General features: G+C 40.7%; 3 protein-coding genes and 311 non-coding genes across 315 annotated transcripts; 2 read left to right on the top strand and 312 right to left on the bottom strand.

Moving 5' to 3' along the window:
- Positions 1–1678: 1678 nt before the first annotated feature.
- LOC137274769 (histidine N-acetyltransferase-like) lies at positions 1679–12541 on the top strand. Its single transcript, XM_067808104.1, has 3 exons — positions 1679–1840; positions 3681–3914; positions 12011–12541. Exons 1-3 carry the CDS (start codon positions 1679–1681, stop codon positions 12539–12541), a joined length of 927 nt encoding a protein of 308 aa, XP_067664205.1.
- An 18894-nt stretch (positions 12542–31435) lies between these two features.
- On the bottom strand, positions 31436–45016 carry LOC137274768 (histidine N-acetyltransferase-like). The gene is made up of 3 exons (XM_067808103.1): positions 44855–45016; positions 43283–43513; positions 31436–31960 (listed from the first exon to the last, which is right to left on the bottom strand). The coding sequence occupies exons 1-3, from the start codon at positions 45014–45016 to the stop codon at positions 31436–31438; spliced, it is 918 nt and encodes a 305-aa protein (XP_067664204.1).
- Positions 45017–92436: 47420 nt separating this feature from the next.
- On the top strand, positions 92437–105274 carry LOC137272221 (histidine N-acetyltransferase-like). 2 transcript variants are annotated; one of them, XM_067804582.1, is made up of 4 exons: positions 92437–92549; positions 102352–102525; positions 102953–103186; positions 104288–105274. In XM_067804582.1, exons 2-4 carry the CDS (start codon positions 102364–102366, stop codon positions 104819–104821), a joined length of 930 nt encoding a protein of 309 aa, XP_067660683.1. In that variant the 5' UTR covers positions 92437–92549; positions 102352–102363; the 3' UTR covers positions 104822–105274. The 2 variants fall into 2 exon arrangements, with proteins under 2 accessions (XP_067660683.1, XP_067660682.1); XM_067804581.1 differs by lacking the exon at positions 92437–92549 and adding an exon at positions 97130–97308.
- A 5158-nt stretch (positions 105275–110432) lies between these two features.
- Trnam-cau (transfer RNA methionine (anticodon CAU)) lies at positions 110433–110532 on the bottom strand. The gene is made up of 2 exons: positions 110496–110532; positions 110433–110468 (listed from the first exon to the last, which is right to left on the bottom strand). It is a non-coding gene; the product is annotated as a tRNA-Met (tRNA).
- A 15192-nt stretch (positions 110533–125724) lies between these two features.
- On the bottom strand, positions 125725–125824 carry Trnam-cau (transfer RNA methionine (anticodon CAU)). Its single transcript has 2 exons — positions 125788–125824; positions 125725–125760 (listed from the first exon to the last, which is right to left on the bottom strand). It is a non-coding gene; the product is annotated as a tRNA-Met (tRNA).
- Positions 125825–128287: 2463 nt separating this feature from the next.
- Trnam-cau (transfer RNA methionine (anticodon CAU)) lies at positions 128288–128387 on the bottom strand. Its single transcript has 2 exons — positions 128351–128387; positions 128288–128323 (listed from the first exon to the last, which is right to left on the bottom strand). It is a non-coding gene; the product is annotated as a tRNA-Met (tRNA).
- A 592-nt stretch (positions 128388–128979) lies between these two features.
- Positions 128980–129079, bottom strand: Trnam-cau (transfer RNA methionine (anticodon CAU)). The gene is made up of 2 exons: positions 129043–129079; positions 128980–129015 (listed from the first exon to the last, which is right to left on the bottom strand). It is a non-coding gene; the product is annotated as a tRNA-Met (tRNA).
- Positions 129080–130161: 1082 nt separating this feature from the next.
- On the bottom strand, positions 130162–130261 carry Trnam-cau (transfer RNA methionine (anticodon CAU)). The gene is made up of 2 exons: positions 130225–130261; positions 130162–130197 (listed from the first exon to the last, which is right to left on the bottom strand). It is a non-coding gene; the product is annotated as a tRNA-Met (tRNA).
- Positions 130262–132814: 2553 nt separating this feature from the next.
- Positions 132815–132914, bottom strand: Trnam-cau (transfer RNA methionine (anticodon CAU)). The gene is made up of 2 exons: positions 132878–132914; positions 132815–132850 (listed from the first exon to the last, which is right to left on the bottom strand). It is a non-coding gene; the product is annotated as a tRNA-Met (tRNA).
- Positions 132915–133994: 1080 nt separating this feature from the next.
- Positions 133995–134094, bottom strand: Trnam-cau (transfer RNA methionine (anticodon CAU)). Its single transcript has 2 exons — positions 134058–134094; positions 133995–134030 (listed from the first exon to the last, which is right to left on the bottom strand). It is a non-coding gene; the product is annotated as a tRNA-Met (tRNA).
- Positions 134095–135464: 1370 nt separating this feature from the next.
- Trnam-cau (transfer RNA methionine (anticodon CAU)) lies at positions 135465–135564 on the bottom strand. The gene is made up of 2 exons: positions 135528–135564; positions 135465–135500 (listed from the first exon to the last, which is right to left on the bottom strand). It is a non-coding gene; the product is annotated as a tRNA-Met (tRNA).
- A 1080-nt stretch (positions 135565–136644) lies between these two features.
- On the bottom strand, positions 136645–136744 carry Trnam-cau (transfer RNA methionine (anticodon CAU)). The gene is made up of 2 exons: positions 136708–136744; positions 136645–136680 (listed from the first exon to the last, which is right to left on the bottom strand). It is a non-coding gene; the product is annotated as a tRNA-Met (tRNA).
- An 880-nt stretch (positions 136745–137624) lies between these two features.
- Trnam-cau (transfer RNA methionine (anticodon CAU)) lies at positions 137625–137724 on the bottom strand. The gene is made up of 2 exons: positions 137688–137724; positions 137625–137660 (listed from the first exon to the last, which is right to left on the bottom strand). It is a non-coding gene; the product is annotated as a tRNA-Met (tRNA).
- A 590-nt stretch (positions 137725–138314) lies between these two features.
- Trnam-cau (transfer RNA methionine (anticodon CAU)) lies at positions 138315–138414 on the bottom strand. Its single transcript has 2 exons — positions 138378–138414; positions 138315–138350 (listed from the first exon to the last, which is right to left on the bottom strand). It is a non-coding gene; the product is annotated as a tRNA-Met (tRNA).
- A 1370-nt stretch (positions 138415–139784) lies between these two features.
- Trnam-cau (transfer RNA methionine (anticodon CAU)) lies at positions 139785–139884 on the bottom strand. The gene is made up of 2 exons: positions 139848–139884; positions 139785–139820 (listed from the first exon to the last, which is right to left on the bottom strand). It is a non-coding gene; the product is annotated as a tRNA-Met (tRNA).
- Positions 139885–140964: 1080 nt separating this feature from the next.
- Trnam-cau (transfer RNA methionine (anticodon CAU)) lies at positions 140965–141064 on the bottom strand. Its single transcript has 2 exons — positions 141028–141064; positions 140965–141000 (listed from the first exon to the last, which is right to left on the bottom strand). It is a non-coding gene; the product is annotated as a tRNA-Met (tRNA).
- Positions 141065–141454: 390 nt separating this feature from the next.
- On the bottom strand, positions 141455–141554 carry Trnam-cau (transfer RNA methionine (anticodon CAU)). Its single transcript has 2 exons — positions 141518–141554; positions 141455–141490 (listed from the first exon to the last, which is right to left on the bottom strand). It is a non-coding gene; the product is annotated as a tRNA-Met (tRNA).
- A 590-nt stretch (positions 141555–142144) lies between these two features.
- Positions 142145–142244, bottom strand: Trnam-cau (transfer RNA methionine (anticodon CAU)). Its single transcript has 2 exons — positions 142208–142244; positions 142145–142180 (listed from the first exon to the last, which is right to left on the bottom strand). It is a non-coding gene; the product is annotated as a tRNA-Met (tRNA).
- A 1370-nt stretch (positions 142245–143614) lies between these two features.
- Positions 143615–143714, bottom strand: Trnam-cau (transfer RNA methionine (anticodon CAU)). The gene is made up of 2 exons: positions 143678–143714; positions 143615–143650 (listed from the first exon to the last, which is right to left on the bottom strand). It is a non-coding gene; the product is annotated as a tRNA-Met (tRNA).
- Positions 143715–144104: 390 nt separating this feature from the next.
- Trnam-cau (transfer RNA methionine (anticodon CAU)) lies at positions 144105–144204 on the bottom strand. Its single transcript has 2 exons — positions 144168–144204; positions 144105–144140 (listed from the first exon to the last, which is right to left on the bottom strand). It is a non-coding gene; the product is annotated as a tRNA-Met (tRNA).
- A 590-nt stretch (positions 144205–144794) lies between these two features.
- Trnam-cau (transfer RNA methionine (anticodon CAU)) lies at positions 144795–144894 on the bottom strand. The gene is made up of 2 exons: positions 144858–144894; positions 144795–144830 (listed from the first exon to the last, which is right to left on the bottom strand). It is a non-coding gene; the product is annotated as a tRNA-Met (tRNA).
- A 391-nt stretch (positions 144895–145285) lies between these two features.
- On the bottom strand, positions 145286–145385 carry Trnam-cau (transfer RNA methionine (anticodon CAU)). The gene is made up of 2 exons: positions 145349–145385; positions 145286–145321 (listed from the first exon to the last, which is right to left on the bottom strand). It is a non-coding gene; the product is annotated as a tRNA-Met (tRNA).
- A 790-nt stretch (positions 145386–146175) lies between these two features.
- Positions 146176–146275, bottom strand: Trnam-cau (transfer RNA methionine (anticodon CAU)). Its single transcript has 2 exons — positions 146239–146275; positions 146176–146211 (listed from the first exon to the last, which is right to left on the bottom strand). It is a non-coding gene; the product is annotated as a tRNA-Met (tRNA).
- A 1370-nt stretch (positions 146276–147645) lies between these two features.
- Trnam-cau (transfer RNA methionine (anticodon CAU)) lies at positions 147646–147745 on the bottom strand. The gene is made up of 2 exons: positions 147709–147745; positions 147646–147681 (listed from the first exon to the last, which is right to left on the bottom strand). It is a non-coding gene; the product is annotated as a tRNA-Met (tRNA).
- Positions 147746–148135: 390 nt separating this feature from the next.
- Positions 148136–148235, bottom strand: Trnam-cau (transfer RNA methionine (anticodon CAU)). The gene is made up of 2 exons: positions 148199–148235; positions 148136–148171 (listed from the first exon to the last, which is right to left on the bottom strand). It is a non-coding gene; the product is annotated as a tRNA-Met (tRNA).
- Positions 148236–148627: 392 nt separating this feature from the next.
- Positions 148628–148727, bottom strand: Trnam-cau (transfer RNA methionine (anticodon CAU)). The gene is made up of 2 exons: positions 148691–148727; positions 148628–148663 (listed from the first exon to the last, which is right to left on the bottom strand). It is a non-coding gene; the product is annotated as a tRNA-Met (tRNA).
- A 590-nt stretch (positions 148728–149317) lies between these two features.
- On the bottom strand, positions 149318–149417 carry Trnam-cau (transfer RNA methionine (anticodon CAU)). Its single transcript has 2 exons — positions 149381–149417; positions 149318–149353 (listed from the first exon to the last, which is right to left on the bottom strand). It is a non-coding gene; the product is annotated as a tRNA-Met (tRNA).
- Positions 149418–150498: 1081 nt separating this feature from the next.
- Positions 150499–150598, bottom strand: Trnam-cau (transfer RNA methionine (anticodon CAU)). Its single transcript has 2 exons — positions 150562–150598; positions 150499–150534 (listed from the first exon to the last, which is right to left on the bottom strand). It is a non-coding gene; the product is annotated as a tRNA-Met (tRNA).
- A 392-nt stretch (positions 150599–150990) lies between these two features.
- On the bottom strand, positions 150991–151090 carry Trnam-cau (transfer RNA methionine (anticodon CAU)). The gene is made up of 2 exons: positions 151054–151090; positions 150991–151026 (listed from the first exon to the last, which is right to left on the bottom strand). It is a non-coding gene; the product is annotated as a tRNA-Met (tRNA).
- Positions 151091–151680: 590 nt separating this feature from the next.
- On the bottom strand, positions 151681–151780 carry Trnam-cau (transfer RNA methionine (anticodon CAU)). The gene is made up of 2 exons: positions 151744–151780; positions 151681–151716 (listed from the first exon to the last, which is right to left on the bottom strand). It is a non-coding gene; the product is annotated as a tRNA-Met (tRNA).
- Positions 151781–153150: 1370 nt separating this feature from the next.
- Positions 153151–153250, bottom strand: Trnam-cau (transfer RNA methionine (anticodon CAU)). The gene is made up of 2 exons: positions 153214–153250; positions 153151–153186 (listed from the first exon to the last, which is right to left on the bottom strand). It is a non-coding gene; the product is annotated as a tRNA-Met (tRNA).
- Positions 153251–153640: 390 nt separating this feature from the next.
- On the bottom strand, positions 153641–153740 carry Trnam-cau (transfer RNA methionine (anticodon CAU)). Its single transcript has 2 exons — positions 153704–153740; positions 153641–153676 (listed from the first exon to the last, which is right to left on the bottom strand). It is a non-coding gene; the product is annotated as a tRNA-Met (tRNA).
- A 390-nt stretch (positions 153741–154130) lies between these two features.
- On the bottom strand, positions 154131–154230 carry Trnam-cau (transfer RNA methionine (anticodon CAU)). Its single transcript has 2 exons — positions 154194–154230; positions 154131–154166 (listed from the first exon to the last, which is right to left on the bottom strand). It is a non-coding gene; the product is annotated as a tRNA-Met (tRNA).
- An 880-nt stretch (positions 154231–155110) lies between these two features.
- Positions 155111–155210, bottom strand: Trnam-cau (transfer RNA methionine (anticodon CAU)). Its single transcript has 2 exons — positions 155174–155210; positions 155111–155146 (listed from the first exon to the last, which is right to left on the bottom strand). It is a non-coding gene; the product is annotated as a tRNA-Met (tRNA).
- Positions 155211–156090: 880 nt separating this feature from the next.
- Positions 156091–156190, bottom strand: Trnam-cau (transfer RNA methionine (anticodon CAU)). The gene is made up of 2 exons: positions 156154–156190; positions 156091–156126 (listed from the first exon to the last, which is right to left on the bottom strand). It is a non-coding gene; the product is annotated as a tRNA-Met (tRNA).
- Positions 156191–156580: 390 nt separating this feature from the next.
- Trnam-cau (transfer RNA methionine (anticodon CAU)) lies at positions 156581–156680 on the bottom strand. The gene is made up of 2 exons: positions 156644–156680; positions 156581–156616 (listed from the first exon to the last, which is right to left on the bottom strand). It is a non-coding gene; the product is annotated as a tRNA-Met (tRNA).
- A 390-nt stretch (positions 156681–157070) lies between these two features.
- On the bottom strand, positions 157071–157170 carry Trnam-cau (transfer RNA methionine (anticodon CAU)). The gene is made up of 2 exons: positions 157134–157170; positions 157071–157106 (listed from the first exon to the last, which is right to left on the bottom strand). It is a non-coding gene; the product is annotated as a tRNA-Met (tRNA).
- A 590-nt stretch (positions 157171–157760) lies between these two features.
- Positions 157761–157860, bottom strand: Trnam-cau (transfer RNA methionine (anticodon CAU)). Its single transcript has 2 exons — positions 157824–157860; positions 157761–157796 (listed from the first exon to the last, which is right to left on the bottom strand). It is a non-coding gene; the product is annotated as a tRNA-Met (tRNA).
- An 880-nt stretch (positions 157861–158740) lies between these two features.
- On the bottom strand, positions 158741–158840 carry Trnam-cau (transfer RNA methionine (anticodon CAU)). The gene is made up of 2 exons: positions 158804–158840; positions 158741–158776 (listed from the first exon to the last, which is right to left on the bottom strand). It is a non-coding gene; the product is annotated as a tRNA-Met (tRNA).
- A 390-nt stretch (positions 158841–159230) lies between these two features.
- Trnam-cau (transfer RNA methionine (anticodon CAU)) lies at positions 159231–159330 on the bottom strand. Its single transcript has 2 exons — positions 159294–159330; positions 159231–159266 (listed from the first exon to the last, which is right to left on the bottom strand). It is a non-coding gene; the product is annotated as a tRNA-Met (tRNA).
- Positions 159331–159920: 590 nt separating this feature from the next.
- On the bottom strand, positions 159921–160020 carry Trnam-cau (transfer RNA methionine (anticodon CAU)). Its single transcript has 2 exons — positions 159984–160020; positions 159921–159956 (listed from the first exon to the last, which is right to left on the bottom strand). It is a non-coding gene; the product is annotated as a tRNA-Met (tRNA).
- A 390-nt stretch (positions 160021–160410) lies between these two features.
- Trnam-cau (transfer RNA methionine (anticodon CAU)) lies at positions 160411–160510 on the bottom strand. Its single transcript has 2 exons — positions 160474–160510; positions 160411–160446 (listed from the first exon to the last, which is right to left on the bottom strand). It is a non-coding gene; the product is annotated as a tRNA-Met (tRNA).
- Positions 160511–160900: 390 nt separating this feature from the next.
- Positions 160901–161000, bottom strand: Trnam-cau (transfer RNA methionine (anticodon CAU)). Its single transcript has 2 exons — positions 160964–161000; positions 160901–160936 (listed from the first exon to the last, which is right to left on the bottom strand). It is a non-coding gene; the product is annotated as a tRNA-Met (tRNA).
- A 390-nt stretch (positions 161001–161390) lies between these two features.
- Trnam-cau (transfer RNA methionine (anticodon CAU)) lies at positions 161391–161490 on the bottom strand. Its single transcript has 2 exons — positions 161454–161490; positions 161391–161426 (listed from the first exon to the last, which is right to left on the bottom strand). It is a non-coding gene; the product is annotated as a tRNA-Met (tRNA).
- Positions 161491–162080: 590 nt separating this feature from the next.
- Positions 162081–162180, bottom strand: Trnam-cau (transfer RNA methionine (anticodon CAU)). Its single transcript has 2 exons — positions 162144–162180; positions 162081–162116 (listed from the first exon to the last, which is right to left on the bottom strand). It is a non-coding gene; the product is annotated as a tRNA-Met (tRNA).
- A 390-nt stretch (positions 162181–162570) lies between these two features.
- On the bottom strand, positions 162571–162670 carry Trnam-cau (transfer RNA methionine (anticodon CAU)). Its single transcript has 2 exons — positions 162634–162670; positions 162571–162606 (listed from the first exon to the last, which is right to left on the bottom strand). It is a non-coding gene; the product is annotated as a tRNA-Met (tRNA).
- A 392-nt stretch (positions 162671–163062) lies between these two features.
- Positions 163063–163162, bottom strand: Trnam-cau (transfer RNA methionine (anticodon CAU)). Its single transcript has 2 exons — positions 163126–163162; positions 163063–163098 (listed from the first exon to the last, which is right to left on the bottom strand). It is a non-coding gene; the product is annotated as a tRNA-Met (tRNA).
- Positions 163163–164042: 880 nt separating this feature from the next.
- On the bottom strand, positions 164043–164142 carry Trnam-cau (transfer RNA methionine (anticodon CAU)). Its single transcript has 2 exons — positions 164106–164142; positions 164043–164078 (listed from the first exon to the last, which is right to left on the bottom strand). It is a non-coding gene; the product is annotated as a tRNA-Met (tRNA).
- A 590-nt stretch (positions 164143–164732) lies between these two features.
- On the bottom strand, positions 164733–164832 carry Trnam-cau (transfer RNA methionine (anticodon CAU)). Its single transcript has 2 exons — positions 164796–164832; positions 164733–164768 (listed from the first exon to the last, which is right to left on the bottom strand). It is a non-coding gene; the product is annotated as a tRNA-Met (tRNA).
- A 390-nt stretch (positions 164833–165222) lies between these two features.
- Trnam-cau (transfer RNA methionine (anticodon CAU)) lies at positions 165223–165322 on the bottom strand. Its single transcript has 2 exons — positions 165286–165322; positions 165223–165258 (listed from the first exon to the last, which is right to left on the bottom strand). It is a non-coding gene; the product is annotated as a tRNA-Met (tRNA).
- Positions 165323–165714: 392 nt separating this feature from the next.
- On the bottom strand, positions 165715–165814 carry Trnam-cau (transfer RNA methionine (anticodon CAU)). The gene is made up of 2 exons: positions 165778–165814; positions 165715–165750 (listed from the first exon to the last, which is right to left on the bottom strand). It is a non-coding gene; the product is annotated as a tRNA-Met (tRNA).
- A 390-nt stretch (positions 165815–166204) lies between these two features.
- On the bottom strand, positions 166205–166304 carry Trnam-cau (transfer RNA methionine (anticodon CAU)). The gene is made up of 2 exons: positions 166268–166304; positions 166205–166240 (listed from the first exon to the last, which is right to left on the bottom strand). It is a non-coding gene; the product is annotated as a tRNA-Met (tRNA).
- A 390-nt stretch (positions 166305–166694) lies between these two features.
- On the bottom strand, positions 166695–166794 carry Trnam-cau (transfer RNA methionine (anticodon CAU)). The gene is made up of 2 exons: positions 166758–166794; positions 166695–166730 (listed from the first exon to the last, which is right to left on the bottom strand). It is a non-coding gene; the product is annotated as a tRNA-Met (tRNA).
- A 590-nt stretch (positions 166795–167384) lies between these two features.
- On the bottom strand, positions 167385–167484 carry Trnam-cau (transfer RNA methionine (anticodon CAU)). Its single transcript has 2 exons — positions 167448–167484; positions 167385–167420 (listed from the first exon to the last, which is right to left on the bottom strand). It is a non-coding gene; the product is annotated as a tRNA-Met (tRNA).
- Positions 167485–167874: 390 nt separating this feature from the next.
- Trnam-cau (transfer RNA methionine (anticodon CAU)) lies at positions 167875–167974 on the bottom strand. Its single transcript has 2 exons — positions 167938–167974; positions 167875–167910 (listed from the first exon to the last, which is right to left on the bottom strand). It is a non-coding gene; the product is annotated as a tRNA-Met (tRNA).
- A 392-nt stretch (positions 167975–168366) lies between these two features.
- On the bottom strand, positions 168367–168466 carry Trnam-cau (transfer RNA methionine (anticodon CAU)). The gene is made up of 2 exons: positions 168430–168466; positions 168367–168402 (listed from the first exon to the last, which is right to left on the bottom strand). It is a non-coding gene; the product is annotated as a tRNA-Met (tRNA).
- A 390-nt stretch (positions 168467–168856) lies between these two features.
- On the bottom strand, positions 168857–168956 carry Trnam-cau (transfer RNA methionine (anticodon CAU)). The gene is made up of 2 exons: positions 168920–168956; positions 168857–168892 (listed from the first exon to the last, which is right to left on the bottom strand). It is a non-coding gene; the product is annotated as a tRNA-Met (tRNA).
- A 390-nt stretch (positions 168957–169346) lies between these two features.
- Trnam-cau (transfer RNA methionine (anticodon CAU)) lies at positions 169347–169446 on the bottom strand. The gene is made up of 2 exons: positions 169410–169446; positions 169347–169382 (listed from the first exon to the last, which is right to left on the bottom strand). It is a non-coding gene; the product is annotated as a tRNA-Met (tRNA).
- Positions 169447–170036: 590 nt separating this feature from the next.
- Positions 170037–170136, bottom strand: Trnam-cau (transfer RNA methionine (anticodon CAU)). The gene is made up of 2 exons: positions 170100–170136; positions 170037–170072 (listed from the first exon to the last, which is right to left on the bottom strand). It is a non-coding gene; the product is annotated as a tRNA-Met (tRNA).
- Positions 170137–170526: 390 nt separating this feature from the next.
- Positions 170527–170626, bottom strand: Trnam-cau (transfer RNA methionine (anticodon CAU)). Its single transcript has 2 exons — positions 170590–170626; positions 170527–170562 (listed from the first exon to the last, which is right to left on the bottom strand). It is a non-coding gene; the product is annotated as a tRNA-Met (tRNA).
- A 390-nt stretch (positions 170627–171016) lies between these two features.
- Positions 171017–171116, bottom strand: Trnam-cau (transfer RNA methionine (anticodon CAU)). Its single transcript has 2 exons — positions 171080–171116; positions 171017–171052 (listed from the first exon to the last, which is right to left on the bottom strand). It is a non-coding gene; the product is annotated as a tRNA-Met (tRNA).
- A 390-nt stretch (positions 171117–171506) lies between these two features.
- Trnam-cau (transfer RNA methionine (anticodon CAU)) lies at positions 171507–171606 on the bottom strand. Its single transcript has 2 exons — positions 171570–171606; positions 171507–171542 (listed from the first exon to the last, which is right to left on the bottom strand). It is a non-coding gene; the product is annotated as a tRNA-Met (tRNA).
- A 590-nt stretch (positions 171607–172196) lies between these two features.
- On the bottom strand, positions 172197–172296 carry Trnam-cau (transfer RNA methionine (anticodon CAU)). The gene is made up of 2 exons: positions 172260–172296; positions 172197–172232 (listed from the first exon to the last, which is right to left on the bottom strand). It is a non-coding gene; the product is annotated as a tRNA-Met (tRNA).
- Positions 172297–172686: 390 nt separating this feature from the next.
- On the bottom strand, positions 172687–172786 carry Trnam-cau (transfer RNA methionine (anticodon CAU)). Its single transcript has 2 exons — positions 172750–172786; positions 172687–172722 (listed from the first exon to the last, which is right to left on the bottom strand). It is a non-coding gene; the product is annotated as a tRNA-Met (tRNA).
- A 392-nt stretch (positions 172787–173178) lies between these two features.
- Trnam-cau (transfer RNA methionine (anticodon CAU)) lies at positions 173179–173278 on the bottom strand. Its single transcript has 2 exons — positions 173242–173278; positions 173179–173214 (listed from the first exon to the last, which is right to left on the bottom strand). It is a non-coding gene; the product is annotated as a tRNA-Met (tRNA).
- A 590-nt stretch (positions 173279–173868) lies between these two features.
- Positions 173869–173968, bottom strand: Trnam-cau (transfer RNA methionine (anticodon CAU)). Its single transcript has 2 exons — positions 173932–173968; positions 173869–173904 (listed from the first exon to the last, which is right to left on the bottom strand). It is a non-coding gene; the product is annotated as a tRNA-Met (tRNA).
- A 390-nt stretch (positions 173969–174358) lies between these two features.
- On the bottom strand, positions 174359–174458 carry Trnam-cau (transfer RNA methionine (anticodon CAU)). Its single transcript has 2 exons — positions 174422–174458; positions 174359–174394 (listed from the first exon to the last, which is right to left on the bottom strand). It is a non-coding gene; the product is annotated as a tRNA-Met (tRNA).
- Positions 174459–174848: 390 nt separating this feature from the next.
- Trnam-cau (transfer RNA methionine (anticodon CAU)) lies at positions 174849–174948 on the bottom strand. Its single transcript has 2 exons — positions 174912–174948; positions 174849–174884 (listed from the first exon to the last, which is right to left on the bottom strand). It is a non-coding gene; the product is annotated as a tRNA-Met (tRNA).
- Positions 174949–175338: 390 nt separating this feature from the next.
- Positions 175339–175438, bottom strand: Trnam-cau (transfer RNA methionine (anticodon CAU)). The gene is made up of 2 exons: positions 175402–175438; positions 175339–175374 (listed from the first exon to the last, which is right to left on the bottom strand). It is a non-coding gene; the product is annotated as a tRNA-Met (tRNA).
- A 590-nt stretch (positions 175439–176028) lies between these two features.
- On the bottom strand, positions 176029–176128 carry Trnam-cau (transfer RNA methionine (anticodon CAU)). Its single transcript has 2 exons — positions 176092–176128; positions 176029–176064 (listed from the first exon to the last, which is right to left on the bottom strand). It is a non-coding gene; the product is annotated as a tRNA-Met (tRNA).
- Positions 176129–176518: 390 nt separating this feature from the next.
- On the bottom strand, positions 176519–176618 carry Trnam-cau (transfer RNA methionine (anticodon CAU)). Its single transcript has 2 exons — positions 176582–176618; positions 176519–176554 (listed from the first exon to the last, which is right to left on the bottom strand). It is a non-coding gene; the product is annotated as a tRNA-Met (tRNA).
- Positions 176619–177010: 392 nt separating this feature from the next.
- Positions 177011–177110, bottom strand: Trnam-cau (transfer RNA methionine (anticodon CAU)). Its single transcript has 2 exons — positions 177074–177110; positions 177011–177046 (listed from the first exon to the last, which is right to left on the bottom strand). It is a non-coding gene; the product is annotated as a tRNA-Met (tRNA).
- Positions 177111–177700: 590 nt separating this feature from the next.
- On the bottom strand, positions 177701–177800 carry Trnam-cau (transfer RNA methionine (anticodon CAU)). The gene is made up of 2 exons: positions 177764–177800; positions 177701–177736 (listed from the first exon to the last, which is right to left on the bottom strand). It is a non-coding gene; the product is annotated as a tRNA-Met (tRNA).
- A 390-nt stretch (positions 177801–178190) lies between these two features.
- Positions 178191–178290, bottom strand: Trnam-cau (transfer RNA methionine (anticodon CAU)). The gene is made up of 2 exons: positions 178254–178290; positions 178191–178226 (listed from the first exon to the last, which is right to left on the bottom strand). It is a non-coding gene; the product is annotated as a tRNA-Met (tRNA).
- Positions 178291–179170: 880 nt separating this feature from the next.
- Positions 179171–179270, bottom strand: Trnam-cau (transfer RNA methionine (anticodon CAU)). Its single transcript has 2 exons — positions 179234–179270; positions 179171–179206 (listed from the first exon to the last, which is right to left on the bottom strand). It is a non-coding gene; the product is annotated as a tRNA-Met (tRNA).
- Positions 179271–179660: 390 nt separating this feature from the next.
- On the bottom strand, positions 179661–179760 carry Trnam-cau (transfer RNA methionine (anticodon CAU)). Its single transcript has 2 exons — positions 179724–179760; positions 179661–179696 (listed from the first exon to the last, which is right to left on the bottom strand). It is a non-coding gene; the product is annotated as a tRNA-Met (tRNA).
- A 1570-nt stretch (positions 179761–181330) lies between these two features.
- Trnam-cau (transfer RNA methionine (anticodon CAU)) lies at positions 181331–181430 on the bottom strand. Its single transcript has 2 exons — positions 181394–181430; positions 181331–181366 (listed from the first exon to the last, which is right to left on the bottom strand). It is a non-coding gene; the product is annotated as a tRNA-Met (tRNA).
- Positions 181431–182020: 590 nt separating this feature from the next.
- On the bottom strand, positions 182021–182120 carry Trnam-cau (transfer RNA methionine (anticodon CAU)). The gene is made up of 2 exons: positions 182084–182120; positions 182021–182056 (listed from the first exon to the last, which is right to left on the bottom strand). It is a non-coding gene; the product is annotated as a tRNA-Met (tRNA).
- A 1370-nt stretch (positions 182121–183490) lies between these two features.
- Trnam-cau (transfer RNA methionine (anticodon CAU)) lies at positions 183491–183590 on the bottom strand. The gene is made up of 2 exons: positions 183554–183590; positions 183491–183526 (listed from the first exon to the last, which is right to left on the bottom strand). It is a non-coding gene; the product is annotated as a tRNA-Met (tRNA).
- Positions 183591–183980: 390 nt separating this feature from the next.
- Positions 183981–184080, bottom strand: Trnam-cau (transfer RNA methionine (anticodon CAU)). Its single transcript has 2 exons — positions 184044–184080; positions 183981–184016 (listed from the first exon to the last, which is right to left on the bottom strand). It is a non-coding gene; the product is annotated as a tRNA-Met (tRNA).
- Positions 184081–184670: 590 nt separating this feature from the next.
- On the bottom strand, positions 184671–184770 carry Trnam-cau (transfer RNA methionine (anticodon CAU)). Its single transcript has 2 exons — positions 184734–184770; positions 184671–184706 (listed from the first exon to the last, which is right to left on the bottom strand). It is a non-coding gene; the product is annotated as a tRNA-Met (tRNA).
- Positions 184771–185650: 880 nt separating this feature from the next.
- Positions 185651–185750, bottom strand: Trnam-cau (transfer RNA methionine (anticodon CAU)). The gene is made up of 2 exons: positions 185714–185750; positions 185651–185686 (listed from the first exon to the last, which is right to left on the bottom strand). It is a non-coding gene; the product is annotated as a tRNA-Met (tRNA).
- Positions 185751–186140: 390 nt separating this feature from the next.
- On the bottom strand, positions 186141–186240 carry Trnam-cau (transfer RNA methionine (anticodon CAU)). The gene is made up of 2 exons: positions 186204–186240; positions 186141–186176 (listed from the first exon to the last, which is right to left on the bottom strand). It is a non-coding gene; the product is annotated as a tRNA-Met (tRNA).
- A 390-nt stretch (positions 186241–186630) lies between these two features.
- On the bottom strand, positions 186631–186730 carry Trnam-cau (transfer RNA methionine (anticodon CAU)). The gene is made up of 2 exons: positions 186694–186730; positions 186631–186666 (listed from the first exon to the last, which is right to left on the bottom strand). It is a non-coding gene; the product is annotated as a tRNA-Met (tRNA).
- Positions 186731–187120: 390 nt separating this feature from the next.
- On the bottom strand, positions 187121–187220 carry Trnam-cau (transfer RNA methionine (anticodon CAU)). Its single transcript has 2 exons — positions 187184–187220; positions 187121–187156 (listed from the first exon to the last, which is right to left on the bottom strand). It is a non-coding gene; the product is annotated as a tRNA-Met (tRNA).
- Positions 187221–188100: 880 nt separating this feature from the next.
- On the bottom strand, positions 188101–188200 carry Trnam-cau (transfer RNA methionine (anticodon CAU)). The gene is made up of 2 exons: positions 188164–188200; positions 188101–188136 (listed from the first exon to the last, which is right to left on the bottom strand). It is a non-coding gene; the product is annotated as a tRNA-Met (tRNA).
- A 390-nt stretch (positions 188201–188590) lies between these two features.
- Trnam-cau (transfer RNA methionine (anticodon CAU)) lies at positions 188591–188690 on the bottom strand. Its single transcript has 2 exons — positions 188654–188690; positions 188591–188626 (listed from the first exon to the last, which is right to left on the bottom strand). It is a non-coding gene; the product is annotated as a tRNA-Met (tRNA).
- A 390-nt stretch (positions 188691–189080) lies between these two features.
- Positions 189081–189180, bottom strand: Trnam-cau (transfer RNA methionine (anticodon CAU)). The gene is made up of 2 exons: positions 189144–189180; positions 189081–189116 (listed from the first exon to the last, which is right to left on the bottom strand). It is a non-coding gene; the product is annotated as a tRNA-Met (tRNA).
- An 880-nt stretch (positions 189181–190060) lies between these two features.
- Positions 190061–190160, bottom strand: Trnam-cau (transfer RNA methionine (anticodon CAU)). Its single transcript has 2 exons — positions 190124–190160; positions 190061–190096 (listed from the first exon to the last, which is right to left on the bottom strand). It is a non-coding gene; the product is annotated as a tRNA-Met (tRNA).
- A 390-nt stretch (positions 190161–190550) lies between these two features.
- Trnam-cau (transfer RNA methionine (anticodon CAU)) lies at positions 190551–190650 on the bottom strand. Its single transcript has 2 exons — positions 190614–190650; positions 190551–190586 (listed from the first exon to the last, which is right to left on the bottom strand). It is a non-coding gene; the product is annotated as a tRNA-Met (tRNA).
- Positions 190651–191040: 390 nt separating this feature from the next.
- Positions 191041–191140, bottom strand: Trnam-cau (transfer RNA methionine (anticodon CAU)). Its single transcript has 2 exons — positions 191104–191140; positions 191041–191076 (listed from the first exon to the last, which is right to left on the bottom strand). It is a non-coding gene; the product is annotated as a tRNA-Met (tRNA).
- Positions 191141–198012: 6872 nt separating this feature from the next.
- On the bottom strand, positions 198013–198112 carry Trnam-cau (transfer RNA methionine (anticodon CAU)). Its single transcript has 2 exons — positions 198076–198112; positions 198013–198048 (listed from the first exon to the last, which is right to left on the bottom strand). It is a non-coding gene; the product is annotated as a tRNA-Met (tRNA).
- A 392-nt stretch (positions 198113–198504) lies between these two features.
- Trnam-cau (transfer RNA methionine (anticodon CAU)) lies at positions 198505–198604 on the bottom strand. Its single transcript has 2 exons — positions 198568–198604; positions 198505–198540 (listed from the first exon to the last, which is right to left on the bottom strand). It is a non-coding gene; the product is annotated as a tRNA-Met (tRNA).
- Positions 198605–200662: 2058 nt separating this feature from the next.
- Positions 200663–200762, bottom strand: Trnam-cau (transfer RNA methionine (anticodon CAU)). Its single transcript has 2 exons — positions 200726–200762; positions 200663–200698 (listed from the first exon to the last, which is right to left on the bottom strand). It is a non-coding gene; the product is annotated as a tRNA-Met (tRNA).
- A 392-nt stretch (positions 200763–201154) lies between these two features.
- On the bottom strand, positions 201155–201254 carry Trnam-cau (transfer RNA methionine (anticodon CAU)). Its single transcript has 2 exons — positions 201218–201254; positions 201155–201190 (listed from the first exon to the last, which is right to left on the bottom strand). It is a non-coding gene; the product is annotated as a tRNA-Met (tRNA).
- A 2748-nt stretch (positions 201255–204002) lies between these two features.
- On the bottom strand, positions 204003–204102 carry Trnam-cau (transfer RNA methionine (anticodon CAU)). The gene is made up of 2 exons: positions 204066–204102; positions 204003–204038 (listed from the first exon to the last, which is right to left on the bottom strand). It is a non-coding gene; the product is annotated as a tRNA-Met (tRNA).
- Positions 204103–204494: 392 nt separating this feature from the next.
- Trnam-cau (transfer RNA methionine (anticodon CAU)) lies at positions 204495–204594 on the bottom strand. The gene is made up of 2 exons: positions 204558–204594; positions 204495–204530 (listed from the first exon to the last, which is right to left on the bottom strand). It is a non-coding gene; the product is annotated as a tRNA-Met (tRNA).
- A 2262-nt stretch (positions 204595–206856) lies between these two features.
- On the bottom strand, positions 206857–206956 carry Trnam-cau (transfer RNA methionine (anticodon CAU)). The gene is made up of 2 exons: positions 206920–206956; positions 206857–206892 (listed from the first exon to the last, which is right to left on the bottom strand). It is a non-coding gene; the product is annotated as a tRNA-Met (tRNA).
- Positions 206957–209018: 2062 nt separating this feature from the next.
- Trnam-cau (transfer RNA methionine (anticodon CAU)) lies at positions 209019–209118 on the bottom strand. The gene is made up of 2 exons: positions 209082–209118; positions 209019–209054 (listed from the first exon to the last, which is right to left on the bottom strand). It is a non-coding gene; the product is annotated as a tRNA-Met (tRNA).
- Positions 209119–211180: 2062 nt separating this feature from the next.
- Positions 211181–211280, bottom strand: Trnam-cau (transfer RNA methionine (anticodon CAU)). Its single transcript has 2 exons — positions 211244–211280; positions 211181–211216 (listed from the first exon to the last, which is right to left on the bottom strand). It is a non-coding gene; the product is annotated as a tRNA-Met (tRNA).
- A 2062-nt stretch (positions 211281–213342) lies between these two features.
- Positions 213343–213442, bottom strand: Trnam-cau (transfer RNA methionine (anticodon CAU)). The gene is made up of 2 exons: positions 213406–213442; positions 213343–213378 (listed from the first exon to the last, which is right to left on the bottom strand). It is a non-coding gene; the product is annotated as a tRNA-Met (tRNA).
- Positions 213443–213832: 390 nt separating this feature from the next.
- Positions 213833–213932, bottom strand: Trnam-cau (transfer RNA methionine (anticodon CAU)). Its single transcript has 2 exons — positions 213896–213932; positions 213833–213868 (listed from the first exon to the last, which is right to left on the bottom strand). It is a non-coding gene; the product is annotated as a tRNA-Met (tRNA).
- A 1080-nt stretch (positions 213933–215012) lies between these two features.
- On the bottom strand, positions 215013–215112 carry Trnam-cau (transfer RNA methionine (anticodon CAU)). Its single transcript has 2 exons — positions 215076–215112; positions 215013–215048 (listed from the first exon to the last, which is right to left on the bottom strand). It is a non-coding gene; the product is annotated as a tRNA-Met (tRNA).
- Positions 215113–218354: 3242 nt separating this feature from the next.
- Trnam-cau (transfer RNA methionine (anticodon CAU)) lies at positions 218355–218454 on the bottom strand. Its single transcript has 2 exons — positions 218418–218454; positions 218355–218390 (listed from the first exon to the last, which is right to left on the bottom strand). It is a non-coding gene; the product is annotated as a tRNA-Met (tRNA).
- Positions 218455–218844: 390 nt separating this feature from the next.
- On the bottom strand, positions 218845–218944 carry Trnam-cau (transfer RNA methionine (anticodon CAU)). Its single transcript has 2 exons — positions 218908–218944; positions 218845–218880 (listed from the first exon to the last, which is right to left on the bottom strand). It is a non-coding gene; the product is annotated as a tRNA-Met (tRNA).
- A 1080-nt stretch (positions 218945–220024) lies between these two features.
- Trnam-cau (transfer RNA methionine (anticodon CAU)) lies at positions 220025–220124 on the bottom strand. Its single transcript has 2 exons — positions 220088–220124; positions 220025–220060 (listed from the first exon to the last, which is right to left on the bottom strand). It is a non-coding gene; the product is annotated as a tRNA-Met (tRNA).
- A 1572-nt stretch (positions 220125–221696) lies between these two features.
- Positions 221697–221796, bottom strand: Trnam-cau (transfer RNA methionine (anticodon CAU)). The gene is made up of 2 exons: positions 221760–221796; positions 221697–221732 (listed from the first exon to the last, which is right to left on the bottom strand). It is a non-coding gene; the product is annotated as a tRNA-Met (tRNA).
- Positions 221797–222676: 880 nt separating this feature from the next.
- On the bottom strand, positions 222677–222776 carry Trnam-cau (transfer RNA methionine (anticodon CAU)). Its single transcript has 2 exons — positions 222740–222776; positions 222677–222712 (listed from the first exon to the last, which is right to left on the bottom strand). It is a non-coding gene; the product is annotated as a tRNA-Met (tRNA).
- Positions 222777–224056: 1280 nt separating this feature from the next.
- Positions 224057–224156, bottom strand: Trnam-cau (transfer RNA methionine (anticodon CAU)). Its single transcript has 2 exons — positions 224120–224156; positions 224057–224092 (listed from the first exon to the last, which is right to left on the bottom strand). It is a non-coding gene; the product is annotated as a tRNA-Met (tRNA).
- A 1080-nt stretch (positions 224157–225236) lies between these two features.
- On the bottom strand, positions 225237–225336 carry Trnam-cau (transfer RNA methionine (anticodon CAU)). Its single transcript has 2 exons — positions 225300–225336; positions 225237–225272 (listed from the first exon to the last, which is right to left on the bottom strand). It is a non-coding gene; the product is annotated as a tRNA-Met (tRNA).
- Positions 225337–225926: 590 nt separating this feature from the next.
- Trnam-cau (transfer RNA methionine (anticodon CAU)) lies at positions 225927–226026 on the bottom strand. The gene is made up of 2 exons: positions 225990–226026; positions 225927–225962 (listed from the first exon to the last, which is right to left on the bottom strand). It is a non-coding gene; the product is annotated as a tRNA-Met (tRNA).
- A 590-nt stretch (positions 226027–226616) lies between these two features.
- Trnam-cau (transfer RNA methionine (anticodon CAU)) lies at positions 226617–226716 on the bottom strand. Its single transcript has 2 exons — positions 226680–226716; positions 226617–226652 (listed from the first exon to the last, which is right to left on the bottom strand). It is a non-coding gene; the product is annotated as a tRNA-Met (tRNA).
- Positions 226717–227106: 390 nt separating this feature from the next.
- Trnam-cau (transfer RNA methionine (anticodon CAU)) lies at positions 227107–227206 on the bottom strand. Its single transcript has 2 exons — positions 227170–227206; positions 227107–227142 (listed from the first exon to the last, which is right to left on the bottom strand). It is a non-coding gene; the product is annotated as a tRNA-Met (tRNA).
- Positions 227207–227796: 590 nt separating this feature from the next.
- Trnam-cau (transfer RNA methionine (anticodon CAU)) lies at positions 227797–227896 on the bottom strand. The gene is made up of 2 exons: positions 227860–227896; positions 227797–227832 (listed from the first exon to the last, which is right to left on the bottom strand). It is a non-coding gene; the product is annotated as a tRNA-Met (tRNA).
- Positions 227897–229466: 1570 nt separating this feature from the next.
- Positions 229467–229566, bottom strand: Trnam-cau (transfer RNA methionine (anticodon CAU)). The gene is made up of 2 exons: positions 229530–229566; positions 229467–229502 (listed from the first exon to the last, which is right to left on the bottom strand). It is a non-coding gene; the product is annotated as a tRNA-Met (tRNA).
- A 1280-nt stretch (positions 229567–230846) lies between these two features.
- On the bottom strand, positions 230847–230946 carry Trnam-cau (transfer RNA methionine (anticodon CAU)). Its single transcript has 2 exons — positions 230910–230946; positions 230847–230882 (listed from the first exon to the last, which is right to left on the bottom strand). It is a non-coding gene; the product is annotated as a tRNA-Met (tRNA).
- A 1082-nt stretch (positions 230947–232028) lies between these two features.
- On the bottom strand, positions 232029–232128 carry Trnam-cau (transfer RNA methionine (anticodon CAU)). Its single transcript has 2 exons — positions 232092–232128; positions 232029–232064 (listed from the first exon to the last, which is right to left on the bottom strand). It is a non-coding gene; the product is annotated as a tRNA-Met (tRNA).
- A 390-nt stretch (positions 232129–232518) lies between these two features.
- Trnam-cau (transfer RNA methionine (anticodon CAU)) lies at positions 232519–232618 on the bottom strand. Its single transcript has 2 exons — positions 232582–232618; positions 232519–232554 (listed from the first exon to the last, which is right to left on the bottom strand). It is a non-coding gene; the product is annotated as a tRNA-Met (tRNA).
- A 1770-nt stretch (positions 232619–234388) lies between these two features.
- Positions 234389–234488, bottom strand: Trnam-cau (transfer RNA methionine (anticodon CAU)). Its single transcript has 2 exons — positions 234452–234488; positions 234389–234424 (listed from the first exon to the last, which is right to left on the bottom strand). It is a non-coding gene; the product is annotated as a tRNA-Met (tRNA).
- A 1080-nt stretch (positions 234489–235568) lies between these two features.
- Positions 235569–235668, bottom strand: Trnam-cau (transfer RNA methionine (anticodon CAU)). The gene is made up of 2 exons: positions 235632–235668; positions 235569–235604 (listed from the first exon to the last, which is right to left on the bottom strand). It is a non-coding gene; the product is annotated as a tRNA-Met (tRNA).
- An 882-nt stretch (positions 235669–236550) lies between these two features.
- Positions 236551–236650, bottom strand: Trnam-cau (transfer RNA methionine (anticodon CAU)). Its single transcript has 2 exons — positions 236614–236650; positions 236551–236586 (listed from the first exon to the last, which is right to left on the bottom strand). It is a non-coding gene; the product is annotated as a tRNA-Met (tRNA).
- Positions 236651–237040: 390 nt separating this feature from the next.
- Trnam-cau (transfer RNA methionine (anticodon CAU)) lies at positions 237041–237140 on the bottom strand. The gene is made up of 2 exons: positions 237104–237140; positions 237041–237076 (listed from the first exon to the last, which is right to left on the bottom strand). It is a non-coding gene; the product is annotated as a tRNA-Met (tRNA).
- Positions 237141–237730: 590 nt separating this feature from the next.
- Trnam-cau (transfer RNA methionine (anticodon CAU)) lies at positions 237731–237830 on the bottom strand. The gene is made up of 2 exons: positions 237794–237830; positions 237731–237766 (listed from the first exon to the last, which is right to left on the bottom strand). It is a non-coding gene; the product is annotated as a tRNA-Met (tRNA).
- Positions 237831–238220: 390 nt separating this feature from the next.
- Positions 238221–238320, bottom strand: Trnam-cau (transfer RNA methionine (anticodon CAU)). The gene is made up of 2 exons: positions 238284–238320; positions 238221–238256 (listed from the first exon to the last, which is right to left on the bottom strand). It is a non-coding gene; the product is annotated as a tRNA-Met (tRNA).
- Positions 238321–239890: 1570 nt separating this feature from the next.
- On the bottom strand, positions 239891–239990 carry Trnam-cau (transfer RNA methionine (anticodon CAU)). The gene is made up of 2 exons: positions 239954–239990; positions 239891–239926 (listed from the first exon to the last, which is right to left on the bottom strand). It is a non-coding gene; the product is annotated as a tRNA-Met (tRNA).
- Positions 239991–241072: 1082 nt separating this feature from the next.
- Positions 241073–241172, bottom strand: Trnam-cau (transfer RNA methionine (anticodon CAU)). The gene is made up of 2 exons: positions 241136–241172; positions 241073–241108 (listed from the first exon to the last, which is right to left on the bottom strand). It is a non-coding gene; the product is annotated as a tRNA-Met (tRNA).
- Positions 241173–243722: 2550 nt separating this feature from the next.
- Positions 243723–243822, bottom strand: Trnam-cau (transfer RNA methionine (anticodon CAU)). Its single transcript has 2 exons — positions 243786–243822; positions 243723–243758 (listed from the first exon to the last, which is right to left on the bottom strand). It is a non-coding gene; the product is annotated as a tRNA-Met (tRNA).
- Positions 243823–244902: 1080 nt separating this feature from the next.
- Trnam-cau (transfer RNA methionine (anticodon CAU)) lies at positions 244903–245002 on the bottom strand. Its single transcript has 2 exons — positions 244966–245002; positions 244903–244938 (listed from the first exon to the last, which is right to left on the bottom strand). It is a non-coding gene; the product is annotated as a tRNA-Met (tRNA).
- Positions 245003–246772: 1770 nt separating this feature from the next.
- Trnam-cau (transfer RNA methionine (anticodon CAU)) lies at positions 246773–246872 on the bottom strand. Its single transcript has 2 exons — positions 246836–246872; positions 246773–246808 (listed from the first exon to the last, which is right to left on the bottom strand). It is a non-coding gene; the product is annotated as a tRNA-Met (tRNA).
- Positions 246873–249134: 2262 nt separating this feature from the next.
- Trnam-cau (transfer RNA methionine (anticodon CAU)) lies at positions 249135–249234 on the bottom strand. The gene is made up of 2 exons: positions 249198–249234; positions 249135–249170 (listed from the first exon to the last, which is right to left on the bottom strand). It is a non-coding gene; the product is annotated as a tRNA-Met (tRNA).
- Positions 249235–249624: 390 nt separating this feature from the next.
- Positions 249625–249724, bottom strand: Trnam-cau (transfer RNA methionine (anticodon CAU)). Its single transcript has 2 exons — positions 249688–249724; positions 249625–249660 (listed from the first exon to the last, which is right to left on the bottom strand). It is a non-coding gene; the product is annotated as a tRNA-Met (tRNA).
- Positions 249725–250314: 590 nt separating this feature from the next.
- On the bottom strand, positions 250315–250414 carry Trnam-cau (transfer RNA methionine (anticodon CAU)). Its single transcript has 2 exons — positions 250378–250414; positions 250315–250350 (listed from the first exon to the last, which is right to left on the bottom strand). It is a non-coding gene; the product is annotated as a tRNA-Met (tRNA).
- A 2262-nt stretch (positions 250415–252676) lies between these two features.
- On the bottom strand, positions 252677–252776 carry Trnam-cau (transfer RNA methionine (anticodon CAU)). The gene is made up of 2 exons: positions 252740–252776; positions 252677–252712 (listed from the first exon to the last, which is right to left on the bottom strand). It is a non-coding gene; the product is annotated as a tRNA-Met (tRNA).
- A 390-nt stretch (positions 252777–253166) lies between these two features.
- On the bottom strand, positions 253167–253266 carry Trnam-cau (transfer RNA methionine (anticodon CAU)). Its single transcript has 2 exons — positions 253230–253266; positions 253167–253202 (listed from the first exon to the last, which is right to left on the bottom strand). It is a non-coding gene; the product is annotated as a tRNA-Met (tRNA).
- Positions 253267–253856: 590 nt separating this feature from the next.
- On the bottom strand, positions 253857–253956 carry Trnam-cau (transfer RNA methionine (anticodon CAU)). The gene is made up of 2 exons: positions 253920–253956; positions 253857–253892 (listed from the first exon to the last, which is right to left on the bottom strand). It is a non-coding gene; the product is annotated as a tRNA-Met (tRNA).
- A 1080-nt stretch (positions 253957–255036) lies between these two features.
- Positions 255037–255136, bottom strand: Trnam-cau (transfer RNA methionine (anticodon CAU)). The gene is made up of 2 exons: positions 255100–255136; positions 255037–255072 (listed from the first exon to the last, which is right to left on the bottom strand). It is a non-coding gene; the product is annotated as a tRNA-Met (tRNA).
- Positions 255137–255526: 390 nt separating this feature from the next.
- On the bottom strand, positions 255527–255626 carry Trnam-cau (transfer RNA methionine (anticodon CAU)). Its single transcript has 2 exons — positions 255590–255626; positions 255527–255562 (listed from the first exon to the last, which is right to left on the bottom strand). It is a non-coding gene; the product is annotated as a tRNA-Met (tRNA).
- A 390-nt stretch (positions 255627–256016) lies between these two features.
- Positions 256017–256116, bottom strand: Trnam-cau (transfer RNA methionine (anticodon CAU)). The gene is made up of 2 exons: positions 256080–256116; positions 256017–256052 (listed from the first exon to the last, which is right to left on the bottom strand). It is a non-coding gene; the product is annotated as a tRNA-Met (tRNA).
- A 587-nt stretch (positions 256117–256703) lies between these two features.
- Trnam-cau (transfer RNA methionine (anticodon CAU)) lies at positions 256704–256803 on the bottom strand. Its single transcript has 2 exons — positions 256767–256803; positions 256704–256739 (listed from the first exon to the last, which is right to left on the bottom strand). It is a non-coding gene; the product is annotated as a tRNA-Met (tRNA).
- A 390-nt stretch (positions 256804–257193) lies between these two features.
- On the bottom strand, positions 257194–257293 carry Trnam-cau (transfer RNA methionine (anticodon CAU)). Its single transcript has 2 exons — positions 257257–257293; positions 257194–257229 (listed from the first exon to the last, which is right to left on the bottom strand). It is a non-coding gene; the product is annotated as a tRNA-Met (tRNA).
- A 590-nt stretch (positions 257294–257883) lies between these two features.
- Trnam-cau (transfer RNA methionine (anticodon CAU)) lies at positions 257884–257983 on the bottom strand. Its single transcript has 2 exons — positions 257947–257983; positions 257884–257919 (listed from the first exon to the last, which is right to left on the bottom strand). It is a non-coding gene; the product is annotated as a tRNA-Met (tRNA).
- A 1080-nt stretch (positions 257984–259063) lies between these two features.
- Trnam-cau (transfer RNA methionine (anticodon CAU)) lies at positions 259064–259163 on the bottom strand. Its single transcript has 2 exons — positions 259127–259163; positions 259064–259099 (listed from the first exon to the last, which is right to left on the bottom strand). It is a non-coding gene; the product is annotated as a tRNA-Met (tRNA).
- Positions 259164–259553: 390 nt separating this feature from the next.
- On the bottom strand, positions 259554–259653 carry Trnam-cau (transfer RNA methionine (anticodon CAU)). Its single transcript has 2 exons — positions 259617–259653; positions 259554–259589 (listed from the first exon to the last, which is right to left on the bottom strand). It is a non-coding gene; the product is annotated as a tRNA-Met (tRNA).
- Positions 259654–260043: 390 nt separating this feature from the next.
- Positions 260044–260143, bottom strand: Trnam-cau (transfer RNA methionine (anticodon CAU)). The gene is made up of 2 exons: positions 260107–260143; positions 260044–260079 (listed from the first exon to the last, which is right to left on the bottom strand). It is a non-coding gene; the product is annotated as a tRNA-Met (tRNA).
- Positions 260144–260730: 587 nt separating this feature from the next.
- Trnam-cau (transfer RNA methionine (anticodon CAU)) lies at positions 260731–260830 on the bottom strand. The gene is made up of 2 exons: positions 260794–260830; positions 260731–260766 (listed from the first exon to the last, which is right to left on the bottom strand). It is a non-coding gene; the product is annotated as a tRNA-Met (tRNA).
- Positions 260831–261222: 392 nt separating this feature from the next.
- Positions 261223–261322, bottom strand: Trnam-cau (transfer RNA methionine (anticodon CAU)). Its single transcript has 2 exons — positions 261286–261322; positions 261223–261258 (listed from the first exon to the last, which is right to left on the bottom strand). It is a non-coding gene; the product is annotated as a tRNA-Met (tRNA).
- Positions 261323–263383: 2061 nt separating this feature from the next.
- Trnam-cau (transfer RNA methionine (anticodon CAU)) lies at positions 263384–263483 on the bottom strand. The gene is made up of 2 exons: positions 263447–263483; positions 263384–263419 (listed from the first exon to the last, which is right to left on the bottom strand). It is a non-coding gene; the product is annotated as a tRNA-Met (tRNA).
- Positions 263484–265747: 2264 nt separating this feature from the next.
- Trnam-cau (transfer RNA methionine (anticodon CAU)) lies at positions 265748–265847 on the bottom strand. Its single transcript has 2 exons — positions 265811–265847; positions 265748–265783 (listed from the first exon to the last, which is right to left on the bottom strand). It is a non-coding gene; the product is annotated as a tRNA-Met (tRNA).
- A 2953-nt stretch (positions 265848–268800) lies between these two features.
- Positions 268801–268900, bottom strand: Trnam-cau (transfer RNA methionine (anticodon CAU)). Its single transcript has 2 exons — positions 268864–268900; positions 268801–268836 (listed from the first exon to the last, which is right to left on the bottom strand). It is a non-coding gene; the product is annotated as a tRNA-Met (tRNA).
- A 390-nt stretch (positions 268901–269290) lies between these two features.
- On the bottom strand, positions 269291–269390 carry Trnam-cau (transfer RNA methionine (anticodon CAU)). The gene is made up of 2 exons: positions 269354–269390; positions 269291–269326 (listed from the first exon to the last, which is right to left on the bottom strand). It is a non-coding gene; the product is annotated as a tRNA-Met (tRNA).
- A 2262-nt stretch (positions 269391–271652) lies between these two features.
- Trnam-cau (transfer RNA methionine (anticodon CAU)) lies at positions 271653–271752 on the bottom strand. The gene is made up of 2 exons: positions 271716–271752; positions 271653–271688 (listed from the first exon to the last, which is right to left on the bottom strand). It is a non-coding gene; the product is annotated as a tRNA-Met (tRNA).
- Positions 271753–274506: 2754 nt separating this feature from the next.
- Trnam-cau (transfer RNA methionine (anticodon CAU)) lies at positions 274507–274606 on the bottom strand. The gene is made up of 2 exons: positions 274570–274606; positions 274507–274542 (listed from the first exon to the last, which is right to left on the bottom strand). It is a non-coding gene; the product is annotated as a tRNA-Met (tRNA).
- A 2264-nt stretch (positions 274607–276870) lies between these two features.
- Trnam-cau (transfer RNA methionine (anticodon CAU)) lies at positions 276871–276970 on the bottom strand. The gene is made up of 2 exons: positions 276934–276970; positions 276871–276906 (listed from the first exon to the last, which is right to left on the bottom strand). It is a non-coding gene; the product is annotated as a tRNA-Met (tRNA).
- A 3935-nt stretch (positions 276971–280905) lies between these two features.
- On the bottom strand, positions 280906–281005 carry Trnam-cau (transfer RNA methionine (anticodon CAU)). Its single transcript has 2 exons — positions 280969–281005; positions 280906–280941 (listed from the first exon to the last, which is right to left on the bottom strand). It is a non-coding gene; the product is annotated as a tRNA-Met (tRNA).
- A 392-nt stretch (positions 281006–281397) lies between these two features.
- Trnam-cau (transfer RNA methionine (anticodon CAU)) lies at positions 281398–281497 on the bottom strand. Its single transcript has 2 exons — positions 281461–281497; positions 281398–281433 (listed from the first exon to the last, which is right to left on the bottom strand). It is a non-coding gene; the product is annotated as a tRNA-Met (tRNA).
- Positions 281498–282576: 1079 nt separating this feature from the next.
- Positions 282577–282676, bottom strand: Trnam-cau (transfer RNA methionine (anticodon CAU)). Its single transcript has 2 exons — positions 282640–282676; positions 282577–282612 (listed from the first exon to the last, which is right to left on the bottom strand). It is a non-coding gene; the product is annotated as a tRNA-Met (tRNA).
- Positions 282677–284248: 1572 nt separating this feature from the next.
- Trnam-cau (transfer RNA methionine (anticodon CAU)) lies at positions 284249–284348 on the bottom strand. The gene is made up of 2 exons: positions 284312–284348; positions 284249–284284 (listed from the first exon to the last, which is right to left on the bottom strand). It is a non-coding gene; the product is annotated as a tRNA-Met (tRNA).
- Positions 284349–284740: 392 nt separating this feature from the next.
- On the bottom strand, positions 284741–284840 carry Trnam-cau (transfer RNA methionine (anticodon CAU)). Its single transcript has 2 exons — positions 284804–284840; positions 284741–284776 (listed from the first exon to the last, which is right to left on the bottom strand). It is a non-coding gene; the product is annotated as a tRNA-Met (tRNA).
- Positions 284841–287591: 2751 nt separating this feature from the next.
- On the bottom strand, positions 287592–287691 carry Trnam-cau (transfer RNA methionine (anticodon CAU)). The gene is made up of 2 exons: positions 287655–287691; positions 287592–287627 (listed from the first exon to the last, which is right to left on the bottom strand). It is a non-coding gene; the product is annotated as a tRNA-Met (tRNA).
- Positions 287692–288083: 392 nt separating this feature from the next.
- On the bottom strand, positions 288084–288183 carry Trnam-cau (transfer RNA methionine (anticodon CAU)). The gene is made up of 2 exons: positions 288147–288183; positions 288084–288119 (listed from the first exon to the last, which is right to left on the bottom strand). It is a non-coding gene; the product is annotated as a tRNA-Met (tRNA).
- A 1768-nt stretch (positions 288184–289951) lies between these two features.
- On the bottom strand, positions 289952–290051 carry Trnam-cau (transfer RNA methionine (anticodon CAU)). The gene is made up of 2 exons: positions 290015–290051; positions 289952–289987 (listed from the first exon to the last, which is right to left on the bottom strand). It is a non-coding gene; the product is annotated as a tRNA-Met (tRNA).
- A 1771-nt stretch (positions 290052–291822) lies between these two features.
- Positions 291823–291922, bottom strand: Trnai-aau (transfer RNA isoleucine (anticodon AAU)). The gene is made up of 2 exons: positions 291886–291922; positions 291823–291858 (listed from the first exon to the last, which is right to left on the bottom strand). It is a non-coding gene; the product is annotated as a tRNA-Ile (tRNA).
- Positions 291923–292512: 590 nt separating this feature from the next.
- Positions 292513–292612, bottom strand: Trnam-cau (transfer RNA methionine (anticodon CAU)). Its single transcript has 2 exons — positions 292576–292612; positions 292513–292548 (listed from the first exon to the last, which is right to left on the bottom strand). It is a non-coding gene; the product is annotated as a tRNA-Met (tRNA).
- A 391-nt stretch (positions 292613–293003) lies between these two features.
- Trnam-cau (transfer RNA methionine (anticodon CAU)) lies at positions 293004–293103 on the bottom strand. Its single transcript has 2 exons — positions 293067–293103; positions 293004–293039 (listed from the first exon to the last, which is right to left on the bottom strand). It is a non-coding gene; the product is annotated as a tRNA-Met (tRNA).
- Positions 293104–293695: 592 nt separating this feature from the next.
- Positions 293696–293795, bottom strand: Trnam-cau (transfer RNA methionine (anticodon CAU)). Its single transcript has 2 exons — positions 293759–293795; positions 293696–293731 (listed from the first exon to the last, which is right to left on the bottom strand). It is a non-coding gene; the product is annotated as a tRNA-Met (tRNA).
- Positions 293796–294877: 1082 nt separating this feature from the next.
- On the bottom strand, positions 294878–294977 carry Trnam-cau (transfer RNA methionine (anticodon CAU)). Its single transcript has 2 exons — positions 294941–294977; positions 294878–294913 (listed from the first exon to the last, which is right to left on the bottom strand). It is a non-coding gene; the product is annotated as a tRNA-Met (tRNA).
- Positions 294978–295567: 590 nt separating this feature from the next.
- Trnam-cau (transfer RNA methionine (anticodon CAU)) lies at positions 295568–295667 on the bottom strand. Its single transcript has 2 exons — positions 295631–295667; positions 295568–295603 (listed from the first exon to the last, which is right to left on the bottom strand). It is a non-coding gene; the product is annotated as a tRNA-Met (tRNA).
- Positions 295668–296058: 391 nt separating this feature from the next.
- Positions 296059–296158, bottom strand: Trnam-cau (transfer RNA methionine (anticodon CAU)). Its single transcript has 2 exons — positions 296122–296158; positions 296059–296094 (listed from the first exon to the last, which is right to left on the bottom strand). It is a non-coding gene; the product is annotated as a tRNA-Met (tRNA).
- Positions 296159–296750: 592 nt separating this feature from the next.
- Trnam-cau (transfer RNA methionine (anticodon CAU)) lies at positions 296751–296850 on the bottom strand. Its single transcript has 2 exons — positions 296814–296850; positions 296751–296786 (listed from the first exon to the last, which is right to left on the bottom strand). It is a non-coding gene; the product is annotated as a tRNA-Met (tRNA).
- Positions 296851–297932: 1082 nt separating this feature from the next.
- On the bottom strand, positions 297933–298032 carry Trnam-cau (transfer RNA methionine (anticodon CAU)). The gene is made up of 2 exons: positions 297996–298032; positions 297933–297968 (listed from the first exon to the last, which is right to left on the bottom strand). It is a non-coding gene; the product is annotated as a tRNA-Met (tRNA).
- A 2749-nt stretch (positions 298033–300781) lies between these two features.
- On the bottom strand, positions 300782–300881 carry Trnam-cau (transfer RNA methionine (anticodon CAU)). The gene is made up of 2 exons: positions 300845–300881; positions 300782–300817 (listed from the first exon to the last, which is right to left on the bottom strand). It is a non-coding gene; the product is annotated as a tRNA-Met (tRNA).
- A 1858-nt stretch (positions 300882–302739) lies between these two features.
- Trnam-cau (transfer RNA methionine (anticodon CAU)) lies at positions 302740–302839 on the bottom strand. Its single transcript has 2 exons — positions 302803–302839; positions 302740–302775 (listed from the first exon to the last, which is right to left on the bottom strand). It is a non-coding gene; the product is annotated as a tRNA-Met (tRNA).
- A 2063-nt stretch (positions 302840–304902) lies between these two features.
- Positions 304903–305002, bottom strand: Trnam-cau (transfer RNA methionine (anticodon CAU)). The gene is made up of 2 exons: positions 304966–305002; positions 304903–304938 (listed from the first exon to the last, which is right to left on the bottom strand). It is a non-coding gene; the product is annotated as a tRNA-Met (tRNA).
- Positions 305003–307261: 2259 nt separating this feature from the next.
- On the bottom strand, positions 307262–307361 carry Trnam-cau (transfer RNA methionine (anticodon CAU)). The gene is made up of 2 exons: positions 307325–307361; positions 307262–307297 (listed from the first exon to the last, which is right to left on the bottom strand). It is a non-coding gene; the product is annotated as a tRNA-Met (tRNA).
- Positions 307362–307751: 390 nt separating this feature from the next.
- Trnam-cau (transfer RNA methionine (anticodon CAU)) lies at positions 307752–307851 on the bottom strand. The gene is made up of 2 exons: positions 307815–307851; positions 307752–307787 (listed from the first exon to the last, which is right to left on the bottom strand). It is a non-coding gene; the product is annotated as a tRNA-Met (tRNA).
- Positions 307852–309133: 1282 nt separating this feature from the next.
- Trnam-cau (transfer RNA methionine (anticodon CAU)) lies at positions 309134–309233 on the bottom strand. Its single transcript has 2 exons — positions 309197–309233; positions 309134–309169 (listed from the first exon to the last, which is right to left on the bottom strand). It is a non-coding gene; the product is annotated as a tRNA-Met (tRNA).
- A 1084-nt stretch (positions 309234–310317) lies between these two features.
- Trnam-cau (transfer RNA methionine (anticodon CAU)) lies at positions 310318–310417 on the bottom strand. Its single transcript has 2 exons — positions 310381–310417; positions 310318–310353 (listed from the first exon to the last, which is right to left on the bottom strand). It is a non-coding gene; the product is annotated as a tRNA-Met (tRNA).
- Positions 310418–311499: 1082 nt separating this feature from the next.
- Trnam-cau (transfer RNA methionine (anticodon CAU)) lies at positions 311500–311599 on the bottom strand. Its single transcript has 2 exons — positions 311563–311599; positions 311500–311535 (listed from the first exon to the last, which is right to left on the bottom strand). It is a non-coding gene; the product is annotated as a tRNA-Met (tRNA).
- Positions 311600–312681: 1082 nt separating this feature from the next.
- Trnam-cau (transfer RNA methionine (anticodon CAU)) lies at positions 312682–312781 on the bottom strand. The gene is made up of 2 exons: positions 312745–312781; positions 312682–312717 (listed from the first exon to the last, which is right to left on the bottom strand). It is a non-coding gene; the product is annotated as a tRNA-Met (tRNA).
- Positions 312782–313863: 1082 nt separating this feature from the next.
- Positions 313864–313963, bottom strand: Trnam-cau (transfer RNA methionine (anticodon CAU)). Its single transcript has 2 exons — positions 313927–313963; positions 313864–313899 (listed from the first exon to the last, which is right to left on the bottom strand). It is a non-coding gene; the product is annotated as a tRNA-Met (tRNA).
- A 3272-nt stretch (positions 313964–317235) lies between these two features.
- On the bottom strand, positions 317236–317335 carry Trnam-cau (transfer RNA methionine (anticodon CAU)). The gene is made up of 2 exons: positions 317299–317335; positions 317236–317271 (listed from the first exon to the last, which is right to left on the bottom strand). It is a non-coding gene; the product is annotated as a tRNA-Met (tRNA).
- A 2580-nt stretch (positions 317336–319915) lies between these two features.
- Positions 319916–320015, bottom strand: Trnam-cau (transfer RNA methionine (anticodon CAU)). The gene is made up of 2 exons: positions 319979–320015; positions 319916–319951 (listed from the first exon to the last, which is right to left on the bottom strand). It is a non-coding gene; the product is annotated as a tRNA-Met (tRNA).
- A 2022-nt stretch (positions 320016–322037) lies between these two features.
- Trnam-cau (transfer RNA methionine (anticodon CAU)) lies at positions 322038–322137 on the bottom strand. Its single transcript has 2 exons — positions 322101–322137; positions 322038–322073 (listed from the first exon to the last, which is right to left on the bottom strand). It is a non-coding gene; the product is annotated as a tRNA-Met (tRNA).
- A 3203-nt stretch (positions 322138–325340) lies between these two features.
- Positions 325341–325440, bottom strand: Trnam-cau (transfer RNA methionine (anticodon CAU)). The gene is made up of 2 exons: positions 325404–325440; positions 325341–325376 (listed from the first exon to the last, which is right to left on the bottom strand). It is a non-coding gene; the product is annotated as a tRNA-Met (tRNA).
- A 2223-nt stretch (positions 325441–327663) lies between these two features.
- Positions 327664–327763, bottom strand: Trnam-cau (transfer RNA methionine (anticodon CAU)). The gene is made up of 2 exons: positions 327727–327763; positions 327664–327699 (listed from the first exon to the last, which is right to left on the bottom strand). It is a non-coding gene; the product is annotated as a tRNA-Met (tRNA).
- Positions 327764–329694: 1931 nt separating this feature from the next.
- Trnam-cau (transfer RNA methionine (anticodon CAU)) lies at positions 329695–329794 on the bottom strand. The gene is made up of 2 exons: positions 329758–329794; positions 329695–329730 (listed from the first exon to the last, which is right to left on the bottom strand). It is a non-coding gene; the product is annotated as a tRNA-Met (tRNA).
- Positions 329795–330186: 392 nt separating this feature from the next.
- Trnam-cau (transfer RNA methionine (anticodon CAU)) lies at positions 330187–330286 on the bottom strand. Its single transcript has 2 exons — positions 330250–330286; positions 330187–330222 (listed from the first exon to the last, which is right to left on the bottom strand). It is a non-coding gene; the product is annotated as a tRNA-Met (tRNA).
- Positions 330287–331527: 1241 nt separating this feature from the next.
- On the bottom strand, positions 331528–331627 carry Trnam-cau (transfer RNA methionine (anticodon CAU)). Its single transcript has 2 exons — positions 331591–331627; positions 331528–331563 (listed from the first exon to the last, which is right to left on the bottom strand). It is a non-coding gene; the product is annotated as a tRNA-Met (tRNA).
- Positions 331628–334832: 3205 nt separating this feature from the next.
- On the bottom strand, positions 334833–334932 carry Trnam-cau (transfer RNA methionine (anticodon CAU)). The gene is made up of 2 exons: positions 334896–334932; positions 334833–334868 (listed from the first exon to the last, which is right to left on the bottom strand). It is a non-coding gene; the product is annotated as a tRNA-Met (tRNA).
- A 1732-nt stretch (positions 334933–336664) lies between these two features.
- On the bottom strand, positions 336665–336764 carry Trnam-cau (transfer RNA methionine (anticodon CAU)). Its single transcript has 2 exons — positions 336728–336764; positions 336665–336700 (listed from the first exon to the last, which is right to left on the bottom strand). It is a non-coding gene; the product is annotated as a tRNA-Met (tRNA).
- Positions 336765–338987: 2223 nt separating this feature from the next.
- Positions 338988–339087, bottom strand: Trnam-cau (transfer RNA methionine (anticodon CAU)). Its single transcript has 2 exons — positions 339051–339087; positions 338988–339023 (listed from the first exon to the last, which is right to left on the bottom strand). It is a non-coding gene; the product is annotated as a tRNA-Met (tRNA).
- Positions 339088–339679: 592 nt separating this feature from the next.
- Positions 339680–339779, bottom strand: Trnam-cau (transfer RNA methionine (anticodon CAU)). The gene is made up of 2 exons: positions 339743–339779; positions 339680–339715 (listed from the first exon to the last, which is right to left on the bottom strand). It is a non-coding gene; the product is annotated as a tRNA-Met (tRNA).
- A 550-nt stretch (positions 339780–340329) lies between these two features.
- Positions 340330–340429, bottom strand: Trnam-cau (transfer RNA methionine (anticodon CAU)). The gene is made up of 2 exons: positions 340393–340429; positions 340330–340365 (listed from the first exon to the last, which is right to left on the bottom strand). It is a non-coding gene; the product is annotated as a tRNA-Met (tRNA).
- A 2224-nt stretch (positions 340430–342653) lies between these two features.
- Trnam-cau (transfer RNA methionine (anticodon CAU)) lies at positions 342654–342753 on the bottom strand. The gene is made up of 2 exons: positions 342717–342753; positions 342654–342689 (listed from the first exon to the last, which is right to left on the bottom strand). It is a non-coding gene; the product is annotated as a tRNA-Met (tRNA).
- Positions 342754–343631: 878 nt separating this feature from the next.
- Trnam-cau (transfer RNA methionine (anticodon CAU)) lies at positions 343632–343731 on the bottom strand. Its single transcript has 2 exons — positions 343695–343731; positions 343632–343667 (listed from the first exon to the last, which is right to left on the bottom strand). It is a non-coding gene; the product is annotated as a tRNA-Met (tRNA).
- An 882-nt stretch (positions 343732–344613) lies between these two features.
- Trnam-cau (transfer RNA methionine (anticodon CAU)) lies at positions 344614–344713 on the bottom strand. The gene is made up of 2 exons: positions 344677–344713; positions 344614–344649 (listed from the first exon to the last, which is right to left on the bottom strand). It is a non-coding gene; the product is annotated as a tRNA-Met (tRNA).
- A 1036-nt stretch (positions 344714–345749) lies between these two features.
- Positions 345750–345849, bottom strand: Trnam-cau (transfer RNA methionine (anticodon CAU)). Its single transcript has 2 exons — positions 345813–345849; positions 345750–345785 (listed from the first exon to the last, which is right to left on the bottom strand). It is a non-coding gene; the product is annotated as a tRNA-Met (tRNA).
- A 592-nt stretch (positions 345850–346441) lies between these two features.
- Trnam-cau (transfer RNA methionine (anticodon CAU)) lies at positions 346442–346541 on the bottom strand. Its single transcript has 2 exons — positions 346505–346541; positions 346442–346477 (listed from the first exon to the last, which is right to left on the bottom strand). It is a non-coding gene; the product is annotated as a tRNA-Met (tRNA).
- Positions 346542–347423: 882 nt separating this feature from the next.
- On the bottom strand, positions 347424–347523 carry Trnam-cau (transfer RNA methionine (anticodon CAU)). The gene is made up of 2 exons: positions 347487–347523; positions 347424–347459 (listed from the first exon to the last, which is right to left on the bottom strand). It is a non-coding gene; the product is annotated as a tRNA-Met (tRNA).
- Positions 347524–348401: 878 nt separating this feature from the next.
- Trnam-cau (transfer RNA methionine (anticodon CAU)) lies at positions 348402–348501 on the bottom strand. The gene is made up of 2 exons: positions 348465–348501; positions 348402–348437 (listed from the first exon to the last, which is right to left on the bottom strand). It is a non-coding gene; the product is annotated as a tRNA-Met (tRNA).
- An 882-nt stretch (positions 348502–349383) lies between these two features.
- Positions 349384–349483, bottom strand: Trnam-cau (transfer RNA methionine (anticodon CAU)). The gene is made up of 2 exons: positions 349447–349483; positions 349384–349419 (listed from the first exon to the last, which is right to left on the bottom strand). It is a non-coding gene; the product is annotated as a tRNA-Met (tRNA).
- A 1366-nt stretch (positions 349484–350849) lies between these two features.
- On the bottom strand, positions 350850–350949 carry Trnam-cau (transfer RNA methionine (anticodon CAU)). The gene is made up of 2 exons: positions 350913–350949; positions 350850–350885 (listed from the first exon to the last, which is right to left on the bottom strand). It is a non-coding gene; the product is annotated as a tRNA-Met (tRNA).
- A 392-nt stretch (positions 350950–351341) lies between these two features.
- On the bottom strand, positions 351342–351441 carry Trnam-cau (transfer RNA methionine (anticodon CAU)). Its single transcript has 2 exons — positions 351405–351441; positions 351342–351377 (listed from the first exon to the last, which is right to left on the bottom strand). It is a non-coding gene; the product is annotated as a tRNA-Met (tRNA).
- Positions 351442–352321: 880 nt separating this feature from the next.
- Trnam-cau (transfer RNA methionine (anticodon CAU)) lies at positions 352322–352421 on the bottom strand. Its single transcript has 2 exons — positions 352385–352421; positions 352322–352357 (listed from the first exon to the last, which is right to left on the bottom strand). It is a non-coding gene; the product is annotated as a tRNA-Met (tRNA).
- A 392-nt stretch (positions 352422–352813) lies between these two features.
- Positions 352814–352913, bottom strand: Trnam-cau (transfer RNA methionine (anticodon CAU)). Its single transcript has 2 exons — positions 352877–352913; positions 352814–352849 (listed from the first exon to the last, which is right to left on the bottom strand). It is a non-coding gene; the product is annotated as a tRNA-Met (tRNA).
- An 882-nt stretch (positions 352914–353795) lies between these two features.
- Positions 353796–353895, bottom strand: Trnam-cau (transfer RNA methionine (anticodon CAU)). Its single transcript has 2 exons — positions 353859–353895; positions 353796–353831 (listed from the first exon to the last, which is right to left on the bottom strand). It is a non-coding gene; the product is annotated as a tRNA-Met (tRNA).
- A 1861-nt stretch (positions 353896–355756) lies between these two features.
- On the bottom strand, positions 355757–355856 carry Trnam-cau (transfer RNA methionine (anticodon CAU)). Its single transcript has 2 exons — positions 355820–355856; positions 355757–355792 (listed from the first exon to the last, which is right to left on the bottom strand). It is a non-coding gene; the product is annotated as a tRNA-Met (tRNA).
- A 17997-nt stretch (positions 355857–373853) lies between these two features.
- Positions 373854–373953, bottom strand: Trnam-cau (transfer RNA methionine (anticodon CAU)). The gene is made up of 2 exons: positions 373917–373953; positions 373854–373889 (listed from the first exon to the last, which is right to left on the bottom strand). It is a non-coding gene; the product is annotated as a tRNA-Met (tRNA).
- An 883-nt stretch (positions 373954–374836) lies between these two features.
- On the bottom strand, positions 374837–374936 carry Trnam-cau (transfer RNA methionine (anticodon CAU)). The gene is made up of 2 exons: positions 374900–374936; positions 374837–374872 (listed from the first exon to the last, which is right to left on the bottom strand). It is a non-coding gene; the product is annotated as a tRNA-Met (tRNA).
- A 2062-nt stretch (positions 374937–376998) lies between these two features.
- On the bottom strand, positions 376999–377098 carry Trnam-cau (transfer RNA methionine (anticodon CAU)). The gene is made up of 2 exons: positions 377062–377098; positions 376999–377034 (listed from the first exon to the last, which is right to left on the bottom strand). It is a non-coding gene; the product is annotated as a tRNA-Met (tRNA).
- A 392-nt stretch (positions 377099–377490) lies between these two features.
- Positions 377491–377590, bottom strand: Trnam-cau (transfer RNA methionine (anticodon CAU)). The gene is made up of 2 exons: positions 377554–377590; positions 377491–377526 (listed from the first exon to the last, which is right to left on the bottom strand). It is a non-coding gene; the product is annotated as a tRNA-Met (tRNA).
- Positions 377591–377982: 392 nt separating this feature from the next.
- Positions 377983–378082, bottom strand: Trnam-cau (transfer RNA methionine (anticodon CAU)). Its single transcript has 2 exons — positions 378046–378082; positions 377983–378018 (listed from the first exon to the last, which is right to left on the bottom strand). It is a non-coding gene; the product is annotated as a tRNA-Met (tRNA).
- A 1571-nt stretch (positions 378083–379653) lies between these two features.
- Positions 379654–379753, bottom strand: Trnam-cau (transfer RNA methionine (anticodon CAU)). Its single transcript has 2 exons — positions 379717–379753; positions 379654–379689 (listed from the first exon to the last, which is right to left on the bottom strand). It is a non-coding gene; the product is annotated as a tRNA-Met (tRNA).
- A 392-nt stretch (positions 379754–380145) lies between these two features.
- Trnam-cau (transfer RNA methionine (anticodon CAU)) lies at positions 380146–380245 on the bottom strand. Its single transcript has 2 exons — positions 380209–380245; positions 380146–380181 (listed from the first exon to the last, which is right to left on the bottom strand). It is a non-coding gene; the product is annotated as a tRNA-Met (tRNA).
- A 390-nt stretch (positions 380246–380635) lies between these two features.
- Trnam-cau (transfer RNA methionine (anticodon CAU)) lies at positions 380636–380735 on the bottom strand. The gene is made up of 2 exons: positions 380699–380735; positions 380636–380671 (listed from the first exon to the last, which is right to left on the bottom strand). It is a non-coding gene; the product is annotated as a tRNA-Met (tRNA).
- Positions 380736–381127: 392 nt separating this feature from the next.
- Positions 381128–381227, bottom strand: Trnam-cau (transfer RNA methionine (anticodon CAU)). Its single transcript has 2 exons — positions 381191–381227; positions 381128–381163 (listed from the first exon to the last, which is right to left on the bottom strand). It is a non-coding gene; the product is annotated as a tRNA-Met (tRNA).
- A 392-nt stretch (positions 381228–381619) lies between these two features.
- Trnam-cau (transfer RNA methionine (anticodon CAU)) lies at positions 381620–381719 on the bottom strand. Its single transcript has 2 exons — positions 381683–381719; positions 381620–381655 (listed from the first exon to the last, which is right to left on the bottom strand). It is a non-coding gene; the product is annotated as a tRNA-Met (tRNA).
- Positions 381720–383090: 1371 nt separating this feature from the next.
- Positions 383091–383190, bottom strand: Trnam-cau (transfer RNA methionine (anticodon CAU)). The gene is made up of 2 exons: positions 383154–383190; positions 383091–383126 (listed from the first exon to the last, which is right to left on the bottom strand). It is a non-coding gene; the product is annotated as a tRNA-Met (tRNA).
- Positions 383191–383782: 592 nt separating this feature from the next.
- Positions 383783–383882, bottom strand: Trnam-cau (transfer RNA methionine (anticodon CAU)). The gene is made up of 2 exons: positions 383846–383882; positions 383783–383818 (listed from the first exon to the last, which is right to left on the bottom strand). It is a non-coding gene; the product is annotated as a tRNA-Met (tRNA).
- A 392-nt stretch (positions 383883–384274) lies between these two features.
- On the bottom strand, positions 384275–384374 carry Trnam-cau (transfer RNA methionine (anticodon CAU)). The gene is made up of 2 exons: positions 384338–384374; positions 384275–384310 (listed from the first exon to the last, which is right to left on the bottom strand). It is a non-coding gene; the product is annotated as a tRNA-Met (tRNA).
- Positions 384375–384764: 390 nt separating this feature from the next.
- Positions 384765–384864, bottom strand: Trnam-cau (transfer RNA methionine (anticodon CAU)). The gene is made up of 2 exons: positions 384828–384864; positions 384765–384800 (listed from the first exon to the last, which is right to left on the bottom strand). It is a non-coding gene; the product is annotated as a tRNA-Met (tRNA).
- An 881-nt stretch (positions 384865–385745) lies between these two features.
- Positions 385746–385845, bottom strand: Trnam-cau (transfer RNA methionine (anticodon CAU)). The gene is made up of 2 exons: positions 385809–385845; positions 385746–385781 (listed from the first exon to the last, which is right to left on the bottom strand). It is a non-coding gene; the product is annotated as a tRNA-Met (tRNA).
- Positions 385846–386726: 881 nt separating this feature from the next.
- Trnam-cau (transfer RNA methionine (anticodon CAU)) lies at positions 386727–386826 on the bottom strand. The gene is made up of 2 exons: positions 386790–386826; positions 386727–386762 (listed from the first exon to the last, which is right to left on the bottom strand). It is a non-coding gene; the product is annotated as a tRNA-Met (tRNA).
- A 390-nt stretch (positions 386827–387216) lies between these two features.
- On the bottom strand, positions 387217–387316 carry Trnam-cau (transfer RNA methionine (anticodon CAU)). The gene is made up of 2 exons: positions 387280–387316; positions 387217–387252 (listed from the first exon to the last, which is right to left on the bottom strand). It is a non-coding gene; the product is annotated as a tRNA-Met (tRNA).
- A 392-nt stretch (positions 387317–387708) lies between these two features.
- Positions 387709–387808, bottom strand: Trnam-cau (transfer RNA methionine (anticodon CAU)). Its single transcript has 2 exons — positions 387772–387808; positions 387709–387744 (listed from the first exon to the last, which is right to left on the bottom strand). It is a non-coding gene; the product is annotated as a tRNA-Met (tRNA).
- A 1083-nt stretch (positions 387809–388891) lies between these two features.
- Positions 388892–388991, bottom strand: Trnam-cau (transfer RNA methionine (anticodon CAU)). The gene is made up of 2 exons: positions 388955–388991; positions 388892–388927 (listed from the first exon to the last, which is right to left on the bottom strand). It is a non-coding gene; the product is annotated as a tRNA-Met (tRNA).
- A 2553-nt stretch (positions 388992–391544) lies between these two features.
- Positions 391545–391644, bottom strand: Trnam-cau (transfer RNA methionine (anticodon CAU)). The gene is made up of 2 exons: positions 391608–391644; positions 391545–391580 (listed from the first exon to the last, which is right to left on the bottom strand). It is a non-coding gene; the product is annotated as a tRNA-Met (tRNA).
- Positions 391645–392728: 1084 nt separating this feature from the next.
- Trnam-cau (transfer RNA methionine (anticodon CAU)) lies at positions 392729–392828 on the bottom strand. The gene is made up of 2 exons: positions 392792–392828; positions 392729–392764 (listed from the first exon to the last, which is right to left on the bottom strand). It is a non-coding gene; the product is annotated as a tRNA-Met (tRNA).
- Positions 392829–393218: 390 nt separating this feature from the next.
- Trnam-cau (transfer RNA methionine (anticodon CAU)) lies at positions 393219–393318 on the bottom strand. Its single transcript has 2 exons — positions 393282–393318; positions 393219–393254 (listed from the first exon to the last, which is right to left on the bottom strand). It is a non-coding gene; the product is annotated as a tRNA-Met (tRNA).
- An 881-nt stretch (positions 393319–394199) lies between these two features.
- Positions 394200–394299, bottom strand: Trnam-cau (transfer RNA methionine (anticodon CAU)). The gene is made up of 2 exons: positions 394263–394299; positions 394200–394235 (listed from the first exon to the last, which is right to left on the bottom strand). It is a non-coding gene; the product is annotated as a tRNA-Met (tRNA).
- Positions 394300–395181: 882 nt separating this feature from the next.
- On the bottom strand, positions 395182–395281 carry Trnam-cau (transfer RNA methionine (anticodon CAU)). The gene is made up of 2 exons: positions 395245–395281; positions 395182–395217 (listed from the first exon to the last, which is right to left on the bottom strand). It is a non-coding gene; the product is annotated as a tRNA-Met (tRNA).
- Positions 395282–396163: 882 nt separating this feature from the next.
- On the bottom strand, positions 396164–396263 carry Trnam-cau (transfer RNA methionine (anticodon CAU)). Its single transcript has 2 exons — positions 396227–396263; positions 396164–396199 (listed from the first exon to the last, which is right to left on the bottom strand). It is a non-coding gene; the product is annotated as a tRNA-Met (tRNA).
- Positions 396264–396855: 592 nt separating this feature from the next.
- On the bottom strand, positions 396856–396955 carry Trnam-cau (transfer RNA methionine (anticodon CAU)). The gene is made up of 2 exons: positions 396919–396955; positions 396856–396891 (listed from the first exon to the last, which is right to left on the bottom strand). It is a non-coding gene; the product is annotated as a tRNA-Met (tRNA).
- An 882-nt stretch (positions 396956–397837) lies between these two features.
- Trnam-cau (transfer RNA methionine (anticodon CAU)) lies at positions 397838–397937 on the bottom strand. The gene is made up of 2 exons: positions 397901–397937; positions 397838–397873 (listed from the first exon to the last, which is right to left on the bottom strand). It is a non-coding gene; the product is annotated as a tRNA-Met (tRNA).
- Positions 397938–401093: 3156 nt separating this feature from the next.
- Trnam-cau (transfer RNA methionine (anticodon CAU)) lies at positions 401094–401193 on the bottom strand. The gene is made up of 2 exons: positions 401157–401193; positions 401094–401129 (listed from the first exon to the last, which is right to left on the bottom strand). It is a non-coding gene; the product is annotated as a tRNA-Met (tRNA).
- Positions 401194–402273: 1080 nt separating this feature from the next.
- On the bottom strand, positions 402274–402373 carry Trnam-cau (transfer RNA methionine (anticodon CAU)). Its single transcript has 2 exons — positions 402337–402373; positions 402274–402309 (listed from the first exon to the last, which is right to left on the bottom strand). It is a non-coding gene; the product is annotated as a tRNA-Met (tRNA).
- Positions 402374–402963: 590 nt separating this feature from the next.
- Trnam-cau (transfer RNA methionine (anticodon CAU)) lies at positions 402964–403063 on the bottom strand. Its single transcript has 2 exons — positions 403027–403063; positions 402964–402999 (listed from the first exon to the last, which is right to left on the bottom strand). It is a non-coding gene; the product is annotated as a tRNA-Met (tRNA).
- Positions 403064–403945: 882 nt separating this feature from the next.
- On the bottom strand, positions 403946–404045 carry Trnam-cau (transfer RNA methionine (anticodon CAU)). The gene is made up of 2 exons: positions 404009–404045; positions 403946–403981 (listed from the first exon to the last, which is right to left on the bottom strand). It is a non-coding gene; the product is annotated as a tRNA-Met (tRNA).
- A 1774-nt stretch (positions 404046–405819) lies between these two features.
- On the bottom strand, positions 405820–405919 carry Trnam-cau (transfer RNA methionine (anticodon CAU)). The gene is made up of 2 exons: positions 405883–405919; positions 405820–405855 (listed from the first exon to the last, which is right to left on the bottom strand). It is a non-coding gene; the product is annotated as a tRNA-Met (tRNA).
- A 2462-nt stretch (positions 405920–408381) lies between these two features.
- Positions 408382–408481, bottom strand: Trnam-cau (transfer RNA methionine (anticodon CAU)). The gene is made up of 2 exons: positions 408445–408481; positions 408382–408417 (listed from the first exon to the last, which is right to left on the bottom strand). It is a non-coding gene; the product is annotated as a tRNA-Met (tRNA).
- Positions 408482–409071: 590 nt separating this feature from the next.
- Positions 409072–409171, bottom strand: Trnam-cau (transfer RNA methionine (anticodon CAU)). The gene is made up of 2 exons: positions 409135–409171; positions 409072–409107 (listed from the first exon to the last, which is right to left on the bottom strand). It is a non-coding gene; the product is annotated as a tRNA-Met (tRNA).
- A 1571-nt stretch (positions 409172–410742) lies between these two features.
- Positions 410743–410842, bottom strand: Trnam-cau (transfer RNA methionine (anticodon CAU)). Its single transcript has 2 exons — positions 410806–410842; positions 410743–410778 (listed from the first exon to the last, which is right to left on the bottom strand). It is a non-coding gene; the product is annotated as a tRNA-Met (tRNA).
- Positions 410843–411432: 590 nt separating this feature from the next.
- On the bottom strand, positions 411433–411532 carry Trnam-cau (transfer RNA methionine (anticodon CAU)). The gene is made up of 2 exons: positions 411496–411532; positions 411433–411468 (listed from the first exon to the last, which is right to left on the bottom strand). It is a non-coding gene; the product is annotated as a tRNA-Met (tRNA).
- A 1280-nt stretch (positions 411533–412812) lies between these two features.
- Positions 412813–412912, bottom strand: Trnam-cau (transfer RNA methionine (anticodon CAU)). Its single transcript has 2 exons — positions 412876–412912; positions 412813–412848 (listed from the first exon to the last, which is right to left on the bottom strand). It is a non-coding gene; the product is annotated as a tRNA-Met (tRNA).
- A 590-nt stretch (positions 412913–413502) lies between these two features.
- Positions 413503–413602, bottom strand: Trnam-cau (transfer RNA methionine (anticodon CAU)). Its single transcript has 2 exons — positions 413566–413602; positions 413503–413538 (listed from the first exon to the last, which is right to left on the bottom strand). It is a non-coding gene; the product is annotated as a tRNA-Met (tRNA).
- Positions 413603–414882: 1280 nt separating this feature from the next.
- Positions 414883–414982, bottom strand: Trnam-cau (transfer RNA methionine (anticodon CAU)). Its single transcript has 2 exons — positions 414946–414982; positions 414883–414918 (listed from the first exon to the last, which is right to left on the bottom strand). It is a non-coding gene; the product is annotated as a tRNA-Met (tRNA).
- Positions 414983–415572: 590 nt separating this feature from the next.
- Positions 415573–415672, bottom strand: Trnam-cau (transfer RNA methionine (anticodon CAU)). Its single transcript has 2 exons — positions 415636–415672; positions 415573–415608 (listed from the first exon to the last, which is right to left on the bottom strand). It is a non-coding gene; the product is annotated as a tRNA-Met (tRNA).
- Positions 415673–416062: 390 nt separating this feature from the next.
- On the bottom strand, positions 416063–416162 carry Trnam-cau (transfer RNA methionine (anticodon CAU)). Its single transcript has 2 exons — positions 416126–416162; positions 416063–416098 (listed from the first exon to the last, which is right to left on the bottom strand). It is a non-coding gene; the product is annotated as a tRNA-Met (tRNA).
- A 1370-nt stretch (positions 416163–417532) lies between these two features.
- Trnam-cau (transfer RNA methionine (anticodon CAU)) lies at positions 417533–417632 on the bottom strand. The gene is made up of 2 exons: positions 417596–417632; positions 417533–417568 (listed from the first exon to the last, which is right to left on the bottom strand). It is a non-coding gene; the product is annotated as a tRNA-Met (tRNA).
- Positions 417633–419002: 1370 nt separating this feature from the next.
- Positions 419003–419102, bottom strand: Trnam-cau (transfer RNA methionine (anticodon CAU)). The gene is made up of 2 exons: positions 419066–419102; positions 419003–419038 (listed from the first exon to the last, which is right to left on the bottom strand). It is a non-coding gene; the product is annotated as a tRNA-Met (tRNA).
- A 590-nt stretch (positions 419103–419692) lies between these two features.
- On the bottom strand, positions 419693–419792 carry Trnam-cau (transfer RNA methionine (anticodon CAU)). The gene is made up of 2 exons: positions 419756–419792; positions 419693–419728 (listed from the first exon to the last, which is right to left on the bottom strand). It is a non-coding gene; the product is annotated as a tRNA-Met (tRNA).
- A 390-nt stretch (positions 419793–420182) lies between these two features.
- On the bottom strand, positions 420183–420282 carry Trnam-cau (transfer RNA methionine (anticodon CAU)). Its single transcript has 2 exons — positions 420246–420282; positions 420183–420218 (listed from the first exon to the last, which is right to left on the bottom strand). It is a non-coding gene; the product is annotated as a tRNA-Met (tRNA).
- A 3533-nt stretch (positions 420283–423815) lies between these two features.
- Trnam-cau (transfer RNA methionine (anticodon CAU)) lies at positions 423816–423915 on the bottom strand. Its single transcript has 2 exons — positions 423879–423915; positions 423816–423851 (listed from the first exon to the last, which is right to left on the bottom strand). It is a non-coding gene; the product is annotated as a tRNA-Met (tRNA).
- Positions 423916–424505: 590 nt separating this feature from the next.
- Positions 424506–424605, bottom strand: Trnam-cau (transfer RNA methionine (anticodon CAU)). Its single transcript has 2 exons — positions 424569–424605; positions 424506–424541 (listed from the first exon to the last, which is right to left on the bottom strand). It is a non-coding gene; the product is annotated as a tRNA-Met (tRNA).
- Positions 424606–425196: 591 nt separating this feature from the next.
- Trnam-cau (transfer RNA methionine (anticodon CAU)) lies at positions 425197–425296 on the bottom strand. The gene is made up of 2 exons: positions 425260–425296; positions 425197–425232 (listed from the first exon to the last, which is right to left on the bottom strand). It is a non-coding gene; the product is annotated as a tRNA-Met (tRNA).
- Positions 425297–426177: 881 nt separating this feature from the next.
- Positions 426178–426277, bottom strand: Trnam-cau (transfer RNA methionine (anticodon CAU)). Its single transcript has 2 exons — positions 426241–426277; positions 426178–426213 (listed from the first exon to the last, which is right to left on the bottom strand). It is a non-coding gene; the product is annotated as a tRNA-Met (tRNA).
- A 590-nt stretch (positions 426278–426867) lies between these two features.
- On the bottom strand, positions 426868–426967 carry Trnam-cau (transfer RNA methionine (anticodon CAU)). The gene is made up of 2 exons: positions 426931–426967; positions 426868–426903 (listed from the first exon to the last, which is right to left on the bottom strand). It is a non-coding gene; the product is annotated as a tRNA-Met (tRNA).
- A 390-nt stretch (positions 426968–427357) lies between these two features.
- On the bottom strand, positions 427358–427457 carry Trnam-cau (transfer RNA methionine (anticodon CAU)). The gene is made up of 2 exons: positions 427421–427457; positions 427358–427393 (listed from the first exon to the last, which is right to left on the bottom strand). It is a non-coding gene; the product is annotated as a tRNA-Met (tRNA).
- Positions 427458–428537: 1080 nt separating this feature from the next.
- On the bottom strand, positions 428538–428637 carry Trnam-cau (transfer RNA methionine (anticodon CAU)). Its single transcript has 2 exons — positions 428601–428637; positions 428538–428573 (listed from the first exon to the last, which is right to left on the bottom strand). It is a non-coding gene; the product is annotated as a tRNA-Met (tRNA).
- Positions 428638–429427: 790 nt separating this feature from the next.
- Trnam-cau (transfer RNA methionine (anticodon CAU)) lies at positions 429428–429527 on the bottom strand. Its single transcript has 2 exons — positions 429491–429527; positions 429428–429463 (listed from the first exon to the last, which is right to left on the bottom strand). It is a non-coding gene; the product is annotated as a tRNA-Met (tRNA).
- Positions 429528–430407: 880 nt separating this feature from the next.
- On the bottom strand, positions 430408–430507 carry Trnam-cau (transfer RNA methionine (anticodon CAU)). Its single transcript has 2 exons — positions 430471–430507; positions 430408–430443 (listed from the first exon to the last, which is right to left on the bottom strand). It is a non-coding gene; the product is annotated as a tRNA-Met (tRNA).
- Positions 430508–431587: 1080 nt separating this feature from the next.
- Positions 431588–431687, bottom strand: Trnam-cau (transfer RNA methionine (anticodon CAU)). The gene is made up of 2 exons: positions 431651–431687; positions 431588–431623 (listed from the first exon to the last, which is right to left on the bottom strand). It is a non-coding gene; the product is annotated as a tRNA-Met (tRNA).
- A 390-nt stretch (positions 431688–432077) lies between these two features.
- Positions 432078–432177, bottom strand: Trnam-cau (transfer RNA methionine (anticodon CAU)). The gene is made up of 2 exons: positions 432141–432177; positions 432078–432113 (listed from the first exon to the last, which is right to left on the bottom strand). It is a non-coding gene; the product is annotated as a tRNA-Met (tRNA).
- Positions 432178–433259: 1082 nt separating this feature from the next.
- On the bottom strand, positions 433260–433359 carry Trnam-cau (transfer RNA methionine (anticodon CAU)). Its single transcript has 2 exons — positions 433323–433359; positions 433260–433295 (listed from the first exon to the last, which is right to left on the bottom strand). It is a non-coding gene; the product is annotated as a tRNA-Met (tRNA).
- Positions 433360–435912: 2553 nt separating this feature from the next.
- Trnam-cau (transfer RNA methionine (anticodon CAU)) lies at positions 435913–436012 on the bottom strand. The gene is made up of 2 exons: positions 435976–436012; positions 435913–435948 (listed from the first exon to the last, which is right to left on the bottom strand). It is a non-coding gene; the product is annotated as a tRNA-Met (tRNA).
- Positions 436013–437093: 1081 nt separating this feature from the next.
- Trnam-cau (transfer RNA methionine (anticodon CAU)) lies at positions 437094–437193 on the bottom strand. The gene is made up of 2 exons: positions 437157–437193; positions 437094–437129 (listed from the first exon to the last, which is right to left on the bottom strand). It is a non-coding gene; the product is annotated as a tRNA-Met (tRNA).
- A 1571-nt stretch (positions 437194–438764) lies between these two features.
- Positions 438765–438864, bottom strand: Trnam-cau (transfer RNA methionine (anticodon CAU)). The gene is made up of 2 exons: positions 438828–438864; positions 438765–438800 (listed from the first exon to the last, which is right to left on the bottom strand). It is a non-coding gene; the product is annotated as a tRNA-Met (tRNA).
- A 390-nt stretch (positions 438865–439254) lies between these two features.
- Positions 439255–439354, bottom strand: Trnam-cau (transfer RNA methionine (anticodon CAU)). The gene is made up of 2 exons: positions 439318–439354; positions 439255–439290 (listed from the first exon to the last, which is right to left on the bottom strand). It is a non-coding gene; the product is annotated as a tRNA-Met (tRNA).
- Positions 439355–439944: 590 nt separating this feature from the next.
- Positions 439945–440044, bottom strand: Trnam-cau (transfer RNA methionine (anticodon CAU)). The gene is made up of 2 exons: positions 440008–440044; positions 439945–439980 (listed from the first exon to the last, which is right to left on the bottom strand). It is a non-coding gene; the product is annotated as a tRNA-Met (tRNA).
- A 1375-nt stretch (positions 440045–441419) lies between these two features.
- On the bottom strand, positions 441420–441519 carry Trnam-cau (transfer RNA methionine (anticodon CAU)). The gene is made up of 2 exons: positions 441483–441519; positions 441420–441455 (listed from the first exon to the last, which is right to left on the bottom strand). It is a non-coding gene; the product is annotated as a tRNA-Met (tRNA).
- Positions 441520–441909: 390 nt separating this feature from the next.
- Trnam-cau (transfer RNA methionine (anticodon CAU)) lies at positions 441910–442009 on the bottom strand. The gene is made up of 2 exons: positions 441973–442009; positions 441910–441945 (listed from the first exon to the last, which is right to left on the bottom strand). It is a non-coding gene; the product is annotated as a tRNA-Met (tRNA).
- Positions 442010–442400: 391 nt separating this feature from the next.
- On the bottom strand, positions 442401–442500 carry Trnam-cau (transfer RNA methionine (anticodon CAU)). The gene is made up of 2 exons: positions 442464–442500; positions 442401–442436 (listed from the first exon to the last, which is right to left on the bottom strand). It is a non-coding gene; the product is annotated as a tRNA-Met (tRNA).
- A 1082-nt stretch (positions 442501–443582) lies between these two features.
- Trnam-cau (transfer RNA methionine (anticodon CAU)) lies at positions 443583–443682 on the bottom strand. The gene is made up of 2 exons: positions 443646–443682; positions 443583–443618 (listed from the first exon to the last, which is right to left on the bottom strand). It is a non-coding gene; the product is annotated as a tRNA-Met (tRNA).
- Positions 443683–444072: 390 nt separating this feature from the next.
- Trnam-cau (transfer RNA methionine (anticodon CAU)) lies at positions 444073–444172 on the bottom strand. The gene is made up of 2 exons: positions 444136–444172; positions 444073–444108 (listed from the first exon to the last, which is right to left on the bottom strand). It is a non-coding gene; the product is annotated as a tRNA-Met (tRNA).
- A 1084-nt stretch (positions 444173–445256) lies between these two features.
- On the bottom strand, positions 445257–445356 carry Trnam-cau (transfer RNA methionine (anticodon CAU)). Its single transcript has 2 exons — positions 445320–445356; positions 445257–445292 (listed from the first exon to the last, which is right to left on the bottom strand). It is a non-coding gene; the product is annotated as a tRNA-Met (tRNA).
- Positions 445357–460320: 14964 nt separating this feature from the next.
- Trnam-cau (transfer RNA methionine (anticodon CAU)) lies at positions 460321–460420 on the bottom strand. The gene is made up of 2 exons: positions 460384–460420; positions 460321–460356 (listed from the first exon to the last, which is right to left on the bottom strand). It is a non-coding gene; the product is annotated as a tRNA-Met (tRNA).
- Positions 460421–461504: 1084 nt separating this feature from the next.
- On the bottom strand, positions 461505–461604 carry Trnam-cau (transfer RNA methionine (anticodon CAU)). Its single transcript has 2 exons — positions 461568–461604; positions 461505–461540 (listed from the first exon to the last, which is right to left on the bottom strand). It is a non-coding gene; the product is annotated as a tRNA-Met (tRNA).
- Positions 461605–463672: 2068 nt separating this feature from the next.
- Trnam-cau (transfer RNA methionine (anticodon CAU)) lies at positions 463673–463772 on the bottom strand. The gene is made up of 2 exons: positions 463736–463772; positions 463673–463708 (listed from the first exon to the last, which is right to left on the bottom strand). It is a non-coding gene; the product is annotated as a tRNA-Met (tRNA).
- A 1082-nt stretch (positions 463773–464854) lies between these two features.
- On the bottom strand, positions 464855–464954 carry Trnam-cau (transfer RNA methionine (anticodon CAU)). Its single transcript has 2 exons — positions 464918–464954; positions 464855–464890 (listed from the first exon to the last, which is right to left on the bottom strand). It is a non-coding gene; the product is annotated as a tRNA-Met (tRNA).
- Positions 464955–465544: 590 nt separating this feature from the next.
- Positions 465545–465644, bottom strand: Trnam-cau (transfer RNA methionine (anticodon CAU)). Its single transcript has 2 exons — positions 465608–465644; positions 465545–465580 (listed from the first exon to the last, which is right to left on the bottom strand). It is a non-coding gene; the product is annotated as a tRNA-Met (tRNA).
- Positions 465645–466034: 390 nt separating this feature from the next.
- Trnam-cau (transfer RNA methionine (anticodon CAU)) lies at positions 466035–466134 on the bottom strand. Its single transcript has 2 exons — positions 466098–466134; positions 466035–466070 (listed from the first exon to the last, which is right to left on the bottom strand). It is a non-coding gene; the product is annotated as a tRNA-Met (tRNA).
- A 390-nt stretch (positions 466135–466524) lies between these two features.
- Positions 466525–466624, bottom strand: Trnam-cau (transfer RNA methionine (anticodon CAU)). The gene is made up of 2 exons: positions 466588–466624; positions 466525–466560 (listed from the first exon to the last, which is right to left on the bottom strand). It is a non-coding gene; the product is annotated as a tRNA-Met (tRNA).
- A 614-nt stretch (positions 466625–467238) lies between these two features.
- On the bottom strand, positions 467239–467338 carry Trnam-cau (transfer RNA methionine (anticodon CAU)). Its single transcript has 2 exons — positions 467302–467338; positions 467239–467274 (listed from the first exon to the last, which is right to left on the bottom strand). It is a non-coding gene; the product is annotated as a tRNA-Met (tRNA).
- A 393-nt stretch (positions 467339–467731) lies between these two features.
- Positions 467732–467831, bottom strand: Trnam-cau (transfer RNA methionine (anticodon CAU)). Its single transcript has 2 exons — positions 467795–467831; positions 467732–467767 (listed from the first exon to the last, which is right to left on the bottom strand). It is a non-coding gene; the product is annotated as a tRNA-Met (tRNA).
- Positions 467832–468445: 614 nt separating this feature from the next.
- Trnam-cau (transfer RNA methionine (anticodon CAU)) lies at positions 468446–468545 on the bottom strand. Its single transcript has 2 exons — positions 468509–468545; positions 468446–468481 (listed from the first exon to the last, which is right to left on the bottom strand). It is a non-coding gene; the product is annotated as a tRNA-Met (tRNA).
- Positions 468546–469630: 1085 nt separating this feature from the next.
- Trnav-cac (transfer RNA valine (anticodon CAC)) lies at positions 469631–469730 on the bottom strand. Its single transcript has 2 exons — positions 469694–469730; positions 469631–469666 (listed from the first exon to the last, which is right to left on the bottom strand). It is a non-coding gene; the product is annotated as a tRNA-Val (tRNA).
- An 882-nt stretch (positions 469731–470612) lies between these two features.
- On the bottom strand, positions 470613–470712 carry Trnav-cac (transfer RNA valine (anticodon CAC)). The gene is made up of 2 exons: positions 470676–470712; positions 470613–470648 (listed from the first exon to the last, which is right to left on the bottom strand). It is a non-coding gene; the product is annotated as a tRNA-Val (tRNA).
- An 882-nt stretch (positions 470713–471594) lies between these two features.
- Trnav-cac (transfer RNA valine (anticodon CAC)) lies at positions 471595–471695 on the bottom strand. The gene is made up of 2 exons: positions 471659–471695; positions 471595–471631 (listed from the first exon to the last, which is right to left on the bottom strand). It is a non-coding gene; the product is annotated as a tRNA-Val (tRNA).
- A 5494-nt stretch (positions 471696–477189) lies between these two features.
- On the bottom strand, positions 477190–477289 carry Trnam-cau (transfer RNA methionine (anticodon CAU)). Its single transcript has 2 exons — positions 477253–477289; positions 477190–477225 (listed from the first exon to the last, which is right to left on the bottom strand). It is a non-coding gene; the product is annotated as a tRNA-Met (tRNA).
- Positions 477290–477681: 392 nt separating this feature from the next.
- On the bottom strand, positions 477682–477781 carry Trnam-cau (transfer RNA methionine (anticodon CAU)). The gene is made up of 2 exons: positions 477745–477781; positions 477682–477717 (listed from the first exon to the last, which is right to left on the bottom strand). It is a non-coding gene; the product is annotated as a tRNA-Met (tRNA).
- Positions 477782–478661: 880 nt separating this feature from the next.
- On the bottom strand, positions 478662–478761 carry Trnam-cau (transfer RNA methionine (anticodon CAU)). The gene is made up of 2 exons: positions 478725–478761; positions 478662–478697 (listed from the first exon to the last, which is right to left on the bottom strand). It is a non-coding gene; the product is annotated as a tRNA-Met (tRNA).
- A 392-nt stretch (positions 478762–479153) lies between these two features.
- Trnam-cau (transfer RNA methionine (anticodon CAU)) lies at positions 479154–479253 on the bottom strand. The gene is made up of 2 exons: positions 479217–479253; positions 479154–479189 (listed from the first exon to the last, which is right to left on the bottom strand). It is a non-coding gene; the product is annotated as a tRNA-Met (tRNA).
- A 392-nt stretch (positions 479254–479645) lies between these two features.
- Trnam-cau (transfer RNA methionine (anticodon CAU)) lies at positions 479646–479745 on the bottom strand. Its single transcript has 2 exons — positions 479709–479745; positions 479646–479681 (listed from the first exon to the last, which is right to left on the bottom strand). It is a non-coding gene; the product is annotated as a tRNA-Met (tRNA).
- Positions 479746–480135: 390 nt separating this feature from the next.
- Positions 480136–480235, bottom strand: Trnam-cau (transfer RNA methionine (anticodon CAU)). The gene is made up of 2 exons: positions 480199–480235; positions 480136–480171 (listed from the first exon to the last, which is right to left on the bottom strand). It is a non-coding gene; the product is annotated as a tRNA-Met (tRNA).
- An 880-nt stretch (positions 480236–481115) lies between these two features.
- On the bottom strand, positions 481116–481215 carry Trnam-cau (transfer RNA methionine (anticodon CAU)). Its single transcript has 2 exons — positions 481179–481215; positions 481116–481151 (listed from the first exon to the last, which is right to left on the bottom strand). It is a non-coding gene; the product is annotated as a tRNA-Met (tRNA).
- Positions 481216–481607: 392 nt separating this feature from the next.
- On the bottom strand, positions 481608–481707 carry Trnam-cau (transfer RNA methionine (anticodon CAU)). The gene is made up of 2 exons: positions 481671–481707; positions 481608–481643 (listed from the first exon to the last, which is right to left on the bottom strand). It is a non-coding gene; the product is annotated as a tRNA-Met (tRNA).
- A 393-nt stretch (positions 481708–482100) lies between these two features.
- On the bottom strand, positions 482101–482200 carry Trnam-cau (transfer RNA methionine (anticodon CAU)). The gene is made up of 2 exons: positions 482164–482200; positions 482101–482136 (listed from the first exon to the last, which is right to left on the bottom strand). It is a non-coding gene; the product is annotated as a tRNA-Met (tRNA).
- A 390-nt stretch (positions 482201–482590) lies between these two features.
- On the bottom strand, positions 482591–482690 carry Trnam-cau (transfer RNA methionine (anticodon CAU)). Its single transcript has 2 exons — positions 482654–482690; positions 482591–482626 (listed from the first exon to the last, which is right to left on the bottom strand). It is a non-coding gene; the product is annotated as a tRNA-Met (tRNA).
- Positions 482691–483082: 392 nt separating this feature from the next.
- On the bottom strand, positions 483083–483182 carry Trnam-cau (transfer RNA methionine (anticodon CAU)). Its single transcript has 2 exons — positions 483146–483182; positions 483083–483118 (listed from the first exon to the last, which is right to left on the bottom strand). It is a non-coding gene; the product is annotated as a tRNA-Met (tRNA).
- Positions 483183–483772: 590 nt separating this feature from the next.
- Positions 483773–483872, bottom strand: Trnam-cau (transfer RNA methionine (anticodon CAU)). Its single transcript has 2 exons — positions 483836–483872; positions 483773–483808 (listed from the first exon to the last, which is right to left on the bottom strand). It is a non-coding gene; the product is annotated as a tRNA-Met (tRNA).
- Positions 483873–484754: 882 nt separating this feature from the next.
- On the bottom strand, positions 484755–484854 carry Trnam-cau (transfer RNA methionine (anticodon CAU)). The gene is made up of 2 exons: positions 484818–484854; positions 484755–484790 (listed from the first exon to the last, which is right to left on the bottom strand). It is a non-coding gene; the product is annotated as a tRNA-Met (tRNA).
- A 392-nt stretch (positions 484855–485246) lies between these two features.
- On the bottom strand, positions 485247–485346 carry Trnam-cau (transfer RNA methionine (anticodon CAU)). The gene is made up of 2 exons: positions 485310–485346; positions 485247–485282 (listed from the first exon to the last, which is right to left on the bottom strand). It is a non-coding gene; the product is annotated as a tRNA-Met (tRNA).
- Positions 485347–485735: 389 nt separating this feature from the next.
- Positions 485736–485835, bottom strand: Trnam-cau (transfer RNA methionine (anticodon CAU)). The gene is made up of 2 exons: positions 485799–485835; positions 485736–485771 (listed from the first exon to the last, which is right to left on the bottom strand). It is a non-coding gene; the product is annotated as a tRNA-Met (tRNA).
- Positions 485836–486716: 881 nt separating this feature from the next.
- On the bottom strand, positions 486717–486816 carry Trnam-cau (transfer RNA methionine (anticodon CAU)). The gene is made up of 2 exons: positions 486780–486816; positions 486717–486752 (listed from the first exon to the last, which is right to left on the bottom strand). It is a non-coding gene; the product is annotated as a tRNA-Met (tRNA).
- A 390-nt stretch (positions 486817–487206) lies between these two features.
- Trnam-cau (transfer RNA methionine (anticodon CAU)) lies at positions 487207–487306 on the bottom strand. Its single transcript has 2 exons — positions 487270–487306; positions 487207–487242 (listed from the first exon to the last, which is right to left on the bottom strand). It is a non-coding gene; the product is annotated as a tRNA-Met (tRNA).
- Positions 487307–487695: 389 nt separating this feature from the next.
- Positions 487696–487795, bottom strand: Trnam-cau (transfer RNA methionine (anticodon CAU)). Its single transcript has 2 exons — positions 487759–487795; positions 487696–487731 (listed from the first exon to the last, which is right to left on the bottom strand). It is a non-coding gene; the product is annotated as a tRNA-Met (tRNA).
- A 391-nt stretch (positions 487796–488186) lies between these two features.
- On the bottom strand, positions 488187–488286 carry Trnam-cau (transfer RNA methionine (anticodon CAU)). The gene is made up of 2 exons: positions 488250–488286; positions 488187–488222 (listed from the first exon to the last, which is right to left on the bottom strand). It is a non-coding gene; the product is annotated as a tRNA-Met (tRNA).
- Positions 488287–488676: 390 nt separating this feature from the next.
- Positions 488677–488776, bottom strand: Trnam-cau (transfer RNA methionine (anticodon CAU)). The gene is made up of 2 exons: positions 488740–488776; positions 488677–488712 (listed from the first exon to the last, which is right to left on the bottom strand). It is a non-coding gene; the product is annotated as a tRNA-Met (tRNA).
- Positions 488777–489165: 389 nt separating this feature from the next.
- Positions 489166–489265, bottom strand: Trnam-cau (transfer RNA methionine (anticodon CAU)). The gene is made up of 2 exons: positions 489229–489265; positions 489166–489201 (listed from the first exon to the last, which is right to left on the bottom strand). It is a non-coding gene; the product is annotated as a tRNA-Met (tRNA).
- Positions 489266–489656: 391 nt separating this feature from the next.
- Trnam-cau (transfer RNA methionine (anticodon CAU)) lies at positions 489657–489756 on the bottom strand. The gene is made up of 2 exons: positions 489720–489756; positions 489657–489692 (listed from the first exon to the last, which is right to left on the bottom strand). It is a non-coding gene; the product is annotated as a tRNA-Met (tRNA).
- A 592-nt stretch (positions 489757–490348) lies between these two features.
- On the bottom strand, positions 490349–490448 carry Trnam-cau (transfer RNA methionine (anticodon CAU)). The gene is made up of 2 exons: positions 490412–490448; positions 490349–490384 (listed from the first exon to the last, which is right to left on the bottom strand). It is a non-coding gene; the product is annotated as a tRNA-Met (tRNA).
- A 390-nt stretch (positions 490449–490838) lies between these two features.
- On the bottom strand, positions 490839–490938 carry Trnam-cau (transfer RNA methionine (anticodon CAU)). The gene is made up of 2 exons: positions 490902–490938; positions 490839–490874 (listed from the first exon to the last, which is right to left on the bottom strand). It is a non-coding gene; the product is annotated as a tRNA-Met (tRNA).
- Positions 490939–491331: 393 nt separating this feature from the next.
- Trnam-cau (transfer RNA methionine (anticodon CAU)) lies at positions 491332–491431 on the bottom strand. The gene is made up of 2 exons: positions 491395–491431; positions 491332–491367 (listed from the first exon to the last, which is right to left on the bottom strand). It is a non-coding gene; the product is annotated as a tRNA-Met (tRNA).
- A 32260-nt stretch (positions 491432–523691) lies between these two features.
- Positions 523692–523791, bottom strand: Trnav-cac (transfer RNA valine (anticodon CAC)). The gene is made up of 2 exons: positions 523755–523791; positions 523692–523727 (listed from the first exon to the last, which is right to left on the bottom strand). It is a non-coding gene; the product is annotated as a tRNA-Val (tRNA).
- Between the last annotated feature and the right edge of the window lie 20370 nt (positions 523792–544161).

Below are 544161 nucleotides of genomic sequence, written 5' to 3'. Positions count from 1 at the left end.
TACAATGTCCTCTATATACCGCACCGCTCTCCCTGACAGGTATAATAGCGGTACACCTCGACAACAGTCATTCTTGTCACTTTGCGCGTTGAGTCCCAGGTTGAAAGTACTATTCATATATGTAGACGCATAGCTTCTATTATCGAGTTTCTACTCTCCAATTAAAAGTGCTGGTCTGCCTGTAACGTGAGACACAATGGGTGCTGACTAAGTCTAAAGGGTGCCCTTTATTTACTATAGAAGTACATGTTTTTTCCATACCGATATGGGTAAACTATGCTGAAAACCATTCGGTTGTAGAATGTTGCGGAATCTTCCAAACAACATTCCGTCTAAAGTGACAAATTTAAACCCTAGATTTAACAACACTGGTCGTACTGAACGTTCACGAAAACAATATTGTACACGCAGTAACACGTCTATAGACATGTATGATAGATCCAATGCACGTCTGTCGAAATGGTTTTGTCAGCAGTGTTTTTAGTTGTGCAGATATGTAATGAATGCCATGTGTGTTTTTTTTTGCTAAAGGAGAAAACATAGTCGTTAAAACCTACTGGCATCTGGTTAAAGCGTTCACAAGTCACGCCGAAGACCGGAGTTCGATTCCCACAGGAGCTCAATGTGTGAAGCAGATTTCTGGTGTCCCCGGGTTCGAAATTCCTGTAGTTTTGGCAAAAGCAGCGTAAACTAACACACTCTCTTGTGCAAAGGCCACATGTAGATACGTTTTACTTCAAGCTCAACAATATTCCATATTCATTGAGTACTGGTGATGCGATGATCTCAAGCCTATCTTAGTAGTCGTGACAGACGTTAAAAACATGCTTTTACGCCATGGACACTACCGCCATATGAAGGACATCAAAGTAGACCAGGTAGTCGGTCTTTATGACATTGTTAATGTAAGACACTCTGTACCCGTTGGCGTGGGACTCGCATTCACAATTACGGGGTTGTTTGGTAATCGAAATAAAAGTCCCCTTTGTGGAGTAACTGGACAAGGCACGTTCTCGTAATTAAATAACCGTGTACATGTGTTAACTAAGGTTGTTATCTCCATTGGCTACATTTTGGGGAGTGTTAAAACGCACAAAACACAGGATACGTGTAGGATTTACAGGCTGAATAATCCACCTATCTATTCCTTAGTTCGGTATGTACATCAACTGATAGTGTGCAGTGTCATGTAGTATGAAGTGGCTGACAACTTGAATAATAGTCACGTGGGAATATAGAAAAATAAACATATAAATAGCAGGTAAACAATTACATCCCAGCTGTCACCCTGTCTGGATCGTCATTACCACTGGACTTCAAAGTGAATTGACGTAGCCTATATTCCTGATAAACACCGTATCGGACTATCTGCTATTGATGAACATGAGCTGTAACATGAGCGAGCGCTGGAGTGAGCCCCGCAGCTAGGGACAGTCAGCCGTCTATCCGTCTCCAACTTTCTGAATACTATGTGTACATTGTGCTGATGAAAGCGCCGTTGCTGTAATTAGACCGCAACATTATAATCATCTGAACAGGTGCGTGTGTTGTGTACCAAAGTCATTCACTGGACTTTTCTGTATTATCTTCCCGAGAAGTTATAATTTCACATCAGCAACATATGCCCAGCGTAAGAGGCTTCAGCACTTCCTAGTCCATGTTTCTTTGTAGTGAAACCATGGCCGACTATCACATTAGGCGTGCCACGGTTGATGACTTTGACGACGTAATGGCTATTGGGGACGTGATCAGGGGAATTGACTACCTTCGCCATTGCTACCACACCTTCATGGACGACTGTAACGTCAGGTCATATGTCTACATCATCGGAAAGGAGATAGTGAGTAGCTTCACAACACAGGTTTGTCACCAGTTCTGGCTATTCGCGGACAATCATGGGAATTATGAAGCCATTACAATAGGGTCAATAGAATTAATGTTGGTCTGAAGAGTCATGTCACTTATTCAACTTCTAAAAGCCTTTTTAAAAGACGGGAATTTCTCTTATGTTTTCTAGACACGTGTCCGTAACATGAAACAATGTAAAGTTCAGTAATACAGACTTCAAAAATGGAAATAACAATGGGAAAATGAGAATGTTGATGTCAGTATTTTATGAAAATCCAACCCTTATTCCCGCTCGTCTCGCTGAAGACCTGTGTTCCGATTCCCCAAACGGGTACATTGTGTGAAACCCGCATCAGATGTCTTTGCTGGCTTTTGCTAAAAATGCCCAAAACTAAACTAACTCACTCGCAGACATGTGTCTTGTGACCTTTCGGTGAGTACTGCCATTATGTCTACAGAACAGATTATCGTCAGTGCCATGTCCACCCTTGTGGCAAATGTTCCCAGTTACCATAATTATGATATTCATGTTTGAAGCGCTTGCATGAAAGATTGCACACAGAGAGGAAATGATATTATAGTGCGGTCGGAAATAGAAACGAAATACGTACATATTTTGGCATTTATATCTACAATTTATGTACTTTTTGTGAAAGTGTGAAATATCTGTTAAGCTAAGTTTGGCCTAACCACTTTCTCAGTAGTAGGGAGATAGGAAACGCAGACAAAGACTTTACTCAATGCGCTTTTCCCTGTCCAAACTGATTTATTCAGAAGATGGCTTTCTGTACATTAGTGTGCAGGATATCGTATTATCATAGGACACGTTTTTCAATGTCCATTTTGAAAATTAACTTAGCTTCATTATTAACGATACCTGACGTAAAAATATAATAACTTAAATACTGAAACAATTAAGGATGTTGCTACAAGTCTCACAATCACTATGAAAAGAAACAAGTAGAAGGGTTCTTCTCAAAACCAGGACGGGTGTCGCAAACAGTGTTTCGGGTCGGACTGGGGGATAGAGATATCAGCTGAGATAAAATAATCCTTGAGATGAATTAAACTGTGTAAGCAAACGGTATGTCATAACAATTTACAAATAATATCCAGTCCTGTCGGTCTTGGGGTGGTCATGTCACCTGTATAATTTGAGATATTTAATATGATTTAAGCATATCTCTGGGTATCACACTCTTTTACACATATCAACATAAACGTTATTGAAGAGAAATACGTAAGATATTAATGAATAGATAAAACATATACAACACACATAAGAAGGCATGACATATCGAAACGTCCCCCTGCGCCTGTTGACAGCCTATGCATTCATCTCACGTGAGTCAACGGTTCGTCGTCATACCTGGCTGAGCGACCTAATCGCCATCTATAGTCTGATCTATTGTTCTCAGCAACTATTAAACTTTTGCACGATTTTACGAGTAAGGATGCTTTTCTGAATATCCTATTACGCACGCCACTTAACGCCCGGTTATGCCGATGTGGGCTATTTCGATATATGCTATTGGCACGTCTTGGCGGATACAAAGTAGCAGCCTAAAACAGGTTTTGATAACACAATGTGGGAGTCGCGGTGGCTGAGCGGGGTTAGGCAGCTGACTTTGTCTATTGGCGATTAGGTGCCTGACTCTTAGTGTGTGGGTACCAAGACAGTATAATCCCATTTATAACATATGTTACACAAAACAGTTTTTTTGTCTGTTCCAGACAGTACAGTACAGTAGCATTAAAGGAAATGATACCGACAGATTTAATAATTTTTTTTTTTTTTTATACATTGTTCTAAGTGGCTTCTGTACCAATAGGTTGGCTTCTGCTGTGTTCATCTTATCGACGATGGTATGACCTTTCATCTACGAGGTGGTAGGGTGAAGGAAGGCTTCCGGGGACAGGGTATTTACAGTCGCCTACTCAAACACGTTTACGCTGACTACAAAGACGTAGACAGCATTAAGTACGACGCAGTGACCATCAGCAGTCGCAACTTTGAAGCAATGAAGAAAACCCTTGAGGAGACCTATAATGTATCGTGCAGAAAGGTTTGTACCTAAGTCACTCATGGCAATGAATGCAACACATTTCACATATACAAGTCTTACCCGTAACGATTTGAATCAAACGGGTATGAAGACAGGAAGAGGCATCGGCCACATGTGGGAACCCAAAGGCGCGTCCAGAGGGCGTGCGCTGGGGTGAGCACCTGGCGAGACAATAGAATATACATCCATACTTCTTAAGAATGCCCTCGGGTCATGTTTTACCCTATACGTAAAACACCTGTACACTGTTTACAATTGTTTATTTAACTGGAATTACTGGGACTGGAGTTCAATAGATAAACAATCATTATGAAAGTTAGTAATACACCTCAGTACATATTCCCGACGTGAGGGTCGTGATTTACATTCTCTTTGTGTGTGTGAGATGATGAGCACAATGTGCATGCCTTCGTCTCTCATTGTAGGTCTTCATACACAAGCGTTTTTCCTCTCAGGGACTCGGCAAAACTCGCAGGTTCTAGTAACGCTCACACAATGCCATGGCGTGGTTCAGATTAAGATGGATTTTCAGTTATACGCTAGTAGGAAATATGACACCCATGACATGCAACGGGTCGGCCGTCCACATATTACATCATGCAGCGGTTGGTTCATCTACAAAATTCATAAAAACTGCTACATGAACATAGAGGAAACCAATAAATGGAATCATTACCATCATTAGTAGATGAGAGGCACCCGTGGCGAGCCACCTCCTCGTGGTGGGTGCTGGGTAACGCCAAGAGCTCGCCGACACCCCCCCCCCCCCCCCCCCACGTAGTGGACCCGGGGGGATATTTGGTCCACCAACCCGTTTGCCGTGGGTTGCGGCCCTGTGTCGGTGGAGGAGGGGATCCTGGTGGTTGAGGGCAATGGGAGCAGGATCAGTGTTCCTATTGCTCAACACACCACTTTGGCCCTTACTTCACCTAGACGGGTGGTAGAACTGGCCCAGTTCTATCAATCGGCTGGTCACGCCAAGCCCTGAGCTACAACTATTTCATGCTCAAAATTTATGAAACTGGTAATTTGATTTTTCATGCTTGGCTCCTTGGAGATTGTAATTTGCAATTCATCAGTTTATATATGTTTTTGCCTAGAGTCGTATGCCCAGAAGGCGGTGGCTCATGGGCCAATCTGGTGGAAATATTAATCCTTTGATTTTTCTACTGGAGTATATCATCCGGGTATCCTTGGTGCTGCAAGCTGGAGGCCCGCTTGTTTTTAGCATTGTCCTTGTGATACTCCGTGGTGGGTGGGGAGCTCGGATGATGAAACCTAAATAACTCACCATGGCTTACGAAACCCCCACTAAAAAGAGTAAACGTCCTCTTGAAAATGACCCTGTTGATGTCCTCAGAACGTCTAAACACATTGACTACTGGCCACGTTTTATTGTCATTGAGACCAAAGATAATGCACCTTTAAAGTTAAACCCTTTTGCGGTGTCTAAAGGTATTCAAGGCATTGCCGGTGATGTAAAGAACATTAGAAAATTACGTTCTGGTGCACTGTTGATCGAGTGCGCCAAAAGGCAACAGTCAACGAACCTTTTGAACACTGACACTTTCGTTGGCACTCCGGTTACTGTCACGGCCCACAAAACACTGAACACGAGCAAGGGGATCGTACGTGATCGAGATCGCTCAGTGGCAGACATGTCTGAACTTGATATCGCTTACGAAATGAAAGATCAGGGTGTATTATATGTCAAACGTTTCACAGCCCGTAAAAACAACACAACTATTCAAACTAATACCTATCTGTTTTCTTTCTCATCACCTAGTGCTCCAACATCACTTAAAGCTGGATACTGTAATATCAGTGTGGAAAAGTACATTCCGAATCCCCTTCGGTGTTTCAAATGCCAAAAGTTCGGCCACGGTGTCAATACTTGCACATTGTCTGTTGTGTGTGCTCACTGCAGTGAAAAGACACACACAACAGAAGATTGTGACAGTAACGTCAAAAAATGCACCAACTGCTCAGGCGACCATTCCTCATTTTCAAAACAGTGTCCTATTTGGAAAGAGCAAATGGAGATAAACAGAATAAAGTTTACTCAAAATATCTCCTTTTCTGAGGCAAAAAAACTGGTAAAGAGGTCTGATCTTCCAGAAAGTTATGCTACAGTAGCAAAAACTTCATTGGAGTCTACCCCTAAAATAACAAAATCATCCACAGGCTGCCAAACTACCTTGACTTGGGTAAATTGTGATTCTCCACAGCATTTGTACCCTGCCATATCATCTCAGACTGAGGAATCACTTCCTAGTACCTCAAAGTCTTCTTCTGATCACAAATCATCATCTCAGTCACACTCAAAGTCTCAATCCACAGCTGATAGTCAACAAACTGTGAAAAATAAATCGAAGCCAAAGCCTGATGCTTCAAAACAACAAAGTGGCAGAGCTCCTAAAGGGTCACAGAACAAAATTCAATTGTTCAATAAATACGGGTCTCTTGAAGACATGGACATTTCTGAAAACGTCCATTCTAGGGCACATAGCTTGTTGCCCTCCAAAAGAGTGCGGGGTAGATCCCCAATAAATCCCCCCAAAAGATAGTTTATTCTAATAATATTATACAGTGGAACTGCAGAGGATTGAGGACTAATTTACATGAACTACAGCTATTAGTCCAAGATTTTACACCTTCAGCGATATGTCTCCAAGAGACATATTTAAAAACAAACAGATACATTTGACCTTCGTCAATTTAATGCATATCATTGTTTTTCACCACCGGGTGATAGGGCCACTGGCGGATCATCCGTTCTAGTCAGACAAAACGTTATTCAAAGCCATCTTTCACTTAATACTAATATGTAGGCTGTTGCATTGAGAGTTACTTTACATGTAGCGTTTACGCTATGCTCCCTTTAAATTTCGCCGTCTTCGACGTTTGCCAAAACTGATTTTCAAGCTCTATATGACCAGCTCCCGAAGCCCTGTATTATAATGGGAGATTCAAATGGACACAACCCACTCTGGGGTAGTGTAGCTACAAACACTAAAGGTAAGTTATTGGAGGATTTTTGTTCTGACAATGATTTATGTATTTATAATGATGGTTCCAATACATATTTACACCCTGGTACGGGGACCTATTCTGCTCTTGACTTGTCACTCACAAATTCAGAACTACTAAATGAATTCGAATGGTCAGTCCACGATGACCTCTGTGGAAGTGACCATTTTCCTACTGTATTAAAAGCTGTAACTCCATCTGATGTTCCTCCATCATCAAGGCGAAATTTTAAAAAGGCTAGCTGGGCTTTATATGAAACACTGTGTGCTGAAAAACTTAAACCTGGGCTATTTATGGACGTTCCCGATGCTATTAAATGCTTCTCTGATGAACTGAATTCCATAGCTGATGAGTGTATACCAATGTCCTCTGTAGTTCCACACATAAGAAAACAATGGTTAGACGATGAGTGCAAACAAGTTAGGAAGGCAAGGAGAAAAGCAGAACATTATTTCCGTCGCCATCCTATGGTCCATAATTTAAATAAATTTAAAATTTTAAATGCTAAAGCACGGCGTACTTATAAACAGAACAAACGCCAATCTTGGCAAAATTATGTATCCAAAATAAATTCTCGGACACCCATGTCCAAGGTATGGAACATGGTGCAGAAAATTAAAGGTAAAGGTACTAAATCTACTGTCCATCATCTTAAACATGGAGATCAGTTACTTACGGATAAATCTGATATTGCAAATAAACTGGGTGAAACCCTTGCTAAACACTCTTCCTCTTCTAACTATTTACCTAAATTCCAGCAGTATCAAAAACAACAAGAAAAGAAAAGTATTAATTTCAATTCTGATAATGGGGAAGATTATAATGAAACATTTTCTATTCATGAACTCCATACTGCTCTTGATCAAGCTCACAACACTGCTACAGGAGCTGATAACATACATTATCAACTTCTGAAGCACTTACCAGAATCCTGTTTAGAGACGCTCTTGTATATATTTGATGATATTTGGACTTCCGGGAAATTTCCTTCTTCATGGCGTGATGCAATAGTGGTACCCATACCTAAACCTGGATGTGATCATACGGATCCGTCCAATTATCGTCCGATTTCATTGACAAGCTGTGTTTGCAAGACCATGGAACGCATGATAAATAATCGACTTGTTTGGTACTTGGAAACTAATAACCTTATCACAGATATACAATGTGGTTTCCGGAAAAAACAGAAGTACAGTCGATCACTTAGTTCGTTTGGAATCATTTGTAAAAAACGCATTAATTAACAAACAGCACGCTGTGTCTATCTTTTTTGATCTTGAAAAAGCATATGACACAACTTGGAAATATGGCATTTTACGAGATTTACATGGCTTCGGTTTGCGAGGTCGTTTGCCTGAATTTATAGCCAAGTTTTTAAATAACAGACAATTCCAGGTCCGTGTGGGTTCTACCCTGTCTGATCATTACAATCAGGATCAGGGTGTTCCACAAGGCAGTATTTTGTCAGTCACACTTTTTAGTATAAAGATAAATAGTTTATCAAAAGTTTTAAACGATTCAATTGATGGATCGTTATTTGTGGATGATTTTAATATTTCTTGTCGTGGTAAAAACATGCATACTATTGAACGGCAACTGCAGTTGTGTTTAAACAAAATAAATAAATGGTGTCTTGAAAACGGCCTTAAATTTTCTAAATCCAAAACTAATTGTATACATTTTTGTAGAAAATATAAGCCACATAAGGACCCTGAACTCTCTCTAGATGGCACTCCCATCAAACTTGTGAAGGAAGCTAAGTTCTTGGGTCTCATTTTTGACTCACACTTAACGTTTCTACCACATATTAAATCACTTAAAACTAAATGCCTGAAAGCACTTGACTTATTGAAAGTAATTTCAAATTCAAAATGGGGAGGGGATCAAGCTTCCCTTCTCCATCTATATCGATCTCTCGTGCGTTCGAAACACGATTATGGCTCCATTGTCTATGGTGGAGCCTGCAAAGGCAACTTAAAACTATTAGATTCAGTCCATCATCAAGGTCTAAGACTTTGTCTTGGCTCCTTCAGAACTTCACCTGTTGACAGCCTGTATGTCGAGGCCGACGAACCATCTCTTGAGCAGCGACGTATAAAATTAGCTTTACAGTATGTAACAAAACTATATTCAAATGAGTCCAACCCTGCATATAACTGTGTTTTCAATCCCCTGTATGAGGATTTATACAAAAAGAAATCTTCTCTTGTTCCGCCTCGTGGTTTAAGAATAAAACCACTTATTTCTGCTGCCAGCATTGAGCTGGAAAACATAGCTCCTTCCCGTCTTCTTTCTTCTCCTCCTTGGCAGTTGGTTAGGCCACAAGATGACCTAACATTAACGACTTTTAAAAAATCAGAAACGAATGAATTACAGTATAAACAAGAATATAATCAACTGCAACATAAATATAGCAATTATAAATCCTTATTTACAGATGGGTCCAAGGACGGTGGCGCAGTTGCTTGTGCCACTGTCATTGGATCCAGAACAATATCTTCTCGATTACCAGATAATAGTTCTATTTTTACAGCAGAAGCTAACGCCATATTAACAGCTCTCAAATATATTCAAAGACACCCTAAACGTAAACAATATATAATCTATTCAGACTCTCTTTCTTGCCTCCAGGCTATTAAAAATATCTCTTGTAAACATCCACTTTTAATAGAAATTATTGAATTGTATAATAATCTTGCCACTGGCCAATACGACATCGTCTTTTGTTGGTTACCCAGCCACGTAGGTATTTCCGGTAACGCAATGGCCGATCTTGCTGCCAAGGCAGCACTCAAAAAATCTGTGACACCACTTCTTATTCCATACTCTGATTATAAAGCCAGCATTAGAACTTACATCCGTGATCTGATGCAGAAGATGTGGGACACCCAAGTGGGCATAAATAAATTACAAGCAATAAAACCCTATATTGGTTACACCTACTTGGGTTGTCAGTCCAGATTTGAAGAGGTCATCATGCGGCGATGTCGTATTGGCCACACCAGATATACACATGAATACCTTTTGAAAGGTGAGGATCCTCCGTTCTGCATCCCTTGTGATGAAAGAATCACAGTCAAGCATATCTTGCTTGACTGTGTTGAGTATTCCATCACAAGGGATCAGTATTTTAATTCAGATACTAAGAAGGATCTTTTCGACAGTGTTAGTCCTCATTTAATTATTGCATTTTTAAAGGAATTAAATTTGTTAACCGAACTGTAAATAGATAAATATTTTAAAATTGGAAGATTAAATTAGTAACTCAAATCGTTAGTGGCTGTACCCTCAAAGGGGGTTGAAGTACCGTAAAATAATTGTCCTCCTGAGAGCGTACGTAAGTCCAAAAACATTTGACGTACATTTCAGTTTTCCAGCTTTTTAATCGTAGAATAAGTGTGTTTTTACTTTATGGCTAGATTTGTCTAAATTGCTAACAGCTGAAGGGATGATGTAAATCCAACTAGGGTCCATGCAGGAAGCAAATGTACTGTAAGTCCCCATGGTCCTTAGTATGGTGATCTACCTTCAGTTGTTGGCAACCTATAGCTCATTTTTATATTGTACTGTCCTCTATAGATACATTGTTTTAGGTCTATTCAGTTTTATATTCTTTTCTGTGATATTCTAGTCAGTTTTACTGTCCTTCGTTGACAGGGTTTTACAATGTCCGTGCTAGTAATTCATTTGTATTTTTATAATTAATCGTTCTCGTCACGATATGGCTGCAATACTGCCGATGTGACGTTAAATACTAACTCACTCACTCACTCATTAGTAGCTGAGCCTTTTCCTTTTCTTAAAAGATCCTTGGCAGTATCTTAAGTGTGTATTTGTGAATCAGTATCAAATTCTGTTGGTATGAGGCATTTGCTGAGAAATCGAAGCTACGGTAGCACGCGTCATGAAGTCACTGAAAAGTAAATGGCCAAAGCATGAAAGTAGGGACTAGCAAAAGCACACAGCCTTATCTTGTCACAGGTACGCACGTCAAACGTGTAACTGTTCTCCACGTCTACTCTCAAGCATTTTGAATTGTTTTGCAGAGGCTATGAATACTGTATCTTTGAGAGGGCTTCAGAGCAAGAATTGTAGGATGCTCTTTGACATTTGGGGCAGTGGGCAGCCCAGTGGTCAAAGCGTTCGCTAGTCAAACCGAAGGCACAGGTTCGATTCCCCACATGGGTACAATTTGAAGCCCATTTCCGGTGTCACCCGTGGTGGTGCTACTGAAATATAGCTAAAAATGGCGTAAAGTCCAGCTCATATTCACCCACTGTTTTACATCTTCACAAACTGGGTCTACTCTAATGTTTTTCGAATGATGTGTACTCTAAACACCAAAGGGTCACGTTGCAATGATGTTGTTTGACATTAGTTTATGGGTGTGATATGATGGACAAACCAAAGGTTTGAAATGGTCAAGGTCACTGGTATTTGTCTGTCCCGTCTTAATGTTGTGATACGTGGACGTGAGCAATGAGTACTGCAGTATTTTTCAGAAAACGTCTCAACCCTTGGCTGGCTCTCGATCCCTGGCCAAGTAGTATCCGTGAAAGGTTATGAAAACAATTCAACGTTTCAACAGACCGAATAACTTACGTTTTATAAGATTCGATGTGATATTCTGTGTAGTTAGACCTATTTGTGAAGATCCCGGAGCAGAATTGGTATTCAGCAACCCATGTTTGTCGCAAGAGTGGACTAACGGGATCGGGTGGACTTGACAAATGCCATCGTATGGGAGAGTGGGTGAGTCAGTTTAGTTTTACGCCGATTTTAGCAATATCACGGCGGGGGACACCAGAAAATGGGCTTCACACCTTGTACCCATGTGGGGAATCGAACCCGGGTCTTCGGCGTGACGAGCGAATGCTTTACCCACTAGACTACCCACACACCCCCCCACCCCCCACCAATGTATTGGCGTTCTGTAGATCGCTCATTTGACGCCAACTCGATTATTTACCCTACGATCACATGCTCTTCACAAAAAACGTAATTCTACAGCTGTTTGTCTGTTGTGATTTCATACAACTATCATCTCATGTACTTCTGTATTGCAGTCCATCTTAAGTTACCGATTTACGAGTGTGGAGACGGATTTTCCATCACACAGGACGGCATTTCTGGAGGAGGTAAACTCATCGGCTATGACGGCATTGTTAGAAGACGCCAAATCCCGAGACACACTGTTCCCTGAAGTCAAAATAATAATAGATCGGGTTGCTCTTCGTCCTCTGCCGTCAAATGTGAAATACATACTGGCAGTGGACACATTTGCTCTCAAGTCGACATGCGATCACTGTAAAGTGTCACTTCTTACAGTTGGAACTCCAATGGAATGTCAACGTGGACTCCGGTATCTCATAGACGTTTTCGGAAGTGACGTCAGAGTCCTACATCATCACATTATACGTCATCTGGAACATCTGAAGGCGTCGACACAAAAAGAAGTTGTATTTCAGGTATGCACTTCTTCAGATGTAGCAAAAGGCGTGGATGACATTATGAAAGATCTTCAAATATCACCCATCCATGAATTGTGGACTGGAATTGTCTGTCTAGAAAAAGTTTTCCCAATGAAGATTCGGTAATATTCTTCAAATCACGTATGTATCCGTTACACACAAGGCGTGCCCTCGGCTATCTAGAGTTGTGTCGGCTTTTAAGTTCAACTAAGGTATGGATTTAAAACTACTCTTGCATACTATAACACCAGAAATTGTTTGTTATAATTAATAATGAATATATGTTCTGGTTTTCACAAACATCTTAATCATGTTCTTAGCGCATCATATCTTTTCTCAAATACATATATGTTACACATTTATAACCCAAATGGTATTTTACTTATGATATCATCCTTCTACAGCCTCTGCATTCCACCCAGACACAACACATCGTATCAGCTGGTTGTGTACAACACTGCCCATCACCATCGTGGTTTACTCGTAAGAGACGTATTTACACAATGTACAATATATGCAGCAAATCCTAACGCAGCCAGTTACGCAATGCCGAAGCCTGATACGTAACACCAGAGATAAACATTTAAAGAGTGGAATCGTTCCCTCGACGACGTAGTAGCATATTACTTGAGGGTTTAGAGTAATCGCGTAAGTCACACATATATATACACATTTCACAAATACAAAATAAAAATCAGTATTGGAAGAATATAATTTGCTAACTCTCATTAAGCTCAATCCATTTAATCTCAACCATTTCATTCTCATGGTTCTTCAGCCAACAGGAAACATATCTCTGAAAAACGGAAAATAGCTCTTCGTAGTGACATGAAGGAGCAAAGGTTACACTTATGTAAGTAGTAATATCCATATACAAAAAAACCTGACCGAGAATGACGTACACAGGTCACACCACCTTTATGTGCGCCACCAATCAACTAACCTGGAGTTACATCCCCTTGAGAAAAAAAATCCCTTCTCATTCATCATTCCACCATACAACACAACACATTGTATCAACGCAGGGATCGTGGTGCCCTACACGGCCGAGAAAAGAAAAAAATGAACCCAAGAGGGAGAGAGGGATACTTTTAGCCTGTTTTCTAAACTATCCTTGATACATCCATCTGCAGCTTTCTCTAGCACCCGCGTCTCTTGAACATTCGATCTGGGCGGTAGCTCCACCACACCAGGCAGTGCGGTCCATATTTTTTTATGTTTCCAACAAAGCCCGACAGCTTCCAAAACTAATCCCGACAAGCTACCATAGGACGCTGGCGTATTAGTCTCTGTGTGTGTGTGTGTAGCCATTGACACAGTCAGACACATTTCTTAAGACAAAGCAGTCAGAAATTGGATCAATATTGGCTTGAGCGAAATACCTTTCTAGACAGCTTGCAGAATACAACATTGTATTTGTCCGACCAGCCAGGCACCATCCCTGTAGATATCTGTTTTTGGTGGATGAGTGATTGAGTAAAAGCGCTGTCGGAAATAGGAAACCAGCTGTCTATTCACATTTATGTATGGAGTTGATATCTGAAAGTGTGTTGTATCTGTTAAGCTAAGCTCGGGAAAAACTACAAACTATATGTCAGTTCCAGTGGTAGGGCGATAGGAGACGTGATAGACGGTCTTTATTCAGGAGAAATTAGTGCAGAAATGAGCAATGCTGACTTTTTCCAGATCAACTGTCTGGAACAGACCATGACTTTATGCAAATTAGTGATGACATTGTATTACAAAGGACACTTTTTCATTGCCCATTTTTTAAATTAGACTTAGCTTTATTATAAACGATAGCATATTCAAAATAGCTGAAGCCAATGAGTCTCACCATCACTATAAAAGAAACCTCTAGGAGGGTTCGTCTCAAAAGCAAAACCAGAACGGATGTAGTAGACGATAGTTGGGGTTCGGCATAGAGATATTAGCTAACATATAACAACTCCCTCAGGGGAATTATTTAATTCAACTGTGGCAGTACACGGCATGTGTTAAAAATTTTCAAATAATATCCATTCATGTCGATCTTCGGGTTGTCACGCTACCATTTTATTGTGAGACATTTAATGGTTTTCTTCTTTTCTTTACCGGAATAAAAAACAAACTTCATGAAAGGTAGACACGTACGAGTCATCGTAAGATGTTCGTCAACAGAGGAGACATATTGAACACACATGCAAAAGTAAAAAAATATCTTTGAGATGGCCCCTTGTGCCAGTAGGCAGCGCATGCATGTCATGCCAGGTGATTCAAAGGTCCGTCGTCATATATGGCTGAGCGACCAAATTGCCATCTGTATACTGATGCACTGTTTACAGCAGCTGGTCGTATATTTATGAAGTTTTGCCCGATTTTATGAGTGAACATGCTTTTGTAGATAACCTTTTAAGCATTCCACTGAATTCCTAGTTAGGCCAAGGTCAGTTATTTCGATACAGAGTAACGGCCTAAACTTTGGTTGTTTTTTTTCAATTTCCGACAGTTTTTTAGTTAATAGTTTACGTCACATCGATATTTATACGTGAGGTAAGGTAATAAACAATGTATATATGTTATAACACATGTCGTCATAAGGCAGGAAAACAACTAGGCGATTACAGTTAAAATAAAAACCAAGCATGTACAGTTAAAATTAATAACATTATCTGGACAATACATAACACTGTATGTGAATGATTCACGATTTAAAGTCACGTCGGCAATATTTCTGCCATATGTTGAGTAACAATAGTTCACAATTCATAATACATGCATATGATATATAAATCCCTGTCGACGAATAACAATGAAATTGGTATATTATTATCACAAATTGAGTTGAAACTAGCTAGCAAATATCGTTAAAACTATTTTTTGACAATTCAACATTAATTTTGCATTTGGTCGCTAACAACTGAATGTGGATCACCCTAATAGGGACCATGGGGACTTACAGTTCTTTTGCTACCTGCAGGAGCCTAGCCGAATGTACACAAACATTTCAGCAGCTGTTGATTGCACTTGGTTGTAGCCATTATATACAACTATTAAAGGTTTCATTCTTTAAAGGCACTTAGAGGGTGGCGTAGTAATACAGGACAAATTTTTGTGGATAGCAGCTTCTGGAGTTTATTTTCACGACGTTTCGGGGCTTAACCTAGCCCCCTCATAAGGTTGAGGTGACCTGAACAGTAAGGCTGAACTGTTGTATGGTGATTGTAAAGTTGATTGTAGGGGCCTAAGATTTATTGTAACTAAGATTGTTCTGTGCAAGGGGACCCTGAACAGTAACGTTTAACTGTTAACTCTGCTCATGAAAATGCTATGAAAACATGATACCAGTAGCTAACAGGAATTCTATGACAACATAATAGAAGTAGTAGTGAATCGTTACAACTAACATGACTCACAGCATGAATACATCTCATTTGGATATATAGTAGCGTTGTTGGATTAAATTAGAAATGACAAATCCTTATTATACCAAATTGTTAGTTTAGACATGTACAGAAATGTTTGATAATTTACTGTATTGCATGTATAGCATGTAAAGTAATTATTGTTCATCCATGAGTGCCCTTGTCAGTCTTTTTACTATGATTTTCTGGTGATGCACCAGGCACTAGGGAGGTAAACCCCTAGATCTCCGGTACTAATCTTCTAATGAAGACTGACTCAAGAAGTTTTCTTTACCGCCAATTATTGACGTTGGACGCCAAGTCTTGAGAGTGTTGCCATTTGAATTAGTGATTTTTATTTTTATTAATGTGTTCTGATATTGCAGATTTAAGGTCAGATTTTTCAACTGAAGTTTCGTGTTCTTTTAGTCTAATGTTGAAAGGAAAGCAAGTTTCTCCAATGTAGTTGCTACCACAATCACAAGAAATTTGGAATATACCTCCTCTGGAATTGGACTCATTCTGGTTGCTGCCACCTCTCCCATTTGCTCTCAGGATGTTTTTTTAAAGTTTTCTCATAATAAAATGTCACATCCAAAGTTGTTATTCTTATAATGAGTCAGCTGATGTGATGGCTAATCTGGCATTGGTATGGAATGTTAATCCTGGTGGGAGCTGGTTCAGTTTTCCTTGAACGATTATTTCGTTGATGGTGGTGGCAATTGTCTGCTCTATTAGTTTTTTAGGATATACATTGAGGGTGATGAAAGTTTTTTGAGGTGGTCGATTTCATCTTGGAAGTGTGCTGGGTCGCAGATAGCCTTGGCGCATCTGGTTAGGGTTGATACAATGGCTCGTTTAATTTGTGGATGGTGGTTGGATAAATAATGAATATACTGGTCAGTGTGTGTTGGTTTTCCATAGACAGAAGAAGTGATCTTGTTGGGTGAATTATCGAGGGACACATGAAGAAAGGGGAGATTGTGTTGATCTTCAGTTTCCATGGTAAACTGGACGGAAGTGCTGTTTTTAGGTGATCTAGGAGAACAGCAGGGTCATGGTCAGGATCAAGGATGGTGAAAATATCATCAACCTTTCCATACCAGCATAGTGGTTGGAATGACGATGTTTGTAGGGCTGACTCTTCAAAACTTGTCATGAAGATTTCAGTAATCAGAGGGGATAGTGGTGAACCCATGGGGAGCCAATGAATATGTTGATAGATGTTGTTTTGCCATGTGAAATATGAAGTCTGGAAACAGCTGGATACTATTTGAATTATGCTGTCTATGCTGAGTGTTGAGCCAAGAGTATCAATACAACCGTTTAACTTTCCACGGAGGATATCATGAGCTTCATGAACTGGAATGTTTGTAAATAAGTCCACAACATCATAACTTTCCATTCTGCCTGATTCTCCAGGGTCCGACAGCCTGTTTACAAATGGTGCCGAGTCGCTGATGAATGATTTACCTTCTTTCCCCAAAGGGGCAAGCAGTCTAGAAAGGCATTGAGCTGTATTGTAGTAAACTGACCCTCTGTAGCACACTAGTATTCTAGTTTTTACAGGATTGTTTTGTGAATTTTCATAGTGGCACGGGCATAAGGAGATTTGCAATTAATAGGATCTAACTTATTGTACATAGTATCATTGATTTGCTTGCTGTCTTGGAGAGTCTTTAGATTTTTTTCTGCTGGCGTTCAAACTTTGCTGTAGGGTCCTTGAGTAGAGTCTTGTAGGTTGTGGTGTCACTGAGGCTTTTGTTCACAGGATCATGAAATTCAGAGTGTCCATGATGACTGCTGCCTTACCTATGTCCACTTCTGTGATGGTGATGGATTTGTCTTTGCGGAGTTCCTGGGTGGCCTGCTTTTCTTGTGAGGAAAGATTACTGCCTTGGTTAGAAGAACGTTTGATGAGGTCAGCTATTTGGTGCCGGAGGTATTCCACATTACCATTAGGGGGGAAGTTGTTGGAGGCCGCTTTCGATACTGATGATGAATTCATCCGATATGACGGAGTTGCAAGTGGGGATGAAATTCACTGGTAGTAGTAACGCTGCAATGGGACAAGTGAGCTGTTGCATTAGGTTACTTAATTTCTTAGTATGACATTCTTTCTTATTGTTGAGGAATGTATTGCTGACAGTTGTCAGTGACTGGGCTTTGTTCTGAAGTTCAGGACTGAGTGTGGTTTCTATGTAAGCTGAATATTTGCGAAGGTTATTCACCAGGGAGGCTTTCTTCCGTCTCAGTTGCTGGACTTGAACTTTGAGGATTCTGCCGCTGGCTTGATGCAGAAATTTCGTAATGGATGGGGTGTAGGTCAAGACAAGAGACCGTAGTCTGAGTCCCTTAGGTCTGTCTCTGCATCGGAGTAAGAATGTGTGGTGGTTTCTCGTTTTGATGATCTTCAAATGGATGGCTGAGTTGGTATCAAGAGGTGTGACTGCTTCATCTCCATGAAGGTATCTGATGTGATTCTTCAAAGGCATTTAGAAGTTGGCGTAGTATTACAGGACAATTTTTTATGGATAGCAACTTCTTGAGTTTATTTTCACGACGTTTCGGGGCTCATCCTAGCCCCCTCATCTGGTTGACCTGAACTGGGCCCGCTTGCACAGAGCAATCTTAGAGCCACAATTATTGTAAATCCTTAAGCTTCGGCTGCAATCGCCATCTTGCACAAAGCGATTGTAGGCTAAGATCATTTGAGTTACAATCAAAACTTACAATTGACTGGAAGCAAAATGGCGTTCAAGTTGGTGTCAGTGTCACGCAAATATTTAGCTTCACGTTTGAAGATTGCTTTTATATTGCATAAAACTGTATGATTCGCCTGGACACTTCAACAACTCGGAGAATGCAACGTCAAATTAACGTCAGAAATATCGTTATTTGCGGTAGTGAACAAAACCATTATCGAGTCGACATCATAAAGTACAATTCTTACCCGATTCAGTGTTGGAAAAAGTATTACACCATACCTTTGTGATACTCCAGAAAAGAATAGTAACGAAAGGTGTCTGCATGCGATTAGCAGTGGCCTTGAACTTTTCAAAAACTCAAGGGAAGATAATCTTTGTTTGTACGCAAGATGGGAGTGGTTTCCCTTTGCATAATATGCCGTTGCCGTGAAATCTGCCATGCCCAAATACAATGTATCTTCTGTTTTGACAGCGTAGATCTCAACATATTTTTTTTGGGTCAATAATTTCGTCTTAGTTTATCATTGAAATAATCTACAGTTGAATAACGTACAAAATTATGTCTTTTTCTACTGGTAAAACATGATTCTGACAAGAGTTTAATCTATGCATTTTAAATATAATACAAGTGTTCTTCCAACGGGAAAAATACACTTATTGAGATTTGTGAAAAAGGTTTGTAACAAATCGAAAAAATAATTACAAATAAATAGCAAGAAGTAATTAACATACTGTGGATGAAACATACAACACACACGAAAAAATAACGTTTTCATATTTCCCAATCATGCATTTTCCACAACACTCCAACAGTCATGTCACACTTTCATATCTTTACACATCTAATGCTTGTGGGATATATTTAGGATTTTACTCCAAATAACACCGCCCAGATGCCAAACTATGTTCAATTGACGTCCATTGACAAATCATGGTACATTTAGGTGTTATATCATAAGGAAATTTTAATAATGTGTTATATTTTAGCCCCGTGAAGGTCCCGGGGTAGAATTGGCCTTCAGCAACCCATGCGTGCCATAAAAGGCGACTATGCTTGTAAGAAGCGACTAACGGGATCGGGTGGTCAGGCTCGCTGACTTGGTTAACACATATCATCGGTTCCCAATTGCGCAGGTCGATGCTCATGTTGTTGAGCATTGAATTGTCTGGTCCAGACTCGATTATTTACAAACCGCCGCCATATAGCTGGAATATTGCTGAGTGTGGCCTAAAACTAAACTCACTCACTGTTATCTTTTAATTTCATAATTATTAGGTCAGCAAGTCAAGACCCATTTTTTTGCAAATTAACGAATAATTAACCATAAAACCGTGTTTTTCTGAGATGACACTCTACTCTGCTACCGTGTATCAATAGGTCACGTGATTTGTGGCACGTGGAAACGTGGTTTTAGCATGCAGTGCCCTCCATCATGCTACGTAGGTAAGACCAGTAGAATGAATGTGTGACGTAATGCCCGTGGCAATGTATTTAACCATAATCACAACAAGAACTCTTTCAAGAAAGGTTTCAAAACACTATTTGAAAAATAATGAGTGTCACGTTTTTATTTTTGCTTTGTTTCATCCTTGTCTTCTATATTTCTCAAACAAACGCATAATGTGAGACTGACAAAATGCAATATCAGCTCGGTGGTATTCAGTAATTCAGCAGATCTTAGAAATTCTGCATAGCCATGCAAACATATTGCTAATATTCCTAAATCAGTTAGAGAATCACAATGACATTTTGCATCAGACACAGTCCTCTAAAGCAGACGCCGTAACTAGTTCTCTTTATCCACTTTTCCAGACAGCCAGAACATGCATTTGTAGCATCAACGTATACATCGCCTTTAACTAAGCAAGCCAACGCTGCCATGAGCATTCGAAACAGGTGACATTTTTCACTGTCTTGGAAAATAGCTGTCTAGGTATTGGGGGTGAAAAAGCTGCCGCTTAACCTGTTTAGAACCTGTTTAAAACAAAGCTGTAGGTCCGAGTAGTTTTCAGTCGACTTCCGGAATAAAGACCGACGTTTATTTCGAGCGCTTCCGCAAAGTACAAATTCTACTACAGATCATGTAACACAACCTTATGTTCATCACTTATCTATCGGAGTCTGTATTCAAATGGATTGAAAAGTTGCCACAGCCTGTGCTTTCTAACAAATAAATCATGTTCAGTTTTAAAGTATATTAGTCCCAGGTTTCGAGTGCACTTCCACTGTGTGTCTGACTATCCATTTCTATCCATTTTCTATTCCATTTCTATTTCTAACCCTGCATGATGTTCCTTGATGTCTGCGGCCTCCTGACAGGCACTATTTCAGCATGAGGCATACGAAACTTTAGAAAATCGCTCCAGATAATTACTTACGGCAATATATATTCTTTTTTTCTGCTTTACATTGAAATAGTTCCTACGCTGTAAGAATCTGTTTGACATGAGATGAGTTGCGCGTGTGCCGGGACGCACGTGTAGATCGTGTGCCTTCTACCCGTGTTTCCTCTGCCACACTTTTAAGATGTCAAGCCCTTACCATCCGGTTTGGAATAGATCTTCAGCAAACCGTGCTTGTACGAGACGACTAACGAGACCGGATGGTCATACTCGCTGACTTGGTGAACACATGTCGTCTTATCCCAGTTGCGTAGAACTTTGCTTGTGCTGCTGATGACTGTATTGTGCAGAGGCTGCTGATGACTGTATTGTGCAGAGGCTGCTGATGACTGTATTGTCCATTCATGTCGATGTTCGGGTTGTCACGCTACCATTTTATTGTGAGACATTTAATACGATGGTTTTCTTCTTTTCTTTACCGGAATAAAAAAACAAACTTCATGAAAGGTAGACACGTACGAGTCATCGTAAGATGTTCGTCAACAGAGGAGACATATTGAACACACATGCAAAAGTAAAAAAATATCTTTGAGATGGCCCCTTGTGCCAGTAGGCAGCGCATGCATGTCATGCCAGGTGATTCAAAGGTCCGTCGTCATATATGGCTGAGCGACCAAATTGCCATCTGTATACTGATGCACTGTTTACAGCAGCTGGTCGTATATTTATGAAGTTTTGCCCGATTTTATGAGTGACCATGCTTTTGTAGATAACCTTTTAAGCATTCCACTGAATTCCTAGTTAGGTCAAGGTCAGTTATTTCGTTGTTGTTTTTCAATTTCCGACAGTTTTTTAGTTAATAGTTTACGTCACATCGATATTTATACGTGAGGTAAGGTAATAAACAATGTATATATGTTATAACACATGTCGTCATAAGGCAGGAAAACAACTAGGCGATTACAGTTAAAATAAAAACCAAGCATGTACAGTTAAAATTAATAACATTATCTGGACAATACATAACACTGTGTGTGAATGATTCACGATTTAAAGTCACGTCGGCAATATTTCTGCCATATGTTGAGTAACAATAGTTCACAATTCATAATACATGCATATGATATATAAATCCCTGTCAACGAATAACAATGAAATTGGTATATTATTATCACAAATTGAGTTGAAACTAGCTAGCAAATATCGTTAAAACTATTTTTTGACAATTCAACATTAATTTTGCAATAGGTCGCTAACAACTGAATGTGGATCACCCTAATAGGGACCATGGGGACTTACAGTTCTTTTGCTACCTGCAGGAGCCTAGCCGAATGTACACAAACATTTCAGCAGCTGTTGATTGCACTGGGTTGTAGCCATTATATACAACTATTAAAGGTTTCATTCTTTAAAGGCACTTAGAAGGTGGCGTAGTAATACAGGACAAATCTTTGTGCATAGCAGCTTCTGGAGTTTATTTTCACGACGTTTCGGGGCTTATCCTAGCCCCCTCATAAGGTTGAGGTGACCTGAACAGTAAGGCTGAACTGTTGTATGGTGATTGTAAAGTTGATTGTAGGGGCCTAAGATTTATTGTAACTAAGATTGTTCTGTGCAAGGGGACCCTGAACAGTAACGTTTAACTGTTAACTCTGCTCATGAAAATGCTATGAAAACATGATACCAGTAGCTAACAGGAATTCTATGACAACATAATAGAAGTAGTAGTGAATCGTTACAACTAACATGACTCACAGCATGAATACATCTCATTTGGATATATAGTAGCGTTGTTGGATTAAATTAGAAATGACAAATCCTTATTATACCAAATTGTTAGTTTAGACATGTACAGAAATGTTTGATAATTTACTGTATTGCATGTATAGCATGTAAAGTAATTATTGTTCATCCATGAGTGCCCTTGTCAGTCTTTTTACTATGATTTTCTGGTGATGCACCAGGCACTAGGGAGGTAAACCCCTAGATCTCCGGTACTAATCTTCTAATGAAGACTGACTCAAGAAGTTTTCTTTACCGCCAATTATTGACGTTGGACGCCAAGTCTTGAGAGTGTTGCCATTTGAATTAGTGATTTTTATTTTTATTAATGTGTTCTGATATTGCAGATTTAAGGTCAGATTTTTCAACTGAAGTTTCGTGTTCTTTTAGTCTAATGTTGAAAGGAAAGCAAGTTTCTCCAATGTAGTTGCTACCACAATCACAAGAAATTTGGAATATACCTCCTCTGGAATTGGACTCATTCTGGTTGCTGCCACCTCTCCCATTTGCTCTCAGGATGTTTTTTTAAAGTTTTCTCATAATAAAATGTCACATCCAAAGTTGTTATTCTTATAATGAGTCAGCTGATGTGATGGCTAATCTGGCATTGGTATGGAATGTTAATCCTGGTGGGAGCTGGTTCAGTTTTCCTTGAACGATTATTTCGTTGATGGTGGTGGCAATTGTCTGCTCTATTAGTTTTTTAGGATATACATTGAGGGTGATGAAAGTTTTTTGAGGTGGTCGATTTCATCTTGGAAGTGTGCTGGGTCGCAGATAGCCTTGGCGCATCTGGTTAGGGTTGATACAATGGCTCGTTTAATTTGTGGATGGTGGTTGGATAAATAATGAATATACTGGTCAGTGTGTGTTGGTTTTCCATAGACAGAAGAAGTGATCTTGTTGGGTGAATTATCGAGGGACACATGAAGAAAGGGGAGATTGTGTTGATCTTCAGTTTCCATGGTAAACTGGACGGAAGTGCTGTTTTTAGGTGATCTAGGAGAACAGCAGGGTCATGGTCAGGATCAAGGATGGTGAAAATATCATCAACCTTTCCATACCAGCATAGTGGTTGGAATGACGATGTTTGTAGGGCTGACTCTTCAAAACTTGTCATGAAGATTTCAGTAATCAGAGGGGATAGTGGTGAACCCATGGGGAGCCAATGAATATGTTGATAGATGTTGTTTTGCCATGTGAAATATGAAGTCTGGAAACAGCTGGATACTATTTGAATTATGCTGTCTATGCTGAGTGTTGAGCCAAGAGTATCAATACAACCGTTTAACTTTCCACGGAGGATATCATGAGCTTCATGAACTGGAATGTTTGTAAATAAGTCCACAACATCATAACTTTCCATTCTGCCTGATTCTCCAGGGTCCGACAGCCTGTTTACAAATGGTGCCGAGTCGCTGATGAATGATTTACCTTCTTTCCCCAAAGGGGCAAGCAGTCTAGAAAGGCATTGAGCTGTATTGTAGTAAACTGACCCTCTGTAGCACACTAGTATTCTAGTTTTTACAGGATTGTTTTGTGAATTTTCATAGTGGCACGGGCATAAGGAGATTTGCAATTAATAGGATCTAACTTATTGTACATAGTATCATTGATTTGCTTGCTGTCTTGGAGAGTCTTTAGATTTTTTTCTGCTGGCGTTCAAACTTTGCTGTAGGGTCCTTGAGTAGAGTCTTGTAGGTTGTGGTGTCACTGAGGCTTTTGTTCACAGGATCATGAAATTCAGAGTGTCCATGATGACTGCTGCCTTACCTATGTCCACTTCTGTGATGGTGATGGATTTGTCTTTGCGGAGTTCCTGGGTGGCCTGCTTTTCTTGTGAGGAAAGATTACTGCCTTGGTTAGAAGAACGTTTGATGAGGTCAGCTATTTGGTGCCGGAGGTATTCCACATTACCATTAGGGGGGAAGTTGTTGGAGGCCGCTTTCGATACTGATGATGAATTCATCCGATATGACGGAGTTGCAAGTGGGGATGAAATTCACTGGTAGTAGTAACGCTGCAATGGGACAAGTGAGCTGTTGCATTAGGTTACTTAATTTCTTAGTATGACATTCTTTCTTATTGTTGAGGAATGTATTGCTGACAGTTGTCAGTGACTGGGCTTTGTTCTGAAGTTCAGGACTGAGTGTGGTTTCTATGTAAGCTGAATATTTGCGAAGGTTATTCACCAGGGAGGCTTTCTTCCGTCTCAGTTGCTGGACTTGAACTTTGAGGATTCTGCCGCTGGCTTGATGCAGAAATTTCGTAATGGATGGGGTGTAGGTCAAGACAAGAGACCGTAGTCTGAGTCCCTTAGGTCTGTCTCTGCATCGGAGTAAGAATGTGTGGTGGTTTCTCGTTTTGATGATCTTCAAATGGATGGCTGAGTTGGTATCAAGAGGTGTGACTGCTTCATCTCCATGAAGGTATCTGATGGGATTCTTCAAAGGCATTTAGAAGTTGGCGTAGTATTACAGGACAATTTTTTATGGATAGCAACTTCTTGAGTTTATTTTCACGACGTTTCGGGGCTCATCCTAGCCCCCTCATTTGGTTGACCTGAACTGGGCCCGCTTGCACAGAGCAATCTTAGAGCCACAATTATTGTAAATCCTTAAGCTTCGGCTGCAATCGCCATCTTGCACAAAGCGATTGTAGGCTAAGATCATTTGAGTTACAATCAAAACTTACAATTGACTGGAAGCAAAATGGCGTTCAAGTTGGTGTCAGTGTCACGCAAATATTTAGCTTCACGTTTGAAGATTGCTTTTATATTGCATAAAACTGTATGATTCGCCTGGACACTTCAACAACTCGGAGAATGCAACGTCAAATTAACGTCAGAAATATCGTTATTTGCGGTAGTGAACAAAACCATTATCGAGTCGACATCATAAAGTACAATTCTTACCCGATTCAGTGTTGGAAAAAGTATTACACCATACCTTTGTGATACTCCAGAAAAGAATAGTAACGAAAGGTGTCTGCATGCGATTAGCAGTGGCCTTGAACTTTTCAAAAACTCAAGGGAAGATAATCTTTGTTTATACGCAAGATGGGAGTGGTTTCCCTTTGCATAATATGCCGTTGCCGTGAAATCTGCCATGCCCAAATACAATGTATCTTCTGTTTTGACAGCGTAGATCTCCACATATTTTTTTTGGGTCAATAATTTCGTCTTAGTTTATCATTGAAATAATCTACAGTTGAATAACGTACAAAATTATGTCTTTTTCTACTGGTAAAACATGAATCTGACAAGAGTTTAATCTATGCATTTTAAATATAATACAAGTGTTCTTCCAACGGGAAAAATACACTTATTGAGATTTGTGAAAAAGGTTTGTAACAAAACGAAAAAATAATTACAAATAAATAGCAAGAAGTAATTAACATACTGTGGATGAAACATACAACACACACGAAAAAATAACGTTTTCATATTTCCCAATCATGCATTTTCCACAACACTCCTACAGTCATGTCACACTTTCATATCTTTACACATCTAATGCTTGTGGGATATATTTGGGATTTTACTCCAAATAACACCGCCCAGATGCCAAACTATGTTCAATTGACGTCCATTGACAAATCATGGTACATTTAGGTGTTATATCATAAGGAAATTTTAATAATGTGTTATATTTTAGCCCCGTGAAGGTCCCGGGGTAGAATTGGCCTTCAGCAACCCATGCGTGCCATAAAAGGCGACTATGCTTGTAAGAAGCGACTAACGGGATCGGGTGGTCAGGCTCGCTGACTTGGTTAACACATATCATCGGTTCCCAATTGCGCAGGTCGATGCTCATGTTGTTGAGCATTGAATTGTCTGGTCCAGACTCGATTATTTACAAACCGCCGCCATATAGCTGGAATATTGCTGAGTGTGGCCTAAAACTAAACTCACTCACTGTTATCTTTTAATTTCATAATTATTAGGTCAGCAAGTCAAGACCCAGTTTGTTGCAAATTAACGAATAATTAACCATAAAACCGTGTTTTTCTGAGATGACGCTCTACTCTGCTACCGTGTATCAATAGGTCACGTGATTTGTGGCACGTGGAAACGTGGTTTTAGCATGCAGTGCCCTCCATCATGCTACGTAGGTAAGACCAGTAGAATGAATGTGTGACGTAATGCCCGTGGCAATGTATTTAACCATAATCACAACAAGAACTCTTTCAAGAAAGGTTTCAAAACACTATTTGAAAAATAATGAGTGTCACGTTTTTATTTTTGCTTTGTTTCATCCTTGTCTTCTATATTTCTCAAACAAACGCATAATGTGAGACTGACAAAATGCAATATCAGCTCGGTGGTATTCAGTAATTCAGCAGATCTTAGAAATTCTGCATAGCCATGCAAACATATTGCTAATATTCCTAAATCAGTTAGAGAATCACAATGACATTTTGCATCAGACACAGTCCTCTAAAGCAGACGCCGTAACTAGTTCTCTTTATCCACTTTTCCAGACAGCCAGAACATGCATTTGTAGCATCAACGTATACATCGCCTTTAACTAAGCAAGCCAACGCCGCCATGAGCATTCGAAACAGGTGACATTTTTCACTGTCTTGGAAAATAGCTGTCTAGGTATTGGGGGTGAAAAAGCTGCCGCTTAACCTGTTTAGAACCTGTTTAAAACAAAGCTGTAGGTCCGAGTAGTTTTCAGTCGACTTCCGGAATAAAGACCGACGTTTATTTCGAGCGCTTCCGCAAAGTACAAATTCTACTACAGATCATGTAACACAACCTTATGTTCATCACTTATCTATCGGAGTCTGTATTCAAATGGATTGAAAAGTTGCCACAGCCTGTGCTTTCTAACAAATAAATCATGTTCAGTTTTAAAGTATATTAGTCCCAGGTTTCGAGTGCACTTCCACTGTGTGTCTGACTATCCATTTCTATCCATTTTCTATTCCATTTCTATTTCTAACCCTGCATGATGTTCCTTGATGTCTGCGGCCTCCTGACAGGCACTATTTCAGCATGATCAGAGGCATACGAAACTTTAGAAAATCGCTCCAGATAATTACTTACGGCAATATATATTCTTTTTTTCTGCTTTACATTGAAATAGTTCCTACGCTGTAAGAATCTGTTTGACATGAGATGAGTTGCGCGTGTGCCGGGACGCACGTGTAGATCGTGTGCCTTCTACCCGTGTTTCCTCTGCCACACTTTTAAGATGTCAAGCCCTTACCATCCGGTTTGGAATAGATCTTCAGCAAACCGTGCTTGTACGAGACGACTAACGAGACCGGATGGTCATACTCGCTGACTTGGTGAACACATGTCGTCTTATCCCAGTTGCGTAGAACTTTGCTTGTGCTGCTGATGACTGTATTGTGCAGAGGCTGCTGATGACTGTTTTGTGCAGAGGCTGCTAATGACTGTATTGTGCAGAGGCTGCTGATCACTGTATTGTGCAGAGTAAGCCTACTCACTCACTTCAGATGTCAACTTGTATTCATAACAACTTCAATGAATGGTCTAATCTCATGAAGATCACAATAGTGACATGGGGAACAAATGTACGGGTTTGCCTTATGGGTGCGTACGTTGGCCGTTTTTCATACCGTTCCTTATTATTACATAAGTGCTTTGTGCGTGTAAGGCACGAGGGATAGAAATATATCTAGTGATGTTTACTTACAATAATACTTCCGTAGCAGTGAATTTCTTACATTACTATAATGTGGACAACATAACACGAAGTGAAGTACTTACACAATGTACACAATCTTGATAATATTACTCCATCTACATGTTTCTACTGGGAGTTTATGTGTACAAGGTTTAATATTGGTAAGCCATGTGCGTACATTTAATGGAATGTGTAACACATAACTTTCAAGGTAAGGCGATAACTTAAACACACTGTAATAGTGGCCTTTAGTAGATTGCATGAAAATCACCTGTAACGCATAGATATTGTGAGTAGTTCGAGTAGTTGATAATATTTTCCTTGAGCTGACTGAAGCGTTCTACCGACGTGTAGCTACTGTTCTCAGGCGGTAAATACACACAGCCCAGATAGAGGTCATTTCTGAGTTTAAACAGGTCATGTGACAGTTTCCGCCACAATGCGATGTCCTGGGTATCATTAATAACATTTGTAAATGGACAAAGTGACACTTCTTTCGGGAACTGGTGCCTTTTGCCATTTACAAAGTGCCATTTATTTTTCCCGGATTCCATGGAAATAACTCGGACTTTAATGTAGGGATAGACTCGAAAACCATTTCATATCTTTCAAAAGAACTTGGCAGATATATGAGACAGATCTTGAAGTGGTGCCTTTTGCTGTTTACAGTAATATGGCATCCCTATTTTTCATGATTTCCATGGAAACGATTTAAACTTAGTCTAAAAACACATCATGTAACTGTCAGATGATTTGTCCTTTTAAATATGTGGGGTTCGGGGTATACGTCATCTCCTGATGACTATTGTTATCAGGTTGGTGAACACTGCTTTTCTGATGGTCACTCTGTCTTTGTACTTAGAGAATTTTGCCACGATTTGTCTCCTGGAACATCGTACCTATTCGATGCACTCTTATCTGCTACGGTATTTTAAGGTGGGAGTTTACGAACTTTTATACTGCCCTTGGTATCTCCTCCGCCCTCTTCTTCCAACTCCGTGAAGACGAGATCTCCCCCCCCCCCCCCTCCCCCCAATCTCCATACATCGAGATTGGACGTCCGATAACTTTTTTTTCAGGTCTCTCACCTCCTCTACCTGCACTTCAGTACCCGCACTTGCCCTTGAGGATGAGAGCTGCTGTTTTTGCCCTGTAACATCTTTTTGTTAGCGGCTTCACGCTACCGTTGAACAACACTTTCCAGTGATAGGGGAAAATAACGAACAGTAGAAAATGTTGGGCATAGGGCATTCATTGCCAAATACAATGCTGACATTTCCCGATTATTCCAGATTTTCAGTTATTTTGGAACTTATTCATCAGTCCTACTTTGGAGACAAACATACCGTAAGTGATAACCAATTACCAGAATGGAAGTTTTGAATGGTTTGCCATCTGTATCAGAGTGGCAGATGTGATTAACACCTAAATTGTGAATGCATTATGGATCTTCCATGTGTTTTTCAGTAATTACAAATGTTCATGCTAGCATTACAATGAAATTTGCTCTATTTGCAAGCTTTATAGCCGCTGACTAGTTACGGTTATATCCCGCTTCGCCAAACCGACATATCACCACATTCATCCCATCCAGGGCGCTTCACCAGATCCACATAGTCACCACATTCATCCCATCCAGGGCGCTTCACCAGATCCTCACAGTCACCAGATCCACACAGTCACCACATTCATCCCATCCAGGGCGCTTCACCAGATCCACATAGTCACCACATTCATCCCATCCAGGGCGCTTCACCAGATCCTCACAGTCACCACATTCATCCCATCCAGGGCGCTTCACCGGATCCACATAGTCACCACATTCATCCCATCCAGGGCGCTTCACCAGATCCTCACAGTCACCAGATCCACACAGTCACCACATTCATCCCATCCAGGGCGCTTCAGCGGATCCACATAGTCACCACATTCATCCCATCCAGGGCGCTTCACCAGATCCTCACAGTCACCAGATCCACACAGTCACCACATTCATCCCATCCAGGGCGCTTCACCGGATCCACATAGTCACCACATTCATCCCATCCAGGGCGCTTCACCAGATCCTCACAGTCACCAGATCCACACAGTCACCACATTCATCCCATCCAGGGCGCTTCACCGGATCCACATAGTCACCACATTCATCCCATCCAGGGCGCTTCACCAGATCCTCACAGTCACCAGATCCACACAGTCACCACATTCATCCCATCCAGGGCGCTTCACCGGATCCCGGATCCACATAGTCACCACATTCATCCCATCCAGGGCGCTTCACCAGATCCACATAGTCACCACATTCATCCCATCCAGGGCGCTTCACCGGATCCACACAATCACCACATTCATCCCATCCAGGGCGCTTCACCAGATCCACATAGTCACCACATTCATCCCATCCAGGGCGCTTCACCAGATCCACACAGTCACCACATTCATCCCATCCAGGGCGCTTCACCAGATCCACATAGTCACCACATTCATCCCACCCAGGGACCATATAGTGCTTGTTCATATGTGTTTGTTTTGAATGCCCCAGACAGCGGTTAAACTAACCGTGTAATACCTGGAATATTGCTGACACCTGCGTAAAACAAGAAACCTACAAAATCAAGTGCTGCTTTTATCAGTGATGTGGAGAATCGAATCCGGGTCTTCAGCTTTAACCACTAAGCTAAGACGGGTATAGCTCCATAAACAGACACATGCGGTTTAAAACAAAACCAGAATGTAGATCTCAGTGTTGTATCTACTGAACAAATCTATTCTGCTTAAGAGGATCCGTGGATACTGTGTCCATGATAATTATTGCCGTCTTTACGGAGGAAAGAACATGCCAGAGTAAAATCAGGACCCAGGTTATATATTACTTAATTTATTATTAATATATATTTCGAAACGTAGAGTATATAGTACTGGCAACCGTAAGACATATTTGAATTCATCACCACAGCATGTAAACATATTCATTGGCATGTCTTTGTCTATTTCCGTTCTGACAAATCAGCGACTGCTATGAACATCGACATCGTTGTAAGTAAAACAGTGGGAAAGCACCTATGACACCGAGTTGAGTTATCTAAAGTACAAGTCTTGTCATAATAAAATCTCTTCGAAATGATGAAATCCGTTTTAAGCACGTTACCCAAAGGACTTTTCAAGAAGAACCATGGCTTTCCTGGGAACATCTAGAGATGGAATACCCGCATCCTTCATGATATGGTCAGCAATATCGCGGAGGCTGCTTTCAAGGATGATCTCAAATACCACAAAACCTTCAGTTAAACTGCTCGCGTTCTGCAAGTGGCTGATTATATGGTGCCGTAGTGGTGTCGCATCCCTTCCAAAAACGTCGCACATGTATCTCAGGCCCTTTTGGCATTTTAAAGCTGAGCCAACTGTGAGAAGAGAGACGTGTGTGTCATCTGTCGCCCGTGTCTGAAGCGCAAGCGAGTTTGATGGAACCATGTACTTCAAATTGGCAGGCAGCAGTCCCAGAGGCAGCCACGCCACTGTCATTTTGCCATCCGGAAACAGTCTCTCACAGGATTCACTACAATCTAAAAGTGACCTCATATCAGCAGCCGCGAAGGTTTGGGGACGATCGTCAGGAGATATCATGGGTAGATCCGCGTCTGTTAGTTTGGTTCCATAGACGAGGATTTCCTGGAGAGGAAAATAGAAATTAAAACGCAACACCATATTTGTTTGCTATTACCCTCAGCAATACTTGAGATGTGTGGCGGCAGTCTGGGAAGATAGGGCAGTGACAAACGCTGTTTCCCCATGTCAACCAGCGAGAGAGAGAGAGAGAGAGAGAGAGAGAGAGAGAGAGAGAGAGAGAGAGAGAGAGAGAGAGAGAGAGAGAGAGAGAGAGAGAGAGAGAGAGAGAGAGAGAGAGAGAGAGAGAGAGAGAGAGAGAGAGAGAGAGAGAGAGAGAGAGTCGAAATAAGTTGGGAATATTGGTATTTTTTGTGGATGATATTTAATCAGTGTGTTAAGGAGTATATCATTATTCATTATTTTAAAATTTACATATACCCCTAACTTATTTTTTCCTGTCATTGTCATTTTGAATGTGGTCAAATGTAGCATATGTCATATTTGGGATTACAAAATAACCCGCTCCGCGACCGCCCCACTTCTCCATCAGATCACGGATGTAAGTTCTAATGCCAGCTTTGTAATCAGAGTTTGGAATTAGAGGTGATATCACATATTTCTTGCGAAAATATCGAATTGGTCAGCAGCGAAATCATTATAGTAATAAAAAAGTTTGTGTTTGCAAGATAAGATTTTAATCGCCTGGAGGCAATGGGAAGAGTTAGAAAGATCATGTATTCTTTATCTTTGGGATGTTTTCTTAAAAATATATACTCTTAAAAAAGTAGGGGATCTTCATTTTTTCTGTTTACAATTAAAATATTGAGGAGATTTCTAGGAGTCAATAAATGTTGATACGATATTATTGAACGTTTTGAGTGTGCATCGCCACTTGGACTTCCTTACAACCATAGTTGGTATGTAGTCGCTTTTGAAATATGATTGGTGTATGGCATGTAATTTGCATGTATACGATTTTCATGTTAAACACAGACAAATGTGTACTGCCAAATGAGTGTCAGAGTTACTATTCTAAGTGATTTCTTGACCTCCTTGAAAAATCAAGAATTGTGACCCCATGCACGTGTATGGGGCTTCTGCATTGTGCACGTTCATATCATCCGTTGTGTTTAGGGATGGTAATATAGGGAAATGGTGGTGCGTTCATAAGATGTCTGGCATTGAAACGTTTAACGTTTGCACTTCCTGTTCAAATTGAAAGTCCCTTATCCCCTACTTTTTTAAAGAGTATATTTAAGAGCCGTTATTATGGCGTTTGCTTCGGCTGTGAAAATACAGCTGCTATCCGGTGATCTAGAAAATATTGTTCTGGATCCAATGACAATGGCACAAGCCAACACGCCACCATCCACGGACCCATCTGTAAATATGGATTTGTATGTACCAGATTTACTCTTAAGCGGTTATATTCTTGGTAAATTGTAAATCATTAGTTTCTGATTTTTTAAATGTAGTTAACGTTAGATCGACCTGTGGCCTAACCGCTTGCCAAGGAAGAGAAGGAGGAAGTCGGGAAGCAGCTACATTTCCCGGCTCAATGCCGCCTGCAGCAATAAATGGCTTGGTTTTGAGCCCAAGTGGGGGACCAAAAGAAGACTTCGTGTTGTTAAAAACGCATTTAAATGCAGGATTAGACTCGTTAGAGTATATATTAGTAAATACCAACGTGGCTGGCTAACCAACGAAAGGCGGTATCGTATTGGCCAGTGGCAAGATTATTATATAAATTAAAACTTTCTAATAAAAGTGGATGCTAATGAGAGAGATTTTAATATTAAGGTCTGAAGGCATGAAAGGGAATCGAATAAAATTATGTATTGTTTATATTTATGGTATTTACTAACGTATTGAACAGCTGTTAATATGGCTTTAGCTTCTGCTGTGAAAATAGAGCTGTTATTGGGCAATCGAGAAGATATTGCTTTCGATCCAATGAGAGTGGCATAGCTTGATCCCCTCCCCATTTAGAATATGAAACCACTTTCAATGCCTCCAGGCATTTAGTTTTAAGGGATTTATTATGTGGCAGAACCCCATTAAGTGAGAGTCACGAATCAGACCTAAGAACACGGGCATGCCATCAAGAGATAGTATCTTTATGTGGTTTGTACTTATTGGCAGAAATGTGAACCAAAAAAAAATAAGTTTAGCACCCTGGTGTAAATGAGTCTTTAAAATGATAATCCTTTAAATCAGCGTCACGAAGCCATTGGGAGACTACAAGCTGGTCAAACCTTTTAGGGAGTAGGGTGTCATTTCACTGTGCACAGGACCACTATTTCACGTCTCTGGGCACGTGTGCAAGAAACTGACCAAGTCAGAGATCGTCCACGATCAAGTAGACCCCGTAAAACAACGCCCAGGGAAGATCGGTATTTAGTGACGTCATGTCGACGTCACAGGTTTACCAGTGCGCCACAGTTGGCCCGCGACTTGCAACATGCTACAGGCACATGCTCAAACTGTCATGAATCGCCTACACGCCGACAAACAGCATGCCCGACGCCCAGTTGTTGGGTTACCCTTGACTCAACGTCACAGGCAGGCACGTTTACAATGGGCACGCATTCATCAACGATGGCGTCGTGCACACTGGAACAGGGCATTATTCACGGACGAATCACGGTACTGCGTCGATTTTGCTGACGGGAGACGTCTGGTATGGCGTCGAGCAGGTGAACGTTATGATATAAATAACGTCATTGAACATGACCGATATGGCAGAGGGAGCACTATGCTTTGAGCTGGGATCCATGCGGGGGGTAAAACGGACTTGATTGTCGTCCGGGGAAACCTCAGTGCACAACGATATTGTGATGAAATCACCATCCCAGCTGATAATCATAGCTTTACGTTTCAGCAGGATAACGCTAGGCCACACACTGCCATGCTCACCACGAACCTTCTTCAATAATATTCATCCTCTGCAGTGGCCATCAAGATCCCCAGACCTCTCTGTCTGAGAGATATTCTTGGCAGGAGGGTCCGAGAATTTCACCCCCATATTGATAACCTCCCTGACCGCGAACTTGCACTCGTACGGGAATGGGGTAACATTAACGTTGGTGAGCTCAGAGCAGTTGTTGACAGCTTGAGACGTCGATGCACATCTGTGATTTAGGCCAATGGTGGTCACACAGACCCCACTTCTTGAATTTGTGAGTGTGGAGACCTTGTTGGGGACGGCTTTTGCTGATTTTCTAGTCGATAAATGAAATGCGACAATAGTATGATTTGCAAATACAAATTAGTTTTGGTATAGTATGATTTATGTCATTTTGTATACGAGCGTGCTATACGTTTTTGGTTGAGTATATTAGTTTACGATTTAGAATTTTTAAAGCCATTTTCAAGATACCATTTTATTCATCTTGCTTAAGCACAACTACAGTTGTCGTTCAGTAGTATGCATATTTCACAACGACAGGAAATTATTAAAAACAGCCACAAACAACGATCCATCTAATGAATCGTTTGAAACATTTGATAAAGTATACATCTTTATAGTAAACACTGTGACATACACAATATTGCCTTGTGGAACATCCTGATACGCATTTCCACGTAGTACCATATGTCTTTTCAAGCTGCCTTCCCACCTTATTTTCATTCATCACTGAACCAAGGTTTTGGAATGCATGGAATTTGCTGAAAATTCACTCATTAGGAATGTGAGTAAGTTCATCAGAGAAATCCTTTATAGGATCAGGATCTTCTATAAAACGTTCAGGTGCTACTACACGGAGCTCGTCTTTTGCTGCACATTTTTCTTATAACTCTGATCTCTGGACAGGCTCTTTGGCTTCAAAATAATCAATATTTATATCCGTCTGTAACTTCCAAACTGGACATTCTTTAAAGAAAGGTGAACGGTCTCCCGAGCATTTGGTGCGTTTCTGATAAGTACTTTAACAATCTTCGATTTGTCATGTGAGCTCACACAACAGACGATTTGAAAGTATTTACACCACGGCCATACTCTTGGCACTTTATTGATTAAGAAGCATTTGGAGTGGAGAAAGAAAGCAAGTAGGTGTTCATGTGTTGGATCTCACTGTTTTTTCGAGCAGTGAAACCTTTAACGTAAAGCACACCTTGTTCATTAGTCTTTGAGGCAGAATCAATTTCAGTTATCAATTATCAGCACATAGTCGGTCTCTTACTATGTATTTTACTGATGTTAAGCAGTCGGTGGGCAAAGACTGATACGGGAATGCCGCCAAAAGATTTACTTGACAGGAGGTTGGTTGCCTGTTGTCTCTTGGTGCATTCAATAAGTAGTGACCCTGTCCGCAAACGTTTAACATTTTTACAATCTCCTGCTATGCATTGTATGCCTTTTGAAACGGCAAAAGGTTCAGCTTTAGAGGAGTCTTATCAACGGTCTCAAGAACTGTAAAACGTGGCCAGTAGTCAACAGATCGGACGGTCTATTGTCATTAACCTCAGGATCTGTGTCAAGAGGACGTTTTAGCTTGGTATTAGTAGTTTTGTAAGCCATGGTTAGTGTTTAAAGGTTCATCATCCAAGCCCCACACCCACCATAGAATATCACAGGGACAATGCTAAACACAAGTGGGTCTACAACTTGCAGCAACATGGATACTCGGATGATATACTCCAGCCGAAGAATGATAAATATTTACTCAACAGATTACACCATGAAACACCCCCTTCTGGGCATAAAACTCTGGGCAAAGTTCATAATATCATATTTCAAAATCAGAACGTTCTAGATGAACAGTTAGGCTAAGACCAACATATGAAAGGATACTAATTCACATGGGTGCAATGCCATGTATATAATCCATTCACAGGTTCTGGCATGACCAGTCGATTGATTTAACCGGGGCTATTCAACTACCCTTCTAGGTGAGGTAAGGGGCGAAGTGGTGTGTTAGGAAAAATACCAGTGTTCCTGGAAAAAGTGCCCTCAACCGCCATTCTCCCGTCCTTTATCGACGCAGGTCGCAACCAACGGCAACCAGGATGGTGCACCAGTACACCCCCGGATTTACAACGGGGGTTTGAAGAGCCCTTAGTGTTACCCAGCACCGACCAAGATGAGGTGGCTCTTCACGGGTGACACAAACGTAACTGTTGAAGTACACTGAGATTACGTAAACGTTATCTTAACAATCCGATTATTGAAAAGAGATTGAAAATATTTCTGTCAGTTTGAGTGAGTGAGTTAAAATTTAACGTCACATCGGCAATATTTCAGCCATATCGTGACGGGAAAGTAACATTAAAATGGAATATATGAGTATTATAAAAATCTGTCGACAAAGGACAGTACAACAACTAGAGCATCACAGAAAAGAATGTAAAACTAGTAGCTATGCCTAAAACAATTTATCTATAGACGACAATACAATGTAAAAATGGGCTATAGATTGCCAACAACTGAAGGTAGATCACCATACTAGGGACCATGGGGACTTACAGTACCTTTGCTACCTGCATGGACCCCCAGCTGGACCTACACTATCCCCTCAACTCTCAGCAATTTCGGAAGTCTGGCCATACAATAAAAAAAACCCACTTATACTACGATTAAAAAGATGGAAATTTAGAATTTACTTTGAATGTTTGTGGACTTACGTACCCTCTCAGGAGGACAACAATTTTACAATGCTTCAACCCCCTCCGAGGGCACAGCCACCAACAATTCAAGTTACTAATTCAAACTACCAGTCATTAAAATACATCTATTTACAGGAACATATTATTCAAAATTCAACCAAAAAATCAATTTCTTTTCAAAAACCTATAATTAAATGAAAAATAACGCTGGTAAAAAGATCCTTAATCGTTTTAACTGTAAAATACTTATCCCTTGTGATGGAGAATTCAAAACAGTCAAGCAGAATATGCTTGACCGTGACTCTCTCATCACAAGGGATACAAAACGGAGGATCCTCACCTTTTAACAGGTACGCATGAGTATATCTAGTGTGGCCAATACGACATCGTCTTAAAATAACCTCTTCAAATCTGGACTGACAACCCAAGTGGGTATAACCAATGTAAGGTTTTATCTCATGTAATTTATTGATACCCACTTGGGTGTCCCACTTCTTTTGCATCAGATCACGGATATAAGATCTAATGGTGGCTTTGTAATCACTATAAGGAATAAGAAGTGGTGTCACAGATTTGTTGAGTGCTGCTTTAGCAGCAAGATCAGCCAATGTGTTACCAGAAATGCCTACATGGCTGGGTAACCAACAAAAGACGATGTCGTATTGGCCAGTAGCAAGATCATTATACAATTCATTAATTTAAAAGTGGATGTTTGCAAGAAATATTTTTAATAGCCTGAAGGCAAGAAAGAGAATCGGAATAGATTATATATTGTTTACGTTTAGGGTATCTTTGAATATATTTGAGAGCTGTTAATATGGCGTTAGCTTCTGCTGTAAAAATAGAACTATTATCTGGTAATCTAGATGATATTGTTCAGTGGCACAAGCCACTGCGCCACCGTCCTTGGACCCATCTGTAAATAAGGGTTTGTAATTGTTATATTTATGTTTTAATTGATGATATTCTTGTTTATATTGTAAGTCATTTGTTTCTGATTTTTTAAATGATGTTAATGTTAGGTCAACTTGTGGCCTAACCAATTGTCAAGGAGGAGAAGAAAGAAGACGGGAAGGCGATATACTTTCCAGCTCAATACCGGCAGAAGAAATAAATGGTTTAATTCTGTGCCCAAGAGGTGGAACAAGAGAAGACTTTTTGTTATACAAATCCTCATAAAGGGGATTGAACACACAGTTATAGGCAGGGTTAGATTCATTAAAATATAGTTTAGTAATGTATTGTAAAGACAATTTTATACGACGTTGAGTAAGAGATGGTTCATCGGCCTCAACGTAGAGACTATCAATAGGTGAAGTTCTGAAAGACCCAAGACAAAGTCGTAAGCCCTGATGGTGGACAGAATCAAGAAGTGTAAGGTTGCTTTTGCAGGCTCCACCATATACGATGGAGCCATAATCGAGTTTCGAACGTACGAGTGATCGATATAGGTGTAAGAGGGTTGCTTGATCCCCTCCCCACTTGGAGTTGGAAACAACTTTCAACAAGTCAAGAGCCTTCAGGCATTTAGTTTTAAGGGACTTAATATGAGGCAGAAATGTTAAATGGGAGTCAAAGATTAGGCCCAAGAACTTGGCCTCCTTTACAACTTTGATGGGAGTGCTATCTAGATATAGTTCAGGGTCCTTATGTGGTTTATATTTTCTGCAGAAATGTATACAATTAGTTTTGGATTTAGAAAATTTAAAGCCGTTTTCAAGACAACGTACCATTTATTTATTTTGTTTAAACAAAGCTGCAGTTGCCGTTCAATAGTGTGCATATTTTTCCCACGACAAGAAATATTAAAATCACCCACAAATAACGATCCATCAATTGAATCGTTTAAAACTTTTGATAAACTATTTATCTTTATGCTAAAAAGTGTGACAGACAAAATACTGCCTTGTGGAACACACTGATCCTGATTGTAATGATCAGACAGGGTAGAACCCACTCGAACTTGAAACTGTCTGTTATTTAAAAAGTTGGCAATAAATTGAGGTAAACGACCTCGCAAGCCGAAGTCATTTAAGTCTTTTAAAATACCATATTTCCAGGTTGTGTCATATGCTTTTTCGAGATCAAAAAAGATAGACACAGCATGTTGTTTATTAATTAGTGCATTTTTAACAAATGATTCTAAACGCACTAAGTGATCGACAGTACTTCTGTTTTACGGAAACCACACTGTATATCAGTTATAAGGTTATTAGTTTCAAAGTACCAAACAAGTCGATTATTTATCATGCGTTCCATGGTCTTGCAAACACAGCTAGTTAACGAAATCGGCCGATAATTGGATGGATCGGTATGATCACGTCCAGGTTTAGGTATGGGTACTACTATGGCGTCACGCCATGATGAAGGAAAGTTACCCGATGTCCAAATATCATCAAAAATATTTAGGAGAGTTTCTAGGCAGGATTCTGGTAAGTGCTTCAGGAGTTGATAACGTATGTTATCAGCTCCTGTAGCAGTATCATGAGCTTGATCAAGAGCAGTATGGAACTCATGAATAGAAAATGTTTCATTATAATCTTTGCCCTTTATCGGAGTTGAAATTAATAGTTTTCTTTTCTTGTTGTTTTTGATACTGCTGGAATTTAGGTAAATAATTAGAAGTGGAAGAGTGTTTAGCAAGGATTTCACCCAGTTTATTTGCGATATCTGATTTATCGGTAAGTACTTGATCTCCATGTTTAAGATGATCGACACTAGATTTAGTACCCTTACCTTTAATTTTCTGGACCATAGTCCATACCTTGGACATAGGTATCCGAGAATTTATTTTAGATACATAATTTTGCCACGATTGGCTTTTGTTCTGTTTAAAAGTACGCCGTGCTTTAGCATTTAAAATTTTAAATGTATTTAAATTATGCACATTGGGATGGCGACGGAAATAATGTTCTGCTTTTTCCCTTGCCTTCCTAGCTTGTTTGCAGTCATCGTTGAACCATGGTTTTCTAATGTGTGGAACTACAGAGGAATTTGGTATACACTCATCAGCTATGCAGATCAGTTGATCAGAAAAGCATTTAATAGCATCTGGAACGTCAATAAAACGTTCAGGTTGAAGTTTTGCAGCACACAGTGTTGCATATAAAGCCCAGTTAGCCTTTTTAAAATTTCGTTTTGAAGATGGAGGAACATCGGATGGAGTTACAGCTTTTAATACAGTAGGAAAATGGTCACTTCCACAGAGGTCATCGTGGACTGACCATTCAAATTCATTTAGTAGTTCTGAATTTGTCAATGACAAGTCAAGAGCAGAATAGGTCCCTGTACCAGGGTGTAAATACGTGTTGGAACCATCATTATAAATACATAAATCATTATCAGAACAAAAGCCCTCCAACAATTTACCTTTAGTGTTTGAAGTTACACTACCCCAGGGTGGGTTGTGGCGATTTAAATCTCCCATTATAATACAGGGCTTCGGGAGCTGATGATATAGAGCTTGAAGATCGGTTTTGGCAAACGCCGAAGACTGTGAAATATAAAGAGAACACAATGTAAACGCGACATGTAAAGTAATTCTGACTGCAACAGCTTGCAAATTAGTAATAAGTGAAACAGGGCTTTGAATAACGTTTTGTCTGACTAGAATGGATGATCTGCCAGTGGCCCTATCACCCGGAGGTGAAAAACAATGATATGCAGTAAATTGACGAAGGTCAAATGTATCTGTTTGTTTTAAATATGTCTCTTGGAGACATATCGCTGAAGGTGTAAAATCTTGGAGTAATAGCTTTAATTCATGTAAATTAGTCCTCAGTCCTCTGCAGTTCCACTGTAGAATATTATTGGAATAAACTATCTTCTGGGGGGATTTATTGGGGATCTACCCCGCACTCTTTTGGAGGGCGACAAGCTATGTGCCCTAGAATGGACGTTTTCAGAAACGTCCATATCTTCAAGAGACCAATATTTATTGAACAATTGAATTTTGTTCTGTGGCCCTTTAGGAGCTCTGCCACTTTGTTGTTTCGAAGCATCAGGCTTAGGCTTCGGTTTACTTTTAACAGGTGGCTGACTATCAGCTGTCGATTGAGACCTTGAGTGTGACTGAGATGGTGATGATGATGATTTGTGAACGGAAGAAGACTTTGATGAAGGAGATACGGTCTTTTGTGTATTCTGAGCTGTGTCTGTCTGAGTAGACTGTTCTGAGATAGACTGTGGAAGATCAGGAGAGATAGACTGAGGAATATCTGAATTTACCCACGTGAGGTCAGTCTGACATGAGCTTGACGAAGTTAGTACTGGCGTAATTCTTCCTTTTGACAAGGTTTCAGATGTTTTTGTGACAGAGGCGTACGTTTCAGTGAGCTCAGTAGATTGAACAATCTTTCTTGCTTCAGCAAAAGTGACGTTCCTGGAAAATGTGACTTTGTTAATTTCCATTTGCCTTTTCCAAATGGGACATTCTTTCGAAAAGGATGAATGGTTTCCTGAACAGTTTGCACATTTTTTGTGAATACTGTCACAATCTTCGGTTACATGTGTATTCTCAGCACAGTGAGCACATGTAACAGACAATGTGCAAGTATTAACACCATGTCCGTACTTTTGACACTTAAAGCAGCGCAGAGGATTTGGAATATATAAGTCAACACTGAGATTGCAGTAACCTGCTGTGATTGACTTTGGAGGTGTTGGAGCTGAAAATGAAAACAGATATGTGTTGGTTTGGACAGTCACGTTATTTTTCCGTGTTGTGAAACGTTTGACGAAAGATACTCCTTGATCTTTCATCTCGGACATTATATCGAACTCAGTCATGTCTGCTAGAAGACGCTCACGGTCTCGAACTATGCCTTTGCTTGTATTCAGTGTTCTGTGGGCAGAAACTAATACCGGGACTCCGACAAACATATCAGTTGATAATAGGTTGGTAGCTAGTTGTTTTCTGCTACATTCAATCAGCAGTGAACCTGATCGCAAGCTTTTGATATCTTTTACCTCACCTGCAATGCCAGAGATACCTTTTGAAATTGCAAAGGGATTTAATTTTAAAGGAGTCTTGTCAAGGGTCTCAATAATCAAAAACCGTGGCCAGTGATCAATTTGTATAGAGGGTCGATGTTGATCATCATTTTCCAGTTGACGTTTTGTTTTTTTGTTAGGGGTTTGGTAATCCATGATTATTGGTATATTGGTTCGTCATCCGAGCTCCCCACCCACCACGGAGTTTCACAAGGACAATGCTAAAGCAAGCGGGCCTCCAGCTTACAGCACCAAGGATACTCGGATGATATACTCCAGCAGAAACATTAAAAATATTAACAGTTCCACCAGATTGGCCCATGAGCCACCGCCTTCTGGGCATAAGACTCTAGGCAAAGTTCATGTAATCAAAAATCAAGTCAAATAATATTCTATGAACAAAGGGAGCCAAGACTAAAATGTAAACAATTCCAAATCAAATTCTGTGCAATGACATAAAATCCATGTACAGGGCTTGGCATGACCAGCCGATTGGTTGAACCGGGCCCATTCAACCACCCGTCTAGGTGAAGTCAGGGCCGAAGTGGTGTGTTGAGCAATAGGAACACTGGTCCTGCTCCCATTGCCCTCAACCACCAGGATCCCCTCCTCCACCGACACAGGGCCGCAACCCACGGCAAACGGGTTGGTGGACCAAATATCCCCCGGGTCCACTACGGAGTCGGCGAGCTCTTAGCATTACCCAGCACCCACCACGAGGTGGCTCGCCACGGGTGCCTGTCAGTTTGAAGCACCACCATAAACAAGGAAATGTCATACACATACCTTCTTTGAGATAAACGTGTGCGTATTCTTTAAGCCTCCCTTCTGCTCATAGTTGACATTGTTAGTCGTCATGACATCACGTTTTATGGTATCTGTGTCTTTGAAATCTTCATACACATGCTTCAGAAGACGGCCATAAATACCTTGGCCTCTGAACTCGTCCTTGACCCTGCTTCCTCGCATAAGGAACGTCGTCCCGTCATCGATGATGTGTGGACTGCAGAAACCAACCTGAAGCCGTAAGTGTTTAGTTGTTTCATTGCATGTCACAGCATGTCAGATACTATGGTAGCAAAGTCTTAAGTGACGTAGGCTTAAGCATAGAGGGATATTTCACGTGTCAAACGAAATATGACTACATTATCTGCGTAATATTTTCTCGAGTGTCTTGTTATATGATAGAACTGATGTAGTTGGCCACAGAAGTATAATATTGTGGATGGGATACTGCATTCTTCGGGTGGTTCATACATAGATCGCAATACGATAAAGGGCATTATGGCGGTCAGCAGTATATAGCCAATGAACTCTTGATATAATGGGACGATCGCCACTGTGAGGCTGCCTGGCCTTTGCTGCACAATCGTGTAATCGCGTGTTTAGACCACGAATAAAGAACTGATGGACATCAGTGAGTGAGTGAGTCTAGTTGTACGGTGCACTCAGCAATATTACAGCTATATGGCGGCGGTCTGTAAATAATCGAGTCTGGACCAGACAATCCAGTGATCAACAACATGGGCATCGATCTACGGAATTGGGAACCGATGACATATGTCAGCAAGTCTGACCACCCGATCCCGTTAGTCGCCTTTTATGGCAAGCATGGGTTGCTGAAGGCCTATTCTACAACGGGGGACCTTCACGGGTACTGATGGACATCAGTACAAACTTTAACAACTCAGGATACTAATATCAGCAATGCAATCAGCCAAAGCATCCTCATGGTCTTTGTGTAAACGATATAACTCAAACTTCTGGATGAATACCTATGAACCACACAGACAAATAAACTTGCGCAACTGGGAAATAAACATCAGTATAGGCAATAACGTTTTCATTCAAGTAAAACAAAGTCACTTGTATCTTAAATTTCAGTTTTAAACGTTGCAAATTCAAATGTTCTTAATAGAGGTAGGCAGGATTCAACACAATCTGTCGATGTACAATCACTCGCGTGGTCTGTACGAGTGGTCTGAAGGAACCGGCGATCCAGCTAGAGGTTTGTCATCCGGTGCCGATGTCTGCTGACCAGATGCATTTGATGAAATGCATGTGTCTACATTGAATTTTTATACTGTGTGAAACTAAAACTAGACCGCGATATTAACATATGCTGAAAACGTTATGTTTTCTCTTGTGACCAAGCTACAGCTGCGACGGTTTGCTAGTTACCCCATACGAGTCTACTTTTCTTGCACCATCATAATATTTTATGTGCAGCAGACTGTGCCACCTCGTTAGTCCGGCTTACTATGCTCGAATCTTGTAATAGCAGAAAATACTAGCAGCAGGCCGCCTTATATCAAACGGAAGTAGAATGCTGTTAGATGGAGGTATGATCATACTAACGATTTCCTCACCGACTAGGTATACGTATGATCGGGCATACGGGTCCTCAATGAAGGTGTGGTAATATTGTTGAAGATAGTCAAGTCCGAAAAGGACATCCCCAATATCCATGACGGCTTGATAGTCATCTGCTGTAGCCCGGCGTATGTGGTGGTTAGACATCTTCGGCTCAAATGTGGTTCTTAACACCTGGTGAATTATAGTCCCCGTTAGTCGCCTCTGACGAAAAGCATGGGTTAATGAAGGCCAATACTCTCTCTCAGACCATCACTGGTTGAAACTGTTTAACTATAGATGACAATACACAGGTAAAACAAGGGCTATAAATTGCCAACAGAAGAGGGTAGATCACCATAGTAGTGACCTCTGCAGTACCTTTCCTTCCTGCACTGATTATGTAATCGCGTATTTAGACCACGAAATCCAAGCTGGATTTACATCATCCCTTCCGTTGTTAGCTATTTAGGAATTAGGCATACGTTAAAAGGAAACGTATTCTACGATTAAAACGAGGGAAGTTAATAATTTACTTGAAATGTTAGCGGTCTCACGTACCCTTTCAGGACAATAATTTTACAGTACTTTAACCCCCACCCACAACTTCCATCTAAAACTATTTATCTGTATACAAATCAGTTAACTAATTCTTTCAATTCTTTCAACACAGTATGGTGATGCAATCAGTCTAGGAAAACTCATCCTCAGTACATTTCGTTACACTCCAATTAAATTCAATTCAATTTATTACTCAACACCACCAACGATGGTACATGAGAATACAAGTTCACATAGATATATATATCTATATAAATATATATGACAAGATGGCAGAGAAAGAGCAAAAAAGAAAGAGCAAAAAGTTAAGGTATCTTTGGAGACATAAATATTACATTAATATACAGAGCAAAATTTTTAACTTTGACAACTTTCCACAGGGATACAGAATTCATGTACGAAGGTAAATATTCTTGTCTAGACTGTGATAAAGCATCGCACTTGAACAGATAATGAAATTCCTCTCCCACTGCATGAGAATTGCATAAAGAGCACAGACGATATTCTCTAGGAACATTTACCCAACGACCAATTTCTATAGGGAAGTGATGATTACTCGTTCTGAATCTTAAAACCGGGAAATAGATATGTCTTGGCAGAAAGAGATATCTCTCAAATTCTATATTATTTTTTAGAATACGATAGAAAGACGATTTTGAACTCTTTATCATGGAGGTATGCCATTTCTGTAAAAATCGGTCTTTGAGGATCTGTTCAGTCTTAAAGGAGAGAGACGTAGTTGTACAGAGAAATGGATTATCAAATATTTCGGATAAACCACAGTCATTAGGTGTCTTTATTACAAACTCAATCCAGGGATATAAACTGATTTCACAGCAGGCTTGTAGCATAATAGAATATATGTTGTATGATAGTTTAACCTGGCGGGTGATTGTCACCATTTTGTGCCAAAAACTTACAAGTCTTTAGTTTAGCTTAATATACAACGGGTATCGACCAAATTCTGCGTACACCATATAATCTGGGGTTGAATTTCGAAGACCTGCAGCAAGCTTCACAAATTGTATATGTATTCTTTCAATTTAGATGCTTGCCATAAAAGGCGACTCAGCTTGTCGTAAGAGGCGACTAACGGGATCGGGTGGTCAGGCTCGCTGACTTGGTTGACACATGTCATCGGTTCCCAATTGCGCAGATCGATGCTCATGTTGTTGATCACTGGATAGTCTGGTCCAGACTCGATTATTTACAGACCGCCGCCATATAGCTGTAATATTGCTGAGTGCGGCGTAAAACTAAACTCACTCACTCACTTTCAATTTAGTCGATGTTTTCGAACCCCCAAACTTCACATCCATACAACAAAATCGGTTCAATCATTACATCGAAAGATGAAAGGGGGCAGTCAAGTGGTAAGTTTATATTGCGTGATTCTTTCAAAAGAAAAAACATAGCCTTCGTACCCGCAGATGCAAGTGCCTTAATTGCCTGAATAAATCTTCTGTTACGATGAAGGGAAATACCAAGGTAACAATAGGAGTCTAACAAAACCTTATGGGAGGTCGCGTCAGGTAACCTTTGAGATTGACCAATCAGAATACAGTCTACCAAATCGCGAAAGTGGACATTCGCACATACCTTTTGAACTTTTTATCTCGAAAAGGTTCGTACCAGAACGATTCCGAATGTTATTTAGCTTACGCTAGCTTCCGGGTGATGTACCACCATGACAACGGCGAGTAAACAGTCGCTGAAAGTAGTGACTTTTCAATATTCAAGGATGTTATCTTGAGAAATATTACCTAATGGTAACCATGTCACACAGACAACCCCAAAGCGTACTGCAGGTCATATAACTGACAGTGTGTTATATGCGGATTTTTGCTTGTGGAGCGATCTGTGTCAGTGACCTGAATATTTTGAAAGTCCCTCCGATCACTAAATAGTAGCCGTTGTCAGACTGGCTAAATCTATTTAACCGTCTCGTGTTTCATTGGACGGTGATCGGTCGCTCAAAGGTTACCAAATTGACGAGACCTTCTAGCAGGTTTGGTTAGACTCAGCGGTGGAGTGTAACGAAATACACTGAGACTAAGTTTACTTAGACTGGTGATGCAATGATTGTATTTATTAAGGATGTTGGTTTGGATGCGGTTGGATGTACGGTATTAGGTTGTCTTCGTGCTGGCCACTTATGATGGAAATCGCCAAGAATAATACTCATCACAATGCTGTATTTATCACGCCCTTCCCTTTCATCTGGTATTTGCGACACATTTGTCACACAATATCATGATTTCATTGGTTGGTGTCATTAAGCTGGTTTAGACAATTCAGGTCCAGTCATAGCATAAGTATATGCCAATGGAATTTTCCACCTTTATAAGATATTTTGTAACCTTCAAGTCATACAATGCCATTCATGGACAAGAACATTACTGAAAACCACTTGATACTACTGTGAAACTACGGATACGATTGAGGTCCCGGTTGTAGTCGATCATGCCCTTACAGGACTGAATTGTGGATAATATCCCTTTCTTGCTCTATCGTTTTCTCGCTTTATTGCTTTCGCGTGCGTGCAATATCGCTTTATCGTCTCGTGCTATCGCTTTATCATCTCATGTTATCGCTTTCTTGTCTCGCGTTTTTGCTTTCTGGTCTTGCGCTATCGCTGACTCGTCTCGCAATCTCGCTTTCTTGTCAGGTGATATCTTTTTCTCGCCTCCGAATTTTAAGGCAAGAAAGCGATGGCCCTAATCAGCCTCCATAATAAATGAAAGGTACACACTATACGTTCTCATCTTGATAAGTTGACTTGAGCAATACAGTTTTGATATTTTCTTCTGAAATACCTTGCTGAGTGAGAGAGGTACTATTTATATAGTCACATCGACAATATTTCAGCCATATTGCGATTTCACAAACATGTTTTAAAGTATTAGGTAAGCTTAATTTACATTGAATGTTTTGGGACTTAAAGTACTCCCACAGGACAATAATTGTACAATAGTTCAACCCCATGAGGGTACAGCCACTCACAATCTCAGATGGTCAATTAAACCACCAAGAAAAATATAGTATTTATTTGTTTACAAGCCATTTGTATATATAAAAATACCCGGTAATTCTATTTTTTTAAAACATTCAATAGGTAAATGATGATTAACATTGAAAATATACCACCACTGTTTTGACATTGAAATATTTATCCACTGTGATGGAAAAATCAATACAGTCAAAGAAGATGATTGACCGTGATTCTTTCACCCTAGCGAATGCAGAACGGATGATCCTCACCCTTTAACTAGTATTAATGAGTATATCCAGTATAGCCAATACAATATACCCTGCTGCACCCTCCATTGTTATCTTCTACAATCCGGCAGCCACCTCACTGCACAATAGTTGATGGCCCAAGCTGACAGTGAGATATAATCGGAATAAAGCGTTATCCGAGTCACAAACAAAACTCCCCTGAAGTACTAAAGATTTCGTTTCCAGTTCACGAAGCATAACACAGAAACATATACATATACATAGCATAAAGCAAATCTTATCGTTCGGGAAAGACGAGTTCTTGTTACATCACTCACCTGTTGTTACTTGCCGTTTAGACTGGTCATACACACTCAGAGCGCTGACCTAAATACGTACCCTGTAAGAGCCTACCGGCCTTGGCGGTGATCTTATGTCCGACAGAGATTTATAAGTAGGCTAAACAAATACTTCTCATGTTTGAAGGGGTCTAAAATGTACACATCTCTGTGCGTGTTTGTTGTTATTTATCTTTGATACTATTGCGAAAGTAACATGTTTACACACAGCGTGTTCAGAATGGACTAAAACCAGGATACATATTCATGTGAGATTATGTTCAAAATATACAACGTTATCTTGATACAGAACGGTTCTTTATCTATTAACAACGAACTTCGTTAAGCAACCCCTTATATCTGGTGCATGACTGGGACGTGACTGCTCGTGTGCGGCAACGGAAATCTCCTGTACCGATCCTGGCCCAATTGGAAGCTGTTTTAAACGAGGAATTATGTAGACTGCCCCTGTCATACAATGCAGGTTGGCATACAACCGCGTGGAGGTTGCACTCAGTACTGAATCAGTATAGACCTTGAATCGAGTAAGCAATGAAAAATGACATCAATAAATTCAACAATAAACTATCCTGGGCCATACTTGTACTTGTTTTTTATTATTTATTTCTTTGAGCAATCATGTTTAAATCACCATGGATTCAAATATTGTCGTTTTCCAGGATTCAATGGATTATGCCTTTCAGAAGTTTTATGTACTTGTTGAACACCTGTCATTGCAAAAGACTCTCAGTGCTTAGTGCGTACTGTTTTAATCTTGCTCCCAAATCACCATTCACGTTCTACACGTGCTGTCAACGTGGATGGAATTAATATACGAATTTAAATGGAGAGCAGAGGATGTCATTATCACAGAGTTCGTGCAAAACATGCAAACATCGGAAACATTAAACCATCTGTAGTGTTTTAGAGAAAGTTCGGACATTGCCGACACTGAGATGTTAAATGGCACCGTTGTCTCGGCAGTTCAGGCATGTTGACAGTCAACTGTCAAATGTTCACCCCTTCACACTAACAGACCCAACTAGTCTGAGACGGTTACGCAATGCATTAGTATTCACTGGATCAGGTCATGGTGAAGAAGCTGTACGTGTCAACTTTAATATGCCGGTGTCCCTAAGGTAAGTATAAGGTTACAGAGCAGGTCATGGGTGTCCTGAGACAATAGACTTTGAATATATAGATGTTCAGGTTCGTCCACCGTACATTTCGTCCAAAGACCATTCGTCCACCAAGCAATCGTTCATAGGAGAGAATCGTGTATTTCACCCACTGCCAAAAGTGACGAGCATACTGTTCGTCAACAATCTGAAGTTAATTCTGTAATGTAATTACGTTCCTTTGGATCCAGGCCGTCTTCAGGAGCAAACACGACGTGGGGCTGGATCCAGCCAACCGAGAGAAGGTGACTTACAGGTTCCACAGACACTTGCTTTGCCTCCCGCCGAGGACAAAACGAGGTTGCCCAACATTCCAGACAGTATTGGACATCATCGAGACCACCTAGTCGAAAGGTTCCGCCTGGAAGGTTCGGAATGCATGTACGTTTATACCTTTTTTTGACTGATTTCCGAGGTGAGGACCAACAACAGCGCAGAAGGATAGCATAGTCGTATCAACAGGAGGGCCGGCATACATGTTTATCTACTGGTGCCGCTATTGCTGTTAGAAGTTTTTCTTAGCATTTTCATCGATACTATGGTAAAGTGTACGTCACCAGAACAACGGCCATCGTTACATTCAGTGTTGGAAAACGTTATTTAAGCAGTTTCGAGAAACGAAAATCGTCGTTACATAGGCGATATGTAAACAATGACACACCTCCTACTTTCATCACCGACATGTGCTTTGATGTTTCGTGTCAGCTCGCTATTACCACGAGATGGTACACATAAAACATACATCTGAACGACCACACTGATTGGAAATAGTATCTTCATTTTGGGGGAATTTGATGTCGTGTAATGCCTTGATTTGGCACTATTTTCTCCTGTTATCTGTGTTGGAAACAAACTGAATGCCCAGTCATTGTAAGTAGAAAATGTTTTTTTACGTTACATTATTATAAGTAATAATAATTCGATCAAACACTTTTGAAAGACATAAATGATTCACTCAACAATGTTTTTGCATTTATTATTTGTATTCATTTGGTATATTATTGGTATTCATTTGGTATATACCATTTCAATATAACACTGGGCCACATCATAGTGGCATTTATCTTCAAAAGTTTAACAGTACTCATGGTATGGCAATATCTGGGTGATGCTACTGGGAGGTTGATTACATATTGGAGTATTATATATAACATTGAATATACCCAACCCATACATAGCTACAGTTTTGTATACAATAGGAAAACAGATACATCATGACATATTCATAAGTGTGTGTGTATTAGCTTGCACTGATACACAACACTCCAAAATGGGGCTCATGTTTGTTGAAGAGATGTTAAGTAAAAAAACAGCCATTGATATTTCATAATGTGTCCATTTCCTATTACACAAAAACACTGTAGCTATATCTGGGGTTGGAGAGGGGTGGGGGAGAGGGATACATTCAATTTTGATACCTCTTGTTATTAAAATCACAATAAACAGTTTAATACAGACAATGCTGGATTGCATGACACAAGCATGTCAGTGAAGCAATCTATTACAATTCCCTTGGCATTTTAACATAAATATAGACATGAGTTTTATAGGGCATCAGAGGTCTGTCTGTCAAAAATTTCAGATAAAAGATGTTGGTTGGTTTGTTGTTTAAGGCTGCACTCGGCTCTAATAATTGTTTAAGATGCATATAAAACTCTTATGGTTGAGTAGTGGTCACGTACAAGCGTAGTATACGCAATTTACAGTCATTCAGTGTTTGGGACATTTGTGTATATTCCAAAATCGACTGGAAGTTTAAACCTACTACTCCTGAATAGAACTGTACATGTGGGTGGTCTAAAGTGTATAGGGATAGGGAATGTAAGATTCTTTTCCACATTTAACAGTGGTTTAAAATGCTGTCAATAGACGGAATCAGACAAACCATTGATAGAACTACATCATTGTTGTTGTAGGTGTTAAAATAATCTTTGTTTCGAAAAGTGAATAATTATCTTCACACCTTGTGCTAATCACATAGGTTCAAATTCAAATCTAAACAGAATATTTTAATGAGCAGCCCATCCTGGCGAGACAGTGTGCGTTCATCCAGTTACAGTAGTCTGCACCCATAGCTTATAGCCCTTGTACAATGCCATCACATCCTTTTTACTGTGTGCTCCAAGAGTAGTTAGTGCTTTAGTACAAATAAGTTTAGGTGTTGACATACTACCCAGTATCTATATCAAGATATAATTTCTAGATACACACCATAAAATTAAGATGTAAAAAAAATAAAATCACAATAATGAACTGGTCAACAAGTACTAAGCAAAATACTCAAGATTCAAAAGCAAAATCACTGATGGTGAGTTAATTTATGCATGCATGCACTGATGTAAAGTATAATACAGTAAAGCAAAAAGTCCAGAGCAGCCTTTAACTTTATTATTTTATTTATTAACTGATATCTGTCTGAATAATTGCTGATATCAGATGATTTGTATCAGATACACACTAGGGTTATAATGCTCAAAATAATCAAAGTACAGTACACTGATACTAGCTTCAAGCCACAAAAAAATACAGTTCTCATGACAGGTTGCATAGGAAAAAATCACCCATAATTCAGCAGTTCAGAAACATTGGAATGTTTATCTATCTTATAAGTTCTTCCCTTATATGTAAGCCAATGTATTAACATACTAATCATACCATTATTTTAGTGTATTAAGTTTAGGAATATGCAGTACCAAATTCATTTTTTGATCTGTAGATGTGTGTGTATTTTTGTAGGTGGATAATTTGATTCACTATGTTTATTATAATAATAAACATTTCTGAATGATACTGGCATATACGTTAACTGTTTCATTTTCTTTTGTAGAGGCTAAATATCAGAATGCTAAACCCTAGGTGCCATTAACTTCATTCATATCAATCTAAGCGCTTTACCTTGTAATTTCACAAGGCCGTCGAAAAATATATCCGCTAAACCTATCCTGACGCGATGGATGACACGGGACGTAATGGACGATATTTTTTGTCATCAAATGTGCTATAATGAAGATGCTAACTATTTCCAATCAGTGTGGGCGTTCAGATGTATGTTTTATGTGTACCATCTCGTGGTAATAGCGAGCTGACACGAAACATCAAAGCACATGTCGGTGATGAAAGTAGGAGGTGTCATTGTTTACATATCGCCTATGTAACGACGATTTTCGTTTCTCGAAACTGCTTAAATAACGTTTTCCAACACTGAAAGTAACGATGGCCGTTGTTCTGGTGACGTACACTTTACCATAGTATCGATGAAAATGCTATGAAAAACTTCTAACCCCCCCCCCCCGTCCTCGGATTTTTCTATAGTAAATGTATGGCGCGTCTCCCTGCAGTGGACGCCGCCATGCGTCAGTGGTTGCCTGGGTCAGTGTCGGAGCGTTAGCGCAGGCGCACCAGGCTCAGGGAACCAGGCTGCTATTGCTGAAGCTCAACCCCCGAAGCGACCACGGACAGGGTCAAGGATGGCTTCCTAGGGAAGCACCACACAAGCAAAATGCGACCAAAACATGCCGAGGTGTTCAAAATATGGTAAGACATTTTTGTTATGGTAAACCTAGCGCCCGTAAAATGCCTTCCTGCATAGGGAGAACAAGTTCAGTCTAACCATGCGCCCCCATGTTCGATTGGTGTCTGCACAAGACGTCGACCTTTCGGTAAAATGTCACGGTTCAGGTAAGGAAAAAGGTCGATGTCCTGTCCATTTGACACTACACCAGTTAACTGGGAATTTAAAAAGAAATAATCCAGTGTTTTCACAAGGTGATAGTCCGGATTATGCGGTTGAAAGCACAGACAACGGGGAAAAATACTAAATGTCGTCCAATATATTCACTGATAGAAATCATCCCACATGCAGCAGGTGAGATGCATCATCTGCAAAATCTCTTGTGCCCATGAGTCCATTCCTGAGGTTATGTCTGAGGACGTCCCGGCGACGCTCCAAAACCCAGTACTTTTTCTTCAAGGGACGTTTTTGGCCACCGCCGAAGTGTATCAGACGGACTTCTGTGTGGGTCTGCCACTTAGCAAGAAACTTGATCATTTCAAAGATACTGGGATGCGCCTTTCCCACCAATCGAGAATGCCACCCTACAAGGTGATTGTGCGGGGCCGTCGAAATCGTGGTGGTTCCACTGTGGTCTATGGAGGTCACCCTCGATCCAGCAACTCACTTATGTCTCGACATCGTGAGTCGTCGGGCATAGTCGCTAATGTATACAGCCACAGCTCCTCAAACTCCTCACAGAAAACATTGATTAATATCATGCTTTATGTATCTACTTATTGTGCTTATTAATTGTAATTCTTGCAATATTTGTTTGCAATATTTTATTAAACTTATCATAATACATACCTTGTGGACTGGTAGTAATGCAGCACAGCACATTTCCTGATGAATTTTCTGATTTCGTCATTTTCACTGTAGGCTTTCTGTAGTTGCTGTTGTTGGGTTTTCCTCCACGTACAGTGGGTGTAATGGAAAAAAGCACCCTTTTGATTCTGCTTGGGGGAAGATAACTGCAGAGGCATTCCGCGCAGCCATCTCATATTCCATCTGAAGGATAATCAAAGTTGATTTTAATTCATTTTATATACCTAAGCACTTGACACCTTTCTAGTGCAATGGAGAAATCTTTGGAATTGTTCACAGAATCCATTATATGGCTACATTACCTGAATCTTTTGAGACTGCATCAAATAGCCTCTAGTCACGCAGGCATCGCACAAATGTCTGACCATTCTTGTTTCCTCTTTCTTGTCAGATAAAAAGGGAAGAGGGTGGATGCTGCGTTTACTTTCAGTTTGTCAAGTGTTTCCTTCACCTGTGAACAGATATCAAATGTTACATATGCAAAACATGACTGGAGTCGGATATATTTATAACATATTCATACTTTTCTTTAAAATATTATATATAGATCAAGAAACGATACTGAAACTAGTCGATTTACTTGCGGATTCATGAACTGTGTTCATTCTTAACTTTCGTTTTCGTTGTTACTATGTTGTGAATGAGAATTTTGCACAACGAAGACACAATACCAGTTAAATGTATCCTCGAATTCCATTCAATGCAGTGTAGGAAAGGACGGATAAACGAGGGTCTGTTTATAATAGATTTTTTGTGATGAAACGTTGCTTCCGCGTAGTTTAGCGCAAGAGACAATGAATGTTATCACCGGGTGATGACAACAGATGACAGATCAACATCGTCTGCTTGCACCTACTTCAGCAGTAACCAAAAGCTACGAGTCTCTCATTTGTGCTATGAGAACGGTATATTGGCTGAGTGATTGAGCGAGTTAATATTTAACGTCACATCGGCAATGTCTCAGCCATATCGTGACGAGAGGAATTAATACTGAGTGTAATGAAATAAATGTATAGTATAAACACCTGTCAACGAAGGACAGTAAACCAACTCGAATATCACAAATGGGATTACAACTAGTGTGGAAATTTAAAACTAATATCACTAATCGGACAAAACAATATAAAATCAGGCAACAGCTTGCCAACAACTGAAGGTAGATCACCATACTAGGGACTTACAGTGCTTTTCCTACCTGCATGGACCCTAGTTGGATTTACATCATCCCCTCAGGTGTGAGCAATTTAGACACATCTAGCCAAAATTTAAACATCCACTTATACTACGACCAAGAACAGTGGAAAGTTTAAATTGACTGTGAATGTTTTTGGACTTACGTACTCTCTCAGGGGTACAATAATTTTACAATACTTTAACCCCCTTTGAGGGTACAGCCACCAACAATTCAAGTTACTAATCCAAACTTCCAACAATTAAAATACATCTATTTACACAACAAATTTTCAAAATTCAACCGAAAAATCAATTTCTTTAGAAAAACCAATAATTAAATGAGACCTAACGCTGGTAAAAAGATCCTAATACAGTTTTATCTGTAAAATATATACTTATCCCTTGTGATGGAGAATTCAACACAGTCAAGCAGGATGTGCTTGACCGTGATTCTTTCATCACAAGGGATACAAAATGGAGGAACCTCACCTTTTAAAAGGTATGAATGAGTATATCTAGTATGGCCAATACGACATCTTCTTAAAATAACCTCTTCAAAAATTGGCACAAGTGAATGGTTCTCAGTGCACATGGATTAAAGCACTGATATTTCTGTGTCCAAAACGATGGTTGTGTATGTCAGAGTTATGACAGATGAATTTACACCTACAGCATTTTTTCTCTTTTGTTTTTACTATTGGTGAAACTAAGTGCACTGCTGAAGTTTTGTTCAATCATCTTCAGAAATACTTTACAGAGAAATGTATTGATCTTAGAAAGTTGTTGGATTTGGGTCAGATGGGGTACTGTATTAGCATATACTGTGTTGCACATAGACTCAATCTCAGTACTTCACAGGCAGCCCATCAAGTCAGCTATATATTTTGAAAGACACATTTGAAAAGTGTTTGACTGATTGGTTTTATTACTTCAGGAAATCAGGAAATCGCACTGCAGAACTGAAACAGATGCAGAATATTCTTGACTGTGACTGCCTGAAAGTTGAAGAAGTGCATCTCCACTCTTCTCTTGTTCTAGTCCTACATTCAACAACGTAATATTTCAACATTTTTACGAATTCATACCACTCACCTAAGATTCGATCCGCTATCCTGTATGTCATTTTCCGGTTCCCATTCTCTTCCGGTCGAGTGATCACGGCTATGGAGAAGTTGTTGACAGTTGGTGTTTTCCGATCATCTTATGTTTAGCTACACGTAGAGTGTGACGTCACATACTACTATCATTCAAACTAATTCTGTTTATAAATCTTTTTGTGAAGTTGTCTTTTAATTAGTGGAATTTTGTCGGTGACGTGACCCACATTATATCACGGTAACTTCGTGCTCATCATGTTCTCTTCGTGTTTTTCAAATCATATGTTTGGGTGCATTACTTGTCGTGGCAGATGTTTCACGTGCCTTGAGGTTATATATTGAGCAGTAAGGGTAATTTAGGCTATTCCTTTCACTTGCTTTCCTGTCTCCTCAAACCATGTCTTCCGATGATCGATTCCCACAAAATCTGCCTACCGACCAATCTTGTACCGACCAATCTTAACCTCCTCTCTTCTGGTGACATCACCCCAGGTCAGCGTAGACTGAGAGACGATTCAGACGATTCAGACACTCCCGGCACCACCTCCCCTCACCCACTGCAGATGCGCCTCACAAGCACTCAGTTTCTGATGCTACGGTCAGAGCTACCGTCCCCATTAATTTGTTTACGATGTCGGCTAACTTGCGCACTCCTGAGAGCACTGTTGAATTTGGTAAACGCTACGGTGTTTTACCAGCACAAGCTCACTACCCTAACTGTCACCAAATACTTACATACGGTATTAACAGGAAAGGTAAAAACGTTGTTTTAAGGTTTCAATGTAACAAAAAGTTATGCAAAAAATCTAATAATATCAAGTTCCTGCACGGAGGGGTACGTGGTTTTCTGGGTCCAGTTTGTCGTTGGCTAAAACTATTCTCCTCACTTACTGTTTCGTTCATAAGATGAGCTACACAGACACAATCAGAGAGACAAGTATTGATTGTGATAAGGATGGGAGAGTCCTGGAAACATCTAGAGAAACTGTATCGGTCTATTTCATATACTGTAGAGAGGTTTATTCTTCAGTCGTGGAAAGGGAAAGTTCGAACATGATAAGGGCTCCTGGCATGACAGTAGAAATTGAGGAAAGTAAGTTTGGTAAACGTAAGTATCATCGGGGTAGAGTAGTGGAGGGTCAGTGGGTTTGGGGGGAATTTGTAGAGAAAGGATGAAGTTGTTTTTGGTGCCATTGGACAGACGTGACCGACAGACGTTGGAGAGGATTATAACGGACAATGTGGTTGGGGGTAGTCATATCATTACGGACTGCTGGAAGGGTTACGACGGACCGATTGGCCTTGGGTATATCCACACCAATGTCAACCATACTGAAAATTTCAAAGGTACTTTCTCTAACTTTTTCCATGAGTAATGTTGTGACTGAATTATTGTATTTGTCACTGTAATATTTGCACTGATTCCATTTCTTGTGTGTACAGATCCCGTGACTGGTGCCTGCACGAACCTTATCGAGAACAGGATGGTGGTGCATAAAAACACAATTGCCGAGTATACATACTCGGCGGGGGGGATTTTAGTCAACACCTAGCTGAATACATATGTACCACACCATGAACAGTGAGGATATTTTCCCCAAGCTGCTGAGAGACATCGGCTCCATGTATCCCGGCGATCAGTAAAGGTAAGTATATACTTATTGCTTTAACAACAACTGATGCTCGCCCACGTATATGAATTAGTTGTATGGAAAATGTCATATATCCGCTTCCTTCTCAGCCGGTGTCATGGCGTCTTCCGTTCGTAAAGTCCAGTGTTCTAAGTGAGTGTTTTGCATGTGTTAATCAAATGAGTTAATTCCTTATTTTTCCTACATCATAGTTAACATTGTTTGCATTTTTGACACTTCGACTGTCACCGTCTTATTTTGACATTTGAAAAGGGGGGGGGGGGGGGGGGGGTGGCGGTACTGGCGGAACCAATCTTTTGAAGTGTTGGGGCTAAGAACCCTATCTTTCCTGTCAGCAGATGAAAGAGATGGCTTGGCGGCAAGGATGAAATCCAGAGGCTTGAGTGAGTGAAAGACTGAGTGAGTGAGGCCACGTTTGATTGTGATGCCTGTAGGAAATGGGGCTTAGAAAAGATACACAAGAGACAAGTTGGCTATACTCTGGCAGCTGGTATACACACATCATAGAGACACTTCCCCAAATCTTTTGAAGCTGTGCAAGATTGGACTCTTACTCCCTATGCAGACTGCTGACTGTGAAAGAGGTTTCTCTGCTCCAACCCGTATCAAATCTTTATCAAGAAACCGTCTGGAAGCAAAGATACTGCAGCAGCTCATAGTCGTTACCACTGAAGGACCTCCAATTGAACAGTGTGCCTTTCAGACACAGTGAAAACTAAAAGGAATCTCATATGATTGAGGAACTTTCTATTTGTGTGAGAACCTGTATTTTTTTTAATTACATTATTGATAAATCCTGCAATCCTGTAAAAATATATTGTCTCCTTTTGTTAAGTTAAAGGAGCAAATTGGCTCTTTTCGATGCAACCCCGTAAAAGCATGAAACCATTAATTTGTAACTGATTTCAGGGAACACACTGACCACAAACACGAATACATGCATCATCATGTCATGTACTGCAATATGTCGTTGTCATGACTAAGATATTTTCATTAGTGATTTGATTTAAGGTTAAACTTGATCATTAACAGTCTATAATTCTGTAATATTCAAAAGGTCAAATTAAAAGTTATTTTGAAATATACGGTGTAATATGTTTTCAACTTCAATATATTTCCATACCTGAACTCAAATAACAATAACAATAATCCATGTATCACACTATGAAGTCAACAAGGTTTATTACGATTAAAAAATTCTCAGCAATGCCTTCAAGATCCTAGCCAAAGGTTGAACTTCCTCATAACGAACTATTTTAAAGACGTCCTCCTGGAATATTTTATTGTTCACATTAAGACATTTGTATTTATTCAGTCATTTCCCGAAAGTTGGAGCACATACGACAGTCGCCAATAACGTGGTGAACTCTAGAATAGTCCCGGAAGGCAGCAAATAGAAAGCCAAGAGCAGATAATTTCAGGAAAGCCTGCTGCCAGAATCCTACGAAATGTGGCCCATAATTAGCATTCAAAAGTCTAAACGTTGTGACCCAATAATAATTATTACTTAATTACTAACAAGCACCCACGAAGAGCCACCTCCTCGTGGTGGGTGCTGGGTAACGCTAAGTGCTCTTCTCCCGTGTGGACCCGTAACAGAATGTCCACAGGACCCCATTGCTTGTCGTAAGAGGCGACTAAATTGGGCAACCTGTTGGTCGTGGGTTGCGTCCCATGTCGGTGGAGGACGGGATCCTGGTGGTTGAGGGCAGTTGGGCTTTTAACTGCGTTCCATTTGCCCAACACACTACTTCGGCCCTTTCTTCACCTAGACGGGTGATTGAATTGGCCCGATTCAACCAATCGACTGGTCGTGCCAAGCCCTGTGCATGGACTATGTATGTGTCATTGCACAAATTTGATTTGGAATTGTTGTGAATTTTGGCCTTGCACTACTGTTGATGTGTAACTTTTTCGATTGTGAATTATCCAAATTATGATCATATGAACTTTGCCTAGAGTCTTGTGCCAGAAGGCGATGGCTCATGGGCCAATCTGGTGGACTAATTATTTATAATTCTTCTACTGGAGTATATCATCCGGGTATCCTTGGTACTGTAAGCTGGAGACCCGCTTGCTTTAGCACTGTCCTTGTGATTCTCCGTGGTGGGTGGACAGCTCGGATGATGAACCAAATTAAACTAACCATGACATACCCCCCAAAAACAAAACGTCCACTTGAAATTGATCCTGTTGATACTGACCACAGACCGTCTCTATCGACTGAGTATTGGCAGGGTTTCCTTGTTATTGAGACTCCAGACACCATTACAGCTGAACCCTTTCCCAGTATCTAAGGGTATTCAAGGTATTGCTGGGGACGTTAAGAACATTAGACGCTTACGTTCGGATGCGCTGTTAATTGAATGCGGAAAAAGGCAACAATCAACCAATCTGATGAACATTAAATCTTTCGTGGGCATTCCGGTCACGGTCTCTCAGCATAAAACCTTGAACACAAGCAAAGGTATCGTGAGATATCGGGATCGCTTGTTTAATGATATGTCGGACCTTGATATAGGATCTGAAATGAAACTCGCAGAAACAACGACACCATGAAAACAAATACATATCTGTTTACTTTCTCATGCCCAAATGATCCAGTGAAGGCAAGCTGTTGTAACATTCCAGTTGATACCTTCATCCCCAATCCGCTCAGGTGTTTTAAATGCCAGAAATATGGACACGGTGTAAATACCTGCACATTGTCTGTTGTGTGTGCTCACTGTGATTATATGTGATTATAAAAAAATGCACCAATTGCTCAGGCGACCATTCTTCATTTTCTAAAGAGGTGTCCAATTTGGAAAGAGCAAATGGAGATCAACAAAATAATATTCACTCAAAATATCTCTTTTTCTGAGGCCAAAAAACTGGTAAAGAGATCTGATCTTCCAGAAAGTTATGCTACAGTAGCAAAAACATCATCGGGGTCTAGTTCTAAAACAACATCAACCACAAGCTGTCAAACTAGCTTGACGTGGGTAAATTGCGATTCTCCACAGCTTTTGTACCCTGCCATATCATCACAGACTGAGGAATCACTTCCTTGTACCTCAAAGTCTCCTTCTGATCACAAATCATCATCTCAGTCACACTCAAAGTCTCAAGTGACAGCTGATAGTCAACAAACTGTGAAAAGTAAACCGAAGCCACAGCCTGATGCTCCTAAAGGGTCACAGAACAAAATTCCATTGTTCAATAAATAGGGGTCTCTTGAAGACATGGACGTTTCTGAAAACGTCCATTCTAGGGCACATAGCTTGTCGCCCTCCAAAAGAGTGCGGGGTAGATCCCCAATAAATCCCCCCAAAGGATCATCCATTCTAGTCAGACAAAACGTTGTTCAAAGCCCCGTTTCGCTTAATACTAATATACAGGCTGTTGCAGTGAGGATTTCTTTACATGTAGCGTTTACGCTATGCTCTCTCTATATTTCGCCGTCTTCGACGTTTGCGAAAACTGATCTTCAAGCTCCATATGACCAACTCCCGAAGCCCTGTATTATAATGGGAATTTAAATGGGCACAACCCACTCTGGGGTAGTGTTACTACAAACACTAAAGGTAGATTGTTGGAGGACTTTTCTTCTGACAAAGATTTCCAGCACATATTTACACCCGGGTACAGGGACTTATTCTGCTCTCGACTTGTCACTCACAAATTCAGAACTACTTAATGAATTCGAATGGTCAGTCCACGATGACCTCTGTGGAAGTGACCATTTTCCTACTATATTAAAAGCTGTAACTGCATCTGATGTTCCTCCATCATCAAGGCGAAATTTTAAAAAGGGTAACTGGGCTTTATATGAAACAATGTGTGCTTAAAAACGTAATCCTGAACGTTTTATTGACGTTAATGATGCTATTAAATGTTCTTCTGATGAACTAAATTCCATAGTTGATAAGTGTATTCCAAAATCCTCTGCACTTTCACATATTCGAAAACCATGGTTCAACGATGAATGCAAACATGCTAGGAAGGCAAGGAAAAAAGCAGAAGATTATTTCTGTCGCCGTCCTATGGTGCATAATTGAAATAAGTTTAAAATTTTAAATGCTAAAGCAAGGCGTACTTTTAAACAAAACAAACGCCAATCGTGGCAAAATTATGTATGTAAAATAAATTCTCGGACACCCATGTCCAAGGTATGGAACATGGTCCAGAAAATTAAAGGTAAGGGTACTAAATCTACGGTCCATCATCTTAAACATGAAGATCCATTGCTTACTGATAAATCAGATATTGCGAATAAACTGGGCGAAACTCTCGACAAACATTCTTGCTCTTCTAAGTATATACCTAAATTCCGGCAATATCAAACACAACAAGAAAAGAAAACTATTAACTTCAATTCTGATAATTGGGAAGATTATAATGAAACGTTTTCTATTCATGAACTCCATACTGCTCTTGATCTGCTCATGACAGTAGTACTGCTACAGGAGCTGATAACATACATTATCAACCCCTGAAGCACCTACCAGAATCCTGTTTAGAGACTCTCTTATCAATGTTTGATGATATTTGAACTTCCGGGAAATTTCCTTCTTCATGGCATGATGCTATAATTAATAGTACCAATACCTAAACCTGGACGAGATCATACGGATCCATCCAATTATAGTCCGATTTCCTTAACTAGCTGTGTTTGCAAGACCATGGAACGCATGATAAATAATCGACTTGTTTGGTACTTGGAAACAAATAACCTTATCACAGATATACAATGTGGTTTCCGGAGAGACAGAAGTACTGTCGATCACTTAGTGTGTTTAGAATCATTTGTGAAAAACGCGCTGATTAATAAACAACATGCTGTGTCTATCTTTTTAGATCTTGAGAAGGCATATGACACAACCTGGAAATATGGCATTCTGAGAGACTTACATGACTTCGGTTTGCGAGGTCTTTTGCCTGAATTCATAGTCAAATTCTTAAATAACAGACATTTCAAGTCCGAGTGGGTTCTACCCTGTCTGATCATTACAATCAGGATGTTCCAGAAGGCAGTATTTTGTCAGTCACACTTTTTAGTATAAAGATAAACAGATTATCAAAAGTTTTAAACGATTCAATTGATGGATCGTTATTTGTGGATGTTTTTAATGTTTCTTGTGGTGGTAAAACTATGCATACCATTGAACGGCAACTGCTGTTGTGTTTAGACAGGAATAATGAATGGTGTCTTGAAAACAGTTTTAAATTTTCTAATTCGAAAACTAACTGCATACATTTTCGTAAATACAACAGGACCCTGAACTATCTCTAGATGGCACGCCAATTAAAGTTGTTAAGGAAGCTAAGTTCTTGGGTCTTATCTTTGACTCACACCTAACGTTTTTACCGCATATTAAGTCACTTAAAACTAAATGCCTGAAAGCACTTGACTTATTGAAAGTGGTTTCAAATTCTAAATGGGAAGGGGATCAAGCTACCCTTCTCCATCTATATCGATCTCTCGTGCGTTCTAAACTTGATTTTGGCTCCATCGTCTATGGTGGAGCCTGCAAAAGCAACTCAAAACTATTAGATTCTGTCCATCATCAAGGTCTAAGACTTTGTCTTGGCTCCTTTAGAACTTCACCTGTTGACAGGCTGATGAGCCATCTCTTGAGCAGCGACGTATAAAATTAGCTTTACAGTATGTAACAAAACTATATTCAAATGAGTCAAACCCTGCATATAACTGTGTTTTCAATTCTCCGTATGAGGATTTATACAATAAAAATCTTCTCTTGTTCCCCCTCTTGGTTTAAGAATAAAACCACTTATTTCTCCTGCCAGCATTGAGCTGGAAAACATAGCTGCTTCCCGTCTTCTTTCGTCTCCTCCTTGGCAGTTGGTTAGGCCACAAGTTTACCTAACATTAACATTTAAAGAATCAGAAACGAATGAATTACAGTATAAACAAGAATATAATCAGTTGAAACAAAAATATAGCAGCTATAAATCCTTATTTACAGATGGGTCCAAGGACGGTGGCGCTGTGGCTTGTGCCACTGTCATTGGATCCAGAAGAATATGTTCTAGATTACCAGATAACAGTTCTATTTTTACAGCAGAAGCTAACGCCATATTAACAGCTCTCAAATATATTCAAAGACACCCTGAACGTAAACAATATATACTCTATTCTGACTCTCTTTCTTGCCTTCAGGCTATTAAGAATATCTCTTGTAAACATCCACTTTTAATTGAAATTATTGAATTGTATAATGGTCTTGCCACTGGCCAATACGACATCGTCTTTTGTTGGTAACCCAGCCACGTTGGCATTTCAGGTAACGCAATGGCCGATCTTGCTGCCATGGCAGCACTCAACTAATATGTGACACCACTTCGTATTCCAGACTCAGATTATACGTTTTGCATTAGAACGTATATCCGTGATCTGATGTAGAAGAAGTGGGGCACCCAAGTAGGTATAAATAAATTACATGAAATAAAACCGTATATTGGTTACACCTACTTGGGCTGTCAGTCCAGATTTGAAGAGGTTATTTTAAGACGATGTCGTATTGGCCATACTAGATATTACTCATATGCACCTGTTTAAAGGTGAGGATCCTCCGTTTGTATCCCTTGTGATGAGAGAGTCACGGTCAAGCATATTCTGCTTGACTGTGTTGAATTATCCATCACAAGGGATAAATAAGTATTTTACAGTTAAAACAATTAAGGATCTTTTTACCAGCGTTAATTCTCATTTAATTATTGGTTTTTTAAAAGAAATTGATTTTTTGGTGGAATTTTGAATATGTCGTGTAAATAGATGTAGTTTAATGATTGGAAGTTTGGATTAGTAGCTTGAATTGTTGGTGGCTGTACCCTCAAAGGGGGTTGAAGTATTGTAAAATTATTGTCCTCCTGAGAGGGTACGTAAGTCGAGAAACATTCACAGTAAATTAAGTCTACTAGGATTTTAATCGTAGTATTCATGTTATTTTAAGTTTGGCTAACTTTTCGTAAAATCACCAGCAGCTGAAGGAATGGTGTAAATCCAACTAGAGTCCATGTAGGTAGCAAAGGTACTGTAAGTCCTCATGGTTCATGGTTGAAATTGTGATATTCTAGTTGTTTTACTGTCCTTCGTTGACAGGTTTTTATAATGTATATACGCTCTTTTTCATTGTTGAATGTTCTCGTCACGATATGGCTGAGATATTGCCGATGTGACGTTAAATGTTAACTCACTCACTCACTTAATTAATAACAAAATATTCAGAAAATACACACTCGTAACACTCTCCCCCTTGAGGAAAAGAACACACTCGAAACAGTACCATACACATCAAATGTATATCTTAACCGTACTGTTAAGGAGGTTGGATACAAAATATCAAAATGTCAAGAAATTGCTAAATGTGTTATCATTTTGTAGAATAATGTGTCCCAAATCTAATTATGTCATACAAACAGCAAGTCATCGCGGCACATGTTTGACAAGTGGCGCCCCATTGTCACACCAACTGTGAAAAGTAAATAATATGTCACAGAAGTTCTCTTGAAAGTTTTTTTTTTTAACTTTTATTATTTGTTGTGTGTTTTTATAAAGGTATTTCAGTACTGATATAAAATAATGCGGGAAAATCAATTCAAGGCAGCGTGAAGGATTTGACACTGTAAATAATTTTTTTTTTAAATCGTGAATTGAAAGAAATATCGATTCATCAATGAAAAAAGAGTTTGTTAATAATCACAAGATATTTGTATAAAATGACTGGTAAATCACGCCAGATTAATATGCAAAAATTACAAACAGATATGTTCATTGAGGGTATCAACATTCTCCAAATGTGGCTCTTCTAATTAAATATGATACGGGGAGATACCTCTTGCCCATGTTTATATCAGGACAAATGCTTGTGTGGCCAAAGTATGATTAGAAGTATGATTAGAAGGAAATATACGCACTCCTACTGTCACATTCCGTCCTGTGCAGACAAACCACGGTATCCAACTTCTTTAACACAGCTCTGAATAAATTCCAGCAATGGTCCTGCTTCAGATGGGTACTCTATGTTGAAAACGTAGTAGGAAGCAAACAATGCAGTCAGAGCCAAGCTTAACCCAGGCATCTCGAACAACAGCCCCATCCATGATGAGGGAGTAGCTTGTAGAAGCAAGAATAGCTGGATCTGAAAAAGCACACAGTCCTCATTATTCTTAAGTGATAAAACATAATTTGTTTTCATTTTCGAAAAAGGCAGGATACGGGGTGGATTGTGTTTTCCACTTACTTGTTACACCTTGTTTCACCATGCACTGTGTTGCACGCTCTTTTGAGACATACTTTCCTTCATTACTAAACTCCATACCAACTTCTGTGTAATTGCTGTTAACCTGATCACAAAAATGTTTACAATAAACAGCAAGATGTGGATAATCCTTCTACCAAGCTGCTTCAGCTTCCTTCTTCTTAGCAGTGTCTTGTAGTATGAAGAAGGCAGTATGTCATTCGTACGTCATCATGGCTACAATATCACCCTTTCATATTAGCATGTTATCTTGCATGTCTTGTAATAAGGCTAGAAGTAAAATGACTTCTGCACTTTACAATGGAATAAACTGATACTAATACAGTCTGTTTGATATTAGAATTATCTTCCAATTTTCAAGTGCGCACCTGAGTTTGTTCTACAGTGGAAGCTGTCTCAACCGGCACTGATTGGGACTGAATAGAAAATCCAGTTTAGACAATGTGCCGGATTGTAGAGCTGGGGATAAATGTACAAGTCGAGGATGGGACTGTGAATTCATGCCGATGCTGACAACTTGCCGGATTGAACAGATGCCGATTTTGACAGCTTCTACTGTATTTTGTGTATAGTTTCACACAATCTCTTTAATCAAATAATATCATCATGATATTTCTGATATAGGCAACATCAAACCCACATCATATACTTGAGTGAGTGAGTTAATATTTTACGTCACATCGGCAATATCTCAGCCATATCGTGACGAGAACAACTAATATCAAAATCAATTATATGTCTACTATAAAACCTGTCAACGAAGGACAGTAAAACAACTAGAATATCACAAATGGAATTAAAACTAGCATGGAAAATTAAAAACAACATCACCATTTGGACAAAACACTATAAAATCAGGCTATAGATCGCCAACAACTGAAGATAGATCGCCAACCACTGAAGGTAGATCACCATACTAGGGACCATGGGGACTTGCAGTACCTTTGCTACCTACATGAACCCTAGTTGGATTTACACCACCCCTTCAGCTGCTGGCGAGTGTACAATATGCTAGCCAAAATTAAAACAACAAGAATACTACGATTAAAAACCCTGGTAGAATTAAATTTACTATTAATGTTTTTGGACTTACGTACCCTCTCAGGAGGACAATAATTTTACAATACTTCAACCCCCTTTGAGGGTACAGCCACCAACAATTCAAGCTACTAATCCAAACTTCCAATCATTAAACTACATCAATTTACACGAAAGGTTTTCAAAATTCCACCAAAAAATCAATTTCTTTTAAAAAACCAATAATTAAATGAGACCCAACACTGGTAAAAAGATCCCTTTTGATGGAGAATTCAACACAGTCAAGCAGGATATGCTTGACCGTGACTCCCTCATCACAAGGGATACAAAACGGAGGATCCTCACCTTTCAATAGGTATGCATGAGTATATCGTGTGTGGCCAATACGACATCGTCTTAAAATAACCTCTTCAAATCTGGACTGACATCCCAAGTAGGTGTAACCAATATATGGTTTTATTTCATGTAATTTTTTAGACCTATTTGGGTGTCCCATCCCACTTCTTCTGCATCAGATCACTGATGTAGGTTCTAATGCTAGCTTTGTAATCAGAGTATGGAATAAGAAGTGGTGTCACAGATTTGTTGAGTGCTGCCTTGGCAGCAAGATCGGCCATTGTGTTACCAGAAATGCCTACGTGGCTTGGTAACCAACAGAAGACAATGTCGCATTGGCCAGTAGCAAGATTATTATACAATTCAATAATTTCTATTAAAAGTGGATGTTTAGTTTACATGATAAATTTTCAATCGCCTGAAGACAAGAAAGAGAATCGCAATAGATGATATATTGTTTATGTTTACGGTGTCTTTGAATATATTTGAGAGTTGTTAATATGGCGTTAGCTTCTGCTGTAAAAATAGAACTATTATCTGGTAATCTAGAAGATATTGTTCTGGATCCAATGACAGTGGCACAAGCTCCATGTTTAAGATGATGGACAGTAGATTTAGTACCTTTACCTTTAATCTTCTGGACCATGCTCCATACCTTGGACATGGATGTCCGAGAATCTATTTTAGATACATAATTTTGCCAAGATTGGTGTTTGTTCTGTTTAAAAGTACGCCTCGCGTTAGCATTTAGAATTTTAAATTTATTTAAATTATGTACCATAGGATGGCGACGGAAATAATGTTCTGCTTTTGTCCTTGCCTTCCTAGCTTGTTTGCACTCATCGTTGAACCATGGTTTTCTTATGTGTGGAACTACAGAGGACTTTGGTATATACTCATCAGCTATGGAATTCAGTTCATCAGAAAAGCATTTAATAGCATCGGGAACGTCGAAGACGGCGAAATATAAAGAGAGCATAGCGTAAACGCTACGTGTAAAGTAATCCTCACTGCAACAGCCTGCATATTAGTATTAAGTGAAACAGGGCTTTGAATAACATTTTGTCTGACTAGAACGGATGGTTAAAAACAATGATATGCATTAAATGGACGAAGGTCAAATGTATCTGTTTGTTTTAAATATGTCTCTTGGAGACATATCGCTGAAGGTTTAAAATCTTGGACTAATAGCTGTAATTCATGTAAATTAGTCTTCAATCCTCTGCAGTTCCACTGTATAATATTATTGGAATAAACTCTCTTTCAGGGGGATTTATTGGGGATCTACCCCGCACTCTTTTGGAGGGCGACAAGCTATGTGCCCTAGAATGGACGTTTTCAGAAACGTCTATGTCTTCAAGAGACCCGTATTTATTAAACAGTTGAATTTTGTTCTGTGACTCCTTTGTTCTCCTAATTTCGTTAGGAGCTCTGCCACTTTGTTGTTTTGAAGCATCAGGCTGTGGCTTCGGTTTACTTTTCACAGTTTGTTGACTATCAGCTGTCGATTGAGACTTTGAGTGTGACTGAGATGATGATTTGTGTTCAGAAGAAGACTTTGATGTACTAGGAAGTGATTCCTCCGTCTGTGGTGATATGGCAGTGCACAAAGGCTGTGGAGAATCACAATTGACCCAAGTCAAGGTAGTTTGGCACCCTGTGGTTGATGTTGTTTTAGAGCTACGCCCCGATGATGTTTTTGCTATTGTAGCATAACTTTCCGAAAGTTCAGATCTCTTTACCAGTTTTTTGGCCTCAAAAAAAAGAGATATTATGTGTAAATTTTATTTTACTGATCTCCATTTGCTCTTTTCAAATAGGACACTGTTTAGAAAATGACGAATGGTCGCCTGAGCAATTGGTGCATTTGTTATAATCACTGTCACAATCTTCTGTTTTATGTGTCTTCTTACCACAGTGAGCACACACAACGGACAATGTGAGCACACACAACGGACAATGAGAGTTTCCGCATAGTTTCCTCAACTGAAACTAACAAGTCTTAGTTTCGGGCATGTTTCCGTCAACTGAAACTGTAGTTGGAAGTTTCCATTTAGTTTCAGTTTACTGAAACCTTTATAGCTGGAGTGAGTTTCTGGTCTTGCGGAAACCTTGTGGATCTTGGGTAATGTAGGTTTCCGCTAGGTTTCTGTACAAGGAAGATGACAATGAGAGTTCGCTTAGTTTAGAAAGCTGAAATATGTTGTATTATCTTGTTATATTTACTACATATGTATTTGAACAAAAAACAAACGCTGGAAATATTATGATCCAACTGTAGACATCTTCTGTAGATGTTTGTTGGTGTATGCGAGTCATGGTTAATATCTGGCGAAACATCTGAATCCGAATCAATCAGGCTCTCACATTGTGGTGGTAATAGCTCGCAAACCTTGAATGTGCTGTTAATATCTTGGTCACTGTCAGTGTCTGGAAAGGAAAAGGACATTCAGTTTGAATCATCAATTCAACTGAGAGACAATTCAATGAATGAAACACAGCAATATATATGATAATGCAGATAACATGTATTACAAATATTAAATACGTATTACCATTTGCTCACTTTCAGTTATTACAGTTACATGTATGATACATACATTAAATATATTAAACATGGATAGCAAAGTGACAGTGCAAACTCGATTTTTAGTGAAATCTAAAAATTCTTTGATGACTAACCTGATGAAACATTTGTCATTCACCCGAAAAATCTTTACAAACTAACAAACATCTTGTTACGGAGATGGAGATAACGTGTTTTTCTTGAAACAGACGTCTGGCAGTGAGGACAGAAAAGCCGTATTTCTCCTGGAATTTAAAATATATGTATATATTATGCTTGAATCCATGTACAGTTACACTTTGAGTGAGGTCAAAAAGGTTTGTTGTATGTATTAACATAGTGTCAGCTTCATTATAAAGCTATATGAATAATATTGTTATAAAAGAGATTCCCTTACCGGGCATCATTCTCCGAGTTTGTTGGTCCACAATCCATATCTGTAAATCAAATAACTGACACAACGATTCTTTCAGAAATATGAAACTTGAGGTGTGATGATAATGTCAATGCATTGTAGGGCTAACACATGCAACACGTACTGATGGACAAGGTTTTAATGGTTATAAAACAAATATCAAACCATGAAACTGATTAACTGGTACAACTGGATACACAGAACTGACACAGAACATAAGATACTAGATAATTTGATGAACTAATAAATGTATGATGTGACTTGGTTGAAATATTTCTGGAGTACAGATTATATGAATAGATATAACGAAGACATATATGCGGAATATCTCTGGGTACCCATGTTAAAACAAATATTGTAGAAACCAACCATATTTCAGAAACGTATTTCTCGTGATTTTAGGCTGTTTTTCTTGACAATTACTTGTCGCAGTGTCCACAAAGAACTGTGTCCCTGCAGCAGAAAGTGCCACGAATAGTCTACAGAAATTATGCATGTACAAATCACAGCCAAAGGGTCAGTGGGATTGTGCTTCATTCTTCATTCACATTGACAAATGAATTAAGGTTTGAAAGAAATTGTGACACATCACCAAATTATATTACTAATAGTAGTAAAGTTAACTTAAAGGGTAGATAGGGATAGTAGATCTGGGTGTATAACTGAAAAGAACAAACAATGTTAATATTTCTAACCCCCGTGCATGTTGTGAGCACAGTGCGTAAATCACTTACATGGTACGTGGTGGGGGGGGGGGGGGGGGGGTCCATCCAGCAGAAATATATCCGGATACTACCTTCTCCTTACAGGGTTTTAGAAAATAACTTATTTGCCACAATAAAGTTTCCCATGAGTGCTAAATCAGTAGGACTCATGACGCTCGGGCATGTTAAAGTAAGGTGAACATGTTTTCACAATTAATCACTGTTAATAATCACAATGTCTACATATTGATGCTTGACACTGAGAGAAAGCGATCAGTGACGCTAATGCGATGAAAAGACTGCTAAAACCATAACTGCTCAATGTTGTCACTTTGAGTACTTACATTCAATCCGCTGAATTCCACTTTTCACACTCCCCTTTGATGTCGGCAATGTAAACAAATAAACGAATGGCGACAGGATCACGTCCACGCGAGACTATCTAATTGTTAACAAAACAACTCACAACAGGGTGTACCTTCCTCTTTTGTTGTAGAACGAGGAAATCTACTGTCAAATGGTCACATTAGATTTATTTAAAAAAACACAATGACAAAACTGTCTATTTCCCGTGAGTGTTAGCGAGACGCCATCTTGTTTGGCGGGTAGGAACAAATTTGTTTTCCTAGCAATTATTTTTCAAAACTTTAAGCATAAGATGGCTGCGTCGTGTAAACTTTGCCATGGCCACCTCACTTTCCCCAAAAGCACTCGACATGGAGAAGAAAGCAGAGAACGGATGCGAGCAACTCGGAGTACCTCGGATGTGTCAGGTAAGACCGAGGGTATTTTATTGTAAATAACGTTTAAAGAAATATTGCGGGGGGAATGAATTACGATATGCATCAAAAAGATCCGCCATATGTAGTGGTTCACTCATGGGTTTACTGGGTATTGCAAGATGTATTTCACCAATTCAGATATATTTTAAAGAATGATAAAAATGATGGGCTTTTACAATGGCAACATTTCGGTGTAATTTATTAAATGCAATCCTGGATCATTAGTGAAATGAAATTGTTTACCCCCAAATTCGCTCAGAGGGGTCAGATGTGTTTTTGAACTATTTGAGGCAAACACTAAATTCATATAAGAAACTGTTAGCTCCTGGAGGATCACCCTTGTCTATCGAAGGTATGTGCTCATGTTACTAGGTAATTTCACTTTGAATATTTCATTAATTCACTTCCCTACGTACGTTTTCTCAAAATGAAAAATACATGAAAGTATCAATTACAAATGGATTTGAATAGCCGGTAAACTAAATCAGTTTAACATTACACCTGTGTGAAATTGCCATCAAATGTCATGTGATATAACTAAACTTCTTTTATCATGATCTTTATGTCAGTTGTTCACTTACCGGTTGCATAACTTTGGCAAACAGGATGTACATAGAATTTGCACGAAATAACACAAAGGATGGTTAGCCTTTTTGGAAGTTACTTTAAATCATTTAACTACAAAATGGTAAACTTTCAGAACAATATATGTATTCAAAGTTATAAATCGGCAGTTTACTTGGTTGTATAATTTTCACTGACGATCGTTAATTTTAATAGACATTGTGTTGAATGCATGATTGAATGAAGTGCAAGAAAAATGACATTTGTTTTTATTTCAGTAAAGCCGATGACAAGGACTCTATGAATATAGTAGTCAAAGAAACAAGTGACTATATCACGACCAAGGATGGTCAATAGGATCTTGTGAAGGTAATTTTCACTCGCCTGTCATTATAAATAGTTAATGATTTAAATAATAGTGTAAAGACAGATTTATGGATGTTAGCTTCAGTAACCAAGCCAGCATGGCATATATAAATACCTTTGCCTAACAGATGAACTAAAATGTGTGAAACATGCTGTATAGTACTTTAAACATTTATTTTCAGAAGCGCTTTGTAGAGTGTGGCGGAACAGGCGTGATGATCTCAGTAGACAAGAAACCGGAAAGAAAGTGTCACACAGAACAGCAGCAAAAAAACAAAAACAAAAAGAATGAAATCCGTAAGTATATCTATTCGAATAATAACATGTAACAATTCTTCTCATTACAATGTGTCACAGATTCTAAGTTCCGGAAATATACATTTAAAATGTTTATGGATTATTGCTTTTTACATATCTTAAGATATGTAACACATGATTCAGATCATAATTTCATAAATCATAACATAAGAATCAAGTCAGTTAATGGTGATATATAAACATGTTATTACACTTCAGTGACTTCATGTCCCTTCAGAGCAACAGATTGTGTGTCCATAAGAAAATAGGATATGTCATTAAATGTGATGATCTGCTTAACTTGTGTTGGGGTGATTAGTGAAGTAAATAATTTTTCACGATACTTCCTTTTTAATAATTTGCAATCCATCTTGGCATTATGGTTTATCTGTTGATTGATTTTTGTTTAATTTTCAGAAAATTGCACTGCGCATGAAAAGCCTGAAAACTATTGACTGGCCAGATCGACGAAATGAAAGGGTTTCAACTATACTTACCTTGGAAATGACTTCACCAGTTGTGAGTGATGAAGAAGATGCCAATTCATTGCTCTCTTACCCCTTTACCTGGGAATCTAAACTCAAGATGTCTGCACTGGACTCAGCCACAATTTTCAACGCCACCACCAAAGCTAAGGCCAACATGAAGACCAGGATGCGGCATCCAACCACAATGACAGAGATATCCGCTCAAGGATGCCCAAGTGGGCTAGTAAATAGCTAATCGATCACATGAACGTAATTTTATCTGTGATCAATTAAATTTGAATTATTCTCAATGTAAAACTTTAATAGTTTTGATATTCTGATTGTATTTCAATTAATACAATTTTATTCAATCTTAATTTTTATCTATTTTCCAAGAGACCTTTATTTACTTTAAATACTTTTTTTGTACTTTCAATATAACCTAAGTTCTTTATTGCATTTTATTTCATTGTTGTATTGTATTGCATGGTGTGTGTTATTATATGTTTAGCACTGACTGACTGGGGTGTGTTTTTCTGTGTCAGCGTGAGGAGGTGCAGGAGGAGTCAAAGGATGCAACTGTTATAGCATGTTTTTAGAAATATTTTTGTCATAAGTGACAAATATTGATCTGTTATCTAGTGCTATATCTTTTTATTATTTATTAGATATATGTTTGATCCATATTTGTCTGAAAATAAAACAGTGAATCTTATTGTATCTTTTGTTTTTCTTTATGTATACGTGATGATTGTACACAAACTCCTTATATTGTCTTTGCCAACCAGGAGTAACAAGAATGTTATATGCAATGACACACATTGAATGACTCCTGTGAACCCGAGTAAATGAAATGCTGTGGAAAGTTTCCTGGCAACAGAAACTCTGCGGAAACCTGATGGAGTCTTGGTAACTGAAACTCTGCGGAAACCTGATGGAGTCTTAGTGACTGAAACCCTGCGGAAACCTGATGGATCTCTAACTTAACTGAAACTCAACGGAAACTTGTTGGAGCATGGGTAAGAGATACCGTGCGGAAACCCTTAGAAAGTGGGTAATTGACAGTTTCCGTCATTGCGGAAACTCAGTGTAAAAGAACGGAAACTCACTGGATTCTTGGTGGAAACTTAAGTTTCAGTCCACTTTCCATCAGGTTTCCGCACTGCGGAAACCAGGTTATTTTTGCTGTGAAAGTATTGGTAGCTTTGATCTTGTTTCGAGCATTTAGCTCTGAGCTCCAGATTTCTTCAAACGAGATTTATACTCGGCCCAAAGTTTATCTTGAATCTGGGCATTCTGTAGCTTGTCTCGAACTTGCATTCCGAGAAAAGTGTATGTCTGATCTTCCACAAGATGCTCAATAACTCCTCCCCCTTGTAACCTGACCAATCCATCATTGGTTACCTTGCCACATTTCAAATGAAGAGTATTAAATTTGTCGAGTCCAAATGCCATGCCAATATCACTTGGAGCTCGATGTCATCCATGTAGAGGAGATGAGTAAGAGGTGTTGGGGATCTGTGCTGAGGAGGTCCGTGATGGTAGCCCTCCTCCTGATTGAGCAGAAAAGTCAAATGATTTAGAGACAAAAGCAAAGCACTAAAGGCGTCCCCCTGGAAAATTCCCCTTCTGATTGCAAAAGATTCTTAAGTCTGCACATGCCCTTGCGAGTACATCTCAAGTTGAGTCGACCAGCAACTCATTAAAGACTTGAGTAAATCAAGTAGTCGCTGAGGGAGGTCAATACACTGAAGAGACTTCAGAATCCATTCGTATGCTTTACATGGAGAGGTTGCGGCGATACGTTTTCCTCCAAAATCATTTTCTGTACAAGACATTGATCCTTGCACCCCCAACATCCCTTTCTCGCCCCCCTTCTGCTCTCTGCAAATTATGTCATTGGACGAAGCACGAGGTTCGTCAAACACCCTGTGAATATTTTGTATTGAGTATTTAGACGTGATAGGGCGGAAGTTTTTGGGATCAGTCAAGTCTCCTTTCTTAGGGAGAAGTATTGTGCGCCCTTTGCCGAACCATGGAGGAACGTCACGTGAGTTCACAAGAGAATTGAAACAGTGAAGAAGTGGTGCTTGGACACAGTTTCCAACGCTTGTTTCAAACACCATCAGGCCCTGGAGCTGTATAAGATTTGGACTTCCTTATAACAGTCTTCAGGCAATCTGGTGAGATGTAACAGACAAACGACCCGGTTAATTAATTTCTTATGCATTGCATGGTCATAATCACTGACCCATGGTGCCTCCAGGTTACAGTGTATAGACCACAACTGTTTCCAGAACCTTTCACTGGCAGTCATGGGAGGTCGTTTATTATGCTCATCAACACCACTTGTCTTGAGTTACCTGTAAAATTGCTTTTGTTTTTCGTTTCCCAGTTTTTCTTTCTTTCTGTCCAAACTTTTAATTTCGCCTTCAGGGAATCATGAATTTGGAGAAGTACATTTCCTTTTCTCCATATTGCCTTTTGCCGTTATCACATTGGACTCACTGATGATCTTTTTTTAAGGCACAGCTGTATCCATGAAATGTTTCTTTGTGTTTCATTAAGTTTTACAAGAAACCGTTTTTTCTTTGGTCTTTTGTTATTATTTGGGCGTTTGTCTTTAGAAAATGAGTGAAGTTCATGAAAAGTTCGAGCAGCAACGTAGACACAGCTATTTACTTCGTGTAACGAACAGTCCGCAGAACGTTTAAACGAAATAGTTTCATTTAGTAAATCAATTTCTTTTGAGAAAAAAACCGTTTGATCGGCCTCCAAGTTTTCAAACGAAAATCACAAATTTCATCATAAATAGAACTGAACAAAATGGAGAAAATCTACAACTGAGGAAGAGTGAGGGTCCAAAATTGCGGGGCCAATTGGTTCTTTTTCGGAAGAGTTTCTATCAGGAAGACGAAAGAGGTTAACAAGGACGTCTATCAGAAGTTTTGGGTCAGCTGCCACTTGAGCATTTTGCTCTTGCAAAGGTTCCTGACGGGCACCAGTGGTGGGTTGAACTGGCTCACGGGGCATGAGATTTCTAAGCCGCCGTAGTTGCTCTCGGAGATTTTCCTCCGTCAGGTAAGCATACATGGGCATGGCATTGTCCCAATGCAGCTTTGGCGACTTGCCGTTTATTCATGGATTTCCAGGCCATCCTGTCCCTGTCGCACACTCAAGTAGTGAGGTTCTGAGATGTTTTGACCAAGATATTCTTGGCCGGGTTCTGTGCCTCCCCCTGGGGCAAGTCCCATCTCTAGTGTGGTTGGCATGGTTTCATTACCGGATGAAGGCTGACTGGGCTGCGGAGTTGATAGATGTTAATAGTTGCTCGCCGTAATGGCTATGGTTTGAGGGTAAGGCCTTTGATGATATCCCAAGACCAATTGTCAGGGTCCTCTTTGTTAATGAGTCTCAGATCATATTTAGCCTTTTGTTACAAATGTAACATCTATCATTGGAAGTGATCGGTTTGCACATCCATAGGCATCTCTTGGACAAATCTTTTGTTTATCAGTTAAAGTTCCTTCAGTATGATCAGTGTCCAAACCTGACAATTTCCTCTAACTTGTCTGTGACAGACAAAGGTTTGAAGAATTTCTGTTGAAATTGTTATTTCTGTTGACAAATTGCATCATCAGTGAGTCATACCCTGTCCCAACAACGTTTTCGATTTTATCTTCAAGACTTTAATGATACATATCCAGAAGTCACTGAGCAATAACTCCCAAATGTCTCTTTGTAGGACGATGGTTAATTTGATGAACTTGGTCAACAACACCTCTCACAAATCGCAGTCTGATACCTCCTGTTTAACGCTGATTGTTCCTAAAATATCCCAAAATATCGCCGGATAGACAATCCCGCTGTAATTGAAACTTTAATGCCCAGGTCGGATCTCTATTCCCAATTTCAATATGAATGGGATTTGGAGGTGGTGTGGTAGTGTAGCAGGTGGAGGATGATACACTGCTGGGTGGAGGTGCAATACGTCTTGGCAGCAGTGTTCTGCAACTGTCTGTAAGTCTTATATATGTGGAACGGGAGGTACCAATTTCTTGCTGCAGTACTTACAGGTGGTTCAGACTGTGTGTTCTGACCTGAGTGAACTGGAGAATGGGTTGAGAGACGTGTTCCTGGAAGTTGTGTTGTTTCTTGAGTTGTACTGATTGATGAAGCAAACATTGGGGACACAGTACTGCAAATGAGAGAGTGAAAAGGATATAGGACATGGTATGAAATGATTTCATATTTCTATATCTTCTAAATTGATGGCTCACTCATTCTTAAAGTAACATATCAAAGCCTACTACCTTTGTGCCCCAAGGGACAAAACATGCTTGACATTTGAAAATGAATCCTAATCCTTCATATGACGATACAGTGAGAGCTGGTCATCGGTATGATGTACCAATGTTCTGTTAATGCTACAGGACAAGCACTGAGTTCAAATCAAGTGTCAAATGTACATTTATGTTGCATTGCCAGATACTTGTCGCGATCAGGGATAGTTTACAAGTGCTATAAAAAACAGTGTCGCAACAATTCTAACCTCAAAATCTTACTGTCAATAGCACACCTCCAGGACAAATGACTTTATTGGGGAAAAGTCCAGAATATTGACCATCTGCATGAACAGCTACTCGGCAAGACTGGAAGCATGAAGATGAACCTCATCTTCTATGGGATCCCTGAAAAGGAAACTGAGAATTGTGAAGGAAAGTCAAAAGTCAAAAGTCAAAACACGCCAAAGGGAGGCAACTCTAAAGCGCCACCTTAAAGGCGTGCTTCTAAGATACTAATACTGATGATACGAAATGTGATCCATAATAGCTATCACTCAAAACTCTACACACTGTGACTATCAGTTAATAACAATGCACGTACAAATTACAGAAAATACACTGAATAAGACCATTGCAAATAAAATGGGATTAATTGATGCAAGTTGATCCTACAAGTAGACTCTTAAAAAATCGAAAACTGCATTTAGACATAATATGCAATATAAGTTTGATAATCTTGATAAAAATTATCCAAAATCATTCTGGAAATTACTAAAGAGCTGTAATTCTGATGAAACAATACCAACTGTTGATAAAGTGTTTGATCATTACAAAGCGCTGTACGACGACACCAGTTGTGAACAGTGCTGAAATTGAACCTTCTTGAGACGTAGGCCTTCTGAAAATTCCAGCTTTCAGATTATTGGTATGCATAAAGCTGGTTTGTCCTGTCGCAGCATTGGGTCCAGGTTGAATATCAATCACAGTGTCAAGAGTCGTCTTGTAAGGAAACATGCGACCACTGGTTCCGTCAAGGATCGTCCACGATCAGGAAGGCAGAGAAATACCACTCCCCATGATAACCGTGTCCTAGTTCGCCTAGTGAGACGCAGACCCAACTGGGCAAAAGGTGGAACTAAGTTCCCTTGCTTGGAAGCCGGAGCTGCACCTGAGGAAGCCCAGCCTTCCCTGAGGACGACCAAACTGAACACACACTCATCCACAGCCACTACTAGGAACACAGAATCGTCCCCCAGCTGGTAGCGCCGAACAAGATCTGGTAAATCAAAGCGCTAGTGGGTATCCGAGAAAAATGGATGTAGTTTGTTTGCATCCCAGACATAACATGTCATGTGTACAAGTATCACACCTGCCTAATTACATAATGTGGCAGAGACGGGACGCGGGAGCACGAGTCATAAACAGAATCGTCCTTGGGGTACATATATGCATTTTCTGTTGCCGGAAAATGTCAGGTGACAGTTGTATCAATGTTTTAATGAAAGTCTTTTTTTTTGGTTTCATTTTACAGCCCCTCACCAAGTGGAGTTACCCCTCTGCCGCACATGCTACCAGTGAAGCAAGCAAGCCTGTATCATCATTCCTTCTGCTGAAAAATCAGTGAACAGAATTGCGGGGAGGTGGGTGGCCAAAGGACGATTCTCTTCAAATAATTGGAAACCTCTACAGGTTAGTCTAATTCTTTTTCATAAAGATCGTCCTTGGGGTGCATAAACTCAGACTCCCAAAGACCGGAGGCTAGGGAGGAGGAGGAGGAGGGAATTCTGGTACGGTACGTAATTATAGCGATGGTAATTGCGAAAATTAACTCACACAAACATTCTCACCTGGGTTCCCCCGATGAGCTTCCACGAGAGGCATTAAGGGAGAGAACCGACAGGGAGCAACCGCACCGATACCGACCTCAGAGTGAAGCATGATAAAAGAGCACTGTAAAAGTGCAAACATAACCCCGCCAGACATACCTCCCCCCTCCCCCCCCCCCCCCGAGAGATTCCCAACATCAGTCCACCACTGAAGATGAGGAGACAACCACCCAGGAACTGTGAGACACTTCTGCAGATCCTCTGAGTGAGCGCACAGAGTCGCCAAAGCTTGCTGTATGGGGTGCATCCTCAATCGCACTCGCCATACCACAGAGACGGTCGCCACCATGTGACACAAGAGACGAAGTTCGCACAGGGGCATGCGGCTGTGAGAGGAAGGACGACACCATCTCCCGTACTCTGCTGACCTGGTCGGGCGACAAAGACAGTGGACCCTGATGAGTTGTGAACCTCGCTGAAGTCCTGGGTGGGTACCAGGTCGGACTTCTTGAGGTTGATGAGTACCGAACAAGCTCTGGTAAATCAAAGCGCTGGTGGTTACCAGCAAGGAGGGGATCCATCACATCCCGCATCAAGGAAGGGAGAATGCGGAGCTGCGTCTGCGAGGGTTGCCTAGAAACAGCGGAGTCTGGGCGGCTAGTCTGGCCTGCGGCCTGGGGAATAGCCTATGCTACACATCGAGCTCCGAGCCGGAGACCGAGGCGGAATCCTCACTAAAAGAGGACCCACACCCGGACCAAGTGGACGATCAAATTACAGTGGGGAAGGAAGAGCCCAAGGCACCTTCCACTGTAGTCACCAAACCAGTACCATCCAAACCCCGGTCCCGAAACGCAGGAGGAAGCTCGGATGAAACTGTGACCTCTGCTGTCATGTGGACTGGGAGCGAGCCCTCCATCTCCGGGTTAGCCGAGATGTCTGGACTCAAAGCCAAAGGCAACGGCGTAGGGGCAGACTTAGTTTTGCCGCTAGCTTTAGACTTAGCTCTCTTAGTCTTATACGGGGGAAGCTTGGTCAGCTCCCCTCCTGCCTCCCCTACTCTTCATAGAAGACGAAGTCCGCCGCCCTCCGTGTACGGGCCCGGGGAGGGAAGCCGAAACATAATTCACACACCTTGGGCTCATGACCCGTCTGTGTCGTGCTTGTCCTGTGGAGGGATGTTTGTCCCAAAAGTAGAACACGGCGTAAAAGCCTGAAAGCCAATATGCCAAGCATACGCTAACGGCCTACACAGCAGCACACTGTTTTTTATTTTTTTATTTTTTTGTTTTTTTTCACACGCACAAAACATTGAAAATTACGTGAATATAGTTGGTACTAACTTTATTAACTTTGATAAAGAAGTTGAACCATAAAGCACTTTTAGTTTGATTCCTCCAACTTCTAAATGCCTTTGAAACAACTTATTTGGTACTAGACGCAATATTTCAATACGCTGGGGCGCCCTCTTCCCACCATGGGGAAGCAACATGTGCGCAACCCACGGGAAGGCCAGCGCAAATACAATAGTCACAGACAAATAAGTCATCTCCTGGTTTAAATAAACGTTCTGTTTCTCTATTAACGAACGAATAAACCATACAAACAGTTGAGGAAGACTCAGTCATCTTCACAGTATGCACAGAGTAGAACTTTTTAACTTTCCAGCACACCCGTCGTATCTGATGTTTCTGATAGCATCCATCAAAGGGCACATAGCTTATCGCCCTCAAAGAAAGTGTGGGGCAGATCCCCAATCAACCCTCCTAAAAGATAGTTCATTCTAAAAAATTAGTACAGTGGAATTGTAGAGGCTTACGGTCCAATTATAATGAGTTACAGCTTTTAGTCCAAGATTTTGCACCATCGGCTCTCTGTCTGAAGGAAACCTATTTGAAGCAGATAGATACTTTTAATTTACGTCATTGTGATGCATATCATTATTTTTCACCTCCGGGTGACAGAGCTACTGGGGTATCTTCAGTCCTTGTTAAACAGGATGTTATACATAGTCCTGTAAAGCTCGCAACTAATCACCAAGCCGTTGCAGTTAGACTTACTCTTCATGTACACTATACACTTTGTTTATTCCGCCTTCTTCAACACTCCGACAGTCGGATTAGCAAGCTCTCCATGACCAACTTCCTGAACCTTGTATTATTATGGGGTGATGTCAATGGCCATACCCCGAGATGGGGTGGTTCAAACACTAACTCAAATGGTCAAATACTGGAAGATCGTGTTTCTTCAATAATGATTTGTGTATTTACAATGATGATTCTAGCACTTGCCTGCACCCTGCAACTGGTACCCTACTCTTCTCTAGATTTATCTCTTTCAGATTCAAGTCTACTTAATGAATTTGACCAATGACCTCTGTGGAAGTGACCACTTTCCAACTATCTTATCAGAAACTAATCCATTCGATTCTCCATCGTATACGAGATGGACTTTTTCCAGGGCAGACTGGTCCTTATTTCAAACTCTATGCACATCTCAACTAAGACCCGAATATTTCAATGACATAGCTGATCCTATTCAGTGTTTTTCAGACGTTTTAAATGAAATTGCTGAGTGTATACCAAAGTCCTCTACAACTCCACATGTACGGAAACTATGGTTTAATACACATTGTAGACAAGCCAGGAAAGCGAGAAAAAAGGCAGAAAACTATTTCCGCCATCACCCAACTGTCCACAACTTAAATAAATTTAAGATACTCAATGCAAAGGTATATTGTACCTTCAAACAAAATAACTGGCAATCTTGGAGGAACTATGTGTCCAAAATTAATTTACGTACACCAATGTCCAAGGTATGGAACATGGTTCGAAGAATTAACACTGCAACAGGAGATGATAATATACATTACCAGCTACTGAAACACTTACATGAATCATGTTTGACGACACTTTTGGATATATTTGACCAAATATGGACGTCTGGCAAATTTCCTCCTTCACGGCGAAATGCCATTGTAGTTCCAATACCAAAACCTGGTAAGGATCATACAGATCCGTCGAATTATAGACCAATATCGTTAAATAGCTGTGTCTGCAAAACCATGGAATAATAGTTTACTTTGGTATCTTGAAAAAATAACCTTATCACAAATATTCAATGGGGTTTCAGGAAAAATCATAGTACCATTGATCATTTGGTACGTTTAGAATCCTATGCTATAGTCAATAAACAACATGCTGTATCAATTTCCTTTGACCTTGAAAAGGCTTATGATACCACCAGGAAGCATGGCATACCGAAGGCTCTACATGGTTTTGGTTTGAGAGGCCATTTGCCTCTTTTTATATCACAATTTTTAAAAGACAGGCAATTTTCCATGTGGGTTCAACTCTGTCAGATCATTATAATCAGGACCAGGGTGTTCCCCAGGACAGTATTTTGTCGGTGACCTTATTTAGCATTAAGATCAATAGTTTATCCAAGGTTTTAAATGATTCAATTGATTGCTCACTTTTTGTATATGATTTTAATATTTCCTGTCGTGGTAAAAATATGCATACCATCGAACGGCAAATGCAGTTATGTTTAAATAAAATAAATAAATGGTGTCTTGAAAATGGTTTCAAAGTCGAAAACTAACTGTCTACACTTTTGCAGGAAATATAAACCGCATAAAGACCCTGAACTACATTGAAGTGGCACTCCCATTACAGTTGTAAAGGAGGCCAAGTTCTTGGGCCTAGTTTTCGACTGCCATTTAACCTTTTTGCGGCATATTAAATCCCTTAAAGTCAAAGCCTGCAAACACTCTATCTGTTGAAAGTTGTTTCCAACTCAAAGTGGGGAGGCGATGAAGTTACCCTCCTACACCTATATCGATCACTGGTCCGTTCAAAATTTGATTATGGCTCCATCGTATATGGTGCAGCCTGCAAAAGCAACCTTAAACTATTAGATTCTGTCTGCCATCAATGTCTAAGACTTTGTCTTGGGTCTTTCCGAACTTCCTCTATTGACAGTCTTTACGTTGAGGCCGATGAACCATCTCTTACACAACGTCGTATAAAGCTATCCATACAATACATTACTAAATTATACTCTAATGAATCTAACCCTGCATATAACTGTGTTCGATCCACTTTATGAGGATTTGTACGACCAGAAGTCTTCTCTTGTTCCACCTCTAGGGAACAAAATTAAAACCCTTTCTTTCTTCAGCTAGCATTGAGCTGGAATACATAGCTCTCCCCCAAAACCCCACAAGTCGACCTAACATTAACTCCATATTAAAAGATCAGAAACTAATGAATTACAATATAAACAAGAGTATAATCAATTAAAAACTAAATATAGCAATTACAAACCCTTACTTATAGATGGGTCCAAGGACGGTGGCGCAGTGGCCTGTGCCACTGTCATTGGATCCAGAACAATATCTTCTAGACTACCAGATAACAGTTCTATTTTTACTGCAGAAGCCAACGCCATATTAACAGCTCTAAAATATATTCAAAGACACCCTAAACGTAAACAATACATAATCTCTTGACACAGATCCTGATATTAATGAACTAAGACCGTCCACATCTATTAACTGTTGGCCACGTTTCATAGTACTTGAGACCGTTGACAAGACCATTGAAGCTGAACCCTTTTGTCATTTCAAAAGGCATACAAGGCATAGCAGGAGATGGTTAAAAACGTTAGACGTTTGCATTCAGGTTCTCTTCTTATTGAAAGCAGTAAAATACAACAGGCAACTAACCTCCTGTCAACTACATCTTTTGTCGGCATTCAGTCTGCCCACCGAACACTTAACACCAGCAAAGGCATAGTGAGAGACCGAGACTGCCTTTTTGCTGATATGCTGGAGATTGATATTGCCTCAGAAATGAAGGAACAAGGTGTGCTATATGTAAAACGTTTCACTACCCGGAGAAACAATGAGATCCAACAAACAAACACCTATTTGTTCTCCTTCTGTACTCCGACTGCTCTTACATCGGTAAAGGCTGGCTACTGTCAACTCAAGGTGGAAACGTCTATTCCAAATCCATTGAGATGTTTCAAGTGCCAAAAGTATGGACACGGCACACTGTCTGTTGTATGTGCTCACTGTGGTGAGAAGACACACACAACAGAAGATTGTGATAGTAGTTACAAGAAATGTACCACCTGTTCAGGAGAACATTCTTCTTTTTCAAAACAGTGTCCATTATGGAAGCAGCAGATGGAGATAAACAAAATTAAATTCACCCAAAATATTAGTTTTTCAGAAGCAAAACAGTTTGTCCATAGATCTGAATTAACAGAAACGTATGCTTCAAAAGCTAAGACATCATCTCAGGAGACGAATAAAGCAACCAGATCAACTTCAAGCTGTCAAATAGATTTTACGTGGGTGAATACTGATTCCCCACAGATCTTTGCACCTGCAATATCTACACAAACTGCTGAACCACTTCCTGACACGTCTCAAAGTCAAACAGAGTCAGATCGTGATCATAATGCATCATCTCAGTCTAGCACACGGTCTCAGTTGTTTTGTAACGTATAACAAATTACTAAAGGCAAAAGTAAACCTAAGAATGATTTTTCCCAAAAAACAAAGTGGCAGAGCCCAAAAAGGGTATGAAAATAAGATTAAAATTTACAAGAAATATGGATCACTTGAGGACATGGACGTGTCCGAAAATGTCCTAGGGCACACAGCTTGTCGCCCACCAAAAAAGTGCGGGATAGGTCCCCAATAAATCCTCCGAATATATAGTTTACTCCCACAACATCGTACAGTGGAATTGCAGAGGATTAAGGCATAATTATAATGAGTTACAGTTACTGGTCCAGGATTGTACACCTTCAGCAGTCTGTCTGCAGGAGACTTATTTAAAGCAGACAGATCTTTTTGAGCTACGTCATTTCAATGTTTATAATTGTTTCTCACCTCCGGGTGACAGAGCCACTGGAGGATCTTCAATCCTAGTCAAACAGAATGTTATCCATAACCCAATTACACTCACTACTAATCTTCAAGCAGTTGCCGTCCGACTCACTTTACATGTTACGCTTACATTATGTTCTCTGTATGTCTCACCGTCTGCAGCTCTTCAGAAGACTGAACTTCAAACCCTATACGATCAACTCCCCAAACTGTGTATTATTATGGGAGATTTGAATGGCCATAACCCACTCTGGGGTGGTACCACTACGAATACTAAAGGTAAACTATTAGAAGAGTTCTGTTCAGATAACGATTTATGCTTATATAATGACGGTTCTAACACATATTTACACCCTGGTACAGGGACCTATTCTGCTCTCGACCTGTCACTCACAAATTCAGAACTACTAAATGAATTTGACTGGTCAGTCCACGATGACCTCTGTGGAAGTGACCATTTTCCTACTATACTAAAATCTGTAACTCCGTCTGATGTTCCTCCATCATCAAGGCGGAATTTCAAAAAGGCTAACTGGACTTTATATGAAACACTGTGTGCTGCAAAATTTAAACCTGAACGTTTTATTGACGTTCCTGATGCTATTCAATGCTTTTCTGATGAATTGAATGCCATAGCTGATGAGTGTATACCAAAGTCCTCTGCAGTTCCACATATTCGAAAACCATGGTTCAGCGATGAAAGCAAACAAGCTAGGAAGGCAAGGGAAAAGCAGAACATTATTTCCGTCACCATCCTATGGTCCATAATTTAAATAAATTTAAAATTTTAAATGCAAAAGCGCGGCGTACTTTTAAACATAACAAACGCCAATCTTGGCAAAATTATGTATCCAAAATAAATTCTCGGACACCCATGTCCAAGGTATGGAACATGGTCCAGAAAATTAAAGGTAAAGGTACTAAATCTACTGTCCATCATCTTAAACATGGAGATCAATTACTTACTGATAAATCAGATATTGCAAATAAACTGGGTGAAACCCTCGCTAAGCACTCTTCCTCTTCTAATTATGTACCAGCAGTATCAAAAACAACAAGACAACTATTAATTTCAATTCGGATAATGGGGAAGATTATAATGAAACTTTTTCTATTCATGAGCTCCATACTGCTCTTCATCAAGCTCATGACACTGCCACAGGAGCTGATAACATACATTAGTCCTCTTAAGAGACGCTCTTATGTATTTTTGAGGATATTTGGACTTCAGGTAAATTTCCTTCTTCATGGTATGGCGCTATAGTAGTACCAATACCTAAACCTGGACGTGATCATAGCGATCCATCCAATTATCGTCCGATTTCGTTAACTAGCTGTGTTTGCAAGACTATGGAACGCATGATAAATAATCGACTAGTTTGGAACTTGGAAACAAATAACCTTATAACTGGTATACAGTGTGGTTTCCGCAAAAACAGAAGTACTGTCGATCACTTAGTGCGACTGGAATCATTTGTTAAAAATACACTAATTAATAAACAACATGCTGTGTCTATCCTTTTTGATCTAGCAAAAGCATACGACACAACCTGGAAATATGGTATTTTAAGAGACTTACATGACTTTGGCTTGCGAGGTCGTTTACCTCAATTTATAGCCAATCTTTTTAAATGACAGACAGTCCGAGTGGGTTCTACCCTGTCTGATCATTACAATCAGGATTAGGGTGTTCCACAAGGCAGTATTCTGTCTGTCACACTTTTTAGCATAAAGATAAATAGTTTATGAAAAGTTTTAAATGATTCAATTGATGGATCGTTATTTGTGAATATTTCTTTTCGTGGGAAAAATATGCATACAATTGAACGGCAACTGCAGCTTTGTTTAAACAAAATAAATAAATGGTGTCTTGAAAACGGCTTTAAATTTTCTAAATCCAAAACTAATTGTATACATTTTTGCAGAAAATATAAGCCATATAAGGACCCTGAACTATCTCTAGATGGCACTCCCATCAAAGTTGTAAAGGAGGCCAAATTCTTGGGCCTAATCTTTGACTCCCACTTAACATTTCTGCCTCCTATTAAGTCCCTTAAAACTAAATGCCTGAAGGCTCTTGACTTGTTGAAAGTTGTTTCCAAATCAAAGTGGCGAAGGGATCAAGCAACCTTCTTACACCTATATCGATCACTCGTGCGTTCGAAACTCGATTATGGCTCCATCGTATATGGTGGAGCCTGAAAAAGCAACCTTAAACTTCTTGACTCTGTCCACCATCAAGGCTTAAGACTTTGTCTTGGGTCTTTCCGAACTTCACCTATTGATAGTCTCTACGTTGAGGCCGATGAACCTTATGGACAAGCATATTCTGCTTGACTGTGTCGAATTCTCCATCACACGGGATACATATTTCAATGTCACAACTGTAAAGGATCTTTTTACAAACGTTAATTCTCATTTAGTCATTGGTTGTTTAAAAGAAATTGATTTTTTGGTTGAAGTTTGAATAACATGTTCTGTACAGAGATGTATTTTAATTATTGGTTGTTTAGATTTGTAACTAGAATTGTTAGTGGCTGTACCCTCAAAGGGGGTTGAAGTATTGTAAAATTATTGTCCTCCTGAGAGGGTACGTAAGTCCACAAACATTCAAAGTAAATTCTGAATTTCCAGGGTTTTAATCGTAGAATAAGTGTCTTTTTATTGTATGGCTAGATTTCACAAATTGCTGACGGCTGAGGGGATGATGTAAATCCAGCTAGGGTCCATGCAGGTAGCAAAAGTACTGTAAGTCCCCATGGTCCCTAGTATGGTGATCTACCTTCAGTTGTTGGCAATCTATAGCCCATTTTTACATTGTATTGTCATGTATAGATAAATTGTTTTAGGTATAGTTTCTAGATTTATATTCTACTCTGTGATATCCTAGTTTTACTGTCCTTCGCTGACAGGTTTTATAATGGAGATACATTTCATTTTAGTATTAAATGTTCTCGTCACGATATGGTTGAGATATTGTACGTAAGTCCACAAACATTCAAAGTAAATTCTGAATTTCCAGGGTTTTAATCGTAGAATAAGTGTCTTTTTATTGTATGGCTAGATTTCACAAATTGCTGACGGCTGAGGGGATGATGTAAATCCAGCTAGGGTCCATGCAGGTAGCAAAAGTACTGTAAGTCCCCATGGTCCCTAGTATGGTGATCTACCTTCAGTTGTTGGCAATCTATAGCCCATTTTTACATTGTATTGTCATGTATAGATAAATTGTTTTAGGTATAGTTACTAGATTTATATTCTACTCTGTGATATCCTAGTTTTACTGTCCTTCGCTGACAGGTTTTATAATGGAGATACATTTCATTTTAGTATTAAATGTTCTCGTCACGATATGGTTGAGATATTGCCGATGTGACATTAAATATTAACTCACTTACTCATTATATACCTCTTGTAAACCTCATTGTGATACGCTTGTGGACTTGAGTGAATATAGGGGGTATTCTCGTGACGTGGACACCCTGGGTCGTGTAAAACCAAAGTCCAGAAAAAGGTGTCCACGTCGTGCGAATGGGCTACTGAGCTAATTAACGCCTGACAATAGACAGAATGTGTGATTCCACGACTTGGGGCAATACTAGAAGGAAACGAAACAAGGATTTTTTTCTTTCTTTCATACATGACATGGTAAACACAAGCATTTCTTTCATACATTACATGCATTGGTATGAACAAGTAGAATTACAATTTTAATAGATACGACACTGTCGACAACATCATGACGCCGCTGATGTCCCCCGGTTTAACCTGTTCCTTGTGGCCACGTATCATTCTTGCAGATTTGAATATCGCGCCTTCTTGGGAGGACGCTGGCCGGCCTCATACAGCACCAGGTTGCATTCTGTCTTCATTTGCTCCTCTACCAGGAAGCGGATCAACTCAATCGGATGTGCTTTCCCAATGATCTTCTTCATGCGCCCGTGCCACCCTTCCAAGTGATTGTTTGTTCTTGGTCCACTGGTGTCGTGATGGTTCCAGTCCTCCTTGGCAGTTTCCATCCAGTTCGATGGAACATAATCTGCAACCTCAACACAACGGGGATCCCGGGGCATGCCTGCTAAGGTTTGCAACCATTCATCATCAACCTATCGAAAAATCAGATATGTTGATTAGAGGAATCATATAGACAGCATTTCGTTATGTAATTACTCTAGGCTTAAGTTAGATAGGTGAATAAATAAAACTTACATAAAAAAGCCCACCCCTTCCACGTCGACATGGGGAAGACTGTCAGTGTCGCACTCTTGGCTGCAGCTTCAAAGTCCACCTGAAAGACATTTTTAAAAAAAATGTAACTAAAATGCTTTTGTTTCAAATACGAAATACTATATATATTGTATACAGGTCGGTTTACTTTATACTACTGAGAATAACGATTGCCAGTCTTTACCTGGAATGTTTGTGGATGCAACTGAAAACCTCTGGCAGTATCGGCATCTCGGACTCTGGTGAAGTGAAGTGAAGTGAAGTGAAGGTTCTGTGATAGGTCTCCTTGTCAGGCAGCAGCAGGAAGACAAGAGGGACCATCTTGTTCAAAACCATAGCATGCAGTGTCTATAGCTGGTAGAAAAGAGTAAGCGTTACGTCAAAAGTGCCGTCAGATGGTGTCAGCGGCACAGGGGTGGTCTAGACTGGACGTGGTGCTGAAGCCAATGATCCTGCTGTCACTACAATCGTCGATCAGCAGGAATTCTTCTCCACATGGTAGCTGTTTGAAATGGTCTGGGACGTCAAGATCTCGTCTGTGGGATGGCAGGGGTGGGGGTGCCTCTCGTCTGCTTCTGTACAAGACATCTTTCTTCGTGTGGAAGAGATGCGAGATGAAACAGCGTCGTCAAACACACTCGGCACTGGGTTCAGCGTCTTTGTAACCTTTTCCATGAGCGTCTGCATGTTTTCACGGATCTAAAATACAAACTTATTAAAATAAGAAGTGTGAATAATGGTATGCATATACAGTTTAGAATATTATATTATAAATATTAGACATATATATTAGACAAAAGCGAAAACCCTAAAGATGGGTATATCATAGACAGTATTGAAAGCAGACTTAAAGTTTCCATGTCCTTGAACCTCTTCGTATAAGCCCGTTCTTGGATTCTCGGGCTGGGCACCGTATCTAATACCATTGTGTGTTATGACATTGTTGTGAAGGAAACATGAAGTAGGAGAAGTATAATTTCTTTCGTTTGAGGTACACATAAAACTGGAATTTCTTTATCTTAGCGTAGGGAGATACAAAAAGTATGTATATTGTCATGCCGTAATGTAAATTCGCGGGACCCGTGAAGGTCCCGGGGTGGAATAGGCCTTCAGCAACCTATGCTTGCCATAAAAGGCGACTATGCTTGTCGTAAGAGGCGACTAACGGGATCGGGTGGTCAGGCTTGCTGACTTGGTTGACACTGATCGGTTCCCAATTGCGCAGTTCGATACTCATGTTGTTGATCACTGGATTGTCTGGTCGAGACTCGATGATTTTACAGACCGCCGCCATATAGCTGGAATATTGCTGAGTGTGGCGTAAAACTAAACTCACTCCCTCAGTAAATTCGCGGACATCAGACCGTGACGTCAGATTTCGTGTTTATAAACAAGAAGTCGTCGACTCGTCTCTGCCGCCACGATGTGGAAATCAAATGTGTCCAAAGTGAGTTTCTTTTGCATTAATTCCAAAAACATCGGCACGAAAATCAGCCCTAGAAAATAGTTTTCATTCATGACAGCACCTATCTACTGGTCGTCCTCAAGTACTTTTGAGCAGTTACAAGACGTTCAAGAAAGGATATTGTTAACTGCCCATGCCATGATTTGCCATCCTTGCAGACTGAGGAGTGAAACTGTCAACGTTCACTAGTAAATACTGGCAACATTCAGCTTTCATGTCAGTTTCTCATGTTCCGAACTTTTCATTCAGGATTAATGGAACGTTTACTACTTTCATTGCATTTTCTTTGAGATTACTGGAACGTTTTACAGCATTTTTCTATGAAAATAGCCTAAAGTAGACAGATGCTGAACATTACCTTGCTAAAACCTTGTTATCAGTACTGCGAGACATGAACTTCAGACGTTACATCGTTATCAGCTGTTGGCATAAACTGTGCGCCGTACTGATTGTCTTGTCATCAGCTATCACGAATATTGATGACGTAGCTCACAACTGACCTACATACTGTCGTCCGGATAATGGCTTCTTCCCGCTACGAAGCCCAAGTGTCAAAGGCTGGAACTGATGTTTTTATAACATTTTACACTGATGGAGGTTTGTATAATCGCTTATTTCCATGTGCCTTGTTAGTCCTGCATACCGTGCCGAAACATGTTATGTGCGCGAATACGGATTACGCGAGGTGGGTGTAGAAGTTTGAATATGCCATTTTCGGTGCACACAACATGGCTGAAAGAGTCATATCCGAGAAAATGAAATGAATGTGATTTAGACAAAAATGAAGACAGTTGTTTATAATGACTATGCGTGATATTTTATGTTGATTGTTTAATACTTGTAATGTGTGATCAGGACTTACTTGTAATGTGTGATCAGGATTTGTGCGTACATTATATGTAACAGTCACTGGAACAAATGCTCATGCATGAATGGTTTTATGTATATTAACATGTGTAATGTTACTGCCATTATACGGTTCGTGTCTCTGGTTGTGCCATTACCATTGTGTGTTATGTCATTGTTGTGAGGGAAACAGGGAGTAGGGGCATTACTAAGTATACTCAGGAACGATATTTGTGAAAGTATTAAGGCTTTGAACATTTAAAATGTAATAGCTCTAATCGCCTGGAAAATGACGAAGGTGGCTGTATGGGGTTCAATCTTTCATTTATGGGTTCTGGTGATCCAGAGTGAGTTGATAGTGTTCAATACCCTGGAACATTTAGGAAATTATGACATTTCAACTCATCACATTTGAGTTTAAGACCAACTTAGAACAATCATTACGATTGAGTTACGATACAATGGACTTCATTTCATTTCCTCGCATTAAGATACAAATGCCCATTTAAAATATTACATGATATATATAGTCTCACAATACATACAAAGAATAAAGGCAAACGTAACACAGCCTAATATCATGTACCAACATTAATACTCAAGCATGCACCTACGTATATATGGCACACAGCCTATTGAGCGACGCCCTTCCACGGCCATATGGCATACACGCAACCACCTGCAGTAAACAAACAGCACAGCAATTCATTCAGTCACAAATCACCCTTGGGAACAGTAATGTGCAGAAAACTATACAATAAAGTAACATTATTCCATTTAAAAAGTAAGTAAGTTTATAACGATAATGCTAAAGCTTATTCAACCTTATTAAAAAATCACAGATGTTAATTTATTAACTACAAAAAGTTGTAATACAATTACAGTTAAAGGCGCAATAATATTCTACTATGAAATGGATTATAACACTTGCTTTACCCGTACCAGCAAGCACTGAGAACATGCCATGCCAACACAAGAAAATGGCTCACCTATCTATCCCTGTGTCCCAATGTGAAGTGGAGGTTAATTGCTCAGATGCAACATGCAGAACCAACTGTCGACCCATCAACCAATCAGAAGTTAGCATAGCTGACCACATGATAAACACCTTCCAGTGTCGTAACCCGACATGACTTGACATGACAACCCTTTGAACTATGATCCTTGACTGACAGCCTCTTGAAATGCTACCTTTTCCATAAAGATAATTGACGAACTCCTTCACCACAAATGAATTGAATACCTTAAAAGAATACTTTTACCTACAACCTTTTTTATGACCCATTTTCTTTATATATTTTTAATTTGCATTTTATAACATATATTAAAATGACATCAACCACAACATACTGACATTCCTAAAAATACAATTAAGAAAGTTAGTAAACTCAAGGTTATGATGTATCAAAGGTTCAAACTCCGATATATCATCACTGCTACACAAAGAAGACTATCCATTGCTACCAACAGAGTTACCAACACTCCACCAACAACGGGTGTGCATAAATGACCGCTTGTCACCTCATGACCATAGCAGCGACGAGACTACGAACCACTTGCTTGGGAATGGCTATCCACTCCCCTTACAAAGCTGAGGTAGAGTCTGTGATAAAGGTTGCGACCGTTGCAAACGTCGGTCCAACTCGTCCAAATGACATTCGATAGTGTGCAAATCTGTCACTTGGAGGACCAAGGAAAAACGTTAATGTTGTGGTTTGTGACTCGTGATGTGTGAATACGGGCATTGCCATGCTGAAACACGACGTTGACGATGACCATGGTGGTTGAACGTGTGTGTGGCCTTAGGATTTTGTGAACGTATCGCATCTTTATGCAGTGCGATTACTTCGACCAAATCTGTCAAATATCTTGCCCACAGATTGCTGCAGAACGTTTATCTTTCCGACGGCAAACACAAATGCTTGCCTATGAAGCATAAACAGACATTCATCACTGAACCCAACATGGCTCCTTTCGTCCACCGGATGTGCGCAGGTCCACACCAGTCGCCAGTGCTTGACGATGTCACTGAATGAGTATGGCCCCTCTGACTGGACGTGTAGGTCGGATGCATGTCCCTAGAAGAACGGTCTGATCGGAAATCCTACCCAGTCCTGGTATTGTTGGTGCAACCGTACGCGTGGATGTTGCAGTGGTAGTCCCATCCAGTAACTGACGTAACCGGTTGTAACAATCTTGGGCAGGTATGGTTAAAATCGAGATTCGCCTGCTTCTAACGACCAGTGATTTTGTTGCAATGCGCCTCACCCAATCTCGTCATCACAGTATCATGTACGGCGTATTAACGGCATAATTCTGAGATAGAGAAATCGAGAACCTGTCGTTTTACCTACCGTGTTCTTGCAGCATGTGCAAAACATGCAGATACGTATCTCTTACAACTATCAATACTGGCAACTCCTTGACTGGACTGCTGTGCTCAAGGAATATCACTGGTGTTCAGTATGTCATTCGTGATAACATGAAAGCGTGTGGCAGCTTTATTACTTTGTACTCGAAACGTTTATTATGGGCAAGATGTTGCCCGAAAACCCATTAAACCTTTAATTATTTATATCAATGCGGTTCTTTCAAACAGATCCATTAAGTGTGTATGCGTTTGGGCGAACAGTTTAATTTGTTTTGTCTTCCATACTGAAATTTTGTTGCATTTTTTTCTCTTGGTCAGCAATGCTTCCCGTGACACCATATTCTATGGGCACTTAACATTATACCATATGTTTCAAATAATAAAAATATCCTTTGTTGAATTTCTTTTGTTGGAAGGGTATATGCCAACAGGCTTGACTGATAAATCTGATTTATCATTTACTGAAAGTGGACGTAGTGCCATGTTCAGTATTTGGTGAACACATTCTGGAAACAATGGGTAAAAGAATACTTGTCATTAGTTCACATTGGACACAATCTACAGAACTCTCAGAGTGAGATTTTCCTTTGTTTGAGCTTGGTAGAACGAGTAGTCCGTTATTGACATGTGGGAGTTGCAGGCCTTAATACCAGATCAACGATCGTGGTGAAAGCAATCGCAAGGCTGTGCACTATGTTCTCAAAATGGAAAGTGGTAAAAGTTAGGGTTGTCTTGTAACCTGAAATATCCGCTCTCAAACCTATTGGAGGCAGCTGAATATAAAAAGCACAAGATATTGGGATTCAGTCTAATTGACATTTATGTCATGTTTGTTTTGAAATTGTTGTAAATTCAGTTTATGTTTAGCTATGAAATTTATTGGTCGAAGGCAAACAACAGGATTATGCACAAACCTACATGTAACTCGACAAACGTTTTTTAAGGGCATATTGTCCTATAAACGATAACAATGCTCTTTCCAACTACCCTTTGAGACTTGTTTTACAGATTATTTTTTTATACATCAGTACATACATCACATTATTGACATGATACCGTTTTTGAGTGTTGCATACCTTCGATTCAGCACTGAATTCCACACCTCAAGTGATGGCGCAAAGATTGCAGGCAGTGCATATCACAGATGACCACTACCAGAAGGATACACCTTCTATGATTACCATTTAATTTATCAAATTAAGGAACCCAGTGCATTGACATAGTCTACCCGGAACCCTATCAGTTGAAGACACATTACGCAATACGTAATGATAATTAACGAACGAACTCAAATAGAGAAAAGATTGCATTAAATCCATTTGAGTCCAAACTATTGAACAAGGCTGAAATTATCATGTATTTGATGTAAATTTCTAGGCTTCTGGACTGTCAAATTAAGCAATAATACAACTATGTATTATTACTCAATTTGTTCAAAACAGTTGTCTTGCATGTATTCAGATAAGTCTAAACATGTTCATAAAGTTTAGTTCAGAACATTATTTTGAGCAAGGAAACTTTTTTAACGAAAACGAACATATGGTCAAACGTAGCAGGAAACATAATATTAGAGTTATTTACCTTCAGAATGCATGAAATTGCACGTGAGAGCATCTCATTTCAAAACATTCCAGCGAGCCTGTTCCTTGACCCCTCCTCGGCCTCTCCTCAGCCTAGACTCATCCTCAGTACGCTCACGTGCTGTATATAATTTGAATATATGAATAGATTTATGTTTCCTTAAAGTGGCTACCCCGTTGGTGATGCAAGGCCTGACCTGTATTGGATTTACTTTTTAGTTTGATAAGTGCAATATGATGTTTATGATGAATAAAGTAATAATATACTGACAAAGCCGTGGTTGACAGTTTTTATTACCAGCAAACAATGCATACGTTCATTGTCAATGCTTGAGATATGCAGGTCAATCTGGAACCACGTGACTTTCTATACTGGATCTACACGTCCTTGACCTGACCTGAATATGGAGCTGGTTGCTGGCGCGTCACTGTGGACGAGGCGGTTGCGATACGTTGACAGAGGACACAGCGCTTAGGCTGTCCTGTCTTGTAAACTTTCAAGCGCGTCTTGTTCGTAACACAGACGGGCTATCTGAGTAGAAGCATACAAGATTATCCAGTGAGTAATATCTCCAGTCTATCTTGGCAGATTGACTGTGTTTTTATTTCTTTTGAAAGGTACACACTACTTCGATTATACCTGCACCTTAACCTAGATTTTCTCTCACTTCAACCGGCCTCTTGAAGAATCTGTGGAAGCGTCTTTGGGCCACCACATGTATGAAAACATAGTGGAGACATAATACATGAATCAGGATGGGTCGGAATCGGACAGCATATTGGTTTTAAATGGTCTGGGCGGCAATGCGCAACGTCTACGCTGCAGTAGTCTCTGACTTGGTTGACACATATTATTATATCCCATGTGTGTAGATAGATGATCATACCGTTAATCACCGGATTATCTTGTCCAGATTACAGACCACTGTCATATGGCTGGAATATTGCTGAATATAGCATAGCCCTAATCTCATTCACGGCCATATACATATCAAAAACATTTGACATAGTCATATAACAAATTGAAATATTTGACGTAGCTTAGTTGTCTGGCGTGTAGAGACCTGGGCTACGTCACAATGACGACAAGATATTGGGGGGAATTAACTTGGCAGAGCTGACTACTCGGCCATCACCTTAAAAACTGAGAGAAGGCTGCTGAGTCCCTTGAGTCGTTATTCGTAGCAGAAAGAGAAATTACATATAGAAAGAAATTTCAAACAATAATAATATACACGGTAGATACCGTAGATGTCTAAAAATTAAATATACCATTAGCAACATAACAGTGGTACTGTTACTTGGTTGAACGCTGTACGACTCAGTTGGTAGAATTGCGCGTTACTGGTTCTTAAAACAAATACGCTTGTACAATTACAATTTCAATTGTGTATTATACTATACAGGGATTTATTATGTCTTATTCTAGCTACTGGATATCATACAGGAACTGTAGACACTTACGTTTACGGCATTCTATCGTTACTGATGTATTTACATATACATGTATTTTACATACAGTATTATTCCAATACCGTAAATGCTTAACCGTATGATTGACATAGCATAGCCAATATTCGCATGATCCGGTATTTACGTGAGGTTACCCGCGGGTATTTACCACAATGTACACCTACTCATACTGTGTAATGACTGTCTATCACTTGGCATATCAACAGTCAATGTACAATTGAACTAATGGACTAATATCTACATATATAAACACACTACTTGCATCTATGTTGCCATGTGGTATACGGTTAAGGCTATGATAAAGGTAGTACAAATAAGTGGAGTACACACAGTATAACTTCAAGACTTTAACTATTGCTTTAATACAGTTAAAAACAGAGAGAAGGCTGCTGAGTCCCTTGGGTCTTTATTCGTAGCAGAGTGAAGTGCCTGCTACTGGACTCAGTATATGTAGGGACTCAGGCCTTCTGTGGAAGTTACTTAATACTGTAGCTGTAATCCAACATTTGGTGTATTAGTTGCAATTATCTCTGTTTCATACAGTGCACTGACCACTTAAAATCATTCATATCACTACGCAACGGACATAAGCTATACTAAACAGCAAAAGAAACGCAAGTTCATTTTATTGCAAACATTCAGTTCAATACTTTTCTCACAGTAAAGCATATTCAACTATTATCAAACAACGGTCCCCACGATGATTTTAATGTTGTTTCCGCTTTGTCATGGTGAAATTGCCCAAACGCGACCTTATTGATGCATTTTTGCTTTTTGCATGAAATTGTCGTGCTGCTCACAAAACATGTGAGCTTTTCGTGCTTGATGGGTCCTTTATTAGGTACGCCATTCAGAAACATCGCACATTACCAAATGCAACGGGAGATCGCGGAGAAAAGATGCCATGTCTAACTCAACAGCAAAGAGGGATCGCCATTGGGATGTTGCAGGCCGGATCCACAGCAACTGCGGTCGCCAGGCACTTCCAGTGTCACATTGCGACAATCACAAGGCTCTCGGCAAGGCATCAACAGACGAGAAATGTTCAGGACCGACCAAGGTCTGGACGGCCGAGAGTAACAACGCCACCTCCGGGTTACTCACCTTCGTAACCGACAACAAAGAGCGACGCAGACGGCTTCAACCATCCAAGACCCACGTCACCACATCTCTGCAGACACCCTTCGTCGTCGACTGAGGGCAGCAGGGATCAGATGTTGACGTCCTTACGTCGGGCAGATTTTAACGCAACGTCACCGCCAACAACGCTTGCAGTGGTCCAGACAACATCAACGATGGCGACGTCAACAATGGCGGCAAGTGTTTTCTGACGAATCCAGGTTCAACATGTCTCACACCGACGGCCGAGTACGTATATGGAGACGACGTAATGAACGTTACGCCAACTGCTGCGTTGTGGAGGCTGACCGCTGGGGAGGAGGAAGTCTGATGGTCTGGGGAGGCTTCAGCTACCACCACGCAACACCTTTGCATGTGTTTCGTCAACGTGTGACTGCTGTCGTTTACAGAGATCAACTTTGTACCCCTTTTCCAAGCATGACTTCCGCTCCAGATCTTCAAGCACGACAATGCTCGTCCTCACACGGCACGGATCTCCATGGACTTTCTGAGAGCAAACAACATTCCTGTGCTGCCCTGGTCCTCTCTATCCCCCGATATTGCACCGATCGAACACGTGTGGGACGAAATTAGAAGAAGAATGCACACAGCTGGTCCACCTCAAAACCTGAGAGATTTGGAAGCACGGTTGACAAGGGGATGGAATCAACTGCCACAAACCTTCTTCCAGAGACTTGTTGACTCGATGAGAGGTCGCTGTACTACTGCCTGTGTCGACAGCAATGGCGGTCACACACGTTACTGATTACGAGACTCTGTTTTGTCATTTTTACTGTTTATGGGTGCTGTGCTTACACTTGATTTTTTTGTTCACCGAGATGAATTTTCCAATCAGAAATCATGAACCATTTCATCAACAATCATGTGTCTGTTCTTTTTTGAATTAATTGAGTTTATGAGTACCATAGCAGTGTAGGGTTATTTGAAAACCGACTTGCGTTTAATTTGCGGTTCAGTATGTTTACAGTGACGTTGCGCCCGGCCATGCACAGCATGCTATGACCTGGGGCATACCCCTAGCGCAGCTTCCGCTTGACTGAGTTACATAATTCAAACTTACTTATGTGTGACGGCCATTTACGTGGTCCGCAAGTCTGAATGTTTTCTGACTGTTGATAAAATATTGATGTAAATACGCAAGTTATTATTGAAATATGATCACCATAATTATGGTCTAATTATGGTGATTTTAACACTATGACATATTCATTAGGATTATTTTGCCATGACGGGGGATATTGTCGATAAATTTCTCAATTTCATAGACGTCCTTTAATAATGTTTTGTAAATTGTGAAACTTGGATTTTGTCGCCTCATATTCATTACAAAAATATAGCGTTTTATTTTATTTAATTTTACTCAATTTATTTTGAGTAGTTCTCGTTTAGTAGAAATGGCTCTATGCAAAAACGCACAAGACATTTCGTACAATTTATATATACAAACGGAAAAGGTAGCGATGCATAACATAGAACTGCATAAAATACAAGCTATTGGAAAAGTAATAATCCTACCATAATAAGTCAAAATAAACGTGTAACAAACACCTTCTGCACAATGAACTAGTATGCACTTTCTGCATGCTTTGTGACACCTGTTGTTTACACACCGGATATTGGAAATTGAAGAACGGGTGATCATTCTCCATCCTCTGGATCCTGTGAAAAACACTTTTATTTTGACTTAAGCTACGCTCACGTTATGCACCGCTTTCTGAAAGTCTCAGTCGAAGAACGATTTTGTCACTATGTCGACATTTCAACCGTCCTCATTTTCCTGTCGACATTTTCAACCGTTACGAAGGCAACCATATGAGGAATTCATTCCAGACTGTCAGTTTGACTGCTCGGACCTGACCGTTCTTACTTTCAGCCCGATTCAGTTCTGTACAGGACAGAAAGAGGGAACTCGGCATCCGGCCCTGACGACCAATTTTCAAGTCATCAGTTTTCAGTCGAGCAGAATAGGTCCCGAGGAAGGTCATCTACCTTCTGCTGCTGGCGATAGGTGGTGTGTTATAGTTTCTCCTGAAAAGTGCTGTTGTAACGTTACATGCTAGTTTTAACTCAAACCATGATGTGTTTTACTGACCATCGGGTCATATTCCTGTAAAACATGTGGAAAGTTGTACAGTTCACGTAAAAAATATGGACAGCATTCAATTTCCAAACAAGAATGGATTGGCAACAGGCCATGTGACATTAATGACCTCGACTCTCCAGTACATTATTTGTTGTACAGCATTGTTCACAGTTTAATATATATAAATGTATACCTATACATTAATGTTAATAATTTATATTAGATATTCAGCCGCTATACAAGTGCTTATACTAGCACATAACCCTTGATTATAGAGACACTAACATGATCATAATTAACATGATTATAACTAATAAAATCGTGTACTCAATTAATATGATTCAGGGGATACTATTTTGTATCTGACCACTTTCATAAACATAGTCTTGTCGTACAAATTGCATTTGCCAGTGGGATGCAGCGAGTGCATGACTGCGACTACTGCTTGTCAGATTTCCAATTTTGTAAAAGCAGCGGTGACTGCATGAGTGGGTTAGACAATGGCAATCGTGCAACAGCCTCTTTAGGCATATTTTCAGATGAATCCCCAAATGCCATGCATCAGCAAAACTTGTTACACTAGTTTGTCAGCTGATCTGATCACCGAAAAGTTCACAAATGTAATCCGAGTTTAATGTTTCAGATCAACATTTATGTTCTTGTATGTGTTAATTCTTTTTATTAGTAAATGGACACGTTTGATGTCTTGCTTTTATACTTTTGTTGCTCAAAAATCTTTCTTGGAGGTGCTTGAAATGCATACAGAGTGTCTCCGTGTTGTTAGTTGTAGAGGTTACCCAAAAACAACTTAAGTAACTTTATATCATGAAAACAACATGAAAAACATGATATGAATGTGGAAAAGGATAAGGTGCTTTTGAAGTATTTGGTACGTTTACATTTCAGAACATTTAGAAAATGGCAACACACTCAATTCGACGCGCAACTCATGATGATTTCGAAGAGCTGATGCAGATAGGCGATGTATACCAGGGGATGGACTATCTGAGGCACCGTTACCACACATACATCGACGATCCCAACAACAGATCCTACGTCTACGTGATCGGAGATGAAATTGTAAGTAACAGATCGACAGAACTGCTGTACTGGAATAGCCGTTGATATGAATGTTAGCAAAGACAAATAGTACCAAAAAGCGAGTATTCTTAGAGTGATTGTGAAGTTTATCTAGTTCCTCAATTCTAAGTTGCAATGCAAATCTTCCTTTGGTATATCAGGAATACACGTGCATCCAAAATCCATCTTGAAAGTGACGCAACATCCAGTTTCACCTTACTTCGCCTCCGAATCGCGCTGGTCGATACTCGCGCTGTTGACCACAGGGTTGTCTAGCACTGATTCAATTATTAACAGACTGTCGCCATATAGCTGGAATATTGCTGTGCGGCGTAAAATTAAACTCATTCACTGATCTAACTTGATAAAATACACCAAATATGTGTCCCATACACCTCTAGCATTTAACGTGTACTTTGCATTACAGATTGCTCTATGCATGGCCTTCATTATTGATGATGGGCAGACGTTCATGATCAGAGGAGCCAGGACGAAGGATGGCTTCCGAGGACAAGGAATCTACGGCAAACTCAATAAATACGTTTATGCTGAATATGGGCATATTCCGTCTATCAAATATGATGTTATGACGACTAACAATCTCAACTTCGACGTTAATAAAGATCGTCTTTTGAAAAAACACACAGAACTGAATAGGAAGGTTAGTAGTGCTGGTTTCTAAAATATTTTAGGACATCTAGCATTAATGGGACCTCTCCATAGCATCCCGTGTCAAATATACGTGAACGTTCCATCAAGTACATTGTTATTCCTTTTAGAACTCAGGTCAAATTATCGCGCTGCAAGGCCCTACTGAATGCCCAACGCTGTTCTTGGTGTAATAGACATGTAACAAATAACATGTGCGTTCATAATGTGATAACACAATCACCTTGATCGAGACAATGATATTTCCGTCTCCTCATACCTCGATGCTCGATGTATCAATCTACTTCAGTTAAGTGATAATAGTCACAAAGCTGGAACAGTGACAATTACAGGTGAGCGGGAAACGGCAGTGTAAGAACAAAGTCTGTTTGAAATAGATTCCACTGTTTGTGTGGATAGTACATCAAACATTAGGATAGTCAGGTCCCACTGGAGATGATTCCATCCCAGAAAGATACATAGTCGTATTTCTTTCAAATAAAAAACACTTGTGACCAATCACAAATATATCTATATAAGTGACAGTTTCTTTGTCTACATGAATTAGACCGTCTACATGGTGCAAAATTCAGTCGACAGGAATTTTACTAGTTCGAACCTTTGATTTTAGAAGATTCCCTTCAACCAATAACCCATGCGGAGATGAATTCCTATGTCTGAAAGAGCTGTACAGTGCAATGCAATGTTCTAAGGCTTGCTTCATCTTATAGACTTATAGAGGTTGCTACAGGTAGATTGGCGATTTAGCACGAGCAATACATGCTGACCATGATGTGAAATCAATACCGCTACTGTTAGCACGTGTCTCGTAGAGCGACTTAGTTTAGCAAAACACCACCAAGACACGATTCGCTCGTATAATTTAAACTTTTCAGTGTTTAGACAATCACCTGTGTCCGTCTTGTTTCAAATGGAATGTCCATATGCAAATTGGGGTCATCTGTCAAGTCGTGGCTCATCTAATACTTGTTATGCAGTAGGCTTGTTCAGATTCAGATAGTATGGAAGCCATGAAACACATTTTACATTGCCAATAATTCATTGCATTCCATCACTTTGTTCTCCTTAAATGTTTTCATTATCGCATCTGCAGAGTCTGGTCCACGGTCGATTCATGATGTCAGATTTACAGCTGCGTGAGCTGGACGAACCCAGTCCGATCTTGCAGCAGATGACGTCAGATGACCTGCTGGACTTGTTTGCCTCTGAAGGATCACGCAAAAGTCTTTTTCCTGTGAATAAAATTGTTATCGATTGGATACCACTCCGTTTCCTCCCCAGCAATATGAAGTACATATTGGAACCGGAAGCATTGTGTCTGAGGTCAAAAGGCAGGAACGGCGAAACAACGTTACTCACATTTGGCACTCCTAGTAACTGTGAACTAGGTGTGCGGTACAGCATGGATATATTTGGAGATGATGTCACAGACTTTCCGTATCATGTAGCACGACATATGAGGCACGTTGGGACCCTGACGAAGGGCTACGTTTTTCTTCAGATGGGCATAGAGGAGAAGTTCAAAGACATCGCGGTCAATGTTCTCCCACTTTTAAATCTAGCACCTTTCGATTTTTCATGGACAACCCAGATTAACTTTGAAAGCAAGTTTAGAGTTGAAAAATGACGAAAGAGCTATGAGTACTGGTGTTTCGTGAAAACACATGATCAGGATTCTTGAAAAAACTTCAGTTTCGTACGGTAATGGTAAAATGTCTGTAATATTTTCCACGTTTGTACTCAAGTAAAGGGTCCAATGGCCCGGTATCCGATGGTTGTGTACAAGTTTAAATATCAAATCCACACTTCCTGAATAAGCCAAAAAGAGCCAAAAGCAATTTCTACGTGCAATTTTTATGTTACATGTACTATCCTATCCTTAAAATTCTTCACGAAATCCAGGTTGCTCTGGGCGATTGAGACGTTTACCAGTTACCAAGTAAACCAAGTTAACCCAATCTCAGCGTTCAAGGTCAACCTCCCCTTCAACAGTAACAAATAAACGGTCTTGCCGTCACAGATACTACTGTGCTCGCGAGCAAGTGCGCTCTCAGTGTTTTGAATAAATATTTGCAGTGTATTAGTGTCGTCTTGACATACGTTTATGTAATAGTTCCTTAAATCAATATATGTCTACACAAAAGGTGGTGGGATGCACGGAAACCATATCTCCACTGCACGATTAAGGCGACATTCTCCGTCACTACAGGAGTCTCACCTCATCGCCGCCAGTCACGGCCAACGTTTATAACATTCTTTCTAACACAATGTCAGCATTTGCTCGTGTTTTTGCTCAATAGAACTACAGCCATTTCAGCTTGACAGCTACTCTTCCTATGCATGATCACATGCAAATTGCACAAACGACAGGTCGAGTTCATTAAATAGGGTAGCAGAGAATATTGCCCTCGCATGCATACATATATTCGCGACCGAAATTGCTCCGAAAAAACACTTCTGAAAACCCCCGAATCATTCCATGTTTAAAGTACTGTTGGAAATAGAAAAAAAAGCAAATAGTTTTAGGCTGTCACTCTGTGTCCATGAAATTTACATAACTGCAAATAGGATATGTAGAAATAACTCACTTTGGCCTAACTTGGCATTCAGCGGAATGCGTAAGAGGTTGTCCAGAAAACCATGTTTACTAACGAAATCGGGAAAAGCTTCCGAAACTAATACTAGCTGCTGGAAACAATAGATCAGACTATATATGGCAATTAGGTCGTTCAGCCAGGTATGACAACTCACCGTCGATTCACATGGCATGAAATGCATGCGCTGTCTATTGGCAGAAACGCTCGTCTCAAAGATATTTTTCTGCTTTTGTGTGTTGAATATGACTCATTTATTAATTAACATCTTAGGTGATTCCCAAAGAAAAGCATCATATTAAGTGTCTCAAAATATATGGTTAGCATGATCACCCGAAGACCGACATAACTGGATATTATCTGTAAATTGTTATGACACGCCGTGTACTTCAGTAGTTTAATTCCTCTAAAGGATTATCATGACTTTTGTATTAGCTGATACACCGAACCCGACCCCAAACATCGTCCTCTAGATCCGTCCTGTTTTGCCTTTTAGACGACCCCTCCTACCTGTTTCCTTTTTAAGTGATAGTAAGACTCCATGGTAGTTACATCCTGAATAGTTTCAGCTGAGATCCGTTTGATGTGCTCGATACACTGACAGTGCCACAATCAGTTCCATTAGGCTACACCGCCGTTCCAAAACATGGGTATAAAGAATGTCAAGTCACAATATGTACGTGGAGAATGGAGATTGGCCGACCGCAACCGATTTCGAATGGTTTGTGAGGACAGTCGACCTCTAAACATCTCAGCCGTGGTTTGTGTAGCTGGTAGAAATCTGTCACGTTGGTGACGTAGGACGTCTTCTGCACGTGACGTCTCAGGTGGACGAGGCACCCATGAAAAGCCACCTCCTCGTAGTGGGTGCTGGGTAACGCTAAGTGCTCTCCTCCCGTGTGGACCCGGGAGAGAATGTCCACAGCACCATATTGCTTGTCGTAAGAGGTGACTGAATTGGGCAGCCTGTTTGTCGTGGGTTGCGTCCCGTGTCGCTGGAGGACGGGATCCTGGTGGTTGAGGGCAGTTGGGCATTTAACTGCTTTCCATTTGCCTAACACACCACTTCGGCCCTTACTTCACCTAGATGAGTGGTTGAATGGGCCCGATTCAACCAATCGGCTGGTCATGCCAAGCCCTGTGTATGGACTATGTATGTGTCATTGCACAAATTTGATTTTGAATTGTTGTGAATTTTGGTCTTGGCACTACTGTTTTTCTGTAACTTTGGGCCAATCTGGTAAACTAATTATTTATAAGTCTTCTACTGGAGTATATCATCCGGGTATCCTTGGTGCTGCAAGCTGGAGGCCCGCTTGCTTTAGCATTGTCCTTGTGATACACCGTGGTGGGTGGAGAGCTCGGATGATGAACCATATGACACCAACCATGGCTTATGACATACCCCCAAAAAACAAAACGTCCACTTGAAATTGATCCTGTTCATATTGACCACAAACCGTCTCTGTCGATTGAGTATTGGCCACGTTTTCTTGTTATTGAGACTCTTGACAAGACACCATTAAAGCTGAACCCTTTCGCAGTATCTAAGGTTATTGAAGGTATTGCAGGGGACGTTAAGAACATTAGACACTTACGTTCAGGTGCGCTGTTAATAGAATGCGGAGAAATACCAACAATCAACCAACCTGATGAACATTAAATGTTCGTGGGCATTCCGGTCACGGTCTCTCCCCATAAAACCTTGAACACAAGCAAAGGTATCGTGAGAGATCGGGATCGATTGTTTGATGATATGTCGGACCTCCGTTTTGCCTCACTTGTGATGAGAGAACCACGGTCATCACATCCACATCCTGCTTGACTGTGTTGAATTCTCCATGACAAGGGATAAATATTTCAATGTAAAAGCAATTAAGGGCCTTTTAAATACCGTACGTTCTCATTTAATTCTTGGATTTTTAAAAGAAGTTAATTTCATAACTGAATTTTGATTATTGCGTTCTGTAGATAGTTGCATTTTAATTAATGGTCGTTTAGATTAGTAACTTGAATTGTTAGTGGCTGTACCCTCAAAGGGGGTTGAAGTACCGTAAAATTATTGTCCTCCGGAGAGGGTACGTAAGTGACAAAACATTCCATGTACGTTTAGACTTCCACTGTTTTTAATCGTAGTATATGTGTATTTTTAATTTGTGGCTAGATGTGACTAAATTGCTAACAGCTGAGGGGATGATGTAAATGCAACTAGGGTCCATGCAGGTAGCAAAGGTAATGTATGTCTCCATGGTCCCTGGTATGGTGATCTACCTTCAGTTGTTGGCAACCTATAACCTGATTTTATGTTGTATTGTCCGAATAGTGATATTAGTTTTAACTTTCCACACTAGTTTTAATCCCATTTGTGATATTCTAGTTGTGTTACTGTCCCTCGTTGACAGGGTTTTATAGCATCCAAATATTTCATTTCAGTATTAAATGTTCTCGTCACGATATGGCTGAGACATTGCCGATGTGACGTTAAATATTAACTCACTCACTCACTCAGGTGGACGACCCGACCTTGGGGGATCAGAAGTGGTGCCAGTTTGTTGTAGACGACCTCGCAAGTCATTCACAGTACGACTGCTGCATCCCATTGCTCTTGCGACGTCAATAACTGATCTTTCCGCTTGCAGCATGCCAACGTTACGTTCACGTTGCACACAATCGTGGCATTTAAAGTACCGTTAGAATTGTGGTTTAAAAGTGTTTTTTCCAGTTCTTGAGGCCAATGCAAACACGTGCTAATGAAGAAAACTTCCATGCGAAGGTCACGTGATAGACTACGCGTGCAAAACCTGATTTGGCACTAACGTCATTTGTACGAAGAATGGATTGGTTTATTTGGGCTTTGCTAATGTTTTTCTAGAGTTGAAAGATAGGGATCCCATTTCGGATACATAGATGTATCATTAGAGAAAACGTATTCATTATTTTTTACATTACATTTTGTGAAGTTTCTTTTGTGATTCAGTATATTTCTTTACGTCAGCTATCGTTTATAAGTAAAGGAGACGGATTTCCCTACTCTGATCGTTTTACATTGTCTACCAAACCGAGGAGAAGTGTTTTCTCCAACATAAATACCGTCAATGATGGATAATTACAATGTAGATGATCATTTAATGAAGCTGCATGACAGTAACTGAAGCGCCCGTAAAATCAATTTAATGACAGTAACTATAAGTAGATAATTTAACACCTTTAATTTCGTCGGTCCGATGGCCGTGCGGTAGTGCGTCTGCCTACGGATGTGATAATTGCGATTCCAAACCCTTTTGTAATGTGAGTTTAATCTGGAACGACATTTTTCAATTGATTTGAAACACTCATGTATCATTTGAATGTTAATGTTTGTTTCGGAGGGACAGGTTTTCCTTTTCGCTAGAAAGATCATCTGAGTATTGTGTGGTACTCATCGTCCTTGTCATGTATCATGGGGGAGGATTTTCCGTGGTGTGCGGTGTGGAATGTGTTGGTGTGGGAATCAGACTGGAGACTTTAGGTGACAGAGTAAAAACTGGACATCGCATCGGTTCATTACATACATATAGCAATAAAAACAAGGTAATCATTTGAAATCGTTCGTCGACAAAGGTCAGTAAATAAAAAATGAGTGTTACAGTATCCACAATTAAAACTGGCATCTATCACTAAAACATGATTTCAAAACAAGACAAAACAATAATTATGAAATCGGGGAGCACCACAGTACGGACATGCAGACCAGCACATTTGCTACCTGCATGGAATCCAGCTGTATTTACATCACTCCATCAGCCACTGGTGTTTGTATTCATATTCAGCCATTATAAAACAACGAATACTCTACGATTGCAAAGCTTACCAGAGCTTAATTAGCTTCTTACAGGGTCAACAATCTTGTAATAATTTAAATCCCTTAAATCCAATCTCGGTTAGTTTTAAAACTTCCAGGCATCAATATCATAACCCTGATAGATCTAAGGAGGAGTGTACTTGACAAAGCAAGTGAAACATGCGTCTACTTTGTTCATGTAAGCACTTCCTTTGTTGTGGCTGTACAGCCGTTTCGTGTTTGCTTCATTTGTCACATATATATATGAAACACTGATGGGAAATTAAGATATATATTTCCCAACTGTCACAAATCACGTGCCAGAAAAGTGGAGACTGTGCTGGTTTTTCTACACCTTAAGTTGCAATCGACTGGGGTAAATGATGCTATAACAGAATATCAGAATATTTCACCCAGGCGGGTACAGCAGTAGAAGAGCTCAGTGGAAATAGTTTGAAAATAACATGGTGATGATTATGAACTAAAAGCAGAAAAAAGAAGTGCCCCGGGTGAGGATCGAATTCACGATCTTTACATTGCTCTGACATTGGAAGCGTGACTGATTATGAGACTGACGCGCTACCTACTGCGCTACCGAGGCTTGAAACACTGGTCGGAAATTTAGATATATATTTCTCAACTGTCACAAATCATGTGCCAGACAAGTGGAGACTGTGCTGGTTTTTCAAAACCTTAACTGCATTTGTCACATATTTATCGGTCAGAAGATTTCATCCAGGCGGGTACAGCAGTAGAAGAGCTCAGTGGAAATAGTTTGAAACGAATATGGTGATGATTATGAAGGAAAAACAGAAAAAAGAAAATGCCCCGGGTGAGGATCGAACTCACGACCTTCAGATTGCTCTGACATTGGAAGCTTGACTGATTATGAGACTGACGCGCTACCTACTGCGCTACCGAGGCCTGAAACGATGATCGGAAATTTAGATATATATTTCTCAACTGTCACAAATGAAGTGCCAGATAAATGGAGACTGTGCTGGTTTTTCAACACCTTAACTTGCATTCGACTGTTGTAAATGATGCACAATGTGAGGAAACAGCAGTTAACATCATAATCCTGACAGATGTAATGAGGAGTGTACTTGAAAAAGGAATTGAAACATGCGTTTATTTTCTTCATGTAAGCACTTCCTGTCTTGTGGCTGTAGTTGATTGGCGGCCACGCGGAAGTCATATCTGTAATGTGTCCACGCGTTGAAGATCGGTAATGCACAAAGTATTGATTGGCGGCCATGCGGAAGTCATATCTGTAATGTGTCCACGCGTTGAAGATCGGTAATGCACAAAGTGTTGATTGGCGATCATGCGGAAGACATATCGGTAATATGTCCAAGCTTTGGATATCGGTAATGCACAAAGTATTGATTGGCAGCCATGCGGAAGTCATATCTGTAATGTGTCCACGCGTTGGTGATCGGTAATGCACAAAGTATTGATTGGCGGCCATGTGGAAGTCATATCTGTAATGTGTCCACGCGTTGGAGATCGGTAATGCACAAAGTGTTGATTGACGGCCATGTTCGAAGTCATATCTGTAATGTGTCCACACGTTGGAGATCAGTAATGCACAAAGTGTTGATTGGCGGCCATGCGGAAGACATATCGGTAATATGTCCAAGCTTTGGATATCGGTAATGCACAAAGTGTTGATTGGCGGCCATGTGGAAGTCATATCTGTAATGTGTCCACGCGTTGGAGATCAGTAATGCACAAAGTGTTGATTGGCGATCATGCGGAAGAGACATATCGGTAATGTATCCAAGCGTTTGAGATCGGTAATGCACAAAGTATTGATTGGCAGCCATGTAGAACACATATCGGTAATTTGTCCAAGCGTTTATGATCGGTAATGCACAAAATGTTGATAGGCGGTCATGCGGCAGACACATCGGTAATGTGACAAAGTGTTGGATATCGGCAAAGTGCAAAGTGTTGGTGTCGGTAGTATTGGCTCATGGATTGGTTGGGTCACTTAAGCTGACAGATAGTCTAGTGGTATCTAGTGGTTAACACATTCATTATGAAGAAATATATGGTCCATCAATTTTAAAATGATGTAATTATCTGTTCTGAGATGTTAAACTGAGAGTTTTGAGCACACACCTCCAACTAATGAGTCACTGCACTATGTTCAACTTTCATGCTGACTTTGCAGTGAATTGTTTAGTGTTAATGGGTAACTAATATAGGATGTCAGAATATTTATGTATCATCAATACATTGCATTTGAATGTTGACATGTAACCGATACCGAGCAGCTGAATCAGTAAATGTTAATCAAGGCAGTGGAATATTGATCATTGATCATCAATACAGGAATGTTGACATGTAACCAATACCGAGCAGCAGAAACAGTGAATGTTAGTCAGTGCAGTGGAATGTTGACCATTGACTGATCATCAATACAGGAACGTTGACATGTAACCAATTCATAAAAATCACAGTGGAATATAGATTATTTATGCACAGCACTAGAATGTTGATGAACAAGTGAACACAGTGAGAAACTGACGTTGAATATTAGCTTATATTTATTGCATGGCTGCAGAGTGTGGATATATGATATATAACCTTTTTGGGGGGGGGGGGACAAAATGTTGGTGTATAAGCAATGTAACACTATGGGCATGTAAGCACTTCCTGTGTTGTGGCTGTACAGCCATTTCGTGTTTGCTGCATTTGTCACATATTTATCGGTCAGAATATTTCACCCAGGCGGGTACAGCAGTAGAAGAGCTCAGTGGAAATAGTTTGAAACGAATATGGTGATGATTATGAAGGAAAAACAGAAACAAGAAATGCCCCAGGTGAGGATCGAACTCACGACCCTCAGATTGCTCTGACATTGGAAGCTTGACTGATTATGAGACTGACGCGCTTTTTTTTTCATTAAAATATTTATTCACAAAATTGTAGAATTGCACCACCCCATAAATAAAATATGTATCACAGATTTGGGGTGGCAGTGCGTAACATTTCAATTGAAAAGAGAGGAAGTATATTTTCATAGAAATGTTCAGAAGTTTTTTATAGGTTACAATGAAGAAATATACCCGAATGAATGTATAATATATTTAATGTAGCTAATCTGACTACCTCTGTATTTATAAAGCATTATGTAATATTCTAATCTAACGGTGAGTGGAGAACAATCTCATTTCCATCCAACGATATGAATGTATTGCTCATGACATATTTTTGAATGAAAATGTGTGATTCATTTGCTTTGGAATATTTAAAGAACAACAGGCAAAAATGACGTCTTATCAATGATTTGAAAAATGCCCTCATGTGAAATGAAATCATGTTTTGGCTCAGTATCACCCTCCTTTTAAATACAGCTAGACGATAAATTGAGAATACAAGGTCCATGAATGCTTTAGACGACAACTTCTTTTCTGGTAAGAACCCAAACAATAACCAGATAGATAACTGTCCAAAACTAAAGCCTGTGTCCTGGCACACATCTGTCAACATTTCAATGATGAGTTCTTGCAAGTGCGATAACTCCTTGCAGAAGATGAACAGATGTAAAATGTCTTCTGTTTGTATGTGACACACTGGACAAACATCAGTGTTTGACAGTCCAATTTTTAGAAGTTTATCATATGTGAAAAGAATATTATGTGCAATTTTAAAATCTAACTGTATGGAGTCTGTTGATTTATCTTTTTCCCATACATTCATCCAAATATCTTTCCAATTAATATCCAGTGCAAGCTGATTCCACCAAGCGATAGCTACTGGTTCCTTGAAATGTTTTTTCCTGAGAACTTCATAACAAAATTTTGTTGTGAATAAATCAACAGACAGATCCTGGTTTTGAACAGTGCATGTTATGTCTCTTGATGGGGAGTTCGTGGCAACCTCTGACAAAATGATCTTTTTCCACTCTGACGGAAGCGCTAATAAAATAATGCCATAACATTGTTTATGGTACTTACATCCATCTCAGGTAAGGTGTCATGGATTATTTTAACAATAATGTGTCCAGACATGAATTTTGGAATAACTTCAAAACAAATATGCTTGATGCAAATAATTCCACTTGAAATAAATGACTGAAACATAAGAGTTTTTTCCATTGAATGTAATCAATGAATTCTTAAATATTGGGCACCCATGAAGAGCCACCTCCTCGTGGTGGGTGCTGGGTAACGCTAAGTGCTCTTCTCCCGTGAGGACCCGGGACAGAATGTGTCCACAGCACCCCATTGCTTGTCGTAAGAGGCGACTAAATTGGGCAACCTGTTGGCCGTGGGTTGCGTCCCGTGTCGCTGGAGGACGGGATCCTGGTGGTTGAGGACAGATGGGCTTTAAACTGCGTTCCATTTGCCCAGCACACCACTTTGGCCCTTACTTCACCTAGACGGGTTTTAGAATCGGCCCGATTCAACCAATCTGCTGGTCACGCCAAGCCCTGTGTATGGACTTATTTTTTTGTCAATACACTAATCTGTTTGGAAAATGTGTTACTTGTGGTCTTGGCAGAATTGTTCTCTATACATGTTTATGATTTTGATGTATGATGTTTTGCACTTTGCCTAGAGTCTTATGCCAAAAGGCGGTGGCTCATGGGCCAATCTGGTAGATGTGTTATTAATAACTCTTCTGCTGGAGTATATCATCCGAGTATCCTTGGTGCTGCAAGTTGGAGACCCACTTGTTTTTAGCATTGTCCTTGTGATACTCCGTGGTGGGTGGGGAGCTCGGATGACGAACTATTGGAAATTAACCATGGCTTATGAAAACCCTCCTAAAAAACCAAACGACAACTAGACACTGATCCAGTTGATACTGATCAAAGACTGCCCACGTCAATTGAATACTGGCCACGATTTCTTGTAATTGAACCTGTTGACAAGACTCCATTAAAGTTGAACCCTTTTGCCATATCCAAGGGTATACAGGGCCTTGCTACGGCTCATAAAACACTGAATACGAGCAAGGGAATCATCAGAGATCGTGACCGATTGTTTGCGGATATGACAGAGCTTGACAGCATCTCTGAGATGAAAGATCAGGGTGTACGCAATGTAAAACGTTTCACAATCCGGAAGAATGATGTTGTAACTAACACCAATACTTACCTGTTCTCCTTTTCCTCACCAACTGCTCCAAAATCTCTTAAAGCAGGTTATTGTAACATCAATGTGGACGTGTACATTCCAAACCCTTTGCGGTGTTGTAAATGTCAAAAGTTCGGTCATGGCGTCAATACTTGCACATTGTCTGTTGTATGTGCTCACTGTGGCGAAAAGACACATACAACAGAAGATTGTGACAGTAATGTTAAAAAATGTACAAACTGTGCGGGTGACCACTCCTCCTACTCTAAAAGTTGTCCTGTTTGGAAACATCAAATGGAGATAAATAGGATAAAATTCACTCAAAACGTTAGTTTTGCGGAAGCTAAAAAGCTAGTTCAAAGCTCAGAACATAAGGAGAGCTATGCTTCTATCACCAGAACATCGTCAGAAACTGTAACCGCTAAAACAACAACGTCATCTGTATGCTGTCAGACAAACCTGACCTGGGTTAAAACGGAATCTTCTCTGATATTCTCACCTGCAATATCGACCCAAACAACAGAATCAGTTCCTAGTACATCTCAAAGCCAATGTGAAACATCCTCTGATCTTAACGCATCATCTCAGCCTACAAAGTCTAAACAACTCTCTAAAGGCAAAGGTACAAAGCCAGATTCTTTGAAAAAACTTAGTGGTAGAGCACCCAAAGGGTCAGACAATAAAATCAATTTGTACAACAAATATGGATCCCTTGAGGACATGGACGTGACTGAAAACGTCCGCTCCAGGGCACACAGCTTGTCGCCCGCCAAAAAAGTACGGGGAAGATCCCCAATAAATCCTCCCAAACGATAGATTATCATAATTCTATTATACAATGGAACTGTAGGGGACTAAGGAATAATTTCCATGAATTACAACTTTTAATCCAAGATTTATCACCCTCAGCGTTTTGTCTGCAGGAGACATATTTGAAAGAGACAGATGTTCTTAACCTACGTTCGTTCAGTGCATACCATTGTTTTTCGCCTAAGGGTGACAGGGTCACTGGAGGGTCTTTCATTCTAGTTAAACAGAACGTTATCCATAGCCCAGTTACACTTACTACTAATCTTCAGGCTGTTGCAGTGCGACTAACTTTGCACGTTGCGTTTACATTATGTTCTCTGTATGTTTCTCCGTCTTCAACGTTTCACAAACTCGATCTTCAAGCTCTATATGATCAACTCCCAAAGCCCTGCATTATTATGGGAGATTTAAATGGACACAACCCACTCTGGGGTAGTGCAACAAGAAATGGTAAAGGTAAAGTACTGGAGGAATTTTGTTCAGATAATGATTTATGTATTTATGATGATGGTTTCAATACATATTTACATCCTGGTACAGGAACTTATTCTGCTCTCGACTTGTCAGTCACAAATTCAGAACTACTAAATGAATTCGAATGGTCAGTCCACGATGACCTCTGTGGAAGTGACCATTTTCCTACTATACTAAAATCTGTAGCTCCATCTGATGTTCCTCCATCATCAAGGCGGAATTTTAAAAAGGCTAACTGGGCTTTATATGAAACACTGTGTGCTGAAAAACGTAAACCTGAACTTTTTATTGACGTTCCAGATGCTATTAAATGCTTTTCTGATGAACTGAACTCCATAGCTGATGAATGTATACCAAAGTCCTCTGCAGTTCCACATATCCGGAAACCATGGTTCAGTGATGAATGCAAACAAGCTAGGAAGGCAAGGAAAAAAGCAGAACATTATTTCCGTCGCCATCCTATGGTTCATAATTTAAATAAATTTAAAATTTTAAATGCTAAAGCACGGCGTACTTTTAAACAGAAGAAACGCCAATCTTGGCAAAATTATGTATCCAAAATAAATTCTCGGACACCCATGTCCAAGGTATGGAACATGGTCCAGAAAATTAAGGGTAAAGGTACTAAATCTAGTGTCCATCATCTTAAACATGGAGATCAGTTGCTTACTGATAAATTAGATATTGCTAATAAACTGGATGAAACCCTCGCTAAACATTCTTCCTCTTCTAATTATGTACCTAATTTCCAAACGTATCAAAGACAACAAGAAAAAAGAAGTATTAATTTCAACTCAGATAATGGGGAAGATTATAATGAAACATGTTCTATTCATGAACTCCATTCTGCTCTTGATCAAGCTCATGACACTGCTACTGGAGCTGATAACATCCATTATCAGCTCCTGAAGCACTTACCAGAGTCCTGTTTAGAGGCACTCTTATCTATTTTTGACGATATTTGGACTTCTGGTAAATTTCCGTCTTCATGGCCTGACGCGATATACCAATACCAGTACCAATACCAATTGTATACCAATACCTAAACCTGGACGTGATCATACCGATCCGTCTAATCATCGACCTATTTCACTGACTAGCTGCGTTTGCAAGACCATGGAACGCATGATAAATAATCGACTTGTTTGGTACTTGGAAACTAATAACCTTATCACTGATATACAATGTGGTTTCCGTAAAAATAGAAGTACTGTCGATCACCTAGTGCGTTTGGAATCATTTGCTAAAAACGCACTAATTAAAAAACAACATGCTGTGTCTATCTTTTTTTATTTAGAAAAAGCATATGACACAACCTGGAAACATGGTATTTTAAGAGACTTACATGACTTCGGTTTGCGAGGTCGTTTGCCGCAATTCATAGCCAACTTTTTAATTGATAGACAATTTCAGGTCCTCGTGGGTTCTACCCTGTCTGATCATTAAAAAAGGATCAGGGTGTTCCACAAGGCAGTATTTTATATATCTGTCACACTTTTTAGTATAAAGATAAATAGTTTATCGAAAGTTTTAAATGATTCTATTGATGGTTCGTTATTTGTGGATGATTTTAATATTTCTTGTCGTGGTAAAAATATGAATACCATAGAGCGGCAGTTGCAGTTGTGCTTAAACAAAATAAATAAATGGTGTCTTGAAAACGGCTTTAAATTTTCTAAATCCAAAACTAATTGCATACATTTTTGTCGTAAATATAAACCACATAAAGACCCTGAACTATCTCTAGATGGCACTCCCATTAAAGTTGTCAAGGAAGGAGGCCAAGTTCTTGGGATTAATGTTTGACTCACACCTAACGTTTCTGCCTCATATTAAATCTCTGAAACCTAAATGCCTGAAAGCACTTGATTTGTTGAAAGTGGTATCAAATTCTAAATGGGGAGGTGATCAAGCTACCCTCCTCCATCTATATCGATCACTTGTCCGTTCTAAACTTGATTATGGCTCCATCGTATATGGTGGAGCCTGCAACAGCAACTTAAAATTATTAGATTCTGTTCATCATCAAGGTCTAAGACTTTGTCTTGGGTCCTTTAGAACCTCTCCTGTTGACAGTCTGTATGTTGAAGCCCATCTCTTACACAACGCCGAATAAATTTATCTTTACAATATATAACAAAGCTATACTCTAACGAATCTAACCCTGCATATAACTGTGTTTTCAATCCTCTCTACGAGGACTTGTACAACAAAAAGTCTTCTCTTGTTCCACCTCTCGGGCACAGAATTAAACCCTTTCTTTCTTCGGCTGGCATTGAGCTGGAAAACATAAGCTCCTTCCCGTCTTTTTTGTTCTCCTCCTTGGCAGATGGTTAGGCCACAAGTCGACCTAACATTAACTACATTTAAAAAATCAGAAACTAATGAATTACAATACAAACAAGAATATCATCAATTGAAACATAAATATAGCAATTATAAATCCTTATTTACAGATGGGTCCAAGGACGGTGGCGCAGTGGCTTGTGCCACTGTCATTGGATCCAGAACAATATCTTCCAGATTACCAGATAATAGTTCTATTTTTACAGCAGAAGCTAACGCCATATTAACAGCTCTTAAATATATTCAAAGCCATCCTAAACATAAACAGTACATAATCTATTCAGACTCTCTTTCTTGCCTTCAGGCTATTAAACACCTAGCATGTAAACATCCACTTTTAATAGGCATTATTGAACTTTATAACTATCTTGCGACTGGCCAATACGACATCGTCTTCTGTTGGTTACCCAGACATGTTGGAATCTCTGGTAACACTTTGGCTGACCTTGCTGCTAAGGCAGCGCTCAACAAATCTGTGACACCACTTCATATTCCCTATACTGATTATAAAGCTACAATTAGATGTTACATCCGTGATCTGATGCAGAAGAAGTGGGACACCCAAGTAGGTATCAATAAATTACATGCAATAAAACCATATGTTGGTTACACCTACTTGGGTTGTCGGTGCAGATTTGAAGAGGTCATACTACGACGATGTCGTATTGGCCACACTAGGTATACGCATGAATATCTTTTGAAAGGTGAGGCTCCTCCGTTCCGCATCCCTTGTGATGAAATCATCACGGTCAGGCATGTCTTACTTGACTGTGTTGAATATTCCATCACAAGGGACAATTATTTTAAATCAAGAACTATGAAGGACCTTTCTAGTAACGTACATTCTCATTTAATTATTGCATTTTTAAAAGAATGTATTGACTGACATGTAAATAAATAAGTATTTTATGATTGGAAGTGGCTGTATCCTCGAAGGGGGTTGAAGTACCGTAAAATTATTGTACTCCTGAGAGGGTACGTAAGTCCCAAAACGGTTTAAGTCAGATTGAATCTTCCACTTTTTTTTAAATCGTAGAATATGTGTCATTTTAATTTATGGCTAATCTTGCATACAGTCGCCAACAGCTTAGGGGATGGTGTAAATCCAGCCAGGGACCATGCAGGTAGCAGAGGTACTGTAAGTCCCCATGGTCCCTGGTATGGTGATCTACCCTTTGTTGTTGGCGATCTATAGCCTGTTTTTATATTGTACTGTCCAAATAGTGATACTATCATTTTTTAAGTTTCCACGCTAGTTTTAATACTAACTATGATAATCTAGTGGTTTTACTGTTCTTCGTAGACAGGTTCTTCATAATATCCATATTCTTTTTTGTCATATATGTTCTCGTCACGATATGGCTGCGATATTGCCGATGTGACGTTAAATATTAACTCACTCACTCACTCACTCACTTAAATATTGGCTGATTCATGATATCATCTACCTTTTTAAGTAATGGTCTTTTTCCTTCATTCAATTCATTCCATGCAGCTAGTAACTCTGCATAAAATGGACTTATATTCTGTAAATAGGCTTTGTCATATTCAAGGGATAAAGCATCAATTCCTAAGTTCATTTTCAGAAGATGTGACATCAAATATACAAATGATCGTTTCCAAATAGAACTGAGCTGACAATTGACATAGGCTCTCAGTAATTTCAGCCTTAAAGCATATTTTTTTAAACGTAAATCTGGTATATTAAGACCCCCATCTAAACAAACACCAATGCATGTACCGTGTGCTATTTTGGCAGGTTTGTTATGCCACAAAAAGTCTCTAAACATTTGTGTAAATTTATTCTCCACCCAATATGGAACAGGTAGTACAGTGAACATATACCACAAACGAGAGCTCATAAGGATATTCATAACAATGGCTCTGCCTTGTAAGGTTAATTGTCTACGCAGCCATGAATTTAACAGTGCTTGTATTTTGTCTATTTTCTTCCTCCGGTTTAAAGTTTCACACATCGCTTTGTCGATGACGAAATAAATGCCCAATACTTCTATACAATCTCTTTTCACTTTAACCGGAATGTTGATTGAAAAATCTCTAAACCTTGTTTTACCCAATAACAAAATTTTTGATTTTTCAATATTGATTTTTGCCCCCTTTGCCTCACAATATAAGTTAACTGTACTAAATGTTTCTAGGACAGAGTTAACATCTGAGACAGTAACTGTTGTGTCATCAGCATGTTGGTATATCAAAGAATTAATATCATTACTGATGTTAATTCCATGAATATCAGGATTGTTTTTTATTATTAAATTCAGTGGCTCTGATTCCAACACATAGAGCTCATTGGATCCCCCTGCCTAACTCCACGAGTTAAAGTGAAGTATGGTGTCAAATGACCATTGCATTTCACAGAACTCTTTATATCAGTATATAGGATCTTAATCCATGAAATGAAAAAATCTCCAAAGTTAAATTTCCTAAGAAATAGAAATAAATATTGGTGCGATACCCTGTCAAAGGCTTTTTCTTGATCTATTTTAATGGGATAGGAGTCATCATTATGATTACTGACAACATCAATGACATCTCTAACAGAATGTAGATTACTGGCTATGTCTCTTCCTGGTATGCAACAAGATTGTTCAGGGGAGACAACTGAATCCATCACATTTCTCAATCTCAACGACAACACTCTAGAAATGAGCTTAGAGTCTACATTAATCAATGAGATAGGTCTGTAACACTTAATGTCCCTTTTGTCACCTTTCTTTTTATAAAATAAACTAATAATACTCTTTTTCATGGAGCGAGAAAGATTATGCTCTTTGTATATACCATCTACAACTTCTAAAAAGAAGGGACATAAAATATTCCAAAACTTTAAATAAAAACTCAACAGTTAGGCTGTCCGGACCCGGTGATTTATTCTTTTTCAATCCTTTGAGTGCTTTTGTAAGCTCACTCTGAGAAATAGGTATGTCACATGATTGTTTTCCTTCTTCAGAAAGTTTTTTTCTCAATATTATCAATGAGACTTTGTTGTTTTACGAAATCACATTGCTCAGCAGTAGATAAGGATGAGTAAAATTGCTGAGCAGTATCTAAAATATCCTCTGTGTTCCTGGCTATAGTACCATCTTCCTTGTATAGTGATTTTATTGAATTAGCCTGTTGTTTACTTTTTTCAAGGTTCAAAAAGTAAGTGGTGTTTCTATCTGACTCCAGCGTGCACTGAGCTTTTGACCTGAGAATAGCACCCTTGCATTTGTTATTCTCATACACCTCTAGTTCATTTTTCAATAATTGTAAATCGGTAGATTTATAGCCAGGAATGGAGGATATTTTATGATATTCAATTCTAAGCTTATTCTGAATTTCATAATAATCAGCATTTGCTTCCCTGTTTTTCTTAGATGCATATAATCTGGAAAATGTTTTAAATTTGTATTTTAAGTTATCCCACCATATCAATGGATCTGTTTTAAGTACAGGGCATTGTTTTGCCTCCTCTATTAATGCAATAATTCGTAAGTAGAATGTGAAATCTTCCAGAAGCTGATTATTAAAAATCCATACCCCAGGACCTCTTTCTACTGAAGAAAAGTCCAATCTGAGGGCTACTATACTGTGATCGCTCACAGAGGAATATCTAATGTAACTATTTACAGCACTTGTCATGAGATCTCTTGAAACAATTATCCGATCAATTCTACATTGTTTCATACTTCCTAACACAGACTGTATTCTGGTAATTTCTTTTTTGTCATAATTTTTATATCTCCATATATCAACTAGGCTGTTGTCAGAGAGAAAATCGTTGAAAACATTGCTACTTTGAATGTTAAACGATATATTGTAGATGCCTGTATCAAGTAAAGGATTTAATATCTCATTAAAATCCCCAGCACAAATTATATGTTCTTTCTCAATCCATGTTGTCAAATTCTTGAAAAAATCTATTCTCTCTTTACTCTCATTTGGGGCATACACGTTTAATAAAGCAACTGATGTATCTTCAATAGCTAGGGAAGCCTTTATTAATCTTCCTTCTTCATCTTTTCTAAGCAGCTTAACATTTTGCTCAAAACCATCTGAGACTAATATAGCTACACCTCTTCTATCATTTTCTGCATTAGAATATAAAATAGTCCCTGCCCACAAATGTTTATATTTTTCTATATATTCATCCGACCAAAACGTTTCCTGCAAAAAAGCAATATTGACTTGAGAATTCCTAATTAGTGCAAATACATTTTGCATTTTGGCTATATCCCGGAGTCCATTTACATTCCATGACCATATTGTGACCATTGCAGAAAAGACAAATAGATGCTTACTAGACAACATTATGGAGTTTCCATAACATTTTCCAACACACCTGATAATTCTCTTCTGTCATTGACCTTTTCTGCTTTCTTTTTCTTTTGTTGGTCTTTTTTACTTTCTCTCACTTTATTTTTCAAGTCATTGTTTTGTAATACCGTCTCTGATAATTTAGGCTGCAGTTTGTGCCTTCTTGCACGTTTACGCGAGGCAATTGTCCACTTTGCAGATGATACACCGGTTGGTTTTTTGAATGTCTTTATCCTCTTCTCTTGTGTCCAGGCTTTCCTGACGCAAAGCGTTCTTGTCTGTGGTGTCCTTGTCCTCCTTCTCACAATCAGAAATATCCTCAGCAAATGGAATTACTTGCGTATTATCTTCTTTCGCCGTTATTACAGTTGCTTGTAATTTTGTCTCTTCTTTTTTATTTCTCTTGGTTTCTTCTGTTCCATCTGCATGATTCTCCCTTGACGCAGAAATATGTTCCAGAGGAACCTCATCCCAGGATTTTGTTGGGGTTACCTCCCTCTCCAACTCTGAATCAGAATCAGTAAACCTTTCCTCATCCTCTATATCGGAGAAACAGTTGCAGATTTCAATTGAACGAAAACAGATACGACAACTACGTTCCTGATTTTCTTCTGCTTTGCAATTTCTGGCAATGTGTCCACTTCCACTGCATTTATAACATTTGGTGTTAGGACAATCCTTCACCACGTGACCTCCAGAATTTCACTTGAAGCATAACCATTCTTGGTTATTGTGTATAACTCTAAAATACCTGTATCCATCCAGGGTGTTAAACCCCATTGAATACGGTAATGAGTTACATTCAGGGGGAAATACCACCCTCACATATCTTGTACCATCAAAAATGTGTGTGCCTTTAAGAGTTCTGTGCTTGATGTCACTTTTCATAGTTATTCCTCTCTTAATGAGAAGTTTCTATTTCCTCATCATCGATGTACGGTGGGAGATGAAGAAATGACACCACTACACTGTCACTCTGAAGCAGTCTGAATGAGATCTTCTGATCTTCTATAATTAAGTCATTTGGTTCAGCAAGAATCCTTGCCTCGGTGCCGTCAGGGACTGTTACATCAAAGCAATCTGTGCCTTTCAACACACATGCCCACACATCAGATACATACTCCAACAACACATTGCAAAGCGTACTTGCGGTTACAACTCTGTTGTCTCCTACATGAACTTCAATTGTGCAATCCTTCTGATATTTTCTTTTTGAATAAGAGTCCGCCATTTTCTCTCCAGTCAGCAAGACGTCAACAGTTCAGAGACCGTATAAAGCACGCACCTAAGTGCTTGCTAACGAGGCAGGTTCACGTACAATTACATTGTAAATATTATCCTACCTTTGAGAGCCAAATTCAAGTTCAAACGTCCCTATAAATGACGACCTCCGACAAAACTTGTCACTCTCTCGTAAATTCGTCCATACACCTCCAATTCAAGGGAGGTAACCACAGGAGTCCTTATGAGACTGACGCGCTACCTACTGCGCTACCGAGGCTTGAAACGCTGATCGGAAATTTAGATATATATTTCTTAACTGTGACAAATGAAGTGCCAGATAAATGGAGACTGTGCTGGTTTTTCAACACCTTAACTTGCATTCGACGGTTGTAAATGATGCACAATGTGAGGAAACAGCAGTTAACATCATAATCCTGAGAGACGTAAGGAGGAGTGTACTTGAAAAAGGAATTGAAACATGCGTTTATTTTCTTCATGTAAGCACTTCCTGTGTTGTGGCTGTACAGCCATTTCGTGTTTGCTGCATTTGTCACATACTTATCGGTCAGAATATTTCACCCAGGCGGGTACAGCAGTAGAAGAGCTGAGTGGAAATAGTTTGAAACGAATATGGTAATGATTATGAAGGAAAAACAGAAAAAAAGAAATGCCCCGGGTGAGGATCGAACTCACGACCTTCAGATTGCTCTGACATTGGAAGCTTGACTGATTATGAGATTGACGCGCTACCTACTGCGCTACCGAGGCTTGAAACGCTGATCGGAAATTTAGATATACATTTCTCAACTGTCACAAATGAAGTGCCAGATAAATGGAGACTGTGCTGGTTTTTCAACACCTTAACTTGCATTCGACTGTAGTAAATGATGCACAATGTGAGGAAACAGCAGTTAACATCATAATCCTGAGAGACGTAATGAGAAGTGTACTTGAAAAAGGAATTGAAACATGCGTTTATTTTCTTCATGTAAGCACTTCCTGTGTTGTGGCTGTACAGCCATTTCGTGTTTGCTGCATTTGTCACATACGTATGGGTCAGAATATTTCAGGCAGACGGGTACAGCAGTAGACGAGCTGAGTAGAAATAGTTTGAAACAAATATGGTAATGATTATGAAGGAAAAACAGAAAAAAGAAAATGCCCCGGGTGAGGATCGAAATCACGACCTTCAGATTGCTCTGACATTGGAAGCTTGACTGATTATGAGACTGACGCGCTACCTACTGCGCCACCGAGGCTTGAAACGCTGATCGGAAATTTAAATATATATTTCTCAACTGTCACAAATCACGTGCCAGACAAATGGAGACTGTGCTGGTTTTTCAACACCTTAACTTGCATTCGACTGTTGTAAATGATGCACAATGTGAGGAAACAGCAGTTAACATCATAATCCTGACAGATGTAATGAGAAGTGTACATGAAAAAGGAATTGAAACATGCGTTTATTTTCTTCATGTAAGCATTTCGTGTGTTGTGGCTGTACAGCCATTTCGGGATAAATGGAGACTGTGCTGGTTTTTCAACACCTTAACTTGCATTCGACTGTTGTAAATGATGCACAATGTGAGGAAACAGCAGTTAACATCATAATCCTGAGAGACGTAAGGAGGAGTGTACTTGAAAAAGGAATTGAAACATGCGTTTATTTTCTTCATGTAAGCACTTCCTGTGTTGTGGCTGTACAGCCATTTCGTGTTTGCTGCATTTGTCATATACTTATCGGTCAGAATATTTCAGGCAGACGGGTACAGCAGTAGAAGAGCTGAGTAGAAATAGTTTGAAACAAATATGGTAATGATTATGAAGGAAAAACAGAAAAAAGAAATGCCCCGGGTGAGGATCGAACTCACGACCTTCAGATTGCTCTGACATTGGAAGCTTGACTGATTATGAGACTGACGCGCTACCTACTGCGCCACCGAGGCTTGAAACGCTGATCGGAAATTTAAATATATATTTCTCAACTGTCACAAATCACGTGCCAGACAAATGGAGACTGTGCTGGTTTTTCAACACCTTAACTTGCATTCGACTGTTGTATATGATGCACAATGTGAGGAAACAGCAGTTAACATCATAATCCTGACAGATGTAATGAGAAGTGTACTTGAAAAAGGAATTGAAACATGCGTTTATTTTCTTCATGTAAGCACTTCGTGTGTTGTGGCTGTACAACCATTTCGTGATAAATGGAGACTGTGCTGGTTTTTTAACACCTTAACTTGCATTCGACTGTTGTATATGATGCACAATGTGAGGAAACAGCAGTTAACATCATAATCCTGACAGATGTAATGAGAAGTGTACATGAAAAAGGAATTGAAACATGCGTTTATTTTCTTCATGTAAGCACTTCGTGTGTTGTGGCTGTACTGCCATTTCGTGTTTGCTGCATTTGTCACATATTTCTCGGTCAGACTATTTCAGGCAGACGGGTACAGCAGTAGAAGAACTGAGTGGAAATAGTTTGAAACAAATATGGTAATGATTATGAAGGAAAAACAGAAAAAAAGAAATGCCCCGGGTGAGGATCGAAATCACGACCTTCAGATTGCTCTGACATTGGAAGCTTGACTGATTATGAGACTGACGCGCTACCTACTGCGCTACCGAGGCTTGAAACGCTGATCGGAAATTTAGATATATATTTCTCAACTGTCACAAATGAAGTGCCAGACAAATGGAGACTGTGCTGGTTTTTCAACACCTTAACTTGCATTCGACTGTTGTAAATGATGCACAATGTGAGGAAACAGCAGTTAACATCATAATCCTGAGAGACGTAAGGAGGAGTGTACTTGAAAAAGGAATTGAAACATGCGTTTATTTTCTTCATGTAAGCACTTCCTGTGTTGTGGCTGTACAGCCATTTCGTGATAAATGGAGACTGTGCTGGTTTTTCAACACCTTAACTTGCATTCGACTGTTGTAAATGATGCACAATGTGAGGAAACAGCAGTTAACATCATAATCCTGAGAGACGTAAGGAGGAGTGTACTTGAAAAAGGAATTGAAATATGCGTTTATTTTCTTCATGTAAGCACTTCCTGTGTTGTGGCTGTACAGCCATTTCGTGTTTGCTGCATTTGTCACATACTTATCGGTCAGAATATTTCAGGCAGACGGGTACAGCAGTAAAAGAGCTGAGTGGAAATAGTTTGAAACAAATATGGTAATGATTATGAAGGAAAACCAGAAAAAAAGAAATGCCCCGGGTGAGGATCGAACTCACGACCTTCAGATTGCTCTGACATTGGAAGCTTGACTGATTATGAGACTGACGCGCTACCTACTGCACCACCGAGGCTTGAAACGCTGATCGGAAATTTAGATATATATTTCTCAACTGTCACAAATGAAGTGCCAGATAAATGGAGACTGTGCTGGTTTTTCAACACCTTAACTTGCATTCGACTGTTGTAAATGATGCACAATGTGAGGAAACAGCAGTCAACATCATAATCCTGAGAGACGTAATGAGAAGTGTACTTGAAAAAGGAATTGAAACATGCGTTTATTTTCTTCATGTAAGCACTTCCTGTGTTGTGGCTGTACAGCCATTTCGTGTTTGCTGCATTTGTCACATACGTATGGGTCAGACTATTTCAGGCAGACGGGTACAGCAGTAGAAGAGCTGAGTAGAAATAGTTTGAAACAAATATGGTAATGATTATGAAGGAAAAACAGAAAAAAGAAAATGCCCCGGGTGAGGATCGAAATCACGACCTTCAGATTGCTCTGACATTGGAAGCTTGACTGATTATGATTCTGACGCGCTACCTACTGCGCCACCGAGGCTTGAAACCCTGATCGGAAATTTAAATATATATTTCTCAACTGTCACAAATCACGTGCCAGACAAGTGGAGATTGTGCTGGTTTTTCAACACCTTAACTTGCATTCGACTGTTGTAAATGATGCACAATGTGAGGAAACAGCAGTTAACATCATAATCCTGACAGATGTAATGAGAAGTGTACATGAAAAAGGAATTGAAACATGCGTTTATTTTCTTCATGTAAGCACTTCGTGTGTTGTGGCTGTACAGCCATTTCGGGATAAATGGAGACTGTGCTGGTTTTTCAACACCTTAACTTGCATTCGACTGTTGTAAATGATGCACAATGTGAGGAAACAGCAGTTAACATCATAATCCTGAGAGACGTAAGGAGGAGTGTACTTGAAAAAGGAATTGAAACATGCGTTTATTTTCTTCATGTAAGCACTTCCTGTGTTGTGGCTGTACAGCCATTTCGTGTTTGCTGCATTTGTCATATACTTATCGGTCAGAATATTTCAGGCAGACGGGTACAGCAGTAGAAGAGCTGAGTAGAAATAGTTTGAAACAAATATGGTAATGATTATGAAGGAAAAACAGAAAAAAGAAATGCCCCGGGTGAGGATCGAACTCACGACCTTCAGATTGCTCTGACATTGGAAGCTTGACTGATTATGAGACTGACGCGCTACCTACTGCGCCACCGAGGCTTGAAACGCTGATCGGAAATTTAAATATATATTTCTCAGCTGTCACAAATCACGTGCCAGACAAATGGAGACTGTGCTGGTTTTTCAACACCTTAACTTGCATTCGACTGTTGTATATGATGCACAATGTGAGGAAACAGCAGTTAACATCATAATCCTGAGAGATGTAATGAGAAGTGTACTTGAAAAAGGAATTGAAACATGCGTTTATTTTCTTCATGTAAGCACTTCGTGTGTTGTGGCTGTACAACCATTTCGTGATAAATGGAGACTGTGCTGGTTTTTGAACACCTTAACTTGCATTCGACTGTTGTAAATGATGCACAATGTGAGGAAACAGCAGTTAACATCATAATCCTGAGAGACGTAAGGAGGAGTGTACTTGAAAAAGGAATTGAAACATGCGTTTATTTTTTTCATGTAAGCACTTCCTGTGTTGTGGCTGTACAGCCACTTCGTGTTTGCTGCATTTGTCACATATTTATCGGTCAGACTATTTCAGGCAGACGGGTACAGCAGTAGAAGAGCTGAGTGGAAATAGTTTGAAACAAATATGGTAATGATTATGAAGGAAAAACAGAAAAAAAAGAAATGCCCCGGGTGAGGATCGAACTCACGACCTTCAGATTGCTCTGACATTGGAAGCTTGACTGATTATGAGACTGACGCGCTACCTACTGCGCTACCGAGGCTTGAAACGCTGACCGGAAATTTAAATATATATTTCTCAACTGTCACAAATCACGTGCCAGACAAATGGAGACTGTGCTGGTTTTTCAACACCTTAACTTGCATTCGACTGTTGTATATGATGCACAATGTGAGGAAACAGCAGTTAACATCATAATCCTGACAGATGTAATGAGAAGTGTACATGAAAAAGGAATTGAAACATGCGTTTATTTTCTTCATGTAAGCACTTCGTGTGTTGTGGCTGTACAGCCATTTCGTGTTTGCTGCATTTGTCACATATTTCTCGGTCAGACTATTTCAGGCAGACGGGTACAGCAGTAGAAGAACTGAGTAGAAATAGTTTGAAACAAATATGGTAATGATTATGAAGGAAAAACAGAAAAAAAAGAAATGCCCCGGGTCAGGATCGAACTCACGACCTTCAGATTGCTCTGACATTGGAAGCTTGACTGATTATGAGACTGACGCGCTACCTACTGCGCTACCGAGGCTTGAAACGCTGATCGGAAATTTAGATATATATTTCTCAACTGTCACAAATGAAGTGCCAGACAAATGGAGACTGTGCTGGTTTTTCAACACCTTAACTTGCATTCGACTGTTGTAAATGATGCACAATGTGAGGAAACAGCAGTTAACATCATAATCCTGAGAGACGTAAGGAGGAGTGTACTTGAAAAAGGAATTGAAACATGCGTTTATTTTCTTCATGTAAGCACTTCCTGTGTTGTGGCTGTACAGCCATTTCGTGATAAATGGAGACTGTGCTGGTTTTTCAACACCTTAACTTGCATTCGACTGTTGTAAATGATGCACAATGTGAGGAAACAGCAGTTAACATCATAATCCTGAGAGACGTAAGGAGGAGTGTACTTGAAAAAGGAATTGAAACATGCGTTTATTTTCTTCATGTAAGCACTTCCTGTGTTGTGGCTGTACAGCCATTTCGTGTTTGCTGCATTTGTCACATACTTATCGGTCAGAATATTTCAGGCAGACGGGTACAGCAGTAGAAGAGCTGAGTAGAAATAGTTTGAAACAAATATGGTAATGATTATGAAGGAAAAACAGAAAAAAGAAATGCCCCGGGTGAGGATCGAACTCACGACCTTCAGATTGCTCTGACATTGGAAGCTTGACTGATTATGAGACTGACGCGCTACCTACTGCGCTACCGAGGCTTGAAACGCTGATCGGAAATTTAGATATATATTTCTCAACTGTCACAAATGAAGTGCCAGACAAATGGAGACTGTGCTGGTTTTTCAACACCTTAACTTGCATTCGACTGTTGTAAATGATGCACAATGTGAGGAAACAGAAGTTAACATCATAATCCTGAGAGACGTAAGGAGGAGTGTACTTGAAAAAGGAATTGAAACATGCGTTTATTTTCTTCATGTAAGCACTTCCTGTGTTGTGGCTGTACAGCCATTTCGTGTTTGCTGCATTTGTCACAAACTTATCGGTCAGAATATTTCAGGCAGACGGGTACAGCAGTAGAAGAGCTGAGTAGAAATAGTTTGAAACAAATATGGTAATGATTATGAAGGAAAAACAGAAAAAAGAAAATGCCCCGGGTGAGGATCGAAATCACGACCTTCAGACCGCTCTGACATTGGAAGCTTGACTGATTATGAGACTGACGCGCTACCTACTGCGCTACCGAGGCTTGAAACGCTGATCGGAATTTCAAATATACATTTCTCAACTGTCACAAATCACGTGCCAGACAAATGGAGACTGTGCTGGTTTTTCAACACCTTAACTTGCATTCGACTGTTGTAAATGATGCACAATGTGAGGAAACAGCAGTTAACATCATAATCCTGAGAGACGTAAGGACGAGTGTACTTGAAAAAGGAATTGAAACATGCGTTTATTTTCTTCATGTAAGCACTTCCTGTGTTGTGGCTGTACAGCCATTTCGTGGTTGCTGCATTTGTCACATATTTATCGGTCAGACTATTTCAGGCAGACGGGTACAGCAGTAGAAGAGCTGAGTGGAAATAGTTTGAAACAAATATGGTAATGATTATGAAGGAAAAACAGAAAAAAAAGAAATGCCCCGGGTCAGGATCGAACTCACGACCTTCAGATTGCTCTGACATTGGAAGCTTGACTGATTATGAGACTGACGCGCTACCTACTGCGCTACCGAGGCTTGAAACGCTGATCGGAAATTTAGATATATATTTCTCAACTGTCACAAATGAAGTGCCAGATAAATGGAGACTGTGCTGGTTTTTCAACACCTTAACTTGCATTCGACTGTTGTAAATGATGCACAATGTGAGGAAACAGCAGTTAACATCATAATCCTGAGAGACGTAAGGAGGAGTGTACTTGAAAAAGGAATTGAAACATGCGTTTATTTTCTTCATGTAAGCACTTCCTGTGTTGTGGCTGTACAGCCATTTCGTGATAAATGGAGACTGTGCTGGTTTTTGAACACCTTAACTTGCATTCGACTGTTGTAAATGATGCACAATGTGAGGAAACAGCAGTTAACATCATAATCCTGAGAGACGTAAGGAGAAGTGTACTTGAAAAAGGAATTGAAACATGCGTTTATTTTCTTCATGTAAGCACTTCCTGTGTTGTGGCTGTACAGCCATTTCGTGTTTGCTGCATTTGTCACATACTTATCGGTCAGAATATTTCAGGCAGACGGGTACAGCAGTAGAAGAGCTGAGTAGAAATAGTTTGAAACAAATATGGTAATGATTATGAAGGAAAAACAGAAAAAAGAAATGCCCCGGGTGAGGATCGAAATCACGACCTTCAGATTGCTCTGACATTGGAAGCTTGACTGATTATGAGACTGACGCGCTACCTACTGCGCTACCGAGGCTTGAAACGCTGATCGGAAATTTAAATATATATTTCTCAACTGTCACAAATGAAGTGCCAGATAAATGGAGACTGTGCTGGTTTTTCAACACCTTAACTTGCATTCGACTGTTGTAAATGATGCACAATGTGAGGAAACAGCAGTTAACATCATAATCCTGAGAGACGTAAGGAGGAGTGTACTTGAAAAAGGAATTGAAACATGCGTTTATTTTCTTCATGTAAGCACTTCCTGTGTTGTGGCTGTACAGCCATTTCGTGGTTGCTGCATTTGTCACATATTTATCGGTCAGACTATTTCAGGCAGACGGGTACAGCAGTAGAAGAGCTGAGTGGAAATAGTTTGAAACAAATATGGTAATGATTATGAAGGAAAAACAGAAAAAACAAATGCCCCGGGTGAGGATCGAACTCACGACCTTCAGATTGCTCTGACATTGGAAACTTGACTGATTATGAGGCTGACGCGCTACCTACTGCGCTACCGAGTCTTGAAACGCTGATCGGAAATTTAAATATATATTTCTCAACTGTCACAAATCACGTGCCAGATAAATGGAGACTGTGCTGGTTTTTCAACACCTTAACTTGCATTCGACTGTAGTAAATGATGCACAATGTGAGGAAACAGCAGTTAACATCATAATCCTGACAGATGTAATGAGAAGTGTATTTGAAAAAGGAATTGAAACATGCGTTTCTTTTTTTCATGTAAGCACTTCCTGTGTTGTGGCTGTACAGCCATTTCGTGGTTGCTGCATTTGTCACATATTTATCGGTCAGACTATTTCAGGCAGACGGGTACAGCAGTAGAAGAGCTGAGTGGAAATAGTTTGAAACAAATATGGTAATGATTATGAAGGAAAAACAGAAAAAAGAAATGCCCCGGGTGAGGATCGAACTCACGACCTTCAGATTGCTCTGACATTGGAAGCTTGACTGATTATGAGACTGACGCGCTACCTACTGCGCTACCGAGGCTTGAAACGCTGATCGGAAATTTAGATATATATTTCTCAACTGTCACAAATGAAGTGCCAGAAAAATGGAGACTGTGCTGGTTTTTCAACACCTTAACTTGCATTCGACTGTAGTAAATGATGCACAATGTGAGGAAACAGCAGTTAACATCATAATCCTGACAGATGTAATGAGAAGTGTATTTGAAAAAGGAATTGAAACATGCGTTTCTTTTTTTCATGTAAGCACTTCCTGTGTTGTGGCTGTACAGCCATTTCGTGGTTGCTGCATTTGTCACATATTTATCGGTCAGACTATTTCAGGCAGACGGGTACAGCAGTAGAAGAGCTGAGTGGAAATAGTTTGAAACAAATATGGTAATGATTATGAAGGAAAAACAGAAAAAAGAAATGCCCCGGGTGAGGATCGAAAACACGACCTTCAGATTGCTCTGACATTGGAAGCTTGACTGATTATGAGACTGACGCGCTACCTACTGCGCTACCGAGGCTTGAAACGCTGATCGGAAATTTAGATATATATTTCTCAACTGTCACAAATGAAGTGCCAGACAAATGGAGACTGTGCTGGTTTTTCAACACCTTAACTTGCATTCGACTGTTGTAAATGATGCACAATGTGAGGAAACAGCAGTTAACATCATAATCCTGACAGATGTAATGAGAAGTGTACATGAAAAAGGAATTGAAACATGCGTTTATTTTCTTCATGTAAGCACTTCCTGTGTTGTGGCTGTACAGCCATTTCGTGATAAATGGAGACTGTGCTGGTTTTTGAACACCTTAACTTGCATTCGACTGTTGTAAATGATGCACAATGTGAGGAAACAGCAGTTAACATCATAATCCTGAGAGACGTAAGGAGGAGTGTACTTGAAAAAGGAATTGAAACATGCGTTTATTTTCTTCATGTAAGCACTTCCTGTGTTGTGGCTGTACAGCCATTTCGTGTTTGCTGCATTTGTCACATACTTATCGGTCAGAATATTTCAGGCAGACGGGTACAGCAGTAGAAGAGCTGAGTAGAAATAGTTTGAAACAAATATGGTAATGATTATGAAGGAAAAACAGAAAAAAGAAATGCCCCGGGTGAGGATCGAACTCACGACCTTCAGATTGCTCTGACATTGGAAGCTTGACTGATTATGAGACTGACGCGCTACCTACTGCGCTACCGAGGCTTGAAACGCTGATCGGAAATTTAAATATATATTTCTCAACTGTCACAAATGAAGTGCCAGATAAATGGAGACTGTGCTGGTTTTTCAACACCTTAACTTGCATTCGACTGTTGTAAATGATGCACAATGTGAGGAAACAGAAGTTAACATCATAATCCTGAGAGACGTAAGGAGGAGTGTACTTGAAAAAGGAATTGAAACATGCGTTTATTTTCTTCATGTAAGCACTTCCTGTGTTGTGGCTGTACAGCCATTTCGTGGTTGCTGCATTTGTCACATATTTATCGGTCAGACTATTTCAGGCAGACGGGTACAGCAGTAGAAGAGCTGAGTGGAAATAGTTTGAAACAAATATGGTAATGATTATGAAGGAAAAACAGAAAAAAGAAATGCCCCGGGTGAGGATCGAAATCACGACCTTCAGATTGCTCTGACATTGGAAGCTTGACTGATTATGAGACTGACGCGCTACCTACTGCGCTACCGAGGCTTGAAACGCTGATCGGAAATTTAAATATATATTTCTCAACTGTCACAAATGAAGTGCCAGATAAATGGAGACTGTGCTGGTTTTTCAACACCTTAACTTGCATTCGACTGTTGTAAATGATGCACAATGTGAGGAAACAGCAGTTAACATCATAATCCTGAGAGACGTAAGGAGGAGTGTACTTGAAAAAGGAATTGAAACATGCGTTTATTTTCTTCATGTAAGCACTTCCTGTGTTGTGGCTGTACAGCCATTTCGTGGTTGCTGCATTTGTCACATATTTATCGGTCAGACTATTTCAGGCAGACGGGTACAGCAGTAGAAGAGCTGAGTGGAAATAGTTTGAAACAAATATGGTAATGATTATGAAGGAAAAACAGAAAAAACAAATGCCCCGGGTGAGGATCGAACTCACGACCTTCAGATTGCTCTGACATTGGAAACTTGACTGATTATGAGGCTGACGCGCTACCTACTGCGCTACCGAGTCTTGAAACGCTGATCGGAAATTTAAATATATATTTCTCAACTGTCACAAATCACGTGCCAGATAAATGGAGACTGTGCTGGTTTTTCAACACCTTAACTTGCATTCGACTGTAGTAAATGATGCACAATGTGAGGAAACAGCAGTTAACATCATAATCCTGACAGATGTAATGAGAAGTGTATTTGAAAAAGGAATTGAAACATGCGTTTCTTTTTTTCATGTAAGCACTTCCTGTGTTGTGGCTGTACAGCCATTTCGTGGTTGCTGCATTTGTCACATATTTATCGGTCAGACTATTTCAGGCAGACGGGTACAGCAGTAGAAGAGCTGAGTGGAAATAGTTTGAAACAAATATGGTAATGATTATGAAGGAAAAACAGAAAAAAGAAATGCCCCGGGTGAGGATCGAACTCACGACCTTCAGATTGCTCTGACATTGGAAGCTTGACTGATTATGAGACTGACGCGCTACCTACTGCGCTACCGAGGCTTGAAACGCTGATCGGAAATTTAGATATATATTTCTCAACTGTCACAAATGAAGTGCCAGAAAAATGGAGACTGTGCTGGTTTTTCAACACCTTAACTTGCATTCGACTGTAGTAAATGATGCACAATGTGAGGAAACAGCAGTTAACATCATAATCCTGACAGATGTAATGAGAAGTGTATTTGAAAAAGGAATTGAAACATGCGTTTCTTTTTTTCATGTAAGCACTTCCTGTGTTGTGGCTGTACAGCCATTTCGTGGTTGCTGCATTTGTCACATATTTATCGGTCAGACTATTTCAGGCAGACGGGTACAGCAGTAGAAGAGCTGAGTGGAAATAGTTTGAAACAAATATGGTAATGATTATGAAGGAAAAACAGAAAAAAGAAATGCCCCGGGTGAGGATCGAAAACACGACCTTCAGATTGCTCTGACATTGGAAGCTTGACTGATTATGAGACTGACGCGCTACCTACTGCGCTACCGAGGCTTGAAACGCTGATCGGAAATTTAGATATATATTTCTCAACTGTCACAAATGAAGTGCCAGACAAATGGAGACTGTGCTGGTTTTTCAACACCTTAACTTGCATTCGACTGTTGTAAATGATGCACAATGTGAGGAAACAGCAGTTAACATCATAATCCTGACAGATGTAATGAGAAGTGTACATGAAAAAGGAATTGAAACATGCGTTTATTTTCTTCATGTAAGCACTTCCTGTGTTGTGGCTGTACAGCCATTTCGTGATAAATGGAGACTGTGCTGGTTTTTGAACACCTTAACTTGCATTCGACTGTTGTAAATGATGCACAATGTGAGGAAACAGCAGTTAACATCATAATCCTGAGAGACGTAAGGAGGAGTGTACTTGAAAAAGGAATTGAAACATGCGTTTATTTTCTTCATGTAAGCACTTCCTGTGTTGTGGCTGTACAGCCATTTCGTGTTTGCTGCATTTGTCACATACTTATCGGTCAGAATATTTCAGGCAGACGGGTACAGCAGTAGAAGAGCTGAGTAGAAATAGTTTGAAACAAATATGGTAATGATTATGAAGGAAAAACAGAAAAAAGAAATGCCCCGGGTGAGGATCGAACTCACGACCTTCAGATTGCTCTGACATTGGAAGCTTGACTGATTATGAGACTGACGCGCTACCTACTGCGCTACCGAGGCTTGAAACGCTGATCGGAAATTTAAATATATATTTCTCAACTGTCACAAATGAAGTGCCAGATAAATGGAGACTGTGCTGGTTTTTCAACACCTTAACTTGCATTCGACTGTTGTAAATGATGCACAATGTGAGGAAACAGAAGTTAACATCATAATCCTGAGAGACGTAAGGAGGAGTGTACTTGAAAAAGGAATTGAAACATGCGTTTATTTTCTTCATGTAAGCACTTCCTGTGTTGTGGCTGTACAGCCATTTCGTGGTTGCTGCATTTGTCACATATTTATCGGTCAGACTATTTCAGGCAGACGGGTACAGCAGTAGAAGAGCTGAGTGGAAATAGTTTGAAACAAATATGGTAATGATTATGAAGGAAAAACAGAAAAAAGAAATGAACCGGGTGAGGATCGAACTCACGACCTTCAGATTGCTCTGACATTGGAAACTTGACTGATTATGAGACTGACGCGCTACCTACTGCGCTACCGAGGCTTGAAACGGTGATCGGAAATTTAAATATATATTTCTCAACTGTCACAAATGAAGTGCCAGATAAATGGAGACTGTGCTGGTTTTTCAACACCTTAACTTGCATTCGACTGTAGTAAATGATGCACAATGTGAGGAAACAGCAGTTAACATCATAATCCTGACAGATGTAATGAGAAGTGTATTTGAAAAAGGAATTGAAACATGCGTTTCTTTTTTTCATGTAAGCACTTCCTGTGTTGTGGCTGTACAGCCATTTCGTGGTTGCTGCATTTGTCACATATTTATCGGTCAGACTATTTCAGGCAGACGGGTACAGCAGTAGAAGAGCTGAGTGGAAATAGTTTGAAACAAATATGGTAATGATTATGAAGGAAAAACAGAAAAAAGAAATGCCCCGGGTGAGGATCGAACTCACGACCTTCAGATTGCTCTGACATTGGAAGCTTGACTGATTATGAGACTGACGCGCTACCTACTGCGCTACCGAGGCTTGAAACGCTGATCGGAAATTTAGATATATATTTCTCAACTGTCACAAATGAAGTGCCAGACAAATGGAGACTGTGCTGGTTTTTCAACACCTTAACTTGCATTCGACTGTTGTAAATGATGCACAATGTGAGGAAACAGCAGTTAACATCATAATCCTGAGAGACGTAAGGAGGAGTGTACTTGAAAAAGGAATTGAAACATGCGTTTATTTTCTTCATGTAAGCACTTCCTGTGTTGTGGCTGTACAGCCATTTCGTGATAAATGGAGACTGTGCTGGTTTTTGAACACCTTAACTTGCATTCGACTGTTGTAAATGATGCACAATGTGAGGAAACAGCAGTTAACATCATAATCCTGAGAGACGTAAGGAGGAGTGTACTTGAAAAAGGAATTGAAACATGCGTTTATTTTCTTCATGTAAGCACTTCCTGTGTTGTGGCTGTACAGCCATTTCGTGGTTGCTGCATTTGTCACATACTTATCGGTCAGAATATTTCAGGCAGACGGGTACAGCAGTAGAAGAGCTGAGTAGAAATAGTTTGAAACAAATATGGTAATGATTATGAAGGAAAAACAGAAAAAAGAAATGCCCCGGGTGAGGATCGAACTCACGACCTTCAGATTGCTCTGACATTGGAAGCTTGACTGATTATGAGACTGACGCGCTACCTACTGCGCTACCGAGGCTTGAAACGCTGATCGGAAATTTAAATATATATTTCTCAACTGTCACAAATGAAGTGCCAGATAAATGGAGACTGTGCTGGTTTTTCAACACCTTAACTTGCATTCGACTGTTGTAAATGATGCACAATGTGAGGAAACAGAAGTTAACATCATAATCCTGAGAGACGTAAGGAGGAGTGTACTTGAAAAAGGAATTGAAACATGCGTTTATTTTCTTCATGTAAGCACTTCCTGTGTTGTGGCTGTACAGCCATTTCGTGGTTGCTGCATTTGTCACATATTTATCGGTCAGACTATTTCAGGCAGACGGGTACAGCAGTAGAAGAGCTGAGTGGAAATAGTTTGAAACAAATATGGTAATGATTATGAAGGAAAAACAGAAAAAACAAATGCCCCGGGTGAGGATCGAACTCACGACCTTCAGATTGCTCTGACATTGGAAACTTGACTGATTATGAGGCTGACGCGCTACCTACTGCGCTACCGAGTCTTGAAACGCTGATCGGAAATTTAAATATATATTTCTCAACTGTCACAAATCACGTGCCAGATAAATGGAGACTGTGCTGGTTTTTCAACACCTTAACTTGCATTCGACTGTAGTAAATGATGCACAATGTGAGGAAACAGCAGTTAACATCATAATCCTGACAGATGTAATGAGAAGTGTATTTGAAAAAGGAATTGAAACATGCGTTTCTTTTTTTCATGTAAGCACTTCCTGTGTTGTGGCTGTACAGCCATTTCGTGGTTGCTGCATTTGTCACATATTTATCGGTCAGACTATTTCAGGCAGACGGGTACAGCAGTAGAAGAGCTGAGTGGAAATAGTTTGAAACAAATATGGTAATGATTATGAAGGAAAAACAGAAAAAAGAAATGTCCCGGGTGAGGATCGAACTCACGACCTTCAGATTGCTCTGACATTGGAAGCTTGACTGATTATGAGACTGACGCGCTACCTACTGCGCTACCGAGGCTTGAAACGCTGATCGGAAATTTAGATATATATTTCTCAACTGTCACAAATGAAGTGCCAGAAAAATGGAGACTGTGCTGGTTTTTCAACACCTTAACTTGCATTCGACTGTAGTAAATGATGCACAATGTGAGGAAACAGCAGTTAACATCATAATCCTGACAGATGTAATGAGAAGTGTATTTGAAAAAGGAATTGAAACATGCGTTTCTTTTTTTCATGTAAGCACTTCCTGTGTTGTGGCTGTACAGCCATTTCGTGGTTGCTGCATTTGTCACATATTTATCGGTCAGACTATTTCAGGCAGACGGGTACAGCAGTAGAAGAGCTGAGTGGAAATAGTTTGAAACAAATATGGTAATGATTATGAAGGAAAAACAGAAAAAAGAAATGCCCCGGGTGAGGATCGAACTCACGACCTTCAGATTGCTCTGACATTGGAAGCTTGACTGATTATGAGACTGACGCGCTACCTACTGCGCTACCGAGGCTTGAAACGCCGATCGGAAATTTAGATATATATTTCTCAACTGTCACAAATGAAGTGCCAGAAAAATGGAGACTGTGCTGGTTTTTCAACACCTTAACTTGCATTCGACTGTTGTAAATGATGCACAATGTGAGGAAACAGCAGTTAACATCATAATCCTGACAGATGTAATGAGAAGTGTACATGAAAAAGGAATTGAAACATGCGTTTATTTTCTTCATGTAAGCACTTCCTGTGTTGTGGCTGTACAGCCATTTCGTGATAAATGGAGACTGTGCTGGTTTTTCAACACCTTAACTTGCATTCGACTGTTGTAAATGATGCACAATGTGAGGAAACAGAAGTTAACATCATAATCCTGAGAGACGTAAGGAGGAGTGTACTTGAAAAAGGAATTGAAACATGCGTTTATTTTCTTCATGTAAGCACTTCCTGTGTTGTGGCTGTACAGCCATTTCGTGTTTGCTGCATTTGTCACATACTTATCGGTCAGAATATTTCAGGCAGACGGGTACAGCAGTAGAAGAGCTGAGTAGAAATAGTTTGAAACAAATATGGTAATGATTATGAAGGAAAAACAGAAAAAAGAAATGCCCCGGGTGAGGATCGAACTCACGACCTTCAGATTGCTCTGACATTGGAAACTTGACTGATTATGAGGCTGACGCGCTACCTACTGCGCTACCGAGTCTTGAAACGCTGATCGGAAATTTAAATATATATTTCTCAACTGTCACAAATCACGTGCCAGATAAATGGAGACTGTGCTGGTTTTTCAACACCTTAACTTGCATTCGACTGTAGTAAATGATGCACAATGTGAGGAAACAGCAGTTAACATCATAATCCTGACAGATGTAATGAGAAGTGTATTTGAAAAAGGAATTGAAACATGCGTTTCTTTTTTTCATGTAAGCACTTCCTGTGTTGTGGCTGTACAGCCATTTCGTGGTTGCTGCATTTGTCACATATTTATCGGTCAGAATATTTCAGGCAGACGGGTACAGCAGTAGAAGAGCTGAGTGGAAATAGTTTGAAACAAATATGGTAATGATTATGAAGGAAAAACAGAAAAAAGAAATGCCCCGGGTGAGGATCGAACTCACGACCTTCAGATTGCTCTGACATTGGAAGCTTGACTGATTATGAGACTGACGCGCTACCTACTGCGCTACCGAGGCTTGAAACGCTGATCGGAAATTTAGATATATATTTCTCAACTGTCACAAATGAAGTGCCAGAAAAATGGAGACTGTGCTGGTTTTTCAACACCTTAACTTGCATTCGACTGTAGTAAATGATGCACAATGTGAGGAAACAGCAGTTAACATCATAATCCTGACAGATGTAATGAGAAGTGTATTTGAAAAAGGAATTGAAACATGCGTTTCTTTTTTTCATGTAAGCACTTCCTGTGTTGTGGCTGTACAGCCATTTCGTGGTTGCTGCATTTGTCACATATTTATCGGTCAGACTATTTCAGGCAGACGGGTACAGCAGTAGAAGAGCTGAGTGGAAATAGTTTGAAACAAATATGGTAATGATTATGAAGGAAAAACAGAAAAAAGAAATGCCCCGGGTGAGGATCGAACTCACGACCTTCAGATTGCTCTGACATTGGAAGCTTGACTGATTATGAGACTGACGCGCTACCTACTGCGCTACCGAGGCTTGAAACGCTGATCGGAAATTTAGATATATATTTCTCAACTGTCACAAATGAAGTGCCAGAAAAATGGAGACTGTGCTGGTTTTTCAACACCTTAACTTGCATTCGACTGTTGTAAATGATGCACAATGTGAGGAAACAGCAGTTAACATCATAATCCTGACAGATGTAATGAGAAGTGTACATGAAAAAGGAATTGAAACATGCGTTTATTTTCTTCATGTAAGCACTTCCTGTGTTGTGGCTGTACAGCCATTTCGTGATAAATGGAGACTGTGCTGGTTTTTGAACACCTTAACTTGCATTCGACTGTTGTAAATGATGCACAATGTGAGGAAACAGCAGTTAACATCATAATCCTGAGAGACGTAAGGAGGAGTGTACTTGAAAAAGGAATTGAAACATGCGTTTATTTTCTTCATGTAAGCACTTCCTGTGTTGTGGCTGTACAGCCATTTCGTGTTTGCTGCATTTGTCACATACTTATCGGTCAGAATATTTCAGGCAGACGGGTACAGCAGTAGAAGAGCTGAGTAGAAATAGTTTGAAACAAATATGGTAATGATTATGAAGGAAAAACAGAAAAAAGAAATGCCCCGGGTGAGGATCGAACTCACGACCTTCAGATTGCTCTGACATTGGAAGCTTGACTGATTATGAGACTGACGCGCTACCTACTGCGCTACCGAGGCTTGAAACGCTGATCGGAAATTTAAATATATATTTCTCAACTGTCACAAATGAAGTGCCAGATAAATGGAGACTGTGCTGGTTTTTCAACACCTTAACTTGCATTCGACTGTTGTAAATGATGCACAATGTGAGGAAACAGAAGTTAACATCATAATCCTGAGAGACGTAAGGAGGAGTGTACTTGAAAAAGGAATTGAAACATGCGTTTATTTTCTTCATGTAAGCACTTCCTGTGTTGTGGCTGTACAGCCATTTCGTGGTTGCTGCATTTGTCACATATTTATCGGTCAGACTATTTCAGGCAGACGGGTACAGCAGTAGAAGAGCTGAGTGGAAATAGTTTGAAACAAATATGGTAATGATTATGAAGGAAAAACAGAAAAAAGAAATGAACCGGGTGAGGATCGAACTCACGACCTTCAGATTGCTCTGACATTGGAAACTTGACTGATTATGAGACTGACGCGCTACCTACTGCGCTACCGAGGCTTGAAACGCTGATCGGAAATTTAAATATATATTTCTCAACTGTCACAAATCACGTGCCAGATAAATGGAGACTGTGCTGGTTTTTCAACACCTTAACTTGCATTCGACTGTAGTAAATGATGCACAATGTGAGGAAACAGCAGTTAACATCATAATCCTGACAGATGTAATGAGAAGTGTATTTGAAAAAGGAATTGAAACATGCGTTTCTTTTTTTCATGTAAGCACTTCCTGTGTTGTGGCTGTACAGCCATTTCGTGGTTGCTGCATTTGTCACATATTTATCGGTCAGACTATTTCAGGCAGACGGGTACAGCAGTAGAAGAGCTGAGTGGAAATAGTTTGAAACAAATATGGTAATGATTATGAAGGAAAAACAGAAAAAAGAAATGCCCCGGGTGAGGATCGAACTCACGACCTTCAGATTGCTCTGACATTGGAAGCTTGACTGATTATGAGACTGACGCGCTACCTACTGCGATACCGAGGCTTGAAACGCTGATCGGAAATTTAGATATATATTTCTCAACTGTCACAAATGAAGTGCCAGGTAAATGGAGACTGTGCTGGTTTTTCAACACCTTAACTTGCATTCGACTGTAGTAAATGATGCACAATGTGAGGAAACAGCAGTTAACATCATAATCCTGACAGATGTAATGAGAAGTGTATTTGAAAAAGGAATTGAAACATGCGTTTCTTTTTTTCATGTAAGCACTTCCTGTGTTGTGGCTGTACAGCCATTTCGTGGTTGCTGCATTTGTCACATATTTATCGGTCAGACTATTTCAGGCAGACGGGTACAGCAGTAGAAGAGCTGAGTGGAAATAGTTTGAAACAAATATGGTAATGATTATGAAGGAAAAACAGAAAAAAGAAATGCCCCGGGTGAGGATCGAACTCACGACCTTCAGATTGCTCTGAAATTGGAAGCTTGACTGATTATGAGACTGACGCGCTACCTACTGCGCTACCGAGGCTTGAAACGCTGATCGGAAATTTAGATATATATTTCTCAACTGTCACAAATGAAGTGCCAGACAAATGGAGACTGTGCTGGTTTTTCAACACCTTAACTTGCATTCGACTGTTGTAAATGATGCACAATGTGAGGAAACAGCAGTTAACATCATAATCCTGAGAGACGTAAGGAGGAGTGTACTTGAAAAAGGAATTGAAACATGCGTTTATTTTCTTCATGTAAGCACTTCCTGTGTTGTGGCTGTACAGCCATTTCGTGTTTGCTGCATTTGTCACATACTTATCGGTCAGAATATTTCAGGCAGACGGGTACAGCAGTAGAAGAGCTGAGTAGAAATAGTTTGAAACAAATATGGTAATGATTATGAAGGAAAAACAGAAAAAAGAAATGCCCCGGGTGAGGATCGAACTCACGACCTTCAGATTGCTCTGACATTGGAAGCTTGACTGATTATGAGACTGACGCGCTACCTACTGCGCTACCGAGGCTTGAAACGCTGATCGGAAATTTAGATATATATTTCTCAACTGTCACAAATGAAGTGCCAGACAAATGGAGACTGTGCTGGTTTTTCAACACCTTAACTTGCATTCGACTGTTGTAAATGATGCACAATGTGAGGAAACAGCAGTTAACATCATAATCCTGAGAGACGTAAGGAGGAGTGTACTTGAAAAAGGAATTGAAACATGCGTTTATTTTCTTCATGTAAGCACTTCCTGTGTTGTGGCTGTACAGCCATTTCGTGATAAATGGAGACTGTGCTGGTTTTTCAACACCTTAACTTGCATTCGACTGTTGTAAATGATGCACAATGTGAGGAAACAGCAGTTAACATCATAATCCTGAGGGACGTAAGGAGGAGTGTACTTGAAAAAGGAATTGAAACATGCGTTTATTTTCTTCATGTAAGCACTTCCTGTGTTGTGGCTGTACAGCCATTTCGTGGTTGCTGCATTTGTCACATACTTATCGGTCAGAATATTTCAGGCAGACGGGTACAGCAGTAGAAGAGCTGAGTAGAAATAGTTTGAAACAAATATGGTAATGATTATGAAGGAAAAACAGAAAAAAGAAATGCCCCGGGTGAGGATCGAACTCACGACCTTCAGATTGCTCTGACATTGGAAGCTTGACTGATTATGAGACTGACGCGCTACCTACTGCGCTACCGAGGCTTGAAACGCTGATCGGAAATTTAAATATATATTTCTCAACTGTCACAAATGAAGTGCCAGATAAGTGGAGACTGTGCTGGTTTTTCAACACCTTAACTTGCATTCGACTGTTGTAAATGATGCACAATGTGAGGAAACAGCAGTTAACATCATAATCCTGAGAGACGTAAGGAGGAGTGTACTTGAAAAAGGAATTGAAACATGCTTTTTTTTTTTCATGTAAGCACCTCCTGTGTTGTGGCTGTACAGCCATTTCGTGTTTGCTGCATTTGTCACATATTTCTCGGTCAGACTATTTCAGGCAGACGGGTACATCAGTAGAAGAACTGAGTGGAAATAGTTTGAAACAAATATGGTAATGATTATGAAGGAAAAACAGAAAAAAAAGAAATGCCCCGGGTGAGGATCGAACTCACGACCTTCAGATTGCTCTGACATTGGAAGCTTGACTGATTATGAGACTGACGCGCTACCTACTGCGCTACCGAGGCTTGAAACGCTGATCGGAAATTTAGATATATATTTCTCAACTGTCACAAATGAAGTGCCAGACAAATGGAGACTGTGCTGGTTTTTCAACACCTTAACTTGCATTCGACTGTTGTAAATGATGCACAATGTGAGGAAACAGCAGTTAACATCATAATCCCGAGAGACGTAAGGAGGAGTGTACTTGAAAAAGGAATTGAAACATGCGTTTATTTTCTTCATGTAAGCACTTCCTGTGTTGTGGCTGTACAGCCATTTCGTGATAAATGGAGACTGTGCTGGTTTTTCAACACCTTAACTTGCATTCGACTGTTGTAAATGATGCACAATGTGAGGAAACAGCAGTTAACATCATAATCCTGACAGATGTAATGAGAAGTGTACATGAAAAAGGAATTGAAACATGCGTTTATTTTCTTCATGTAAGCACTTCCTGTGTTGTGGCTGTACAGCCATTTCGTGATAAATGGAGACTGTGCTGGTTTTTGAACACCTTAACTTGCATTCGACTGTTGTAAATGATGCACAATGTGAGGAAACAGCAGTTAACATCATAATTCTGAGAGACGTAAGGAGGAGTGTACTTGAAAAAGGAATTGAAACATGCGTTTATTTTCTTCATGTAAGCACTTCCTGTGTTGTGGCTGTACAGCCATTTCGTGTTTGCTGCATTTGTCACATACTTATCGGTCAGAATATTTCAGGCAGACGGGTACAGCAGTAGAAGAGCTGAGTAGAAATAGTTTGAAACAAATATGGTAATGATTATGAAGGAAAAACAGAAAAAAGAAATGCCCCGGGTGAGGATCGAACTCACGACCTTCAGATTGCTCTGACATTGGAAGCTTGACTGATTATGAGACTGACGCGCTACCTACTGCGCTACCGAGGCTTGAAACGCTGATCGGAAATTTAAATATATATTTCTCAACTGTCACAAATGAAGTGCCAGATAAATGGAGACTGTGCTGGTTTTTCAACACCTTAACTTGCATTCGACTGTTGTAAATGATGCACAATGTGAGGAAACAGAAGTTAACATCATAATCCTGAGAGACGTAAGGAGGAGTGTACTTGAAAAAGGAATTGAAACATGCGTTTATTTTCTTCATGTAAGCACTTCCTGTGTTGTGGCTGTACAGCCATTTCGTGGTTGCTGCATTTGTCACATATTTATCGGTCAGACTATTTCAGGCAGACGGGTACAGCAGTAGAAGAGCTGAGTGGAAATAGTTTGAAACAAATATGGTAATGATTATGAAGGAAAAACAGAAAAAAGAAATGAACCGGGTGAGGATCGAACTCACGACCTTCAGATTGCTCTGACATTGGAAACTTGACTGATTATGAGACTGACGCGCTACCTACTGCGCTACCGAGGCTTGAAACGCTGATCGGAAATTTAAATATATATTTCTCAACTGTCACAAATCACGTGCCAGATAAATGGAGACTGTGCTGGTTTTTCAACACCTTAACTTGCATTCGACTGTAGTAAATGATGCACAATGTGAGGAAACAGCAGTTAACATCATAATCCTGACAGATGTAATGAGAAGTGTATTTGAAAAAGGAATTGAAACATGCGTTTCTTTTTTTCATGTAAGCACTTCCTGTGTTGTGGCTGTACAGCCATTTCGTGGTTGCTGCATTTGTCACATATTTATCGGTCAGACTATTTCAGGCAGACGGGTACAGCAGTAGAAGAGCTGAGTGGAAATAGTTTGAAACAAATATGGTAATGATTATGAAGGAAAAACAGAAAAAAGAAATGCCCCGGGTGAGGATCGAACTCACGACCTTCAGATTGCTCTGACATTGGAAGCTTGACTGATTATGAGACTGACGCGCTACCTACTGCGATACCGAGGCTTGAAACGCTGATCGGAAATTTAGATATATATTTCTCAACTGTCACAAATGAAGTGCCAGGTAAATGGAGACTGTGCTGGTTTTTCAACACCTTAACTTGCATTCGACTGTAGTAAATGATGCACAATGTGAGGAAACAGCAGTTAACATCATAATCCTGACAGATGTAATGAGAAGTGTATTTGAAAAAGGAATTGAAACATGCGTTTCTTTTTTTCATGTAAGCACTTCCTGTGTTGTGGCTGTACAGCCATTTCGTGGTTGCTGCATTTGTCACATATTTATCGGTCAGACTATTTCAGGCAGACGGGTACAGCAGTAGAAGAGCTGAGTGGAAATAGTTTGAAACAAATATGGTAATGATTATGAAGGAAAAACAGAAAAAAGAAATGCCCCGGGTGAGGATCGAACTCACGACCTTCAGATTGCTCTGAAATTGGAAGCTTGACTGATTATGAGACTGACGCGCTACCTACTGCGCTACCGAGGCTTGAAACGCTGATCGGAAATTTAGATATATATTTCTCAACTGTCACAAATGAAGTGCCAGACAAATGGAGACTGTGCTGGTTTTTCAACACCTTAACTTGCATTCGACTGTTGTAAATGATGCACAATGTGAGGAAACAGCAGTTAACATCATAATCCTGAGAGACGTAAGGAGGAGTGTACTTGAAAAAGGAATTGAAACATGCGTTTATTTTCTTCATGTAAGCACTTCCTGTGTTGTGGCTGTACAGCCATTTCGTGTTTGCTGCATTTGTCACATACTTATCGGTCAGAATATTTCAGGCAGACGGGTACAGCAGTAGAAGAGCTGAGTAGAAATAGTTTGAAACAAATATGGTAATGATTATGAAGGAAAAACAGAAAAAAGAAATGCCCCGGGTGAGGATCGAACTCACGACCTTCAGATTGCTCTGACATTGGAAGCTTGACTGATTATGAGACTGACGCGCTACCTACTGCGCTACCGAGGCTTGAAACGCTGATCGGAAATTTGGATATATATTTCTCAACTGTCACAAATCACGTGCCAGACAAATGGAGACTGTGCTGGTTTTTCAACACCTTAACTTGCATTCGACTGTTGTAAATGATGCACAATGTGAGGAAACAGCAGTTAACATCATAATCCTGAGAGACGTAAGGAGGAGTGTACTTGAAAAAGGAATTGAAACATGCTTTTCTTTTTTTCATGTAAGCACCTCCTGTGTTGTGGCTGTACAGCCATTTCGTGTTTGCTGCATTTGTCACATATTTATCGGTCAGACTATTTCAGGCAGACGGGTACAGCAGTAGAAGAACTGAGTGGAAATAGTTTGAAACAAATATGGTAATGATTATGAAGGAAAAACAGAAAAAAAAGAAATGCCCCGGGTGAGGATCGAACTCACGACCTTCAGATTGCTCTGACATTGGAAGCTTGACTGATTATGAGACTGACGCGCTACCTACTGCGCTACCGAGGCTTGAAACGCTGATCGGAAATTTAGATATATATTTCTCAACTGTCACAAATGAAGTGCCAGACAAATGGAGACTGTGCTGGTTTTTCAACACCTTAACTTGCATTCGACTGTTGTAAATGATGCACAATGTGAGGAAACAGCAGTTAACATCATAATCCTGAGAGACGTAAGGAGGAGTGTACTTGAAAAAGGAATTGAAACATGCGTTTATTTTCTTCATGTAAGCACTTCCTGTGTTGTGGCTGTACAGCCATTTCGTGATAAATGGAGACTGTGCTGGTTTTTCAACACCTTAACTTGCATTCGACTGTTGTAAATGATGCACAATGTGAGGAAACAGCAGTTAACATCATAATCCTGAGGGACGTAAGGAGGAGTGTACTTGAAAAAGGAATTGAAACATGCGTTTATTTTCTTCATGTAAGCACTTCCTGTGTTGTGGCTGTACAGCCATTTCGTGGTTGCTGCATTTGTCACATACTTATCGGTCAGAATATTTCAGGCAGACGGGTACAGCAGTAGAAGAGCTGAGTAGAAATAGTTTGAAACAAATATGGTAATGATTATGAAGGAAAAACAGAAAAAAGAAATGCCCCGGGTGAGGATCGAACTCACGACCTTCAGATTGCTCTGACATTGGAAGCTTGACTGATTATGAGACTGACGCGCTACCTACTGCGCTACCGAGGCTTGAAACGCTGATCGGAAATTTAAATATATATTTCTCAACTGTCACAAATGAAGTGCCAGATAAGTGGAGACTGTGCTGGTTTTTCAACACCTTAACTTGCATTCGACTGTTGTAAATGATGCACAATGTGAGGAAACAGCAGTTAACATCATAATCCTGAGAGACGTAAGGAGGAGTGTACTTGAAAAAGGAATTGAAACATGCTTTTTTTTTTTCATGTAAGCACCTCCTGTGTTGTGGCTGTACAGCCATTTCGTGTTTGCTGCATTTGTCACATATTTCTCGGTCAGACTATTTCAGGCAGACGGGTACATCAGTAGAAGAACTGAGTGGAAATAGTTTGAAACAAATATGGTAATGATTATGAAGGAAAAACAGAAAAAAAAGAAATGCCCCGGGTGAGGATCGAACTCACGACCTTCAGATTGCTCTGACATTGGAAGCTTGACTGATTATGACACTGACGCGCTACCTACTGCGCTACCGAGGCTTGAAACGCTGATCGGAAATTTAGATATATATTTCTCAACTGTCACAAATGAAGTGCCAGACAAATGGAGACTGTGCTGGTTTTTCAACACCTTAACTTGCATTCGACTGTTGTAAATGATGCACAATGTGAGGAAACAGCAGTTAACATCATAATCCTGAGAGACGTAAGGAGGAGTGTACTTGAAAAAGGAATTGAAACATGCGTTTATTTTCTTCATGTAAGCACTTCCTGTGTTGTGGCTGTACAGCCATTTCGTGATAAATGGAGACTGTGCTGGTTTTTCAACACCTTAACTTGCATTCGACTGTTGTAAATGATGCACAATGTGAGGAAACAGCAGTTAACATCATAATCCTGAGAGACGTAAGGAGGAGTGTACTTGAAAAAGGAATTGAAACATGCGTTTATTTTCTTCATGTAAGCACTTCCTGTGTTGTGGCTGTACAGCCATTTCGTGGTTGCTGCATTTGTCACATACTTATCGGTCAGAATATTTCAGGCAGACGGGTACAGCAGTAGAAGAGCTGAGTAGAAATAGTTTGAAACAAATATGGTAATGATTATGAAGGAAAAACAGAAAAAAGAAATGCCCCGGGTGAGGATCGAACTCACGACCTTCAGATTGCTCTGACATTGGAAGCTTGACTGATTATGAGACTGACGCGCTACCTACTGCGCTACCGAGGCTTGAAACGCTGATCGGAAATTTAAATATATATTTCTCAACTGTCACAAATGAAGTGCCAGATAAGTGGAGACTGTGCTGGTTTTTCAACACCTTAACTTGCATTCGACTGTTGTAAATGATGCACAATGTGAGGAAACAGCAGTTAACATCATAATCCTGAGAGACGTAAGGAGGAGTGTACTTGAAAAAGGAATTGAAACATGCTTTTCTTTTTTTCATGTAAGCACCTCCTGTGTTGTGGCTGTACAGCCATTTCGTGTTTGCTGCATTTGTCACATATTTCTCGGTCAGACTATTTCAGGCAGACGGGTACAGCAGTAGAAGAACTGAGTGGAAATAGTTTGAAACAAATATGGTAATGATTATGAAGGAAAAACAGAAAAAAAAGAAATGCCCCGGGTGAGGATCGAACTCACGACCTTCAGATTGCTCTGACATTGGAAGCTTGACTGATTATGAGACTGACGCGCTACCTACTGCGCTACCGAGGCTTGAAACGCTGATCGGAAATTTAGATATATATTTCTCAACTGTCACAAATGAAGTGCCAGACAAATGGAGACTGTGCTGGTTTTTCAACACCTTAACTTGCATTCGACTGTTGTAAATGATGCACAATGTGAGGAAACAGCAGTTAACATCATAATCCTGAGAGACGTAAGGAGGAGTGTACTTGAAAAAGGAATTGAAACATGCGTTTATTTTCTTCATGTAAGCACTTCCTGTGTTGTGGCTGTACAGCCATTTCGTGATAAATGGAGACTGTGCTGGTTTTTCAACACCTTAACTTGCATTCGACTGTTGTAAATGATGCACAATGTGAGGAAACAGCAGTTAACATCATAATCCTGAGAGACGTAAGGAGGAGTGTACTTGAAAAAGGAATTGAAACATGCGTTTATTTTCTTCATGTAAGCACTTCCTGTGTTGTGGCTGTACAGCCATTTCGTGGTTGCTGCATTTGTCACATACTTATCGGTCAGAATATTTCAGGCAGACGGGTACAGCAGTAGAAGAGCTGAGTAGAAATAGTTTGAAACAAATATGGTAATGATTATGAAGGAAAAACAGAAAAAAGAAATGCCCCGGGTGAGGATCGAACTCACGACCTTCAGATTGCTCTGACATTGGAAGCTTGACTGATTATGAGACTGACGCGCTACCTACTGCGCTACCGAGGCTTGAAACGCTGATCGGAAATTTAAATATATATTTCTCAACTGTCACAAATGAAGTGCCAGATAAGTGGAGACTGTGCTGGTTTTTCAACACCTTAACTTGCATTCGACTGTTGTAAATGATGCACAATGTGAGGAAACAGAAGTTAACATCATAATCCTGAGAGACGTAAGGAGGAGTGTACTTGAAAAAGGAATTGAAACATGCGTTTATTTTCTTCATGTAAGCACTTCCTGTGTTGTGGCTGTACAGCCATTTCGTGTTTGCTGCATTTGTCACATACTTATCGGTCAGAATATTTCAGGCAGACGGGTACAGCAGTAGAAGAGCTGAGTAGAAATAGTTTGAAACAAATATGGTAATGATTATGAAGGAAAAACAGAAAAAAGAAATGCCCAGGGTGAGGATCGAACTCACGACCTTCAGATTGCTCTGACATTGGAAGCTTGACTGATTATGAGACTGACGCGCTACCTACTGCGCTACCGAGGCTTGAAACGCTGATCGGAAATTTAAATATATATTTCTCAACTGTCACAAATGAAGTGCCAGATAAGTGGAGACTGTGCTGGTTTTTCAACACCTTAACTTGCATTCGACTGTTGTAAATGATGCACAATGTGAGGAAACAGCAGTTAACATCATAATCCTGAGAGACGTAAGGAGGAGTGTACTTGAAAAAGGAATTGAAACATGCGTTTATTTTCTTCATGTAAGCACTTCCTGTGTTGTGGCTGTACAGCCATTTCGTGGTTGCTGCATTTGTCACATATTTATCGGTCAGACTATTTCAGGCAGACGGGTACAGCAGTAGAAGAGCTGAGTGGAAATAGTTTGAAACAAATATGGTAATGATTATGAAGGAAAAACAGAAAAAAGAAATGAACCGGGTGAGGATCGAACTCACGACCTTCAGATTGCTCTGACATTGGAAACTTGACTGATTATGAGACTGACGCGCTACCTACTGCGCTACCGAGTCTTGAAACGCTGATCGGAAATTTAAATATATATTTCTCAACTGTCACAAATCACGTGCCAGATAAATGGAGACTGTGCTGGTTTTTCAACACCTTAACTTGCATTCGACTGTTGTAAATGATGCACAATGTGAGGAAACAGCAGTTAACATCATAATCCTGACAGATGTAATGAGAAGTGTATTTGAAAAAGGAATTGAAACATGCGTTTCTTTTTTTCATGTAAGCACTTCCTGTGTTGTGGCTGTACAGCCATTTCGTGGTTGCTGCATTTGTCACATATTTATCGGTCAGACTATTTCAGGCAGACGGGTACAGCAGTAGAAGAGCTGAGTGGAAATAGTTTGAAACAAATATGGTAATGATTATGAAGGAAAAACAGAAAAAAGAAATGCCCCGGGTGAGGATCGAACTCACGACCTTCAGATTGCTCTGACATTGGAAGCTTGACTGATTATGAGACTGACGCGCTACCTACTGCGCTACCGAGGCTTGAAACGCTGATCGGAAATTTAGATATATATTTCTCAACTGTCACAAATGAAGTGCCAGACAAATGGAGACTGTGCTGGTTTTTCAACACCTTAACTTGCATTCGACTGTTGTAAATGATGCACAATGTGAGGAAACAGCAGTTAACATCATAATCCTGACAGATGTAATGAGAAGTGTATTTGAAAAAGGAATTGAAACATGCGTTTATTTTCTTCATGTAAGCACTTCCTGTGTTGTGGCTGTACAGCCATTTCGTGTTTGCTGCATTTGTCACATACTTATCGGTCAGACTATTTCAGGCAGACGGGTACAGCAGTAGAAGAGCTGAGTGGAAATAGTTTGAAACAAATATGGTAATGATTATGAAGGAAAAACAGAAAAAAGAAATGCCCCGGGTGAGGATCGAACTCACGACCTTCAGATTGCTCTGACATTGGAAGCTTGACTGATTATGAGACTGACGCGCTACCTACTGCGCTACCGAGGCTTGAAACGCTGATCGGAAATTTAGATATATATTTCTCAACTGTCACAAATGAAGTGCCAGATAAATGGAGACTGTGCTGGTTTTTCAACACCTTAACTTGCATTCGACTGTTGTAAATGATGCACAATGTGAGGAAACAGCAGTTAACATCATAATCCTGAGAGACGTAAGGAGGAGTGTACTTGAAAAAGGAATTGAAACATGCGTTTATTTTCTTCATGTAAGCACTTCCTGTGTTGTGGCTGTACAGCCATTTCGTGTTTGCTGCATTTGTCACATACTTATCGGTCAGAATATTTCAGGCAGACGGGTACAGCAGTAGAAGAGCTGAGTAGAAATAGTTTGAAACAAATATGGTAATGATTATGAAGGAAAAACAGAAAAAAGAAATGCCCCGGGTGAGGATCGAACTCACGACCTTCAGATTGCTCTGACATTGGAAGCTTGACTGATTATGAGACTGACGCGCTACCTACTGCGCTACCGAGGCTTGAAACGCTGATCGGAAATTTAAATATATATTTCTCAACTGTCACAAATGAAGTGCCAGATAAATGGAGACTGTGCTGGTTTTTCAACACCTTAACTTGCATTCGACTGTTGTAAATGATGCACAATGTGAGGAAACAGAAGTTAACATCATAATCCTGAGAGACGTAAGGAGGAGTGTACTTGAAAAAGGAATTGAAACATGCGTTTATTTTCTTCATGTAAGCACTTCCTGTGTTGTGGCTGTACAGCCATTTCGTGGTTGCTGCATTTGTCACATATTTATCGGTCAGACTATTTCAGGCAGACGGGTACAGCAGTAGAAGAGCTGAGTGGAAATAGTTTGAAACAAATATGGTAATGATTATGAAGGAAAAACAGAAAAAAGAAATGAACCGGGTGAGGATCGAACTCACGACCTTCAGATTGCTCTGACATTGGAAACTTGACTGATTATGAGACTGACGCGCTACCTACTGCGCTACCGAGGCTTGAAACGCTGATCGGAAATTTAAATATATATTTCTCAACTGTCACAAATGAAGTGCCAGATAAATGGAGACTGTGCTGGTTTTTCAACACCTTAACTTGCATTCGACTGTAGTAAATGATGCACAATGTGAGGAAACAGCAGTTAACATCATAATCCTGACAGATGTAATGAGAAGTGTATTTGAAAAAGGAATTGAAACATGCGTTTCTTTTTTTCATGTAAGCACTTCCTGTGTTGTGGCTGTACAGCCATTTCGTGGTTGCTGCATTTGTCACATATTTATCGGTCAGACTATTTCAGGCAGACGGGTACAGCAGTAGAAGAGCTGAGTGGAAATAGTTTGAAACAAATATGGTAATGATTATGAAGGAAAAACAGAAAAAAGAAATGCCCCGGGTGAGGATCGAACTCACGACCTTCAGATTGCTCTGACATTGGAAGCTTGACTGATTATGAGACTGACGCGCTACCTACTGCGCTACCGAGGCTTGAAACGCTGATCGGAAATTTAAATATATATTTCTCAACTGTCACAAATGAAGTGCCAGATAAATGGAGACTGTGCTGGTTTTTCAACACCTTAACTTGCATTCGACTGTTGTAAATGATGCACAATGTGAGGAAACAGAAGTTAACATCATAATCCTGAGAGACGTAAGGAGGAGTGTACTTGAAAAAGGAATTGAAACATGCGTTTATTTTCTTCATGTAAGCACTTCCTGTGTTGTGGCTGTACAGCCATTTCGTGGTTGCTGCATTTGTCACATATTTATCGGTCAGACTATTTCAGGCAGACGGGTACAGCAGTAGAAGAGCTGAGTGGAAATAGTTTGAAACAAATATGGTAATGATTATGAAGGAAAAACAGAAAAAAGAAATGAACCGGGTGAGGATCGAACTCACGACCTTCAGATTGCTCTGACATTGGAAACTTGACTGATTATGAGACTGACGCGCTACCTACTGCGCTACCGAGGCTTGAAACGCTGATCGGAAATTTAAATATATATTTCTCAACTGTCACAAATGAAGTGCCAGATAAATGGAGACTGTGCTGGTTTTTCAACACCTTAACTTGCATTCGACTGTAGTAAATGATGCACAATGTGAGGAAACAGCAGTTAACATCATAATCCTGACAGATGTAATGAGAAGTGTATTTGAAAAAGGAATTGAAACATGCGTTTCTTTTTTTCATGTAAGCACTTCCTGTGTTGTGGCTGTACAGCCATTTCGTGGTTGCTGCATTTGTCACATATTTATCGGTCAGACTATTTCAGGCAGACGGGTACAGCAGTAGAAGAGCTGAGTGGAAATAGTTTGAAACAAATATGGTAATGATTATGAAGGAAAAACAGAAAAAAGAAATGCCCCGGGTGAGGATCGAACTCACGACCTTCAGATTGCTCTGACATTGGAAGCTTGACTGATTATGAGACTGACGCGCTACCTACTGCGCTACCGAGGCTTGAAACGCTGATCGGAAATTTAGATATATATTTCTCAACTGTCACAAATGAAGTGCCAGGTAAATGGAGACTGTGCTGGTTTTTCAACACCTTAACTTGCATTCGACTGTAGTAAATGATGCACAATGTGAGGAAACAGCAGTTAACATCATAATCCTGACAGATGTAATGAGAAGTGTATTTGAAAAAGGAATTGAAACATGCGTTTCTTTTTTTCATGTAAGCACTTCCTGTGTTGTGGCTGTACAGCCATTTCGTGTTTGCTGCATTTGTCACATATTTATCGGTCAGACTATTTCAGGTAGACGGGTACAGCAGTAGAAGAGCTGAGTGGAAATAGTTTGAAACAAATATGGTAATGATTATGAAGGAAAAACAGAAAAAAGAAATGCCCCGGGTGAGGATCGAACTCACGACCTTCAGATTGCTCTGACATTGGAAGCTTGACTGATTATGAGACTGACGCGCTACCTACTGCGCTACCGAGGCTTGAAACGCTGATCGGAAATTTAGATATATATTTCTCAACTGTCACAAATGAAGTGCCAGATAAATGGAGACTGTGCTGGTTTTTCAACACCTTAACTTGCATTCGACTGTTGTAAATGATGCACAATGTGAGGAAACAGCAGTTAACATCATAATCCTGACAGATGTAATGAGAAGTGTATTTGAAAAAGGAATTGAAACATGCGTTTATTTTCTTCATGTAAGCACTTCCTGTGTTGTGGCTGTACAGTCATTTCGTGTTTGCTGCATTTGTCACATACTTATCGGTCAGACTATTTCAGGCAGACGGGTACAGCAGTAGAAGAGCTGAGTGGAAATAGTTTGAAACAAATATGGTAATGATTATGAAGGAAAAACAGAAAAAAGAAATGCCCCGGGTGAGGATCGAACTCACGACCTTCAGATTGCTCTGACATTGGAAGCTTGACTGATTATGAGACTGACGCGCTACCTACTGCGCTACCGAGGCTTGAAACGCTGATCGGAAATTTAGATATATATTTCTCAACTGTCACAAATGAAGTGCCAGATAAATGGAGACTGTGCTGGTTTTTCAACACCTTAACTTGCATTCGACTGTTGTAAATGATGCACAATGTGAGGAAACAGCAGTTAACATCATAATCCTGACAGATGTAATGAGAAGTGTACATGAAAAAGGAATTGAAACATGCGTTTATTTTCTTCATGTAAGCACTTCCTGTGTTGTGGCTGTACAGCCATTTCGTGCTAAATGGAGACTGTGCTGGTTTTTCAACACCTTAACTTGCATTCGACTGTTGTAAATGATGCACAATGTGAGGAAACAGCAGTTAACATCATAATCCTGAGAGACGTAAGGAGGAGTGTACTTGAAAAAGGAATTGAAACATGCGTTTATTTTCTTCATGTAAGCACTTCCTGTGTTGTGGCTGTACAGCCATTTCGTGTTTGCTGCATTTGTCACATACTTATCGGTCAGAATATTTCAGGCAGACGGGTACAGCAGTAGAAGAGCTGAGTAGAAATAGTTTGAAACAAATATGGTAATGATTATGAAGGAAAAACAGAAAAAAGAAATGCCCCGGGTGAGGATCGAACTCACGACCTTCAGATTGCTCTGACATTGGAAGCTTGACTGATTATGAGACTGACGCGCTACCTACTGCGCTACCGAGGCTTGAAACGCTGATCGGAAATTTAAATATATATTTCTCAACTGTCACAAATGAAGTGCCAGATAAATGGAGACTGTGCTGGTTTTTCAACACCTTAACTTGCATTCGACTGTTGTAAATGATGCACAATGTGAGGAAACAGAAGTTAACATCATAATCCTGAGAGACGTAAGGAGGAGTGTACTTGAAAAAGGAATTGAAACATGCGTTTATTTTCTTCATGTAAGCACTTCCTGTGTTGTGGCTGTACAGCCATTTCGTGGTTGCTGCATTTGTCACATATTTATCGGTCAGACTATTTCAGGCAGACGGGTACAGCAGTAGAAGAGCTGAGTGGAAATAGTTTGAAACAAATATGGTAATGATTATGAAGGAAAAACAGAAAAAAGAAATGAACCGGGTGAGGATCGAACTCACGACCTTCAGATTGCTCTGACATTGGAAACTTGACTGATTATGAGACTGACGCGCTACCTACTGCGCTACCGAGGCTTGAAACGCTGATCGGAAATTTAAATATATATTTCTCAACTGTCACAAATGAAGTGCCAGATAAATGGAGACTGTGCTGGTTTTTCAACACCTTAACTTGCATTCGACTGTAGTAAATGATGCACAATGTGAGGAAACAGCAGTTAACATCATAATCCTGACAGATGTAATGAGAAGTGTATTTGAAAAAGGAATTGAAACATGCGTTTCTTTTTTTCATGTAAGCACTTCCTGTGTTGTGGCTGTACAGCCATTTCGTGGTTGCTGCATTTGTCACATATTTATCGGTCAGACTATTTCAGGCAGACGGGTACAGCAGTAGAAGAGCTGAGTGGAAATAGTTTGAAACAAATATGGTAATGATTATGAAGGAAAAACAGAAAAAAGAAATGCCCCGGGTGAGGATCGAACTCACGACCTTCAGATTGCTCTGACATTGGAAGCTTGACTGATTATGAGACTGACGCGCTACCTACTGCGCTACCGAGGCTTGAAACGCTGATCGGAAATTTAGATATATATTTCTCAACTGTCACAAATGAAGTGCCAGGTAAATGGAGACTGTGCTGGTTTTTCAACACCTTAACTTGCATTCGACTGTAGTAAATGATGCACAATGTGAGGAAACAGCAGTTAACATCATAATCCTGACAGATGTAATGAGAAGTGTATTTGAAAAAGGAATTGAAACATGCGTTTCTTTTTTTCATGTAAGCACTTCCTGTGTTGTGGCTGTACAGCCATTTCGTGGTTGCTGCATTTGTCACATATTTATCGGTCAGACTATTTCAGGCAGACGGGTACAGCAGTAGAAGAGCTGAGTGGAAATAGTTTGAAACAAATATGGTAATGATTATGAAGGAAAAACAGAAAAAAGAAATGCCCCGGGTGAGGATCGAACTCACGACCTTCAGATTGCTCTGACATTGGAAGCTTGACTGATTATGAGACTGACGCGCTACCTACTGCGCTACCGAGGCTTGAAACGCTGATCGGAAATTTAGATATATATTTCTCAACTGTCACAAATGAAGTGCCAGACAAATGGAGACTGTGCTGGTTTTTCAACACCTTAACTTGCATTCGACTGTTGTAAATGATGCACAATGTGAGGAAACAGCAGTTAACATCATAATCCTGAGAGACGTAAGGAGGAGTGTACTTGAAAAAGGAATTGAAACATGCGTTTATTTTCTTCATGTAAGCACTTCCTGTGTTGTGGCTGTACAGCCATTTCGTGATAAATGGAGACTGTGCTGGTTTTTCAACACCTTAACTTGCATTCGACTGTTGTAAATGATGCACAATGTGAGGAAACAGCAGTTAACATCATAATCCTGAGAGACGTAAGGAGGAGTGTACTTGAAAAAGGAATTGAAACATGCGTTTATTTTCTTCATGTAAGCACTTCCTGTGTTGTGGCTGTACAGCCATTTCGTGGTTGCTGCATTTGTCACATACTTATCGGTCAGAATATTTCAGGCAGACGGGTACAGCAGTAGAAGAGCTGAGTAGAAATAGTTTGAAACAAATATGGTAATGATTATGAAGGAAAAACAGAAAAAAGAAATGCCCCGGGTGAGGATCGAACTCACGACCTTCAGATTGCTCTGACATTGGAAGCTTGACTGATTATGAGACTGACGCGCTACCTACTGCGCTACCGAGGCTTGAAACGCTGATCGGAAATTTAAATATATATTTCTCAACTGTCACAAATGAAGTGCCAGATAAGTGGAGACTGTGCTGGTTTTTCAACACCTTAACTTGCATTCGACTGTTGTAAATGATGCACAATGTGAGGAAACAGAAGTTAACATCATAATCCTGAGAGACGTAAGGAGGAGTGTACTTGAAAAAGGAATTGAAAAATGCGTTTATTTTCTTCATGTAAGCACTTCCTGTGTTGTGGCTGTACAGCCATTTCGTGTTTGCTGCATTTGTCACATATTTATCGGTCAGACTATTTCAGGCAGACGGGTACAGCAGTAGAAGAGCTGAGTGGAAACAGTTTGAAACGAATATGGTAATGATTATGAAGGAAAAACAGAAAAAAGAAATGCCCCGGGTGAGGATCGAACTCACGACCTTCAGATTGCTCTGACATTGGAAGTTTGACTGATTATGAGACTGACGCGCTACCTACTGCGCTACCGAGGCTTGAAACGCTGATCGGAAATTTAGATATATATTTCTCAACTGTCACAAATGAAGTGCCAGGTAAATGGAGACTGTGCTGGTTTTTCAACACCTTAACTTGCATTCGACTGTAGTAAATGATGCACAATGTGAGGAAACAGCAGTTAACATCATAATCCTGACAGATGTAATGAGAAGTGTATTTGAAAAAGGAATTGAAACATGCGTTTCTTTTTTTCATGTAAGCACTTCCTGTGTTGTGGCTGTACAGCCATTTCGTGGTTGCTGCATTTGTCACATATTTATCGGTCAGACTATTTCAGGCAGACGGGTACAGCAGTAGAAGAGCTGAGTGGAAATAGTTTGAAACAAATATGGTAATGATTATGAAGGAAAAACAGAAAAAAGAAATGCCCCGGGTGAGGATCGAACTCACGACCTTCAGATTGCTCTGACATTGGAAGCTTGACTGATTATGAGACTGACGCGCTACCTACTGCGCTACCGAGGCTTGAAACGCTGATCGGAAATTTAGATATATATTTCTCAACTGTCACAAATGAAGTGCCAGACAAATGGAGACTGTGCTGGTTTTTCAACACCTTAACTTGCATTCGACTGTTGTAAATGATGCACAATGTGAGGAAACAGCAGTTAACATCATAATCCTGAGAGACGTAAGGAGGAGTGTACTTGAAAAAGGAATTGAAACATGCGTTTATTTTCTTCATGTAAGCACTTCCTGTGTTGTGGCTGTACAGCCATTTCGTGTTTGCTGCATTTGTCACATACTTATCGGTCAGAATATTTCAGGCAGACGGGTACAGCAGTAGAAGAGCTGAGTAGAAATAGTTTGAAACAAATATGGTAATGATTATGAAGGAAAAACAGAAAAAAGAAATGCCCCGGGTGAGGATCGAACTCACGACCTTCAGATTGCTCTGACATTGGAAGCTTGACTGATTATGAGACTGACGCGCTACCTACTGCGCTACCGAGGCTTGAAACGCGGATCGGAAATTTGGATGTATATTTCTCAACTGTCACAAATCACGTGCCAGACAAATGGAGACTGTGCTGGTTTTTCAACACCTTAACTTGCATTCGACTGTTGTAAATGATGCACAATGTGAGGAAACAGCAGTTAACATCATAATCCTGAGAGACGTAAGGAGGAGTGTACTTGAAAAAGGAATTGAAACATGCGTTTATTTTCTTCATGTAAGCACTTCCTGTGTTGTGGCTGTACAGCCATTTCGTGATAAATGGAGACTGTGCTGGTTTTTCAACACCTTAACTTGCATTCGACTGTTGTAAATGATGCACAATGTGAGGAAACAGCAGTTAACATCATAATCCTGAGAGACGTAAGGAGGAGTGTACTTGAAAAAGGAATTGAAACATGCGTTTATTTTCTTCATGTAAGCACTTCCTGTGTTGTGGCTGTACAGCCATTTCGTGGTTGCTGCATTTGTCACATACTTATCGGTCAGAATATTTCAGGCAGACGGGTACAGCAGTAGAAGAGCTGAGTAGAAATAGTTTGAAACAAATATGGTAATGATTATGAAGGAAAAACAGAAAAAAGAAATGCCCCGGGTGAGGATCGAACTCACGACCTTCAGATTGCTCTGACATTGGAAGCTTGACTGATTATGAGACTGACGCGCTACCTACTGCGCTACCGAGGCTTGAAACGCTGATCGGAAATTTAAATATATATTTCTCAACTGTCACAAATGAAGTGCCAGATAAGTGGAGACTGTGCTGGTTTTTCAACACCTTAACTTGCATTCGACTGTTGTAAATGATGCACAATGTGAGGAAACAGAAGTTAACATCATAATCCTGAGAGACGTAAGGAGGAGTGTACTTGAAAAAGGAATTGAAAAATGCGTTTATTTTCTTCATGTAAGCACTTCCTGTGTTGTGGCTGTACAGCCATTTCGTGTTTGCTGCATTTGTCACATATTTATCGGTCAGACTATTTCAGGCAGACGGGTACAGCAGTAGAAGAGCTGAGTGGAAACAGTTTGAAACGAATATGGTAATGATTATGAAGGAAAAACAGAAAAAAGAAATGCCCCGGGTGAGGATCGAACTCACGACCTTCAGATTGCTCTGACATTGGAAGTTTGACTGATTATGAGACTGACGCGCTACCTACTGCGCTACCGAGGCTTGAAACGCTGATCGGAAATTTAGATATATATTTCTCAACTGTCACAAATGAAGTGCCAGACAAATGGAGACTGTGCTGGTTTTTCAACACCTTAACTTGCATTCGACTGTTGTAAATGATGCACAATGTGAGGAAACAGAAGTTAACATCATAATCCTGAGAGACGTAAGGAGGAGTGTACTTGAAAAAGGAATTGAAAAATGCTTTTCTTTTTTTCATGTAAGCACCTCCTGTGTTGTGGCTGTACAGCCATTTCGTGTTTGCTGCATTTGTCACATATTTCTCGGTCAGACTATTTCAGGCAGACGGGTACAGCAGTAGAAGAACTGAGTGGAAATAGTTTGAAACAAATATGGTAATGATTATGAAGGAAAAACAGAAAAAAAAGAAATGCCCCGGGTGAGGATCGAACTCACGACCTTCAGATTGCTCTGACATTGGAAGCTTGACTGATTATGAGACTGACGCGCTACCTACTGCGCTACCGAGGCTTGAAACGCTGATCGGAAATTTAGATATATATTTCTCAACTGTCACAAATGAAGTGCCAGGTAAATGGAGACTGTGCTGGTTTTTCAACACCTTAACTTGCATTCGACTGTAGTAAATGATGCACAATGTGAGGAAACAGCAGTTAACATCATAATCCTGACAGATGTAATGAGAAGTGTATTTGAAAAAGGAATTGAAACATGCGTTTCTTTTTTTCATGTAAGCACTTCCTGTGTTGTGGCTGTACAGCCATTTCGTGGTTGCTGCATTTGTCACATATTTATCGGTCAGACTATTTCAGGCAGACGGGTACAGCAGTAGAAGAGCTGAGTGGAAATAGTTTGAAACAAATATGGTAATGATTATGAAGGAAAAACAGAAAAAAGAAATGCCCCGAGTGAGGATCGAACTCACGACCTTCAGATTGCTCTGACATTGGAAGTTTGACTGATTATGAGACTGACGCGCTACCTACTGCGCTACCGAGGCTTGAAACGCTGATCGGAAATTTAGATATATATTTCTCAACTGTCACAAATGAAGTGCCAGGTAAATGGAGACTGTGCTGGTTTTTCAACACCTTAACTTGCATTCGACTGTAGTAAATGATGCACAATGTGAGGAAACAGCAGTTAACATCATAATCCTGACAGATGTAATGAGAAGTGTATTTGAAAAAGGAATTGAAACATGCGTTTCTTTTTTTCATGTAAGCACTTCCTGTGTTGTGGCTGTACAGCCATTTCGTGTTTGCTGCATTTGTCACATATTTATCGGTCAGACTATTTCAGGCAGACGGGTACAGCAGTAGAAGAGCTGAGTGGAAATAGTTTGAAACAAATATGGTAATGATTATGAAGGAAAAACAGAAAAAAGAAATGCCCCGGGTGAGGATCGAACTCACGACCTTCAGATTGCTCTGACATTGGAAGCTTGACTGATTATGAGACTGACGCGCTACCTACTGCGCTACCGAGGCTTGAAACGCTGATCGGAAATTTAGATATATATTTCTCAACTGTCACAAATGAAGTGCCAGACAAATGGAGACTGTGCTGGTTTTTCAACACCTTAACTTGCATTCGACTGTTGTAAATGATGCACAATGTGAGGAAACAGCAGTTAACATCATAATCCTGAGAGACGTAAGGAGGAGTGTACTTGAAAAAGGAATTGAAACATGCGTTTATTTTCTTCATGTAAGCACTTCCTGTGTTGTGGCTGTACAGCCATTTCGTGATGAATGGAGACTGTGCTGGTTTTTCAACACCTTAACTTGCATTCGACTGTTGTAAATGATGCACAATGTGAGGAAACAGCAGTTAACATCATAATCCTGAGAGACGTAAGGAGGAGTGTACTTGAAAAAGGAATTGAAACATGCGTTTATTTTCTTCATGTAAGCACTTCCTGTGTTGTGGCTGTACAGCCATTTCGTGGTTGCTGCATTTGTCACATACTTATCGGTCAGAATATTTCAGGCAGACGGGTACAGCAGTAGAAGAGCTGAGTAGAAATAGTTTGAAACAAATATGGTAATGATTATGAAGGAAAAACAGAAAAAAGAAATGCCCCGGGTGAGGATCGAACTCACGACCTTCAGATTGCTCTGACATTGGAAGCTTGACTGATTATGAGACTGACGCGCTACCTACTGCGCTACCGAGGCTTGAAACGCTGATCGGAAATTTAAATATATATTTCTCAACTGTCACAAATGAAGTGCCAGATAAGTGGAGACTGTGCTGGTTTTTCAACACCTTAACTTGCATTCGACTGTTGTAAATGATGCACAATGTGAGGAAACAGAAGTTAACATCATAATCCTGAGAGACGTAAGGAGGAGTGTACTTGAAAAAGGAATTGAAAAATGCGTTTATTTTCTTCATGTAAGCACTTCCTGTGTTGTGGCTGTACAGCCATTTCGTGTTTGCTGCATTTGTCACATATTTATCGGTCAGACTATTTCAGGCAGACGGGTACAGCAGTAGAAGAGCTGAGTAGAAATAGTTTGAAACAAATATGGTAATGATTATGAAGGAAAAACAGAAAAAAGAAATGCCCCGGGTGAGGATCGAACTCACGACCTTCAGATTGCTCTGACATTGGAAGTTTGACTGATTATGAGACTGACGCGCTACCTACTGCGCTACCGAGGCTTGAAACGCTGATCGGAAATTTAGATATATATTTCTCAACTGTCACAAATGAAGTGCCAGACAAATGGAGACTGTGCTGGTTTTTCAACACCTTAACTTGCATTCGACTGTTGTAAATGATGCACAATGTGAGGAAACAGAAGTTAACATCATAATCCTGAGAGACGTAAGGAGGAGTGTACTTGAAAAAGGAATTGAAAAATGCTTTTCTTTTTTTCATGTAAGCACCTCCTGTGTTGTGGCTGTACAGCCATTTCGTGTTTGCTGCATTTGTCACATACTTATCGGTCAGACTATTTCAGGCAGACGGGTACAGCAGTAGAAGAGCTGAGTGGAAATAGTTTGAAACAAATATGGTAATGATTATGAAGGAAAAACAGAAAAAAAAGAAATGCCCCGGGTGAGGATCGAACTCACGACCTTCAGATTGCTCTGACATTGGAAGCTTGACTGATTATGAGACTGACGCGCTACCTACTGCGCTACCGAGGCTTGAAACGCTGATCGGAAATTTAGATATATATTTCTCAACTGTCACAAATGAAGTGCCAGGTAAATGGAGACTGTGCTGGTTTTTCAACACCTTAACTTGCATTCGACTGTAGCAAATGATGCACAATGTGAGGAAACAGCAGTTAACATCATAATCCTGACAGATGTAATGAGAAGTGTATTTGAAAAAGGAATTGAAACATGCGTTTCTTTTTTTCATGTAAGCACTTCCTGTGTTGTGGCTGTACAGCCATTTCGTGGTTGCTGCATTTGTCACATATTTATCGGTCAGACTATTTCAGGCAGACGGGTACAGCAGTAGAAGAGCTGAGTGGAAATAGTTTGAAACAAATATGGTAATGATTATGAAGGAAAAACAGAAAAAAGAAATGCCCCGGGTGAGGATCGAACTCACGACCTTCAGATTGCTCTGACATTGGAAGCTTGACTGATTATGAGACTGACGCGCTACCTACTGCGCTACCGAGGCTTGAAACGCTGATCGGAAATTTAGATATATATTTCTCAACTGTCACAAATGAAGTGCCAGACAAATGGAGACTGTGCTGGTTTTTCAACACCTTAACTTGCATTCGACTGTTGTAAATGATGCACAATGTGAGGAAACAGCAGTTAACATCATAATCCTGAGAGACGTAAGGAGGAGTGTACTTGAAAAAGGAATTGAAACATGCGTTTATTTTCTTCATGTAAGCACTTCCTGTGTTGTGGCTGTACAGCCATTTCGTGGTTGCTGCATTTGTCACATACTTATCGGTCAGAATATTTCAGGCAGACGGGTACAGCAGTAGAAGAGCTGAGTAGAAATAGTTTGAAACAAATATGGTAATGATTATGAAGGAAAAACAGAAAAAAGAAATGCCCCGGGTGAGGATCGAACTCACGACCTTCAGATTGCTCTGACATTGGAAGCTTGACTGATTATGAGACTGACGCGCTACCTACTGCGCTACCGAGGCTTGAAACGCGGATCGGAAATTTGGATGTATATTTCTCAACTGTCACAAATCACGTGCCAGACAAATGGAGACTGTGCTGGTTTTTCAACACCTTAACTTGCATTCGACTGTTGTAAATGATGCACAATGTGAGGAAACAGCAGTTAACATCATAATCCTGAGAGACGTAAGGAGGAGTGTACTTGAAAAAGGAATTGAAACATGCGTTTATTTTCTTCATGTAAGCACTTCCTGTGTTGTGGCTGTACAGCCATTTCGTGATAAATGGAGACTGTGCTGGTTTTTCAACACCTTAACTTGCATTCGACTGTTGTAAATGATGCACAATGTGAGGAAACAGCAGTTAACATCATAATCCTGAGAGACGTAAGGAGGAGTGTACTTGAAAAAGGAATTGAAACATGCGTTTATTTTCTTCATGTAAGCACTTCCTGTGTTGTGGCTGTACAGCCATTTCGTGGTTGCTGCATTTGTCACATACTTATCGGTCAGAATATTTCAGGCAGACGGGTACAGCAGTAGAAGAGCTGAGTAGAAATAGTTTGAAACAAATATGGTAATGATTATGAAGGAAAAACAGAAAAAAGAAATGCCCCGGGTGAGGATCGAACTCACGACCTTCAGATTGCTCTGACATTGGAAGCTTGACTGATTATGAGACTGACGCGCTACCTACTGCGCTACCGAGGCTTGAAACGCTGATCGGAAATTTAAATATATATTTCTCAACTGTCACAAATGAAGTGCCAGATAAGTGGAGACTGTGCTGGTTTTTCAACACCTTAACTTGCATTCGACTGTTGTAAATGATGCACAATGTGAGGAAACAGAAGTTAACATCATAATCCTGAGAGACGTAAGGAGGAGTGTACTTGAAAAAGGAATTGAAAAATGCGTTTATTTTCTTCATGTAAGCACTTCCTGTGTTGTGGCTGTACAGCCATTTCGTGTTTGCTGCATTTGTCACATATTTATCGGTCAGACTATTTCAGGCAGACGGGTACAGCAGTAGAAGAGCTGAGTGGAAACAGTTTGAAACGAATATGGTAATGATTATGAAGGAAAAACAGAAAAAAGAAATGCCCCGGGTGAGGATCGAACTCACGACCTTCAGATTGCTCTGACATTGGAAGTTTGACTGATTATGAGACTGACGCGCTACCTACTGCGCTACCGAGGCTTGAAACGCTGATCGGAAATTTAGATATATATTTCTCAACTGTCACAAATGAAGTGCCAGACAAATGGAGACTGTGCTGGTTTTTCAACACCTTAACTTGCATTCGACTGTTGTAAATGATGCACAATGTGAGGAAACAGAAGTTAACATCATAATCCTGAGAGACGTAAGGAGGAGTGTACTTGAAAAAGGAATTGAAAAATGCTTTTCTTTTTTTCATGTAAGCACCTCCTGTGTTGTGGCTGTACAGCCATTTCGTGTTTGCTGCATTTGTCACATACTTATCGGTCAGACTATTTCAGGCAGACGGGTACAGCAGTAGAAGAGCTGAGTGGAAATAGTTTGAAACAAATATGGTAATGATTATGAAGGAAAAACAGAAAAAAAAGAAATGCCCCGGGTGAGGATCGAACTCACGACCTTCAGATTGCTCTGACATTGGAAGCTTGACTGATTATGAGACTGACGCGCTACCTACTGCGCTACCGAGGCTTGAAACGCTGATCGGAAATTTAGATATATATTTCTCAACTGTCACAAATGAAGTGCCAGGTAAATGGAGACTGTGCTGGTTTTTCAACACCTTAACTTGCATTCGACTGTAGCAAATGATGCACAATGTGAGGAAACAGCAGTTAACATCATAATCCTGACAGATGTAATGAGAAGTGTATTTGAAAAAGGAATTGAAACATGCGTTTCTTTTTTTCATGTAAGCACTTCCTGTGTTGTGGCTGTACAGCCATTTCGTGGTTGCTGCATTTGTCACATATTTATCGGTCAGACTATTTCAGGCAGACGGGTACAGCAGTAGAAGAGCTGAGTGGAAATAGTTTGAAACAAATATGGTAATGATTATGAAGGAAAAACAGAAAAAAGAAATGCCCCGGGTGAGGATCGAACTCACGACCTTCAGATTGCTCTGACATTGGAAGCTTGACTGATTATGAGACTGACGCGCTACCTACTGCGCTACCGAGGCTTGAAACGCTGATCGGAAATTTAGATATATATTTCTCAACTGTCACAAATGAAGTGCCAGACAAATGGAGACTGTGCTGGTTTTTCAACACCTTAACTTGCATTCGACTGTTGTAAATGATGCACAATGTGAGGAAACAGCAGTTAACATCATAATCCTGAGAGACGTAAGGAGGAGTGTACTTGAAAAAGGAATTGAAACATGCGTTTATTTTCTTCATGTAAGCACTTCCTGTGTTGTGGCTGTACAGCCATTTCGTGTTTGCTGCATTTGTCACATACTTATCGGTCAGAATATTTCAGGCAGACGGGTACAGCAGTAGAAGAGCTGAGTAGAAATAGTTTGAAACAAATATGGTAATGATTATGAAGGAAAAACAGAAAAAAGAAATGCCCCGGGTGAGGATCGAACTCACGACCTTCAGATTGCTCTGACATTGGAAGCTTGACTGATTATGAGACTGACGCGCTACCTACTGCGCTACCGAGGCTTGAAACGCGGATCGGAAATTTGGATGTATATTTCTCAACTGTCACAAATGAAGTGCCAGACAAATGGAGACTGTGCTGGTTTTTCAACACCTTAACTTGCATTCGACTGTTGTAAATGATGCACAATGTGAGGAAACAGCAGTTAACATCATAATCCTGAGAGACGTAAGGAGGAGTGTACTTGAAAAAGGAATTGAAACATGCGTTTATTTTCTTCATGTAAGCACTTCCTGTGTTGTGGCTGTACAGCCATTTCGTGATAAATGGAGACTGTGCTGGTTTTTCAACACCTTAACTTGCATTCGACTGTTGTAAATGATGCACAATGTGAGGAAACAGCAGTTAACATCATAATCCTGAGAGACGTAAGGAGGAGTGTACTTGAAAAAGGAATTGAAACATGCGTTTATTTTCTTCATGTAAGCACTTCCTGTGTTGTGGCTGTACAGCCATTTCGTGGTTGCTGCATTTGTCACATACTTATCGGTCAGAATATTTCAGGCAGACGGGTACAGCAGTAGAAGAGCTGAGTAGAAATAGTTTGAAACAAATATGGTAATGATTATGAAGGAAAAACAGAAAAAAGAAATGCCCCGGGTGAGGATCGAACTCACGACCTTCAGATTGCTCTGACATTGGAAGCTTGACTGATTATGAGACTGACGCGCTACCTACTGCGCTACCGAGGCTTGAAACGCTGATCGGAAATTTAAATATATATTTCTCAACTGTCACAAATGAAGTGCCAGATAAGTGGAGACTGTGCTGGTTTTTCAACACCTTAACTTGCATTCGACTGTTGTAAATGATGCACAATGTGAGGAAACAGAAGTTAACATCATAATCCTGAGAGACGTAAGGAGGAGTGTACTTGAAAAAGGAATTGAAAAATGCGTTTATTTTCTTCATGTAAGCACTTCCTGTGTTGTGGCTGTACAGCCATTTCGTGTTTGCTGCATTTGTCACATATTTATCGGTCAGACTATTTCAGGCAGACGGGTACAGCAGTAGAAGAGCTGAGTGGAAACAGTTTGAAACGAATATGGTAATGATTATGAAGGAAAAACAGAAAAAAGAAATGCCCCGGGTGAGGATCGAACTCACGACCTTCAGATTGCTCTGACATTGGAAGTTTGACTGATTATGAGACTGACGCGCTACCTACTGCGCTACCGAGGCTTGAAACGCTGATCGGAAATTTAGATATATATTTCTCAACTGTCACAAATGAAGTGCCAGGTAAATGGAGACTGTGCTGGTTTTTCAACACCTTAACTTGCATTCGACTGTAGCAAATGATGCACAATGTGAGGAAACAGCAGTTAACATCATAATCCTGACAGATGTAATGAGAAGTGTATTTGAAAAAGGAATTGAAACATGCGTTTCTTTTTTTCATGTAAGCACTTCCTGTGTTGTGGCTGTACAGCCATTTCGTGGTTGCTGCATTTGTCACATATTTATCGGTCAGACTATTTCAGGCAGACGGGTACAGCAGTAGAAGAGCTGAGTGGAAATAGTTTGAAACAAATATGGTAATGATTATGAAGGAAAAACAGAAAAAAGAAATGCCCCGGGTGAGGATCGAACTCACGACCTTCAGATTGCTCTGACATTGGAAGCTTGACTGATTATGAGACTGACGCGCTACCTACTGCGCTACCGAGGCTTGAAACGCTGATCGGAAATTTAGATATATATTTCTCAACTGTCACAAATGAAGTGCCAGACAAATGGAGACTGTGCTGGTTTTTCAACACCTTAACTTGCATTCGACTGTTGTAAATGATGCACAATGTGAGGAAACAGCAGTTAACATCATAATCCTGAGAGACGTAAGGAGGAGTGTACTTGAAAAAGGAATTGAAACATGCGTTTATTTTCTTCATGTAAGCACTTCCTGTGTTGTGGCTGTACAGCCATTTCGTGTTTGCTGCATTTGTCACATACTTATCGGTCAGAATATTTCAGGCAGACGGGTACAGCAGTAGAAGAGCTGAGTAGAAATAGTTTGAAACAAATATGGTAATGATTATGAAGGAAAAACAGAAAAAAGAAATGCCCCGGGTGAGGATCGAACTCACGACCTTCAGATTGCTCTGACATTGGAAGCTTGACTGATTATGAGACTGACGCGCTACCTACTGCGCTACCGAGGCTTGAAACGCGGATCGGAAATTTGGATGTATATTTCTCAACTGTCACAAATGAAGTGCCAGACAAATGGAGACTGTGCTGGTTTTTCAACACCTTAACTTGCATTCGACTGTTGTAAATGATGCACAATGTGAGGAAACAGCAGTTAACATCATAATCCTGAGAGACGTAAGGAGGAGTGTACTTGAAAAAGGAATTGAAACATGCGTTTATTTTCTTCATGTAAGCACTTCCTGTGTTGTGGCTGTACAGCCATTTCGTGATAAATGGAGACTGTGCTGGTTTTTCAACACCTTAACTTGCATTCGACTGTTGTAAATGATGCACAATGTGAGGAAACAGCAGTTAACATCATAATCCTGAGAGACGTAAGGAGGAGTGTACTTGAAAAAGGAATTGAAACATGCGTTTATTTTCTTCATGTAAGCACTTCCTGTGTTGTGGCTGTACAGCCATTTCGTGGTTGCTGCATTTGTCACATACTTATCGGTCAGAATATTTCAGGCAGACGGGTACAGCAGTAGAAGAGCTGAGTAGAAATAGTTTGAAACAAATATGGTAATGATTATGAAGGAAAAACAGAAAAAAGAAATGCCCCGGGTGAGGATCGAACTCACGACCTTCAGATTGCTCTGACATTGGAAGCTTGACTGATTATGAGACTGACGCGCTACCTACTGCGCTACCGAGGCTTGAAACGCTGATCGGAAATTTAAATATATATTTCTCAACTGTCACAAATGAAGTGCCAGATAAGTGGAGACTGTGCTGGTTTTTCAACACCTTAACTTGCATTCGACTGTTGTAAATGATGCACAATGTGAGGAAACAGAAGTTAACATCATAATCCTGAGAGACGTAAGGAGGAGTGTACTTGAAAAAGGAATTGAAAAATGCGTTTATTTTCTTCATGTAAGCACTTCCTGTGTTGTGGCTGTACAGCCATTTCGTGTTTGCTGCATTTGTCACATATTTATCGGTCAGACTATTTCAGGCAGACGGGTACAGCAGTAGAAGAGCTGAGTGGAAACAGTTTGAAACGAATATGGTAATGATTATGAAGGAAAAACAGAAAAAAGAAATGCCCCGGGTGAGGATCGAACTCACGACCTTCAGATTGCTCTGACATTGGAAGTTTGACTGATTATGAGACTGACGCGCTACCTACTGCGCTACCGAGGCTTGAAACGCTGATCGGAAATTTGGATGTATATTTCTCAACTGTCACAAATCACGTGCCAGACAAATGGAGACTGTGCTGGTTTTTCAACACCTTAACTTGCATTCGACTGTTGTAAATGATGCACAATGTGAGGAAACAGAAGTTAACATCATAATCCTGAGAGACGTAAGGAGGAGTGTACTTGAAAAAGGAATTGAAAAATGCTTTTCTTTTTTTCATGTAAGCACCTCCTGTGTTGTGGCTGTACAGCCATTTCGTGTTTGCTGCATTTGTCACATATTTCTCGGTCAGACTATTTCAGGCAGACGGGTACAGCAGTAGAAGAACTGAGTGGAAATAGTTTGAAACAAATATGGTAATGATTATGAAGGAAAAACAGAAAAAAAAGAAATGCCCCGGGTGAGGATCGAACTCACGACCTTCAGATTGCTCTGACATTGGAAGCTTGACTGATTATGAGACTGACGCGCTACCTACTGCGCTACCGAGGCTTGAAACGCTGATCGGAAATTTAGATATATATTTCTCAACTGTCACAAATGAAGTGCCAGACAAATGGAGACTGTGCTGGTTTTTCAACACCTTAACTTGCATTCGACTGTTGTAAATGATGCACAATGTGAGGAAACAGCAGTTAACATCATAATCCTGAGAGACGTAAGGAGGAGTGTACTTGAAAAAGGAATTGAAACATGCGTTTATTTTCTTCATGTAAGCACTTCCTGTGTTGTGGCTGTACAGCCATTTCGTGATAAATGGAGACTGTGCTGGTTTTTCAACACCTTAACTTGCATTCGACTGTTGTAAATGATGCACAATGTGAGGAAACAGAAGTTAACATCATAATCCTGAGAAACGTAAGGAGGAGTGTACTTGAAAAAGGAATTGAAACATGCGTTTATTTTCTTCATGTAAGCACTTCCTGTGTTGTGGCTGTACAGCCATTTCGTGGTTGCTGCATTTGTCACATACTTATCGGTCAGAATATTTCAGGCAGACGGGTACAGCAGTAGAAGAGCTGAGTAGAAATAGTTTGAAACAAATATGGTAATGATTATGAAGGAAAAACAGAAAAAAGAAATGCCCCGGGTGAGGATCGAACTCACGACCTTCAGATTGCTCTGACATTGGAAGCTTGACTGATTATGAGACTGACGCGCTACCTACTGCGCTACCGAGGCTTGAAACGCTGATCGGAAATTTAAATATATATTTCTCAACTGTCACAAATGAAGTGCCAGATAAGTGGAGACTGTGCTGGTTTTTCAACACCTTAACTTGCATTCGACTGTTGTAAATGATGCACAATGTGAGGAAACAGAAGTTAACATCATAATCCTGAGAGACGTAAGGAGGAGTGTACTTGAAAAAGGAATTGAAACATGCGTTTATTTTCTTCATGTAAGCACTTCCTGTGTTGTGGCTGTACAGCCATTTCGTGTTTGCTGCATTTGTCACATACTTATCGGTCAGAATATTTCAGGCAGACGGGTACAGCAGTAGAAGAGCTGAGTAGAAATAGTTTGAAACAAATATGGTAATGATTATGAAGGAAAAACAGAAAAAAGAAATGCCCCGGGTGAGGATCGAACTCACGACCTTCAGATTGCTCTGACATTGGAAGCTTGACTGATTATGAGACTGACGCGCTACCTACTGCGCTACCGAGGCTTGAAACGCTGATCGGAAATTTAGATATATATTTCTCAACTGTCACAAATGAAGTGCCAGGTAAATGGAGACTGTGCTGGTTTTTCAACACCTTAACTTGCATTCGACTGTAGCAAATGATGCACAATGTGAGGAAACAGCAGTTAACATCATAATCCTGACAGATGTAATGAGAAGTGTATTTGAAAAAGGAATTGAAACATGCGTTTCTTTTTTTCATGTAAGCACTTCCTGTGTTGTGGCTGTACAGCCATTTCGTGGTTGCTGCATTTGTCACATATTTATCGGTCAGACTATTTCAGGCAGACGGGTACAGCAGTAGAAGAGCTGAGTGGAAATAGTTTGAAACAAATATGGTAATGATTATGAAGGAAAAACAGAAAAAAGAAATGCCCCGGGTGAGGATCGAACTCACGACCTTCAGATTGCTCTGACATTGGAAGCTTGACTGATTATGAGACTGACGCGCTACCTACTGCGCTACCGAGGCTTGAAACGCTGATCGGAAATTTAGATATATATTTCTCAACTGTCACAAATGAAGTGCCAGACAAATGGAGACTGTGCTGGTTTTTCAACACCTTAACTTGCATTCGACTGTTGTAAATGATGCACAATGTGAGGAAACAGCAGTTAACATCATAATCCTGAGAGACGTAAGGAGGAGTGTACTTGAAAAAGGAATTGAAACATGCGTTTATTTTCTTCATGTAAGCACTTCCTGTGTTGTGGCTGTACAGCCATTTCGTGTTTGCTGCATTTGTCACATACTTATCGGTCAGAATATTTCAGGCAGACGGGTACAGCAGTAGAAGAGCTGAGTAGAAATAGTTTGAAACAAATATGGTAATGATTATGAAGGAAAAACAGAAAAAAGAAATGCCCCGGGTGAGGATCGAACTCACGACCTTCAGATTGCTCTGACATTGGAAGCTTGACTGATTATGAGACTGACGCGCTACCTACTGCGCTACCGAGGCTTGAAACGCGGATCGGAAATTTGGATGTATATTTCTCAACTGTCACAAATGAAGTGCCAGACAAATGGAGACTGTGCTGGTTTTTCAACACCTTAACTTGCATTCGACTGTTGTAAATGATGCACAATGTGAGGAAACAGCAGTTAACATCATAATCCTGAGAGACGTAAGGAGGAGTGTACTTGAAAAAGGAATTGAAACATGCGTTTATTTTCTTCATGTAAGCACTTCCTGTGTTGTGGCTGTACAGCCATTTCGTGATAAATGGAGACTGTGCTGGTTTTTCAACACCTTAACTTGCATTCGACTGTTGTAAATGATGCACAATGTGAGGAAACAGCAGTTAACATCATAATCCTGAGAGACGTAAGGAGGAGTGTACTTGAAAAAGGAATTGAAACATGCGTTTATTTTCTTCATGTAAGCACTTCCTGTGTTGTGGCTGTACAGCCATTTCGTGGTTGCTGCATTTGTCACATACTTATCGGTCAGAATATTTCAGGCAGACGGGTACAGCAGTAGAAGAGCTGAGTAGAAATAGTTTGAAACAAATATGGTAATGATTATGAAGGAAAAACAGAAAAAAGAAATGCCCCGGGTGAGGATCGAACTCACGACCTTCAGATTGCTCTGACATTGGAAGCTTGACTGATTATGAGACTGACGCGCTACCTACTGCGCTACCGAGGCTTGAAACGCTGATCGGAAATTTAAATATATATTTCTCAACTGTCACAAATGAAGTGCCAGATAAGTGGAGACTGTGCTGGTTTTTCAACACCTTAACTTGCATTCGACTGTTGTAAATGATGCACAATGTGAGGAAACAGAAGTTAACATCATAATCCTGAGAGACGTAAGGAGGAGTGTACTTGAAAAAGGAATTGAAAAATGCGTTTATTTTCTTCATGTAAGCACTTCCTGTGTTGTGGCTGTACAGCCATTTCGTGTTTGCTGCATTTGTCACATATTTATCGGTCAGACTATTTCAGGCAGACGGGTACAGCAGTAGAAGAGCTGAGTGGAAACAGTTTGAAACGAATATGGTAATGATTATGAAGGAAAAACAGAAAAAAGAAATGCCCCGGGTGAGGATCGAACTCACGACCTTCAGATTGCTCTGACATTGGAAGTTTGACTGATTATGAGACTGACGCGCTACCTACTGCGCTACCGAGGCTTGAAACGCTGATCGGAAATTTGGATGTATATTTCTCAACTGTCACAAATCACGTGCCAGACAAATGGAGACTGTGCTGGTTTTTCAACACCTTAACTTGCATTCGACTGTTGTAAATGATGCACAATGTGAGGAAACAGAAGTTAACATCATAATCCTGAGAGACGTAAGGAGGAGTGTACTTGAAAAAGGAATTGAAAAATGCTTTTCTTTTTTTCATGTAAGCACCTCCTGTGTTGTGGCTGTACAGCCATTTCGTGTTTGCTGCATTTGTCACATATTTCTCGGTCAGACTATTTCAGGCAGACGGGTACAGCAGTAGAAGAACTGAGTGGAAATAGTTTGAAACAAATATGGTAATGATTATGAAGGAAAAACAGAAAAAAAAGAAATGCCCCGGGTGAGGATCGAACTCACGACCTTCAGATTGCTCTGACATTGGAAGCTTGACTGATTATGAGACTGACGCGCTACCTACTGCGCTACCGAGGCTTGAAACGCTGATCGGAAATTTAGATATATATTTCTCAACTGTCACAAATGAAGTGCCAGACAAATGGAGACTGTGCTGGTTTTTCAACACCTTAACTTGCATTCGACTGTTGTAAATGATGCACAATGTGAGGAAACAGCAGTTAACATCATAATCCTGAGAGACGTAAGGAGGAGTGTACTTGAAAAAGGAATTGAAACATGCGTTTATTTTCTTCATGTAAGCACTTCCTGTGTTGTGGCTGTACAGCCATTTCGTGATAAATGGAGACTGTGCTGGTTTTTCAACACCTTAACTTGCATTCGACTGTTGTAAATGATGCACAATGTGAGGAAACAGAAGTTAACATCATAATCCTGAGAAACGTAAGGAGGAGTGTACTTGAAAAAGGAATTGAAACATGCGTTTATTTTCTTCATGTAAGCACTTCCTGTGTTGTGGCTGTACAGCCATTTCGTGGTTGCTGCATTTGTCACATACTTATCGGTCAGAATATTTCAGGCAGACGGGTACAGCAGTAGAAGAGCTGAGTAGAAATAGTTTGAAACAAATATGGTAATGATTATGAAGGAAAAACAGAAAAAAGAAATGCCCCGGGTGAGGATCGAACTCACGACCTTCAGATTGCTCTGACATTGGAAGCTTGACTGATTATGAGACTGACGCGCTACCTACTGCGCTACCGAGGCTTGAAACGCTGATCGGAAATTTAAATATATATTTCTCAACTGTCACAAATGAAGTGCCAGATAAGTGGAGACTGTGCTGGTTTTTCAACACCTTAACTTGCATTCGACTGTTGTAAATGATGCACAATGTGAGGAAACAGAAGTTAACATCATAATCCTGAGAGACGTAAGGAGGAGTGTACTTGAAAAAGGAATTGAAACATGCGTTTATTTTCTTCATGTAAGCACTTCCTGTGTTGTGGCTGTACAGCCATTTCGTGTTTGCTGCATTTGTCACATACTTATCGGTCAGAATATTTCAGGCAGACGGGTACAGCAGTAGAAGAGCTGAGTAGAAATAGTTTGAAACAAATATGGTAATGATTATGAAGGAAAAACAGAAAAAAGAAATGCCCCGGGTGAGGATCGAACTCACGACCTTCAGATTGCTCTGACATTGGAAGCTTGACTGATTATGAGACTGACGCGCTACCTACTGCGCTACCGAGGCTTGAAACGCTGATCGGAAATTTAAATATATATTTCTCAACTGTCACAAATGAAGTGCCAGATAAGTGGAGACTGTGCTGGTTTTTCAACACCTTAACTTGCATTCGACTGTTGTAAATGATACATAATGTGAGGAAACAGCAGTTAACATCATAATCCTGAGAGACGTAAGGAGGAGTGTACTTGAAAAAGGAATTGAAACATGCGTTTATTTTCTTCATGTAAGCACTTCCTGTGTTGTGGCTGTACAGCCATTTCGTGGTTGCTGCATTTGTCACATATTTATCGGTCAGACTATTTCAGGCAGACGGGTACAGCAGTAGAAGAGCTGAGTGGAAATAGTTTGAAACAAATATGGTAATGATTATGAAGGAAAAACAGAAAAAAGAAATGAACCGGGTGAGGATCGAACTCACGACCTTCAGATTGCTCTGACATTGGAAACTTGACTGATTATGAGACTGACGCGCTACCTACTGCGCTACCGAGTCTTGAAACGCTGATCGGAAATTTAAATATATATTTCTCAACTGTCACAAATCACGTGCCAGATAAATGGAGACTGTGCTGGTTTTTCAACACCTTAACTTGCATTCGACTGTAGTAAATGATGCACAATGTGAGGAAACAGCAGTTAACATCATAATCCTGACAGATGTAATGAGAAGTGTATTTGAAAAAGGAACTGAAACATGCGTTTCTTTTTTTCATGTAAGCACTTCCTGTGTTGTGGCTGTACAGCCATTTCGTGGTTGCTGCATTTGTCACATATTTCTCGGTCAGACTATTTCAGGCAGACGGGTACAGCAGTAGAAGAGCTGAGTGGAAATAGTTTGAAACAAATATGGTAATGATTATGAAGGAAAAACAGAAAAAAGAAATGCCCCGGGTGAGGATCGAACTCACGACCTTCAGATTGCTCTGACATTGGAAGCTTGACTGATTATGAGACTGACGCGCTACCTACTGCGCTACCGAGGCTTGAAACGCTGATCGGAAATTTAGATATATATTTCTCAACTGTCACAAATGAAGTGCCAGGTAAATGGAGACTGTGCTGGTTTTTCAACACCTTAACTTGCATTCGACTGTAGTAAATGATGCACAATGTGAGGAAACAGCAGTTAACATCATAATCCTGACAGATGTAATGAGAAGTGTATTTGAAAAAGGAATTGAAACATGCGTTTCTTTTTTTCATGTAAGCACTTCCTGTGTTGTGGCTGTACAGCCATTTCGTGGTTGCTGCATTTGTCACATATTTATCGGTCAGACTATTTCAGGCAGACGGGTACAGCAGTAGAAGAGCTGAGTGGAAATAGTTTGAAACAAATATGGTAATGATTATGAAGGAAAAACAGAAAAAAGAAATGCCCCGGGTGAGGATCGAACTCACGACCTTCAGATTGCTCTGACATTGGAAGCTTGACTGATTATGAGACTGACGCGCTACCTACTGCGCTACCGAGGCTTGAAACGCTGATCGGAAATTTAGATATATATTTCTCAACTGTCACAAATGAAGTGCCAGACAAATGGAGACTGTGCTGGTTTTTCAACACCTTAACTTGCATTCGACTGTTGTAAATGATGCACAATGTGAGGAAACAGCAGTTAACATCATAATCCTGACAGATGTAATGAGAAGTGTACATGAAAAAGGAATTGAAACATGCGTTTATTTTCTTCATGTAAGCACTTCCTGTGTTGTGGCTGTACAGCCATTTCGTGCTAAATGGAGACTGTGCTGGTTTTTGAACACCTTAACTTGCATTCGACTGTTGTAAATGATGCACAATGTGAGGAAACAGCAGTTAACATCATAATCCTGAGAGACGTAAGGAGGAGTGTACTTGAAAAAGGAATTGAAACATGCGTTTATTTTCTTCATGTAAGCACTTCCTGTGTTGTCGCTGTACAGCCATTTCGTGTTTGCTGCATTTGTCACATACTTATCGGTCAGAATATTTCAGGCAGACGGGTACAGCAGTAGAAGAGCTGAGTAGAAATAGTTTGAAACAAATATGGTAATGATTATGAAGGAAAAACAGAAAAAAGAAATGAACCGGGTGAGGATCGAACTCACGACCTTCAGATTGCTCTGACATTGGAAACTTGACTGATTATGAGACTGACGCGCTACCTACTGCGCTACCGAGTCTTGAAACGCTGATCGGAAATTTAAATATATATTTCTCAACTGTCACAAATCACGTGCCAGATAAATGGAGACTGTGCTGGTTTTTCAACACCTTAACTTGCATTCGACTGTTGTAAATGATGCACAATGTGAGGAAACAGAAGTTAACATCATAATCCTGAGAGATGTAATGAGAAGTGTATTTGAAAAAGGAATTGAAACATGCGTTTCTTTTTTTCATGTAAGCACTTCCTGTGTTGTGGCTGTACAGCCATTTCGTGGTTGCTGCATTTGTCACATATTTATCGGTCAGACTATTTCAGGCAGACGGGTACAGCAGTAGAAGAGCTGAGTGGAAATAGTTTGAAACAAATATGGTAATGATTATGAAGGAAAAACAGAAAAAAGAAATGAACCGGGTGAGGATCGAACTCACGACCTTCAGATTGCTCTGACATTGGAAACTTGACTGATTATGAGACTGACGCGCTACCTACTGCGCTACCGAGTCTTGAAACGCTGATCGGAAATTTAAATATATATTTCTCAACTGTCACAAATCACGTGCCAGATAAATGGAGACTGTGCTGGTTTTTCAACACCTTAACTTGCATTCGACTGTAGTAAATGATGCACAATGTGAGGAAACAGCAGTTAACATCATAATCCTGACAGATGTAATGAGAAGTGTATTTGAAAAAGGAATTGAAACATGCGTTTCTTTTTTTCATGTAAGCACTTCCTGTGTTGTGGCTGTACAGCCATTTCGTGGTTGCTGCATTTGTCAGATATTTATCGGTCAGACTATTTCAGGCAGACGGGTACAGCAGTAGAAGAGCTGAGTGGAAATAGTTTGAAACAAATATGGTAATGATTATGAAGGAAAAACAGAAAAAAGAAATGCCCCGGGTGAGGATCGAACTCACGACCTTCAGATTGCTCTGACATTGGAAACTTGACTGATTATGAGACTGACGCGCTACCTACTGCGCTACCGAGGCTTGAAACGCTGATCGGAAATTTAAATATATATTTCTCAACTGTCACAAATCACGTGCCAGATAAATGGAGACTGTGCTGGTTTTTCAACACCTTAACTTGCATTCGACTGTAGTAAATGATGCACAATGTGAGGAAACAGCAGTTAACATCATAATCCTGACAGATGTAATGAGAAGTGTATTTGAAAAAGGAATTGAAACATGCGTTTATTTTCTTCATGTAAGCACTTCCTGTGTTGTGGCTGTACAGCCATTTCGTGCTAAATGGAGACTGTGCTGGTTTTTGAACACCTTAACTTGCATTCGACTGTTGTAAATGATGCACAATGTGAGGAAACAGCAGTTAACATCATAATCCTGAGAGACGTAAGGAGGAGTGTACTTGAAAAAGGAATTGAAACATGCGTTTATTTTCTTCATGTAAGCACTTCCTGTGTTGTGGCTGTACAGCCATTTCGTGGTTGCTGCATTTGTCACATACTTATCGGTCAGAATATTTCAGGCAGACGGGTACAGCAGTAGAAGAGCTGAGTAGAAATAGTTTGAAACAAATATGGTAATGATTATGAAGGAAAAACAGAAAAAAGAAATGCCCCGGGTGAGGATCGAACTCACGACCTTCAGATTGCTCTGACATTGGAAGCTTGACTGATTATGAGACTGACGCGCTACCTACTGCGCTACCGAGGCTTGAAACGCTGATCGGAAATTTAAATATATATTTCTCAACTGTCACAAATGAAGTGCCAGATAAGTGGAGACTGTGCTGGTTTTTCAACACCTTAACTTGCATTCGACTGTTGTAAATGATGCACAATGTGAGGAAACAGAAGTTAACATCATAATCCTGAGAGACGTAAGGAGGAGTGTACTTGAAAAAGGAATTGAAACATGCGTTTATTTTCTTCATGTAAGCACTTCCTGTGTTGTGGCTGTACAGCCATTTCGTGTTTGCTGCATTTGTCACATACTTATCGGTCAGAATATTTCAGGCAGACGGGTACAGCAGTAGAAGAGCTGAGTAGAAATAGTTTGAAACAAATATGGTAATGATTATGAAGGAAAAACAGAAAAAAGAAATGCCCCGGGTGAGGATCGAACTCACGACCATCAGATTGCTCTGACATTGGAAGCTTGACTGATTATGAGACTGACGCGCTACCTACTGCGCTACCGAGGCTTGAAACGCTGATCGGAAATTTAAATATATATTTCTCAACTGTCACAAATGAAGTGCCAGATAAGTGGAGACTGTGCTGGTTTTTCAACACCTTAACTTGCATTCGACTGTTGTAAATGATGCACAATGTGAGGAAACAGCAGTTAACATCATAATCCTGAGAGACGTAAGGAGGAGTGTACTTGAAAAAGGAATTGAAACATGCGTTTATTTTCTTCATGTAAGCACTTCCTGTGTTGTGGCTGTACAGCCATTTCGTGGTTGCTGCATTTGTCACATATTTATCGGTCAGACTATTTCAGGCAGACGGGTACAGCAGTAGAAGAGCTGAGTGGAAATAGTTTGAAACAAATATGGTAATGATTATGAAGGAAAAACAGAAAAAAGAAATGAACCGGGTGAGGATCGAACTCACGACCTTCAGATTGCTCTGACATTGGAAACTTGACTGATTATGAGACTGACGCGCTACCTACTGCGCTACCGAGTCTTGAAACGCTGATCGGAAATTTAAATATATATTTCTCAACTGTCACAAATCACGTGCCAGATAAATGGAGACTGTGCTGGTTTTTCAACACCTTAACTTGCATTCGACTGTAGTAAATGATGCACAATGTGAGGAAACAGCAGTTAACATCATAATCCTGACAGATGTAATGAGAAGTGTATTTGAAAAAGGAATTGAAACATGCGTTTCTTTTTTTCATGTAAGCACTTCCTGTGTTGTGGCTGTACAGCCATTTCGTGGTTGCTGCATTTGTCACATATTTCTCGGTCAGACTATTTCAGGCAGACGGGTACAGCAGTAGAAGAGCTGAGTGGAAATAGTTTGAAACAAATATGGTAATGATTATGAAGGAAAAACAGAAAAAAGAAATGCCCCGGGTGAGGATCGAACTCACGACCTTCAGATTGCTCTGACATTGGAAGCTTGACTGATTATGAGACTGACGCGCTACCTACTGCGCTACCGAGGCTTGAAACGCTGATCGGAAATTTAGATATATATTTCTCAACTGTCACAAATGAAGTGCCAGGTAAATGGAGACTGTGCTGGTTTTTCAACACCTTAACTTGCATTCGACTGTAGTAAATGATGCACAATGTGAGGAAACAGCAGTTAACATCATAATCCTGACAGATGTAATGAGAAGTGTATTTGAAAAAGGAATTGAAACATGCGTTTCTTTTTTTCATGTAAGCACTTCCTGTGTTGTGGCTGTACAGCCATTTCGTGGTTGCTGCATTTGTCACATATTTCTCGGTCAGACTATTTCAGGCAGACGGGTACAGCAGTAGAAGAGCTGAGTGGAAATAGTTTGAAACAAATATGGTAATGATTATGAAGGAAAAACAGAAAAAAGAAATGCCCCGGGTGAGGATCGAACTCACGACCTTCAGATTGCTCTGACATTGGAAGCTTGACTGATTATGAGACTGACGCGCTACCTACTGCGCTACCGAGGCTTGAAACGCTGATCGGAAATTTAGATATATATTTCTCAACTGTCACAAATGAAGTGCCAGAAAAATGGAGACTGTGCTGGTTTTTCAACACCTTAACTTGCATTCGACTGTTGTAAATGATGCACAATGTGAGGAAACAGCAGTTAACATCATAATCCTGACAGATGTAATGAGAAGTGTACATGAAAAAGGAATTGAAACATGCGTTTATTTTCTTCATGTAAGCACTTCCTGTGTTGTGGCTGTACAGCCATTTCGTGCTAAATGGAGACTGTGCTGGTTTTTGAACACCTTAACTTGCATTCGACTGTTGTAAATGATGCACAATGTGAGGAAACAGCAGTTAACATCATAATCCTGAGAGACGTAAGGAGGAGTGTACTTGAAAAAGGAATTGAAACATGCGTTTATTTTCTTCATGTAAGCACTTCCTGTGTTGTGGCTGTACAGCCATTTCGTGTTTGCTGCATTTGTCACATACTTATCGGTCAGAATATTTCAGGCAGACGGGTACAGCAGTAGAAGAGCTGAGTAGAAATAGTTTGAAACAAATATGGTAATGATTATGAAGGAAAAACAGAAAAAAGAAATGCCCCGGGTGAGGATCGAACTCACGACCTTCAGATTGCTCTGACATTGGAAGCTTGACTGATTATGAGACTGACGCGCTACCTACTGCGCTACCGAGGCTTGAAACGCTGATCGGAAATTTAAATATATATTTCTCAACTGTCACAAATGAAGTGCCAGATAAATGGAGACTGTGCTGGTTTTTCAACACCTTAACTTGCATTCGACTGTTGTAAATGATGCACAATGTGAGGAAACAGAAGTTAACATCATAATCCTGAGAGACGTAAGGAGGAGTGTACTTGAAAAAGGAATTGAAACATGCGTTTATTTTCTTCATGTAAGCACTTCCTGTGTTGTGGCTGTACAGCCATTTCGTGGTTGCTGCATTTGTCACATATTTATCGGTCAGACTATTTCAGGCAGACGGGTACAGCAGTAGAAGAGCTGAGTGGAAATAGTTTGAAACAAATATGGTAATGATTATGAAGGAAAAACAGAAAAAAGAAATGAACCGGGTGAGGATCGAACTCACGACCTTCAGATTGCTCTGACATTGGAAACTTGACTGATTATGAGACTGACGCGCTACCTACTGCGCTACCGAGTCTTGAAACGCTGATCGGAAATTTAAAAATATATTTCTCAACTGTCACAAATCACGTGCCAGATAAATGGAGACTGTGCTGGTTTTTCAACACCTTAACTTGCATTCGACTGTAGTAAATGATGCACAATGTGAGGAAACAGCAGTTAACATCATAATCCTGACAGATGTAATGAGAAGTGTATTTGAAAAAGGAATTGAAACATGCGTTTCTTTTTTTCATGTAAGCACTTCCTGTGTTGTGGCTGTACAGCCATTTCGTGGTTGCTGCATTTGTCACATATTTATCGGTCAGACTATTTCAGGCAGACGGGTACAGCAGTAGAAGAGCTGAGTGGAAATAGTTTGAAACAAATATGGTAATGATTATGAAGGAAAAACAGAAAAAAGAAATGCCCCGGGTGAGGATCGAACTCACGACCTTCAGATTGCTCTGACATTGGAAACTTGACTGATTATGAGACTGACGCGCTACCTACTGCGCTACCGAGGCTTGAAACGCTGATCGGAAATTTAAATATATATTTCTCAACTGTCACAAATCACGTGCCAGATAAATGGAGACTGTGCTGGTTTTTCAACACCTTAACTTGCATTCGACTGTAGTAAATGATGCACAATGTGAGGAAACAGCAGTTAACATCATAATCCTGACAGATGTAATGAGAAGTGTATTTGAAAAAGGAATTGAAACATGCGTTTCTTTTTTTCATGTAAGTACTTCCTGTGTTGTGGCTGTACAGCCATTTCGTGGTTGCTGCATTTGTCACATATTTATCGGTCAGACTATTTCAGGCAGACGGGTACAGCAGTAGAAGAGCTGAGTGGAAATAGTTTGAAACAAATATGGTAATGATTATGAAGGAAAAACAGAAAAAAGAAATGCCCCGGGTGAGGATCGAACTCACGACCTTCAGATTGCTCTGACATTGGAAGCTTGACTGATTATGAGACTGACGCGCTACCTACTGCGCTACCGAGGCTTGAAACGCTGATCGGAAATTTAGATATATATTTCTCAACTGTCACAAATGAAGTGCCAGGTAAATGGAGACTGTGCTGGTTTTTCAACACCTTAACTTGCATTCGACTGTAGTAAATGATGCACAATGTGAGGAAACAGCAGTTAACATCATAATCCTGACAGATGTAATGAGAAGTGTATTTGAAAAAGGAATTGAAACATGCGTTTCTTTTTTTCATGTAAGCACTTCCTGTGTTGTGGCTGTACAGCCATTTCGTGGTTGCTGCATTTGTCACATATTTATCGGTCAGACTATTTCAGGCAGACGGGTACAGCAGTAGAAGAGCTGAGTGGAAATAGTTTGAAACAAATATGGTAATGATTATGAAGGAAAAACAGAAGAAAGAAATGCCCCGGGTGAGGATCGAACTCACGACCTTCAGATTGCTCTGACATTGGAAGCTTGACTGATTATGAGACTGACGCGCTACCTACTGCGCTACCGAGGCTTGAAACGCTGATCGGAAATTTAGATATATATTTCTCAACTGTCACAAATGAAGTGCCAGACAAATGGAGACTGTGCTGGTTTTTCAACACCTTAACTTGCATTCGACTGTTGTAAATGATGCACAATGTGAGGAAACAGCAGTTAACATCATAATCCTGAGAGACGTAAGGAGGAGTGTACTTGAAAAAGGAATTGAAACATGCGTTTATTTTCTTCATGTAAGCACTTCCTGTGTTGTGGCTGTACAGCCATTTCGTGTTTGCTGCATTTGTCACATACTTATCGGTCAGAATATTTCAGGCAGACGGGTACAGCAGTAGAAGAGCTGAGTAGAAATAGTTTGAAACAAATATGGTAATGATTATGAAGGAAAAACAGAAAAAAGAAATGCCCCGGGTGAGGATCGAACTCACGACCTTCAGATTGCTCTGACATTGGAAGCTTGACTGATTATGAGACTGACGCGCTACCTACTGCGCTACCGAGGCTTGAAACGCTGATCGGAAATTTAAATATATATTTCTCAACTGTCACAAATGAAGTGCCAGATAAATGGAGACTGTGCTGGTTTTTCAACACCTTAACTTGCATTCGACTGTTGTAAATGATGCACAATGTGAGGAAACAGAAGTTAACATCATAATCCTGAGAGACGTAAGGAGGAGTGTACTTGAAAAAGGAATTGAAACATGCGTTTATTTTCTTCATGTAAGCACTTCCTGTGTTGTGGCTGTACAGCCATTTCGTGGTTGCTGCATTTGTCACATATTTATCGGTCAGACTATTTCAGGCAGACGGGTACAGCAGTAGAAGAGCTGAGTGGAAATAGTTTGAAACAAATATGGTAATGATTATGAAGGAAAAACAGAAAAAAGAAATGAACCGGGTGAGGATCGAACTCACGACCTTCAGATTGCTCTGACATTGGAAACTTGACTGATTATGAGACTGACGCGCTACCTACTGCGCTACCGAGTCTTGAAACGCTGATCGGAAATTTAAATATATATTTCTCAACTGTCACAAATCACGTGCCAGATAAATGGAGACTGTGCTGGTTTTTCAACACCTTAACTTGCATTCGACTGTAGTAAATGATGCACAATGTGAGGAAACAGCAGTTAACATCATAATCCTGACAGATGTAATGAGAAGTGTATTTGAAAAAGGAATTGAAACATGCGTTTCTTTTTTTCATGTAAGCACTTCCTGTGTTGTGGCTGTACAGCCATTTCGTGGTTGCTGCATTTGTCACATATTTATCGGTCAGACTATTTCAGGCAGACGGGTACAGCAGTAAAAGGGCTGAGTGGAAATAGTTTGAAACAAATATGGTAATGATTATGAAGGAAAAACAGAAAAAAGAAATGCCCCGGGTGAGGATCGAACTCACGACCTTCAGATTGCTCTGACATTGGAAACTTGACTGATTATGAGACTGACGCGCTACCTACTGCGCTACCGAGGCTTGAAACGCTGATCGGAAATTTAAATATATATTTCTCAACTGTCACAAATCACGTGCCAGATAAATGGAGACTGTGCTGGTTTTTCAACACCTTAACTTGCATTCGACTGTAGTAAATGATGCACAATGTGAGGAAACAGCAGTTAACATCATAATCCTGACAGATGTAATGAGAAGTGTATTTGAAAAAGGAATTGAAACATGCGTTTCTTTTTTTCATGTAAGCACTTCCTGTGTTGTGGCTGTACAGCCATTTCGTGGTTGCTGCATTTGTCACATATTTATCGGTCAGACTATTTCAGGCAGACGGGTACAGCAGTAGAAGAGCTGAGTGGAAATAGTTTGAAACAAATATGGTAATGATTATGAAGGAAAAACAGAAAAAAGAAATGCCCCGGGTGAGGATCGAACTCACGACCTTCAGATTGCTCTGACATTGGAAGCTTGACTGATTATGAGACTGACGCGCTACCTACTGCGCTACCGAGGCTTGAAACGCTGATCGGAAATTTAGATATATATTTCTCAACTGTCACAAATGAAGTGCCAGACAAATGGAGACTGTGCTGGTTTTTCAACACCTTAACTTGCATTCGACTGTAGTAAATGATGCACAATGTGAGGAAACAGCAGTTAACATCATAATCCTGAGAGACGTAAGGAGGAGTGTACTTGAAAAAGGAATTGAAACATGCGTTTATTTTCTTCATGTAAGCACTTCCTGTGTTGTGGCTGTACAGCCATTTCGTGTTTGCTGCATTTGTCACATACTTATCGGTCAGAATATTTCAGGCAGACGGGTACAGCAGTAGAAGAGCTGAGTAGAAATAGTTTGAAACAAATATTGTAATGATTATGAAGGAAAAACAGAAAAAAGAAATGCCCCGGGTGAGGATCGAACTCACGACCTTCAGATTGCTCTGACATTGGAAGCTTGACTGATTATGAGACTGACGCGCTACCTACTGCGCTACCGAGGCTTGAAACGCGGATCGGAAATTTGGATATATATTTCTCAACTGTCACAAATCACGTGCCAGACAAATGGAGACTGTGCTGGTTTTTCAACACCTTAACTTGCATTCGACTGTTGTAAATGATGCACAATGTGAGGAAACAGCAGTTAACATCATAATCCTGAGAGACGTAAGGAGGAGTGTACTTGAAAAAGGAATTGAAACATGCTTTTCTTTTTTTCATGTAAGCACTTCCTGTGTTGTGGCTGTACAGCCATTTCGTGTTTGCTGCATTTGTCACATATTTCTCGGTCAGACTATTTCAGGCAGACGGGTACAGCAGTAGAAGAGCTGAGTGGAAATAGTTTGAAACAAATATGGTAATGATTATGAAGGAAAAACAGAAAAAAGAAATGAACCGGGTGAGGATCGAACTCACGACCTTCAGATTGCTCTGACATTGGAAACTTGACTGATTATGAGACTGACGCGCTACCTACTGCGCTACCGAGTCTTGAAACGCTGATCGGAAATTTAAATATATATTTCTCAACTGTCACAAATCACGTGCCAGATAAATGGAGACTGTGCTGGTTTTTCAACACCTTAACTTGCATTCGACTGTAGTAAATGATGCACAATGTGAGGAAACAGCAGTTAACATCATAATCCTGACAGATGTAATGAGAAGTGTATTTGAAAAAGGAATTGAAACATGCGTTTCTTTTTTTCATGTAAGCACTTCCTGTGTTGTGGCTGTACAGCCATTTCGTGGTTGCTGCATTTGTCACATATTTATCGGTCAGACTATTTCAGGCAGACGGGTACAGCAGTAAAAGAGCTGAGTGGAAATAGTTTGAAACAAATATGGTAATGATTATGAAGGAAAAACAGAAAAAAGAAATGCCCCGGGTGAGGATCGAACTCACGACCTTCAGATTGCTCTGACATTGGAAACTTGACTGATTATGAGACTGACGCGCTACCTACTGCGCTACCGAGGCTTGAAACGCTGATCGGAAATTTAAATATATATTTCTCAACTGTCACAAATCACGTGCCAGATAAATGGAGACTGTGCTGGTTTTTCAACACCTTAACTTGCATTCGACTGTAGTAAATGATGCACAATGTGAGGAAACAGCAGTTAACATCATAATCCTGACAGATGTAATGAGAAGTGTATTTGAAAAAGGAATTGAAACATGCGTTTCTTTTTTTCATGTAAGCACTTCCTGTGTTGTGGCTGTACAGCCATTTCGTGGTTGCTGCATTTGTCACATATTTATCGGTCAGACTATTTCAGGCAGACGGGTACAGCAGTAGAAGAGCTGAGTGGAAATAGTTTGAAACAAATATGGTAATGATTATGAAGGAAAAACAGAAAAAAGAAATGCCCCGGGTGAGGATCGAACTCACGACCTTCAGATTGCTCTGACATTGGAAGCTTGACTGATTATGAGACTGACGCGCTACCTACTGCGCTACCGAGGCTTGAAACGCTGATCGGAAATTTAGATATATATTTCTCAACTGTCACAAATGAAGTGCCAGACAAATGGAGACTGTGCTGGTTTTTCAACACCTTAACTTGCATTCGACTGTAGTAAATGATGCACAATGTGAGGAAACAGCAGTTAACATCATAATCCTGAGAGACGTAAGGAGGAGTGTACTTGAAAAAGGAATTGAAACATGCGTTTATTTTCTTCATGTAAGCACTTCCTGTGTTGTGGCTGTACAGCCATTTCGTGTTTGCTGCATTTGTCACATACTTATCGGTCAGAATATTTCAGGCAGACGGGTACAGCAGTAGAAGAGCTGAGTAGAAATAGTTTGAAACAAATATTGTAATGATTATGAAGGAAAAACAGAAAAAAGAAATGCCCCGGGTGAGGATCGAACTCACGACCTTCAGATTGCTCTGACATTGGAAGCTTGACTGATTATGAGACTGACGCGCTACCTACTGCGCTACCGAGGCTTGAAACGCGGATCGGAAATTTGGATATATATTTCTCAACTGTCACAAATCACGTGCCAGACAAATGGAGACTGTGCTGGTTTTTCAACACCTTAACTTGCATTCGACTGTTGTAAATGATGCACAATGTGAGGAAACAGCAGTTAACATCATAATCCTGAGAGACGTAAGGAGGAGTGTACTTGAAAAAGGAATTGAAACATGCTTTTCTTTTTTTCATGTAAGCACCTCCTGTGTTGTGGCTGTACAGCCATTTCGTGTTTGCTGCATTTGTCACATATTTATCGGTCAGACTATTTCAGGCAGACGGGTACAGCAGTAGAAGAACTGAGTGGAAATAGTTTGAAACAAATATGGTAATGATTATGAAGGAAAAACAGAAAAAAAAGAAATGCCCCGGGTGAGGATCGAACTCACGACCTTCAGATTGCTCTGACATTGGAAGCTTGACTGATTATGAGACTGACGCACTACCTACTGCGCTACCGAGGCTTGAAACGCTGATCGGAAATTTAGATATATATTTCTCAACTGTCACAAATGAAGTGCCAGACAAATGGAGACTGTGCTGGTTTTTCAACACCTTAACTTGCATTCGACTGTTGTAAATGATGCACAATGTGAGGAAACAGCAGTTAACATCATAATCCTGAGAGACGTAAGGAGGAGTGTACTTGAAAAAGGAATTGAAACATGCGTTTATTTTCTTCATGTAAGCACTTCCTGTGTTGTGGCTGTACAGCCATTTCGTGATAAATGGAGACTGTGCTGGTTTTTCAACACCTTAACTTGCATTCGACTGTTGTAAATGATGCACAATGTGAGGAAACAGCAGTTAACATCATAATCCTGAGAGACGTAAGGAGGAGTGTACTTGAAAAAGGAATTGAAACACGCGTTTATTTTCTTCATGTAAGCACTTCCTGTGTTGTGGCTGTACAGCCATTTCGTGTTTGCTGCATTTGTCACATATTTATCGGTCAGACTATTTCAGGCAGACGGGTACAGCAGTAGAAGAACTGAGTGGAAATAGTTTGAAACAAATATGGTAATGATTATGAAGGAAAAACAGAAAAAAGAAATGCCCCGGGTGAGGATCGAACTCACGACCTTCAGATTGCTCTGACATTGGAAGCTTGACTGATTATGAGACTGACGCGCTACCTACTGTGCTACCGAGTCTTGAAACGCTGATCGGAAATTTAAATATATATTTCTCAACTGTCACAAATCACGTGCCAGACAAATGGAGACTGTGCTGGTTTTTCAACACCTTAACTTGCATTCGACTGTTGTAAATGATGCACAATGTGAGAAAACAGCAGTTAACATCATAATCCTGACAGATGTAATGAGAAGTGTACTTGAAAAAGGAATTGAAACATGCGTTTCTTTTTTTCATGTAAGCACTTCCTGTGTTGTGGCTGTACAGCCATTTCGTGTTTGCATCATTTGTCACATATTTGTCGGTCAGAATATTTCAGGCAGACGGGTACAGCAGTAGAAGAACTGAGTAGAAATAGTTTGAAACAAATATGGTAATGATTATGAAGGAAAAACAGAAAAAAGAAATGCCCCGGGTGAGGATCGAACTCACGACCTTCAGATTGCTCTGACATTGGAAGTTTGACTGATTATGAGACTGACGCGCTACCTACTGTGCTACCGAGTCTTGAAACGCTGATCGGAAATTTAAATATATATTTCTCAACTGTCACAAATCACGTGCCAGACAAATGGAGACTGTGCTGGTTTTTCAACACCTTAACTTGCATTCGACTGTTGTAAATGATGCACAATGTGAGAAAACAGCAGTTAACATCATAATCCTGACAGATGTAATGAGAAGTGTACATGAAAAAGGAATTGAAACATGCGTTTATTTTCTTCATGTAAGCACTTCCTGTGTTGTGGCTGTACAGCCATTTCGTGATAAATGGAGACTGTGCTGGTTTTTCAACACCTTAACTTGCATTCGACTGTTGTAAATGATGCACAATGTGAGGAAACAGCAGTTAACATCATAATCCTGAGAGACGTAAGGAGGAGTGTACTTGAAAAAGGAATTGAAACATGCGTTTATTTTCTTCATGTAAGCACTTCCTGTGTTGTGGCTGTACAGCCATTTCGTGGTTGCTGCATTTGTCACATACTTATCGGTCAGAATATTTCAGGCAGACGGGTACAGCAGTAGAAGAGCTGAGTAGAAATAGTTTGAAACAAATATGGTAATGATTATGAAGGAAAAACAGAAAAAAGAAATGCCCCTGGTGAGGATCGAACTCACGACCTTCAGATTGCTCTGACATTGGAAGCTTGACTGATTATGAGACTGACGCGCTACCTACTGCGCTACCGAGGCTTGAAACGCTGATCGGAAATTTGGATATATATTTCTCAACTGTCACAAATCACGTGCCAGACAAATGGAGACTGTGCTGGTTTTTCAACACCTTAACTTGCATTCGACTGTTGTAAATGATGCACAATGTGAGGAAACAGCAGTTAACATCAAAATCCTGACAGACGTAAGGAGGAGTGTACTTGAAAAAGGAATTGAAACATGCTTTTCTTTTTTTCATGTAAGCACTTCCTGTGTTGTGGCTGTACAGCCATTTCGTGTTTGCTGCATTTGTCACATATTTATCGGTCAGACTATTTCAGGCAGACGGGTACAGCAGTAGAAGAGCTGAGTGGAAATAGTTTGAAACAAATATGGTAATGATTATGAAGGAAAAACAGAAAAAAGAAATGCCCCGGGTGAGGATCGAACTCACGACCTTCAGATTGCTCTGACATTGGAAGCTTGACTGATTATGAGACTGACGCGCTACCTACTGTGCTACCGAGTCTTGAAACGCTGATCGGAAATTTAAATATATATTTCTCAACTGTCACAAATCACGTGCCAGACAAATGGAGACTGTGCTGGTTTTTCAACACCTTAACTTGCATTCGACTGTTGTAAATGATGCACAATGTGAGAAAACAGCAGTTAACATCATAATCCTGACAGATGTAATGAGAAGTGTACTTGAAAAAGGAATTGAAACATGCGTTTCTTTTTTTCATGTAAGCACTTCCTGTGTTGTGGCTGTACAGCCATTTCGTGTTTGCATCATTTGTCACATATTTGTCGGTCAGAATATTTCAGGCAGACGGGTACAGCAGTAGAAGAACTGAGTAGAAATAGTTTGAAACAAATATGGTAATGATTATGAAGGAAAAACAGAAAAAAGAAATGCCCCGGGTGAGGATCGAACTCACGACCTTCAGATTGCTCTGACATTGGAAGTTTGACTGATTATGAGACTGACGCGCTACCTACTGTGCTACCGAGTCTTGAAACGCTGATCGGAAATTTAAATATATATTTCTCAACTGTCACAAATCACGTGCCAGACAAATGGAGACTGTGCTGGTTTTTCAACACCTTAACTTGCATTCGACTGTTGTAAATGATGCACAATGTGAGAAAACAGCAGTTAACATCATAATCCTGACAGATGTAATGAGAAGTGTACATGAAAAAGGAATTGAAACATGCGTTTATTTTCTTCATGTAAGCACTTCCTGTGTTGTGGCTGTACAGCCATTTCGTGATAAATGGAGACTGTGCTGGTTTTTCAACACCTTAACTTGCATTCGACTGTTGTAAATGATGCACAATGTGAGGAAACAGCAGTTAACATCATAATCCTGAGAGACGTAAGGAGGAGTGTACTTGAAAAAGGAATTGAAACATGCGTTTATTTTCTTCATGTAAGCACTTCCTGTGTTGTGGCTGTACAGCCATTTCGTGGTTGCTGCATTTGTCACATACTTATCGGTCAGAATATTTCAGGCAGACGGGTACAGCAGTAGAAGAGCTGAGTAGAAATAGTTTGAAACAAATATGGTAATGATTATGAAGGAAAAACAGAAAAAAGAAATGCCCCTGGTGAGGATCGAACTCACGACCTTCAGATTGCTCTGACATTGGAAGCTTGACTGATTATGAGACTGACGCGCTACCTACTGCGCTACCGAGGCTTGAAACGCTGATCGGAAATTTGGATATATATTTCTCAACTGTCACAAATCACGTGCCAGACAAATGGAGACTGTGCTGGTTTTTCAACACCTTAACTTGCATTCGACTGTTGTAAATGATGCACAATGTGAGGAAACAGCAGTTAACATCAAAATCCTGACAGACGTAAGGAGGAGTGTACTTGAAAAAGGAATTGAAACATGCTTTTCTTTTTTTCATGTAAGCACTTCCTGTGTTGTGGCTGTACAGCCATTTCGTGTTTGCTGCATTTGTCACATATTTATCGGTCAGACTATTTCAGGCAGACGGGTACAGCAGTAGAAGAGCTGAGTGGAAATAGTTTGAAACAAATATGGTAATGATTATGAAGGAAAAACAGAAAAAAGAAATGCCCCGGGTGAGGATCGAACTCACGACCTTCAGATTGCTCTGACATTGGAAGCTTGACTGATTATGAGACTGACGCGCTACCTACTGTGCTACCGAGTCTTGAAACGCTGATCGGAAATTTAAATATATATTTCTCAACTGTCACAAATCACGTGCCAGACAAATGGAGACTGTGCTGGTTTTTCAACACCTTAACTTGCATTCGACTGTTGTAAATGATGCACAATGTGAGAAAACAGCAGTTAACATCATAATCCTGACAGATGTAATGAGAAGTGTACTTGAAAAAGGAATTGAAACATGCGTTTCTTTTTTTCATGTAAGCACTTCCTGTGTTGTGGCTGTACAGCCATTTCGTGGTTGCTGCATTTGTCACATATTTATCGGTCAGACTATTTCAGGCAGACGGGTACAGCAGTAGAAGAGCTGAGTGGAAACAGTTTGAAACAAATATGGTAATGATTATGAAGGAAAAACAGAAAAAAGAAATGCCCCGGGTGAGGATCGAACTCACGACCTTCAGATTGCTCTGACATTGGAAGCTTGACTGATTATGAGACTGACGCGCTACCTACTGTGCTACCGAGGCTTGAAACGCTGATCGGAAATTTAGATATATATTTCTCAACTGTCACAAATGAAGTGCCAGACAAATGGAGACTGTGCTGGTTTTTCAACACCTTAACTTGCATTCGACTGTTGTAAATGATGCACAATGTGAGGAAACAGCAGTTAACATCATAATCCTGAGAGACGTAAGGAGGAGTGTACTTGAAAAAGGAATTGAAACATGCGTTTATTTTCTTCATGTAAGCACTTCCTGTGTTGTGGCTGTACAGCCATTTCGTGGTTGCTGCATTTGTCACATACTTATCGGTCAGAATATTTCAGGCAGACGGGTACAGCAGTAGAAGAGCTGAGTAGAAATAGTTTGAAACAAATATGGTAATGATTATGAAGGAAAAACAGAAAAAAGAAATGCCCCTGGTGAGGATCGAACTCACGACCTTCAGATTGCTCTGACATTGGAAGCTTGACTGATTATGAGACTGACGCGCTACCTACTGCGCTACCGAGGCTTGAAACGCTGATCGGAAATTTGGATATATATTTCTCAACTGTCACAAATCACGTGCCAGACAAATGGAGACTGTGCTGGTTTTTCAACACCTTAACTTGCATTCGACTGTTGTAAATGATGCACAATGTGAGGAAACAGCAGTTAACATCAAAATCCTGACAGACGTAAGGAGGAGTGTACTTGAAAAAGGAATTGAAACATGCTTTTCTTTTTTTCATGTAAGCACTTCCTGTGTTGTGGCTGTACAGCCATTTCGTGTTTGCTGCATTTGTCACATATTTATCGGTCAGACTATTTCAGGCAGACGGGTACAGCAGTAGAAGAGCTGAGTGGAAATAGTTTGAAACAAATATGGTAATGATTATGAAGGAAAAACAGAAAAAAGAAATGCCCCGGGTGAGGATCGAACTCACGACCTTCAGATTGCTCTGACATTGGAAGCTTGACTGATTATGAGACTGACGCGCTACCTACTGTGCTACCGAGTCTTGAAACGCTGATCGGAAATTTAAATATATATTTCTCAACTGTCACAAATCACGTGCCAGACAAATGGAGACTGTGCTGGTTTTTCAACACCTTAACTTGCATTCGACTGTTGTAAATGATGCACAATGTGAGAAAACAGCAGTTAACATCATAATCCTGACAGATGTAATGAGAAGTGTACTTGAAAAAGGAATTGAAACATGCGTTTCTTTTTTTCATGTAAGCACTTCCTGTGTTGTGGCTGTACAGCCATTTCGTGGTTGCTGCATTTGTCACATATTTATCGGTCAGACTATTTCAGGCAGACGGGTACAGCAGTAGAAGAGCTGAGTGGAAACAGTTTGAAACAAATATGGTAATGATTATGAAGGAAAAACAGAAAAAAGAAATGCCCCGGGTGAGGATCGAACTCACGACCTTCAGATTGCTCTGACATTGGAAGCTTGACTGATTATGAGACTGACGCGCTACCTACTGTGCTACCGAGGCTTGAAACGCTGATCGGAAATTTAGATATATATTTCTCAACTGTCACAAATGAAGTGCCAGACAAATGGAGACTGTGCTGGTTTTTCAACACCTTAACTTGCATTCGACTGTTGTAAATGATGCACAATGTGAGGAAACAGCAGTTAACATCATAATCCTGAGAGACGTAAGGAGGAGTGTACTTGAAAAAGGAATTGAAACATGCGTTTATTTTCTTCATGTAAGCACTTCCTGTGTTGTGGCTGTACAGCCATTTCGTGTTTGCTGCATTTGTCACATACTTATCGGTCAGAATATTTCAGGCAGACGGGTACAGCAGTAGAAGAGCTGAGTAGAAATAGTTTGAAACAAATATGGTAATGATTATGAAGGAAAAACAGAAAAAAGAAATGCCCCGGGTGAGGATCGAACTCACGACCTTCAGATTGCTCTGACATTGGAAGCTTGACTGATTATGAGACTGACGCGCTACCTACTGCGCTACCGAGGCTTGAAACGCGGATCGGAAATTTGGATATATATTTCTCAACTGTCACAAATCACGTGCCAGACAAATGGAGACTGTGCTGGTTTTTCAACACCTTAACTTGCATTCGACTGTTGTAAATGATGCACAATGTGAGGAAACAGCAGTTAACATCATAATCCTGAGAGACGTAAGGAGGAGTGTACTTGAAAAAGGAATTGAAACATGCTTTTCTTTTTTTCATGTAAGCACCTCCTGTGTTGTGGCTGTACAGCCATTTCGTGTTTGCTGCATTTGTCACATATTTCTCGGTCAGACTATTTCAGGCAGACGGGTACAGCAGTAGAAGAACTGAGTGGAAATAGTTTGAAACAAATATGGTAATGAATATGAAGGAAAAACAGAAAAAAAAGAAATGCCCCGGGTGAGGATCGAACTCACGACCTTCAGATTGCTCTGACATTGGAAGCTTGACTGATTATGAGACTGACGCGCTACCTACTGCGCTACCGAGGCTTGAAACGCTGATCGGAAATTTAGATATATATTTCTCAACTGTCACAAATGAAGTGCCAGACAAATGGAGACTGTGCTGGTTTTTCAACACCTTAACTTGCATTCGACTGTTGTAAATGATGCACAATGTGAGGAAACAGCAGTTAACATCATAATCCTGAGAGACGTAAGGAGGAGTGTACTTGAAAAAGGAATTGAAACATGCGTTTATTTTCTTCATGTAAGCACTTCCTGTGTTGTGGCTGTACAGCCATTTCGTGATAAATGGAGACTGTGCTGGTTTTTCAACACCTTAACTTGCATTCGACTGTTGTAAATGATGCACAATGTGAGGAAACAGCAGTTAACATCATAATCCTGAGAGACGTAAGGAGGAGTGTACTTGAAAAAGGAATTGAAACATGCGTTTATTTTCTTCATGTAAGCACTTCCTGTGTTGTGGCTGTACAGCCATTTCGTGGTTGCTGCATTTGTCACATATTTATCGGTCAGACTATTTCAGGCAGACGGGTACAGCAGTAGAAGAGCTGAGTGGAAATAGTTTGAAACAAATATGGTAATGATTATGAAGGAAAAACAGAAAAAAGAAATGCCCCGGGTGAGGATCGAACTCACGACCTTCAGATTGCTCTGACATTGGAAGCTTGACTGATTATGAGACTGACGCGCTACCTACTGTGCTACCGAGTCTTGAAACGCTGATCGGAAATTTAAATATATATTTCTCAACTGTCACAAATCACGTGCCAGACAAATGGAGACTGCTGGTTTTTCAACACCTTAACTTGCATTCGACTGTTGTAAATGATGCACAATGTGAGGAAACAGCAGTTAACATCATAATCCTGACAGATGTAATGAGAAGTGTACTTGAAAAAGGAATTGAAACATGCGTTTCTTTTTTTCATGTAAGCACTTCCTGTGTTGTGGCTGTACAGCCATTTCGTGTTTGCTGCATTTGTCACATATTTATCGGTCAGACTATTTCAGGCAGACGGGTACAGCAGTAGAAGAGCTGAGTGGAAATAGTTTGAAACAAATATGGTAATGATTATGAAGGAAAAACAGAAAAAAGAAATGCCCCGGGTGAGGATCGAACTCACGACCTTCAGATTGCTCTGACATTGGAAGCTTGACTGATTATGAGACTGACGCGCTACCTACTGTGCTACCGAGTCTTGAAACGCTGATCGGAAATTTAAATATATATTTCTCAACTGTCACAAATCACGTGCCAGACAAATGGAGACTGTGCTGGTTTTTCAACACCTTAACTTGCATTCGACTGTTGTAAATGATGCACAATGTGAGAAAACAGCAGTTAACATCATAATCCTGACAGATGTAATGAGAAGTGTACTTGAAAAAGGAATTGAAACATGCGTTTCTTTTTTTCATGTAAGCACTTCCTGTGTTGTGGCTGTACAGCCATTTCGTGGTTGCTGCATTTGTCACATATTTATCGGTCAGACTATTTCAGGCAGACGGGTACAGCAGTAGAAGAGCTGAGTGGAAACAGTTTGAAACAAATATGGTAATGATTATGAAGGAAAAACAGAAAAAAGAAATGCCCCGGGTGAGGATCGAACTCACGACCTTCAGATTGCTCTGACATTGGAAGCTTGACTGATTATGAGACTGACGCGCTACCTACTGTGCTACCGAGGCTTGAAACGCTGATCGGAAATTTAGATATATATTTCTCAACTGTCACAAATGAAGTGCCAGACAAATGGAGACTGTGCTGGTTTTTCAACACCTTAACTTGCATTCGACTGTTGTAAATGATGCACAATGTGAGGAAACAGCAGTTAACATCATAATCCTGAGAGACGTAAGGAGGAGTGTACTTGAAAAAGGAATTGAAACATGCGTTTATTTTCTTCATGTAAGCACTTCCTGTGTTGTGGCTGTACAGCCATTTCGTGTTTGCTGCATTTGTCACATACTTATCGGTCAGAATATTTCAGGCAGACGGGTACAGCAGTAGAAGAGCTGAGTAGAAATAGTTTGAAACAAATATGGTAATGATTATGAAGGAAAAACAGAAAAAAGAAATGCCCCGGGTGAGGATCGAACTCACGACCTTCAGATTGCTCTGACATTGGAAGCTTGACTGATTATGAGACTGACGCGCTACCTACTGCGCTACCGAGGCTTGAAACGCGGATCGGAAATTTGGATATATATTTCTCAACTGTCACAAATCACGTGCCAGACAAATGGAGACTGTGCTGGTTTTTCAACACCTTAACTTGCATTCGACTGTTGTAAATGATGCACAATGTGAGGAAACAGCAGTTAACATCATAATCCTGAGAGACGTAAGGAGGAGTGTACTTGAAAAAGGAATTGAAACATGCTTTTCTTTTTTTCATGTAAGCACCTCCTGTGTTGTGGCTGTACAGCCATTTCGTGTTTGCTGCATTTGTCACATATTTCTCGGTCAGACTATTTCAGGCAGACGGGTACAGCAGTAGAAGAACTGAGTGGAAATAGTTTGAAACAAATATGGTAATGAATATGAAGGAAAAACAGAAAAAAAAGAAATGCCCCGGGTGAGGATCGAACTCACGACCTTCAGATTGCTCTGACATTGGAAGCTTGACTGATTATGAGACTGACGCGCTACCTACTGCGCTACCGAGGCTTGAAACGCTGATCGGAAATTTAGATATATATTTCTCAACTGTCACAAATGAAGTGCCAGACAAATGGAGACTGTGCTGGTTTTTCAACACCTTAACTTGCATTCGACTGTTGTAAATGATGCACAATGTGAGGAAACAGCAGTTAACATCATAATCCTGAGAGACGTAAGGAGGAGTGTACTTGAAAAAGGAATTGAAACATGCGTTTATTTTCTTCATGTAAGCACTTCCTGTGTTGTGGCTGTACAGCCATTTCGTGATAAATGGAGACTGTGCTGGTTTTTCAACACCTTAACTTGCATTCGACTGTTGTAAATGATGCACAATGTGAGGAAACAGCAGTTAACATCATAATCCTGAGAGACGTAAGGAGGAGTGTACTTGAAAAAGGAATTGAAACATGCGTTTATTTTCTTCATGTAAGCACTTCCTGTGTTGTGGCTGTACAGCCATTTCGTGGTTGCTGCATTTGTCACATATTTATCGGTCAGACTATTTCAGGCAGACGGGTACAGCAGTAGAAGAGCTGAGTGGAAATAGTTTGAAACAAATATGGTAATGATTATGAAGGAAAAACAGAAAAAAGAAATGCCCCGGGTGAGGATCGAACTCACGACCTTCAGATTGCTCTGACATTGGAAGCTTGACTGATTATGAGACTGACGCGCTACCTACTGTGCTACCGAGTCTTGAAACGCTGATCGGAAATTTAAATATATATTTCTCAACTGTCACAAATCACGTGCCAGACAAATGGAGACTGCTGGTTTTTCAACACCTTAACTTGCATTCGACTGTTGTAAATGATGCACAATGTGAGGAAACAGCAGTTAACATCATAATCCTGACAGATGTAATGAGAAGTGTACTTGAAAAAGGAATTGAAACATGCGTTTCTTTTTTTCATGTAAGCACTTCCTGTGTTGTGGCTGTACAGCCATTTCGTGTTTGCATCATTTGTCACATATTTGTCGGTCAGAATATTTCAGGCAGACGGGTACAGCAGTAGAAGAACTGAGTGGAAATAGTTTGAAACAAATATGGTAATGATTATGAAGGAAAAACAGAAAAAAGAAATGCCCCGGGTGAGGATCGAACTCACGACCTTCAGATTGCTCTGACATTGGAAGTTTGACTGATTATGAGACTGACGCGCTACCTACTGTGCTACCGAGTCTTGAAACGCTGATCGGAAATTTAAATATATATTTCTCAACTGTCACAAATCACGTGCCAGACAAATGGAGACTGTGCTGGTTTTTCAACACCTTAACTTGCATTCGACTGTTGTAAATGATGCACAATGTGAGAAAACAGCAGTTAACATCATAATCCTGACAGATGTAATGAGAAGTGTACATGAAAAAGGAATTGAAACATGCGTTTATTTTCTTCATGTAAGCACTTCCTGTGTTGTGGCTGTACAGCCATTTCGTGATGAATGGAGACTGTGCTGGTTTTTCAACACCTTAACTTGCATTCGACTGTTGTAAATGATGCACAATGTGAGGAAACAGCAGTTAACATCATAATCCTGAGAGACGTAAGGAGGAGTGTACTTGAAAAAGGAATTGAAACATGCGTTTATTTTCTTCATGTAAGCACTTCCTGTGTTGTGGCTGTACAGCCATTTCGTGGTTGCTGCATTTGTCACATACTTATCGGTCAGAATATTTCAGGCAGACGGGTACAGCAGTAGAAGAGCTGAGTAGAAATAGTTTGAAACAAATATGGTAATGATTATGAAGGAAAAACAGAAAAAAGAAATGCCCCGGGTGAGGATCGAACTCACGACCTTCAGATTGCTCTGACATTGGAAGCTTGACTGATTATGAGACTGACGCGCTACCTACTGTGCTACCGAGTCTTGAAACGCTGATCGGAAATTTAAATATATATTTCTCAACTGTCACAAATCACGTGCCAGACAAATGGAGACTGTGCTGGTTTTTCAACACCTTAACTTGCATTCGACTGTTGTAAATGATGCACAATGTGAGAAAACAGCAGTTAACATCATAATCCTGACAGATGTAATGAGAAGTGTACTTGAAAAAGGAATTGAAACATGCGTTTCTTTTTTTCATGTAAGCACTTCCTGTGTTGTGGCTGTACAGCCATTTCGTGGTTGCTGCATTTGTCACATATTTATCGGTCAGACTATTTCAGGCAGACGGGTACAGCAGTAGAAGAGCTGAGTGGAAACAGTTTGAAACAAATATGGTAATGATTATGAAGGAAAAACAGAAAAAAGAAATGCCCCGGGTGAGGATCGAACTCACGACCTTCAGATTGCTCTGACATTGGAAGCTTGACTGATTATGAGACTGACGCGCTACCTACTGTGCTACCGAGGCTTGAAACGCTGATCGGAAATTTAGATATATATTTCTCAACTGTCACAAATGAAGTGCCAGACAAATGGAGACTGTGCTGGTTTTTCAACACCTTAACTTGCATTCGACTGTTGTAAATGATGCACAATGTGAGGAAACAGCAGTTAACATCATAATCCTGAGAGACGTAAGGAGGAGTGTACTTGAAAAAGGAATTGAAACATGCGTTTATTTTCTTCATGTAAGCACTTCCTGTGTTGTGGCTGTACAGCCATTTCGTGTTTGCTGCATTTGTCACATACTTATCGGTCAGAATATTTCAGGCAGACGGGTACAGCAGTAGAAGAGCTGAGTAGAAATAGTTTGAAACAAATATGGTAATGATTATGAAGGAAAAACAGAAAAAAGAAATGCCCCGGGTGAGGATCGAACTCACGACCTTCAGATTGCTCTGACATTGGAAGCTTGACTGATTATGAGACTGACGCGCTACCTACTGCGCTACCGAGGCTTGAAACGCGGATCGGAAATTTGGATATATATTTCTCAACTGTCACAAATCACGTGCCAGACAAATGGAGACTGTGCTGGTTTTTCAACACCTTAACTTGCATTCGACTGTTGTAAATGATGCACAATGTGAGGAAACAGCAGTTAACATCATAATCCTGAGAGACGTAAGGAGGAGTGTACTTGAAAAAGGAATTGAAACATGCTTTTCTTTTTTTCATGTAAGCACCTCCTGTGTTGTGGCTGTACAGCCATTTCGTGTTTGCTGCATTTGTCACATATTTCTCGGTCAGACTATTTCAGGCAGACGGGTACAGCAGTAGAAGAACTGAGTGGAAATAGTTTGAAACAAATATGGTAATGAATATGAAGGAAAAACAGAAAAAAAAGAAATGCCCCGGGTGAGGATCGAACTCACGACCTTCAGATTGCTCTGACATTGGAAGCTTGACTGATTATGAGACTGACGCGCTACCTACTGCGCTACCGAGGCTTGAAACGCTGATCGGAAATTTAGATATATATTTCTCAACTGTCACAAATGAAGTGCCAGACAAATGGAGACTGTGCTGGTTTTTCAACACCTTAACTTGCATTCGACTGTTGTAAATGATGCACAATGTGAGGAAACAGCAGTTAACATCATAATCCTGAGAGACGTAAGGAGGAGTGTACTTGAAAAAGGAATTGAAACATGCGTTTATTTTCTTCATGTAAGCACTTCCTGTGTTGTGGCTGTACAGCCATTTCGTGATAAATGGAGACTGTGCTGGTTTTTCAACACCTTAACTTGCATTCGACTGTTGTAAATGATGCACAATGTGAGGAAACAGCAGTTAACATCATAATCCTGAGAGACGTAAGGAGGAGTGTACTTGAAAAAGGAATTGAAACATGCGTTTATTTTCTTCATGTAAGCACTTCCTGTGTTGTGGCTGTACAGCCATTTCGTGGTTGCTGCATTTGTCACATATTTATCGGTCAGACTATTTCAGGCAGACGGGTACAGCAGTAGAAGAGCTGAGTGGAAATAGTTTGAAACAAATATGGTAATGATTATGAAGGAAAAACAGAAAAAAGAAATGCCCCGGGTGAGGATCGAACTCACGACCTTCAGATTGCTCTGACATTGGAAGCTTGACTGATTATGAGACTGACGCGCTACCTACTGTGCTACCGAGTCTTGAAACGCTGATCGGAAATTTAAATATATATTTCTCAACTGTCACAAATCACGTGCCAGACAAATGGAGACTGTGCTGGTTTTTCAACACCTTAACTTGCATTCGACTGTTGTAAATGATGCACAATGTGAGAAAACAGCAGTTAACATCATAATCCTGACAGATGTAATGAGAAGTGTACTTGAAAAAGGAATTGAAACATGCGTTTCTTTTTTTCATGTAAGCACTTCCTGTGTTGTGGCTGTACAGCCATTTCGTGTTTGCATCATTTGTCACATATTTGTCGGTCAGAATATTTCAGGCAGACGGGTACAGCAGTAGAAGAACTGAGTGGAAATAGTTTGAAACAAATATGGTAATGATTATGAAGGAAAAACAGAAAAAAGAAATGCCCCGGGTGAGGATCGAACTCACGACCTTCAGATTGCTCTGACATTGGAAGTTTGACTGATTATGAGACTGACGCGCTACCTACTGTGCTACCGAGTCTTGAAACGCTGATCGGAAATTTAAATATATATTTCTCAACTGTCACAAATCACGTGCCAGACAAATGGAGACTGTGCTGGTTTTTCAACACCTTAACTTGCATTCGACTGTTGTAAATGATGCACAATGTGAGAAAACAGCAGTTAACATCATAATCCTGACAGATGTAATGAGAAGTGTACATGAAAAAGGAATTGAAACATGCGTTTATTTTCTTCATGTAAGCACTTCCTGTGTTGTGGCTGTACAGCCATTTCGTGATAAATGGAGACTGTGCTGGTTTTTCAACACCTTAACTTGCATTCGACTGTTGTAAATGATGCACAATGTGAGGAAACAGCAGTTAACATCATAATCCTGAGAGACGTAAGGAGGAGTGTACTTGAAAAAGGAATTGAAACATGCGTTTATTTTCTTCATGTAAGCACTTCCTGTGTTGTGGCTGTACAGCCATTTCGTGGTTGCTGCATTTGTCACATACTTATCGGTCAGAATATTTCAGGCAGACGGGTACAGCAGTAGAAGAGCTGAGTAGAAATAGTTTGAAACAAATATGGTAATGATTATGAAGGAAAAACAGAAAAAAGAAATGCCCCTGGTGAGGATCGAACTCACGACCTTCAGATTGCTCTGACATTGGAAGCTTGACTGATTATGAGACTGACGCGCTACCTACTGCGCTACCGAGGCTTGAAACGCTGATCGGAAATTTGGATATATATTTCTCAACTGTCACAAATCACGTGCCAGACAAATGGAGACTGTGCTGGTTTTTCAACACCTTAACTTGCATTCGACTGTTGTAAATGATGCACAATGTGAGGAAACAGCAGTTAACATCAAAATCCTGACAGACGTAAGGAGGAGTGTACTTGAAAAAGGAATTGAAACATGCTTTTCTTTTTTTCATGTAAGCACTTCCTGTGTTGTGGCTGTACAGCCATTTCGTGTTTGCTGCATTTGTCACATATTTCTCGGTCAGACTATTTCAGGCAGACGGGTACAGCAGTAGAAGAACTGAGTGGAAATAGTTTGAAACAAATATGGTAATGATTATGAAGGAAAAACAGAAAAAAAAGAAATGCCCCGGGTGAGGATCGAACTCACGACCTTCAGATTGCTCTGACATTGGAAGCTTGACTGATTATGAGACTGACGCGCTACCTACTGCGCTACCGAGGCTTGAAACGCTGATCGGAAATTTAGATATATATTTCTCAACTGTCACAAATGAAGTGCCAGACAAATGGAGACTGTGCTGGTTTTTCAACACCTTAACTTGCATTCGACTGTTGTAAATGATGCACAATGTGAGGAAACAGCAGTTAACATCATAATCCTGAGAGACGTAAGGAGGAGTGTACTTGAAAAAGGAATTGAAACATGCGTTTATTTTCTTCATGTAAGCACTTCCTGTGTTGTGGCTGTACAGCCATTTCGTGGTTGCTGCATTTGTCACATATTTCTCGGTCAGACTATTTCAGGCAGACGGGTACAGCAGTAGAAGAGCTGAGTGGAAATAGTTTGAAACAAATATGGTAATGATTATGAAGGAAAAACAGAAAAAAGAAATGCCCCGGGTGAGGATCGAACTCACGACCTTCAGATTGCTCTGACATTGGAAGCTTGACTGATTATGAGACTGACGCGCTACCTACTGTGCTACCGAGTCTTGAAACGCTGATCGGAAATTTAAATATATATTTCTCAACTGTCACAAATCACGTGCCAGACAAATGGAGACTGTGCTGGTTTTTCAACACCTTAACTTGCATTCGACTGTTGTAAATGATGCACAATGTGAGGAAACAGCAGTTAACATCATAATCCTGACAGATGTAATGAGAAGTGTACTTGAAAAAGGAATTGAAACATGCGTTTCTTTTTTTCATGTAAGCACTTCCTGTGTTGTGGCTGTACAGCCATTTCGTGTTTGCATCATTTGTCACATATTTGTCGGTCAGAATATTTCAGGCAGACGGGTACAGCAGTAGAAGAACTGAGTGGAAATAGTTTGAAACAAATATGGTAATGATTATGAAGGAAAAACAGAAAAAAGAAATGCCCCGGGTGAGGATCGAACTCACGACCTTCAGATTGCTCTGACATTGGAAGTTTGACTGATTATGAGACTGACGCGCTACCTACTGTGCTACCGAGTCTTGAAACGCTGATCGGAAATTTAAATATATATTTCTCAACTGTCACAAATCACGTGCCAGACAAATGGAGACTGTGCTGGTTTTTCAACACCTTAACTTGCATTCGACTGTTGTAAATGATGCACAATGTGAGAAAACAGCAGTTAACATCATAATCCTGACAGATGTAATGAGAAGTGTACATGAAAAAGGAATTGAAACATGCGTTTATTTTCTTCATGTAAGCACTTCCTGTGTTGTGGCTGTACAGCCATTTCGTGATGAATGGAGACTGTGCTGGTTTTTCAACACCTTAACTTGCATTCGACTGTTGTAAATGATGCACAATGTGAGGAAACAGCAGTTAACATCATAATCCTGAGAGACGTAAGGAGGAGTGTACTTGAAAAAGGAATTGAAACATGCGTTTATTTTCTTCCTGTAAGCACTTCCTGTGTTGTGGCTGTACAGCCATTTCGTGGTTGCTGCATTTGTCACATACTTATCGGTCAGAATATTTCAGGCAGACGGGTACAGCAGTAGAAGAGCTGAGTAGAAATAGTTTGAAACAAATATGGTAATGATTATGAAGGAAAAACAGAAAAAAGAAATGCCCCTGGTGAGGATCGAACTCACGACCTTCAGATTGCTCTGACATTGGAAGCTTGACTGATTATGAGACTGACGCGCTACCTACTGCGCTACCGAGGCTTGAAACGCTGATCGGAAATTTGGATATATATTTCTCAACTGTCACAAATCACGTGCCAGACAAATGGAGACTGTGCTGGTTTTTCAACACCTTAACTTGCATTCGACTGTTGTAAATGATGCACAATGTGAGGAAACAGCAGTTAACATCAAAATCCTGACAGACGTAAGGAGGAGTGTACTTGAAAAAGGAATTGAAACATGCTTTTCTTTTTTTCATGTAAGCACTTCCTGTGTTGTGGCTGTACAGCCATTTCGTGTTTGCTGCATTTGTCACATATTTCTCGGTCAGACTATTTCAGGCAGACGGGTACAGCAGTAGAAGAACTGAGTGGAAATAGTTTGAAACAAATATGGTAATGATTATGAAGGAAAAACAGAAAAAAAAGAAATGCCCCGGGTGAGGATCGAACTCACGACCTTCAGATTGCTCTGACATTGGAAGCTTGACTGATTATGAGACTGACGCGCTACCTACTGCGCTACCGAGGCTTGAAACGCTGATCGGAAATTTAGATATATATTTCTCAACTGTCACAAATGAAGTGCCAGACAAATGGAGACTGTGCTGGTTTTTCAACACCTTAACTTGCATTCGACTGTTGTAAATGATGCACAATGTGAGGAAACAGCAGTTAACATCATAATCCTGAGAGACGTAAGGAGGAGTGTACTTGAAAAAGGAATTGAAACATGCGTTTATTTTCTTCATGTAAGCACTTCCTGTGTTGTGGCTGTACAGCCATTTCGTGGTTGCTGCATTTGTCACATATTTCTCGGTCAGACTATTTCAGGCAGACGGGTACAGCAGTAGAAGAGCTGAGTGGAAATAGTTTGAAACAAATATGGTAATGATTATGAAGGAAAAACAGAAAAAAGAAATGCCCCGGGTGAGGATCGAACTCACGACCTTCAGATTGCTCTGACATTGGAAGCTTGACTGATTATGAGACTGACGCGCTACCTACTGTGCTACCGAGTCTTGAAACGCTGATCGGAAATTTAAATATATATTTCTCAACTGTCACAAATCACGTGCCAGACAAATGGAGACTGTGCTGGTTTTTCAACACCTTAACTTGCATTCGACTGTTGTAAATGATGCACAATGTGAGGAAACAGCAGTTAACATCATAATCCTGACAGATGTAATGAGAAGTGTACTTGAAAAAGGAATTGAAACATGCGTTTCTTTTTTTCATGTAAGCACTTCCTGTGTTGTGGCTGTACAGCCATTTCGTGTTTGCATCATTTGTCACATATTTGTCGGTCAGAATATTTCAGGCAGACGGGTACAGCAGTAGAAGAACTGAGTGGAAATAGTTTGAAACAAATATGGTAATGATTATGAAGGAAAAACAGAAAAAAGAAATGCCCCGGGTGAGGATCGAACTCACGACCTTCAGATTGCTCTGACATTGGAAGTTTGACTGATTATGAGACTGACGCGCTACCTACTGTGCTACCGAGTCTTGAAACGCTGATCGGAAATTTAAATATATATTTCTCAACTGTCACAAATCACGTGCCAGACAAATGGAGACTGTGCTGGTTTTTCAACACCTTAACTTGCATTCGACTGTTGTAAATGATGCACAATGTGAGAAAACAGCAGTTAACATCATAATCCTGACAGATGTAATGAGAAGTGTACATGAAAAAGGAATTGAAACATGCGTTTATTTTCTTCATGTAAGCACTTCCTGTGTTGTGGCTGTACAGCCATTTCGTGATGAATGGAGACTGTGCTGGTTTTTCAACACCTTAACTTGCATTCGACTGTTGTAAATGATGCACAATGTGAGGAAACAGCAGTTAACATCATAATCCTGAGAGACGTAAGGAGGAGTGTACTTGAAAAAGGAATTGAAACATGCGTTTATTTTCTTCCTGTAAGCACTTCCTGTGTTGTGGCTGTACAGCCATTTCGTGGTTGCTGCATTTGTCACATACTTATCGGTCAGAATATTTCAGGCAGACGGGTACAGCAGTAGAAGAGCTGAGTAGAAATAGTTTGAAACAAATATGGTAATGATTATGAAGGAAAAACAGAAAAAAGAAATGCCCCTGGTGAGGATCGAACTCACGACCTTCAGATTGCTCTGACATTGGAAGCTTGACTGATTATGAGACTGACGCGCTACCTACTGCGCTACCGAGGCTTGAAACGCTGATCGGAAATTTGGATATATATTTCTCAACTGTCACAAATCACGTGCCAGACAAATGGAGACTGTGCTGGTTTTTCAACACCTTAACTTGCATTCGACTGTTGTAAATGATGCACAATGTGAGGAAACAGCAGTTAACATCAAAATCCTGACAGACGTAAGGAGGAGTGTACTTGAAAAAGGAATTGAAACATGCTTTTCTTTTTTTCATGTAAGCACTTCCTGTGTTGTGGCTGTACAGCCATTTCGTGTTTGCTGCATTTGTCACATATTTCTCGGTCAGACTATTTCAGGCAGACGGGTACAGCAGTAGAAGAACTGAGTGGAAATAGTTTGAAACAAATATGGTAATGATTATGAAGGAAAAACAGAAAAAAAAGAAATGCCCCGGGTGAGGATCGAACTCACGGCCTTCAGATTGCTCTGACATTGGAAGCTTGACTGATTATGAGACTGACGCGCTACCTACTGCGCTACCGAGGCTTGAAACGCTGATCGGAAATTTAGATATATATTTCTCAACTGTCACAAATGAAGTGCCAGACAAATGGAGACTGTGCTGGTTTTTCAACACCTTAACTTGCATTCGACTGTTGTAAATGATGCACAATGTGAGGAAACAGCAGTTAACATCATAATCCTGAGAGACGTAAGGAGGAGTGTACTTGAAAAAGGAATTGAAACATGCGTTTATTTTCTTCATGTAAGCACTTCCTGTGTTGTGGCTGTACAGCCATTTCGTGGTTGCTGCATTTGTCACATATTTCTCGGTCAGACTATTTCAGGCAGACGGGTACAGCAGTAGAAGAGCTGAGTGGAAATAGTTTGAAACAAATATGGTAATGATTATGAAGGAAAAACAGAAAAAAGAAATGCCCCGGGTGAGGATCGAACTCACGACCTTCAGATTGCTCTGACATTGGAAGCTTGACTGATTATGAGACTGACGCGCTACCTACTGTGCTACCGAGTCTTGAAACGCTGATCGGAAATTTAAATATATATTTCTCAACTGTCACAAATCACGTGCCAGACAAATGGAGACTGTGCTGGTTTTTCAACACCTTAACTTGCATTCGACTGTTGTAAATGATGCACAATGTGAGGAAACAGCAGTTAACATCATAATCCTGACAGATGTAATGAGAAGTGTACTTGAAAAAGGAATTGAAACATGCGTTTCTTTTTTTCATGTAAGCACTTCCTGTGTTGTGGCTGTACAGCCATTTCGTGTTTGCATCATTTGTCACATATTTGTCGGTCAGAATATTTCAGGCAGACGGGTACAGCAGTAGAAGAACTGAGTGGAAATAGTTTGAAACAAATATGGTAATGATTATGAAGGAAAAACAGAAAAAAGAAATGCCCCGGGTGAGGATCGAACTCACGACCTTCAGATTGCTCTGACATTGGAAGTTTGACTGATTATGAGACTGACGCGCTACCTACTGTGCTACCGAGTCTTGAAACGCTGATCGGAAATTTAAATATATATTTCTCAACTGTCACAAATCACGTGCCAGACAAATGGAGACTGTGCTGGTTTTTCAACACCTTAACTTGCATTCGACTGTTGTAAATGATGCACAATGTGAGAAAACAGCAGTTAACATCATAATCCTGACAGATGTAATGAGAAGTGTACATGAAAAAGGAATTGAAACATGCGTTTATTTTCTTCATGTAAGCACTTCCTGTGTTGTGGCTGTACAGCCATTTCGTGATGAATGGAGACTGTGCTGGTTTTTCAACACCTTAACTTGCATTCGACTGTTGTAAATGATGCACAATGTGAGGAAACAGCAGTTAACATCATAATCCTGAGAGACGTAAGGAGGAGTGTACTTGAAAAAGGAATTGAAACATGCGTTTATTTTCTTCCTGTAAGCACTTCCTGTGTTGTGGCTGTACAGCCATTTCGTGGTTGCTGCATTTGTCACATACTTATCGGTCAGAATATTTCAGGCAGACGGGTACAGCAGTAGAAGAGCTGAGTAGAAATAGTTTGAAACAAATATGGTAATGATTATGAAGGAAAAACAGAAAAAAGAAATGCCCCTGGTGAGGATCGAACTCACGACCTTCAGATTGCTCTGACATTGGAAGCTTGACTGATTATGAGACTGACGCGCTACCTACTGCGCTACCGAGGCTTGAAACGCTGATCGGAAATTTGGATATATATTTCTCAACTGTCACAAATCACGTGCCAGACAAATGGAGACTGTGCTGGTTTTTCAACACCTTAACTTGCATTCGACTGTTGTAAATGATGCACAATGTGAGGAAACAGCAGTTAACATCAAAATCCTGACAGACGTAAGGAGGAGTGTACTTGAAAAAGGAATTGAAACATGCTTTTCTTTTTTTCATGTAAGCACTTCCTGTGTTGTGGCTGTACAGCCATTTCGTGTTTGCTGCATTTGTCACATATTTCTCGGTCAGACTATTTCAGGCAGACGGGTACAGCAGTAGAAGAACTGAGTGGAAATAGTTTGAAACAAATATGGTAATGATTATGAAGGAAAAACAGAAAAAAAAGAAATGCCCCGGGTGAGGATCGAACTCACGGCCTTCAGATTGCTCTGACATTGGAAGCTTGACTGATTATGAGACTGACGCGCTACCTACTGCGCTACCGAGGCTTGAAACGCTGATCGGAAATTTAGATATATATTTCTCAACTGTCACAAATGAAGTGCCAGACAAATGGAGACTGTGCTGGTTTTTCAACACCTTAACTTGCATTCGACTGTTGTAAATGATGCACAATGTGAGGAAACAGCAGTTAACATCATAATCCTGAGAGACGTAAGGAGGAGTGTACTTGAAAAAGGAATTGAAACATGCGTTTATTTTCTTCATGTAAGCACTTCCTGTGTTGTGCCTGTACAGCCATTTCGTGGTTGCTGCATTTGTCACATATTTATCGGTCAGACTATTTCAGGCAGACGGGTACAGCAGTAGAAGAGCTGAGTGGAAATAGTTTGAAACAAATATGGTAATGATTATGAAGGAAAAACAGAAAAAAGAAATGCCCCGGGTGAGGATCGAACTCACGACCTTCAGATTGCTCTGACATTGGAAGCTTGACTGATTATGAGACTGACGCGCTACCTACTGCGCTACCGAGGCTTGAAACGCTGATCGGAAATTTAAATATATATTTCTCAACTGTCACAAGTGAAGTGCCAGACAAATGGAGACTGTGCTGGTTTTTCAACACCTTAACTTGCATTCGACTGTTGTAAATGATGCACAATGTGAGGAAACAGCAGTTAACATCATAATCCTGAGAGACATAAGGAGGAGTGTACTTGAAAAAGGAATTGAAACATGCGTTTATTTTCTTCATGTAAGCACTTCCTGTGTTGTGGCTGTACAGCCATTTCGTGGTTGCTGCATTTGTCACATATTTATCGGTCAGACTATTTCAGGCAGACGGGTACAGCAGTAGAAGAGCTGAGTAGAAATAGTTTGAAACAAATATGGTAATGATTATGAAAGAAAAACAGAAAAAAGAAATGCCCCGGGTGAGGATCGAACTCACGACCTTCAGATTGCTCTGACATTGGAAGTTTGACTGATTATGAAACTGACGCGCTACCTACTGCGCTACCGAGGCTTGAAACGCTGATCGGAAATTTAGATATATATTTCTCAACTGTCACAAATGAAGTGCCAGACAAATGGAGACTGTGCTGGTTTTTCAACACCTTAACTTGCATTCGACTGTTGTAAATGATGCACAATGTGAGGAAACAGCAGTTAACATCATAATCCTGACAGATGTAATGAGAAGTGTACATGAAAAAGGAATTGAAACATGCGTTTATTTTCTTCATGTAAGCACTTCCTGTGTTGTAGCTGTACTGCCATTTCGTGATAAATGGAGACTGTGCTGGTTTTTCAACACCTTAACTTGCATTCGACTGTTGTAAATGATGCACAATGTGAGGAAACAGCAGTTAACATCATAATCCTGAGAGACGTAAGGAGGAGTGTACTTGAAAAAGGAATTGAAACATGCGTTTATTTTCTTCATGTAAGCACTTCCTGTGTTGTGGCTGTACAGCCATTTCGTGTTTGCTGCATTTGTCACATACTTATCGGTCAGACTATTTCAGGCAGACGGGTACAGCAGTAGAAGAGCTGAGTAGAAATAGTTTGAAACAAATATGGTAATGATTATGAAGGAAAAACAGAAAAAAGAAATGCCCCGGGTGAGGATCGAACTCACGACCTTCAGATTGCTCTGACATTGGAAGCTTGACTGATTATGAGACTGACGCGCTACCTACTGCGCTACCGAGGCTTGAAACGCTGATCGGAAATTTAGATATATATTTCTCAACTGTCACAAATGAAGTGCCAGACAAATGGAGACTGTGCTGGTTTTTCAACACCTTAACTTGCATTCGACTGTTGTAAATGATGCACAATGTGAGGAAACAGCAGTTAACATCATAATCCTGAGAGACGTAAGGAGGAGTGTACTTGAAAAAGGAATTGAAACATGCGTTTATTTTTTTCATGTAAGCACTTCCTGTGTTGTGGCTGTACAGCCATTTCGTGTTTGCTGCATTTGTCACATATTTATCGGTCAGACTATTTCAGGCAGACGGGTACAGCAGTAGAAGAGCTGAGTGGAAATAGTTTGAAACAAATATGGTAATGATTATGAAGGAAAAACAGAAAAAAGAAATGCCCCGGGTGAGGATCGAACTCACGACCTTCAGATTGCTCTGACATTGGAAGCTTGACTGATTATGAGACTGACGCGCTACCTACTGCACTACCGAGGCTTGAAACGCTGATCAGAAATTTAGATATATATTTCTCAACTGTCACAAATCACGTGCCAGACAAATGGAGACTGTGCTGGTTTTTCAACACCTTAACTTGCATTCGACTGTTGTAAATGATACATAATGTGAGGAAACAGCAGTTAACATCATAATCCTGACAGATGTAATGAGAAGTGTACATGAAAAAGGAATTGAAACATGCGTTTATTTTCTTCATGTAAGCACTTCCTGTGTTGTGGCTGTACTGCCATTTCGTGATAAATGGAGACTGTGCTGGTTTTTCAACACCTTAACTTGCATTCGACTGTTGTAAATGATGCACAATGTGAGGAAACAGCAGTTAACATCATAATCCTGAGAGACGTAAGGAGGAGTGTACTTGAAAAAGGAATTGAAACATGCGTTTATTTTCTTCATGTAAGCACTTCCTGTGTTGTGGCTGTACAGCCATTTCGTGTTTGCTGCATTTGTCACATATTTATCGGTCAGACTATTTCAGGCAGACGGGTACAGCAGTAGAAGAGCTGAGTAGAAATAGTTTGAAACAAATATGGTAATGATTATGAAGGAAAAACAGAAAAAAGAAATGCCCCGGGTGAGGATCGAACTCACGACCTTCAGATTGCTCTGACATTGGAAGCTTGACTGATTATGAGACTGACGCGCTACCTACTGCACTACCGAGGCTTGAAACGCTGATCAGAAATTTAGATATATATTTCTCAACTGTCACAAATCACGTGCCAGACAAATGGAGACTGTGCTGGTTTTTCAACACCTTAACTTGCATTCGACTGTTGTAAATGATACACAATGTGAGGAAACAGCAGTTAACATCATAATCCTGACAGATGTAATGAGAAGTGTACATGAAAAAGGAATTGAAACATGCGTTTATTTTCTTCATGTAAGCACTTCCTGTGTTGTGGCTGTACAGCCATTTCGTGGTTGCTGCATTTGTCACATATTTATCGGTCAGACTATTTCAGGCAGACGGGTACAGCAGTAGAAGAGCTGAGTGGAAATAGTTTGAAACAAATATGGTAATGATTATGAAGGAAAAACAGAAAAAAGAAATGCCCCGGGTGAGGATCGAACTCACGACCTTCAGATTGCTCTGACATTGGAAGCTTGACTGATTATGAGACTGACGCGCTACCTACTGTGCTACCGAGTCTTGAAACGCTGATCGGAAATTTAAATATATATTTCTCAACTGTCACAAATCACGTGCCAGACAAATGGAGACTGTGCTGGTTTTTCAACACCTTAACTTGCATTCGACTGTTGTAAATGATGCACAATGTGAGGAAACAGCAGTTAACATCATAATCCTGACAGATGTAATGAGAAGTGTACTTGAAAAAGGAATTGAAACATGCGTTTCTTTTTTTCATGTAAGCACTTCCTGTGTTGTGGCTGTACAGCCATTTCGTGTTTGCATCATTTGTCACATATTTGTCGGTCAGAATATTTCAGGCAGACGGGTACAGCAGTAGAAGAACTGAGTGGAAATAGTTTGAAACAAATATGGTAATGATTATGAAGGAAAAACAGAAAAAAGAAATGCCCCGGGTGAGGATCGAACTCACGACCTTCAGATTGCTCTGACATTGGAAGTTTGACTGATTATGAGACTGACGCGCTACCTACTGTGCTACCGAGTCTTGAAACGCTGATCGGAAATTTAAATATATATTTCTCAACTGTCACAAATCACGTGCCAGACAAATGGAGACTGTGCTGGTTTTTCAACACCTTAACTTGCATTCGACTGTTGTAAATGATGCACAATGTGAGAAAACAGCAGTTAACATCATAATCCTGACAGATGTAATGAGAAGTGTACATGAAAAAGGAATTGAAACATGCGTTTATTTTCTTCATGTAAGCACTTCCTGTGTTGTGGCTGTACAGCCATTTCGTGATGAATGGAGACTGTGCTGGTTTTTCAACACCTTAACTTGCATTCGACTGTTGTAAATGATGCACAATGTGAGGAAACAGCAGTTGACATCATAATCCTGAGAGACGTAAGGAGGAGTGTACTTGAAAAAGGAATTGAAACATGCGTTTATTTTCTTCATGTAAGCACTTCCTGTGTTGTGGCTGTACAGCCATTTCGTGGTTGCTGCATTTGTCACATACTTATCGGTCAGAATATTTCAGGCAGACGGGTACAGCAGTAGAAGAGCTGAGTAGAAATAGTTTGAAACAAATATGGTAATGATTATGAAGGAAAAACAGAAAAAAGAAATGCCCCTGGTGAGGATCGAACTCACGACCTTCAGATTGCTCTGACATTGGAAGCTTGACTGATTATGAGATTGACGCGCTACCTACTGCGCTACCGAGGCTTGAAACGCTGATCGGAAATTTGGATATATATTTCTCAACTGTCACAAATCACGTGCCAGACAAATGGAGACTGTGCTGGTTTTTCAACACCTTAACTTGCATTCGACTGTTGTAAATGATGCACAATGTGAGGAAACAGCAGTTAACATCAAAATCCTGACAGACGTAAGGAGGAGTGTACTTGAAAAAGGAATTGAAACATGCTTTTCTTTTTTTCATGTAAGCACTTCCTGTGTTGTGGCTGTACAGCCATTTCGTGTTTGCTGCATTTGTCACATATTTCTCGGTCAGACTATTTCAGGCAGACGGGTACAGCAGTAGAAGAACTGAGTGGAAATAGTTTGAAACAAATATGGTAATGATTATGAAGGAAAAACAGAAAAAAAAGAAATGCCCCGGGTGAGGATCGAACTCACGACCTTCAGATTGCTCTGACATTGGAAGCTTGACTGATTATGAGACTGACGCGCTACCTACTGCGCTACCGAGGCTTGAAACGCTGATCGGAAATTTAGATATATATTTCTCAACTGTCACAAATGAAGTGCCAGACAAATGGAGACTGTGCTGGTTTTTCAACACCTTAACTTGCATTCGACTGTTGTAAATGATGCACAATGTGAGGAAACAGCAGTTAACATCATAATCCTGAGAGACGTAAGGAGGAGTGTACTTGAAAAAGGAATTGAAACATGCGTTTATTTTCTTCATGTAAGCACTTCCTGTGTTGTGGCTGTACAGCCATTTCGTGGTTGCTGCATTTGTCACATATTTATCGGTCAGACTATTTCAGGCAGACGGGTACAGCAGTAGAAGAGCTGAGTGGAAATAGTTTGAAACAAATATGGTAATGATTATGAAGGAAAAACAGAAAAAAGAAATGCCCCGGGTGAGGATCGAACTCACGACCTTCAGATTGCTCTGACATTGGAAGCTTGACTGATTATGAGACTGACGCGCTACCTACTGCGCTACCGAGGCTTGAAACGCTGATCGGAAATTTAAATATATATTTCTCAACTGTCACAAGTGAAGTGCCAGACAAATGGAGACTGTGCTGGTTTTTCAACACCTTAACTTGCATTCGACTGTTGTAAATGATGCACAATGTGAGGAAACAGCAGTTAACATCATAATCCTGAGAGACATAAGGAGGAGTGTACTTGAAAAAGGAATTGAAACATGCGTTTATTTTCTTCATGTAAGCACTTCCTGTGTTGTGGCTGTACAGCCATTTCGTGGTTGCTGCATTTGTCACATATTTATCGGTCAGACTATTTCAGGCAGACGGGTACAGCAGTAGAAGAGCTGAGTAGAAATAGTTTGAAACAAATATGGTAATGATTATGAAAGAAAAACAGAAAAAAGAAATGCCCCGGGTGAGGATCGAACTCACGACCTTCAGATTGCTCTGACATTGGAAGTTTGACTGATTATGAGACTGACGCGCTACCTACTGCGCAACCGAGGCTTGAAACGCTGATCGGAAATTTAAATATATATTTCTCAACTGTCACAAATCACGTGCCAGACAAATGGAGACTGTGCTGGTTTTTCAACACCTTAACTTGCATTCGACTGTTGTAAATGATGCACAATGTGAGGAAACAGCAGTTAACATCATAATCCTGACAGATGTAATGAGAAGTGTACATGAAAAAGGAATTGAAACATGCGTTTATTTTCTTCATGTAAGCACTTCCTGTGTTGTAGCTGTACTGCCATTTCGTGATAAATGGAGACTGTGCTGGTTTTTCAACACCTTAACTTGCATTCGACTGTTGTAAATGATGCACAATGTGAGGAAACAGCAGTTAACATCATAATCCTGAGAGACGTAAGGAGGAGTGTACTTGAAAAAGGAATTGAAACATGCGTTTATTTTCTTCATGTAAGCACTTCCTGTGTTGTGGCTGTACAGCCATTTCGTGTTTGCTGCATTTGTCACATACTTATCGGTCAGACTATTTCAGGCAGACGGGTACAGCAGTAGAAGAGCTGAGTAGAAATAGTTTGAAACAAATATGGTAATGATTATGAAGGAAAAACAGAAAAAAGGAATGCCCCGGGTGAGGATCGAACTCACGACCTTCAGATTGCTCTGACATTGGAAGCTTGACTGATTATGAGACTGACGCGCTACCTACTGCGCTACCGAGGCTTGAAACGCTGATCGGAAATTTAGATATATATTTCTCAACTGTCACAAATGAAGTGCCAGACAAATGGAGACTGTGCTGGTTTTTCAACACCTTAACTTGCATTCGACTGTTGTAAATGATGCACAATGTGAGGAAACAGCAGTTAACATCATAATCCTGAGAGACGTAAGGAGGAGTGTACTTGAAAAAGGAACTGAAACATGCGTTTATTTTTTTCATGTAAGCACTTCCTGTGTTGTGGCTGTACAGCCATTTCGTGTTTGCTGCATTTGTCACATATTTATCGGTCAGACTATTTCAGGCAGACGGGTACAGCAGTAGAAGAGCTGAGTGGAAATAGTTTGAAACAAATATGGTAATGATTATGAAGGAAAAACAGAAAAAAGAAATGCCCCGGGTGAGGATCGAACTCACGACCTTCAGATTGCTCTGACATTGGAAGTTTGACTGATTATGAGACTGACGCGCTACCTACTGTGCTACCGAGTCTTGAAACGCTGATCGGAAATTTAAATATATATTTCTCAACTGTCACAAATGAAGTGCCAGACAAATGGAGACTGTGCTGGTTTTTCAACACCTTAACTTGCATTCGACTGTTGTAAATGATGCACAATGTGAGAAAACAGCAGTTAACATCATAATCCTGACAGATGTAATGAGAAGTGTACATGAAAAAGGAATTGAAACATGCGTTTATTTTCTTCATGTAAGCACTTCCTGTGTTGTGGCTGTACAGCCATTTCGTGATAAATGGAGACTGTGCTGGTTTTTCAACACCTTAACTTGCATTCGACTGTTGTAAATGATGCACAATGTGAGGAAACAGCAGTTAACATCATAATCCTGAGAGACGTAAGGAGGAGTGTACTTGAAAAAGGAATTGAAACATGCGTTTATTTTCTTCATGTAAGCACTTCCTGTGTTGTGGCTGTACAGCCATTTCGTGGTTGCTGCATTTGTCACATACTTATCGGTCAGAATATTTCAGGCAGACGGGTACAGCAGTAGAAGAGCTGAGTAGAAATAGTTTGAAACAAATATGGTAATGATTATGAAGGAAAAACAGAAAAAAGAAATGCCCCTGGTGAGGATCGAACTCACGACCTTCAGATTGCTCTGACATTGGAAGCTTGACTGATTATGAGACTGACGCGCTACCTACTGCGCTACCGAGGCTTGAAACGCTGATCGGAAATTTGGATATATATTTCTCAACTGTCACAAATCACGTGCCAGACAAATGGAGACTGTGCTGGTTTTTCAACACCTTAACTTGCATTCGACTGTTGTAAATGATGCACAATGTGAGGAAACAGCAGTTAACATCAAAATCCTGACAGACGTAAGGAGGAGTGTACTTGAAAAAGGAATTGAAACATGCTTTTCTTTTTTTCATGTAAGCACTTCCTGTGTTGTGGCTGTACAGCCATTTCGTGTTTGCTGCATTTGTCACATATTTCTCGGTCAGACTATTTCAGGCAGACGGGTACAGCAGTAGAAGAACTGAGTGGAAATAGTTTGAAACAAATATGGTAATGATTATGAAGGAAAAACAGAAAAAAAAGAAATGCCCCGGGTGAGGATCGAACTCACGACCTTCAGATTGCTCTGACATTGGAAGCTTGACTGATTATGAGACTGACGCGCTACCTACTGCGCTACCGAGGCTTGAAACGCTGATCGGAAATTTAGATATATATTTCTCAACTGTCACAAATGAAGTGCCAGACAAATGGAGACTGTGCTGGTTTTTCAACACCTTAACTTGCATTCGACTGTTGTAAATGATGCACAATGTGAGGAAACAGCAGTTAACATCATAATCCTGAGAGACGTAAGGAGGAGTGTACTTGAAAAAGGAATTGAAACATGCGTTTATTTTCTTCATGTAAGCACTTCCTGTGTTGTGGCTGTACAGCCATTTCGTGGTTGCTGCATTTGTCACATATTTATCGGTCAGACTATTTCAGGCAGACGGGTACAGCAGTAGAAGAGCTGAGTGGAAATAGTTTGAAACAAATATGGTAATGATTATGAAGGAAAAACAGAAAAAAGAAATGCCCCGGGTGAGGATCGAACTCACGACCTTCAGATTGCTCTGACATTGGAAGCTTGACTGATTATGAGACTGACGCGCTACCTACTGTGCTACCGAGTCTTGAAACGCTGATCGGAAATTTAAATATATATTTCTCAACTGTCACAAATGAAGTGCCAGACAAATGGAGACTGTGCTGGTTTTTCAACACCTTAACTTGCATTCGACTGTTGTAAATGATGCACAATGTGAGGAAACAGCAGTTAACATCATAATCCTGAGAGACATAAGGAGGAGTGTACTTGAAAAAGGAATTGAAACATGCGTTTATTTTCTTCATGTAAGCACTTCCTGTGTTGTGGCTGTACAGCCATTTCGTGGTTGCTGCATTTGTCACATATTTATCGGTCAGACTATTTCAGGCAGACGGGTACAGCAGTAGAAGAGCTGAGTAGAAATAGTTTGAAACAAATATGGTAATGATTATGAAAGAAAAACAGAAAAAAGAAATGCCCCGGGTGAGGATCGAACTCACGACCTTCAGATTGCTCTGACATTGGAAGCTTGACTGATTATGAGACTGACGCGCTACCTACTGCGCTACCGAGGCTTGAAACGCTGATCGGAAATTTAGATATATATTTCTCAACTGTCACAAATGAAGTGCCAGACAAATGGAGACTGTGCTGGTTTTTCAACACCTTAACTTGCATTCGACTGTTGTAAATGATGCACAATGTGAGGAAACAGCAGTTAACATCATAATCCTGACAGATGTAATGAGAAGTGTACATGAAAAAGGAATTGAAACATGCGTTTATTTTCTTCATGTAAGCACTTCCTGTGTTGTAGCTGTACTGCCATTTCGTGATAAATGGAGACTGTGCTGGTTTTTCAACACCTTAACTTGCATTCGACTGTTGTAAATGATGCACAATGTGAGGAAACAGCAGTTAACATCATAATCCTGAGAGACGTAAGGAGGAGTGTACTTGAAAAAGGAATTGAAACATGCGTTTATTTTCTTCATGTAAGCACTTCCTGTGTTGTGGCTGTACAGCCATTTCGTGTTTGCTGCATTTGTCACATACTTATCGGTCAGACTATTTCAGGCAGACGGGTACAGCAGTAGAAGAGCTGAGTAGAAATAGTTTGAAACAAATATGGTAATGATTATGAAGGAAAAACAGAAAAAAGAAATGCCCCGGGTGAGGATCGAACTCACGACCTTCAGATTGCTCTGACATTGGAAGCTTGACTGATTATGAGACTGACGCGCTACCTACTGCACTACCGAGGCTTGAAACGCTGATCAGAAATTTAGATATATATTTCTCAACTGTCACAAATCACGTGCCAGACAAATGGAGACTGTGCTGGTTTTTCAACACCTTAACTTGCATTCGACTGTTGTAAATGATACACAATGTGAGGAAACAGCAGTTAACATCATAATCCTGACAGATGTAATGAGAAGTGTACATGAAAAAGGAATTGAAACATGCGTTTATTTTCTTCATGTAAGCACTTCCTGTGTTGTGGCTGTACTGCCATTTCGTGATAAATGGAGACTGTGCTGGTTTTTCAACACCTTAACTTGCATTCGACTGTTGTAAATGATGCACAATGTGAGGAAACAGCAGTTAACATCATAATCCTGAGAGACGTAAGGAGGAGTGTACTTGAAAAAGGAATTGAAACATGCGTTTATTTTCTTCATGTAAGCACTTCCTGTGTTGTGGCTGTACAGCCATTTCGTGGTTGCTGCATTTGTCACATATTTATCGGTCAGACTATTTCAGGCAGACGGGTACAGCAGTAGAAGAGCTGAGTAGAAATAGTTTGAAACAAATATGGTAATGATTATGAAGGAAAAACAGAAAAAAGAAATGCCCCGGGTGAGGATCGAACTCACGACCTTCAGATTGCTCTGACATTGGAAGCTTGACTGATTATGAGACTGACGCGCTACCTACTGCGCTACCGAGGCTTGAAACGCTGATCGGAAATTTAGATATATATTTCTCAACTGTCACAAATGAAGTGCCAGACAAATGGAGACTGTGCTGGTTTTTCAACACCTTAACTTGCATTCGACTGTTGTAAATGATGCACAATGTGAGGAAACAGCAGTTAACATCATAATCCTGAGAGACGTAAGGAGGAGTGTACTTGAAAAAGGAATTGAAACATGCGTTTATTTTTTTCATGTAAGCACTTCCTGTGTTGTGGCTGTACAGCCATTTCGTGTTTGCTGCATTTGTCACATATTTATCGGTCAGACTATTTCAGGCAGACGGGTACAGCAGTAGAAGAGCTGAGTGGAAATAGTTTGAAACAAATATGGTAATGATTATGAAGGAAAAACAGAAAAAAGAAATGCCCCGGGTGAGGATCGAACTCACGACCTTCAGATTGCTCTGACATTGGAAGCTTGACTGATTATGAGACTGACGCGCTACCTACTGCACTACCGAGGCTTGAAACGCTGATCAGAAATTTAGATATATATTTCTCAACTGTCACAAATCACGTGCCAGACAAATGGAGACTGTGCTGGTTTTTCAACACCTTAACTTGCATTCGACTGTTGTAAATGATACACAATGTGAGGAAACAGCAGTTAACATCATAATCCTGACAGATGTAATGAGAAGTGTACATGAAAAAGGAATTGAAACATGCGTTTATTTTCTTCATGTAAGCACTTCCTGTGTTGTGGCTGTACTGCCATTTCGTGATAAATGGAGACTGTGCTGGTTTTTCAACACCTTAACTTGCATTCGACTGTTGTAAATGATGCACAATGTGAGGAAACAGCAGTTAACATCATAATCCTGAGAGACGTAAGGAGGAGTGTACTTGAAAAAGGAATTGAAACATGCGTTTATTTTCTTCATGTAAGCACTTCCTGTGTTGTGGCTGTACAGCCATTTCGTGGTTGCTGCATTTGTCACATATTTATCGGTCAGACTATTTCACTCAGACGGGTACAGCAGTAGAAGAGCTGAGTAGAAATAGTTTGAAACAAATATGGTAATGATTATGAAGGAAAAACAGAAAAAAGAAATGCCCCGGGTGAGGATCGAACTCACGACCTTCAGATTGCTCTGACATTGGAAGCTTGACTGATTATGAGACTGACGCGCTACCTACTGCGCTACCGAGGCTTGAAACGCTGATCGGAAATTTAGATATATATTTCTCAACTGTCACAAATCACGTGCCAGACAAATGGAGACTGTGCTGGTTTTTCAACACCTTAACTTGCATTCGACTGTTGTAAATGATGCACAATGTGAGGAAACAGCAGTTAACATCATAATCCTGACAGATGTAATGAGAAGTGTACATGAAAAAGGAATTGAAACATGCGTTTATTTTCCTCATGTAAGCACTTCCTGTGTTGTGGCTGTACTGCCATTTCGTGATAAATGGAGACTGTGCTGGTTTTTCAACACCTTAACTTGCATTCGACTGTTGTAAATGATGCACAATGTGAGGAAACAGCAGTTAACATCATAATCCTGAGAGACGTAAGGAGGAGTGTACTTGAAAAAGGAATTGAAACATGCGTTTATTTTCTTCATGTAAGCACTTCCTGTGTTGTGGCTGTACAGCCATTTCGTGGTTGCTGCATTTGTCACATATTTATCGGTCAGACTATTTCACTCAGACGGGTACAGCAGTAGAAGAGCTGAGTAGAAATAGTTTGAAACAAATATGGTAATGATTATGAAGGAAAAACAGAAAAAAGAAATGCCCCGGGTGAGGATCGAACTCACGACCTTCAGATTGCTCTGACATTGGAAGCTTGACTGATTATGAGACTGACGCGCTACCTACTGCGCTACCGAGGCTTGAAACGCTGATCGGAAATTTAGATATATATTTCTCAACTGTCACAAATCACGTGCCAGACAAATGGAGACTGTGCTGGTTTTTCAACACCTTAACTTGCATTCGACTGTTGTAAATGATGCACAATGTGAGGAAACAGCAGTTAACATCATAATCCTGACAGATGTAATGAGAAGTGTACATGAAAAAGGAATTGAAACATGCGTTTATTTTCTTCATGTAAGCACTTCCTGTGTTGTGGCTGTACTGCCATTTCGTGATAAATGGAGACTGTGCTGGTTTTTCAACACCTTAACTTGCATTCGACTGTTGTAAATGATGCACAATGTGAGGAAACAGCAGTTAACATCATAATCCTGAGAGACGTAAGGAGGAGTGTACTTGAAAAAGGAATTGAAACATGCGTTTATTTTCTTCATGTAAGCACTTCCTGTGTTGTGGCTGTACAGCCATTTCGTGTTTGCTGCATTTGTCACATACTTATCGGTCAGACTATTTCAGGCAGACGGGTACAGCAGTAGAAGAGCTGAGTAGAAATAGTTTGAAACAAATATGGTAATGATTATGAAGGAAAAACAGAAAAAAGAAATGCCCCGGGTGAGGATCGAACTCACGACCTTCAGATTGCTCTGACATTGGAAGCTTGACTGATTATGAGACTGACGCGCTACCTACTGCGCTACCGAGGCTTGAAACGCTGATCGGAAATTTAGATATATATTTCTCAACTGTCACAAATGAAGTGCCAGACAAATGGAGACTGTGCTGGTTTTTCAACACCTTAACTTGCATTCGACTGTTGTAAATGATGCACAATGTGAGGAAACAGCAGTTAACATCATAATCCTGAGAGACGTAAGGAGGAGTGTACTTGAAAAAGGAATTGAAACATGCGTTTATTTTCTTCATGTAAGCACTTCCTGTGTTGTGGCTGTACAGCCATTTCGTGGTTGCTGCATTTGTCACATATTTATCGGTCAGACTATTTCACTCAGACGGGTACAGCAGTAGAAGAGCTGAGTAGAAATAGTTTGAAACAAATATGGTAATGATTATGAAGGAAAAACAGAAAAAAGAAATGCCCCGGGTGAGGATCGAACTCACGACCTTCAGATTGCTCTGACATTGGAAGCTTGACTGATTATGAGACTGACGCGCTACCTACTGCGCTACCGAGGCTTGAAACGCTGATCGGAAATTTAGATATATATTTCTCAACTGTCACAAATCACGTGCCAGACAAATGGAGACTGTGCTGGTTTTTCAACACCTTAACTTGCATTCGACTGTTGTAAATGATGCACAATGTGAGGAAACAGCAGTTAACATCATAATCCTGACAGATGTAATGAGAAGTGTACATGAAAAAGGAATTGAAACATGCGTTTATTTTCTTCATGTAAGCACTTCCTGTGTTGTGGCTGTACTGCCATTTCGTGATAAATGGAGACTGTGCTGGTTTTTCAACACCTTAACTTGCATTCGACTGTTGTAAATGATGCACAATGTGAGGAAACAGCAGTTAACATCATAATCCTGAGAGACGTAAGGAGGAGTGTACTTGAAAAAGGAATTGAAACATGCGTTTATTTTCTTCATGTAAGCACTTCCTGTGTTGTGGCTGTACAGCCATTTCGTGTTTGCTGCATTTGTCACATACTTATCGGTCAGACTATTTCAGGCAGACGGGTACAGCAGTAGAAGAGCTGAGTAGAAATAGTTTGAAACAAATATGGTAATGATTATGAAGGAAAAACAGAAAAAAGAAATGCCCCGGGTGAGGATCGAACTCACGACCTTCAGATTGCTCTGACATTGGAAGCTTGACTGATTATGAGACTGACGCGCTACCTACTGCGCTACCGAGGCTTGAAACGCTGATCGGAAATTTAGATATATATTTCTCAACTGTCACAAATGAAGTGCCAGACAAATGGAGACTGTGCTGGTTTTTCAACACCTTAACTTGCATTCGACTGTTGTAAATGATGCACAATGTGAGGAAACAGCAGTTAACATCATAATCCTGAGAGACGTAAGGAGGAGTGTACTTGAAAAAGGAATTGAAACATGCGTTTATTTTCTTCATGTAAGCACTTCCTGTGTTGTGGCTGTACAGCCATTTCGTGTTTGCTGCATTTGTCACATATTTATCGGTCAGACTATTTCAGGCAGACGGGTACAGCAGTAGAAGAGCTGAGTGGAAATAGTTTGAAACAAATATGGTAATGATTATGAAGGAAAAACAGAAAAAAGAAATGCCCAGGGTGAGGATCGAACTCACGACCTTCAGATTGCTCTGACATTGGAAGCTTGACTGATTATGAGACTGACGCGCTACCTACTGCACTACCGAGGCTTGAAACGCTGATCAGAAATTTAGATATATATTTCTCAACTGTCACAAATCACGTGCCAGACAAATGGAGACTGTGCTGGTTTTTCAACACCTTAACTTGCATTCGACTGTTGTAAATGATACACAATGTGAGGAAACAGCAGTTAACATCATAATCCTGACAGATGTAATGAGAAGTGTACATGAAAAAGGAATTGAAACATGCGTTTATTTTCTTCATGTAAGCACTTCCTGTGTTGTGGCTGTACTGCCATTTCGTGATAAATGGAGACTGTGCTGGTTTTTCAACACCTTAACTTGCATTCGACTGTTGTAAATGATGCACAATGTGAGGAAACAGCAGTTAACATCATAATCCTGAGAGACGTAAGGAGGAGTGTACTTGAAAAAGGAATTGAAACATGCGTTTATTTTCTTCATGTAAGCACTTCCTGTGTTGTGGCTGTACAGCCATTTCGTGGTTGCTGCATTTGTCACATATTTATCGGTCAGACTATTTCAGGCAGACGGGTACAGCAGTAGAAGAGCTGAGTAGAAATAGTTTGAAACAAATATGGTAATGATTATGAAGGAAAAACAGAAAAAAGAAATGCCCTGGGTGAGGATCGAACTGACGACCTTCAGATTGCTCTGACATTGGAAGCTTGACTGATTATGAGACTGACGCGCTACCTACTGCGCTACCGAGGCTTGAAACGCTGATCGGAAATTTGGATATATATTTCTCAACTGTCACAAATGAAGTGCCAGATAAATGGAGACTGTGCTGGTCTTTCAACACCTTAACTTGCATTCAATTGTTGTAAATGATGCACAATGTGAGGAAACAGCAGTTAACATCATAATCCTGAGAGACGTAAGGAGGAGTGTACTTGAAAAAGGAATTGAAACATGCGTTTATTTTCTTCATGTAAGCACTTCCTGTGTTGTGGCTGTACAGCCATTTCGTGTTTGCTGCATTTGTCACATACTTATCGGTCAGAATATTTCAGGCAGACGGGTACAGCAGTAGAAGAGCTGAGTAGAAATAGTTTGAAACAAATATGGTAATGATTATGAAGGAAAAACAGAAAAAAGAAATGCCCCGGGTGAGGATCGAACTCACGACCTTCAGATTGCTCTGACATTGGAAGCTTGACTGATTATGAGACTGACGCGCTACCTACTGCGCTACCGAGGCTTGAAACGCTGATCGGAAATTTGGATATATATTTCTCAACTGTCACAAATGAAGTGCCAGATAAATGGAGACTGTGCTGGTTTTTCAACACCTTAACTTGCATTCGACTGTTGTAAATGATGCACAATGTGAGGAAACAGCAGTTAACATCATAATCCTGACAGATGTAATGAGAAGTGTACATGAAAAAGGAATTGAAACATGCGTTTATTTTCTTCATGTAAGCACTTCCTGTGTTGTGGCTGTACTGCCATTTCGTGATAAATGGAGACTGTGCTGGTTTTTCAACACCTTAACTTGCATTCGACTGTTGTAAATGATGCACAATGTGAGGAAACAGCAGTTAACATCATAATCCTGACAGATGTAATGAGAAGTGTACATGAAAAAGGAATTGAAACATGCGTTTATTTTCTTCATGTAAGCACTTCCTGTGTTGTGGCTGTACAGCCATTTCGTGATAAATGGAGACTGTGCTGGTTTTTCAACACCTTAACTTGCATTCGACTGTTGTAAATGATGCACAATGTGAGGAAACAGCAGTTAACATCATAATCCTGAGAGACGTAAGGAGGAGTGTACTTGAAAAAGGAATTGAAACATGCGTTTATTTTCTTCATGTAAGCACTTCCTGTGTTGTGGCTGTACAGCCATTTCGTGTTTGCTGCATTTGTCACATATTTATCGGTCAGACTATTTCAGGCAGACGGGTACAGCAGTAGAAGAGCTGAGTAGAAATAGTTTGAAACAAATATGGTAATGATTATGAAGGAAAAACAGAAAAAAGAAATGCCCTGGGTGAGGATCGAACTGACGACCTTCAGATTGCTCTGACATTGGAAGCTTGACTGATTATGAGACTGACGCGCTACCTACTGCGCTACCGAGGCTTGAAACGCTGATCGGAAATTTGGATATATATTTCTCAACTGTCACAAATGAAGTGCCAGATAAATGGAGACTGTGCTGGTCTTTCAACACCTTAACTTGGATTCAATTGTTGTAAATGATGCACAATGTGAGGAAACAGCAGTTAACATCATAATCCTGAGAGACGTAAGGAGGAGTGTACTTGAAAAAGGAATTGAAACATGCGTTTATTTTCTTCATGTAAGCACTTCCTGTGTTGTGGCTGTACAGCCATTTCGTGTTTGCTGCATTTGTCACATACTTATCGGTCAGAATATTTCAGGCAGACGGGTACAGCAGTAGAAGAGCTGAGTAGAAATAGTTTGAAACAAATATGGTAATGATTATGAAGGAAAAACAGAAAAAAGAAATGCCCCGGGTGAGGATCGAACTCACGACCTTCAGATTGCTCTGACATTGGAAGCTTGACTGATTATGAGACTGACGCGCTACCTACTGCGCTACCGAGGCTTGAAACGCTGATCGGAAATTTGGATATATATTTCTCAACTGTCACAAATGAAGTGCCAGATAAATGGAGACTGTGCTGGTTTTTCAACACCTTAACTTGCATTCGACTGTTGTAAATGATGCACAATGTGAGGAAACAGCAGTTAACATCATAATCCTGACAGATGTAATGAGAAGTGTACATGAAAAAGGAATTGAAACATGCGTTTATTTTCTTCATGTAAGCACTTCCTGTGTTGTGGCTGTACTGCCATTTCGTGATAAATGGAGACTGTGCTGGTTTTTCAACACCTTAACTTGCATTCGACTGTTGTAAATGATGCACAATGTGAGGAAACAGCAGTTAACATCATAATCCTGAGAGACGTAAGGAGGAGTGTACTTGAAAAAGGAATTGAAACATGCGTTTATTTTCTTCATGTAAGCACTTCCTGTGTTGTGGCTGTACAGCCATTTCGTGTTTGCTGCATTTGTCACATATTTATCGGTCAGACTATTTCAGGCAGACGGGTACAGCAGTAGAAGAGCTGAGTAGAAATAGTTTGAAACAAATATGGTAATGATTATGAAGGAAAAACAGAAAAAAGAAATGCCCTGGGTGAGGATCGAACTGACGACCTTCAGATTGCTCTGACATTGGAAGCTTGACTGATTATGAGACTGACGCGCTACCTACTGCGCTACCGAGGCTTGAAACGCTGATCGGAAATTTGGATATATATTTCTCAACTGTCACAAATGAAGTGCCAGATAAATGGAGACTGTGCTGGTTTTTCAACACCTTAACTTGCATTCGACTGTTGTAAATGATGCACAATGTGAGGAAACAGCAGTTAACATCATAATCCTGAGAGACGTAAGGAGGAGTGTACTTGAAAAAGGAATTGAAACATGCGTTTATTTTCTTCATGTAAGCACTTCCTGTGTTGTGGCTGTACAGCCATTTCGTGTTTGCTGCATTTGTCACATATTTCTCGGTCAGACTATTTCAGGCAGACGGGTACAGCAGTAGAAGAACTGAGTGGAAATAGTTTGAAACAAATATGGTAATGATTATGAAGCAAAAACAGAAAAAAAAGAAATGCCCCGGGTGAGGATCGAACTCACGACCTTCAGATTGCTCTGACATTGGAAGCTTGACTGATTATGAGACTGACGCGCTACCTACTGCGCTACCGAGGCTTGAAACGCTGATCGGAAATTTAGATATATATTTCTCAACTGTCACAAATGAAGTGCCAGACAAATGGAGACTGTGCTGGTTTTTCAACACCTTAACTTGCATTCGACTGTTGTAAATGATGCACAATGTGAGGAAACAGCAGTTAACATCATAATCCTGAGAGACGTAAGGAGGAGTGTACTTGAAAAAGGAATTGAAACATGCGTTTATTTTCTTCATGTAAGCACTTCCTGTGTTGTGGCTGTACAGCCATTTCGTGGTTGCTGCATTTGTCACATACTTATCGGTCAGACTATTTCAGGCAGACGGGTACAGCAGTAGAAGAGCTGAGTAGAAATAGTTTGAAACAAATATGGTAATGATTATGAAGGAAAAACAGAAAAAAGAAATGCCCCGGGTGAGGATCGAACTCACGACCTTCAGATTGCTCTGACATTGGAAGCTTGACTGATTATGAGACTGACGCGCTACCTACTGCGCTACCGAGGCTTGAAACGCTGATCGGAAATTTGGATATATATTTCTCAACTGTCACAAATGAAGTGCCAGATAAATGGAGACTGTGCTGGTTTTTCAACACCTTAACTTGCATTCGACTGTTGTAAATGATGCACAATGTGAGGAAACAGCAGTTAACATCATAATCCTGACAGATGTAATGAGAAGTGTACATGAAAAAGGAATTGAAACATGCGTTTATTTTCTTCATGTAAGCACTTCCTGTGTTGTGGCTGTACTGCCATTTCGTGATAAATGGAGACTGTGCTGGTTTTTCAACACCTTAACTTGCATTCGACTGTTGTAAATGATGCACAATGTGAGGAAACAGCAGTTAACATCATAATCCTGAGAGACGTAAGGAGGAGTGTACTTGAAAAAGGAATTGAAACATGCGTTTATTTTCTTCATGTAAGCACTTCCTGTGTTGTGGCTGTACAGCCATTTCGTGTTTGCTGCATTTGTCACATATTTATCGGTCAGACTATTTCAGGCAGACGGGTACAGCAGTAGAAGAGCTGAGTAGAAATAGTTTGAAACAAATATGGTAATGATTATGAAGGAAAAACAGAAAAAAGAAATGCCCTGGGTGAGGATCGAACTGACGACCTTCAGATTGCTCTGACATTGGAAGCTTGACTGATTATGAGACTGACGCGCTACCTACTGCGCTACCGAGGCTTGAAACGCTGATCGGAAATTTGGATATATATTTCTCAACTGTCACAAATGAAGTGCCAGATAAATGGAGACTGTGCTGGTTTTTCAACACCTTAACTTGCATTCGACTGTTGTAAATGATGCACAATGTGAGGAAACAGCAGTTAACATCATAATCCTGAGAGACGTAAGGAGGAGTGTACTTGAAAAAGGAATTGAAACATGCGTTTATTTTCTTCATGTAAGCACTTCCTGTGTTGTGGCTGTACAGCCATTTCGTGTTTGCTGCATTTGTCACATATTTATCGGTCAGACTATTTCAGGCAGACGGGTACAGCAGTAGAAGAGCTGAGTGGAAATAGTTTGAAACAAATATGGTAATGATTATGAAGGAAAAACAGAAAAAAGAAATGCCCCGGGTGAGGATCGAACTCACGACCTTCAGATTGCTCTGACATTGGAAGCTTGACTGATTATGAGACTGACGCGCTACCTACTGCACTACCGAGGCTTGAAACGCTGATCAGAAATTTAGATATATATTTCTCAACTGTCACAAATCACGTGCCAGACAAATGGAGACTGTGCTGGTTTTTCAACACCTTAACTTGCATTCGACTGTTGTAAATGATACACAATGTGAGGAAACAGCAGTTAACATCATAATCCTGACAGATGTAATGAGAAGTGTACATGAAAAAGGAATTGAAACATGCGTTTATTTTCTTCATGTAAGCACTTCCTGTGTTGTGGCTGTACTGCCATTTCGTGATAAATGGAGACTGTGCTGGTTTTTCAACACCTTAACTTGCATTCGACTGTTGTAAATGATGCACAATGTGAGGAAACAGCAGTTAACATCATAATCCTGAGAGACGTAAGGAGGAGTGTACTTGAAAAAGGAATTGAAACATGCGTTTATTTTCTTCATGCAAGCACTTCCTGTGTTGTGGCTGTACAGCCATTTCGTGGTTGCTGCATTTGTCACATATTTATCGGTCAGACTATTTCAGGCAGACGGGTACAGCAGTAGAAGAGCTGAGTAGAAATAGTTTGAAACAAATATGGTAATGATTATGAAGGAAAAACAGAAAAAAGAAATGCCCCGGGTGAGGATCGAACTCACGACCTTCAGATTGCTCTGACATTGGAAGCTTGACTGATTATGAGACTGACGCGCTACCTACTGCGCTACCGAGGCTTGAAACGCTGATCGGAAATTTAGATATATATTTCTCAACTGTCACAAATGAAGTGCCAGACAAATGGAGACTGTGCTGGTTTTTCAACACCTTAACTTGCATTCGACTGTTGTAAATGATGCACAATGTGAGGAAACAGCAGTTAACATCATAATCCTGAGAGACGTAAGGAGGAGTGTACTTGAAAAAGGAATTGAAACATGCGTTTATTTTTTTCATGTAAGCACTTCCTGTGTTGTGGCTGTACAGCCATTTCGTGTTTGCTGCATTTGTCACATATTTATCGGTCAGACTATTTCAGGCAGACGGGTACAGCAGTAGAAGAGCTGAGTGGAAATAGTTTGAAACAAATATGGTAATGATTATGAAGGAAAAACAGAAAAAAGAAATGCCCCGGGTGAGGATCGAACTCACGACCTTCAGATTGCTCTGACATTGGAAGTTTGACTGATTATGAGACTGACGCGCTACCTACTGTGCTACCGAGTCTTGAAACGCTGATCGGAAATTTAAATATATATTTCTCAACTGTCACAAATCACGTGCCAGACAAATGGAGACTGTGCTGGTTTTTCAACACCTTAACTTGCATTCGACTGTTGTAAATGATGCACAATGTGAGAAAACAGCAGTTAACATCATAATCCTGACAGATGTAATGAGAAGTGTACATGAAAAAGGAATTGAAACATGCGTTTATTTTCTTCATGTAAGCACTTCCTGTGTTGTGGCTGTACAGCCATTTCGTGATAAATGGAGACTGTGCTGGTTTTTCAACACCTTAACTTGCATTCGACTGTTGTAAATGATGCACAATGTGAGGAAACAGCAGTTAACATCATAATCCTGAGAGACATAAGGAGGAGTGTACTTGAAAAAGGAATTGAAACATGCGTTTATTTTCTTCATGTAAGCACTTCCTGTGTTGTGGCTGTACAGCCATTTCGTGGTTGCTGCATTTGTCACATACTTATCGGTCAGAATATTTCAGGCAGACGGGTACAGCAGTAGAAGAGCTGAGTAGAAATAGTTTGAAACAAATATGGTAATGATTATGAAGGAAAAACAGAAAAAAGAAATGCCCCGGGTGAGGATCGAACTCACGACCTTCAGATTGCTCTGACATTGGAAGCTTGACTGATTATGAGACTGACGCGCTACCTACTGCGCTACCGAGGCTTGAAACGCTGATCGGAAATTTGGATATATATTTCTCAACTGTCACAAATCACGTGCCAGACAAATGGAGACTGTGCTGGTTTTTCAACACCTTAACTTGCATTCGACTGTTGTAAATGATGCACAATGTGAGGAAACAGCAGTTAACATCAAAATCCTGACAGACGTAAGGAGGAGTGTACTTGAAAAAGGAATTGAAACATGCTTTTCTTTTTTTCATGTAAGCACTTCCTGTGTTGTGGCTGTACAGCCATTTCGTGTTTGCTGCATTTGTCACATATTTCTCGGTCAGACTATTTCAGGCAGACGGGTACAGCAGTAGAAGAACTGAGTGGAAATAGTTTGAAACAAATATGGTAATGATTATGAAGGAAAAACAGAAAAAAAAGAAATGCCCCGGGTGAGGATCGAACTGACGACCTTCAGATTGCTCTGACATTGGAAGCTTGACTGATTATGAGACTGACGCGCTACCTACTGCGCTACCGAGGCTTGAAACGCTGATCGGAAATTTAGATATATATTTCTCAACTGTCACAAATGAAGTGCCAGACAAATGGAGACTGTGCTGGTTTTTCAACACCTTAACTTGCATTCGACTGTTGTAAATGATGCACAATGTGAGGAAACAGCAGTTAACATCATAATCCTGAGAGACGTAAGGAGGAGTGTACTTGAAAAAGGAATTGAAACATGCGTTTATTTTCTTCATGTAAGCACTTCCTGTGTTGTGGCTGTACAGCCATTTCGTGGTTGCTGCATTTGTCACATATTTATCGGTCAGACTATTTCAGGCAGACGGGTACAGCAGTAGAAGAGCTGAGTGGAAATAGTTTGAAACAAATATGGTAATGATTATGAAGGAAAAACAGAAAAAAGAAATGCCCCGGGTGAGGATCGAACTCACGACCTTCAGATTGCTCTGACATTGGAAGCTTGACTGATTATGAGACTGACGCGCTACCTACTGCGCTACCGAGGCTTGAAACGCTGATCGGAAATTTAAATATATATTTCTCAACTGTCACAAGTGAAGTGCCAGACAAATGGAGACTGTGCTGGTTTTTCAACACCTTAACTTGCATTCGACTGTTGTAAATGATGCACAATGTGAGGAAACAGCAGTTAACATCATAATCCTGAGAGACATAAGGAGGAGTGTACTTGAAAAAGGAATTGAAACATGCGTTTATTTTCTTCATGTAAGCACTTCCTGTGTTGTGGCTGTACAGCCATTTCGTGGTTGCTGCATTTGTCACATATTTATCGGTCAGACTATTTCAGGCAGACGGGTACAGCAGTAGAAGAGCTGAGTAGAAATAGTTTGAAACAAATATGGTAATGATTATGAAAGAAAAACAGAAAAAAGAAATGCCCCGGGTGAGGATCGAACTCACGACCTTCAGATTGCTCTGACATTGGAAGCTTGACTGATTATGAGACTGACGCGCTACCTACTGCGCTACCGAGGCTTGAAACGCTGATCGGAAATTTAGATATATATTTCTCAACTGTCACAAATGAAGTGCCAGACAAATGGAGACTGTGCTGGTTTTTCAACACCTTAACTTGCATTCGACTGTTGTAAATGATGCACAATGTGAGGAAACAGCAGTTAACATCATAATCCTGACAGATGTAATGAGAAGTGTACATGAAAAAGGAATTGAAACATGCGTTTATTTTCTTCATGTAAGCACTTCCTGTGTTGTAGCTGTACTGCCATTTCGTGATAAATGGAGACTGTGCTGGTTTTTCAACACCTTAACTTGCATTCGACTGTTGTAAATGATGCACAATGTGAGGAAACAGCAGTTAACATCATAATCCTGAGAGACGTAAGGAGGAGTGTACTTGAAAAAGGAATTGAAACATGCGTTTATTTTCTTCATGTAAGCACTTCCTGTGTTGTGGCTGTACAGCCATTTCGTGTTTGCTGCATTTGTCACATACTTATCGGTCAGACTATTTCAGGCAGACGGGTACAGCAGTAGAAGAGCTGAGTAGAAATAGTTTGAAACAAATATGGTAATGATTATGAAGGAAAAACAGAAAAAAGAAATGCCCCGGGTGAGGATCGAACTCACGACCTTCAGATTGCTCTGACATTGGAAGCTTGACTGATTATGAGACTGACGCGCTACCTACTGCGCTACCGAGGCTTGAAACGCTGATCGGAAATTTAGATATATATTTCTCAACTGTCACAAATGAAGTGCCAGACAAATGGAGACTGTGCTGGTTTTTCAACACGTTAACTTGCATTCGACTGTTGTAAATGATGCACAATGTGAGGAAACAGCAGTTAACATCATAATCCTGAGAGACGTAAGGAGGAGTGTACTTGAAAAAGGAATTGAAACATGCGTTTATTTTTTTCATGTAAGCACTTCCTGTGTTGTGGCTGTACAGCCATTTCGTGTTTGCTGCATTTGTCACATATTTATCGGTCAGACTATTTCAGGCAGACGGGTACAGCAGTAGAAGAGCTGAGTGGAAATAGTTTGAAACAAATATGGTAATGATTATGAAGGAAAAACAGAAAAAAGAAATGCCCCGGGTGAGGATCGAACTCACGACCTTCAGATTGCTCTGACATTGGAAGCTTGACTGATTATGAGACTGACGCGCTACCTACTGCGCTACCGAGGCTTGAAACGCTGATCAGAAATTTAGATATATATTTCTCAACTGTCACAAATCACGTGCCAGACAAATGGAGACTGTGCTGGTTTTTCAACACCTTAACTTGCATTCGACTGTTGTAAATGATACACAATGTGAGGAAACAGCAGTTAACATCATAATCCTGACAGATGTAATGAGAAGTGTACATGAAAAAGGAATTGAAACATGCGTTTATTTTCTTCATGTAAGCACTTCCTGTGTTGTGGCTGTACTGCCATTTCGTGATAAATGGAGACTGTGCTGGTTTTTCAACACCTTAACTTGCATTCGACTGTTGTAAATGATGCACAATGTGAGGAAACAGCAGTTAACATCATAATCCTGAGAGACGTAAGGAGGAGTGTACTTGAAAAAGGAATTGAAACATGCGTTTATTTTCTTCATGTAAGCACTTCCTGTGTTGTGGCTGTACAGCCATTTCGTGGTTGCTGCATTTGTCACATATTTATCGGTCAGACTATTTCAGGCAGACGGGTACAGCAGTAGAAGAGCTGAGTGGAAATAGTTTGAAACAAATATGGTAATGATTATGAAGGAAAAACAGAAAAAAGAAATGCCCCGGGTGAGGATCGAACTCACGACCTTCAGATTGCTCTGACATTGGAAGCTTGACTGATTATGAGACTGACGCGCTACCTACTGCACTACCGAGGCTTGAAACGCTGATCAGAAATTTAGATATATATTTCTCAACTGTCACAAATCACGTGCCAGACAAATGGAGACTGTGCTGGTTTTTCAACACCTTAACTTGCATTCGACTGTTGTAAATGATACACAATGTGAGGAAACAGCAGTTAACATCATAATCCTGACAGATGTAATGAGAAGTGTACATGAAAAAGGAATTGAAACATGCGTTTATTTTCTTCATGTAAGCACTTCCTGTGTTGTGGCTGTACAGCCATTTCGTGTTTGCTGCATTTGTCACATACTTATCGGTCAGAATATTTCAGGCAGACGGGTACAGCAGTAGAAGAGCTGAGTAGAAATAGTTTGAAACAAATATGGTAATGATTATGAAGGAAAAACAGAAAAAAGAAATGCCCTGGTTGAGGATCGAACTGACGATCTTCAGATTGCTCTGACATTGGAAGCTTGACTGATTATGAGACTGACGCGCTACCTACTGCGCTACCGAGGCTTGAAACGCTGATCGGAAATTTAGATATATATTTCTCAACTGTCACAAATGAAGTGCCAGACAAATGGAGACTGTGCTGGTTTTTCAACACCTTAACTTGCATTCGACTGTTGTAAATGATGCACAATGTGAGGAAACAGCAGTTAACATTATAATCCTGAGAGACGTAAGGAGGAGTGTACTTGAAAAAGGAATTGAAACATGCGTTTATTTTCTTCATGTAAGCACTTCCTGTGTTGTGGCTGTACAGCCATTTCGTGTTTGCTGCATTTGTCACATACTTATCGGTCAGAATATTTCAGGCAGACGGGTACAGCAGTAGAAGAGCTGAGTAGAAATAGTTTGAAACAAATATGGTAATGATTATGAAGGAAAAACAGAAAAAAGAAATGCCCCGGGTGAGGATCGAACTCACGACCTTCAGATTGCTCTGACATTGGAAGCTTGACTGATTATGAGACTGACGCGCTACCTACTGCGCTACCGAGGCTTGAAACGCTGATCGGAAATTTGGATATATATTTCTCAACTGTCACAAATGAAGTGCCAGATAAATGGAGACTGTGCTGGTTTTTCAACACCTTAACTTGCATTCGACTGTTGTAAATGATGCACAATGTGAGGAAACAGCAGTTAACATCATAATCCTGACAGATGTAATGAGAAGTGTACATGAAAAAGGAATTGAAACATGCGTTTATTTTCTTCATGTAAGCACTTCCTGTGTTGTGGCTGTACTGCCATTTCGTGATAAATGGAGACTGTGCTGCTTTTTGAACACCTTAACTTGCATTCGACTGTTGTAAATGATGCACAATGTGAGGAAACAGCAGTTAACATCATAATCCTGAGAGACGTAAGGAGGAGTGTACTTGAAAAAGGAATTGAAACATGCGTTTATTTTCTTCATGTAAGCACTTCCTGTGTTGTGGCTGTACAGCCATTTCGTGTTTGCTGCATTTGTCACATATTTATCGGTCAGACTATTTCAGGCAGACGGGTACAGCAGTAGAAGAGCTGAGTAGAAATAGTTTGAAACAAATATGGTAATGATTATGAAGGAAAAACAGAAAAAAGAAATGCCCTGGGTGAGGATCGAACTGACGACCTTCAGATTGCTCTGACATTGGAAGCTTGACTGATTATGAGACTGACGCGCTACCTACTGCGCTACCGAGGCTTGAAACGCTGATCGGAAATTTGGATATATATTTCTCAACTGTCACAAATGAAGTGCCAGATAAATGGAGACTGTGCTGGTTTTTCAACACCTTAACTTGCATTCGACTGTTGTAAATGATGCACAATGTGAGGAAACAGCAGTTAACATCATAATCCTGAGAGACGTAAGGAGGAGTGTACTTGAAAAAGGAATTGAAACATGCGTTTATTTTCTTCATGTAAGCACTTCCTGTGTTGTGGCTGTACAGCCATTTCGTGTTTGCTGCATTTGTCACATATTTCTCGGTCAGACTATTTCAGGCAGACGGGTACAGCAGTAGAAGAACTGAGTGGAAATAGTTTGAAACAAATATGGTAATGATTATGAAGGAAAAACAGAAAAAAAAGAAATGCCCCGGGTGAGGATCGAACTCACGACCTTCAGATTGCTCTGACATTGGAAGCTTGACTGATTATGAGACTGACGCGCTACCTACTGCGCTACCGAGGCTTGAAACGCTGATCGGAAATTTAGATATATATTTCTCAACTGTCACAAATGAAGTGCCAGACAAATGGAGACTGTGCTGGTTTTTCAACACCTTAACTTGCATTCGACTGTTGTAAATGATGCACAATGTGAGGAAACAGCAGTTAACATCATAATCCTGAGAGACGTAAGGAGGAGTGTACTTGAAAAAGGAATTGAAACATGCGTTTATTTTCTTCATGTAAGCACTTCCTGTGTTGTGGCTGTACAGCCATTTCGTGGTTGCTGCATTTGTCACATACTTATCGGTCAGACTATTTCAGGCAGACGGGTACAGCAGTAGAAGAGCTGAGTAGAAATAGTTTGAAACAAATATGGTAATGATTATGAAGGAAAAACAGAAAAAAGAAATGCCCCGGGTGAGGATCGAACTCACGACCTTCAGATTGCTCTGACATTGGAAGCTTGACTGATTATGAGACTGACGCGCTACCTACTCCGCTACCGAGGCTTGAAACGCTGATCGGAAATTTAAATATATATTTCTAAACTGTCACAAATCACGTGCCAGACAAATGGAGACTGTGCTGGTTTTTCAACATCTTAACTTGCATTCAACTGTAGTAAATGATGCACAATGTGAGGAAACAGCAGTTAACATCATAATCCTGACAGATGTAATGAGAAGTGTATTTGAAAAAGGAATTGAAACATGCGTTTCTTTTTTTCATGTAAGCACTTCCTGTGTTTTGGCTGTACAGCCATTTCGTGGTTGCTGCATTTGTCACATATTTATCGGTCAGAATATTTCAGGCAGACGGGTACAGCAGTAGAAGAGCTGAGTGGAAATATTTTGAAACAAATATGGTAATGATTATGAAGGAAAAACAGAAAAAAGAAATGCCCTGGGTGAGGATCGAACTGACGACCTTCAGATTGCTCTGACATTGGAAGCTTGACTGATTATGAGACTGACGCGCTACCTACTGCGCTACCGAGGCTTGAAACGCTGATCGGAAATTTGGATATATATTTCTCAACTGTCACAAATGAAGTGCCAGATAAATGGAGACTGTGCTGGTCTTTCAACACCTTAACTTGCATTCAATTGTTGTAAATGATGCACAATGTGAGGAAACAGCAGTTAACATCATAATCCTGAGAGACGTAAGGAGGAGTGTACTTGAAAAAGGAATTGAAACATGCGTTTATTTTCTTCATGTAAGCACTTCCTGTGTTGTGGCTGTACAGCCATTTCGTGTTTGCTGCATTTGTCACATATTTATCGGTCAGACTATTTCAGGCAGACGGGTACAGCAGTAGAAGAGCTGAGTGGAAATAGTTTGAAACAAATATGGTAATGATTATGAAGGAAAAACAGAAAAAAGAAATGCCCAGGGTGAGGATCGAACTCACGACCTTCAGATTGCTCTGACATTGGAAGCTTGACTGATTATGAGACTGACGCGCTACCTACTGCACTACCGAGGCTTGAAACGCTGATCAGAAATTTAGATATATATTTCTCAACTGTCACAAATCACGTGCCAGACAAATGGAGACTGTGCTGGTTTTTCAACACCTTAACTTGCATTCGACTGTTGTAAATGATACACAATGTGAGGAAACAGCAGTTAACATCATAATCCTGACAGATGTAATGAGAAGTGTACATGAAAAAGGAATTGAAACATGCGTTTATTTTCTTCATGTAAGCACTTCCTGTGTTGTGGCTGTACTGCCATTTCGTGATAAATGGAGACTGTACTGGTTTTTCAACACCTTAACTTGCATTCGACTGTTGTAAATGATGCACAATGTGAGGAAACAGCAGTTAACATCATAATCCTGAGAGACGTAAGGAGGAGTGTACTTGAAAAAGGAATTGAAACATGCGTTTATTTTCTTCATGTAAGCACTTCCTGTGTTGTGGCTGTACAGCCATTTCGTGGTTGCTGCATTTGTCACATATTTATCGGTCAGACTATTTCAGGCAGACGGGTACAGCAGTAGAAGAGCTGAGTAGAAATAGTTTGAAACAAATATGGTAATGATTATGAAGGAAAAACAGAAAAAAGAAATGCCCTGGGTGAGGATCGAACTCACGACCTTCAGATTGCTCTGACATTGGAAGCTTGACTGATTATGAGACTGACGCGCTACCTACTGCGCTACCGAGGCTTGAAACGCTGATCGGAAATTTGGATATATATTTCTCAACTGTCACAAATGAAGTGCCAGATAAATGGAGACTGTGCTGGTCTTTCAACACCTTAACTTGCATTCAATTGTTGTAAATGATGCACAATGTGAGGAAACAGCAGTTAACATCATAATCCTGAGAGACGTAAGGAGGAGTGTACTTGAAAAAGGAATTGAAACATGCGTTTATTTTCTTCATGTAAGCACTTCCTGTGTTGTGGCTGTACAGCCATTTCGTGTTTGCTGCATTTGTCACATACTTATCGGTCAGAATATTTCAGGCAGACGGGTACAGCAGTAGAAGAGCTGAGTAGAAATAGTTTGAAACAAATATGGTAATGATTATGAAGGAAAAACAGAAAAAAGAAATGCCCCGGGTGAGGATCGAACTCACGACCTTCAGATTGCTCTGACATTGGAAGCTTGACTGATTATGAGACTGACGCGCTACCTACTGCGCTACCGAGGCTTGAAACGCTGATCGGAAATTTGGATATATATTTCTCAACTGTCACAAATGAAGTGCGAGATAAATGGAGACTGTGCTGGTTTTTCAACACCTTAACTTGCATTCGACTGTTGTAAATGATGCACAATGTGAGGAAACAGCAGTTAACATCATAATCCTGACAGATGTAATGAGAAGTGTACATGAAAAAGGAATTGAAACATGCGTTTATTTTCTTCATGTAAGCACTTCCTGTGTTGTGGCTGTACAGCCATTTCGTGATAAATGGAGACTGTGCTGGTTTTTCAACACCTTAACTTGCATTCGACTGTTGTAAATGATGCACAATGTGAGGAAACAGCAGTTAACATCATAATCCTGAGAGACGTAAGGAGGAGTGTACTTGAAAAAGGAATTGAAACATGCGTTTATTTTCTTCATGTAAGCACTTCCTGTGTTGTGGCTGTACAGCCATTTCGTGTTTGCTGCATTTGTCACATATTTATCGGTCAGACTATTTCAGGCAGACGGGTACAGCAGTAGAAGAGCTGAGTAGAAATAGTTTGAAACAAATATGGTAATGATTATGAAGGAAAAACAGAAAAAAGAAATGCCCTGGGTGAGGATCGAACTGACGACCTTCAGATTGCTCTGACATTGGAAGCTTGACTGATTATGAGACTGACGCGCTACCTACTGCGCTACCGAGGCTTGAAACGCTGATCGGAAATTTGGATATATATTTCTCAACTGTCACAAATGAAGTGCCAGATAAATGGAGACTGTGCTGGTCTTTCAACACCTTAACTTGGATTCAATTGTTGTAAATGATGCACAATGTGAGGAAACAGCAGTTAACATCATAATCCTGAGAGACGTAAGGAGGAGTGTACTTGAAAAAGGAATTGAAACATGCGTTTATTTTCTTCATGTAAGCACTTCCTGTGTTGTGGCTGTACAGCCATTTCGTGTTTGCTGCATTTGTCACATACTTATCGGTCAGAATATTTCAGGCAGACGGGTACAGCAGTAGAAGAGCTGAGTAGAAATAGTTTGAAACAAATATGGTAATGATTATGAAGGAAAAACAGAAAAAAGAAATGCCCCGGGTGAGGATCGAACTCACGACCTTCAGATTGCTCTGACATTGGAAGCTTGACTGATTATGAGACTGACGCGCTACCTACTGCGCTACCGAGGCTTGAAACGCTGATCGGAAATTTGGATATATATTTCTCAACTGTCACAAATGAAGTGCCAGATAAATGGAGACTGTGCTGGTTTTTCAACACCTTAACTTGCATTCGACTGTTGTAAATGATGCACAATGTGAGGAAACAGCAGTTAACATCATAATCCTGACAGATGTAATGAGAAGTGTACATGAAAAAGGAATTGAAACATGCGTTTATTTTCTTCATGTAAGCACTTCCTGTGTTGTGGCTGTACTGCCATTTCGTGATAAATGGAGACTGTGCTGGTTTTTCAACACCTTAACTTGCATTCGACTGTTGTAAATGATGCACAATGTGAGGAAACAGCAGTTAACATCATAATCCTGAGAGACGTAAGGAGGAGTGTACTTGAAAAAGGAATTGAAACATGCGTTTATTTTCTTCATGTAAGCACTTCCTGTGTTGTGGCTGTACAGCCATTTCGTGTTTGCTGCATTTGTCACATATTTATCGGTCAGACTATTTCAGGCAGACGGGTACAGCAGTAGAAGAGCTGAGTAGAAATAGTTTGAAACAAATATGGTAATGATTATGAAGGAAAAACAGAAAAAAGAAATGCCCTGGGTGAGGATCGAACTCACGACCTTCAGATTGCTCTGACATTGGAAGCTTGACTGATTATGAGACTGACGCGCTACCTACTGCGCTACCGAGGCTTGAAACGCTGATCGGAAATTTGGATATATATTTCTCAACTGTCACAAATGAAGTGCGAGATAAATGGAGACTGTGCTGGTTTTTCAACACCTTAACTTGCATTCGACTGTTGTAAATGATGCACAATGTGAGGAAACAGCAGTTAACATCATAATCCTGACAGATGTAATGAGAAGTGTACATGAAAAAGGAATTGAAACATGCGTTTATTTTCTTCATGTAAGCACTTCCTGTGTTGTGGCTGTACAGCCATTTCGTGATAAATGGAGACTGTGCTGGTTTTTCAACACCTTAACTTGGATTCGACTGTTGTAAATGATGCACAATGTGAGGAAACAGCAGTTAACATCATAATCCTGAGAGACGTAAGGAGGAGTGTACTTGAAAAAGGAATTGAAACATGCGTTTATTTTCTTCATGTAAGCACTTCCTGTGTTGTGGCTGTACAGCCATTTCGTGTTTGCTGCATTTGTCACATATTTATCGGTCAGACTATTTCAGGCAGACGGGTACAGCAGTAGAAGAGCTGAGTAGAAATAGTTTGAAACAAATATGGTAATGATTATGAAGGAAAAACAGAAAAAAGAAATGCCCTGGGTGAGGATCGAACTGACGACCTTCAGATTGCTCTGACATTGGAAGCTTGACTGATTATGAGACTGACGCGCTACCTACTGCGCTACCGAGGCTTGAAACGCTGATCGGAAATTTGGATATATATTTCTCAACTGTCACAAATGAAGTGCCAGATAAATGGAGACTGTGCTGGTCTTTCAACACCTTAACTTGGATTCAATTGTTGTAAATGATGCACAATGTGAGGAAACAGCAGTTAACATCATAATCCTGAGAGACGTAAGGAGGAGTGTACTTGAAAAAGGAATTGAAACATGCGTTTATTTTCTTCATGTAAGCACTTCCTGTGTTGTGGCTGTACAGCCATTTCGTGTTTGCTGCATTTGTCACATACTTATCGGTCAGAATATTTCAGGCAGACGGGTACAGCAGTAGAAGAGCTGAGTAGAAATAGTTTGAAACAAATATGGTAATGATTATGAAGGAAAAACAGAAAAAAGAAATGCCCCGGGTGAGGATCGAACTCACGACCTTCAGATTGCTCTGACATTGGAAGCTTGACTGATTATGAGACTGACGCGCTACCTACTGCGCTACCGAGGCTTGAAACGCTGATCGGAAATTTGGATATATATTTCTCAACTGTCACAAATGAAGTGCCAGATAAATGGAGACTGTGCTGGTTTTTCAACACCTTAACTTGCATTCGACTGTTGTAAATGATGCACAATGTGAGGAAACAGCAGTTAACATCATAATCCTGACAGATGTAATGAGAAGTGTACATGAAAAAGGAATTGAAACATGCGTTTATTTTCTTCATGTAAGCACTTCCTGTGTTGTGGCTGTACTGCCATTTCGTGATAAATGGAGACTGTGCTGGTTTTTCAACACCTTAACTTGCATTCGACTGTTGTAAATGATGCACAATGTGAGGAAACAGCAGTTAACATCATAATCCTGAGAGACGTAAGGAGGAGTGTACTTGAAAAAGGAATTGAAACATGCGTTTATTTTCTTCATGTAAGCACTTCCTGTGTTGTGGCTGTACAGCCATTTCGTGTTTGCTGCATTTGTCACATATTTATCGGTCAGACTATTTCAGGCAGACGGGTACAGCAGTAGAAGAGCTGAGTAGAAATAGTTTGAAACAAATATGGTAATGATTATGAAGGAAAAACAGAAAAAAGAAATGCCCTGGGTGAGGATCGAACTGACGACCTTCAGATTGCTCTGACATTGGAAGCTTGACTGATTATGAGACTGACGCGCTACCTACTGCGCTACCGAGGCTTGAAACGCTGATCGGAAATTTGGATATATATTTCTCAACTGTCACAAATGAAGTGCCAGATAAATGGAGACTGTGCTGGTTTTTCAACACCTTAACTTGCATTCGACTGTTGTAAATGATGCACAATGTGAGGAAACAGCAGTTAACATCATAATCCTGAGAGACGTAAGGAGGAGTGTACTTGAAAAAGGAATTGAAACATGCGTTTATTTTCTTCATGTAAGCACTTCCTGTGTTGTGGCTGTACAGCCATTTCGTGGTTGCTGCATTTGTCACATACTTATTGGTCAGACTATTTCAGGCAGACGGGTACAGCAGTAGAAGAGCTGAGTAGAAATAGTTTGAAACAAATATGGTAATGATTATGAAGGAAAAACAGAAAAAAGAAATGCCCCGGGTGAGGATCGAACTCACGACCTTCAGATTGCTCTGACATTGGAAGCTTGACTGATTATGAGACTGACGCGCTACCTACTCCGCTACCGAGGCTTGAAACGCTGATCGGAAATTTAAATATATATTTCTAAACTGTCACAAATCACGTGCCAGACAAATGGAGACTGTGCTGGTTTTTCAACATCTTAACTTGCATTCAACTGTAGTAAATGATGCACAATGTGAGGAAACAGCAGTTAACATCATAATCCTGACAGATGTAATGAGAAGTGTACATGAAAAAGGAATTGAAACATGCGTTTATTTTCTTCATGTAAGCACTTCCTGTGTTGTGGCTGTACTGCCATTTCGTGATAAATGGAGACTGTGCTGGTTTTTCAACACCTTAACTTGCATTCGACTGTTGTAAATGATGCACAATGTGAGGAAACAGCAGTTAACATCATAATCCTGAGAGACGTAAGGAGGAGTGTACTTGAAAAAGGAATTGAAACATGCGTTTATTTTCTTCATGTAAGCACTTCCTGTGTTGTGGCTGTACAGCCATTTCGTGGTTGCTGCATTTGTCACATACTTATCGGTCAGACTATTTCAGGCAGACGGGTACAGCAGTAGAAGAGCTGAGTAGAAATAGTTTGAAACAAATATGGTAATGATTATGAAGGAAAAACAGAAAAAAGAAATGCCCCGGGTGAGGATCGAACTCACGACCTTCAGATTGCTCTGACATTGGAAGCTTGACTGATTATGAGACTGACGCGCTACCTACTCCGCTACCGAGGCTTGAAACGCTGATCGGAAATTTAAATATATATTTCTAAACTGTCACAAATCACGTGCCAGACAAATGGAGACTGTGCTGGTTTTTCAACATCTTAACTTGCATTCAACTGTAGTAAATGATGCACAATGTGAGGAAACAGCAGTTAACATCATAATCCTGAGAGACGTAAGGAGGAGTGTACTTGAAAAAGGAATTGAAACATGCGTTTATTTTCTTCATGTAAGCACTTCCTGTGTTGTGGCTGTACAGCCATTTCGTGTTTGCTGCATTTGTCACATATTTCTCGGTCAGACTATTTCAGGCAGACGGGTACAGCAGTAGAAGAACTGAGTGGAAATAGTTTGAAACAAATATGGTAATGATTATGAAGGAAAAACAGAAAAAAAAGAAATGCCCCGGGTGAGGATCGAACTCACGACCTTCAGATTGCTCTGACATTGGAAGCTTGACTGATTATGAGACTGACGCGCTACCTACTGCGCTACCGAGGCTTGAAACGCTGATCGGAAATTTAGATATATATTTCTCAACTGTCACAAATGAAGTGCCAGACAAATGGAGACTGTGCTGGTTTTTCAACACCTTAACTTGCATTCGACTGTTGTAAATGATGCACAATGTGAGGAAACAGCAGTTAACATCATAATCCTGAGAGACGTAAGGAGGAGTGTACTTGAAAAAGGAATTGAAACATGCGTTTATTTTCTTCATGTAAGCACTTCCTGTGTTGTGGCTGTACAGCCATTTCGTGGTTGCTGCATTTGTCACATACTTATCGGTCAGAATATTTCAGGCAGACGGGTACAGCAGTAGAAGAGCTGAGTAGAAATAGTTTGAAACAAATATGGTAATGATTATGAAGGAAAAACAGAAAAAAGAAATGCCCCGGGTGAGGATCGAACTCACGACCTTCAGATTGCTCTGACATTGGAAGCTTGACTGATTATGAGACTGACGCGCTACCTACTGCGCTACCGAGGCTTGAAACGCTGATCGGAAACTTAAATATATATTTCTAAACTGTCACAAATCACGTGCCAGACAAATGGAGACTGTGCTGGTTTTTCAACATCTTAACTTGCACTCAACTGTAGTAAATGATGCACAATGTGAGGAAACAGCAGTTAACATCATAATCCTGAGAGACGTAAGGAGGAGTGTACTTGAAAAAGGAATTGAAACATGCGTTTATTTTCTTCATGTAAGCACTTCCTGTGTTGTGGCTGTACAGCCATTTCGTGATAAATGGAGACTGTGCTGGTTTTTCAACACCTTAACTTGCATTCGACTGTTGTAAATGATGCACAATGTGAGGAAACAGCAGTTAACATCATAATCCTGAGAGACGTAAGGAGGAGTGTACTTGAAAAAGGAATTGAAACATGCGTTTATTTTCTTCATGTAAGCACTTCCTGTGTTGTGGCTGTACAGCCATTTCGTGGTTGCTGCATTTGTCACATATTTATCGGTCAGACTATTTCAGGCAGACGGGTACAGCAGTAGAAGAGCTGAGTGGAAATAGTTTGAAACAAATATGGTAATGATTATGAAGGAAAAACAGAAAAAAGAAATGCCCCGGGTGAGGATCGAACTCACGACCTTCAGATTGCTCTGACATTGGAAGCTTGACTGATTATGAGACTGACGCGCTACCTACTGCGCTACCGAGGCTTGAAACGCTGATCGGAAATTTGGATATATATTTCTCAACTGTCACAAATGAAGTGCCAGATAAATGGAGACTGTGCTGGTTTTTCAACACCTTAACTTGCATTCGACTGTTGTAAATGATGCACAATGTGAGGAAACAGCAGTTAACATCATAATCCTGACAGATGTAATGAGAAGTGTACATGAAAAAGGAATTGAAACATGCGTTTATTTTCTTCATGTAAGCACTTCCTGTGTTGTGGCTGTACTGCCATTTCGTGATAAATGGAGACTGTGCTGGTTTTTCAACACCTTAACTTGCATTCGACTGTTGTAAATGATGCACAATGTGAGGAAACAGCAGTTAACATCATAATCCTGAGAGACGTAAGGAGGAGTGTACTTGAAAAAGGAATTGAAACATGCGTTTATTTTCTTCATGTAAGCACTTCCTGTGTTGTGGCTGTACAGCCATTTCGTGTTTGCTGCATTTGTCACATATTTATCGGTCAGACTATTTCAGGCAGACGGGTACAGCAGTAGAAGAGCTGAGTAGAAATAGTTTGAAACAAATATGGTAATGATTATGAAGGAAAAACAGAAAAAAGAAATGCCCTGGGTGAGGATCGAACTGACGACCTTCAGATTGCTCTGACATTGGAAGCTTGACTGATTATGAGACTGACGCGCTACCTACTGCGCTACCGAGGCTTGAAACGCTGATCGGAAATTTGGATATATATTTCTCAACTGTCACAAATGAAGTGCCAGATAAATGGAGACTGTGCTGGTTTTTCAACACCTTAACTTGCATTCGACTGTTGTAAATGATGCACAATGTGAGGAAACAGCAGTTAACATCATAATCCTGAGAGACGTAAGGAGGAGTGTACTTGAAAAAGGAATTGAAACATGCGTTTATTTTCTTCATGTAAGCACTTCCTGTGTTGTGGCTGTACAGCCATTTCGTGGTTGCTGCATTTGTCACATACTTATTGGTCAGACTATTTCAGGCAGACGGGTACAGCAGTAGAAGAGCTGAGTAGAAATAGTTTGAAACAAATATGGTAATGATTATGAAGGAAAAACAGAAAAAAGAAATGCCCCGGGTGAGGATCGAACTCACGACCTTCAGATTGCTCTGACATTGGAAGCTTGACTGATTATGAGACTGACGCGCTACCTACTCCGCTACCGAGGCTTGAAACGCTGATCGGAAATTTAAATATATATTTCTAAACTGTCACAAATCACGTGCCAGACAAATGGAGACTGTGCTGGTTTTTCAACATCTTAACTTGCATTCAACTGTAGTAAATGATGCACAATGTGAGGAAACAGCAGTTAACATCATAATCCTGACAGATGTAATGAGAAGTGTACATGAAAAAGGAATTGAAACATGCGTTTATTTTCTTCATGTAAGCACTTCCTGTGTTGTGGCTGTACTGCCATTTCGTGATAAATGGAGACTGTGCTGGTTTTTCAACACCTTAACTTGCATTCGACTGTTGTAAATGATGCACAATGTGAGGAAACAGCAGTTAACATCATAATCCTGAGAGACGTAAGGAGGAGTGTACTTGAAAAAGGAATTGAAACATGCGTTTATTTTCTTCATGTAAGCACTTCCTGTGTTGTGGCTGTACAGCCATTTCGTGGTTGCTGCATTTGTCACATACTTATCGGTCAGACTATTTCAGGCAGACGGGTACAGCAGTAGAAGAGCTGAGTAGAAATAGTTTGAAACAAATATGGTAATGATTATGAAGGAAAAACAGAAAAAAGAAATGCCCCGGGTGAGGATCGAACTCACGACCTTCAGATTGCTCTGACATTGGAAGCTTGACTGATTATGAGACTGACGCGCTACCTACTCCGCTACCGAGGCTTGAAACGCTGATCGGAAATTTAAATATATATTTCTAAACTGTCACAAATCACGTGCCAGACAAATGGAGACTGTGCTGGTTTTTCAACATCTTAACTTGCATTCAACTGTAGTAAATGATGCACAATGTGAGGAAACAGCAGTTAACATCATAATCCTGAGAGACGTAAGGAGGAGTGTACTTGAAAAAGGAATTGAAACATGCGTTTATTTTCTTCATGTAAGCACTTCCTGTGTTGTGGCTGTACAGCCATTTCGTGTTTGCTGCATTTGTCACATATTTCTCGGTCAGACTATTTCAGGCAGACGGGTACAGCAGTAGAAGAACTGAGTGGAAATAGTTTGAAACAAATATGGTAATGATTATGAAGGAAAAACAGAAAAAAAAGAAATGCCCCGGGTGAGGATCGAACTCACGACCTTCAGATTGCTCTGACATTGGAAGCTTGACTGATTATGAGACTGACGCGCTACCTACTGCGCTACCGAGGCTTGAAACGCTGATCGGAAATTTAGATATATATTTCTCAACTGTCACAAATGAAGTGCCAGACAAATGGAGACTGTGCTGGTTTTTCAACACCTTAACTTGCATTCGACTGTTGTAAATGATGCACAATGTGAGGAAACAGCAGTTAACATCATAATCCTGAGAGACGTAAGGAGGAGTGTACTTGAAAAAGGAATTGAAACATGCGTTTATTTTCTTCATGTAAGCACTTCCTGTGTTGTGGCTGTACAGCCATTTCGTGGTTGCTGCATTTGTCACATACTTATCGGTCAGAATATTTCAGGCAGACGGGTACAGCAGTAGAAGAGCTGAGTAGAAATAGTTTGAAACAAATATGGTAATGATTATGAAGGAAAAACAGAAAAAAGAAATGCCCCGGGTGAGGATCGAACTCACGACCTTCAGATTGCTCTGACATTGGAAGCTTGACTGATTATGAGACTGACGCGCTACCTACTGCGCTACCGAGGCTTGAAACGCTGATCGGAAACTTAAATATATATTTCTAAACTGTCACAAATCACGTGCCAGACAAATGGAGACTGTGCTGGTTTTTCAACATCTTAACTTGCACTCAACTGTAGTAAATGATGCACAATGTGAGGAAACAGCAGTTAACATCATAATCCTGAGAGACGTAAGGAGGAGTGTACTTGAAAAAGGAATTGAAACATGCGTTTATTTTCTTCATGTAAGCACTTCCTGTGTTGTGGCTGTACAGCCATTTCGTGATAAATGGAGACTGTGCTGGTTTTTCAACACCTTAACTTGCATTCGACTGTTGTAAATGATGCACAATGTGAGGAAACAGCAGTTAACATCATAATCCTGAGAGACGTAAGGAGGAGTGTACTTGAAAAAGGAATTGAAACATGCGTTTATTTTCTTCATGTAAGCACTTCCTGTGTTGTGGCTGTACAGCCATTTCGTGGTTGCTGCATTTGTCACATATTTATCGGTCAGACTATTTCAGGCAGACGGGTACAGCAGTAGAAGAGCTGAGTGGAAATAGTTTGAAACAAATATGGTAATGATTATGAAGGAAAAACAGAAAAAAGAAATGCCCCGGGTGAGGATCGAACTCACGACCTTCAGATTGCTCTGACATTGGAAGCTTGACTGATTATGAGACTGACGCGCTACCTACTGCGCTACCGAGGCTTGAAACGCTGATCGGAAATTTAAATATATATTTCTCAACTGTCACAAATGAAGTGCCAGATAAATGGAGACTGTGCTGGTTTTTCAACACCTTAACTTGCATTCGACTGTTGTAAATGATGCACAATGTGAGGAAACAGCAGTTAACATCATAATCCTGAGAGACATAAGGAGGAGTGTACTTGAAAAAGGAATTGAAACATGCGTTTATTTTCTTCATGTAAGCACTTCCTGTGTTGTGGCTGTACAGCCATTTCGTGATAAATGGAGACTGTGCTGGTTTTTCAACACCTTAACTTGCATTCGACTGTTGTAAATGATGCACAATGTGAGGAAACAGCAGTTAACATCATAATCCTGACAGATGTAATGAGAAGTGTATTTGAAAAAGGAATTGAAACATGCGTTTCTTTTTTTCATGTAAGCACTTCCTGTGTTGTGGCTGTACAGCCATTTCGTGGTTGCTGCATTTGTCACATATTTATCGGTCAGACTATTTCAGGCAGACGGGTACAGCAGTAGAAGAGCTGAGTGGAAATAGTTTGAAACAAATATGGTAATGATTATGAAGGAAAAACAGAAAAAAGAAATGCCCCGGGTGAGGATCGAACTCACGACCTTCAGATTGCTCTGACATTGGAAGCTTGACTGATTATGAGACTGACGCGCTACCTACTCCGCTACCGAGGCTTGAAACGCTGATCGGAAATTTAGATTTATATTTCTCAACTGTCACAAATGAAGTGCGAGATAAATGGAGACTGTGCTGGTTTTTCAACACCTTAACTTGCATTCGACTGTTGCAAATGATGCACAATGTGAGGAAACAGCAGTTAACATCATAATCCTGAGAGACGTAAGGAGGAGTGTACTTGAAAAAGGAATTGAAACATGCGTTTATTTTCTTCATGTAAGCACTTCCTGTGTTGTGGCTGTACAGCCATTTCGTGGTTGCTGCATTTGTCACATATTTATCGGTCAGACTATTTCAGGCAGACGGGTACAGCAGTAGAAGAGCTGAGTAGAAATAGTTTGAAACAAATATGGTAATGATTATGAAGGAAAAACAGAAAAAAGAAATGCCCCGGGTGAGGATCGAACTCACGACCTTCAGATTGCTCTGACATTGGAAGCTTGACTGATTATGAGACTGACGCGCTACCTACTGCGCTACCGAGGCTTGAAACGCTGATCGGAAATTTAAATATATATTTCTAAACTGTCACAAATCACGTGCCAGACAAATGGAGACTGTGCTGGTTTTTCAACACCTTAACTTGCATTCGACTGTAGTAAATGATGCACAATGTGAGAAAACAGCAGTTAACATCATAATCCTGAGAGACGTAAGGAGGAGTGTACTTGAAAAAGGAATTGAAACATGCTTTTCTTTTTTTCATGTAAGCACTTCCTGTGTTGTGGCTGTACAGCCATTTCGTGTTTGCTGCATTTGTCACATATTTCTCGGTCAGACTATTTCAGGCAGACGGGTACAGCAGTAGAAGAGCTGAGTGGAAATAGTTTGAAACAAATATGGTAATGATTATGAAGGAAAAACAGAAAAAAGAAATGCCCCGGGTGAGGATCGAACTCACGACCTTCAGATTGCTCTGACATTGGAAGCTTGACTGATTATGAGACTGACGCGCTACCTACTGCGCTACCGAGGCTTGAAACGCTGATCGGAAATTTAGATATATATTTCTCAACTGTCACAAATGAAGTGCCAGGTAAATGGAGACTGTGCTGGTTTTTCAACACCTTAACTTGCATTCGACTGTTGCAAATGATGCACAATGTGAGGAAACAGCAGTTAACATCATAATCCTGAGAGACGTAAGGAGGAGTGTACTTGAAAAAGGAATTGAAACATACGTTTATTTTCTTCATGAAAGCACTTCCTGTGTTGTGGCTGTACAGCCATTTCGTGGTTGCTGCATTTGTCACATATTTATCGGTCAGACTATTTCAGGCAGACGGGTACAGCAGTAGAAGAGCTGAGTAGAAATAGTTTGAAACAAATATGGTAATGATTATGAAGGAAAAACAGAAAAAAGAAATGCCCCGGGTGAGGATCGAACTCACGACCTTCAGATTGCTCTGACATTGGAAGCTTGACTGATTATGAGACTGACGCGCTACCTACTGCGCTACCGAGGCTTGAAACGCTGATCGGAAATTTAGATATATATTTCTCAATTGTCACAAATGAAGTGCCAGACAAATGGAGACTGTGCTGGTTTTTCAACACCTTAACTTGCATTCGACTGTATATGATGCACAATGTGAGGAAACAGCAGTTAACATCATAATCCTGAGAGACGTAAGGAGGAGTGTACTTGAAAAAGGAATTGAAACATGCGTTTATTTTCTTCATGTAAGCACTTCCTGTGTTGTGGCTGTACAGCCATTTCGTGATAAATGGAGACTGTGCTGGTTTTTCAACACCTTAACTTGCATTCGACTGTTGTAAATGATGCACAATGTGAGGAAACAGCAGTTAACATCATAATCCTGAGAGACGTAAGGAGGAGTGTACTTGAAAAAGGAATTGAAACATGCGTTTATTTTCTTCATGTAAGCACTTCCTGTGTTGTGGCTGTACAGCCATTTCGTGGTTGCTGCATTTGTCACATATTTATCGGTCAGACTATTTCAGGCAGACGGGTACAGCAGTAGAAGAGCTGAGTGGAAATAGTTTGAAACAAATATGGTAATGATTATGAAGGAAAAACAGAAAAAAGAAATGCCCCGGGTGAGGATCGAACTCACGACCTTCAGATTGCTCTGACATTGGAAGCTTGACTGATTATGAGACTGACGCGCTACCTACTGCGCTACCGAGGCTTGAAACGCTGATCGGAAATTTAGATATATATTTCTCAACTGTCACAAATGAAGTGCCAGGTAAATGGAGACTGTGCTGGTTTTTCAACACCTTAACTTGCATTCGACTGTTGCAAATGATGCACAATGTGAGGAAACAGCAGTTAACATCATAATCCTGAGAGACGTAAGGAGGAGTGTACTTGAAAAAGGAATTGAAACATACGTTTATTTTCTTCATGAAAGCACTTCCTGTGTTGTGGCTGTACAGCCATTTCGTGGTTGCTGCATTTGTCACATACTTATCGGTCAGAATATTTCAGGCAGACGGGTACAGCAGTAGAAGAGCTGAGTAGAAATAGTTTGAAACAAATATGGTAATGATTATGAAGGAAAAACAGAAAAAAGAAATGCCCCGGGTGAGGATCGAACTCACGACCTTCAGATTGCTCTGACATTGGAAGCTTGACTGATTATGAGACTGACGCGCTACCTACTGCGCTACCGAGGCTTGAAACGCTGATCGGAAACTTAAATATATATTTCTAAACTGTCACAAATCACGTGCCAGACAAATGGAGACTGTGCTGGTTTTTCAACATCTTAACTTGCACTCAACTGTAGTAAATGATGCACAATGTGAGGAAACAGCAGTTAACATCATAATCCTGAGAGACGTAAGGAGGAGTGTACTTGAAAAAGGAATTGAAACATGCGTTTATTTTCTTCATGTAAGCACTTCCTGTGTTGTGGCTGTACAGCCATTTCGTGATAAATGGAGACTGTGCTGGTTTTTCAACACCTTAACTTGCATTCGACTGTTGTAAATGATGCACAATGTGAGGAAACAGCAGTTAACATCATAATCCTGAGAGACGTAAGGAGGAGTGTACTTGAAAAAGGAATTGAAACATGCGTTTATTTTCTTCATGTAAGCACTTCCTGTGTTGTGGCTGTACAGCCATTTCGTGGTTGCTGCATTTGTCACATATTTATCGGTCAGACTATTTCAGGCAGACGGGTACAGCAGTAGAAGAGCTGAGTGGAAATAGTTTGAAACAAATATGGTAATGATTATGAAGGAAAAACAGAAAAAAGAAATGCCCCGGGTGAGGATCGAACTCACGACCTTCAGATTGCTCTGACATTGGAAGCTTGACTGATTATGAGACTGACGCGCTACCTACTGCGCTACCGAGGCTTGAAACGCTGATCGGAAATTTAAATATATATTTCTCAACTGTCACAAATGAAGTGCCAGATAAATGGAGACTGTGCTGGTTTTTCAACACCTTAACTTGCATTCGACTGTTGTAAATGATGCACAATGTGAGGAAACAGCAGTTAACATCATAATCCTGAGAGACATAAGGAGGAGTGTACTTGAAAAAGGAATTGAAACATGCGTTTATTTTCTTCATGTAAGCACTTCCTGTGTTGTGGCTGTACAGCCATTTCGTGATAAATGGAGACTGTGCTGGTTTTTCAACACCTTAACTTGCATTCGACTGTTGTAAATGATGCACAATGTGAGGAAACAGCAGTTAACATCATAATCCTGACAGATGTAATGAGAAGTGTATTTGAAAAAGGAATTGAAACATGCGTTTCTTTTTTTCATGTAAGCACTTCCTGTGTTGTGGCTGTACAGCCATTTCGTGGTTGCTGCATTTGTCACATATTTATCGGTCAGACTATTTCAGGCAGACGGGTACAGCAGTAGAAGAGCTGAGTGGAAATAGTTTGAAACAAATATGGTAATGATTATGAAGGAAAAACAGAAAAAAGAAATGCCCCGGGTGAGGATCGAACTCACGACCTTCAGATTGCTCTGACATTGGAAGCTTGACTGATTATGAGACTGACGCGCTACCTACTCCGCTACCGAGGCTTGAAACGCTGATCGGAAATTTAGATTTATATTTCTCAACTGTCACAAATGAAGTGCGAGATAAATGGAGACTGTGCTGGTTTTTCAACACCTTAACTTGCATTCGACTGTTGCAAATGATGCACAATGTGAGGAAACAGCAGTTAACATCATAATCCTGAGAGACGTAAGGAGGAGTGTACTTGAAAAAGGAATTGAAACATGCGTTTATTTTCTTCATGTAAGCACTTCCTGTGTTGTGGCTGTACAGCCATTTCGTGGTTGCTGCATTTGTCACATATTTATCGGTCAGACTATTTCAGGCAGACGGGTACAGCAGTAGAAGAGCTGAGTAGAAATAGTTTGAAACAAATATGGTAATGATTATGAAGGAAAAACAGAAAAAAGAAATGCCCCGGGTGAGGATCGAACTCACGACCTTCAGATTGCTCTGACATTGGAAGCTTGACTGATTATGAGACTGACGCGCTACCTACTGCGCTACCGAGGCTTGAAACGCTGATCGGAAATTTAAATATATATTTCTAAACTGTCACAAATCACGTGCCAGACAAATGGAGACTGTGCTGGTTTTTCAACACCTTAACTTGCATTCGACTGTAGTAAATGATGCACAATGTGAGAAAACAGCAGTTAACATCATAATCCTGAGAGACGTAAGGAGGAGTGTACTTGAAAAAGGAATTGAAACATGCTTTTCTTTTTTTCATGTAAGCACTTCCTGTGTTGTGGCTGTACAGCCATTTCGTGTTTGCTGCATTTGTCACATATTTCTCGGTCAGACTATTTCAGGCAGACGGGTACAGCAGTAGAAGAGCTGAGTGGAAATAGTTTGAAACAAATATGGTAATGATTATGAAGGAAAAACAGAAAAAAGAAATGCCCCGGGTGAGGATCGAACTCACGACCTTCAGATTGCTCTGACATTGGAAGCTTGACTGATTATGAGACTGACGCGCTACCTACTGCGCTACCGAGGCTTGAAACGCTGATCGGAAATTTAGATATATATTTCTCAACTGTCACAAATGAAGTGCCAGGTAAATGGAGACTGTGCTGGTTTTTCAACACCTTAACTTGCATTCGACTGTTGCAAATGATGCACAATGTGAGGAAACAGCAGTTAACATCATAATCCTGAGAGACGTAAGGAGGAGTGTACTTGAAAAAGGAATTGAAACATACGTTTATTTTCTTCATGAAAGCACTTCCTGTGTTGTGGCTGTACAGCCATTTCGTGGTTGCTGCATTTGTCACATATTTATCGGTCAGACTATTTCAGGCAGACGGGTACAGCAGTAGAAGAGCTGAGTAGAAATAGTTTGAAACAAATATGGTAATGATTATGAAGGAAAAACAGAAAAAAGAAATGCCCCGGGTGAGGATCGAACTCACGACCTTCAGATTGCTCTGACATTGGAAGCTTGACTGATTATGAGACTGACGCGCTACCTACTGCGCTACCGAGGCTTGAAACGCTGATCGGAAATTTAGATATATATTTCTCAACTGTCACAAATGAAGTGCCAGACAAATGGAGACTGTGCTGGTTTTTCAACACCTTAACTTGCATTCGACTGTATATGATGCACAATGTGAGGAAACAGCAGTTAACATCATAATCCTGAGAGACGTAAGGAGGAGTGTACTTGAAAAAGGAATTGAAACATGCGTTTATTTTCTTCATGTAAGCACTTCCTGTGTTGTGGCTGTACAGCCATTTCGTGATAAATGGAGACTGTGCTGGTTTTTCAACACCTTAACTTGCATTCGACTGTTGTAAATGATGCACAATGTGAGGAAACAGCAGTTAACATCATAATCCTGAGAGACGTAAGGAGGAGTGTACTTGAAAAAGGAATTGAAACATGCGTTTATTTTCTTCATGTAAGCACTTCCTGTGTTGTGGCTGTACAGCCATTTCGTGGTTGCTGCATTTGTCACATATTTATCGGTCAGACTATTTCAGGCAGACGGGTACAGCAGTAGAAGAGCTGAGTGGAAATAGTTTGAAACAAATATGGTAATGATTATGAAGGAAAAACAGAAAAAAGAAATGCCCCGGGTGAGGATCGAACTCACGACCTTCAGATTGCTCTGACATTGGAAGCTTGACTGATTATGAGACTGACGCGCTACCTACTGCGCTACCGAGGCTTGAAACGCTGATCGGAAATTTAAATATATATTTCTCAACTGTCACAAATCACGTGCCAGACAAATGGAGACTGTGCTGGTTTTTCAACACCTTAACTTGCATTCGACTGTTGTAAATGATGCACAATGTGAGGAAACAGCAGTTAACATCATAATCCTGACAGATGTAATGAGAAGTGTATTTGAAAAAGGAATTGAAACATGCGTTTCTTTTTTTCATGTAAGCACTTCCTGTGTTGTGGCTGTACAGCCATTTCGAGTTTGCATCATTTGTCACATATTTGTCGGTCAGACTATTTCAGGCAGACGGGTACAGCAGTAAAAGAACTGAGTGGAAATAGTTTGAAACAAATATGGTAATGATTATGAAGGAAAAACAGAAAAAAAAGAAATGCCCCGGGTGAGGATCGAACTCACGACCTTCAGATTGCTCTGACATTGGAAGCTTGACTGATTATGAGACTGACGCGCTACCTACTGCGCTACCGAGGCTTGAAACGCTGATCGGAAATTTAGATATATATTTCTCAAGTGTCACAAATCACGTGCCAGACAAATAGAGACTGTGCTGGTTTTCCAACACCTTAACTTGCATTCGACTGTTGTAAATGATGCACAATGTGAGGAAACAGCAGTTAACATCATAATCGTGACAGATGTAATGAGAAGTGTACATGAAAAAGGAATTGAAACATGCGTTTCTTTTCTTCATGTAAGCACTTCGTGTGTTGTGGCTGTACAGCCATTTCGTGATAAATGGAGACTGTGCTGGTTTTTCAACACCTTAACTTGCATTCGACTGTTGTAAATGATGCACAATGTGAGGAAACATCAGTTAACATCATAATCCTGAGAGACGTAAGGAGGAGTGTACTTGAAAAAGGAATTGAAACATGCGTTTATTTTCTTCATGTAAGCACTTCCTGTGTTGTGGCTGTACAGTCATTTCGTGGTTGCTGCATTTGTCACATATTTATCGGTTAGACTATTTCAGGCAGACGGGTACAGCAGTAGAAGAGCTGAGTGGAAATAGTTTGAAACAAATATGGTAATGATTATGAAGGATAAACAGAAAAAAAAGTAATGACCCGGGTGAGGATCGAACTCACGACCTTCAGATTGCTCTGACATTGGAAGCTTGACTGATTATGAGACTGAAGCGCTACCTACTGCGCTACCGAGGCTTGAAACGCTGATCGGAAATTTAGATATATATTTCTCAACTGTCACAAATGAAGTGACAGATAAATGGAGACTGTGCTGGTTTTTCAACACCTTAACTTGCATTCGACTGTTGTAAATGATGCACAATGTGAGGAAACAGCAGTTAACATCATAATCCTGAGAGATGTAAGGAGGAGTGTACTTGAAAAAGGAATTGAAACATGCGTTTATTTTCTTCATGTAAGCACTTCCTGTGTTGTGGCTGTACAGCCATTTCGTGGTTGCTGCATTTGTCACATATTTATCGGTCAGACTATTTCAGGCAGACGGGTACAGCAGTAGAAGAGCTGAGTAGAAATAGTTTGAAACAAATATGGTAATGATTATGAAGGAAAAACAGAAAAAAGAAATGCCCCGGGTGAGGATCGAACTGACGACCTTCAGATTGCTCTGACATTGGAAGCTTGACTGATTATGAGACTGACGCGCTACCTACTGCGCTACCGAGGCTTGAAACGCTGATCGGAAATTTGGATACATATTTCTCAACTGTCACAAATGAAGTGCCAGATAAATGGAGACTGTGCTGGTTTTTCAACACCTTAACTTGCATTCGACTGTTGTAAATGATGCACAATGTGAGGAAACAGCAGTTAACATCATAATCCTGAGAGACGTAAGGAGGAGTGTACTTGAAAAAGGAATTGAAACATGCGTTTATTTTCTTCATGTAAGCACTTCCTGTGTTGTGGCTGTACAGCCATTTCGTGTTTGCTGCATTTGTCACATACTTATCGGTCAGAATATTTCAGGCAGACGGGTACAGCAGTAGAAGAGCTGAGTAGAAATAGTTTGAAACAAATATGGTAATGATTATGAAGGAAAAACAGAAAAAAGAAATCCCCGGGTGAGGATCGAACTCACGACCTTCAGATTGCTCTGACATTGGAAGCTTGACTGATTATGAGACTGACGCGCTACCTACTGCGCTACCGAGGCTTGAAACGCTGATCGGAAATTTAGATATATATTTCTCAACTGTCACAAATGAAGTGCCAGAGAAATGGAGACTGTGCTGGTTTTTCAACACCTTAACTTGCATTCGACTGTTGTAAATGATGCACAATGTGAGGAAACAGCAGTTAACATCATAATCCTGAGAGACATAAGGAGGAGTGTACTTGAAAAAGGAATTGAAACATGCGTTTATTTTCTTCATGTAAGCACTTCCTGTGTTGTGGCTGTACAGCCATTTCGTGGTTGCTGCATTTGTCACATATTTATCGGTCAGACTATTTCAGGCAGACGGGTACAGCAGTAGAAGAGCTGAGTGGAAATAGTTTGAAACAAATATGGTAATGATTATGAAGAAAAAACAGAAAAAAGAAATGCCCCGGGTGAGGATCGAACTCACGACCTTCAGATTGCTCTGACATTGGAAGCTTGACTGATTATGAGACTGACGCGCTACCTACTGCGCTACCGAGGCTTGAAACGCTGATCGGAAATTTAGATATATATTTCTCAACTGTCACAAATCACGTGCCAGACAAATGGAGACTGTGCTGGATTTTCAACACCTTAACTTGCATTCGACTGTTGTAAATGATGCACAATGTGAGGAAACAGCAGTTAACATCATAATCCTGACAGATGTAATGAGAAGTGTACATGAAAAAGGAATTGAAACATGCGTTTATTTTCTTCATGTAAGCACTTCCTGTGTTGTGGCTGTACTGCCATTTCGTGATAAATGGAGACTGTGCTGGTTTTTCAACACCTTAACTTGCATTCGACTGTTGTAAATGATGCACAATGTGAGGAAACAGCAGTTAACATCATAATCCTGAGAGACGTAAGGAGGAGTGTACTTGAAAAAGGAATTGAAACATGCGTTTATTTTCTTCATGTAAGCACTTCCTGTGTTGTGGCTGTACAGCCATTTCGTGGTTGCTGCATTTGTCACATATTTGTCGGTTAGACTATTTCAGGCAGACGGGAACAGCAGTAGAAGAGCTGAGTAGAAATAGTTTGAAACAAATATGGTAATGATTATGAAGGATAAACAGAAATAAAAGTAATGACCCGAGTGAGGATCGAACTCACGACCTTCAGATTGCTCTGACATTGGAAGCTTGACTGATTATGAGACTGAAGCGCTACCTACTGCGCTACCGAGGCTTGAAACGCTGATCGGAAATTTAGATATATATTTCTCAACTGTCACAAATGAAGTGACAGATAAATGGAGACTGTGCTGGTTTTTCAACACCTTAACTTGCATTCGACTGTTGTAAATGATGCACAATGTGAGGAAACAGCAGTTAACATCATAATCCTGAGAGATGTAAGGAGGAGTGTACTTGAAAAAGGAATTGAAACATGCGTTTATTTTCTTCATGTAAGCACTTCCTGTGTTGTGGCTGTACAGCCATTTCGTGGTTGCTGCATTTGTCACATATTTATCGGTCAGACTATTTCAGGCAGACGGGTACAGCAGTAGAAGAGCTGAGTAGAAATAGTTTGAAACAAATATGGTAATGATTATGAAGGAAAAACAGAAAAAAGAAATGCCCTGGGTGAGGATCGAACTCACGACCTTCAGATTGCTCTGACATTGGAAGCTTGACTGATTATGAGACTGACGCGCTACCTACTGCGCAACCGAGGCTTGAAACGCTGATCAGAAATTTAGATATATATTTCTCAACTGTCACAAATCACGTGCCAGACAAATGGAGACTGTGCTGGTTTTTCAACACCTTAACTTGCATTCGAGTGTTGTAAATGATGCACAATGTGAGGAAACAGCAGTTAACATCATAATCCTGACAGATGTAATGAGAAGTGTACATGAAAAAGGAATTGAAACATGCGTTTATTTTCTTCATGTAAGCACTTCCTGTGTTGTGGCTGTACTGCCATTTCGTGATTAATGGAGACTGTGCTGGTTTTTCAACACCTTAACTTGCATTCGACTGTTGTAAATGATGCACAATGTGAGGAAACAGCAGTTAACATCATAATCCTGAGAGACGTAAGGAGGAGTGTACTTGAAAAAGGAATTGAAACATGCGTTTATTTTCTTCATGTAAGCACTTCCTGTGTTGTGGCTGTACAGCCATTTCGTGGTTGCTGCATTTGTCACATATTTATCGGTCAGACTATTTCAGGCAGACGGGTACAGCAGTAGAAGAGCTGAGTGGAAATAGTTTGAAACAAATATGGTAATGATTATGAAGGAAAAACAGAAAAAAGAAATGCCCCGGGTGAGGATCGAACTCACGACCTCCAGATTGCTCTGACATTGGAAGCTTGACTGATTATGAGACTGACGCGCTACCTACTGCGCAACCGAGGCTTGAAACGCTGATCGGAAATTTAAATATATATTTCTCAACTGTCACAAATCACGTGCCAGACAAATGGAGACTGTGCTGGTTTTTCAACACCTTAACTTGCATTCGACTGTTGTAAATGATGCACAATGTGAGGAAACAGCAGTTAACATCATCATCCTGACAGATGTAATGAGAAGTGTATTTGAAAAAGGAATTGAAACATGCGTTTCTTTTTTTCATGTAAGCACTTCCTGTGTTGTGGCTGTACAGCCATTTCGAGTTTGCATCATTTGTCACATATTTGTCGGTCAGACTATTTCAGGCAGACGGGTACAGCAGTAAAAGAACTGAGTGGAAATAGTTTGAAACAAATATGGTAATGATTATGAAGGAAAAACAGAAAAAAAAGAAATGCCCCGGGTGAGGATCGAACTCACGACCTTCAGATTGCTCTGACATTGGAAGCTTGACTGATTATGAGACTGACGCGCTACCTACTGCGCTACCGAGGCTTGAAACGCTGATCGGAAATTTAGATATATATTTCTCAACTGTCACAAATCACGTGCCAGACAAATGGAGACTGTGCTGGTTTTCCAACACCTTAACTTGCATTCGACTGTTGTAAATGATGCACAATGTGAGGAAACAGCAGTTAACATCATAATCGTGACAGATGTAATGAGAAGTGTACATGAAAAAGGAATTGAAACATGCGTTTATTTTCTTCATGTAAGCACTTCGTGTGTTGTGGCTGTACAGCCATTTCGTGATAAATGGAGACTGTGCTGGTTTTTCAACACCTTAACTTGCATTCGACTGTTGTAAATGATGCACAATGTGAGGAAACAGCAGTTAACATCATAATCCTGAGAGACGTAAGGAGGAGTGTACTTGAAAAAGGAATTGAAACATGCGTTTATTTTCTTCATGTAAGCACTTCCTGTGTTGTGGCTGTACAGCCATTTCGTGGTTGCTGCATTTGTCACATATTTATCGGTTAGACTATTTCAGGCAGACGGGAACAGCAGTAGAAGAGCTGAGTGGAAATAGTTTGAAACAAATATGGTAATGATTATGAAGGAAAAACAGAAAAAAAAGTAATGACCCGGGTGAGGATCGAACTCACGACCTTCAGATTGCTCTGACATTGGAAGCTTGACTGATTATGAGACTGAAGCGCTACCTACTGCGCTACCGAGGCTTGAAACGCTGATCGGAAATTTAGATATATATTTCTCAACTGTCACAAATGAAGTGCCAGATAAATGGAGACTGTGCTGGTTTTTCAACACCTTAACTTGCATTCGACTGTTGTAAGTGATGCACAATGTGAGGAAACAGCAGTTAACATCATAATCCTGAGAGACGTAAGGAGGAGTGTACTTGAAAAAGGAATTGAAACATGCGTTTATTTTCTTCATGTAAGCACTTCGTGTGTTGTGGCTGTACAGCCATTTCGTGTTTGCTGCATTTGTCACATATTTCTCGGTCAGACTATTTCAGGCAGACGGGTACAGCAGTAGAAGAACTGAGTGGAAATAGTTTGAAACAAATATGGTAATGATTATGAAGGAAAAACAGAAAAAAAAGAAATGCCCCGGGTGAGGATCGAACTCACGACCTTCAGATTGCTCTGACATTGGAAGCTTGACTGATTATGAGACTGACGCGCTACCTACTGCGTTACCGAGGCTTGAAACGCTGATCGGAAATTTAGATATATATTTCTCAACTGTCACAAATGAAGTGCCAGACAAATGGAGACTGTGCTGGTTTTTCAACACCTTAACTTGCATTCGACTGTAAATGATGCACAATGTGAGGAAACAGCAGTTAACATCATAATCCTGAGAGACGTAAGGAGGAGTGTACTTGAAAAAGGAATTGAAACATGCGTCTATTTTCTTCATGTAAGCACTTCCTGTGTTGTGGCTGTACAGCCATTTCGTGATAAATGGAGACTGTGCTGGTTTTTCAACACCTTAACTTGCATTCGACTGTTGTAAATGATGCACAATGTGAGGAAACAGCAGTTAACATCATAATCCTGAGAGACGTAAGGAGGAGTGTACTTGAAAAAGGAATTGAAACATGCGTTTATTTTCTTCATGTAAGCACTTCCTGTGTTGTGGCTGTACAGCCGTTTCGTGGTTGCTGCATTTGTCACATATTTATCGGTCAGACTATTTCAGGCAGACGGGTACAGCAGTAGAAGAGCTGAGTGGAAATAGTTTGAAACAAATATGGTAATGATTATGAAGGAAAAACAGAAAAAAGAAATGCCCCGGGTGAGGATCGAACTCACGACCTCCAGATTGCTCTGACATTGGAAGCTTGACTGATTATGAGACTGACGCGCTACCTACTGCGCTACCGAGGCTTGAAACGCTGATCGGAAATTTAAATATATATTTCTCAACTGTCACAAATCACGTGCCAGACAAATGGAGACTGTGCTGGTTTTTCAACACCTTAACTTGCATTCGACTGTTGTGAATGATGCACAATGTGAGGAAACAGCAGTTAACATCATAATCCTGACAGATGTAATGAGAAGTGTATTTGAAAAAGGAATTGAAACATGCGTTTCTTTTTTTCATGTAAGCACTTCCTGTGTTGTGGCTGTACAGCCATTTCGAGTTTGCATCATTTGTCACATATTTGTCGGTCAGACTATTTCAGGCAGACGGGTACAGCAGTAAAAGAACTGAGTGGAAATAGTTTGAAACAAATATGGTAATGATTATGAAGGAAAAACAGAAAAAAAAGAAATGCCCCGGGTGAGGATCGAACTCACGACCTTCAAATTGCTCTGACATTGGAAGCTTGACTGATTATGAGACTGACGCGCTACCTACTGCGCAACCGAGGCTTGAAACGCTGATCAGAAATTTAGATATATATTTCTCAAGTGTCACAAATCACGTGCCAGACAAATGGAGACTGTGCTGGTTTTCCAACACCTTAACTTGCATTCGACTGTTGTAAATGATGCACAATGTGAGGAAACAGCAGTTAACATCATAATCCTGAGAGACGTAAGGAGGAGTGTACTTGAAAAAGGAATTGAAACATGCGTTTATTTTCTTCATGTAAGCACTTCGTGTGTTGTGGCTGTACAGCCATTTCGTGATAAATGGAGACTGTGCTGGTTTTTCAACACCTTAACTTGCATTCGACTGTTGTAAATGATGCACAATGTGAGGAAACAGCAGTTAACATCATAATCCTGAGAGACGTAAGGAGGAGTGTACTTGAAAAAGGAATTGAAACATGCGTTTATTTTCTTCATGTAAGCACTTCCTGTGTTGTGGCTGTACAGCCATTTCGTGTTTGCTGCATTTGTCACATACTTATCGGTCAGAATATTTCAGGCAGACGGGTACAGCAGTAGAAGAGCTGAGTAGAAATAGTTTGAAACAAATATGGTAATGATTATGAAGGAAAAACAGAAAAAAGAAATGCCCCGGGTGAGGATCGAACTCACGACCTTCAGATTGCTCTGACATTGGAAGCTTGACTGATTATGAGACTGACGCGCTACCTACTGCGCTACCGAGGCTTGAAACGCTGATCGGAAATTTAGATATATATTTCTCAACTGTCACAAATGAAGTGCCAGACAAATGGAGACTGTGCTGGTTTTTCAACACCTTAACTTGCATTCGACTGTTGTAAATGATGCACAATGTGAGGAAACAGCAGTTAACATCATAATCCTGAGAGACATAAGGAGGAGTGTACTTGAAAAAGGAATTGAAACATGCGTTTATTTTCTTCATGTAAGCACTTCCTGTGTTGTGGCTGTACAGCCATTTCGTGGTTGCTGCATTTGTCACATATTTATCGGTCAGACTATTTCAGGCAGACGGGTACAGCAGTAGAAGAGCTGAGTGGAAATAGTTTGAAACAAATATGGTAATGATTATGAAGAAAAAACAGAAAAAAGAAATGCCCCGGGTGAGGATCGAACTCACGACCTTCAGATTGCTCTGACATTGGAAGCTTGACTGATTATGAGACTGACGCGCTACCTACTGCGCTACCGAGGCTTGAAACGCTGATCGGAAATTTAGATATATATTTCTCAACTGTCACAAATCACGTGCCAGACAAATGGAGACTGTGCTGGATTTTCAACACCTTAACTTGCATTCGACTGTTGTAAATGATGCACAATGTGAGGAAACAGCAGTTAACATCATAATCCTGACAGATGTAATGAGAAGTGTACATGAAAAAGGAATTGAAACATGCGTTTATTTTCTTCATGTAAGCACTTCCTGTGTTGTGGCTGTACTGCCATTTCGTGATAAATGGAGACTGTGCTGGTTTTTCAACACCTTAACTTGCATTCGACTGTTGTAAATGATGCACAATGTGAGGAAACAGCAGTTAACATCATAATCCTGAGAGACGTAAGGAGGAGTGTACTTGAAAAAGGAATTGAAACATGCGTTTATTTTCTTCATGTAAGCACTTCCTGTGTTGTGGCTGTACAGCCATTTCGTGGTTGCTGCATTTGTCACATATTTGTCGGTTAGACTATTTCAGGCAGACGGGAACAGCAGTAGAAGAGCTGAGTAGAAATAGTTTGAAACAAATATGGTAATGATTATGAAGGATAAACAGAAATAAAAGTAATGACCCGAGTGAGGATCGAACTCACGACCTTCAGATTGCTCTGACATTGGAAGCTTGACTGATTATGAGACTGAAGCGCTACCTACTGCGCTACCGAGGCTTGAAACGCTGATCGGAAATTTAGATATATATTTCTCAACTGTCACAAATGAAGTGACAGATAAATGGAGACTGTGCTGGTTTTTCAACACCTTAACTTGCATTCGACTGTTGTAAATGATGCACAATGTGAGGAAACAGCAGTTAACATCATAATCCTGAGAGATGTAAGGAGGAGTGTACTTGAAAAAGGAATTGAAACATGCGTTTATTTTCTTCATGTAAGCACTTCCTGTGTTGTGGCTGTACAGCCATTTCGTGGTTGCTGCATTTGTCACATATTTATCGGTCAGACTATTTCAGGCAGACGGGTACAGCAGTAGAAGAGCTGAGTAGAAATAGTTTGAAACAAATATGGTAATGATTATGAAGGAAAAACAGAAAAAAGAAATGCCCTGGGTGAGGATCGAACTGACGACCTTCAGATTGCTCTGACATTGGAAGCTTGACTGATTATGAGACTGACGCGCTACCTACTGCGCAACCGAGGCTTGAAACGCTGATCAGAAATTTAGATATATATTTCTCAACTGTCACAAATCACGTGCCAGACAAATGGAGACTGTGCTGGTTTTTCAACACCTTAACTTGCATTCGAGTGTTGTAAATGATGCACAATGTGAGGAAACAGCAGTTAACATCATAATCCTGACAGATGTAATGAGAAGTGTACATGAAAAAGGAATTGAAACATGCGTTTATTTTCTTCATGTAAGCACTTCCTGTGTTGTGGCTGTACTGCCATTTCGTGATTAATGGAGACTGTGCTGGTTTTTCAACACCTTAACTTGCATTCGACTGTTGTAAATGATGCACAATGTGAGGAAACAGCAGTTAACATCATAATCCTGAGAGACGTAAGGAGGAGTGTACTTGAAAAAGGAATTGAAACATGCGTTTATTTTCTTCATGTAAGCACTTCCTGTGTTGTGGCTGTACAGCCATTTCGTGGTTGCTGCATTTGTCACATATTTATCGGTCAGACTATTTCAGGCAGACGGGTACAGCAGTAGAAGAGCTGAGTGGAAATAGTTTGAAACAAATATGGTAATGATTATGAAGGAAAAACAGAAAAAAGAAATGCCCCGGGTGAGGATCGAACTCACGACCTCCAGATTGCTCTGACATTGGAAGCTTGACTGATTATGAGACTGACGCGCTACCTACTGCGCAACCGAGGCTTGAAACGCTGATCGGAAATTTAAATATATATTTCTCAACTGTCACAAATCACGTGCCAGACAAATGGAGACTGTGCTGGTTTTTCAACACCTTAACTTGCATTCGACTGTTGTAAATGATGCACAATGTGAGGAAACAGCAGTTAACATCATAATCCTGAGAGACATAAGGAGGAGTGTACTTGAAAAAGGAATTGAAACATGCGTTTATTTTCTTCATGTAAGCACTTCCTGTGTTGTGGCTGTACAGCCATTTCGTGGTTGCTGCATTTGTCACATATTTATCGGTCAGACTATTTCAGGCAGACGGGTACAGCAGTAGAAGAGCTGAGTGGAAATAGTTTGAAACAAATATGGTAATGATTATGAAGAAAAAACAGAAAAAAGAAATGCCCCGGGTGAGGATCGAACTCACGACCTTCAGATTGCTCTGACATTGGAAGCTTGACTGATTATGAGACTGACGCGCTACCTACTGCGCTACCGAGGCTTGAAACGCTGATCGGAAATTTAGATATATATTTCTCAACTGTCACAAATCACGTGCCAGACAAATGGAGACTGTGCTGGATTTTCAACACCTTAACTTGCATTCGACTGTTGTAAATGATGCACAATGTGAGGAAACAGCAGTTAACATCATAATCCTGACAGATGTAATGAGAAGTGTACATGAAAAAGGAATTGAAACATGCGTTTATTTTCTTCATGTAAGCACTTCCTGTGTTGTGGCTGTACTGCCATTTCGTGATAAATGGAGACTGTGCTGGTTTTTCAACACCTTAACTTGCATTCGACTGTTGTAAATGATGCACAATGTGAGGAAACAGCAGTTAACATCATAATCCTGAGAGACGTAAGGAGGAGTGTACTTGAAAAAGGAATTGAAACATGCGTTTATTTTCTTCATGTAAGCACTTCCTGTGTTGTGGCTGTACAGCCATTTCGTGGTTGCTGCATTTGTCACATATTTGTCGGTTGGACTATTTCAGGCAGACGGGAACAGCAGTAGAAGAGCTGAGTAGAAATAGTTTGAAACAAATATGGTAATGATTATGAAGGATAAACAGAAATAAAAGTAATGACCCGAGTGAGGATCGAACTCACGACCTTCAGATTGCTCTGACATTGGAAGCTTGACTGATTATGAGACTGAAGCGCTACCTACTGCGCTACCGAGGCTTGAAACGCTGATCGGAAATTTAGATATATATTTCTCAACTGTCACAAATGAAGTGACAGATAAATGGAGACTGTGCTGGTTTTTCAACACCTTAACTTGCATTCGACTGTTGTAAATGATGCACAATGTGAGGAAACAGCAGTTAACATCATAATCCTGAGAGATGTAAGGAGGAGTGTACTTGAAAAAGGAATTGAAACATGCGTTTATTTTCTTCATGTAAGCACTTCCTGTGTTGTGGCTGTACAGCCATTTCGTGGTTGCTGCATTTGTCACATATTTGTCGGTTAGACTATTTCAGGCAGACGGGAACAGCAGTAGAAGAGCTGAGTAGAAATAGTTTGAAACAAATATGGTAATGATTATGAAGGATAAACAGAAATAAAAGTAATGACCCGAGTGAGGATCGAACTCACGACCTTCAGATTGCTCTGACATTGGAAGCTTGACTGATTATGAGACTGAAGCGCTACCTACTGCGCTACCGAGGCTTGAAACGCTGATCGGAAATTTAGATATATATTTCTCAACTGTCACAAATGAAGTGACAGATAAATGGAGACTGTGCTGGTTTTTCAACACCTTAACTTGCATTCGACTGTTGTAAATGATGCACAATGTGAGGAAACAGCAGTTAACATCATAATCCTGAGAGATGTAAGGAGGAGTGTACTTGAAAAAGGAATTGAAACATGCGTTTATTTTCTTCATGTAAGCACTTCCTGTGTTGTGGCTGTACAGCCATTTCGTGGTTGCTGCATTTGTCACATATTTATCGGTCAGACTATTTCAGGCAGACGGGTACAGCAGTAGAAGAGCTGAGTAGAAATAGTTTGAAACAAATATGGTAATGATTATGAAGGAAAAACAGAAAAAAGAAATGCCCTGGGTGAGGATCGAACTGACGACCTTCAGATTGCTCTGACATTGGAAGCTTGACTGATTATGAGACTGACGCGCTACCTACTGCGCAACCGAGGCTTGAAACGCTGATCAGAAATTTAGATATATATTTCTCAACTGTCACAAATCACGTGCCAGACAAATGGAGACTGTGCTGGTTTTTCAACACCTTAACTTGCATTCGAGTGTTGTAAATGATGCACAATGTGAGGAAACAGCAGTTAACATCATAATCCTGACAGATGTAATGAGAAGTGTACATGAAAAAGGAATTGAAACATGCGTTTATTTTCTTCATGTAAGCACTTCCTGTGTTGTGGCTGTACTGCCATTTCGTGATTAATGGAGACTGTGCTGGTTTTTCAACACCTTAACTTGCATTCGACTGTTGTAAATGATGCACAATGTGAGGAAACAGCAGTTAACATCATAATCCTGAGAGACGTAAGGAGGAGTGTACTTGAAAAAGGAATTGAAACATGCGTTTATTTTCTTCATGTAAGCACTTCCTGTGTTGTGGCTGTACAGCCATTTCGTGGTTGCTGCATTTGTCACATATTTATCGGTCAGACTATTTCAGGCAGACGGGTACAGCAGTAGAAGAGCTGAGTGGAAATAGTTTGAAACAAATATGGTAATGATTATGAAGGAAAAACAGAAAAAAGAAATGCCCCGGGTGAGGATCGAACTCACGACCTCCAGATTGCTCTGACATTGGAAGCTTGACTGATTATGAGACTGACGCGCTACCTACTGCGCAACCGAGGCTTGAAACGCTGATCGGAAATTTAAATATATATTTCTCAACTGTCACAAATCACGTGCCAGACAAATGGAGACTGTGCTGGTTTTTCAACACCTTAACTTGCATTCGACTGTTGTAAATGATGCACAATGTGAGGAAACAGCAGTTAACATCATAATCCTGAGAGACATAAGGAGGAGTGTACTTGAAAAAGGAATTGAAACATGCGTTTATTTTCTTCATGTAAGCACTTCCTGTGTTGTGGCTGTACAGCCATTTCGTGGTTGCTGCATTTGTCACATATTTATCGGTCAGACTATTTCAGGCAGACGGGTACAGCAGTAGAAGAGCTGAGTGGAAATAGTTTGAAACAAATATGGTAATGATTATGAAGAAAAAACAGAAAAAAGAAATGCCCCGGGTGAGGATCGAACTCACGACCTTCAGATTGCTCTGACATTGGAAGCTTGACTGATTATGAGACTGACGCGCTACCTACTGCGCTACCGAGGCTTGAAACGCTGATCGGAAATTTAGATATATATTTCTCAACTGTCACAAATCACGTGCCAGACAAATGGAGACTGTGCTGGATTTTCAACACCTTAACTTGCATTCGACTGTTGTAAATGATGCACAATGTGAGGAAACAGCAGTTAACATCATAATCCTGACAGATGTAATGAGAAGTGTACATGAAAAAGGAATTGAAACATGCGTTTATTTTCTTCATGTAAGCACTTCCTGTGTTGTGGCTGTACTGCCATTTCGTGATAAATGGAGACTGTGCTGGTTTTTCAACACCTTAACTTGCATTCGACTGTTGTAAATGATGCACAATGTGAGGAAACAGCAGTTAACATCATAATCCTGAGAGACGTAAGGAGGAGTGTACTTGAAAAAGGAATTGAAACATGCGTTTATTTTCTTCATGTAAGCACTTCCTGTGTTGTGGCTGTACAGCCATTTCGTGGTTGCTGCATTTGTCACATATTTGTCGGTTGGACTATTTCAGGCAGACGGGAACAGCAGTAGAAGAGCTGAGTAGAAATAGTTTGAAACAAATATGGTAATGATTATGAAGGATAAACAGAAATAAAAGTAATGACCCGAGTGAGGATCGAACTCACGACCTTCAGATTGCTCTGACATTGGAAGCTTGACTGATTATGAGACTGAAGCGCTACCTACTGCGCTACCGAGGCTTGAAACGCTGATCGGAAATTTAGATATATATTTCTCAACTGTCACAAATGAAGTGACAGATAAATGGAGACTGTGCTGGTTTTTCAACACCTTAACTTGCATTCGACTGTTGTAAATGATGCACAATGTGAGGAAACAGCAGTTAACATCATAATCCTGAGAGATGTAAGGAGGAGTGTACTTGAAAAAGGAATTGAAACATGCGTTTATTTTCTTCATGTAAGCACTTCCTGTGTTGTGGCTGTACAGCCATTTCGTGGTTGCTGCATTTGTCACATATTTATCGGTCAGACTATTTCAGGCAGACGGGTACAGCAGTAGAAGAGCTGAGTAGAAATAGTTTGAAACAAATATGGTAATGATTATGAAGGAAAAACAGAAAAAAGAAATGCCCTGGGTGAGGATCGAACTGACGACCTTCAGATTGCTCTGACATTGGAAGCTTGACTGATTATGAGACTGACGCGCTACCTACTGCGCAACCGAGGCTTGAAACGCTGATCAGAAATTTAGATATATATTTCTCAACTGTCACAAATCACGTGCCAGACAAATGGAGACTGTGCTGGTTTTTCAACACCTTAACTTGCATTCGAGTGTTGTAAATGATGCACAATGTGAGGAAACAGCAGTTAACATCATAATCCTGACAGATGTAATGAGAAGTGTACATGAAAAAGGAATTGAAACATGCGTTTATTTTCTTCATGTAAGCACTTCCTGTGTTGTGGCTGTACTGCCATTTCGTGATTAATGGAGACTGTGCTGGTTTTTCAACACCTTAACTTGCATTCGACTGTTGTAAATGATGCACAATGTGAGGAAACAGCAGTTAACATCATAATCCTGAGAGACGTAAGGAGGAGTGTACTTGAAAAAGGAATTGAAACATGCGTTTATTTTCTTCATGTAAGCACTTCCTGTGTTGTGGCTGTACAGCCATTTCGTGGTTGCTGCATTTGTCACATATTTATCGGTCAGACTATTTCAGGCAGACGGGTACAGCAGTAGAAGAGCTGAGTGGAAATAGTTTGAAACAAATATGGTAATGATTATGAAGGAAAAACAGAAAAAAGAAATGCCCCGGGTGAGGATCGAACTCACGACCTCCAGATTGCTCTGACATTGGAAGCTTGACTGATTATGAGACTGACGCGCTACCTACTGCGCAACCGAGGCTTGAAACGCTGATCGGAAATTTAAATATATATTTCTCAACTGTCACAAATCACGTGCCAGACAAATGGAGACTGTGCTGGTTTTTCAACACCTTAACTTGCATTCGACTGTTGTAAATGATGCACAATGTGAGGAAACAGCAGTTAACATCATCATCCTGACAGATGTAATGAGAAGTGTATTTGAAAAAGGAATTGAAACATGCGTTTCTTTTTTTCATGTAAGCACTTCCTGTGTTGTGGCTGTACAGCCATTTCGAGTTTGCATCATTTGTCACATATTTGTCGGTCAGACTATTTCAGGCAGACGGGTACAGCAGTAAAAGAACTGAGTGGAAATAGTTTGAAACAAATATGGTAATGATTATGAAGGAAAAACAGAAAAAAAAGAAATGCCCCGGGTGAGGATCGAACTCACGACCTTCAGATTGCTCTGACATTGGAAGCTTGACTGATTATGAGACTGACGCGCTACCTACTGCGCTACCGAGGCTTGAAACGCTGATCGGAAATTTAGATATATATTTCTCAACTGTCACAAATCACGTGCCAGACAAATGGAGACTGTGCTGGTTTTCCAACACCTTAACTTGCATTCGACTGTTGTAAATGATGCACAATGTGAGGAAACAGCAGTTAACATCATAATCGTGACAGATGTAATGAGAAGTGTACATGAAAAAGGAATTGAAACATGCGTTTATTTTCTTCATGTAAGCACTTCGTGTGTTGTGGCTGTACAGCCATTTCGTGATAAATGGAGACTGTGCTGGTTTTTCAACACCTTAACTTGCATTCGACTGTTGTAAATGATGCACAATGTGAGGAAACAGCAGTTAACATCATAATCCTGAGAGACGTAAGGAGGAGTGTACTTGAAAAAGGAATTGAAACATGCGTTTATTTTCTTCATGTAAGCACTTCCTGTGTTGTGGCTGTACAGCCATTTCGTGGTTGCTGCATTTGTCACATATTTATCGGTTAGACTATTTCAGGCAGACGGGAACAGCAGTAGAAGAGCTGAGTGGAAATAGTTTGAAACAAATATGGTAATGATTATGAAGGAAAAACAGAAAAAAAAGTAATGACCCGGGTGAGGATCGAACTCACGACCTTCAGATTGCTCTGACATTGGAAGCTTGACTGATTATGAGACTGAAGCGCTACCTACTGCGCTACCGAGGCTTGAAACGCTGATCGGAAATTTAGATATATATTTCTCAACTGTCACAAATGAAGTGCCAGATAAATGGAGACTGTGCTGGTTTTTCAACACCTTAACTTGCATTCGACTGTTGTAAGTGATGCACAATGTGAGGAAACAGCAGTTAACATCATAATCCTGAGAGACGTAAGGAGGAGTGTACTTGAAAAAGGAATTGAAACATGCGTTTATTTTCTTCATGTAAGCACTTCGTGTGTTGTGGCTGTACAGCCATTTCGTGTTTGCTGCATTTGTCACATATTTCTCGGTCAGACTATTTCAGGCAGACGGGTACAGCAGTAGAAGAACTGAGTGGAAATAGTTTGAAACAAATATGGTAATGATTATGAAGGAAAAACAGAAAAAAAAGAAATGCCCCGGGTGAGGATCGAACTCACGACCTTCAGATTGCTCTGACATTGGAAGCTTGACTGATTATGAGACTGACGCGCTACCTACTGCGTTACCGAGGCTTGAAACGCTGATCGGAAATTTAGATATATATTTCTCAACTGTCACAAATGAAGTGCCAGACAAATGGAGACTGTGCTGGTTTTTCAACACCTTAACTTGCATTCGACTGTAAATGATGCACAATGTGAGGAAACAGCAGTTAACATCATAATCCTGAGAGACGTAAGGAGGAGTGTACTTGAAAAAGGAATTGAAACATGCGTCTATTTTCTTCATGTAAGCACTTCCTGTGTTGTGGCTGTACAGCCATTTCGTGATAAATGGAGACTGTGCTGGTTTTTCAACACCTTAACTTGCATTCGACTGTTGTAAATGATGCACAATGTGAGGAAACAGCAGTTAACATCATAATCCTGAGAGACGTAAGGAGGAGTGTACTTGAAAAAGGAATTGAAACATGCGTTTATTTTCTTCATGTAAGCACTTCCTGTGTTGTGGCTGTACAGCCGTTTCGTGGTTGCTGCATTTGTCACATATTTATCGGTCAGACTATTTCAGGCAGACGGGTACAGCAGTAGAAGAGCTGAGTGGAAATAGTTTGAAACAAATATGGTAATGATTATGAAGGAAAAACAGAAAAAAGAAATGCCCCGGGTGAGGATCGAACTCACGACCTCCAGATTGCTCTGACATTGGAAGCTTGACTGATTATGAGACTGACGCGCTACCTACTGCGCTACCGAGGCTTGAAACGCTGATCGGAAATTTAAATATATATTTCTCAACTGTCACAAATCACGTGCCAGACAAATGGAGACTGTGCTGGTTTTTCAACACCTTAACTTGCATTCGACTGTTGTGAATGATGCACAATGTGAGGAAACAGCAGTTAACATCATAATCCTGACAGATGTAATGAGAAGTGTATTTGAAAAAGGAATTGAAACATGCGTTTCTTTTTTTCATGTAAGCACTTCCTGTGTTGTGGCTGTACAGCCATTTCGAGTTTGCATCATTTGTCACATATTTGTCGGTCAGACTATTTCAGGCAGACGGGTACAGCAGTAAAAGAACTGAGTGGAAATAGTTTGAAACAAATATGGTAATGATTATGAAGGAAAAACAGAAAAAAAAGAAATGCCCCGGGTGAGGATCGAACTCACGACCTTCAAATTGCTCTGACATTGGAAGCTTGACTGATTATGAGACTGACGCGCTACCTACTGCGCAACCGAGGCTTGAAACGCTGATCGGAAATTTAGATATATATTTCTCAAGTGTCACAAATCACGTGCCAGACAAATGGAGACTGTGCTGGTTTTCCAACACCTTAACTTGCATTCGACTGTTGTAAATGATGCACAATGTGAGGAAACAGCAGTTAACATCATAATCCTGAGAGACGTAAGGAGGAGTGTACCTGAAAAAGGAATTGAAACATGCGTTTATTTTCTTCATGTAAGCACTTCGTGTGTTGTGGCTGTACAGCCATTTCGTGATAAATGGAGACTGTGCTGGTTTTTCAACACCTTAACTTGCATTCGACTGTTGTAAATGATGCACAATGTGAGGAAACAGCAGTTAACATCATAATCCTGAGAGACGTAAGGAGGAGTGTACTTGAAAAAGGAATTGAAACATGCGTTTATTTTCTTCATGTAAGCAATTCCTGTGTTGTGGCTGTACAGCCATTTCGTGGTTGCTGCATTTGTCACATATTTATCGGTTAGACTATTTCAGGCAGACGGGAACAGCAGTAGAAGAGCTGAGTGGAAATAGTTTGAAACAAATATGGTAATGATTATGAAGGAAAAACAGAAAAAAAAGTAATGACCCGGGTGAGGATCGAACTCACGACCTTCAGATTGCTCTGACATTGGAAGCTTGACTGATTATGAGACTGAAGCGCTACCTGCTGCGCTACCGAGGCTTGAAACGCTGATCGGAAATTTAGATATATATTTCTCAACTGTCACATATGAAGTGCCAGATAAATGGAGACTGTGCTGGTTTTTCAACACCTTAACTTGCATTCGACTGTTGTAAATGATGCACAATGTGAGGAAACAGCAGTTAACATCATAATCCTGAGAGACGTAAGGAGGAGTGTACTTGAAAAAGGAATTGAAACATGCGTTTATTTTCTTCATGTAAGCACTTCCTGTGTTGTGGCTGTACAGCCATTTCGTGGTTGCTGCATTTGTCACATATTTATCGGTCAGACTATTTCAGGCAGACGGGTACAGCAGTAGAAGAGCTGAGTAGAAATAGTTTGAAACAAATATGGTAATGATTATGAAGGAAAAACAGAAAAAAGAAATGCCCTGGTTGAGGATCGAACTGACCACCTTCAGATTGCTCTGACATTGGAAGCTTGACTGATTATGAGACTGACGCGCTACCTACTGCGCAACCGAGGCTTGAAACGCTGATCGGAAATTTAGATATATATTTCTCAACTGTCACAAATGAAGTGCCAGACAAATGGAGACTGTGGTGGTTTTTCAACACCTTAACTTGCATTCGACTGTTGTAAATGATGCACAATGTGAGGAAACAGCAGTTAACATCATAATCCTGAGAGACGTAAGGAGGAGTGTACTTGAAAAAGGAATTGAAACATGCGTTTATTTTCTTCATGTAAGCACTTCCTGTGTTGTGGCTGTACAGCCATTTCGTGTTTGCTGCATTTGTCACATACTTATCGGTCAGAATATTTCAGGCAGACGGGTACAGCAGTAGAAGAGCTGAGTAGAAATAGTTTGAAACAAATATGGTAATGATTATGAAGGAAAAACAGAAAAAAGAAATGCCCCGGGTGAGGATCGAACTCACGACCTTCAGATTGCTCTGACATTGGAAGCTTGACTGATTATGAGACTGACGCGCTACCTACTGCGCTACCGAGGCTTGAAACGCTGATCGGAAATTTGGATATATATTTCTCAACTGTCACAAATCACGTGCCAGACAAATGGAGACTGTGCTGGTTTTTCAACACCTTAACTTGCATTCGACTGTTGTAAATGATGCACAATGTGAGGAAACAGCAGTTAACATCATAATCCTGAGAGACGTAAGGAGGAGTGTACTTGAAAAAGGAATTGAAACATGCTTTTCTTTTTTTCATGTAAGCACTTCCTGTGTTGTGGCTGTACAGCCATTTCGTGTTTGCTGCATTTGTCACATATTTCTCGGTCAGACTATTTCAGGCAGACGGGTACAGCAGTAGAAGAACTGAGTGGAAATAGTTTGAAACAAATATGGTAATGATTATGAAGGAAAAACAGAAAAAAAAGAAATGCCCCGGGTGAGGATCGAACTCACGACCTTCAGATTGCTCTGACATTGGAAGCTTGACTGATTATGAGACTGACGCGCTACCTACTGCGCTACCGAGGCTTGAAACGCTGATCGGAAATTTAGATATATATTTCTCAACTGTCACAAATGAAGTGCCAGACAAATGGAGACTGTGCTGGTTTTTCAACACCTTAACTTGCATTCGACTGTAAATGATGCACAATGTGAGGAAACAGTAGTTAACATCATAATCCTGAGAGACGTAAGGAGGAGTGTACTTGAAAAAGGAATTGAAACATGCGTTTATTTTCTTCATGTAAGCACTTCCTGTGTTGTGGCTGTACAGCCATTTCGTGATAAATGGAGACTGTGCTGGTTTTTCAACACCTTAACTTGCATTCGACTGTTGTAAATGATGCACAATGTGAGGAAACAGCAGTTAACATCATAATCCTGAGAGACGTAAGGAGGAGTGTACTTGAAAAAGGAATTGAAACATGCGTTTATTTTCTTCATGTAAGCACTTCCTGTGTTGTGGCTGTACAGCCATTTCGTGGTTGCTGCATTTGTCACATATTTATCGGTCAGACTATTTCAGGCAGACGGGTACAGCAGTAGAAGAGCTGAGTGGAAATAGTTTGAAACAAATATGGTAATGATTATGAAGGAAAAACAGAAAAAAGAAATGCCCCGGGTGAGGATCGAACTCACGACCTCCAGATTGCTCTGACATTGGAAGCTTGACTGATTATGAGACTGACGCGCTACCTACTGCGCTACCGAGGCTTGAAACGCTGATCGGAAATTTAAATATATATTTCTCAACTGTCACAAATCACGTGCCAGACAAATGGAGACTGTGCTGGTTTTTCAACACCTTAACTTGCATTCGACTGTTGTAAATGATGCACAATGTGAGGAAACAGCAGTTAACATCATAATCCTGACAGATGTAATGAGAAGTGTATTTGAAAAAGGAATTGAAACATGCGTTTCTTTTTTTCATGTAAGCACTTCCTGTGTTGTGGCTGTACAGCCATTTCGAGTTTGCATCATTTGTCACATATTTGTCGGTCAGACTATTTCAGGCAGACGGGTACAGCAGTAAAAGACCTGAGTGGAAATAGTTTGAAACAAATATGGTAATGATTATGAAGGAAAAACAGAAAAAAAAGAAATGCCCCGGGTGAGGATCGAACTCACGACCTTCAGATTGCTCTGACATTGGAAGCTTGACTGATTATGAGACTGACGCGCTACCTACTGCGCTACCGAGGCTTGAAACGCTGATCGGAAATTTAGATATATATTTCTCAAGTGTCACAAATCACGTGCCAGACAAATGGAGACTGTGCTGGTTTTCCAACACCTTAACTTGCATTCGACTGTTGTAAATGATGCACATTGTGAGGAAACAGCAGTTAACATCATAATCCTGACAGATGTAATGAGAAGTGTACATGAAAAAGGAATTGAAACATGCGTTTATTTTCTTCATGTAAGCACTTCGTGTGTTGTGGCTGTACAGCCATTTCGTGATAAATGGAGACTGTGCTGGTTTTTCAACACCTTAACTTGCATTCGACTGTTGTAAATGATGCACAATGTGAGGAAACAGCAGTTAACATCATAATCCTGAGAGACGTAAGGAGGAGTGTACTTGAAAAAGGAATTGAAACATGCGTTTATTTTCTTCATGTAAGCACTTCCTGTGTTGTGGCTGTACAGCCATTTCGTGGTTGCTGCATTTGTCACATATTTATCGGTTGGACTATTTCAGGCAGACGGGAACAGCAGTAGAAGAGCTGAGTGGAAATAGTTTGAAACAAATATGGTAATGATTATGAAGGAAAAACAGAAAAAAAAGTAATGACCCGGGTGAGGATCGAACTCACGACCTTCAGATTGCTCTGACATTGGAAGCTTGACTGATTATGAGACTGAAGCGCTACCTACTGCGCTACCGAGGCTTGAAACGCTGATCGGAAATTTAGATATATATTTCTCAACTGTCACAAATGAAGTGCCAGATAAATGGAGACTGTGCTGGTTTTTCAACACCTTAACTTGCATTCGACTGTTGTAAATGATGCACAATGTGAGGAAACAGCAGTTAACATCATAATCCTGAGAGACGTAAGGAGGAGTGTACTTGAAAAAGGAATTGAAACATGCGTTTATTTTCTTCATGTAAGCACTTCGTGTGTTGTGGCTGTACAGCCATTTCGTGTTTGCTGCATTTGTCACATATTTATCGGTCAGACTATTTCAGGCAGACGGGTACAGCAGTAGAAGAGCTGAGTAGAAATAGTTTGAAACAAATATGGTAATGATTATGAAGGAAAAACAGAAAAAAGAAATGCCCTGGTTGAGGATCGAACTGACGACCTTCAGATTGCTCTGACATTGGAAGCTTGACTGATTATGAGACTGACGCGCTACCTACTGCGCTACTGAGGCTTGAAACGCTGATCGGAAATTTAGATATATATTTCTCAACTGTCACAAATGAAGTGCCAGACAAATGGAGACTGTGCTGGTTTTTCAACACCTTAACTTGCATTCGACTGTTGTAAATGATGCACAATGTGAGGAAACAGCAGTTAACATCATAATCCTGAGAGACGTAAGGAGGAGTGTACTTGAAAAAGGAATTGAAACATGCGTTTATTTTCTTCATGTAAGCACTTCCTGTGTTGTGGCTGTACAGCCATTTCGTGTTTGCTGCATTTGTCACATACTTATCGGTCAGAATATTTCAGGCAGACGGGTACAGCAGTAGAAGAGCTGAGTAGAAATAGTTTGAAACAAATATGGTAATGATTATGAAGGAAAAACAGAAAAAAGAAATGCCCCGGGTGAGGATCGAACTCACGACCTTCAGATTGCTCTGACATTGGAAGCTTGACTGATTATGAGACTGACGCGCTACCTACTGCGCTACCGAGGCTTGAAACGCTGATCGGAAATTTGGATATATATTTCTCAACTGTCACAAATCACGTGCCAGACAAATGGAGACTGTGCTGGTTTTTCAACACCTTAACTTGCATTCGACTGTTGTAAATGATGCACAATGTGAGGAAACAGCAGTTAACATCATAATCCTGAGAGACGTAAGGAGGAGTGTACTTGAAAAAGGAATTGAAACATGCTTTTCTTTTTTTCATGTAAGCACTTCCTGTGTTGTGGCTGTACAGCCATTTCGTGTTTGCTGCATTTGTCACATATTTCTCGGTCAGACTATTTCAGGCAGACGGGTACAGCAGTAGAAGAACTGAGTGGAAATAGTTTGAAACAAATATGGTAATGATTATGAAGGAAAAACAGAAAAAAAAGAAATGCCCCGGGTGAGGATCGAACTCACGACCTTCAGATTGCTCTGACATTGGAAGCTTGACTGATTATGAGACTGACGCGCTACCTACTGCGCTACCGAGGCTTGAAACGCTGATCGGAAATTTAGATATATATTTCTCAACTGTCACAAATGAAGTGCCAGACAAATGGAGACTGTGCTGGTTTTTCAACACCTTAACTTGCATTCGACTGTAAATGATGCACAATGTGAGGAAACAGTAGTTAACATCATAATCCTGAGAGACGTAAGGAGGAGTGTACTTGAAAAAGGAATTGAAACATGCGTTTATTTTCTTCATGTAAGCACTTCCTGTGTTGTGGCTGTACAGCCATTTCGTGATAAATGGAGACTGTGCTGGTTTTTCAACACCTTAACTTGCATTCGACTGTTGTAAATGATGCACAATGTGAGGAAACAGCAGTTAACATCATAATCCTGAGAGACGTAAGGAGGAGTGTACTTGAAAAAGGAATTGAAACATGCGTTTATTTTCTTCATGTAAGCACTTCCTGTGTTGTGGCTGTACAGCCATTTCGTGGTTGCTGCATTTGTCACATATTTATCGGTCAGACTATTTCAGGCAGACGGGTACAGCAGTAGAAGAGCTGAGTGGAAATAGTTTGAAACAAATATGGTAATGATTATGAAGGAAAAACAGAAAAAAGAAATGCCCCGGGTGAGGATCGAACTCACGACCTCCAGATTGCTCTGACATTGGAAGCTTGACTGATTATGAGACTGACGCGCTACCTACTGCGCTACCGAGGCTTGAAACGCTGATCGGAAATTTAAATATATATTTCTCAACTGTCACAAATCACGTGCCAGACAAATGGAGACTGTGCTGGTTTTTCAACACCTTAACTTGCATTCGACTGTTGTAAATGATGCACAATGTGAGGAAACAGCAGTTAACATCATAATCCTGACAGATGTAATGAGAAGTGTATTTGAAAAAGGAATTGAAACATGCGTTTCTTTTTTTCATGTAAGCACTTCCTGTGTTGTGGCTGTACAGCCATTTCGAGTTTGCATCATTTGTCACATATTTGTCGGTCAGACTATTTCAGGCAGACGGGTACAGCAGTAAAAGACCTGAGTGGAAATAGTTTGAAACAAATATGGTAATGATTATGAAGGAAAAACAGAAAAAAAAGAAATGCCCCGAGTGAGGATCGAACTCACGACCTTCAGATTGCTCTGACATTGGAAGCTTGACTGATTATGAGACTGACGCGCTACCTACTGCGCTACCGAGGCTTGAAACGCTGATCGGAAATTTAGATATATATTTCTCAAGTGTCACAAATCACGTGCCAGACAAATGGAGACTGTGCTGGTTTTCCAACACCTTAACTTGCATTCGACTGTTGTAAATGATGCACATTGTGAGGAAACAGCAGTTAACATCATAATCCTGACAGATGTAATGAGAAGTGTACATGAAAAAGGAATTGAAACATGCGTTTATTTTCTTCATGTAAGCACTTCGTGTGTTGTGGCTGTACAGCCATTTCGTGATAAATGGAGACTGTGCTGGTTTTTCAACACCTTAACTTGCATTCGACTGTTGTAAATGATGCACAATGTGAGGAAACAGCAGTTAACATCATAATCCTGAGAGACGTAAGGAGGAGTGTACTTGAAAAAGGAATTGAAACATGCGTTTATTTTCTTCATGTAAGCACTTCCTGTGTTGTGGCTGTACAGCCATTTCGTGGTTGCTGCATTTGTCACATATTTATCGGTTGGACTATTTCAGGCAGACGGGAACAGCAGTAGAAGAGCTGAGTGGAAATAGTTTGAAACAAATATGGTAATGATTATGAAGGAAAAACAGAAAAAAAAGTAATGACCCGGGTGAGGATCGAACTCACGACCTTCAGATTGCTCTGACATTGGAAGCTTGACTGATTATGAGACTGAAGCGCTACCTACTGCGCTACCGAGGCTTGAAACGCTGATCGGAAATTTAGATATATATTTCTCAACTGTCACAAATGAAGTGCCAGATAAATGGAGACTGTGCTGGTTTTTCAACACCTTAACTTGCATTCGACTGTTGTAAATGATGCACAATGTGAGGAAACAGCAGTTAACATCATAATCCTGAGAGACGTAAGGAGGAGTGTACTTGAAAAAGGAATTGAAACATGCGTTTATTTTCTTCATGTAAGCACTTCGTGTGTTGTGGCTGTACAGCCATTTCGTGTTTGCTGCATTTGTCACATATTTATCGGTCAGACTATTTCAGGCAGACGGGTACAGCAGTAGAAGAGCTGAGTAGAAATAGTTTGAAACAAATATGGTAATGATTATGAAGGAAAAACAGAAAAAAGAAATGCCCTGGTTGAGGATCGAACTGACGACCTTCAGATTGCTCTGACATTGGAAGCTTGACTGATTATGAGACTGACGCGCTACCTACTGCGCTACTGAGGCTTGAAACGCTGATCGGAAATTTAGATATATATTTCTCAACTGTCACAAATGAAGTGCCAGACAAATGGAGACTGTGCTGGTTTTTCAACACCTTAACTTGCATTCGACTGTTGTAAATGATGCACAATGTGAGGAAACAGCAGTTAACATCATAATCCTGAGAGACGTAAGGAGGAGTGTACTTGAAAAAGGAATTGAAACATGCGTTTATTTTCTTCATGTAAGCACTTCCTGTGTTGTGGCTGTACAGCCATTTCGTGTTTGCTGCATTTGTCACATACTTATCGGTCAGAATATTTCAGGCAGACGGGTACAGCAGTAGAAGAGCTGAGTAGAAATAGTTTGAAACAAATATGGTAATGATTATGAAGGAAAAACAGAAAAAAGAAATGCCCCGGGTGAGGATCGAACTCACGACCTTCAGATTGCTCTGACATTGGAAGCTTGACTGATTATGAGACTGACGCGCTACCTACTGCGCTACCGAGGCTTGAAACGCTGATCGGAAATTTGGATATATATTTCTCAACTGTCACAAATCACGTGCCAGACAAATGGAGACTGTGCTGGTTTTTCAACACCTTAACTTGCATTCGACCGTTGTAAATGATGCACAATGTGAGGAAACAGCAGTTAACATCATAATCCTGACAGACGTAAGGAGGAGTGTACTTGAAAAAGGAATTGAAACATGCTTTTCTTTTTTTCATGTAAGCACTTCCTGTGTTGTGGCTGTACAGCCATTTCGTGTTTGCTGCATTTGTCACATATTTCTCGGTCAGACTATTTCAGGCAGACGGGTACAGCAGTAGAAGAACTGAGTGGAAATAGTTTGAAACAAATATGGTAATGATTATGAAGGAAAAACAGAAAAAAAAGAAATGCCCCGGGTGAGGATCGAACTCACGACCTTCAGATTGCTCTGACATTGGAAGCTTGACTGATTATGAGACTGACGCGCTACCTACTGCGCTACCGAGGCTTGAAACGCTGATCGGAAATTTAGATATATATTTCTCAACTGTCACAAATGAAGTGCCAGACAAATGGAGACTGTGGTGGTTTTTCAACACCTTCACTTGCATTCGACTGTAAATGATGCACAATGTGAGGAAACAGCAGTTAACATCATAATCCTGAGAGACGTAAGGAGGAGTGTACTTGAAAAAGGAATTGAAACATGCGTTTATTTTCTTCATGTAAGCACTTCCTGTGTTGTGGCTGTACAGCCATTTCGTGATAAATGGAGACTGTGCTGGTTTTTCAACACCTTAACTTGCATTCGACCGTTGTAAATGATGCACAATGTGAGGAAACAGCAGTTAACATCATAATCCTGACAGACGTAAGGAGGAGTGTACTTGAAAAAGGAATTGAAAGATGCTTTTCTTTTTTTCATGTAAGCACTTCCTGTGTTGTGGCTGTACAGCCATTTCGTGTTTGCTGCATTTGTCACATATTTCTCGGTCAGACTATTTCAGGCAGACGGGTACAGCAGTAGAAGAACTGAGTGGAAATAGTTTGAAACAAATATGGTAATGATTATGAAGGAAAAACAGAAAAAAAAGAAATGCCCCGGGTGAGGATCGAACTCACGACCTTCAGATTGCTCTGACATTGGAAGCTTGACTGATTATGAGACTGACACGCTACCTACTGCGCTACCGAGGCTTGAAACGCTGATCGGAAATTTAGATATATATTTCTCAACTGTCACAAATGAAGTGCCAGACAAATGGAGACTGTGGTGGTTTTTCAACACCTTCACTTGCATTCGACTGTAAATGATGCACAATGTGAGGAAACAGCAGTTAACATCATAATCCTGAGAGACGTAAGGAGGAGTGTACTTGAAAAAGGAATTGAAACATGCGTTTATTTTCTTCATGTAAGCACTTCCTGTGTTGTGGCTGTACAGCCATTTCGTGATAAATGGAGACTGTGCTGGTTTTTCAACACCTTAACTTGCATTCGACTGTTGTAAATGATGCACAATGTGAGGAAACAGCAGTTAACATCATAATCCTGAGAGACGTAAGGAGGAGTGTACTTGAAAAAGGAATTGAAACATGCGTTTATTTTCTTCATGTAAGCACTTCCTGTGTTGTGGCTGTACAGCCATTTCGTGGTTGCTGCATTTGTCACATATTTATCGGTCAGACTATTTCAGGCAGACGGGTACAGCAGTAGAAGAGCTGAGTGGAAATAGTTTGAAACAAATATGGTAATGATTATGAAGGAAAAACAGAAAAAAGAAATGCCCCGGGTGAGGATCGAACTCACGACCTCCAGATTGCTCTGACATTGGAAGCTTGACTGATTATGAGACTGACGCGCTACCTACTGCGCTACCGAGGCTTGAAACGCTGATCGGAAATTTAAATATATATTTCTCAACTGTCACAAATCACGTGCCAGACAAATGGAGACTGTGCTGGTTTTTCAACACCTTAACTTGCATTCGACTGTTGTAAATGATGCACAATGTGAGGAAACAGCAGTTAACATCATAATCCTGACAGATGTAATGAGAAGTGTATTTGAAAAAGGAATTGAAACATGCGTTTCTTTTTTTCATGTAAGCACTTCCTGTGTTGTGGCTGTACAGCCATTTCGAGTTTGCATCATTTGTCACATATTTGTCGGTCAGACTATTTCAGGCAGACGGGTACAGCAGTAAAAGAACTGAGTGGAAATAGTTTGAAACAAATATGGTAATGATTATGAAGGAAAAACAGAAAAAAAAGAAATGCCCCGGGTGAGGATCGAACTCACGACCTTCAGATTGCTCTGACATTGGAAGCTTGACTGATTATGAGACTGACGCGCTACCTACTGCGCTACCGAGGCTTGAAACGCTGATCGGAAATTTAGATATATATTTCTCAAGTGTCACAAATCACGTGCCAGACAAATGGAGACTGTGCTGGTTTTCCAACACCTTAACTTGCATTCGACTGTTGTAAATGATGCACAATGTGAGGAAACAGCAGTTAACATCATAATCGTGACAGATGTAATGAGAAGTGTACATGAAAAAGGAATTGAAACATGCGTTTATTTTCTTCATGTAAGCACTTCGTGTGTTGTGGCTGTACAGCCATTTCGTGATAAATGGAGACTGTGCTGGTTTTTCAACACCTTAACTTGCATTCGACTGTTGTAAATGATGCACAATGTGAGGAAACAGCAGTTAACATCATAATCCTGAGAGACGTAAGGAGGAGTGTACTTGAAAAAGGAATTGAAACATGCGTTTATTTTCTTCATGTAAGCACTTCGTGTGTTGTGGCTGTACAGCCATTTCGTGTTTGCTGCATTTGTCACATATTTCTCGGTCAGACTATTTCAGGCAGACGGGTACAGCAGTAGAAGAACTGAGTGGAAATAGTTTGAAACAAATATGGTAATGATTATGAAGGAAAAACAGAAAAAAAAGAAATGCCCCGGGTGAGGATCGAACTCACGACCTTCAGATTGCTCTGACATTGGAAGCTTGACTGATTATGAGACTGACACGCTACCTACTGCGCTACCGAGGCTTGAAACGCTGATCGGAAATTTAGATATATATTTCTCAACTGTCACAAATGAAGTGCCAGACAAATGGAGACTGTGGTGGTTTTTCAACACCTTCACTTGCATTCGACTGTAAATGATGCACAATGTGAGGAAACAGCAGTTAACATCATAATCCTGAGAGACGTAAGGAGGAGTGTACTTGAAAAAGGAATTGAAACATGCGTTTATTTTCTTCATGTAAGCACTTCCTGTGTTGTGGCTGTACAGCCATTTCGTGATAAATGGAGACTGTGCTGGTTTTTCAACACCTTAACTTGCATTCGACTGTTGTAAATGATGCACAATGTGAGGAAACAGCAGTTAACATCATAATCCTGAGAGACGTAAGGAGGAGTGTACTTGAAAAAGGAATTGAAACATGCGTTTATTTTCTTCATGTAAGCACTTCCTGTGTTGTGGCTGTACAGCCATTTCGTGGTTGCTGCATTTGTCACATATTTATCGGTCAGACTATTTCAGGCAGACGGGTACAGCAGTAGAAGAGCTGAGTGGAAATAGTTTGAAACAAATATGGTAATGATTATGAAGGAAAAACAGAAAAAAGAAATGCCCCGGGTGAGGATCGAACTCACGACCTCCAGATTGCTCTGACATTGGAAGCTTGACTGATTATGAGACTGACGCGCTACCTACTGCGCTACCGAGGCTTGAAACGCTGATCGGAAATTTAAATATATATTTCTCAACTGTCACAAATCACGTGCCAGACAAATGGAGACTGTGCTGGTTTTTCAACACCTTAACTTGCATTCGACTGTTGTAAATGATGCACAATGTGAGGAAACAGCAGTTAACATCATAATCCTGACAGATGTAATGAGAAGTGTATTTGAAAAAGGAATTGAAACATGCGTTTCTTTTTTTCATGTAAGCACTTCCTGTGTTGTGGCTGTACAGCCATTTCGAGTTTGCATCATTTGTCACATATTTGTCGGTCAGACTATTTCAGGCAGACGGGTACAGCAGTAAAAGAACTGAGTGGAAATAGTTTGAAACAAATATGGTAATGATTATGAAGGAAAAACAGAAAAAAAAGAAATGCCCCGGGTGAGGATCGAACTCACGACCTTCAGATTGCTCTGACATTTGAAGCTTGACTGATTATTAGACTGACGCGCTACCTACTGCGCTACCGAGGCTTGAAACGCTGATCGGAAATTTAGATATATATTTCTCAAGTGTCACAAATCACGTGCCAGACAAATGGAGACTGTGCTGGTTTTCCAACACCTTAACTTGCATTCGACTGTTGTAAATGATGCACAATGTGAGGAAACAGCAGTTAACATCATAATCGTGACAGATGTAATGAGAAGTGTACATGAAAAAGGAATTGAAACATGCGTTTGTTTTCTTCATGTAAGCACTTCGTGTGTTGTGGCTGTACAGCCATTTCGTGATAAATGGAGACTGTGCTGGTTTTTCAACACCTTAACTTGCATTCGACTGTTGTAAATGATGCACAATGTGAGGAAACAGCAGTTAACATCATAATCCTGAGAGACGTAAGGAGGAGTGTACTTGAAAAAGGAATTGAAACATGCGTTTATTTTCTTCATGTAAGCACTTCCTGTGTTGTGGCTGTACAGCCATTTCGTGGTTGCTGCATTTGTCACATATTTATCGGTCAGACTATTTCAGGCAGACGGGTACAGCAGTAGAAGAGCTGAGTGGAAATAGTTTGAAACAAATATGGTAATGATTATGAAGGAAAAACAGAAAAAAGAAATGCCCCGGGTGAGGATCGAACTCACGACCTTCAGATTGCTCTGACATTGGAAGCTTGACTGATTATGAGACTGACGCGCTACCTACTGCGCTACCGAGGCTTGAAACGCTGATCGGAAATTTAAATATATATTTCTAAACTGTCACAAATCACGTGCCAGACAAATGGAGACTGTGCTGGTTTTTCAACACCTTAACTTGCATTCGACTGTTGTAAATGATGCACAATGTGAGGAAACAGCAGTTAACATCATAATCCTGACAGATGTAATGAGAAGTGTATTTGAAAAAGGAATTGAAACATGCGTTTCTTTTTTTCATGTAAGCACTTCCTGTGTTGTGGCTGTACAGCCATTTCGAGTTTGCATCATTTGTCACATATTTGTCGGTCAGACTATTTCAGGCAGACGGGTACAGCAGTAAAAGAACTGAGTGGAAATAGTTTGAAACAAATATGGTAATGATTATGAAGGAAAAACAGAAAAAAAGAAATGCCCCGGGTGAGGATCGAACTCACGACCTTCAGATTGCTCTGACATTTGAAGCTTGACTGATTATGAGACTGACGCGCTACCTACTGCGCTACCGAGGCTTGAAACGCTGATCGGAAATTTAGATATATATTTCTCAAGTGTCACAAATCACGTGCCAGACAAATGGAGACTGTGCTGGTTTTCCAACACCTTAACTTGCATTCGACTGTTGTAAATGATGCACAATGTGAGGAAACAGCAGTTAACATCATAATCGTGACAGATGTAATGAGAAGTGTACATGAAAAAGGAATTGAAACATGCGTTTATTTTCTTCATGTAAGCACTTCGTGTGTTGTGGCTGTACAGCCATTTCGTGATAAATGGAGACTGTGCTGGTTTTTCAACACCTTAACTTGCATTCGACTGTTGTAAATGATGCACAATGTGAGGAAACAGCAGTTAACATCATAATCCTGACAGATGTAATGAGAAGTGTATTTGAAAAAGGAATTGAAACATGCGTTTCTTTTTTTCATGTAAGCACTTCCTGTGTTGTGGCTGTACAGCCATTTCGAGTTTGCATCATTTGTCACATATTTGTCGGTCAGACTATTTCAGGCAGACGGGTACAGCAGTAAAAGAACTGAGTGGAAATAGTTTGAAACAAATATGGTAATGATTATGAAGGAAAAACAGAAAAAAAAGAAATGCCCCGGGTGAGGATCGAACTCACGACCTTCAGATTGCTCTGACATTGGAAGCTTGACTGATTATGAGACTGACGCGCTACCTACTGCGCTACCGAGGCTTGAAACGCTGATCGGAAATTTAGATATATATTTCTCAAGTGTCACAAATCACGTGCCAGACAAATGGAGACTGTGCTGGTTTTCCAACACCTTAACTTGCATTCGACTGTTGTAAATGATGCACAATGTGAGGAAACAGCAGTTAACATCATAATCGTGACAGATGTAATGAGAAGTGTACATGAAAAAGGAATTGAAACATGCGTTTATTTTCTTCATGTAAGCACTTCGTGTGTTGTGGCTGTACAGCCATTTCGTGATAAATGGAGACTGTGCTGGTTTTTCAACACCTTAACTTGCATTCGACTGTTGTAAATGATGCACAATGTGAGGAAACAGCAGTTAACATCATAATCCTGAGAGACGTAAGGAGGAGTGTACTTGAAAAAGGAATTGAAACATGCGTTTATTTTCTTCATGTAAGCACTTCCTGTGTTGTGGCTGTACAGCCATTTCGTGGTTGCTGCATTTGTCACATATTTATCGGTCAGACTATTTCAGGCAGACGGGTACAGCAGTAGAAGAGCTGAGTGGAAATAGTTTGAAACAAATATGGTAATGATTATGAAGGAAAAACAGAAAAAAGAAATGCCCCGGGTGAGGATCGAACTCACGACCTTCAGATTGCTCTGACATTGGAAGCTTGACTGATTATGAGACTGACGCGCTACCTACTGTGCTACCGAGGCTTGAAACGCTGATCGGAAATTTAAATATATATTTCTAAACTGTCACAAATCACGTGCCAGACAAATGGAGACTGTGCTGGTTTTTCAACACCTTAACTTGCATTCGACTGTTGTAAATGATGCACAATGTGAGGAAACAGCAGTTAACATCATAATCCTGACAGATGTAATGAGAAGTGTATTTGAAAAAGGAATTGAAACATGCGTTTCTTTTTTTCATGTAAGCACTTCCTGTGTTGTGGCTGTACAGCCATTTCGAGTTTGCATCATTTGTCACATATTTGTCGGTCAGACTATTTCAGGCAGACGGGTACAGCAGTAAAAGAACTGAGTGGAAATAGTTTGAAACAAATATGGTAATGATTATGAAGGAAAAACAGAAAAAAAAGAAATGCCCCGGGTGAGGATCGAACTCACGACCTTCAGATTGCTCTGACATTTGAAGCTTGACTGATTATGAGACTGACGCGCTACCTACTGCGCTACCGAGGCTTGAAACGCTGATCGGAAATTTAGATATATATTTCTCAAGTGTCACAAATCACGTGCCAGACAAATGGAGACTGTGCTGGTTTTCCAACACCTTAACTTGCATTCGACTGTTGTAAATGATGCACAATGTGAGGAAACAGCAGTTAACATCATAATCGTGACAGATGTAATGAGAAGTGTACATGAAAAAGGAATTGAAACATGCGTTTGTTTTCTTCATGTAAGCACTTCGTGTGTTGTGGCTGTACAGCCATTTCGTGATAAATGGAGACTGTGCTGGTTTTTCAACACCTTAACTTGCATTCGACTGTTGTAAATGATGCACAATGTGAGGAAACAGCAGTTAACATCATAATCCTGAGAGACGTAAGGAGGAGTGTACTTGAAAAAGGAATTGAAACATGCGTTTATTTTCTTCATGTAAGCACTTCCTGTGTTGTGGCTGTACAGCCATTTCGTGGTTGCTGCATTTGTCACATATTTATCGGTCAGACTATTTCAGGCAGACGGGTACAGCAGTAGAAGAGCTGAGTGGAAATAGTTTGAAACAAATATGGTAATGATTATGAAGGAAAAACAGAAAAAAGAAATGCCCCGGGTGAGGATCGAACTCACGACCTTCAGATTGCTCTGACATTGGAAGCTTGACTGATTATGAGACTGACGCGCTACCTACTGCGCTACCGAGGCTTGAAACGCTGATCGGAAATTTAAATATATATTTCTAAACTGTCACAAATCACGTGCCAGACAAATGGAGACTGTGCTGGTTTTTCAACACCTTAACTTGCATTCGACTGTTGTAAATGATGCACAATGTGAGGAAACAGCAGTTAACATCATAATCCTGACAGATGTAATGAGAAGTGTATTTGAAAAAGGAATTGAAACATGCGTTTCTTTTTTTCATGTAAGCACTTCCTGTGTTGTGGCTGTACAGCCATTTCGAGTTTGCATCATTTGTCACATATTTGTCGGTCAGACTATTTCAGGCAGACGGGTACAGCAGTAAAAGAACTGAGTGGAAATAGTTTGAAACAAATATGGTAATGATTATGAAGGAAAAACAGAAAAAAAGAAATGCCCCGGGTGAGGATCGAACTCACGACCTTCAGATTGCTCTGACATTTGAAGCTTGACTGATTATGAGACTGACGCGCTACCTACTGCGCTACCGAGGCTTGAAACGCTGATCGGAAATTTAGATATATATTTCTCAAGTGTCACAAATCACGTGCCAGACAAATGGAGACTGTGCTGGTTTTCCAACACCTTAACTTGCATTCGACTGTTGTAAATGATGCACAATGTGAGGAAACAGCAGTTAACATCATAATCGTGACAGATGTAATGAGAAGTGTACATGAAAAAGGAATTGAAACATGCGTTTATTTTCTTCATGTAAGCACTTCGTGTGTTGTGGCTGTACAGCCATTTCGTGATAAATGGAGACTGTGCTGGTTTTTCAACACCTTAACTTGCATTCGACTGTTGTAAATGATGCACAATGTGAGGAAACAGCAGTTAACATCATAATCCTGACAGATGTAATGAGAAGTGTATTTGAAAAAGGAATTGAAACATGCGTTTCTTTTTTTCATGTAAGCACTTCCTGTGTTGTGGCTGTACAGCCATTTCGAGTTTGCATCATTTGTCACATATTTGTCGGTCAGACTATTTCAGGCAGACGGGTACAGCAGTAAAAGAACTGAGTGGAAATAGTTTGAAACAAATATGGTAATGATTATGAAGGAAAAACAGAAAAAAAAGAAATGCCCCGGGTGAGGATCGAACTCACGACCTTCAGATTGCTCTGACATTGGAAGCTTGACTGATTATGAGACTGACGCGCTACCTACTGCGCTACCGAGGCTTGAAACGCTGATCGGAAATTTAGATATATATTTCTCAAGTGTCACAAATCACGTGCCAGACAAATGGAGACTGTGCTGGTTTTCCAACACCTTAACTTGCATTCGACTGTTGTAAATGATGCACAATGTGAGGAAACAGCAGTTAACATCATAATCGTGACAGATGTAATGAGAAGTGTACATGAAAAAGGAATTGAAACATGCGTTTATTTTCTTCATGTAAGCACTTCGTGTGTTGTGGCTGTACAGCCATTTCGTGATAAATGGAGACTGTGCTGGTTTTTCAACACCTTAACTTGCATTCGACTGTTGTAAATGATGCACAATGTGAGGAAACAGCAGTTAACATCATAATCCTGAGAGACGTAAGGAGGAGTGTACTTGAAAAAGGAATTGAAACATGCGTTTATTTTCTTCATGTAAGCACTTCCTGTGTTGTGGCTGTACAGCCATTTCGTGGTTGCTGCATTTGTCACATATTTATCGGTCAGACTATTTCAGGCAGACGGGTACAGCAGTAGAAGAGCTGAGTGGAAATAGTTTGAAACAAATATGGTAATGATTATGAAGGAAAAACAGAAAAAAGAAATGCCCCGGGTGAGGATCGAACTCACGACCTTCAGATTGCTCTGACATTGGAAGCTTGACTGATTATGAGACTGACGCGCTACCTACTGTGCTACCGAGGCTTGAAACGCTGATCGGAAATTTAAATATATATTTCTAAACTGTCACAAATCACGTGCCAGACAAATGGAGACTGTGCTGGTTTTTCAACACCTTAACTTGCATTCGACTGTTGTAAATGATGCACAATGTGAGGAAACAGCAGTTAACATCATAATCCTGACAGATGTAATGAGAAGTGTATTTGAAAAAGGAATTGAAACATGCGTTTCTTTTTTTCATGTAAGCACTTCCTGTGTTGTGGCTGTACAGCCATTTCGAGTTTGCATCATTTGTCACATATTTGTCGGTCAGACTATTTCAGGCAGACGGGTACAGCAGTAAAAGAACTGAGTGGAAATAGTTTGAAACAAATATGGTAATGATTATGAAGGAAAAACAGAAAAAAAAGAAATGCCCCGGGTGAGGATCGAACTCACGACCTTCAGATTGCTCTGACATTTGAAGCTTGACTGATTATGAGACTGACGCGCTACCTACTGCGCTACCGAGGCTTGAAACGCTGATCGGAAATTTAGATATATATTTCTCAAGTGTCACAAATCACGTGCCAGACAAATGGAGACTGTGCTGGTTTTCCAACACCTTAACTTGCATTCGACTGTTGTAAATGATGCACAATGTGAGGAAACAGCAGTTAACATCATAATCGTGACAGATGTAATGAGAAGTGTACATGAAAAAGGAATTGAAACATGCGTTTATTTTCTTCATGTAAGCACTTCGTGTGTTGTGGCTGTACAGCCATTTCGTGATAAATGGAGACTGTGCTGGTTTTTCAACACCTTAACTTGCATTCGACTGTTGTAAATGATGCACAATGTGAGGAAACAGCAGTTAACATCATAATCCTGAGAGACGTAAGGAGGAGTGTACTTGAAAAAGGAATTGAAACATGCGTTTATTTTCTTCATGTAAGCACTTCCTGTGTTGTGGCTGTACAGCCATTTCGTGGTTGCTGCATTTGTCACATATTTATCGGTTAGACTATTTCAGGCAGACGGGAACAGCAGTAGAAGAGCTGAGTGGAAATAGTTTGAAACAAATATGGTAATGATTATGAAGGAAAAACAGAAAAAAAGTAATGCCCCGGGTGAGGATCGAACTCACGACCTTCAGATTGCTCTGACATTGGAAGCTTGACTGATTATGAGACTGAAGCGCTACCTACTGCGCTACCGAGGCTTGAAACGCTGATCGGAAATTTAGATATATATTTCTCAACTGTCACAAATGAAGTGCCAGATAAATGGAGACTGTGCTGGTTTTTCAACACCTTAACTTGCATTCGACTGTTGTAAATGATGCACAATGTGAGGAAACAGCAGTTAACATCATAATCCTGAGAGACGTAAGGAGGAGTGTACTTGAAAAAGGAATTGAAACATGCGTTTATTTTCTTCATGTAAGCACTTCGTGTGTTGTGGCTGTACAGCCATTTCGTGTTTGCTGCATTTGTCACATATTTATCGGTCAGACTATTTCAGGCAGACGGGTACAGCAGTAGAAGAGCTGAGTAGAAATAGTTTGAAACAAATATGGTAATGATTATGAAGGAAAAACAGAAAAAAGAAATGCCCTGGTTGAGCATCGAACTCACGACCTTCAGATTGCTCTGACATTGGAAGCTTGACTGATTATGAGACTGACGCGCTACCTACTGCGCTACCGAGGCTTGAAACGCTGATCGGAAATTTAGATATATATTTCTCAACTGTCACAAATGAAGTGCCAGACAAATGGAGACTGTGGTGGTTTTTCAACACCTTAACTTGCATTCGACTGTTGTAAATGATGCACAATGTGAGGAAACAGCAGTTAACATCATAATCCTGAGAGACGTAAGGAGGAGTGTACTTGAAAAAGGAATTGAAACATGCGTTTATTTTCTTCATGTAAGCACTTCCTGTGTTGTGGCTGTACAACCATTTCGTGTTTGCTGCATTTGTCACATACTTATCGGTCAGAATATTTCAGGCAGACGGGTACAGCAGTAGAAGAGCTGAGTAGAAATAGTTTGAAACAAATATGGTAATGATTATGAAGGAAAAACAGAAAAAAGAAATGCCCGGGTGAGGATCGAACTCACGACATTCAGATTGCTCTGACATTGGAAGCTTGACTGATTATGAGACTGACGCGCTACCTACTGCGCTACCGAGGCTTGAAACGCTGATCGGAAATTTGGATATATATTTCTCAACTGTCACAAATCACGTGCCAGACAAATGGAGACTGTGCTGGTTTTTCAACACCTTCACTTGCATTCGACTGTAAATGATGCACAATGTGAGGAAACAGCAGTTAACATCATAATCCTGAGAGACGTAAGGAGGAGTGTACTTGAAAAAGGAATTGAAACATGCGTTTATTTTCTTCATGTAAGCACTTCCTGTGTTGTGGCTGTACAGCCATTTCGTGATAAATGGAGACTGTGCTGGTTTTTCAACACCTTAACTTGCATTCGACTGTTGTAAATGATGCACAATGTGAGGAAACAGCAGTTAACATCATAATCCTGAGAGACGTAAGGAGGAGTGTACTTGAAAAAGGAATTGAAACATGCGTTTATTTTCTTCATGTAAGCACTTCCTGTGTTGTGGCTGTACAGCCATTTCGTGGTTGCTGCATTTGTCACATATTTATCGGTCAGACTATTTCAGGCAGACGGGTACAGCAGTAGAAGAGCTGAGTGGAAATAGTTTGAAACAAATATGGTAATGATTATGAAGGAAAAACAGAAAAAAGAAATGCCCCGGGTGAGGATCGAACTCACGACCTCCAGATTGCTCTGACATTGGAAGCTTGACTGATTATGAGACTGACGCGCTACCTACTGCGCTACCGAGGCTTGAAACGCTGATCGGAAATTTAAATATATATTTCTCAACTGTCACAAGTGAAGTGCCAGACAAATGGAGACTGTGCTGGTTTTTCAACACCTTAACTTGCATTCGACTGTTGTAAATGATGCACAATGTGAGGAAACAGCAGTTAACATCATAATCCTGACAGATGTAATGAGAAGTGTATTTGAAAAAGGAATTGAAACATGCGTTTCTTTTTTTCATGTAAGCACTTCCTGTGTTGTGGCTGTACAGCCATTTCGAGTTTGCATCATTTGTCACATATTTGTCGGTCAGACTATTTCAGGCAGACGGGTACAGCAGTAAAAGAACTGAGTGGAAATAGTTTGAAACAAATATGGTAATGATTATGAAGGAAAAACAGAAAACAAAGAAATGCCCCGGGTGAGGATCGAACTCACGACCTTCAGATTGCTCTGACATTGGAAGCTTGACTGATTATGAGACTGACGCGCTACCTACTGCGCTACCGAGGCTTGAAACGCTGATCGGAAATTTAGATATATATTTCTCAACTGTCACAAATGAAGTGCCAGATAAATGGAGACTGTGCTGGTTTTTCAACACCTTAACTTGCATTCGACTGTTGTAAATGATGCACAATGTGAGGAAACAGCAGTTAACATCATAATCCTGAGAGACGTAAGGAGGAGTGTACTTGAAAAAGGAATTGAAACATGCGTTTATTTTCTTCATGTAAGCACTTCGTGTGTTGTGGCTGTACAGCCATTTCGTGTTTGCTGCATTTGTCACATATTTATCGGTCAGACTATTTCAGGCAGACGGGTACAGCAGTAGAAGAGCTGAGTAGAAATAGTTTGAAACAAATATGGTAATGATTATGAAGGAAAAACAGAAAAAAGAAATGCCCTGGTTGAGCATCGAACTGACGACCTTCAGATTGCTCTGACATTGGAAGCTTGACTGATTATGAGACTGACGCGCTACCTACTGCGCTACCGAGGCTTGAAACGCTGATCGGAAATTTAGATATATATTTCTCAACTGTCACAAATGAAGTGCCAGACAAATGGAGACTGTGGTGGTTTTTCAACACCTTAACTTGCATTCGACTGTTGTAAATGATGCACAATGTGAGGAAACAGCAGTTAACATCATAATCCTGAGAGACGTAAGGAGGAGTGTACTTGAAAAAGGAATTGAAACATGCGTTTATTTTCTTCATGTAAGCACTTCCTGTGTTGTGGCTGTACAGCCATTTCGTGTTTGCTGCATTTGTCACATACTTATCGGTCAGAATATTTCAGGCAGACGGGTACAGCAGTAGAAGAGCTGAGTAGAAATAGTTTGAAACAAATATGGTAATGATTATGAAGGAAAAACAGAAAAAAGAAATGCCCGGGTGAGGATCGAACTCACGACATTCAGATTGCTCTGACATTGGAAGCTTGACTGATTATGAGACTGACGCGCTACCTACTGCGCTACCGAGGCTTGAAACGCTGATCGGAAATTTGGATATATATTTCTCAACTGTCACAAATCACGTGCCAGACAAATGGAGACTGTGCTGGTTTTTCAACACCTTCACTTGCATTCGACTGTAAATGATGCACAATGTGAGGAAACAGCAGTTAACATCATAATCCTGAGAGACGTAAGGAGGAGTGTACTTGAAAAAGGAATTGAAACATGCGTTTATTTTCTTCATGTAAGCACTTCCTGTGTTGTGGCTGTACAGCCATTTCGTGGTTGCTGCATTTGTCACATATTTATCGGTCAGACTATTTCAGGCAGACGGGTACAGCAGTAGAAGAGCTGAGTGGAAATAGTTTGAAACAAATATGGTAATGATTATGAAGGAAAAACAGAAAAAAGAAATGCCCCGGGTGAGGATCGAACTCACGACCTCCAGATTGCTCTGACATTGGAAGCTTGACTGATTATGAGACTGACGCGCTACCTACTGCGCTACCGAGGCTTGAAACGCTGATCGGAAATTTAAATATATATTTCTCAACTGTCACAAGTGAAGTGCCAGACAAATGGAGACTGTGCTGGTTTTTCAACACCTTAACTTGCATTCGACTGTTGTAAATGATGCACAATGTGAGGAAACAGCAGTTAACATCATAATCCTGACAGATGTAATGAGAAGTGTATTTGAAAAAGGAATTGAAACATGCGTTTCTTTTTTTCATGTAAGCACTTCCTGTGTTGTGGCTGTACAGCCATTTCGAGTTTGCATCATTTGTCACATATTTGTCGGTCAGACTATTTCAGGCAGACGGGTACAGCAGTAAAAGAACTGAGTGGAAATAGTTTGAAACAAATATGGTAATGATTATGAAGGAAAAACAGAAAACAAAGAAATGCCCCGGGTGAGGATCGAACTCACGACCTTCAGATTGCTCTGACATTGGAAGCTTGACTGATTATGAGACTGACGCGCTACCTACTGCGCTACCGAGGCTTGAAACGCTGATCGGAAATTTAGATATATATTTCTCAAGTGTCACAAATCACGTGCCAGACAAATGGAGACTGTGCTGGTTTTCCAACACCTTAACTTGCATTCGACTGTTGTAAATGATGCACAATGTGAGGAAACAGCAGTTAACATCATAATCGTGACAGATGTAATGAGAAGTGTACATGAAAAAGGAATTGAAACATGCGTTTATTTTCTTCATGTAAGCACTTCGTGTGTTGTGGCTGTACAGCCATTTCGTGATAAATGGAGACTGTGCTGGTTTTTCAACACCTTAACTTGCATTCGACTGTTGTAAATGATGCACAATGTGAGGAAACAGCAGTTAACATCATAATCCTGAGAGACGTAAGGAGGAGTGTACTTGAAAAAGGAATTGAAACATGCGTTTATTTTCTTCATGTAAGCACTTCCTGTGTTGTGGCTGTACAGCCATTTCGTGGTTGCTGCATTTGTCACATATTTATCGGTTAGACTATTTCAGGCAGACGGGAACAGCAGTAGAAGAGCTGAGTGGAAATAGTTTGAAACAAATATGGTAATGATTATGAAGGAAAAACAGAAAAAAAGTAATGACCCGGGTGAGGATCGAACTCACGACCTTCAGATTGCTCTGACATTGGAAGCTTGACTGATTATGAGACTGACGCGCTACCTACTGCGCTACCGAGGCTTGAAACGCTGATCGGAAATTTAGATATATATTTCTCAACTGTCACAAATGAAGTGCCAGATAAATGGAGACTGTGCTGGTTTTTCAACACCTTAACTTGCATTCGACTGTTGTAAATGATGCACAATGTGAGGAAACAGCAGTTAACATCATAATCCTGAGAGACGTAAGGAGGAGTGTACTTGAAAAAGGAATTGAAACATGCGTTTATTTTCTTCATGTAAGCACTTCGTGTGTTGTGGCTGTACAGCCATTTCGTGTTTGCTGCATTTGTCACATATTTCTCGGTCAGACTATTTCAGGCAGACGGGTACAGCAGTAGAAGAGCTGAGTAGAAATAGTTTGAAACAAATATGGTAATGATTATGAAGGAAAAACAGAAAAAAGAAATGCCCTGGTTGAGGATCGAACTGACGACCTTCAGATTGCTCTGACATTGGAAGCTTGACTGATTATGAGACTGACGCGCTACCTACTGCGCTACCGAGGCTTGAAACGCTGATCGGAAATTTAGATATATATTTCTCAACTGTCACAAATGAAGTGCCAGACAAATGGAGACTGTGCTGGTTTTTCAACACCTTAACTTGCATTCGACTGTTGTAAATGATGCACAATGTGAGGAAACAGCAGTTAACATCATAATCCTGAGAGACGTAAGGAGGAGTGTACTTGAAAAAGGAATTGAAACATGCGTTTATTTTCTTCATGTAAGCACTTCCTGTGTTGTGGCTGTACAGCCATTTCGTGTTTGCTGCATTTGTCACATACTTATCGGTCAGAATATTTCAGGCAGACGGGTACAGCAGTAGAAGAGCTGAGTAGAAATAGTTTGAAACAAATATGGTAATGATTATGAAGGAAAAACAGAAAAAAGAAATGCCCCGGGTGAGGATCGAACTCACGACATTCAGATTGCTCTGACATTGGAAGCTTGACTGATTATGAGACTGACGCGCTACCTACTGCGCTACCGAGTCTTGAAACGCTGATCGGAAATTTGGATATATATTTCTCAACTGTCACAAATCACGTGCCAGACAAATGGAGACTGTGCTGGTTTTTCAACACCTTAACTTGCATTCGACTGTTGTAAATGATGCACAATGTGAGGAAACAGCAGTTAACATCATAATCCTGACAGACGTAAGGAGGAGTGTACTTGAAAAAGGAATTGAAACATGCTTTTCTTTTTTTCATGTAAGCACTTCCTGTGTTGTGGCTGTACAGCCATTTCGTGTTTGCTGCATTTGTCACATATTTCTCGGTCAGACTATTTGAGGCAGACGGGTACAGCAGTAGAAGAACTGAGTGGAAATAGTTTGAAACAAATATGGTAATGATTATGAAGGAAAAACAGAAAAAAAAGAAATGCCCCGGGTGAGGATCGAACTCACGACCTTCAGATTGCTCTGACATTGGAAGCTTGACTGATTATGAGACTGACGCGCTACCTACTGCGCTACCGAGGCTTGAAACGCTGATCGGAAATTTAGATATATATTTCTCAACTGTCACAAATGAAGTGCCAGACAAATGGAGACTGTGCTGGTTTTTCAACACCTTAACTTGCATTCGACTGTAAATGATGCACAATGTGAGGAAACAGCAGTTAACATCATAATCCTGAGAGACGTAAGGAGGAGTGTACTTGAAAAAGGAATTGAAACATGCGTTTATTTTCTTCATGTAAGCACTTCCTGTGTTGTGGCTGTACAGCCATTTCGTGATAAATGGAGACTGTGCTGGTTTTTCAACACCTTAACTTGCATTCGACTGTTGTAAATGATGCACAATGTGAGGAAACAGCAGTTAACATCATAATCCTGAGAGACGTAAGGAGGAGTGTACTTGAAAAAGGAATTGAAACATGCGTTTATTTTCTTCATGTAAGCACTTCCTGTGTTGTGGCTGTACAGCCATTTCGTGTTTGCTGCATTTGTCACATATTTCTCGGTCAGACTATTTCAGGCAGACGGGTACAGCAGTAGAAGAGCTGAGTAGAAATAGTTTGAAACAAATATGGTAATGATTATGAAGGAAAAACAGAAAAAAGAAATGCCCTGGTTGAGGATCGAACTGACGACCTTCAGATTGCTCTGACATTGGAAGCTTGACTGATTATGAGACTGACGCGCTACCTACTGCGCTACCGAGGCTTGAAACGCTGATCGGAAATTTAGATATATATTTCTCAACTGTCACAAATGAAGTGCCAGACAAATGGAGACTGTGCTGGTTTTTCAACACCTTAACTTGCATTCGACTGTTGTAAATGATGCACAATGTGAGGAAACAGCAGTTAACATCATAATCCTGAGAGACGTAAGGAGGAGTGTACTTGAAAAAGGAATTGAAACATGCGTTTATTTTCTTCATGTAAGCACTTCCTGTGTTGTGGCTGTACAGCCATTTCGTGTTTGCTGCATTTGTCACATACTTATCGGTCAGAATATTTCAGGCAGACGGGTACAGCAGTAGAAGAGCTGAGTAGAAATAGTTTGAAACAAATATGGTAATGATTATGAAGGAAAAACAGAAAAAAGAAATGCCCCGGGTGAGGATCGAACTCACGACCTTCAGATTGCTCTGACATTGGAAGCTTGACTGATTATGAGACTGACGCGCTACCTACTGCGCTACCGAGTCTTGAAACGCTGATCGGAAATTTGGATATATATTTCTCAACTGTCACAAATCACGTGCCAGACAAATGGAGACTGTGCTGGTTTTTCAACACCTTAACTTGCATTCGACTGTTGTAAATGATGCACAATGTGAGGAAACAGCAGTTAACATCATAATCCTGACAGACGTAAGGAGGAGTGTACTTGAAAAAGGAATTGAAACATGCTTTTCTTTTTTTCATGTAAGCACTTCCTGTGTTGTGGCTGTACAGCCATTTCGTGTTTGCTGCATTTGTCACATATTTCTCGGTCAGACTATTTCAGGCAGACGGGTACAGCAGTAGAAGAACTGAGTGGAAATAGTTTGAAACAAATATGGTAATGATTATGAAGGAAAAACAGAAAAAAAAGAAATGCCCCGGGTGAGGATCGAACTCACGACCTTCAGATTGCTCTGACATTGGAAGCTTGGCTGATTATGAGACTGACGCGCTACCTACAGCGCTACCGAGGCTTGAAACGCTGATCGGAAATTTAGATATATATTTCTCAACTGTCACAAATCACGTGCCAGAGAAGTGGAGACTGTGCTGGATTTTCAACACCTTAACTTGCATTCGACTGTTGTAAATGATGCACAATGTGAGGAAACAGCAGTTAACATCATTATCGTGACAGATGTAATGAGAAGTGTACATGAAAAAGGAATTGAAACATGCGTTTATTTTCTTCATGTAAGCACTTCCTGTGTTGTGGCTGTACTGCCATTTCGTGATAAATGGAGACTGTGCTGGTTTTTCAACACCTTAACTTGCATTCGACTGTTGTAAATGATGCACAATGTGAGGAAACAGCAGTTAACATCATAATCCTGAGAGACGTAAGGAGGAGTGTACTTGAAAAAGGAATTGAAACATGCGTTTATTTTCTTCATGTAAGCACTTCCTGTGTTGTGGCTGTACAGCCATTTCGTGGTTGCTGCATTTGTCACATATTTATCGGTTAGACTATTTCAGGCAGACGGGTACAGCAGTAGAAGAGCTGAGTAGAAATAGTTTGAAACAAATATGGTAATGATTATGAAGGAAAAACAGAAAAAAGAAATGCCCCGGGTGAGGATCGAACTCACGACCTTCAGATTGCTCTGACATTGGAAGCTTGACTGATTATGAGACTGACGCGCTACCTACTGCGCTACCGAGGCTTGAAACGCTGATCGGAAATTTAAATATATATTTCTCATCTGTCACAAATGAAGTGCCAGATAAATGGAGACTGTGCTGGTTTTTCAACACCTTTACTTGCATTCGACTGTTGTAAATGATGCACAATGTGAGGAAACAGCAGTTAACATCATAATCCTGACAGACGTAAGGAGGAGTGTACTTGAAAAAGGAATTGAAACATGCGTTTATTTTCTTCATGTAAGCACTTCCTGTGTTGTGGCTGTACAGCCATTTCGTGGTTGCTGCATTTGTCACATATTTATCGGTCAGACTATTTCAGGCAGACGGGTACAGCAGTAGAAGAGCTGAGTGGAAATAGTTTGAAACAAATATGGTAATGATTATGAAGGAAAAACAGAAAAAAGAAATGCCCCGGGTGAGGATCGAACTCACGACCTTCAGATTGCTCTGACATTGGAAGCTTGACTGATTATGAGACTGACGCGCTACCTACTGCGCTACCGAGGCTTGAAACGCTGATCAGAAATTTAGATATATATTTCTCAACTGTCACAAATCACGTGTCAGACAAATGGAGACTGTGCTGGTTTTTCAACACCTTAACTTGCATTTGACTGTTGTAAATGATGCACAATGTGAGGAAACAGCAGTTAACATCATAATCCTTACAGATGTAATGAGAAGTGTACATGAAAAAGGAATTGAAACATGCGTTTATTTTCTTCATGTAAGCACTTCCTGTGTTGTGGCTGTACAGCCATTTCGTGATAAATGGAGACTGTGCTGGTTTTCCAACACCTTAACTTGCATTCGACTGTTGTAAATGATGCACAATGTGAGGAAACAGCAGTTAACATCATAATCGTGACAGATGTAATGAGAAGTGTACATGAAAAAGGAATTGAAACATGCGTTTATTTTCTTCATGTAAGCACTTCGTGTGTTGTGGCTGTACAGCCATTTCGTGATAAATGGAGACTGTGCTGGTTTTTCAACACCTTAACTTGCATTCGACTGTTGTAAATGATGCACAATGTGAGGAAACAGCAGTTAACATCATAATCCTGAGAGACGTAAGGAGGAGTGTACTTGAAAAAGGAATTGAAACATGCGTTTATTTTCTTCATGTAAGCACTTCCTGTGTTGTGGCTGTACAGCCATTTCGTGGTTGCTGCATTTGTCACATATTTATCGGTCAGACTATTTCAGGCAGACGGGTACAGCAGTAGAAGAGCTGAGTGGAAATAGTTTGAAACAAATATGGTAATGATTATGAAGGAAAAACAGAAAAAAGAAATGCCCCGGGTGAGGATCGAACTCACGACCTCCAGATTGCTCTGACATTGGAAGCTTGACTGATTATGAGACTGACGCGCTACCTACTGCGCTACCGAAGCTTGAAACGCTGATCGGAAATTTAAATATATATTTCTCAGCTGTCACAAATCACGTGCCAGACAAATGGAGACTGTGCTGGTTTTTCAACACCTTAACTTGCATTCGACTGTTGTAAATGATGCACAATGTGAGGAAACAGCAGTTAACATCATAATCCTGACAGATGTAATGAGAAGTGTATTTGAAAAAGGAATTGAAACATGCGTTTCTTTTTTTCATGTAAGCACTTCCTGTGTTGTGGCTGTACAGCCATTTCGAGTTTGCATCATTTGTCACATATTTGTCGGTCAGACTATTTCAGGCAGACGGGTACAGCAGTAAAAGAACTGAGTGGAAATAGTTTGAAACAAATATGGTAATGATTATGAAGGAAAAACAGAAAGAAAAGAAATGCCCCGGGTGAGGATCGAACTCACGACCTTCAGATTGCTCTGACATTGGAAGCTTGACTGATTATGAGACTGACGCGCTACCTACTGCGCTACCGAGGCTTGAAACGCTGATCGGAAATTTAGATATATATTTCTCAAGTGTCACAAATCACGTGCCAGACAAATGGAGACTGTGCTGGTTTTCCAACACCTTAACTTGCATTCGACTGTTGTAAATGATGCACAATGTGAGGAAACAGCAGTTAACATCATAATCGTGACAGATGTAATGAGAAGTGTACATGAAAAAGGAATTGAAACATGCGTTTATTTTCTTCATGTAAGCACTTCGTGTGTTGTGGCTGTACAGCCATTTCGTGATAAATGGAGACTGTGCTGGTTTTTCAACACCTTAACTTGCATTCGACTGTTGTAAATGATGCACAATGTGAGGAAACAGCAGTTAACATCATAATCCTGAGAGACGTAAGGAGGAGTGTACTTGAAAAAGGAATTGAAACATGCGTTTATTTTCTTCATGTAAGCACTTCCTGTGTTGTGGCTGTACAGCCATTTCGTGGTTGCTGCATTTGTCACATATTTATCGGTCAGACTATTTCAGGCAGACGGGAACAGCAGTAGAAGAGCTGAGTGGAAATAGTTTGAAACAAATATGGTAATGATTATGAAGGAAAAACAGAAAAAAAAGTAATGACCCGGGTGAGGATCGAACTCACGACCTCCAGATTGCTCTGACATTGGAAGCTTGACTGATTATGAGACTGACGCGCTACCTACTGCGCTACCGAAGCTTGAAACGCTGATCGGAAATTTAAATATATATTTCTCAACTGTCACAAATCACGTGCCAGACAAATGGAGACTGTGCTGGTTTTTCAACACCTTAACTTGCATTCGACTGTTGTAAATGATGCACAATGTGAGGAAACAGCAGTTAACATCATAATCCTGACAGATGTAATGAGAAGTGTATTTGAAAAAGGAATTGAAACATGCGTTTCTTTTTTTCATGTAAGCACTTCCTGTGTTGTGGCTGTACAGCCATTTCGAGTTTGCATCATTTGTCACATATTTGTCGGTCAGACTATTTCAGGCAGACGGGTACAGCAGTAAAAGAACTGAGTGGAAATAGTTTGAAACAAATATGGTAATGATTATGAAGGAAAAACAGAAAAAAAAGAAATGCCCCGGGTGAGGATCGAACTCACGACCTTCAGATTGCTCTGACATTGGAAGCTTGACTGATTATGAGACTGACGCGCTACCTACTGCGCTACCGAGGCTTGAAACGCTGATCGGAAATTTAGATATATATTTCTCAAGTGTCACAAATCACGTGCCAGACAAATGGAGACTGTGCTGGTTTTCCAACACCTTAACTTGCATTCGACTGTTGTAAATGATGCACAATGTGAGGAAACAGCAGTTAACATCATAATCGTGACAGATGTAATGAGAAGTGTACATGAAAAAGGAATTGAAACATGCGTTTATTTTCTTCATGTAAGCACTTCGTGTGTTGTGGCTGTACAGCCATTTCGTGATAAATGGAGACTGTGCTGGTTTTTCAACACCTTAACTTGCATTCGACTGTTGTAAATGATGCACAATGTGAGGAAACAGCAGTTAACATCATAATCCTGAGAGACGTAAGGAGGAGTGTACTTGAAAAAGGAATTGAAACATGCGTTTATTTTCTTCATGTAAGCACTTCCTGTGTTGTGGCTGTACAGCCATTTCGTGGTTGCTGCATTTGTCACATATTTATCGGTCAGACTATTTCAGGCAGACGGGTACAGCAGTAGAAGAGCTGAGTGGAAATAGTTTGAAACAAATATGGTAATGATTATGAAGGAAAAACAGAAAAAAGAAATGCCCCGGGTGAGGATCGAACTCACGACCTCCAGATTGCTCTGACATTGGAAGCTTGACTGATTATGAGACTGACGCGCTACCTACTGCGCTACCGAGGCTTGAAACGCTGATCGGAAATTTAAATATATATTTCTCAACTGTCACAAATCACGTGCCAGACAAATGGAGACTGTGCTGGTTTTTCAACACCTTAACTTGCATTCGACTGTTGTAAATGATGGACAATGTGAGGAAACAGCAGTTAACATCATAATCCTGACAGATGTAATGAGAAGTGTATTTGAAAAAGGAATTGAAACATGCGTTTATTTTTTTCATGTAAGTAGTTCCTGTGTTGTGGCTGTAAAGCCATTTCGAGTTTGCATCATTTGTCACATATTTGTCGGTCAGACTATTTCAGGCAGACGGGTACAGCAGTAAAAGAACTGAGTGGAAATAGTTTGAAACAAACATGGTAATGATTATGAAAGAAAAACAGAAAAAAAAGAAATGCCCCGGGTGAGGATCGAACTCACGACCTTCAGATTGCTCTGACATTGGAAGCTTGACTGATTATGAGACTGACGCGCTACCTACTGCGCTACCGAGGCTTGAAACGCTGATCGGAAATTTAGATATATATTTCTCAAGTGTCACAAATCACGTGCCAGACAAATGGAGACTGTGCTGGTTTTCCAACACCTTAACTTGCATTCGACTGTTGTAAATGATGCACAATGTGAGGAAACAGCAGTTAACATTATAATCGTGACAGATGTAATGAGAAGTGTACATGAAAAAGGAATTGAAACATGCGTTTATTTTCTTCATGTAAGCACTTCGTGTGTTGTGGCTGTACAGCCATTTCGTGATAAATGGAGACTGTGCTGGTTTTTCAACACCTTAACTTGCATTCGACTGTTGTAAATGATGCACAGTGTGAGGAAACAGCAGTTAACATCATAATCCTGAGAGACGTAAGGAGGAGTGCACTTGAAAAAGGAATTGAAACATGCGTTTATTTTCTTCATGTAAGCACTTCCTGTGTTGTGGCTGTACAGCCATTTCGTGGTTGCATCATTTGTCACATATTTGTCGGTCAGACTATTTCAGGCAGACGGGTACAGCAGTAGAAGAGCTGAGTGGAAATAGTTTGAAACAAATATGGTAATGATTATGAAGGAAAAACAGAAAAAAGAAATGCCCCGGGTGAGGATCGAACTCACGACCTCCAGATTGCTCTGACATTGGAAGCTTGACTGATTATGAGACTGACGCGCTACCTACTGCGCTACCGAGGCTTGAAACGCTGATCGGAAATTTAAATATATATTTCTCAACTGTCACAAATCACGTGCCAGACAAATGGAGACTGTGCTGGTTTTTCAACACCTTAACTTGCATTCGACTGTTGTAAATGATGCACAATGTGAGGAAACAGCAGTTAACATCATAATCCTGACAGATGTAATGAGAAGTGTATTTGAAAAAGGAATTGAAACATGCGTTTCTTTTTTTCATGTAAGCACTTCCTGTGTTGTGGCTGTACAGCCATTTCGAGTTTGCATCATTTGTCACATATTTGTCGGTCAGACTATTTCAGGCAGACGGGTACAGCAGTAAAAGAACTGAGTGGAAATAGTTTGAAACAAATATGGTAATGATTATGAAGGAAAAACAGAAAAAAAAGAAATGCCCCGGGTGAGGATCGAACTCACGACCTTCAGATTGCTCTGACATTGGAAGCTTGACTGATTATGAGACTGACGCGCTACCTACTGCGCTACCGAGGCTTGAAACGCTGATCGGAAATTTAGATATATATTTCTCAAGTGTCACAAATCACGTGCCAGACAAATGGAGACTGTGCTGGTTTTCCAACACCTTAACTTGCATTCGACTGTTGTAAATGATGCACAATGTGAGGAAACTGCAGTTAACATCATAATCGTGACAGATGTAATGAGAAGTGTACATGAAAAAGGAATTGAAACATGCGTTTATTTTCTTCATGTAAGCACTTCCTGTGTTGTGGCTGTACAGCCATTTCGTGATAAATGGAGACTGTGCTGGTTTTTCAACACCTTAACTTGCATTCGACTGTTGTAAATGATGCACAGTGTGAGGAAACAGCAGTTAACATCATAATCCTGAGAGACGTAAGGAGGAGTGCACTTGAAAAAGGAATTGAAACATGCGTTTATTTTCTTCATGTAAGCACTTCCTGTGTTGTGGCTGTACAGCCATTTCGTGGTTGCATCATTTGTCACATATTTGTCGGTCAGACTATTTCAGGCAGACGGGTACAGCAGTAGAAGAGCTGAGTGGAAATAGTTTGAAACAAATATGGTAATGATTATGAAGGAAAAACAGAAAAAAGAAATGCCCCGGGTGAGGATCGAACTCACGACCTCCAGATTGCTCTGACATTGGAAGCTTGACTGATTATGAGACTGACGCGCTACCTACTGCGCTACCGAGGCTTGAAACGCTGATCGGAAATTTAAATATATATTTCTCAACTGTCACAAATCACGTGCCAGACAAATGGAGACTGTGCTGGTTTTTCAACACCTTAACTTGCATTCGACTGTTGTAAATGATGCACAATGTGAGGAAACAGCAGTTAACATCATAATCCTGACAGATGTAATGAGAAGTGTATTTGAAAAAGGAATTGAAACATGCGTTTCTTTTTTTCATGTAAGCACTTCCTGTGTTGTGGCTGTACAGCCATTTCGAGTTTGCATCATTTGTCACATATTTGTCGGTCAGACTATTTCAGGCAGACGGGTACAGCAGTAAAAGAACTGAGTGGAAATAGTTTGAAACAAATATGGTAATGATTATGAAGGAAAAACAGAAAAAAAAGAAATGCCCCGGGTGAGGATCGAACTCACGACCTTCAGATTGCTCTGACATTGGAAGCTTGACTGATTATGAGACTGACGCGCTACCTACTGCGCTACCGAGGCTTGAAACGCTGATCGGAAATTTAGATATATATTTCTCAAGTGTCACAAATCACGTGCCAGACAAATGGAGACTGTGCTGGTTTTCCAACACCTTAACTTGCATTCGACTGTTGTAAATGATGCACAATGTGAGGAAACTGCAGTTAACATCATAATCGTGACAGATGTAATGAGAAGTGTACATGAAAAAGGAATTGAAACATGCGTTTATTTTCTTCATGTAAGCACTTCCTGTGTTGTGGCTGTACAGCCATTTCGTGATAAATGGAGACTGTGCTGGTTTTTCAACACCTTAACTTGCATTCGACTGTTGTAAATGATGCACAATGTGAGGAAACAGCAGTTAACATCATAATCCTGAGAGACGTAAGGAGGAGTGTACTTGAAAAAGGAATTGAAACATGCGTTTATTTTCTTCATGTAAGCACTTCCTGTGTTGTGGCTGTACAGCCATTTCGTGGTTGCTGCATTTGTCACATATTTATCGGTTAGACTATTTCAGGCAGACGGGAACAGCAGTAGAAGAGCTGAGTGGAAATAGTTTGAAACAAATATGGTAATGATTATGAAGGAAAAACAGAAAAAAAAGTAATGACCCGGGTGAGGATCGAACTCACGACCTTCAGATTGCTCTGACATTGGAAGCTTGACTGATTATGAGACTGAAGCGCTACCTACTGCGCTACCGAGGCTTGAAACGCTGATCGGAAATTTGGATATATATTTCTCAACTGTCACAAATGAAGTGCCAGATAAATGGAGACTGTGCTGGTTTTTCAACACCTTAACTTGCATTCGACTGTTGTAAATGATGCACAATGTGAGGAAACAGCAGTTAACATCATAATCCTGAGAGACGTAAGGAGGAGTGTACTTGAAAAAGGAATTGAAACATGCGTTTATTTTCTTCATGTAAGCACTTCCTGTGTTGTGGCTGTACAGCCATTTCGTGTTTGCTGCATTTGTCACATATTTATCGGTCAGACTATTTCAGGCAGACGGGTACAGCAGTAGAAGAGCTGAGTAGAAATAGTTTGAAACAAATATGGTAATGATTATGAAGGAAAAACAGAAAAAAGAAATGCCCTGGTTGAGGATCGAACTGACGACCTTCAGATTGCTCTGACATTGGAAGCTTGACTGATTATGAGACTGACGCGCTACCTAATGCGCTACCGAGGCTTGAAACGCTGATCGGAAATTTAGATATATATTTCTCAAGTGTCACAAATCACGTGCCAGACAAATGGAGACTGTGCTGGTTTTCCAACACCTTAACTTGCATTCGACTGTTGTAAATGATGCACAATGTGAGGAAACAGCAGTTAACATCATAATCCTGAGAGACGTAAGGAGGAGTGTACTTGAAAAAGGAATTGAAACATGCGTTTATTTTCTTCATGTTGCTCTGACATTGGAAGCTTGACTGATTATGAGACTGACGCGCTACCTACTGCGCTACCGAGGCTTGAAACGCTGATCGGAAACATCATAATCCTGACAGATGTAATGAGAAGTGTATTTGAAAGAGGAATTGAAACATGCGTTTCTTTTTTTCATGTAAGCACTTCCTGTGTTGTGGCTGTACAGCCATTTCGAGTTTGCATCATTTGTCACATATTTGTCGGTCAGACTATTTCAGGCAGACGGGTACAGCAGTAAAAGAACTGAGTGGAAATAGTTTGAAACAAATATGGTAATGATTATGAAGGAAAAACAGAAAAAAAAGAAATGCCCCGGGTGAGTATCGAACTCACGACCTTCAGATTGCTCTGACATTGGAAGCTTGACTGATTATGAGACTGACGCGCTACCTACTGCGCTACCGAGGCTTGAAACGCTGATCGGAAATTTAGATATATATTTCTCAAGTGTCACAAATCACGTGCCAGACAAATGGAGACTGTGCTGGTTTTCCAACACCTTAACTTGCATTCGACTGTTGTAAATGATGCACAATGTGAGGAAACTGCAGTTAACATCATAATCGTGACAGATGTAATGAGAAGTGTACATGAAAAAGGAATTGAAACATGCGTTTATTTTCTTCATGTAAGCACTTCGTGTGTTGTGGCTGTACAGCCATTTCGTGATAAATGGAGACTGTGCTGGTTTTTCAACACCTTAACTTGCATTCGACTGTTGTAAATGATGCACAATGTGAGGAAACAGCAGTTAACATCATAATCCTGAGAGACGTAAGGAGGAGTGTACTTGAAAAAGGAATTGAAACATGCGTTTATTTTCTTCATGTAAGCACTTCCTGTGTTGTGGCTGTACAGCCATTTCGTGGTTGCTGCATTTGTCACATATTTATCGGTTAGACTATTTCAGGCAGACGGGAACAGCAGTAGAAGAGCTGAGTGGAAATAGTTTGAAACAAATATGGTAATGATTATGAAGGAAAAACAGAAAAAAAAGTAATGACCCGGGTGAGGATCGAACTGACGACCTTCAGATTGCTCTGACATTGGAAGCTTGACTGATTATGAGACTGAAGCGCTACCTACTGCGCTACCGAGGCTTGAAACGCTGATCGGAAATTTAGATATATATTTCTCAAGTGTCACAAATCACGTGCCAGACAAATGGAGACTGTGCTGGTTTTCGAACACCTTAACTTGCATTCGACTGTTGTAAATGATGCACAATGTGAGGAAACAGCAGTTAACATCATAATCCTGAGAGACGTAAGGAGGAGTGTACTTGAAAAAGGAATTGAAACATGCGTTTATTTTCTTCATGTTGCTCTGACATTGGAAGCTTGACTGATTATGAGACTGACGCGCTACCTACTGCGCTACCGAGGCTTGAAACGCTGATCGGAAACATCATAATCCTGACAGATGTAATGAGAAGTGTATTTGAAAGAGGAATTGAAACATGCGTTTCTTTTTTTCATGTAAGCACTTCCTGTGTTGTGGCTGTACAGCCATTTCGTGATAAATGGAGACTGTGCTGGTTTTTCAACACCTTAACTTGCATTCGACTGTTGTAAATGATGCACAATGTGAGGAAACAGCAGTTAACATCATAATCCTGAGAGACGTAAGGAGGAGTGTACTTGAAAAAGGAATTGAAACATGCGTTTATTTTCTTCATGTAAGCACTTCCTGTGTTGTGGCTGTACAGCCATTTCGTGGTTGCTGCATTTGTCACATATTTATCGGTTAGACTATTTCAGGCAGACGGGAACAGCAGTAGAAGAGCTGAGTGGAAATAGTTTGAAACAAATATGGTAATGATTATGAAGGAAAAACAGAAAAAAGAAATGCCCCGGGTGAGGATCGAACTCACGACCTTCAGATTGCTCTGACATTGGAAGCTTGACTGATTATGAGACTGACGCGCTACCTACTGCGCTACCGAGGCTTGAAACGCTGATCGGAAATTTGGATATATATTTCTCAACTGTCACAAATGAAGTGCCAGATAAATGGAGACTGTGCTGGTTTTTCAACACCTTAACTTGCATTCGACTGTTGTAAATGATGCACAATGTGAGGAAACAGCAGTTAACATCATAATCCTGAGAGACGTAAGGAGGAGTGTACTTGAAAAAGGAATTGAAACATGCGTTTATTTTCTTCATGTAAGCACTTCCTGTGTTGTGGCTGTACAGCCATTTCGTGTTTGCTGCATTTGTCACATATTTATCGGTCAGACTATTTCAGGCAGACGGGTACAGCAGTAGAAGAGCTGAGTGGAAATAGTTTGAAACAAATATGGTAATGATTATGAAGGAAAAACAGAAAAAAGAAATGCCCTGGTTGAGGATCGAACTGACGACCTTCAGATTGCTCTGACATTGGAAGCTTGACTGATTATGAGACTGACGCGCTACCTAATGCGCTACCGAGGCTTGAAACGCTGATCGGAAATTTAGATATATATTTCTCAAGTGTCACAAATCACGTGCCAGACAAATGGAGACTGTGCTGGTTTTCCAACACCTTAACTTGCATTCGACTGTTGTAAATGATGCACAATGTGAGGAAACAGCAGTTAACATCATAATCCTGAGAGACGTAAGGAGGAGTGTACTTGAAAAAGGAATTGAAACATGCGTTTATTTTCTTCATGTTGCTCTGACATTGGAAGCTTGACTGATTATGAGACTGACGCGCTACCTACTGCGCTACCGAGGCTTGAAACGCTGATCGGAAACATCATAATCCTGACAGATGTAATGAGAAGTGTATTTGAAAGAGGAATTGAAACATGCGTTTCTTTTTTTCATGTAAGCACTTCCTGTGTTGTGGCTGTACAGCCATTTCGAGTTTGCATCATTTGTCACATATTTGTCGGTCAGACTATTTCAGGCAGACGGGTACCACAGTAAAAGAACTGAGTGGAAATAGTTTGAAACAAATATGGTAATGATTATGAAGGAAAAACAGAAAAAAAAGAAATGCCCCGGGTGAGTATCGAACTCACGACCTTCAGATTGCTCTGACATTGGAAGCTTGACTGATTATGAGACTGACGCGATACCTACTGCGCTACCGAGGCTTGAAACGCTGATCGGAAATTTAGATATATATTTCTCAAGTGTCACAAATCACGTGCCAGACAAATGGAGACTGTGCTGGTTTTCCAACACCTTAACTTGGATTCGACTGTTGTAAATGATGCACAATGTGAGGAAACTGCAGTTAACATCATAATCGTGACAGATGTAATGAGAAGTGTACATGAAAAAGGAATTGAAACATGCGTTTATTTTCTTCATGTAAGCACTTCGTGTGTTGTGGCTGTACAGCCATTTCGTGATAAATGGAGACTGTGCTGGTTTTTCAACACCTTAACTTGCATTCGACTGTTGTAAATGATGCACAATGTGAGGAAACAGCAGTTAACATCATAATCCTGAGAGACGTAAGGAGGAGTGTACTTGAAAAAGGAATTGAAACATGCGTTTATTTTCTTCATGTAAGCACTTCCTGTGTTGTGGCTGTACAGCCATTTCGTGGTTGCTGCATTTGTCACATATTTATCGGTTAGACTATTTCAGGCAGACGGGAACAGCAGTAGAAGAGCTGAGTGGAAATAGTTTGAAACAAATATGGTAATGATTATGAAGGAAAAACAGAAAAAAAAGTAATGACCCGGGTGAGGATCGAACTGACGACCTTCAGATTGCTCTGACATTGGAAGCTTGACTGATTATGAGACTGAAGCGCTACCTACTGCGCTACCGAGGCTTGAAACGCTGATCGGAAATTTAGATATATATTTCTCAAGTGTCACAAATCACGTGCCAGACAAATGGAGACTGTGCTGGTTTTCGAACACCTTAACTTGCATTCGACTGTTGTAAATGATGCACAATGTGAGGAAACAGCAGTTAACATCATAATCCTGAGAGACGTAAGGAGGAGTGTACTTGAAAAAGGAATTGAAACATGCGTTTATTTTCTTCATGTTGCTCTGACATTGGAAGCTTGACTGATTATGAGACTGACGCGCTACCTACTGCGCTACCGAGGCTTGAAACGCTGATCGGAAACATCATAATCCTGACAGATGTAATGAGAAGTGTATTTGAAAGAGGAATTGAAACATGCGTTTCTTTTTTTCATGTAAGCACTTCCTGTGTTGTGGCTGTACAGCCATTTCGTGATAAATGGAGACTGTGCTGGTTTTTCAACACCTTAACTTGCATTCGACTGTTGTAAATGATGCACAATGTGAGGAAACAGCAGTTAACATCATAATCCTGAGAGACGTAAGGAGGAGTGTACTTGAAAAAGGAATTGAAACATGCGTTTATTTTCTTCATGTAAGCACTTCCTGTGTTGTGGCTGTACAGCCATTTCGTGGTTGCTGCATTTGTCACATATTTATCGGTTAGACTATTTCAGGCAGACGGGAACAGCAGTAGAAGAGCTGAGTGGAAATAGTTTGAAACAAATATGGTAATGATTATGAAGGAAAAACAGAAAAAAGAAATGCCCCGGGTGAGGATCGAACTCACGACCTTCAGATTGCTCTGACATTGGAAGCTTGACTGATTATGAGACTGACGCGCTACCTACTGCGCTACCGAGGCTTGAAACGCTGATCGGAAATTTGGATATATATTTCTCAACTGTCACAAATGAAGTGCCAGATAAATGGAGACTGTGCTGGTTTTTCAACACCTTAACTTGCATTCGACTGTTGTAAATGATGCACAATGTGAGGAAACAGCAGTTAACATCATAATCCTGAGAGACGTAAGGAGGAGTGTACTTGAAAAAGGAATTGAAACATGCGTTTATTTTCTTCATGTAAGCACTTCCTGTGTTGTGGCTGTACAGCCATTTCGTGTTTGCTGCATTTGTCACATATTTATCGGTCAGACTATTTCAGGCAGACGGGTACAGCAGTAGAAGAGCTGAGTAGAAATAGTTTGAAACAAATATGGTAATGATTATGAAGGAAAAACAGAAAAAAGAAATGCCCTGGTTGAGGATCGAACTGACGACCTTCAGATTGCTCTGACATTGGAAGCTTGACTGATTATGAGACTGACGCGCTACCTACTGCGCTACCGAGGCTTGAAACGCTGATCGGAAATTTAGATATATATTTCTCAAGTGTCACAAATCACGTGCCAGACAAATGGAGACTGTGCTGGTTTTCGAACACCTTAACTTGCATTCGACTGTTGTAAATGATGCACAATGTGAGGAAACAGCAGTTAACATCATAATCCTGAGAGACGTAAGGAGGAGTGTACTTGAAAAAGGAATTGAAACATGCGTTTATTTTCTTCATGTTGCTCTGACATTGGAAGCTTGACTGATTATGAGACTGACGCGCTACCTACTGCGCTACCGAGGCTTGAAACGCTGATCGGAAACATCATAATCCTTACAGATGTAATGAGAAGTGTATTTGAAAGAGGAATTGAAACATGCGTTTCGTTTTTTCATGTAAGCACTTCCTGTGTTGTGGCTGTACAGCCATTTCGAGTTTGCATCATTTGTCACATATTTATCGGTTAGACTCTTTCAGGCAGACGGGAACAGCAGTAGAAGAGCTGAGTGGAAATAGTTTGAAACAAATATGGTAATGATTATGAAGGAAAAACAGAAAAAAAAGTAATGACCCGGGTGAGGATCGAACTCACGACCTTCAGATTGCTCTGACATTGGAAGCTTGACTGATTATGAGACTGAAGCGCTACCTACTGCGCTACCGAGGCTTGAAACGCTGATCGGAAATTTAGGTATATATTTCTCAACTGTCACAAATGAAGTGCCAGATAAATGGAGACTGTGCTGGTTTTTCAACACCTTAACTTGCATTCGACTGTTGTAAATGATGCACAATGTGAGGAAACAGCAGTTAACATCATAATCCTGAGAGACGTAAGGAGGAGTGTACTTGAAAAAGGAATTGAAACATGCGTTTATTTTCTTCATGTAAGCACTTCCTGTGTTGTGGCTGTACAGCCATTTCGTGGTTGCTGCATTTGTCACATATTTATCGGTCAGACTATTTCAGGCAGACGGGTACAGCAGTAGAAGAGCTGAGTGGAAATAGTTTGAAACAAATATGGTAATGATTATGAAGGAAAAACAGAAAAAAGAAATGCCCCGGGTGAGGATCGAACTCACGACCTCCAGATTGCTCTGACATTGGAAGCTTGACTGACTATGAGACTGACGCGCTACCTACTGCGCTACCGAGGCTTGAAACGCTGATCGGAAATTTAAATATATATTTCTCAACTGTCACAAATCACGTGCCAGACAAATGGAGACTGTGCTGGTTTTTCAACACCTTAACTTGCATTCGACTGTTGTAAATGATGCACAATGTGAGGAAACAGCAGTTAACATCATAATCCTGACAGATGTAATGAGAAGTGTATTTGAAAAAGGAATTGAAACATGCGTTTCTTTTTTTCATGTAAGCACTTCCTGTGTTGTGGCTGTACAGCCATTTCGAGTTTGCATCATTTGTCACATATTTGTCGGTCAGACTATTTCAGGCAGACGGGTACAGCAGTAAAAGAACTGAGTGGAAATAGTTTGAAACAAATATGGTAATGATTATGAAGGAAAAACAGAAAAAAAAGAAATGCCCCGGGTGAGGATCGAACTCACGACCTTCAGATTGCTCTGACATTGGAAGCTTGACTGATTATGAGACTGACGCGCTACCTACTGCGCTACCGAGGCTTGAAACGCTGATCGGAAATTTAGATATATATTTCTCAAGTGTCACAAATCACGTGCCAGACAAATGGAGACTGTGCTGGTTTTCCAACACCTTAACTTGCATTCGACTGTTGTAAATGATGCACAATGTGAGGAAACAGCAGTTAACATCATAATCGTGACAGATGTAATGAGAAGAGTACATGAAAAAGGAATTGAAACATGCGTTTATTTTCTTCATGTAAGCACTTCGTGTGTTGTGGCTGTACAGCCATTTCGTGATAAATGGAGACTGTGCTGGTTTTTCAACACCTTAACTTGCATTCGACTGTTGTAAATGATGCACAATGTGAGGAAACAGCAGTTAACATCATAATCCTGAGAGACGTAAGGAGGAGTGTACTTGAAAAAGGAATTGAAACATGCGTTTATTTTCTTCATGTAAGCACTTCCTGTGTTGTGGCTGTACAGCCATTTCGTGGTTGCTGCATTTGTCACATATTTATCGGTTAGACTATTTCAGGCAGACGGGAACAGCAGTAGAAGAGCTGAGTGGAAATAGTTTGAAACAAATATGGTAATGATTATGAAGGAAAAACAGAAAAAAAGTAATGACCCGGGTGAGGATCGAACTCACGACCTTCAGATTGCTCTGACATTGGAAGCTTGACTGATTATGAGACTGAAGCGCTACCTACTGCGCTACCGAGGCTTGAAACGCTGATCGGAAATTTGGATATATATTTCTCAACTGTCACAAATGAAGTGCCAGATAAATGGAGACTGTGCTGGTTTTTCAACACCTTAACTTGCATTCGACTGTTGTAAATGATGCACAATGTGAGGAAACAGCAGTTAACATCATAATCCTGAGAGACGTAAGGAGGAGTGTACTTGAAAAAGGAATTGAAACATGCGTTTATTTTCTTCATGTAAGCACTTCCTGTGTTGTGGCTGTACAGCCATTTCGTGTTTGCTGCATTTGTCACATATTTATCGGTCAGACTATTTCAGGCAGACGGGTACAGCAGTAGAAGAGCTGAGTAGAAATAGTTTGAAACAAATATGGTAATGATTATGAAGGAAAAACAGAAAAAAGAAATGCCCCGGGTGAGGATCGAACTCACGACCTTCAGATTGCTCTGACATTGGAAGCTTGACTGATTATGAGACTGAAGCGCTACCTACTGCGCTACCGAGGCTTGAAACGCTGATCGGAAATTTAGATATATATTTCTCAACTGTCACAAATGAAGTGCCAGATAAATGGAGACTGTGCTGGTTTTTCAACACCTTAACTTGCATTCGACTGTTGTAAATGATGCACAATGTGAGGAAACAGCAGTTAACATCATAATCCTGAGAGACGTAAGGAGGAGTGTACTTGAAAAAGGAATTGAAACATGCGTTTATTTTCTTCATGTAAGCACTTCCTGTGTTGTGGCTGTACAGCCATTTCGTGGTTGCTGCATTTGTCACATATTTGTCGGTCAGACTATTTCAGGCAGACGGGTACAGCAGTAGAAGAGCTGAGTAGAAATAGTTTGAAACAAATATGGTAATGATTATGAAGGAAAAACAGAAAAAAGAAATGCCCTGGTTGAGGATCGAACTCACGACCTTCAGATTGCTCTGACATTGGAAGCTTGACTGATTATGAGACTGACGCGCTACCTACTGCGCTACCGAGGCTTGAAACGCTGATCGGAAATTTAGATATATATTTCTCAAGTGTCACAAATCACGTGCCAGACAAATGGAGACTGTGCTGGTTTTCCAACACCTTAACTTGCATTCGACTGTTGTAAATGATGCACAATGTGAGGAAAAAGCAGTTAACATCATAATCCTGAGAGACGTAAGGAGGAGTGTACTTGAAAAAGGAATTGAAACATGCGTTTATTTTCTTCATGTTGCTCTGACATTGGAAGCTTGACTGATTATGAGACTGACGCGCTACCTACTGCGCTACCGAGGCTTGAAACGCTGATCGGAAACATCATAATCCTGACAGATGTAATGAGAAGTGTATTTGAAAGAGGAATTGAAACATGCGTTTCTTTTTTTCATGTAAGCACTTCCTGTGTTGTGGCTGTACAGCCATTTCGAGTTTGCATCATTTGTCACATATTTATCGGTTAGACTATTTCAGGCAGACGGGAACAGCAGTAGAAGAGCTGAGTGGAAATAGTTTGAAACAAATATGGTAATGATTATGAAGGAAAAACAGAAAAAAAAGTAATGACCCGGGTGAGGATCGAACTCACGACCTTCAGATTGCTCTGACATTGGAAGCTTGACTGATTATGAGACTGAAGCGCTACCTACTGCGCTACCGAGGCTTGAAACGCTGATCGGAAATTTAGATATATATTTCTCAACTGTCACAAATGAAGTGCCAGATAAATGGAGACTGTGCTGGTTTTTCAACACCTTAACTTGCATTCGACTGTTGTAAATGATGCACAATGTGAGGAAACAGCAGTTAACATCATAATCCTGAGAGACGTAAGGAGGAGTGTACTTGAAAAAGGAATTGAAACATGCGTTTATTTTCTTCATGTAAGCACTTCCTGTGTTGTGGCTGTACAGCCATTTCGTGGTTGCTGCATTTGTCACATATTTATCGGTCAGACTATTTCAGGCAGACGGGTACAGCAGTAGAAGAGCTGAGTGGAAACAGTTTGAAACAAATATGGTAATGATTATGAAGGAAAAACAGAAAAAAGAAATGCCCCGGGTGAGGATCGAACTCACGACCTCCAGATTGCTCTGACATTGGAAGCTTGACTGATTATGAGACTGACGCGCTACCTACTGCGCTACCGAGGCTTGAAACGCTGATCGGAAATTTAAATATATATTTCTCAACTGTCACAAATCACGTGCCAGACAAATGGAGACTGTGCTGGTTTTTCAACACCTTAACTTGCATTCGACTGTTGTAAATGATGCACAATGTGAGGAAACAGCAGTTAACATCATAATCCTGACAGATGTAATGAGAAGTGTATTTGAAAAAGGAATTGAAACATGCGTTTCTTTTTTTCATGTAAGCACTTCCTGTGTTGTGGCTGTACAGCCATTTCGAGTTTGCATCATTTGTCACATATTTGTCGGTCAGACTATTTCAGGCAGACGGGTACAGCAGTAAAAGAACTGAGTGGAAATAGTTTGAAACAAATATGGTAATGATTATGAAGGAAAAACAGAAAAAAAAGAAATGCCCCGGGTGAGGATCGAACTCACGACCTTCAGATTGCTCTGACATTGGAAGCTTGACTGATTATGAGACTGACGCGCTACCTACTGCGCTACCGAGGCTTGAAACGCTGATCGGAAATTTAGATATATATTTCTCAAGTGTCACAAATCACGTGCCAGACAAATGGAGACTGTGCTGGTTTTCCAACACCTTAACTTGCATTCGACTGTTGTAAATGATGCACAATGTGAGGAAACAGCAGTTAACATCATAATCGTGACAGATGTAATGAGAAGTGTACATGAAAAAGGAATTGAAACATGCGTTTATTTTCTTCATGTAAGCACTTCGTGTGTTGTGGCTGTACAGCCATTTCGTGATAAATGGAGACTGTGCTGGTTTTTCAACACCTTAACTTGCATTCGACTGTTGTAAATGATGCACAATGTGAGGAAACAGCAGTTAACATCATAATCCTGAGAGACGTAAGGAGGAGTGTACTTGAAAAAGGAATTGAAACATGCGTTTATTTTCTTCATGTAAGCACTTCCTGTGTTGTGGCTGTACAGCCATATCGTGGTTGCTGAATTTGTCACATATTTATCGGTCAGACTATTTCAGGCAGACGGGAACAGCAGTAGAAGAGCTGAGTGGAAATAGTTTGAAACAAATATGGTAATGATTATGAAGGAAAAACAGAAAAAAAGTAATGACCCGGGTGAGGATCGAACTCACGACCTTCAGATTGCTCTGACATTGGAAGCTTGACTGATTATGAGACTGAAGCGCTACCTACTGCGCTACCGAGGCTTGAAACGCTGATCGGAAATTTGGATATATATTTCTCAACTGTCACAAATGAAGTGCCAGATAAATGGAGACTGTGCTGGTTTTTCAACACCTTAACTTGCATTCGACTGTTGTAAATGATGCACAATGTGAGGAAACAGCAGTTAACATCATAATCCTGAGAGACGTAAGGAGGAGTGTACTTGAAAAAGGAATTGAAACATGCGTTTATTTTCTTCATGTTGCTCTGACATTGGAAGCTTGACTGATTATGAGACTGACGCGCTACCTACTGCGCTACCGAGGCTTGAAACGCTGATCGGAAACATCATAATCCTGACAGATGTAATGAGAAGTGTATTTGAAAGAGGAATTGAAACATGCGTTTCTTTTTTTCATGTAAGCACTTCCTGTGTTGTGGCTGTACAGCCATTTCGAGTTTGCATCATTTGTCACATATTTATCGGTTAGACTATTTCAGGCAGACGGGAACAGCAGTAGAAGAGCTGAGTGGAAATAGTTTGAAACAAATATGGTAATGATTATGAAGGAAAAACAGAAAAAAAAGTAATGCCCCGGGTGAGGATCGAACTCACGACCTTCAGATTGCTCTGACATTGGAAGCTTGACTGATTATGAGACTGAAGCGCTACCTACTGCGCTACCGAGGCTTGAAACGCTGATCGGAAATTTAGATATATATTTCTCAACTGTCACAAATGAAGTGCCAGATAAATGGAGACTGTGCTGGTTTTTCAACACCTTAACTTGCATTCGACTGTTGTAAATGATGCACAATGTGAGGAAACAGCAGTTAACATCATAATCCTGAGAGACGTAAGGAGGAGTGTACTTGAAAAAGGAATTGAAACATGCGTTTATTTTCTTCATGTAAGCACTTCCTGTGTTGTGGCTGTACAGCCATTTCGTGGTTGCTGCATTTGTCACATATTTATCGGTCAGACTATTTCAGGCAGACGGGTACAGCAGTAGAAGAGCTGAGTGGAAACAGTTTGAAACAAATATGGTAATGATTATGAAGGAAAAACAGAAAAAAGAAATGCCCCGGGTGAGGATCGAACTCACGACCTCCAGATTGCTCTGACATTGGAAGCTTGACAGATTATGAGACTGACGCGCTACCTACTGCGCTACCGAGGCTTGAAACGCTGATCGGAAATTTAAATATATATTTCTCAACTGTCACAAATCACGTGCCAGACAAATGGAGACTGTGCTGGTTTTTCAACACCTTAACTTGCATTCGACTGTTGTAAATGATGCACAATGTGAGGAAACAGCAGTTAACATCATAATCCTGACAGATGTAATGAGAAGTGTATTTGAAAAAGGAATTGAAACATGCGTTTCTTTTTTTCATGTAAGCACTTCCTGTGTTGTGGCTGTACAGCCATTTCGAGTTTGCATCATTTGTCACATATTTGTCGGTCAGACTATTTCAGGCAGACGGGTACAGCAGTAAAAGAACTGAGTGGAAATAGTTTGAAACAAATATGGTAATGATTATGAAGGAAAAACAGAAAAAAAAGAAATGCCCCGGGTGAGGATCGAACTCACGACCTTCAGATTGCTCTGACATTGGAAGCTTGACTGATTATGAGACTGACGCGCTACCTACTGCGCTACCGAGGCTTGAAACGCTGATCGGAAATTTAGATATATATTTCTCAAGTGTCACAAATCACGTGCCAGACAAATGGAGACTGTGCTGGTTTTCCAACACCTTAACTTGCATTCGACTGTTGTAAATGATGCACAATGTGAGGAAACAGCAGTTAACATCATAATCGTGACAGATGTAATGAGAAGTGTACATGAAAAAGGAATTGAAACATGCGTTTATTTTCTTCATGTAAGCACTTCGTGTGTTGTGGCTGTACAGCCATTTCGTGATAAATGGAGACTGTGCTGGTTTTTCAACACCTTAACTTGCATTCGACTGTTGTAAATGATGCACAATGTGAGGAAACAGCAGTTAACATCATAATCCTGAGAGACGTAAGGAGGAGTGTACTTGAAAAAGGAATTGAAACATGCGTTTATTTTCTTCATGTAAGCACTTCCTGTGTTGTGGCTGTACAGCCATATCGTGGTTGCTGCATTTGTCACATATTTATCGGTCAGACTATTTCAGGCAGACGGGAACAGCAGTAGAAGAGCTGAGTGGAAATAGTTTGAAACAAATATGGTAATGATTATGAAGGAAAAACAGAAAAAAAGTAATGACCCGGGTGAGGATCGAACTCACGACCTTCAGATTGCTCTGACATTGGAAGCTTGACTGATTATGAGACTGAAGCGCTACCTACTGCGCTACCGAGGCTTGAAACGCTGATCGGAAATTTGGATATATATTTCTCAACTGTCACAAATGAAGTGCCAGATAAATGGAGACTGTGCTGGTTTTTCAACACCTTAACTTGCATTCGACTGTTGTAAATGATGCACAATGTGAGGAAACAGCAGTTAACATCATAATCCTGAGAGACGTAAGGAGGAGTGTACTTGAAAAAGGAATTGAAACATGCGTTTATTTTCTTCATGTTGCTCTGACATTGGAAGCTTGACTGATTATGAGACTGACGCGCTACCTACTGCGCTACCGAGGCTTGAAACGCTGATCGGAAACATCATAATCCTGACAGATGTAATGAGAAGTGTATTTGAAAGAGGAATTGAAACATGCGTTTCTTTTTTTCATGTAAGCACTTCCTGTGTTGTGGCTGTACAGCCATTTCGAGTTTGCATCATTTGTCACATATTTATCGGTTAGACTATTTCAGGCAGACGGGAACAGCAGTAGAAGAGCTGAGTGGAAATAGTTTGAAACAAATATGGTAATGATTATGAAGGAAAAACAGAAAAAAAAGTAATGCCCCGGGTGAGGATCGAACTCACGACCTTCAGATTGCTCTGACATTGGAAGCTTGACTGATTATGAGACTGAAGCGCTACCTACTGCGCTACCGAGGCTTGAAACGCTGATCGGAAATTTAGATATATATTTCTCAACTGTCACAAATGAAGTGCCAGATAAATGGAGACTGTGCTGGTTTTTCAACACCTTAACTTGCATTCGACTGTTGTAAATGATGCACAATGTGAGGAAACAGCAGTTAACATCATAATCCTGAGAGACGTAAGGAGGAGTGTACTTGAAAAAGGAATTGAAACATGCGTTTATTTTCTTCATGTAAGCACTTCGTGTGTTGTGGCTGTACAGCCATTTCGTGATAAATGGAGACTGTGCTGGTTTTTCAACACCTTAACTTGCATTCGACTGTTGTAAATGATGCACAATGTGAGGAAACAGCAGTTAACATCATAATCCTGAGAGACGTAAGGAGGAGTGTACTTGAAAAAGGAATTGAAACATGCGTTTATTTTCTTCATGTAAGCACTTCCTGTGTTGTGGCTGTACAGCCATTTCGTGGTTGCTGCATTTGTCACATATTTATCGGTCAGACTATTTCAGGCAGACGGGTACAGCAGTAGAAGAGCTGAGTGGAAACAGTTTGAAACAAATATGGTAATGATTATGAAGGAAAAACAGAAAAAAGAAATGCCCCGGGTGAGGATCGAACTCACGACCTTCAGATTGCTCTGACATTGGAAGCTTGACTGATTATGAGACTGACGCGCTACCTACTGCGCTACCGAGGCTTGAAACGCTGATCGGAAATTTAAATATATATTTCTCAACTGTCACAAATCACGTGCCAGACAAATGGAGACTGTGCTGGTTTTTCAACACCTTAACTTGCATTCGACTGTTGTAAATGATGCACAATGTGAGGAAACAGCAGTTAACATCATAATCCTGACAGATGTAATGAGAAGTGTATTTGAAAAAGGAATTGAAACATGCGTTTCTTTTTTTCATGTAAGCACTTCCTGTGTTGTGGCTGTACAGCCATTTCGAGTTTGCATCATTTGTCACATATTTGTCGGTCAGACTATTTCAGGCAGACGGGTACAGCAGTAAAAGAACTGAGTGGAAATAGTTTGAAACAAATATGGTAATGATTATGAAGGAAAAACAGAAAAAAAAGAAATGCCCCGGGTGAGGATCGAACTCACGACCTTCAGATTGCTCTGACATTGGAAGCTTGACTGATTATGAGACTGACGCGCTACCTACTGCGCTACCGAGGCTTGAAACGCTGATCGGAAATTTAGATATATATTTCTCAAGTGTCACAAATCACGTGCCAGACAAATGGAGACTGTGCTGGTTTTCCAACACCTTAACTTGCATTCGACTGTTGTAAATGATGCACAATGTGAGGAAACAGCAGTTAACATCATAATCGTGACAGATGTAATGAGAAGTGTACATGAAAAAGGAATTGAAACATGCGTTTATTTTCTTCATGTAAGCACTTCGTGTGTTGTGGCTGTACAGCCATTTCGTGATAAATGGAGACTGTGCTGGTTTTTCAACACCTTAACTTGCATTCGACTGTTGTAAATGATGCACAATGTGAGGAAACAGCAGTTAACATCATAATCCTGAGAGACGTAAGGAGGAGTGTACTTGAAAAAGGAATTGAAACATGCGTTTATTTTCTTCATGTAAGCACTTCCTGTGTTGTGGCTGTACAGCCATATCGTGGTTGCTGCATTTGTCACATATTTGTCGGTCAGACTATTTCAGGCAGACGGGAACAGCAGTAGAAGAGCTGAGTGGAAATAGTTTGAAACAAATATGGTAATGATTATGAAGGAAAAACAGAAAAAAAGTAATGACCCGGGTGAGGATCGAACTCACGACCTTCAGATTGCTCTGACATTGGAAGCTTGACTGATTATGAGACTGAAGCGCTACCTACTGCGCTACCGAGGCTTGAAACGCTGATCGGAAATTTGGATATATATTTCTCAAGTGTCACAAATGAAGTGCCAGATAAATGGAGACTGTGCTGGTTTTTCAACACCTTAACTTGCATTCGACTGTTGTAAATGATGCACAATGTGAGGAAACAGCAGTTAACATCATAATCCTGAGAGACGTAAGGAGGAGTGTACTTGAAAAAGGAATTGAAACATGCGTTTATTTTCTTCATGTTGCTCTGACATTGGAAGCTTGACTGATTATGAGACTGACGCGCTACCTACTGCGCTACCGAGGCTTGAAACGCTGATCGGAAACATCATAATCCTGACAGATGTAATGAGAAGTGTATTTGAAAGAGGAATTGAAACATGCGTTTCTTTTTTTCATGTAAGCACTTCCTGTGTTGTGGCTGTACAGCCATTTCGAGTTTGCATCATTTGTCACATATTTGTCGGTCAGACTATTTCAGGCAGACGGGAACAGCAGTAAAAGAACTGAGTGGAAATAGTTTGAAACAAATATGGTAATGATTATGAAGGAAAAACAGAAAAAAAAGAAATGCCCCGGGTGAGGATCGAACTCACGACCTTCAGATTGCTCTGACATTGGAAGCTTGACTGATTATGAGACTGACGCGCTACCTACTGCGCTACCGAGGCTTGAAACGCTGATCGGAAATTTAGATATATATTTCTCAAGTGTCACAAATCACGTGCCAGACAAATGGAGACTGTGCTGGTTTTCCAACACCTTAACTTGCATTCGACTGTTGTAAATGATGCACAATGTGAGGAAACAGCAGTTAACATCATAATCGTGACAGATGTAATGAGAAGTGTACATGAAAAAGGAATTGAAACATGCGTTTATTTTCTTCATGTAAGCACTTCGTGTGTTGTGGCTGTACAGCCATTTCGTGATAAATGGAGACTGTGCTGGTTTTTCAACACCTTAACTTGCATTCGACTGTTGTAAATGATGCACAATGTGAGGAAACAGCAGTTAACATCATAATCCTGAGAGACGTAAGGAGGAGTGTACTTGAAAAAGGAATTGAAACATGCGTTTATTTTCTTCATGTAAGCACTTCCTGTGTTGTGGCTGTACAGCCATATCGTGGTTGCTGCATTTGTCACATATTTGTCGGTCAGACTATTTCAGGCAGACGGGAACAGCAGTAGAAGAGCTGAGTGGAAATAGTTTGAAACAAATATGGTAATGATTATGAAGGAAAAACAGAAAAAAAGTAATGACCCGGGTGAGGATCGAACTCACGACCTTCAGATTGCTCTGACATTGGAAGCTTGACTGATTATGAGACTGAAGCGCTACCTACTGCGCTACCGAGGCTTGAAACGCTGATCGGAAATTTGGATATATATTTCTCAAGTGTCACAAATGAAGTGCCAGATAAATGGAGACTGTGCTGGTTTTTCAACACCTTAACTTGCATTCGACTGTTGTAAATGATGCACAATGTGAGGAAACAGCAGTTAACATCATAATCCTGAGAGACGTAAGGAGGAGTGTACTTGAAAAAGGAATTGAAACATGCGTTTATTTTCTTCATGTTGCTCTGACATTGGAAGCTTGACTGATTATGAGACTGACGCGCTACCTACTGCGCTACCGAGGCTTGAAACGCTGATCGGAAACATCATAATCCTGACAGATGTAATGAGAAGTGTATTTGAAAGAGGAATTGAAACATGCGTTTCTTTTTTTCATGTAAGCACTTCCTGTGTTGTGGCTGTACAGCCATTTCGAGTTTGCATCATTTGTCACATATTTATCGGTTAGACTATTTCAGGCAGACGGGAACAGCAGTAGAAGAGCTGAGTGGAAATAGTTTGAAACAAATATGGTAATGATTATGAAGGAAAAACAGAACAAAAAGTAATGCCCCGGGTGAGGATCGAACTCACGACCTTCAGATTGCTCTGACATTGGAAGCTTGACTGATTATGAGACTGAAGCGCTACCTACTGCGCTACCGAGGCTTGAAACGCTGATCGGAAATTTAGATATATATTTCTCAACTGTCACAAATGAAGTGCCAGATAAATGGAGACTGTGCTGGTTTTTCAACACCTTAACTTGCATTCGACTGTTGTAAATGATGCACAATGTGAGGAAACAGCAGTTAACATCATAATCCTGAGAGACGTAAGGAGGAGTGTACTTGAAAAAGGAATTGAAACATGCGTTTATTTTCTTCATGTAAGCACTTCCTGTGTTGTGGCTGTACAGCCATTTCGTGGTTGCTGCATTTGTCACATATTTATCGGTCAGACTATTTCAGGCAGACGGGTACAGCAGTAGAAGAGCTGAGTGGAAATAGTTTGAAACAAATATGGTAATGATTATGAAGGAAAAACAGAAAAAAGAAATGCCCCGGGTGAGGATCGAACTCACGACCTCCAGATTGCTCTGACATTGGAAGCTTGACTGATTATGAGACTGACGCGCTACCTACTGCGCTACCGAGGCTTGAAACGCTGATCGGAAATTTAAATATATATTTCTCAAGTGTCACAAATCACGTGCCAGACAAATGGAGACTGTGCTGGTTTTTCAACACCTTAACTTGCATTCGACTGTTGTAAATGATGCACAATGTGAGGAAACAGCAGTTAACATCATAATCCTGACAGATGTAATGAGAAGTGTATTTGAAAAAGGAATTGAAACATGCGTTTCTTTTTTTCATGTAAGCACTTCCTGTGTTGTGGCTGTACAGCCATTTCGAGTTTGCATCATTTGTCACATATTTGTCGGTCAGACTATTTCAGGCAGACGGGAACAGCAGTAGAAGAGCTGAGTGGAAATAGTTTGAAACAAATATGGTAATGATTATGAAGGAAAAACAGAAAAAAAAGTAATGACCCGGGTGAGGATCGAACTCACGACCTTCAGATTGCTCTGACATTGGAAGCTTGACTGATTATGAGACTGAAGCGCTACCTACTGCGCTACCGAGGCTTGAAACGCTGATCGGAAATTTAGATATATATTTCTCAACTGTCACAAATGAAGTGCCAGATAAATGGAGACTGTGCTGGTTTTTCAACACCTTAACTTGCATTCGACTGTTGTAAATGATGCACAATGTGAGGAAACAGCAGTTAACATCATAATCCTGAGAGACGTAAGGAGGAGTGTACTTGAAAAAGGAATTGAAACATGCGTTTATTTTCTTCATGTAAGCACTTCCTGTGTTGTGGCTGTACAGCCATTTCGTGGTTGCTGCATTTGTCACATATTTATCGGTCAGACTATTTCAGGCAGACGGGTACAGCAGTAGAAGAGCTGAGTGGAAATAGTTTGAAACAAATATGGTAATGATTATGAAGGAAAAACAGAAAAAAGAAATGCCCCGGGTGAGGATCGAACTCACGACCTCCAGATTGCTCTGACATTGGAAGCTTGACTGATTATGAGACTGACGCGCTACCTACTGCGCTACCGAGGCTTGAAACGCTGATCGGAAATTTAAATATATATTTCTCAACTGTCACAAATCACGTGCCAGACAAATGGAGACTGTGCTGGTTTTTCAACACCTTAACTTGCATTCGACTGTTGTAAATGATGCACAATGTGAGGAAACAGCAGTTAACATCATAATCCTGACAGATGTAATGAGAAGTGTATTTGAAAAAGGAATTGAAACATGCGTTTCTTTTTTTCATGTAAGCACTTCCTGTGTTGTGGCTGTACAGCCATTTCGAGTTTGCATCATTTGTCACATATTTGTCGGTCCGACTATTTCAGGCAGACGGGTACAGCAGTAAAAGAACTGAGTGGAAATAGTTTGAAACAAATATGGTAATGATTATGAAGGAAAAACAGAAAAAAAAGAAATGCCCCGGGTGAGGATCGAACTCACGACCTTCAGATTGCTCTGACATTGGAAGCTTGACTGATTATGAGACTGACGCGCTACCTACTGCGCTACCGAGGCTTGAAACGCTGATCGGAAATTTAGATATATATTTCTCAAGTGTCACAAATCACGTGCCAGACAAATGGAGACTGTGCTGGTTTTCCAACACCTTAACTTGCATTCGACTGTTGTAAATGATGCACAATGTGAGGAAACAGCAGTTAACATCATAATCGTGACAGATGTAATGAGAAGTGTACATGAAAAAGGAATTGAAACATGCGTTTATTTTCTTCATGTAAGCACTTCGTGTGTTGTGGCTGTACAGCCATTTCGTGATAAATGGAGACTGTGCTGGTTTTTCAACACCTTAACTTGCATTCGACTGTTGTAAATGATGCACAATGTGAGGAAACAGCAGTTAACATCATAATCCTGAGAGACGTAAGGAGGAGTGTACTTGAAAAAGGAATTGAAACATGCGTTTATTTTCTTCATGTTGCTCTGACATTGGAAGCTTGACTGATTATGAGACTGACGCGCTACCTACTGCGCTACCGAGGCTTGAAACGCTGATCGGAAACATCATAATCCTGACAGATGTAATGAGAAGTGTATTTGAAAGAGGAATTGAAACATGCGTTTCTTTTTTTCATGTAAGCACTTCCTGTGTTGTGGCTGTACAGCCATTTCGAGTTTGCATCATTTGTCACATATTTATCGGTTAGACTATTTCAGGCAGACGGGAACAGCAGTAGAAGAGCTGAGTGGAAATAGTTTGAAACAAATATGGTAATGATTATGAAGGAAAAACAGAAAAAAAAGTAATGACCCGGGTGAGGATCGAACTCACGACCTTCAGATTGCTCTGACATTGGAAGCTTGACTGATTATGAGACTGAAGCGCTACCTACTGCGCTACCGAGGCTTGAAACGCTGATCGGAAATTTAGATATATATTTCTCAACTGTCACAAATGAAGTGCCAGATAAATGGAGACTGTGCTGGTTTTTCAACACCTTAACTTGCATTCGACTGTTGTAAATGATGCACAATGTGAGGAAACAGCAGTTAACATCATAATCCTGAGAGACGTAAGGAGGAGTGTACTTGAAAAAGGAATTGAAACATGCGTTTATTTTCTTCATGTAAGCACTTCCTGTGTTGTGGCTGTACAGCCATTTCGTGGTTGCTGCATTTGTCACATATTTATCGGTCAGACTATTTCAGGCAGACGGGTACAGCAGTAGAAGAGCTGAGTGGAAACAGTTTGAAACAAATATGGTAATGATTATGAAGGAAAAACAGAAAAAAGAAATGCCCCGGGTGAGGATCGAACTCACGACCTCCAGATTGCTCTGACATTGGAAGCTTGACTGATTATGAGACTGACGCGCTACCTACTGCGCTACCGAGGCTTGAAACGCTGATCGGAAATTTAAATATATATTTCTCAACTGTCACAAATCACGTGCCAGACAAATGGAGACTGTGCTGGTTTTCCAACACCTTAACTTGCATTCGACTGTTGTAAATGATGCACAATGTGAGGAAACAGCAGTTAACATCATAATCCTGACAGATGTAATGAGAAGTGTATTTGAAAAAGGAATTGAAACATGCGTTTCTTTTTTTCATGTAAGCACTTCCTGTGTTGTGGCTGTACAGCCATTTCGAGTTTGCATCATTTGTCACATATTTGTCGGTCAGACTATTTCAGGCAGACGGGTACAGCAGTAAAAGAACTGAGTGGAAATAGTTTGAAACAAATATGGTAATGATTATGAAGGAAAAACAGAAAAAAAAGAAATGCCCCGGGTGAGGATCGAACTCACGACCTTCAGATTGCTCTGACATTGGAAGCTTGACTGATTATGAGACTGACGCGCTACCTACTGCGCTACCGAGGCTTGAAACGCTGATCGGAAATTTAGATATATATTTCTCAAGTGTCACAAATCACGTGCCAGACAAATGGAGACTGTGCTGGTTTTCCAACACCTTAACTTGCATTCGACTGTTGTAAATGATGCACAATGTGAGGAAACAGCAGTTAACATCATAATCGTGACAGATGTAATGAGAAGTGTACATGAAAAAGGAATTGAAACATGCGTTTATTTTCTTCATGTAAGCACTTCGTGTGTTGTGGCTGTACAGCCATTTCGTGATAAATGGAGACTGTGCTGGTTTTTCAACACCTTAACTTGCATTCGACTGTTGTAAATGATGCACAATGTGAGGAAACAGCAGTTAACATCATAATCCTGAGAGACGTAAGGAGGAGTGTACTTGAAAAAGGAATTGAAACATGCGTTTATTTTCTTCATGTAAGCACTTCCTGTGTTGTGGCTGTACAGCCATATCGTGGTTGCTGCATTTGTCACATATTTATCGGTCAGACTATTTCAGGCAGACGGGTACAGCAGTAGAAGAGCTGAGTGGAAATAGTTTGAAACAAATATGGTAATGATTATGAAGGAAAAACAGAAAAAAAGTAATGACCCGGGTGAGGATCGAACTCACGACCTTCAGATTGCTCTGACATTGGAAGCTTGACTGATTATGAGACTGAAGCGCTACCTACTGCGCTACCGAGGCTTGAAACGCTGATCGGAAATTTGGATATATATTTCTCAACTGTCACAAATGAAGTGCCAGATAAATGGAGACTGTGCTGGTTTTTCAACACCTTAACTTGCATTCGACTGTTGTAAATGATGCACAATGTGAGGAAACAGCAGTTAACATCATAATCCTGAGAGACGTAAGGAGGAGTGTACTTGAAAAAGGAATTGAAACATGCGTTTATTTTCTTCATGTTGCTCTGACATTGGAAGCTTGACTGATTATGAGACTGACGCGCTACCTACTGCGCTACCGAGGCTTGAAACGCTGATCGGAAACATCATAATCCTGACAGATGTAATGAGAAGTGTATTTGAAAAAGGAATTGAAACATGCGTTTCTTTTTTTCATGTAAGCACTTCCTGTGTTGTGGCTGTACAGCCATTTCGAGTTTGCATCATTTGTCACATATTTATCGGTTAGACTATTTCAGGCAGACGGGAACAGCAGTAGAAGAGCTGAGTGGAAATAGTTTGAAACAAATATGGTAATGATTATGAAGGAAAAACAGAAAAAAAAGTAATGCCCCGGGTGAGGATCGAACTCACGACCTCCAGATTGCTCTGACATTGGAAGCTTGACTGATTATGAGACTGAAGCGCTACCTACTGCGCTACCGAGGCTTGAAACGCTGATCGGAAATTTAGATATATATTTCTCAACTGTCACAAATGAAGTGCCAGATAAATGGAGACTGTGCTGGTTTTTCAACACCTTAACTTGCATTCGACTGTTGTAAATGATGCACAATGTGAGGAAACAGCAGTTAACATCATAATCCTGAGAGACGTAAGGAGGAGTGTACTTGAAAAAGGAATTGAAACATGCGTTTATTTTCTTCATGTAAGCACTTCCTGTGTTGTGGCTGTACAGCCATTTCGTGGTTGCTGCATTTGTCACATATTTATCGGTCAGACTATTTCAGGCAGACGGGTACAGCAGTAGAAGAGCTGAGTGGAAATAGTTTGAAACAAATATGGTAATGATTATGAAGGAAAAACAGAAAAAAGAAATGCCCCGGGTGAGGATCGAACTCACGACCTCCAGATTGCTCTGACATTGGAAGCTTGACTGATTATGAGACTGACGCGCTACCTACTGCGCTACCGAGGCTTGAAACGCTGATCGGAAATTTAAATATATATTTCTCAACTGTCACAAATCACGTGCCAGACAAATGGAGACTGTGCTGGTTTTTCAACACCTTAACTTGCATTCGACTGTTGTAAATGATGCACAATGTGAGGAAACAGCAGTTAACATCATAATCCTGACAGATGTAATGAGAAGTGTATTTGAAAAAGGAATTGAAACATGCGTTTCTTTTTTTCATGTAAGCACTTCCTGTGTTGTGGCTGTACAGCCATTTCGAGTTTGCATCATTTGTCACATATTTGTCGGTCAGACTATTTCAGGCAGACGGGTACAGCAGTAAAAGAACTGAGTGGAAATAGTTTGAAACAAATATGGTAATGATTATGAAGGAAAAACAGAAAAAAAAGAAATGCCCCGGGTGAGGATCGAACTCACGACCTTCAGATTGCTCTGACATTGGAAGCTTGACTGATTATGAGACTGACGCGCTACCTACTGCGCTACCGAGGCTTGAAACGCTGATCGGAAATTTAGATATATATTTCTCAAGTGTCACAAATCACGTGCCAGACAAATGGAGACTGTGCTGGTTTTCCAACACCTTAACTTGCATTCGACTGTTGTAAATGATGCACAATGTGAGGAAACAGCAGTTAACATCATAATCGTGACAGATGTAATGAGAAGTGTACATGAAAAAGGAATTGAAACATGCGTTTATTTTCTTCATGTAAGCACTTCGTGTGTTGTGGCTGTACAGCCATTTCGTGATAAATGGAGACTGTGCTGGTTTTTCAACACCTTAACTTGCATTCGACTGTTGTAAATGATGCACAATGTGAGGAAACAGCAGTTAACATCATAATCCTGAGAGACGTAAGGAGGAGTGTACTTGAAAAAGGAATTGAAACATGCGTTTATTTTCTTCATGTAAGCACTTCCTGTGTTGTGGCTGTACAGCCATTTCGTGTTTGCTGCATTTGTCACATATTTATCGGTCAGACTATTTCAGGCAGACGGGTACAGCAGTAGAAGAGCTGAGTAGAAATAGTTTGAAACAAATATGGTAATGATTATGAAGGAAAAACAGAAAAAAAAGAAATGCCCCGGGTGAGGATCGAACTCACGACCTTCAGATTGCTCTGACATTGGAAGCTTGACTGATTATGAGACTGACGCGCTACCTACTGCGCTACCGAGGCTTGAAACGCTGATCGGAAATTTAGATATATATTTCTCAAGTGTCACAAATCACGTGCCAGACAAATGGAGACTGTGCTGGTTTTCCAACACCTTAACTTGCATTCGACTGTTGTAAATGATGCACAATGTGAGGAAACAGCAGTTAACATCATAATCCTGAGAGACGTAAGGAGGAGTGTACTTGAAAAAGGAATTGAAACATGCGTTTATTTTCTTCATGTTGCTCTGACATTGGAAGCTTGACTGATTATGAGACTGACACGCTACCTACTGCGCTACCGAGGCTTGAAACGCTGATCGGAAACATCATAATCCTGACAGATGTAATGAGAAGTGTATTTGAAAGAGGAATTGAAACATGCGTTTCTTTTTTTCATGTAAGCACTTCCTGTGTTGTGGCTGTACAGCCATTTCGAGTTTGCATCATTTGTCACATATTTGTCGGTCAGACTATTTCAGGCAGACGGGTACAGCAGTAAAAGAACTGAGTGGAAATAGTTTGAAACAAATATGGTAGTGATTATGAAGGAAAAACAGAAAAAAAAGAAGTGCCCCGGGTGAGGATCGAACTCACGACCTTCAGATTGCTCTGACATTGGAAGCTTGACTGATTATGAGACTGACGCGCTACCTACTGCGCTACCGAGGCTTGAAACGCTGATCGGAAATTTAGATATATATTTCTCAAGTGTCACAAATCACGTGCCAGACAAATGGAGACTGTGCTGGTTTTCCAACACCTTAACTTGCATTCGACTGTTGTAAATGATGCACAATGTGAGGAAACAGCAGTTAACATCATAATCGTGACAGATGTAATGAGAAGTGTACATGAAAAAGGAATTGAAACATGCGTTTATTTTCTTCATGTAAGCACTTCGTGTGTTGTGGCTGTACAGCCATTTCGTGATAAATGGAGACTGTGCTGGTTTTTCAACACCTTAACTTGCATTCGACTGTTGTAAATGATGCACAATGTGAGGAAACAGCAGTTAACATCATAATCCTGAGAGACGTAAGGAGGAGTGTACTTGAAAAAGGAATTGAAACATGCGTTTATTTTCTTCATGTAAGCACTTCCTGTGTTGTGGCTGTACAGCCATTTCGTGGTTGCTGCATTTGTCACATATTTATCGGTCAGACTATTTCAGGCAGACGGGAACAGCAGTAGAAGAGCTGAGTGGAAATAGTTTGAAACAAATATGGTAATGATTATGAAGGAAAAACAGAAAAAAAAGTAATGCCCCGGGTGAGGATCGAACTCACGACCTTCAGATTGCTCTGACATTGGAAGCTTGACTGATTATGAGACTGAAGCGCTACCTACTGCGCTACCGAGGCTTGAAACGCTGATCGGAAATTTAGATATATATTTCTCAACTGTCACAAATGAAGTGCCAGATAAATGGAGACTGTGCTGGTTTTTCAACACCTTAACTTGCATTCGACTGTTGTAAATGATGCACAATGTGAGGAAACAGCAGTTAACATCATAATCCTGAGAGACGTAAGGAGGAGTGTACTTGAAAAAGGAATTGAAACATGCGTTTATTTTCTTCATGTAAGCACTTCCTGTGTTGTGGCTGTACAGCCATTTCGTGTTTGCTGCATTTGTCACATATTTATCGGTCAGACTATTTCAGGCAGACGGGTACAGCAGTAGAAGAGCTGAGTAGAAATAGTTTGAAACAAATATGGTAATGATTATGAAGGAAAAACAGAAAAAAGAAATGCCCTGGTTGAGGATCGAACTGACGACCTTCAGATTGCTCTGACATTGGAAGCTTGACTGATTATGAGACTGACGCGCTACCTACTGCGCTACCGAGGCTTGAAACGCTGATCGGAAATTTAGATATATATTTCTCAAGTGTCACAAATCACGTGCCAGACAAATGGAGACTGTGCTGGTTTTCCAACACCTTAACTTGCATTCGACTGTTGTAAATGATGCACAATGTGAGGAAACAGCAGTTAACATCATAATCCTGAGAGACGTAAGGAGGAGTGTACTTGAAAAAGGAATTGAAACATGCGTTTATTTTCTTCATGTTGCTCTGACATTGGAAGCTTGACTGATTATGAGACTGACGCGCTACCTACTGCGCTACCGAGGCTTGAAACGCTGATCGGAAACATCATAATCCTGACAGATGTAATGAGAAGTGTATTTGAAAGAGGAATTGAAACATGCGTTTCTTTTTTTCATGTAAGCACTTCCTGTGTTGTGGCTGTACAGCCATTTCGAGTTTGCATCATTTGTCACATATTTGTCGGTCAGACTATTTCAGGCAGACGGGTACAGCAGTAAAAGAACTGAGTGGAAATAGTTTGAAACAAATATGGTAATGATTATGAAGGAAAAACAGAAAAAAAATAAGTGCCCCGGGTGAGGATCGAACTGACGACCTTCAGATTGCTCTGACATTGGAAGCTTGACTGATTATGAGACTGACGCGCTACCTACTGCGCTACCGAGGCTTGAAACGCTGATCGGAAATTTGGATACATATTTCTCAACTGTCACAAATGAAGTGCCAGATAAATGGAGACTGTGCTGGTTTTTCAACACCTTAACTTGCATTCGACTGTTGTAAATGATGCACAATGTGAGGAAGCAGCAGTTAACATCATAATCCTGAGAGACATAAGGAGGAGTGTACTTGAAAAAGGAATTGAAACATGCGTTTATTTTCTTCATGTAAGCACTTCCTGTGTTGTGGCTGTACAGCCATTTCGTGGTTGCTGCATTTGTCACATATTTATCGGTCAGACTATTTCAGGCAGACGGGTACAGCAGTAGAAGAGCTGAGTGGAAATAGTTTGAAACAAATATGGTAATGATTATGAAGGAAAAACAGAAAAAAAAGAAATGCCCCGGGTGAGGATCGAACTCACGACCTTCAGATTGCTCTGACATTGGAAGCTTGACTGATTATGAGACTGACGCGCTACCTACTGCGCTACCGAGGCTTGAAACGCTGATCGGAAATTTAAATATATATTTCTCAACTGTCACAAATGAAGTGCCAGATAAATGGAGACTGTGCTGGTTTTTCAACACCTTAACTTGCATTCGACTGTTGTAAATGATGCACAAAGTGAGGAAACAGCAGTTAACATCATAATCCTGAGAGACGTAAGGAGGAGTGTACTTGAAAAAGGAATTGAAACATGCGTTTATTTTCTTCATGTTGCTCTGACATTGGAAGCTTGACTGATTATGAGACTGACGCGCTACCTACTGCGCTACCGAGGCTTGAAACGCTGATCGGAAATTTAGATATATATTTCTCAAGTGTCACAAATCACGTGCCAGACAAATGGAGACTGTGCTGGTTTTCCAACACCTTAACTTGCATTCGACTGTTGTAAATGATGCACAATGTGAGGAAACAGCAGTTAACATCATAATCGTGACAGATGTAATGAGAAGTGTACATGAAAAAGGAATTGAAACATGCGTTTATTTTCTTCATGTAAGCACTTCGTGTGTTGTGGCTGTACAGTCATTTCGTGATAAATGGAGACTGTGCTGGTTTTTCAACACCTTAACTTGCATTCGACTGTTGTAAATGATGCACAATGTGAGGAAACAGCAGTTAACATCATAATCCTGAGAGACGTAAGGAGGAGTGTACTTGAAAAAGGAATTGAAACATGCGTTTATTTTCTTCATGTAAGCACTTCCTGTGTTGTGGCTGTACAGCCATTTCGTGGTTGCTGCATTTGTCACATATTTATCAGTTAGACTATTTCAGGCAGACGGGAACAGCAGTAGAAGAGCTGAGTGGAAATAGTTTGAAACAAATATGGTAATGATTATGAAGGAAAAACAGAAAAAAAAGTAATGCCCCGGGTGAGGATCGAACTCACGACCTTCAGATTGCTCTGACATTGGAAGCTTGACTGATTATGAGACTGACGCGCTACCTACTGCGCTACCGAGGCTTGAAACGCTGATCGGAAATTTAGATATATATTTCTCAACTGTCACAAATGAAGTGCCAGATAAATGGAGACTGTGCTGGTTTTTCAACACCTTAACTTGCATTCGACTGTTGTAAATGATGCACAATGTGAGGAAACAGCAGTTAACATCATAATCCTGAGAGACGTAAGGAGGAGTGTACTTGAAAAAGGAATTGAAACATGCGTTTATTTTCTTCATGTAAGCACTTCCTGTGTTGTGGCTGTACAGCCATTTCGTGTTTGCTGCATTTGTCACATACTTATCGGTCAGACTATTTCAGGCAGACGGGTACAGCAGTAGAAGAGCTGAGTAGAAATAGTTTGAAACAAATATGGTAATGATTATGAAGGAAAAACAGAAAAAAGAAATGCCCTGGTTGAGGATCGAACTGACGATCTTCAGATTGCTCTGACATTGGAAGCTTGACTGATTATGAGACTGACGCGCTACCTACTGCGCTACCGAGGCTTGAAACGCTGATCGGAAATTTGGATACATATTTCTCAACTGTCACAAATGAAGTGCCAGATAAATGGAGACTGTGCTGGTTTTTCAACACCTTAACTTGCATTCGACTGTTGTAAATGATGCACAATGTGAGGAAACAGCAGTTAACATCATAATCCTGAGAGACATAAGGAGGAGTGTACTTGAAAAAGGAATTGAAACATGCGTTTATTTTCTTCATGTAAGCACTTCCTGTGTTGTGGCTGTACAGCCATTTCGTGGTTGCTGCATTTGTCACATATTTATCGGTCAGACTATTTCAGGCAGACGGGTACAGCAGTAGAAGAGCTGAGTGGAAATAGTTTGAAACAAATATGGTAATGATTATGAAGGAAAAACAGAAAAAAAAGAAATGCCCCGGGTGAGGATCGAACTCACGACCTTCAGATTGCTCTGACATTGGAAGCTTGACTGATTATGAGACTGACGCGCTACCTACTGCGCTACCGAGGCTTGAAACGCTGATCGGAAATTTAAATATATATTTCTCAACTGTCACAAATGAAGTGCCAGATAAATGGAGACTGTGCTGGTTTTTCAACACCTTAACTTGCATTCGACTGTTGTAAATGATGCACAAAGTGAGGAAACAGCAGTTAACATCATAATCCTGAGAGACGTAAGGAGGAGTGTACTTGAAAAAGGAATTGAAACATGCGTTTATTTTCTTCATGTTGCTCTGACATTGGAAGCTTGACTGATTATGAGACTGACGCGCTACCTACTGCGCTACCGAGGCTTGAAACGCTGATCGGAAATTTAGATATATATTTCTCAAGTGTCACAAATCACGTGCCAGACAAATGGAGACTGTGCTGGTTTTCCAACACCTTAACTTGCATTCGACTGTTGTAAATGATGCACAATGTGAGGAAACAGCAGTTAACATCATAATCGTGACAGATGTAATGAGAAGTGTACATGAAAAAGGAATTGAAACATGCGTTTATTTTCTTCATGTAAGCACTTCGTGTGTTGTGGCTGTACAGTCATTTCGTGATAAATGGAGACTGTGCTGGTTTTTCAACACCTTAACTTGCATTCGACTGTTGTAAATGATGCACAATGTGAGGAAACAGCAGTTAACATCATAATCCTGAGAGACGTAAGGAGGAGTGTACTTGAAAAAGGAATTGAAACATGCGTTTATTTTCTTCATGTTGCTCTGACATTGGAAGCTTGACTGATTATGAGACTGACGCGCTACCTACTGCGCTACCGAGGCTTGAAACGCTGATCGGAAACATCATAATCCTGACAGATGTAATGAGAAGTGTATTTGAAAGAGGAATTGAAACATGCGTTTCTTTTTTTCATGTAAGCACTTCCTGTGTTGTGGCTGTACAGCCATTTCGAGTTTGCATCATTTGTCACATATTTGTCGGTCAGACTATTTCAGGCAGACGGGTACAGCAGTAAAAGAACTGAGTGGAAATAGTTTGAAACAAATATGGTAATGATTATGAAGGAAAAACAGAAAAAAAAGAAATGCCCCGGGTGAGGATCGAACTCACGACCTTCAGATTGCTCTGACATTGGAAGCTTGACTGATTATGAGACTGACGCGCTACCTACTGCGCTACCGAGGCTTGAAACGCTGATCGGAAATTTAGATATATATTTCTCAAGTGTCACAAATCACGTGCCAGACAAATGGAGACTGTGCTGGTTTTCCAACACCTTAACTTGCATTCGACTGTTGTAAATGATGCACAATGTGAGGAAACAGCAGTTAACATCATAATCGTGACAGATGTAATGAGAAGTGTACATGAAAAAGGAATTGAAACATGCGTTTATTTTCTTCATGTAAGCACTTCGTGTGTTGTGGCTGTACAGTCATTTCGTGATAAATGGAGACTGTGCTGGTTTTTCAACACCTTAACTTGCATTCGACTGTTGTAAATGATGCACAATGTGAGGAAACAGCAGTTAACATCATAATCCTGAGAGACGTAAGGAGGAGTGTACTTGAAAAAGGAATTGAAACATGCGTTTCTTTTTTTCATGTAAGCACTTCCTGTGTTGTGGCTGTACAGCCATTTCGAGTTTGCATCATTTGTCACATATTTGTCGGTCAGACTATTTCAGGCAGACGGGTACAGCAGTAAAAGAACTGAGTGGAAATAGTTTGAAACAAATATGGTAATGATTATGAAGGAAAAACAGAAAAAAAAGTAATGCCCCGGGTGAGGATCGAACTCACGACCTTCAGATTGCTCTGACATTGGAAGCTTGACTGATTATGAGACTGACGCGCTACCTACTGCGCTACCGAGGCTTGAAACGCTGATCGGAAATTTAGATATATATTTCTCAACTGTCACAAATGAAGTGCCAGATAAATGGAGACTGTGCTGGTTTTTCAACACCTTAACTTGCATTCGACTGTTGTAAATGATGCACAATGTGAGGAAACAGCAGTTAACATCATAATCCTGAGAGACGTAAGGAGGAGTGTACTTGAAAAAGGAATTGAAACATGCGTTTATTTTCTTCATGTAAGCACTTCCTGTGTTGTGGCTGTACAGCCATTTCGTGTTTGCTGCATTTGTCACATACTTATCGGTCAGACTATTTCAGGCAGACGGGTACAGCAGTAGAAGAGCTGAGTAGAAATAGTTTGAAACAAATATGGTAATGATTATGAAGGAAAAACAGAAAAAAGAAATGCCCTGGTTGAGGATCGAACTGACGATCTTCAGATTGCTCTGACATTGGAAGCTTGACTGATTATGAGACTGACGCGCTACCTACTGCGCTACCGAGGCTTGAAACGCTGATCGGAAATTTGGATACATATTTCTCAACTGTCACAAATGAAGTGCCAGATAAATGGAGACTGTGCTGGTTTTTCAACACCTTAACTTGCATTCGACTGTTGTAAATGATGCACAATGTGAGGAAACAGCAGTTAACATCATAATCCTGAGAGACATAAGGAGGAGTGTACTTGAAAAAGGAATTGAAACATGCGTTTATTTTCTTCATGTAAGCACTTCCTGTGTTGTGGCTGTACAGCCATTTCGTGGTTGCTGCATTTGTCACATATTTATCGGTCAGACTATTTCAGGCAGACGGGTACAGCAGTAGAAGAGCTGAGTGGAAATAGTTTGAAACAAATATGGTAATGATTATGAAGGAAAAACAGAAAAAAAAGAAATGCCCCGGGTGAGGATCGAACTCACGACCTTCAGATTGCTCTGACATTGGAAGCTTGACTGATTATGAGACTGACGCGCTACCTACTGCGCTACCGAGGCTTGAAACGCTGATCGGAAATTTAAATATATATTTCTCAACTGTCACAAATGAAGTGCCAGATAAATGGAGACTGTGCTGGTTTTTCAACACCTTAACTTGCATTCGACTGTTGTAAATGATGCACAAAGTGAGGAAACAGCAGTTAACATCATAATCCTGAGAGACGTAAGGAGGAGTGTACTTGAAAAAGGAATTGAAACATGCGTTTATTTTCTTCATGTTGCTCTGACATTGGAAGCTTGACTGATTATGAGACTGACGCGCTACCTACTGCGCTACCGAGGCTTGAAACGCTGATCGGAAATTTAGATATATATTTCTCAAGTGTCACAAATCACGTGCCAGACAAATGGAGACTGTGCTGGTTTTCCAACACCTTAACTTGCATTCGACTGTTGTAAATGATGCACAATGTGAGGAAACAGCAGTTAACATCATAATCGTGACAGATGTAATGAGAAGTGTACATGAAAAAGGAATTGAAACATGCGTTTATTTTCTTCATGTAAGCACTTCGTGTGTTGTGGCTGTACAGTCATTTCGTGATAAATGGAGACTGTGCTGGTTTTTCAACACCTTAACTTGCATTCGACTGTTGTAAATGATGCACAATGTGAGGAAACAGCAGTTAACATCATAATCCTGAGAGACGTAAGGAGGAGTGTACTTGAAAAAGGAATTGAAACATGCGTTTATTTTCTTCATGTAAGCACTTCCTGTGTTGTGGCTGTACAGCCATTTCGTGGTTGCTGCATTTGTCACATATTTATCAGTTAGACTATTTCAGGCAGACGGGAACAGCAGTAGAAGAGCTGAGTGGAAATAGTTTGAAACAAATATGGTAATGATTATGAAGGAAAAACAGAAAAAAAAGTAATGCCCCGGGTGAGGATCGAACTCACGACCTTCAGATTGCTCTGACATTGGAAGCTTGACTGATTATGAGACTGACGCGCTACCTACTGCGCTACCGAGGCTTGAAACGCTGATCGGAAATTTAGATATATATTTCTCAACTGTCACAAATGAAGTGCCAGATAAATGGAGACTGTGCTGGTTTTTCAACACCTTAACTTGCATTCGACTGTTGTAAATGATGCACAATGTGAGGAAACAGCAGTTAACATCATAATCCTGAGAGACGTAAGGAGGAGTGTACTTGAAAAAGGAATTGAAACATGCGTTTATTTTCTTCATGTAAGCACTTCCTGTGTTGTGGCTGTACAGCCATTTCGTGTTTGCTGCATTTGTCACATACTTATCGGTCAGACTATTTCAGGCAGACGGGTACAGCAGTAGAAGAGCTGAGTAGAAATAGTTTGAAACAAATATGGTAATGATTATGAAGGAAAAACAGAAAAAAGAAATGCCCTGGTTGAGGATCGAACTGACGATCTTCAGATTGCTCTGACATTGGAAGCTTGACTGATTATGAGACTGACGCGCTACCTACTGCGCTACCGAGGCTTGAAACGCTGATCGGAAATTTGGATACATATTTCTCAACTGTCACAAATGAAGTGCCAGATAAATGGAGACTGTGCTGGTTTTTCAACACCTTAACTTGCATTCGACTGTTGTAAATGATGCACAATGTGAGGAAACAGCAGTTAACATCATAATCCTGAGAGACATAAGGAGGAGTGTACTTGAAAAAGGAATTGAAACATGCGTTTATTTTCTTCATGTAAGCACTTCCTGTGTTGTGGCTGTACAGCCATTTCGTGGTTGCTGCATTTGTCACATATTTATCGGTCAGACTATTTCAGGCAGACGGGTACAGCAGTAGAAGAGCTGAGTGGAAATAGTTTGAAACAAATATGGTAATGATTATGAAGGAAAAACAGAAAAAAAAGAAATGCCCCGGGTGAGGATCGAACTCACGACCTTCAGATTGCTCTGACATTGGAAGCTTGACTGATTATGAGACTGACGCGCTACCTACTGCGCTACCGAGGCTTGAAACGCTGATCGGAAATTTAAATATATATTTCTCAACTGTCACAAATGAAGTGCCAGATAAATGGAGACTGTGCTGGTTTTTCAACACCTTAACTTGCATTCGACTGTTGTAAATGATGCACAAAGTGAGGAAACAGCAGTTAACATCATAATCCTGAGAGACGTAAGGAGGAGTGTACTTGAAAAAGGAATTGAAACATGCGTTTATTTTCTTCATGTTGCTCTGACATTGGAAGCTTGACTGATTATGAGACTGACGCGCTACCTACTGCGCTACCGAGGCTTGAAACGCTGATCGGAAATTTAGATATATATTTCTCAAGTGTCACAAATCACGTGCCAGACAAATGGAGACTGTGCTGGTTTTCCAACACCTTAACTTGCATTCGACTGTTGTAAATGATGCACAATGTGAGGAAACAGCAGTTAACATCATAATCGTGACAGATGTAATGAGAAGTGTACATGAAAAAGGAATTGAAACATGCGTTTATTTTCTTCATGTAAGCACTTCGTGTGTTGTGGCTGTACAGCCATTTCGTGATAAATGGAGACTGTGCTGGTTTTTCAACACCTTAACTTGCATTCGACTGTTGTAAATGATGCACAATGTGAGGAAACAGCAGTTAACATCATAATCCTGAGAGACGTAAGGAGGAGTGTACTTGAAAAAGGAATTGAAACATGCGTTTATTTTCTTCATGTAAGCACTTCCTGTGTTGTGGCTGTACAGCCATTTCGTGTTTGCTGCATTTGTCACATATTTATCGGTCAGACTATTTCAGGCAGACGGGTACAGCAGTAGAAGAGCTGAGTAGAAATAGTTTGAAACAAATATGGTAATGATTATGAAGGAAAAACAGAAAAAAGAAATGCCCTGGGTGAGGATCGAACTGACGACCTTCAGATTGCTCTGACATTGGAAGCTTGACTGATTATGAGACTGACGCGCTACCTACTGCGCTACCGAGGCTTGAAACGCTGATCGGAAATTTGGATATATATTTCTCAACTGTCACAAATGAAGTGCCAGATAAATGGAGACTGTGCTGGTTTTTCAACACCTTAACTTGCATTCGACTGTTGTAAATGATGCACAATGTGAGGAAACAGCAGTTAACATCATAATCCTGAGAGACGTAAGGAGGAGTGTACTTGAAAAAGGAATTGAAACATGCGTTTATTTTCTTCATGTAAGCACTTCGTGTGTTGTGGCTGTACAGCCATTTCGTGTTTGCTGCATTTGTCACATACTTATCGGTCAGACTATTTCAGGCAGACGGGTACAGCAGTAGAAGAGCTGAGTAGAAATAGTTTGAAACAAATATGGTAATGATTATGAAGGAAAAACAGAAAAAAGAAATGCCCCGGGTGAGGATCGAACTCACGACCTTCAGATTGCTCTGACATTGGAAGCTTGACTGATTATGAGACTGACGCGCTACCTACTGCGCTACCGAGGCTTGAAACGCTGATCGGAAATTTAAATATATATTTCTCAACTGTCACAAATGAAGTGCCAGATAAATGGAGACTGTGCTGGTTTTTCAACACCTTAACTTGCATTCGACTGTTGTAAATGATGCACAATGTGAGGAAACAGCAGTTAACATCATAATCCTGAGAGACATAAGGAGGAGTGTACTTGAAAAAGGAATTGAAACATGCGTTTATTTTCTTCATGTAAGCACTTCCTGTGTTGTGGCTGTACAGCCATTTCGTGGTTGCTGCATTTGTCACATATTTATCGGTCAGACTATTTCAGGCAGACGGGTACAGCAGTAGAAGAGCTGAGTGGAAATAGTTTGAAACAAATATGGTAATGATTATGAAGGAAAAACAGAAAAAAAAGAAATGCCCCGGGTGAGGATCGAACTCACGACCTTCAGATTGCTCTGACATTGGAAGCTTGACTGATTATGAGACTGACGCGCTACCTACTGCGCTACCGAGGCTTGAAACGCTGATCGGAAATTTGGATATATATTTCTCAACTGTCACAAATGAAGTGCCAGATAAATGGAGACTGTGCTGGTTTTTCAACACCTTAACTTGCATTCGACTGTTGTAAATGATGCACAATGTGAGGAAACAGCAGTTAACATCATAATCCTGAGAGACGTAAGGAGGAGTGTACTTGAAAAAGGAATTGAAACATGCGTTTATTTTCTTCATGTAAGCACTTCCTGTGTTGTGGCTGTACAGCCATTTCGTGTTTGCTGCATTTGTCACATATTTATCGGTCAGACTATTTCAGGCAGACGGGTACAGCAGTAGAAGAGCTGAGTAGAAATAGTTTGAAACAAATATGGTAATGATTATGAAGGAAAAACAGAAAAAAGAAATGCCCTGGGTGAGGATCGAACTGACGACCTTCAGATTGCTCTGACATTGGAAGCTTGACTGATTATGAGACTGACGCGCTACCTACTGCGCTACCGAGGCTTGAAACGCTGATCGGAAATTTGGATATATATTTCTCAACTGTCACAAATGAAGTGCCAGATAAATGGAGACTGTGCTGGTTTTTCAACACCTTAACTTGCATTCGACTGTTGTAAATGATGCACAATGTGAGGAAACAGCAGTTAACATCATAATCCTGAGAGACGTAAGGAGGAGTGTACTTGAAAAAGGAATTGAAACATGCGTTTATTTTCTTCATGTAAGCACTTCGTGTGTTGTGGCTGTACAGCCATTTCGTGTTTGCTGCATTTGTCACATACTTATCGGTCAGACTATTTCAGGCAGACGGGTACAGCAGTAGAAGAGCTGAGTAGAAATAGTTTGAAACAAATATGGTAATGATTATGAAGGAAAAACAGAAAAAAGAAATGCCCCGGGTGAGGATCGAACTCACGACCTTCAGATTGCTCTGACATTGGAAGCTTGACTGATTATGAGACTGACGCGCTACCTACTGCGCTACCGAGGCTTGAAACGCTGATCGGAAATTTAAATATATATTTCTCAACTGTCACAAATGAAGTGCCAGATAAATGGAGACTGTGCTGGTTTTTCAACACCTTAACTTGCATTCGACTGTTGTAAATGATGCACAATGTGAGGAAACAGCAGTTAACATCATAATCCTGAGAGACATAAGGAGGAGTGTACTTGAAAAAGGAATTGAAACATGCGTTTATTTTCTTCATGTAAGCACTTCCTGTGTTGTGGCTGTACAGCCATTTCGTGGTTGCTGCATTTGTCACATATTTATCGGTCAGACTATTTCAGGCAGACGGGTACAGCAGTAGAAGAGCTGAGTGGAAATAGTTTGAAACAAATATGGTAATGATTATGAAGGAAAAACAGAAAAAAAAGAAATGCCCCGGGTGAGGATCGAACTCACGACCTTCAGATTGCTCTGACATTGGAAGCTTGACTGATTATGAGACTGACGCGCTACCTACTGCGCTACCGAGGCTTGAAACGCTGATCGGAAATTTGGATATATATTTCTCAACTGTCACAAATGAAGTGCCAGATAAATGGAGACTGTGCTGGTTTTTCAACACCTTAACTTGCATTCGACTGTTGTAAATGATGCACAATGTGAGGAAACAGCAGTTAACATCATAATCCTGAGAGACGTAAGGAGGAGTGTACTTGAAAAAGGAATTGAAACATGCGTTTATTTTCTTCATGTAAGCACTTCCTGTGTTGTGGCTGTACAGCCATTTCGTGTTTGCTGCATTTGTCACATATTTATCGGTCAGACTATTTCAGGCAGACGGGTACAGCAGTAGAAGAGCTGAGTAGAAATAGTTTGAAACAAATATGGTAATGATTATGAAGGAAAAACAGAAAAAAGAAATGCCCTGGGTGAGGATCGAACTGACGACCTTCAGATTGCTCTGACATTGGAAGCTTGACTGATTATGAGACTGACGCGCTACCTACTGCGCTACCGAGGCTTGAAACGCTGATCGGAAATTTGGATATATATTTCTCAACTGTCACAAATGAAGTGCCAGATAAATGGAGACTGTGCTGGTTTTTCAACACCTTAACTTGCATTCGACTGTTGTAAATGATGCACAATGTGAGGAAACAGCAGTTAACATCATAATCCTGAGAGACGTAAGGAGGAGTGTACTTGAAAAAGGAATTGAAACATGCGTTTATTTTCTTCATGTAAGCACTTCCTGTGTTGTGGCTGTACAGCCATTTCGTGGTTGCTGCATTTGTCACATATTTATCGGTCAGACTATTTCAGGCAGACGGGAACAGCAGTAGAAGAGCTGAGTGGAAATAGTTTGAAACAAATATGGTAATGATTATGAAGGAAAAACAGAAAAAAAAGAAATGCCCCGGGTGAGGATCGAACTCACGACCTTCAGATTGCTCTGACATTGGAAGCTTGACTGATTATGAGACTGACGCGCTACCTACTGCGCTACCGAGGCTTGAAACGCTGATCGGAAATTTGGATATATATTTCTCAACTGTCACAAATGAAGTGCCAGATAAATGGAGACTGTGCTGGTTTTTCAACACCTTAACTTGCATTCGACTGTTGTAAATGATGCACAATGTGAGGAAACAGCAGTTAACATCATAATCCTGAGAGACGTAAGGAGGAGTGTACTTGAAAAAGGAATTGAAACATGCGTTTATTTTCTTCATGTAAGCACTTCCTGTGTTGTGGCTGTACAGCCATTTCGTGGTTGCTGCATTTGTCACATATTTATCGGTCAGACTATTTCAGGCAGACGGGTACAGCAGTAGAAGAGCTGAGTAGAAATAGTTTGAAACAAATATGGTAATGATTATGAAGGAAAAACAGAAAAAAGAAATGCCCTGGGTGAGGATCGAACTGACGACCTTCAGATTGCTCTGACATTGGAAGCTTGACTGATTATGAGACTGACGCGCTACCTACTGCGCTACCGAGGCTTGAAACGCTGATCGGAAATTTGGATATATATTTCTCAACTGTCACAAATGAAGTGCCAGATAAATGGAGACTGTGCTGGTTTTTCAACACCTTAACTTGCATTCGACTGTTGTAAATGATGCACAATGTGAGGAAACAGCAGTTAACATCATAATCCTGAGAGACGTAAGGAGGAGTGTACTTGAAAAAGGAATTGAAACATGCGTTTATTTTCTTCATGTAAGCACTTCCTGTGTTGTGGCTGTACAGCCATTTCGTGTTTGCTGCATTTGTCACATATTTATCGGTCAGACTATTTCAGGCAGACGGGTACAGCAGTAGAAGAGCTGAGTAGAAATAGTTTGAAACAAATATGGTAATGATTATGAAGGAAAAACAGAAAAAAGAAATGCCCTGGGTGAGGATGGACCTGACGACCTTCAGATTGCTCTGACATTGGAAGCTTGACTGATTATGAGACTGACGCGCTACCTACTGCGCTACCGAGGCTTGAAACGCTGATCGGAAATTTGGATACATATTTCTCAACTGTCACAAATGAAGTGCCAGATAAATGGAGACTGTGCTGGTTTTTCAACACCTTAACTTGCATTCGACTGTTGTAAATGATGCACAATGTGAGGAAACAGCAGTTAACATCATAATCCTGAGAGACGTAAGGAGGAGTGTACTTGAAAAAGGAATTGAAACATGCGTTTATTTTCTTCATGTAAGCACTTCCTGTGTTGTGGCTGTACAGCCATTTCGTGTTTGCTGCATTTGTCACATACTTATCGGTCAGACTATTTCAGGCAGACGGGTACAGCAGTAGAAGAGCTGAGTAGAAATAGTTTGAAACAAATATGGTAATGATTATGAAGGAAAAACAGAAAAAAGAAATCCCCGGGTGAGGATCGAACTCACGACCTTCAGATTGCTCTGACATTGGAAGCTTGACTGATTATGAGACTGACGCGCTACCTACTGCGCTACCGAGGCTTGAAACGCTGATCGGAAATTTAAATATATATTTCTCAACTGTCACAAATGAAGTGCCAGATAAATGGAGACTGTGCTGGTTTTTCAACACCTTAACTTGCATTCGACTGTTGTAAATGATGCACAATGTGAGGAAACAGCAGTTAACATCATAATCCTGAGAGACATAAGGAGGAGTGTACTTGAAAAAGGAATTGAAACATGCGTTTATTTTCTTCATGTAAGCACTTCCTGTGTTGTGGCTGTACAGCCATTTCGTGGTTGCTGCATTTGTCACATATTTATCGGTCAGACTATTTCAGGCAGACGGGTACAGCAGTAGAAGAGCTGAGTGGAAATAGTTTGAAACAAATATGGTAATGATTATGAAGGAAAAACAGAAAAAAAAGAAATGCCCCGGGTGAGGATCGAACTCACGACCTTCAGATTGCTCTGACATTGGAAGCTTGACTGATTATGAGACTGACGCGCTACCTACTGCGCTACCGAGGCTTGAAACGCTGATCGGAAATTTGGATATATATTTCTCAACTGTCACAAATGAAGTGCCAGATAAATGGAGACTGTGCTGGTTTTTCAACACCTTAACTTGCATTCGACTGTTGTAAATGATGCACAATGTGAGGAAACAGCAGTTAACATCATAATCCTGAGAGACGTAAGGAGGAGTGTACTTGAAAAAGGAATTGAAACATGCGTTTATTTTCTTCATGTAAGCACTTCCTGTGTTGTGGCTGTACAGCCATTTCGTGGTTGCTGCATTTGTCACATATTTATCGGTCAGACTATTTCAGGCAGACGGGTACAGCAGTAGAAGAGCTGAGTAGAAATAGTTTGAAACAAATATGGTAATGATTATGAAGGAAAAACAGAAAAAAGAAATGCCCTGGGTGAGGATCGAACTGACGACCTTCAGATTGCTCTGACATTGGAAGCTTGACTGATTATGAGACTGACGCGCTACCTACTGCGCTACCGAGGCTTGAAACGCTGATCGGAAATTTGGATATATATTTCTCAACTGTCACAAATGAAGTGCCAGATAAATGGAGACTGTGCTGGTTTTTCAACACCTTAACTTGCATTCGACTGTTGTAAATGATGCACAATGTGAGGAAACAGCAGTTAACATCATAATCCTGAGAGACGTAAGGAGGAGTGTACTTGAAAAAGGAATTGAAACATGCGTTTATATTCTTCATGTAAGCACTTCCTGTGTTGTGGCTGTACAGCCACTTCGTGTTTGCTGCATTTGTCACATACTTATCGGTCAGACTATTTCAGGCAGACGGGTACAGCAGTAGAAGAGCTGAGTAGAAATAGTTTGAAACAAATATGGTAATGATTATGAAGGAAAAACAGAAAAAAAAAATGTCCCGGGTGAGGATCGAACTCACGACCTTCAGATTGCTCTGACATTGGAAGCTTGACTGATTATGAGACTGACGCGCTACCTACTGCGCTACCGAGGCTTGAAACGCTGATCGGAAATTTAAATATATATTTCTCAACTGTCACAAATGAAGTGCCAGATAAATGGAGACTGTGCTGGTTTTTCAACACCTTAACTTGCATTCGACTGTTGTAAATGATGCACAATGTGAGGAAACAGCAGTTAACATCATAATCCTGAGAGACGTAAGGAGGAGTGTACTTGAAAAAGGAATTGAAACATGCGTTTATTTTCTTCATGTAAGCACTTCCTGTGTTGTGGCTGTACAGCCACTTCGTGTTTGCTGCATTTGTCACATACTTATCGGTCAGAATATTTCAGGCAGACGGGTACAGCAGTAGAAGAGCTGAGTAGAAATAGTTTGAAACAAATATGGTAATGATTATGAAGGAAAAACAGAAAAAAAAAATGTCCCGGGTGAGGATCGAACTCACGACCTTCAGATTGCTCTGACATTGGAAGCTTGACTGATTATGAGACTGACGCGCTACCTACTGCGCTACCGAGGCTTGAAACGCTGATCGGAAATTTAAATATATATTTCTCAACTGTCACAAATGAAGTGCCAGATAAATGGAGACTGTGCTGGTTTTTCAACACCTTAACTTGCATTCGACTGTTGTAAATGATGCACAATGTGAGGAAACAGCAGTTAACATCATAATCCTGAGAGACGTAAGGAGGAGTGTACTTGAAAAAGGAATTGAAACATGCGTTTATTTTCTTCATGTTGCTCTGACATTGGAAGCTTGACTGATTATGAGACTGACGCGCTACCTACTGCGCTACCGAGGCTTGAAACGCTGATCGGAAATTTAGATATATATTTCTCAAGTGTCACAAATCACGTGCCAGACAAATGGAGACTGTGCTGGTTTTCCAACACCTTGACTTGCAGTCGACTGTTGTAAATGATGCACAATGTGAGGAAACAGCAGTTAACATCATAATCGTGACAGATGTAATGAGAAGTGTACATGAAAAAGGAATTGAAACATGCGTTTATTTTCTTCATGTAAGCACTTCGTGTGTTGTGGCTGTACAGCCATTTCGTGATAAATGGAGACTGTGCTGGTTTTTCAACACCTTAACTTGCATTCGACTGTTGTAAATGATGCACAATGTGAGGAAACAGCAGTTAACATCATAATCCTGAGAGACGTAAGGAGGAGTGTACTTGAAAAAGGAATTGAAACATGCGTTTATTTTCTTCATGTAAGCACTTCCTGTGTTGTGGCTGTACAGCCATTTCGTGGTTGCTGCATTTGTCACATATTTATCGGTCAGACTATTTCAGGCAGACGGGAACAGCAGTAGAAGAGCTGAGTGGAACAAGTTTGAAACAAATATGGTAATGACTATGAAGGAAAAACAGAAAAAAAAGAAATGCCCCGGGTGAGGATCGAACTCACGACCTTCAGATTGCTCTGACATTGGAAGCTTGACTGATTATGAGACTGAAGCGCTACCTACTGCGCTACCGAGGCTTGAAACGCTGATCGGAAATTTAGATATATATTTCTCAACTGTCACAAATGAAGTGCCAGATAAATGGAGACTGTGCTGGTTTTTCAACACCTTAACTTGCATTCGACTGTTGTAAATGATGCACAATGTGAGGAAACAGCAGTTAACATCATAATCCTGAGAGACGTAAGGAGGAGTGTACTTGAAAAAGGAATTGAAACATGCGTTTATTTTCTTCATGTAAGCACTTCCTGTGTTGTGGCTGTACAGCCATTTCGTGTTTGCTGCATTTGTCACATATTTATCGGTCAGACTATTTCAGGCAGACGGGTACAGCAGTAGAAGAGCTGAGTAGAAATAGTTAGAAACAAATATGGTAATGATTATGAAGGAAAAACAGAAAAAAGAAATGCCCTGGGAGTAGTATAGGTAATGGGGGTTCTGGACCACTTTCAAGAAATGTCTCTACAAAGCCTTATTTAGTAAATAAGGCTTTGGTTGGGCTATTAGCTCTTGCTACTATTACCCCTACTATAAAAAAGTTGGCGGTAATTACTGTGCCTTGGTAGGAGGTAATACTGTGCCGTACGGTACGATCAATAATTCTTCTCTTACAAATCCCCTACCCGGCCCATCCCTCAAGTAGTACAAGTTAGGTTCGTCGGCTTTCATATCCACTTTATCTATGTTGTAAGTTTTGACTGACCATATAGGATCGGTGGCCCGCTTACGGCTATCGCCCTCGTGTTCCCCCGGCTGGTATAGATACCTCACAAGGGCCCTATCTGGTATCTGTTTCTCCTTCCCACGCAATGGAGCGGCCGACTCTGCAACTATTGATTTTAGTTTGATAGCGTCTGCCGGTTTCTTACCGGTGAGACGGGTGACTTCATGGTTGATTGCCGACACCACCTTGGGTAACCTCGTGACCCATTCAGTCGATCGTTTTCCAGGGGTGGTCATCTCCCTTGCATACTGATAGCCGAACAAGCGCTCAGCCAAAGTCCTATTAAATCTCTCAACTATGGCTTGGCTGCGATGGGCTCCGGCCGTGCCACGCCTGACCTTTGTATCGTGTTTGGCTAGCAGTTGTGACACGGCACCCATGAACTCCCGTCCGGGGTCAACTTGCAGCTCTGTTGGCCACGTCAGTGGGCTGCGTTTGTATATGCGTTCAAATCCTCTGGCTACCTGGGCCGAATCTTTCGTGGTCAAGGGTTCGGCTTCCTTGTAACGACTGGCTACATCCACTACGGTTAAGGCATACTTGTACCTCTTATCGTGGGGTAGGAACAGTAGGTCTGCCTGGTGAATGTTATTAGGTATGTTAATACCGAACCTCCTTCTAGGCACGTAGCGTGGTGCCGGTAAATAGATCTGCCACAGGGCTTGTTTTTCAAGCCACGCTTTGGCTTCCTCCGGGGGTACTCGCGCTAGTTTAGCTAGCTTATCTACTGCGCTAGCTCCTTTCCAGTACCCACGCGGGCTGTAGTAAATAGCCTCAAATTTTTTCATGTCCATACGCGTATGTGTTTATCCCATCAATAGCTATCCAACGTTTCGTGTCCATAGGCGACAGGGACGTCTTGTTTATAGTCAGTCCGTATATCTTATGCCCATCACTTCTAAGTGTGTTCATGTTATGTCTGAAGGTACGGGTCTTGAACAGGGCTTCCTTGAATCTGGCGTGTTTGATGTGTTGTTTCACCACATACTTCTTAACCCCCTTAGCCTTCCGGATCTCACTATTGTCGGCTTTCAGTATGGAGTACATCTTAGGTCTCAAACCTATGTACTCGGCTATGGGCGTGCCAGCACACTCGTCCTTCATCTTACCTAGGACCTTTTTATTTACCGTACTGTGTATGGCATGGGTCTTAGGGTAGTCGCTGGTGTCGTATAAATCGAGGTGTTTTTTCATGTCCTCGTACACGTCCTCGGTTCGAATCTCCATCAGCAGGGAATCCGTGTCAGTGTACAGCACTTCACACCTGTCACCGTACTGTTTCTTGAGCTCGTTGTAGTAAAAGTCGTACATCAGGTGTTTGGATAAATCGAGGATGCTCATCCCCACGTAAACAGGCCGGTTGAATTTTATGTGGCTTTTCTTCATGTGTAGGGCAACCAGGTTGTCTGTGAATATCTTACTACGGTTGAATGCCGGATTGGCTATCAATCTCCTGAGCTTGTCTTCCTCACTCGGCCGAACCAGCTTCACGGTCACGCGTTTCCTCAGGTTCTCCATAGTCTTACCAAACACCGAGTTGTTCATGAGCTTGTAGAGATTTTTCTCAAAATCACTGGTGGCTTTTTTTCGTAGGTCTGTGTTCATTCTGATGTAGGGCTCCATCCATGGGCTCTGGTCGAACATGAGCACCCTGTGTATTTTGGTCAGCCTCATACCCAACGACAGGTACAGCTGTAGGTTGCGATAGTGAACGATGTACTTGGTCTTATTCATTAAGTTAGGCACGAGTTTTTCAACGTCTGCCACACGCCCACCTGACAAGTTATGTTGGTACTCAGACATCCAGTCTGTGTTAACCCTCATACGTTCGGGTGCAAGGGGATAGCTGTTGTGCGATGTGTGTAATTCCTTGGGATACTCTAAGTCAACTTCGAGGATATACCCTTTGTTCGAATCTGGTGCAACCTCCATAACATCAACGTGGGGTACCCATTCGAATCCCCCTGTAGGTAGATACTGGCTCATGGCCCAGCCGTACAGGTTATTTGCGTCGAGGTAGAGAATGTGATTGGTTGGTTTGTTAGGATCGTAACCTTTCACGTATTGATTATTTGCTTTCGCGTATCGTTTGGATGCCATGGAAATCCCACCTCGCAAGCCTTTCTCAATGAATAGGTGCATGTCGTAATCTGTGAGCAATTCCAAATTAACTCCGGTCTTTTTAAGCAAGGCGTCCCACGACAGACCTGGGCTGGTGTAATACCATGCGGGGTCGAGTTTATACTGCTTTAAACAGGTCCGCCGAAACGTTTCAAACACGTCGGCTAACAGCAGTACATCTGTCCTCAAGTACAGGTCGTGATAATCACCCAGGTTCTTACAACCCAGTTTATTCCATACGTTAGTCGCGTGCGAGTAATCATCTCGTGAGACGGACGCCTCATTCAGCTTGCTATAAAAGCAGTCAATAGGGGGTAGTCTGGTCTCGGTGAACTTGGCCCAACTATCTATGTACTCATAGGGGTACACACCCTTCCTCATAAGCAGGGGTCTAGTCTCGGCGTCTGTGTATCGATCGGTGATAGGGAAGGTATTGTTGGCCTTGACCAGACTGTCGAGTGACGACAGGAGGAACTGAAACGAGTCAATGAACCTAAGTCCGTTTAAGCTGAAGGAGATGTATCTCTCCATGTTGTTGGGGATGCACGTTATATTACCATCGATTTTCGCGATGGCCTGCATGATCAAGTGTGAGTCGTACCCTCTCAAGTTGTGAAAGACAACGGGGATGTTTATTGTCTTAGGGTTGATTTTAAGCTTGAGGTTGCACGCGTTGTGAGCGGCGCCTCTATACTTACCAGTTATGTGACAGTGATCTCTCACCGAATCACCGTTAAGTGGTGATTCACACACGTGACAGTTAGTGCTACTAGCGTGAGCTAGCCTGTCGGCTCGGGTCATACGCATGGGAGCGATTCTATACAATGCATTCCTAATAATTTTTTCTTCCTCCTGCAAACACTTTAGAAACCTTTCAGCCGCGTCAGGCCCCCTATACACTACCGGAGCTTTCGTTTCCCCGTCACAACGGACGACAATGTATCCAAACGAACAGGCTTTATGCTCTTGTGTCTTGTGGGTGAAGCTACCCCCACTAGGGGGTGTGGGGGAATCCCCACCCACAACTAAGGCTTCGAAGTCGGCGTATATAATATAAGGTACAGACATTTGGTTCTTGTGGTTACTGAATTTTAGGATATTTTCACCTTCCTTAGGCATGTCGACTCGTATGGCCGTCTGCCCCACACCTTGACAATCATCCCGGTGGGATTCTAACAAATCAGCTCGACTGAAACCGTGTAGGCATCGTTCACAGAAGTGGGTCTTTTCTCTGTGTGCCGATTGGTCGTGCAACAACCGGCTGAGATGTTTTATCCATGTGTAGTGATACTTTTCACCTCGCTGGATCATGAATATATTGATAACTTGACGATCCTTCACCGGGCTGACCCTGTGTACTATTGTTGTGTTGCCTTCGTGCCCAAAGACATTTATAGCCAGATTATTCTGTTTTTCTACTTTAGTGATCTGGGATATGGGGGTGGGTTCATCTATACCATCCCAATTAAGCCCATCATCTTGGGGATAGCTAGAAAGCCTATCTGAATGAGTGCCAGCTGGAAATAAGGCTGACCTGATAGCTAACCTCAGGCAATCGTTTCCTCTATTCTTAACGTTTACTATAGCATGTTTGTTTCTATAGTAGGGAGGCAAGGCTAGGTATGACCCGCCTCTGAACGGCACGTAGTTAGCTATGTCTAGATAGACATTATCGATTTTATCTACAGCCCACCCGGACCCCAAGTGTGTGTAGCGTTCTAGGTATTCTCGTATCTGCTGAAAACTATTATCGATTGATGCGTCAATGGTCTCTGCATGTGTGACGACCTCTTGTTGGCCTCGGAAGTAAGGCTGAACATATTCAGTGGTACTCCCAACTTGCTTATCGAGCGACATTTTCACTGTGATCTGAAACTTGATACTTCCTAGATTATTTAGTTCCTGGTTGACCTTATCAGCTATCAGAGGCTTGATATCTGTAATGTCTATGTTTCTATCAACGTGCATGCGCCAACCTCTCAAATAGTTGCCTACAGCGCGCTCAGTGCTCACGAACTGTAGGTCAACAGCTCTATTCTGTCGTAATAATTCTACGAGCTGTGGTTTTCTCATACGAGAATACCCGCCTAAACCCAAATCGTGTGCCTCGGCTTTCAGTTGTTTTACAGTGGGAGGTTTTGCTACGGGGGCATGTGATAACAATGCGGTTAACCCGGCTCTCCCCAGGTTTGAATAACCCGTGTGTCCAAGCTGTTTTGCTTGAGCTTTTAATTGTTTTACCGTAGGAGGGGCTTCTAAACCTAGTAATCTCAACAATGCTGGCTTCCGCATTCGAGAATACCCGATAACACCTCTCTGTTTTGCGACCCTCTTGAGCTCGCGCACAGTAGACATCGTGTTTACACCTAAGAAAACTAATGTCTAATTGGTTCACAGTAAGGGGAGGTAACTCTTAAGTGGCTATCTTGAGCAGTCGCCTACGTTCTTTTATGTAGCCTTTTTTATTCTCGTATATGAGTTGATGTCTGACTACGTTCGCTCCGTGAGCTTTACATAAACAGTAGTGCCCTTTAACCCCGATACCACACACAGAACACGTGTAGTTAGGGCTTCCCATATGGAAACAACAGAACCCCTGATTCCTGCATTTCCTACCACAGGCCTCGGTCTTCCCCATAAGTATATATTCACATCGGTATGGAGCGGGTCTCATGTTTACTTATATAGGTATTTTAGTTTAATTGCTTCGCAACCAACGCAGTAGCTGCTATACCCAACACTATGAAGCCCAGTTCACGATTCATTTGCCCCTTGGATGGTGTGTAGTACTGAGCGAGTGTGGGTTTATTGAGCGGTTCCAATTGTTTACCAGTTAGTAGGTAGTATTCTTTCATTGCTTCATCGACATCGTTGAATGTTTGAACGGCATGGTTTTCACGCGTGAGTTGTTCGTTAATAAAATCGATCCTCTGGAGGCGTTTTTTAGCGTACTCGGCCTGTGCTCTTTGTAATTTCTCAGTAGCGAGATCGTGTCGCTTCCTTTCTTCCTGTATTTCAGCCGCGTGATCATCTCGTAGTTTCGAGAAGAGGAAATTACTCCCGGAAAATGCCAGGGCATTCACTAACGCCCCACCGACCATCATAGCTATCGTGGCCATCCCTATATTTATTTCATTATATTATCAGGTATTATTCCTTGTTTTACTAGGATGTCTTTTGTGGCCATCGCCATACCAAGGTTCATTATGAGCATACCCATATCCTGCAGGTTGAAATCTAGCTTGATAGTTGGTTGTTTAAGCACCATTTTAGTCAACCGAGCGTACCCTACGGCTAGACTAGCGACCACTGTGGCGTGGTATGCGTCGTTGACGAACGTTTTCCCCTCAGACATTATGTATATGATATAAAATATTAAAATTATAACATGATATGCGGATCAATAGTGGGGCCTTCCGGCGGCGTGGGGGTATCCACCTCACGGTTAGGGTTTCCCTCACGTGTATATAACCACGAGATAGCCAAGGCAGCAGTTACGCCTACAGCCAACAACAGTCGGGTTGGATTGGTCACTTTATGTTGGTTACACCACCGTTTTTTACCGGCAGCTACTCTCTTAGGATTCTTCTGTCTGGTTACTGTTGAAGTGGTCTCCACCGTCACTGGTTCCTGTGAAGGGGGTACCACCACTGGGGTCTCCTCCACTGGGGTTTCCTGTGCAGCATCCATCTATACTATTATTATTATTCTTTCTCTCAAATTGACAATGTTTTGCCGTGATAATCGCCGCCGTCACTGGAGCCAACAACATACCATATTTGTGGTACAGCCCGCAGCTGATAGAGCTCACGGCGTGTTCGATAAAAGGGTCTTTCTCGAGGTCCTCCCACAGGTAAAGTCGGCGCTCTGGTGGAATGGGAAGGAAGTGTGATACAATACCGGTGTATATCTGGGTCATAGCCGATCCTATTGTCTTTGTCATTTCTGCTCCGAGCCGGGACTCGTATCTAGCGTATAGCTTATCGATTTCTTCGGCTGACATTTTGTGAATTTTATCCGGGGTGTAGTCTCCAAAGTAATGTTTGGCTTTGCCGCCAACAGCCAACGCCACCAGTTTCTCTCGCTTGTCATCAGTGGGGCCTGCCGTACCCCCAGGTACCAATTGTTCGAGCAATTCCTCACACTCCATCTTATAATATAACAAGTAAGATTTAGTTTTAACTATATAATACCCGATGCAGACAAAACACAGAGAAATGAATGTTAAGTTGCACACGACAAATACTTCAAATATCATAGCTTTGCTTAGCTTTGCTTAGCTTTGCTTAGCTTTAGCTTAGCTTTGCTTAGCTTTAGCATACTATATATGCTACTGGTTGGTCGGTCTTTAGTACGAGCTTAGCGTGTTTAGTTTCAGCGAGCTGTTTCTTCACCCGTTCCCGTTCTAATTTACTCATCACATCGTTCTCTCTCAAACACTCCTCGAACGAATCCCTGTCCTTGCAGTGAAATAAGGCCACCCATCGCGTCTGCTCCCTGAGGTCTTTCAACACCGAGTTGAACTTCTGCGTTAGCACCCAGACGCTGTGATTTGCATGACGGCCGGAGAAGGCCAGGTACGATAGCATGTCTCTCTTTTTTGTTATCTCGCGATTAGCGCTGCAGTCGTCTAATATGAACAGCGTCGGTTCCCCTTTAAATTTCTCGTGAAGAGCTTTCAACCAGTCCTGCAGGCGTGTTCCAGGGTCGATTTTGTGTACGTCCGGGTCCGTCATCACCCAAGGTCGCGCGTACGTTTTATTCATGCTCAGAGTAGGGCACATGATAACAATGTTATCGAACACATCCTTGTAGTAACCCTCCAACATATCCAACACGAAAACGGTCTTCCCACAGCCAGTCTGCCCGCATATGATAGCGCAGTGTGGGTCAGTGGGTAACCCCAGGGGGTCTCCCCCATCAGTAGATGGCTTGCACGAATCTCCCATTGTCTATATTAAGTTGCGCGTCCATAATAACGTACAGATATAATTTCAACTTACCAGCGGTTTGAGCCTTCTTAGTAATCTGGATGGTTATCCCTTCGCTACCGTTATCTATACGGCGCCCGCTACCGTGCAGTTTATCATCATCCGTGGATCGCATGTCCAACCATAGGGCGTACTTGGTGGTCAGGTATTCACCGATCTGCACGGAGCCGAGGTCCAGGTCCTTTGTTATGTAATCCCCCACTGGTAGCTTTTTTATCTCATCCCACTGCTGGTGTGGTCTCATACCATGACTGAACAGCTGGTTGGGCACGCCCTCGATGGTAACTTCCACCTTTTCAATCTCGGGGTTGAAAAACTTCTCGCTGTCCCTCCGGAATGGATCGTAATCCTCCACGGGGACGACCAGGATACCTTTCATCGATCGCGCCGGCACGTTAAGGTTGATATTCCACACAGTGTCGCTCTTATCTCGCACGACTGATCTATGCCTCAGTACGCGATCGTACAGGATAGCCATCTTCCCAGAGTACTGGCTTCGAACCTGCCTGGCCAGCTCCGGGCTAGTGACCATGTCGAACTCCAGAGAGATGTTGTCTATGGCATAACTGGCCTCATCACCGTTCGGCGTACGCACTACTTTGCTATAGTCGTTAAACGTGAGCTCGTATTCTAGCCTATCACCCAGCGCGGCCTGGTAAAACGGCGCGTGTCCCGTGAGCAACTCGAAGTCGAGCGGCACGCAGAATCGATTCCCGTATGCTAGAGCGATGGCCTTTTCACCGTCCGATAGCTTGTCTTGCTGGTCTGTCGTGAAGACGTACCCTATGCGCGCCCGGGTTGATTTGCTGATACCCTGGTACACATCATTGACTCGTTCTCTCTCGCTTTTCCAGAGATCCTTGTAGCAGTGAAACACGTCGCTGTCGTCGATACTCAACACCTCGTTACCGCTGATCTTGACGGTCGTTTTCTTGATGATAGCTCGACCCACGTTCCGCACTAGCTCGCGTTTGTCGTTGTCGGAGGTCAACGTGATATTGAACGCCAGTCGAACAGTGCCTGGTACAATGAGGTCATTCTCACCAAGGTTTGGAAATCTAACCAGCAGAGTTTGATTCTGGTCTATCTTGCTGGGGTTGTTGGTGATGGTCACCGACTGTCGCACGGCTCTGGCACCTAATGGCTCTCTCAATTTTCTGAAAGGATCTAATTTTCTACCGTACATTGTTATATAAATGAAATATATTTTTAATACTAATGGATGAAGACATACCTATGGATGATATGTGGGACGATAGTGCCCAGGCATTCAATGATGACCAGGAGACCTCATTCTCGCAAGGTGACGAGCTCCTTAAAGGCGCCGTCGACGATTATTACAACGCAGTTGAAAATAAATCCAAACTCAAGCCGTTGGGAAGGAACTATTCCGATTTTACCCTCAGCAATGGCACGCTGCGTTTGAAGTCTCGCCCGGAGATCGATCTCATGAATAAACGCACTAGAGAACCGCTTGCTTTATCAACATTAGCCGGTAAACATGGAAGTCAGTTGGTCCAAGATGAACTAGGTTTCATAGATTACGGTGGCGCGCGACCTAAGCAGTATCCTCCGAAGTTAGTTCAAGGTCTGGAAGGCATCAGGGACGCCACATCAGATCAAAACATGACTTATGATATTAAAAAGATGTTGGCCGACTACGAGAACGAACCCTTCCCGGGGCTCGAATTTACCGTTCGGGAACTGAGGGGGTTGGATCTGTTGATGCAAACCATTCGTGGTCAGCTCTGGAAAAGCACAGCCAAAATGAGTGAGATAGACGACCACATCGCCTATGAAAAGAAAAAACTCGGTGAAACTGAGGACGAGTCTATGAAAGCCACCATTGAGGAACGAATACGTAATTTGGAAGATGAAAGGCAGACCTGGTTGGAGACAGCGTCCGGCTACAAAGAAAAGCTTAGATCCCAGGTCAGCCGTATACGGGAAACCATCAATCAAGTCCTCCACCGAGACACCACGTTAGCAGACAGGATTCGGATATTGTTCCGGGAGCAAGGGATCACCATCGCCAGCATTCTGACTGCATTGGGTTTCATTATATCAACCCTGGTGGTGTCACTAACAGGGGGTACTATGGGAGTTCCCTCCACACCTGGCGGCGGCGGAACTCCAAGTGGCGGTGGGGGTGTTAAAGACTGGATTAAAAAACTCGGGGAAGGCCTAGCTAAACTGGCTGGTAAAGCCGCCGAAGCCCTTCCCGGCATCCTGGGTAGCATCGTCTCGTGGTTGTTGAGCGCTCTGTCTAAAACTGCCATGTGGCTCAGTCAAAACCTGTGGGCAGCCATCGTCGCCGTGGCGGGTCTGGTGTACGTAGCGGCTAAGAAATCTTTAACCAAATAAGTCCCAAAGTTACCCCACCAACCACCAGGGCCGTTTTATTATCAATATGCTGCTGAAAGGGGGGTACCCCCACATGCACATGAGGGTGTGGGGGGGACACATGAACTTTAGACTCCGGGGGTGGCGCCACTATACCCTTTTCACGTGGTGGGATGTGCGGGATATAAGGGGTGTTAATATCGGAGTTGATACCCAACTTTTGATCCTTCGTAGCTATAACTATTTTGTTGTTATAACCCACCACTTTTTTTATTCTCAGTTGCATATCACTCGGGGCCATGTACAACCCCACGCCGAACACGTAATTGACTTTCGATCTGGCGTATTCTAACACGTTTTGGTAACGGTCGATAGCCCTCGGGAGATCAACTGGAGAATTGATAGCATCCTCAACGTTGGAAACGAATTGTGTCTGAGCGTCGTAAGCAGTTCCCTTACCGAGGATGTTAGAACGCGTCATCGACTGCGCACCCAACAGCGCCCACACGTACGTTCGAATCGAGTCGTTCAAGCGTATTGTACCAGCACGAGTGAATCCTTTCGATGTTTTTGAGATCATTTTAGTCCAGGCTGTGGCTGCATCAGGACTGGTTTGCTTTATACAGCTGACATGGATCTTTTCATTCGTTGTGGGGCCTGTAAATGTATGACGGTGTGGGTTGTATGAACCATCTTTAGAACCGGCATAATATTTTCCGGACCTGTAGAAGTACACGAGAACTATACCGAGACCATGGTTCACACCAGGAAGGCGAAAGTCTTTATTCGTTGGAATCTCAAACTCCCCACAAACACGTTCATAAGCGCGTCTATCATAGGGGTTATTCGTCATACTCCACGCTTTATCTTGGGGAAGAGGAGCACTTATTTCCTTCAATATTCGTCTCGTTTGATAATAAATATGAAACAAAATAACCGCCTTACTCAGTTCGTCTATACCGTAGTCTGGTGTCACACCCGACCCTGTCGTCGCACACCACACAGCAAAGTTGAGTTGGTTCTGCCAAAACTGCATTGGGTTTTGATTCCAGTTTACCACCGCCTGCGCGTTATTAACGGACACGACATACTTTTCAAAGATATCAATAAAGGTTGTTTTAAACCCCGTACCATCTGCATTCACCACGATTTTCAAGTGTGCTAAATCCATATTATAATTTATAATTCATATATTATAATATGTACATAACACTTCCTGGAATAACGAGCGGTGAGGCCGTTCAACTGACGCACGCGATCGATAACACGTCAGGCCAACTCGAAGTCGCACTCTGCGATATCACCTACCTGCCGCAATGGACTAACATTAATATCAGCAACAATAAGCTGTTCGTCAGTGGAACTCGCAGTCAGATAACTGACGGCTACTACAGCGTGTGCTCTCTAAACGACGAGGTCTTCAAACCCCTGGGAGCCGAACTCAAGATGAACGACTCAAACGGTACAGTGGTGTTAATCAACAATGGAATAAACCCTTTGAGGCTCGGCCGACCATTAGCAAGGATACTCGGTATGTCTCCTGACGAGATAAAACCAACAACAACCGTCACAGGTACGAAGTTACCCGACCTAGTACCGTACCGAGAGTTATACATTCATCTCGGTCAGGTGAGCACAACGTATAACATTCAAGGAGGTCACCCTTCCACTATACTGAGAGCAGTGCCGGTGAAAACTGAGAAATTCAACGACGGTAGAACCGAGTCGTTTTCACCACGGCAGTATAAGAGATTAACCCAGGGCAACATACCTGAGCTGACAATATCGGTGTTAGATATAAATCATAATCCTGTAAATATAGGATACCTCAGCTTAACACTTCATGTAACATGACCAGCGCACAAGGGCCCGGAGTGAAAAAATGCGTCAATATCGGGATCTCCGACCTCGGAGACACACGCGGTTTCGACGCTCCCGGAGTAGATGGTAAATCGTATGCCTTGCAACTGAAAAACAACATTTACAAACGCGTTGAAATCCCCTCCGGTGGAACCCTAAGTGATATGATAGATACCACAAGAGCAACAGTAAACACTAAGTACTCCCTTGTCAACACCGGTGATAATAGTTGGGTAATATACCCATCGTTCGGAGGTAAACTGTTCGACTTAGACGATGTTGAGAGCACTACCGTCGTCAAAAACAAACCATATATGCTCGTCTTCACCGAAGATGACAAGTGGGTGTTGTTACCCGATAACAAATGGTTTCTCAATATTAGACTCGTCTCCCCTTACTGTTCACGGATAACAAAGACAACCACCTAAACAAAGTCGTGAACAATGGAACCCTGCTCGTGGCTTACGTCCCAACTCAGAGACGTAGCATAGTCGTCAGCCCAGTCAACACTATAGCAGCCCACATGCTATCGAGTAAACCGGCCATACAAAACGTGAAATTGCAGTTGGTGTCTGAATTCGAAGGCGTGGTCAAGATACTAGAGAGTCTACCGGCAAACTCAACACTGTTCATCAAAGTCTACCTAGGGGAACCATCGGTGAATGATGTCGAGATCGTGAAGGGGATCAAACTCGGGTGGGTGAAACGACACCAGTATCAAGTTTGCAACGTTTACGTGCGGGTGGGTGTCGACTCCAAGACCAGTCTGCAGGGGGTCAACGTGATCGTGGAAAATAAGATATCACTAATCAATATCTTCCTGCCTGACAACATACACTTCATGGGTATTAAGTTAACCCCTGAATTATTATCAGAAAACCAGTTGGAAATTATATCATAATAGTATAATAATGACTAGTCATCATCCCAACACTACGCTTAACGACCTGGGAGATACGGAGGGATTCGATCAGCCTGGTGAGGAAGGTGAATTATACGTCCTACAATTCGAAGACAACGTGTACAAACGGGTGTCGTTATTAGATTTTAAAGAGCCTAAATGGCTGCTCAACTTAACACCCACCTCACCTTATATCACATTAACTGAATTGGGGCGTATCTCTAAGATTAGGAATAACGGTATCTGGGTCGGGGATTTCATTCCGGAGAGGACATTAATAAGAAGTAGCATAAATGGGTTATCGGCTTTCTTCGAAAATAAATTAACATTTAGTAATCCTGAAATAATAACCCCCCCTTTCACACTCATCATAGAAGTCTTCTTTGAGTATTCAGACAATGGAGACCGCCCAATAAGACACCAAATTTTACCCGGGGTGGCAATAGGCTGGTTTAGCATACACAAAGGCAAATATTGCCGTATTGTTATACAACAGGATACCACGGGTCCTATAAACCACTCAATAAGCCTCCTTGGGGTTCATTCTATACCAACAAATCCTATTAGCCTCTCACCTATTACCCTGACTAACAGTCTAGAACTTATAGACTTCAAATACATTGATAGAATATTAACTGAACCCCAATTAAAATATCTTTCAAAATATACATTATAGGATGGGCCTGTACCCAGTTGTAGAGGAAGTAGCGAAGACATTGGAAACCGTAGATGGGTTCCGCTTGAGGCAGTTATGTGATGTGAAACGCCAATTAGAACAAGACCGTGACACGCGGAAAGCACTATGTAAAAAATATAATAGAGCTTTCAATATCGTGGACGGGGCTGACACTACCCTTATGGCAACCAGCATGGGACTAGGGGCGGCAGGCGTTGGGTTGTTAACCACCATCGTGGCTGCACCTATAGTGCTAGGTATTGAAATAACGGCTGGGGTGACAGGGTTGGTAGGGTTGGCTCTTAAGTTAGTATCACGCAGACTTAATCGTAAGGCATTGAAACACGACGAGATCAGGGTTCTGGCCGAAGCAAAGCTGAACACAGTGAGTGAGCGAATTTCCGCGGCACTCTCTGACAGTAAGATCTCAGAAGAGGAGTTTCGTTCAATCCTATCTGAACTCACAAAATATAACGGAATGAAACAAGATATTCGGTCCAAGTCTCGTAAGTCTGCTATCAGCGAGGATGAGAAAAAAAAGTACATAGAACAGGGGATACAAAAAGCCCAACAAGCCTTTATTACGAACACCAAAGAGATCATAGGCGGTTCACGTTAAACTGTTTCATCGATATAAACATAACATAGGGGGCGATAGCCGTAAGCGAGCCACCGATCCTATATGGTCAGTCAAAACTTACAACATAGATAAAGTGGATATGAAAACCGACGAACCTAACTTGTACTACTTGAGGGGTGGGCCGGGTAGGGGATTTGTAAGAGAAGAATTATTGATCGTACCGTACGGCACAGTATTACCTCCTACCAAGGCACAGTAATTACCGCCAACTTTTTTATAGTAGGGGTAATAGTAGCAAGAGCTAATAGCCCAACCAAAGCCTTATTTACTAAATAAGGCTTTGTAGAGATATTTCTTGAAAGTGGTCCAGAACCCCCATTACCTATACTACTCTGGGTGAGGATCGAACTGACGACCTTCAGATTGCTCTGACATTGGAAGCTTGACTGATTATGAGACTGACGCGCTACCTACTGCGCTACCGAGGCTTGAAACGCTGATCGGAAATTTGGATATATATTTCTCAACTGTCACAAATGAAGTGCCAGATAAATGGAGACTGTGCTGGTTTTTCAACACCTTAACTTGCATTCGACTGTTGTAAATGATGCACAATGTGAGGAAACAGCAGTTAACATCATAATCCTGAGAGACGTAAGGAGGAGTGTACTTGAAAAAGGAATTGAAACATGCGTTTATTTTCTTCATGTAAGCACTTCCTGTGTTGTGGCTGTACAGCCATTTCGTGTTTGCTGCATTTGTCACATACTTATCGGTCAGAATATTTCAGGCAGACGGGTACAGCACTAGAAGAGCTGAGTAGAAATAGTTTGAAACAAATATGGTAATGATTATGAAGGAGAAACAGAAAAAAGAAATGCCCCGGGTGAGGATCGAACTGACGACCTTCAGATTGCTCTGACATTGGAAGCTTGACTGATTATGAGACTGACGCGCTACCTACTGCGCTACCGAGGCTTGAAACGCTGATCGGAAATTTAAATATATATTTCTCAACTGTCACAAATGAAGTGCCAGATAAATGGAGACTGTGCTGGTTTTCCAACACCTTAACTTGCATTCGACTGTTGTAAATGATGCACAATGTGAGGAAACAGCAGTTAACATCATAATCCTGAGAGACATAAGGAGGAGTGTACTTGAAAAAGGAATTGAAACATGCGTTTATTTTCTTCATGTAAGCACTTCCTGTGTTGTGGCTGTACAGCCAATTCGTGGTTGCTGCATTTGTCACATATTTATCGGTCAGACTATTTCAGGCAGACGGGTACAGCAGTAGAAGAGCTGAGTGGAAATAGTTTGAAACAAATATGGTAATGATTATGAAGGAAAAACAGAAAAAAAAGAAATGCCCCGGGTGAGGATCGAACTCACGACCTTCAGATTGCTCTGACATTGGAAGCTTGACTGATTATGAGACTGACGCGCTACCTACTGCGCTACCGAGGCTTGAAACGCTGATCGGAAATTTGGATATATATTTCTCAACTGTCACAAATGAAGTGCCAGATAAATGGAGACTGTGCTGGTTTTTCAACACCTTAACTTGCATTCGACTGTTGTAAATGATGCACAATGTGAGGAAACAGCAGTTAACATCATAATCCTGAGAGACGTAAGGAGGAGTGTACTTGAAAAAGGAATTGAAACATGCGTTTTTTTTCTTCATGTAAGCACTTCCTGTGTTGTGGCTGTACAGCCATTTCGTGTTTGCTGCATTTGTCACATATTTATCGGTCAGACTATTTCAGGCAGACGGGTACAGCAGTAGAAGAGCTGAGTAGAAATAGTTTGAAACAAATATGGTAATGATTATGAAGGAAAAACAGAAAAAAGAAATGCCCCGGGTGAGGATCGAACTGACGACCTTCAGATTGCTCTGACATTGGAAGCTTGACTGATTATGAGACTGACGCGCTACCTACTGCGCTACCGAGGCTTGAAACGCTGATCGGAAATTTGGATATATATTTCTCAACTGTCACAAATGAAGTGCCAGATAAATGGAGACTGTGCTGGTTTTTCAACACCTTAACTTGCATTCGACTGTTGTAAATGATGCACAATGTGAGGAAACAGCAGTTAACATCATAATCCTGAGAGACATAAGGAGGAGTGTACTTGAAAAAGGAATTGAAACATGCGTTTATTTTCTTCATGTAAGCACTTCCTGTGTTGTGGCTGTACAGCCATTTCGTGGTTGCTGCATTTGTCACATATTTATCGGTCAGACTATTTCAGGCAGACGGGTACAGCAGTAGAAGAGCTGAGTGGAAATAGTTTGAAACAAATATGGTAATGATTATGAAGGAAAAACAGAAAAAAAAAGAAATGCCCCGGGTGAGGATCGAACTCACGACCTTCAGATTGCTCTGACATTGGAAGCTTGACTGATTATGAGACTGACGCGCTACCTACTGCGCTACCGAGGCTTGAAACGCTGATCGGAAATTTGGATATATATTTCTCAACTGTCACAAATGAAGTGCCAGATAAATGGAGACTGTGCTGGTTTTTCAACACCTTAACTTGCATTCGACTGTTGTAAATGATGCACAATGTGAGGAAACAGCAGTTAACATCATAATCCTGAGAGACGTAAGGAGGAGTGTACTTGAAAAAGGAATTGAAACATGCGTTTATTTTCTTCATGTAAGCACTTCGTGTGTTGTGTCTGTACAGCCATTTCGTGGTTGCTGCATTTGTCACATATTTATCGGTCAGACTATTTCAGGCAGACGGGTACAGCAGTAGAAGAGCTGAGTAGAAATAGTTTGAAACAAATATGGTAATGATTATGAAGGAAAAACAGAAAAAAGAAATGCCCTGGGTGAGGATGGAACTGACGACCTTCAGAATGCTCTGACATTGGAAGCTTGATTGATTATGAGACTGACGCGCTACCTACTGCGCTACCGAGGCTTGATACGCTGATCGGAAATTTAGATATATATTTCTCAAGTGTCACAAATCACGTGCCAGACAAATGGAGACTGTGCTGGTTTTCCAACACCTTAACTTGCATTCGACTGTTGTAAATGATGCACAATGTGAGGAAACAGCAGTTAACATCACAATCGTGACAGATGTAATGAGAAGTGTACATGAAAAAGGAATTGAAACATGCGTTTATTTTCTTCATGTAAGCACTTCGTGTGTTGTGGCTGTACAGCCATTTCGTGATAAATGGAGACTGTGCTGGTTTTTCAACACCTTAACTTGCATTCGACTGTTGTAAATGATGCACAATGTGAGGAAACAGCAGTTAACATCATAATCCTGAGAGACGTAAGGAGGAGTGTACTTGAAAAAGGAATTGAAACATGCGTTTATTTTCTTCATGTAAGCACTTCCTGTGTTGTGGCTGTACAGCCATTTCGTGGTTGCTGCATTTGTCACATATTTATCGGTCAGACTATTTCAGGCAGACGGGAACAGCAGTAGAAGAGCTGAGTGGAAAAAGTTTGAAACAAATATGGTAATGATTATGAAGGAAAAACAGAAAAAAAAGAAATGCCCCGGGTGAGGATCGAACTCACGACCTTCAGATTGCTCTGACATTGGAAGCTTGACTGATTATGAGACTGAAGCGCTACCTACTGCGCTACCGAGGCTTGAAACGCTGATCGGAAATTTAGATATATATTTCTCAATTGTCACAAATGAAGTGCCAGATAAATGGAGACTGTGCTGGTTTTTCAACACCTTAACTTGCATTCGACTGTTGTAAATGATGCACAATGTGAGGAAACAGCAGTTAACATCATAATCCTGAGAGACGTAAGGAGGAGTGTACTTGAAAAAGGAATTGAAACATGCGTTTATTTTCTTCATGTAAGCACTTCCTGTGTTGTGGCTGTACAGCCATTTCGTGGTTGCTGCATTTGTCACATATTTATCGGTCAGACTATTTCAGGCAGACGGGTACAGCAGTAGAAGAGCTGAGTAGAAATAGTTAGAAACAAATATGGTAATGATTATGAAGGAAAAACAGAGAAAAGAAATGCTCTGGGTGAGGATCGAACTGACGACCTTCAGATTGCTCTGACATTGGAAGCTTGACTGATTATGAGACTGACGCGCTACCTACTGCGCTACCGAGGCTTGAAACGCTGATCGGAAATTTGGATATATATTTCTCAACTGTCACAAATGAAGTGCCAGATAAATGGAGACTGTGCTGGTTTTTCAACACCTTAACTTGCATTCGACTGTTGTAAATGATGCACAATGTGAGGAAACAGCAGTTAACATCATAATCCTGAGAGACGTAAGGAGGAGTGTACTTGAAAAAGGAATTGAAACATGCGTTTATTTTCTTCATGTAAGCACTTCCTGTGTTGTGGCTGTACAGCCATTTCGTGTTTGCTGCATTTGTCACATACTTATCGGTCAGAATATTTCAGGCAGACGGGTACAGCAGTAGAAGAGCTGAGTAGAAATAGTTTGAAACAAATATGGTAATGATTATGAAGGAAAAACAGAAAAAAGAAATGCCCCGGGTGAGGATCGAACTCACGACCTTCAGATTGCTCTGACATTGGAAGCTTGACTGATTATGAGACTGACGCGCTACCTACTGCGCTACCGAGGCTTGAAACGCTGATCGGAAATTTAAATATATATTTCTCAACTGTCACAAATGAAGTGCCAGATAAATGGAGACTGTGCTGGTTTTCCAACACCTTAACTTGCATTCGACTGTTGTAAATGATGCACAATGTGAGGAAACAGCAGTTAACATCATAATCCTGAGAGACATAAGGAGGAGTGTACTTGAAAAAGGAATTGAAACATGCGTTTATTTTCTTCATGTAAGCACTTCCTGTGTTGTGGCTGTACAGCCATTTCGTGGTTGCTGCATTTGTCACATATTTATCGGTCAGACTATTTCAGGCAGACGGGTACAGCAGTAGAAGAGCTGAGTGGAAATAGTTTGAAACAAATATGGTAATGATTATGAAGGAAAAACAGAAAAAAAAGAAATGCCCCGGGTGAGGATCGAACTCACGACCTTCAGATTGCTCTGACATTGGAAGCTTGACTGATTATGAGACTGACGCGCTACCTACTGCGCTACCGAGGCTTGAAACGCTGATCGGAAATTTGGATATATATTTCTCAACTGTCACAAATGAAGTGCCAGATAAATGGAGACTGTGCTGGTTTTTCAACACCTTAACTTGCATTCGACTGTTGTAAATGATGCACAATGTGAGGAAACAGCAGTTAACATCATAATCCTGAGAGACATAAGGAGGAGTGTACTTGAAAAAGGAATTGAAACATGCGTTTATTTTCTTCATGTAAGCACTTCCTGTGTTGTGGCTGTACAGCCATTTCGTGGTTGCTGCATTTGTCACATATTTATCGGTCAGACTATTTCAGGCAGACGGGTACAGCAGTAGAAGAGCTGAGTGGAAATAGTTTGAAACAAATATGGTAATGATTATGAAGGAAAAACAGAAAAAAAAGAAATGCCCCGGGTGAGGATCGAACTCACGACCTTCAGATTGCTCTGACATTGGAAGCTTGACTGATTATGAGACTGACGCGCTACCTACTGCGCTACCGAGGCTTGAAACGCTGATCGGAAATTTGGATATATATTTCTCAACTGTCACAAATGAAGTGCCAGATAAATGGAGACTGTGCTGGTTTTTCAACACCTTAACTTGCATTCGACTGTTGTAAATGATGCACAATGTGAGGAAACAGCAGTTAACATCATAATCCTGAGAGACGTAAGGAGGAGTGTACTTGAAAAAGGAATTGAAACATGCGTTTATTTTCTTCATGTAAGCACTTCCTGTGTTGTGGCTGTACAGCCATTTCGTGGTTGCTGCATTTGTCACATATTTATCGGTCAGACTATTTCAGGCAGACGGGTACAGCAGTAGAAGAGCTGAGTAGAAATAGTTTGAAACAAATATGGTAATGATTATGAAGGAAAAACAGAAAAAAGAAATGCCCTGGGTGAGGATGGAACTGACGACCTTCAGATTGCTCTGACATTGGAAGCTTGACTGATTATGAGACTGACGCGCTACCTACTGCGCTACCGAGGCTTGAAACGCTGATCGGAAATTTGGATACATATTTCTCAACTGTCACAAATGAAGTGCCAGATAAATGGAGACTGTGCTGGTTTTTCAACACCTTAACTTGCATTCGACTGTTGTAAATGATGCACAATGTGAGGAAACAGCAGTTAACATCATAATCCTGAGAGACGTAAGGAGGAGTGTACTTGAAAAAGGAATTGAAACATGCGTTTATTTTCATCATGTAAGCACTTCCTGTGTTGTGGCTGTACAGCCATTTCGTGTTTGCTGCATTTGTCACATACTTATCGGTCAGACTATTTCAGGCAGACGGGTACAGCAGTAGAAGAGCTGAGTAGAAATAGTTTGAAACAAATATGGTAATGATTATGAAGGAAAAACAGAAAAAAGAAATCCCTGGGTGAGGATCGAACTCACGACCTTCAGATTGCTCTGACATTGGAAGCTTGACTGATTATGAGACTGACGCGCTACCTACTGCGCTACCGAGGCTTGAAACGCTGATCGGAAATTTAAATATATATTTCTCAACTGTCACAAATGAAGTGCCAGATAAATGGAGACTGTGCTGGTTTTTCAACACCTTAACTTGCATTCGACTGTTGTAAATGATGCACAATGTGAGGAAACAGCAGTTAACATCATAATCCTGAGAGACGTAAGGAGGAGTGTACTTGAAAAAGGAATTGAAACATGCGTTTATTTTCTTCATGTAAGCACTTCCTGTGTTGTGGCTGTACTGCCATTTCGTGATAAATGGAGACTGTGCTGGTTTTTCAACACCTTAACTTGCATTCGACTGTTGTAAATGATGCACAATGTGAGGAAACAGCAGTTAACATCATAATCCTGAGAGACGTAAGGAGGAGTGTACTTGAAAAAGGAATTGAAACATGCGTTTATTTTCTTCATGTAAGCACTTCCTGTGTTGTGGCTGTACAGCCATTTCGAGTTTGCATCATTTGTCACATATTTGTCGGTCAGACTATTTCAGGCAGACGGGTACAGCAGTAGAAGAACTGAGTGGAAATAGTTTGAAACAAATATGGTAATGATTATGAAGGAAAAACAGAAAAAAAAGTAATGCCCCGGGTGAGGATCGAACTCACGACCTTCAGATTGCTCTGACATTGGAAGCTTGACTGATTATGAGACTGACGCGCTACCTACTGCGCTACCGAGGCTTGAAACGCTGATCGGAAATTTAGATGTATATTTCTCAAGTGTCACAAATCACGTGCCAGACAAATGGAGACTGTGCTGGTTTTTCAACACCTTAACTTGCATTCGACTGTTGTAAATGATGCACAATGTGAGGAAACAGCAGTTAACATCATAATCCTGAGAGACATAAGGAGGAGTGTACTTGAAAAAGGAATTGAAACATGCGTTTATTTTCTTCATGTAAGCACTTCCTGTGTTGTGGCTGTACAGCCATTTCGTGGTTGCTGCATTTGTCACATATTTATCGGTCAGACTATTTCAGGCAGACGGGTACAGCAGTAGAAGAGCTGAGTGGAAATAGTTTGAAACAAATATGGTAATGATTATGAAGGAAAAACAGAAAAAAAAGAAATGCCCCGGGTGAGGATCGAACTCACGACCTTCAGATTGCTCTGACATTGGAAGCTTGACTGATTATGAGACTGACGCGCTACCTACTGCGCTACCGAGGCTTGAAACGCTGATCGGAAATTTGGATATATATTTCTCAACTGTCACAAATGAAGTGCCAGATAAATGGAGACTGTGCTGGTTTTTCAACACCTTAACTTGCATTCGACTGTTGTAAATGATGCACAATGTGAGGAAACAGCAGTTAACATCATAATCCTGAGAGACGTAAGGAGGAGTGTACTTGAAAAAGGAATTGAAACATGCGTTTATTTTCTTCATGTAAGCACTTCCTGTGTTGTGGCTGTACAGCCATTTCGTGTTTGCTGCATTTGTCACATACTTATCGGTCAGAATATTTCAGGCAGACGGGTACAGCAGTAGAAGAGCTGAGTAGAAATAGTTTGAAACAAATATGGTAATGATTATGAAGGAAAAACAGAAAAAAGAAATGCCCCGGGTGAGGATCGAACTCACGACCTTCAGATTGCTCTGACATTGGAAGCTTGACTGATTATGAGACTGACGCGCTACCTACTGCGCTACCGAGGCTTGAAACGCTGATCGGAAATTTAAATATATATTTCTCAACTGTCACAAATGAAGTGCCAGATAAATGGAGACTGTGCTGGTTTTCCAACACCTTAACTTGCATTCGACTGTTGTAAATGATGCACAATGTGAGGAAACAGCAGTTAACATCATAATCCTGAGAGACGTAAGGAGGAGTGTACTTGAAAAAGGAATTGAAACATGCGTTTATTTTCTTCATGTAAGCACTTCCTGTGTTGTGGCTGTACAGCCATTTCGTGGTTGCTGCATTTGTCACATATTTATCGGTCAGACTATTTCAGGCAGACGGGTACAGCAGTAGAAGAGCTGAGTGGAAATAGTTTGAAACAAATATGGTAATGATTATGAAGGAAAAACAGAAAAAAAAGAAATGCCCCGGGTGAGGATCGAACTCACGACCTTCAGATTGCTCTGACATTGGAAGCTTGACTGATTATGAGACTGACGCGCTACCTACTGCGCTACCGAGGCTTGAAACGCTGATCGGAAATTTGGATATATATTTCTCAACTGTCACAAATGAAGTGCCAGATAAATGGAGACTGTGCTGGTTTTTCAACACCTTAACTTGCATTCGACTGTTGTAAATGATGCACAATGTGAGGAAACAGCAGTTAACATCATAATCCTGAGAGACATAAGGAGGAGTGTACTTGAAAAAGGAATTGAAACATGCGTTTATTTTCTTCATGTAAGCACTTCCTGTGTTGTGGCTGTACAGCCATTTCGTGGTTGCTGCATTTGTCACATATTTATCGGTCAGACTATTTCAGGCAGACGGGTACAGCAGTAGAAGAGCTGAGTGGAAATAGTTTGAAACAAATATGGTAATGATTATGAAGGAAAAACAGAAAAAAAAGAAATGCCCCGGGTGAGGATCGAACTCACGACCTTCAGATTGCTCTGACATTGGAAGCTTGACTGATTATGAGACTGACGCGCTACCTACTGCGCTACCGAGGCTTGAAACGCTGATCGGAAATTTGGATATATATTTCTCAACTGTCACAAATGAAGTGCCAGATAAATGGAGACTGTGCTGGTTTTTCAACACCTTAACTTGCATTCGACTGTTGTAAATGATGCACAATGTGAGGAAACAGCAGTTAACATCATAATCCTGAGAGACGTAAGGAGGAGTGTACTTGAAAAAGGAATTGAAACATGCGTTTATTTTCTTCATGTAAGCACTTCCTGTGTTGTGGCTGTACAGCCATTTCGTGGTTGCTGCATTTGTCACATATTTATCGGTCAGACTATTTCAGGCAGACGGGTACAGCAGTAGAAGAGCTGAGTAGAAATAGTTTGAAACAAATATGGTAATGATTATGAAGGAAAAACAGAAAAAAGAAATGCCCTGGGTGAGGATGGAACTGACGACCTTCAGATTGCTCTGACATTGGAAGCTTGACTGATTATGAGACTGACGCGCTACCTACTGCGCTACCGAGGCTTGAAACGCTGATCGGAAATTTGGATACATATTTCTCAACTGTCACAAATGAAGTGCCAGATAAATGGAGACTGTGCTGGTTTTTCAACACCTTAACTTGCATTCGACTGTTGTAAATGATGCACAATGTGAGGAAACAGCAGTTAACATCATAATCCTGAGAGACGTAAGGAGGAGTGTACTTGAAAAAGGAATTGAAACATGCGTTTATTTTCATCATGTAAGCACTTCCTGTGTTGTGGCTGTACAGCCATTTCGTGTTTGCTGCATTTGTCACATACTTATCGGTCAGACTATTTCAGGCAGACGGGTACAGCAGTAGAAGAGCTGAGTAGAAATAGTTTGAAACAAATATGGTAATGATTATGAAGGAAAAACAGAAAAAAGAAATCCCTGGGTGAGGATCGAACTCACGACCTTCAGATTGCTCTGACATTGGAAGCTTGACTGATTATGAGACTGACGCGCTACCTACTGCGCTACCGAGGCTTGAAACGCTGATCGGAAATTTAAATATATATTTCTCAACTGTCACAAATGAAGTGCCAGATAAATGGAGACTGTGCTGGTTTTTCAACACCTTAACTTGCATTCGACTGTTGTAAATGATGCACAATGTGAGGAAACAGCAGTTAACATCATAATCCTGAGAGACGTAAGGAGGAGTGTACTTGAAAAAGGAATTGAAACATGCGTTTATTTTCTTCATGTAAGCACTTCCTGTGTTGTGGCTGTACAGCCATTTCGTGGTTGCTGCATTTGTCACATATTCATCGGTCAGACTATTTCAGGCAGACGGGTACAGCAGTAGAAGAGCTGAGTGGAAATAGTTTGAAACAAATATGGTAATGATTATGAAGGAAAAACAGAAAAAAAAGAAATGCCCCGGGTGAGGATCGAACTCACGACCTTCAGATTGCTCTGACATTGGAAGCTTGACTGATTATGAGACTGACGCGCTACCTACTGCGCTACCGAGGCTTGAAACGCTGATCGGAAATTTAAATATATATTTCTCAACTGTCACAAATCACGTGCCAGACAAATGGAGAGTGTGATGGTTTTTCAACACCTTAACTTGCATTCGACTGTTGTAAATGATGCACAATGTGAGGAAACAGCAGTTAACATCATAATCCTGACAGATGTAATGAGAAGTGTATTTGAAAAAGGAATTGAAACATGCGTTTATTTTCTTCATGTAAGCACTTCCTGTGTTGTGGCTGTACTGCCATTTCGTGATAAATGGAGACTGTGCTGGTTTTTCAACACCTTAACTTGCATTCGACTGTTGTAAATGATGCACAATGTGAGGAAACAGCAGTTAACATCATAATCCTGAGAGACGTAAGGAGGAGTGTACTTGAAAAAGGAATTGAAACATGCGTTTATTTTCTTCATGTAAGCACTTCCTGTGTTGTGGCTGTACAGCCATTTCGAGTTTGCATCATTTGTCACATATTTGTCGGTCAGACTATTTCAGGCAGACGGGTACAGCAGTAGAAGAACTGAGTGGAAATAGTTTGAAACAAATATGGTAATGATTATGAAGGAAAAACAGAAAAAAAAGTAATGCCCCGGGTGAGGATCGAACTCACGACCTTCAGATTGCTCTGACATTGGAAGCTTGACTGATTATGAGACTGACGCGCTACCTACTGCGCTACCGAGGCTTGAAACGCTGATCGGAAATTTAGATGTATATTTCTCAAGTGTCACAAATCACGTGCCAGACAAATGGAGACTGTGCTGGTTTTTCAACACCTTAACTTGCATTCGACTGTTGTAAATGATGCACAATGTGAGGAAACAGCAGTTAACATCATAATCCTGAGAGACATAAGGAGGAGTGTACTTGAAAAAGGAATTGAAACATGCGTTTATTTTCTTCATGTAAGCACTTCCTGTGTTGTGGCTGTACAGCCATTTCGTGGTTGCTGCATTTGTCACATATTTATCGGTCAGACTATTTCAGGCAGACGGGTACAGCAGTAGAAGAGCTGAGTGGAAATAGTTTGAAACAAATATGGTAATGATTATGAAGGAAAAACAGAAAAAAAAGAAATGCCCCGGGTGAGGATCGAACTCACGACCTTCAGATTGCTCTGACATTGGAAGCTTGACTGATTATGAGACTGACGCGCTACCTACTGCGCTACCGAGGCTTGAAACGCTGATCGGAAATTTGGATATATATTTCTCAACTGTCACAAATGAAGTGCCAGATAAATGGAGACTGTGCTGGTTTTTCAACACCTTAACTTGCATTCGACTGTTGTAAATGATGCACAATGTGAGGAAACAGCAGTTAACATCATAATCCTGAGAGACGTAAGGAGGAGTGTACTTGAAAAAGGAATTGAAACATGCGTTTTTTTTCTTCATGTAAGCACTTCCTGTGTTGTGGCTGTACAGCCATTTCGTGGTTGCTGCATTTGTCACATATTTATCGGTCAGACTATTTCAGGCAGACGGGTACAGCAGTAGAAGAGCTGAGTGGAAATAGTTTGAAACAAATATGGTAATGATTATGAAGGAAAAACAGAAAAAAGAAATGCCCCGGGTGAGGATCGAACTCACGACCTTCAGATTGCTCTGACATTGGAAGCTTGACTGATTATGAGACTGACGCGCTACCTACTGCGCTACCGAGGCTTGAAACGCTGATCGGAAATTTGGATATATATTTCTCAACTGTCACAAATGAAGTGCCAGATAAATGGAGACTGTGCTGGTTTTTCAACACCTTAACTTGCATTCGACTGTTGTAAATGATGCACAATGTGAGGAAACAGCAGTTAACATCATAATCCTGAGAGACGTAAGGAGGAGTGTACTTGAAAAAGGAATTGAAACATGCGTTTATTTTCTTCATGTAACCACTTCCTGTGTTGTGGCTGTACAGCCATTTCGTGGTTGCTGCATTTGTCACATATTTATCGGTCAGACTATTTCAGGCAGACGGGTACAGCAGTAGAAGAGCTGAGTAGAAATAGTTTGAAACAAATATGGTAATGATTATGAAGGAAAAACAGAAAAAAGAAATGCCCTGGGTGAGGATGGAACTGACGACCTTCAGATTGCTCTGACATTGGAAGCTTGACTGATTATGAGACTGACGCGCTACCTACTGCGCTACCGAGGCTTGAAACGCTGATCGGAAATTTGGATACATATTTCTCAACTGTCACAAATGAAGTGCCAGATAAATGGAGACTGTGCTGGTTTTTCAACACCTTAACTTGCATTCGACTGTTGTAAATGATGCACAATGTGAGGAAACAGCAGTTAACATCATAATCCTGAGAGACGTAAGGAGGAGTGTACTTGAAAAAGGAATTGAAACATGCGTTTATTTTCTTCATGTAAGCACTTCCTGTGTTGTGGCTGTACAGCCATTTCGTGGTTGCTGCATTTGTCACATATTTATCGGTCAGACTATTTCAGGCAGACGGGTACAGCAGTAGAAGAGCTGAGTGGAAATAGTTTGAAACAAATATGGTAATGATTATGAAGGAAAAACAGAAAAAAAGAAATGCCCCGGGTGAGGATCGAACTCACGACCTTCAGATTGCTCTGACATTGGAAGCTTGACTGATTATGAGACTGACGCGCTACCTACTGCGCTACCGAGGCTTGAAACGCTGATCGGAAATTTGGATATATATTTCTCAACTGTCACAAATGAAGTGCCAGATAAATGGAGACTGTGCTGGTTTTTCAACACCTTAACTTGCATTCGACTGTTGTAAATGATGCACAATGTGAGGAAACAGCAGTTAACATCATAATCCTGAGAGACGTAAGGAGGAGTGTACTTGAAAAAGGAATTGAAACATGCGTTTATTTTCTTCATGTAAGCACTTCCTGTGTTGTGGCTGTACAGCCATTTCGTGGTTGCTGCATTTGTCACATATTTATCGGTCAGACTATTTCAGGCAGACGGGTACAGCAGTAGAAGAGCTGAGTAGAAATAGTTTGAAACAAATATGGTAATGATTATGAAGGAAAAACAGAAAAAAGAAATGCCCTGGGTGAGGATGGAACTGACGACCTTCAGATTGCTCTGACATTGGAAGCTTGACTGATTATGAGACTGACGCGCTACCTACTGCGCTACCGAGGCTTGAAACGCTGATCGGAAATTTGGATACATATTTCTCAACTGTCACAAATGAAGTGCCAGATAAATGGAGACTGTGCTGGTTTTTCAACACCTTAACTTGCATTCGACTGTTGTAAATGATGCACAATGTGAGGAAACAGCAGTTAACATCATAATCCTGAGAGACGTAAGGAGGAGTGTACTTGAAAAAGGAATTGAAACATGCGTTTATTTTCTTCATGTAAGCACTTCCTGTGTTGTGGCTGTACAGCCATTTCGTGGTTGCTGCATTTGTCACATATTTATCGGTCAGACTATTTCAGGCAGACGGGTACAGCAGTAGAAGAGCTGAGTGGAAATAGTTTGAAACAAATATGGTAATGATTATGAAGGAAAAACAGAAAAAAAGAAATGCCCCGGGTGAGGATCGAACTCACGACCTTCAGATTGCTCTGACATTGGAAGCTTGACTGATTATGAGACTGACGCGCTACCTACTGCGCTACCGAGGCTTGAAACGCTGATCGGAAATTTGGATATATATTTCTCAACTGTCACAAATGAAGTGCCAGATAAATGGAGACTGTGCTGGTTTTTCAACACCTTAACTTGCATTCGACTGTTGTAAATGATGCACAATGTGAGGAAACAGCAGTTAACATCATAATCCTGAGAGACGTAAGGAGGAGTGTACTTGAAAAAGGAATTGAAACATGCGTTTATTTTCTTCATGTAAGCACTTCCTGTGTTGTGGCTGTACAGCCATTTCGTGGTTGCTGCATTTGTCACATATTTATCGGTCAGACTATTTCAGGCAGACGGGTACAGCAGTAGAAGAGCTGAGTAGAAATAGTTTGAAACAAATATGGTAATGATTATGAAGGAAAAACAGAAAAAAGAAATGCCCCGGGTGAGGATCGAACTCACGACCTTCAGATTGCTCTGACATTGGAAGCTTGACTGATTATGAGACTGACGCGCTACCTACTGCGCTACCGAGGCTTGAAACGCTGATCGGAAATTTGGATATATATTTCTCAACTGTCACAAATGAAGTGCCAGATAAATGGAGACTGTGCTGGTTTTTCAACACCTTAACTTGCATTCGACTGTTGTAAATGATGCACAATGTGAGGAAACAGCAGTTAACATCATAATCCTGAGAGACATAAGGAGGAGTGTACTTGAAAAAGGAATTGAAACATGCGTTTATTTTCTTCATGTAAGCACTTCCTGTGTTGTGGCTGTACAGCCATTTCGTGGTTGCTGCATTTGTCACATATTTATCGGTCAGACTATTTCAGGCAGACGGGTACAGCAGTAGAAGAGCTGAGTGGAAATAGTTTGAAACAAATATGGTAATGATTATGAAGGAAAAACAGAAAAAAAAGAAATGCCCCGGGTGAGGATCGAACTCACGACCTTCAGATTGCTCTGACATTGGAAGCTTGACTGATTATGAGACTGACGCGCTACCTACTGCGCTACCGAGGCTTGAAACGCTGATCGGAAATTTGGATATATATTTCTCAACTGTCACAAATGAAGTGCCAGATAAATGGAGACTGTGCTGGTTTTTCAACACCTTAACTTGCATTCGACTGTTGTAAATGATGCACAATGTGAGGAAACAGCAGTTAACATCATAATCCTGAGAGACGTAAGGAGGAGTGTACTTGAAAAAGGAATTGAAACATGCGTTTATTTTCTTCATGTAAGCACTTCCTGTGTTGTGGCTGTACAGCCATTTCGTGGTTGCTGCATTTGTCACATATTTATCGGTCAGACTATTTCAGGCAGACGGGTACAGCAGTAGAAGAGCTGAGTAGAAATAGTTTGAAACAAATATGGTAATGATTATGAAGGAAAAACAGAAAAAAGAAATGCCCTGGGTGAGGATGGAACTGACGACCTTCAGATTGCTCTGACATTGGAAGCTTGACTGATTATGAGACTGACGCGCTACCTACTGCGCTACCGAGGCTTGAAACGCTGATCGGAAATTTAAATATATATTTCTCAACTGTCACAAATCACGTGCCAGACAAATGGAGACTGTGATGGTTTTTCAACACCTTAACTTGCATTCGACTGTTGTAAATGATGCACAATGTGAGGAAACAGCAGTTAACATCATAATCCTGACAGATGTAATGAGAAGTGTATTTGAAAAAGGAATTGAAACATGCGTTTATTTTTTTCATGTAAGCACTTCCTGTGTTGTGGCTGTACTGCCATTTCGTGATAAATGGAGACTGTGCTGGTTTTTCAACACCTTAACTTGCATTCGACTGTTGTAAATGATGCACAATGTGAGGAAACAGCAGTTAACATCATAATCCTGAGAGACGTAAGGAGGAGTGTACTTGAAAAAGGAATTGAAACATGCGTTTATTTTCTTCATGTAAGCACTTCCTGTGTTGTGGCTGTACAGCCATTTCGAGTTTGCATCATTTGTCACATATTTGTCGGTCAGACTATTTCAGGCAGACGGGTACAGCAGTAGAAGAGCTGAGTGGAAATAGTTTGAAACAAATATGGTAATGATTATGAAGGAAAAACAGAAAAAAAAAGAAATGCCCCGGGTGAGGATCGAACTCACGACCTTCAGATTGCTCTGACATTGGAAGCTTGACTGATTATGAGACTGACGCGCTACCTACTGCGCTACCGAGGCTTGAAACGCTGATCGGAAATTTGGATATATATTTCTCAACTGTCACAAATGAAGTGCCAGATAAATGGAGACTGTGCTGGTTTTTCAACACCTTAACTTGCATTCGACTGTTGTAAATGATGCACAATGTGAGGAAACAGCAGTTAACATCATAATCCTGAGAGACGTAAGGAGGAGTGTACTTGAAAAAGGAATTGAAACATGCGTTTATTTTCTTCATGTAAGCACTTCGTGTGTTGTGTCTGTACAGCCATTTCGTGGTTGCTGCATTTGTCACATATTTATCGGTCAGACTATTTCAGGCAGACGGGTACAGCAGTAGAAGAGCTGAGTAGAAATAGTTTGAAACAAATATGGTAATGATTATGAAGGAAAAACAGAAAAAAGAAATGCCCTGGGTGAGGATGGAACTGACGACCTTCAGAATGCTCTGACATTGGAAGCTTGATTGATTATGAGACTGACGCGCTACCTACTGCGCTACCGAGGCTTGAAACGCTGATCGGAAATTTAGATATATATTTCTCAAGTGTCACAAATCACGTGCCAGACAAATGGAGACTGTGCTGGTTTTCCAACACCTTAACTTGCATTCGACTGTTGTAAATGATGCACAATGTGAGGAAACAGCAGTTAACATCATAATCGTGACAGATGTAATGAGAAGTGTACATGAAAAAGGAATTGAAACATGCGTTTATTTTCTTCATGTAAGCACTTCGTGTGTTGTGGCTGTACAGCCATTTCGTGATAAATGGAGACTGTGCTGGTTTTTCAACACCTTAACTTGCATTCGACTGTTGTAAATGATGCACAATGTGAGGAAACAGCAGTTAACATCATAATCCTGAGAGACGTAAGGAGGAGTGTACTTGAAAAAGGAATTGAAACATGCGTTTATTTTCTTCATGTAAGCACTTCCTGTGTTGTGGCTGTACAGCCATTTCGTGGTTGCTGCATTTGTCACATATTTATCGGTCAGACTATTTCAGGCAGACGGGAACAGCAGTAGAAGAGCTGAGTGGAAAAAGTTTGAAACAAATATGGTAATGATTATGAAGGAAAAACAGAAAAAAAAGAAATGCCCCGGGTGAGGATCGAACTCACGACCTTCAGATTGCTCTGACATTGGAAGCTTGACTGATTATGAGACTGAAGCGCTACCTACTGCGCTACCGAGGCTTGAAACGCTGATCGGAAATTTAGATATATATTTCTCAACTGTCACAAATGAAGTGCCAGATAAATGGAGACTGTGCTGGTTTTTCAACACCTTAACTTGCATTCGACTGTTGTAAATGATGCACAATGTGAGGAAACAGCAGTTAACATCATAATCCTGAGAGACGTAAGGAGGAGTGTACTTGAAAAAGGAACTGAAACATGCGTTTATTTTCTTCATGTAAGCACTTCCTGTGTTGTGGCTGTACAGCCATTTCGTGGTTGCTGCATTTGTCACATATTTATCGGTCAGACTATTTCAGGCAGACGGGTACAGCAGTAGAAGAGCTGAGTAGAAATAGTTAGAAACAAATATGGTAATGATTATGAAGGAAAAACAGAAAAAAGAAATGCCCTGGGTGAGGATCGAACTGACGACCTTCAGATTGCTCTGACATTGGAAGCTTGACTGATTATGAGACTGACGCGCTACCTACTGCGCTACCGAGGCTTGAAACGCTGATCGGAAATTTAAATATATATTTCTCAACTGTCACAAATGAAGTGCCAGATAAATGGAGACTGTGCTGGTTTTTCAACACCTTAACTTGCATTCGACTGTTGTAAATGATGCACAATGTGAGGAAACAGCAGTTAACATCATAATCCTGAGAGACGTAAGGAGGAGTGTACTTGAAAAAGGAATTGAAACATGCGTTTATTTTCTTCATGTAAGCACTTCCTGTGTTGTGGCTGTACAGCCATTTCGTGTTTGCTGCATTTGTCACATACTTATCGGTCAGACTATTTCAGGCAGACGGGTACAGCAGTAGAAGAGCTGAGTAGAAATAGTTTGAAACAAATATGGTAATGATTATGAAGGAAAAACAGAAAAAAGAAATCCCCGGGTGAGGATCGAACTCACGACCTTCAGATTGCTCTGACATTGGAAGCTTGACTGATTATGAGACTGACGCGCTACCTACTGCGCTACCGAGGCTTGAAACGCTGATCGGAAATTTAAATATATATTTCTCAACTGTCACAAATGAAGTGCCAGATAAATGGAGACTGTGCTGGTTTTTCAACACCTTAACTTGCATTCGACTGTTGTAAATGATGCACAATGTGAGGAAACAGCAGTTAACATCATAATCCTGAGAGACGTAAGGAGGAGTGTACTTGAAAAAGGAATTGAAACATGCGTTTATTTTCTTCATGTAAGCACTTCCTGTGTTGTGGCTGTACATCCATTTCGTGGTTGCTGCATTTGTCACATATTTATCGGTCAGACTATTTCAGGCAGACGGGTACAGCAGTAGAAGAGCTGAGTGGAAATAGTTTGAAACAAATATGGTAATGATTATGAAGGAAAAACAGAAAAAAAAGAAATGCCCCGGGTGAGGATCGAACTCACGACCTTCAGATTGCTCTGACATTGGAAGCTTGACTGATTATGAGACTGACGCGCTACCTACTGCGCTACCGAGGCTTGAAACGCTGATCGGAAATTTAAATATATATTTCTCAACTGTCACAAATCACGTGCCAGACAAATGGAGAGTGTGATGGTTTTTCAACACCTTAACTTGCATTCGACTGTTGTAAATGATGCACAATGTGAGGAAACAGCAGTTAACATCATAATCCTGACAGATGTAATGAGAAGTGTATTTGAAAAAGGAATTGAAACATGCGTTTATTTTTTTCATGTAAGCACTTCCTGTGTTGTGGCTGTACTGCCATTTCGTGATAAATGGAGACTGTGCTGGTTTTTCAACACCTTAACTTGCATTCGACTGTTGTAAATGATGCACAATGTGAGGAAACAGCAGTTAACATCATAATCCTGAGAGACGTAAGGAGGAGTGTACTTGAAAAAGGAATTGAAACATGCGTTTATTTTCTTCATGTAAGCACTTCCTGTGTTGTGGCTGTACAGCCATTTCGAGTTTGCATCATTTGTCACATATTTGTCGGTCAGACTATTTCAGGCAGACGGGTACAGCAGTAGAAGAACTGAGTGGAAATAGTTTGAAACAAATATGGTAATGATTATGAAGGAAAAACAGAAAAAAAAGTAATGCCCCGGGTGAGGATCGAACTGACGACCTTCAGATTGCTCTGACATTGGAAGCTTGACTGATTATGAGACTGACGCGCTACCTACTGCGCTACCGAGGCTTGAAACGCTGATCGGAAATTTAGATGTATATTTCTCAAGTGTCACAAATCACGTGCCAGACAAATGGAGACTGTGCTGGTTTTTCAACACCTTAACTTGCATTCGACTGTTGTAAATGATGCACAATGTGAGGAAACAGCAGTTAACATCATAATCCTGAGAGACATAAGGAGGAGTGTACTTGAAAAAGGAATTGAAACATGCGATTATTTTCTTCATGTAAGCACTTCCTGTGTTGTGGCTGTACAGCCATTTCGTGGTTGCTGCATTTGTCACATATTTATCGGTCAGACTATTTCAGGCAGACGGGTACAGCAGTAGAAGAGCTGAGTGGAAATAGTTTGAAACAAATATGGTAATGATTATGAAGGAAAAACAGAAAAAAAAGAAATGCCCCGGGTGAGGATCGAACTCACGACCTTCAGATTGCTCTGACATTGGAAGCTTGACTGATTATGAGACTGACGCGCTACCTACTGCGCTACCGAGGCTTGAAACGCTGATCGGAAATTTGGATATATATTTCTCAACTGTCACAAATGAAGTGCCAGATAAATGGAGACTGTGCTGGTTTTTCAACACCTTAACTTGCATTCGACTGTTGTAAATGATGCACAATGTGAGGAAACAGCAGTTAACATCATAATCCTGAGAGACGTAAGGAGGAGTGTACTTGAAAAAGGAATTGAAACATGCGTTTTTTTTCTTCATGTAAGCACTTCCTGTGTTGTGGCTGTACAGCCATTTCGTGGTTGCTGCATTTGTCACATATTTATCGGTCAGACTATTTCAGGCAGACGGGTACAGCAGTAGAAGAGCTGAGTGGAAATAGTTTGAAACAAATATGGTAATGATTATGAAGGAAAAACAGAAAAAAGAAATGCCCCGGGTGAGGATCGAACTCACGACCTTCAGATTGCTCTGACATTGGAAGCTTGACTGATTATGAGACTGACGCGCTACCTACTGCGCTACCGAGGCTTGAAACGCTGATCGGAAATTTGGATATATATTTCTCAACTGTCACAAATGAAGTGCCAGATAAATGGAGACTGTGCTGGTTTTTCAACACCTTAACTTGCATTCGACTGTTGTAAATGATGCACAATGTGAGGAAACAGCAGTTAACATCATAATCCTGAGAGACGTAAGGAGGAGTGTACTTGAAAAAGGAATTGAAACATGCGTTTATTTTCTTCATGTAAGCACTTCCTGTGTTGTGGCTGTACAGCCATTTCGTGGTTGCTGCATTTGTCACATATTTATCGGTCAGACTATTTCAGGCAGACGGGTACAGCAGTAGAAGAGCTGAGTAGAAATAGTTTGAAACAAATATGGTAATGATTATGAAGGAAAAACAGAAAAAAGAAATGCCCTGGGTGAGGATGGAACTGACGACCTTCAGATTGCTCTGACATTGGAAGCTTGACTGATTATGAGACTGACGCGCTACCTACTGCGCTACCAAGGCTTGAAACGCTGATCGGAAATTTGGATACATATTTCTCAACTTTCACAAATGAAGTGCCAGATAAATGGAGACTGTGCTGGTTTTTCAACACCTTAACTTGCATTCGACTGTTGTAAATGATGCACAATGTGAGGAAACAGCAGTTAACATCATAATCCTGAGAGACGTAAGGAGGAGTGTACTTGAAAAAGGAATTGAAACATGCGTTTATTTTCTTCATGTAAGCACTTCCTGTGTTGTGGCTGTACAGCCATTTCGTGGTTGCTGCATTTGTCACATATTTATCGGTCAGACTATTTCAGGCAGACGGGTACAGCAGTAGAAGAGCTGAGTGGAAATAGTTTGAAACAAATATGGTAATGATTATGAAGGAAAAACAGAAAAAAAGAAATGCCCCGGGTGAGGATCGAACTCACGACCTTCAGATTGCTCTGACATTGGAAGCTTGACTGATTATGAGACTGACGCGCTACCTACTGCGCTACCGAGGCTTGAAACGCTGATCGGAAATTTGGATATATATTTCTCAACTGTCACAAATGAAGTGCCAGATAAATGGAGACTGTGCTGGTTTTTCAACACCTTAACTTGCATTCGACTGTTGTAAATGATGCACAATGTGAGGAAACAGCAGTTAACATCATAATCCTGAGAGACGTAAGGAGGAGTGTACTTGAAAAAGGAATTGAAACATGCGTTTATTTTCTTCATGTAAGCACTTCCTGTGTTGTGGCTGTACAGCCATTTCGTGGTTGCTGCATTTGTCACATATTTATCGGTCAGACTATTTCAGGCAGACGGGTACAGCAGTAGAAGAGCTGAGTAGAAATAGTTTGAAACAAATATGGTAATGATTATGAAGGAAAAACAGAAAAAAGAAATGCCCCGGGTGAGGATCGAACTGACGACCTTCAGATTGCTCTGACATTGGAAGCTTGACTGATTATGAGACTGACGCGCTACCTACTGCGCTACCGAGGCTTGAAACGCTGATCGGAAATTTGGATATATATTTCTCAACTGTCACAAATGAAGTGCCAGATAAATGGAGACTGTGCTGGTTTTTCAACACCTTAACTTGCATTCGACTGTTGTAAATGATGCACAATGTGAGGAAACAGCAGTTAACATCATAATCCTGAGAGACATAAGGAGGAGTGTACTTGAAAAAGGAATTGAAACATGCGTTTATTTTCTTCATGTAAGCACTTCCTGTGTTGTGGCTGTACAGCCATTTCGTGGTTGCTGCATTTGTCACATATTTATCGGTCAGACTATTTCAGGCAGACGGGTACAGCAGTAGAAGAGCTGAGTGGAAATAGTTTGAAACAAATATGGTAATGATTATGAAGGAAAAACAGAAAAAAAAGAAATGCCCCGGGTGAGGATCGAACTCACGACCTTCAGATTGCTCTGACATTGGAAGCTTGACTGATTATGAGACTGACGCGCTACCTACTGCGCTACCGAGGCTTGAAACGCTGATCGGAAATTTGGATATATATTTCTCAACTGTCACAAATGAAGTGCCAGATAAATGGAGACTGTGATGGTTTTTCAACACCTTAACTTGCATTCGACTGTTGTAAATGATGCACAATGTGAGGAAACAGCAGTTAACATCATAATCCTGAGAGACGTAAGGAGGAGTGTACTTGAAAAAGGAATTGAAACATGCGTTTATTTTCTTCATGTAAGCACTTCCTGTGTTGTGGCTGTACAGCCATTTCGTGGTTGCTGCATTTGTCACATATTTATCGGTCAGACTATTTCAGGCAGACGGGTACAGCAGTAGAAGAGCTGAGTAGAAATAGTTTGAAACAAATATGGTAATGATTATGAAGGAAAAACAGAAAAAAGAAATGCCCTGGGTGAGGATGGAACTGACGACCTTCAGATTGCTCTGACATTGGAAGCTTGACTGATTATGAGACTGACGCGCTACCTACTGCGCTACCGAGGCTTGAAACGCTGATCGGAAATTTGGATACATATTTCTCAACTGTCACAAATGAAGTGCCAGATAAATGGAGACTGTGCTGGTTTTTCAACACCTTAACTTGCATTCGACTGTTGTAAATGATGCACAATGTGAGGAAACAGCAGTTAACATCATAATCCTGAGAGACGTAAGGAGGAGTGTACTTGAAAAAGGAATTGAAACATGCGTTTATTTTCTTCATGTAAGCACTTCCTGTGTTGTGGCTGTACAGCCATTTCGTGGTTGCTGCATTTGTCACATATTTATCGGTCAGACAATTTCAGGCAGACGGGTACAGCAGTAGAAGAGCTGAGTGGAAATAGTTTGAAACAAATATGGTAATGATTATGAAGGAAAAACAGAAAAAAAAGAAATGCCCCGGGTGAGGATCGAACTCACGACCTTCAGATTGCTCTGACATTGGAAGCTTGACTGATTATGAGACTGACGCGCTACCTACTGCGCTACCGAGGCTTGAAACGCTGATCGGAAATTTAAATATATATTTCTCAACTGTCACAAATCACGTGCCAGACAAATGGAGACTGTGATGGTTTTTCAACACCTTAACTTGCATTCGACTGTTGTAAATGATGCACAATGTGAGGAAACAGCAGTTAACATCATAATCCTGACAGATGTAATGAGAAGTGTATTTGAAAAAGGAATTGAAACATGCGTTTATTTTTTTCATGTAAGCACTTCCTGTGTTGTGGCTGTACTGCCATTTCGTGATAAATGGAGACTGTGCTGGTTTTTCAACACCTTAACTTGCATTCGACTGTTGTAAATGATGCACAATGTGAGGAAACAGCAGTTAACATCATAATCCTGAGAGACGTAAGGAGGAGTGTACTTGAAAAAGGAATTGAAACATGCGTTTATTTTCTTCATGTAAGCACTTCCTGTGTTGTGGCTGTACAGCCATTTCGAGTTTGCATCATTTGTCACATATTTGTCGGTCAGACTATTTCAGGCAGACGGGTACAGCAGTAGAAGAACTGAGTGGAAATAGTTTGAAACAAATATGGTAATGATTATGAAGGAAAAACAGAAAAAAAAGAAATGCCCCGGGTGAGGATCGAACTCACGACCTTCAGATTGCTCTGACATTGGAAGCTTGACTGATTATGAGACTGACGCGCTACCTACTGCGCTACCGAGGCTTGAAACGCTGATCGGAAATTTGGATATATATTTCTCAACTGTCACAAATGAAGTGCCAGATAAATGGAGACTGTGCTGGTTTTTCAACACCTTAACTTGCATTCGACTGTTGTAAATGATGCACAATGTGAGGAAACAGCAGTTAACATCATAATCCTGAGAGACGTAAGGAGGAGTGTACTTGAAAAAGGAATTGAAACATGCGTTTATTTTCTTCATGTAAGCACTTCCTGTGTTGTGGCTGTACAGCCATTTCGTGGTTGCTGCATTTGTCACATATTTATCGGTCAGACTATTTCAGGCAGACGGGTACAGCAGTAGAAGAGCTGAGTAGAAATAGTTTGAAACAAATATGGTAATGATTATGAAGGAAAAACAGAAAAAAGAAATGCCCTGGGTGAGGATGGAACTGACGACCTTCAGATTGCTCTGACATTGGAAGCTTGACTGATTATGAGACTGACGCGCTACCTACTGCGCTACCGAGGCTTGAAACGCTGATCGGAAATTTGGATACATATTTCTCAACTGTCACAAATGAAGTGTCAGATAAATGGAGACTGTGCTGGTTTTTCAACACCTTAACTTGCATTCGACTGTTGTAAATGATGCACAATGTGAGGAAACAGCAGTTAACATCATAATCCTGAGAGACGTAAGGAGGAGTGTACTTGAAAAAGGAATTGAAACATGCGTTTATTTTCTTCATGTAAGCACTTCGTGTGTTGTGGCTGTACAGCCATTTCGTGGTTGCTGCATTTGTCACATATTTATCGGTCAGACAATTTCAGGCAGACGGGTACAGCAGTAGAAGAGCTGAGTGGAAATAGTTTGAAACAAATATGGTAATGATTATGAAGGAAAAACAGAAAAAAAAGAAATGCCCCGGGTGAGGATCGAACTCACGACCTTCAGATTGCTCTGACATTGGAAGCTTGACTGATTATGAGACTGACGCGCTACCTACTGCGCTACCGAGGCTTGAAACGCTGATCGGAAATTTAAATATATATTTCTCAACTGTCACAAATCACGTGCCAGACAAATGGAGACTGTGATGGTTTTTCAACACCTTAACTTGCATTCGACTGTTGTAAATGATGCACAATGTGAGGAAACAGCAGTTAACATCATAATCCTGACAGATGTAATGAGAAGTGTATTTGAAAAAGGAATTGAAACATGCGTTTATTTTTTTCATGTAAGCACTTCCTGTGTTGTGGCTGTACTGCCATTTCGTGATAAATGGAGACTGTGCTGGTTTTTCAACACCTTAACTTGCATTCGACTGTTGTAAATGATGCACAATGTGAGGAAACAGCAGTTAACATCATAATCCTGAGAGACGTAAAGAGGAGTGTACTTGAAAAAGGAATTGAAACATGCGTTTATTTTCTTCATGTAAGCACTTCCTGTGTTGTGGCTGTACAGCCATTTCGAGTTTGCATCATTTGTCACATATTTGTCGGTCAGACTATTTCAGGCAGACGGGTACAGCAGTAGAAGAACTGAGTGGAAATAGTTTGAAACAAATATGGTAATGATTATGAAGGAAAAACAGAAAAAAAAGTAATGCCCCGGGTGAGGATCGAACTGACGACCTTCAGATTGCTCTGACATTGGAAGCTTGACTGATTATGAGACTGACGCGCTACCTACTGCGCTACCGAGGCTTGAAACGCTGATCGGAAATTTAGATATATATTTCTCAAGTGTCACAAATCACGTGCCAGACAAATGGAGACTGTGCTGGTTTTTCAACACCTTAACTTGCATTCGACTGTTGTAAATGATGCACAATGTGAGGAAACAGCAGTTAACATCATAATCCTGACAGATGTAATGAGAAGTGTACATAAAAAAGGAATTGAAACATGCGTTTATTTTCTTCATGTAAGCACTTCCTGTGTTGTGGCTGTACAGCCATTTCGTGATAAATGGAGACTGTGCTGGTTTTTCAACACCTTAACTTGCATTCGACTGTTGTAAATGATGCACAATGTGAGGAAACAGCAGTTAACATCATAATCCTGAGAGACGTAAGGAGGAGTGTACTTGAAAAAGGAATTGAAACATGCGTTTATTTTCTTCATGTAAGCACTTCGTGTGTTGTGGCTGTACAGCCATTTCGTGGTTGCTGCATTTGTCACATATTTATCGGTCAGACAATTTCAGGCAGACGGGTACAGCAGTAGAAGAGCTGAGTGGAAATAGTTTGAAACAAATATGGTAATGATTATGAAGGAAAAACAGAAAAAAAAGAAATGCCCCGGGTGAGGATCGAACTCACGACCTTCAGATTGCTCTGACATTGGAAGCTTGACTGATTATGAGACTGACGCGCTACCTATTGCGCTACCGAGGCTTGAAACGCTGATCGGAAATTTAAATATATATTTCTCAACTGTCACAAATCACGTGCCAGACAAATGGAGACTGTGATGGTTTTTCAACACCTTAACTTGCATTCGACTGTTGTAAATGATGCACAATGTGAGGAAACAGCAGTTAACATCATAATCCTGACAGATGTAATGAGAAGTGTATTTGAAAAAGGAATTGAAACATGCGTTTATTTTTTTCATGTAAGCACTTCCTGTGTTGTGGCTGTACTGCCATTTCGTGATAAATGGAGACTGTGCTGGTTTTTCAACACCTTAACTTGCATTCGACTGTTGTAAATGATGCACAATGTGAGGAAACAGCAGTTAACATCATAATCCTGAGAGACGTAAAGAGGAGTGTACTTGAAAAAGGAATTGAAACATGCGTTTATTTTCTTCATGTAAGCACTTCCTGTGTTGTGGCTGTACAGCCATTTCGAGTTTGCATCATTTGTCACATATTTGTCGGTCAGACTATTTCAGGCAGACGGGTACAGCAGTAGAAGAACTGAGTGGAAATAGTTTGAAACAAATATGGTAATGATTATGAAGGAAAAACAGAAAAAAAAGTAATGCCCCGGGTGAGGATCGAACTGACGACCTTCAGATTGCTCTGACATTGGAAGCTTGACTGATTATGAGACTGACGCGCTACCTACTGCGCTACCGAGGCTTGAAACGCTGATCGGAAATTTAGATATATATTTCTCAAGTGTCACAAATCACGTGCCAGACAAATGGAGACTGTGCTGGTTTTTCAACACCTTAACTTGCATTCGACTGTTGTAAATGATGCACAATGTGAGGAAACAGCAGTTAACATCATAATCGTGACAGATGTAATGAGAAGTGTACATAAAAAAGGAATTGAAACATGCGTTTATTTTCTTCATGTAAGCACTTCCTGTGTTGTGGCTGTACAGCCATTTCGTGATAAATGGAGACTGTGCTGGTTTTTCAACACCTTAACTTGCATTCGACTGTTGTAAATGATGCACAATGTGAGGAAACAGCAGTTAACATCATAATCCTGAGAGACGTAAGGAGGAGTGTACTTGAAAAAGGAATTGAAACATGCGTTTATTTTCTTCATGTAAGCACTTCCTGTGTTGTGGCTGTACAGCCATTTCGTGGTTGCTGCATTTGTCACATATTTATCGGTCAGAATATTTCAGGCAGACGGGTACAGCAGTAGAAGAGCTGAGTGGAAATAGTTTGAAACAAATATGGTAATGATTATGAAGGAAAAACAGAAAAAAGAAATGCCCCGGGTGAGGGTCGAACTCACGACCTTCAGATTGCTCTGACATTGGAAGCTTGACTGATTATGAGACTGACGCGCTACCTACTGCGCTACCGAGGCTTGAAACGCTGATCAGAAATTTAGATATATATTTCTCAACTGTCACAAATCACGTGCCAGACAAATGGAGACTGTGCTGGTTTTTCAACACCTTAACTTGCATTCGACTGTTGTAAATGATGCACAATGTGAGGAAACAGCAGTTAACATCATAATCCTGACAGATGTAATGAGAAGTGTACATGAAAAAGGAATTGAAACATGCGTTTATTTTCTTCATGTAAGCACTTCCTGTGTTGTGGCTGTACAGCCATTTCGTGGTTGCTGCATTTGTCACATATTTATCGGTCAGAATATTTCAGGCAGACGGGTACAGCAGTAGAAGAGCTGAGTGGAAATAGTTTGAAACAAATATGGTAATGATTATGAAGGAAAAACAGAAAAAAGAAATGCCCCGGGTGAGGATCGAACTCACGACCTTCAGTTTGCTCTGACATTGGAAGCTTGACTGATTATGAGACTGACGCGCTACCTACTGCGCTACCGAGGCTTGAAACGCTGATCAGAAATTTAGATATATATTTCTCAACTGTCACAAATCACGTGCCAGACAAATGGAGACTGTGCTGGTTTTTCAACACCTTAACTTGCATTCGACTGTTGTAAATGATGCACAATGTGAGGAAACAGCAGTTAACATCATAATCGTGACAGATGTAATGAGAAGTGTACATAAAAAAGGAATTGAAACATGCGTTTATTTTCTTCATGTAAGCACTTCCTGTGTTGTGGCTGTACAGCCATTTCGTGATAAATGGAGACTGTGCTGGTTTTTCAACACCTTAACTTGCATTCGACTGTTGTAAATGATGCACAATGTGAGGAAACAGCAGTTAACATCATAATCCTGAGAGACGTAAGGAGGAGTGTACTTGAAAAAGGAATTGAAACATGCGTTTATTTTCTTCATGTAAGCACTTCCTGTGTTGTGGCTGTACAGCCATTTCGTGGTTGCTGCATTTGTCACATATTTATCGGTCAGAATATTTCAGGCAGACGGGTACAGCAGTAGAAGAGCTGAGTGGAAATAGTTTGAAACAAATATGGTAATGATTATGAAGGAAAAACAGAAAAAAGAAATGCCCCGGGTGAGGGTCGAACTCACGACCTTCAGATTGCTCTGACATTGGAAGCTTGACTGATTATGAGACTGACGCGCTACCTACTGCGCTACCGAGGCTTGAAACGCTGATCAGAAATTTAGATATATATTTCTCAACTGTCACAAATCACGTGCCAGACAAATGGAGACTGTGCTGGTTTTTCAACACCTTAACTTGCATTCGACTGTTGTAAATGATGCACAATGTGAGGAAACAGCAGTTAACATCATAATCCTGACAGATGTAATGAGAAGTGTACATGAAAAAGGAATTGAAACATGCGTTTATTTTCTTCATGTAAGCACTTCCTGTGTTGTGGCTGTACAGCCATTTCGTGGTTGCTGCATTTGTCACATATTTATCGGTCAGAATATTTCAGGCAGACGGGTACAGCAGTAGAAGAGCTGAGTGGAAATAGTTTGAAACAAATATGGTAATGATTATGAAGGAAAAACAGAAAAAAGAAATGCCCCGGGTGAGGATCGAACTCACGACCTTCAGATTGCTCTGACATTGGAAGCTTGACTGATTATGAGACTGACGCGCTACCTACTGCGCTACCGAGGCTTGAAACGCTGATCAGAAATTTAGATATATATTTCTCAACTGTCACAAATCACGTGCCAGACAAATGGAGACTGTGCTGGTTTTTCAACACCTTAACTTGCATTCGACTGTTGTAAATGATGCACAATGTGAGGAAACAGCAGTTAACATCATAATCCTGACAGATGTAATGAGAAGTGTACATGAAAAAGGAATTGAAACATGCGTTTATTTTCTTCATGTAAGCACTTCCTGTGTTGTGGCTGTACAGCCATTTCGTGATAAATGGAGACTGTGCTGGTTTTTCAACACCTTAACTTGCATTCGACTGTTGTAAATGATGCACAATGTGAGGAAACAGCAGTTAACATCATAATCCTGACAGACGTAAGGAGGAGTGTACTTGAAAAAGGAATTGAAACATGCGTTTATTTTCTTCATGTAAGCACTTCCTGTGTTGTGGCTGTACAGCCATTTCGTGGTTGCTGCATTTGTCACATATTTATCGGTCAGAATATTTCAGGCAGACGGGTACAGCAGTAGAAGAGCTGAGTGGAAATAGTTTGAAACAAATATGGTAATGATTATGAAGGAAAAACAGAAAAAAGAAATGCCCCGGGTGAGGATCGAACTCACGACCTTCAGATTGCTCTGACATTGGAAGCTTGACTGATTATGAGACTGACGCGCTACCTACTGCGCTACCGAGGCTTGAAACGCTGATCGGAAATTTGGATATATATTTCTCAACTGTCACAAATGAAGTGCCAGATAAATGGAGACTGTGCTGGTTTTTCAACACCTTAACTTGCATTCGACTGTTGTAAATGATGCACAATGTGAGGAAACAGCAGTTAACATCATAATCCTGAGAGACGTAAGGAGGAGTGTACTTGAAAAAGGAATTGAAACATGCGTTTATTTTCTTCATGTAAGCACTTCCTGTGTTGTGGCTGTACAGCCATTTCGTGGTTGCTGCATTTGTCACATATTTATCGGTCAGACTATTTCAGGCAGACGGGTACAGCAGTAGAAGAGCTGAGTAGAAATAGTTTGAAACAAATATGGTAATGATTATGAAGGAAAAACAGAAAAAAGAAATGCCCTGGGTGAGGATGGAACTGACGACCTTCAGATTGCTCTGACATTGGAAGCTTGACTGATTATGAGACTGACGCGCTACCTACTGCGCTACCGAGGCTTGAAACGCTGATCGGAAATTTGGATACATATTTCTCAACTGTCACAAATGAAGTGCCAGATAAATGGAGACTGTGCTGGTTTTTCAACACCTTAACTTGCATTCGACTGTTGTAAATGATGCACAATGTGAGGAAACAGCAGTTAACATCATAATCCTGAGAGACGTAAGGAGGAGTGTACTTGAAAAAGGAATTGAAACATGCGTTTATTTTCTTCATGTAAGCACTTCGTGTGTTGTGGCTGTACAGCCATTTCGTGGTTGCTGCATTTGTCACATATTTATCGGTCAGACAATTTCAGGCAGACGGGTACAGCAGTAGAAGAGCTGAGTGGAAATAGTTTGAAACAAATATGGTAATGATTATGAAGGAAAAACAGAAAAAAAAGAAATGCCCCGGGTGAGGATCGAACTCACGACCTTCAGATTGCTCTGACATTGGAAGCTTGACTGATTATGAGACTGACGCGCTACCTACTGCGCTACCGAGGCTTGAAACGCTGATCGGAAATTTAAATATATATTTCTCAACTGTCACAAATCACGTGCCAGACAAATGGAGACTGTGATGGTTTTTCAACACCTTAACTTGCATTCGACTGTTGTAAATGATGCACAATGTGAGGAAACAGCAGTTAACATCATAATCCTGACAGATGTAATGAGAAGTGTATTTGAAAAAGGAATTGAAACATGCGTTTATTTTTTTCATGTAAGCACTTCCTGTGTTGTGGCTGTACTGCCATTTCGTGATAAATGGAGACTGTGCTGGTTTTTCAACACCTTAACTTGCATTCGACTGTTGTAAATGATGCACAATGTGAGGAAACAGCAGTTAACATCATAATCCTGAGAGACGTAAAGAGGAGTGTACTTGAAAAAGGAATTGAAACATGCGTTTATTTTCTTCATGTAAGCACTTCCTGTGTTGTGGCTGTACAGCCATTTCGAGTTTGCATCATTTGTCACATATTTGTCGGTCAGACTATTTCAGGCAGACGGGTACAGCAGTAGAAGAACTGAGTGGAAATAGTTTGAAACAAATATGGTAATGATTATGAAGGAAAAACAGAAAAAAAAGTAATGCCCCGGGTGAGGATCGAACTGACGACCTTCAGATTGCTCTGACATTGGAAGCTTGACTGATTATGAGACTGACGCGCTACCTACTGCGCTACCGAGGCTTGAAACGCTGATCGGAAATTTAGATATATATTTCTCAAGTGTCACAAATCACGTGCCAGACAAATGGAGACTGTGCTGGTTTTTCAACACCTTAACTTGCATTCGACTGTTGTAAATGATGCACAATGTGAGGAAACAGCAGTTAACATCATAATCGTGACAGATGTAATGAGAAGTGTACATAAAAAAGGAATTGAAACATGCGTTTATTTTCTTCATGTAAGCACTTCCTGTGTTGTGGCTGTACAGCCATTTCGTGATAAATGGAGACTGTGGTGGTTTTTCAACACCTTAACTTGCATTCGACTGTTGTAAATGATGCACAATGTGAGGAAACAGCAGTTAACATCATAATCCTGAGAGACGTAAGGAGGAGTGTACTTGAAAAAGGAATTGAAACATGCGTTTATTTTCTTCATGTAAGCACTTCCTGTGTTGTGGCTGTACAGCCATTTCGTGGTTGCTGCATTTGTCACATATTTATCGGTCAGAATATTTCAGGCAGACGGGTACAGCAGTAGAAGAGCTGAGTGGAAATAGTTTGAAACAAATATGGTAATGATTATGAAGGAAAAACAGAAAAAAGAAATGCCCCGGGTGAGGGTCGAACTGACGACCTTCAGATTGCTCTGACATTGGAAGCTTGACTGATTATGAGACTGACGCTCTACCTACTGCGCTACCGAGGCTTGAAACGCTGATCGGAAATTTGGATACATATTTCTCAACTGTCACAAATGAAGTGCCAGATAAATGGAGACTGTGCTGGTTTTTCAACACCTTAACTTGCATTCGACTGTTGTAAATGATGCACAATGTGAGGAAACAGCAGTTAACATCATAATCCTGAGAGACGTAAGGAGGAGTGTACTTGAAAAAGGAATTGAAACATGCGTTTATTTTCTTCATGTAAGCACTTCGTGTGTTGTGGCTGTACAGCCATTTCGTGGTTGCTGCATTTGTCACATATTTATCGGTCAGACAATTTCAGGCAGACGGGTACAGCAGTAGAAGAGCTGAGTGGAAATAGTTTGAAACAAATATGGTAATGATTATGAAGGAAAAACAGAAAAAAAAGAAATGCCCCGGGTGAGGATCGAACTCACGACCTTCAGATTGCTCTGACATTGGAAGCTTGACTGATTATGAGACTGACGCGCTACCTACTGCGCTACCGAGGCTTGAAACGCTGATCGGAAATTTAAATATATATTTCTCAACTGTCACAAATCACGTGCCAGACAAATGGAGACTGTGATGGTTTTTCAACACCTTAACTTGCATTCGACTGTTGTAAATGATGCACAATGTGAGGAAACAGCAGTTAACATCATAATCCTGACAGATGTAATGAGAAGTGTATTTGAAAAAGGAATTGAAACATGCGTTTATTTTTTTCATGTAAGCACTTCCTGTGTTGTGGCTGTACTGCCATTTCGTGATAAATGGAGACTGTGCTGGTTTTTCAACACCTTAACTTGCATTCGACTGTTGTAAATGATGCACAATGTGAGGAAACAGCAGTTAACATCATAATCCTGAGAGACGTAAAGAGGAGTGTACTTGAAAAAGGAATTGAAACATGCGTTTATTTTCTTCATGTAAGCACTTCCTGTGTTGTGGCTGTACAGCCATTTCGAGTTTGCATCATTTGTCACATATTTGTCGGTCAGACTATTTCAGGCAGACGGGTACAGCAGTAGAAGAACTGAGTGGAAATAGTTTGAAACAAATATGGTAATGATTATGAAGGAAAAACAGAAAAAAAAGTAATGCCCCGGGTGAGGATCGAACTGACGACCTTCAGATTGCTCTGACATTGGAAGCTTGACTGATTATGAGACTGACGCGCTACCTACTGCGCTACCGAGGCTTGAAACGCTGATCGGAAATTTAGATATATATTTCTCAAGTGTCACAAATCACGTGCCAGACAAATGGAGACTGTGCTGGTTTTTCAACACCTTAACTTGCATTCGACTGTTGTAAATGATGCACAATGTGAGGAAACAGCAGTTAACATCATAATCGTGACAGATGTAATGAGAAGTGTACATAAAAAAGGAATTGAAACATGCGTTTATTTTCTTCATGTAAGCACTTCCTGTGTTGTGGCTGTACAGCCATTTCGTGATAAATGGAGACTGTGCTGGTTTTTCAACACCTTAACTTGCATTCGACTGTTGTAAATGATGCACAATGTGAGGAAACAGCAGTTAACATCATAATCCTGAGAGACGTAAGGAGGAGTGTACTTGAAAAAGGAATTGAAACATGCGTTTATTTTCTTCATGTAAGCACTTCCTGTGTTGTGGCTGTACAGCCATTTCGTGGTTGCTGCATTTGTCACATATTTATCGGTCAGAATATTTCAGGCAGACGGGTACAGCAGTAGAAGAGCTGAGTGGAAATAGTTTGAAACAAATATGGTAATGATTATGAAGGAAAAACAGAAAAAAGAAATGCCCCGGGTGAGGGTCGAACTCACGACCTTCAGATTGCTCTGACATTGGAAGCTTGACTGATTATGAGACTGACGCGCTACCTACTGCGCTACCGAGGCTTGAAACGCTGATCAGAAATTTAGATATATATTTCTCAACTGTCACAAATCACGTCCCAGACAAATGGAGACTGTGCTGGTTTTTCAACACCTTAACTTGCATTCGACTGTTGTAAATGATGCACAATGTGAGGAAACAGCAGTTAACATCATAATCCTGACAGATGTAATGAGAAGTGTACATGAAAAAGGAATTGAAACATGCGTTTATTTTCTTCATGTAAGCACTTCCTGTGTTGTGGCTGTACTGCCATTTCGTGATAAATGGAGACTGTGCTGGTTTTTCAACACCTTAACTTGCATTCGACTGTTGTAAATGATGCACAATGTGAGGAAACAGCAGTTAACATCATAATCCTGACAGACGTAACTAGGAGTGTACTTGAAAAAGGAATTGAAACATGCGTTTATTTTCTTCATGTAAGCACTTCCTGTGTTGTGGCTGTACAGCCATTTCGTGGTTGCTGCATTTGTCACATACCTATCGGTCAGACTATTTCAGGCAGACGGGTACAGCAGTAGAAGAGCTGAGTAGAAATAGTTTGAAACAAATATGGTAATGATTATGAAGGAAAAACAGAAAAAAGAAATGCCCCGGGTGAGGATCGAACTGACGACCTTCAGATTGCTCTGACATTGGAAGCTTGACTGATTATGAGACTGACGCGCTACCTCCTGCGCTACCGAGGCTTGAAACGCTGATCGGAAATTTAAATATATATTTCTCAACTGTCACAAATGAAGTGCCAGATAAATGGAGACTGTGCTGGTTTTTCAACACCTTAACTTGCATTCGACTGTTGTAAATGATGCACAATGTGAGGAAACAGCAGTTAACATCATAATCCTGACAGACGTAAGGAGGAGTGTACTTGAAAAAGGAATTGAAACATGCGTTTATTTTCTTCATGTAAGCACTTCCTGTGTTGTGGCTGTACAGCCATTTCGTGGTTGCTGCATTTGTCACATATTTATCGGTCAGAATATTTCAGGCAGACGGGTACAGCAGTAGAAGAGCTGAGTGGAAATAGTTTGAAACAAATATGGTAATGATTATGAAGGAAAAACAGAAAAAAGAAATGCCCCGGGTGAGGATCGAACTCACGACCTTCAGATTGCTCTGACATTGGAAGCTTGACTGATTATGAGACTGACGCGCTACCTACTGCGCTACCGAGGCTTGAAACGCTGATCAGAAATTTAGATATATATTTCTCAACTGTCACAAATCACGTGCCAGACAAATGGAGACTGTGCTGGTTTTTCAACACCTTAACTTGCATTCGACTGTTGTAAATGATGCACAACGTGAGGAAACAGCAGTTAACATCATAATCCTGACAGATGTAATGAGAAGTGTACATGAAAAAGGAATTGAAACATGCGTTTATTTTCTTCATGTAAGCACTTCCTGTGTTGTGGCTGTACAGCCATTTCGTGATAAATGGAGACTGTGCTGGTTTTTCAACACCTTAACTTGCATTCGACTGTTGTAAATGATGCACAATGTGAGGAAACAGCAGTTAACATCATAATCCTGAGAGACGTAAGGAGGAGTGTACTTGAAAAAGGAATTGAAACATGCGTTTATTTTCTTCATGTAAGCACTTCCTGTGTTGTGGCTGTACAGCCATTTCGTGGTTGCTGCATTTGTCACATATTTATCGGTCAGAATATTTCAGGCAGACGGGTACAGCAGTAGAAGAGCTGAGTGGAAATAGTTTGAAACAAATATGGTAATGATTATGAAGGAAAAACAGAAAAAAGAAATGCCCCGGGTGAGGATCGAACTCACGACCTTCAGATTGCTCTGACATTGGAAGCTTGACTGATTATGAGACTGACGCGCTACCTACTGCGCTACCGAGGCTTGAAACGCTGATCAGAAATTTAGATATATATTTCTCAACTGTCACAAATCACGTCCCAGACAAATGGAGACTGTGCTGGTTTTTCAACACCTTAACTTGCATTCGACTGTTGTAAATGATGCACAATGTGAGGAAACAGCAGTTAACATCATAATCCTGACAGATGTAATGAGAAGTGTGTTTGAAAAAGGAATTGAAACATGCGTTTATTTTTTTCATGTAAGCACTTCCTGTATTGTGGCTGTACAGCCATTTCGAGTTTGCATCATTTGTCACATATTTGTCGGTCAGACTATTTCAGGCAGACGGGTACAGCAGTAGAAGAACTGAGTGGAAATAGTTTGAAACAAATATGGTAATGATTATGAAGGAAAAACAGAAAAAAAGAAATGCCCCGGGTGAGGATCGAACTCACGACCTTGAGATTGCTCTGACATTGGAAGCTTGACTGATTATGAGACTGACGCGCTACCTACTGCGCTACCGAGGCTTGAAACGCTGATCGGAAATTTAGATATATATTTCTCAACTGTCACAAATGAAGTGCCAGACAAATGGAGACTGTGCTGGTTTTTCAACACCTTAACTTGCATTCGACTGTTGTAAATGATGCACAATGTGAGGAAACAGCAGTTAACATCATAATCCTGACAGACGTAAGGAGGAGTGTACTTGAAAAAGGAATTGAAACATGCGTTTATTTTCTTCATGTAAGCACTTCCTGTGTTGTGGCTGTACAGCCATTTCGTGATAAATGGAGACTGTGCTGGTTTTTCAACACCTTAACTTGCATTCGACTGTTGTAAATGATGCACAATGTGAGGAAACAGCAGTTAACATCATAATCCTGACAGACGTAAGGAGGAGTGTACTTGAAAAAGGAATTGAAACATGCGTTTATTTTCTTCATGTAAGCACTTCCTGTGTTGTGGCTGTACAGCCATTTCGTGGTTGCTGCATTTGTCACATACTTATCGGTCAGACTATTTCAGGCAGACGGGTACAGCAGTAGAAGAGCTGAGTAGAAATAGTTTGAAACAAATATGGTAATGATTATGAAGGAAAAACAGAAAAAAGAAATGCCCCGGGTGAGGATCGAACTGACGACCTTCAGATTGCTCTGACATTGGAAGCTTGACTGATTATGAGACTGACGCGCTACCTACTGCGCAACCGAGGCTTGAAACGCTGATCGGAAATTTAAATATGTATTTCTCAACTGTCACAAATGAAGTGCCAGATAAATGGAGACTGTGCTGGTTTTTCAACACCTTAACTTGCATTCGACTGTTGTAAATGATGCACAATGTGAGGAAACAGCAGTTAACATCATAATCCTGACAGACGTAAGGAGGAGTGTACTTGAAAAAGGAATTGAAACATGCGTTTATTTTCTTCATGTAAGCACTTCCTGTGTTGTGGCTGTACAGCCATTTCGTGGTTGCTGCATTTGTCACATATTTATCGGTCAGAATATTTCATGCAGACGGGTACAGCAGTAGAAGAGCTGAGTGGAAATAGTTTGAAACAAATATGGTAATGATTATGAAGGAAAAACAGAAAAAAGAAATGCCCCGGGTGAGGATCGAACTCACGACCTTCAGATTGCTCTGACATTGGAAGCTTGACTGATTATGAGACTGACGCGCTACCTACTGCGCTACCGAGGCTTGAAACGCTGATCAGAAATTTAGATATATATTTCTCAACTGTCACAAATCACGTGCCAGACAAATGGAGACTGTGCTGGTTTTTCAACACCTTAACTTGCATTCGACTGTTGTAAATGATGCACAATGTGAGGAAACAGCAGTTAACATCATAATCCTGACAGATGTAATGAGAAGTGTACATGAAAAAGGAATTGAAACATGCGTTTATTTTCTTCATGTAAGCACTTCCTGTGTTGTGGCTGTACTGCCATTTCGTGATAAATGGAGACTGTGCTGGTTTTTCAACACCTTAACTTGCATTCGACTGTTGTAAATGATGCACAATGTGAGGAAACAGCAGTTAACATCATAATCCTGACAGACGTAAGGAGGAGTGTACTTGAAAAAGGAATTGAAACATGCGTTTATTTTCTTCATGTAAGCACTTCCTGTGTTGTGGCTGTACAGCCATTTCGTGGTTGCTGCATTTGTCACATATTTATCGGTCAGACTATTTCAGGCAGACGGGTACAGCAGTAGAAGAGCTGAGTGGAAATAGTTTGAAACAAATATGGTAATGATTATGAAGGAAAAACAGAAAAAAGAAATGCCCCGGGTGAGGATCGAACTCACGACCTTCAGATTGCTCTGACATTGGAAGCTTGACTGATTATGAGACTGACGCGCTACCTACTGCGCTACCGAGGCTTGAAACGCTGATCAGAAATTTAGATATATATTTCTCAACTGTCACAAATCACGTGCCAGACAAATGGAGACTGTGCTGGTTTTTCAACACCTTAACTTGCATTCGACTGTTGTAAATGATGCACAATGTGAGGAAACAGCAGTTAACATCATAATCCTGACAGATGTAATGAGAAGTGTACATGAAAAAGGAATTGAAACATGCGTTTATTTTCCTCATGTAAGCACTTCCTGTGTTGTGGCTGTACTGCCATTTCGTGATAAATGGAGACTGTGCTGGTTTTTCAACACCTTAACTTGCATTCGACTGTTGTAAATGATGCACAATGTGAGGAAACAGCAGTTAACATCATAATCCTGAGAGACGTAAGGAGGAGTGTACTTGAAAAAGGAATTGAAACATGCGTTTATTTTCTTCATGTAAGCACTTCCTGTGTTGTGGCTGTACAGCCATTTCGTGGTTGCTGCATTTGTCACATACTTATCGGTCAGACTATTTCAGGCAGACGGGTACAGCAGTAGAAGAGCTGAGTAGAAATAGTTTGAAACAAATATGGTAATGATTATGAAGGAAAAACAGAAAAAAGAAATGCCCCGGGTGAGGATCGAACTGACGACCTTCAGATTGCTCTGACATTGGAAGCTTGACTGATTATGAGACTGACGCGCTACCTACTGCGCTACCGAGGCTTGAAACGCTGATCGGAAATTTAAATATGTATTTCTCAACTGTCACAAATGAAGTGCCAGATAAATGGAGACTGTGCTGGTTTTTCAACACCTTAACTTGCATTCGACTGTTGTAAATGATGCACAATGTGAGGAAACAGCAGTTAACATCATAATCCTGACAGATGTAATGAGAAGTGTACATGAAAAAGGAATTGAAACATGCGTTTATTTTCTTCATGTAAGCACTTCCTGTGTTGTGGCTGTACTGCCTTTTCGTGATAAATGGAGACTGTGCTGGTTTTTCAACACCTTAACTTGCATTCGACTGTTGTAAATGATGCACAATGTGAGGAAACAGCAGTTAACATCATAATCCTGACAGACATAATTAGGAGTGTACTTGAAAAAGGAATTGAAACATGCGTTTATTTTCTTCATGTAAGCACTTCCTGTGTTGTGGCTGTACAGCCATTTCGTGGTTGCTGCATTTGTCACATATTTATCGGTCAGACTATTTCAGGCAGACGGGTACAGCAGTAGAAGAGCTGAGTGGAAATAGTTTGAAACAAATATGGTAATGATTATGAAGGAAAAACAGAAAAAAGAAATGCCCCGGGTGAGGATCGAACTCACGACCTTCAGATTGCTCTGACATTGGAAGCTTGACTGATTATGAGACTGACGCGCTACCTACTGCGCTACCGAGGCTTGAAACGCTGATCAGAAATTTAGATATATATTTCTCAACTGTCACAAATCACGTGCCAGACAAATGGAGACTGTGCTGGTTTTTCAACACCTTAACTTGCATTCGACTGTTGTAAATGATGCACAATGTGAGGAAACAGCAGTTAACATCATAATCCTGACAGATGTAATGAGAAGTGTACATGAAAAAGGAATTGAAACATGCGTTTATTTTCTTCATGTAAGCACTTCCTGTGTTGTGGCTGTACTGCCATTTCGTGATAAATGGAGACTGTGCTGGTTTTTCAACACCTTAACTTGCATTCGACTGTTGTAAATGATGCACAATGTGAGGAAACAGCAGTTAACATCATAATCCTGACAGACGTAAGGAGGAGTGTACTTGAAAAAGGAATTGAAACATGCGTTTATTTTCTTCATGTAAGCACTTCCTGTGTTGTGGCTGTACAGCCATTTCGTGGTTGCTGCATTTGTCACATATTTATCGGTCAGACTATTTCAGGCAGACGGGTACAGCAGTAGAAGAGCTGAGTGGAAATAGTTTGAAACAAATATGGTAATGATTATGAAGGAAAAACAGAAAAAAGGAATGCCCCGGGTGAGGATCGAACTCACGACCTTCAGATTGCTCTGACATTGGAAGCTTGACTGATTATGAGACTGACGCGCTACCTACTGCGCTACCGAGGCTTGAAACGCTGATCGGAAATTTAGATATATATTTCTCAACTGTCACAAATGAAGTGCCAGACAAATGGAGACTGTGCTGGTTTTTCAACACCTTAACTTGCATTCGACTGTTGTAAATGATGCACAATGTGAGGAAACAGCAGTTAACATCATAATCCTGACAGACGTAAGGAGGAGTGTACTTGAAAAAGGAATTGAAACATGCGTTTATTTTCTTCATGTAAGCACTTCCTGTGTTGTGGCTGTACAGCCATTTCGTGATAAATGGAGACTGTGCTGGTTTTTCAACACCTTAACTTGCATTCGACTGTTGTAAATGATGCACAATGTGAGGAAACAGCAGTTAACATCATAATCCTGACAGACGTAAGGAGGAGTGTACTTGAAAAAGGAATTGAAACATGCGTTTATTTTCTTCATGTAAGCACTTCCTGTGTTGTGGCTGTACAGCCATTTCGTGGTTGCTGCATTTGTCACATACTTATCGGTCAGACTATTTCAGGCAGACGGGTACAGCAGTAGAAGAGCTGAGTAGAAATAGTTTGAAACAAATATGGTAATGATTATGAAGGAAAAACAGAAAAAAGAAATGCCCCGGGTGAGGATCGAACTGACGACCTTCAGATTGCTCTGACATTGGAAGCTTGACTGATTATGAGACTGACGCGCTACCTACTGCGCTACCGAGGCTTGAAACGCTGATCGGAAATTTAAATATGTATTTCTCAACTGTCACAAATGAAGTGCCAGATAAATGGAGACTGTGCTGGTTTTTCAACACCTTAACTTGCATTCGACTGTTGTAAATGATGCACAATGTGAGGAAACAGCAGTTAACATCATAATCCTGACAGATGTAATGAGAAGTGTACATGAAAAAGGAATTGAAACATGCGTTTATTTTCTTCATGTAAGCACTTCCTGTGTTGTGGCTGTACTGCCTTTTCGTGATAAATGGAGACTGTGCTGGTTTTTCAACACCTTAACTTGCATTCGACTGTTGTAAATGATGCACAATGTGAGGAAACAGCAGTTAACATCATAATCCTGACAGACATAAGGAGGAGTGTACTTGAAAAAGGAATTGAAACATGCGTTTATTTTCTTCATGTAAGCACTTCCTGTGTTGTGGCTGTACAGCCATTTCGTGGTTGCTGCATTTGTCACATATTTATCGGTCAGAATATTTCAGGCAGACGGGTACAGCAGTAGAAGAGCTGAGTAGAAATAGTTTGAAACAAATATGGTAATGATTATGAAGGAAAAACAGAAAAAAGAAATGCCCCGGGTGAGGATCGAACTCACGACCTTCAGATTGCTCTGACATTGGAAGCTTGACTGATTATGAGACTGACGCGCTACCTACTGCGCTACCGAGGCTTGAAACGCTGATCAGAAATTTAAATATATATTTCTCAACTGTCAAAAATCACGTGCCAGACAAATGGAGACTGTGCTGGTTTTTCAACACCTTAACTTGCATTCGACTGTTGTAAATGATGCACAATGTGAGGAAACAGCAGTTAACATCATAATCCTGACAGATGTAATGAGAAGTGTACATGAAAAAGGAATTGAAACATGCGTTTATTTTCTTCATGTAAGCACTTCCTGTGTTGTGGCTGTACTGCCACTTCGTGATAAATGGAGACTGTGCTGGTTTTTCAACACCTTAACTTGCATTCGACTGTTGTAAATGATGCACAATGTGAGGAAACAGCAGTTAACATCATAATCCTGAGAGACGTAACTAGGAGTGTACTTGAAAAAGGAATTGAAACATGCGTTTATTTTCTTCATGTAAGCACTTCCTGTGTTGTGGCTGTACAGCCATTTCGTGGTTGCTGCATTTGTCACATATTTATCGGTCAGACTATTTCAGGCAGACGGGTACAGCAGTAGAAGAGCTGAGTGGAAATAGTTTGAAACAAATATGGTAATGATTATGAAGGAAAAACAGAAAAAAGAAATGCCCCGGGTGAGGATCGAACTCACGACCTTCAGATTGCTCTGACATTGGAAGCTTGACTGATTATGAGACTGACGCGCTACCTACTGCGCTACCGAGGCTTGAAACGCTGATCGGAAATTTAAATATATATTTCTCAACTGTCACAAATGAAGTGCCAGATAAATGGAGACTGTGCTGGTTTTTCAACACCTTAACTTGCATTCGACTGTTGTAAATGATGCACAATGTGAGGAAACAGCAGTTAACATCATAATCCTGACAGACGTAAGGAGGAGTGTACTTGAAAAAGGAATTGAAACATGCGTTTATTTTCTTCATGTAAGCACTTCCTGTGTTGTGGCTGTACAGCCATTTCGTGGTTGCTGCATTTGTCACATACTTATCGGTCAGACTATTTCAGGCAGACGGGTACAGCAGTAGAAGAGCTGAGTAGAAATAGTTTGAAACAAATATGGTAATGATTATGAAGGAAAAACAGAAAAAAGAAATGCCCCGGGTGAGGATCGAACTCACGACCTTCAGATTGCTCTGACATTGGAAGCTTGACTGATTATGAGACTGACGCGCTACCTACTGCGCTACCGAGGCTTGAAACGCTGATCAGAAATTTAGATATATATTTCTCAACTGTCACAAATCACGTGCCAGACAAATGGAGACTGTGCTGGTTTTTCAACACCTTAACTTGCATTCGACTGTTGTAAATGATGCACAATGTGAGGAAACAGCAGTTAACATCATAATCCTGACAGATGTAATGAGAAGTGTACATGAAAAAGGAATTGAAACATGCGTTTATTTTCTTCATGTAAGCACTTCCTGTGTTGTGGCTGTACAGCCATTTCGTGGTTGCTGCATTTGTCACATACTTATCGGTCAGACTATTTCAGGCAGACAGGTACAGCAGTAGAAGAGCTGAGTAGAAATAGTTTGAAACAAATATGGTAATGATTATGAAGGAAAAACAGAAAAAAGAAATGCCCCGGGTGAGGATCGAACTCACGACCTTCAGATTGCTCTGACATTGGAAGCTTGACTGATTATGAGACTGACGCGCTACCTACTGCGCTTCCGAGGCTTGAAACGCTGATCGGAAATTTAAATATGTATTTCTCAACTGTCACAAATGAAGTGCCAGATAAATGGAGACTGTGCTGGTTTTTCAACACCTTAACTTGCATTCGACTGTTGTAAATGATGCACAATGTGAGGAAACAGCAGTTAACATCATAATCCTGACAGACGTAAGGAGGAGTGTACTTGAAAAAGGAATTGAAACATGCGTTTATTTTCTTCATGTAAGCACTTCCTGTGTTGTGGCTGTACAGCCATTTCGTGGTTGCTGCATTTGTCACATATTTATCGGTCAGAATATTTCAGGCAGACGGGTACAGCAGTAGAAGAGCTGAGTGGAAATAGTTTGAAACAAATATGGTAATGATTATGAAGGAAAAACAGAAAAAAGAAATGCCCCGGGTGAGGATCGAACTCACGACTTTCAGATTGCTCTGACATTGGAAGCTTGACTGATTATGAGACTGACGCGCTACCTACTGCGCTACCGAGGCTTGAAACGCTGATCAGAAATTTAGATATATATTTCTCAACTGTCACAAATCACGTGCCAGACAAATGGAGACTGTGCTGGTTTTTCAACACCTTAACTTGCATTCGACTGTTGTAAATGATGCACAATGTGAGGAAACAGCAGTTAACATCATAATCCTGACAGATGTAATGAGAAGTGTACATGAAAAAGGAATTGAAACATGCGTTTATTTTCTTCATGTAAGCACTTCCTGTGTTGTGGCTGTACAGCCATTTCGTGGTTGCTGCATTTGTCACATACTTATCGGTCAGACTATTTCAGGCAGACGGGTACAGCAGTAGAAGAGCTGAGTAGAAATAGTTTGAAACAAATATGGTAATGATTATGAAGGAAAAACAGAAAAAAGAAATGCCCCGGGTGAGGATCGAACTCACGACCTTCAGATTGCTCTGACATTGGAAGCTTGACTGATTATGAGACTGACGCGCTACCTACTGCGCTACCGAGGCTTGAAACGCTGATCGGAAATTTAAATATGTATTTCTCAACTGTCACAAATGAAGTGCCAGATAAATGGAGACTGTGCTGGTTTTTCAACACCTTAACTTGCATTCGACTGTTGTAAATGATGCACAATGTGAGGAAACAGCAGTTAACATCATAATCCTGAGAGACGTAAGGAGGAGTGTACTTGAAAAAGGAATTGAAACATGCGTTTATTTTCTTCATGTAAGCACTTCCTGTGTTGTGGCTGTACAGCCATTTCGTGGTTGCTGCATTTGTCACATATTTATCGGTCAGAATATTTCAGGCAGACGGGTACAGCAGTAGAAGAGCTGAGTGGAAATAGTTTGAAACAAATATGGTAATGATTATGAAGGAAAAACAGAAAAAAGAAATGCCCCGGGTGAGGATCGAACTCACGACTTTCAGATTGCTCTGACATTGGAAGCTTGACTGATTATGAGACTGACGCGCTACCTACTGCGCTACCGAGGCTTGAAACGCTGATCAGAAATTTAGATATATATTTCTCAACTGTCACAAATCACGTGCCAGACAAATGGAGACTGTGCTGGTTTTTCAACACCTTAACTTGCATTCGACTGTTGTAAATGATGCACAATGTGAGGAAACAGCAGTTAACATCATAATCCTGACAGATGTAATGAGAAGTGTACATGAAAAAGGAATTGAAACATGCGTTTATTTTCTTCATGTAAGCACTTCCTGTGTTGTGGCTGTACAGCCATTTCGTGGTTGCTGCATTTGTCACATACTTATCGGTCAGACTATTTCAGGCAGACGGGTACAGCAGTAGAAGAGGTGAGTAGAAATAGTTTGAAACAAATATGGTAATGATTATGAAGGAAAAACAGAAAAAAGAAATGCCCCGGGTGAGGATCGAACTCACGACCTTCAGATTGCTCTGACATTGGAAGCTTGACTGATTATGAGACTGACGCGCTACCTACTGCGCTGCCGAGGCTTGAAACGCTGATCGGAAATTTAAATATGTATTTCTCAACTGTCACAAATGAAGTGCCAGATAAATGGAGACTGTGCTGGTTTTTCAACACCTTAACTTGCATTCGACTGTTGTAAATGATGCACAATGTGAGGAAACAGCAGTTAACATCATAATCCTGACAGACGTAAGGAGGAGTGTACTTGAAAAAGGAATTGAAACATGCGTTTATTTTCTTCATGTAAGCACTTCCTGTGTTGTGGCTGTACAGCCATTTCGTGGTTGCTGCATTTGTCACATATTTATCGGTCAGAATATTTCAGGCAGACGGGTACAGCAGTAGAAGAGCTGAGTGGAAATAGTTTGAAACAAATATGGTAATGATTATGAAGGAAAAACAGAAAAAAGAAATGCCCCGGGTGAGGATCGAACTCACGACCTTCAGATTGCTCTGACATTGGAAGCTTGACTGATTATGAGACTGACGCGCTACCTACTGCGCTACCGAGGCTTGAAACGCTGATCAGAAATTTAGATATATATTTCTCAACTGTCACAAATCACGTGCCAGACAAATGGAGACTGTGCTGGTTTTTCAACACCTTAACTTGCATTCGACTGTTGTAAATGATGCACAATGTGAGGAAACAGCAGTTAACATCATAATCCTGACAGATGTAATGAGAAGTGTACATGAAAAAGGAATTGAAACATGCGTTTATTTTCTTCATGTAGGCACTTCCTGTGTTGTGGCTGTACTGCCATTTCGTGATAAATGGAGACTGTGCTGGTTTTTCAACACCTTAACTTGCATTCGACTGTTGTAAATGATGCACAATGTGAGGAAACAGCAGTTAACATCATAATCCTGACAGACATAAGGAGGAGTGTACTTGAAAAAGGAATTGAAACATGCGTTTATTTTCTTCATGTAAGCACTTCCTGTGTTGTGGCTGTACAGCCATTTCGTGGTTGCTGCATTTGTCACATATTTATCGGTCAGAATATTTCAGGCAGACGGGTACAGCAGTAGAAGAGCTGAGTAGAAATAGTTTGAAACAAATATGGTAATGATTATGAAGGAAAAACAGAAAAAAGAAATGCCCCGGGTGAGGATCGAACTCACGACCTTCAGATTGCTCTGACATTGGAAGCTTGACTGATTATGAGACTGACGCGCTACCTACTGCGCTACCGAGGCTTGAAACGCTGATCAGAAATTTAAATATATATTTCTCAACTGTCAAAAATCACGTGCCAGACAAATGGAGACTGTGCTGGTTTTTCAACACCTTAACTTGCATTCGACTGTTGTAAATGATGCACAATGTGAGGAAACAGCAGTTAACATCATAATCCTGACAGACGTAAGGAGGAGTGTATTTGAAAAAGGAATTGAAACATGCGTTTATTTTCTTCATGTAAGCACTTCCTGTGTTGTGGCTGTACAGCCATTTCGTGGTTGCTGCATTTGTCACATATTTATCGGTCAGAATATTTCAGGCAGACGGGTACAGCAGTAGAAGAGCTGAGTGGAAATAGTTTGAAACAAATATGGTAATGATTATGAAGGAAAAACAGAAAAAAGAAATGCCCCGGGTGAGGATCGAACTCACGACCTTCAGATTGCTCTGACATTGGAAGCTTGACTGATTATGAGACTGACGCGCTACCTACTGCGCTACCGAGGCTTGAAACGCTGATCAGAAATTTAGATATATATTTCTCAACTGTCACAAATCACGTGCCAGACAAATGGAGACTGTGCTGGTTTTTCAACACCTTAAATTGCATTCGACTGTTGTCAATGATGCACAATGTGAGGAAACAGCAGTTAACATCATAATCCTGACAGATGTAATGAGAAGTGTACATGAAAAAGGAATTGAAACATGCGTTTATTTTCTTCATGTAAGCACTTCCTGTGTTGTGGCTGTACTGCCATTTCGTGATAAATGGAGACTGTGCTGGTTTTTCAACACCTTAACTTGCATTCGACTGTTGTAAATGATGCACAATGTGAGGAAACAGCAGTTAACATCATAATCCTGAGAGACGTAAGGAGGAGTGTACTTGAAAAAGGAATTGAAACATGCGTTTATTTTCTTCATGTAAGCACTTCCTGTGTTGTGGCTGTACAGCCATTTCGTGGTTGCTGCATTTGTCACATATTTATCGGTCAGACTATTTCAGGCAGACGGGTACAGCAGTAGAAGAGCTGAGTGGAAATAGTTTGAAACAAATATGGTAATGATTATGAAGGAAAAACAGAAAAAAGAAATGCCCCGGGTGAGGATCGAACTCACGACCTTCAGATTGCTCTGACATTGGAAGCTTGACTGATTATGAGACTGACGCACTACCTACTGCGCTACCGAGGCTTGAAACGCTGATCGGAAATTTAAATATATATTTCTCAACTGTCACAAATGAAGTGCCAGACAAATGGAGACTGTGCTGGTTTTTCAACACCTTAAATTGCATTCGACTGTTGTAAATGATGCACAATGTGAGGAAACAGCAATTAACATCATAATCCTGACAGATGTAATGAGAAGTGTATTTGAAAAAGGAATTGAAACATGCGTTTATTTTTTTCATGTAAGTAGTTCCTGTGTTGTGGCTGTAAAGCCATTTCGAGTTTGCATCATTTGTCACATATTTGTCGGTCAGACTATTTCAGGCAGACGGGTACAGCAGTAGAAGAACTGAGTGGAAATAGTTTGAAACAAATATGGTAATGATTATGAAGGAAAAACAGAAAAAAAGGAATGCCCCGGGTGAGGATCGAACTCACGACCTTCAGATTGCTCTGACATTGGAAGCTTGACTGATTATGAGACTGACGCGCTACCTACTGCGCTGCCGAGGCTTGAAACGCTGATCGGAAATTTAGATATATATTTCTCAACTGTCACAAATGAAGTGCCAGACAAATGGAGACTGTGCTGGTTTTTCAACACCTTAAATTGCATTCGACTGTTGTAAATGATGCACAATGTGAGGAAACAGCAGTTAACATCACAATCCTGACAGATGTAATGAGAAGTGTATTTGAAAAAGGAATTGAAACATGCGTTTATTTTTTTCATGTAAGCAGTTCCTGTGTTGTGGCTGTACAGCCATTTCGAGTTTGCATCATTTGTCACATGTTTGTCGGTCAGACTATTTCAGGCAGACGGGCACAGCAGTAGAAGAACTGAGTGGAAATAGTTTGAAACAAATATGGTAATGATTATGAAGGAAAAACAGAAAAAAAGAAATGCCCCGGGTGAGGATCGAACTCACGACCTTCAGATTGCTCTGACATTGGAAGCTTGACTGATTATGAGACTGACGCGCTACCTACTGCGCTGCCGAGGCTTGAAACGCTGATCGGAAATTTAGATATATATTTCTCAACTGTCACAAATGAAGTGCCAGACAAATGGAGACTGTGCTGGTTTTTCAACACCTTAACTTGCATTCGACTGTTGTAAATGATGCACAATGTGAGGAAACAGCAGTTAACATCATAATCCTGACAGACGTAAGGAGGAGTGTACTTGAAAAAGGAATTGAAACATGCGTTTATTTTCTTCATGTAAGCACTTCCTGTGTTGTGGCTGTACAGCCATTTCGTGTTTGCTGCATTTGTCACATATTTATCGGTCAGACTATTTCAGGCAGACGGGTACAGCAGTAGAAGAGCTGAGTGGAAATAGTTTGAAACAAATATGGTAATGATTATGAAGGAAAAACAGAAAAAAGAAATGCCCCGGGTGAGGATCGAACTCACGACCTTCAGATTGCTCTGACATTGGAAGCTTGACTGATTATGAGACTGACGCACTACCTACTGCGCTGCCGAGGCTTGAAACGCTGATCGGAAATTTAAATATATATTTCTCAACTGTCACAAATCACGTGCCAGACAAATGGAGACTGTGCTGGTTTTTCAACACCTTAACTTGCATTCGACTGTTGTAAATGATGCACAATGTGAGGAAACAGCAGTTAACATCATAATCCTGACAGATGTAATGAGAAGTGTATTTGAAAAAGTAATTGAAACATGCGTTTATTTTTTTCATGTAAGCACTTCCTGTGTTGTGGCTGTACAGCCATTTCGAGTTTGCATCATTTGTCACATATTTGTCGGTCAGACTATTTCAGGCAGACGGGTACAGCAGTAGAAGAACTGAGTGGAAATAGTTTGAAACAAATATGGTAATGATTATGAAGGAAAAACAGAAAAAAAGAAATGCCCCGGGTGAGGATCGAACTCACGACCTTCAGATTGCTCTGACATTGGAAGCGTGACTGATTATGAGACTGACGCGCTACCTACTGCGCTGCCGAGGCTTGAAACGCTGATCGGAAATTTAGATATATATTTCTCAACTGTCACAAATGAAGTGCCAGACAAATGGAGACTGTGCTGGTTTTTCAACACCTTAACTTGCATTCGACTGTTGTAAATGATGCACAATGTGAGGAAACAGCAGTTAACATCATAATCCTGACAGACGTAAGGAGGAGTGTACTTGAAAAAGGAATTGAAACATGCGTTTATTTTCTTCATGTAAGCACTTCCTGTGTTGTGGCTGTACAGCCATTTCGTGGTTGCTGCATTTGTCACATACTTATCGGTCAGACTATTTCAGGCAGACGGGTACAGCAGTAGAAGAGCTGAGTGGAAATAGTTTGAAACAAATATGGTAATGATTATGAAGGAAAAACAGAAAAAAGAAATGCCCCGGGTGAGGATCGAACTCACGACCTTCAGATTGCTCTGACATTGGAAGCTTGACTGATTATGAGACTGACGCGCTACCTACTGCGCTGCCGAGGCTTGAAACGCTGATCGGAAATTTAAATATATATTTCTCAACTGTCACAAATGAAGTGCCAGATAAATGGAGACTGTGCTGGTTTTTCAACACCTTAACTTGCATTCGACTGTTGTAAATGATGCACAATGTGAGGAAACAGCAGTTAACATCATAATCCTGAGAGACGTAAGGAGGAGTGTACTTGAAAAAGGAATTGAAACATGCGTTTATTTTCTTCATGTAAGCACTTCCTGTGTTGTGGCTGTACAGCCATTTCGTGGTTGCTGCATTTGTCACATATTTATCGGTCATACTATTTCAGGCAGACGGGTACAGCAGTAGAAGAGCTGAGTGGAAATAGTTTGAAACAAATATGGTAATGATTATGAAGGAAAAACAGAAAAAAGAAATGCCCCGGGTGAGGATCGAACTCACGACCTTCAGATTGCTCTGACATTGGAAGCTTGACTGATTATGAGACTGACGCGCTACCTACTGCGCCACCGAGGCTTGAAACGCTGATCAGAAATTTAGATATATATTTCTCAACTGTCACAAATCACGTGCCAGACAAATGGAGACTGTGCTGGTTTTTCAACACCTTAACTTGCATTCGACTGTTGTAAATGATGCACAATGTGAGGAAACAGCAGTTAACATCATAATCCTGACAGATGTAATGAGAAGTGTACATGAAAAAGGAATTGAAACATGCGTTTATTTTCTTCATGTAAGCACTTCCTGTGTTGTGGCTGTACTGCCATTTCGTGATAAATGGAGACTGTGCTGGTTTTTCAACACCTTAACTTGCATTCGACTGTTGTAAATGATGCACAATGTGAGGAAACAGCAGTTAACATCATAATCCTGAGAGACGTAAGGAGGAGTGTACTTAAAAAAGGAATTGAAACATGCGTTTATTTTCTTCATGTAAGCACTTCCTGTGTTGTGGCTGTACAGGCATTTCGTGGTTGCTGCATTTGTCACATATTTATCGGTCAGACTATTTCAGGCAGACGGGTACAGCAGTAGAAGAGCTGAGTGGAAATAGTTTGAAACAAATATGGTAATGATTATGAAGGAAAAACAGAAAAAAGAAATGCCCCGGGTGAGGATCGAACTCACGACCTTCAGATTGCTCTGACATTGGAAGCTTGACTGATTATGAGACTGACGCGCTACCTACTGCGCCACCGAGGCTTGAAACGCTGATCGGAAATTTAAATATATATTTCTCAAGTGTCACAAATCACGTGCCAGACAAATGGAGACTGTGCTGGTTTTTCAACACCTTAACTTGCATTCGACTGTTGTAAATGATGCACAATGTGAGGAAACAGCAGTTAACATCATAATCCTGACAGATGTAATGAGAAGTGTATTTGAAAAAGGAATTGAAACATGCGTTTATTTTTTTCATGTAAGCACTTCCTGTGTTGTGGCTGTACTGCCATTTCGTGATAAATGGAGACTGTGCTGGTTTTTCAACACCTTAACTTGCATTCGACTGTTGTAAATGATGCACAATGTGAGGAAACAGCAGTTAACATCATAATCCTGACAGACGTAAGGAGGAGTGTACTTGAAAAAGTAATTGAAACATGCGTTTATTTTCTTCATGTAAGCACTTCCTGTGTTGTGGCTGTACAGCCATTTCGTGGCTGCTGCATTTGTCACATATTTATCGGTCAGACTATTTCAGGCAGACGGGTACAGCAGTAGAAGAGCTGAGTGGAAATAGTTTGAAACAAATATGGTAATGATTATGAAGGAAAAACAGAAAAAAAGAAATGCCCCGGGTGAGGATCGAACTCACGACCTTCAGATTGCTCTGACATTGGAAGCTTGACTGATTATGAGACTGACGCGCTACCTACTGCGCCACCGAGGCTTGAAACGCTGATCAGAAATTTAGATATATATTTCTCAAGTGTCACAAATCACGTGCCAGACAAATGGAGACTGTGCTGGTTTTTCAACACCTTAACTTGCATTCGACTGTTGTAAATGATGCACAATGTGAGGAAACAGCAGTTAACATCATAATCCTGAGAGACGTAAGGAGGAGTGTACTTGAAAAAGGAATTGAAACATGCGTTTATTTTCTTCATGTAAGCACTTCCTGTGTTGTGGCTGTACAGCCATTTCGTGTTTGCTGCATTTGTCACATACTTATCGGTCAGACTATTTCAGGCAGACGGGTACAGCAGTAGAAGAGCTGAGTAGAAATAGTTTGAAACAAATATGGTAATGATTATGAAGGAAAAACAGAAAAAAGAAATCCCCGGGTGAGGATCGAACTCACGACCTTCAGATTGCTCTGACATTGGAAGCTTGACTGATTATGAGACTGACGCGCTACCTACTGCGCTACCGAGGCTTGAAACGCTGATCGGAAATTTAAATATATATTTCTCAACTGTCACAAATGAAGTGCCAGATAAATGGAGACTGTGCTGGTTTTTCAACACCTTAACTTGCATTCGACTGTTGTAAATGATGCACAATGTGAGGAAACAGCAGTTAACATCATAATCCTGAGAGACGTAAGGAGGAGTGTACTTGAAAAAGGAATTGAAACATGCGTTTATTTTCTTCATGTAAGCACTTCCTGTGTTGTGGCTGTACATCCATTTCGTGGTTGCTGCATTTGTCACATATTTATCGGTCAGACTATTTCAGGCAGACGGGTACAGCAGTAGAAGAGCTGAGTGGAAATAGTTTGAAACAAATATGGTAATGATTATGAAGGAAAAACAGAAAAAAAAGAAATGCCCCGGGTGAGGATCGAACTCACGACCTTCAGATTGCTCTGACATTGGAAGCTTGACTGATTATGAGACTGACGCGCTACCTACTGCGCTACCGAGGCTTGAAACGCTGATCGGAAATTTAAATATATATTTCTCAACTGTCACAAATCACGTGCCAGACAAATGGAGAGTGTGATGGTTTTTCAACACCTTAACTTGCATTCGACTGTTGTAAATGATGCACAATGTGAGGAAACAGCAGTTAACATCATAATCCTGACAGATGTAATGAGAAGTGTACATGAAAAAGGAATTGAAACATGCGTTTATTTTCTTCATGTAAGCACTTCCTGTGTTGTGGCTGTACTGCCATTTCGTGATAAATGGAGACTGTGCTGGTTTTTCAACACCTTAACTTGCATTCGACTGTTGTAAATGATGCACAATGTGAGGAAACAGCAGTTAACATCATAATCCTGAGAGACGTAAGGAGGAGTGTACTTAAAAAAGGAATTGAAACATGCGTTTATTTTCTTCATGTAAGCACTTCCTGTGTTGTGGCTGTACATGCATTTCGTGGTTGCTGCATTTGTCACATATTTATCGGTCAGACTATTTCAGGCAGACGGGTACAGCAGTAGAAGAGCTGAGTGGAAATAGTTTGAAACAAATATGGTAATGATTATGAAGGAAAAACAGAAAAAAGAAATGCCCCGGGTGAGGATCGAACTCACGACCTTCAGATTGCTCTGACATTGGAAGCTTGACTGATTATGAGACTGACGCGCTACCTACTGCGCTACCGAGGCTTGAAACGCTGATCGGAAATTTAAATATATATTTGTCAAGTGTCACAAATCACGTGCCAGACAAATGGAGACTGTGCTGGTTTTTCAACACCTTAACTTGCATTCGACTGTTGTAAATGATGCACAATGTGAGGAAACAGCAGTTAACATCATAATCCTGACAGACGTAAGGAGGAGTGTACTTGAAAAAGGAATTGAAACATGCGTTTATTTTCTTCATGTAAGCACTTCCTGTGTTGTGGCTGTACAGCCATTTCGTGTTTGCTGCATTTGTCACATATTTATCGGTCAGAATATTTCAGGCAGACGGTTACAGCAGTAGAAGAGCTGAGTGGAAATAGTTTGAAACAAATATGGTAATGATTATGAAGGAAAAACAGAAAAAAGAAATGCCCCGGGTGAGGATCGAACTCACGACCTTCAGATTGCTCTGACATTGGAAGCTTGACTGATTATGAGACTGACGCGCTACCTACTGCGCCACCGAGGCTTGAAACGCTGATCAGAAATTTAGATATATATTTCTCAAGTGTCACAAATCACGTGCCAGACAAATGGAGACTGTGCTGGTTTTTCAACACCTTAACTTGCATTCGACTGTTGTAAATGATGCACAATGTGAGGAAACAGCAGTTAACATCATAATCCTGACAGATGTAATGAGAAGTGTACATGAAAAAGGAATTGAAACATGCGTTTATTTTCTTCATGTAAGCACTTCCTGTGTTGTGGCTGTACTGCCATTTCGTGATAAATGGAGACTGTGCTGGTTTTTCAACACCTTAACTTGCATTTGACTGTTGTAAATGATGCACAATGTGAGGAAACAGCAGTTAACATCATAATCCTGAGAGACGTAAGGAGGAGTGTACTTAAAAAAGGAATTGAAACATGCGTTTATTTTCTTCATGTAAGCACTTCCTGTGTTGTGGCTGTACATGCATTTCGTGGTTGCTGCATTTGTCACATATTTATCGGTCAGACTATTTCAGGCAGACGGGTACAGCAGTAGAAGAGCTGAGTGGAAATAGTTTGAAACAAATATGGTAATGATTATGAAGGAAAAACAGAAAAAAGAAATGCCCCGGGTGAGGATCGAACTCACGACCTTCAGATTGCTCTGACATTGGAAGCTTGACTGATTATGAGACTGACGCACTACCTACTGCGCTACCGAGGCTTGAAACGCTGATCGGAAATTTAAATATATATTTGTCAAGTGTCACAAATCACGTGCCAGACAAATGGAGACTGTGCTGGTTTTTCAACACCTTAACTTGCATTCGACTGTTGTAAATGATGCACAATGTGAGGAAACAGCAGTTAACATCATAATCCTGAGAGACGTAAGGAGGAGTGTACTTGAAAAAGGAATTGAAACATGCGTTTATTTTCTTCATGTAAGCACTTCCTGTGTTGTGGCTGTACAGCCATTTCGTGGTTGCTGCATTTGTCACATATTTATCGGTCAGAATATTTCAGGCAGACGGGTACAGCAGTAGAAGAGCTGAGTGGAAATAGTTTGAAACAAATATGGTAATGATTATGAAGGAAAAACAGAAAAAAGAAATGCCCCGGGTGAGGATCGAACTCACGACCTTCAGATTGCTCTGACATTGGAAGCTTGACTGATTATGAGACTGACGCGCTACCTACTGCGCCACCGAGGCTTGAAACGCTGATCAGAAATTTAGATATATATTTCTCAACTGTCACAAATCACGTGCCAGACAAATGGAGACTGTGCTGGTTTTTCAACACCTTAACTTGCATTCGACTGTTGTAAATGATGCACAATGTGAGGAAACAGCAGTTAACATCATAATCCTGACAGATGTAATGAGAAGTGTACATGAAAAAGGAATTGAAACATGCGTTTATTTTCTTCATGTAAGCACTTCCTGTGTTGTGGCTGTACTGCCATTTCGTGATAAATGGAGACTGTGCTGGTTTTTCAACACCTTAACTTGCATTCGACTGTTGTAAATGATGCACAATGTGAGGAAACAGCAGTTAACATCATAATCCTGAGAGACGTAAGGAGGAGTGTACTTAAAAAAGGAATTGAAACATGCGTTTATTTTCTTCATGTAAGCACTTCCTGTGTTGTGGCTGTACTGCCATTTCGTGATAAATGGAGACTGTGCTGGTTTTTCAACACCTTAACTTGCATTCGACTGTTGTAAATGATGCACAATGTGAGGAAACAGCAGTTAACATCATAATCCTGAGAGACGTAAGGAGGAGTGTACTTGAAAAAGGAATTGAAACATGCGTTTATTTTCTTCATGTAAGCACTTCCTGTGTTGTGGCTGTACAGCCATTTCGTGGTTGCTGCATTTGTCACATATTTATCGGTCAGACTATTTCAGGCAGACGGGTACAGCAGTAGAAGAGGTTTGTGGAAATAGTTTGAAACAAATATGGTAATGATTATGAAGGAAAAACAGAAAAAAGAAATGCCCCGGGTGAGGATCGAACTCACGACCTTCAGATTGCTCTGACATTGGAAGCTTGACTGATTATGAGACTGACGCGCTACCTACTGCGCCACCGAGGCTTGAAACGCTGATCGGAAATTTAAATATATATTTGTGAAGTGTTACAAATCACGTGCCAGACAAATGGAGACTGTGCTGGTTTTTCAACACCTTAACTTGCATTCGACTGTTGTAAATGATGCACAATGTGAGGAAACAGCAGTTAACATCATAATCCTGAGAGACGTAAGGAGGAGTGTACTTGAAAAAGGAATTGAAACATGCGTTTATTTTCTTCATGTAAGCACTTCCTGTGTTGTGGCTGTACAGCCATTTCGTGGTTGCTGCATTTGTCACATACTTATCGGTCAGACTATTTCAGGCAGACGGGTACAGCAGTAGAAGAGCTGAGTGGAAATAGTTTGAAACAAATATGGTAATGATTATGAAGGAAAAACAGAAAAAAGAAATGCCCCGGGTGAGGATCGAACTCACGACCTTCAGATTGCTCTGACATTGGAAGCTTGACTGATTATGAGACTGACGCACTACCTACTGCGCTACCGAGGCTTGAAACGCTGATCGGAAATTTAAATATATATTTGTCAAGTGTCACAAATCACGTGCCAGACAAATGGAGACTGTGCTTGTTTTTCAACACCTTAACTTGCATTCGACTGTTGTAAATGATGCACAATGTGAGGAAACAGCAGTTAACATCATAATCCTGAGAGACGTAAGGAGGAGTGTACTTGAAAAAGGAATTGAAACATGCGTTTATTTTCTTCATGTAAGCACTTCCTGTGTTGTGGCTGTACAGCCATTTCGTGGTTGCTGCATTTGTCACATATTTATCGGTCAGACTATTTCAGGCAGACGGGTACAGCAGTAGAAGAGCTGAGTGGAAATAGTTTGAAACAAATATGGTAATGATTATGAAGGAAAAACAGAAAAAAGAAATGCCCCGGGTGAGGATCGAACTCACGACCTTCAGATTGCTCTGACATTGGAAGCTTGACTGATTATGAGACTGACGCGCTACCTACTGCGCCACCGAGGCTTGAAACGCTGATCAGAAATTTAGATATATATTTCTCAACTGTCACAAATCACGTGCCAGACAAATGGAGACTGTGCTGGTTTTTCAACACCTTAACTTGCATTCGACTGTTGTAAATGATGCACAATGTGAGGAAACAGCAGTTAACATCATAATCCTGACAGATGTAATGAGAAGTGTACATGAAAAAGGAATTGAAACATGCGTTTATTTTCTTCATGTAAGCACTTCCTGTGTTGTGGCTGTACTGCCATTTCGTGATAAATGGAGACTGTGCTGGTTTTTCAACACCTTAACTTGCATTCGACTGTTGTAAATGATGCACAATGTGAGGAAACAGCAGTTAACATCATAATCCTGAGAGACGTAAGGAGGAGTGTACTTGAAAAAGGAATTGAAACATGCGTTTATTTTCTTCATGTAAGCACTTCCTGTGTTGTGGCTGTACAGCCATTTCGTGGTTGCTGCATTTGTCACATATTTATCGGTCAGACTATTTCAGGCAGACGGGTACAGCAGTAGAAGAGCTTTGTGGAAATAGTTTGAAACAAATATGGTAATGATTATGAAGGAAAAACAGAAAAAAGAAATGCCCCGGGTGAGGATCGAACTCAGGACCTTCAGATTGCTCTGACATTGGAAGCTTGACTGATTATGAGACTGACGCGCTACCTACTGCGCTACCGAGGCTTGAAACGCTGATCGGAAATTTAAATATATATTTGTGAAGTGTCACAAATCACGTGCCAGACAAATGGAGACTGTGCTGGTTTTTCAACACCTTAACTTGCATTCGACTGTTGTAAATGATGCACAATGTGAGGAAACAGCAGTTAACATCATAATCCTGAGAGACGTAAGGAGGAGTGTACTTGAAAAAGGAATTGAAACATGCGTTTATTTTCTTCATGTAAGCACTTCCTGTGTTGTGGCTGTACAGCCATTTCGTGGTTGCTGCATTTGTCACATACTTATCGGTCAGACTATTTCAGGCAGACGGGTACAGCAGTAGAAGAGCTGAGTAGAAATAGTTTGAAACAAATATGGTAATGATTATGAAGGAAAAACAGAAAAAAGAAATGCCCCGGGTGAGGATCGAACTCACGACCTTCAGATTGCTCTGACATTGGAAGCTTGACTGATTATGAGACTGACGCGCTACCTACTGCGCTACCGAGGCTTGAAACGCTGATCGGAAATTTAAATATATATTTCTCAACTGTCACAAATGAAGTGCCAGATAAATGGAGACTGTGCTGGTTTTTCAACACCTTAACTTGCATTCGACTGTTGTAAATGATGCACAATGTGAGGAAACAGCAGTTAACATCATAATCCTGACAGACGTAAGGAGGAGTGTACTTGAAAAAGGAATTGAAACATGCGTTTATTTTCTTCATGTAAGCACTTCCTGTGTTGTGGCTGTACAGCCATTTCGTGGTTGCTGCATTTGTCACATATTTATCGGTCAGACTATTTCAGGCAGACGGGTACAGCAGTAGAAGAGCTGAGTGGAAATAGTTTGAAACAAATATGGTAATGATTATGAAGGAAAAACAGAAAAAAGAAATGCCCCGGGTGAGGATCGAACTCACGACCTTCAGATTGCTCTGACATTGGAAGCTTGACTGATTATGAGACTGACGCGCTACCTACTGCGCCACCGAGGCTTGAAAAGCTGATCAGAAAATTAGATATATATTTCTCAAGTGTCACAAATCACGTGCCAGACAAATGGAGACTGTGCTGGTTTTTCAACACCTTAACTTGCATTCGACTGTTGTAAATGATGCACAATGTGAGGAAACAGCAGTTAACATCATAATCCTGACAGATGTAATGAGAAGTGTACATGAAAAAGGAATTGAAACATGCGTTTATTTTCTTCATGTAAGCACTTCCTGTGTTGTGGCTGTACTGCCATTTCGTGATAAATGGAGACTGTGATGGTTTTTCAACACCTTAACTTGCATTCGACTGTTGTAAATGATGCACAATGTGAGGAAACAGCAGTTAACATCATAATCCTGAGAGACGTAAGGAGGAGTGTACTTAAAAAAGGAATTGAAACATGCGTTTATTTTCTTCATGTAAGCACTTCCTGTGTTGTGGCTGTACAGGCATTTCGTGGTTGCTGCATTTGTCACATATTTATCGGTCAGACTATTTCAGGCAGACGGGTACAGCAGTAGAAGAGCTGAGTGGAAATAGTTTGAAACAAATATGGTAATGATTATGAAGGAAAAACAGAAAAAAGAAATGCCCCGGGTGAGGATCGAACTCACGACCTTCAGATTGCTCTGACATTGGAAGCTTGACTGATTATGAGACTGACGCGCTACCTACTACGCTACCGAGGCTTGAAACGCTGATCGGAAATTTAAATATATATTTCTCAACTGTCACAAATCACGTGCCAGACAAATGGAGACTGTGCTGGTTTTTCAACACCTTAACTTGCATTCGACTGTTGTAAATGATGCACAATGTGAGGAAACAGCAGTTAACATCATAATCCTGACAGATGTAATGAGAAGTGTATTTGAAAAAGGAATTGAAACATGCGTTTATTTTTTTCATGTAAGCACTTCCTGTGTTGTGGCTGTACAGCCATTTCGAGTTTGCATCATTTGTCACATATTTGTCGGTCAGACTATTTCAGGCAGACGGGTACAGCAGTAGAAGAACTGAGTGGAAGTAGTTTGAAACAAATATGGTAATGATTATGAAGGAAAAACAGAAAAAAAAGAAATGCCCCGGGTGAGGATCGAACTCACGACCTTCAGATTGCTCTGACATTGGAAGCTTGACTGATTATGAGACTGACGCGCTACCTACTGCGCTACCGAGGCTTGAAACGCTGATCGGAAATTTAAATATATATTTCTCAACTGTCACAAATCACGTGCCAGACAAATGGAGACTGTGCTGGTTTTTCAACACCTTAACTTGCATTCGACTGTTGTAAATGATGCACAATGTGAGGAAACAGCAGTTAACATCATAATCCTGACAGATGTAATGAGAAGTGTATTTGAAAAAGGAATTGAAACATGCGTTTATTTTTTTCATGTAAGCACTTCCTGTGTTGTGGCTGTACAGCCATTTCGAGTTTGCATCATTTGTCACATATTTGTCGGTCAGACTATTTCAGGCAGACGGGTACAGCAGTAGAAGAACTGAGTGGAAATAGTTTGAAACAAATATGGTAATGATTATGAAGGAAAAACAGAAAAAAAAGAAATGCCCCGGGTGAGGATCGAACTCACGACCTTCAGATTGCTCTGACATTGGAAGCTTGACTGATTATGAGACTGACGCGCTACCTACTACGCTACCGAGGCTTGAAACGCAGATCGGAAATTTAGATATATATTTCTCAACTGTCACAAATCACGTGCCAGACAAATGGAGACTGTGCTGGTTTTTCAACACCTTAACTTGCATTCGACTGTTGTAAATGATGCACAATGTGAGGAAACAGCAGTTAACATCATAATCCTGAGAGACGTAAGGAGGAGTGTACTTGAAAAAGGAATTGAAACATGCGTTTATTTTCTTCATGTAAGCACTTCCTGTGTTGTGGCTGTACAGCCATTTCGTGGTTGCTGCATTTGTCACATATTTATCGGTCAGACTATTTCAGGCAGACGGGTACAGCAGTAGAAGAGCTGAGTGGAAATAGTTTGAAACAAATATGGTAATGATTATGAAGGAAAAATAGAAAAAAAACATGCCCCGGGTGAGGATCGAACTCACGACCTTCAGATTGCTCTGACATTGGAAGCTTGACTGATTATGAGACTGACGCACTACCTACTGCGCTACCGAGGCTTGAAACGCTGATCGGAAATTTAAATATATATTTCTCAACTGTCACAAATCACGTGCCAGACAAATGGAGACTGTGCTGGTTTTTCAACACCTTAACTTGCATTCGACTGTTGTAAATGATGCACAATGTGAGGAAACAGCAGTTAACATCATAATCCTGACAGATGTAATGAGAAGTGTATTTGAAAAAGGAATTGAAACATGCGTTTATTTTTTTCATGTAAGCACTTCCTGTGTTGTGGCTGTACAGCCATTTCGAGTTTGCATCATTTGTCACATATTTGTCGGTCAGACTATTTCAGGCAGACGGGTACAGCAGTAGAAGAGCTGAGTGGAAATAGTTTGAAACAAATATGGTAATGATTATGAAGGAAAAACAGAAAAAAGAAATGCCCCGGGTGAGGATCGAACTCACGACCTTCAGATTGCTCTGACATTGGAAGCTTGACTGATTATGAGACTGACGCACTACCTACTGCGCTACCGAGGCTTGAAACGCTGATCGGAAATTTAAATATATATTTCTCAACTGTCACAAATCACGTGCCAGACAAATGGAGACTGTGCTGGTTTTTCAACACCTTAACTTGCATTCGACTGTTGTAAATGATGCACAATGTGAGGAAACAGCAGTTAACATCATAATCCTGACAGATGTAATGAGAAGTGTATTTGAAAAAGGAATTGAAACATGCGTTTATTTTTTTCATGTAAGCACTTCCTGTGTTGTGGCTGTACAGCCATTTCGAGTTTGCATCATTTGTCACATATTTGTCGGTCAGACTATTTCAGGCAGACGGGTACAGCAGTAGAAGAACTGAGTGGAAATAGTTTGAAACAAAGATGGTAATGATTATGAAGGAAAAACAGAAAAAAAGAAATGCCCCGGGTGAGTATCGAACTCACGACCTTCAGATTGCTCTGACATTGGAAGCTTGACTGATTATGAGACTGACGCGCTACCTACTGCGCTACCGAGGCTTGAAACGCTGATCGGAAATTTAGATATATATTTCTCAACTGTCACAAATGAAGTGCCAGATAAATGGAGACTGTGCTGGTTTTTCAACACCTTAACTTGCATTCGACTGTTGTAAATGATGCACAATGTGAGGAAACAGCAGTTAACATCATAATCCTGACAGACGTAAGGAGGAGTGTACTTGAAAAAGGAATTGAAACATGCGTTTATTTTCTTCATGTAAGCACTTCCTGTGTTGTGGCTGTACAGGCATTTCGTGATAAATGGAGACTGTGCTGGTTTTTCAACACCTTAACTTGCATTCGACTGTTGTAAATGATGCACAATGTGAGGAAACAGCAGTTAACATCATAATCCTGAGAGACGTAAGGAGGAGTGTACTTGAAAAAGGAATTGAAACATGCGTTTATTTTCTTCATGTAAGCACTTCCTGTGTTGTGGCTGTACAGCCATTTCGTGGTTGCTGCATTTGTCACATATTTATCGGTCAGACTATTTCAGGCAGACGGGTACAGCAGTAGAAGAGCTGAGTGGAAATAGTTTGAAACAAATATGGTAATGATTATGAAGGAAAAACAGAAAAAAGAAATGCCCCGGGTGAGGATCGAACTCACGACCTTCAGATTGCTCTGACATTGGAAACTTGACTGATTATGAGACTGACGCGCTACCTACTGCGCTACCGAGGCTTGAAACGCTGATCGGAAATTTAAATATATATTTCTCAACTGTCACAAATCACGTGCCAGACAAATGGAGACTGTGCTGGTTTTTCAACACCTTAACTTGCATTCGACTGTTGTAAATGATGCACAATGTGAGGAAACAGCAGTTAACATCATAATCCTGACAGATGTAATGAGAAGTGTATTTGAAAAAGGAATTGAAACATGCGTTTATTTTTTTCATGTAAGCACTTCCTGTGTTGTGGCTGTACAGCCATTTCGAGTTTGCATCATTTGTCACATATTTGTCGGTCAGACTATTTCAGGCAGACGGGTACAGCAGTAGAAGAACTGAGTGGAAATAGTTTGAAACAAATATGGTAATGATTATGAAGGAAAAACAGAAAAAAAGAAATGCCCCGGGTGAGGATCGAACTCACGACCTTCAGACTGCTCTGACATTGGAAGCTTGACTGATTATGAGACTGACGCGCTACCTACTGCGCTACCGAGGCTTGAAACGCTGATCGGAAATTTAGATATATATTTCTCAACTGTCACAAATGAAGTGCCAGACAGATGGAGACTGTGCTGGTTTTTCAACACCTTTACTTGCATTCGACTGTTGTAAATGATGCACAATGTGAGGAAACAGCAGTTAACATCATAATCCTGAGAGACGTAAGGAGGAGTGTACTTGAAAAAGGAATTGAAACATGCGTTTATTTTCTTCATGTAAGCACTTCCTGTGTTGTGGCTGTACTGCCATTTCGTGATAAATGGAGACTGTGCTGGTTTTTCAACACCTTAACTTGCATTCGACTGTTGTAAATGATGCACAATGTGAGGAAACAGCAGTTAACATCATAATCCTGAGAGACGTAAGGAGGAGTGTACTTGAAAAAGGAATTGAAACATGCGTTTATTTTCTTCATGTAAGCACTTCCTGTGTTGTGGCTGTACAGCCATTTCGTGGTTGCTGCATTTGTCACATACTTATCGGTCAGACTATTTCAGGCAGACGGGTACAGCAGTAGAAGAGCTGAGTAGAAATAGTTTGAAACAAATATGGTAATGATTATGAAGGAAAAACAGAAAAAAGAAATGCCCCGGGTGAGGATCGAACTCACGACCTTCAGATTGCTCTGACATTGGAAGCTTGACTGATTATGAGACTGACGCGCTACCTACTGCGCTACCGAGGCTTGAAACGCTGATCGGAAATTTAAATATATATTTCTCAACTGTCACAAATGAAGTGCCAGATAAATGGAGACTGTGCTGGTTTTTCAACACCTTAACTTGCATTCGACTGTTGTAAATGATGCACAATGTGAGGAAACAGCAGTTAACATCATAATCCTGAGAGACGTAAGGAGGAGTGTACTTGAAAAAGGAATTGAAACATGCGTTTATTTTCTTCATGTAAGCACTTCCTGTGTTGTGGCTGTACAGCCATTTCGTGGTTGCTGCATTTGTCACATATTTATCGGTCAGACTATTTCAGGCAGACGGGTACAGCAGTAGAAGAGCTGAGTGGAAATAGTTTGAAACAAATATGGTAATGATTATGAAGGAAAAACAGAAAAAAGAAATGCCCCGGGTGAGGATCGAACTCACGACCTCCAGATTGCTCTGACATTGGAAGCTTGACTGATTATGAGACTGACGCGCTACCTACTGCGCTACCGAGGCTTGAAACGCTGATCGGAAATTTAAATATATATTTCTCAACTGTCACAAATCACGTGCCAGACAAATGGAGACTGTGCTGGTTTTTCAACACCTTAACTTGCATTCGACTGTTGTAAATGATGCACAATGTGAGGAAACAGCAGTTAACATCATAATCCTGACAGATGTAATGAGAAGTGTATTTGAAAAAGGAATTGAAACATGCGTTTATTTTTTTCATGTAAGCACTTCCTGTGTTGTGGCTGTACAGCCATTTCGAGTTTGCATCATTTGTCACATATTTGTCGGTCAGACTATTTCAGGCAGACGGGTACAGCAGTAGAAGAACTGAGTGGAAATAGTTTGAAACAAATATGGTAATGATTATGAAGGAAAAACAGAAAAAAAGAAATGCCCCGGGTGAGGATCGAACTCACGACCTTCAGATTGCTCTGACATTGGAAGCTTGACTGATTATGAGACTGACGCGCTAACTACTGCGCTACCGAGGCTTGAAACGCTGATCGGAAATTTAGATATATATTTCTCAACTGTCACAAATGAAGTGCCAGACAGATGGAGACTGTGCTGGTTTTTCAACACCTTTACTTGCATTCGACTGTTGTAAATGATGCACAATGTGAGGAAACAGCAGTTAACATCATAATCCTGAGAGACGTAAGGAGGAGTGTACTTGAAAAAGGAATTGAAACATGCGTTTATTTTCTTCATGTAAGCACTTCCTGTGTTGTGGCTGTACTGCCATTTCGTGATAAATGGAGACTGTGCTGGTTTTTCAACACCTTAACTTGCATTCGACTGTTGTAAATGATGCACAATGTGAGGAAACAGCAGTTAACATCATAATCCTGAGAGACGTAAGGAGGAGTGTACTTGAAAAAGGAATTGAAACATGCGTTTATTTTCTTCATGTAAGCACTTCCTGTGTTGTGGCTGTACAGCCATTTCGTGGTTGCTGCATTTGTCACATACTTATCGGTCAGACTATTTCAGGCAGACGGGTACAGCAGTAGAAGAGCTGAGTAGAAATAGTTTGAAACAAATATGGTAATGATTATGAAGGAAAAACAGAAAAAAGAAATGCCCCGGGTGAGGATCGAACTCACGACCTTCAGATTGCTCTGACATTGGAAGCTTGACTGATTATGAGACTGACGCGCTACCTACTGCGCTACCGAGGCTTGAAACGCTGATCGGAAATTTAAATATATATTTCTCAACTGTCACAAATGAAGTGCCAGATAAATGGAGACTGTGCTGGTTTTTCAACACCTTAACTTGCATTCGACTGTTGTAAATGATGCACAATGTGAGGAAACAGCAGTTAACATCATAATCCTGAGAGACGTAAGGAGGAGTGTACTTGAAAAAGGAATTGAAACATGCGTTTATTTTCTTCATGTAAGCACTTCCTGTGTTGTGGCTGTACAGCCATTTCGTGGTTGCTGCATTTGTCACATATTTATCGGTCAGAATATTTCAGGCAGACGGGTACAGCAGTAGAAGAGCTGAGTGGAAATAGTTTGAAACAAATATGGTAATGATTATGAAGGAAAAACAGAAAAAAGAAATGCCCCGGGTGAGGATCGAACTCACGACCTTCAGATTGCTCTGACATTGGAAGCTTGACTGATTATGAGACTGACGCGCTACCTACTGCGCCACCGAGGCTTGAAACGCTGATCAGAAATTTAGATATATATTTCTCAAGTGTCACAAATCACGTGCCAGACAAATGGAGACTGTGCTGGTTTTTCAACACCTTAACTTGCATTCGACTGTTGTAAATGATGCACAATGTGAGGAAACAGCAGTTAACATCATAATCCTGACAGATGTAATGAGAAGTGTACATGAAAAAGGAATTGAAACATGCGTTTATTTTCTTCATGTAAGCACTTCCTGTGTTGTGGCTGTACTGCCATTTCGTGATAAATGGAGACTGTGCTGGTTTTTCAACACCTTAACTTGCATTCGACTGTTGTAAATGATGCACAATGTGAGGAAACAGCAGTTAACATCATAATCCTGAGAGACGTAAGGAGGAGTGTACTTAAAAAAGGAATTGAAACATGCGTTTATTTTCTTCATGTAAGCACTTCCTGTGTTGTGGCTGTACAGGCATTTCGTGGTTGCTGCATTTGTCACATATTTATCGGTCAGACTATTTCAGGCAGACGGGTACAGCAGTAGAAGAGCTGAGTGGAAATAGTTTGAAACAAATATGGTAATGATTATGAAGGAAAAACAGAAAAAAGAAATGCCCCGGGTGAGGATCGAACTCACGACCTTCAGATTGCTCTGACATTGGAAGCTTGACTGATTATGAGACTGACGCGCTACCTACTGCGCTACCGAGGCTTGAAACGCTGATCGGAAATTTAAATATATATTTCTCAACTGTCACAAATCACGTGCCAGACAAATGGAGACTGTGCTGGTTTTTCAACACCTTAACTTGCATTCGACTGTTGTAAATGATGCACAATGTGAGGAAACAGCAGTTAACATCATAATCCTGACAGATGTAATGAGAAGTGTATTTGAAAAAGGAATTGAAACATGCGTTTATTTTTTTCATGTAAGCACTTCCTGTGTTGTGGCTGTACAGCCATTTCGAGTTTGCATCATTTGTCACATATTTGTCGGTCAGACTATTTCAGGCAGACGGGTACAGCAGTAGAAGAACTGAGTGGAAATAGTTTGAAACAAATATGGTAATGATTATGAAGGAAAAACAGAAAAAAAAGAAATGCCCCAGGTGAGGATCGAACTCACGACCTTCAGATTGCTCTGACATTGGAAGCTTGACTGATTATGAGACTGACGCGCTACCTACTACGCTACCGAGGCTTGAAACGCAGATCGGAAATTTAGATATATATTTCTCAAGTGTCACAAATCACGTGCCAGACAAATGGAGACTGTGCTGGTTTTTCAACACCTTAACTTGCATTCGACTGTTGTAAATGATGCACAATGTGAGGAAACAGCAGTTAACATCATAATCCTGAGAGACGTAAGGAGGAGTGTACTTGAAAAAGGAATTGAAACATGCGTTTATTTTCTTCATGTAAGCACTTCCTGTGTTGTGGCTGTACAGCCATTTCGTGGTTGCTGCATTTGTCACATATTTATCGGTCAGACTATTTCAGGCAGACGGGTACAGCAGTAGAAGAGCTGAGTGGAAATAGTTTGAAACAAATATGGTAATGATTATGAAGGAAAAACAGAAAAAAGAAATGCCCCGGGTGAGGATCGAACTCACGACCTTCAGATTGCTCTGACATTGGAAGCTTGACTGATTATGAGACTGACGCACTACCTACTGCGCTACCGAGGCTTGAAACGCTGATCGGAAATTTAGATATATATTTCTCAACTGTCACAAATCACGTGCCAGACAAATGGAGACTGTGCTGGTTTTTCAACACCTTAACTTGCATTCGACTGTTGTAAATGATGCACAATGTGAGGAAACAGCAGTTAACATCATAATCCTGACAGATGTAATGAGAAGTGTACATGAAAAAGGAATTGAAACATGCGTTTATTTTCTTCATGTAAGCACTTCCTGTGTTGTGGCTGTACAGCCATTTCGTGGTTGCTGCATTTGTCACATATTTGTCGGTCAGACTATTTCAGGCAGACGGGTACAGCAGTAGAAGAACTGAGTGGAAATAGTTTGAAACAAATATGGTAATGATTATGAAGGAAAAACAAAAAAAAAAAGAAATGCCCCGGGTGAGGATCGAACTCACGACCTTCAGATTGCTCTGACATTGGAAGCTTGACTGATTATGAGACTGACGCGCTACCTACTGCGCTACCGAGGCTTGAAACGCAGATCGGAAATTTAGATATATATTTCTCAAGTGTCACAAATCACGTGCCAGACAAAAGGAGACTGTGCTGGTTTTTCAACACCTTAACTTGCATTCGACTGTTGTAAATGATGCACAATGTGAGGAAACAGCAGTTAACATCATAATCCTGAGAGACGTAAGGAGGAGTGTACTTGAAAAAGGAATTGAAACATGCGTTTATTTTCTTCATGTAAGCACTTCCTGTGTTGTGGCTGTACAGCCATTTCGTGGTTGCTGCATTTGTCACATATTTATCGGTCAGACTATTTCAGGCAGACGGGTACAGCAGTAGAAGAGCTGAGTGGAAATAGTTTGAAACAAATATGGTAATGATTATGAAGGAAAAACAGAAAAAAGAAATGCCCCGGGTGAGGATCGAACTCACGACCTTCAGATTGCTCTGACATTGGAAGCTTGACTGATTATGAGACTGACGCGCTACCTACTGCGCTACCGAGGCTTGAAACGCTGATCGGAAATTTAAATATATATTTCTCAACTGTCACAAATCACGTGCCAGACAAATGGAGACTGTGCTGGTTTTTCAACACCTTAACTTGCATTCGACTGTTGTAAATGATGCACAATGTGAGGAAACAGCAGTTAACATCATAATCCTGACAGATGTAATGAGAAGTGTATTTGAAAAAGGAATTGAAACATGCGTTTATTTTTTTCATGTAAGCACTTCCTGTGTTGTGGCTGTACAGCCATTTCGAGTTTGCATCATTTGTCACATATTTGTCGGTCAGACTATTTCAGGCAGACGGGTACAGCAGTAGAAGAACTGAGTGGAAATAGTTTGAAACAAATATGGTAATGATTATGAAGGAAAAACAGAAAAAAAGAAATGCCCCGGGTGAGGATCGAACTCACGACCTTCAGATTGCTCTGACATTGGAAGCTTGACTGATTATGAGACTGACGCGCTACCTACTGCGCTACCGAGGCTTGAAACGCTGATCGGAAATTTAAATATATATTTCTCAACTGTCACAAATCACGTGCCAGACAAATGGAGACTGTGCTGGTTTTTCAACACCTTAACTTGCATTCGACTGTTGTAAATGATGCACAATGTGAGGAAACAGCAGTTAACATCATAATCCTGACAGATGTAATGAGAAGTGTATTTGAAAAAGGAATTGAAACATGCGTTTATTTTTTTCATGTAAGCACTTCCTGTGTTGTGGCTGTACAGCCATTTCGAGTTTGCATCATTTGTCACATATTTGTCGGTCAGACTATTTCAGGCAGACGGGTACAGCAGTAGAAGAACTGAGTGGAAATAGTTTGAAACAAATATGGTAATGATTATGAAGGAAAAACAGAAAAAAAGAAATGCCCCAGGTGAGGATCGAACTCACGACCTTCAGATTGCTCTGACATTGGAAGCTTGACTGATTATGAGACTGACGCGCTAACTACTGCGCTACCGAGGCTTGAAACGCTGATCGGAAATTTAGATATATATTTCTCAACTGTCACAAATGAAGTGCCAGACAAATGGAGACTGTGCTGGTTTTTCAACACCTTAACTTGCATTCGACTGTTGTAAATGATGCACAATGTGAGGAAACAGCAGTTAACATCATAATCCTGACAGACGTAAGGAGGAGTGTACTTGAAAAAGGAATTGAAACTTGCGTTTATTTTCTTCATGTAAGCACTTCCTGTGTTGTGGCTGTACTGCCATTTCGTGATAAATGGAGACTGTGCTGGTTTTTCAACACCTTAACTTGCATTCGACTGTTGTAAATGATGCACAATGTGAGGAAACAGCAGTTAACATCATAATCCTGAGAGACGTAAGGAGGAGTGTACTTGAAAAAGGAATTGAAACATGCGTTTATTTTCTTCATGTAAGCACTTCCTGTGTTGTGGCTGTACAGCCATTTCGTGGTTGCTGCATTTGTCACATACTTATCGGTCAGACTATTTCAGGCAGACGGGTACAGCAGTAGAAGAGCTGAGTAGAAATAGTTTGAAACAAATATGGTAATGATTATGAAGGAAAAACAGAAAAAAAGAAATGCCCCGGGTGAGGATCGAACTCACGACCTTCAGATTGCTCTGACATTGGAAGCTTGACTGATTATGAGACTGACGCGCTACCTACTGCGCTACCGAGGCTTGAAACGCTGATCGGAAATTTAAATATATATTTCTCAACTGTCACAAATGAAGTGCCAGATAAATGGAGACTGTGCTGGTTTTTCAACACCTTAACTTGCATTCGACTGTTGTAAATGATGCACAATGTGAGGAAACAGCAGTTAACATCATAATCCTGACAGATGTAATGAGAAGTGTATTTGAAAAAGGAATTGAAACATGCGTTTATTTTCTTCATGTAAGCACTTCCTGTGTTGTGGCTGTACAGCCATTTCGAGTTTGCATCATTTGTCACATACTTATCGGTCAGACTATTTCAGGCAGACGGGTACAGCAGTAGAAGAACTGAGTGGAAATAGTTTGAAACAAATATGGTAATGATTATGAAGGAAAAACAGAAAAAAGAAATGCCCCGGGTGAGGATCGAACTCACGACCTTCAGATTGCTCTGACATTGGAAGCTTGACTGATTATGAGACTGACGCGCTACCTACTGCGCTACCGAGGCTTGAAACGCTGATCGGAAATTTAAATATATATTTCTCAACTGTCAGAAATGAAGTGCCAGACAAATGGAGACTGTGCTGGTTTTTCAACACCTTAACTTGCATTCGACTGTTGTAAATGATGCACAATGTGAGGAAACAGCAGTTAACATCATAATCCTGACAGATGTAATGAGAAGTGTATTTGAAAAAGGAATTGAAACATGCGTTTATTTTTTTCATGTAAGCACTTCCTGTGTTGTGGCTGTACAGCCATTTCGAGTTTGCATCATTTGTCACATATTTGTCGGTCAGACTATTTCAGGCAGACGGGTACAGCAGTAGAAGAACTGAGTGGAAATAGTTTGAAACAAATATGGTAATGATTATGAAGGAAAAACAGAAAAAAAAGAAATGCCCCGGGTGAGGATCGAACTCACGACCTTCAGATTGCTCTGACATTGGAAGCTTGACTGATTATGAGACTGACGAGCTACCTACTACGCTACCGAGGCTTGAAACGCTGATCGGAAATTTAAATATATATTTCTCAACTGTCACAAATCACGTGCCAGACAAATGGAGACTGTGCTTGTTTTTCAACACCTTAACTTGCATTCGACTGTTGTAAATGATGCACAATGTGAGGAAACAGCAGTTAACATCATAATCCTGACAGATGTAATGAGAAGTGTACATGAAAAAGGAATTGAAACATGCGTTTATTTTCTTCATGTAAGCACTTCGTGTGTTGTGGCTGTACAGCCATTTCGTGATAAATGGAGACTGTGCTGGTTTTTCAACACCTTAACTTGCATTCGACTGTTGTAAATGATGCACAATGTGAGGAAACAGCAGTTAACATCATAATCCTGAGAGACGTAAGGAGGAGTGTACTTGAAAAAGGAATTGAAACATGCGTTTATTTTCTTCATGTAAGCACTTCCTGTGTTGTGGCTGTACAGCCATTTCGTGGTTGCTGCATTTGTCACATATTTATCGGTCAGAATATTTCAGGCAGACGGGAACAGCAGTAGAAGAGCTGAGTGGAAATAGTTTGAAACAAATATGGTAATGATTATGAAGGAAAAACAGAAAAAAAAGTAATGCCCCGGGTGAGGATCGAACTCACGACCTTCAGATTGCTCTGACATTGGAAGCTTGACTGATTATGAGACTGACGCGCTACCTACTGCGCTACCGAGGCTTGAAACGCTGATCGGAAATTTAGATATATATTTCTCAACTGTCACAAATGAAGTGCCAGATAAATGGAGACTGTGCTGGTTTTTCAACACCTTAACTTGCATTCGACTGTTGTAAATGATGCACAATGTGAGGAAACAGCAGTTAACATCATAATCCTGAGAGACGTAAGGAGGAGAGTTGTATATATAATGGGGGTTTTGGCTCACTTTCAAGAAATATCTCTGCAAAGCCTTATTTACTAAATAAGGCTTTGGTTGGGACCTTAGCTCTTGCTACTATTACCCCTACTACAAAAAGGTTGGGTGCCTATTACCGTGTATTGGTTGGAGGTAACACTGTGCCGTACGGTACGATCAATAATTCTTCTCTTACAAAACCCCTACCCGGCCCATTCCTCAAGTAGTACAAGTTAGGTTCGTCGGCTTTCATATCCACTTTATCTATGTTGTAAGTTTTGATTGACCATATAGGATCGGTGGCCCGCTTACGGCTATCACCCTCGTGTTCCCCCGGCTGGTATAGATACATTACCCCTACTACTTAACGTGTGTTGGAGGTAACACTGTGCCTATGTCACGTTTATATCGATGAAACAGTTTAATGTGAACCGCCTACGATCACTTTGGTGTTCGTAATAAAGGCTTGCTGGGCTTTTTGTATCCCCTGTTCTATGTACTTTTTTTTCTCGTCCTCGCTGATAGCAGACTTACGAGACTTGGATCGAATATCTTGTTTCATTCCGTTATATTTTTTGAGTTCAGAGAGGATTGAACGAAACTCCTCTTCTGAGATCTTACTATCAGAGAGTGCCGTGGAAATACGCTCACTCACTGTGTTCAGCTTTGCTTCGGCCAGAACCCTGATCTCGTCGTGTTTCAATGCCTTACGATTAAGTCTGCGTGATACTAACTTAAGCGCCAATCCTGCCAACCCTGCCACCCCTGCCGTTATTTCAATACCTAGCACTATAGGTGCGGCCACGATGGTAGCCAACAACCCAACACCTGCCGCCCCTAGTCCCATGCTGGTTGCCATAAGGGTAGTGTCAGCCCCGTCCACGATATTGAAAGCTCTATTATATTTTTTACATAGTGCTTTCCGCGTGTCACGGTCTTGTTCTAGTTGACGTTTCACATCACATAACTGCCTCAAGCGGAACCCATCTACGGTTTCCAGCGTCTTCGCTACTTCCTCTACGACTGGGTACAGACCCATCCTATAATGTATATTTTGAAAGATATTTTAATTGGGTTTCAGTTAAAAATCTATCAATGAATTTGAAGTCTACAAGTTCTAGACTACTAGTCATGGCAATAGGTGAGAGGCTAATAGAATTTCCTGTTGTAATAGAAACCCCACTGAGGTTTATTAAGTGGTTTATAGGACCCGTGGTATCCTGTTGTATAACAATACGACAATATTGGTTTATATAAGACCAGCGTATTGACACCCCGGGTAAAATTTGGTGTACTATTGGGGGGGTTCCATGGAATAAAGACGTAAAGAAGACTTCTATGATGAGGGTGAAAGGGGAGGATATTCTATCAAGATTACTGCTAAATGTTAATTTATTGTGTGGATAAGCACTTAACCCTTTTTTTTCGTGACCAGTAGATGGCATGTGTACTAATGTATTCTCCGGAATGAAATCCCCGGCCCAGATACCGTTGTTCTTAATCTTAGAGACAACCCCATTATTTAATGTGATATAAGGTGAGGTGAATGTTAAGTTGATCAGCCATTTGGGCTCTTTTAAATCCGGTAACGGCACCCGTCTGTACGCGTTGTCTTTGAAGTGCAGGATGTATAATTCATCTTCCTCACCAGGCTGATCGAATCCCTCCGTATCTCCTAGGTCGTTAAGCGTAGTGTTGGGATGATGACTGGTCATTATTATATTATTAAGATATAATTTCCAACTGGTTTTCTGATAATAATTCAGGGGTTAACTTCATACCCATGAAGTGTATGTTGTCAGGCAGGAAGATATTGATTAGTGATATCTTGTTTTCCACGATCACGTTGACCCCCTGCAGACTGGTCTTGGAGTCGACACCCACCCGCACGTAAACATTGCAAACTTGATACTGATGTTGTTTGCCCCACCTGAGTTTGATCCCCTTCACAATCTCGACATCATTCCCCGATGGTTCCCCTAGGTAGACTTTGATGATATGTGTTCCGTTTGCCGGTAGACTCTCTAGTATCTTGACCACGCCTTCGAATTCAGACACCAACTGCAATTTCACGTTTTGTATGGCCGGTTTACTCGATAGCATGTGGGCTGCTATATTGTTGACTGGGCTGACGACTACGCTACGTCTCTGAGTTGGGACGTAAGCCACGAGCAGGGTTCCATTGTTCACGACTTTGTTTAGGTGGTTGTCTTTGTTATCCGTGAACACGTAAGGGGAGACGAGTTTAATATTGATAAACCAGTCGTTATCGGGTAACAACACCCACTTGTCATCTTCGGTGAAGACGAGCATATATGGCTTGTTTCGGGCGACGGTAGTGCTCTCAACATCGTCTAAGTCGAACAGTTTACCCCCGAACGATGGGTATATTACCCAATTATTATCACCGGTGTTGACAAGGGCGTACTTAGTGTTGACTGTTGCTCTTGTGGTATCTACTATATCACTTAGGGTTCCACCGGAGGGGATTTCAACGCGTTTGTAAATGTTGTTTTTCAGTTGCAAGGCGTATGATTTACCATCTACTCCGGGAGCGTCGAAACCGCGCGTGTCTCCGAGGTCGGAGATCCCGATATTGACGCATTTTTTCACTCCGGGCCCTTGTGCGCTGGTCATTTTACATGTAGCGTTAAGCTGAGGTATCCTATATTTACAGGATTATGATTTATATCTAACACCGATATTGTCAGCTCAGGTATGTTGCCCTGAGTTAATCTCTTATACTGCCGTGGTGAAAATGACTCGGTTCTACCGTCGTTGTATTTCTCAGTTTTCACCGGCACTGCTCTCAGTATAGTGGAAGGGTGACCTCCTTGAATGTTATACGTTGTGCTCACCTGATCGAGATGAATGTACAGCTCTCAGGACGGTACTAGGTCGGGTAACTTCGTACCTGTGACGGTTGTTGTTGGTTTTATCTCGTCAGGAGACATACCGAGTATCCTCGCTAATGGTCGGCCGAGCCTCAAGGGGTTTCTTCCATTGTTGATTAATACCACTGTACCGTTTGAGTCGTTCATCTTGAGTTCGGCTCCCAGGGGTTTGAAGACCTCGTCGTTTAGAGAGCACACGCTGTAGTAGCCGTCAGTTATCTGACTGCGAGTTCCACTGACGAACAGCTTATTGTTGCTGATATTAATGTTAGTCCATTGTGGTAGGTAGGTGATATCGCAGAGTGCGACTTCGAGTTGACCTGACGTGTTATCGATCGCGTGCGTCAGCTGAACGGCCTCACCGCTCGTTATCCCTGGAAGTGTTATGTACATATTATAATATATAATTTATATATTATAATATGGATTTAGCACACTTGAAAATCGTGGTGAATGCAGATGGTACGGGGTTTAAAACAACCTTTATTAATATCTTTGAAAACTATATCGTGTCCGTTAATAACGCGCAGGCGGTGGTAAACTGGAATCAAAACCCAATGCAGTTTTGGCAGAACCAACTCAACTTTGCTGTGTGGTGTGCGACGACAGGGTCGGGTGTGACACCAGACTACGGTATAGACGAACTGAGTAAGGCGGTCATTTTGTTTCATATTTATTATCAAACGAGACGAATATTGAAGGAAATAAGTGCTCCTCTTCCCCAAGATAAAGCGTGGAGTATGACGAATAACCCTTATGATAGACGCGCTTATGAACGTGTTTGTGGGGAGTTTGAGATTCCAACGAATAAAGACTTTCGCCTTCCTGGTGTGAACCATGGTCTCGGTATAGTTCTCGTGTACTTCTACAGGTCCGGAACATATCAGGCTGGTTCTAAAGATGGTTCATACAACCCAAACCGTCATACATTTACAGGCCCCACAACGAATGAAAAGATCCATGTCAGCTGTATAAAACAAACCAATCCTGATGCAGCCACAGCCTGGACTAAAATGATTTAAAAAACATCGAAAGAATTCACTCGTGCTGGTACAATACGCTTGAACGACTCGATTCGAACGTACGTGTGGGCGCTGTTGGGTGCGCAGTCTATGATGCGTTCCAACATCCTCGGTAAGGGAACTGCTTACGACGCTCAGAAACAGTTTGTTTCCAACGTTGAGGATGCTATCAATTCTCCAGTTGATCTCCCGAGGGCCATCGACCGTTACCAAAACGTGTTAGAATACGCCAGATCGAAAGTCAATTACGTATTCGGCGTGGGGTTGTACATGGCTCCGAGTGATATGCAACTGAGAATAAAAAAAGTGGTGGGTTATAACAACAAAATAGTCATAGCCACGGCGGACCAAAAGTTGGGTATCAACCCCGATATTAACACCCCCTATATCCCACACATCCCACCACGTGAAAAGGGTATAGTGGCGCCACCCCCGGAGCCTAAAATTCAACCAACACCACACCCCCATATTCATGTGGGGGTACCCCCCTATCAGCAGCATATTGATAATAAAACAGCCCTAGTGGTTGGTGGGGTAACTTTGGGACTTATTTGGTTAAAGATTTCTTAGCCGCTACGTACACCAGACCCGCCACGGCGACGATGGCTGCCCACAGGTTTTGACTGAGCCACATGGCAGTTTTAGACAGAGCGCTCAACAACCACGAGACGATGCTACCCAGGATGCCGGGAAGGGCTTCGGCGGCTTTACCAGCCAGTTTAGCTAGGCCTTCCCCGAGTTTTTTTATCCAGTCTTTAACACCACCGCCTGTGGGAGTGGGAGTTCCCCCGCCGGCAGGTGTGGGGGTTCCCCCTGTCAGTGACACCACCAGGGTTGATATGATGAAACCCAATGCAGTTAGAATGCTGGCGATGGTGATCCCTTGCTCCCGGAACAATATCCGAATCCTGTTGGCTAAAGTTGTATCCTCATTCAGTATTCTATCGATTGTTTCCCGAATGCGACTGATCTGAGATCGAAGCTGTTCACGATTCGAGGAAGCTGCTTCCAATCGTGTACGTCTCTCGTCTTCTAAATCACGTAGTCGTTCATTGATACGACGATTCATATCATCGTTTTCAGTTTCTTTGAGTTTGGTTTTTTCCTTAGCGATGTGCTCGTCGATTTCGTTCAGTTTCCCCATGTTGTTCACGAGTTCTCCACGCACGCGTTTCACGGCTTCGTCTAAGCCGTGCAGTTCCCTTACCGGAAAGTCAAACCCCGGTAACGGTTTGTCCCAGTAGGTGCTCAACAGTTTTTCTATGCTGTCCGAGGCTTCTGTAGCACGCTGTGGTGTCATTTCATCTCTAGTGGTGAGGTGGGATCTGGTAGCTTGCAGATCTTCTTTAACGGCCTTAGGTATTGCACCACCGTAATCATTCATGTTTAGATTTTTACGGATAAATTCGACACCATGGCGGCTGGCTAGAGTTGACAAGGCCAGTGGTTTTTTATTGCTCTTGTTAAAGAGGTCAACCCCTGGGTCAGACTTGAGGCGTAGAACACCCTTTGTGTCAATAAAAAAATTCTTATGGTATCGACCCTGTGGTTCAACATAGTTTTTATCTCTTCTTAAACTTTCGTAATAATCATTTACCGTTGTTTCCAAGAGTTCTTGGTTCAATGGTGAACTAGTAAATGAGGTCTCCTGCTCATCATCGAATGCCTGGGCACTAGCGCCCGGCATCTCCGTCATATCTATGTCTTCATCCATTAGTATTAAAAATATATTTCTTTTATATAACAATGTACGGCAGAAAATTAGATCCTTTCAGAAGATTGAGAGAGCCATTAGGCGCCAGAGCCGTGCGACAGTCGGTGACCATCACCAACAATCCCAGCAAGATAGACCAGAATCAAACTCTGCTGGTTAGATTTCCAAACCTTGGTGAGAATGATCTCATTGTACCAGGCACTGTTCGACTGGCGTTCAATATCACGTTGACCTCCGACAACGACAAACGCGAGCTAGTGCGGAACGTGGGTCGAGCTATCATCAAGAAAACGACCGTCAAGATCAGCGGTAACGAGGTGCTGAGCATCGACGACAGCGACGTGTTTCACTGCTACAGGGATCTCTGGAAAAGCGAGGGAGAACGAGTCAATGATGTGTACCAGGGTATCAGCAAATCAACCCGGGCGCGCATAGGGTATGTCTTCACGCAAGACCAGCAAGACAAGCTATCGGACGGTGTAAAGGCCATCGCTCGAGCATACGGGAATCGATTCTGCGTGCCGCTCGACTTCGAGTTGCTCACGGGACACGCGCCGTTTTACCAGGCCGCGCTGGGTGATAGACTCGAATACGAGCTCACGTTTAACGATTATAGCAAAGTAGTGCGTACGCCGAACGGTGATGAGGCCAGTTATGCCATAGACAACATCTCTCTGGAGTTCGACATGGTCACTAGCCCGGAGCTAGCCAGGCAGGTTCGAAACCAGTACTCTGGGAAGATGGCTATCCTGTACGATCGCGTACTGAGACATAGATCAGTCGTGCGAGATAAGAGCGACACTGTGTGGAATATCAACCTGAACGTGCCGGCGCGATCGATGAAAGGTATCCTGGTCGTCCCCGTGGAGGATTACGATCCATTCCGGAGGGACAGCGAGAAGTTTTTCAACCCCGAGATTGAAAAGGTGGAAGTGACCATCGAGGGCGTGCCCAACCAGCTGTTCAGTCATGGTATGAGACCACACCAGCAGTGGGATGAGATAAAAAAGCTACCAGTGGGGGATTACATAATAAAGGACCTGGACCTCGGCTCCGTGCAGATCGATGAATACCTGACCACCAAGTACGCCCTATGGTTGGACATGCGATCCACGGATGATGATAAACTGCACGGTAGCGGACGCCGTATAGATAACGGCAGCGAAGGGATAACCATCCAGATTGCTAAGAAGACTCAAACCGCTGGTAAGTTGAAATTATATCTGTACGTTATTATGGACGCGCAACTTAATATAGACAATGGGAGATTCGTGCAAGCCATCTACTAGTGGGGGAGACCCCCACACCCCCCAGGGGTACCCACAACTACCCACTGACCCACACTGCGCCATAGTGTGCGGGCAGACTGGCTGTGGGAAGACCGTTTTCGTGTTGGATATGTTGGAGGGTTACTACAAGGATGTGTTCGATAACATCATTATCATATGCCCTACTCTGAGCATGAATACATCGTACGCGCGACCTTGGGTGATGACGGACCCGGATGTACACAAAATCAACCCTGGAACACGCCTGCAGGACTGGTTGAAAGCTCTTCACGAGAAATTTAAAGGGGAACCGACGCTGTTCATACTGGACGACTGCAGCGCTAATCGCGAGATAACAAAAAAGAGAGACATGCTATCGTACCTGGCCTTCTCCGGCCGGCATGCAAATCACAGCGTCTGGGTGCTAACGCAGAAGTTCAACTCGGTGTTGAAAGACCTAAGGGAGCAGACGCGATGGGTGGCCTTATTTCACTGCAAGGATAGGGATTCGTTCGAGGAGTGTTTGAGAGAGAACGATGTGATGAGTAAATTAGAACGGGAACGGGTGAAGAAACAGCTCGCTGAAACTAAACACGCTAAGCTCGTGCTAAAGACCGACCAACCAGTAGCATATATAGTATGCTAAGCAAAGCTAAGCAAAGCTAAGCAAAGCTAAGCATAGCTATGATATTCGAAGTGTTTGTCGTGTGCAACTTAACCTTCATTTCACTGTGTTTTGTCTGCATCGGGTATTATATAGTTAAAACTAAATCTTTCTTGTTATATTATAAGATGGAGTGTGAGGAATTGATCGAACAGTTGGAGGGTTCCCCCACTGTGGGGGATTCCCCCAAGCGAGAGAAACTGGTGGCGTTGGCTGTTGGCGGCAAAGCCAAACATTACTTTGGAGACTACACCCCGGATAAAATTCACAAAATGTCAGCCGAAGAAATCGATAAGCTGTACGCTAGATACGAGTCCCGGCTCGGAGCAGAAATGACAAAAACAATAGGATCGGCTATGACCCAGATATACACCGGTATTGTATCACACTTCCTTCCCATTCCACCAGAGCGCCGACTTTACCTGCTGCCGGCGTGCCCAACCAGCTGTTCAGTCATGGTATGAGACCACACCAGCAGTGGGATGAGATAAAAAAGCTACCAGTGGGGGATTACATAATAAAGGACCTGGACCTCGGCTCCGTGCAGATCGGTGAATACCTGACCACCAAGTACGCCCTATGGTTGGACATGCGATCCACGGATGATGATAAACTGCACGGTAGCGGACGCCGTATAGATAACTGCAGCGAAGGGATAACCATCCAGATTACTAAGAAGACTCAAACCGCTGGTAAGTTGAAATTATATCTGTACGTTATTATGGACGCGCAACTTAATATAGACAATGGGAGATTCGTGCAAGCCATCTACTAGTGGGGGAGACCCCCACACCCCCCAGGGGTACCCACAACTACCCACTGACCCACACTGCGCCATAGTGTGCGGGCAGACTGGCTGTGGGAAGACCGTTTTCGTGTTGGATATGTTGGAGGGTTACTACAAGGATGTGTTCGATAACATCGTTATCATATGCCCTACTCTGAGCATGAATAAATCGTACGCGCGACCTTGGGTGATGACGGACCCGGATGTACACAAAATCAACCCTGGAACACGCCTGCAGGACTGGTTGAAAGCTCTGGTGTAACCAACATAAAGTGACCAACCCCCGACTGTTGTTGGCTGTAGGTGTAACTGCTGCCTTGGCTATCTCGTGGTTATACGTGGGGGTACCCTCCCACAGTGAGCCCCCACCCAATAGTGAGCCCCCCACCCCCACGGTAGACCCGCATATCATGTTATAATTTTAATATTTTATATTATATACATAATGTCTGAGGGGAAAACGTTCGTCAACGACGCATACCACGCCACAGTGGTCGCCAGTCTAGCCGTAGGGTACGCTCGGTTGACTAAAATGGTGCTTAAACAACCAACTATCAAGCTAGATTTCAACCTGCAGGATATGGGTATGCTTATAATGAACCTTGGTATGGCGATGGCCACAAAAGACATCCTAGTAAAACAAGGGATCATACCTGATAATATAATGAAATAAATATAGGGATGGCCATGATAGCTATGATGGTCGGTGGGGCGTTAGTGAATGCCCTGGCATTTTCCGGGAGTAATTTCCTCTTCTCGAAACTACGAGATGATCACGCGGCTGAAATACAGGAAGAAAGGAAGCGACACGATCTCGCTACTGAGAAATTACAAAGAGCACAGGACGAGTACATTAAAAAACGCCTCCAGAGGATCGATTTTATTAACGAACAACTCAAGCGTGAAAACCATGCCATTAAAACATTCTACGATGTCGATGAAGCAATGAAAGAATACTATCTACTAACTGGTAAACAATTGGAACCGCTCAATAAACCCACACTCGCTCAGTACTACACACCATCCAAGGGACAAATGAATCGTGAACTGGGCTTCATAGTGTTGGGTATAGCAGCTACTGCGTTGGTTGCGAAGCAATTAAATTAAAATACCTATATAAGTAAACATGAGACCCGCTCCATACCGATGCGAATACATACTTATGGGGAAGACCGAGGCCTGTGGTAGGAAATGCAGGAATCAGGGGTTCTGTTGTTTCCATATGGGAAGTCCTAACTACACGTGTTCTGTGTGTGGTATCGGGGTTAAAGGACACTACTGTCTATGTAAAGCTCACGGAGCGAACGTAGTCAGACATCAACTCATCTACGAGAATAAAAAAGGCTACATAAAAGAACGTAGGCGACTGCTCAAGATAGACTCCAGTGCGTGAAAGGGTTACCTCCCCTTACTGTGAACCAATTAGACATTGGTTCTCTTAGGTGTAAACACGATGTCTACTGTACGCGAGCTGAAGAGGGTCGCAAAACAGAGAGGTGTGATCGGGTATTCTCGAATGCGGAAGTCAGCATTGTTTAAATTACTAGGTTTAGAAGCTCCTCCTACGGTAACACAATTAAAAGCTCAAGCAAAACAGCTTGGATACACGGGTTATTCAAACCTGGGGAGAGCCGGGTTAACCGCATTGTTATCACATGCCCCCGTAGCAAAACCTCCCACTGTAAAACAACTGAAAACCGAGGCACACGATTTGGGGTTAGGCGGGTATTCCCGTATGAGAAAACCACAGCTTGTAGAATTATTACGACAGAATAGAGCTATTGACCTACAGTTCGTGCGCACTGAGCGCGCTGTAGGCAACTATTTGAGAGGTTGGCGCATGCATGTTGATAGAAACATAGACATTACAGATATCAAGCCTCTGATAGCTGATAAGGTCAACCAGGAACTAAATAACCTAGGAAGTATCAAGTTTCAGATCACAGTGAAAATGTCGCTCGATAAGCAGGTTGGGGGTCCCACAGGGGCCACTGAGTATGTTCAGCCTTACTTCCGAGGTCAACAAGAGGTCGCCACACATACAGAGACCATTGACACATCAATCGATACCAGTTTTCAGCAGATACGAGAATACCTAGAACGCTACACACACTTGGGGTCCGGGTGGGCTGTAGATAAAATCGATAATGTCTATCTAGATATAGCTAACTACGTGCCGTTCAGAGGCGGATCATACCTAGCCTTGCCTCCCTACTATAAGAACAAACATGCCATAGTAAACGTTAAGAATAGAGGAAACGATTGCCTGAGGTTAGCTATCAGGTCAGCCTTATTTCCAGCTGGCGCTAATTCAGATAGGCTTTCTAGCTATCCCCAAGATGATGGGCTTAATTGGGATGGTATAGATGAACCCACCCCCATATCCCAGATCACTAAAGTAGAAAAACAGAATAATCTGGCTATAAATGTCTTTGGGCATGAAGGTAACACAACAATAGTACACAGGGTCAGTCCGGGGGTACCCCCCGCTCGCGTTATCAATATATTCATGATCCAGCGAGGTGACAAGTATCACTACACATGGATAAAACACTTTAGCAGGCTGTTGTATGACCAATCGGCACACAGAGAAAAGACCCACTTCTGTGAACGATGCCTACATGGCTGATTTATTAGAATCCCACCGGGATGATTGTCAAGGTGTGGGGCAGACAGCCATACGAGTCGACATGCCTAAGGAAGGTGATAATATCCTAAAATTCAGTAACCACAAGAACCAAATGTCTGTGCCTTATATCATATACGCCGACTTCGAAGCCTTAGTTGTGGGTGGGGATTCCCCTACACCCCCTAGTGGGGAGAGCTTCACCCACAAGACACAAGAGCATAAAGCCTGTTCGTTTGGATACATTGTCGTCCGTTGTGACGGGGAAACGAAAGCTCCGGTAGTGTATAGGGGCCCTGACGCGGCTGAAAGGTTTCTAAAGTGTTTGCAGGAGGAAGAAAAAATTATTAGGAATGCATTGTATAAAATCGCTCCCATGCGTATGTCCCGAGTCGACAGGCTAGCTCACGCTAGTAGCACTAACTGTCACGTGTGTGACTCACCACTTAACGGTGATTCGGTGAGAGATCACTGCCACATAACTGGTAAGTATAGAGGCGCCGCTCACAGCGCGTGCAACCTCAAGCTTAAAATCAACCCTAAGACAATAAACATCCCCGCTGTCTTTCACAACTTGAGAGGGTACGACTCACACTTGATCATGCAGGCCATCGCGAAAATCGATGGTAATATAACGTGCATCCCCAACAACATGGAGAGATACATCTCCTTCAGCTTAAACGGACTTAGGTTCATTGACTCGTTTCAGTTCCTCCTGTCGTCACTCGACAGTCTGGTCAAGGCCAACAATACCTTCCCTATCACCGATCGATACACAGACGCCGAGACTAGACCCCTGCTTATGAGGAAGGGTGTGTACCCCTATGAGTACATGGATAGTTGGGTCAAGTTCACCGAGACCAGACTACCCCCTATTGACTGCTTTTATAGTAAGCTGAATGAGGCGTCCGTCTCACGAGATGATTACTCGCACGCGATTAACGTATGGAATAAACTGGGTTGTAAGAACCTGGGTGATTATCATGACCTGTACTTGAGGACAGATGTACTGCTGTTAGCCGATGTGTTTGAAACGTTTAGGCGGACGTGTTTCAAGCAGTATAAACTCGACCCCGCATGGTATTACACCAGCCCAGGTCTGTCGTGGGACGCCTTGCTTAAAAAGACCGGAGTTAATTTAGAATTGCTCACAGATTACGACATGCACCTATTCATTGAGAAAGGCTTGCGAGGTGGGATTTCCATGGCATCCAAACGATACGCGAAAGCAAATAATCAATACGTGAAAGGTTACGATCCTAACAAGCCAACCAATCACATTCTCTACCTCGACGCAAACAACCTGTACGGCTGGGCCATGAGCCAGTATCTACCTACAGGGGGATTCGAATGGGTACCCCACGTTGATGTTATGGGGGTTGCATCAGATTCGAACAAAGGGTATATCCTCGAGGTTGACTTAGAGTATACCAAGGAATTACACACATCACACAACAGCTACCCCCTGGCCCCCGAACGTATGAGGGTTAACCCAGACTGGATGTCTGAGTACCAACATAACTTGTTAGGTGGGCGTGTGACAGACGTTGAAAAACTCGTGCCTAACTTAATGAATAAGACCAAGTACATCGTTCACTATCGCAACCTACAGCTGTACCTGTCGTTAGGTATGAGGCTGACCAAAATACACAGGGTGCTCATGTTCGACCAGAGCCCATGGATGGAGCCCTACATCAGAATGAACACAGACCTACGAAAAAAAGCCACCAGTGATTTTGAGAAAAATCTCTACAAGCTCATGAACAACTCGGTGTTTGGTAAGACTATGGAGAACCTGAGGAAACGCTTGACCGTGAAGCTGGTTCGGTCGAGTGAGGAAGACAAGCTCAGGAGATTGATAGCCAGTCCGGCATTCAACCGTAGTAAGATATTCACAGACAACCTGGTTGCCCTACACATGAAGAAAAGCCACATAAAATTCAACCGGCCTGTTTACGTGGGGATGAGCATCCTCGATTTATCCAAACACCTGATGTACGACTTTTACTACAACAAGCTCAAGAAACAGTACGGTGACAGGTGTGAAGTGCTGTACACTGACACGGATTCCCTGCTGATGGAGATTCGAACCGAGGACGTGTACGAGGACATGAAAAAACACCTCGATTTATATGACACCAGCGACTACCCTAAGACCCATGCCATACACAGTACGGTAAATAAAAAGGTCCTAGGTAAGATGAAGGACGAGTGTGCTGGCACGCCCATAGCCGAGTACATAGGTTTGAGACCTAAGATGTACTCCATACTGAAAGCCGACAATAGTGAGATCCGGAAGGCTAAGGGGGTTAAGAAGTATGTGGTGAAACAACACATCAAACACGCCAGATTCAAGGAAGCCCTGTTCAAGACCCGTACCTTTAGGCATAAAATGAACACACTTAGAAGTGATGGACATAAGATATACGGACTGACTATAAACAAGACGTCCCTGTCGCCTATGGACACTAAACGTTGGATAGCTATTGATGGGATAAACACATACGCGTATGGACATGAAAAAATTTGAGGCTATTTACTACAGCCCGCGTGGGTACTGGAAAGGAGCTAGCGCAGTAGATAAGCTAGCTAAAATAGCGCGAGTACCCCCGGAGGAAGCCAAAGCGTGGCTTGAAAAACAAGCCCTGTGGCAGATCTATTTGCCGGCACCACGCTACGTGCCTAGAAGGAGGTTCGGTATTAACATACCTAATAGCGTTCACCAGGCAGACCTACTGTTCCTACCCCACGACAAGAGGTACAAGTATGCCTTAACCGTAGTGGACGTAGCCAGTCGTTACAAGGAAGCCGAACCCTTGACCACGAAAGATTCGGCCCAGGTAGCCAGAGGATTCGAACGCATATACAAACGCAGTCCGCTGACGTGGCCAACAGAGCTGCAAGTTGACCCCGGACGGGAGTTCATGGGTGCCGTGTCACAACTGCTAGCCAAACACGATACAAAGGTCAGGCGTGGCACGGCCGGAGCCCATCGCAGCCAAGCCATAGTTGAGAGATTTAATAGGACTTTAGCTGAGCGCTTGTTCGGCAATCAGTATGCTAGGGAGATGGTCACCCCTGGAAAACGATCGACTGAATGGGTCACGAGGTTACCCAAGGTGGTGTCGGCAATCAACCATGAAGTCACCCGTCTCACCGGTAAGAAACCGGCAGACGCTATCAAACTAAAATCAATAGTTGCAGAGTCGGCCGCTCCATTGCGTGGGAAGGAGAAACAGATACCAGATAGGGCCCTAGTGAGGTATCTATACCAGCCGGGGGAACACGAGGGTGATAGCCGTAAGCGGGCCACTGATCCTATATGGTCAGTCAAAACTTACAACATAGATAAAGTGGATATGAAAGCCGACGAACCTAACTTATACTACTTGAGGGATGGGCCGGGTAGGGGGTTTGTAAGAGAAGAATTATTGATCGTACCGTACGGCACAGTGTTACCTCCAACACACGTTAAGTAGTAGGGGTAATAGTAGCAAGAGCTAATGACCCAACCAAAGCCTTATTTAGTAAATAAGGCTTTGTAGAGACACTTCTTGAAAGTGAGCCAAAACCCCCATTGTATATACTACTAGGAGTGTACTTGAAAAAGGAATTGAAACATGCGTTTATTTTCTTCATGTAAGCACTTCCTGTGTTGTGGCTGTACAGCCATTTCGTGTTTGCTGCATTTGTCACATACTTATCGGTCAGACTATTTCAGGCAGACGGGTACAGCAGTAGAAGAGCTGAGTAGAAATAGTTTGAAACAAATATGGTAATGATTATGAAGGAAAAACAGAAAAAAAAGAAATGCCCCGGGTGAGGATCGAACTCACGACCTTCAGATTGCTCTGACATTGGAAGCTTGACTGATTATGAGACTGACGCGCTACCTACTGCGCTACCGAGGCTTGAAACACTGATCGGAAATTTGGATATATATTTCTCAACTGTCACAAATCACGTGCCAGACAAATGGAGACTGTGCTGGTTTTTCAACACCTTAACTTGCATTCGACTGTTGTAAATGATGCACAATGTGAGGAAACAGCAGTTAACATCATAATCCTGACAGATGTAATGAGAAGTGTATTTGAAAAAGGAATTGAAACATGCGTTTCTGTTTTTCATGTAAGCACTTCCTGTGTTGTGGCTGTACAGCCATTTCGTGTTTGCTGCATTTGTCACATATTTGTCGGTCAGACTATTTCAGGCAGACGGGTACAGCAGTAGAAGAACTGAGTGGAAATAGTTTGAAACAAATATGGTAATGATTATGAAGGAAAAACAGAAAAAAAAGAAATGCCCCGGGTGAGGATCGAACTCACGACCTTCAGATTGCTCTGACATTGGAAGCTTGACTGATTATGAGACTGACGCCCTACCTACTGCGCTACCAAGGCTTGAAACACTGATCGGAAATTTGGATATATATTTCTCAACTGTCACAAATCACGTGCCAGACAAATGGAGACTGTGCTGGTTTTTCAACACCTTAACTTGCATTCGACTGTTGTAAATGATGCACAATGTGAGGAAACAGCAGTTAACATCATAATCCTGACAGATGTAATGAGAAGTGTACTTGAAAAAGGAATTGAAACATGCGTTTATTTTCTTCATGTAAGCACTTCGTGTATTGTAGCTGTACAGCCATTTCGTGATAAATGGAGACTGTGCTGGTTTTTCAACACCTTAACTTGCATTCGACTGTTGTAAATGATGCACAATGTGAGGAAACAGCAGTTAACATCATAATCCTGAGAGACGTAAGGAGGAGTGTACTTGAAAAAGGAATTGAAACATGCGTTTATTTTCTTCATGTAAGCACTTCCTGTGTTGTGGCTGTACAGCCATTTCGTGGTTGCTGCATTTGTCACATATTTGTCGGTCAGACTATTTCAGGCAGACGGGTACAGCAGTAGAAGAGCTGAGTGGAAATAGTTTGAAACAAATATGGTAATGATTATGAAGGAAAAACAGAAAAAAAAGAAATGCCCCGGGTGAGGATCGAACTCACGACCTTCAGATTCCTCTGACATTGGAAGCTTGACTGATTATGAGACTGACGCGCTACCTACTGCGCTACCGAGGCTTGAAACGCTGATCGGAAATTTAGATATATATTTCTCAACTGTCACAAATCACGTGCCAGACAAATGGAGACTGTGCTGGTTTTTCAACACCTTAACTTGCATTCGACTGTTGTAAATGATGCACAATGTGAGGAAACAGCAGTTAACATCATAATCCTGACAGATGTAATGAGAAGTGTATTTGAAAAAGGAATTGAAACATGCGTTTCTTTTTTTCATGTAAGCACTTCCTGTGTTGTGGCTGTACAGCCATTTCGTGTTTGCTGCATTTGTCACATATTTGTCGGTCAGACTATTTCAGGCAGACGGGTACAGCAGTAGAAGAACTGAGTGGAAATAGTTTGAAACAAATATGGTAATGATTATGAAGGAAAAACAGAAAAAAAAGAAATGCCCCGGGTGAGGATCGAACTCACGACCTTCAGATTGCTCTGACATTGGAAGCTTGACTGATTATGAGACTGACGCCCTACCTACTGCGCTACCAAGGCTTGAAACACTGATCGGAAATTTGGATATATATTTCTCAACTGTCACAAATCACGTGCCAGACAAATGGAGACTGTGCTGGTTTTTCAACACCTTAACTTGCATTCGACTGTTGTAAATGATGCACAATGTGAGGAAACAGCAGTTAACATCATAATCCTGACAGATGTAATGAGAAGTGTATTTGAAAAAGGAATTGAAACATGCGTTTCTGTTTTTCATGTAAGCACTTCCTGTGTTGTGGCTGTACAGCCATTTCGTGTTTGCTGCATTTGTCACATATTTGTCGGTCAGACTATTTCAGGCAGACGGGTACAGCAGTAGAAGAACTGAGTGGAAATAGTTTGAAACAAATATGGTAATGATTATGAAGGAAAAACAGAAAAAAAAGAAATGCCCCGGGTGAGGATCGAACTCACGACCTTCAGATTGCTCTGACATTGGAAGCTTGACTGATTATGAGACTGACGCCCTACCTACTGCGCTACCAAGGCTTGAAACAGTGATCGGAAATTTGGATATATATTTCTCAACTGTCACAAATCACGTGCCAGACAAATGGAGACTGTGCTGGTTTTTCAACACCTTAACTTGCATTCGACTGTTGTAAATGATGCACAATGTGAGGAAACAGCAGTTAACATCATAATCCTGACAGATGTAATGAGAAGTGTACTTGAAAAAGGAATTGAAACATGCGTTTATTTTCTTCATGTAAGCACTTCGTGTATTGTGGCTGTACAGCCATTTCGTGATAAATGGAGACTGTGCTGGTTTTTCAACACCTTTACTTGCATTCGACTGTTGTAAATGATGCACATTGTGAGGAAACAGCAGTTAACATCATAATCCTGAGAGACGTAAGGAGGAGTGTACTTGAAAAAGGAATTGAAACATGCGTTTATTTTCTTCATGTAAGCACTTCCTGTGTTGTGGCTGTACAGCCATTTCGTGGTTGCTGCATTTGTCACATATTTGTCGGTCAGACTATTTCAGGCAGACGGGTACAGCAGTAGAAGAGCTGAGTGGAAATAGTTTGAAACAAATATGGTAATGATTATGAAGGAAAAACAGAAAAAAAAGAAATGCCCCGGGTCAGGATCGAACTCACGACCTTCAGATTGCTTTGACATTGGAAGCTTGACTGATTATGAGACTGACGCGCTACCTACTGCGCTACCGAGGCTTGAAACGCTGATCGGAAATTTAGATATATATTTCTCAACTGTCACAAATCACGTGCCAGACAAATGGAGACTGTGCTGGTTTTTCAACACCTTAACTTGCATTCGACTGTTGTAAATGATGCACAATGTGAGGAAACAGCAGTTAACATCATAATCCTGACAGATGTAATGAGAAGTGTATTTGAAAAAGGAATTGAAACATGCGTTTCTTTTTTTCATGTAAGCACTTCCTGTGTTGTGGCTGTACAGCCATTTCGTGTTTGCTGCATTTGTCACATATTTGTCGGTCAGACTATTTCAGGCAGACGGGTACAGCAGTAGAAGAACTGAGTGGAAATAGTTTGAAACAAATATGGTAATGATTATGAAGGAAAAACAGAAAAAAAAGAAATGCCCCGGGTGAGGATCGAACTCACGACCTTCAGATTCCTCTGACATTGGAAGCTTGACTGATTATGAGACTGACGCGCTACCTACTGCGCTACCGAGGCTTGAAACACTGATCGGAAATTTAGATATATATTTCTCAACTGTCACAAATCACGTGCCAGACAAATGGAGACTGTGCTGGTTTTTCAACACCTTAACTTGCATTCGACTGTTGTAAATGATGCACAATGTGAGGAAACAGCAGTTAACATCATAATCCTGACAGATGTAATGAGAAGTGTATTTGAAAAAGGAATTGAAACATGCGTTTCTTTTTTTCATGTAAGCACTTCCTGTGTTGTGGCTGTACAGCCATTTCGTGTTTGCTGCATTTGTCACATATTTGTCGGTCAGACTATTTCAGGCAGACGGGTACAGCAGTAGAAGAACTGAGTGGAAATAGTTTGAAACAAATATGGTAATGATTATGAAGGAAAAACAGAAAAAAAAGAAATGCCCCGGGTGAGGATCGAACTCACGACCTTCAGATTGCTCTGACATTGGAAGCTTGACTGATTATGAGACTGACGCCCTACCTACTGCGCCACCAAGGCTTGAAACACTGATCGGAAATTTGGATATATATTTCTCAAGTGTCACAAATCACGTGCCAGACAAATGGAGACTGTGCTGGTTTTTCAACACCTTAACTTGCATTCGACTGCTGTAAATGATGCACAATGTGAGGAAACAGCAGTTAACATCATAATCCTGACAGATGTAATGAGAAGTGTACTTGAAAAAGGAATTGAAACATGCGTTTATTTTCTTTATGTAAGCACTTCGTGTATTGTGGCTGTACAGCCATTTCGTGATAAATGGAGACTGTGCTGGTTTTTCAACACCTTAACTTGCATTCGACTGTTGTAAATGATGCACAATGTGAGGAAACAGCAGTTAACATCATAATCCTGAGAGACGTAAGGAGGAGTGTACTTGAAAAAGGAATTGAAACATGCGTTTATTTTCTTTATGTAAGCACTTCCTGTGTTGTGGCTGTACAGCCATTTCGTGTTTGCTGCATTTGTCACATACTTATCGGTCAGAATATTTCAGGCAGACGGGTACAGCAGTAGAAGAGGTGAGTAGAAATAGTTTGAAACAAATATGGTAATGATTATGAAGGAAAAACAGAAAAAAAAAATGCCCCGGGTGAGGATCGAACTCACGACCTTCAGATTGCTCTGACATTGGAAGCTTGACTGATTATGAGACTGACGCGCTACCTACTGCGCTACCGAGGCTTGAAACACTGATCGGAAATTTAGATATATATTTCTCAACTGTCACAAATGAAGTGCCAGACAAATGGAGACTGTGCTGGTTTTTCAACACCTTAACTTGCATTCGACTGTTGTAAATGATGCACAATGTGAGGAAACAGCAGTTAACATCATAATTCTGACAGATGTAATGAGAAATGTACTTGAAAAAGGAATTGAAACATGCGTTTATTTTCTTCATGTAAGAAATTCGTGTATTGTGGCTGTACAGCCATTTCGTGATAAATGGAGACTGTGCTGGTTTTTCAACACCTTAACTTGCATTCGACTGTTGTAAATGATGCACAATGTGAGGAAACAGCAGTTAACATCATAATCCTGAGATACGTAAGGAGGAGTGTACTTGAAAAAGGAATTGAAACATGCGTTTATTTTCTTCATGTAAGCACTTCCTGTGTTGTGGCTGTACAGCCATTTCGTGTTTGCTGCATTTGTCACATACTTATCGGTCAGAATATTTCAGGCAGATGGGTACAGCAGTAGAAGAGCTGAGTAGAAATAGTTTGAAACAAATATGGTAATGATTATGAAAGAAAAACAGAAAAAAGAAATGCCCCGGGTGAGGATCGAACTCACGACCTTCAGATTGCTCTGACATTGGAAGCTTGACTGATTATGAGACTGACGCGCTACCTACTGCGCTACCGAGGCTTGAAACGCTGATCGGAAATTTAAATATATATTTCTCAAGTGTCACAAATCAAGTGCCAGACAAATGGAGACTGTGCTGGTTTTTCAACACCTTAACTTGCATTCGACTGTTGTAAATGATGCACAAAGTGAGGAAACAGCAGTTAACATCATAATCCTGAGAGACGTAAGGAGGAGTGTACTTGAAAAAGGAATTGAAACATGCGTTTATTTTCTTCATGTAAGCACTTCCTGTGTTGTGGCTGTACAGCCATTTCGTGTTTGCTGCATTTGTCACATACTTATCGGTCAGAATATTTCAGGCAGATGGGTACAGCAGTAGAAGAGGTGAGTAGAAATAGTTTGAAACAAATATGGTAATGATTATGAAGGAAAAACAGAAAAAAGAAATGCCCCGGGTGAGGATCGAACTCACGACCTTCAGATTGCTCTGACATTGGAAGCTTGACTGATTATGAGACTGACGCGCTACCTACTGCGCTACCGAGGCTTGAAACGCTGATCGGAAATTTAGATATATATTTCTCAACTGTCACAAATGAAGTCCCAGATAAATGGAGACTGTGCTGGTTTTTCAACACCTTAACTTGCATTCGACTGTTGTAAATGATGCACAATGTGAGGAAACAGCAGTTAACATCATAATCCTGAGAGACGTAAGGAGGAGTGTACTTGAAAAAGGAATTGAAATATGCGTTTCTTTTCTTCATGTAAGCACTTCCTGTGTTGTGGCTGTACAGCCATTTCGTGTTTGCTGCATTTGTCACATACTCATCGGTCAGACTATTTCAGGCAGATGGGTACAGCAGTAGAAGAGCTGAGTGGAAATAGTTTGAAACAAATATGGTAATGATTATGAAGGAAAAACAGAAAAAAGAAATGCCCCGGGTGAGGATCGAACTCACGACCTTCAGATTGCTCTGACATTGGAAGCTTGACTGATTATGAGACTGACGCGCTACCTACTGCGCCACCGAGGCTTGAAACGCTGGTCAGAAATTTAAATATATATTTCTCAACTGTCACAAATCACGTGCCAGACAAATGGAGACTGTGCTGGTTTTTCAACACCTTAACTTGCATTCGACTGTTGTAAATGATGCACAATGTGAGGAAACAGCAGTTAACATCATAATCCTGAGAGACGTAAGGAGGAGTGTACTTGAAAAAGGAATTGAAACATGCGTTTATTTTCTTCATGTAAGCACTTCCTGTGTTGTGGCTGTACAGCCATTTCGTGTTTGCTGCATTTGTCACATATTTATCGGTCAGACTATTTCAGGCAGACGGGTACAGCAGTAGAAGAGCTGAGTGGAGATAGTTTGAAACAAATATGGTAATGATTATGAAGGAAAAACAGAAAAAAAAGAAATGCCCAGATGTTATGAGAAGTGTACATGAAAAAGGAATTGAAACATGCGTTTATTTTCTTCATGTAAGCACTTCCTCTGTTGTGGCTGTACTGGCATTTCGTGATAAGTGGAGACTGTGCTGGTTTTTCAACACCTTAACTTGCATTCGACTGTTGTAAATGATGCACAATGTGAGGAAACAGCAGTTAACATCATAATCCTGAGAGACGTAAAAAAAGAAATGCCCCGGGTGAGGATCGAACTCACGACCTTCAGATTGCTCTGACATTGGAAGCTTGACTGATTATGAGACTGACGCGCTACCTACTGCGCTACCGAGGCTTGAAACGCAGATCGGAAATTTAAATATATATTTCTCAACTGTCACAAATCACGTGCCAGACAAATGGCGACTGTGCTGGTTTTTCAACACCTTAACTTGCATTCGACTGTTGTAAATGATGCACAATGTGAGGAAACAGCAGTTAACATCATAATCCTGACAGATGTAATGAGAAGTGTATTTGAAAAAGGAATTGAAACATGCGTTTCTTTTTTTCATGTAAGCACTTTCTGTGTTGTGGCTGTACAGCCATTTCGTGTTTGCTGCATTTGTCACATATTTGTCGGTCAGACTATTTCAGGCAGACGGGTACAGCAGTAGAAGAGCTGAGTGGAAATAGTTTGAAACAAATATGGTAATGATTATGAAGGAAAAACAGAAAAAAAAAGAAATGCCCCGGGTGAGGATCGAACTCACGACCTTCAGATTGCTCTGACATTGGAAGCTTGACTGATTATGAGACTGACGCGCTACCTACTGCGCCACCGAGGCTTGAAACGCTGGTCAGAAATTTAAATATATATTTCTCAACTGTCACAAATCACGTGCCAGACAAATGGAGACTGTGCTGGTTTTTCAACACCTTAACTTGCATTCGACTGTTGTAAATGATGCACAATGTGAGGAAACAGCAGTTAACATCATAATCCTGAGAGACGTAAGGAGGAGTGTACTTGAAAAAGGAATTGAAATATGCGTTTCTTTTCTTCATGTAAGCACTTCCTGTGTTGTGGCTGTACAGCCATTTCGTGTTTGCTGCATTTGTCACATATTTATCGGTCAGACTATTTCAGGCAGACGGGTACAGCAGTAGAAGAGCTGAGTGGAGATAGTTTGAAACAAATATGGTAATGATTATGAAGGAAAAACAGAAAAAAAAGAAATGCCCAGATGTAATAAGAAGTGTACATGAAAAAGGAATTGAAACATGCGTTTATTTTCTTCATGTAAGCACTTCCTCTGTTGTGGCTGTACTGGCATTTCGTGATAAGTGGAGACTGTGCTGGTTTTTCAACACCTTAACTTGCATTCGACTGTTGTAAATGATGCACAATGTGAGGAAACAGCAGTTAACATCATAATCCTGAGAGACGTAAAAAAAGAAATGCCCCGGGTGAGGATCGAACTCACGACCTTCAGATTGCTCTGACATTGGAAGCTTGACTGATTATGAGACTGACGCGCTACCTACTGCGCTACCGAGGCTTGAAACGCAGATCGGAAATTTAAATATATGTTTCTCAACTGTCACAAATCACGTGCCAGACAAATGGCGACTGTGCTGGTTTTTCAACACCTTAACTTGCATTCGACTGTTGTAAATGATGCACAATGTGAGGAAACAGCAGTTAACATCATAATCCTGACAGATGTAATGAGAAGTGTATTTGAAAAAGGAATTGAAACATGCGTTTCTTTTTTTCATGTAAGCACTTTCTGTGTTGTGGCTGTACAGCCATTTCGTGTTTGCTGCATTTGTCACATATTTGTCGGTCAGACTATTTCAGGCAGACGGGTACAGCAGTAGAAGAACTGAGTGGAAATAGTTTGAAACAAATATGGTAATGATTATGAAGGAAAAACAGAAAAAAAAAGAAATGCCCCGGGTGAGGATCGAACTCACGACCTTCAGATTGCTCTGACATTGGAAGCTTGACTGATTATGAGACTGACGCGCTACCTACTGCGCTGCCGAGGCTTGAAACGCTGATCGGAAATCTAAATATGTATTTCTCAACTGTCACAAATCACGTGCCAGACAAATGGAGACTGTGCTGGTTTTTCAACACCTTAACTTGCATTCGACTGTTGTAAATGATGCACAATGTGAGGAAACAGCAGTTAACATCATAATCCTGAGAGACGTAAGGAGGAGTGTACTTGAAAAAGGAATTGAAACATGCGTTTATTTTCTTCATGTAAGCACTTCCTGTGTTGTGGCTGTACAGCCATTTCGTGATAAATGGAGACTGTGCTGGTTTTTCAACACCTTAACTTGCATTCGACTGTTGTAAATGATGCACAATGTGAGGAAACAGCAGTTAACATTATAATCCTGAGAGACGTAAGGAGGAGTGTACTTGAAAAAGGAATTGAAACATGCGTTTATTTTCTTCATGTAAGCACTTCCCGTGTTGTGGCTGTACAGCCATTTCGTGTTTGCTGCATTTGTCACATATTTATCGGTCAGACTATTTCAGGCAGACGGGTACAGCAGTGGAAGAGCTGAGTGGAAATAGTTTGAAACAAATATGGTAATGATTATGAAGGAAAAACAGAAAAAAAAGAAATGCCCCGGGTGAGGATCGAACTCACGACCTTCAGATTGCTCTGACATTGGAAGCTTGACTGATTGTGAGACTGACGCGCTACCTACTGCGCTACCGAGGCTTGAAACGCTGATCGGAAATTTAGATATATATTTCTCAACTGTCACAAATGAAGTGCCAGATAAATGGAGACTGTGCTGGTTTTTCAACACCTTAACTTGCATTCGACTGTTGTAAATGATGCACAATGTGAGGAAAGAGCAGTTAACATCATAATCCTGACAGATGTAATGAGAAGTGTATTTGAAAAAGGAATTGAAACATGCGTTTCTTTTTTTCATGTAAGCACTTCCTGTGTTGTGGCTGTACAGCCATTTCGTGTTTGCTGCATTTGTCACATACTTATCGGTCAGAATATTTCAGGCAGACGGGTACAGCAGTAGAAGAGCTGAGTAGAAATAGTTTGAAACAAATATGGTAATGATTATGAAGGAAAAACAGAAAAAAAAGAAATGCCCCGGGTGAGGATCGAACTCACGACCTTCAGATTGCTCTGACATTGGAAGCTTGACTGATTATGAGAGAGACGCGCTACCTACTGCGCTACCGAGGCTTGAAACGCTGATCGGAAATTTAGATATATATTTCTCAACTGTCACAAATGAAGTGCCAGACAAATGGAGATTGTGCTGGTTTTTCAAAACCTTAACTTGCATTCGACTGTTGTAAATGATGCACAAAGTGAGGAAACAGCAGTTAACATCATAATCCTGAGAGACGTAAGGAGGAGTGTACTTGAAAAAGGAATTGAAACATGCGTTTATTTTCTTCATGTAAGCACTTCCTGTGTTGTGGCTGTACAGCCATTTCGTGTTTGCTGCATTTGTCACATATTTATCGGTCAGACTATTTCAGGCAGACGGGTACAGCAGTAGAAGAGGTGAGTAGAAATAGTTTGAAACAAATATGGTAATGATTATGAAGGAAAAACAGAAAAAAGAAATGCCCCGGGTGAGGATCGAACTCACGACCTTCAGATTGCTCTGACATTGGAAGCTTGACTGATTGTGAGACTGACGCGCTACCTACTGCGCTACCGAGGCTTGAAACGCTGATCGGAAATTTAGATATATATTTCTCAACTGTCACAAATGAAGTGCCAGATAAATGGAGACTGTGCTGGTTTTTCAACACCTTAACTTGCATTCGACTGTTGTAAATGATGCACAATGTGAGGAAAGAGCAGTTAACATCATAATCCTGACAGATGTAATGAGAAGTGTATTTGAAAAAGGAATTGAAACATGCGTTTCTTTTTTTCATGTAAGCACTTCCTGTGTTGTGGCTGTACAGCCATTTCGTGTTTGCTGCATTTGTCACATACTTATCGGTCAGAATATTTCAGGCAGACGGGTACAGCAGTAGAAGAGCTGAGTAGAAATAGTTTGAAACAAATATGGTAATGATTATGAAGGAAAAACAGAAAAAAAAGAAATGCCCCGGGTGAGGATCGAACTCACGACCTTCAGATTGCTCTGACATTGGAAGCTTGACTGATTATGAGAGAGACGCGCTACCTACTGCGCTACCGAGGCTTGAAACGCTGATCGGAAATTTAGATATATATTTCTCAACTGTCACAAATGAAGTGCCAGACAAATGGAGATTGTGCTGGTTTTTCAAAACCTTAACTTGCATTCGACTGTTGTAAATGATGCACAAAGTGAGGAAACAGCAGTTAACATCATAATCCTGAGAGACGTAAGGAGGAGTGTACTTGAAAAAGGAATTGAAACATGCGTTTATTTTCTTCATGTTAGCACTTCCTGTGTTGTGGCTGTACAGCCATTTCGTGTTTGCTGCATTTGTCACATATTTATCGGTCAGACTATTTCAGGCAGACGGGTACAGCAGTAGAAGAGCTGAGTAGAAATAGTTTGAAACAAATATGGTAATGATTATGAAGGAAAAACAGAAAAAAGAAATGCCCTGGGGTGAGGATCGAACTCACGACCTTCAGATTGCTCTGACATTGGAAGCTTGACTGATTGTGAGACTGACGCGCTACCTACTGCGCTACCGAGGCTTGAAACGCTGATCGGAAATTTAGATATATATTTCTCAAGTGTCACAAATCACGTGCCAGACAATTGGATACTGTGCTGGTTTTTCAACACCTTAACTTGCATTCGACTGTTGTAAATGATGCACAATGTGAGGAAACAGCAGTTAACATCATAATCCTGAGAGACGTAAGGAGGAGTGTACTTGAAAAAGGAATTGAAACATGCGTTTATTTTCTTCATGTAAGCACTTCCTGTGTTGTGGCTGTACAGCCATTTCGTGGTTGCTGCATTTGTCACATATTTATCGGTCAGACTATTTTTGAGGCAGACGGGTACAGCAGTAGAAGAACTGAGTGGAAATAGTTTGAAACAAATATGGTAATGATTATGAAGGAAAAACAGAAAAAAGAAATGCCCCGGGTGAGGATCGAACTCACGACCTTCAGATTGCTCTGACATTGGAAGCTTGACTGATTATGAGACTGACACGCTACCTACTGCGCTACCGAGGCTTGAAACGCTGATCGGAAATTTAGACATATATTTCTCAACTGTCAGAAATGAAGTGCCAGACAAATGGAGACTGTGCTGGTTTTTCAACACCTTAACTTGCATTCGACTGTTGTAAATGATGCACAATGTGAGGAAACAGCAGTTAACATCATAATCCTGAGAGACGTAAGGAGGAGTGTACTTGAAAAAGGAATTGAAAAATGCGTTTATTTTCTTCATGTAAGCACTTCCTGTGTTGTGGCTGTACAGCCATTTCGTGTTTGCTGCATTTGTCACATATTTATCGGTCAGAATATTTTTGAGGCAGACGGGTACAGCAGTAGAAGAGCTGAGTAGAAATAGTTTGAAACAAATATGGTAATGATTATGAAGGAAAAACAGAAAAAAGAAATGCCCCGGGTGAGGATCGAACTCACGACCTTCAGATTGCTCTGACATTGGAAGCTTGACTGATTATGAGACTGACGCGATACCTACTGCGCTACCGAGGCTTGAAACGCTGATCGGAAATGTAGATATATATTTCTCAACTGTCACAAATCACGTGCCAGATAAATGGATACTGTGCTGGTTTTTCAACACCTTAACGTGCATTCGACTGTTGTAAATGATGCACAATGTGAGGAAACAGAAGTTAACATCATAATCCTGAGAGACGTAAGGAGGAGTGTACTTGAAAAAGGAATTGAAAAATGCGTTTATTTTCTTCATGTAAGCACTTCCTGTGTTGTGGCTGTACAGCCATTTCGTGTTTGCTGCATTTGTCACATATTTATCGGTCAGACTATTTCAGGCAGACGGGTACAGCAGTAGAAGAGCTGAGTGGAAACAGTTTGAAACGAATATGGTAATGATTATGAAGGAAAAACAGAAAAAAGAAATGCCCCGGGTGAGGATCGAACTCACGACCTTCAGATTGCTCTGACATTGGAAGCTTGACTGATTATGAGACTGACGCGATACCTACTGAGCTACCGAGGCTTGAAACGCTGATCGGAAATGTAGATATATATTTCTCAACTGTCACAAATCACGTGCCAGATAAATGGAGACTGTGCTGTCTTTTCAACACCTTAACTTGCATTCGACTGTTGTAAATGATGCACAGTATGAGGAAACAGAAACTAACATCATAATCCCGAGAGACGTAAGGAGGAGTGTACTTGAAAAAGGAATTGAAAAATGCGTTTATTTTCTTCATGTAAGCACTTCCTGTGTTGTGGCTGTACAGCCATTTCGTGTTTCCTGCATTTGTCACATATTTATCGGTCAGACTATTTCAGGCAGACGGGTACAGCAGTAGAAGAGCTGAGTGGAAACAGTTTGAAACGAATATGGTAATGATTATGAAGGAAAAACAGAAAAACGAAATGCCCCGGGTGAGGATCGAACTCACGACCTTCAGATTGCTCTGACATTGGAAGCTTGACTGATTATGAGACTGACGCAATACCTACTGCGCTACCGAGGCTTGAAACGCTGATCGGAAATTTAGATATATATTTCTCAACTGTCACAAATGAAGTCCCAGATAAATGTAGACTGTGCTGGTTTTTCAACACCTTAACTTGCATTCGACTGTTGTAAATGATGCACAATGTGAGGAAACAGCAGTTAACATCATGATCATGAGAGACGTAAGGAGGAGTGTACTTGAAAAAGGAATTGAAAAATGCGTTTATTTTCTTCATGTAAGCACTTCCTGTGTTGTGGCTGTACAGCCATCTCGTGATAAATGGAGACTGTGCTGGTTTTTCAACACCTTAACTTGCATTCGACTGTTGTAAATGATGCACAATGTGAGGAAACAGCAGTTAACATCATAATCCTGAGAGACGTAAGGAGGAGTGTACTTGAAAAAGGAATTGAAACATGCGTTTATTTTCTTCATGTAAGCACTTCCTGTGTTGTGGCTGTACAGCCATTTCGTGTTTGCTGCATTTGTCACATATTTATCGGTCAGACTATTTCAGGCAGACGGGTACAGCAGTAGAAGAGCTGAGTGGAAACAGTTTGAAACGAATATGGTAATGATTATGAAGGAAAAACAGAAAAACGAAATGCCCCGGGTGAGGATCGAACTCACGACCTTCAGATTGCTCTGACATTGGAAGCTTGACTGATTATGAGACTGACGCGATACCTACTGCGCTACCGAGGCTTGAAACGCTGATCGGAAATGTAGATATATATTTCTCAACTGTCACAAATCACGTGCCAGATAAATGGATACTGTGCTGGTTTTTCAACACCTTAACGTGCATTCGACTGTTGTAAATGATGCACAATGTGAGGAAACAGAAGTTAACATCATAATCCTGAGAGACGTAAGGAGGAGTGTACTTGAAAAAGGAATTGAAAAATGCGTTTATTTTCTTCATGTAAGCACTTCCTGTGTTGTGGCTGTACAGCCATTTCGTGTTTGCTGCATTTGTCACATATTTATCGGTCAGACTATTTCAGGCAGACGGGTACAGCAGTAGAAGAGCTGAGTGGAAACAGTTTGAAACGAATATGGTAATGATTATGAAGGAAAAACAGAAAAAAGAAATGCCCCGGGTGAGGATCGAACTCACGACCTTCAGATTGCTCTGACATTGGAAGCTTGACTGATTATGAGACTGACGCGATACCTACTGAGCTACCGAGGCTTGAAACGCTGATCGGAAATGTAGATATATATTTCTCAACTGTCACAAATCACGTGCCAGATAAATGGAGACTGTGCTGTCTTTTCAACACCTTAACTTGCATTCGACTGTTGTAAATGATGCACAGTATGAGGAAACAGAAACTAACATCATAATCCCGAGAGACGTAAGGAGGAGTGTACTTGAAAAAGGAATTGAAAAATGCGTTTATTTTCTTCATGTAAGCACTTCCTGTGTTGTGGCTGTACAGCCATTTCGTGTTTCCTGCATTTGTCACATATTTATCGGTCAGACTATTTCAGGCAGACGGGTACAGCAGTAGAAGAGCTGAGTGGAAACAGTTTGAAACGAATATGGTAATGATTATGAAGGAAAAACAGAAAAACGAAATGCCCCGGGTGAGGATCGAACTCACGACCTTCAGATTGCTCTGACATTGGAAGCTTGACTGATTATGAGACTGACGCAATACCTACTGCGCTACCGAGGCTTGAAACGCTGATCGGAAATTTAGATATATATTTCTCAACTGTCACAAATGAAGTCCCAGATAAATGTAGACTGTGCTGGTTTTTCAACACCTTAACTTGCATTCGACTGTTGTAAATGATGCACAATGTGAGGAAACAGCAGTTAACATCATAATCCTGAGAGACGTAAGGAGGAGTGTACTTGAAAAAGGAATTGAAAAATGCGTTTATTTTCTTCATGTAAGCACTTCCTGTGTTGTGGCTGTACAGCCATTTCGTGTTTGCTGCATTTGTCACATATTTATCGGTCAGACTATTTCAGGCAGACGGGTACAGCAGTAGAAGAGCTGAGTGGAAACAGTTTGAAACGAATATGGTAATGATTATGAAGGAAAAACAGAAAAACGAAATGCCCCGGGTGAGGATCGAACTCACGACCTTCAGATTGCTCTGACATTGGAAGCTTGACTGATTATGAGACTGACGCGATACCTACTGCGCTACCGAGGCTTGAAACGCTGATCGGAAATGTAGATATATATTTCTCAACTGTCACAAATCACGTGCCAGATAAATGGATACTGTGCTGGTTTTTCAACACCTTAACGTGCATTCGACTGTTGTAAATGATGCACAATGTGAGGAAACAGAAGTTAACATCATAATCCTGAGAGACGTAAGGAGGAGTGTACTTGAAAAAGGAATTGAAAAATGCGTTTATTTTCTTCATGTAAGCACTTCCTGTGTTGTGGCTGTACAGCCATTTCGTGTTTGCTGCATTTGTCACATATTTATCGGTCAGACTATTTCAGGCAGACGGGTACAGCAGTAGAAGAGCTGAGTGGAAACAGTTTGAAACGAATATGGTAATGATTATGAAGGAAAAACAGAAAAAAGAAATGCCCCGGGTGAGGATCGAACTCACGACCTTCAGATTGCTCTGACATTGGAAGCTTGACTGATTATGAGACTGACGCGATACCTACTGAGCTACCGAGGCTTGAAACGCTGATCGGAAATGTAGATATATATTTCTCAACTGTCACAAATCACGTGCCAGATAAATGGAGACTGTGCTGTCTTTTCAACACCTTAACTTGCATTCGACTGTTGTAAATGATGCACAGTATGAGGAAACAGAAACTAACATCATAATCCCGAGAGACGTAAGGAGGAGTGTACTTGAAAAAGGAATTGAAAAATGCGTTTATTTTCTTCATGTAAGCACTTCCTGTGTTGTGGCTGTACAGCCATTTCGTGTTTCCTGCATTTGTCACATATTTATCGGTCAGACTATTTCAGGCAGACGGGTACAGCAGTAGAAGAGCTGAGTGGAAACAGTTTGAAACGAATATGGTAATGATTATGAAGGAAAAACAGAAAAACGAAATGCCCCGGGTGAGGATCGAACTCACGACCTTCAGATTGCTCTGACATTGGAAGCTTGACTGATTATGAGACTGACGCAATACCTACTGCGCTACCGAGGCTTGAAACGCTGATCGGAAATTTAGATATATATTTCTCAACTGTCACAAATGAAGTCCCAGATAAATGTAGACTGTGCTGGTTTTTCAACACCTTAACTTGCATTCGACTGTTGTAAATGATGCACAATGTGAGGAAACAGCAGTTAACATCATAATCCTGAGAGACGTAAGGAGGAGTGTACTTGAAAAAGGAATTGAAAAATGCGTTTATTTTCTTCATGTAAGTACTTCCTGTGTTGTGGCTGTACAGCCATTTCGTGTTTGCTGCATTTGTCACATATTTATCGGTCAGACTATTTCAGGCAGACGGGTACAGCAGTAGAAGAGCTGAGTGGAAATAGTTTGAAACAAATATGGTAATGATTATGAAGGAAAAACAGAAAAAAGAAATGCCCCGGGTGAGGATCGAACTCACGACCTTCAGATTGCTCTGACATTGGAAGCTTGACTGATTATGAGACTGACGCGCTACCTACTGCGCTACCGAGGCTTGAAACGCTGATCGGAAATTTGGATATATATTTCTCAACTGTCACAAATCACGTGCCAGACAAATGGAGACTGTGCTGGTTTTTCAACACCTTAACTTGCATTCGACTGTTGTAAATGATGCACAATGTGAGGAAACAGCAGTTAACATCATAATCCTGACAGATGTAATGAGAAGCGTATTTGAAAAAGGAATTGAAACATGCGTTTCTTTTTTTCATGTAAGCACTTCCTGTGTTGTGGCTGTACAGCCATTTCGTGTTTGCTGCATTTGTCACATATTTCTCGGTCAGACTATTTCAGGCAGACGGGTACAGCAGTAGAAGAACTGAGTGGAAATAGTTTGAAACAAATATGGTAATGATTATGAAGGAAAAACAGAAAAAAAAGAAATGCCCCGGGTGAGGATCGAACTCACGACCTTCAGATTGCTCTGACATTGGAAGCTTGACTGATTATGAGACTGACGCGCTACCTACTGCGCTACCGAGGCTTGAAACGCTGATCGGAAATTTAGATATATATTTCTCAACTGTCACAAATGAAGTCCCAGATAAATGGAGACTGTGCTGGTTTTTCAACACCTTAACTTGCATTCGACTGTTGTAAATGATGCACAATGTGAGGAAACAGCAGTTAACATCATAATCCTGAGAGACGTAAGGAGGAGTGTACTTGAAAAAGGAATTGAAACATGCGTTTATTTTCTTCAGGTAAGCACTTCCTGTGTTGTGGCTGTACAGCCATTTCGTGTTTGCTGCATTTGTCACATATTTCTCGGTCAGACTATTTCAGGCAGACGGGTACAGCAGTAGAAGAACTGAGTGGAAACAGTTTGAAACAAATATGGTAATGATTATGAAGGAAAAACAGAAAAACGAAATGCCCCGGGTGAGGATCGAACTCACGACCTTCAGATTGCTCTGACATTGGAAGCTTGACTGATTATGAGACTGACGCAATACCTACTGCGCTACCGAGGCTTGAAACGCTGATCGGAAATTTAGATATATATTTCTCAACTGTCACAAATGAAGTCCCAGATAAATGTAGACTGTGCTGGTTTTTCAACACCTTAACTTGCATTCGACTGTTGTAAATGATGCACAATGTGAGGAAACAGCAGTTAACATCATAATCCTGAGAGACGTAAGGAGGAGTGTACTTGAAAAAGGAATTGAAAAATGCGTTTATTTTCTTCATGTAAGTACTTCCTGTGTTGTGGCTGTACAGCCATTTCGTGTTTGCTGCATTTGTCACATATTTATCGGTCAGACTATTTCAGGCAGACGGGTACAGCAGTAGAAGAGCTGAGTGGAAATAGTTTGAAACAAATATGGTAATGATTATGAAGGAAAAACAGAAAAAAGAAATGCCCCGGGTGAGGATCGAACTCACGACCTTCAGATTGCTCTGACATTGGAAGCTTGACTGATTATGAGACTGACGCGCTACCTACTGCGCTACCGAGGCTTGAAACGCTGATCGGAAATTTGGATATATATTTCTCAACTGTCACAAATCACGTGCCAGACAAATGGAGACTGTGCTGGTTTTTCAACACCTTAACTTGCATTCGACTGTTGTAAATGATGCACAATGTGAGGAAACAGCAGTTAACATCATAATCCTGACAGATGTAATGAGAAGTGTATTTGAAAAAGGAATTGAAACATGCGTTTCTTTTTTTCATGTAAGCACTTCCTGTGTTGTGGCTGTACAGCCATTTCGTGTTTGCTGCATTTGTCACATATTTCTCGGTCAGACTATTTCAGGCAGACGGGTACAGCAGTAGAAGAACTGAGTGGAAATAGTTTGAAACAAATATGGTAATGATTATGAAGGAAAAACAGAAAAAAAAGAAATGCCCCGGGTGAGGATCGAACTCACGACCTTCAGATTGCTCTGACATTGGAAGCTTGACTGATTATGAGACTGACGCGCTACCTACTGCGCTACCGAGGCTTGAAACGCTGATCGGAAATTTAGATATATATTTCTCAACTGTCACAAATGAAGTCCCAGATAAATGGAGACTGTGCTGGTTTTTCAACACCTTAACTTGCATTCGACTGTTGTAAATGATGCACAATGTGAGGAAACAGCAGTTAACATCATAATCCTGAGAGACGTAAGGAGGAGTGTACTTGAAAAAGGAATTGAAACATGCGTTTATTTTCTTCAGGTAAGCACTTCCTGTGTTGTGGCTGTACAGCCATTTCGTGTTTGCTGCATTTGTCACATATTTCTCGGTCAGACTATTTCAGGCAGACGGGTACAGCAGTAGAAGAACTGAGTGGAAATAGTTTGAAACAAATATGGTAATGATTATGAAGGAAAAACAGAAAAAAAAGAAATGCCCCGGGTGAGGATCGAACTCACGACCTTCAGATTGCTCTGACATTGGAAGCTTGACTGATTATGAGACTGACGCGCTACCTACTGCGCTACCGAGGCTTGAAACGCTGATCGGAAATTTAGATAAATATTTCTCAACTGTCACAAATGAAGTCCCAGATAAATGTAGACTGTGCTGGTTTTTCAACACCTTAACTTGCATTCGACTGTTGTAAATGATGCACAATGTGAGGAAACAGCAGTTAACATCATAATCCTGAGAGACGTAAGGAGGAGTGTACTTGAAAAAGGAATTGAAAAATGCGTTTATTTTCTTCATGTAAGTACTTCCTGTGTTGTGGCTGTACAGCCATTTCGTGTTTGCTGCATTTGTCACATATTTATCGGTCAGACTATTTCAGGCAGACGGGTACAGCAGTAGAAGAGCTGAGTGGAAATAGTTTGAAACAAATATGGTAATGATTATGAAGGAAAAACAGAAAAAAGAAATGCCCCGGGTGAGGATCGAACTCACGACCTTCAGATTGCTCTGACATTGGAAGCTTGACTGATTATGAGACTGACGCGCTACCTACTGCGCTACCGAGGCTTGAAACGCTGATCGGAAATTTGGATATATATTTCTCAACTGTCACAAATCACGTGCCAGACAAATGGAGACTGTGCTGGTTTTTCAACACCTTAACTTGCATTCGACTGTTGTAAATGATGCACAATGTGAGGAAACAGCAGTTAACATCATAATCCTGACAGATGTAATGAGAAGTGTATTTGAAAAAGGAATTGAAACATGCGTTTCTTTTTTTCATGTAAGCACTTCCTGTGTTGTGGCTGTACAGCCATTTCGTGTTTGCTGCATTTGTCACATATTTCTCGGTCAGACTATTTCAGGCAGACGGGTACAGCAGTAGAAGAACTGAGTGGAAACAGTTTGAAACAAATATGGTAATGATTATGAAGGAAAAACAGAAAAACGAAATGCCCCGGGTGAGGATCGAACTCACGACCTTCAGATTGCTCTGACATTGGAAGCTTGACTGATTATGAGACTGACGCAATACCTACTGCGCTACCGAGGCTTGAAACGCTGATCGGAAATTTAGATATATATTTCTCAACTGTCACAAATGAAGTCCCAGATAAATGTAGACTGTGCTGGTTTTTCAACACCTTAACTTGCATTCGACTGTTGTAAATGATGCACAATGTGAGGAAACAGCAGTTAACATCATAATCCTGAGAGACGTAAGGAGGAGTGTACTTGAAAAAGGAATTGAAAAATGCGTTTATTTTCTTCATGTAAGTACTTCCTGTGTTGTGGCTGTACAGCCATTTCGTGTTTGCTGCATTTGTCACATATTTATCGGTCAGACTATTTCAGGCAGACGGGTACAGCAGTAGAAGAGCTGAGTGGAAATAGTTTGAAACAAATATGGTAATGATTATGAAGGAAAAACAGAAAAAAGAAATGCCCCGGGTGAGGATCGAACTCACGACCTTCAGATTGCTCTGACATTGGAAGCTTGACTGATTATGAGACTGACGCGCTACCTACTGCGCTACCGAGGCTTGAAACGCTGATCGGAAATTTGGATATATATTTCTCAACTGTCACAAATCACGTGCCAGACAAATGGAGACTGTGCTGGTTTTTCAACACCTTAACTTGCATTCGACTGTTGTAAATGATGCACAATGTGAGGAAACAGCAGTTAACATCATAATCCTGACAGATGTAATGAGAAGTGTATTTGAAAAAGGAATTGAAACATGCGTTTCTTTTTTTCATGTAAGCACTTCCTGTGTTGTGGCTGTACAGCCATTTCGTGTTTGCTGCATTTGTCACATATTTCTCGGTCAGACTATTTCAGGCAGACGGGTACAGCAGTAGAAGAACTGAGTGGAAATAGTTTGAAACAAATATGGTAATGATTATGAAGGAAAAACAGAAAAAAAAGAAATGCCCCGGGTGAGGATCGAACTCACGACCTTCAGATTGCTCTGACATTGGAAGCTTGACTGATTATGAGACTGACGCGCTACCTACTGCGCTACCGAGGCTTGAAACGCTGATCGGAAATTTAGATATATATTTCTCAACTGTCACAAATGAAGTCCCAGATAAATGGAGACTGTGCTGGTTTTTCAACACCTTAACTTGCATTCGACTGTTGTAAATGATGCACAATGTGAGGAAACAGCAGTTAACATCATAATCCTGAGAGACGTAAGGAGGAGTGTACTTGAAAAAGGAATTGAAACATGCGTTTATTTTTTTTTAGGTAAGCACTTCCTGTGTTGTGGCTGTACAGCCATTTCGTGTTTGCTGCATTTGTCACATATTTCTCGGTCAGACTATTTCAGGCAGACGGGTACAGCAGTAGAAGAACTGAGTGGAAATAGTTTGAAACAAATATGGTAATGATTATGAAGGAAAAACAGAAAAAAAAGAAATGCCCCGGGTGAGGATCGAACTCACGACCTTCAGATTGCTCTGACATTGGAAGCTTGACTGATTATGAGACTGACGCGCTACCTACTGCGCTACCGAGGCTTGAAACGCTGATCGGAAATTTAGATAAATATTTCTCAACTGTCACAAATGAAGTCCCAGATAAATGTAGACTGTGCTGGTTTTTCAACACCTTAACTTGCATTCGACTGTTGTAAATGATGCACAATGTGAGGAAACAGCAGTTAACATCATAATCCTGAGAGACGTAAGGAGGAGTGTACTTGAAAAAGGAATTGAAACATGCGTTTATTTTCTTCATGTAAGCACTTCCTGTGTTGTGGCTGTACAGCCATTTCGTGGTTGCTGCATTTGTCACATATTTATCGGTCAGACTATTTCAGGCAGACGGGTACAGCAGTAGAAGAGCTGAGTGGAAATAGTTTGAAACAAATATGGTAATGATTATGAAGGAAAAACAGAAAAAAGAAATGCCCCGGGTGAGGATCGAACTCACGACCTTCAGATTGCTCTGACATTGGAAGCTTGACTGATTATGAGACTGACGCGCTACCTACTGCGCTACCGAGGCTTGAAACGCTGATCGGAAATTTGGATATATATTTCTCAACTGTCACAAATCACGTGCCAGACAAATGGAGACTGTGCTGGTTTTTCAACACCTTAACTTGCATTCGACTGTTGTAAATGATGCACAATGTGAGGAAACAGCAGTTAACATCATAATCCTGACAGATGTAATGAGAAGTGTATTTGAAAAAGGAATTGAAACATGCGTTTCTTTTTTTCATGTAAGCACTTCCTGTGTTGTGGCTGTACAGCCATTTCGTGTTTGCTGCATTTGTCACATATTTCTCGGTCAGACTATTTCAGGTAGACGGGTACAGCAGTAGAAGAACTGAGTGGAAATAGTTTGAAACAAATATGGTAATGATTATGAAGGAAAAACAGAAAAAAAAGAAATGCCCCGGGTGAGGATCGAACTCACGACCTTCAGATTGCTCTGACATTGGAAGCTTGACTGATTATGAGACTGACGCGCTACCTACTGCGCTACCGAGGCTTGAAACGCTGATCGGAAATTTAGATATATATTTCTCAACTGTCACAAATCACGTGCCAGACAAATGGAGACTGTGCTGGTTTTTCAACACCTTAACTTGCATTCGACTGTTGTAAATGATGCACAATGTGAGGAAACAGCAGTTAACATCATAATCCTGAGAGATGTAATGAGAAATGTACTTGAAAAAGGAATTGAAACATGCGTTTATTTTCTTCATGTAAGCACTTCGTGTATTGTGGCTGTACAGCCATTTCGTGATAAATGGAGACTGTGCTGGTTTTTCAACACCTTAACTTGCATTCGACTGTTGTAAATGATGCACAATGTGAGGAAACAGCAGTTAACATCATAATCCTGAGAGACGTAAGGAGGAGTGTACTTGAAAAAGGAATTGAAAAATGCGTTTATTTTCTTCATGTAAGTACTTCCTGTGTTGTGGCTGTACAGCCATTTCGTGTTTGCTGCATTTGTCACATATTTATCGGTCAGACTATTTCAGGCAGACGGGTACAGCAGTAGAAGAGCTGAGTGGAAATAGTTTGAAACAAATATGGTAATGATTATGAAGGAAAAACAGAAAAAAGAAATGCCCCGGGTGAGGATCGAACTCACGACCTTCAGATTGCTCTGACATTGGAAGCTTGACTGATTATGAGACTGACGCGCTACCTACTGCGCTACCGAGGCTTGAAACGCTGATCGGAAATTTGGATATATATTTCTCAACTGTCACAAATCACGTGCCAGACAAATGGAGACTGTGCTGGTTTTTCAACACCTTAACTTGCATTCGACTGTTGTAAATGATGCACAATGTGAGGAAACAGCAGTTAACATCATAATCCTGACAGATGTAATGAGAAGTGTATTTGAAAAAGGAATTGAAACATGCGTTTCTTTTTTTCATGTAAGCACTTCCTGTGTTGTGGCTGTACAGCCATTTCGTGTTTGCTGCATTTGTCACATATTTCTCGGTCAGACTATTTCAGGCAGACGGGTACAGCAGTAGAAGAACTGAGTGGAAATAGTTTGAAACAAATATGGTAATGATTATGAAGGAAAAACAGAAAAAAAAGAAATGCAACGGGTGAGGATCGAACTCACGACCTTCAGATTGCTCTGACATTGGAAGCTTGACTGATTATGAGACTGACGCGCTACCTACTGCGCTACCGAGGCTTGAAACGCTGATCGGAAATTTAGATATATATTTCTCAACTGTCACAAATGAAGTCCCAGATAAATGGAGACTGTGCTGGTTTTTCAACACCTTAACTTGCATTCGACTGTTGTAAATGATGCACAATGTGAGGAAACAGCAGTTAACATCATAATCCTGAGAGACGTAAGGAGGAGTGTACTTGAAAAAGGAATTGAAACATGCGTTTATTTTCTTCAGGTAAGCACTTCCTGTGTTGTGGCTGTACAGCCATTTCGTGTTTGCTGCATTTGTCACATATTTATCGGTCAGACTATTTCAGGCAGACGGGTACAGCAGTAGAAGAGCTGAGTGGAAATAGTTTGAAACAAATATGGTAATGATTATGAAGGAAAAACAGAAAAAAGAAATGCCCCGGGTGAGGATCGAACTCACGACCTTCAGATTGCTCTGACATTGGAAGCTTGACTGATTATGAGACTGACGCGCTACCTACTGCGCTACCGAGGCTTGAAACGCTGATCGGAAATTTGGATATATATTTCTCAACTGTCACAAATCACGTGCCAGACAAATGGAGACTGTGCTGGTTTTTCAACACCTTAACTTGCATTCGACTGTTGTAAATGATGCACAATGTGAGGAAACAGCAGTTAACATCATAATCCTGACAGATGTAATGAGAAGTGTATTTGAAAAAGGAATTGAAACATGCGTTTCTTTTTTTCATGTAAGCACTTCCTGTGTTGTGGCTGTACAGCCATTTCGTGTTTGCTGCATTTGTCACATATTTCTCGGTCAGACTATTTCAGGCAGACGGGTACAGCAGTAGAAGAACTGAGTGGAAATAGTTTGAAACAAATATGGTAATGATTATGAAGGAAAAACAGAAAAAAAAGAAATGCCCCGGGTGAGGATCGAACTCACGACCTTCAGATTGCTCTGACATTGGAAGCTTGACTGATTATGAGACTGACGCGCTACCTACTGCGCTACCGAGGCTTGAAACGCTGATCGGAATTTGGATATATATTTCTCAACTGTCACAAATCACGTGCCAGACAAATGGAGACTGTGCTGGTTTTTCAACACCTTAACTTGCATTCGACTGTTGTAAATGATGCACAATGTGAGGAAACAGCAGTTAACATCATAATCCTGACAGATGTAATGAGAAGTGTATTTGAAAAAGGAATTGAAACATGCGTTTCTTTTTTTCATGTAAGCACTTCCTGTGTTGTGGCTGTACAGCCATTTCGTGTTTGCTGCATTTGTCACATATTTCTCGGTCAGACTATTTCAGGCAGACGGGTACAGCAGTAGAAGAACTGAGTGGAAATAGTTTGAAACAAATATGGTAATGATTATGAAGGAAAAACAGAAAAAAGAAATGCCCCGGGTGAGGATCGAACTCACGACCTTCAGATTGCTCTGACATTGGAAGCTTGACTGATTATGAGACTGACGCGCTACCTACTGCGCTACCGAGGCTTGAAACGCTGATCGGAATTTGGATATATATTTCTCAACTGTCACAAATCACGTGCCAGACAAATGGAGACTGTGCTGGTTTTTCAACACCTTAACTTGCATTCGACTGTTGTAAATGATGCACAATGTGAGGAAACAGCAGTTAACATCATAATCCTGACAGATGTAATGAGAAGTGTATTTGAAAAAGGAATTGAAACATGCGTTTCTTTATTTCATGTAAGCACTTCCTGTGTTGTGGCTGTACAGCCATTTCGTGTTTGCTGCATTTGTCACATATTTCTCGGTCAGACTATTTCAGGTAGACGGGTACAGCAGTAGAAGAACTGAGTGGAAATAGTTTGAAACAAATATGGTAATGATTATGAAGGAAAAACAGAAAAAAAAGAAATGCCCCGGGTGAGGATCGAACTCACGACCTCCAGATTGCTCTGACATTGGAAGCTTGACTGATTATGAGACTGACGCGCTACCTACTGCGCTACCGAGGCTTGAAACGCTGATCGGAAATTTAGATATATATTTCTCAACTGTCACAAATCACGTGCCAGACAAATGGAGACTGTGCTGGTTTTTCAACACCTTAACTTGCATTCGACTGTTGTAAATGATGCACAATGTGAGGAAACAGCAGTTAACATCATAATCCTGAGAGACGTAAGGAGGAGTGTACTTGAAAAAGGAATTGAAACATGCGTTTATTTTCTTCATGTAAGCACTTCCTGTGTTGTGGCTGTACAGCCATTTCGTGTTTGCTGCATTTGTCACATATTTATCGGTCAGACTATTTCAGGCAGACGGGTACAGCAGTAGAAGAACTGAGTGGAAATAGTTTGAAACAAATATGGTAATGATTATGAAGGAAAAACAGAAAAAAGAAATGCCCCGGGTGAGGATCGAACTCACGACCTTCAGATTGCTCTGACATTGGAAGCTTGACTGATTATGAGACTGACGCGCTACCTACTGCGCTACCGAGGCTTGAAACGCTGATCGGAAATTTGGATATATATTTCTCAACTGTCACAAATCACGTGCCAGACAAATGGAGACTGTGCTGGTTTTTCAACACCTTAACTTGCATTCGACTGTTGTAAATGATGCACAATGTGAGGAAACAGCAGTTAACATCATAATCCTGACAGATGTAATGAGAAGTGTATTTGAAAAAGGAATTGAAACATGCGTTTCTTTTTTTCATGTAAGCACTTCCTGTGTTGTGGCTGTACAGCCATTTCGTGTTTGCTGCATTTGTCACATATTTCTCGGTCAGACTATTTCAGGCAGACGGGTACAGCAGTAGAAGAACTGAGTGGAAATAGTTTGAAACAAATATGGTAATGATTATGAAGGAAAAACAGAAAAAAGAAATGCCCCGGGTGAGGATCGAACTCACGACCTTCAGATTGCTCTGACATTGGAAGCTTGACTGATTATGAGACTGACGCGCTACCTACTGCGCTACCGAGGCTTGAAACGCTGATCGGAATTTGGATATATATTTTTCAACTGTCACAAATCACGTGCCAGACAAATGGAGACTGTGCTGGTTTTTCAACACCTTAACTTGCATTCGACTGTTGTAAATGATGCACAATGTGAGGAAACAGCAGTTAACATCATAATCCTGACAGATGTAATGAGAAGTGTATTTGAAAAAGGAATTGAAACATGCGTTTCTTTTTTTCATGTAAGCACTTCCTGTGTTGTGGCTTTACAGCCATTTCGTGTTTGCTGCATTTGTCACATATTTCTCGGTCAGACTATTTCAGGCAGACGGGTACAGCAGTAGAAGAACTGAGTGGAAATAGTTTGAAACAAATATGGTAATGATTATGAAGGAAAAACAGAAAAAAGAAATGCCCCGGGTGAGGATCGAACTCACGACCTTCAGATTGCTCTGACATTGGAAGCTTGACTGATTATGAGACTGACGCGCTACCTACTGCGCTACCGAGGCTTGAAACGCTGATCGGAATTTGGATATATATTTCTCAACTGTCACAAATCACGTGCCAGACAAATGGAGACTGTGCTGGTTTTTCAACACCTTAACTTGCATTCGACTGTTGTAAATGATGCACAATGTGAGGAAACAGCAGTTAACATCATAATCCTGACAGATGTAATGAGAAGTGTATTTGAAAAAGGAATTGAAACATGCGTTTCTTTTTTTCATGTAAGCACTTCCTGTGTTGTGGCTGTACAGCCATTTCGTGTTTGCTGCATTTGTCACATATTTCTCGGTCAGACTATTTCAGGCAGACGGGTACAGCAGTAGAAGAACTGAGTGGAAATAGTTTGAAACAAATATGGTAATGATTATGAAGGAAAAACAGAAAAAAAAGAAATGCCCCGGGTGAGGATCGAACTCACGACCTTCAGATTGCTCTGACATTGGAAGCTTGACTGATTATGAGACTGACGCGCTACCTACTGCGCTACCGAGGCTTGAAACGCTGATCGGAAATTTGGATATATATTTCTCAACTGTCACAAATCACGTGCCAGACAAATGGAGACTGTGCTGGTTTTTCAACACCTTAACTTGCATTCGACTGTTGTAAATGATGCACAATGTGAGGAAACAGCAGTTAACATCATAATCCTGACAGATGTAATGAGAAGTGTATTTGAAAAAGGAATTGAAACATGCGTTTCTTTTTTTCATGTAAGCACTTCCTGTGTTGTGGCTGTACAGCCATTTCGTGTTTGCTGCATTTGTCACATATTTCTCGGTCAGACTATTTCAGGCAGACGGGTACAGCAGTAGAAGAACTGAGTGGAAATAGTTTGAAACAAATATGGTAATGATTATGAAGGAAAAACAGAAAAAAGAAATGCCCCGGGTGAGGATCGAACTCACGACCTTCAGATTGCTCTGACATTGGAAGCTTGACTGATTATGAGACTGACGCGCTACCTACTGCGCTACCGAGGCTTGAAACGCTGATCGGAATTTGGATATATATTTCTCAACTGTCACAAATCACGTGCCAGACAAATGGAGACTGTGCTGGTTTTTCAACACCTTAACTTGCATTCGACTGTTGTAAATGATGCACAATGTGAGGAAACAGCAGTTAACATCATAATCCTGACAGATGTAATGAGAAGTGTATTTGAAAAAGGAATTGAAACATGCGTTTCTTTTTTTCATGTAAGCACTTCCTGTGTTGTGGCTGTACAGCCATTTCGTGTTTGCTGTATTTGTCACATATTTCTCGGTCAGACTATTTCAGGCAGACGGGTACAGCAGTAGAAGAACTGAGTGGAAATAGTTTGAAACAAATATGGTAATGATTATGAAGGAAAAACAGAAAAAAGAAATGCCCCGGGTGAGGATCGAACTCACGACCTTCAGATTGCTCTGACATTGGAAGCTTGACTGATTATGAGACTGACGCGCTACCTACTGCGCTACCGAGGCTTGAAACGCTGATCGGAATTTGGATATATATTTCTCAACTGTCACAAATCACGTGCCAGACAAATGGAGACTGTGCTGGTTTTTCAACACCTTAACTTGCATTCGACTGTTGTAAATGATGCACAATGTGAGGAAACAGCAGTTAACATCATAATCCTGACAGATGTAATGAGAAGTGTATTTGAAAAAGGAATTGAAACATGCGTTTCTTTTTTTCATGTAAGCACTTCCTGTGTTGTGGCTGTACAGCCATTTCGTGTTTGCTGCATTTGTCACATATTTCTCGGTCAGACTATTTCAGGCAGACGGGTACAGCAGTAGAAGAACTGAGTGGAAATAGTTTGAAACAAATATGGTAATGATTATGAAGGAAAAACAGAAAAAAAAGAAATGCCCCGGGTGAGGATCGAACTCACGACCTTCAGATTGCTCTGACATTGGAAGCTTGACTGATTATGAGACTGACGCGCTACCTACTGCGCTACCGAGGCTTGAAACGCTGATCGGAAATTTAGATATATATTTCTCAACTGTCACAAATCACGTGCCAGACAAATGGAGACTGTGCTGGTTTTTCAACACCTTAACTTGCATTCGACTGTTGTAAATGATGCACAATGTGAGGAAACAGCAGTCAACATCATAATCCTGACAGATGTAATGAGAAGTGTACATGAAAAAGGAATTGAAACATGCGTTTATTTTCTTCATGTAAGCAATTCGTGTATTGTGGCTGTACAGCCATTTCGTGATAAATGGAGACTGTGCTGGTTTTTCAACACCTTAACTTGCATTCGACTGTTGTAAATGATGCACAATGTGAGGAAACAGCAGTTAACATCATAATCCTGAGAGACGTAAGGAGGAGTGTACTTGAAAAAGGAATTGAAACATGCGTTTATTTTCTTCATGTAAGCACTTCCTGTGTTGTGGCTGTACAGCCATTTCGTGGTTGCTGCATTTGTCACATATTTATCGGTCAGACTATTTCAGGCAGACGGGTACAGCAGTAGAAGAGCTGAGTGGAAATAGTTTGAAACAAATATGGTAATGATTATGAAGGAAAAACAGAAAAAAAAGAAATGCCCCGGGTGAGGATCGAACTCACGACCTTCAGATTGCTCTGACATTGGAAGCTTGACTGATTATGAGACTGACGCGCTACCTACTGCGCTACCGAGGCTTGAAACGCTGATCGGAAATTTAGATATATATTTCTCAACTGTCACAAATGAAGTGCCAGATAAATGGAGACTGTGCTGGTTTTTCAACACCTTAACTTGCATTCGACTGTTGTAAATGATGCACAATGTGAGGAAACAGCAGTTAACATCATAATCCTGAGAGACGTAAGGAGGAGTGTACTTGAAAAAGGAATTGAAACATGCGTTTATTTTCTTCATGTAAGCACTTCCTGTGTTGTGGCTGTACAGCCATTTCGTGGTTGCTGCATTTGTCACATACTTATCTTTCAGACTATTTCAGGCAGACGGGTACAGCAGTAGAAGAGGTGAGTAGAAATAGTTTGAAACAAATATGGTAATGATTATGAAGGAAAAACAGAAAAAAGAAATGCCCCGGGTGAGGATCGAACTCACGACCTTCAGATTGCTCTGACATTGGAAGCTTGACTGATTATGAGACTGACGCGCTACCTACTGCGCTACCGAGGCTTGAAACGCTGATCGGAAATTTAGATATATATTTCTCAACTGTCACAAATCACGTGCCAGACAAATGGAGACTGTGCTGGTTTTTCAACACCTTAACTTGCATTCGACTGTTGTAAATGATGCACAATGTGAGGAAACAGCAGTTAACATCATAATCCTGACAGATGTAATGAGAAGTGTATTTGAAAAAGGAATTGAAACATGCGTTTCTTTTTTTCATGTAAGCACTTCCTGTGTTGTGGCTGTACAGCCATTTCGTGTTTGCTGCATTTGTCACATATTTGTCGGTCAGACTATTTCAGGCAGACGGGTACAGCAGTAGAAGAGCTGAGTGGAAAACAGTTTGAAACAAATATGGTAATGATTATGAAGGAAAAACAGAAAAAAAAGAAATGCCCCGGGTGAGGATCGAACTCACGACCTTCAGATTGCTCTGACATTGGAAGCTTGACTGATTATGAGACTGACGCGCTACCTACTGCGCTACCGAGGCTTGAAACGCTGATCGGAAATTTAGATATATATTTCTCAACTGTCACAAATGAAGTGCCAGATAAATGGAGACTGTGCTGGTTTTTCAACACCTTAACTTGCATTCGACTGTTGTAAATGATGCACAATGTGAGGAAACAGCAGTTAACATCATAATCCTGAGAGACGTAAGGAGGAGTGTACTTGAAAAAGGAATTGAAACATGCGTTTATTTTCTTCATGTAAGCACTTCCTGTGTTGTGGCTGTACAGCCATTTCGTGGTTGCTGCATTTGTCACATACTTATCTTTCAGACTATTTCAGGCAGACGGGTACAGCAGTAGAAGAGGTGAGTAGAAATAGTTTGAAACAAATATGGTAATGATTATGAAGGAAAAACAGAAAAAAGAAATGCCCCGGGTGAGGATCGAACTCACGACCTTCAGATTGCTCTGACATTGGAAGCTTGACTGATTATGAGACTGACGCGCTACCTACTGCGCTACCGAGGCTTGAAACGCTGATCGGAAATTTAGATATATATTTCTCAACTGTCACAAATCACGTGCCAGACAAATGGAGACTGTGCTGGTTTTTCAACACCTTAACTTGCATTCGACTGTTGTAAATGATGCACAATCTGAGGAAACAGCAGTTAACATCATAATCCTGACAGATGTAATGAGAAGTGTATTTGAAAAAGGAATTGAAACATGCGTTTCTTTTTTTCATGTAAGCACTTCCTGTGTTGTGGCTGTACAGCCATTTCGTGTTTGCTGCATTTGTCACATATTTGTCGGTCAGACTATTTCAGGCAGACGGGTACAGCAGTAGAAGAGCTGAGTGGAAATAGTTTGAAACAAATATGGTAATGATTATGAAGGAAAAACAGAAAAAAAAGAAATGCCCCGGGTGAGGATCGAACTCACGGCCTTCAGATTGCTCTGACATTGGAAGCTTGACTGATTATGAGACTGACGCGCTACCTACTGCGCTACCGAGGCTTGAAACGCTGATCGGAAATTTAGATATATATTTCTCAACTGTCACAAATCACGTGCCAGATAAATGGAGACTGTGCTGGTTTTTCAACACCTTAACTTGCATTCGACTGTTGTAAATGATGCACAATGTGAGGAAACAGCAGTCAACATCATAATCCTGACAGATGTAATGAGAAGTGTACATGAAAAAGGAATTGAAACATGCGTTTATTTTCTTCATGTAAGCAATTCGTGTATTGTGGCTGTACAGCCATTTCGTGATGAATGGAGACTGTGCTGGTTTTTCAACACCTTAACTTGCATTCGACTGTTGTAAATGATGCACAATGTGAGGAAACAGCAGTTAACATCATAATCCTGAGAGACGTAAGGAGGAGTGTACTTGAAAAAGGAATTGAAACATGCGTTTATTTTCTTCATGTAAGCACTTCCTGTGTTGTGGCTGTACAGCCATTTCGTGGTTGCTGCATTTGTCACATACTTATCGGTCAGACTATTTCAGGCAGACGGGTACAGCAGTAGAAGAGCTGAGTGGAAATAGTTTGAAACAAATATGGTAATGATTATGAAGGAAAAACAGAAAAAAAAGAAATGCCCCGGGTGAGGATCGAACTCACGACCTTCAGATTGCTCTGACATTGGAAGCTTGACTGATTATGAGACTGACGCGCTACCTACTGCGCTACCGAGGCTTGAAACGCTGATCGGAAATTTAGATATATATTTCTCAACTGTCACAAATGAAGTGCCAGATAAATGGAGACTGTGCTGGTTTTTCAACACCTTAACTTGCATTCGACTGTTGTAAATGATGCACAATGTGAGGAAACAGCAGTTAACATCATAATCCTGAGAGACGTAAGGAGGAGTGTACTTGAAAAAGGAATTGAAACATGCGTTTATTTTCTTCATGTAAGCACTTCCTGTGTTGTGGCTGTACAGCCATTTCGTGGTTGCTGCATTTGTCACATACTTATCTTTCAGACTATTTCAGGCAGACGGGTACAGCAGTAGAAGAGGTGAGTAGAAATAGTTTGAAACAAATATGGTAATGATTATGAAGGAAAAACAGAAAAAAGAAATGCCCCGGGTGAGGATCGAACTCACGACCTTCAGATTGCTCTGACATTGGAAGCTTGACTGATTATGAGACTGACGCGCTACCTACTGCGCTACCGAGGCTTGAAACGCTGATCGGAAATTTAGATATATATTTCTCAACTGTCACAAATCACGTGCCAGACAAATGGAGACTGTGCTGGTTTTTCAACACCTTAACTTGCATTCGACTGTTGTAAATGATGCACAATCTGAGGAAACAGCAGTTAACATCATAATCCTGACAGATGTAATGAGAAGTGTATTTGAAAAAGGAATTGAAACATGCGTTTCTTTTTTTCATGTAAGCACTTCCTGTGTTGTGGCTGTACAGCCATTTCGTGTTTGCTGCATTTGTCACATATTTGTCGGTCAGACTATTTGAGGCAGACGGGTACAGCAGTAGAAGAGCTGAGTGGAAAACAGTTTGAAACAAATATGGTAATGATTATGAAGGAAAAACAGAAAAAAAAGAAATGCCCCGGGTGAGGATCGAACTCACGACCTTCAGATTGCTCTGACATTGGAAGCTTGACTGATTATGAGACTGACGCGCTACCTACTGCGCTACCGAGGCTTGAAACGCTGATCGGAAATTTAGATATATATTTCTCAACTGTCACAAATGAAGTGCCAGATAAATGGAGACTGTGCTGGTTTTTCAACACCTTAACTTGCATTCGACTGTTGTAAATGATGCACAATGTGAGGAAACAGCAGTTAACATCATAATCCTGAGAGACGTAAGGAGGAGTGTACTTGAAAAAGGAATTGAAACATGCGTTTATTTTCTTCATGTAAGCACTTCCTGTGTTGTGGCTGTACAGCCATTTCGTGGTTGCTGCATTTGTCACATACTTATCTTTCAGACTATTTCAGGCAGACGGGTACAGCAGTAGAAGAGCTGAGTAGAAATAGTTTGAAACAAATATGGTAATGATTATGAAGGAAAAACAGAAAAAAGAAATGCCCCGGGTGAGGATCGAACTCACGACCTTCAGATTGCTCTGACATTGGAAGCTTGACTGATTATGAGACTGACGCGCTACCTACTGCGCTACCGAGGCTTGAAACGCTGATCGGAAATTTAGATATATATTTCTCAACTGTCACAAATCACGTGCCAGACAAATGGAGACTGTGCTGGTTTTTCAACACCTTAACTTGCATTCGACTGTTGTAAATGATGCACAATCTGAGGAAACAGCAGTTAACATCATAATCCTGACAGATGTAATGAGAAGTGTATTTGAAAAAGGAATTGAAACATGCGTTTCTTTTTTTCATGTAAGCACTTCCTGTGTTGTGGCTGTACAGCCATTTCGTGTTTGCTGCATTTGTCACATATTTGTCGGTCAGACTATTTCAGGCAGACGGGTACAGCAGTAGAAGAGCTGAGTGGAAATAGTTTGAAACAAATATGGTAATGATTATGAAGGAAAAACAGAAAAAAAAGAAATGCCCCGGGTGAGGATCGAACTCACGACCTTCAGATTGCTCTGACATTGGAAGCTTGACTGATTATGAGACTGACGCGCTACCTACTGCGCTACCGAGGCTTGAAACGCTGATCGGAAATTTAGATATATATTTCTCAACTGTCACAAATGAAGTGCCAGATAAATGGAGACTGTGCTGGTTTTTCAACACCTTAACTTGCATTCGACTGTTGTAAATGATGCACAATGTGAGGAAACAGCAGTTAACATCATAATCCTGACAGATGTAATGAGAAGTGTACATGAAAAAGGAATTGAAACATGCGTTTATTTTCTTCATGTAAGCAATTCGTGTATTGTGCCTGTACAGACATTTCGTGATAAATGGAGACTGTGCTGGTTTTTCAACACCTTAACTTGCATTCGACTGTTGTAAATGATGCACAATGTGAGGAAACAGCAGTTAACATCATAATCCTGAGAGACGTAAGGAGGAGTGTACTTGAAAAAGGAATTGAAACATGCGTTTATTTTCTTCATGTAAGCACTTCCTGTGTTGTGGCTGTACAGCCATTTCGTGGTTGCTGCATTTGTCACATACTTATCGGTCAGACTATTTCAGGCAGACGGGTACAGCAGTAGAAGAGGTGAGTAGAAATAGTTTGAAACAAATATGGTAATGATTATGAAGGAAAAACAGAAAAAAGAAATGCCCCGGGTGAGGATCGAACTCACGACCTTCAGATTGCTCTGACATTGGAAGCTTGACTGATTATGAGACTGACGCGCTACCTACTGCGCTACCGAGGCTTGAAACGCTGATCGGAAATTTAGATATATATTTCTCAACTGTCACAAATCACGTGCCAGACAAATGGAGACTGTGCTGGTTTTTCAACACCTTAACTTGCATTCGACTGTTGTAAATGATGCACAATCTGAGGAAACAGCAGTTAACATCATAATCCTGACAGATGTAATGAGAAGTGTATTTGAAAAAGGAATTGAAACATGCGTTTCTTTTTTTCATGTAAGCACTTCCTGTGTTGTGGCTGTACAGCCATTTCGTGTTTGCTGCATTTGTCACATATTTGTCGGTCAGACTATTTCAGGCAGACGGGTACAGCAGTAGAAGAGCTGAGTGGAAATAGTTTGAAACAAATATGGTAATGATTATGAAGGAAAAACAGAAAAAAAAGAAATGCCCCGGGTGAGGATCGAACTCACGACCTTCAGATTGCTCTGACATTGGAAGCTTGACTGATTATGAGACTGACGCGCTACCTACTGCGCTACCGAGGCTTGAAACGCTGATCGGAAATTTAGATATATATTTCTCAACTGTCACAAATGAAGTGCCAGATAAATGGAGACTGTGCTGGTTTTTCAACACCTTAACTTGCATTCGACTGTTGTAAATGATGCACAATGTGAGGAAACAGCAGTTAACATCATAATCCTGACAGATGTAATGAGAAGTGTACATGAAAAAGGAATTGAAACATGCGTTTATTTTCTTCATGTAAGCAATTCGTGTATTGTGCCTGTACAGACATTTCGTGATAAATGGAGACTGTGCTGGTTTTTCAACACCTTAACTTGCATTCGACTGTTGTAAATGATGCACAATGTGAGGAAACAGCAGTTAACATCATAATCCTGAGAGACGTAAGGAGGAGTGTACTTGAAAAAGGAATTGAAACATGCGTTTATTTTCTTCATGTAAGCACTTCCTGTGTTGTGGCTGTACAGCCATTTCGTGGTTGCTGCATTTGTCACATACTTATCGGTCAGACTATTTCAGGCAGACGGGTACAGCAGTAGAAGAGCTGAGTGGAAATAGTTTGAAACAAATATGGTAATGATTATGAAGGAAAAACAGAAAAAAAAGAAATGCCCCGGGTGAGGATCGAACTCACGACCTTCAGATTGCTCTGACATTGGAAGCTTGACTGATTATGAGACTGACGCGCTACCTACTGCGCTACCGAGGCTTGAAACGCTGATCGGAAATTTAGATATATATTTCTCAACTGTCACAAATGAAGTGCCAGATAAATGGAGACTGTGCTGGTTTTTCAACACCTTAACTTGCATTCGACTGTTGTAAATGATGCACAATCTGAGGAAACAGCAGTTAACATCATAATCCTGACAGATGTAATGAGAAGTGTATTTGAAAAAGGAATTGAAACATGCGTTTCTTTTTTTCATGTAAGCACTTCCTGTGTTGTGGCTGTACAGCCATTTCGTGGTTGCTGCATTTGTCACATACTTATCGGTCAGACTATTTCAGGCAGACGGGTACAGCAGTAGAAGAGCTGAGTAGAAATAGTTTGAAACAAATATGGTAATGATTATGAAGGAAAAACAGAAAAAAGAAATGCCCCGGGTGAGGATCGAACTCACGACCTTCAGATTGCTCTGACATTGGAAGCTTGACTGATTATGAGACTGACGCGCTACCTACTGCGCTACCGAGGCTTGAAACGCTGATCGGAAATTTAGATATATATTTCTCAACTGTCACAAATCACGTGCCAGACAAATGGAGACTGTGCTGGTTTTTCAACACCTTAACTTGCATTCGACTGTTGTAAATGATGCACAATCTGAGGAAACAGCAGTTAACATCATAATCCTGACAGATGTAATGAGAAGTGTATTTGAAAAAGGAATTGAAACATGCGTTTCTTTTTTTCATGTAAGCACTTCCTGTGTTGTGGCTGTACAGCCATTTCGTGTTTGCTGCATTTGTCACATATTTGTCGGTCAGACTATTTCAGGCAGACGGGTACAGCAGTAGAAGAGCTGAGTGGAAATAGTTTGAAACAAATATGGTAATGATTATGAAGGAAAAACAGAAAAAAAAGAAATGCCCCGGGTGAGGATCGAACTCACGACCTTCAGATTGCTCTGACATTGGAAGCTTGACTGATTATGAGACTGACGCGCTACCTACTGCGCTACCGAGGCTTGAAACGCTGATCGGAAATTTAGATATATATTTCTCAACTGTCACAAATGAAGTGCCAGATAAATGGAGACTGTGCTGGTTTTTCAACACCTTAACTTGCATTCGACTGTTGTAAATGATGCACAATCTGAGGAAACAGCAGTTAACATCATAATCCTGACAGATGTAATGAGAAGTGTATTTGAAAAAGGAATTGAAACATGCGTTTCTTTTTTTCATGTAAGCACTTCCTGTGTTGTGGCTGTACAGCCATTTCGTGTTTGCTGCATTTGTCACATACTTATCTTTCAGACTATTTCAGGCAGACGGGTACAGCAGTAGAAGAGGTGAGTAGAAATAGTTTGAAACAAATATGGTAATGATTATGAAGGAAAAACAGAAAAAAGAAATGCCCCGGGTGAGGATCGAACTCACGACCTTCAGATTGCTCTGACATTGGAAGCTTGACTGATTATGAGACTGACGCGCTACCTACTGCGCTACCGAGGCTTGAAACGCTGATCGGAAATTTAGATATATATTTCTCAACTGTCACAAATGAAGTGCCAGACAAATGGAGACTGTGCTGGTTTTTCAACACCTTAACTTGCATTCGACTGTTGTAAATGATGCACAATGTGAGGAAACAGCAGTTAACATCATAATCCTGAGAGACGTAAGGAGGAGTGTACTTGAAAAAGGAATTGAAACATGCGTTTATTTTCTTCATGTAAGCACTTCCTGTGTTGTGGCTGTACAGCCATTTCGTGGTTGCTGCATTTGTCACATACTTATCTTTCAGACTATTTCAGGCAGACGGGTACAGCAGTAGAAGAGGTGAGTAGAAATAGTTTGAAACAAATATGGTAATGATTATGAAGGAAAAACAGAAAAAAGAAATGCCCCGGGTGAGGATCGAACTCACGACCTTCAGATTGCTCTGACATTGGAAGCTTGACTGATTATGAGACTGACGCGCTACCTACTGCGCTACCGAGGCTTGAAACGCTGATCGGAAATTTAGATATATATTTCTCAACTGTCACAAATGAAGTGCCAGATAAATGGAGACTGTGCTGGTTTTTCAACACCTTAACTTGCATTCGACTGTTGTAAATGATGCACAATCTGAGGAAACAGCAGTTAACATCATAATCCTGAGAGACGTAAGGAGGAGTGTACTTGAAAAAGGAATTGAAACATGCGTTTCTTTTTTTCATGTAAGCACTTCCTGTGTTGTGGCTGTACAGCCATTTCGTGTTTGCTGCATTTGTCACATATTTGTCGGTCAGACTATTTCAGGCAGACGGGTACAGCAGTAGAAGAGCTGAGTGGAAATAGTTTGAAACAAATATGGTAATGATTATGAAGGAAAAACAGAAAAAAAAGAAATGCCCCGGGTGAGGATCGAACTCACGACCTTCAGATTGCTCTGACATTGGAAGCTTGACTGATTATGAGACTGACGCGCTACCTACTGCGCTACCGAGGCTTGAAACGCTGATCGGAAATTTAGATATATATTTCTCAACTGTCACAAATGAAGTGCCAGATAAATGGAGACTGTGCTGGTTTTTCAACACCTTAACTTGCATTCGACTGTTGTAAATGATGCACAATCTGAGGAAACAGCAGTTAACATCATAATCCTGAGAGACGTAAGGAGGAGTGTACTTGAAAAAGGAATTGAAACATGCGTTTATTTTCTTCATGTAAGCACTTCCTGTGTTGTGGCTGTACAGCCATTTCGTGGTTGCTGCATTTGTCACATATTTATCGGTCAGACTATTTCAGGCAGACGGGTACAGCAGTAGAAGAGCTGAGTGGAAATAGTTTGAAACAAATATGGTAATGATTATGAAGGAAAAACAGAAAAAAGAAATGCCCCGGGTGAGGATCGAACTCACGACCTTCAGATTGCTCTGACATTGGAAGCTTGACTGATTATGAGACTGACGCGCTACCTACTGCGCTACCGAGGCTTGAAACGCTGATCGGAAATTTAGATATATATTTCTCAACTGTCACAAATGAAGTGCCAGATAAATGGAGACTGTGCTGGTTTTTCAACACCTTAACTTGCATTCGACTGTTGTAAATGATGCACAATGTGAGGAAACAGCAGTTAACATCATAATCCTGAGAGACGTAAGGAGGAGTGTACTTGAAAAAGGAATTGAAACATGCGTTTATTTTCTTCATGTAAGCACTTCCTGTGTTGTGGCTGTACAGCCATTTCGTGGTTGCTGCATTTGTCACATACTTATCTTTCAGACTATTTCAGGCAGACGGGTACAGCAGTAGAAGAGGTGAGTAGAAATAGTTTGAAACAAATATGGTAATGATTATGAAGGAAAAACAGAAAAAAGAAATGCCCCGGGTGAGGATCGAACTCACGACCTTCAGATTGCTCTGACATTGGAAGCTTGACTGATTATGAGACTGACGCGCTACCTACTGCGCTACCGAGGCTTGAAACGCTGATCGGAAATTTAGATATATATTTCTCAACTGTCACAAATCACGTGCCAGACAAATGGAGACTGTGCTGGTTTTTCAACACCTTAACTTGCATTCGACTGTTGTAAATGATGCACAATCTGAGGAAACAGCAGTTAACATCATAATCCTGACAGATGTAATGAGAAGTGTATTTGAAAAAGGAATTGAAACATGCGTTTCTTTTTTTCATGTAAGCACTTCCTGTGTTGTGGCTGTACAGCCATTTCGTGTTTGCTGCATTTGTCACATATTTGTCGGTCAGACTATTTCAGGCAGACGGGTACAGCAGTAGAAGAGCTGAGTGGAAATAGTTTGAAACAAATATGGTAATGATTATGAAGGAAAAACAGAAAAAAAAGAAATGCCCCGGGTGAGGATCGAACTCACGACCTTCAGATTGCTCTGACATTGGAAGCTTGACTGATTATGAGACTGACGCGCTACCTACTGCGCTACCGAGGCTTGAAACGCTGATCGGAAATTTAGATATATATTTCTCAACTGTCACAAATGAAGTGCCAGATAAATGGAGACTGTGCTGGTTTTTCAACACCTTAACTTGCATTCGACTGTTGTAAATGATGCACAATGTGAGGAAACAGCAGTTAACATCATAATCCTGAGAGACGTAAGGAGGAGTGTACTTGAAAAAGGAATTGAAACATGCGTTTATTTTCTTCATGTAAGCACTTCCTGTGTTGTGGCTGTACAGCCATTTCGTGGTTGCTGCATTTGTCACATACTTATCTTTCAGACTATTTCAGGCAGACGGGTACAGCAGTAGAAGAGGTGAGTAGAAATAGTTTGAAACAAATATGGTAATGATTATGAAGGAAAAACAGAAAAAAGAAATGCCCCGGGTGAGGATCGAACTCACGACCTTCAGATTGCTCTGACATTGGAAGCTTGACTGATTATGAGACTGACGCGCTACCTACTGCGCTACCGAGGCTTGAAACGCTGATCGGAAATTTAGATATATATTTCTCAACTGTCACTAATCACGTGCCAGACAAATGGAGACTGTGCTGGTTTTTCAACACCTTAACTTGCATTCGACTGTTGTAAATGATGCACAATGTGAGGAAACAGCAGTTAACATCATAATCCTGACAGATGTAATGAGAAGTGTATTTGAAAAAGGAATTGAAACATGCGTTTCTTTTTTTCATGTAAGCACTTCCTGTATTGTGGCTGTACAGCCATTTCGTGTTTGCTGCATTTGTCACATATTTCTCGGTCAGACTATTTCAGGCAGACGGGTACAGCAGTAGAAGAACTGAGTGGAAATAGTTTGAAACAAATATGGTAATGATTATGAAGGAAAAACAGAAAAAAAAGAAATGCCCCGGGTGAGGATCGAACTCACGACCTTCAGATTGCTCTGACATTGGAAGCTTGACTGATTATGAGACTGACGCGCTACCTACTGCGCTACCGAGGCTTGAAACGCTGATCGGAAATTTAGATATATATTTCTCAACTGTCACAAATCACGTGCCAGACAAATGGAGACTGTGCTGGTTTTTCAACACCTTAACTTGCATTCGACTGTTGTAAATGATGCACAATGTGAGGAAACAGCAGTTAACATCATAATCCTGACAGATGTAATGAGAAGTGTACATGAAAAAGGAATTGAAACATGCGTTTATTTTCTTCATGTAAGCAATTCGTGTATTGTGGCTGTACAGACATTTCGTGATAAATGGAGACTGTGCTGGTTTTTCAACACCTTAACTTGCATTCGACTGTTGTAAATGATGCACAATGTGAGGAAACAGCAGTTAACATCATAATCCTGAGAGACGTAAGGAGGAGTGTACTTGAAAAAGGAATTGAAACATGCGTTTATTTTCTTCATGTAAGCACTTCCTGTGTTGTGGCTGTACAGCCATTTCGTGGTTGCTGCATTTGTCACATACTTATCGGTCAGACTATTTCAGGCAGACGGGTACAGCAGTAGAAGAGCTGAGTGGAAATAGTTTGAAACAAATATGGTAATGATTATGAAGGAAAAACAGAAAAAAAAGAAATGCCCCGGGTGAGGATCGAACTCACGACCTTCAGATTGCTCTGACATTGGAAGCTTGACTGATTATGAGACTGACGCGCTACCTACTGCGCTACCGAGGCTTGAAACGCTGATCGGAAATTTAGATATATATTTCTCAACTGTCACAAATGAAGTGCCAGATAAATGGAGACTGTGCTGGTTTTTCAACACCTTAACTTGCATTCGACTGTTGTAAATGATGCACAATGTGAGGAAACAGCAGTTAACATCATAATCCTGAGAGACGTAAGGAGGAGTGTACTTGAAAAAGGAATTGAAACATGCGTTTATTTTCTTCATGTAAGCACTTCCTGTGTTGTGGCTGTACAGCCATTTCGTGGTTGCTGCATTTGTCACATATTTGTCGGTCAGACTATTTCAGGCAGACGGGTACAGCAGTAGAAGAGCTGAGTGGAAATAGTTTGAAACAAATATGGTAATGATTATGAAGGAAAAACAGAAAAAAGAAATGCCCCGGGTGAGGATCGAACTCACGACCTTCAGATTGCTCTGACATTGGAAGCTTGACTGATTATGAGACTGACGCGCTACCTACTGCGCTACCGAGGCTTGAAACGCTGATCGGAAATTTAGATATATATTTCTCAACTGTCACAAATGAAGTGCCAGATAAATGGAGACTGTGCTGGTTTTTCAACACCTTAACTTGCATTCGACTGTTGTAAATGATGCACAATGTGAGGAAACAGCAGTTAACATCATAATCCTGAGAGACGTAAGGAGGAGTGTACTTGAAAAAGGAACTGAAACATGCGTTTATTTTCTTCATGTAAGCACTTCCTGTGTTGTGGCTGTACAGCCATTTCGTGTTTGCTGCATTTGTCACATACTTATCGGTCAGAATATTTCAGGCAGACGGGTACAGCAGTAGAAGAGGTGAGTAGAAATAGTTTGAAACAAATATGGTAATGATTATGAAGGAAAAACAGAAAAAAGAAATGCCCCGGGTGAGGATCGAACTCACGATCTTCAGATTGCTCTGACATTGGAAGCTTGACTGATTATGAGACTGACGCGCTACCTACTGCGCTACCGAGGCTTGAAACGCTGATCGGAAATTTGGATATATATTTCTCAAGTGTCACAAATCACGTGCCAGACAAATGGAGACTGTGCTGGTTTTTCAACACCTTAACTTGCATTCGACTGTTGTAAATGATGCACAATGTGAGGAAACAGCAGTTAACATCATAATCCTGACAGATGTAATGAGAAGTGTATTTGAAAAAGGAATTGAAACATGCGTTTCTTTTTTTCATGTAAGCACTTCCTGTGTTGTGGCTGTACAGCCATTTCGTGTTTGCTGCATTTGTCACATATTTCTCGGTCAGACTATTTCAGGCAGACGGGTACAGCAGTAGAAGAACTGAGTGGAAATAGTTTGAAACAAATATGGTAATGATTATGAAGGAAAAACAGAAAAAAAAGAAATGCCCCGGGTGAGGATCGAACTCACGACCTCCAGATTGCTCTGACATTGGAAGCTTGACTGATTATGAGACTGACGCGCTACCTACTGCGCTACCGAGGCTTGAAACGCTGATCGGAAATTTAGATATATATTTCTCAACTGTCACAAATCACGTGCCAGACAAATGGAGACTGTGCTGGTTTTTCAACACCTTAACTTGCATTCGACTGTTGTAAATGATGCACAATGTGAGGAAACAGCAGTTAACATCATAATCCTGACAGATGTAATGAGAAGTGTACATGAAAAAGGAATTGAAACATGCGTTTATTTTCTTCATGTAAGCAATTCGTGTATTGTGGCTGTACAGCCATTTCGTGATAAATGGAGACTGTGCTGGTTTCTCAACACCTTAACTTGCATTCGACTGTTGTAAATGATGCACAATGTGAGGAAACAGCAGTTAACATCATAATCCTGAGAGACGTAAGGAGGAGTGTACTTGAAAAAGGAATTGAAACATGCGTTTATTTTCTTCATGTAAGCACTTCCTGTGTTGTGGCTGTACAGCCATTTCGTGGTTGCTGCATTTGTCACATACTTATCGGTCAGAATATTTCAGGCAGACGGGTACAGCAGTAGAAGAGGTGAGTAGAAATAGTTTGAAACAAATATGGTAATGATTATGAAGGAAAAACAGAAAAAAGAAATGCCCCGGGTGAGGATCGAACTCACGATCTTCAGATTGCTCTGACATTGGAAGCTTGACTGATTATGAGACTGACGCGCTACCTACTGCGCTACCGAGGCTTGAAACGCTGATCGGAAATTTGGATATATATTTCTCAACTGTCACAAATCACGTGCCACACAAATGGAGACTGTGCTGGTTTTTCAACACCTTAACTTGCATTCGACTGTTGTAAATGATGCACAATGTGAGGAAACAGCAGTTAACATCATAATCCTGACAGATGTAATGAGAAGTGTATTTGAAAAAGGAATTGAAACATGCGTTTCTTTTTTTCATGTAAGCACTTCCTGTGTTGTGGCTGTACAGCCATTTCGTGTTTGCTGCATTTGTCACATATTTCTCGGTCAGACTATTTCAGGCAGACGGGTACAGCAGTAGAAGAACTGAGTGGAAATAGTTTGAAACAAATATGGTAATGATTATGAAGGAAAAACAGAAAAAAAAGAAATGCCCCGGGTGAGGATCGAACTCACGACCTCCAGATTGCTCTGACATTGGAAGCTTGACTGATTATGAGACTGACGCGCTACCTACTGCGCTACCGAGGCTTGAAACGCTGATCGGAAATTTAGATATATATTTCTCAACTGTCACAAATCACGTGCCAGACAAATGGAGACTGTGCTGGTTTTTCAACACCTTAACTTGCATTCGACTGTTGTAAATGATGCACAATGTGAGGAAACAGCAGTTAACATCATAATCCTGACAGATGTAATGAGAAGTGTACATGAAAAAGGAATTGAAACATGCGTTTATTTTCTTCATGTAAGCAATTCGTGTATTGTGGCTGTACAGCCATTTCGTGATAAATGGAGACTGTGCTGGTTTCTCAACACCTTAACTTGCATTCGACTGTTGTAAATGATGCACAATGTGAGGAAACAGCAGTTAACATCATAATCCTGAGAGACGTAAGGAGGAGTGTACTTGAAAAAGGAATTGAAACATGCGTTTATTTTCTTCATGTAAGCACTTCCTGTGTTGTGGCTGTACAGCCATTTCGTGTTTGCTGCATTTGTCACATACTTATCGGTCAGACTATTTCAGGCAGACGGGTACAGCAGTAGAAGAGCTGAGTAGAAATAGTTTGAAACAAATATGGTAATGATTATGAAGGAAAAAGTGAAAAAAGAAATGCCCTCGGTGAGGATCGAACTCACGACCTTCAGATTGCTCTGACATTGGAAGCTTGACTGATTATGAGAGAGACGCGCTACCTACTGCGCTACCGAGGCTTGAAACGCTGATCGGAAATTTAGATATATATTTCTCAACTGTCACAAATGAAGTGCCAGACAAGTGGAGACTGTGGTGGTTTTTCAACACCTTAACTTGCATTCGACTGTTGTAAATGATGCACAATGTGAGGAAACAGCAGTTAACATCATAATCCTGACAGATGTAATGAGAAGTGTACTTGAAAAAGGAATTGAAACATGCGTTTATTTTCTTCATGTAAGCACTTCCTGTGTTGTGGCTGTACAGCCATTTCGTGTTTGCTGCATTTGTCACATACTTATCGGTCAGACTATTTCAGGCAGACGGGTACAGCAGTAGAAGAGGTGAGTAGAAATAGTTTGAAACAAATATGGTAATGATTATGACGGAAAAACTGAAAAAAGAAATGCCCTGGGTGAGGATCGAACTCACGACCTTCAGATTGCTCTGACATTGGAAGCTTGACTGATTATGAGAGAGACGCGCTACCTACTGCGCTACCGAGGCTTGAAACGCTGATCGGAAATTTAGATATATATTTCTCAAGTGTCACAAATCACTTGCCACACAAATGGAGACTGTGCTGGTTTTTCAACACCTCAACTTGCATTCGACTGTTGTAAATGATGCACAATGTGAGGAAACAGCAGTTAACATCATAATCCTGACAGATGTAATGAGAAGTGTACATGAAAAAGGAATTGAAACATGCGTTTCTTTTTTTCATGTAAGCACTTCCTGTGTTGTGGCTGTACAGCCATTTCGTTATAAATGGAGACTGTGGAGAAGAGTGGAAATAGTTTGAAACAAATATGGTAATGATTATGAAGGAAAAACAGAAAAAAAAGAAATGCCCCGGGTGAGGATCGAACTCACGACCTTCAGATTGCTCTGACATTGGAAGCTTGACTGATTATGAGAGAGACGCGCTACCTACTGCGCTACCGAGGCTTGAAACGCTGATCGGAAATTTAGATATATATTTCTCAAGTGTCACAAATCACGTGCCACACAAATGGAGACTGTGCTGGTTTTTCAACACCTTAACTTGCATTCGACTGTTGTAAATGATGCACAATGTGAGGAAACAGCAGTTAACATCATAATCCTGACAGATGTAATGAGAAGTGTACTTGAAAAAGGAAGTGAAAAATGCGTTTATTTTCTTCATGTAAGCACTTCCTGTGTTGTGGCTGTACAGCCATTTCGTGGTTGCTGCATTTGTCACATATTTATCGGTCTGAATATTTCAGGCAGACGGGTACAGCAGTAGAAGAGCTGAGTAGAAATAGTTTGAAACAAATATGGTAATGATTATGAAGGAAAAACAGAAAAAAGAAATGCCCCGGGGTGAGGATCGAACTCACGACCTTCAGATTGCTCTGACATTGGAAGCTTGACTGATTATGAGACTGACGCGCTACCTACTGCGCTACCGAGGCTTGAAACGCTGATCGGAAATTTAGATATATATTTCTCAACTGTCACAAATGAAGAGCCAGACAAATGGAGACTGTGCTGGTTTTTCAACACCTTAACTTGCATTCGACTGTTGTAAATGATGCACAAAGTGAGGAAACAGCAGTCAACATCATAATCCTGAGAGACGTAAGGAGGAGTGTACTTGAAAAAGGAATTGAAACATGCGTTTATTTTCTTCATGTAAGCACTTCCTGTGTTGTGGCTGTACAGCCATTTCGTGTTTGCTGCATTTGTCACATACTTATCGGTCAGAATATTTCAGGCAGATGGGTACAGCAGTAGAAGAGCTGAGTAGAAATAGTTTGAAACAAATATGGTAATGATTATGAAAGAAAAACAGAAAAAAGAAATGCCCCGGGTGAGGATCGAACTCACGACCTTCAGATTGCTCTGACATTGGAAGCTTGACTGATTATGAGACTGACGCGCTACCTACTGCGCTACCGAGGCTTGAAACGCTGATCGGAAATTTAGATATATATTTCTCAAGTGTCACAAATCACGTGCCACACAAATGGAGACTGTGCTGGTTTTTCAACACCTTAACTTGCATTCGACTGTTGTAAATGATGCACAATGTGAGGAAACAGCAGTTAACATCATAATCCTGACAGATGTAATGAGAAGTGTACTTGAAAAAGGAATTGAAACATGCGTTTATTTTCTTCATGTAAGCACTTCCTGTGTTGTGGCTGTACAGCCATTTCGTGTTTGCTGCATTTGTCACATACTTATCGGTCAGACTATTTCAGGCAGACGGGTACAGCAGTAGAAGAGCTGAGTAGAAATAGTTTGAAACAAATATGGTAATGATTATGAAGGAAAAAGTGAAAAAAGAAATGCACTCGGTGAGGATCGAACTCACGACCTTCAGATTGCTCTGACATTGGAAGCTTGACTGATTATGAGAGAGACGCGCTACCTACTGCGCTACCGAGGCTTGAAACGCTGATCGGAAATTTAGATATATATTTCTCAACTGTCACAAATGAAGTGCCAGACAAGTGGAGACTGTGGTGGTTTTTCAACACCTTAACTTGCATTCGACTGTTGTAAATGATGCACAATGTGAGGAAACAGCAGTTAACATCATAATCCTGACAGATGTAATGAGAAGTGTACTTGAAAAAGGAATTGAAACATGCGTTTATTTTCTTCATGTAAGCACTTCCTGTGTTGTGGCTGTACAGCCATTTCGTGTTTGCTGCATTTGTCACATACTTATCGGTCAGACTATTTCAGGCAGACGGGTACAGCAGTAGAAGAGGTGAGTAGAAATAGTTTGAAACAAATATGGTAATGATTATGAAGGAAAAACTGAAAAAAGAAATGCCCTGGGTGAGGATCGAACTCACGACCTTCAGATTGCTCTGACATTGGAAGCTTGACTGATTATGAGACTGACGCGCTACCTACTGCGCTACCGAGGCTTGAAACGCTGATCGGAAATTTAGATATATATTTCTCAACTGTCACAAATGAAGTGCCAGACAAATGGAGACTGTGCTGGTTTTTCAACACCTTGACTTGCATTCGACTGTTGTAAATGATGCACAAAGTGAGGAAACAGCAGTTAACATCATAATCCTGAGAGACGTAAGGAGGAGTGTACTTGAAAAAGGAATTGAAACATGCGTTTATTTTCTTCATGTAAGCACTTCCTGTGTTGTGGCTGTACAGCCATTTCGTGTTTGCTGCATTTGTCACATACTTATCGGTCAGAATATTTCAGGCAGATGGGTACAGCAGTAGAAGAGGTGAGTAGAAATAGTTTGAAACAAATATGGTAATGATTATGAAAGAAAAACAGAAAAAAGAAATGCCCCGGGTGAGGATCGAACTCACGACCTTCAGATTGCTCTGACATTGGAAGCTTGACTGATTATGAGACTGACGCGCTACCTACTGCGCTACCGAGGCTTGAAAGGCTGATCGGAAATTTAGATATATATTTCTCAAGTGTCACAAATCACGTGCCAGACAAATGGAGACTGTGCTGGTTTTTCAACACCTTAACTTGCATTCGACTGTTGTAAATGATGCACAATGTGAGGAAACATCAGTTAACATCATAATCCTGACAGATGTAATGAGAAGTGTACATGAAAAAGGAATTGAAACATGCGTTTCTTTTTTTCATGTAAGCACTTCCTGTGTTGTGGCTGTACAGCCATTTCGTTATAAATGGAGACTGTGGAGAAGAGTGGAAATAGTTTGAAACAAATATGGTAATGATTATGAAGGAAAAACAGAAAAAAAAGAAATGCCCCGGGTGAGGATCGAACTCACGACCTTCAGATTGCTCTGACATTGGAAGCTTGACTGATTATGAGAGAGACGCGCTACCTACTGCGCTACCGAGGCTTGAAAGGCTGATCGGAAATTTAGATATATATTTCTCAAGTGTCACAAATCACGTGCCACACAAATGGAGACTGTGCTGGTTTTTCAACACCTTAACTTGCATTCGACTGTTGTAAATGATGCACAATGTGAGGAAACAGCAGTTAACATCATAATCCTGACAGATGTAATGAGAAGTGTACTTGAAAAAGGAAGTGAAAAATGCGTTTATTTTCTTCATGTAAGCACTTCCTGTGTTGTGGCTGTACAGCCATTTCGTGGTTGCTGCATTTGTCACATATTTATCGGTCTGAATATTTCAGGCAGACGGGTACAGCAGTAGAAGAGCTGAGTAGAAATAGTTTGAAACAAATATGGTAATGATTATGAAGGAAAAACAGAAAAAAGAAATGCCCCGGGGTGAGGATCGAACTCACGACCTTCAGATTGCTCTGACATTGGAAGCTTGACTGATTATGAGACTGACGCGCTACCTACTGCGCTACCGAGGCTTGAAACGCTGATCGGAAATTTAGATATATATTTCTCAACTGTCACAAATGAAGAGCCAGACAAATGGAGACTGTGCTGGTTTTTCAACACCTTAACTTGCATTCGACTGTTGTAAATGATGCACAAAGTGAGGAAACAGCAGTCAACATCATAATCCTGAGAGACGTAAGGAGGAGTGTACTTGAAAAAGGAATTGAAACATGCGTTTATTTTCTTCATGTAAGCACTTCCTGTGTTGTGGCTGTACAGCCATTTCGTGTTTGCTGCATTTGTCACATACTTATCGGTCAGAATATTTCAGGCAGATGGGTACAGCAGTAGAAGAGCTGAGTAGAAATAGTTTGAAACAAATATGGTAATGATTATGAAAGAAAAACAGAAAAAAGAAATGCCCCGGGTGAGGATCGAACTCACGACCTTCAGATTGCTCTGACATTGGAAGCTTGACTGATTATGAGACTGACGCGCTACCTACTGCGCTACCGAGGCTTGAAACGCTGATCGGAAATTTAGATATATATTTCTCAACTGTCACAAATCACGTGCCACACAAATGGAGACTGTGCTGGTTTTTCAACACCTTAACTTGCATTCGACTGTTGTAAATGATGCACAATGTGAGGAAACAGCAGTTAACATCATAATCCTGACAGATGTAATGAGAAGTGTACTTGAAAAAGGAATTGAAACATGCGTTTATTTTCTTCATGTAAGCACTTCCTGTGTTGTGGCTGTACAGCCATTTCGTGTTTGCTGCATTTGTCACATACTTATCGGTCAGACTATTTCAGGCAGACGGGTACAGCAGTTGAAGAGCTGAGTAGAAATAGTTTGAAACAAATATGGTAATGATTATGAAGGAAAAAGTGAAAAAAGAAATGCCCTCGGTGAGGATCGAACTCACGACCTTCAGATTGCTCTGACATTGGAAGCTTGACTGATTATGAGAGAGACGCGCTACCTACTGCGCTACCGAGGCTTGAAACGCTGATCGGAAATTTAGATATATATTTCTCAACTGTCACAAATGAAGTGCCAGACAAGTGGAGACTGTGGTGGTTTTTCAACACCTTAACTTGCATTCGACTGTTGTAAATGATGCACAATGTGAGGAAACAGCAGTTAACATCATAATCCTGACAGATGTAATGAGAAGTGTACTTGAAAAAGGAATTGAAACATGCGTTTATTTTCTTCATGTAAGCACTTCCTGTGTTGTGGCTGTACAGCCATTTCGTGTTTGCTGCATTTGTCACATACTTATCGGTCAGACTATTTCAGGCAGACGGGTACAGCAGTAGAAGAGGTGAGTAGAAATAGTTTGAAACAAATATGGTAATGATTATGAAGGAAAAACTGAAAAAAGAAATGCCCTGGGTGAGGATCGAACTCACGACCTTCAGATTGCTCTGACATTGGAAGCTTGACTGATTATGAGACTGACGCGCTACCTACTGCGCTACCGAGGCTTGAAACGCTGATCGGAAATTTAGATATATATTTCTCAACTGTCACAAATGAAGTGCCAGACAAATGGAGACTGTGCTGGTTTTTCAACACCTTGACTTGCATTCGACTGTTGTAAATGATGCACAAAGTGAGGAAACAGCAGTTAACATCATAATCCTGAGAGACGTAAGGAGGAGTGTACTTGAAAAAGGAATTGAAACATGCGTTTATTTTCTTCATGTAAGCACTTCCTGTGTTGTGGCTGTACAGCCATTTCGTGTTTGCTGCATTTGTCACATACTTATCGGTCAGAATATTTCAGGCAGATGGGTACAGCAGTAGAAGAGGTGAGTAGAAATAGTTTGAAACAAATATGGTAATGATTATGAAAGAAAAACAGAAAAAAGAAATGCCCCGGGTGAGGATCGAACTCACGACCTTCAGATTGCTCTGACATTGGAAGCTTGACTGATTATGAGACTGACGCGCTACCTACTGCGCTACCGAGGCTTGAAAGGCTGATCGGAAATTTAGATATATATTTCTCAAGTGTCACAAATCACGTGCCAGACAAGTGGAGACTGTGCTGGTTTTTCAACACCTTAACTTGCATTCGACTGTTGTAAATGATGCACAATGTGAGGAAACATCAGTTAACATCATAATCCTGACAGATGTAATGAGAAGTGTACATGAAAAAGGAATTGAAACATGCGTTTCTTTTTTTCATGTAAGCACTTCCTGTGTTGTGGCTGTACAGCCATTTCGTTATAAATGGAGACTGTGGAGAAGAGTGGAAATAGTTTGAAACAAATATGGTAATGATTATGAAGGAAAAACAGAAAAAAAAGAAATGCCCCGGGTGAGGATCGAACTCACGACCTTCAGATTGCTCTGACATTGGAAGCTTGACTGATTATGAGAGAGACGCGCTACCTACTGCGCTACCGAGGCTTGAAAGGCTGATCGGAAATTTAGATATATATTTCTCAAGTGTCACAAATCACGTGCCACACAAATGGAGACTGTGCTGGTTTTTCAACACCTTAACTTGCATTCGACTGTTGTAAATGATGCACAATGTGAGGAAACAGCAGTTAACATCATAATCCTGACAGATGTAATGAGAAGTGTACTTGAAAAAGGAAGTGAAAAATGCGTTTATTTTCTTCATGTAAGCACTTCCTGTGTTGTGGCTGTACAGCCATTTCGTGGTTGCTGCATTTGTCACATATTTATCGGTCTGAATATTTCAGGCAGACGGGTACAGCAGTAGAAGAGCTGAGTAGAAATAGTTTGAAACAAATATGGTAATGATTATGAAGGAAAAACAGAAAAAAGAAATGCCCCGGGGTGAGGATCGAACTCACGACCTTCAGATTGCTCTGACATTGGAAGCTTGACTGATTATGAGACTGACGCGCTACCTACTGCGCTACCGAGGCTTGAAACGCTGATCGGAAATTTAGATATATATTTCTCAACTGTCACAAATGAAGTGCCAGACAAATGGAGACTGTGCTGGTTTTTCAACACCTTAACTTGCATTCGACTGTTGTAAATGATGCACAAAGTGAGGAAACAGCAGTCAACATCATAATCCTGAGAGACGTAAGGAGGAGTGTACTTGAAAAAGGAATTGAAACATGCGTTTATTTTCTTCATGTAAGCACTTCCTGTGTTGTGGCTGTACAGCCATTTCGTGTTTGCTGCATTTGTCACATACTTATCGGTCAGAATATTTCAGGCAGATGGGTACAGCAGTAGAAGAGCTGAGTAGAAATAGTTTGAAACAAATATGGTAATGATTATGAAGGAAAAACAGAAAAAAGAAATGCCCCGGGTGAGGATCGAACTCACGACCTTCAGATTGCTCTGACATTGGAAGCTTGACTGATTATGAGAGAGACGCGCTACCTACTGCGCTACCGAGGCTTGAAAGGCTGATCGGAAATTTAGATATATATTTCTCAACTGTCACAAATCACGTGCCACACAAATGGAGACTGTGCTGGTTTTTCAACACCTTAACTTGCATTCGACTGTTGTAAATGATGCACAATGTGAGGAAACAGCAGTTAACATCATAATCCTGACAGATGTAATGAGAAGTGTACTTGAAAAAGGAAGTGAAAAATGCGTTTATTTTCTTCATGTAAGCACTTCCTGTGTTGTGGCTGTACAGCCATTTCGTGGTTGCTGCATTTGTCACATATTTATCGGTCTGAATATTTCAGGCAGACGGGTACAGCAGTAGAAGAGCTGAGTAGAAATAGTTTGAAACAAATATGGTAATGATTATGAAGGAAAAACAGAAAAAAGAAATGCCCCGGGGTGAGGATCGAACTCACGACCTTCAGATTGCTCTGACATTGGAAGCTTGACTGATTATGAGACTGACGCGCTACCTACTGCGCTACCGAGGCTTGAAACGCTGATCGGAAATTTAGATATATATTTCTCAACTGTCACAAATGAAGTGCCAGACAAATGGAGACTGTGCTGGTTTTTCAACACCTTAACTTGCATTCGACTGTTGTAAATGATGCACAAAGTGAGGAAACAGCAGTCAACATCATAATCCTGAGAGACGTAAGGAGGAGTGTACTTGAAAAAGGAATTGAAACATGCGTTTATTTTCTTCATGTAAGCACTTCCTGTGTTGTGGCTGTACAGCCATTTCGTGTTTGCTGCATTTGTCACATACTTATCGGTCAGAATATTTCAGGCAGATGGGTACAGCAGTAGAAGAGCTGAGTAGAAATAGTTTGAAACAAATATGGTAATGATTATGAAAGAAAAACAGAAAAAAGAAATGCCCCGGGTGAGGATCGAACTCACGACCTTCAGATTGCTCTGACATTGGAAGCTTGACTGATTATGAGACTGACGCGCTACCTACTGCGCTACCGAGGCTTGAAACGCTGATCGGAAATTTAGATATATATTTCTCAACTGTCACAAATCACGTGCCACACAAATGGAGACTGTGCTGGTTTTTCAACACCTTAACTTGCATTCGACTGTTGTAAATGATGCACAATGTGAGGAAACAGCAGTTAACATCATAATCCTGACAGATGTAATGAGAAGTGTACTTGAAAAAGGAATTGAAACATGCGTTTCTTTTCTTCATGTAAGCACTTCCTGTGTTGTGGCTGTACAGCCATTTCGTGTTTGCTGCATTTGTCACATACTTATCGGTCAGACTATTTCAGGCAGACGGGTACAGCAGTAGAAGAGCTGAGTAGAAATAGTTTGAAACAAATATGGTAATGATTATGAAAGAAAAACAGAAAAAAGAAATGCCCCGGGTGAGGATCGAACTCACGACCTTCAGATTGCTCTGACATTGGAAGCTTGACTGATTATGAGACTGACGCGCTACCTACTGCGCTACCGAGGCTTGAAAGGCTGATCGGAAATTTAGATATATATTTCTCAAGTGTCACAAATCACGTGCCAGACAAATGGAGACTGTGCTGGTTTTTCAACACCTTAACTTGCATTCGACTGTTGTAAATGATGCACAATGTGAGGAAACAGCAGTTAACATCATAATCCTGACAGATGTAATGAGAAGTGTACATGAAAAAGGAATTGAAACATGCGTTTCTTTTTTTCATGTAAGCACTTCCTGTGGTGTGTCTGTACAGCCATTTCGTTATAAATGGAGACTGTGGAGAAGAGTGGAAATAGTTTGAAACAAATATGGTAATGATTATGAAGGAAAAACAGAAAAAAAAGAAATGCCCCGGGTGAGGATCGAACTCACGACCTTCAGATTGCTCTGACATTGGAAGCTTGACTGATTATGAGACTGACGCGCTACCTACTGCGCTACCGAGGCTTGAAACGCTGATCGGAAATTTAGATATATATTTCTCAACTGTCACAAATGAAGTGCCAGATAAATGGAGACTGTGCTGGTTTTTCAACACCTTAACTTGCATTCGACTGTTGTAAATGATGCACAATGTGAGGAAACATCAGTTAACATCATAATCCTGAGAGTCGTGAGGAGGAGTGTACTTGAAAAAGGAATTGAAACATGCGTTTATTTTCTTCATGTAAGCACTTCCTGTGTTGTGGCTGTACAGCCATTTCGTGTTTGCTGTATTTGTCACATACTTATCGGTCAGACTATTTCAGGCAGACGGGTACAGCAGTAGAAGAGGTGAGTAGAAATAGTTTGAAACAAATATGGTAATGATTATGAAGGAAAAACTGAAAAAAGAAATGCCCTGGGTGAGGATCGAACTCACGACCTTCAGATTGCTCTGACATTGGAAGCTTGACTGATTATGAGAGAGACGCGCTACCTACTGCGCTACCGAGGCTTGAAACGCTGATCGGAAATTTAAATATATATTTCTCAAGTGTCACAAATCACGTGCCACACAAATGGAGACTGTGCTGGTTTTTCAACACCTTAACTTGCATTCGACTGTTGTAAATGATGCACAATGTGAGGAAACATCAGTTAACATCATAATCCTGAGAGTCGTAAGGAGGAGTGTACTTGAAAAAGGAATTGAAACATGCGTTTATTTTCTTCATGTAAGCACTTCCTGTGTTGTGGCTGTACAGCCATTTCGTGTTTGCTGCATTTGTCACATACTTATCGGTCAGACTATTTCAGGCAGACGGGTACAGCAGTAGAAGAGGTGAGTAGAAATAGTTTGAAACAAATATGGTAATGATTATGAAGGAAAAACAGAAAAAAGAAATGCCCTGGGTGAGGATCGAACTCACGACCTTCAGATTGCTCTGACATTGGAAGCTTGACTGATTATGAGAGAGACGCGCTACCTACTGCGCTACCGAGGCTTGAAACGCTGATCGGAAATTTAGATATATATTTCTCAAGTGTCACAAATCACGTGCCACACAAATGGAGACTGTGCTGGTTTTTCAACACCTTAACTTGCATTCGACTGTTGTAAATGATGCACAATGTGAGGAAACAGCAGTTAACATCATAATCCTGACAGATGTAATGAGAAGTGTACTTGAAAAAGGAAGTGAAAAATGCGTTTATTTTCTTCATGTAAGCACTTCCTGTGTTGTGGCTGTACAGCCATTTCGTGGTTGCTGCATTTGTCACATATTTATCAGTCTGAATATTTCAGGCAGACGGGTACAGCAGTAGAAGAGCTGAGTAGAAATAGTTTGAAACAAATATGGTAATGATTATGAAGGAAAAACTGAAAAAAGAAATGCCCTGGGTGAGGATCGAACTCACGACCTTCAGATTGCTCTGACATTGGAAGCTTGACTGATTATGAGAGAGACGCGCTACCTACTGCGCTACCGAGGCTTGAAACGCTGATCGGAAATTTAGATATATATTTCTCAAGTGTCACAAATCACGTGCCACACAAATGGAGACTGTGCTGGTTTTTAAACACCTTAACTTGCATTCGACTGTTGTAAATGATGCACAATGTGAGGAAACAGCAGTTAACATCATAATATTGACAGATGTAATGAGAAGTGTACTTGAAAAAGGAATTGAAACATGCGTTTATTTTCTTCATGTAAGCACTTCCTGTGTTGTGGCTGTACAGCCATTTCGTGTTTACTGCATTTGTCACATATTTATCGGTCTGAATATTTCAGGCAGACGGGTACAGCAGTAGAAGAGCTGAGTAGAAATAGTTTGAAACAAATATGGTAATGATTATGAAGGAAAAACAGAAAAAAGAAATGCCCCGGGGTGAGGATCGAACTAACGACCTTCAGATTGCTCTGACATTGGAAGCTTGACTGATTATGAGACTGACGCGCTACCTACTGCGCTACCGAGGCTTGAAACGCTGATCGGAAATTTAGATATATATTTCTCAACTGTCACAAATGAAGTGCCAGACAAGTGGAGACTGTGCTGGTTTTTCAACACCTTAACTTGCATTCGACTGTTGTAAATGATGCACAAAGTGAGGAAACAGCAGTCAACATCATAATCCTGAGAGACGTAAGGAGGAGTGTACTTGAAAAAGGAATTGAAACATGCGTTTATTTTCTTCATGTAAGCACTTCCTGTGTTGTGGCTGTACAGCCATTTCGTGTTTGCTGCATTTGTCACATACTTATCGGTCAGAATATTTCAGGCAGATGGGAACAGCAGTAGAAGAGCTGAGTAGAAATAGTTTGAAACAAATATGGTAATGATTATGAAAGAAAAACAGAAAAAAGAAATGCCCCGGGTGAGGATCGAACTCACGACCTTCAGATTGCTCTGACATTGGAAGCTTGACTGATTATGAGAGAGACGCGCTACCTACTGCGCTACCGAGGCTTGAAACGCTGATCGGAAATTTAAATATATATTTCTCAACTGTCACAAATGAAGTGCCAGATAAATGGACACTGGGCTGGTTTTTCAACACCTTAACTTGCATTCGACTGTTGTAAATGATGCACAATGTGAGGAAACAGCAGTTAACATCATAATCCTGACAGATGTAATGAGAAGTGTACTTGAAAAAGGAATTGAAACATGCGTTTATTTTTTTCATGTAAGCACTTCCTGTGTTGTGGTTGTACAGCCCTTTCGTGGTTGCTGCATTTGTCACATATTTATCGGTCAGACTATTTCAGGCAGACGGGTACAGCAGTAGAAGAGCTGAGTGGAGATAGTTTGAAACAAATATGGTAATGATTATGAAGGAAAAACAGAAAAAAAAGAAATGCCCCGGGTGAGGATCGAACTCACGACCTTCAGATTGCTCTGACATTGGAAGCTTGACTGATTATGAGACTGACGCGCTACCTACTGCGCTACCGAGGCTTGAAACGCTGATCGGAAATTTAGATATATATTTCTCAACTGTCACAAATCACGTTCCCGACAAGTGGAGACTGTGCTGGTTTTTCAACACCTTAACTTGCATTCGACTGTTGTAAATGATGCACAATGTGAGGAAACATCAGTTAACATCATAATCCTGACAGATGTAATGAGAAGTGTATTTGAAAAAGGAATTGAAACATGCGTTTATTTTTTTCATGTAAGCACTTCCTGTGTTGTGGCTGTACAGCCATTTCGTGTTTGCTGCATTTGTCACATATTTGTCGGTCAGACTATTTCAGGCAGACGGGTACAGCAGTAAAAGAACTGAGTGAAAATAGTTTGAAACAAATATGGTAATGATTATGAAGGAAAAACAGAAAAAAAAGAAATGCCCCGGGTGAGGATCGAACTCACGACCTTCAGATTGCTCTGACATTGGAAGCTTGACTGATTATGAGACTGACGCGCTACCTACTGCGCTACCGAGGCTTGAAATGCTGATCGGAAATTTAAATATATATTTCTCAACTGTCACAAATGAAGTGCCAGATAAATGGAGACTGTGCTGGTTTTTCAACACCTTAACTTGCATTCGACTGTTGTAAATGATGCACAATGTGAGGAAACAGCAGTTAACATCATAATCCTGACAGATGTAATGAGAAGTGTACTTGAAAAAGGAATTGAAACATGCGTTTATTTTTTTCATGTAAGCACTTCCTGTGTTGTGGCTGTACAGCCCTTTCGTGGTTGCTGCATTTGTCACATATTTATCGGGCAGACTATTTCAGGCAGACGGGTACAGCAGTAGAAGAGCTGAGTGGAAATAGTTTGAAACAAATATGGTAATGATTATGAAGGAAAAACAGAAAAAAAAGAAATGCCCCGGGTGAGGATCGAACTCACGACCTTCAGATTGCTCTGACATTGGAAGCTTGACTGATTATGAGACTGACGCGCTACCTACTGCGCTACCGAGGCTTGAAACGCTGATCGGAAATTTAGATATATATTTCTCAACTGTCACAAATCACGTGCCAGACAATTGGATACTGTGCTGGTTTTTCAACACCTTAACTTGCATTCGACTGTTGTAAATGATGCACAATGTGAGGAAACAGCAGTTAACATCATAATCCTGACAGATGTAATGAGAAGTGTACTTGAAAAAGGAATTGAAACATGCGTTTATTTTTTTCATGTAAGCACTTCCTGTGTTGTGGCTGTACAGCCGTTTCGTGGTTGCTGCATTTGTCACATATTTATCGGTCAGACTATTTCAGGCAGACGGGTACAGCAGTAGAAGAGCTGAGTGGAAATAGGTTGAAACAAATATGGTAATGATTATGAAGGAAAAACAGAAAAAAAAGAAATGCCCCGGGTGAGGATCGAACTCACGACCTTCAGATTGCTCTGACATTGGAAGCTTGACTGAATATGAGACTGACGCGCTACCTACTGCGCTACCGAGGCTTGAAACGCTGATCGGAAATTTAAATATATATTTCTCAACTGTCACAAATGAAGTGCCAGATAAATGGAGACTGTGCTGGTTTTTCAACACCTTAACTTGCATTCGACTGTTGTAAATGATGCACAATGTGAGGAAACAGCAGTTAACATCATAATCCTGACAGATGTAATGAGAAGTGTACTTGAAAAAGGAATTGAAACATGCGTTTATTTTTTTCATGTAAGCACTTCCTGTGTTGTGGCTGTACAGCCCTTTCGTGGTTGCTGCATTTGTCACATATTTATCGGTCAGACTATTTCAGGCAGACGGGTACAGCAGTAGAAGAGCTGAGTGGAAATAGTTTGAAACAAATATGGTAATGATTATGAAGGAAAAACAGAAAAAAAAGAAATGCCCCGGGTGAGGATCGAACTCACGACCTTCAGATTGCTCTGACATTGGAAGCTTGACTGATTATGAGACTGACGCGCTACCTACTGCGCTACCGAGGCTTGAAACGCTGATGGGAAATTTGGATATATATTTCTCAACTGTCACAAATCACGTTCCCGACAAGTGGAGACTGTGCTGGTTTTTCAACACCTTAACTTGCATTCGACTGTTGTAAATGATGCACAATGTGAGGAAACAGCAGTTAACATCATAATCCTGAGAGACGTAAGGAGGAGTGTACTTGAAAAAGGAATTGAAACATGCGTTTATTTTCTTCATGTAAGCACTTCCTGTGTTGTGGCTGTACAGCCATTTCGTGTTTGCTGCATTTGTCACATACTTATCGGTCAGAATATTTCAGGCAGATGGGTACAGCAGTAGAAGAGCTGAGTAGAAATAGTTTGAAACAAATATGGTAATGATTATGAAAGAAAAACAGAAAAAAGAAATGCCCCGGGTGAGGATCGAACTCACGACCTTCAGATTGCTCTGACATTGGAAGCTTGACTGATTATGAGACTGACGCGCTACCTACTGCGCTACCGAGGCTTGAAACGCTGATCGGAAATTTAAATATATATTTCTCAAGTGTCACAAATGAAGTGCCAGACAAATGGAGACTGTGCTGGTTTTTCAACACCTTAACTTGCATTCGACTGTTGTAAATGATGCACAATGTGAGGAAACAGCAGTTAACATCATAATCCTGAGAGACGTAAGGAGGAGTGTACTTGAAAAAGGAATTGAAACATGCGTTTATTTTCTTCATGTAAGCACTTCCTGTGTTGTGGCTGTACAGCCATTTCGTGTTTGCTGCATTTGTCACATACTTATCGGTCAGAATATTTCAGGCAGATGGGTACAGCAGTAGAAGAGGTGAGTAGAAATAGTTTGAAACAAATATGGTAATGATTATGAAGGAAAAACAGAAAAAAGAAATGCCCCGGGTGAGGATCGAACTCACGACCTTCAGATTGCTCTGACATTGGAAGCTTGACTGATTATGAGACTGACGCGCTACCTACTGCGCTACCGAGGCTTGAAACGCTGATCGGAAATTTAGATATATATTTCTCAACTGTCACAAATGAAGTCCCAGATAAATGGAGACTGTGCTGGTTTTTCAACACCTTAACTTGCATTCGACTGTTGTAAATGATGCACAATGTGAGGAAACAGCAGTTAACATCATAATCCTGAGAGACGTAAGGAGGAGTGTACTTGAAAAAGGAATTGAAATATGCGTTTCTTTTCTTCATGTAAGCACTTCCTGTGTTGTGCCTGTACAGCCATTTCGTGTTTGCTGCATTTGTCACATACTCATCGGTCAGACTATTTCAGGCAGATGGGTACAGCAGTAGAAGAGCTGAGTGGAAATAGTTTGAAACAAATATGGTAATGATTATGAAGGAAAAACAGAAAAAAAAAGAAATGCCCCGGGTGAGGATCGAACTCACGACCTTCAGATTGCTCTGACATTGGAAGCTTGACTGATTATGAGACTGACGCGCTACCTACTGCGGCACCGAGGCTTGAAACGCTGGTCAGAAATTTAAATATATATTTCTCAACTGTCACAAATCACGTGCCAGACAAATGGAGACTGTGCTGGTTTTTCAACACCTTAACTTGCATTCGACTGTTGTAAATGATGCACAATGTGAGGAAACAGCAGTTAACATCATAATCCTGAGAGACGTAAGGAGGAGTGTACTTGAAAAAGGAATTGAAATATGCGTTTCTTTTCTTCATGTAAGCACTTCCTGTGTTGTGGCTGTACAGCCATTTCGTGTTTGCTGCATTTGTCACATATTTATCGGTCAGACTATTTCAGGCAGACGGGTACAGCACTAGAAGAGCTGAGTGGAGATAGTTTGAAACAAATATGGTAATGATTATGAAGGAAAAACAGAAAAAAAAGAAATGCCCAGATGTAATAAGAAGTGTACATGAAAAAGGAATTGAAACATGCGTTTATTTTCTTCATGTAAGCACTTCCTCTGTTGTGGCTGTACTGGCATTTCGTGATAAGTGGAGACTGTGCTGGTTTTTCAACACCTTAACTTGCATTCGACTGTTGTAAATGATGCACAATGTGAGGAAACAGCAGTTAACATCATAATCCTGAGAGACGTAAAAAAAGAAATGCCCCGGGTGAGGATCGAACTCACGACCTTCAGATTGCTCTGACATTGGAAGCTTGACTGATTATGAGACTGACGCGCTACCTACTGCGCTACCGAGGCTTGAAACGCAGATCGGAAATTTAAATATATGTTTCTCAACTGTCACAAATCACGTGCCAGACAAATGGCGACTGTGCTGGTTTTTCAACACCTTAACTTGCATTCGACTGTTGTAAATGATGCACAATGTGAGGAAACAGCAGTTAACATCATAATCCTGACAGATGTAATGAGAAGTGTATTTGAAAAAGGAATTGAAACATGCGTTTCTTTTTTTCATGTAAGCACTTTCTGTGTTGTGGCTGTACAGCCATTTCGTGTTTGCTGCATTTGTCACATATTTGTCGGTCAGACTATTTCAGGCAGACGGGTACAGCAGTAGAAGAACTGAGTGGAAATAGTTTGAAACAAATATGGTAATGATTATGAAGGAAAAACAGAAAAAAAAAGAAATGCCCCGGGTGAGGATCGAACTCACGACCTTCAGATTGCTCTGACATTGGAAGCTTGACTGATTATGAGACTGACGCGCTACCTACTGCGCTACCGAGGCTTGAAACGCTGATCGGAAATCTAAATATATATTTCTCAACTGTCACAAATCACGTGCCAGACAAATGGAGACTGTGCTGGTTTTTCAACACCTTAACTTGCATTCGACTGTTGTAAATGATGCACAATGTGAGGAAACAGCAGTTAACATCATAATCCTGAGAGACGTAAGGAGGAGTGTACTTGAAAAAGGAATTGAAACATGCGTTTATTTTCTTCATGTAAGCACTTCCTGTGTTGTGGCTGTACAGCCATTTCGTGATAAATGGAGACTGTGCTGGTTTTTCAACACCTTAACTTGCATTCGACTGTTGTAAATGATGCACAATGTGAGGAAACAGCAGTTAACATTATAATCCTGAGAGACGTAAGGAGGAGTGTACTTGAAAAAGGAATTGAAACATGCGTTTATTTTCTTCATGTAAGCACTTCCCGTGTTGTGGCTGTACAGTCATTTCGTGTTTGCTGCATTTGTCACATATTTATCGGTCAGACTATTTCAGGCAGACGGGTACAGCAGTAGAAGAGCTGAGTGGAAATAGTTTGAAACAAATATGGTAATGATTATGAAGGAAAAACAGAAAAAAAAGAAATGCCCCGGGTGAGGATCGAACTCACGACCTTCAGATTGCTCTGACATTGGAAGCTTGACTGATTGTGAGACTGACGCGCTACCTACTGCGCTACCGAGGCTTGAAACGCTGATCGGAAATTTAGATATATATTTCTCAACTGTCACAAATGAAGTGCCAGATAAATGGAGACTGTGCTGGTTTTTCAACACCTTAACTTGCATTCGACTGTTGTAAATGATGCACAATGTGAGGAAAGAGCAGTTAACATCATAATCCTGACAGATGTAATGAGAAGTGTATTTGAAAAAGGAATTGAAACATGCGTTTCTTTTTTTCATGTAAGCACTTCCTGTGTTGTGGCTGTACAGCCATTTCGTGTTTGCTGCATTTGTCACATACTTATCGGTCAGAATATTTCAGGCAGACGGGTACAGCAGTAGAAGAGCTGAGTAGAAATAGTTTGAAACAAATATGGTAATGATTATGAAGGAAAAACAGAAAAAAAAGAAATGCCCCGGGTGAGGATCGAACTCACGACCTTCAGATTGCTCTGACATTGGAAGCTTGACTGATTATGAGAGAGACGCGCTACCTACTGCGCTACCGAGGCTTGAAACGCTGATCGGAAATTTAGATATATATTTCTCAACTGTCACAAATGAAGTGCCAGACAAATGGAGATTGTGCTGGTTTTTCAAAACCTTAACTTGCATTCGACTGTTGTAAATGATGCACAAAGTGAGGAAACAGCAGTTAACATCATAATCCTGAGAGACGTAAGGAGGAGTGTACTTGAAAAAGGAATTGAAACATGCGTTTATTTTCTTCATGTTAGCACTTCCTGTGTTGTGGCTGTACAGCCATTTCGTGTTTGCTGCATTTGTCACATATTTATCGGTCAGACTATTTCAGGCAGACGGGTACAGCAGTAGAAGAGCTGAGTAGAAATAGTTTGAAACAAATATGGTAATGATTATGAAGGAAAAACAGAAAAAAGAAATGCCCTGGGGTGAGGATCGAACTCACGACCTTCAGATTGCTCTGACATTGGAAGCTTGACTGATTATGAGACTGACGCGCTACCTACTGCGCTACCGAGGCTTGAAACGCTGATCGGAAATTTAGATATATATTTCTCAAGTGTCACAAATCACGTGCCAGACAATTGGATACTGTGCTGGTTTTTCAACACCTTAACTTGCATTCGACTGTTGTAAATGATGCACAATGTGAGGAAACAGCAGTTAACATCATAATCCTGAGAGACGTAAGGAGGAGTGTACTTGAAAAAGGAATTGAAACATGCGTTTATTTTCTTCATGTAAGCACTTCCTGTGTTGTGGCTGTACAGCCATTTCGTGGTTGCTGCATTTGTCACATATTTATCGGGCAGACTATTTTTGAGGCAGACGGGTACAGCAGTAGAAGAACTGAGTGGAAATAGTTTGAAACAAATATGGTAATGATTATGAAGGAAAAACAGAAAAAAGAAATGCCCCGGGTGAGGATCGAACTCACGACCTTCAGATTGCTCTGACATTGGAAGCTTGACTGATTATGAGACTGACACGCTACCTACTGCGCTACCGAGGCTTGAAACGCTGATCGGAAATTTAGACATATATTTCTCAACTGTCAGAAATGAAGTGCCAGACAAATGGAGACTGTGCTGGTTTTTCAACACCTTAACTTGCATTCGACTGTTGTAAATGATGCACAATGTGAGGAAACAGCAGTTAACATCATAATCCTGAGAGACGTAAGGAGGAGTGTACTTGAAAAAGGAATTGAAAAATGCGTTTATTTTCTTCATGTAAGCACTTCCTGTGTTGTGGCTGTACAGCCATTTCGTGTTTGCTGCATTTGTCACATATTTATCGGTCAGAATATTTTTGAGGCAGACGGGTACAGCAGTAGAAGAGCTGAGTAGAAATAGTTTGAAACAAATATGGTAATGATTATGAAGGAAAAACAGAAAAAAGAAATGCCCCGGGTGAGGATCGAACTCACGACCTTCAGATTGCTCTGACATTGGAAGCTTGACTGATTATGAGACTGACGCGCTACCTACTGCGCTACCGAGGCTTGAAACGCTGATCGGAAATTTAGATATATATTTCTCAAGTGTCACAAATCACGTGCCAGACAATTGGATACTGTGCTGGTTTTTCAACACCTTAACTTGCATTCGACTGTTGTAAATGATGCACAATGTGAGGAAACAGCCGTTAACATCATGATCATGAGAGACGTAAGGAGGAGTGTACTTGAAAAAGGAATTGAAAAATGCGTTTATTTTCTTCATGTAAGCACTTCCTGTGTTGTGGCTGTACAGCCATCTCGTGATAAATGGAGACTGTGCTGGTTTTTCAACACCTTAACTTGCATTCGACTGTTGTAAATGATGCACAATGTGAGGAAACAGCAGTTAACATCATAATCCTGAGAGACGTAAGGAGGAGTGTACTTGAAAAAGGAATTGAAACATGCGTTTATTTTCTTCATGTAAGCACTTCCTGTGTTGTGGCTGTACAGCCATTTCGTGGTTGCTGCATTTGTCACATATTTATCGGGCAGACTATTTTTGAGGCAGACGGGTACAGCAGTAGAAGAACTGAGTGGAAATAGTTTGAAACAAATATGGTAATGATTATGAAGGAAAAACAGAAAAAAGAAATGCCCCGGGTGAGGATCGAACTCACGACCTTCAGATTGCTCTGACATTGGAAGCTTGACTGATTATGAGACTGACACGCTACCTACTGCGCTACCGAGGCTTGAAACGCTGATCGGAAATTTAGACATATATTTCTCAACTGTCAGAAATGAAGTGCCAGACAAATGGAGACTGTGCTGGTTTTTCAACACCTTAACTTGCATTCGACTGTTGTAAATGATGCACAATGTGAGGAAACAGCAGTTAACATCATAATCCTGAGAGACGTAAGGAGGAGTGTACTTGAAAAAGGAATTGAAAAATGCGTTTATTTTCTTCATGTAAGCACTTCCTGTGTTGTGGCTGTACAGCCATTTCGTGTTTGCTGCATTTGTCACATATTTATCGGTCAGAATATTTTTGAGGCAGACGGGTACAGCAGTAGAAGAGCTGAGTAGAAATAGTTTGAAACAAATATGGTAATGATTATGAAGGAAAAACAGAAAAAAGAAATGCCCCGGGTGAGGATCGAACTCACGACCTTCAGATTGCTCTGACATTGGAAGCTTGACTGATTATGAGACTGACGCGCTACCTACTGCGCTACCGAGGCTTGAAACGCTGATCGGAAATTTAGATATATATTTCTCAAGTGTCACAAATCACGTGCCAGACAATTGGATACTGTGCTGGTTTTTCAACACCTTAACTTGCATTCGACTGTTGTAAATGATGCACAATGTGAGGAAACAGCCGTTAACATCATGATCATGAGAGACGTAAGGAGGAGTGTACTTGAAAAAGGAATTGAAAAATGCGTTTATTTTCTTCATGTAAGCACTTCCTGTGTTGTGGCTGTACAGCCATCTCGTGATAAATGGAGACTGTGCTGGTTTTTCAACACCTTAACTTGCATTCGACTGTTGTAAATGATGCACAATGTGAGGAAACAGCAGTTAACATCATAATCCTGAGAGACGTAAGGAGGAGTGTACTTGAAAAAGGAATTGAAAAATGCGTTTATTTTCTTCATGTAAGCACTTCCTGTGTTGTGGCTGTACAGCCATCTCGTGATAAATGGAGACTGTGCTGGTTTTTCAACACCTTAACTTGCATTCGACTGTTGTAAATGATGCACAATGTGAGGAAACAGCAGTTAACATCATAATCCTGAGAGACGTAAGGAGGAGTGTACTTGAAAAAGGAATTGAAACATGCGTTTATTTTCTTCATGTAAGCACTTCCTGTGTTGTGGCTGTACAGCCATTTCGTGGTTGCTGCATTTGTCACATATTTATCGGTCAGACTATTTCAGGCAGACGGGTACAGCAGTAGAAGAACTGAGTGGAAATAGTTTGAAACAAATATGGTAATGATTATGAAGGAAAAACAGAAAAAAGAAATGCCCCGGGTGAGGATCGAACTCACGACCTTCAGATTGCTCTGACATTGGAAGCTTGACTGATTATGAGACTGACGCGCTACCTACTGCGCCAGCGAGGCTTGAAACGCTGATCGGAAATTTAGATGTATATTTCTCAACTGTCACAAATGAAGCGCCAGATAAATGGAGACTGTGCTGGTTTTTCAACACCTTAACTTGCATTCGACTGTTGTAAATGATGCACAATGTGAGGAAACAGCAGTTAACATCATAATCCTGAGAGACGTAAGGAGGAGTGTACTTGAAAAAGGAATTGAAAAATGCGTTTATTTTCTTCATGTAAGCACTTCCTGTGTTGTGGCTGTACAGCCATTTCGTGTTTGCTGCATTTGTCACATACTTATCGGTCAGAATATTTCAGGCAGACGGGTACAGCAGTAGAAGAGCTGAGTAGAAATAGTTTGAAACAAATATGGTAATGATTATGAAGGAAAAACAGAAAAAAGAAATGTCCCGGGTGAGGATCGAACTCACGACCTTCAGATTGCTCTGACATTGGAAGCTTGACTGATTATGAGACTGACGCGCTACCTACTGCGCTACCGAGGCTTGAAACGCTGATCGGAAATTTAGATATATATTTCTCAACTGTCACAAATCACGTGCCAGACAAATGGAGACTGTGCTGGTTTTTCAACACCTTAACTTGCATTCGACTGTTGTAAATGATGCACAATGTGAGGAAACAGCAGTTAACATCATAATCCTGACAGATATAATGAGAAGTGTACTTGAAAAAGGAATTGAAACATGCGTTTATTTTTTTCATGTAAGCACTTCCTGTGTTGTGGCTGTACAGCCATTTCGTGTTTGCTGCATTTGTCACATACTTGTCGGTCAGACTATTTCAGGCAGACGGGTACAGCAGTAGAAGAGCTGAGTAGAAATAATTTGAAACAAATATGGTAATGATTATGAAGGAAAATTAGAAAAAAGAAATGCCCTGGGTGAGGATCGAACTCACGACCGTCAGATTGCTCTGACATTGGAAGCTTGACTGATTATGAGACTGACGCGCTACCTACTGCGCTACCGAGGCTTGAAACGCTGATCGGAAATTTAGATATATATTTCTCAACTGTCACAAATCACGTGCCAGACAAATGGAGACTGTGCTGGTTTTTCAACACCTTAACTTGCATTCGACTGTTGTAAATGATGCACAATGTGAGGAAACAGCAGTTAACATCATAATCCTGACAGATATAATGAGAAGTGTACTTGAAAAAGGAATTGAAACATGCGTTTATTTTTTTCATGTAAGCACTTCCTGTGTTGTGGCTGTACAGCCATTTCGTGTTTGCTGCATTTGTCACATACTTGTCGGTCAGACTATTTCAGGCAGACGGGTACAGCAGTAGAAGAGCTGAGTAGAAATAGTTTGAAACAAATATGGTAATGATTATGAAGGAAAAACAGAAAAAAGAAATGCCCCGGGTGAGGATCGAACTCACGACCTTCAGATTGCTCTGACATTGGAAGCTTGACTGATTATGAGACTGACGCGCTACCTACTGCGCTACCGAGGCTTGAAACGCTGATCGGAAATTTAGATATATATTTCTCAAGTGTCACAAATCACGTGCCAGACAATTGGATACTGTGCTGGTTTTTCAACACCTTAACTTGCATTCGACTGTTGTAAATGATGCACAATGTGAGGAAACAGCCGTTAACATCATGATCATGAGAGACGTAAGGAGGAGTGTACTTGAAAAAGGAATTGAAAAATGCGTTTATTTTCTTCATGTAAGCACTTCCTGTGTTGTGGCTGTACAGCCATCTCGTGATAAATGGAGACTGTGCTGGTTTTTCAACACCTTAACTTGCATTCGACTGTTGTAAATGATGCACAATGTGAGGAAACAGCAGTTAACATCATAATCCTGAGAGACGTAAGGAGGAGTGTACTTGAAAAAGGAATTGAAAAATGCGTTTATTTTCTTCATGTAAGCACTTCCTGTGTTGTGGCTGTACAGCCATTTCGTGGTTGCTGCATTTGTCACATATTTATCGGTCAGACTATTTCAGGCAGACGGGTACAGCAGTAGAAGAGCTGAGTAGAAATAGTTTGAAACAAATATGGTAATGATTATGAAGGAAAAACAGCAAAAAAGAAATGCCCCGGGTGAGGATCGAACTCACGACCTTCAGATTGCTCTGACATTGGAAGCTTGACTGATTATGAGACTGACGCGCTACCTACTGCGCTACCGAGGCTTGAAACGCTGATCGGAAATTTAGATATATATTTCTCAACTGTCACAAATGAAGTGCCAGATAAATGGAGACTGTGCTGGTTTTTCAACACCTTAACTTGCATTCGACTGTTGTAAATGATGCACAATGTGAGGAAACAGCAGTTAACATCATAATCCTGAGAGACGTAAGGAGGAGTGTACTTGAAAAAGGAATTGAAAAATGCGTTTATTTTCTTCATGCAAGCACTTCCTGTGTTGTGGCTGTACAGCCATTTCGTGTTTGCTGCATTTGTCACATACTTATCGGTCAGAATATTTCAGGCAGACGGGTACAGCAGTAGAAGAGCTGAGTAGAAATAGTTTGAAACAAATATGGTAATGATTATGAAGGAAAAACAGAAAAAAGAAATGCCCTGGGTGAGGATCGAACTCACGACCTTCAGATTGCTCTGACATTGGAAGCTTGACTGATTATGAGACTGACGCGCTACCTACTGCGCCAGCGAGGCTTGAAACGCTGATCGGAAATTTAGATGTATATTTCTCAACTGTCACAAATGAAGTGCCAGATAAATGGAGACTGTGCTGGTTTTTCAACACCTTAACTTGCATTCGACTGTTGTAAATGATGCACAATGTGAGGAAACAGCAGTTAACATCATAATCCTGAGAGACGTAAGGAGGAGTGTACTTGAAAAAGGAATTGAAAAATGCGTTTATTTTCTTCATGTAAGCACTTCCTGTGTTGTGGCTGTACAGCCATTTCGTGTTTGCTGCATTTGTCACATACTTATCGGTCAGACTATTTCAGGCAGACGGGTACAGCAGTAGAAGAGCTGAGTAGAAATAGTTTGAAACAAATATGGTAATGATTATGAAGGAAAAACAGAAAAAAGAAATGCCCCGGGTGAGGATCGAACTCACGACCTTCAGATTGCTCTGACATTGGAAGCTTGACTGATTATGAGACTGACGCGCTACCTACTGCGCTACCGAGGCTTGAAACGCTGATCGGAAATTTAGATATATATTTCTCAACTGTCACAAATCACGTGCCAGACAAATGGAGACTGTGCTGGTTTTTCAACACCTTAACTTGCATTCGACTGTTGTAAATGATGCACAATGTGAGGAAACAGCAGTTAACATCATAATCCTGACAGATATAATGAGAAGTGTACTTGAAAAAGGAATTGAAACATGCGTTTATTTTTTTCATGTAAGCACTTCCTGTGTTGTGGCTGTACAGCCATTTCGTGTTTGCTGCATTTGTCACATACTTGTCGGTCAGACTATTTCAGGCAGACGGGTACAGCAGTAGAAGAGCTGAGTAGAAATAGTTTGAAACAAATATGGTAATGATTATGAAGGAAAATTAGAAAAAAGAAATGCCCTGGGTGAGGATCGAACTCACGACCGTCAGATTGCTCTGACATTGGAAGCTTGACTGATTATGAGACTGACGCGCTACCTACTGCGCTACCGAGGCTTGAAACGCTGATCGGAAATTTAGATATATATTTCTCAACTGTCACAAATCACGTGCCAGACAAATGGAGACTGTGCTGGTTTTTCAACACCTTAACTTGCATTCGACTGTTGTAAATGATGCACAATGTGAGGAAACAGTAGTTAACATCATAATCCTGAGAGACGTAAGGAGGAGTGTACTTGAAAAAGGAATTGAAACATGCGTTTATTTTCTTCATGTAAGCACTTCCTGTGTTGTGGCTGTACAGCCATTTCGTGTTTGCTGCATTTGTCACATATTTATCGGTCAGACTATTTCAGGCAGACGGGTACAGCAGTAGAAGAACTGAGTGGAAATAGTTTGAAACAAATATGGTAATGATTATGAAGGAAAAACAGAAAAAAGAAATGCCCCGGGTGAGGATCGAACTCACGACCTTCAGATTGCTCTGACATTGGAAGCTTGACTGATTATGAGACTGACGCGCTACCTACTGCGCCAGCGAGGCTTGAAACGCTGATCGGAAATTTAGATGTATATTTCTCAACTGTCACAAATCACGTGCCAGACAAATGGATACTGTGCTGGTTTTTCAACACCTTAACTTGCATTCGACTGTTGTAAATGATGCACAATGTGAGGAAACAGCCGTTAACATCATGATCCTGAGAGACGTAGGGAGGAGTGTACTTGAAAAAGGAATTGAAAAATGCGTTTATTTTCTTCATCTAAGCACTTCCTGTGTTGTGGCTGTACAGCCATCTCGTGATAAATGGAGACTGTGCTGGTTTTTCAACACCTTAACTTGCATTCGACTGTTGTAAATGATGCACAATGTGAGGAAACAGCAGTTAACATCATAATCCTGAGAGACGTAAGGAGGAGTGTACTTGAAAAAGGAATTGAAACATGCGTTTATTTTCTTCATGTAAGCACTTCCTGTGTTGTGGCTGTACAGCCATTTCGTGGTTGCTGCATTTGTCACATATTTATCGGTCAGACTATTTCAGGCAGACGGGTACAGCAGTAGAAGAGGTGAGTAGAAATAGTTTGAAACAAATATGGTAATGATTATGAAGGAAAAACAGAAAAAAGAAATGCCCCGGGTGAGGATCGAACTCACGACCTTCAGATTGCTCTGACATTGGAAGCTTGACTGATTATGAGACTGACGCGCTACCTACTGCGCTACCGAGGCTTGAAACGCTGATCGGAAATTTAGATATATATTTCTCAACTGTCACAAATGAAGTGCCAGATAAATGGAGACTGTGCTGGTTTTTCAACACCTTAACTTGCATTCGACTGTTGTAAATGATGCACAATGTGAGGAAACAGCAGTTAACATCATAATCCTGAGAGACGTAAGGAGGAGTGTACTTGAAAAAGGAATTGAAAAATGCGTTTATTTTCTTCATGCATGCACTTCCTGTGTTGTGGCTGTACAGCCATTTCGTGTTTGCTGCATTTGTCACATACTTATCGGTCAGAATATTTCAGGCAGACGGGTACAGCAGTAGAAGAGCTGAATAGAGATAGTTTGAAACAAATATGGTAATGATTATGAAGGAAAAACAGAAAAAAGAAATGCCCCAGGTGAGGATCGAACTCACGACCTTCAGATTGCTCTGACATTGGAAGCTTGACTGATTATGAGACTGACGCGCTACCTACTGCGCTACCGAGGCTTGAAACGCTGATCGGAAATTTAGATATATATTTCTCAACTGTCACAAATCACGTGCCAGACAAATGGAGACTGTGCTGGTTTTTCAACACCTTAACTTGCATTCGACTGTTGTAAATGATGCACAATGTGAGGAAACAGCAGTTAACATCATAATCCTGACAGATATAATGAGAAGTGTACTTGAAAAAGGAATTGAAACATGCGTTTATTTTCTTCATGTAAGCACTTCCTGTGTTGTGGCTGTACAGGCATTTCGTGGTTGCTGCATTTGTCACATATTTATCGGTCAGACTATTTCAGGCAGACGGGTACAGCAGTAGAAGAACTGAGTGGAAATAGTTTGAAACAAATATGGTAATGATTATGAAGGAAAAACAGAAAAAAGAAATGCCCGGGTGATGATCGAACTCACGACCTTCAGATTGCTCTGACATTGGAAGCTTGACTGATTATGAGACTGACGCGCTACCTACTGCGCTACCGAGGCTTGAAACGCTGATCGGAAATTTAGATATATATTTCTCAACTGTCACAAATGAAGTGCCAGATAAATGGAGACTGTGCTGGTTTTTCAACACCTTAACTTGCATTCGACTGTTGTAAATGATGCACAATGTGAGGAAACAGCAGTTAACATCATAATCCTGAGAGACGTAAGGAGGAGTGTACTTGAAAAAGGAATTGAAACATGCGTTTATTTTCTTCATGTAAGCACTTCCTGTGTTGTGGCTGTACAGCCATTTCGTGTTTGCTGCATTTGTCACATATTTATCGGTCAGACTATTTCAGGCAGACGGGTACAGCAGTAGAAGAACTGAGTGGAAATAGTTTGAAACAAATATGGTAATGATTATGAAGGAAAAAGAGAAAAAAGAAATGCCCCGGGTGAGGATCGAACTCACGACCTTCAGATTGCTCTGACATTGGAAGCTTGACTGATTATGAGACTGACGCGCTACCTACTGCGCTACCGAGGCTTGAAACGCTGATCGGAAATTTAGATATATATTTCTCAACTGTCACAAATGAAGTGCCAGATAAATGGAGACTGTGCTGGTTTTTCAACACCTTAACTTGCATTCGACTGTTGTAAATGATGCACAATGTGAGGAAACAGCAGTTAACATCATAATCCTGAGAGACGTAAGGAGGAGTGTACTTGAAAAAGGAATTGAAAAATGCGTTTATTTTCTTCATGTAAGCACTTCCTGTGTTGTGGCTGTACAGCCATTTCGTGTTTGCTGCATTTGTCACATACTTATCGGTCAGACTATTTCAGGCAGACGGGTACAGCATTAGAAGAACTGAGTGGAAATAGTTTGAAACAAATATGGTAATGATTATGAAGGAAAAAGAGAAAAAAGAAATGCCCCGGGTGAGGATCGAACTCACGACCTTCAGATTGCTCTGACATTGGAAGCTTGACTGATTATGAGACTGACGCGATACCTACTGCGCTACCGAGGCTTGAAACGCTGATCGGAAATTTAGATATATATTTCTCAACTGTCACAAATGAAGTGCCAGATAAATGGAGACTGTGCTTGTTTTTCAACACCTTAACTTGCATTCGACTGTTGTAAATGATGCACAATGTGAGGAAACAGCAGTTAACATCATAATCCTGAGAGACGTAAGGAGGAGTGTACTTGAAAAAGGAATTGAAAAATGCGTTTATTTTCTTCATGTAAGCACTTCCTGTGTTGTGGCTGTACAGCCATTTAGTGTTTGCTGCATTTGTCACATACTTATCGGTCAGACTATTTCAGGCAGACGGGTACAGCAGTAGAAGAACTGAGTGGAAATAGTTTGAAACAAATATGGTAATGATTATGAAGGAAAAACAGAAAAAAGAAATGCCCCAGGTGAGGATCGAACTCACGACCTTCAGATTGCTCTGACATTGGAAGCTTGACTGATTATGAGACTGACGCGCTACCTACTGCGCTACCGAGGCTTGAAACGCTGATCGGAAATTTAGATATATATTTCTCAACTGTCACAAATGAAGTGCCAGACAAATGGAGACTGTGCTGGTTTTTCAACACCTTAACTTGCATTCGACTGTTGTAAATGATGCACAATGTGAGGAAACAGCAGTTAACATCATAATCCTGAGAGACGTAAGGAGGAGTGTACTTGAAAAAGGAATTGAAACATGCGTTTATTTTCTTCATGTAAGCACTTCCTGTGTTGTGGCTGTACAGCCATTTTCGTGTTTGCTGCATTTGTCACATACTTATCGGTCAGACTATTTCAGGCAGACGGGTACAGCAGTAGAAGAGCTGAGTAGAAATAGTTTGAAACAAATATGGTAATGATTATGAAGGAAAAACAGAAAAAAGAAATGCCCCGGGTGAGGATCGAACTCACGACCTTCAGATTGCTCTGACATTGGAAGCTTGACTGATTATGAGACTGGCGCGCTACCTACTGCGCTACCGAGGCTTGAAACGCTGATCGGAAATTTAAATATATATTTCTCAACTGTCACAAATCACGTGTCAGACAAATGGATACTGTGCTGCTTTTTCAACACCTTAACTTGCATTCGACTGTTGTAAATGATGCACAATGTGAGGAAACAGCAGTTAACATCATAATCCTGAGAGACGTAAGGAGGAGTGTACTTGAAAAAAGAATTGAAACATGCGTTTATTTTCTTCATGTAAGCACTTCCTGTGTTGTGGCTGTACAGCCATTTCGTGGTTGCTGCATTTGTCACATACTTATCGGTCAGACTATTTCAGGCAGACGGGTACAGCAGTAGAAGAGCTGAGTAGAAATAGTTTGAAACAAATATGGTAATGATTATGAAGGAAAAACAGAAAAAAGAAATGCCCCGGGTGAGGATCGAACTGACGACCTTCAGATTGCTCTGGCATTGGAAGCTTGACTGATTATGAGACTGACGCGCTACCTACTGCGCTACCGAGGCTTGAAACGCTGATCGGAAATTTAGATATATATTTCTCAACTGTCACAAATCACGTGCCAGACAAATGGAGACTGTGCTGGTTTTTCAACACCTTAACTTGCATTCGACTGTTGTAAATGATGCACAATGTGAGGAAACAGCAGTTAACATCATAATCCTGACAGATATAATGAGAAGTGTACTTGAAAAAGGAATTGAAACATGTGTTTATTTTTTTCATGTAAGCACTTCCTGTGTTGTGGCTGTACAGCCATTTCGTGTTTGCTGCAATTGTCACATACTTGTCGGTCAGACTATTTCAGGCAGACGGGTACAGCAGTAGAAGAGCTGAGTAGAAATAGTTTGAAACAAATATGGTAATGATTATGAAGGAAAAACAGAAAGAAGAAATGCCCCGGGTGAGGATCGAACTCACGACCTTCAGATTGCTCTGACATTGGAAGCTTGACTGATTATGAGACTGACGCGCTACCTACTGCGCTACCGAGGCTTGAAACGCTGATCGGAAATTTAGATATATATTTCTCAACTGTCACAAATCACGTGCCAGACAAATGGAGACTGTGCTGGTTTTTCAACACCTTAACTTGCATTCGACTGTTGTAAATGATGCACAATGTGAGGAAACAGCAGTTAACATCATAATCCTGACAGATATAATGAGAAGTGTACTTGAAAAAGGAATTGAAACATGTGTTTATTTTTTTCATGTAAGCACTTCCTGTGTTGTGGCTGTACAGCCATTTCGTGTTTGCTGCAATTGTCACATACTTGTCGGTCAGACTATTTCAGGCAGACGGGTACAGCAGTAGAAGAGCTGAGTAGAAATAGTTTGAATCAAATATGGTAATGATTATGAAGGAAAAACAGAAAAAAGAAATGCCCCGGGTGAGGATCGAACTCACGACCTTCAGATTGCTCTGACATTGGAAGCTTGACTGATTATGAGACTGACGCGCTACCTACTGCGCTACCGAGGCTTGAAACGCTGATCGGAAATTTAGATATATATTTCTCAAGTGTAACAAATCACGTGCCAGACAATTGGATACTGTGCTGGTTTTTCAACACCTTAACTTGCATTCGACTGTTGTAAATGATGCACAATGTGAGGAAACAGCCGTTAACAACATAATCCTGAGAGACGTAAGGAGGAGTGTACTTGAAAAAGGAATTGAAAAATGCGTTTATTTTCTTCATGTAAGCACTTCCTGTGTTGTGGCTGTACAGCCATCTCGTGATAAATGGAGACTGTGCTGGTTTTTCAACACCTTCACTTGCATTCGACTGTTGTAAATGATGCACAATGTGAGGAAACAGCAGTTAACATCATAATCCTGAGAGACGTAAGGAGGAGTGTACTTGAAAAAGGAATTGAAACATGCGTTTATTTTCTTCATGTAAGCACTTCCTGTGTTGTGGCTGTACAGCCATTTCGTGGTTGCTGCATTTGTCACATATTTATCGGTCAGACTATTTCAGGTAGACGGGTACAGCAGTAGAAGAACTGAGTGGAAATAGTTTGAAACAAATACGGTAATGATTATGAAGGAAAAACAGAAAAAAGAAATGCCCCAGGTGAGGATCGAACTCACGACCTTCAGATTGCTCTGACATTGGAAGCTTGACTAATTATGAGACTGACGCGCTACCTACTGCGCTACCGAGGCTTGAAACGCTGATCGGAAATTTAGATATATATTTCTCAACTGTCACAAATGAAGTGCCAGATAAATGGAGACTGTGCTGGTTTTTCAACACCTTAACTTGCATTCGACTGTTGTAAATGATGCACAATGTGAGGAAACAGCAGTTAACATCATAATCCTGAGAGACGTAAGGAGGAGTGTACTTGAAAAAGGAATTGAAACATGCGTTTATTTTCTTCATGTAAGCACTTCCTGTGTTGTGGCTGTACAGCCATTTCGTGGTTGCTGCATTTGTCACATATTTGTCGGTCAGACTATTTCAGGCAGACGGGTACAGCAGTAGAAGAACTGAGTGGAAATAGTTTGAAACAAATACGGTAATGATTATGAAGGAAAAACAGAAAAAAGAAATGCCCCGGGTGAGGATCGAACTCACGACCTTCAGATTGCTCTGACATTGGAAGCTTGACTGATTATGAGACTGACGCGCTACCTACTGCGCTACCGAGGCTTGAAACGCTGATCGGAAATTTAGATATATATTTCTCAACTGTCACAAATGAAGTGCCAGATAAATGGAGACTGTGCTGGTTTTTCAACACCTTAACTTGCATTCGACTGTTGTAAATGATGCACAATGTGAGGAAACAGCAGTTAACATCATAATCCTGAGAGACGTAAGGAGGAGTGTACTTGAAAAAGGAATTGAAACATGCGTTTATTTTCTTCATGTAAGCACTTCCTGTGTTGTGGCTGTACAGCCATTTCGTGTTTGCTGCATTTGTCACATACTTATCGGTCAGAATATTTCAGGCAGATGGGTACAGCAGTAGAAGAGCTCAGTGGAAACAGTTTGAAACGAATATGGTAATGATTATGAAGGAAAAACAGAAAAACGAAATGCCCCGGGTGAGGATCGAACTCACGACCTTCAGATTGCTCTGACATTGGAAGCTTGACTGATTATGAGACTGACGCGATACCGACTGCGCTACCGAGGCTTGAAACGCTGATCGGAAATGTAGATATATATTTCTCAACTGTCACAAATCATGTGCCAGATAAATGGATACTGTGCTGGTTTTTCAACACCTTAACTTGCATTCGACTGTTGTAAATGATGCACAATGTGAGGAAACAGAAGTTAACATCATAATCCTGAGAGACGTAAGGAGGAGTGTACTTGAAAAAGGAATTGAAAAATGCGTTTATTTTCTTCATGTAAGCACTTCCTGTGTTGTGGCTGTACAGCCATTTCGTGTTTGCTGCATTTGTCACATATTTATCGGTCAGACTATTTCAGGCAGACGGGTACAGCAGTAGAAGAGCTGAGTGGAAACAGTTTGAAACGAATATGGTAATGATTATGAAGGAAAAACAGAAAAACGAAATGCCCCGGGTGAGGATCGAACTCACGACCTTCAGATTGCTCTGACATTGTAGGCTTGACTGATTATGAGACTGACGCGATACCTACTGCGCTACCGAGGCTTGAAACGCTGATCGGAAATTTAGATATATATTTCTCAACTGTCACAAATCACGTGCCAGATAAATGGAGACTGTGCTGTTTTCTCAACACCTCAACTTGCATTCGACTGTTGTAAATGATGCACAATGTGAGGAAACAGAAGCTAACATCATAATCCCGAGAGACGTAAGGAGGAGTGTACTTGAAAAAGGAATTGAAAAATGCGTTTATTTTCTTCATGTAAGCACTTCCTGTGTTGTGGCTGTACAGCCATTTCGTGTTTCCTGCATTTGTCACATATTTATCGGTCAGACTATTTCATGCAGACGGGTACAGCAGTAGAAGAGCTGAGTGGAAACAGTTTGAAACGAATATGGTAATGATTATGAAGGAAAAACAGAAAAACGAAATGCCCCGGGTGAGGATCGAACTCACGACCTTCAGATTGCTCTGACATTGGAAGCTTGACTGATTATGAGACTGACGCGCTACCTACTGCGCTACCGAGGCTTGAAACGTTGGTCGGAAATTTAGATATATATTTCTCAACTGTCACAAATGAAGTGCCAGACAATTGGATACTGTGCTGGTTTTTCAACACCTTAACTTGCATTCGACTGTTGTAAATGATGCACAATGTGAGGAAACAGAAGTTAACATCATAATCCTGAGAGACGTAAGGAGGAGTGTACTTGAAAAAGGAATTGAAAAATGCGTTTATTTTCTTCATGTAAGCACTTCCTGTGTTGTGGCTGTACAGCCATTTCGTGTTTGCTGCATTTGTCACATATTTATCGGTCAGACTATTTCAGGCAGACGGGTACAGCAGTAGAAGAGCTGAGTGGAAATAGTTTGAAACGAATATGGTAATGATTATGAAGGAAAAACAGAAAAACGAAATGCCCCGGGTGAGGATCGAACTCACGACCTTCAGATTGCTCTGACATTGGAAGCTTGACTGATTATGAGACTGACGCGATACCTACTGCGCTACCGAGGCTTGAAACGCTGATCGGAAATGTAGATATATATTTCTCAACTGTGACAAATCACGTGCCAGATAAATGGATACTGTGCTGGTTTTTCAACACCTTAACTTGCATTCGACTGTTGTAAATGATGCACAATGTGAGGAAACAGAAGTTAACATCATAATCCTGAGAGACGTAAGGAGGAGTGTAGTTGAAAAAGGAATTGAAAAATGCGTTTATTTTCTTCATGTAAGCACTTCCTGTGTTGTGGCTGTACAGCCATTTCGTGTTTGCTGCATTTGTCACATATTTATCGGTCAGACTATTTCAGGCAGACGGGTACAGCAGTAGAAGAGCTGAGTGGAAACAGTTTGAAACGAATATGGTAATGATTATGAAGGAAAAACAGAAAAACGAAATGCCCCGGGTGAGGATCGAACTCACGACCTTCAGATTGCTCTGACATTGGAAGCTTGACTGATTATGAGACTGACGCGATACCTACTGCGCTACCGAGGCTTGAAACGCTGATCGGAAATGTAGATATATATTTCTCAACTGTCACAAATCACGTGCCAGATAAATGGATACTGTGCTGGTTTTTCAACACCTTAACTTGCATTCGACTGTTGTAAATGATGCACAATGTGAGGAAACAGAAGTTAACATCATAATCCTGAGAGACGTAAGGAGGAGTGTACTTGAAAAAGGAATTGAAAAATGCGTTTATTTTCTTCATGTAAGCACTTCCTGTGTTGTGGCTGTACAGCCATTTCGTGTTTGCTGCATTTGTCACATATTTATCGGTCAGACTATTTCAGGCAGACGGGTACAGCAGTAGAAGAGCTGAGTGGAAACAGTTTGAAACGAATATGGTAATGATTATGAAGGAAAAACAGAAAAAAGAAATGCCCCGGGTGAGGATCGAACTCACGACCTTCAGATTGCTCTGACATTGGAAGCTTGACTGATTATGAGACTGACGCGATACCTACTGCGCTACCGAGGCTTGAAACGCTGATCGGAAATGTAGATATATATTTCTCAACTGTCACAAATGAAGTGCCAGACAATTGGATACTGTGCTGGTTTTTCAACACCTTAACTTGCATTCGACTGTTGTAAATGATGCACAATGTGAGGAAACAGAAGTTAACATCATAGTCCTGAGAGACGTAAGGAGGAGTGTACTTGAAAAAGGAATTGAAAAATGCGTTTATTTTCTTCATGTAAGCACTTCCTGTGTTGTGGCTGTACAGCCATTTCGTGTTTCCTGCATTTGTCACATATTTATCGGTCAGACTATTTCAGGCAGACGGGTACAGCAGTAGAAGAGCTGAGTGGAAACAGTTTGAAACGAATATGGTAATGATTATGAAGGAAAAACAGAAAAACGAAATGCCCCGGGTGAGGATCGAACTCACGACCTTCAGATTGCTCTGACATTGGAAGCTTGACTGATTATGAGACTGACGCGATACCGACTGCGCTACCGAGGCTTGAAACGCTGATCGGAAATTTAGATATATATTTCTCAACTGTCACAAATGAAGTGCCAGACAGTTGGATACTGTGCTGGTTTTTCAACACCTTAACTTGCATTCGACTGTTGTAAATGATGCACAATGTGAGGAAACAGAAGTTAACATCATAATCCTGAGAGACGTAAGGAGGAGTGTACTTGAAAAAGGAATTGAAAAATGCGTTTATTTTCTTCATGTAAGCACTTCCTGTGTTGTGGCTGTACAGCCATTTCGTGTTTGCTGCATTTGTCACATATTTATCGGTCAGACTATTTCAGGCAGACGGGTACAGCAGTAGAAGAGCTGAGTGGAAACAGTTTGAAACGAATATGGTAATGATTATGAAGGAAAAACAGAAAAACGAAATGCCCCGGGTGAGGATCGAACTCACGACCTTCAGATTGCTCTGACATTGTAGGCTTGACTGATTATGAGACTGACGCGATACCTACTGCGCTACCGAGGCTTGAAACGCTGATCGGAAATTTAGATATATATTTCTCAACTGTCACAAATCACGTGCCAGATAAATGGAGACTGTGCTGTTTTCTCAACACCTCAACTTGCATTCGACTGTTGTAAATGATGCACAATGTGAGGAAACAGAAGCTAACATCATAATCCCGAGAGACGTAAGGAGGAGTGTACTTGAAAAAGGAATTGAAAAATGCGTTTATTTTCTTCATGTAAGCACTTCCTGTGTTGTGGCTGTACAGCCATTTCGTGTTTCCTGCATTTGTCACATATTTATCGGTCAGACTATTTCATGCAGACGGGTACAGCAGTAGAAGAGCTGAGTGGAAACAGTTTGAAACGAATATGGTAATGATTATGAAGGAAAAACAGAAAAACGAAATGCCCCGGGTGAGGATCGAACTCACGACCTTCAGATTGCTCTGACATTGGAAGCTTGACTGATTATGAGACTGACGCGCTACCTACTGCGCTACCGAGGCTTGAAACGTTGGTCGGAAATTTAGATATATATTTCTCAACTGTCACAAATGAAGTGCCAGACAATTGGATACTGTGCTGGTTTTTCAACACCTTAACTTGCATTCGACTGTTGTAAATGATGCACAATGTGAGGAAACAGAAGTTAACATCATAATCCTGAGAGACGTAAGGAGGAGTGTACTTGAAAAAGGAATTGAAAAATGCGTTTATTTTCTTCATGTAAGCACTTCCTGTGTTGTGGCTGTACAGCCATTTCGTGTTTGCTGCATTTGTCACATATTTATCGGTCAGACTATTTCAGGCAGACGGGTACAGCAGTAGAAGAGCTGAGTGGAAATAGTTTGAAACGAATATGGTAATGATTATGAAGGAAAAACAGAAAAACGAAATGCCCCGGGTGAGGATCGAACTCACGACCTTCAGATTGCTCTGACATTGGAAGCTTGACTGATTATGAGACTGACGCGATACCTACTGCGCTACCGAGGCTTGAAACGCTGATCGGAAATTTAGATATATATTTCTCAACTGTCACAAATCACGTGCCAGATAAATGGAGACTGTGCTGGTTTTTCAACACCTTAACTTGCATTCGACTGTTGTAAATGATGCACAATGTGAGGAAACAGAAGTTAACATCATAATCCTGAGAGACGTAAGGAGGAGTGTACTTGAAAAAGGAATTGAAAAATGCGTTTATTTTCTTCATGTAAGCACTTCCTGTGTTGTGGCTGTACAGCCATTTCGTGTTTGCTGCATTTGTCACATATTTATCGGTCAGACTATTTCAGGCAGACGGGTACAGCAGTAGAAGAGCTGAGTGGAAACAGTTTGAAACGAATATGGTAATGATTATGAAGGAAAAACAGAAAAACGAAATGCCCCGGGTGAGGATCGAACTCACGACCTTCAGATTGCTCTGACATTGGAAGCTTGACTGATTATGAGACTGACGCGATACCTACTGCGCTACCGAGGCTTGAAACGCTGATCGGAAATGTAGATATATATTTCTCAACTGTCACAAATCATGTGCCAGATAAATGGATACTGTGCTGGTTTTTCAACACCTTAACTTGCATTCGACTGTTGTAAATGATGCACAATGTGAGGAAACAGAAGTTAACATCATAATCCTGAGAGACGTAAGGAGGAGTGTACTTGAAAAAGGAATTGAAAAATGCGTTTATTTTCTTCATGTAAGCACTTCCTGTGTTGTGGCTGTACAGCCATTTCGTGTTTGCTGCATTTGTCACATATTTATCGGTCAGACTATTTCAGGCAGACGGGTACAGCAGTAGAAGAGCTCAGTGGAAACAGTTTGAAACGAATATGGTAATGATTATGAAGGAAAAACAGAAAAAAGAAATGCCCCGGGTGAGGATCGAACTCACGACCTTCAGATTGCTCTGACATTGGAAGCTTGACTGATTATGAGACTGACGCGATACCTACTGAGCTACCGAGGCTTGAAACGCTGATCGGAAATGTAGATATATATTTCTCAACTGTCACAA

Source organism: Haliotis asinina, chromosome 2 (genome assembly GCF_037392515.1).
Source record: "Haliotis asinina isolate JCU_RB_2024 chromosome 2, JCU_Hal_asi_v2, whole genome shotgun sequence".
NCBI lineage: Eukaryota > Metazoa > Mollusca > Gastropoda > Lepetellida > Haliotidae > Haliotis > Haliotis asinina.
Note: the sequence above shows the minus strand (reverse complement) of the source record. Positions and strands in the feature narration are given on the sequence as shown.

What these genes read in the sequence shown, in the direction of transcription:
- LOC137274769 (XM_067808104.1), top strand. Translation starts at nt 1,679, where the DNA reads ATGGCCGACTATCACATTAGGCGTGCCACGGTTGATGACTTTGACGAC. An exon ending in ACATCATCGGAAAGGAGATA is followed by an intron (nt 1,841 to 3,680) that starts GTGAGTAGCTTC and finishes CTGTACCAATAG; the next exon opens with GTTGGCTTCTGCTGTGTTCA. An exon ending in ATAATGTATCGTGCAGAAAG is followed by an intron (nt 3,915 to 12,010) that starts GTTTGTACCTAA and finishes TCTGTATTGCAG; the next exon opens with TCCATCTTAAGTTACCGATT.
- LOC137274768 (XM_067808103.1), bottom strand. Translation starts at nt 45,016, where the DNA reads ATGTCTAACCACCACATACGCCGGGCTACAGCAGATGACTATCAAGCC. An exon ending in ACCTAGTCGGTGAGGAAATC is followed by an intron (nt 43,514 to 44,854) that starts GTTAGTATGATC and finishes TTACGGCTTCAG; the next exon opens with GTTGGTTTCTGCAGTCCACA. An exon ending in ACACGTTTATCTCAAAGAAG is followed by an intron (nt 31,961 to 43,282) that starts GTATGTGTATGA and finishes TTTCCTCTCCAG; the next exon opens with GAAATCCTCGTCTATGGAAC.
- LOC137272221 (XM_067804582.1), top strand. Translation starts at nt 102,364, where the DNA reads ATGGCAACACACTCAATTCGACGCGCAACTCATGATGATTTCGAAGAG. An exon ending in ACGTGATCGGAGATGAAATT is followed by an intron (nt 102,526 to 102,952) that starts GTAAGTAACAGA and finishes TTTGCATTACAG; the next exon opens with ATTGCTCTATGCATGGCCTT. An exon ending in ACACAGAACTGAATAGGAAG is followed by an intron (nt 103,187 to 104,287) that starts GTTAGTAGTGCT and finishes TCGCATCTGCAG; the next exon opens with AGTCTGGTCCACGGTCGATT.